The sequence below is a fragment of the Hypanus sabinus genome, chromosome 31, assembly GCF_030144855.1.
Source record: "Hypanus sabinus isolate sHypSab1 chromosome 31, sHypSab1.hap1, whole genome shotgun sequence".
Taxonomy (NCBI): Eukaryota; Metazoa; Chordata; class Chondrichthyes; order Myliobatiformes; family Dasyatidae; genus Hypanus; species Hypanus sabinus.
This window is the reverse complement of record NC_082736.1, coordinates 1,038,701-1,558,700: the sequence shown is the minus strand read 5'-3', so window position 1 is coordinate 1,558,700 and position 520,000 is coordinate 1,038,701. Positions and strand designations below refer to the sequence as shown.

Below are 520,000 nucleotides of genomic sequence, written 5' to 3'. Positions count from 1 at the left end.
GTGAGGGAGGGTCACACAGTGGGAGGAGTGGTAGTGAGGGAGGGTCACACTGTGGGAGGAGTGGTAGTGAGGGAGGGTCACACTGTGGGAGGGGTGGTACTGAGGGAGGGTCACACAGTGGGAGGAGTGGTAGTGAGGGAGGGTCACACTGTGGGAGGAGTGGTACTGAGGGAGGGTCACACTGTGAGAGGAGTGGTAGTGAGGGAGGGTCACACAGTGGGAGGGGTGGTAGTGAGGGAGGGTCACATTGTGGGAGGGGTGGTACTGAGGGAGGGTCACACTGTGGGAGGGGCGATACTGAGGTAGGGTCACTGTGGGAGGGGCGGTACTGAGGGAGAGTCACACAGTAGGAGGGGTGGTAGTGTGGGAGGGTCACACTGTGGGAGGGGTGGTAGTGAGGGAGGGTCACACTGGGGAGGGGTGGTACCGAGAGAATGTCACACTGTGGGAGGGGTGGTAGTGAGGGAGGGTCACACTGTGGGGAGTGGTGGTACTGAGGGAGGGTCACACTGTGGGAGGGGTGGTAGTGAGGGAGGGTCACTGTGGGAGGGGTGGTACAGAGGGAAGGTCACACTGTGGGAGGGGCTGTACCGAGGGAGGGTCACACTGTGGGAGGGGTGGTACCGAGGGAGAGTCACACAGTAGGAGGGGTGGTAGTGAGGGAGGGTCACACTGAGGGAGGGGCGGTACTGAGGGAGGATCACTCTGTGGGGAGGGGTGGTACCGAGGGAGGGTCACACTGTGGGAGGGGTGGTAGTGAGGGAGGGTCACACTGGGGAGGGTAGGTAACGAGGGAGGGTCACACTGTGGGACGTTTGATACTGAGTGAGAGTCACACTGTGGGTGGGGTGGTACTAAGGGAGGATCACACTGTGGGAGGGGTGGTAGTGAGGGAGGGTCACACTGTGGGAGGGGTGGTAGTGAGGGAGGGTCTCATTGTGGGGAGGGGTGGTACTGAGTGAGAGTCACACTGTGGGGAGGGGTGGTACTAAGGGAGGATCACACTGTGGGAGGGGTGGTAGTGAGGGATGGTCACACTGTGGGAGGGGTGGTAGTGAGGGAGGGTCACACTGTGGGGAGGGATGGTACCGAGGGAGGGTCACACTGTGGGAGGGGTGGTACCGAGGGAGGGTCACACTGTGGGAGGGTTGGTACTGAGGGAGGGTCACACTGTGGGGAGGGTTGGTACCGAGGGAGGGTCACACTGTGGGAGGTGTGGTAGTGAGGGAGGGTCACACTATGGGAGGGGTGGTACAGAGAGAGTGTCACACTGAGGGAGGGGTGGTAGTGAGGGAGGGTCACACTGGGGAGGGGAGGTACCGAGGGATGGTCACACTGTGGGAGGGGTGATACCGAGGGAGAGTCACACTGTGGGAGGGGTGGTTCGAGGGGACGGTCACACTGTGGGAGGGGCGGTACCGAGGGAGTGTCACACTGTGGGAGGGGTGGTACTGAGGGATGGTCACACTGTGGGAGGGGTGATACCGAGGGATGGTCACTCTGTGGGATGGGCGGTACCAAGGGAGGGTCACACTGAGGGAGGAGTGGTACTGAGGAAGGGTCACACTGTGGGAGGGGTGGTAGTGAGGGAGGGTCACACTGTGGGAGGGGTGGTACTGAGGGATGGTCACTGTGGGAGGGGTGGTAGTGAGGGAGGGTCACACTGTGGAGTTGTGGTACTGAGAGAGGGTCACACTGTGGGAGGGGTTGGACTGACGGAGGGTCACACTGTGGGAGGGGCTGTACTGAGGGAGAGTCACACTGTGGGAGGAGTGGTACTGAGGGAGGGTCACTGTGGGGAGGGGTGGTACTGAGGGAGGGTCACACTGTGGGGAGGGGTGGTACTGAGGGAGGGTCACACTGTGGGGAGGAGTGGTACTGAGGGAGAGTCACACTGTGGGAGGAGTGGTACTGAGGGAGGGTCACGCTGTGGGAGGGGTGGTACTGAGGGAGGGTCACACTGAGGGAGGGGCGGGACAGAGGGAGGGTCACACTGTGGGAGGGGTGGTACTGTGGGAGGGTCACACTGAGGGAGGGGTGGTACTGTGGGAGGGTCACACTGTGGGAGGGGTGGTACTGAGGGAGGGTCACACTGTGGGAGGGGTGGTACTGAGGGAGGGTCACACTGTGGGAGGGGTGGTACTGAGGGAGGGTCACACTGAGGGAGGGGTGGTACTGAGGGAGGGTCACACTGTGGGAGGGGTGGTACTGAGGGAGGGTCACACTGAGGGAGGGGTGGTACTGAGGGAGGGTCACACTGTGGGAGGGGTGGTACTGAGGGAGGGTCACACTGTGGGAGGGGTGGTACTGAGGGAGAGTCACACTGAGGGAGGGGTGGTACTGAGGGAGGGTCACACTGTGGGAGGGGTGGTACTGAGGGAGGGTCACACTGAGGGAGGGGTGGTACTGAGGGAGGGTCACACTGTGGGAGGGGTGGTACTGAGGGAGGGTCACACTGTGGGAGGGGTGGTACTGAGGGAGGGTCACACTGAGGGAGGGGTGGTACTGAGGGAGGGTCACACTGTGGGAGGGGTGGTACTGAGGGAGGGTCACACTGTGGGAGGGGTGGTACTGAGGGAGAGTCACACTGAGGGAGGGGTGGTACTGAGGGAGGGTCACACTGTGGGAGGGGTGGTACTGAGGGAGGGTCACACTGAGGGAGGGGTGGTACTGAGGGAGGGTCACACTGAGGGAGGGGTGGTACTGAGGGAGGGTCACACTGTGGGAGGGGTGGTACTGAGGGAGGGTCACACTGTGGGAGGGGTGGTACTGAGGGAGAGTCACACTGAGGGAGGGGTGGTACTGAGGGAGGGTCACACTGTGGGAGGGGTGGTACTGAGGGAGGGTCACACTGAGGGAGGGGTGGTACTGAGGGAGGGTCACACTGAGGGAGGGGTGGTACTGAGGGAGGGTCACACTGTGGGAGGGGTGGTACTGAGGGAGGGTCACACTGTGGGAGGGATGGTAGTGAGGGAGGGTCACACTGTGGGAGGGGTGGTACTGACGGAGGGTCACACTGAGGGAGGTGTGGTACTGAGGGAGGGTCACACTGAGGGAGGGGTGGTACTGAGGGAGGGTCACACTGTGGGACGGGTGGTAGTGAGGGAGGGTCACACTGAGGGAGGGGTGGTACTGAGGGAGGGTCACACTGAGGGAGGTGTGGTACTGAGGGAGGGTCACACTGAGGGAGGGGTGGTACTGAGGGAGGGTCACACTGTGGGACGGGTGGTAGTGAGGGAGGGTCACACTGTGGGACGGGTGGTAATGAGGGAGGGTCACACTGTGGGAGGGGTGGTACTGACGGAGGGTCACACTGTGGGAGGGGTGGTACTGACGGAGGGTCACACTGTGGGAGGGGTGGTACTGACGGAGGGTCACACTGAGGGAGGGGTGGTACTGAGGGAGGGTCACACTGTGGGACGGGTGGTAGTGAGGGAGGGTCACACTGAGGGAGGGGTGGTACTGAGGGAGGGTCACACTGAGGGAGGGGTGGTACTGACGGAGGGTCACACTGTGGGAGGGGTGGTACTGAGGGAGGGGTGGTACTGAGGGAGGGTCACACTGTGGGACGGGTGGTAGTGAGGGAGGGTCACACTGAGGGAGGGGTGGTACTGAGGGAGGGTCACACTGAGGGAGGGGTGGTACTGAGGGAGGGTCACACTGTGGGACGGGTGGTAGTGAGGGAGGGTCACACTGTGGGGAGGGATGGTACATTCAGCATACAGACTGGCTCCTTGCCTCCAGCCTGAGGCCTGGTACACGGCCTACACAGCTGAGGGAGGCCAGTGGATAGAGTCTGGGCCCGGCCTCACCCTCTGCCTCTCCGCCACAGGGTTCAGCAGCCACCAAGCCGTGGGCAGGACAGCAGGGAATGTTCTCCTGAGGTTGGCAGACAGCGCTCTCCTTCCGCTAGACCCCGGTGACTACGTGGAGGCCATCCGGGAACTCTTAGGGACCGCAGAGAAGGAGCTGGGTTCCCAGCTGGACAAGCAGAAAATCTCCCTGGGTGAGTGCTGCCAAGTCGATCGACGTGCGTCAGGGGGAAACTCCAACATGGCTCCTGTCAATATCGACTGTCCAGGGCAGATCTGGAACCCCCGGGTCATATCCCAGCCTGTAACCCACTCCCGGGGATCTGTTATTCTGTATATAAACCCCCTGAACCCCTGGATTAGATCCCAGCCTGTAACCCACTCCCGGGGATCTGTTACTCTGAATATAAACCCTGTGAACCCTGGGTTAGATCCCAGCCTGTAACCCACTCCTGGGGATCTGTTACTCTGAATATAAACCCTGTGAACCCTGGGTTAGATCCCAGCCTCTAACCCAATCCCGTGCATCTGTTATTCTGTATATAAACCCCCGAACCCACGAACCCCCGGGTTAGATCCCAGCCTCTAACCCAATCCCGGGGATCTGTTATTCTGTATATAAACCCTGTGAACCCCGGGTTGGATCCCAGCCTGTAACCCACACCCGTGGATCTGTTATTCTGTATTTAAACCCTGTGAACCCCTGGGTTAGATCCCAGTCTGTAACCCAGTCCCGGGGATCTGTTATTCTGTATAAAAACCCTGTGAACCCTGGGTCAGATCCCAGTCTGTAACCCACTCCCGGGGATCTGTTATTCTGTATATAAACCCCCGAACCCCCGGGTTAGATCCCAGCCTGTAACCCACACCCAGGGATCTGTTATTCTGTATATAAACCCTGTGAACCCCGGGTTAGATCCCAGACTGTAACCGACTCCCGGGGATCTGTTATTCTGTATCTAAACCCTGTGAACACCCGGTTTAGATCCCAGCCTGTAACCCACTCCCGGGGATCTGTTATTCTATATATAAACCCCCAAACCTCTGTGTTAGATCCCAGCCTGTAACCCACTCCTGGGGATCTGTTATTCTGCATAAAAACCCTGTGAACCCTGGGTTAGATCCCAGCCTTTAACCCACTCCCGGGGATCTGTTATTCTATATATAAACCCCCAAACCTCTGTGTTAGATCCCAGCCTGTAACCCACTCCCGGGGATCTGTTATTCTGTATATAAACCCTGTGAAGCCCGGGGTCAGATCCCAGCCTGTAACCCACTCCCGGGGATCTGTTATTCTGTATACAAACCCTGTGAACCCTGGGTTAGATCCCAGCCTGAAACCCAATCCCGGGGATATGTCATTCTGTATATAAAACCTGTAAACCCCTGGGTAAGATCCCAGCCTGTAACCCACTCCCGTGGATCTGTTATTCCGTATATAAACCCCCGAACCCCCGGGTTAGATCCCAGCCTCTAACCCAATCCCGGGGATCGTTATTCTGTATATAAACCCTGTGAACCCTGGGTTAGATCCCAGCCTGTAACCCACACCCGTGGATCTGTTATTCTGTATATAAACCCCCGAACCCACTGGTTAGATCCCAGCCTCTAACCCAATCCCGTGCATCTGTTATTCTGTATATAAACGCCCGAACCCCCGGTTTAGATCCCAGCCTCTAACCCAATCCCGGGGATCTGTTATTCTGCATAAAAACCCTGTGAACCCTGGGTTAGATCCCAGCCTGTAACCCACACCCGGGGATCAGTTAGTCTGTATATAAACCCTGAGAACCCTGGTTTAGATATCAGCATGTAACCCACTCCCGGGGATCTGTTATTCTGTATATAAACCCTGTGAACCCCGGGTTAGATCCCAGCCTGTAACCCACTCCCGGGGATCTGTTATTCTGTATATAAACCCTGTGAACACCCGGTTTAGATCCCAGCCTGTAACCCACTCCCGGGGATATGTCATTCTGTATATAAACCCTGTGAAGCCCCGGGTCAGATCCCAGCCTGTAACCCACTCCCGGGGATCTGTTATTCTATATATAAACCCCCAAACCTCTGTGTTAGATCCCAGCCTGTGACCCACTCCTGGGGATCTGTTATTCTGCATAAAAACCCTGTGAACCCTGGGTTAGATCCCAGCCTGTAACCCACACCCTGGGATCTGTTATTCTATATATAAACCCCCAAACCTCTGTGTTAGATCCCAGCCTGTAACCCACTCCCGGGGATCCGTTATTCTGTATATAAACCCTGTGAACCCCGGGTCAGATCCCAGCCTGTAACCCACTCCCGGGGATCTGTTATTCTGTATACAAACCCTGTGAACCCTGGGTTAGATCCCAGCCTGTAACCCAATCCCGGGGATATGTCATTCTGTATATAAAACCTGTAAACCCCTGGGTAAGATCCCAGCCTGTAACCCACTCCCGTGGATCTGTTATTCTGTATAAAAACCCCCGAACCCCCGGGTTAGATCCCAGCCTCTAACCCAATCCCGGGGATCTGTTATTCTGTATATAAACCCTGTGAACCCCGGGTTAGATCCCAGCCTGTAACCCACACCCGTGGATCTGTTATTCTGTATATAAACCCCCGAACCCACGGGTTAGATCCCAGCCTCTAAACCAATCCCGTGCATCTGTTATTCTGCATATAAACCACAGAACCCCCGGGTTAGATCCCAGCCTCTAACCCAATCCCGGGGATCTGTTATTCTCTATATAAACCCTGTGAACCCCGGGTTAGATCCCAGCCTGTAACCCACACCCGTGGATCTGTTATTCTGTATATAAACCCCCGAACCCACGGGTTAGATCCCAGCCTCTAACCCAATCCCGTGCATTTGTTATTCTGTATATAAACCCTGTGAACCCTGGGTTAGATCCCAGCCTGTAACCCACTCCCGGGGATCTGTTATTCTGTATATAAACCCAGTGAACCCTGGGTTAGATCCCAGCCTGTAACCCACTCCTGGGGATCTGTTTTTCTGTATATAAACCCTGTGAACCCTGGGTTAGATCCCAGCCTGTAACCCACTCCCGGGGATCTGTTATTCTGTATATAAACCCCCGAACCCCCGGGTTAGATCCCAGCCTGTAACCCACTCCTGGAGATCTGTTATTCTGTATGTAAACCCTGTGAAGCCCTGGGTTAGATCCCAGCCTGTAACCCACTCCCGGGGATCTGTTATTCTGAATATAAACCCTGTGAACCCCGGGTTAGATCCCAGCCTGTGACCCACTCCCGGGGATCTGTTTTTCTGTATATAAACCCTGTGAACCCTGGGTTAGATCCCAGACTGCAACCCACTCCCGGGGGTCTGTTACTCTGTATATAAACCCCCGAACCCCCGGGTTAGATCCCAGACTGTAACCCAGTCCCGGGGATCTGTTATTCTGTATAAAAACCCTGTGAACCCTGGGTCAGATCCCAGTCTGTAACCCACTCCCGGGGATCTGTTATTCTGTATATAAACCCCCGAACTCCTGGGTTAGATCCCAGCCTGTAACCCACTCCCGGGGATCTGTTATTCTGTATATAAACCCCCGAACCCCTGGGTTAGATCCCAGCCTGTAACGCACTCCCGGGGATCTGTTATTCTGTATATAAACCCCTGAACCCCCGGTTTAGATCCCAGCCTGTATCCCACACCCGGGGATCTGTTATTCTGTATATAAACCCTGTGAACACCCGGTTTAGTTCCCAGCCTGTAACGCACTCCCGGGGATTTGTTATTCTGTATATAAACCCTGTGAACACCCGGTTTAGATCCCAGCCTGTCACCCACTCCCGTGGATCTGTTATTCTGTATATAAACCCCCGAACACCCGGGTTAGATCCCAGCCTGTAACCCACTCCCGGGGATCTGTTATTCTGTATATAAACCCTGTGAACACCCGGTTTAGATCCCAGCCTGTAACCCACTCCTGGTGATCTGTTATTCTGTATATAACCCCTGTGAAGCCCTGGGTTAGATCCCAGCCTGTATCCCACTCCCGGGGGTCTGTTATTCTGTATATGAACCCTGTGAACATCCGGTTTAGATCCCAGCCTGTAACGCACTCCCGGGGGTCTGTTATTCTGTATATAAACCCTGTGAACACCCGGTTTAGATCCCAGCCTGTCACCCACTCCCGGGGATCTGTTATTCTGCATAAAAACCCTGTGAACCCCGGGTTAGATCCCAGCCTGTAACCCACTCCTGTGGATCTGTTATTCTGTATATAAACCCTGTCAACCCTGAGTTAGATCCCAGACTGTAACCCACTCCAGGGGATCTGTTATTCTATATATAAACCCTGTGAACCCTGTGTTAGATCCCAGCCTGTAACCCACTCCTGGGGATCTGTTATTCTATATATAAACCCACAAACCTCTTTGTTAGATCCCAGCCTGTAACCCACTCCCGGGGATCTTTTATTCTGTATATAAACCCCCGAACCCCCGGGTTAGATCCCAGCCTCTAACCCAGTCCCGGGGATCTGTTATTCTGTATAAAAACCCTGTGAACCCTGGGTCAGATCCCAGTCTGTAACCCACTCCCGGGGATCTGTTATTCTGTATATAAACCCCCGAACTCCTGGGTTAGATCCCAGCCTGTAACCCACTCCCGGGGATCTGTTATTCTGTATATAAACCCCCGAACCCCTGGGTTAGATCCCAGCCTGTAACGCACTCCCGGGGATCTGTTATTCTGTATATAAACCCCTGAACCCCCGGTTTAGATCCCAGCCTGTATCCCACTCCCGGGGGTCTGTTATTCTGTATATAAACCCTGTGAACACCCGGTTTAGTTCCCAGCCTGTAACGCACTCCCGGGGATCTGTTATTCTGTATATAAACCCTGTGAACACCCGGTTTAGATCCCAGCCTGTCACCCACTCCCGGGGATCTGTTATTCTGTATATAAACCCTGTGAACACCCGGTTTAGATCCCAGCCTGTAACCCACTCCCGGGGATCTGTTATTCTGCATAAAAACTTTGTGAACCCCGGGTTAGATCCCAGCCTGTAACCCACTCCCGTGGATCTGTTATTCTGTATATAAACCCCCGAACCCCCGGGTTAGATCCCAGCCTGTAACCCACTCCGGGGGATCTGTTATTCTGTATATAAACCCTGTGAACACCCGGTTTAGATCCCAGCCTGTAACCCACTCCTGGCGATCTGTTATTCTGTATATAACCCCTGTGAAGCCCTGGGTTAGATCCCAGCCTGTATCCCACTCCCGGGGGTCTGTTATTCTGTATATGAACCCTGTGAACATCCGGTTTAGATCCCAGCCCGTAACCCACACCCGGGGGTCTGTTATTCTGTATATAAACCCTGTGAACACCCGGTTTAGATCCCAGCCTGTCACCGACTCCCGGGGATCTGTTATTCTGCATAAAAACCCTGTGAACCCCGGGTTAGATCCCAGCCTGTAACCCACTCCCGTGGATCTGTTATTCTGTATATAAACCCCCGAACCCCCGGGTTAGATCCCAGCCTGTAACCCACTCCCGGGGATCTGTTATTCTGTATATAAACCCTGTGAACACCCGGTTTAGATCCCAGCCTGTCACCCACTCCCGGGGATCTGTTATTCTGCATATAAACCCTGTGAACCCCTGGGTTCGATCCCAGTCTGTAACCCACTCCCGGGGATCTGTTATTCTGTATATAAACCCCCGAACCCCCGGTTTAGATCCCAGCCTGTAACCCAATCGCGGGGATCTGTTATTCTGTATACAACCCCTGTGAAGCCCTGGGTTAGATCCCAGCCTGTATCCCACTCCCGGGGGTCTGTTATTCTGCATATAAACCCTGTGAACACCCGGTTTAGATCCCAGCCTGTCACCCACTCCCGGGGATCTGTTATTCTGCATAAAAACCCTGTGAACTCCTGCGCTAGATCCCAGCCTGTAACCCACTCCCGGGGATCTGTTATTCTGTATATAAACCCTGTGAATCCTCAGTTAGATCCCAGCCTGTAACCCACTCCTGTGGATCTGTTATTCTGTATATAAACCCTGTGAATCCTCAGTTAGATCCCAGCCTGTAACCCAGTCCCGGGGATCTGTTATTCTGTATATAAACCCTGTGAACCCCGGGTTAGATCCCAGCCTGTAACCCACTCCCATGGATCTGTTATTCTGTATATAAACCCTGTGAACCCCGAGTTAGATCCCAGCCTGTAACCCACTCCCGTGGATCTGTTATTCTGTATATAAATCACCAAACCCCTGGCTTAGATCCCAGCCTGTAACCCACTCCCGTGGATCTGTTATTCTGTATATAGACCCTGTGAACCCCTGGGTTAGATCCCAGCCTGTAACCACTACCGGGGATCTGTTATTCTGTATATAAACCCCCGAACCCCCGGGTTAGATCCCAGCCTCTAACCCAATCCCGGGGATCTGTTATTCTGTATATAAACCCTGTGAACCCCGGGTTGGATCCCAGCCTGTAACCCACACCCGTGGATCTGTTATTCTGTATTTAAACCCTGTGAACCCCTGGGTTAGATCCCAGTCTGTAACCCAGTCCCGGGGATCTGTTATTCTGTATAAAAACCCTGTGAACCCTGGGTCAGATCCCAGTCTGTAACCCACTCCCGGGGATCTGTTATTCTGTATATAAACCCCCGAACCCCCGGGTTAGATCCCAGCCTGTAACCCACACCCAGGGATCTGTTATTCTGTATATAAACCCTGTGAACCCCGGGTTAGTTCCCAGACTGTAACCGACTCCCGGGGATCTGTTATTCTGTATCTAAACCCTGTGAACACCCGGTTTAGATCCCAGCCTGTAACCCACTCCCGGGGATCTGTTATTCTATATATAAACCCCCAAACCTCTGTGTTAGATCCCAGCCTGTAACCCACTCCTGGGGATCTGTTATTCTGCATAAAAACCCTGTGAACCCTGGGTTAGATCCCAGCCTTTAACCCACTCCCGGGGATCTGTTATTCTATATATAAACCCCCAAACCTCTGTGTTAGATCCCAGCCTGTAACCCACTCCCGGGGATCTGTTATTCTGTATATAAACCCTGTGAAGCCCGGGGTCAGATCCCAGCCTGTAACCCACTCCCGGGGATCTGTTATTCTGTATACAAACCCTGTGAACCCTGGGTTAGATCCCAGCCTGAAACCCAATCCCGGGGATATGTCATTCTGTATATAAAACCTGTAAACCCCTGGGTAAGATCCCAGCCTGTAACCCACTCCCGTGGATCTGTTATTCCGTATATAAACCCCCGAACCCCCGGGTTAGATCCCAGCCTCTAACCCAATCCCGGCGATCGTTATTCTGTATATAAACCCTGTGAACCCTGGGTTAGATCCCAGCCTGTAACCCACACCCGTGGATCTGTTATTCTGTATATAAACCCCCGAACCCACTGGTTAGATCCCAGCCTCTAACCCAATCCCGTGCATCTGTTATTCTGTATATAAACGCCCGAACCCCCGGTTTAGATCCCAGCCTCTAACCCAATCCCGGGGATCTGTTATTCTGTATAAAAACCCTGTGAACCCTGGGTCAGATCCCAGTCTGTAACCCACTCCCGGGGATCTGTTATTCTGTATATAAACCCCCGAACTCCTGGGTTAGATCCCAGCCTGTAACCCACTCCCGGGGATCTGTTATTCTGTATATAAACCCCCGAACCCCTGGGTTAGATCCCAGCCTGTAACGCACTCCCGGGGATCTGTTATTCTGTATATAAACCCCTGAACCCCCGGTTTAGATCCCAGCCTGTATCCCACACCCGGGGATCTGTTATTCTGTATATAAACCCTGTGAACACCCGGTTTAGTTCCCAGCCTGTAACGCACTCCCGGGGATTTGTTATTCTGTATATAAACCCTGTGAACACCCGGTTTAGATCCCAGCCTGTCACCCACTCCCGTGGATCTGTTATTCTGTATATAAACCCCCGAACACCCGGGTTAGATCCCAGCCTGTAACCCACTCCCGGGGATCTGTTATTCTGTATATAAACCCTGTGAACACCCGGTTTAGATCCCAGCCTGTAACCCACTCCTGGTGATCTGTTATTCTGTATATAACCCCTGTGAAGCCCTGGGTTAGATCCCAGCCTGTATCCCACTCCCGGGGGTCTGTTATTCTGTATATGAACCCTGTGAACATCCGGTTTAGATCCCAGCCTGTAACGCACTCCCGGGGGTCTGTTATTCTGTATATAAACCCTGTGAACACCCGGTTTAGATCCCAGCCTGTCACCCACTCCCGGGGATCTGTTATTCTGCATAAAAACCCTGTGAACCCCGGGTTAGATCCCAGCCTGTAACCCACTCCTGTGGATCTGTTATTCTGTATATAAACCCTGTCAACCCTGAGTTAGATCCCAGACTGTAACCCACTCCAGGGGATCTGTTATTCTATATATAAACCCTGTGAACCCTGTGTTAGATCCCAGCCTGTAACCCACTCCTGGGGATCTGTTATTCTATATATAAACCCACAAACCTCTTTGTTAGATCCCAGCCTGTAACCCACTCCCGGGGATCTTTTATTCTGTATATAAACCCCCGAACCCCCGGGTTAGATCCCAGCCTCTAACCCAGTCCCGGGGATCTGTTATTCTGTATAAAAACCCTGTGAACCCTGGGTCAGATCCCAGTCTGTAACCCACTCCCGGGGATCTGTTATTCTGTATATAAACCCCCGAACTCCTGGGTTAGATCCCAGCCTGTAACCCACTCCCGGGGATCTGTTATTCTGTATATAAACCCCCGAACCCCTGGGTTAGATCCCAGCCTGTAACGCACTCCCGGGGATCTGTTATTCTGTATATAAACCCCTGAACCCCCGGTTTAGATCCCAGCCTGTATCCCACTCCCGGGGGTCTGTTATTCTGTATATAAACCCTGTGAACACCCGGTTTAGTTCCCAGCCTGTAACGCACTCCCGGGGATCTGTTATTCTGTATATAAACCCTGTGAACACCCGGTTTAGATCCCAGCCTGTCACCCACTCCCGGGGATCTGTTATTCTGTATATAAACCCTGTGAACACCCGGTTTAGATCCCAGCCTGTAACCCACTCCCGGGGATCTGTTATTCTGCATAAAAACTTTGTGAACCCCGGGTTAGATCCCAGCCTGTAACCCACTCCCGTGGATCTGTTATTCTGTATATAAACCCCCGAACCCCCGGGTTAGATCCCAGCCTGTAACCCACTCCGGGGGATCTGTTATTCTGTATATAAACCCTGTGAACACCCGGTTTAGATCCCAGCCTGTAACCCACTCCTGGCGATCTGTTATTCTGTATATAACCCCTGTGAAGCCCTGGGTTAGATCCCAGCCTGTATCCCACTCCCGGGGGTCTGTTATTCTGTATATGAACCCTGTGAACATCCGGTTTAGATCCCAGCCCGTAACCCACACCCGGGGGTCTGTTATTCTGTATATAAACCCTGTGAACACCCGGTTTAGATCCCAGCCTGTCACCGACTCCCGGGGATCTGTTATTCTGCATAAAAACCCTGTGAACCCCGGGTTAGATCCCAGCCTGTAACCCACTCCCGTGGATCTGTTATTCTGTATATAAACCCCCGAACCCCCGGGTTAGATCCCAGCCTGTAACCCACTCCCGGGGATCTGTTATTCTGTATATAAACCCTGTGAACACCCGGTTTAGATCCCAGCCTGTCACCCACTCCCGGGGATCTGTTATTCTGCATATAAACCCTGTGAACCCCTGGGTTCGATCCCAGTCTGTAACCCACTCCCGGGGATCTGTTATTCTGTATATAAACCCCCGAACCCCCGGTTTAGATCCCAGCCTGTAACCCAATCGCGGGGATCTGTTATTCTGTATACAACCCCTGTGAAGCCCTGGGTTAGATCCCAGCCTGTATCCCACTCCCGGGGGTCTGTTATTCTGCATATAAACCCTGTGAACACCCGGTTTAGATCCCAGCCTGTCACCCACTCCCGGGGATCTGTTATTCTGCATAAAAACCCTGTGAACTCCTGCGCTAGATCCCAGCCTGTAACCCACTCCCGGGGATCTGTTATTCTGTATATAAACCCTGTGAATCCTCAGTTAGATCCCAGCCTGTAACCCACTCCTGTGGATCTGTTATTCTGTATATAAACCCTGTGAATCCTCAGTTAGATCCCAGCCTGTAACCCAGTCCCGGGGATCTGTTATTCTGTATATAAACCCTGTGAACCCCGGGTTAGATCCCAGCCTGTAACCCACTCCCATGGATCTGTTATTCTGTATATAAACCCTGTGAACCCCGAGTTAGATCCCAGCCTGTAACCCACTCCCGTGGATCTGTTATTCTGTATATAAATCACCAAACCCCTGGCTTAGATCCCAGCCTGTAACCCACTCCCGTGGATCTGTTATTCTGTATATAGACCCTGTGAACCCCTGGGTTAGATCCCAGCCTGTAACCACTACCGGGGATCTGTTATTCTGTATATAAACCCCCGAACCCCCGGGTTAGATCCCAGCCTCTAACCCAATCCCGGGGATCTGTTATTCTGTATATAAACCCTGTGAACCCCGGGTTGGATCCCAGCCTGTAACCCACACCCGTGGATCTGTTATTCTGTATTTAAACCCTGTGAACCCCTGGGTTAGATCCCAGTCTGTAACCCAGTCCCGGGGATCTGTTATTCTGTATAAAAACCCTGTGAACCCTGGGTCAGATCCCAGTCTGTAACCCACTCCCGGGGATCTGTTATTCTGTATATAAACCCCCGAACCCCCGGGTTAGATCCCAGCCTGTAACCCACACCCAGGGATCTGTTATTCTGTATATAAACCCTGTGAACCCCGGGTTAGTTCCCAGACTGTAACCGACTCCCGGGGATCTGTTATTCTGTATCTAAACCCTGTGAACACCCGGTTTAGATCCCAGCCTGTAACCCACTCCCGGGGATCTGTTATTCTATATATAAACCCCCAAACCTCTGTGTTAGATCCCAGCCTGTAACCCACTCCTGGGGATCTGTTATTCTGCATAAAAACCCTGTGAACCCTGGGTTAGATCCCAGCCTTTAACCCACTCCCGGGGATCTGTTATTCTATATATAAACCCCCAAACCTCTGTGTTAGATCCCAGCCTGTAACCCACTCCCGGGGATCTGTTATTCTGTATATAAACCCTGTGAAGCCCGGGGTCAGATCCCAGCCTGTAACCCACTCCCGGGGATCTGTTATTCTGTATACAAACCCTGTGAACCCTGGGTTAGATCCCAGCCTGAAACCCAATCCCGGGGATATGTCATTCTGTATATAAAACCTGTAAACCCCTGGGTAAGATCCCAGCCTGTAACCCACTCCCGTGGATCTGTTATTCCGTATATAAACCCCCGAACCCCCGGGTTAGATCCCAGCCTCTAACCCAATCCCGGCGATCGTTATTCTGTATATAAACCCTGTGAACCCTGGGTTAGATCCCAGCCTGTAACCCACACCCGTGGATCTGTTATTCTGTATATAAACCCCCGAACCCACTGGTTAGATCCCAGCCTCTAACCCAATCCCGTGCATCTGTTATTCTGTATATAAACGCCCGAACCCCCGGTTTAGATCCCAGCCTCTAACCCAATCCCGGGGATCTGTTATTCTGCATAAAAACCCTGTGAACCCTGGGTTAGATCCCAGCCTGTAACCCACACCCGGGGATCAGTTAGTCTGTATATAAACCCTGAGAACCCTGGTTTAGATATCAGCATGTAACCCACTCCCGGGGATCTGTTATTCTGTATATAAACCCTGTGAACCCCGGGTTAGATCCCAGCCTGTAACCCACTCCCGGGGATCTGTTATTCTGTATATAAACCCTGTGAACACCCGGTTTAGATCCCAGCCTGTAACCCACTCCCGGGGATATGTCATTCTGTATATAAACCCTGTGAAGCCCCGGGTCAGATCCCAGCCTGTAACCCACTCCCGGGGATCTGTTATTCTATATATAAACCCCCAAACCTCTGTGTTAGATCCCAGCCTGTGACCCACTCCTGGGGATCTGTTATTCTGCATAAAAACCCTGTGAACCCTGGGTTAGATCCCAGCCTGTAACCCACACCCTGGGATCTGTTATTCTATATATAAACCCCCAAACCTCTGTGTTAGATCCCAGCCTGTAACCCACTCCCGGGGATCCGTTATTCTGTATATAAACCCTGTGAACCCCGGGTCAGATCCCAGCCTGTAACCCACTCCCGGGGATCTGTTATTCTGTATACAAACCCTGTGAACCCTGGGTTAGATCCCAGCCTGTAACCCAATCCCGGGGATATGTCATTCTGTATATAAAACCTGTAAACCCCTGGGTAAGATCCCAGCCTGTAACCCACTCCCGTGGATCTGTTATTCTGTATATAAACCCCCGAACCCCCGGGTTAGATCCCAGCCTCTAACCCAATCCCGGGGATCTGTTATTCTGTATATAAACCCTGTGAACCCCGGGTTAGATCCCAGCCTGTAACCCACTCCCGGGGATATGTCATTCTGTATATAAACCCTGTGAAGCCCCGGGTCAGATCCCAGCCTGTAACCCACTCCCGGGGATCTGTTATTCTATATATAAACCCCCAAACCTCTGTGTTAGATCCCAGCCTGTGACCCACTCCTGGGGATCTGTTATTCTGCATAAAAACCCTGTGAACCCTGGGTTAGATCCCAGCCTGTAACCCACACCCTGGGATCTGTTATTCTATATATAAACCCCCAAACCTCTGTGTTAGATCCCAGCCTGTAACCCACTCCCGGGGATCCGTTATTCTGTATATAAACCCTGTGAACCCCGGGTCAGATCCCAGCCTGTAACCCACTCCCGGGGATCTGTTATTCTGTATACAAACCCTGTGAACCCTGGGTTAGATCCCAGCCTGTAACCCAATCCCGGGGATATGTCATTCTGTATATAAAACCTGTAAACCCCTGGGTAAGATCCCAGCCTGTAACCCACTCCCGTGGATCTGTTATTCTGTATATAAACCCCCGAACCCCCGGGTTAGATCCCAGCCTCTAACCCAATCCCGGGGATCTGTTATTCTGTATATAAACCCTGTGAACCCCGGGTTAGATCCCAGCCTGTAGCCCACACCCGTGGATCTGTTATTCTGTATATAAACCCCCGAACCCACGGGTTAGATCCCAGCCTCTAAACCAATCCCGTGCATCTGTTATTCTGCATATAAACCACAGAACCCCCGGGTTAGATCCCAGCCTCTAACCCAATCCCGGGGATCTGTTATTCTCTATATAAACCCTGTGAACCCCGGGTTAGATCCCAGCCTGTAACCCACACCCGTGGATCTGTTATTCTGTATATAAACCCCCGAACCCACGGGTTAGATCCCAGCCTCTAACCCAATCCCGTGCATTTGTTATTCTGTATATAAACCCTGTGAACCCTGGGTTAGATCCCAGCCTGTAACCCACTCCCGGGGATCTGTTATTCTGTATATAAACCCAGTGAACCCTGGGTTAGATCCCAGCCTGTAACCCACTCCTGGGGATCTGTTTTTCTGTATATAAACCCTGTGAACCCTGGGTTAGATCCCAGCCTGTAACCCACTCCCGGGGATCTGTTATTCTGTATATAAACCCCCGAACCCCCGGGTTAGATCCCAGCCTGTAACCCACTCCTGGAGATCTGTTATTCTGTATGTAAACCCTGTGAAGCCCTGGGTTAGATCCCAGCCTGTAACCCACTCCCGGGGATCTGTTATTCTGAATATAAACCCTGTGAACCCCGGGTTAGATCCCAGCCTGTGACCCACTCCCGGGGATCTGTTTTTCTGCATATATAAACCCTGTGAACCCTGGGTTAGATCCCAGACTGCAACCCACTCCCGGGGGTCTGTTACTCTGTATATAAACCCCCGAACCCCCGGGTTAGATCCCAGACTGTAACCCAGTCCCGGGGATCTGTTATTCTGTATAAAAACCCTGTGAACCCTGGGTCAGATCCCAGTCTGTAACCCACTCCCGGGGATCTGTTATTCTGTATATAAACCCCCGAACTCCTGGGTTAGATCCCAGCCTGTAACCCACTCCCGGGGATCTGTTATTCTGTATATAAACCCCCGAACCCCTGGGTTAGATCCCAGCCTGTAACGCACTCCCGGGGATCTGTTATTCTGTATATAAACCCCTGAACCCCCGGTTTAGATCCCAGCCTGTATCCCACACCCGGGGATCTGTTATTCTGTATATAAACCCTGTGAACACCCGGTTTAGTTCCCAGCCTGTAACGCACTCCCGGGGATTTGTTATTCTGTATATAAACCCCGGAACTCCTGGGTTAGATCCCAGCATGTAACCCACTCCCAGGGATCTGTTATTCTGTATATAAACCCCCGAACCCCCGGTTTAGATCCCAGCCTGTAACTCACTCCCGTGCATCTGTTATTCTGTATATAAACCCTGTGAACACCCGGTTTAGATCCCAGCCTGTAACCCACTCCTGGCGATCTGTTATTCTGTATATAACCCCTGTGAAGCCCTGGGTTAGATCCCAGCCTGTATCCCACTCCCGGGGGTCTGTTATTCTGTATATGAACCCTGTGAACATCCGGTTTAGATCCCAGCCCGTAACCCACACCCGGGGGTCTGTTATTCTGTATATAAACCCTGTGAACACCCGGTTTAGATCCCAGCCTGTCACCGACTCCCGGGGATCTGTTATTCTGAATATAAACCCTGTGAACCCCGGGTTAGATCCCAGCCTGTGACCCACTCCCGGGGATCTGTTTTTCTGTATATAAACCCTGTGAACCCTGGGTTAGATCCCAGACTGCAAGCCACTCCCGGGGGTCTGTTACTCTGTATATAAACCCCCGAACCCCCGGGTTAGATCCCAGACTGTAACCCAGTCCCGGGGATCTGTTATTCTGTATAAAAACCCTGTGAACCCTGGGTCAGATCCCAGTCTGTAACCCACTCCCGGGGATCTGTTATTCTGTATATAAACCCCCGAACTCCTGGGTTAGATCCCAGCCTGTAACCCACTCCCGGGGATCTGTTATTCTGTATATAAACCCCCGAACCCCTGGGTTAGATCCCAGCCTGTAACGCACTCCCGGGGATCTGTTATTCTGTATATAAACCCCTGAACCCCCGGTTTAGATCCCAGCCTGTATCCCACACCCGGGGATCTGTTATTCTGTATATAAACCCTGTGAACACCCGGTTTAGTTCCCAGCCTGTAACGCACTCCCGGGGATTTGTTATTCTGTATATAAACCCTGTGAACACCCGGTTTAGATCCCAGCCTGTCACCCACTCCCGTGGATCTGTTATTCTGTATATAAACCCCCGAACACCCGGGTTAGATCCCAGCCTGTAACCCACTCCCGGGGATCTGTTATTCTGTATATAAACCCTGTGAACACCCGGTTTAGATCCCAGCCTGTAACCCACTCCTGGTGATCTGTTATTCTGTATATAACCCCTGTGAAGCCCTGGGTTAGATCCCAGCCTGTATCCCACTCCCGGGGGTCTGTTATTCTGTATATGAACCCTGTGAACATCCGGTTTAGATCCCAGCCTGTAACGCACTCCCGGGGGTCTGTTATTCTGTATATAAACCCTGTGAACACCCGGTTTAGATCCCAGCCTGTCACCCACTCCCGGGGATCTGTTATTCTGCATAAAAACCCTGTGAACCCCGGGTTAGATCCCAGCCTGTAACCCACTCCTGTGGATCTGTTATTCTGTATATAAACCCTGTCAACCCTGAGTTAGATCCCAGACTGTAACCCACTCCAGGGGATCTGTTATTCTATATATAAACCCTGTGAACCCTGTGTTAGATCCCAGCCTGTAACCCACTCCTGGGGATCTGTTATTCTATATATAAACCCACAAACCTCTTTGTTAGATCCCAGCCTGTAACCCACTCCCGGGGATCTTTTATTCTGTATATAAACCCCCGAACCCCCGGGTTAGATCCCAGCCTCTAACCCAGTCCCGGGGATCTGTTATTCTGTATAAAAACCCTGTGAACCCTGGGTCAGATCCCAGTCTGTAACCCACTCCCGGGGATCTGTTATTCTGTATATAAACCCCCGAACTCCTGGGTTAGATCCCAGCCTGTAACCCACTCCCGGGGATCTGTTATTCTGTATATAAACCCCCGAACCCCTGGGTTAGATCCCAGCCTGTAACGCACTCCCGGGGATCTGTTATTCTGTATATAAACCCCTGAACCCCCGGTTTAGATCCCAGCCTGTATCCCACTTCCGGGGGTCTGTTATTCTGTATATAAACCCTGTGAACACCCGGTTTAGTTCCCAGCCTGTAACGCACTCCCGGGGATCTGTTATTCTGTATAAAAACCCTGTGAACACCCGGTTTAGATCCCAGCCTGTCACCCACTCCCGGGGATCTGTTATTCTGTATATAAACCCTGTGAACACCCGGTTTAGATCCCAGCCTGTAACCCACTCCCGGGGATCTGTTATTCTGCATAAAAACTTTGTGAACCCCGGGTTAGATCCCAGCCTGTAACCCACTCCCGTGGATCTGTTATTCTGTATATAAACCCCCGAACCCCCGGGTTAGATCCCAGCCTGTAACCCACTCCGGGGGATCTGTTATTCTGTATATAAACCCTGTGAACACCCGGTTTAGATCCCAGCCTGTAACCCACTCCTGGCGATCTGTTATTCTGTATATAACCCCTGTGAAGCCCTGGGTTAGATCCCAGCCTGTATCCCACTCCCGGGGGTCTGTTATTCTGTATATGAACCCTGTGAACATCCGGTTTAGATCCCAGCCCGTAACCCACACCCGGGGGTCTGTTATTCTGTATATAAACCCTGTGAACACCCGGTTTAGATCCCAGCCTGTCACCGACTCCCGGGGATCTGTTATTCTGCATAAAAACCCTGTGAACCCCGGGTTAGATCCCAGCCTGTAACCCACTCCCGTGGATCTGTTATTCTGTATATAAACCCCCGAACCCCCGGGTTAGATCCCAGCCTGTAACCCACTCCCGGGGATCTGTTATTCTGTAAATAAACCCTGTGAACACCCGGTTTAGATCCCAGCCTGTCACCCACTCCCGGGGATCTGTTATTCTGCATATAAACCCTGTGAACCCCTGGGTTCGATCCCAGTCTGTAACCCACTCCCGGGGATCTGTTATTCTGTATATAAACCCCCGAACCCCCGGTTTAGATCCCAGCCTGTAACCCAATCGCGGGGATCTGTTATTCTGTATACAACCCCTGTGAAGCCCTGGGTTAGATCCCAGCCTGTATCCCACTCCCGGGGGTCTGTTATTCTGCATATAAACCCTGTGAACACCCGGTTTAGATCCCAGCCTGTCACCCACTCCCGGGGATCTGTTATTCTGCATAAAAACCCTGTGAACTCCTGCGCTAGATCCCAGCCTGTAACCCACTCCCGGGGATCTGTTATTCTGTATATAAACCCTGTGAATCCTCAGTTAGATCCCAGCCTGTAACCCACTCCTGTGGATCTGTTATTCTGTATATAAACCCTGTGAATCCTCAGTTAGATCCCAGCCTGTAACCCAGTCCCGGGGATCTGTTATTCTGTATATAAACCCTGTGAACCCCGGGTTAGATCCCAGCCTGTAACCCACTCCCATGGATCTGTTATTCTGTATATAAACCCTGTGAACCCCGAGTTAGATCCCAGCCTGTAACCCACTCCCGTGGATCTGTTATTCTGTATATAAATCACCAAACCCCTGGCTTACATCCCAGCCTGTAACCCACTCCCGTGGATCTGTTATTCTGTATATAGACCCTGTGAACCCCTGGGTTAGATCCCAGCCTGTAACCACTACCGGGGATCTGTTATTCTGTATATAAACCCCCGAACCCCCGGGTTAGATCCCAGCCTCTAACCCAATCCCGGGGATCTGTTATTCTGTATATAAACCCTGTGAACCCCGGGTTGGATCCCAGCCTGTAACCCACACCCGTGGATCTGTTATTCTGTATTTAAACCCTGTGAACCCCTGGGTTAGATCCCAGTCTGTAACCCAGTCCCGGGGATCTGTTATTCTGTATAAAAACCCTGTGAACCCTGGGTCAGATCCCAGTCTGTAACCCACTCCCGGGGATCTGTTATTCTGTATATAAACCCCCGAACCCCCGGGTTAGATCCCAGCCTGTAACCCACACCCAGGGATCTGTTATTCTGTATATAAACCCTGTGAACCCCGGGTTAGTTCCCAGACTGTAACCGACTCCCGGGGATCTGTTATTCTGTATCTAAACCCTGTGAACACCCGGTTTAGATCCCAGCCTGTAACCCACTCCCGGGGATCTGTTATTCTATATATAAACCCCCAAACCTCTGTGTTAGATCCCAGCCTGTAACCCACTCCTGGGGATCTGTTATTCTGCATAAAAACCCTGTGAACCCTGGGTTAGATCCCAGCCTTTAACCCACTCCCGGGGATCTGTTATTCTATATATAAACCCCCAAACCTCTGTGTTAGATCCCAGCCTGTAACCCACTCCCGGGGATCTGTTATTCTGTATATAAACCCTGTGAAGCCCGGGGTCAGATCCCAGCCTGTAACCCACTCCCGGGGATCTGTTATTCTGTATACAAACCCTGTGAACCCTGGGTTAGATCCCAGCCTGAAACCCAATCCCGGGGATATGTCATTCTGTATATAAAACCTGTAAACCCCTGGGTAAGATCCCAGCCTGTAACCCACTCCCGTGGATCTGTTATTCCGTATATAAACCCCCGAACCCCCGGGTTAGATCCCAGCCTCTAACCCAATCCCGGGGATCGTTATTCTGTATATAAACCCTGTGAACCCTGGGTTAGATCCCAGCCTGTAACCCACACCCGTGGATCTGTTATTCTGTATATAAACCCCCGAACCCACTGGTTAGATCCCAGCCTCTAACCCAATCCCGTGCATCTGTTATTCTGTATATAAACGCCCGAACCCCCGGTTTAGATCCCAGCCTCTAACCCAATCCCGGGGATCTGTTATTCTGCATAAAAACCCTGTGAACCCTGGGTTAGATCCCAGCCTGTAACCCACACCCGGGGATCAGTTAGTCTGTATATAAACCCTGAGAACCCTGGTTTAGATATCAGCATGTAACCCACTCCCGGGGATCTGTTATTCTGTATATAAACCCTGTGAACCCCGGGTTAGATCCCAGCCTGTAACCCACTCCCGGGGATCTATTATTCTGTATATAAACCCTGTGAACACCCGGTTTAGATCCCAGCCTGTAACCCACTCCCGGGGATATGTCATTCTGTATATAAACCCTGTGAAGCCCCGGGTCAGATCCCAGCCTGTAACCCACTCCCGGGGATCTGTTATTCTATATATAAACCCCCAAACCTCTGTGTTAGATCCCAGCCTGTGACCCACTCCTGGGGATCTGTTATTCTGCATAAAAACCCTGTGAACCCTGGGTTAGATCCCAGCCTGTAACCCACACCCTGGGATCTGTTATTCTATATATAAACCCCCAAACCTCTGTGTTAGATCCCAGCCTGTAACCCACTCCCGGGGATCCGTTATTCTGTATATAAACCCTGTGAACCCCGGGTCAGATCCCAGCCTGTAACCCACTCCCGGGGATCTGTTATTCTGTATACAAACCCTGTGAACCCTGGGTTAGATCCCAGCCTGTAACCCAATCCCGGGGATATGTCATTCTGTATATAAAACCTGTAAACCCCTGGGTAAGATCCCAGCCTGTAACCCACTCCCGTGGATCTGTTATTCTGTATATAAACCCCCGAACCCCCGGGTTAGATCCCAGCCTCTAACCCAATCCCGGGGATCTGTTATTCTGTATATAAACCCTGTGAACCCCGGGTTAGATCCCAGCCTGTAACCCACTCCCGGGGATATGTCATTCTGTATATAAACCCTGTGAAGCCCCGGGTCAGATCCCAGCCTGTAACCCACTCCCGGGGATCTGTTATTCTATATATAAACCCCCAAACCTCTGTGTTAGATCCCAGCCTGTGACCCACTCCTGGGGATCTGTTATTCTGCATAAAAACCCTGTGAACCCTGGGTTAGATCCCAGCCTGTAACCCACACCCTGGGATCTGTTATTCTATATATAAACCCCCAAACCTCTGTGTTAGATCCCAGCCTGTAACCCACTCCCGGGGATCCGTTATTCTGTATATAAACCCTGTGAACCCCGGGTCAGATCCCAGCCTGTAACCCACTCCCGGGGATCTGTTATTCTGTATACAAACCCTGTGAACCCTGGGTTAGATCCCAGCCTGTAACCCAATCCCGGGGATATGTCATTCTGTATATAAAACCTGTAAACCCCTGGGTAAGATCCCAGCCTGTAACCCACTCCCGTGGATCTGTTATTCTGTATATAAACCCCCGAACCCCCGGGTTAGATCCCAGCCTCTAACCCAATCCCGGGGATCTGTTATTCTGTATATAAACCCTGTGAACCCCGGGTTAGATCCCAGCCTGTAGCCCACACCCGTGGATCTGTTATTCTGTATATAAACCCCCGAACCCACGGGTTAGATCCCAGCCTCTAAACCAATCCCGTGCATCTGTTATTCTGCATATGAACCACAGAACCCCCGGGTTAGATCCCAGCCTCTAACCCAATCCCGGGGATCTGTTATTCTCTATATAAACCCTGTGAACCCCGGGTTAGATCCCAGCCTGTAACCCACACCCGTGGATCTGTTATTCTGTATATAAACCCCCGAACCCACGGGTTAGATCCCAGCCTCTAACCCAATCCCGTGCATTTGTTATTCTGTATATAAACCCTGTGAACCCTGGGATAGATCCCAGCCTGTAACCCACTCCCGGGGATCTGTTATTCTGTATATAAACCCAGTGAACCCTGGGTTAGATCCCAGCCTGTAACCCACTCCTGGGGATCTGTTTTTCTGTATATAAACCCTGTGAACCCTGGGTTAGATCCCAGCCTGTAACCCACTCCCGGGGATCTGTTATTCTGTATATAAACCCCCGAACCCCCGGGTTAGATCCCAGCCTGTAACCCACTCCTGGAGATCTGTTATTCTGTATGTAAACCCTGTGAAGCCCTGGGTTAGATCCCAGCCTGTAACCCACTCCCGGGGATCTGTTATTCTGAATATAAACCCTGTGAACCCCGGGTTAGATCCCAGCCTGTGACCCACTCCCGGGGATCTGTTTTTCTGTATATAAACCCTGTGAACCCTGGGTTAGATCCCAGACTGCAACCCACTCCCGGGGGTCTGTTACTCTGTATATAAACCCCCGAACCCCCGGGTTAGATCCCAGACTGTAACCCAGTCCCGGGGATCTGTTATTCTGTATAAAAACCCTGTGAACCCTGGGTTAGATCCCAGCCTCTAACCCAATCCCGGGGATCGTTATTCTGTATATAAACCCTGTGAACCCTGGGTTAGATCCCAGCCTGTAACCCACACCCGTGGATCTGTTATTCTGTATATAAACCCCCGAACCCACTGGTTAGATCCCAGCCTCTAACCCAATCCCGTGCATCTGTTATTCTGTATATAAACGCCCGAACCCCCGGTTTAGATCCCAGCCTCTAACCCAATCCCGGGGATCTGTTATTCTGCATAAAAACCCTGTGAACCCTGGGTTAGATCCCAGCCTGTAACCCACACCCGGGGATCAGTTAGTCTGTATATAAACCCTGAGAACCCTGGTTTAGATATCAGCATGTAACCCACTCCCGGGGATATGTTATTCTGTATATAAACCCTGTGAACCCCGGGTTAGATCCCAGCCTGTAACCCACTCCCGGGGATCTATTATTCTGTATATAAACCCTGTGAACACCCGGTTTAGATCCCAGCCTGTAACCCACTCCCGGGGATATGTCATTCTGTATATAAACCCTGTGAAGCCCCGGGTCAGATCCCAGCCTGTAACCCACTCCCGGGGATCTGTTATTCTATATATAAACCCCCAAACCTCTGTGTTAGATCCCAGCCTGTGACCCACTCCTGGGGATCTGTTATTCTGCATAAAAACCCTGTGAACCCTGGGTTAGATCCCAGCCTGTAACCCACACCCTGGGATCTGTTATTCTATATATAAACCCCCAAACCTCTGTGTTAGATCCCAGCCTGTAACCCACTCCCGGGGATCCGTTATTCTGTATATAAACCCTGTGAACCCCGGGTCAGATCCCAGCCTGTAACCCACTCCCGGGGATCTGTTATTCTGTATACAAACCCTGTGAACCCTGGGTTAGATCCCAGCCTGTAACCCAATCCCGGGGATATGTCATTCTGTATATAAAACCTGTAAACCCCTGGGTAAGATCCCAGCCTGTAACCCACTCCCGTGGATCTGTTATTCTGTATATAAACCCCCGAACCCCCGGGTTAGATCCCAGCCTCTAACCCAATCCCGGGGATCTGTTATTCTGTATATAAACCCTGTGAACCCCGGGTTAGATCCCAGCCTGTAACCCACTCCCGGGGATATGTCATTCTGTATATAAACCCTGTGAAGCCCCGGGTCAGATCCCAGCCTGTAACCCACTCCCGGGGATCTGTTATTCTATATATAAACCCCCAAACCTCTGTGTTAGATCCCAGCCTGTGACCCACTCCTGGGGATCTGTTATTCTGCATAAAAACCCTGTGAACCCTGGGTTAGATCCCAGCCTGTAACCCACACCCTGGGATCTGTTATTCTATATATAAACCCCCAAACCTCTGTGTTAGATCCCAGCCTGTAACCCACTCCCGGGGATCCGTTATTCTGTATATAAACCCTGTGAACCCCGGGTCAGATCCCAGCCTGTAACCCACTCCCGGGGATCTGTTATTCTGTATACAAACCCTGTGAACCCTGGGTTAGATCCCAGCCTGTAACCCAATCCCGGGGATATGTCATTCTGTATATAAAACCTGTAAACCCCTGGGTAAGATCCCAGCCTGTAACCCACTCCCGTGGATCTGTTATTCTGTATATAAACCCCCGAACCCCCGGGTTAGATCCCAGCCTCTAACCCAATCCCGGGGATCTGTTATTCTGTATATAAACCCTGTGAACCCCGGGTTAGATCCCAGCCTGTAGCCCACACCCGTGGATCTGTTATTCTGTATATAAACCCCCGAACCCACGGGTTAGATCCCAGCCTCTAAACCAATCCCGTGCATCTGTTATTCTGCATATAAACCACAGAACCCCCGGGTTAGATCCCAGCCTCTAACCCAATCCCGGGGATCTGTTATTCTCTATATAAACCCTGTGAACCCCGGGTTAGATCCCAGCCTGTAACCCACACCCGTGGATCTGTTATTCTGTATATAAACCCCCGAACCCACGGGTTAGATCCCAGCCTCTAACCCAATCCCGTGCATTTGTTATTCTGTATATAAACCCTGTGAACCCTGGGATAGATCCCAGCCTGTAACCCACTCCCGGGGATCTGTTATTCTGTATATAAACCCAGTGAACCCTGGGTTAGATCCCAGCCTGTAACCCACTCCTGGGGATCTGTTTTTCTGTATATAAACCCTGTGAACCCTGGGTTAGATCCCAGCCTGTAACCCACTCCCGGGGATCTGTTATTCTGTATATAAACCCCCGAACCCCCGGGTTAGATCCCAGCCTGTAACCCACTCCTGGAGATCTGTTATTCTGTATGTAAACCCTGTGAAGCCCTGGGTTAGATCCCAGCCTGTAACCCACTCCCGGGGATCTGTTATTCTGAATATAAACCCTGTGAACCCCGGGTTAGATCCCAGCCTGTGACCCACTCCCGGGGATCTGTTTTTCTGTATATAAACCCTGTGAACCCTGGGTTAGATCCCAGACTGCAACCCACTCCCGGGGGTCTGTTACTCTGTATATAAACCCCCGAACCCCCGGGTTAGATCCCAGACTGTAACCCAGTCCCGGGGATCTGTTATTCTGTATAAAAACCCTGTGAACCCTGGGTCAGATCCCAGTCTGTAACCCACTCCCGGGGATCTGTTATTCTGTATATAAACCCCCGAACTCCTGGGTTAGATCCCAGCCTGTAACCCACTCCCGGGGATCTGTTATTCTGTATATAAACCCCCGAACCCCTGGGTTAGATCCCAGCCTGTAACGCACTCCCGGGGATCTGTTATTCTGTATATAAATCCCTGAACCCCCGGTTTAGATCCCAGCCTGTATCCCACACCCGGGGATCTGTTATTCTGTATATAAACCCTGTGAACACCCGGTTTAGTTCCCAGCCTGTAACGCACTCCCGGGGATTTGTTATTCTGTATATAAACCCTGTGAACACCCGGTTTAGATCCCAGCCTGTCACCCACTCCCGTGGATCTGTTATTCTGTATATAAACCCCCGAACACCCGGGTTAGATCCCAGCCTGTAACCCACTCCCGGGGATCTGTTATTCTGTATATAAACCCTGTGAACACCCGGTTTAGATCCCAGCCTGTAACCCACTCTTGGTGATCTGTTATTCTGTATATAACCCCTGTGAAGCCCTGGGTTAGATCCCAGCCTGTATCCCACTCCCGGGGGTCTGTTATTCTGTATATGAACCCTGTGAACATCCGGTTTAGATCCCAGCCTGTAACGCACTCCCGGGGGTCTGTTATTCTGTATATAAACCCTGTGAACACCCGGTTTAGATCCCAGCCTGTCACCCACTCCCGGGGATCTGTTATTCTGCATAAAAACCCTGTGAACCCCGGGTTAGATCCCAGCCTGTAACCCACTCCTGTGGATCTGTTATTCTGTATATAAACCCTGTCAACCCTGAGTTAGATCCCAGACTGTAACCCACTCCAGGGGATCTGTTATTCTATATATATACCCTGTGAACCCTGTGTTAGATCCCAGCCTGTAACCCACTCCTGGGGATCTGTTATTCTATATATAAACCCACAAACCTCTTTGTTAGATCCCAGCCTGTAACCCACTCCTGGGGATCTGTTATTCTATATATAAACCCACAAACCTCTTTGTTAGATCCCAGCCTGTAACCCACTCCCGGGGATCTTTTATTCTATATATAAACCCTGTGAAGCCCCGGGTCTGATCCCAGCCTGTAACCCACTCCCGGGGATCTGTTATTCTGTATAAAAACCCTGTGAACCCTGGGTCAGATCCCAGTCTGTAACCCACTCCCGGGGATCTGTTATTCTGTATATAAACCCCCGAACTCCTGGGTTAGATCCCAGCCTGTAACCCACTCCCGGGGATCTGTTATTCTGTATATAAACCCCCGAACCCCTGGGTTAGATCCAGCCTGTAACGCACTCCCGGGGATCTGTTATTCTGTATATAAACCCCTGAACCCCCGGTTTAGATCCCAGCCTGTATCCCACTCCCGGGGGTTTGTTATTCTGTATATAAACCCTGTGAACACCCGGTTTAGTTCCCAGCCTGTAACGCACTCCCGGGGATCTGTTATTCTGTATATAAACCCTGTGAACACCCGGTTTAGATCCCAGCCTGTCACCCACTCCCGGGGATCTGTTATTCTGTATATAAACCCTGTGAACACCCGGTTTAGATCCCAGCCTGTAACCCACTCCCGTGGATCTGTTATTCTGTATATAAACCCCCGAACCCCCGGGTTAGATCCCAGCCTGTAACCCACTCCGGGGGATCTGTTATTCTGTATATAAACCCTGTGAACACCCGGTTTAGATCCCAGCCTGTAACCCACTCCTGGCGATCTGTTATTCTGTATATAACCCCTGTGAAGCCCTGGGTTAGATCCCAGCCTGTATCCCACTCCCGGGGGTCTGTTATTCTGTATATGAACCCTGTGAACATCCGGTTTAGATCCCAGCCTGTAACGCACTCCCGGGGGTCTGTTATTCTGTATATAAACCCTGTGAACACCCGGTTTAGATCCCAGCCTGTCACCGACTCCCGGGGATCTGTTATTCTGCATAAAAACCCTGTGAACCCCGGGTTAGATCCCAGCCTGTAACCCACTCCCGTGGATATGTTATTCTGTATATAAACCCCCGAACCCCCGGGTTAGATCCCAGCCTGTAACCCACTCCCGGGGATCTGTTATTCTGTATATAAACCCTGTGAACACCCGGTTCAGATCCCAGCCTGTCACCCACTCCCGGGGATCTGTTATTCTGCATATAAACCCTGTGAACCCCTGGGTTCGATCCCAGTCTGTAACCCACTCCCGGGGATCTGTTATTCTGTATATAAACCCCCGAACACCCGGGTTAGATCCCACTCTGTAACCCAGTCCTGGGGATCTGTTATTCTGTATACAAACCCTGTGAACCCTGGGTTAGATCCCAGCCTGTAACCCACTCCCGGGGATCTGTTATTCTGTACATAAACCCCCGAACCCCCGGTTTAGATCCCAGCCTGTAACCCAATCGCGGGGATCTGTTATTCTGTATACAACCCCTGTGAAGCCCTGGGTTAGATCCCAGCCTGTATCCCACTCCCGGGGGTCTGTTATTCTGCATATAAACCCTGTGAACACCCGGTTTAGATCCCAGCCTGTAACCCACTCCCGGGGATCTGTTATTCTGCATAAAAACTTTGTGAACCCCGGGTTAGATCCCAGCCTGTAACCCACTCCCGTGGATCTGTTATTCTGTATATAAACCCCCGAACCCCCGGGTTAGATCCCAGCCTGTAACCCACTCCGGGGGATCTGTTATTCTGTATATAAACCCTGTGAACACCCGGTTTAGATCCCAGCCTGTAACCCACTCCTGGCGATCTGTTATTCTGTATATAACCCCTGTGAAGCCCTGGGTTAGATCCCAGCCTGTATCCCACTCCCGGGGGTCTGTTATTCTGTATATGAACCCTGTGAACATCCGGTTTAGATCCCAGCCCGTAACCCACACCCGGGGGTCTGTTATTTTGTATATAAACCCTGTGAACACCCGGTTTAGATCCCAGCCTGTCACCGACTCCCGGGGATCTGTTATTCTACATAAAAACCCTGTGAACCCCGGGTTAGATCCCAGCCTGTAACCCACTCCCGTGGATCTGTTATTCTGTATATAAACCCCCGAACCCCCGGGTTAGATCCCAGCCTGTAACCCACTCCCGGGGATCTGTTATTCTGTATATAAACCCTGTGAACACCCGGTTTAGATCCCAGCCTGTCACCCACTCCCGGGGATCTGTTATTCTGCATATAAACCCTGTGAACCCCTGGGTTCGATCCCAGTCTGTAACCCACTCCCGGGGATCTGTTATTCTGTATATAAACCCCCGAACCCCCGGTTTAGATCCCAGCCTGTAACCCAATCGCGGGGATCTGTTATTCTATATACAACCCCTGTGAAGCCCTGGGTTAGATCCCAGCCTGTATCCCACTCCCGGGGGTCTGTTATTCTGCATATAAACCCTGTGAACACCCGGTTTAGATCCCAGCCTGTCACCCACTCCCGGGGATCTGTTATTCTGCATAAAAACCCTGTGAACTCCTGCGCTAGATCCCAGCCTGTAACCCACTCCCGGGGATCTGTTATTCTGTATATAAACCCTGTGAATCCTCAGTTAGATCCCAGCCTGTAACCCACTCCTGTGGATCTGTTATTCTGTATATAAACCCTGTGAATCCTCAGTTAGATCCCAGCCTGTAACCCAGTCCCGGGGATCTGTTATTCTGTATATAAACCCTGTGAACCCCGGGTTAGATCCCAGCCTGTAACCCACTCCCATGGATCTGTTATTCTGTATATAAACCCTGTGAACCCCGAGTTAGATCCCAGCCTGTAACCCACTCCCGTGGATCTGTTATTCTGTATATAAATCACCAAACCCCTGGCTTAGATCCCAGCCCGTAACCCACTCCCGTGGATCTGTTATTCTGTATATAGACCCTGTGAACCCCTGGGTTAGATCCCAGCCTGTAACCACTACCGGGGATCTGTTATTCTGTATATAAACCCCCGAACCCCCGGGTTAGATCCCAGCCTCTAACCCAATCCCGGGGATCTGTTATTCTGTATATAAACCCTGTGAACCCCGGGTTGGATCCCAGCCTGTAACCCACACCCGTGGATCTGTTATTCTGTATTTAAACCCTGTGAACCCCTGGGTTAGATCCCAGTCTGTAACCCAGTCCCGGGGATCTGTTATTCTGTATAAAAACCCTGTGAACCCTGGGTCAGATCCCAGTCTGTAACCCACTCCCGGGGATCTGTTATTCTGTATATAAACCCCCGAACCCCCGGGTTAGATCCCAGCCTGTAACCCACACCCAGGGATCTGTTATTCTGTATATAAACCCTGTGAACCCCGGGTTAGTTCCCAGACTGTAACCGACTCCCGGGGATCTGTTATTCTGTATCTAAACCCTGTGAACACCCGGTTTAGATCCCAGCCTGTAACCCACTCCCGGGGATCTGTTATTCTATATATAAACCCCCAAACCTCTGTGTTAGATCCCAGCCTGTAACCCACTCCTGGGGATCTGTTATTCTGCATAAAAACCCTGTGAACCCTAGGTTAGATCCCAGCCTTTAACCCACTCCCGGGGATCTGTTATTCTATATATAAACCCCCAAACCTCTGTGTTAGATCCCAGCCTGTAACCCACTCCCGGGGATCTGTTATTCTGTATATAAACCCTGTGAAGCCCGGGGTCAGATCCCAGCCTGTAACCCACTCCCGGGGATCTGTTATTCTGTATACAAACCCTGTGAACCCTGGGTTAGATCCCAGCCTGAAACCCAATCCCGGGGATATGTCATTCTGTATATAAAACCTGTAAACCCCTGGGTAAGATCCCAGCCTGTAACCCACTCCCGTGGATCTGTTATTCCGTATATAAACCCCCGAACCCCCGGGTTAGATCCCAGCCTCTAACCCAATCCCGGGGATCGTTATTCTGTATATAAACCCTGTGAACCCTGGGTTAGATCCCAGCCTGTAACCCACACCCGTGGATCTGTTATTCTGTATATAAACCCCCGAACCCACTGGTTAGATCCCAGCCTCTAACCCAATCCCGTGCATCTGTTATTCTGTATATAAACGCCCGAACCCCCGGTTTAGATCCCAGCCTCTAACCCAATCCCGGGGATCTGTTAATCTGCATAAAAACCCTGTGAACCCTGGGTTAGATCCCAGCCTGTAACCCACACCCGGGGATCAGTTAGTCTGTATATAAACCCTGAGAACCCTGGTTTAGATATCAGCATGTAACCCACTCCCGGGGATCTGTTATTCTGTATATAAACCCTGTGAACCCCGGGTTAGATCCCAGCCTGTAACCCACTCCCGGGGATCTGTTATTCTGTATATAAACCCTGTGAACACCCGGTTTAGATCCCAGCCTGTAACCCACTCCCGGGGATATGTCATTCTGTATATAAACCCTGTGAAGCCCCGGGTCAGATCCCAGCCTGTAACCCACTCCCGGGGATCTGTTATTCTATATATAAACCCCCAAACCTCTGTGTTAGATCCCAGCCTGTGACCCACTCCTGGGGATCTGTTATTCTGCATAAAAACCCTGTGAACCCTGGGTTAGATCCCAGCCTGTAACACACACCCTGGGATTTGTTATTCTATATATAAACCCCCAAACCTCTGTGTTAGATCCCAGCCTGTAACCCACTCCCGGGGATCCGTTATTCTGTATATAAACCCTGTGAACCCCGGGTCAGATCCCAGCCTGTAACCCACTCCCGGGGATCTGTTATTCTGTATACAAACCCTGTGAACCCTGGGTTAGATCCCAGCCTGTAACCCAATCCCGGGGATATGTCATTCTGTATATAAAACCTGTAAACCCCTGGGTAAGATCCCAGCCTGTAACCCACTCCCGTGGATCTGTTATTCTGTATATAAACCCCCGAACCCCCGGGTTAGATCCCAGCCTCTAACCCAATCCCGGGGATCTGTTATTCTGTATATAAACCCTGTGAACCCCGGGTTAGATCCCAGCCTGTAACCCACTCCCGGGGATATGTCATTCTGTATATAAACCCTGTGAAGCCCCGGGTCAGATCCCAGCCTGTAACCCACTCCCGGGGATCTGTTATTCTATATATAAACCCCCAAACCTCTGTGTTAGATCCCAGCCTGTGACCCACTCCTGGGGATCTGTTATTCTGCATAAAAACCCTGTGAACCCTGGGTTAGATCCCAGCCTGTAACCCACACCCTGGGATCTGTTATTCTATATATAAACCCCCAAACCTCTGTGTTAGATCCCAGCCTGTAACCCACTCCCGGGGATCCGTTATTCTGTATATAAACCCTGTGAACCCCGGGTCAGATCCCAGCCTGTAACCCACTCCCGGGGATCTGTTATTCTGTATACAAACCCTGTGAACCCTGGGTTAGATCCCAGCCTGTAACCCAATCCCGGGGATATGTCATTCTGTATATAAAACCTGTAAACCCCTGGGTAAGATCCCAGCCTGTAACCCACTCCCGTGGATCTGTTATTCTGTATATAAACCCCCGAACCCCCGGGTTAGATCCCAGCCTCTAACCCAATCCCGGGGATCTGTTATTCTGTATATAAACCCTGTGAACCCCGGGTTAGATCCCAGCCTGTAACCCACACCCGTGGATCTGTTATTCTGTATATAAACCCCCGAACCCACGGGTTAGATCCCAGCCTCTAAACCAATCCCGTGCATCTGTTATTCTGCATATAAACCACAGAACCCCCGGGTTAGATCCCAGCCTCTAACCCAATCCCGGGGATCTGTTATTCTCTATATAAACCCTGTGAACCCCGGGTTAGATCCCAGCCTGTAACCCACACCCGTGGATCTGTTATTCTGTATATAAACCCCCGAACCCACGGGTTAGATCCCAGCCTCTAACCCAATCCCGTGCATTTGTTATTCTGTATATAAACCCTGTGAACCCTGGGTTAGATCCCAGCCTGTAACCCACTCCCGGGGATCTGTTATTCTGTATATAAACCCAGTGAACCCTGGGTTAGATCCCAGCCTGTAACCCACTCCTGGGGATCTGTTTTTCTGTATATAAACCCTGTGAACCCTGGGTTAGATCCCAGCCTGTAACCCACTCCCGGGGATCTGTTATTCTGTATATAAACCCCCGAACCCCCGGGTTAGATCCCAGCCTGTAACCCACTCCTGGAGATCTGTTATTCTGTATGTAAACCCTGTGAAGCCCTGGGTTAGATCCCAGCCTGTAACCCACTCCCGGGGATCTGTTATTCTGAATATAAACCCTGTGAACCCCGGGTTAGATCCCAGCCTGTGACCCACTCCCGGGGATCTGTTTTTCTGTATATAAACCCTGTGAACCCTGGGTTAGATCCCAGACTGCAACCCACTCCCGGGGGTCTGTTACTCTGTATATAAACCCCCGAACCCCCGGGTTAGATCCCAGACTGTAACCCAGTCCCGGGGATCTGTTATTCTGTATAAAAACCCTGTGAACCCTGGGTCAGATCCCAGTCTGTAACCCACTCCCGGGGATCTGTTATTCTGTATATAAACCCCCGAACTCCTGGGTTAGATCCCAGCCTGTAACCCACTCCCGGGGATCTGTTATTCTGTATATAAACCCCCGAACCCCTGGGTTAGATCCCAGCCTGTAACGCACTCCCGGGGATCTGTTATTCTGTATATAAATCCCTGAACCCCCGGTTTAGATCCCAGCCTGTATCCCACACCCGGGGATCTGTTATTCTGTATATAAACCCTGTGAACACCCGGTTTAGTTCCCAGCCTGTAACGCACTCCCGGGGATTTGTTATTCTGTATATAAACCCTGTGAACACCCGGTTTAGATCCCAGCCTGTCACCCACTCCCGTGGATCTGTTATTCTGTATATAAACCCCCGAACACCCGGGTTAGATCCCAGCCTGTAACCCACTCCCGGGGATCTGTTATTCTGTATATAAACCCTGTGAACACCCGGTTTAGATCCCAGCCTGTAACCCACTCCTGGTGATCTGTTATTCTGTATATAACCCCTGTGAAGCCCTGGGTTAGATCCCAGCCTGTATCCCACTCCCGGGGGTCTGTTATTCTGTATATGAACCCTGTGAACATCCGGTTTAGATCCCAGCCTGTAACGCACTCCCGGGGGTCTGTTATTCTGTATATAAACCCTGTGAACACCCGGTTTAGATCCCAGCCTGTCACCCACTCCCGGGGATCTGTTATTCTGCATAAAAACCCTGTGAACCCCGGGTTAGATCCCAGCCTGTAACCCACTCCTGTGGATCTGTTATTCTGTATATAAACCCTGTCAACCCTGAGTTAGATACCAGACTGTAACCCACTCCAGGGGATCTGTTATTCTATATATAAACCCTGTGAACCCTGTGTTAGATCCCAGCCTGTAACCCACTCCTGGGGATCTATTATTCTATATATAAACCCACAAACCTCTTTGTTAGATCCCAGCCTGTAACCCACTCCCGGGGATCTTTTATTCTATATATAAACCCTGTGAAGCCCCGGGTCTGATCCCAGCCTGTAACCCACTCCCGGGGATCTGTTATTCTGTATATAAACCCCCGAACCCCCGGGTTAGATCCCAGCCTCTAACCCAGTCCCGGGGATCTGTTATTCTGTATAAAAACCCTGTGAACCCTGGGTCAGATCCCAGTCTGTAACCCACTCCCGGGGATCTGTTATTCTGTATATAAACCCCCGAACTCCTGGGTTAGATCCCAGCCTGTAACCCACTCCCGGGGATCTGTTATTCTGTATATAAACCCCCGAACCCCTGGGTTAGATCCAGCCTGTAACGCACTCCCGGGGATCTGTTATTCTGTATATAAACCCCTGAACCCCCGGTTTAGATCCCAGCCTGTATCCCACTCCCGGGGGTTTGTTATTCTGTATATAAACCCTGTGAACACCCGGTTTAGTTCCCAGCCTGTAACGCACTCCCGGGGATCTGTTATTCTGTATATAAACCCTGTGAACACCCGGTTTAGATCCCAGCCTGTCACCCACTCCCGGGGATCTGTTATTCTGTATATAAACCCTGTGAACACCCGGTTTAGATCCCAGCCTGTAACCCACTCCCGTGGATCTGTTATTCTGTATATAAACCCCCGAACCCCCGGGTTAGATCCCAGCCTGTAACCCACTCCGGGGGATCTGTTATTCTGTATATAAACCCTGTGAACACCCGGTTTAGATCCCAGCCTGTAACCCACTCCTGGCGATCTGTTATTCTGTATATAACCCCTGTGAAGCCCTGGGTTAGATCCCAGCCTGTATCCCACTCCCGGGGGTCTGTTATTCTGTATATGAACCCTGTGAACATCCGGTTTAGATCCCAGCCTGTAACGCACTCCCGGGGGTCTGTTATTCTGTATATAAACCCTGTGAACACCCGGTTTAGATCCCAGCCTGTCACCGACTCCCGGGGATCTGTTATTCTGCATAAAAACCCTGTGAACCCCGGGTTAGATCCCAGCCTGTAACCCACTCCCGTGGATCTGTTATTCTGTATATAAACCCCCTAACCCCCGGGTTAGATCCCAGCCTGTAACCCACTCCCGGGGATCTGTTATTCTGTATATAAACCCTGTGAACACCCGGTTTAGATCCCAGCCTGTCACCCACTCGCGGGGATCTGTTATTCTGCATATAAACCCTGTGAACCCCTGGGTTCGATCCCAGTCTGTAACCCACTCCCGGGGATCTGTTATTCTGTATATAAACCCCCGAACACCCGGGTTAGATCCCACTCTGTAACCTAGTCCTGGGGATCTGTTATTCTGTATACAAACCCTGTGAACCCTGGGTTAGATCCCAGCCTGTAACCCACTCCCGGGGATCTGTTATTCTGTACATAAACCCCCGAACCCCCGGTTTAGATCCCAGCCTGTAACCCAATCGCGGGGATCTGTTATTCTGTATACAACCCCTGTGAAGCCCTGGGTTAGATCCCAGCCTGTATCCCACTCCCGGGGGTCTGTTATTCTGCATATAAACCCTGTGAACACCCGGTTTAGATCCCAGCCTGTCACCCACTCCCGGGGATCTGTTATTCTGCATAAAAACCCTGTGAACTCCTGCGCTAGATCCCAGCCTGTAACCCACTCCCGGGGATCTGTTATTCTGTATATAAACCCTGTGAATCCTCAGTTAGATCCCAGCCTGTAACCCACTCCTGTGGATCTGTTATTCTGTATATAAACCCTGTGAATCCTCAGTTAGATCCCAGCCTGTAACCCAGTCCCGGGGATCTGTTATTCTGTATATAAACCCTGTGAACCCTGGGTTAGATCCCAGCCTGTAACCCACTCCCGGGGATCTGTTATTCTGTACATAAACCCCCGAACCACCGGTTTAGATCCCAGCCTGTAACCCAATCGCGGGGATCTGTTATTCTGTATACAACCCCTGTGAAGCCCTGGGTTAGATCCCAGCCTGTATCCCACTCCCGGGGGTCTGTTATTCTGCATATAAACCCTGTGAACACCCGGTTTAGATCCCAGCCTGTGACCCACTCCCGGGGATCTGTTATTCTGTATATAAACCCTGTGAATCCTCAGTTAGATCCCAGCCTGTAACCCACTCCTGTGGATCTGTTATTCTGTATATAAACCCTGTGAATCCTCAGTTAGATCCCAGCCTGTAACCCAGTCCCGGGGATCTGTTATTCTGTATATAAACCCTGTGAACCCCGGGTTAGATCCCAGCCTGTAACCCACTCCCATGGATCTGTTATTCTGTATATAAACCCTGTGAACCCCGAGTTAGATCCCAGCCTGTAACCCACTCCCGTGGATCTGTTATTCTGTATATAAATCACCAAACCCCTGGCTTAGATCCCAGCCTGTAACCACTACCGGGGATCTGTTATTCTGTATATAAACCCCTGAGCCCCCGGTTTAGATCCCAGCCTGTGACCCAATCCTGGGGATCTGTTATTCTGTATATAAACCCCCGAGCCCCCGGGTTAGATCCCAGCCTGTGACCCAATCCCGGGGATCTGTTATTCTGTATATAAACCCTGTGAAGACCCAGTTTAGATCCCAGCCTGTAACCCAGTCCCGGGGATTTGTTATTCTGTATATAAACCCTGTGAACCCCTGGGTTCGATCCCAGTCTGTAACCCACTCCCGGGGATCTGTTATTCTGTATATCAACCCCCGAACTCATGGGTTAGATCCCAGCCTGTAACCCAATCCCGGGGATCTGTTATTCTGTATATAAACCCTGTGAACACCCGGTTTAGATCACAGCCTGTAACCCACTCCCGGGGATCTGTTATTCTGTATATAAACCCTGTGAACCCTGGGTTAGATCCCAGCCTGTAACCCACTCCCGGGGATCTGTTATTCTGTATATCAACCCCAGAACTCCTGGGTTAGATCCCAGCCTGTAACCCACTCCCGGGGATCTGTTATTCTGTATATATACCCTGTGAACACCTGGTTTAGATCACAGCCTGTAACCCACTCCCGGGGATCTGTTATTCTGTATAGAAACCCTGTGAACCCTTGGGTTAGATCCCAAACTGTAACCCACTCCTGGGGATCTGTTATTCTGTATATCAACCCACGAACTCCTGGGTTAGATCCCAGCCTGTAACCCACTCCCGGGGATCTGTTATTCTGTATATAAACCCCCGAACCCCCGGTTTAGATCCCAGCCTGTAACCCAATCCCGGGGATCTGTTATTCTGTATATAAACCCTGTGAACACCCGGTTTAGATCCCAGCCTGTCACCCACTCCCGGGGATCTGTTATTCTGCATAAAAACCCTGTGAACCCCTGGATTAGATCCCAAACTGTAACCCACTCCCGGGGATCTGTTATTCTGTATATAAACCCTGTGAACTCCTGCATTAGATCCCAGCCTGTAACCCACTCTTGTGGATCTGTTATTCTGTATATAAACCCTGTGAATCCTCAGTTAGATCCCAGCCTGTAACCCACTCCCATGGATCTGTTATTCTGTATATAAACCCTGTGAACCACGGGTTAGATCGCAGCCTGTAACCCACTCCCGTGGATCTGTTATTCTGTATGTAAACCCCCGAACCCCCGGGTTAGATCCCAGCCTGTAACCCAGTCATGTGGATCTGTTATTCTGTATATAAACCCTGTGAATCCTCAGTTAGATCCCAGCCTGTAACCCACTCCTGTGGATCTGTTATTCTGTATATAAACCCTGTGAATCCTCAGTTAGATCCCAGCCTGTAACCCAGTCCCGGGGATCTGTTATTCTGTATATAAACCCTGTGAACCCCTGGGTTAGATCCCAGCCTGTAACCACTCCCAGGGATCTGTTATTCTGTATATAAACCCCTGAGCCCCCGGTTTAGATCCCAGCCTGTGACCCAATCCTGGGGATCTGTTATTCTGTATATAAACCCCCGAGCCCCCGGGTTAGATCCCAGCCTGTGACCCAATCCCGGGGATCTGTTATTCTGTATATAAACCCTGTGAACACCCGGTTTAGATCCCAGCCTGTAACCCAGTCCCGGGGATCTGTTATTCTGTATATAAACCCTGTGAACCCCTGGGTTCGATCCCAGTCTGTAACCCACTCCCGGGGATCTGTTATTCTGTATATCAACCCCCGAACTCCTGGGTTAGATCCCAGCCTGTAACGCACTCCCGGGGATATGTTATTCTGCATATAAAACCTGTGAACCCCTGGATTCGATCCCAGTCTGTAACCCACTCCCGGGGATCTGTTATTCTGTATATAAACCCCCGAACTCCTGGGTTAGATCCCAGCCTATAACCCAATCCCGGGGATCTGTTATTCTGTATATAATCCCTGTGAACACCCGGTTTAGATCACAGCCTGTAACCCACTCCCGGGGATCTGTTATTCTGTATATAAACCCTGTGAACCCTGGGTTAGATCCCAGCCTGTAACCCACTCCCGGGGATCTGTTATTCTGTATATCAACCCCAGAACTCCTGGGTTAGATCCCAGCCTGTAACCCACTCCCGGGGATCTGTTATTCTGTATATAAACCCTGTGAACACCTGGTTTAGATCACAGCCTGTAACCCACTCCCGGGGATCTGTTATTCTGTATATAAACCCTGTGAACACCCGGTTTAGATCCCAGCCTGTCACCCACTCCCGGGGATCTGTTATTCTGCATAAAAACCCTGTGAACCCTGGGTTGGATCCCAGCCTGTAACCCTCTACCGGAGATCTGTTATTCTGTATATAAACCCTGTGAACTCCTGCATTAGATCCCAGCCTGTAACCCACTCCTGTGGATCTGTTATTCTGAATATAAACCCTGTGAATCCTCAGTTAGATCCCAGCCTGTAACCCACTCCCATGGATCTGTTATTCTGTATATAAACCCTGTGAATCCTCAGTTAGATCCCAGCCTGTAACCCAGTCCCGGGGATCTGTTATTCTGTATATAATCCCTGTGAACCCCGGGTTAGATCCCAGCCTGTAACCCACTCCCATGGATCTGTTATTCTGTATATAAACCCGGTGAACCCCGGGTTAGATCCCAGCCTGTAACCCATTCCCGTGGATCTGTTATTCTGTAAATAAACCCTGTGAACCCCAGGGTTAGATCCCAGCCTGTAACCCACTCCCGGGGATCTGTTATTCTGCATATAAACCCCCGAGCCCCCGGGTTAGATCCCAGCCTGTGACCCAATCCCGGGGATATGTCATTCTGTATATAAACCCTGTGAAGCCCCGGGTCAGATCCCAGCCTGTAACCCTCTACCGGGGATCTGTTATTCTGTATATAAACCCCCGAACTCCTGGGTTAGATCCCAGCCTGTAACCCAATCCCGGGGATCTGTTATTCTGTATATAAACCCTGTGAACACCCGGTTTAGATCACAGCCTGTAACCCACTCCCGGGGATCTGTTATTCTGTATAGAAACCCTGTGAACCCCTGGGTTAGATCCCAAACTGTAACCCACTCCCGGGGATCTGTTATTCTGTATATCAACCCCCGAACTCCTGGGTTAGATCCCAGCCTGTAACCCACTCCCGGGGATCTGTTATTCTGTATATAAACCCCCAAACTCCTGGGTTAGATCCCAGCCTGTAACCCACTCCCGGGGATCTGTTATTCTGTATATAAACCCCCGAACCCCCGGTTTAGATCCCAGCCTGTAACCCACTCCCGTGCATCTGTTATTCTGCATATAAACCCCCGAACCCCTGGGTTAGATCCCAGCCTGTAACCCACTCCCGGGGATCTGTTATTCTGTATATAAACCCCCGAACCCCCGGGTTAGATCCCACTCTGTAACCCAGTCCTGGGGATCTGTTATTCTGTATATAAACCCTGTGAACCCTGGGTTCGATCCCAGCCTGTAACCCACTCCCGGGGATCTGTTATTCTGTATATAAACCCCCGAACCCCCGGTTTAGATCCCAGCCTGTAACACAATCCCGGGGATCTGTTATTCTGTATATAAACCCTGTGAACACCCGGTTTAGATCCCAGCCTGTCACCCACTCCCGGGGATCTGTTATTCTGCATAAAAACCCTGTGAACCCTGGGTTAGATCCCAAACTGTAACCCACTCCCGGGGTTCTGTTATTCTGTATATAAACCCTGTGAACCCTGGGTTAGATCCCAGCCTGTAACCCACTCCCGGGTATCTGTTATTCTGTATATCAACCCCAGAACTCCTGGGTTAGATCCCAGCCTGTAACCCACTCCCGGGGATCTGTTATTCTGTATATAAACCCCCGAACTCCTGGGTTAGATCCCAGCCTGTAACCCACTCCCGGGGATCTGTTATTCTGTATATAAACCCCCGAACCCCCGGTTTAGATCCCAGCCTGTAACCCACTCCCGTGCATCTGTTATTCTGCATATAAACCCCCGAAACCCTGGGTTAGATCCCAGCCTGTAACCCACTCCCGGGGATCTGTTATTCTGTATATAAACCCCCGAACCCCCGGGTTAGATCCCACTCTGTAACCCAGTCCTGGGGATCTGTTATTCTGTATATAAACCCTGTGAACCCTGGGTTCGATCCCAGCCTGTAACCCACTCCCGGGGATCTGTTATTCTGTATATAAACCCCCGAACCCCCGGTTTAGATCCCATCCTGTAACCCAATCCCGGGGATCTGTTATTCTGTATATAAACCCTGTGAACACCCGGTTTAGATCCCAGCCTGTCACCCACTCCCGGGGATCTGTTATTCTGCATAAAAACCCTGTGAACCCTGGGTTGGATCCCAGCCTGTAACCCTCTACCGGAGATCTGTTATTCTGTATATAAACCCTGTGAACTCCTGCATTAGATCCCAGCCTGTAACCCACTCCTGTGGATCTGTTATTCTGTATATAAACCCTGTGAATCCTCAGTTAGATCCCAGCCTGTAACCCACTCCCATGGATCTGTTATTCTGTATATAAACCCTGTGAACCCCGGGTTAGATCCCAGCCTGTAACCCACTCCCGGGGATCTGTTATTCTGTATATCAACCCCAGAACTCCTGGGTTAGATCCCAGCCTGTCACCCACTCCCGGGGATCTGTTATTCTGCATAAAAACCCTGTGAACTCCTGCGCTAGATCCCAGCCTGTAACCCACTCCCGGGGATCTGTTATTCTGTATATAAACCCTGTGAATCCTCAGTTAGATCCCAGCCTGTAACCCACTCCTGTGGATCTGTTATTCTGTATATAAACCCTGTGAATCCTCAGTTAGATCCCAGCCTGTAACCCAGTCCCGGGGATCTGTTATTCTGTATATAAACCCTGTGAACCCTGGGTTAGATCCCAGCCTGTAACCCACTCCCGGGGATCTGTTATTCTGTACATAAACCCCCGAACCCCCGGTTTAGATCCCAGCCTGTAACCCAATCGCGGGGATCTGTTATTCTGTATACAACCCCTGTGAAGCCCTGGGTTAGATCCCAGCCTGTATCCCACTCCCGGGAGTCTGTTATTCTGCATATAAACCCTGTGAACACCCGGTTTAGATCCCAGCCTGTAACCCACTCCCGGGGATCTGTTATTCTGTATATAAACCCTGTGAATCCTCAGTTAGATCCCAGCCTGTAACCCACTCCTGTGGATCTGTTATTCTGTATATAAACCCTGTGAATCCTCAGTTAGATCCCAGCCTGTAACCCAGTCCCGGGGATCTGTTATTCTGTATATAAACCCTGTGAACCCCGGGTTAGATCCCAGCCTGTAACCCACTCCCATGGATCTGTTATTCTGTATATAAACCCTGTGAACCCCGAGTTAGATCCCAGCCTGTAACCCACTCCCGTGGATCTGTTATTCTGTATATAAATCACCAAACCCCTGGCTTAGATCCCAGCCTGTAACCCACTCCCGTGGATCTGTTATTCTGTATATAAACCCTGTGAACCCCTGGGTTAGATCCCAGCCTGTAACCACTACCGGGGATCTGTTATTCTGTATATAAACCCCTGAGCCCCCGGTTTAGATCCCAGCCTGTGACCCAATCCTGGGGATCTGTTATTCTGTATATAAACCCCCGAGCCCCCGGGTTAGATCCCAGCCTGTGACCCAATCCCGGGGATCTGTTATTCTGTATATAAACCCTGTGAAGACCCGGTTTAGATCCCAGCCTGTAACCCAGTCCCGGGGATCTGTTATTCTGTATATAAACCCTGTGAACCCCTGGGTTCGATCCCAGTCTGTAACCCACTCCCGGGGATCTGTTATTCTGTATATCAACCCCCGAACTCATGGGTTAGATCCCAGCCTGTAACCCAATCCCGGGGATCTGTTATTCTGTATATAAACCCTGTGAACACCCGGTTTAGATCACAGCCTGTAACCCACTCCCGGGGATCTGTTATTCTGTATATAAACCCTGTGAACCCTGGGTTAGATCCCAGCCTGTAACCCACTCCCGGGGATCTGTTATTCTGTATATCAACCCCAGAACTCCTGGGTTAGATCCCAGCCTGTAACCCACTCCCGGGGATCTGTTATTCTGTATATAAACCCTGTGAACACCTGGTTTAGATCACAGCCTGTAACCCACTCCCGGGGATCTGTTATTCTGTATAGAAACCCTGTGAACCCTTGGGTTAGATCCCAAACTGTAACCCACTCCTGGGGATCTGTTATTCTGTATATCAACCCACGAACTCCTGGGTTAGATCCCAGCCTGTAACCCACTCCCGGGGATCTGTTATTCTGTATATAAACCCCCGAACCCCCGGTTTAGATCCCAGCCTGTAACCCAATCCCGGGGATCTGTTATTCTGTATATAAACCCTGTGAACACCCGGTTTAGATCCCAGCCTGTCACCCACTCCCGGGGATCTGTTATTCTGCATAAAAACCCTGTGAACCCCTGGATTAGATCCCAAACTGTAACCCACTCCCGGGGATCTGTTATTCTGTATATAAACCCTGTGAACTCCTGCATTAGATCCCAGCCTGTAACCCACTCCTGTGGATCTGTTATTCTGTATATAAACCCTGTGAATCCTCAGTTAGATCCCAGCCTGTAACCCACTCCCATGGATCTGTTATTCTGTATATAAACCCTGTGAACCACGGGTTAGATCTCAGCCTGTAACCCACTCCCGTGGATCTGTTATTCTGTATGTAAACCCCCGAACCCCCGGGTTAGATCCCAGCCTGTAACCCAGTCATGTGGATCTGATATTCTGTATATAAACCCTGTGAATCCTCAGTTAGATCCCAGCCTGTAACCCACTCCTGTGGATCTGTTATTCTGTATATAAACCCTGTGAATCCTCAGTTAGATCCCAGCCTGTAACCCAGTCCCGGGGATCTGTTATTCTGTATATAAACCCTGTGAACCCCTGGGTTAGATCCCAGCCTGTAACCACTCCCAGGGATCTGTTATTCTGTATATAAACCCCTGAGCCCCCGGTTTAGATCCCAGCCTGTGACCCAATCCTGGGGATCTGTTATTCTGTATATAAACCCCCGAGCCCCCGGGTTAGATCCCAGCCTGTGACCCAATCCCGGGGATCTGTTATTCTGTATATAAACCCTGTGAACACCCGGTTTAGATCCCAGCCTGTAACCCAGTCCCGGGGATCTGTTATTCTGTATATAAACCCTGTGAACCCCTGGGTTCGATCCCAGTCTGTAACCCACTCCCGGGGATCTGTTATTCTGTATATAAACCCTGTGAACCCTGGGTTAGATCCCAGCCTGTAACCCACTCCCGGGGATCTGTTATTCTGTATATCAACCCCAGAACTCCTGGGTTAGATCCCAGCCTGTAACCCACTCCCGGGGATCTGTTATTCTGTATATAAACCCTGTGAACACCTGGTTTAGATCACAGCCTGTAACCCACTCCCGGGGATCTGTTATTCTGTATATAAACCCTGTGAACACCCAGTTTAGATCCCAGCCTGTCACCCACTCCCGGGGATCTGTTATTCTGCATAAAAACCCTGTGAACCCTGGGTTGGATCCCAGCCTGTAACCCTCTAGCGGAGATCTGTTATTCTGTATATAAACCCTGTGAACTCCTGCATTAGATCCCAGCCTGTAACCCACTCCTGTGGATCTGTTATTCTGAATATAAACCCTGTGAATCCTCAGTTAGATCCCAGCCTGTAACCCACTCCCATGGATCTGTTATTCTGTATATAAACCCTGTGAATCCTCAGTTAGATCCCAGCCTGTAACCCAGTCCCGGGGATCTGTTATTCTGTATATAATCCCTGTGAACCCCGGGTTAGATCCCAGCCTGTAACCCACTCCCATGGATCTGTTATTCTGTATATAAACCCGGTGAACCCCGGGTTAGATCCCAGCCTGTAACCCATTCCCGTGGATCTGTTATTCTGTAAATAAACCCTGTGAACCCCAGGGTTAGATCCCAGCCTGTAACCCACTCCCGGGGATCTGTTATTCTGCATATAAACCCCCGAGCCCCCGGGTTAGATCCCAGCCTGTGACCCAATCCCGGGGATATGTCATTCTGTATATAAACCCTGTGAAGCCCCGGGTCAGATCCCAGCCTGTAACCCTCTACCGGGGATCTGTTATTCTGTATATAAACCCCCGAACTCCTGGGTTAGATCCCAGCCTGTAACCCAATCCCGGGGATCTGTTATTCTGTATATAAACCCTGTGAACACCCGGTTTAGATCACAGCCTGTAACCCACTCCCGGGGATCTGTTATTCTGTATAGAAACCCTGTGAACCCCTGGGTTAGATCCCAAACTGTAACCCACTCCCGGGGATCTGTTATTCTGTATATCAACCCCCGAACTCCTGGGTTAGATCCCAGCCTGTAACCCACTCCCGGGGATCTGTTATTCTGTATATAAACCCCCAAACTCCTGGGTTAGATCCCAGCCTGTAACCCACTCCCGGGGATCTGTTATTCTGTATATAAACCCCCGAACCCCCGGTTTAGATCCCAGCCTGTAACCCACTCCCGTGCATCTGTTATTCTGCATATAAACCCCCGAACCCCTGGGTTAGATCCCAGCCTGTAACCCACTCCCGGGGATCTGTTATTCTGTATATAAACCCCCGAACCCCCGGGTTAGATCCCACTCTGTAACCCAGTCCTGGGGATCTGTTATTCTGTATATAAACCCTGTGAACCCTGGGTTCGATCCCAGCCTGTAACCCACTCCCGGGGATCTGTTATTCTGTATATAAACCCCCGAACCCCCGGTTTAGATCCCAGCCTGTAACACAATCCCGGGGATCTGTTATTCTGTATATAAACCCTGTGAACACCCGGTTTAGATCCCAGCCTGTCACCCACTCCCGGGGATCTGTTATTCTGCATAAAAACCCTGTGAACCCTGGGTTAGATCCCAAACTGTAACCCACTCCCGGGGTTCTGTTATTCTGTATATAAACCCTGTGAACCCTGGGTTAGATCCCAGCCTGTAACCCACTCCCGGGTATCTGTTATTCTGTATATCAACCCCAGAACTCCTGGGTTAGATCCCAGCCTGTAACCCACTCCCGGGGATCTGTTATTCTGTATATAAACCCCCGAACTCCTGGGTTAGATCCCAGCCTGTAACCCACTCCCGGGGATCTGTTATTCTGTATATAAACCCCCGAACCCCCGGTTTAGATCCCAGCCTGTAACCCACTCCCGTGCATCTGTTATTCTGCATATAAACCCCCGAAACCCTGGGTTAGATCCCAGCCTGTAACCCACTCCCGGGGATCTGTTATTCTGTATATAAACCCCCGAACCCCCGGGTTAGATCCCACTCTGTAACCCAGTCCTGGGGATCTGTTATTCTGTATATAAACCCTGTGAACCCTGGGTTCGATCCCAGCCTGTAACCCACTCCCGGGGATCTGTTATTCTGTATATAAACCCCCGAACCCCCGGTTTAGATCCCATCCTGTAACCCAATCCCGGGGATCTGTTATTCTGCATAAAAACCCTGTGAACCCTGGGTTGGATCCCAGCCTGTAACCCTCTACCGGAGATCTGTTATTCTGTATATAAACCCTGTGAACTCCTGCATTAGATCCCAGCCTGTAACCCACTCCTGTGGATCTGTTATTCTGTATATAAACCCTGTGAATCCTCAGTTAGATCCCAGCCTGTAACCCACTCCCATGGATCTGTTATTCTGTATATAAACCCTGTGAACCCCGGGTTAGATCCCAGCCTGTAACCCACTCCCGGGGATCTGTTATTCTGTATATCAACCCCAGAACTCCTGGGTTAGATCCCAGCCTGTCACCCACTCCCGGGGATCTGTTATTCTGCATAAAAACCCTGTGAACTCCTGCGCTAGATCCCAGCCTGTAACCCACTCCCGGGGATCTGTTATTCTGTATATAAACCCTGTGAATCCTCAGTTAGATCCCAGCCTGTAACCCACTCCTGTGGATCTGTTATTCTGTATATAAACCCTGTGAATCCTCAGTTAGATCCCAGCCTGTAACCCAGTCCCGGGGATCTGTTATTCTGTATATAAACCCTGTGAACCCTGGGTTAGATCCCAGCCTGTAACCCACTCCCGGGGATCTGTTATTCTGTACATAAACCCCCGAACCCCCGGTTTAGATCCCAGCCTGTAACCCAATCGCGGGGATCTGTTATTCTGTATACAACCCCTGTGAAGCCCTGGGTTAGATCCCAGCCTGTATCCCACTCCCGGGGGTCTGTTATTCTGCATATAAACCCTGTGAACACCCGGTTTAGATCCCAGCCTGTAACCCACTCCCGGGGATCTGTTATTCTGTATATAAACCCTGTGAATCCTCAGTTAGATCCCAGCCTGTAACCCACTCCTGTGGATCTGTTATTCTGTATATAAACCCTGTGAATCCTCAGTTAGATCCCAGCCTGTAACCCAGTCCCGGGGATCTGTTATTCTGTATATAAACCCTGTGAACCCCGGGTTAGATCCCAGCCTGTAACCCACTCCCATGGATCTGTTATTCTGTATATAAACCCTGTGAACCCCGAGTTAGATCCCAGCCTGTAACCCACTCCCGTGGATCTGTTATTCTGTATATAAATCACCAAACCCCTGGCTTAGATCCCAGCCTGTAACCCACTCCCGTGGATCTGTTATTCTGTATATAAACCCTGTGAACCCCTGGGTTAGATCCCAGCCTGTAACCACTACCGGGGATCTGTTATTCTGTATATAAACCCCTGAGCCCCCGGTTTAGATCCCAGCCTGTGACCCAATCCTGGGGATCTGTTATTCTGTATATAAACCCCCGAGCCCCCGGGTTAGATCCCAGCCTGTGACCCAATCCCGGGGATCTGTTATTCTGTATATAAACCCTGTGAAGACCCGGTTTAGATCCCAGCCTGTAACCCAGTCCCGGGGATCTGTTATTCTGTATATAAACCCTGTGAACCCCTGGGTTCGATCCCAGTCTGTAACCCACTCCCGGGGATCTGTTATTCTGTATATCAACCCCCGAACTCATGGGTTAGATCCCAGCCTGTAACCCAATCCCGGGGATCTGTTATTCTGTATATAAACCCTGTGAACACCCGGTTTAGATCACAGCCTGTAACCCACTCCCGGGGATCTGTTATTCTGTATATAAACCCTGTGAACCCTGGGTTAGATCCCAGCCTGTAACCCACTCCCGGGGATCTGTTATTCTGTATATCAACCCCAGAACTCCTGGGTTAGATCCCAGCCTGTAACCCACTCCCGGGGATCTGTTATTCTGTATATAAACCCTGTGAACACCTGGTTTAGATCACAGCCTGTAACCCACTCCCGGGGATCTGTTATTCTGTATAGAAACCCTGTGAACCCTTGGGTTAGATCCCAAACTGTAACCCACTCCTGGGGATCTGTTATTCTGTATATCAACCCACGAACTCCTGGGTTAGATCCCAGCCTGTAACCCACTCCCGGGGATCTGTTATTCTGTATATAAACCCCCGAACCCCCGGTTTAGATCCCAGCCTGTAACCCAATCCCGGGGATCTGTTATTCTGTATATAAACCCTGTGAACACCCGGTTTAGATCCCAGCCTGTCACCCACTCCCGGGGATCTGTTATTCTGCATAAAAACCCTGTGAACCCCTGGATTAGATCCCAAACTGTAACCCACTCCCGGGGATCTGTTATTCTGTATATAAACCCTGTGAACTCCTGCATTAGATCCCAGCCTGTAACCCACTCCTGTGGATCTGTTATTCTGTATATAAACCCTGTGAATCCTCAGTTAGATCCCAGCCTGTAACCCACTCCCATGGATCTGTTATTCTGTATATAAACCCTGTGAACCACGGGTTAGATCTCAGCCTGTAACCCACTCCCGTGGATCTGTTATTCTGTATGTAAACCCCCGAACCCCCGGGTTAGATCCCAGCCTGTAACCCAGTCATGTGGATCTGTTATTCTGTATATAAACCCTGTGAATCCTCAGTTAGATCCCAGCCTGTAACCCACTCCTGTGGATCTGTTATTCTGTATATAAACCCTGTGAATCCTCAGTTAGATCCCAGCCTGTAACCCAGTCCCGGGGATCTGTTATTCTGTATATAAACCCTGTGAACCCCTGGGTTAGATCCCAGCCTGTAACCACTCCCAGGGATCTGTTATTCTGTATATAAACCCCTGAGCCCCCGGTTTAGATCCCAGCCTGTGACCCAATCCTGGGGATCTGTTATTCTGTATATAAACCCCCGAGCCCCCGGGTTAGATCCCAGCCTGTGACCCAATCCCGGGGATCTGTTATTCTGTATATAAACCCTGTGAACACCCGGTTTAGATCCCAGCCTGTAACCCAGTCCCGGGGATCTGTTATTCTGTATATAAACCCTGTGAACCCCTGGGTTCGATCCCAGTCTGTAACCCACTCCCGGGGATCTGTTATTCTGTATATCAACCCCCGAACTCCTGGGTTAGATCCCAGCCTGTAACGCACTCCCGGGGATATGTTATTCTGCATATAAAACATGTGAACCCCTGGATTCGATCCCAGTCTGTAACCCACTCCCGGGGATCTGTTATTCTGTATATAAACCCCCGAACTCCTGGGTTAGATCCCAGCCTATAACCCAATCCCGGGGATCTGTTATTCTGTATATAATCCCTGTGAACACCCGGTTTAGATCACAGCCTGTAACCCACTCCCGGGGATCTGTTATTCTGTATATAAACCCTGTGAACCCTGGGTTAGATCCCAGCCTGTAACCCACTCCCGGGGATCTGTTATTCTGTATATCAACCCCAGAACTCCTGGGTTAGATCCCAGCCTGTAACCCACTCCCGGGGATCTGTTATTCTGTATATAAACCCTGTGAACACCTGGTTTAGATCACAGCCTGTAACCCACTCCCGGGGATCTGTTATTCTGTATATAAACCCTGTGAACACCCGGTTTAGATCCCAGCCTGTCACCCACTCCCGGGGATCTGTTATTCTGCATAAAAACCCTGTGAACCCTGGGTTGGATCCCAGCCTGTAACCCTCTACCGGAGATCTGTTATTCTGTATATAAACCCTGTGAACTCCTGCATTAGATCCCAGCCTGTAACCCACTCCTGTGGATCTGTTATTCTGTATATAAACCCTGTGAATCCTCAGTTAGATCCCAGCCTGTAACCCACTCCCATGGATCTGTTATTCTGTATATAAACCCTGTGAACCCCGGGTTAGATCGCAGCCTGTAACCCACTCCCGTGGATCTGTTATTCTGTATGTAAACCCCCGAACCCCCGGGTTAGATCCCAGCCTGTAACCCAGTCCTGTGGATCTGTTATTCTGTATATAAACCCTGTGAATCCTCAGTTAGATCCCAGCCTGTAACCCAGTCCCGGGGATCTGTTATTCTGTATATAAACCCTGTGAACCCCGGGTTAGATCCCAGCCTGTAACCCACTCCCATGGATCTGTTATTCTGTATATAAACCCGGTGAACCCCGGGTTAGATCCCAGCCTGTAACCCATTCCCGTGGATCTGTTATTCTGTAAATAAACCCTGTGAACCCCTGGGTTAGATCCCAGCCTGTAACCCACTCCCGGGGATCTGTTATTCTGCATATAAACCCCCGAGCCCCCGGGTTAGATCCCAGCCTGTGACCCAATCCCGGGGATATGTCATTCTGTATATAAACCCTGTGAAGCCCCGGGTCAGATCCCAGCCTGTAACCCTCTACCGGGGATCTGTTATTCTGTATATAAACCCCCGAACTCCTGGGTTAGATCCCAGCCTGTAACCCAATCCCGGGGATCTGTTATTCTGTATATAAACCCTGTGAACACCCGGTTTAGATCACAGCCTGTAACCCACTCCCGGGGATCTGTTATTCTGTATAGAAACCCTGTGAACCCCTGGGTTAGATCCCAAACTGTAACCCACTCCCGGGGATCTGTTATTCTGTATATCAACCCCCGAACTCCTGGGTTAGATCCCAGCCTGTAACCCACTCCCGGGGATCTGTTATTCTGTATATAAACCCCCAAACTCCTGGGTTAGATCCCAGCCTGTAACCCACTCCCGGGGATCTGTTATTCTGTATATAAACCCCCGAACCCCCGGTTTAGATCCCAGCCTGTAACCCACTCCCGTGCATCTGTTATTCTGCATATAAACCCCCGAACCCCTGGGTTAGATCCCAGCCTGTAACCCACTCCCGGGGATCTGTTATTCTGTATATAAACCCCCGAACCCCCGGGTTAGATCCCACTCTGTAACCCAGTCCTGGGGATCTGTTATTCTGTATATAAACCCTGTGAACCCTGGGTTCGATCCCAGCCTGTAACCCAATCCCGGGGATCTGTTATTCTGTATATAAACCCCCGAACCCCCGGTTTAGATCCCAGCCTGTAACACAATCCCGGGGATCTGTTATTCTGTATATAAACCCTGTGAAAACCCGGTTTAGATCCCAGCCTGTCACCCACTCCCGGGGATCTGTTATTCTGCATAAAAACCCTGTGAACCCTGGGTTAGATCCCAAACTGTAACCCACTCCCGGGGTTCTGTTATTCTGTATATAAACCCTGTGAACCCTGGGGTAGATCCCAGCCTGTAACCCACTCCCGGGTATCTGTTATTCTGTATATCAACCCCAGAACTCCTGGGTTAGATCCCAGCCTGTAACCCACTCCCGGGGATCTGTTATTCTGTATATAAACCCCCGAACTCCTGGGTTAGATCCCAGCCTGTAACCCACTCCCGGGGATCTGTTATTCTGTATATAAACCCCCAAACCCCCGGTTTAGATCCCAGCCTGTAACCCACTCCCGTGCATCTGTTATTCTGCATATAAACCCCCGAACCCCTGGGTTAGATCCCAGCCTGTAACCCACTCCCGGGGATCTGTTATTCTGTATATAAACCCCCGAACCCCCGGGTTAGATCCCACTCTGTAACCCAGTCCTGGGGATCTGTTATTCTGTATATAAACCCTGTGAACCCTGGGTTCGATCCCAGCCTGTAACCCACTCCCGGGGATCTGTTATTCTGTATATAAACCCCCGAACCCCCGGTTTAGATCCCATCCTGTAACCCAATCCCGGGGATCTGTTATTCTGTATATAAACCCTGTGAACACCCGGTTTAGATCCCAGTCTGTCACCCACTCCCGGGGATCTGTTATTCTGCATAAAAACCCTGTGAACCCTGGGTTGGATCCCAGCCTGTAACCCTCTACCGGAGATCTGTTATTCTGTATATAAACCCTGTGAACTCCTGCATTAGATCCCAGCCTGTAACCCACTCCTGTGGATCTGTTATTCTGTATATAAACCCTGTGAATCCTCAGTTAGATCCCAGCCTGTAACCCACTCCCATGGATCTGTTATTCTGTATATAAACCCTGTGAACCCCGGGTTAGATCCCAGCCTGTAACCCACTCCCGGGGATCTGTTATTCTGTATATCAACCCCAGAACTCCTGGGTTAGATCCCAGCCTGTAACCCACTCCCGGGGATCTGTTATTCTGTATATAAACCCCCGAACTCCTGGGTTAGATCCCAGCCTGTAACCCACTCCCGGGGATCTGTTATTCTGTATATCAACCCCAGAACTCCTGGGTTAGATCCCAGCCTGTAACCCACTCCCGGGGATCTGTTATTCTGTATATAAACCCCCGAACTCCTGGGTTAGATCCCAGCCTGTAACCCACTCCCGGGGATCTGTTATTCTGTATATAAACCCCCGAACCCCCGGTTTAGATCCCATCCTGTAACCCAATCCCGGGGATCTGTTATTCTGTATATAAACCCTGTGAACACCCGGTTTAGATCCCAGTCTGTCACCCACTCCCGGGGATCTGTTATTCTGCATAAAAACCCTGTGAACCCTGGGTTGGATCCCAGCCTGTAACCCTCTACCGGAGATCTGTTATTCTGTATATAAACCCTGTGAACTCCTGCATTAGATCCCAGCCTGTAACCCACTCCTGTGGATCTGTTATTCTGTATATAAACCCTGTGAATCCTCAGTTAGATCCCAGCCTGTAACCCACTCCCATGGATCTGTTATTCTGTATATAAACCCTGTGAACCCCGGGTTAGATCCCAGCCTGTAACCCACTCCCGGGGATCTGTTATTCTGTATATCAACCCCAGAACTCCTGGGTTAGATCCCAAACTGTAACCCACTCCCGGGGTTCTGTTATTCTGTATATAAACCCTGTGAACCCTGGGGTAGATCCCAGCCTGTAACCCACTCCCGGGTATCTGTTATTCTGTATATCAACCCCAGAACTCCTGGGTTAGATCCCAGCCTGTAACCCACTCCCGGGGATCTGTTATTCTGTATATAAACCCCCGAACTCCTGGGTTAGATCCCAGCCTGTAACCCACTCCCGGGGATCTGTTATTCTGTATATAAACCCCCGAACCCCCGGTTTAGATCCCAGCCTGTAACCCACTCCCGTGCATCTGTTATTCTGCATATAAACCCCCGAACCCCTGGGTTAGATCCCAGCCTGTAACCCACTCCCGGGGATCTGTTATTCTGTATATAAACCCCCGAACCCCCGGGTTAGATCCCACTCTGTAACCCAGTCCTGGGGATCTGTTATTCTGTATATAAACCCTGTGAACCCTGGGTTCGATCCCAGCCTGTAACCCACTCCCGGGGATCTGTTATTCTGTATATAAACCCCCGAACCCCCGGTTTAGATCCCATCCTGTAACCCAATCCCGGGGATCTGTTATTCTGTATATAAACCCTGTGAACACCCGGTTTAGATCCCAGTCTGTCACCCACTCCCGGGGATCTGTTATTCTGCATAAAAACCCTGTGAACCCTGGGTTGGATCCCAGCCTGTAACCCTCTACCGGAGATCTGTTATTCTGTATATAAACCCTGTGAACTCCTGCATTAGATCCCAGCCTGTAACCCACTCCTGTGGATCTGTTATTCTGTATATAAACCCTGTGAATCCTCAGTTAGATCCCAGCCTGTAACCCACTCCCATGGATCTGTTATTCTGTATATAAACCCTGTGAACCCCGGGTTAGATCCCAGCCTGTAACCCACTCCCGGGGATCTGTTATTCTGTATATCAACCCCAGAACTCCTGGGTTAGATCCCAGCCTGTAACCCACTCCCGGGGATCTGTTATTCTGTATATAAACCCCCGAACTCCTGGGTTAGATCCCAGCCTGTAACCCACTCCCGGGGATCTGTTATTCGGTATATAAACCCCCGAACCCCCGGTTTAGATCCCAGCCTGTAACCCACTCCCGTGCATCTGTTATTCTGCATATAAACCCCCGAACCCCTGGGTTAGATCCCAGCCTGTAACCCACTCCCGGGGATCTGTTATTCTGTATATAAACCCCCGAACCCCCGGGTTAGATCCCACTCTGTAACCCAGTCCTGGGGATCTGTTATTCTGTATATAAACCCTGTGAACCCTGGGTTCGATCCCAGCCTGTAACCCACTCCCGGGGATCTGTTATTCTGTATATAAACCCCCGAACCCCCGGTTTAGATCCCAGCCTGTAACCCAATCCCGGGGATCTGTTATTCTGTATATAAACCCTGTGAACACCCGGTTTAGATCCCAGCCTGTCACCCACTCCCGGGGATCTGTTATTCTGCATAAAAACCCTGTGAACCCTGGGTTGGATCCCAGCCTGTAACCCTCTACCGGAGATCTGTTATTCTGTATATAAACCCTGTGAACTCCTGCATTAGATCCCAGCCTGTAACCCACTCCTGTGGATCTGTTATTCTGTATATAAACCCTGTGAATCCTCAGTTAGATCCCAGCCTGTAACCCACTCCCATGGATCTGTTATTCTGTATATAAACCCTGTGAACCCCGGGTTAGATCCCAGCCTGTAACCCACTCCCGTGGATCTGTTATTCTGTATGTAAACCCCCGAACCCCCGGGTTAGATCCCAGGCTGTAACCCAGTCCTGTGGATCTGTTATTCTGTATATAAACCCTGTGAATCCTCAGTTAGATGGCAGCCTGTAACCCACTCCTGTGGATCTGTTGTTCTGTAGATAAACCCTGTGAATCCTCAGTTAGATCCCAGCCTGTAACCCAGTCCCGGGGATCTGTTATTCTGTATATAAACCCTGTGAACCCCGGGTTAGATCCCAGCCTGTAACCCACTCCCATGGATCTGTTATTCTGTATATAAACCCGGTGAACCCCGGGTTAGATCCCAGCCTGTAACCCACTCCCGTGGATCTGTTATTCTGTATATAAACCCTGTGAACCCCTGGGTTAGATCCCAGCCTGTAACCCACTCCCGGGGATCTGTTATTCTGCATATAAACCCCCGAGCCCCCGGGTTAGATCCCAGCCTGTGACCCAATCCCGGGGATATGTCATTCTGTATATAAACCCTGTGAAGCCCCGGGTCAGATCCCAGCCTGTAACCCTCTACCGGGGATCTGTTATTCTGCATATAAACCCTGTGAACACCCGGTTTAGATCCCAGCCTATAACCCACTCCCGGGGATCTGTTATTCCGCATATAAACCCTGTGAACCCCTGGGTTCGATCCCAGTCTGTAACCCACTCCCGGGGATCTGTTATTCTGCATATAAACCCTGTGAACACCCGGTTTAGATCCCAGCCTATAACCCTCTCCCGGGGATCTGTTATTCCGCATATAAACCCTGTGAACCCCTGGGTTCGATCCCAGTCTGTAACCCACTCCCGGGGATCTGTTATTCTGCATATAAACGTTGTGAAGCCTGGGTTAGATCCCAGCCGGTAACGCACTCCCGGGGATCTGTTATTCTGCATATAAACCCTGTGAACCCCTGGGTTCGATCGCAGTCTGTAACCCACTCCCGGGGATCTGTTATTCTGTATATAAACCCCCGAACTCCTGGGTTAGATCCCAGCCTGTAACCCAATCCCGGGGATCTGTTATTCTGTATATAAACCCTGTGAACACCCGGTTTAGATCACAGCCTGTAACCCACTCCCGGGGATCTATTATTCTGTATAGAAACCCTGTGAACCCCTGGGTTAGATCCCAAACTGTAACCCACTCCCGGGGATCTGTTATTCTGTATATCAACCCCCGAACTCCTGGGTTAGATCCCAGCCTGTAACCCACTCCCGGGGATCTGTTATTCTGTATATAAACCCCCAAACTCCTGGGTTAGATCCCAGCCTGTAACCCACTCCCGGGGATCTGTTATTCTGTATATAAACCCCCGAACCCCCGGTTTAGATCCCAGCCTGTAACCCACTCCCGTGCATCTGTTATTCTGCATATAAACCCCCGAACCCCTGGGTTAGATCCCAGCCTGTAACCCACTCCCGGGGATCTGTTATTCTGTATATAAACCCCCGAACCCCCGGGTTAGATCCCACTCTGTAACCCAGTCCTGGGGATCTGTTATTCTGTATATAAACCCTGTGAACCCTGGGTTCGATCCCAGCCTGTAACCCAATCCCGGGGATCTGTTATTCTGTATATAAACCCCCGAACCCCCGGTTTAGATCCCAGCCTGTAACACAATCCCGGGGATCTGTTATTCTGTATATAAACCCTGTGAACACCCGGTTTAGATCCCAGCCTGTCACCCACTCCCGGGGATCTGTTATTCTGCATAAAAACCCTGTGAACCCTGGGTTAGATCCCAAACTGTAACCCACTCCCGGGGTTCTGTTATTCTGTATATAAACCCTGTGAACCCTGGGGTAGATCCCAGCCTGTAACCCACTCCCGGGTATCTGTTATTCTGTATATCAACCCCAGAACTCCTGGGTTAGATCCCAGCCTGTAACCCACTCCCGGGGATCTGTTATTCTGTATATAAACCCCCGAACTCCTGGGTTAGATCCCAGCCTGTAACCCACTCCCGGGGATCTGTTATTCTGTATATAAACCCCCAAACCCCCGGTTTAGATCCCAGCCTGTAACCCACTCCCGTGCATCTGTTATTCTGCATATAAACCCCCGAACCCCTGGGTTAGATCCCAGCCTGTAACCCACTCCCGGGGATCTGTTATTCTGTATATAAACCCCCGAACCCCCGGGTTAGATCCCACTCTGTAACCCAGTCCTGGGGATCTGTTATTCTGTATATAAACCCTGTGAACCCTGGGTTCGATCCCAGCCTGTAACCCACTCCCGGGGATCTGTTATTCTGTATATAAACCCCCGAACCCCCGGTTTAGATCCCATCCTGTAACCCAATCCCGGGGATCTGTTATTCTGTATATAAACCCTGTGAACACCCGGTTTAGATCCCAGTCTGTCACCCACTCCCGGGGATCTGTTATTCTGCATAAAAACCCTGTGAACCCTGGGTTGGATCCCAGCCTGTAACCCTCTACCGGAGATCTGTTATTCTGTATATAAACCCTGTGAACTCCTGCATTAGATCCCAGCCTGTAACCCACTCCTGTGGATCTGTTATTCTGTATATAAACCCTGTGAATCCTCAGTTAGATCCCAGCCTGTAACCCACTCCCATGGATCTGTTATTCTGTATATAAACCCTGTGAACCCCGGGTTAGATCCCAGCCTGTAACCCACTCCCGGGGATCTGTTATTCTGTATATCAACCCCAGAACTCCTGGGTTAGATCCCAGCCTGTAACCCACTCCCGGGGATCTGTTATTCTGTATATAAACCCCCGAACTCCTGGGTTAGATCCCAGCCTGTAACCCACTCCCGGGGATCTGTTATTCTGTATATCAACCCCAGAACTCCTGGGTTAGATCCCAGCCTGTAACCCACTCCCGGGGATCTGTTATTCTGTATATAAACCCCCGAACCCCCGGTTTAGATCCCATCCTGTAACCCAATCCCGGGGATCTGTTATTCTGTATATAAACCCTGTGAACACCCGGTTTAGATCCCAGTCTGTCACCCACTCCCGGGGATCTGTTATTCTGCATAAAAACCCTGTGAACCCTGGGTTGGATCCCAGCCTGTAACCCTCTACCGGAGATCTGTTATTCTGTATATAAACCCTGTGAACTCCTGCATTAGATCCCAGCCTGTAACCCACTCCTGTGGATCTGTTATTCTGTATATAAACCCTGTGAATCCTCAGTTAGATCCCAGCCTGTAACCCACTCCCATGGATCTGTTATTCTGTATATAAACCCTGTGAACCCCGGGTTAGATCCCAGCCTGTAACCCACTCCCATGGATCTGTTATTCTGTATATAAACCCGGTGAACCCCGGGTTAGATCCCAGCCTGTAACCCACTCCCGTGGATCTGTTATTCTGTATATAAACCCTGTGAACCCCTGGGTTAGATCCCAGCCTGTAACCCACTCCCGGGGATCTGTTATTCTGCATATAAACCCCCGAGCCCCCGGGTTAGATCCCAGCCTGTGACCCAATCCCGGGGATATGTCATTCTGTATATAAACCCTGTGAAGCCCCGGGTCAGATCCCAGCCTGTAACCCTCTACCGGGGATCTGTTATTCTGCATATAAACCCTGTGAACACCCGGTTTAGATCCCAGCCTATAACCCACTCCCGGGGATCTGTTATTCCGCATATAAACCCTGTGAACCCCTGGGTTCGATCCCAGTCTGTAACCCACTCCCGGGGATCTGTTATTCTGCATATAAACCCTGTGAACACCCGGTTTAGATCCCAGCCTATAACCCTCTCCCGGGGATCTGTTATTCCGCATATAAACCCTGTGAACCCCTGGGTTCGATCCCAGTCTGTAACCCACTCCCGGGGATCTGTTATTCTGCATATAAACGTTGTGAAGCCTGGGTTAGATCCCAGCCGGTAACGCACTCCCGGGGATCTGTTATTCTGCATATAAACCCTGTGAACCCCTGGGTTCGATCGCAGTCTGTAACCCACTCCCGGGGATCTGTTATTCTGTATATAAACCCCCGAACTCCTGGGTTAGATCCCAGCCTGTAACCCAATCCCGGGGATCTGTTATTCTGTATATAAACCCTGTGAACACCCGGTTTAGATCACAGCCTGTAACCCACTCCCGGGGATCTATTATTCTGTATAGAAACCCTGTGAACCCCTGGGTTAGATCCCAAACTGTAACCCACTCCCGGGGATCTGTTATTCTGTATATCAACCCCCGAACTCCTGGGTTAGATCCCAGCCTGTAACCCACTCCCGGGGATCTGTTATTCTGTATATAAACCCCCAAACTCCTGGGTTAGATCCCAGCCTGTAACCCACTCCCGGGGATCTGTTATTCTGTATATAAACCCCCGAACCCCCGGTTTAGATCCCAGCCTGTAACCCACTCCCGTGCATCTGTTATTCTGCATATAAACCCCCGAACCCCTGGGTTAGATCCCAGCCTGTAACCCACTCCCGGGGATCTGTTATTCTTTATATAAACCCCCGAACCCCCGGGTTAGATCCCACTCTGTAACCCAGTCCTGGGGATCTGTTATTCTGTATATAAACCCTGTGAACCCTGGGTTCGATCCCAGCCTGTAACCCAATCCCGGGGATCTGTTATTCTGTATATAAACCCCCGAACCCCCGGTTTAGATCCCAGCCTGTAACACAATCCCGGGGATCTGTTATTCTGTATATAAACCCTGTGAACACCCGGTTTAGATCCCAGCCTGTCACCCACTCCCGGGGATCTGTTATTCTGCATAAAAACCCTGTGAACCCTGGGTTAGATCCCAAACTGTAACCCACTCCCGGGGTTCTGTTATTCTGTATATAAACCCTGTGAACCCTGGGGTAGATCCCAGCCTGTAACCCACTCCCGGGTATCTGTTATTCTGTATATCAACCCCAGAACTCCTGGGTTAGATCCCAGCCTGTAACCCACTCCCGGGGATCTGTTATTCTGTATATAAACCCCCGAACTCCTGGGTTAGATCCCAGCCTGTAACCCACTCCCGGGGATCTGTTATTCTGTATATAAACCCCCAAACCCCCGGTTTAGATCCCAGCCTGTAACCCACTCCCGTGCATCTGTTATTCTGCATATAAACCCCCGAACCCCTGGGTTAGATCCCAGCCTGTAACCCACTCCCGGGGATCTGTTATTCTGTATATAAACCCCCGAACCCCCGGGTTAGATCCCACTCTGTAACCCAGTCCTGGGGATCTGTTATTCTGTATATAAACCCTGTGAACCCTGGGTTCGATCCCAGCCTGTAACCCACTCCCGGGGATCTGTTATTCTGTATATAAACCCCCGAACCCCCGGTTTAGATCCCATCCTGTAACCCAATCCCGGGGATCTGTTATTCTGTATATAAACCCTGTGAACACCCGGTTTAGATCCCAGTCTGTCACCCACTCCCGGGGATCTGTTATTCTGCATAAAAACCCTGTGAACCCTGGGTTGGATCCCAGCCTGTAACCCTCTACCGGAGATCTGTTATTCTGTATATAAACCCTGTGAACTCCTGCATTAGATCCCAGCCTGTAACCCACTCCTGTGGATCTGTTATTCTGTATATAAACCCTGTGAATCCTCAGTTAGATCCCAGCCTGTAACCCACTCCCATGGATCTGTTATTCTGTATATAAACCCTGTGAACCCCGGGTTAGATCCCAGCCTGTAACCCACTCCCGGGGATCTGTTATTCTGTATATCAACCCCAGAACTCCTGGGTTAGATCCCAGCCTGTAACCCACTCCCGGGGATCTGTTATTCTGTATATAAACCCCCGAACTCCTGGGTTAGATCCCAGCCTGTAACCCACTCCCGGGGATCTGTTATTCTGTATATCAACCCCAGAACTCCTGGGTTAGATCCCAGCCTGTAACCCACTCCCGGGGATCTGTTATTCTGTATATAAACCCCCGAACCCCCGGTTTAGATCCCATCCTGTAACCCAATCCCGGGGATCTGTTATTCTGTATATAAACCCTGTGAACACCCGGTTTAGATCCCAGTCTGTCACCAACTCCCGGGGATCTGTTATTCTGCATAAAAACCCTGTGAACCCTGGGTTGGATCCCAGCCTGTAACCCTCTACCGGAGATCTGTTATTCTGTATATAAACCCTGTGAACTCCTGCATTAGATCCCAGCCTGTAACCCACTCCTGTGGATCTGTTATTCTGTATATAAACCCTGTGAATCCTCAGTTAGATCCCAGCCTGTAACCCACTCCCATGGATCTGTTATTCTGTATATAAACCCTGTGAACCCCGGGTTAGATCCCAGCCTGTAACCCACTCCCGGGGATCTGTTATTCTGTATATCAACCCCAGAACTCCTGGGTTAGATCCCAAACTGTAACCCACTCCCGGGGTTCTGTTATTCTGTATATAAACCCTGTGAACCCTGGGTTAGATCCCAGCCTGTAACCCACTCCCGGGGATCTGTTATTCTGTATATAAACCCCCGAACTCCTGGGTTAGATCCCAGCCTGTAACCCACTCCCGGGGATCTGTTATTCTGTATATAAACCCCCGAACCCCCGGTTTAGATCCCAGCCTGTAACCCACTCCCGTGCATCTGTTATTCTGCATATAAACCCCCGAACCCCTGGGTTAGATCCCAGCCTGTAACCCACTCCCGGGGATCTGTTATTCTGTATATAAACCCCCGAACCCCCGGGTTAGATCCCACTCTGTAACCCAGTCCTGGGGATCTGTTATTCTGTATATAAACCCTGTGAACCCTGGGTTCGATCCCAGCCTGTAACCCACTCCCGGGGATCTGTTATTCTGTATATAAACCCCCGAACCCCCGGTTTAGATCCCATCCTGTAACCCAATCCCGGGGATCTGTTATTCTGTATATAAACCCTGTGAACACCCGGTTTAGATCCCAGTCTGTCACCCACTCCCGGGGATCTGTTATTCTGCATAAAAACCCTGTGAACCCTGGGTTGGATCCCAGCCTGTAACCCTCTACCGGAGATCTGTTATTCTGTATATAAACCCTGTGAACTCCTGCATTAGATCCCAGCCTGTAACCCACTCCTGTGGATCTGTTATTCTGTATATAAACCCTGTGAATCCTCAGTTAGATCCCAGCCTGTAACCCACTCCCATGGATCTGTTATTCTGTATATAAACCCTGTGAACCCCGGGTTAGATCCCAGCCTGTAACCCACTCCCGGGGATCTGTTATTCTGTATATCAACCCCAGAACTCCTGGGTTAGATCCCAGCCTGTAACCCACTCCCGGGGATCTGTTATTCTGTATATAAACCCCCGAACTCCTGGGTTAGATCCCAGCCTGTAACCCACTCCCGGGGATCTGTTATTCGGTATATAAACCCCCGAACCCCCGGTTTAGATCCCAGCCTGTAACCCACTCCCGTGCATCTGTTATTCTGCATATAAACCCCCGAACCCCTGGGTTAGATCCCAGCCTGTAACCCACTCCCGGGGATCTGTTATTCTGTATATAAACCCCCGAACCCCCGGGTTAGATCCCACTCTGTAACCCAGTCCTGGGGATCTGTTATTCTGTATATAAACCCTGTGAACCCTGGGTTCGATCCCAGCCTGTAACCCACTCCCGGGGATCTGTTATTCTGTATATAAACCCCCGAACCCCCGGTTTAGATCCCAGCCTGTAACCCAATCCCGGGGATCTGTTATTCTGTATATAAACCCTGTGAACACCCGGTTTAGATCCCAGCCTGTCACCCACTCCCGGGGATCTGTTATTCTGCATAAAAACCCTGTGAACCCTGGGTTGGATCCCATCCTGTAACCCTCTACCGGAGATCTGTTATTCTGTATATAAACCCTGTGAACTCCTGCATTAGATCCCAGCCTGTAACCCACTCCTGTGGATCTGTTATTCTGTATATAAACCCTGTGAATCCTCAGTTAGATCCCAGCCTGTAACCCACTCCCATGGATCTGTTATTCTGTATATAAACCCTGTGAACCCCGGGTTAGATCCCAGCCTGTAACCCACTCCCGTGGATCTGTTATTCTGTATGTAAACCCCCGAACCCCCGGGTTAGATCCCAGGCTGTAACCCAGTCCTGTGGATCTGTTATTCTGTATATAAACCCTGTGAATCCTCAGTTAGATGGCAGCCTGTAACCCACTCCTGTGGATCTGTTGTTCTGTAGATAAACCCTGTGAATCCTCAGTTAGATCCCAGCCTGTAACCCAGTCCCGGGGATCTGTTATTCTGTATATAAACCCTGTGAACCCCGGGTTAGATCCCAGCCTGTAACCCACTCCCATGGATCTGTTATTCTGTATATAAACCCGGTGAACCCCGGGTTAGATCCCAGCCTGTAACCCACTCCCGTGGATCTGTTATTCTGTATATAAACCCTGTGAACCCCTGGGTTAGATCCCAGCCTGTAACCCACTCCCGGGGATCTGTTATTCTGCATATAAACCCCCGAGCCCCCGGGTTAGATCCCAGCCTGTGACCCAATCCCGGGGATATGTCATTCTGTATATAAACCCTGTGAAGCCCCGGGTCAGATCCCAGCCTGTAACCCTCTACCGGGGATCTGTTATTCTGCATATAAACCCTGTGAACACCCGGTTTAGATCCCAGCCTATAACCCACTCCCGGGGATCTGTTATTCCGCATATAAACCCTGTGAACCCCTGGGTTCGATCCCAGTCTGTAACCCACTCCCGGGGATCTGTTATTCTGCATATAAACCCTGTGAACACCCGGTTTAGATCCCAGCCTATAACCCTCTCCCGGGGATCTGTTATTCCGCATATAAACCCTGTGAACCCCTGGGTTCGATCCCAGTCTGTAACCCACTCCCGGGGATCTGTTATTCTGCATATAAACGTTGTGAAGCCTGGGTTAGATCCCAGCCGGTAACGCACTCCCGGGGATCTGTTATTCTGCATATAAACCCTGTGAACCCCTGGGTTCGATCGCAGTCTGTAACCCACTCCCGGGGATCTGTTATTCTGTATATAAACCCCCGAACTCCTGGGTTAGATCCCAGCCTGTAACCCAATCCCGGGGATCTGTTATTCTGTATATAAACCCTGTGAACACCCGGTTTAGATCACAGCCTGTAACCCACTCCCGGGGATCTATTATTCTGTATAGAAACCCTGTGAACCCCTGGGTTAGATCCCAAACTGTAACCCACTCCCGGGGATCTGTTATTCTGTATATCAACCCCCGAACTCCTGGGTTAGATCCCAGCCTGTAACCCACTCCCGGGGATCTGTTATTCTATATATAAACCCCCGAACTCCTGGGTTAGATCCCAGCCTGTAACCCACTCCCGGGGATCTGTTATTCTGTATATAAACCCCCGAACCCCCGGTTTAGATCCCAGCCTGTAACCCACTCCCGTGCATCTGTTATTCTGCATATAAACCCCCGAACCCCTGGGTTAGATCCCAGCCTGTAACCCACTCCCGGGGATCTGTTATTCTGTATATAAACCCTGTGAATCCTCAGTTAGATCCCAGCCTGTAACCCAGTCCTGTGGATTTGTTATTCTGTATATAAACCCTGTGAATCCTCAGTTAGATCCCAGCCTGTAACCCAGTCCTGTGGATCTGTTATTCTGCATATAAACCCTGTGAATCCTCAGTTAGATCCCAGCCTGTAACCCAGTCCTGTGGATCTGTTATTCTGTATATAAACCCTGTGAACTCCGGGTTAGATCCCAGCCTGTAACCCACTCCCGTGGATCTGTTATTCTGTATGTAAACCCCCGAACCCCCGGGTTAGATCCCAGCCTGTTACCCACTCCCGGGGATCTGTTATTCTGTATATATACCCTGTGAACCCCTGGGTTCGATCCCAGTCTGTAACCCACTCCCGGGGATCTGTTATTCTGTATATAAACCCCCGAACCCCCGGTTTAGATCCCAGCCTGTAACCCACTCCCGTGCATCTGTTATTCTGCATATAAACCCCCGAACCCCTGGGTTAGATCCCAGCCTGTAACCCACTCCCGGGGATCTGTTATTCTGTATATAAACCCCCGAACCCCCGGGTTAGATCCCACTCTGTAACCCAGTCCTGGGGATCTGTTATTCTGTATATAAACCCTGTGAACCCTGGGTTCGATCCCAGCCTGTAACCCACTCCCGGGGATCTGTTATTCTGTATATAAACCCCCGAACCCCCGGTTTAGATCCCAGCCTGTAACCCAATCCCGGGGATCTGTTATTCTGTATATAAACCCTGTGAACACCCGGTTTAGATCCCAGCCTGTCACCCACTCCCGGGGATCTGTTATTCTGCATAAAAACCCTGTGAACCCTGGGTTGGATCCCAGCCTGTAACCCTCTACCGGAGATCTGTTATTCTGTATATAAACCCTGTGAACTCCTGCATTAGATCCCAGCCTGTAACCCACTCCTGTGGATCTGTTATTCTGTATATAAACCCTGTGAATCCTCAGTTAGATCCCAGCCTGTAACCCACTCCCATGGATCTGTTATTCTGTATATAAACCCTGTGAACCCCGGGTTAGATCCCAGCCTGTAACCCACTCCCGTGGATCTGTTATTCTGTATGTAAACCCCCGAACCCCCGGGTTAGATCCCAGGCTGTAACCCAGTCCTGTGGATCTGTTATTCTGTATATAAACCCTGTGAATCCTCAGTTAGATGGCAGCCTGTAACCCACTCCTGTGGATCTGTTGTTCTGTAGATAAACCCTGTGAATCCTCAGTTAGATCCCAGCCTGTAACCCAGTCCCGGGGATCTGTTATTCTGTATATAAACCCTGTGAACCCCGGGTTAGATCCCAGCCTGTAACCCACTCCCATGGATCTGTTATTCTGTATATAAACCCGGTGAACCCCGGGTTAGATCCCAGCCTGTAACCCACTCCCGTGGATCTGTTATTCTGTATATAAACCCTGTGAACCCCTGGGTTAGATCCCAGCCTGTAACCCACTCCCGGGGATCTGTTATTCTGCATATAAACCCCCGAGCCCCCGGGTTAGATCCCAGCCTGTGACCCAATCCCGGGGATATGTCATTCTGTATATAAACCCTGTGAAGCCCCGGGTCAGATCCCAGCCTGTAACCCTCTACCGGGGATCTGTTATTCTGCATATAAACCCTGTGAACACCCGGTTTAGATCCCAGCCTATAACCCACTCCCGGGGATCTGTTATTCCGCATATAAACCCTGTGAACCCCTGGGTTCGATCCCAGTCTGTAACCCACTCCCGGGGATCTGTTATTCTGCATATAAACCCTGTGAACACCCGGTTTAGATCCCAGCCTATAACCCACTCCCGGGGATCTGTTATTCCGCATATAAACCCTGTGAACCCCTGGGTTCGATCCCAGTCTGTAACCCACTCCCGGGGATCTGTTATTCTGCATATAAACGTTGTGAAGCCTGGGTTAGATCCCAGCCGGTAACGCACTCCCGGGGATCTGTTATTCTGCATATAAACCCTGTGAACCCCTGGGTTCGATCGCAGTCTGTAACCCACTCCCGGGGATCTGTTATTCTGTATATAAACCCCCGAACTCCTGGGTTAGATCCCAGCCTGTAACCCAATCCCGGGGATCTGTTATTCTGTATATAAACCCTGTGAACACCCGGTTTAGATCACAGCCTGTAACCCACTCCCGGGGATCTATTATTCTGTATAGAAACCCTGTGAACCCCTGGGTTAGATCCCAAACTGTAACCCACTCCCGGGGATCTGTTATTCTGTATATCAACCCCCGAACTCCTGGGTTAGATCCCAGCCTGTAACCCACTCCCGGGGATCTGTTATTCTATATATAAACCCCCGAACTCCTGGGTTAGATCCCAGCCTGTAACCCACTCCCGGGGATCTGTTATTCTGTATATAAACCCCCGAACCCCCGGTTTAGATCCCAGCCTGTAACCCACTCCCGTGCATCTGTTATTCTGCATATAAACCCCCGAACCCCTGGGTTAGATCCCAGCCTGTAACCCACTCCCGGGGATCTGTTATTCTGCATATAAACCCCCGAACTCCTGGGTTAGATCCCAGCCTGTAACCCACTCCCGGGGATCTGTTATTCTATATATAAACCCCCGAACTCCTGGGTTAGATCCCAGCCTGTAACCCACTCCCGGGGATCTGTTATTCTGTATATAAACCCCCGAACCCCCGGTTTAGATCCCAGCCTGTAACCCACTCCCGTGCATCTGTTATTCTGCATATAAACCCCCGAACCCCTGGGTTAGATCCCAGCCTGTAACCCACTCCCGGGGATCTGTTATTCTGTATATAAACCCTGTGAATCCTCAGTTAGATCCCAGCCTGTAACCCAGTCCTGTGGATTTGTTATTCTGTATATAAACCCTGTGAATCCTCAGTTAGATCCCAGCCTGTAACCCAGTCCTGTGGATCTGTTATTCTGCATATAAACCCTGTGAATCCTCAGTTAGATCCCAGCCTGTAACCCAGTCCTGTGGATCTGTTATTCTGTATATAAACCCTGTGAACTCCGGGTTAGATCCCAGCCTGTAACCCACTCCCGTGGATCTGTTATTCTGTATGTAAACCCCCGAACCCCCGGGTTAGATCCCAGCCTGTTACCCACTCCCGGGGATCTGTTATTCTGTATATATACCCTGTGAACCCCTGGGTTCGATCCCAGTCTGTAACCCACTCCCGGGGATCTGTTATTCTGTATATAAACCCCCGAACCCCCGGTTTAGATCCCAGCCTGTAACCCACTCCCGTGCATCTGTTATTCTGCATATAAACCCCCGAACCCCTGGGTTAGATCCCAGCCTGTAACCCACTCCCGGGGATCTGTTATTCTGTATATAAACCCCCGAACCCCCGGGTTAGATCCCACTCTGTAACCCAGTCCTGGGGATCTGTTATTCTGTATATAAACCCTGTGAACCCTGGGTTCGATCCCAGCCTGTAACCCACTCCCGGGGATCTGTTATTCTGTATATAAACCCCCGAACCCCCGGTTTAGATCCCAGCCTGTAACCCAATCCCGGGGATCTGTTATTCTGTATATAAACCCTGTGAACACCCGGTTTAGATCCCAGCCTGTCACCCACTCCCGGGGATCTGTTATTCTGCATAAAAACCCTGTGAACCCTGGGTTGGATCCCAGCCTGTAACCCTCTACCGGAGATCTGTTATTCTGTATATAAACCCTGTGAACTCCTGCATTAGATCCCAGCCTGTAACCCACTCCTGTGGATCTGTTATTCTGTATATAAACCCTGTGAATCCTCAGTTAGATCCCAGCCTGTAACCCACTCCCATGGATCTGTTATTCTGTATATAAACCCTGTGAACCCCGGGTTAGATCCCAGCCTGTAACCCACTCCCGTGGATCTGTTATTCTGTATGTAAACCCCCGAACCCCCGGGTTAGATCCCAGGCTGTAACCCAGTCCTGTGGATCTGTTATTCTGTATATAAACCCTGTGAATCCTCAGTTAGATGGCAGCCTGTAACCCACTCCTGTGGATCTGTTGTTCTGTAGATAAACCCTGTGAATCCTCAGTTAGATCCCAGCCTGTAACCCAGTCCCGGGGATCTGTTATTCTGTATATAAACCCTGTGAACCCCGGGTTAGATCCCAGCCTGTAACCCACTCCCATGGATCTGTTATTCTGTATATAAACCCGGTGAACCCCGGGTTAGATCCCAGCCTGTAACCCACTCCCGTGGATCTGTTATTCTGTATATAAACCCTGTGAACCCCTGGGTTAGATCCCAGCCTGTAACCCACTCCCGGGGATCTGTTATTCTGCATATAAACCCCCGAGCCCCCGGGTTAGATCCCAGCCTGTGACCCAATCCCGGGGATATGTCATTCTGTATATAAACCCTGTGAAGCCCCGGGTCAGATCCCAGCCTGTAACCCTCTACCGGGGATCTGTTATTCTGCATATAAACCCTGTGAACACCCGGTTTAGATCCCAGCCTATAACCCACTCCCGGGGATCTGTTATTCCGCATATAAACCCTGTGAACCCCTGGGTTCGATCCCAGTCTGTAACCCACTCCCGGGGATCTGTTATTCTGCATATAAACCCTGTGAACACCCGGTTTAGATCCCAGCCTATAACCCACTCCCGGGGATCTGTTATTCCGCATATAAACCCTGTGAACCCCTGGGTTCGATCCCAGTCTGTAACCCACTCCCGGGGATCTGTTATTCTGCATATAAACGTTGTGAAGCCTGGGTTAGATCCCAGCCGGTAACGCACTCCCGGGGATCTGTTATTCTGCATATAAACCCTGTGAACCCCTGGGTTCGATCGCAGTCTGTAACCCACTCCCGGGGATCTGTTATTCTGTATATAAACCCCCGAACTCCTGGGTTAGATCCCAGCCTGTAACCCAATCCCGGGGATCTGTTATTCTGTATATAAACCCTGTGAACACCCGGTTTAGATCACAGCCTGTAACCCACTCCCGGGGATCTATTATTCTGTATAGAAACCCTGTGAACCCCTGGGTTAGATCCCAAACTGTAACCCACTCCCGGGGATCTGTTATTCTGTATATCAACCCCCGAACTCCTGGGTTAGATCCCAGCCTGTAACCCACTCCCGGGGATCTGTTATTCTATATATAAACCCCCGAACTCCTGGGTTAGATCCCAGCCTGTAACCCACTCCCGGGGATCTGTTATTCTGTATATAAACCCCCGAACCCCCGGTTTAGATCCCAGCCTGTAACCCACTCCCGTGCATCTGTTATTCTGCATATAAACCCCCGAACCCCTGGGTTAGATCCCAGCCTGTAACCCACTCCCGGGGATCTGTTATTCTGTATATAAACCCTGTGAATCCTCAGTTAGATCCCAGCCTGTAACCCAGTCCTGTGGATTTGTTATTCTGTATATAAACCCTGTGAATCCTCAGTTAGATCCCAGCCTGTAACCCAGTCCTGTGGATCTGTTATTCTGCATATAAACCCTGTGAATCCTCAGTTAGATCCCAGCCTGTAACCCAGTCCTGTGGATCTGTTATTCTGTATATAAACCCTGTGAACTCCGGGTTAGATCCCAGCCTGTAACCCACTCCCGTGGATCTGTTATTCTGTATGTAAACCCCCGAACCCCCGGGTTAGATCCCAGCCTGTTACCCACTCCCGGGGATCTGTTATTCTGTATATATACCCTGTGAACCCCTGGGTTCGATCCCAGTCTGTAACCCACTCCCGGGGATGTGTTATTCTGTATATAAACCCCCGAACTCCTGGGTTAGATCCCAGCCTGTAACCCACTCCCAGGGATCTGTTATTCTGTATATAAACCCCCGAACCCCTGGGTTTGATCCCAGCCTGTAACGCACTCCCGGGGATCTGTTATTCTGTATATAAACCCCGAACCCCCGGTTTAGATCCCAGCCTGTATCCCACTCCCGGGGGTCTGTAATTCTGTATATAAACCCTGTGAACACCCGGTTTAGATCCCAGCCTGTAACGCACTCCCGGGGATCTGTTATTCTGTATATAAACCCTGTGAACCCTGGGTTAGATCCCAGTCTGTAACCCACTCCCGGGGATCTGTTATTCTGTATATAAACCCTGTGAACTCCTGCGTTAGATCCCAGCCTGTAACCCACTCCCGGGGATTTGTTATTCTGTATATAAACCCCCAAACCCCTGCGTTAGATCCCAGCCTGTAACACACTCCCGTGGATCTGTTATTCTGTATATAAACCCTGTGAACCCCTGGGTTAGATCCCAGCCTGTAACCCACTCCCGGGGATCTGTTATTCTGCATAAAAACCCTGTGAACCCTGGGTTAGATCCCAGCCTGAAACCCTCTCACGGGGATCTGTTATTCTGTATATAAACCCTGTGAACCCCGGGTTAGATCCCAGCCTGTAACCCACTCCCATGGATCTGTTATTCTGTATGTAAACCCCCGAACCCCCGGGTTAGATCCCAGCCTGTAACCCACTCCCGTGGATCTGTTATTCTGTATATAAATCCCCAAACCCCTGGGTTAGATCCCAGCCTGTAACCCACTCCCGTGGATCTGTTATTCTGTATGTAAACCCCCGAACCCCCGGGTTAGATCCCAGCCTGTAACCCACTCCCGGGGATCTGTTATTCTGTATATAAACGCTGTGAAGCCTGGGTTAGATCCCAGCCTGTAACCCACTCCCGGGGATCTGTTATTCTGTATATAAACCCCCGAACTCCTGGGTTAGATCCCAGCCTGTAACCCACTCCCGGGGATCTGTTATTCTGTATATAAACCCCCGAAACCCCGGGTTAGATCCCAGCCTGTAACCCACTCCCGGGGATCTGTTATTCAGTATATAAACGCTGTGAAGCCTGGGTTAGATCCCAGCCTGTAACCCACTCCCGGGGATCTGTTATTCTGTATATAAACCCCCGAACTCCTGGGTTAGATCCCAGCCTGTAACCCACTCCCAGGGATCTGTTATTCTGTATATAAACCCCCGAACCCCTGGGTTAGATCCCAGCCTGTAACACACTCCCGGGGTTCTGTTATTCTGTATATAAACCCCTTTACCCCCGGTTTAGATCCCTGCCTGTATCCCACTCCCGGGGGTCTGTTATTCTGTATATAAACCCTGTGAACACCCAGTTTAGATCCCAGCCTGTAACGCACTCCCGGGGATCTGTTATTCTGTATATAAACCCTGTGAACACCCGGTTTAGATCCCAGCCTGTCACCCACTCCCGGGGATCTGTTATTCTGCATAAAAACCCTGTGAACCCTGGGTTAGATCCCAGCCTGTAACCCACTCACGGGGATCTGTTGTTCTGTATATAAACCCTGTGAACTCCTGCGTTAGATCCCAGCCTGTAACCCACTCCCGGGGATCTGTTATTCTGTATATAAACCCCCAAACCCCTGGGTTAGATCCCAGCCTGTAACACACTCCCGTGGATCTGTTATTCTGTATATAAACCCTGTGAACCCCTGGGTTAGATCCCAGCCTATAACCCACTCCCGGGGATCTGTTATTCTGCATAAAAACCCTGTGAACCCTGGGTTAGATCCCAGCCTGTAACCCACTCACGGGGATCTGTTATTCTGTATATAAACCCTGTGAACCCCGGGTTAGATCCCAGCCTGTAACCCACTCCCGTGGATCTGTTATTCTGTATATAAATCCCCAAACCCCTGGGTTAGATCCCAGCCTGTAACCCACTCACGTGGATCTGTTATTCTGTATATAAACCCTGTGAACCCCTGGGTTAGATCCCAGCCTGTAACCCACTCCCGGGGATCTGTTATTCTGTATATAAACCCCCGAGCCCCCGGGTTAGATCCCAGCCTGTGACCCAATCCCGGGGATATGTCATTCTGTATATAAACCCTGTGAAGCCCCGGGTCAGATCCCAGCCTGTAACCCTCTACCGGGGATCTGTTATTCTGCATATAATCCCTGTGAACCCCTGGGTTCGATCCCAGTCTGTAACCCACTCCCGGGGATCTGTTATTCTGTATATAAACCCCCGAACTCCTGGGTTAGATCCCAGCCTGTAACCCAATCCCGGGGATCTGTTATTCTGTATATAAACCCTGTGAACACCCGGTTTAGATCACAGCCTGTAACCCACTCCCGGGGATCTGTTATTCTGTATATAAACCCCTGAACCCCTGGGTTAGATCCCAGCCTGTAACGCACTCCCGGGGATCTGTTGTTCTGCATATAAACCCCCGAACCCCCGGTTTAGATCCCAGCCTGTATCCCACTCCCGGGGGTCTGTTATTCTGTATATAAACCCTGTGAACACCCGGTTTAGATCCCAGCCTGTAACGCACTCCCGGGGATCTGTTATTCTGTATATAAACCCTGTGAACACCCGGTTTAGATCCCAGCCTGTCACCCACTCCCGGGGATCTGTTATTCTGCATAAAAACCCTGTGAAACCTGCGTTAGATCCCAGCCTGTAGCCCAGTCCTGTGGATCTGTTATTCTGTATATAAACCCTGTGAACCCTGCGTTAGATTACAGCCTGTAACCCACTCCCGTGGATCTGTTATTCTGTATATAAACCCTGCGAATCCTCAGTTAGATCCCAGCCTGTAATGCAGCCCCGGGGATCTGTTATTCTGTATATAAACCCTGTGAACCCCGTGTTAGATCCCAGCCTGTAACCCACTCCCGGGGATCTGTTATTCTGTATATAAAGCCTGTGAACCCCGGTTTAGATCCCAGCCTGTAACCCACTCCCGTGGATCTGTTATTCTGTATATAAACCCCCGAACCCCCGGTTTAGATCCCAGCCTGTAACCCACTCCCGTGCATCTGTTATTCTGCATATAAACCCCCGAACCCCTGGGTTAGATCCCAGCCTGTAACCCACTCCCGGGGATCTGTTATTCTGTATATAAACCCCCGAACCCCCGGGTTAGATCCCACTCTGTAACCCAGTCCTGGGGATCTGTTATTCTGTATATAAACCCTGTGAACACCCGGTTTAGATCCCAGCCTGTAACCCAATCCCGGGGATCTGTTATTCTGTATATAAACCCCCGAACCCCCCGTTTAGATCCCAGCCTGTAACCCAATCCCGGGGATCTGTTATTCTGCATAAAAACCCTTTGAACCTTGGGTTAGATCCCAGCCTGTAACCCACTCACGGGGATCTGTTATTCTGTATATAAACCCTGTGACCTCCTGCGTTAGATCCCAGCCTGTAACCCACTCCCGGGGATCTGTTATTCTGTATATAAACCCTGTGAATCCTCAGTTAGATCCCAGCCTGTAACCCAGTCCTGTGGATTTGTTATTCTGTATATAAACCCTGTGAATCCTCAGTTAGATCCCAGCCTGTAACCCAGTCCTGTGGATCTGTTATTCTGCATATAAACCCTGTGAATCCTCAGTTAGATCCCAGCCTGTAACCCAGTCCTGTGGATCTGTTATTCTGTATATAAACCCCCGAACCCCTGGGTTAGATCCCAGCCTGTAACGCTCTCCCGGGGATCTGTTATTCTGCATATAAACCCCCGAACCCCCGGTTTAGATCCCAGCCTGTATCCCACTCCCGGGGGTCTGTTATTCTGTATATAAACCCTGTGAACACCCGGTTTAGATCCCAGCCTGTAACGCACTCCCGGGGATCTGTTATTCTGTATATAAACCCTGTGAACACCCGGTTTAGATCCCAGCCTGTCACCCACTCCCGGGGATCTGTTATTCTGCATAAAAACCCTGTGAACCCTGCGTTAGATCCCAGCCTGTAGCCCAGTCCTGTGGATCTGTTATTCTGTATATAAACCCTGTGAACCCTGCGTTAGATTACAGCCTGTAAACCACTCCTGTGGATCTGTTATTCTGTATATAAACCCTGCGAATCCTCAGTTAGATCCCAGCCTGTAACGCAGCCCCGGGGATCTGTTATTCTGTATATAAACCCTGTGAACCCCGTGTTAGATCCCAGCCTGTAACCCACTCCCGGGGATCTGTTATTCTGTATATAAAGCCTGTGAACCCCGGTTTAGATCCCAGCCTGTAACCCACTCCCGTGGATCTGTTATACTGTATATAAACCCCCGAACCCCCGGTTTAGATCCCAGCCTGTAACCCACTCCCGTGCATCTGTTATTCTGCATATAAACCCCCGAACCCCTGGGTTAGATCCCAGCCTGTAACCCACTCCCGGGGATCTGTTATTCTGTATATAAACCCCCGAACCCCCGGGTTAGATCCCACTCTGTAACCCAGTCCTGGGGATCTGTTATTCTGTATATAAACCCTGTGAACCCTGGGTTAGATCCCAGCCTGTAACCCAATCCCGGGGATCTGTTATTCTGTATATAAACCCCCGAACCCCTGGTTTAGATCCCAGCCTGTAACCCAATCCCGGGGATCTGTTATTCTGTATATAACCCCTGTGAAGCCCTGGGTTAGATCCCAGCCTGTATCCCACTCCCGGGGGTCTGTTATTCTGTATATAAACCCTGTGAACACCCGGTTTAGATCCCAGCCCGTAACGCACTCCCGGGGATCTGTTATTCTGTATATAAACCCTGTGAACACCCGGTTTAGATCCCAGCCTGTCACCCACTCCCGGGGATCTGTTATTCTGCATAGAAACCCTTTGAACCCTGGGTTAGATCACAGCCTGTAACCCACTCACGGGGATCTGTTATTCTGTATATAAACCCTGTGACCTCCTGCGTTAGATCCCAGCCTGTAACCCACTCCCGGGGATCTGTTATTCTGTATATAAACCCTGTGAATCCTCAGTTAGATCCCAGCCTGTAACCCAGTCCTGTGGATTTGTTATTCTGTATATAAACCCTGTGAATCCTCAGTTAGATCCCAGCCTGTAACCCAGTCCTGTGGATCTGTTATTCTGCATATAAACCCTGTGAATCCTCAGTTAGATCCCAGCCTGTAACCCAGTCCTGTGGATCTGTTATTCTGTATATAAACCCTGTGAACTCCGGGTTAGATCCCAGCCTGTAACCCACTCCCGTGGATCTGTTATTCTGTATGTAAACCCCCGAACCCCCGGGTTAGATCCCATCCTGTAACCCACTCCCGTGGATCTGTTATTCTGTATATAAACGCTGTGAAGCCTGGGTTAGATCCCAGCCTGTAACGCACTCCCGGGGATCTGTTATTCTGCATATAAACCCTGTGAACCCCTGGGTTCGATCCCAGTCTGTAACGCACTCCCGGGGATCTGTTATTCTGTATATAAACCCCCGAACTCCTGGGTTAGATCCCAGCCTGTAACCCACTCCCGGGGATCTGTTATTCTGTATATAAACCCCCAAACCCCTGGGTTAGATCCCAGCCTGTAACGCACTCCCGGGGATCTGTTATTCTGTATATAAACCCCCGATCCCCCGGTTTGGATCCCAGCCTGTATCCCACTCCCAGGGGTCTGTTATTCTGTATATAAACCCTGTGAACACCCGGTTTAGATCCCAGCCTGTAACGCACTCCCGTGGATCTGTTATTCTGTATATAAACCCTGTGAACACCCGGTTTAGATCCCAGCCTGTCACCCACTCCCGGGGATCTGTTATTCTGCATAAAAACCCTGTGAACCCTGGGTTAGATCCCAGCCTGTAACCCACTCACGGGGATCTGTTATTCTGTATATAAACCCTGTGAACCCCGGGTTAGATCCCAGCCTGTAACCCACTCCCGTGGATCTGTTATTCTGTATATAAACCCTGTGAATCCTCAGTTAAATCCCAGCCTGTAACCCAGCCCCGGGGATCGGTTATTCTGTATATAAACCCTGTGAACCCCGTGTTAGATCCCAGCCTGTAACCCACTCCCGTGGATCTGTTATTCTGTATATAAACCCCCGAACTCCTGGGTTAGATCCCAGCCTGTAACCCAATCCCGGGGATCTGTTATTCTGTATATAAACCCTGTGAACACCTGCTTTAGATCACAGCCTGTAACCCACTCCCGGGGATCTGTTATTCTGTATAGAATCCCTGTGAACCCCTGGGTTAGATCACAAACTGTAACCCACTCCTGTGGATCTGTTATTCTGTATATAAACCCTGTGAATCCTCAGTTAGATCCCAGCCTGTAACCCAGTCCTGTGGATTTGTTATTCTGTATATAAACCCTGTGAATCCTCAGTTAGATCCCAGCCTGTAACCCAGTCCTGTGGATCTGTTATTCTGCATATAAACCCTGTGAATCCTCAGTTAGATCCCAGCCTGTAACCCAGTCCTGTGGATCTGTTATTCTGTATATAAACCCCCGAACCCCTGGGTTAGATCCCAGCCTGTAACGCTCTCCCGGGGATCTGTTATTCTGCATATAAACCCCCGAACCCCCGGTTTAGATCCCAGCCTGTATCCCACTCCCGGGGGTCTGTTATTCTGTATATAAACCCTGTGAACACCCGGTTTAGATCCCAGCCTGTAACGCACTCCCGGGGATCTGTTATTCTGTATATAAACCCTGTGAACACCCGGTTTAGATCCCAGCCTGTCACCCACTCCCGGGGATCTGTTATTCTGCATAAAAACCCTGTGAACCCTGCGTTAGATCCCAGCCTGTAGCCCAGTCCTGTGGATCTGTTATTCTGTATATAAACCCTGTGAACCCTGCGTTAGATTACAGCCTGTAACCCACTCCCGTGGATCTGTTATTCTGTATATAAACCCTGCGAATCCTCAGTTAGATCCCAGCCTGTAACGCAGCCCCGGGGATCTGTTATTCTGTATATAAACCCTGTGAACCCCGTGTTAGATCCCAGCCTGTAACCCACTCCCGGGGATCTGTTATTCTGTATATAAAGCCTGTGAACCCCGGTTTAGATCCCAGCCTGTAACCCACTCCCGTGGATCTGTTATACTGTATATAAACCCCCGAACCCCCGGTTTAGATCCCAGCCTGTAACCCACTCCCGTGCATCTGTTATTCTGCATATAAACCCCCGAACCCCTGGGTTAGATCCCAGCCTGTAACCCACTCCCGGGGATCTGTTATTCTGTATATAAACCCCCGAACCCCCGGGTTAGATCCCACTCTGTAACCCAGTCCTGGGGATCTGTTATTCTGTATATAAACCCTGTGAACCCTGGGTTAGATCCCAGCCTGTAACCCAATCCCGGGGATCTGTTATTCTGTATATAAACCCCCGAACCCCTGGTTTAGATCCCAGCCTGTAACCCAATCCCGGGGATCTGTTATTCTGTATATAACCCCTGTGAAGCCCTGGGTTAGATCCCAGCCTGTATCCCACTCCCGGGGGTCTGTTATTCTGTATATAAACCCTGTGAACACCCGGTTTAGATCCCAGCCCGTAACGCACTCCCGGGGATCTGTTATTCTGTATATAAACCCTGTGAACACCCGGTTTAGATCCCAGCCTGTCACCCACTCCCGGGGATCTGTTATTCTGCATAGAAACCCTTTGAACCCTGGGTTAGATCACAGCCTGTAACCCACTCACGGGGATCTGTTATTCTGTATATAAACCCTGTGACCTCCTGCGTTAGATCCCAGCCTGTAACCCACTCCCGGGGATCTGTTATTCTGTATATAAACCCTGTGAATCCTCAGTTAGATCCCAGCCTGTAACCCAGTCCTGTGGATTTGTTATTCTGTATATAAACCCTGTGAATCCTCAGTTAGATCCCAGCCTGTAACCCAGTCCTGTGGATCTGTTATTCTGCATATAAACCCTGTGAATCCTCAGTTAGATCCCAGCCTGTAACCCAGTCCTGTGGATCTGTTATTCTGTATATAAACCCTGTGAACTCCGGGTTAGATCCCAGCCTGTAACCCACTCCCGTGGATCTGTTATTCTGTATGTAAACCCCCGAACCCCCGGGTTAGATCCCATCCTGTAACCCACTCCCGTGGATCTGTTATTCTGTATATAAACGCTGTGAAGCCTGGGTTAGATCCCAGCCTGTAACGCACTCCCGGGGATCTGTTATTCTGCATATAAACCCTGTGAACCCCTGGGTTCGATCCCAGTCTGTAACGCACTCCCGGGGATCTGTTATTCTGTATATAAACCCCCGAACTCCTGGGTTAGATCCCAGCCTGTAACCCACTCCCGGGGATCTGTTATTCTGTATATAAACCCCCAAACCCCTGGGTTAGATCCCAGCCTGTAACGCACTCCCGGGGATCTGTTATTCTGTATATAAACCCCCGATCCCCCGGTTTGGATCCCAGCCTGTATCCCACTCCCAGGGGTCTGTTATTCTGTATATAAACCCTGTGAACACCCGGTTTAGATCCCAGCCTGTAACGCACTCCCGTGGATCTGTTATTCTGTATATAAACCCTGTGAACACCCGGTTTAGATCCCAGCCTGTCACCCACTCCCGGGGATCTGTTATTCTGCATAAAAACCCTGTGAACCCTGGGTTAGATCCCAGCCTGTAACCCACTCACGGGGATCTGTTATTCTGTATATAAACCCTGTGAACCCCGGGTTAGATCCCAGCCTGTAACCCACTCCCGTGGATCTGTTATTCTGTATATAAACCCTGTGAATCCTCAGTTAAATCCCAGCCTGTAACCCAGCCCCGGGGATCGGTTATTCTGTATATAAACCCTGTGAACCCCGTGTTAGATCCCAGCCTGTAACCCACTCCCGTGGATCTGTTATTCTGTATATAAACCCCCGAACTCCTGGGTTAGATCCCAGCCTGTAACCCAATCCCGGGGATCTGTTATTCTGTATATAAACCCTGTGAACACCTGCTTTAGATCACAGCCTGTAACCCACTCCCGGGGATCTGTTATTCTGTATAGAATCCCTGTGAACCCCTGGGTTAGATCACAAACTGTAACCCACTCCCGGGGATCTGTTATTCTGTATATAAACCCCCGAACCCCCGGTTTAGATTCCAGCCTGTAACCCACTCCCGTGCATCTGTTATTCTGTATATAAACCCTGCGAATCCTCAGTTAGATCCCAGCCTGTAACGCAGCCCCGGGGATCTGTTATTCTGTATATAAACCCTGTGAACCCCGTGTTAGATCCCAGCCTGTAACCCACTCCCGGGGATCTGTTATTCTGTATATAAAGCCTGTGAACCCCGGTTTAGATCCCAGCCTGTAACCCACTCCCGTGGATCTGTTATTCTGTATATAAACCCCCGAACCCCCGGTTTAGATCCCAGCCTGTAACCCACTCCCGTGCATCTGTTATTCTGCATATAAACCCCCGAACCCCTGGGTTAGATCCCAGCCTGTAACCCACTCCCGGGGATCTGTTATTCTGTATATAAACCCCCGAACCCCCGGGTTAGATCCCACTCTGTAACCCAGTCCTGGGGATCTGTTATTCTGTATATAAACCCTGTGAACCCTGGGTTAGATCCCAGCCTGTAACCCAATCCCGGGGATCTGTTATTCTGTATATAAACCCCCGAACCCCTGGTTTAGATCCCAGCCTGTAACCCAATCCCGGGGATCTGTTATTCTGTATATAACCCCTGTGAAGCCCTGGGTTAGATCCCAGCCTGTATCCCACTCCCGGGGATCTGTTATTCTGTATATAAACCCTGTGAACACCCGGTTTAGATCCCAGCCCGTAACGCACTCCCGGGGATCTGTTATTCTGTATATAAACCCTGTGAACACCCGGTTTAGATCCCAGCCTGTCACCCACTCCCGGGGATCTGTTATTCTGCATAAAAACCCTTTGAACCCTGGGTTAGATCCCAGCCTGTAACCCACTCACGGGGATCTGTTATTCTGTATATAAACCCTGTGACCTCCTGCGTTAGATCCCAGCCTGTAACCCACTCCCGGGGATCTGTTATTCTGTATATAAACCCTGTGAATCCTCAGTTAGATCCCAGCCTGTAACCCAGTCCTGTGGATTTGTTATTCTGTATATAAACCCTGTGAATCCTCAGTTAGATCCCAGCCTGTAACCCAGTCCTGTGGATCTGTTATTCTGCATATAAACCCTGTGAATCCTCAGTTAGATCCCAGCCTGTAACCCAGTCCTGTGGATCTGTTATTCTGTATATAAACCCTGTGAACTCCGGGTTAGATCCCAGCCTGTAACCCACTCCCGTGGATCTGTTATTCTGTATGTAAACCCTGTGAACCCCTGGATTCGATCCCAGTCTGTAACGCACTCCCGGGGATCTGTTATTCTGTATATAAACCCCCGAACTCCTGGGTTAGATCCCAGCCTGTAACCCACTCCCGGGGATCTGTTATTCTGTATATAAACCCCCAAACCCCTGGGTTAGATCCCAGCCTGTAACGCACTCCCGGGGATCTGTTATTCTGTATATAAACCCCCGAACCCCCGGTTTGGATCCCAGCCTGTATCCCACTCCCAGGGGTCTGTTATTCTGTATATAAACCCTGTGAACACCCGGTTTAGATCCCAGCCTGTAACGCACTCCCGTGGATCTGTTATTCTGTATATAAACCCTGTGAACACCCGGTTTAGATCCCAGCCTGTCACCCACTCCCGGGGATCTGTTATTCTGCATAAAAACCCTGTGAACCCTGGGTTAGATCCCAGCCTGTAACCAACTCACGGGGATCTGTTATTCTGTATCTAAACCCTGTGAACCCCGGGTTAGATCCCAGCCTGTAACCCACTCCCGTGGATCTGTTATTCTGTATATAAACCCTGTGAATCCTCAGTTAAATCCCAGCCTGTAACCCAGCCCCGGGGATCGGTTATTCTGTATATAAACCCTGTGAACCCCGTGTTAGATCCCAGCCTGTAACCCACTCCTGTGGATCTGTTATTCTGTATATAAACGCCCGAACTCCTGGGTTAGATCCCAGCCTGTAACCCAATCCCGGGGATCTGTTATTCTGTATATAAACCCTGTGAACACCTGCTTTAGATCACAGCCTGTAACCCACTCCCGGGGATCTGTTATTCTGTCTAGAATCCCTGTGAACCCCTGGGTTAGCTCACAAACTGTAACCCACTCCCAGGGATCTGTTATTCTGTATATAAACCCCCGAACCCCCGGTTTAGATTCCAGCCTGTAACCCACTCCCGTGCATCTGTTATTCTGCATATAAACCCCCGAACCCCTGGGTTAGATCCCAGCCTGTAACCCACTCCCGTGGATCTGTTATTCTGTATATAAACCCCCGAACACCCGGGTTAGATCCCACTCTGTAACCCAGTCCTGGGGATCTGTTATTCTGTATATAAACCGTGTGAACCCTGGGTTAGATCCCAGCCTGTAACCCAATCCCGGGGATCTGTTATTCTGTATATAAACCCCCGAACACCCGGTTTAGATCCCAGCCTGTAACCCAATCCCGGGGATCTGTTATTCTGTATATAACCCCTGTGAAGCCCTGGGTTAGATCCCAGCCTGTATCCCAATCCCGGGGGTCTGTTATTCTGTATATAAACCCTGTGAACACCCGGTTTAGATCCCAGCCCGTATCGCACTCCCGGGGATCTGTTATTCTGTATATAAACCCTGTGAACACCCGGTTTAGATCCCAGCCTGTCACCCACTCCCGGGGATCTGTTATTCTGCATAAAAACCCTTTGAACCCTGGGTTAGATCCCAGCCTGTAACCCACTCACGGGGATCTGTTATTCTGTATATAAACCCTGTGAACTCCTGCGTTAGATCCCAGCCTGTAACCCACTCCCGGGGATCTGTTATTCTGTATATAAACCCTGTGAATCCTCAGTTAGATCCCAGCCTGTAACCCAGTCCTGTGGATCTGTTATTCTGTATATAAACCCTGTGAATCCTCAGTTAGATCCCAGCCTGTAACCCAGTCCTGTGGATCTGTTATTCTGTATATAAACCCTGTGAATCCTCAGTTAGATCCCAGCCTGTAACCCACTCCTGTGGATCTGTTATTCTGTATATAAACCCTGTGAATCCTCAGTTAGATCCCAGCCTGTAACCCAGTCCCGGGGATCTGTTATTCTGTATATAAACCCTGTGAACCCCGGGTTAGATCCCAGCCTGTAACCCACTCCCATGGATCTGTTATTCTGTATATAAACCCTGTGAACACCCGGTTTAGATCCCAGCCTGTAACGCACTCCCGTGGATCTGTTATTCTGTATATAAACCCTGTGAACACCCGGTTTAGATCCCAGCCTGTCACCCACTCCCGGGGATCTGTTATTCTGCATAAAAACCCTGTGAACCCTGGGTTAGATCCCAGCCTGTAACCCACTCACGGGGATCTGTTATTCTGTATATAAACCCTGTGAACCCCGGGTTAGATCCCAGCCTGTAACCCACTCCCGGGGATCTGTTATTCTGTATATAAACCCTGTGAACCCCGGGTTAGATCCCAGCCTGTAACCCACTCCCGGGGATCTGTTATTCTGTATATAAACCCCCGAGCCCCCGGGTTAGATCCCAGCCTGTGACCCAATCCCGGGGATATGTCATTCTGTATATAAACCCTGTGAACCCTGGGTTAGATCCCAGCCTGTAACCCACTCCCGGGGATCTGTTATTCTGCATATAAACCCTGTGAACACCCGATTTGGATCACAGTCTGTAACCCACTCCCGGGGATCTGTTATTCTGTATATAAACCCTGTGAACCCCTGGGTTAGATCCCAGTCTGTAACCCACTCCCGGGGATCTGTTATTCTGTATAGAAACCCTGTGAACCCCTGGGTTAGATCCCAAATGTAACCCACTCCCGGGGATCTGTTATTCTGTATATAAACCCAGTGAACCCTGGGTTAGATCCCAGCCTGTAACCCACTCCCGGGGATCTGTTATTCTGCATATAAACCCTGTGAACCCCTGGGTTAGATCCCAAATGTAACCCACTCCCGGGGATCTGTTATTCTGTATATCAACCCCCGAACTCCTGGGTTAGATCCCAGCCTGTAACCCACTCCCGTGGATCTGTTATTCTGTATATAAACCCCCGAACTCCTGGGTTAGATCCCAGCCTGTAACCCAATCCCGGGGATCTGTTATTCTGTATATAAACCCTGTGAACACCTGCTTTAGATCACAGCCTGTAACCCACTCCCGGGGATCTGTTATTCTGTATAGAATCCCTGTGAACCCCTGGGTTAGATCACAAACTGTAACCCACTCCCGGGGATCTGTTATTCTGTATATAAACCCCCGAACCCCCGGTTTAGATTCCAGCCTGTAACCCACTCCCGTGCATCTGTTATTCTGCATATAAACCCCCGAACCCCTGGGTTAGATCCCAGCCTGTAACCCACTCCCGTGGATCTGTTATTCTGTATATAAACCCCCGAACACCCGGGTTAGATCCCACTCTGTAACCCAGTCCTGGGGATCTGTTATTCTGTATATAAACCGTGTGAACCCTGGGTTAGATCCCAGCCTGTAACCCAATCCCGGGGATTTGTTATTCTGTATATAAACCCCCGAACACCCGGTTTAGATCCCAGCCTGTAACCCAATCCCGGGGATCTGTTATTCTGTATATAACCCCTGTGAAGCCCTGGGTTAGATCCCAGCCTGTATCCCACTCCCGGGGGTCTGTTATTCTGTATATAAACCCTGTGAACACCCGGTTTAGATCCCAGCCCGTATTGCACTCCCGGGGATCTGTTATTCTGTATATAAACCCTGTGAACACCCGGTTTAGATCCCAGCCTGTCACCCACTCCCGGGGATCTGTTATTCTGCATAAAAACCCTTTGAACCCTGGGTTAGATCCCAGCCTGTAACCCACTCACGGGGATCTGTTATTCTGTATATAAACCCTGTGAACTCCTGCGTTAGATCCCAGCCTGTAACCCACTCCCGGGGATCTGTTATTCTGTATATAAACCCTGTGAATCCTCAGTTAGATCCCAGCCTGTAACCCAGTCCTGTGGATCTGTTATTCTGTATATAAACCCTGTGAATCCTCAGTTAGATCCCAGCCTGTAACCCAGTCCTGTGGATCTGTTATTCTGTATATAAACCCTGTGAATCCTCAGTTAGATCCCAGCCTGTAACCCACTCCTGTGGATCTGTTATTCTGTATATAAACCCTGTGAACTCCGGGTTAGATCCCAGCCTGTAACCCACTCCCGTGGATCTGTTATTCTGTATGTAAACCCTGTGAACCCCTGGATTCGATCCCAGTCTGTAACGCACTCCCGGGGATCTGTTATTCTGTATATAAACCCCCGAACTCCTGGGTTAGATCCCAGCCTGTAACCCACTCCCGGGGATCTGTTATTCTGTATATAAACCCCCAAACCCCTGGGTTAGATCCCAGCCTGTAACGCACTCCCGGGGATCTGTTATTCTGTATATAAACCCCCGAACCCCCGGTTTGGATCCCAGCCTGTATCCCACTCCCAGGGGTCTGTTATTCTGTATATAAACCCTGTGAACACCCGGTTTAGATCCCAGCCTGTAACGCACTCCCGTGGATCTGTTATTCTGTATATAAACCCTGTGAACACCCGGTTTAGATCCCAGCCTGTCACCCACTCCCGGGGATCTGTTATTCTGCATAAAAACCCTGTGAACCCTGGGTTAGATCCCAGCCTGTAACCAACTCACGGGGATCTGTTATTCTGTATCTAAACCCTGTGAACCCCGGGTTAGATCCCAGCCTGTAACCCACTCCCGTGGATCTGTTATTCTGTATATAAACCCTGTGAATCCTCAGTTAAATCCCAGCCTGTAACCCAGCCCCGGGGATCGGTTATTCTGTATATAAACCCTGTGAACCCCGTGTTAGATCCCAGCCTGTAACCCACTCCCGTGGATCTGTTATTCTGTATATAAACCCCCGAACTCCTGGGTTAGATCCCAGCCTGTAACCCAATCCCGGGGATCTGTTATTCTGTATATAAACCCTGTGAACACCTGCTTTAGATCACAGCCTGTAACCCACTCCCGGGGATCTGTTATTCTGTCTAGAATCCCTGTGAACCCCTGGGTTAGCTCACAAACTGTAACCCACTCCCAGGGATCTGTTATTCTGTATATAAACCCCCGAACCCCCGGTTTAGATTCCAGCCTGTAACCCACTCCCGTGCATCTGTTATTCTGCATATAAACCCCCGAACCCCTGGGTTAGATCCCAGCCTGTAACCCACTCCCGTGGATCTGTTATTCTGTATATAAACCCCCGAACACCCGGGTTAGATCCCACTCTGTAACCCAGTCCTGGGGATCTGTTATTCTGTATATAAACCGTGTGAACCCTGGGTTAGATCCCAGCCTGTAACCCAATCCCGGGGATCTGTTATTCTGTATATAAACCCCCGAACACCCGGTTTAGATCCCAGCCTGTAACCCAATCCCGGGGATCTGTTATTCTGTATATAACCCCTGTGAAGCCCTGGGTTAGATCCCAGCCTGTATCCCACTCCCGGGGGTCTGTTATTCTGTATATAAACCCTGTGAACACCCGGTTTAGATCCCAGCCCGTATCGCACTCCCGGGGATCTGTTATTCTGTATATAAACCCTGTGAACACCCGGTTTAGATCCCAGCCTGTCACCCACTCCCGGGGATCTGTTATTCTGCATAAAAACCCTTTGAACCCTGGGTTAGATCCCAGCCTGTAACCCACTCACGGGGATCTGTTATTCTGTATATAAACCCTGTGAACTCCTGCGTTAGATCCCAGCCTGTAACCCACTCCCGGGGATCTGTTATTCTGTATATAAACCCTGTGAATCCTCAGTTAGATCCCAGCCTGTAACCCAGTCCTGTGGATCTGTTATTCTGTATATAAACCCTGTGAATCCTCAGTTAGATCCCAGCCTGTAACCCAGTCCTGTGGATCTGTTATTCTGTATATAAACCCTGTGAATCCTCAGTTAGATCCCAGCCTGTAACCCACTCCTGTGGATCTGTTATTCTGTATATAAACCCTGTGAATCCTCAGTTAGATCCCAGCCTGTAACCCAGTCCCGGGGATCTGTTATTCTGTATATAAACCCTGTGAACCCCGGGTTAGATCCCAGCCTGTAACCCACTCCCATGGATCTGTTATTCTGTATATAAACCCTGTGAACACCCGGTTTAGATCCCAGCCTGTAACGCACTCCCGTGGATCTGTTATTCTGTATATAAACCCTGTGAACACCCGGTTTAGATCCCAGCCTGTCACCCACTCCCGGGGATCTGTTATTCTGCATAAAAACCCTGTGAACCCTGGGTTAGATCCCAGCCTGTAACCCACTCACGGGGATCTGTTATTCTGTATATAAACCCTGTGAACCCCGGGTTAGATCCCAGCCTGTAACCCACTCCCGGGGATCTGTTATTCTGTATATAAACCCTGTGAACCCCGGGTTAGATCCCAGCCTGTAACCCACTCCCGGGGATCTGTTATTCTGTATATAAACCCCCGAGCCCCCGGGTTAGATCCCAGCCTGTGACCCAATCCCGGGGATATGTCATTCTGTATATAAACCCTGTGAACCCTGGGTTAGATCCCAGCCTGTAACCCACTCCCGGGGATCTGTTATTCTGCATATAAACCCTGTGAACACCCGATTTGGATCACAGTCTGTAACCCACTCCCGGGGATCTGTTATTCTGTATATAAACCCTGTGAACCCCTGGGTTAGATCCCAGTCTGTAACCCACTCCCGGGGATCTGTTATTCTGTATAGAAACCCTGTGAACCCCTGGGTTAGATCCCAAATGTAACCCACTCCCGGGGATCTGTTATTCTGTATATAAACCCAGTGAACCCTGGGTTAGATCCCAGCCTGTAACCCACTCCCGGGGATCTGTTATTCTGCATATAAACCCTGTGAACCCCTGGGTTAGATCCCAAATGTAACCCACTCCCGGGGATCTGTTATTCTGTATATCAACCCCCGAACTCCTGGGTTAGATCCCAGCCTGTAACCCACTCCCGTGGATCTGTTATTCTGTATATAAACCCCCGAACTCCTGGGTTAGATCCCAGCCTGTAACCCAATCCCGGGGATCTGTTATTCTGTATATAAACCCTGTGAACACCTGCTTTAGATCACAGCCTGTAACCCACTCCCGGGGATCTGTTATTCTGTATAGAATCCCTGTGAACCCCTGGGTTAGATCACAAACTGTAACCCACTCCCGGGGATCTGTTATTCTGTATATAAACCCCCGAACCCCCGGTTTAGATTCCAGCCTGTAACCCACTCCCGTGCATCTGTTATTCTGCATATAAACCCCCGAACCCCTGGGTTAGATCCCAGCCTGTAACCCACTCCCGTGGATCTGTTATTCTGTATATAAACCCCCGAACACCCGGGTTAGATCCCACTCTGTAACCCAGTCCTGGGGATCTGTTATTCTGTATATAAACCGTGTGAACCCTGGGTTAGATCCGAGCCTGTAACCCAATCCCGGGGATTTGTTATTCTGTATATAAACCCCCGAACACCCGGTTTAGATCCCAGCCTGTAACCCAATCCCGGGGATCTGTTATTCTGTATATAACCCCTGTGAAGCCCTGGGTTAGATCCCAGCCTGTATCCCACTCCCGGGGGTCTGTTATTCTGTATATAAACCCTGTGAACACCCGGTTTAGATCCCAGCCCGTATTGCACTCCCGGGGATCTGTTATTCTGTATATAAACCCTGTGAACACCCGGTTTAGATCCCAGCCTGTCACCCACTCCCGGGGATCTGTTATTCTGCATAAAAACCCTTTGAACCCTGGGTTAGATCCCAGCCTGTAACCCACTCACGGGGATCTGTTATTCTGTATATAAACCCTGTGAACTCCTGCGTTAGATCCCAGCCTGTAACCCACTCCCGGGGATCTGTTATTCTGTATATAAACCCTGTGAATCCTCAGTTAGATCCCAGCCTGTAACCCAGTCCTGTGGATCTGTTATTCTGTATATAAACCCTGTGAATCCTCAGTTAGATCCCAGCCTGTAACCCAGTCCTGTGGATCTGTTATTCTGTATATAAACCCTGTGAATCCTCAGTTAGATCCCAGCCTGTAACCCACTCCTGTGGATCTGTTATTCTGTATATAAACCCTGTGAATCCTCAGTTAGATCCCAGCCTGTAACCCAGTCCCGGGGATCTGTTATTCTGTATATAAACCCTGTGAACCCCGGGTTAGATCCCAGCCTGTAACCCACTCCCATGGATCTGTTATTCTGTATATAAACCCTGTGAACACCCGGTTTAGATCCCAGCCTGTAACGCACTCCCGTGGATCTGTTATTCTGTATATAAACCCTGTGAACACCCGGTTTAGATCCCAGCCTGTCACCCACTCCCGGGGATCTGTTATTCTGCATAAAAACCCTGTGAACCCTGGGTTAGATCCCAGCCTGTAACCCACTCACGGGGATCTGTTATTCTGTATATAAACCCTGTGAACCCCGGGTTAGATCCCAGCCTGTAACCCACTCCCGGGGATCTGTTATTCTGTATATAAACCCTGTGAACCCCTGGGTTAGATCCCAGCCTGTAACCCACTCCCGGGGATCTGTTATTCTGTATATAAACCCCCGAGCCCCCGGGTTAGATCCCAGCCTGTGACCCAATCCCGGGGATATGTCATTCTGTATATAAACCCTGTGAACCCTGGGTTAGATCCCAGCCTGTAACCCACTCCCGGGGATCTGTTATTCTGCATATAAACCCTGTGAACACCCGATTTGGATCACAGTCTGTAACCCACTCCCGGGGATCTGTTATTCTGTATATAAACCCTGTGAACCCCTGGGTTAGATCCCAGTCTGTAACCCACTCCCGGGGATCTGTTATTCTGTATAGAAACCCTGTGAACCCCTGGGTTAGATCCCAAATGTAACCCACTCCCGGGGATCTGTTATTCTGTATATAAACCCAGTGAACCCTGGGTTAGATCCCAGCCTGTAACCCACTCCCGGGGATCTGTTATTCTGCATATAAACCCTGTGAACCCCTGGGTTAGATCCCAAATGTAACCCACTCCCGGGGATCTGTTATTCTGTATATCAACCCCCGAACTCCTGGGTTAGATCCCAGCCTGTAACCCACTCCCGGGGATCTGTTATTCTGTATATAAACCCCCGAACTCCTGGGTTAGATCCCAGCCTGTAACCCAATCCCGGGGATGTGTTATTCTGTATATAAACCCTGTGAACACCCGGTTTAGATCACAGCCTGTAACCCACTCCCGGGGATCTGTTATTCTGTATATAAACCCTGTGAACACCCGGTTTAGATCACAGCCTGTAACCCACTCCCGGGGATCTGTTATTCTGTATATCAACCCCCGAACTCCTGGGTTAGATCCCAGCCTGTAACCCACTCCCGGGGATCTGTTATTCTGTATATAAACCCCCGAACTCCTGGGTTAGATCCCAGCCTGTAACCCACTACTGTGGATCTGTTATTCTGTATATAAACCCCCGAACCCCCGGTTTAGATCCCAGCCTGTAACCCACTCCCGTGCATCTGTTATTCTGCATATAAACCCCCGAACCCCTGGGTTAGATCCCTGCCTGTAACCCACTCCCGGGGATCTGTTATTCTGTATATAAACCCCCGAACCCCCGGGTTAGATCCCACTCTGTAACCCAGTCCTGGGGATCTGTTATTCTGTATATAAACCCTGTGAAGCCCTGGGTTAGATCCCAGCCTGTATCCCACTCCCGGGGGTCTGTTATTCTGTATATAAACCCTGTGAACACCCGGTTTAGATCCCAGCCCGTATCGCACTCCCGGGGATCTGTTATTCTGTATATAAACCCTGTGAACACCCGGTTTAGATCCCAGCCTGTCACCCACTCCCGGGGATCTGTTGTTCTGCATAAAAACCCTTTGAACCCTGGGTTAGATCCCAGTCTGTAACCCACTCACGGGGATCTGTTATTCTGTATATAAACCCTGTGAACTCCTGCGTTGGATCCCAGCCTGTAACCCACTCCCGGGGATCTGTTATTCTGTATATAAACCCTGTGAATCCTCAGTTAGATCCCAGCCTGTAACCCAGTCCTGTGGATCTGTTACTCTGTATATAAACCCTGTGAATCCTCAGTTAGATCCCAGCCTGTAACCCAGTCCTGTGGATCTGTTATTCTGTATATAAACCCTGTGAATCCTCAGTTAGATCCCAGCCTGTAACCCAGTCCTGTGGATCTGTTATTCTGTATATAAACCCTGTGAATCCTCAGTTAGATCCCAGCCTGTAACCCAGTCCCGGGGATCTGTTATTCTGTATATAAACCCTGTGAACCCCGGGTTAGATCCCAGCCTGTGACCCAATCCCGGGGATATGTCATTCTGTATATAAACCCTGTGAACCCTGGGTTAGATCCCAGCCTGTAACCCACTCCCGGGGATCTGTTATTCTGCATATAAACCCTGTGAACACCCGATTTGGATCACAGTCTGTAACCCACTCCCGGGGATCTGTTATTCTGTATATAAACCCTGTGAACCCCTGGGTTAGATCCCAGTCTGTAACCCACTCCCGGGGATCTGTTATTCTGTATAGAAACCCTGTGAACCCCTGGGTTAGATCCCAAATGTATCCCACTCCCGGGGATCTGTTATTCTGTATATAAACCCTGTGAACCCTGGGTTAGATCCCAGCCTGTAACCCACTCCCGGGGATCTGTTATTCTGCATATAAACCCTGTGAAACCCTGGGTTAGATCCCAAATGTATCCCACTCCCGGGGGTCTGTTATTCTGTATATAAACCCTGTGAACACCCGGTTTAGATCCCAGCCCGTATCGCACTCCCGGGGATCTGTTATTCTGTATATAAACCCTGTGAACACCCGGTTTAGATCCCAGCCTGTCACCCACTCCCGGGGATCTGTTATTCTGCATAAAAACCCTTTGAACCCTGGGTTAGATCCCAGCCTGTAACCCACTCACGGGGATCTGTTATTCTGTATATAAACCCTGTGAACTCCTGCGTTAGATCCCAGCCTGTAACCCACTCCCGGGGATCTGTTATTCTGTATATAAACCCTGTGAATCCTCAGTTAGATCCCAGCCTGTAACCCAGTCCTGTGGATCTGTTATTCTGTATATAAACCCTGTGAATCCTCAGTTAGATCCCAGCCTGTAACCCAGTCCTGTGGATCTGTTATTCTGTATATAAACCCTGTGAATCCTCAGTTAGATCCCAGCCTGTAACCCACTCCTGTGGATCTGTTATTCTGTATATAAACCCTGTGAACCCCGGGTTAGATCCCACTCTGTAACCCACTCCCGGGGATCTGTTATTCTGCATATAAGCCCCCGAACTCCTGGGTTAGATCCCAGCCTGTAACCCAATCCCGGGGATCTGTTATTCTGTATATAAACCCTGTGAACCCTGGGTTAGATCCCAGCCTGTAACCCACTCCCGGGGATCTGTTATTCTGCATATAAACCCCCGAACCCCTGGGTTAGATCCCAGTCTGTAACCCACTCCCGGGGATCTGTTATTCTGTATAGAAACCCTGTGAACCCCTGGGTTAGATCCCAAATGTATCCCACTCCCGGGGATCTGTTATTCTGTATATAAACCCTGTGAACCCTGGGTTAGATCCCAGCCTGTAACCCACTCCCGGGGATCTGTTATTCTGCATATAAACCCTGTGAACCCCTGGGTTAGATCCCAAATGTATCCCACTCCCGGGGGTCTGTTATTCTGTATATAAACCCTGTGAACACCCGGTTTAGATCCCAGCCCGTATCGCACTCCCGGGGATCTGTTATTCTGTATATAAACCCTGTGAACACCCGGTTTAGATCCCAGCCTGTCACCCACTCCCGGGGATCTGTTATTCTGCATAAAAACCCTTTGAACCCTGGGTTAGATCCCAGCCTGTAACCCACTCACGGGGATCTGTTATTCTGTATATAAACCCTGTGAACTCCTGCGTTAGATCCCAGCCTGTAACCCACTCCCGGGGATCTGTTATTCTGTATATAAACCCTGTGAATCCTCAGTTAGATCCCAGCCTGTAACCCAGTCCTGTGGATCTGTTATTCTGTATATAAACCCTGTGAATCCTCAGTTAGATCCCAGCCTGTAACCCAGTCCTGTGGATCTGTTATTCTGTATATAAACCCTGTGAATCCTCAGTTAGATCCCAGCCTGTAACCCACTCCTGTGGATCTGTTATTCTGTATATAAACCCTGTGAACCCCGGGTTAGATCCCACTCTGTAACCCAGTCCCGGGGATCTGTTATTCTGTATATCAACCCCCGAACTCCTGGGTTAGATCCCAGCCTGTAACCCACTCCCGGGGATCTGTTATTCTGTATATAAACCCCGGAACTCCTGGGTTAGATCCCAGCATGTAACCCACTCCCAGGGATCTGTTATTCTGTATATAAACCCCCGAACCCCCGGTTTAGATCCCAGCCTGTAACTCACTCCCGTGCATCTGTTATTCTGCATATAAACCCCCGAACCCCTGGGTTAGATCCCAGCCTGTAACCCACTCCCGGTGATCTGTTATTCTGTATATAAACCCCCGAACCCCCGGGTTAGATCCCACTCTGTAACCCAGTCCTGGGGATCTGTTATTCTGTATATAAACCCCCGAGCCCCCGGGTTAGATCCCAGCCTGTGACCCAATCCCGGGGATATGTCATTCTGTATATAAACCCTGTGAACCCTGGGTTAGATCCCAGCCTGTAACCCACTCCCGTGGATCTGTTATTCTGCATATAAACCCAGTGAACCCTGGGTTAGATCCCAGCCTGTAACCCACTCCCGGGGAACTGTTATTGTGTATATACACCCTGTGAACCCTGGGTTAGATCCCAGCCTGTAACCCACTCCCGGGGATCTGTTATTCTGCATATAAGCCCCCGAACTCCTGGGTTAGATCCCAGCCTGTAACCCAATCCCGGGGATCTGTTATTCTGTATATAAACCCTGTGAACCCTGGGTTAGATCCCAGCCTGTAACCCACTCCCGGGGATCTGTTATTCTGCATATAAACCCCCGAACCCCTGGGTTAGATCCCAGCCTGTAACCCACTCCCGGGGATCTCTTATTCTGTATATAAACCCCCGAACCCCCGGGTTAGATCCCACTCTGGAACCCAGTCCTGGGGATCTGTTATTCTGTATATAAACCCTGTGAACCCTAGGTTAGATCCCAGCCTGTAACGCACTCCCGGGGATCTGTTATTCTGTATATAAACCCCCGAACTCCTGGGTTAGATCCCAGCCTGTAACCCAATCCCGGGGATCTGTTATTCTGTATATAAACCCTGTGAACACCCGGTTTGGATCCCAGCCTGTAACCCACTCCCGTGCATCTGTTATTCTGCATATAAACCTCCGAACCCCTGGGTTAGATCCCAGCCTGTAACCCACTCCCGGGGATCTGTTATTCTGTATATAAACCCCCGAACCCCCGGGTTAGATCCCACTCTGTAACCCAGTCCTGGGGATCTGTTATTCTGTATATAAACCCTGTGAACCCCTGGGTTCGATCCCAGTCTGTAACCCACTCCCGGGGATCTGTTATTCTGTATAGAATCCCTGTGAACCCCTGGGTTAGATCACAAACTGTAACCCACTCCCGGGGATCTGTTATTCTGTATATAAACCCCCGAACCCCCGGTTTAGATTCCAGCCTGTAACCCATTCCCGTGGATCTGTTATTCTGTATATAAACCCCCGAACACCCGGGTTAGATCCCACTCTGTAACCCAGTCCTGGGGATCTGTTATTCTGTATATAAACCCTGTGAACCCTGGGTTAGATCCCAGCCTGTAACCCAATCCCGGGGATCTGTTATTCTGTATATAAACCCCCGAACACCCGGTTTAGATCCCAGCCTGTAACCCAATCCCGGGGATCTGTTATTCTGTATATAACCCCTGTGAAGCCCTGGGTTAGATCCCAGCCTGTATCCCACTCCCGGGGGTCTGTTATTCTGTATATAAACCCTGTGAACACCCGGTTTAGATCCCAGCCCGTATCGCACTCCCGGGGATCTGTTATTCTGTATATAAACCCTGTGAACACCCGGTTTAGATCCCAGCCTGTCACCCACTCCCGGGGATCTGTTATTCTGCATAAAAACCCTTTGAACCCTGGGTTAGATCCCAGCCTGTAACCCACTCACGGGGATCTGTTATTCTGTATATAAACCCTGTGAACTCCTGCGTTAGATCCCAGCCTGTAACCCACTCCCGGGGATCTGTTATTCTGTATATAAACCCTGTGAATCCTCAGTTAGATCCCAGCCTGTAACCCAGTCCTGTGGATCTGTTATTCTGTATATAAACCCTGTGAATCCTCAGTTAGATCCCAGCCTGTAACCCAGTCCTGTGGATCTGTTATTCTGTATATAAACCCTGTGAATCCTCAGTTAGATCCCAGCCTGTAACCCACTCCTGTGGATCTGTTATTCTGTATATAAACCCTGTGAATCCTCAGTTAGATCCCAGCCTGTAACCCAGTCCCGGGGATCTGTTATTCTGTATATAAACCCTGTGAACCCCGGGTTAGATCCCAGCATGTAACCCACTCCCATGGATCTGTTATTCTGTATATAAACCCTGTGAACCCCGGGTTAGATCCCAGCCTGTAACCCACTCCCGGGGATCTGTTATTCTGTATATAAACCCTGTGAACCCCTGGGTTAGATCCCAGCCTGTAACCCACTCCCGGGGATCTGTTATTCTGTATATAAACCCCCGAGCCCCCGGGTTAGATCCCAGCCTGTGACCCAATCCCGGGGATATGTCATTCTGTATATAAACCCTGTGAACCCTGGGTTAGATCCCAGCCTGTAACCCACTTCCGTGGAACTGTTATTCTGCATATAAACCCTGTGAACACCCGATTTGGATCACAGTCTGTAACCCACTCCCGGGGATCTGTTATTCTGTATATAAACCCTGTGAACCCCTGGGTTAGATCCCAGTCTGTAACCCACTCCCGGGGATCTGTTATTCTGTATAGAAACCCTGTGAACCCCTGGGTTAGATCCCAAATGTAACCCACTCCCGGGGATCTGTTATTCTGTATATAAACCCTGTGAACCCTGGGTTAGATCCCAGCCTGTAACCCACTCCCGGGGATCTGTTATTCTGCATATAAACCCTGTGAACCCCTGGGTTAGATCCCAAATGTAACCCACTCCCGGGGATCTGTTATTCTGTATATCAACCCCCGAACTCCTGGGTTAGATCCCAGCCTGTAACCCACTCCCGGGGATCTGTTATTCTGTATATAAACCCCCGAACTCCTGGGTTAGATCCCAGCCTGTAACCCAATCCCGGGGATGTGTTATTCTGTATATAAACCCTGTGAACACCCGGTTTAGATCACAGCCTGTAACCCACTCCCGGGGATCTGTTATTCTGTATATAAACCCTGTGAACACCCGGTTTAGATCACAGCCTGTAACCCACTCCCGGGGATCTGTTATTCTGTATATCAACCCCCGAACTCCTGGGTTAGATCCCAGCCTGTAACCCACTCCCGGGGATCTGTTATTCTGTATATAAACCCCCGAACTCCTGGGTTAGATCCCAGCCTGTAACCCACTACTGTGGATCTGTTATTCTGTATATAAACCCCCGAACCCCCGGTTTAGATCCCATCCTGTAACCCACTCCCGTGCATCTGTTATTCTGCATATAAACCCCCGAACCCCTGGGTTAGATCCCTGCCTGTAACCCACTCCCGGGGATCTGTTATTCTGTATATAAACCCCCGAACCCCAGGGTTAGATCCCACTCTGTAACCCAGTCCTGGGGATCTGTTATTCTGTATATAAACCCTGTGAACCCTGGGTTAGATCCCAGCCTGTAACGCACTCCCGGGGATCTGTTATTCTGCATATAAACCCTGTGAACCCCTGGGTTCGATCCCAGTCTGTAACCCACTCCCGGGGATCTGTTATTCTGTATATAAACCCCCGAACTCCTGGGTTAGATCCCAGCCTGTAACTCACTCCCGGGGATCTGTTATTCTGCATATAAACCCCCGAACCCCTGGGTTAGATCCCAGCCTGTAACCCACTCCCGGGGATCTGTTATTCTGTATATAAACCCCCGAACCCCCGGGTTAGATCCCACTCTGTAACTCAGTCCTGGGGATCTGTTATTCTGTATATAAACCCTGTGAACCCTAGGTTAGATCCCAGACTGTAACGCACTCCCGGGGATCTGTTATTCTGTATATAAACCCCCGAGCCCCCGGGTTAGATCCCAGCCTGTGACCCAATCGCGGGGATATGTCATTCTGTATATAAACCCTGTGAACCCTGGGTTAGATCCCAGCCTGTAACCCACTCCCGGGGATCTGTTATTCTGCATATAAACCCTGTGAACACCCGGTTTGGATCCCAGCCTGTAACCCACTCCCGGGGATCTGTTATTCTGTATATAAACCCTGTGAACCCCTGGGTTAGATCCCAGTATGTAACCCACTCCCGGGGATCTGTTATTCTGTATAGAAACCCTGTGAACCCCTGGGTTAGATCCCAAATGTAACCCACTCCCGGGGATCTGTTATTCTGTATATAAACCCTGTGAACCCTGAGTTAGATCCCAGCCTGTAACCCACTCCCGGGGATCTGTTATTCTGCATATAAACCCTGTGAACCCCTGGGTTAGATCCTAAAGGTAACCCACTCCCGGGGATCTGTTATTCTGTATATCAACCCCCGAACTCCTGGGTTAGATCCCAGCCTGTAACCCACTCCCGGGGATCTGTTATTCTGTATATAAACCCCCGAACTCCTGGGTTTGATCCCAGCCTGTAACCCAATCCCGGGGATGTGTTATTCTGTATATAAACCCTGTGAACCCCTGGGTTAGATCCCAGTATGTAACCCACTCCCGGGGATCTGTTATTCTGTATAGAAACCCTGTGAACCCCTGGGTTAGATCCCAAATGTAACCCACTCCCGGGGATCTGTTATTCTGTATATAAACCCTGTGAACCCTGAGTTAGATCCCAGCCTGTAACCCACTCCCGGGGATCTGTTATTCTGCATATAAACCCTGTGAACACCCGGTTTGGATCCCAGCCTGTAACCCACTCCCGGGGATCTGTTATTCTGTATATAAACCCCCGAACTCCTGGGTTAGATCCCAGCCTGTAACCCACTCCTGTGGATCTGTTATTCTGTATATAAACCCCCGAACCACCGGTTTAGATCCCAGCCTGTAACCCACTCCCGTGCATCTGTAATTCTGCATATAAACCCCCGAACCCCTGGGTTAGATCCCAGCCTGTACCCCACTCCCGGGGATCTGTTATTCTGTATATAAACCCCCGAACCCCCGGGTTAGATCCCACTCTGTAACCCAGTCCTGGGGATCTGTTATTCTGTATATAAACCCTGTGAACCCTGGGTTAGATCCCAGCCTGTAACGCACTCCCGGGGATCTGTTATTCTGCATATAAACCCTGTGAACCCCTGGGTTCGATCCCAGTCTGTAACCCACTCCCGGGGATCTGTTATTCTGTATATAAACCCCCGAACTCCTGGGTTAGATACCAGCCTGTAACTCACTCCCGGGGATCTGTTATTCTGCATATAAACCCCCGAACCCCTGGGTTAGATCCCAGCCTGTAACCCACTCCCGGGGATCTGTTATTCTGTATATAAACCCCCGAACCCCCGGGTTAGATCCCACTCTGTAACTCAGTCCTGGGGATCTGTTATTCTGTATATAAACCCTGTGAACCCTAGGTTAGATCCCAGCCTGTAACGCACTCCCGGGGATCTGTTATTCTGTATATAAACCCCCGAACTCCTGGGTTAGATCCCAGCCTGTAACCCAATCCTGGGGATCTGTTATTCTGTATATAAACCCTGTGAACACCCGGTTTAGATCACAGCCTGTAACCCACTCCCGGGGATCTGTTATTCTGTATAGAAACCCTGTGAACCCCTGGGTTAGATCCCACTCTGTAACCCAGTCCCGGGGATCTGTTATTCTGTATATCAACCCCCGAACTCCTGGGTTAGATCCCAGCCTGTAACCCACTCCCGGGGATCTGTTATTCTGTATATAAACCCCGGAACTCCTGGGTTAGATCCCAGCATGTAACCCACTCCCAGGGATCTGTTATTCTGTATATAAACCCCCGAACCCCCGGTTTAGATCCCAGCCTGTAACTCACTCCCGTGCATCTGTTATTCTGCATATAAACCCCCGAACCCCTGGGTTAGATCCCAGCCTGTAACCCACTCCAGGTGATCTGTTATTCTGTATATAAACCCCCGAACCCCCGGGTTAGATCCCACTCTGTAACCCAGTCCTGGGGATCTGTTATTCTGTATATAAACCCCCGAGCCCCCGGGTTAGATCCCAGCCTGTGACCCAATCCCGGGGATATGTCATTCTGTATATAAACCCTGTGAACCCTGGGTTAGATCCCAGCCTGTAACCCACTCCCGTGGATCTGTTATTCTGCATATAAACCCAGTGAACCCTGGGTTAGATCCCAGCCTGTAACCCACTCCCGGGGAACTGTTATTGTGTATATACACCCTGTGAACCCTGGGTTAGATACCAGCCTGTAACCCACTCCCGGGGATCTGTTATTCTGCATATAAGCCCCCGAACTCCTGGGTTAGATCCCAGCCTGTAACCCAATCCCGGGGATCTGTTATTCTGTATATAAACCCTGTGAACCCTGGGTTAGATCCCAGCCTGTAACCCACTCCCGGGGATCTGTTATTCTGCATATAAACCCCCGAACCCCTGGGTTAGATCCCAGCCTGTAACCCACTCCCGGGGATCTGTTATTCTGTATATAAACCCCCGAACCCCCGGGTTAGATCCCACTCTGTAACCCAGTCCTGGGGATCTGTTATTCTGTATATAAACCCTGTGAACTCTAGGTTAGATCCCAGCCTGTAACGCACTCCCGGGGATCTGTTATTCTGTATATAAACCCCCGAACTCCTGGGTTAGATCCCAGCCTGTAACCCAATCCCGGGGATCTGTTATTCTGTATATAAACCCTGTGAACACCCGGTTTGGATCCCAGCCTGTAACCCACTCCCGTGCATCTGTTATTCTGCATATAAACCTCCGAACCCCTGGGTTAGATCCCAGCCTGTAACCCACTCCCGGGGATCTGTTATTCTGTATATAAACCCTGTGAACACCCGGTTTGGATCCCAGCCTGTAACCCACTCCCGTGCATCTGTTATTCTGCATATAAACCTCCGAACCCCCGGGTTAGATCCCACTCTGTAACCCAGTCCTGGGGATCTGTTATTCTGTATATAAACCCTGTGAACCCCTGGGTTCGATCCCAGTCTGTAACCCACTCCCGGGGATCTGTTATTCTGTATATAAACCCCCGAACTCCTGGGTTAGATCCCAGCCTGTAACACACTCCCGGGGATCTGTTATTCTGCATATAAACCCCGGAACCCCTGGGTTAGATCCCAGCCTGTAACCCACTCCCGGGGATCTGTTATTCTGTATATAAACCCCCGAACCCCCCGGTTAGATCCCACTCTGTAACCCAGTCCTGGGGATCTGTTATTCTGTATATAAACCCTGTGAACCCTAGGTTAGATCCCAGCCTGTAACGCACTCCCGGGGATCTGTTATTCTGTATATAAACCCCCGAACTCCTGGGTTAGATCCCAGCCTGTAACCCAATCCCGGGGATCTGTTATTCTGTATATAAACCCTGTGAACACCCGGTTTAGATCACAGCCTGTAATCCACTCCCGGGGATCTGTTATTCTGTATAGAAACCCTGTGAACCCCTGGGTTAGATCCCAAACTGTAACCCACTCCCGGGGATCTGTTATTCCGTATATCAACCCCCGAACTCCTGGGTTAGATCCCAGCCTGTAACCCACTCCCGCGGATCTGTTATTCTGTATATAAACCCCGGAACTCCTGGGTTAGATCCCAGCCTGTAACCCACTCCCAGGGATCTGTTATTCTGTATATAAACCCCCGAACCCCCGGTTTAGATCCCAGCCTGTAACACACTCCCGTGCATCTGTTATTCTGCATATAAACCCCCGAACCCCTGGGTTACATCCCAGCCTGTAACCCACTCCCGGGGATCTGTTATTCTGTATATAAACCCCCGAACCCCCGGGTTAGATCCCACTCTGTAACCCAGTCCTGGGGATCTGTTATTCTGTATATAAACCCCCGAACCCCCGGGTTAGATCCCACTCTGTAACCCAGTCCCGGGGATCTGTTATTCTGTATATAAACCCTGTGAAACCCTGAGTTAGATCCCAGCCTGTAACCCACTCGCGGGGATCTGTTATTCTGTATATAAACCCTGTGAACACCCGGTTTGGATCCCAGCCTGTAACCCACTCCCGTGCATCTGTTATTCTGCATATAAACCTCCGAACCCCTGGGTTAGATCCCAGCCTGTAACCCACTCCCGGGGATCTGTTATTCTGTATATAAACCCTGTGAACACCCGGTTTGGATCCCAGCCTGTAACCCACTCCCGTGCATCTGTTATTCTGCATATAAACCTCCGAACCCCCGGGTTAGATCCCACTCTGTAACCCAATCCCGGGGATCTGTTATTCTGTATATAAACCCTGTGAACACCTGGGTTCGATCCCAGTCTGTAACCCACTCCCGGGGATCTGTTATTCTGTATATAAACCCCCGAACTCCTGGGTTAGATCCCAGCCTGTAACACACTCCCGGGGATCTGTTATTCTGCATATAAACCCCGGAACCCCTGGGTTAGATCCCAGCCTGTAACCCAGTCCCGGGGATCTGTTATTCTGTATATAAACCCCCGAACCCCCCGGTTAGATCCCACTCTGTAACCCAGTCCTGGGGATCTGTTATTCTGTATATAAACCCTGTGAACCCTAGGTTAGATCCCAGCCTGTAACGCACTCCCGGGGATCTGTTATTCTGTATATAAACCCCCGAACCCCTGGGTTAGATCCCAGCCTGTAACCCACTCCCGGGGATCTGTTATTCTGTATATAAACCCCCGAACCCCCGGGTTAGATCCCACTCTGTAACCCAGTCCTGGGGATCTGTTATTCTGTATATAAACCCCCGAACCCCCGGGTTAGATCCCACTCTGTAACCCAGTCCCGGGGATCTGTTATTCTGTATATAAACCCTGTGAAACCCTGAGTTAGATCCCAGCCTGTAACCCACTCCCGGGGATCTGTTATTCTGTATACAAACCCCCGAACCCCCGGGTTAGATCCCAGCCTGTGACCCAATCCCGGGGATATGTCATTCTGTATATAAACCCTGTGAACCCTGAGTTAGATCCCAGCCTGTAACCCTCTACCGGGGATCTGTTATTCTGTATATAAACCCTGTGAACACCCGGTTTAGATCCCAGCCTGTAACGCACTCCCGGGGATCTGTTATTCTGCATATAAACCCCCGAACTCCTGGGTTAGATCCAAGCCTGTAACCCAATCCCGGGGATCTGTTATTCTGTATATAAACCCTGTGAACACCCGGTTTAGATCACAGCCTGTAACCCACACCCGGGGATCTGTTATTCTGCATAAAAACACTGTGAACCCTGGGTTAGATCCCAAACTCTAACCCACTCCCGGGGATCTGTTATTCTGTATATCAACCCCAGAACTCCTGGGTTAGATCCCAGCCTGTAACCCACTCCCGGGGATCTGTTATTCTGTATATAAACCCCCGAACTCCTGGGTTAGATCCCAGCCTGTAACCCACTCCCGGGGATCTGTTATTCTGTATATAAACCCCCGAACCCCCGGTTTAGATCGCAGCCTGTAATCCACTCCCGTGCATCTGTTATTCTGTATATAAACCCCCGAACCCCCGGGTTAGATCCCACTCTGTAACCCAGTCCTGGGGATCTGTTATTCTGTATATAAACCCTGTGAACCCTAGGTTAGATCCCAGCCTGTAACGCACTCCCGGGGATCTGTTATTCTGTATATAAACCCCCGAACTCCTGGGTTAGATCCCAGCCTGTAACCCAATCCCGGGGATCTGTTATTCTGTATATAAACCCTGTGAACACCCGGTTTAGATCACAGCCTGTAACCCACTCCCGGGGATCTGTTATTCTGTATAGAAACCCTGTGAACCCCTGGGTTAGATCCCAAACTGTAACCCACTCCCGGGGATCTGTTATTCTGTATATCAACCCCCGAACTCCTGGGTTAGATCCCAGCCTGTAACCCACTCCCGCGGATCTGTTATTCTGTATATAAACCCCGGAACTCCTGGGTTAGATCCCAGCCTGTAACCCACTCCCGCGGATCTGTTATTCTGTATATAAACCCCGGAACTCCTGGGTTAGATCCCAGCCTGTAACCCACTCCCAGGGATCTGTTATTCTGTATATAAACCCCCGAACCCCCGGTTTAGATCCCAGCCTGTAACACACTCCTGTGCATCTGTTATTCTGCATATAAACCCCCGAACCCCTGGGTTAGATCCCAGCCTGTAACCCACTCCCGGGGATCTGTTATTCTGTATATAAACCCCCGAACCCCCGGGTTAGATCCCACTCTGTAACCCAGTCCTGGGGATCTGTTATTCTGTATATAAACCCCCGAACCCCGGGTTAGATCCCACTCTGTAACCCAGTCCCGGGGATCTGTTATTCTGTATATAAACCCTGTGAAACCCTGAGTTAGATCCCAGCCTGTAACCCACTCGCGGGGATCTGTTATTCTGTATACAAACCCCCGAACCCCCGGGTTAGATCCCAGCCTGTGACCCAATCCCGGGGATATGTCATTCTGTATATAAACCCTGTGAACCCTGAGTTAGATCCCAGCCTGTAACCCTCTACCGGGGATCTGTTATTCTGTATATAAACCCTGTGAACACCCGGTTTAGATCCCAGCCTGTAACGCACTCCCGGGGATCTGTTATTCTGCATATAAACCCCCGAACTCCTGGGTTAGATCCAAGCCTGTAACCCAATCCCGGGGATCTGTTATTCTGTATATAAACCCTGTGAACACCCGGTTTAGATCACAGCCTGTAACCCACACCCGGGGATCTGTTATTCTGCATAAAAACACTGTGAACCCTGGGTTAGATCCCAGCCTGTAACCCACTCCCGGGGATCTGTTATTCTGCATATAAACCCCCGAACCCCTGGGTTAGACCCCAGCCTGTAACCCACTCCCGGGGATCTGTTATTCTGTATATAAACCCCCGAACCCCCGGGTTAGATCCCACTCTGTAACCCAGTCCTGGGGATCTGTTATTCTGTATATAAACCCTGTGAACCCTAGGTTAGATCCCAGCCTGTAACGCACTCCCGGGGATCTGTTATTCTGTATATAAACCCCCGAACTCCTGGGTTAGATCCCAGCCTGTAACCCAATCCCGGGGATCTGTTATTCTGTATATAAACCCTGTGAACACCCGGTTTGGATCCCAGCCTGTAACCCACTCCCGTGCATCTGTTATTCTGCATATAAACCTCCGAACCCCTGGGTTAGATCCCAGCCTGTAACCCACTCCCGGGGATCTGTTATTCTGTATATAAACCCTGTGAACACCCGGTTTGGATCCCAGCCTGTAACCCACTCCCGTGCATCTGTTATTCTGCATATAAACCTCCGAACCCCCGGGTTAGATCCCACTCTGTAACCCAGTCCTGGGGATCTGTTATTCTGTATATAAACCCTGTGAACCCCTGGGTTCGATCCCAGTCTGTAACCCACTCCCGGGGATCTGTTATTCTGTATATAAACCCCCGAACTCCTGGGTTAGATCCCAGCCTGTAACACACTCCCGGGGATCTGTTATTCTGCATATAAACCCCGGAACCCCTGGGTTAGATCCCAGCCTGTAACCCACTCCCGGGGATCTGTTATTCTGTATATAAACCCCCGAACCCCCCGGTTAGATCCCACTCTGTAACCCAGTCCTGGGGATCTGTTATTCTGTATATAAACCCTGTGAACCCTAGGTTAGATCCCAGCCTGTAACGCACTCCCGGGGATCTGTTATTCTGTATATAAACCCCCGAACCCCTGGGTTAGATCCCACTCTGTAACCCAGTCCTGGGGATCTGTTATTCTGTATATAAACCCCCGAACCCCCGGGTTAGATCCCACTCTGTAACCCAGTCCCGGGGATCTGTTATTCTGTATATAAACCCTGTGAAACCCTGAGTTAGATCCCAGCCTGTAACCCACTCCCGGGGATCTGTTATTCTGTATACAAACCCCCGAACCCCCGGGTTAGATCCCAGCCTGTGACCCAATCCCGGGGATATGTCATTCTGTATATAAACCCTGTGAACCCTGAGTTAGATCCCAGCCTGTAACCCTCTACCGGGGATCTGTTATTCTGTATATAAACCCTGTGAACACCCGGTTTAGATCCCAGCCTGTAACGCACTCCGGGGATCTGTTATTCTGCATATAAACCCCCGAACTCCTGGGTTAGATCCAAGCCTGTAACCCAATCCCGGGGATCTGTTATTCTGTATATAAACCCTGTGAACACCCGGTTTAGATCACAGCCTGTAACCCACACCCGGGGATCTGTTATTCTGCATAAAAACACTGTGAACCCTGGGTTAGATCCCAAACTCTAACCCACTCCCGGGGATCTGTTATTCTGTATATCAACCCCAGAACTCCTGGGTTAGATCCCAGCCTGTAACCCACTCCCGGGGATCTGTTATTCTGTATATAAACCCCCGAACTCCTGGGTTAGATCCCAGCCTGTAACCCACTCCCGGGGATCTGTTATTCTGTATATAAACCCCCGAACCCCCGGTTTAGATCCCAGCCTGTAATCCACTCCCGTGCATCTGTTATTCTGTATATAAACCCCCGAACCCCCGGGTTAGATCCCACTCTGTAACCCAGTCCTGGGGATCTGTTATTCTGTATATAAACCCTGTGAACCCTAGGTTAGATCCCAGCCTGTAACGCACTCCCGGGGATCTGTTATTCTGTATATAAACCCCCGAACTCCTGGGTTAGATCCCAGCCTGTAACCCACTCCCGGGGATCTGTTATTCTGTATATAAACCCCCGAACCCCCGGTTTAGATCCCAGCCTGTAACCCACTCCCGGGGATCTGTTATTCTGTATATAAACCCCCGAACTCCTGGGTTAGATCCCAGCCTGTAACCCACTCCCGGGGATCTGTTATTCTGTATGTAAACCCCCGAACCCCCGGTTTAGATCCCAGCCTGTAATCCACTCCCGTGCATCTGTTATTCTGTATATAAACCCCCGAACCCCCGGGTTAGATCCCACTCTGTAACCCAGTCCTGGGGATCTGTTATTCTGTATATAAACCCTGTGAACACCCGGTTTAGATCACAGCCTGTAACCCACTCCCGGGGATCTGTTATTCTGTATAGAAACCCTGTGAACCCCTGGGTTAGATCCCAAACTGTAACCCACTCCCGGGGATCTGTTATTCTGTATATCAACCCCCGAACTCCTGGGTTAGATCCCAGCCTGTAACCCACTCCCGCGGATCTGTTATTCTGTATATAAACCCCGGAACTCCTGGGTTAGATCCCAGCCTGTAACCCACTCCCGCGGATCTGTTATTCTGTATATAAACCCCGGAACTCCTGGGTTAGATCCCAGCCTGTAACCCACTCCCAGGGATCTGTTATTCTGTATATAAACCCCCGAACCCCCGGTTTAGATCCCAGCCTGTAACACACTCCCGTGCATCTGTTATTCTGCATATAAACCCCCGAACCCCTGGGTTAGATCCCAGCCTGTAACCCACTCCCGGGGATCTGTTATTCTGTATATAAACCCCCGAACCCCCGGGTTAGATCCCACTCTGTAACCCAGTCCTGGGGATCTGTTATTCTGTATATAAACCCCCGAACCCCGGGTTAGATCCCACTCTGTAACCCAGTCCCGGGGATCTGTTATTCTGTATATAAACCCTGTGAAACCCTGAGTTAGATCCCAGCCTGTAACCCACTCGCGGGGATCTGTTATTCTGTATACAAACCCCCGAACCCCCGGGTTAGATCCCAGCCTGTGACCCAATCCCGGGGATATGTCATTCTGTATATAAACCCTGTGAACCCTGAGTTAGATCCCAGCCTGTAACCCTCTACCGGGGATCTGTTATTCTGTATATAAACCCTGTGAACACCCGGTTTAGATCCCAGCCTGTAACGCACTCCCGGGGATCTGTTATTCTGCATATAAACCCCCGAACTCCTGGGTTAGATCCAAGCCTGTAACCCAATCCCGGGGATCTGTTATTCTGTATATAAACCCTGTGAACACCCGGTTTAGATCACAGCCTGTAACCCACACCCGGGGATCTGTTATTCTGCATAAAAACACTGTGAACCCTGGGTTAGATCCCAGCCTGTAACCCACTCCCGGGGATCTGTTATTCTGCATATAAACCCCCGAACCCCTGGGTTAGACCCCAGCCTGTAACCCACTCCCGGGGATCTGTTATTCTGTATATAAACCCCCGAACCCCCGGGTTAGATCCCACTCTGTAACCCAGTCCTGGGGATCTGTTATTCTGTATATAAACCCTGTGAACCCTAGGTTAGATCCCAGCCTGTAACGCACTCCCGGGGATCTGTTATTCTGTATATAAACCCCCGAACTCCTGGGTTAGATCCCAGCCTGTAACCCAATCCCGGGGATCTGTTATTCTGTATATAAACCCTGTGAACACCCGGTTTGGATCCCAGCCTGTAACCCACTCCCGTGCATCTGTTATTCTGCATATAAACCTCCGAACCCCTGGGTTAGATCCCAGCCTGTAACCCACTCCCGGGGATCTGTTATTCTGTATATAAACCCTGTGAACACCCGGTTTGGATCCCAGCCTGTAACCCACTCCCGTGCATCTGTTATTCTGCATATAAACCTCCGAACCCCTGGGTTAGATCCCACTCTGTAACCCAGTCCTGGGGATCTGTTATTCTGTATATAAACCCTGTGAACCCCTGGGTTCGATCCTAGTCTGTAACCCACTCCCGGGGATCTGTTATTCTGTATATAAACCCCCGAACTCCTGGGTTAGATCCCAGCCTGTAACACACTCCCGGGGATCTGTTATTCTGCATATAAACCCCGGAACCCATGGGTTAGATCCCAGCCTGTAACCCACTCCCGGGGATCTGTTATTCTGTATATAAACCCCCGAACCCCCCGGTTAGATCCCACTCTGTAACCCAGTCCTGGGGATCTGTTATTCTGTATATAAACCCTGTGAACCCTAGGTTAGATCCCAGCCTGTAACGCACTCCCGGGGATCTGTTATTCTGTATATAAACCCCCGAACCCCTGGGTTAGATCCCAGCCTGTAACCCACTCCCGGGGATCTGTTATTCTGTATATAAACCCCCGAACCCCCGGGTTAGATCCCACTCTGTAACCCAGTCCTGGGGATCTGTTATTCTGTATATAAACCCCTGAACCCCCGGGTTAGATCCCACTCTGTAACCCAGTCCCGGGGATCTGTTATTCTGTATATAAACCCTGTGAAACCCTGAGTTAGATCCCAGCCTGTAACCCACTCCCGGGGATCTGTTATTCTGTATACAAACCCCCGAACCCCCGGGTTAGATCCCAGCCTGTGACCCAATCCCGGGGATATGTCATTCTGTATATAAACCCTGTGAACCCTGAGTTAGATCCCAGCCTGTAACCCTCTACCGGGGATCTGTTATTCTGTATATAAACCCTGTGAACACCCGGTTTAGATCCCAGCCTGTAACGCACTCCCGGGGATCTGTTATTCTGCATATAAACCCCCGAACTCCTGGGTTAGATCCAAGCCTGTAACCCAATCCCGGGGATCTGTTATTCTGTATATAAACCCTGTGAACACCCGGTTTAGATCACAGCCTGTAACCCACACCCGGGGATCTGTTATTCTGCATAAAAACACTGTGAACCCTGGGTTAGATCCCAAACTCTAACCCACTCCCGGGGATCTGTTATTCTGTATATCAACCCCAGAACTCCTGGGTTAGATCCCAGCCTGTAACCCACTCCTGGGGATCTGTTGTTCTGTATATAAACCCCCGAACTCCTGGGTTAGATCCCAGCCTGTAACCCACTCCCGGGGATCTGTTATTCTGTATATAAACCCCCGAACCCCCGGTTTAGATCCCAGCCTGTAATCCACTCCCGTGCATCTGTTATTCTGTATATAAACCCCCGAACCCCCGGGTTAGATCCCACTCTGTAACCCAGTCCTGGGGATCTGTTATTCTGTATATAAACCCTGTGAACCCTGGGTTCGATCCCAGCCTGTAACGCACTCCCGGGGATCTGTTATTCTGCATATAAACCCTGTGAACCCCTGGGTTCGATCCCAGTCTGTAACCCACTCCCGGGGATCTGTTATTCTGTATATAAACCCTGTGAACCCCTGGGTTAGATCCCCGTCTGTAACCCACTCCCGGGGATCTGTTATTCTGTATATAAACCCCCTGAACCCCTGGGTTAGATCCCAGATTGTAACCCAGTCCCGGGAATCTGTTATTCTCTATATAAACCCTGTGAACCCTTGGGTTAGATCGCAGTCTGTAACCCAGTCCCCGGGATCTGTTATTCTGTATATAAACCCTGTGAACCCAGGGTTAGATCCCAGCCTGTAACCCACTCCCGGGGATCTGTTATTCTACATATAAACCCACGAACCCCTGGGTTAGCTCGCAGTCTGTAACGCACTCCCATGGATCTGTTATTCTGTATATAAACCCTGTGTACCCAGGGTTAGTTCCCAGCCTGTAACCCACTCCAGGGGATCTGTTATTCTGTATATAAACCCCCGAACCCCTGGATTAGATCCCAGTCTGAAACCCAGTCCCGGGGATCCTCTCCACATCCACTCTGACTGTGTCCTCTGGTCCTAGACTCCCCCACTATTGAAAACATCCTCTCCACATCCACTCTATCTGTGTCCTCTGGTCCTAGACTCCCCCACTGTAGGAAACATCCTCTCCACATCCACTCTATGTGTGTCCTCTGGTCCTAGACTCCCCCACTATAGGAAACACCCTCTCAACATCCACTCTATCGGTGTCCTCTGGTCCTAGAGTCCCCCTCTACAGGAAACATCCTCTCCACATCCACTCTATCTGTGTCCTCTGGTCCTAGACTCCCCCACTGATTGGTGAAGGAGATAGAAGGCCGCGGGAGGAAAGTGGGGTGAGCATCAGAGGGGGGCGATGGCAGCCAAGGAGATAACACTGGGGATCCCCGGGAGTGGGTACAGACTCAGGTGATTGTGTGTGGGATTCTCTGGACTAGGTCCCAACCGTAGGTACAGACTGAGGTGAGTGTGTGTGGGATTCTCTGGACTAGGTCCCGACCGTACGTACAGACTGAGGTGAGTGTGTGTGGGATTCTCTGGACTAGGTCCCGACCGTAGGTACAGACTGAGGTGAGTGTGTGTGGGATTCTCTGGACTAGGTCCCGACCGTAGGTACAGACTGAGGTGAGTGTGTGTGGGATTCTCTGGACTAGGTCCCGACCGTAGGTACAGACTGAGGTGAGTGTGTGTGGGATTCTCTGGACTAGGTCCCGACCGTAGGTACAGACTCGGGTGAGTGTGTGAGGGATTCTGTGGACTAGGTCCCGACCGTAGGTACAGACTGAGGTGAGTGTGTGTGGGATTCTCTGGACTAGGTCCCGACCGTAGGTACAGACTCGGGTGAGTGTGTGTGGGATTCTCTGGACTAGGTCCCGACCGTAGGTACAGACTGAGGTGAGTGTGTGTGGGTTTCTCTGGACTAGGTCCCGACCGTAGGTACAGACTGAGGTGAGTGTGTGTGGGATTCTCTGGACTAGGTCCCGACCGTAGGTACAGACTCGGGTGAGTGTGTGAGGGATTCTGTGGACTAGGTCCCGACCGTAGGTACAGACTGAGGTGAGTGTGTGTGGGATTCTCTGGACTAGGTCCCGACCGTAGGTACAGACTGAGGTGAGTGTGTGTGGGATTCTCTGGACTAGGTCCCGACCGTAGGTACAGACTGAGGTGAGTGTGTGTGGGATTCTCTGGACTAGGTCCCGACCGTAAGTACAGACTGTGGTGAGTGTGTGTGGGATTCTCTGGACTAGGTCCCGACCGTAGGTACAGACTGAGGTGAGTGTGTGTGGGATTCTCTGGACAAGGTCCCGACCGTAGGTACAGACTGAGGTGAGTGTGTGTGGGATTCTCTGGACTAGGTCCCGACCGTAGGTACAGACTCGGGTGAGAGTGTGTGGGATTCTCTGGACTAGGTCCCGACCGTAGGTACAGACTCGGGTGAGTGTGTGTGGGATTCTCTGGACTAGGTCCCGACCGTAGGTACAGACTGAGGTGAGTGTGTGTGGGATTCTCTGGACTTGTTCCCGACCGTAGGTACAGACTGTGGTGAGTGTGTGTGGGATTCTCTGGACTATGTCCCGACCGTAGGTACAGACTGAGGTGAGTGTGTGTGGGATTCTCTGGACTATGTCCCGACCGTAGGTACAGACTGAGGTGAGTGTGTGTGGGATTCTCTGGACTAGGTCCCGACCGTAGGTACAGACTGAGGTGAGTGTGTGTGGGATTCTCTGGACTACGTCCCGACCGTAGGTACAGACTCGGGTGAGTGTGTTTGGGATTCTCTGGACTAGGTCCCGACCGTAGGTACAGACTCGGGTGAGTGTGTGTGGGATTCTCTGGACTATGTCCCGACCGTAGGTACAGACTGAGGTGAGTGTGTGTGGGATTCTCTGGACTATGTCCCGACCGTAGGTACAGACTGAGGTGAGTGTGTGTGGGATTCTCTGGACTAGGTCCCGACCGTAGGTACATACTGAGGTGAGTGTGTGTGGGATTCTCTGGACTAGGTCCCGACCGTAGGTACAGACTCGGGTGAGTGTGTGTGGGATTCTCTGGACTAGGTCCCGACCGCAGGTAGAGACTCGGGTGAGTGTGTGTGGGATTCTCCGGACTACGTCCCGACCGTAGGTTCAGACTGAGGTGAGTGTGTGTGGGATTCTCTGGACTAGGTCCCGACCGTAGGTACAGACTGTGGTGAGTGTGTGTGGGATTCTCTGGACTAGGTCCCGACCGTAGGTACAGACTGAGGTGAGTGTGTGTGGGATTCTCTGGACTAGGTCCCGACCGTAGATACAGACTGAGGTGAGTGTGTGTGGGATTCTCTGGACTAGGTCCCGACCGTAGGTACAGACTGAGGTGAGTGTGTGTGGGTTTCTCTGGACTAGGTCCCGACCGTAGGTACAGACTCGGGTGAGTGTGTGTGGGTTTCTCTGGACTAGGTCCCGACCGTAGGTACAGACTCGGGTGAGTGTGTGTGGGATTCTCTGGACTAGGTCCCGACCGTAGGTACAGACTCGGGTGAGTGTGTGTGGGATTCTCTGGACTAGGTCCCGACCGTAGGTACAGACTGAGGTGAGTGTGTGTGGGATTCTCTGGACTAGGTCCCGACCGTAGGTACAGACTGAGGTGAGTGTGTCTGGGATTCTCTGGACTAGGTCCCGACCGTAGGTACAGACTGAGGTGAGTGTGTGTGGGATTCTCTGGACTAGGTCCCGACCGTAGGTACAGACTCGGGTGAGTGTGTGTGGGATTCTCTGGACTAGGTCCCGACCGTAGGTACAGACTCGGGTGAGTGTGTGTGGGATTCTCTGGACTAGGTCCCGACCGTAGGTACAGACTCGGGTGAGTGTGTGTGGGTTTCTCTGGACTAGGTCCCGACCGTAGGTACAGACTGAGGTGAGTGTGTGTGGGATTCTCCGGACTACGTCCCGACCGTAGGTACAGACTGAGGTGAGTGTGTGTGGGATTCTCTGGACTAGGTCCCGACCGTAGGTACAGACTGAGGTAAGTGTGTGTGGGATTTTCTGGACTAGGTCCCGACCGTAGGTTCAGACTGAGGTGAGTGTGTGTGGGATTCTCTGGACTAGGTCCCGACCGTAGGTACAGACTTGGGTGAGTGTGTGTGGGACTCTCCGGACTAGGTCCCGACCGTACGTACAGACTGAGGTGAGTGTGTGTGGGATTCTCTGGACTAGGTCCCGACCGTAGGTACAGACTGAGGTGAGTGAGTGTGGGACTCTCCGGACTAGGTCCCGACCGTAGGTACAGACTGAGGTGAGTGTGTGTGGGATTCTCTGGACTAGGTCCTGACCGTAGGTACAGTCTGAGGTGAGTGTGTGTGGGATTCTCTGGACTAGGTCCCGACCGTAGGTACAGACTCGGGTGAGTGTGAGTGGGATTCTCTGGACTAGGTCCCGACCGTAGGTACAGACTGAGGTGAGTGAGTGTGGGACTCTCCGGACTAGGTCCCGACCGTAGGTACAGACTGAGGTGAGTGTGTGTGGGATTCTCTGGACTAGGTCCCGACCGTAGTTACAGACTGAGGTGAGTGTGTGTGGGATTCTCTGGACTAGGTCCCGACCGTAGGTACAGACTGAGGTGAGTGAGTGTGGGACTCTCCGGACTAGGTCCCGACCGTAGGTACAGACTGAGGTGAGTGTGTGTGGGATTCTCTGGACTAGGTCCCGACCGTAGGTACAGACTCGGGTGAGTGTGTGTGGGATTCTCTGGACTAGGTCCCGACCGTAGGTACAGACTGTGGTGAGTGTGTGTGGGATTCTCTGGACTAGGTCCCGACCGTAGGTACAGACTGAGGTGAGTGTGTGTGGGATTCTCTGGACTAGGTCCCGACCGTAGGTACAGACTGAGGTGAGTGTGTGTGGGATTCTCTGGACTAGGTCCCGACCGTAGGTACAGACTGAGGTGAGTGTGTGTGGGTTTCTCTGGACTAGGTCCCGACCGTAGGTACAGACTCGGGTGAGTGTGTGTGGGTTTCTCTGGACTAGGTCCCGACCGTAGGTACAGACTCGGGTGAGTGTGTGTGGGATTCTCTGGACTAGGTCCCGACCGTAGGTACAGACTCGGGTGAGTGTGTGTGGGATTCTCTGGACTAGGTCCCGACCGTAGGTACAGACTGAGGTGAGTGTGTGTGGGATTCTCTGGACTAGGTCCCGACCGTAGGTACAGACTGAGGTGAGTGTGTGTGGGATTCTCTGGACAAGGTCCCGACCGTAGGTACAGACTGAGGTGAGTGTGTGTGGGATTCTCTGGACTAGGTCCCGACCGTAGGTACAGACTCGGGTGAGTGTGTGTGGGATTCTCTGGACTAGGTCCCGACCGTAGGTACAGACTCGGGTGAGTGTGTGTGGGATTCTCTGGACTAGGTCCCGACCGTAGGTACAGACTCGGGTGAGTGTGTGTGGGTTTCTCTGGACTAGGTCCCGACCGTAGGTACAGACTGAGGTGAGTGTGTGTGGGATTCTCCGGACTACGTCCCGACCGTAGGTACAGACTGAGGTGAGTGTGTGTGGGATTCTCTGGACTAGGTCCCGACCGTAGGTACAGACTGAGGTGAGTGTGTGTGGGATTTTCTGGACTAGGTCCCGACCGTAGGTTCAGACTGAGGTGAGTGTGTGTGGGATTCTCTGGACTAGGTCCCGACCGTAGGTTCAGACTGAGGTGAGTGTGTGTGGGATTCTCTGGACTAGGTCCCGACCGTAGGTACAGACTTGGGTGAGTGTGTGTGGGATTCTCTGGACTAGGTCCCGACCGTAGGTTCAGACTGAGGTGAGTGTGTGTGGGATTCTCTGGACTAGGTCCCGACCGTAGGTACAGACTGAGGTGAGTGTGCGTGGGACTCTCCGGACTAGGTCCCGACCGTAGGTACAGACTGAGGTGAGTGTGTGTGGGATTCTCTGGACTAGGTCCCGACCGTAGGTACAGACTGTGGTGAGTGTGTGTGGGATTCTCTGGACTAGGTCCCGACCGTAGGTACAGACTGAGGTGAGTGTGTGTGGGATTCTCCGGACTAGGTCCCGACCGTAGGTACAGACTGAGGTGAGTGTGTGTGGGATTCTCTGGACTAGGTCCCGACCGTAGGTACAGACTGAGGTGAGTGTGTGTGGGATTCTCTGGACTAGGTCCCGACCGTAGGTACAGACTCGGGTGAGTGTGTGTGGGATTCTCTGGACTAGGTCCCGACCGTAGGTACAGACTGAGGTGAGTGTGTGTGGGTTTCTCTGGACTAGGTCCCGACCGTAGGTACAGACTCGGGTGAGTGTGTGTGGGTTTCTCTGGACTAGGTCCCGACCGTAGGTACAGACTCGGGTGAGTGTGTGTGGGATTCTCTGGACTAGGTCCCGACTGTAGGTACAGACTCGGGTGAGTGTGTGTGGGATTCTCTGGACTAGGTCCCGACCGTAGGTACAGACTGAGGTGAGTGTGTGTGGGATTCTCTGGACTAGGTCCCGACCGTAGGTACAGACTGAGGTGAGTGTGTGTGGGATTCTCTGGACTAGGTCCCGACCGTAGGTACAGACTGAGGTGAGTGTGTGTGGGATTCTCTGGACTAGGTCCCGACCGTAGGTACAGACTCGGGTGAGTGTGTGTGGGATTCTCTGGACTAGGTCCCGACCGTAGGTACAGACTCGGGTGAGTGTGTGTGGGATTCTCTGGACTAGGTCCCGACCGTAGGTACAGACTCGGGTGAGTGTGTGTGGGTTTCTCTGGACTAGGTCCCGACCGTAGGTACAGACTGAGGTGAGTGTGTGTGGGATTCTCCGGACTACGTCCCGACCGTAGGTACAGACTGAGGTGAGTGTGTGTGGGATTCTCTGGACTAGGTCCCGACCGTAGGTACAGACTGAGGTGAGTGTGTGTGGGATTTTCTGGACTAGGTCCCGACCGTAGGTTCAGACTGAGGTGAGTGTGTGTGGGATTCTCTGGACTAGGTCCCGACCGTAGGTACAGACTTGGGTGAGTGTGTGTGGGACTCTCCGGACTAGGTCCCGACCGTACGTACAGACTGAGGTGAGTGTGTGTGGGATTCTCTGGACTAGGTCCCGACCGTAGGTACAGACTGAGGTGAGTGAGTGTGGGACTCTCCGGACTAGGTCCCGACCGTAGGTACAGACTGAGGTGAGTGTGTGTGGGATTCTCTGGACTAGGTCCCGACCGTAGGTACAGACTCGGGTGAGTGTGTGTGGGATTCTCTGGACTAGGTCCCGACCGTAGGTACAGACTGTGGTGAGTGTGTGTGGGATTCTCTGGACTAGGTCCCGACCGTAGGTACAGACTGAGGTGAGTGTGTGTGGGATTCTCTGGACTAGGTCCCGACCGTAGGTACAGACTGAGGTGAGTGTGTGTGGGATTCTCTGGACTAGGTCCCGACCGTAGGTACAGACTGAGGTGAGTGTGTGTGGGTTTCTCTGGACTAGGTCCCGACCGTAGGTACAGACTCGGGTGAGTGTGTGTGGGTTTCTCTGGACTAGGTCCCGACCGTAGGTACAGACTCGGGTGAGTGTGTGTGGGATTCTCTGGACTAGGTCCCGACCGTAGGTACAGACTCGGGTGAGTGTGTGTGGGATTCTCTGGACTAGGTCCCGACCGTAGGTACAGACTGAGGTGAGTGTGTGTGGGATTCTCTGGACTAGGTCCCGACCGTAGGTACAGACTGAGGTGAGTGTGTGTGGGATTCTCTGGACAAGGTCCCGACCGTAGGTACAGACTGAGGTGAGTGTGTGTGGGATTCTCTGGACTAGGTCCCGACCGTAGGTACAGACTCGGGTGAGTGTGTGTGGGATTCTCTGGACTAGGTCCCGACCGTAGGTACAGACTCGGGTGAGTGTGTGTGGGATTCTCTGGACTAGGTCCCGACCGTAGGTACAGACTCGGGTGAGTGTGTGTGGGTTTCTCTGGACTAGGTCCCGACCGTAGGTACAGACTGAGGTGAGTGTGTGTGGGATTCTCCGGACTACGTCCCGACCGTAGGTACAGACTGAGGTGAGTGTGTGTGGGATTCTCTGGACTAGGTCCCGACCGTAGGTACAGACTGAGGTGAGTGTGTGTGGGATTTTCTGGACTAGGTCCCGACCGTAGGTTCAGACTGAGGTGAGTGTGTGTGGGATTCTCTGGACTCGGTCCCGACCGTAGGTACAGACTTGGGTGAGTGTGTGTGGGACTCTCCGGACTAGGTCCCGACCGTACGTACAGACTGAGGTGAGTGTGTGTGGGATTCTCTGGACTAGGTCCCGACCGTAGGTACAGACTGAGGTGAGTGTGTGTGGGACTCTCCGGACTATGTCCCGACCGTAGGTACAGACTGAGGTGAGTGTGTGTGGGATTCTCTGGACTAGGTCCCGACCGTAGGTACAGACTGAGGTCAGTGTGTGTGGGATTCTCTGGACTAGGTCCCGACCGTAGGTACAGACTCGGGTGAGTGTGTGTGGGATTCTCTGGACTAGGTCCCGACCGTAGGTACAGACTGAGGTGATTGTGAGTGGGATTCTCCGGACTAGGTCCCGACTGTAGGTACAGACTCGGGTGAGTGTGTGTGGGATTCTCTGGACTAGGTCCCGACCGTAGGTACAGACTGAGGTGAGTGTGTGTGGGATTCTCTGGACTAGGTCCCGACCGTACGTACAGACTGAGGTGAGTGTGTGTGGGATTCTCTGGACTAGGTCCCGACCGTAGGTACAGACTGAGGTGAGTGTGTGTGGGATTCTCTGGACTAGGTCCTGACCGTAGGTACAGACTGAGGTGAGTGTGTGTGGGATTCTCTGGACTAGGTCCCGACCGTAGGTACAGACTCGGGTGAGTGTGAGTGGGATTCTCTGGACTAGGTCCCGACCGTAGGTACAGACTGAGGTGAGTGTGAGTGGGATTCTCCGGACTAGGTCCCGACTGTAGGTACAGACTCGGGTGAGTGTGTGTGGGATTCTCTGGACTAGGTCCCGACCGTAGGTACAGACTGTGGTGAATGTGTGTGGGATTCTCAGGACTAGGTCCCGACCGTAGGTACAGACTGAGGTGAGTGTGTGTGGGATTCTCTGGACTAGGTCCCGACCGTAGGTACAGACTGAGGTGAGTGTGTGTGGGATTCTCCGGACTAGGTCCCGACTGTAGGTACAGACTCGGGTGAGTGTGTGTGGGATTCTCTGGACTAGGTCCCGACCGTAGGTACAGACTGTGGTGAATGTGTGTGGGATTCTCAGGACTAGGTCCCGACCGTAGGTACAGACTGAGGTGAGTGTGTGTGGGATTCTCTGGACTAGGTCCCGACCGTAGGTACAGACTGAGGTGAGTGTGTGTGGGATTCTCTGGACTAGGTCCCGACCGTAGGTACAGACTGAGGTGAGTGTGTGTGGGATTCTCTGGACTACGTCCCGACCGTAGGTACAGACTGAGGTGAGTGTGTGTGGGATTCTCTGGACTAGGTCCCGACCGTAGTTACAGACTGAGGTGAGTGTGTGTGGGATTCTCTGGACTAGGTCCCGACCGTAGGTACAGACTTGGGTGAGTGTGTGTGGGATTCTCTGGACTAGGTCCCGACCGTAGGTACAGACTGTGGTGAGTGTGTGTGGGATTCTCTGGACTAGGTCCCGACCGTAGGTACAGACTCGGGTGAGTGTGTGTGGGATTCTCTGGACTACGTCCCGACCGTAGGTACAGACTGAGGTGAGTGTGTGGGATTCTCTGGACTCGGTCCCGACCGTAGGTACAGACTGAGGTGAGTGTGTGTGGGATTCTCTGGACTAGGTCCCGACCGTAGTTACAGACTGAGGTGAGTGTGAGTGGGATTCTCTGGACTAGGTCCCGACCGTAGGTACAGAATGTGGTGAGTGTGTGTGGGATTCTCTGGACTAGGTCCCGACCGTAGGTACAGACTGAGGTGAGTGTGTGTGGGATTCTCTGGACTAGGTCCCGACCGTAGGTACAGACTGAGGTGAGTGTGTGTGGGATTCTCTGGACTAGGTCCCGACCGTAGGTACAGACTGAGGTGAGTGTGTGTGGGATTCTCTGGACTAGGTCCCGACCGTAGGTACAGACTGAGGTGAGTGTGTGTGGGATTCTCTGGACAAGGTCCCGACCGTAGGTACAGACTGAGGTGAGTGTGTGTGGGATTCTCTGGACTAGGTCCCGACCGTAGGTACAGACTGAGGTGAGTGTGTGTGGGATTCTCTGGACTAGGTTCCGACTGTAGGTACAGAGTGACGTGAGTGTGTGTGGGATTCTCTGGGCCGAGGGCACTGGGACTACTTGCCCTCTGCGTTTACTGCCGTGCGGCCACCTTCCTGCCGGGTTGCTGTCCCCAGCTTCTCCCTTACTTTCGGCCGACTTTCGAACTCTCATGTTGCAGAACCCCTGCAGAAAGCAGTCGAGCGACTGAACAGCCAGTATCAATCTTTCAGCAAGCGTCTCGCCCAGCTGGAGGACCTCCGCAAGAGGTGAGTTACCCAAGTCCCGCTACCTCGTCTGCCCTGACCCCTGAGCGTTGCCTCCAAAAGTCCACATCCCTCAATAAGGACACGCCCTCTCCTCGTCACCACCATCAGTGAGGTGGTACAGGAGCCTGCAGACACACACTCTGCGGTTCAGGAACAGCTTCTTCCCCTCTGCCATCAGGGAGGAGGTACAGGAGCCTGAAGACACACATTCAACGATTCAGGAACAGCTTCTCCCCCTCTGCTATCAGGGAGGAGGTACAGGAGCCTGAAGACACACACTCAACGATTCAGGAACAGCTTCTTCCCCTCTGCCATCAGGGAGGAGGTACAGGAGCCTGAAGACACACACTCAACAATTCAGGAACAGCTTCTTCCCCTCTGCCATCAGGGAGGAGGTACAGGAGCCTGAAGACACACACTCAACGATTCAGGAACAGCTTCTTGCCCTTTGCCATCAGGGAAGAGGTACAGGAGCCTGAAGCTACACACTCAACGATTCAGGAACAGCTTCTTCCCCTCTGCCATCAGGGAGGAGGTACAGGAGCCTGAAGACACACACTCAGCGATTCAGGAACAGCTTCTTCCCCTCTGCCATCAGGGAGGGGGTACAGGAGCCTGAAGACACAAAAACTCAACGATTCAGGAACAGCTTCTTCCCCTCTGCCATCAGGGAGGAGTTGCAGGATTCTGAAGACACACACTCAGTGAATCAGGAACAGCTTCTTCCCCTCTGCCATCAGGGAGGGGGTACAGGAGCCTGAAGACACACACTCAACGATTCAGGAACAGCTTCTCCGCCTCTGCCATCAGGGAGGAGGTACAGGAGCCTGAAGACACACACTCAACGATTCAGGAACAGCTTCTTCCCCTCTGCCATCTGGGAGGAGGTACAGGAGCCTGAAGACACACACTCAACGATTCAGGAACAGCTTCTCCCCCTCTGCCGTCAGGGAGGGGGTACAGGAGCCTGAAGACACACACTGTGCGATTGAGGAACAGCTTCTTCCCCTCTGCCATCAGGGAGGGGGTACAGGAGCCTGAAGACACACACTCAACGATTCAGGAACAGCTTCTTCCCCTCTGCCATCAGGGAGGGGGTACAGGAGCCTGAAGACACACACTCGACAAAATAATAGCGATCCTGCGATACTCAAAAAGGGGGGGGGCGACTTTGTACCCTTCGTCCCCTCAGAGTTGCTCCACCTTCGTAACAATACACACATAGATATACAGAGATACACATTTCTTTCTGTAAACACAATTTTATCATTATGTATCCCAACAACAAATTTCTCAACATGTGCTCTTGGGATGATGTGTTGGGCTGGGTGGGGTTTGGTATGTTGGGGGTATACAGGGGGTGTTGTGGGGCAGGGGGAGGGGTGTTGGGTGGGGAACGTATTGTGACAGGTAGAGGGGTGTATGGGATGGGGAGGGGTGTTGGTTGGGGTTCATTGGGACGAGGGAGGGGTGTTGGGTGGAGGGTGTATTGTGACAGGTAGAGGGGATGTATGGGGCATGGGGAGGGGTGTCGAGTGGAGGGTGTATTGTGACGTAAAGGGAGGTATGGGACAGGGGGAGGGATGTTGGGTGGGGGTACATTGGGACGAGGGAGGGGTGTTGGGTGGTGGGTGTATTGTGACAGGTAGATGGTTGTATGGGACAGGGGGAGTGGTGTTGGGTGGAGGGTGTACTGTGACAGGTAGAGGTGTGTATGGGACAGGGGGAGGGGTGTTAGGTGGGGAGTGTATTGTGACAGGTAGAGGGGTGTATGGTGAAGGGGGAGGGGTGTTGGGTGGGGAGTGTATTGTGACAGGTAGAGGGGTATATCGGATGGGGAGGGGTGTTGAGTGGGGGTACACTGGGACGAGGGAGGGGTGTTGGGTGGGGAGTGTATTGTGACAGGTAGAAGGGTGTATGGGACAGGGGGAGGGGTGATGGGTGGGGGTACACTGGGACGAGGGAGGGGTGTTGGGTGGAGGGTGTATTGTGACAGGCAGAGGGGTGTATGGGACAGGGGGAGCGGTGTTGGGTGGGGAGTGTATTGTGACAGATAGAGGGGTGTATAGGACGGGGAGGGATGTTGGGTGGGGAGTGTATTGTGTCAGATAGAGGGGTGTATGGGACAGGGGGAGGGGTGTTGTGTGGAGGGTGTATTGTGACAGGTAGAGGGGTGTATGGGACGGGGAGGAGTGTTGGGTGGGGAGTGTATTGTGACAGATAGAGGGGTGTATGGGACAGGGGGAGGGGTGTTGTGTGGAGGGTGTATTGTGACAGGTAGCGGGGTGTATGGGACGGGGAGGAGTGTTGGGTGGGGAGTGTATTGTGACAGGTAGAGGGGTGTATGGGTCAGGGGAGGGGTGTTGGGTGGGGTACACTCGGATGAGGGAGTGGTGTTGAGTGGAGGGTGTATTGTGACAGGTAGAGGGGTGTATGGGACGAGGAGGAGTGTTGGGTGGGGAGTGTATTGTGACAGATAGAGGGGTGTATGGGACAGGGGGAGGGGTGTTGAGTGGGGATACACTGGGACGAGGGAGGGGTGTTGGGTGGGTGTGTATTGTGACAGGTAGATGGTTGTATGGGACAGGGGGAGGGGTGTTGGGTGGAGGGTGTACTGTGACAGGTAGAGGTGTGTATGGGACAGGGGAGGGGTGTTGTGTGGAGGGTGTATTGTGACAGGTCGAGGGGTGTATGGGACAGGAGAGGGGTGTTGAGTGGAGGGTGTATTGACAGGTAGAGGGGTGTATGGAACAGGTGTAGGTGTGTTGGGTGGGAGGTGTATTGTGACAGGTAGAGGGGTGTATGGAACAGGGGGAGGGGTGTTGTGTGGAGGGTGCATTGTGACAGGTAGAGGGGTGTATGGAACAGGGGGAGGTGTGTTGGGTGGGGAGTGTATTGTGACAGGTAGAGGGGTGTATGGAACAGGGGGAGGGGTGTTGTGTGGAGGGTGTATTGTGACAGGTAGAGGGGTGTATGGAACAGGGGGAGGGGTGTTGGGTGGGGAGTGTATTGTGACAGGTAGAGGGGTGTATGGGGGAGGGGGAGGGGTGTTGAGTGGAGGGTGTATTGTGACAGGTAGAGGGGTGTATGGAACAGGGGGAGGGGTGTTGGTTGGGGGTACACTGGGAGAAGGGAGGGGTGTTGGGTGGGGAGTGTATTGTGACAGGTAGAGGGGTGTATGGGACAGGGGGAGGGGTGTTGAGTGGGGGTACACTGGGACGAGGGAGGGGTGTTGGGTGGGGAGTGTATTGTGACAGGTTGAGGGGTGTATGGGACAGGGGAGGGGTGTTGAGTGGGGGTACACTGGTACGAGGGAGGGGTGTAGGGCGGAGGGTGTATTGTGACAGGTAGAGGGGTGTATGGGACAGGGGGGTGGTGTTGGGTGGGGAGTGTATTGTGACAGATAGAGGGGTGTATGGTGGAGGGGGAGGGGTGTTGGGTGGGGAGGGTATTGTGACAGGTAGAGGGGTGTATAGGACAGGGGGGTGGTGTTGGGTGGGGAGTGTATTGTGACAGATAGAGGGGTGTATGGTGGAGGGGGAGGGGTGTTGGGTGGGGAGTGTATTGTGACAGGTAGAGGGGTGTATGGGACAGGGGAGGGGTGTTGGGTGGGGAGTGTATTGTGACATGTAGAGGGGTGTATGGTGGAGGGGAAGGGGTGTTGGGTGGGGAGTGTATTGTGACAGGTAGAGGGGTGTATGGGACAGGGGAGGGGTGTTGGGTGGGGGTACACTGGGACGAGGGAGGGGTGTTGGGTGGGGAGTGTATTGTGACACGTAGAGGGGTGTATGGGACAGGGGAGGGGTGTTGGGTGGGGGTACACTGGGACGAGGGATGGGTGTTGGGTGGAGGGTGTATTGTGACAGGTAGAGGGGTGTATGGGACAGGGGAGGGGTGTTGGGTGGGGGTACACTGGGACGAGGGAGGGGTGTTGGGTGGGGAGTGTATTGTGACAGATAGAGGGGTGTATGGGACAGGGGGTGGGGTGTTGAGTGGGGGTACACTGGGACGAGGGAGGGGTGTTGGGTGGGGAGTGTATTGTGACAGGTAGAGGGGCGTATGGGACAGGGGAGGGGTGTTGGGTGGGGGTACACTGGGACGAGGGAGGGGTGTTGGGTGGGGAGTGTATTGTGACAGATAGAGGGGTGTATGGGACGGGAGGGGTGTTGAGTGGGCGTATACTGGGACGAGGGAGGGGTGTTGGGTGGGGTGTGTATTGTGACAGGTAGAGGGGTGTATGGGACAGGGGGAGAGGTGTTAGGTGGGGAGTGTATTGTGACAGTTAGTGGGGTGTATGGGATGGGGAGGGGTGTTGAGTGGAGGGTGTATTGTGACAGGTAGAGGGGTGTATGGTGGAGGGGGAGGGGTGTTGGGTGGGGAGTGTATTGTGGCAGGTAGAGGGGTGTATGGGATGGGGAGGGGTGTTGAGTGGGGGGTGTATTGTGACAGGTAGAGGGGTGTATGGGATGGGGAGGGGTGTTGGGTGGGGGTACACTGGGAAAAGGGAGGGGTGTTGGATGGAGGGTGTATTGTGACAGGTAGAGGGGTGTATGGGATGGGGAGGGGTGTTGAGTGGGGGTACACTGGGACGAGGGAGGGTTGTTGGGTGGAGGGTGTATTGTGACAGGTAGAGGGGTGTATGGGACAGGGGAGGGGTGTTGGGTGGGGTACACTGGGACGAGGGAGGGGTGTTGGGTGGGGAGTGTATTGTGACAGGTAGAGGGGTGTATGGGACAGGGGGAGGGGTGTTGAGTGTGTGTACACTGGGACGAGGGAGGGGTGTTGGGTGGGGAGTGTATTGTGACAGGTAGAGGGGCGTATGGGACAGGGGAGGGGTGTTGGGTGGGGGTACACTGGGACGAGGGAGGGGTGTTGGGTGGGGAGTGTATTGTGACAGATAGAGGGGTGTATGGGACGGGAGGGGTGTTGAGTGGGCGTTTACTGGGACGAGGGAGGGGTGTTGGGTGGGGTGTGTATTGTGACAGGTAGAGGGGTGTATGGTGGAGGGGGAGGGGTGTTGGGTGGGGAGTGTATTGTGACAGATAGAGGGGTGTATGGGACAGGGGGAGGGGTGTTGAGTGGGGGTACACTGGGACGAGGGAGGGGTGTTGGGTGGGGAGTGTATTGTGACAGTTAGTGGGGTGTATGGGATGGGGAGGGGTGTTGAGTGGAGGGTGTATTGTGACAGGTAGAGGGGTGTATGGGACGAGGAGGAGTGTTGGGTGGGGGTACACTGGGAAAAGCGAGGGGTGTTGGATGGAGTGTGTATTGTGACAGGTAGAGGGGTGTTGGGTGGGGAGTGTATTGTGACAGTAAGAGGGGTGTATGGGACAGGGGGAGGGGTGTTGAGTGGGGGTACACTGGGACGAGGAAGGGGTGTTGGGTGGGGAGTGTATTGTGACAGGTAGAGGGGTGTATGGGATGGGGAGGGGTGTTGAGTGGGGGTACACTGGGACGAGGGAGGGGTGTTGAGTGGAGGGTGTATTGTGACAGGTAGAGGGGTGTATGGGACGGGGGGTGTGTTGGGTGGGGGTACACTATGATGAGGGAGGGGTGTTGGGTGGAGGGTGTATTGTGACAAGCAGAGGGGTGTATGGGACAGGGGGAGGTGTGTTGTGTGGGGAGTGTATTGTGACAGGTAGAGGGGTGTATGGAACAGGGGGAGGGGTGTTGTGTGGGGAGTGTATTGTGACAGGTAAAAGGGTGTATGGGATGTGGAGGGGTGTTGAGTGGGGGTACACTGGGTCGAGGGAGGGGTGTTGGGTGGAGGGTGTATTGTGACAGGTAGAGGGGTGTATGGGACAGGGGAGGGGTGTTGGGTGGAGGGTGTATTGTGACAGGTAGAAGGGTGTATGGGACAGGGGAGGGGTCTTGAGTGGGCGTATACTGGGACGAGGGAGGGGTGTTGGGTGGGGAGTGTATTGTGACAGGTAGAGGGGTGTATGGTGGAGGGGGAGGGGTGTTGGGTGGGGAGTGTATTGTGACAGGTAGAGGGGTGTATGGGATGGGGAGGGGTGTTGAGTGGGGTTACACTGGGATGAGGGAGGGGTGTTGGCTGGAGGGTGTATTGTGACAGGTGGGTGTATGGGATGTGGAGGGGTGTTGAGTGGGGGTACACTGGGTCGAGGGAGGGGTGTTGGTTGGAGGGTGTATTGTGACAGGTAGAGGGGTGTATGGGACAGGGGAGGTGTGTTAGGTGGGGAGTGTATTGTGACAGGTAGTGGGTTGTATGGGATGTGGAGGGGTGTTGAGTGGGGGTACAGTGGGACGAGGGAGTGGTGTTGGGTGGAGGGTGTATTGTGACAGGTAGAGGGGTGTATGGGACAGGGGGATGGGTGTTGGCTGGAGGGTGTATTGTGACAGGTAGAGGGGTGTATGGGATGTGGAGGGGTGTTGAGTGGGGGTACACTGGGAAGAGGGAGGGGTGTTGGGTGGAGGGATGTATTGGGATAGGAGAATGGGCAAGAGAGGGGTGTTGAGTTTGGGTGTACTGGGACAAGGGAGGGGTGTACTGGGCTCAGGGAGAGGTGTTGTGTGGGTGGTGTATTGGGGTATGGGAAGGGATGTATGGGATAGGAGAGAGGTGTTGGGTGGGGTGTACTGGGGCACGGGGAGGAGTATATGGGCTAGGAGAGGGGTTTGGCTGGGGGTACACTGGGACGAGGGAGGGGTGTTGGCTGGAGGGTGTATTGTGACAGGTAGAGGGGTGTATGGGACAGGGGGAGGGGTGTTGGGTGTAGGGTGTATTGTGACAGGTAGAGGGGTGTATGGGACAGGGGAGGGGTGTTGGGTGGAGGGTGTATTGTGACAGGTAGAGGGGTGTATGGGACAGGGGAGGGGTGTTGAGTGGGGGTACACTGGGACGAGGGAGGGGTGTTGGCTGGAGGGTGTATTGTGACAGGTAGAGGGGTGTATGGGATGGGGAGGGGTGTTGAGTGGGGGTATACTGGGACGAGGGAGGGGTGTTGGGTGGAGGGTGTATTGTGACAGGTAGAGGGGTGTATGGAACAGGGGGAGGGGTGTTGGCTGGAGGGTGTATTGTGACAGGTAGACGGGTGTATGGGATGGGGAGGGGTGTTGGGTGGGGGTACACTGGGACGAGGGAGGGGTGTTGGGTGGGGAGTGTTTTGTGACAGGTAGAAGGGTGTATGGGTTGTGGAGGGGTGTTGAGTGGGGGTACATTGGGACGAGGGAGGGGTGTTGGGTGGAGGGATGTATTGGGGTTGGAGAATGGGCAAGAGAGGGGTGTTGAGTTTGGGTGTACTGGGACAAGGAAGGGGTGTACTGGGCTCAGGGAGAGGTGTTGTGTGGGTGGTGTATTGGGGTATGGGAAGGGATGTATGGGATAGGAGAGGGGTGTTGGGTGGGGTGTTCTGGGGCACGGGGAGGAGTGTATGGGCTAGGAGAGGGGTTTGGGTGGGAGTGTGTTGGGGTGGGGTTGTGTTGGGACAGGGTGGGTTGTTTGAGGGGGGCTTTGTTGGGGTAGGGGAGGGGTGAAGGACCCCTCATTGGGGCACACCGCCCTCTCCAGCCCCTGGTCTAACCCATCGTTCTCTCTCGTCTCAGACCCCTGGAGCTCCGGAGGGTAAATGATCAGCTGATGCTTCTGGAAAGATCATTCCTCGACCCCAACGCCTTCCCAGACCAGCGCTACTACCGGTACGTCTGTTCACCGTCACCCACCCACACCCATCTTCAACTCTCCTCTCAGACCAGACCAACGCCTTCCCAGACCAGCGCTGCTACCGCAATGTCCTTCTACCCCCCACCAATGAGAACTCTCTCTCCCCTCCCTTCCCCCACCAATGTGTCCCTCTTCCTCTCTTACATTCCCATACCCCACTGATGGATGGGTCTCTCTCTCTCTCTCTCTCTTTTTCTCTCTTTCTTCCATACCCCTCTGATGGGGGTCTCTCTCTCTTCTACCCCACTGACGGGAGTTCTCTCTTCTACCCCTCTGACGGGAGTTCTCTCTTCTACCCCTCTGATGGGGGTCTCTCTCTCTTCTACCCCACTGACGGGAGTTCTCTCTTCTACCCCACTGACGGGAGTTCTCTCTTCTACCCCTCTGATGGGGGTCTCTCTCTCTTCTACCCCTCTGATGGGGGTCTCTTTCTCTTCTACCCCACTGACGGGAGTCTTTCTCTGTCTCGGTGATTACCTCCCGCACTGATGGTGGCCTCTCGTTTTGCCCACAGCCATGTCCTCTACGCCTCGCGGAGCTCTCCCGTGCGGACATTCCCGGGGCTGGCCGACGCCGTGCAGCAGGCCCTGGCATCACCGGAACCTTCCGCCTGGGACGCTGTCCGAAGACACCTGACCATCCTCATCCATGCGCTGGACAGTGCGGCCTCCACCCTCGACGGTCCACTGCCCGACTAACGGACCGGGCAATTCCCCTCGCCCCGTGCTCCCTCGCTGCGTAACTCCCTCACGAAGCCGGCCATCCCGTCACGGTAGTGTAGCAGTTCACGGTTCAATCCTGTGGGGGGTCGCAGGTCCTCCTCCGAGTGCTCCAGGTTCCCCCCACACTGATCTTTGTGAGTAGGAGAGGGTTAAATCGTCGGGTGGCTGGGCAGCTCTGCTCGAAAGGCCATAATAAACAAATAAATCTCTTGTCACTTGCACCGTGCATCTATGTTGGTGAACCCGCTTCTTACTTACAGCCTCCCGTCTCCACCACCACCTTCAGTGTCTTCCTGATCCCAGTGCCCCTCTGAGGGAAAGAAATCCCTCCTCGATCCCCCTACATGAGCGCAAATATAAACTGAGGGAGCCTGAGACTTCTGCACAGGACTGTAGTAATTTTATGTATCGCACTGTACTGCTGTCGTATAAAAAACAAATTTCCTGACGTGTGTGAGTGATGACAAACCTGATTCTGATCTGGGTCTCTATTGTGGACTGAGAGTGGGAAGCGGGAATCATGGCTGGGAAAAGGGGAAGGGAGAGGGGAGGGATGACGTTGAGGGATGTACAGGGATTCCTCAAAGACAAGGTGCACGTTGCAGGACGTGAGGAAGGCCTGGAGTGCTTAGCCTCATTAACCAGGGCAGAGACCGTCAGACCAGGGGCACGATTAGGCTGTTCACTCTGGGTCTGCTCCACCATTCCATCATGGCTGATTCATTATCCCTCTCAACCCCATTCGGAATCTGAATCCCGATTCATACCACCGGAATACAGTATGTCAGGAAATCTTTCTTTTTAAATCTTTTTATTAGTTTTAAGCAAACATAAATGAAACATGAATACAAAATGTTTGAGAGTACATAATTAATAGTTTAAGTAGACATTCAGGTATGTAATAATAAAAGTATATAACCTCCCAAACCCAGAACATTAATGAACAAAGAAGTAAAATGAGAAAAAAAGGAAAAACCCCCCCGAAAAAAAGAGAAAAAACACTAACCAACACGGGCCATTGAATAATATTAAGCACATATACAGTAGTGCCAATAACTCCGAACCTCCATCCAATTAATTAAGGATAATATAAGTAAGGTTTAGGAAAAGACAATTCAATTCATGTGAAAATGTTGAATAAAAGGTCTCCAAGTTTCTTCAAATTTAACTGAAGGATCAAAAACCACACTTCTAATCTTTTCTAAACTCAAACAAGAAATAGTTTGAGAAAACCACTGAAATACAGTTGGAGGATTAATTTCTTTCCAATTCAATAATATAGATCTTCTAGCCATTAATGTAACAAATGCAATCATTCGTTGAGATGAAGCAGATAAACGATTATTATTTGTCATTGGTAAACCCAAAATTGCAGTAAGAGGATGCGGTTGAAAATTAATTTTTAAGACTTTTGAAATAATACTGAAGATATCTTTCCAATAATTTTGTAAACAAGGACAAGACCAGAACATATGAGTCAATGAAGCAACATCAGAATGACATCTATCGCAGGTCGAGTTAAGATGAGAATAAAATCGAGCAAGTTTATCCTTAGACATATGAGCTCGATGTACAACCTTAAATTGTATTAGGGCATGTTTAGTACAAATAGAGGACGAATTTATCAATAATAAGATTTTTTCCCATTGCTCAGTAGATAAAAGACAATGCAACTCTTCTTGCCATTCCTTCTTAATTTTTTCTGATACATCTAACTGTAAATTCATGATCCTCTTATAAATGATGGCTACTAAACCCTTTTGATAAGGATTAAGAGCTAAAATTCTATCTGTAATGTCCAATAGACATTCTTTCGAAAAAGACACTCATTATACAAAAAATTTCTAACTTGCAAATATCTAAAAAAATGCTGTTTAGATAGCTGTTCAAAGGACGTAATGTTATCATCCAGAAACAGATCACAAAAACATGTTATACCTTTTGTTTTCCATAAACGAAAAGCTTGATCCATAGATGAAGGCCAAAAAAAATAATTAGATATTATAGGGCATGATAAAGTAAATTTATTCAAACCAAAAAATTTACGAAATTGAAACCAAATTCGTAATGTATATCTGACTATAGGATTAGTTATCTGTTTATTCAATTTGAATAAAGAAAAAGGAAGTGAAGATCCTAAGATTGAAATCAATGAAAAATCTTGCACAGATTTACATTCCAAATTTACCCATTGTGGGCAAGTAGCTATAGTCCATTCTTGTGTCCAGAATATTAAATACCGTATATTGACTGCCCAATAGTAAAATCTTAAGTTTGGTAAAGCCAAGCCGCCCTCCTTCTTAGGCTTCTGTAAATATTTTTTACCCAATCTAGGATTTTTGTTCTGCCACAGTCAGGAAATCTGTTGTTATGTGGCAGCAGGACTTTGCAAGTCAGAATAATGAAAGCTGGAAATTACAGTAAGCATGTATAAAATAGATTAAATGAGCAGTTCATAAAAGTGAGGTGGAGTTCATGGGTTCATTGTCCGTTCATAAATCTGATTGCAGAGGGCACTCAACCAATCAAACATCCCTTGTATTTGTGTATGTGGTGAACACACACTCGACGACTCAAACATCCCTTGTTTTTGCACGAGGTGAACACACACTCAACGACTCAAACATCCCTTGTGCACGAGGTGAACACACACTCAACGACTCAAACATCCCTTGTGCACGAGGTGAACACACACTCAACGACTCAAACATCCCTTGTGCACGAGGTGAACACACACTCAACGACTCAAACATCCCTTGTGCACGAGGTGAACACACACTCAACGACTCAAACATCCCTTGTGCACGAGGCGAACACACACTCAACGACTCAAACATCCCTTGTGCACGAGGTGAACACACACTCAACGACTCAAACATCCCTTGCGTACGAGGTGAACACACACTCAACGACTCAAACATCCCTTGTGCACAAGGTGAACACACACTCAACGACTCAAACATCCCTTGTGCACGAGGCGAACACACACTCAACGACTCAAACATCCCTTGCGTACGAGGTGAACACACACTCAACGACTCAAACATCCCTTGTGCACAAGGTGAACACACACTCAACGACTCAAACATCCCTTGTGCACGAGGCGAACACACACTCAACGACTCAAACATCCCTTGTGCACGAGGTGAACACACACTCAACGACTTAAACATCCCTTGTGCACGAGGTGAACACACACTCAACGACTCAAACATCCCTTGTGCACGAGGTGAACACACACTCAACGACTCAAACATCCCTTGCGTACGAGGTGAACACACACTCAACGACTCAAACATCCCTTGTGCACGAGGTGAACACACACTCAATGACTCAAACATCCCTTGTGCACAAGGTGAACACACACTCAACGACTCAAACATCCCTTGTGCACGAGGTGAACACACACTTGACGACTCAAACATCCCTTGTGCACGAGGTGAACACACACTCAATGACTCAAACATCCCTTGTGCACAAGGTGAACACACACTCAACGACTCAAACATCCCTTGTGCACGAGGTGAACACACACTTGACGACTCAAACATCCCTTGTGCACAAGGTGAACACACACTCAACGACTCAAACATCCCTTGTGCACGAGGTGAACACACACTCAACGACTCAAACATCCCTTGTGCACGAGGTGAACACACACTTGACGACTCAAACATCCCTTGTGTACGAGGTGAACACACACTCAACGACTCAAACATCCCTTGTGTATGAGGTGAACACACACTCAACGACTCAAACATCCCTTGTGCACGAGGTGAACACACACTCAACGACTCAAACATCCCTTGTGCACGAGGTGAACACACACTCAACGACTTAAACATCCCTTGTGCACGAGGTGAACACACACTCAACGACTCAAACATCCCTTGCGTACGAGGTGAACACACACTCAACGACTCAAACATCCCTTGTGCACGAGGTGAACACACACTCAACGACTCAAACATCCCTTGTGCACAAGGTGAACACACACTCAACGACTCAAACATCCCTTGTGCACGAGGTGAACACACACTCAACGACTCAAACATCCCTTGTGTACGAGGTGAACACACACTCAACGACTCAAACATCCCTTGTGCACGAGGTGAACACACACTCAACGACTTAAACATCCCTTGTGCACGAGGTGAACACACACTCAACGACTTAAACATCCCTTGTGCACGAGGTGAACACACACTCAATGACTCAAACATCCCTTGTGCACGAGGCGAACACACACTCAACGACTCAAACATCCCTTGTGCACGAGGTGAACACACACTCAACGACTCAAACATCCCTTGTGCACGAGGTGAACACACACTCAACGACTCAAACATCCCTTGTGCATGAAGTGGATACACACAACGACTCAAACATCCCTTGTGCATGAAGTGGATACACACAATGACTCAAACATCCCTTGTGCACGAGGTGAACACACACTCAACGACTCAAACATCCCTTGTGCATGAAGTGGATACACACTCAACGACTCAAACATCCCTTGTGCATGAAGTGGATACACACAATGACTCAAACATCCCTTGTGCATGAAGTGGATACACACAATGACTCAAACATCCCTTGTGCACGAGGTGAACACACACTCAGACTCAAACATCCCTTGTACTGTACTTGTGCACGAGGTGAACACACACTCAGACTCAAACATCCCTTGTACTGTACTTGTGCACGAGGTGAACACACACTCAGACTCAAACATCCCTTGTACTGTACTTGTGCACGAGGTGAACACACACTCAGACTCAAACATCCCTTGTACTGTACTTGTGCACGAGGTGAACACACACTCAGACTCAAACATCCCTTGTACTGTACTTGTGCACGAGGTGAACAGCATGGCCCCTGTCACCCACACTGTTGTGGCCTGAACAGAAAACCACTATTTTATATACAAATGGCTTATCAGTTATCGATAGAGCTGTTAAGGTCAATTGAAACTTCAGACAGCCGATGATATTTTGAAGTTAGTCATCACGATGGAGCCTTCGTTGTTGGGTATAATTTACACACGTCCGTGATCCTATCGCATCTGTCTCAGGAACCTGTATCCTGTGAAAGGACACTTGTCTTTGGAAGACTTTCTGGAAGTCTCAGCACAGGGGCCTCACTCATCCACTTTGAGAACACCCCTGAGCTGATCATGTCTGTAGTGAGCAGGGTTGTGTCTGCCAGTCTCATTTCAAAGGCCCAGGTGATGCCCGCCTCACCGTGACTTTGACACTTACGGGCTGCCCCCAGCAAAACCCTCGCCCACCTGTCCTGATGTAAACAGCCTGTCCATGTGACCAGCACAGCTAATCTCGCTTTATCTCCAGATAATTTTGCAATAACTGCAATTCGCCTACCAGAGCAACAGGTCAACGACAGATGCCATATCTCTGGCACTACATTCCTCCTTAGAACACCTGGAGAATAAAGACACATACGTAAGGCACCTTTTCATCAACTACAGCTCTGCCTTTAAAACCATCGTTCCAAATAAACTGATTCCTAAGCTCTCAGATCTGCAGCTGGATCGTCAACTTCCTCACAGACAGGACCCAGGCTGTAATAACACGGGACAAGCTCTCCTCTACAATCACTCTGTGCACCGGTGCCCCACAAGGCTGTGTACTCAGCCCCCTGCTGTACTCACTGTACACCCATGATTGTGTAGCCAAGTTTCCATTGAACTCAATGTATAAGTTTGCTGATGACACCACAATTGTCGGCCATATCTCGGGTAATGATGAGTCTGAGTACAGAGAGGAAATTAAGAACCTGGTGGCATGGTGCGAAGACAATAACCTATCCCTCAATGTCAGCAAGACGAAGGAATTGGTTGTTGACTTCGGAAGGAGTAGCGGACCGCACGACCCCATCTACACCGGTGGTGAAACACCTTACGACAGTGGTGTGCAGATGAACGTCAATACATCGAACCTTGAGGTGGATGGGCTTCAGAAAGAGATTGGCTAATGAGACATTTGCAGGAATGGAGAGGTGTCCGGGAGCACCTAATAAAGTGGCCACTACGTCACACAGCGGGGAAATGTTAGCATAGGACTGATGGATTGGCATTACAGATGTGCATCTGAAAGATCCAAAAATCCTTATTGTCACCAAATCAATGTAAATATAATAAACATTTAAATTATAAATCATAATTAGAAAATAGAAAAGGGAAAGTAAGGTAGTGCAAGTCAGGTCCGGATACTTGGAAGGGTACGGCCCAGATCCGGGTCAGGATCCATTCAGCAGTCTTATCACAGTTGGAAAGAAGCTGTTCCCAAATCTGGCCGTACAAATCTTCAAGCTCCTGAACCTTCTCCCGGAGGGAAGTGGGACAAAAAGTGTGTTGGCTGGGTGGGTCGTGTCCTTGATTATCCTGGCAGCTCTGCTCCGACAGCGTGCGGTGTAAAGTGAGTCCAAGGATGGAAGATTGGTTTGTGTGATGTGCTGGGCTGTGTTCACGATCTTCTGCAGCTTCTTCCAGTCTTGGACAGGACAACTTCCACACCAGGTTGTGATGCACCCTGGAAGAAAGCTTTCTACGGTGCACCTATAAAAATTAGTGAGGGTTTTAGGGGACAGGCCAAATTTCTTCAGCTTCCTCAGGAAGTGAAGGCGCTGGTGGGCCTTCTTGGCAGTGGACTCTGCTTGGTTAGACCAAGTCAGGTCATTTGTGATGGTCACCCCAAGGAACTTAAAGCTTCTGACCTGTTCCACCTGCGCACCTAATAAAGTGGTTACAGAGTGTGGACGCACGGAACATCTGATCATATCCTGATTCTCTCTCGCTCACACATCCTCACCCCTACACTCTCACATCATACTCAAGCACACAGCAAGTCTCTCTCTCTCACACAGACGAGCATTTCACTCAGCTCTGACTCTCTGTCCCAGAATCAGATTCCGAACCCACAGTTGAACACGATGAAAAGAGTAGAGTCCCAGACTTGGCATTTCCAAGGAGTGAGTGCCTTTGCCCCACCACCTCATCTGGGGGAGAATCCCCTCTAAATCTCCGGCCCCTCTCCTCACACACCCTCTGCCAAGAGGAGAGCTTCCGTGCAGTCTGTTTTCTCTCAGCCACCTCGCTCCCTCCCCTTGGATCAGAAACACTCTTTCAATCTGGGTGAAGTGATGGCCCATGTAAGGGACTCCGCAGGTCAGACAGTGCCCACAGAGGGGACTCCGCAGGTCAGACAGTGCCCACGGAGGGGACTCAGCAGGTCAGGCAGTGCCCACAGAGGGGATACCGCAGGTCAGACAGTGCCCATGTAAGGGACACCGCAGGACAGGCAGTGCCCACGGAGGGGACTCCGCAGGTCAGACAGTACCCACGGAGGGGACTCCGCAGGTCAGGCAGTGACAACGGAGGGGACTCCGCAGGTCAGGCAGTGCCCACGGAGGGGACTCAGCAGGTCAGGCAGTGCCCACAGAGGGGATTCCGCAGGTCAGACAGTGCCCACGGAGGAGACTCCGCAGGTCAGGCAGTGCCCACAGAGGGGATTCCGCAGGTCAGACAGTGCCCACGGAGGGGACTCAGCAGGTCAGGCAGTGCCCACGGAGGGAACTCAGCAGGTCAGACAGTGCCCACGGAGGGGACTCCGCAGGTCAGCCAGTGCCCACGGAGGGGACTCCGCAGGTCAGGCAGTGCCCAGGGAGGGAACTCAGCAGGTCAGACAGTGCCCACGGAGGGGACTCCGCAGGTCAGACAGTGCCCAGGGAGGGAACACAGCAGGTCAGACAGTGCACACGGAGGGGACTCCGCAGGTCAGCCAGTGCCCACGGAGGGGACTCCGCAGGTCAGCCAGTGCCCACGGAGGGGACTCCGCAGGTCAGACAGTGCCCAGGGAGGGGACTCCGCAGGTTAGGCAGTGCCCACGGAGGGGACACCGCAGGTCAGGCAGTGGCCACGGAGGGGACTCCGCAGGTCAGGCAGTGGCCACGGAGGGGACTCCGCAGGTCAGACAGTGCCCACGGAGGGGACTCAGCAGGTCAGGCAGTGCCCACAGAAGGGACTCCGCAGGTCAGGCAGTGACAACGGAGGGGACTCCGCAGGTCAGGCAGTGCCCACGGAGGGGACTCAGTAGGTCAGGCAGTGCCCACAGAGGGGATTCCGCAGGTCAGACAGTGCCCACGGAGGGGACTCCGCAGGTCAGGCAGTGCCCACAGAGGGGATTCCGCAGGTCAGACAGTGCCCACGGAGAGGACTCAGCAGGTCAGACAGTGCCCACGGAGGGGACTCCGCAGGTCAGCCAGTGCCCACGGAGGGGACTCCGCAGGTCAGGCAGTGCCCAGGGAGGGAACTCAGCAGGTCAGACAGTGCCCACGGAGGGGACTCCGCAGGTCAGACAGTGCCCAGGGAGGGAACACAGCAGGTCAGACAGTGCCCACGGAGGGGACTCGGCAGGTCAGCCAGTGCCCACGGAGGGGACTCCGCAGGTCAGGCAGTGCCCAGGGAGGGAACTCAGCAGGTCAGACAGTGCCCACGGAGGGGACTCCGCAGGTTAGGCAGTGCCCACGGAGGGGACACCGCAGGTTAGGCAGTGGCCACGGAGGGGACTCCGCAGGTCAGGCAGTGGCCACGGAGGGGACTCCGCAGGTCAGACAGTGCCCACGGAGGGGACTCAGCAGGTCAGGCAGTGCCCACAGAGGGGATTCCGCAGGTCAGACAGTGCCCATGTAAGGGACACCGCAGGACAGGCAGTGCCCACGGAGGGGACTCCGCAGGTCAGACAGTACCCACGGAGGGGACTCCGCAGGTCAGGCAGTGACAACGGAGGGGACTCCGCAGGTCAGGCAGTGCCCACGGAGGGGACTCAGCAGGTCAGGCAGTGCCCACAGAGGGGATTCCGCAGGTCAGACAGTGCCCACGGAGGGGACTCTGCAGGTCAGGCAGTGCCCACAGAGGGGATTCCGCAGGTCAGACAGTGCCCACGGAGGGGACTCAGCAGGTCAGACAGTGCCCACGGAGGGGACTCCGCAGGTCAGCCAGTGCCCACGGAGGGGATTCCGCAGGTCAGGCAGTGCCCAGGGAGGGAACTCAGCAGGTCAGACAGTGCCCACGGAGGGGACTCCGCAGGTCAGACAGTGCCCAGGGAGGGAACACAGCAGGTCAGACAGTGCCCACGGAGGGGACTCCGCAGGTCAGCCAGTGCCCACGGAGGGGACTCCGCAGGTCAGCCAGTGCCCACGGAGGGGACTCCGCAGATCAGACAGTGCCCAGGGAGGGGACTCCGCAGGTTAGGCAGTGCCCACGGAGGGGACACCGCAGGTTAGGCAGTGGCCACAGAGGGGACTCCGCAGGTCAGGCAGTGGCCACGGAGGGAACTCCGCAGGTCAGACAGTGCCCACGGAGGGGACTCAGCAGGTCAGGCAGTGCCCACGGAGGGGACTCCGCAGGTCAGGCAGTGCCCACAGAGGGGACTCCGCAGGTCAGACAGTGACAACAGAGGGGACTACGCAGGTCAGACAGTGGCCACGGAGGGGACTACGCAGGTCAGACAGTGCCCACGGAGCGGACTCCGCAGGTCAGACAGTGCCCACGGAGCGGACTCCGCAGGTCAGACAGTGCCCACGGAGGGGACTCCGCAGGTCAGGCAGTGCCCACGGAGGGGACTCCGCAGGTCAGACAGTGACAACAGAGGGGACTACGCAGGTCAGACAGTGGCCACGGAGGGGACTCCGCAGGTCAGACAGTGCCCGTGGAGGGGACTCCGCAGGTCAGACAGTGCCCGTGGAGGGGACTCCGCAGGTCAGACAGTGCCCGTGGAGGGGACTCCGCAGGTCAGGCAGTGCCCACGGAGGGGACTCCGCAGGTCAGACAGTGACAACAGAGGGGACACCGCAGGTCAGGCAGTGCACACGGAGGGGACTCCGCAGGTCAGACAGTGCCCACAGAGGGGACTCCGCAGGTCAGACAGTGACAACAGAGCGGACTCCGCAGGTCAGGCAGTGCCCACGGAGGGGACTCCGCAGGTCAGACAGTGCCCACAGAGGCGACTCCGCAGGTCAGACAGTGACAACAGAGGGGACTCCGCAGGTCAGACAGTGACAACAGAGGGGACTCTGCAGGTCAGACAGTGCCCACGGAGGGGATTCAGCAGGACAGACAGTGCCCACGGAGGGGACTCACAAGGTCAGACTATGCCCACGGAGGGGACTCCGCAGGTCAGGCAGTGCCCACGGAGGGGACTCCGCAGGACAGGCAGTGCCCACGGAGGGGACACAGCAGGTCAGGCAGTGCCCACGGAGGGGACACAGCAGGTCAGGCAGTGCCCACGGAGGGGATTCCGCAGGAGAGACAGTGCCCACGGAGGGGACTCACAAGGTCAGACTGTGCCCACGGAGGGGACTCCGCAGGTCAGACAGTGCCCACGGAGGGGACACAGCAGGTCAGGCAGTGCCCACGGAGGGGATTCCACAGGACAGACAGTGCCCTCGGAGGGGACTCACAAGGTCAGGCAGTGCCCACGGAGGGGACTCACAAGGTCAGACAGTGCCCGTGTAAGTGACGCTGCAGGACAGGCATTGCCCACGGAGGGGACACAGCAGGTCAGGCAGTGCCCACGGAGGGGACTCCGCAGGACAGACAGTGCCCACGGAGGGGACTCACAAGGTCAGACAGTGCCCACGGAGGGGACTCCGCAGGTCAGGCAGTGCCCACGGAGGGGACTCCGCAGGACAGGCAGTGCCCACGGAGGGGACACAGCAGGTCAGGCAGTGCCCACGGAGGGGATTCCGCAGGACAGACAGTGCCCACGGAGGGGACTCACAAGGTCAGACTGTGCCCACGGAGGGGACTCCGCGGGTCAGACAGTGCCCACGGAGGGGACTCACAAGGTCAGACTGTGCCCACGGAGGGGACTCCGCGGGTCAGACAGTGCCCACGGAGGGGACTCCGCGGGTCAGGCAGCGCCCACGGAGGGGACTCCGCAGGTCAGACAGTGCCCACGGAGGGGACTCCGCAGGTCAGACAGTGCCCACGGAGGGGACTCCGCAGGTCAGACAGTGCCCACGGAGGGGACACAGCAGGTCAGGCAGTGCCCACGGAGGGGATTCCGCAGGACAGACAGTGCCCTCGGAGGGGACTCACAAGGTCAGGCAGTGCCCACGGAGGGGACTCCGCAGGTCAGGCAGTGCCCACGGAGGGGACTCCGCAGGTCAGGCAGTGCCCACGGAGGGGACTCCGCAGGTCAGGCAGTGCCCACGGAGGGGACTCACAAGGTCAGACAGTGTCCACAGAGCGGACTCCGCAGGTCAGGCAGTGCCCACGGAGGGGAATCAGCAGGTCAGGCAGTGCCCACGGAGGGGACTCCGCAGGTCAGGCACTGCCCACGGAGGGGACTCCGCAGGTCAGACAGTGACAACGGAGGGGACTCCGCAGGTCAGGCAGTGCCCACGGAGGGGAATCAGCAGGTCAGGCAGTGCCCACGGAGGGGACTCCGCAGGTCAGACAGTGACAACGGAGGGGATTCCGCAGGTCAGACAGTGCCCACGGAGGGGACTCCGCAGGTCAGACAGTGACAACGGAGGGGATTCCGCAGGTCAGGCAGTGCCCACGGAGGGGATTCCGCAGGTCAGACAGTGCCCACGGAGGGGACTCCGCAGGTCAGTCAGTGCCCACGGAGGGGACTCCGCAGGTCAGACAGTACCCACGGAGGGGACTCCGCAGGTCTGGCAGTGCCCACGGTGTGGACTCCGCAGGTCAGACAGAGCCCACGGAGGGGACTCCGCAGGCCAGACAGTGCCCACGGAGTGGATTCCGCAGGTCAGACAGTGCCCACGGAGTGGATTCCGCAGGTCAGACAGTGCCCACAGAGGGGACTCCGCAGGTCTGGCAGTGCCCACGGAGGGGACTCCGCAGGTCTGGCAGTGCCCACGGAGGGGACTCCGCAGGTCAGACAGTGCCCACGGAGTGGATTCCGCAGGTCAGACAGTGCCCACGGAGGGGACTCCGCAGGTCAGACAGTGCCCACGGAGGGGACTCCGCGGGACAGACAGTGCCCACGGAAGGGACTCCGCAGGTCAGACAGTGCCCACGGAGGCGACTCCGCAGGTCAGACAGTGCCCACGGAGGGGACTCCGCAGGTCAGGCAGTGCCCACGGAGGCGACTCCGCAGGTCAGACGGTGCCCACGGAGGGGACTCCGCAGGTCAGACAGTGCCCACAGAGGGGAATCCGCAGGTCTGGCAGTGCCCACGGAAGGGACTCCGCAGGTCAGACAGTGCCCACGGAAGGGACTCCGCAGGACAGACAGTGCCCACGGAGGCGACTCCGCAGGTCAGTCAGTGTCATGGAGGGGACTCCGCAGGTCAGACAGTGCCCACGGAGGGGACACCGCAGGCCAGTGTCCACAGAGCGGACTCCGCAGGTCAGGCAGTGCCCACGGATGGGACTCCGCAGGTCAGGCAGTGCCCACGGAGGGGACTCAGCAGGTCAGGCAGTGCCCACAGAGGGGACTCCACAGGACAAGCAGTGCCCGTGTAAGGGATTCAGCAGGTCAGAACGTGCCCACGGAGGGGACTCCGCAGGTCAGATAGTGCCCACGGAGGGGACTCCGCAGGTCAAACAGTGTCCAGGGAGGGGACTCCACAGGACAAGCAGTGCCCGTGTAAGGGATTCAGCAGGTCAGACCGTGCCCACGGAGGGGACTCCGCAGGTCAGACCGTGCCCACGGAGGGGACACAGCAGGTCAGACAGTGCCCACGGAGGGGACTCAGCAGGTCAGACAGTAACCACGGAGGGGACTCCGCAGGTCAGGCAGTGCCCACGGAGGGCACTCCGTAGGTCAGGCAGTGCCCACGGAGGGGACTCCGCAGGACAGACAGTGCCCACGGAAGGGACTCCGCAGGACAGACAGTGCCCACGGAAGGGACTCCGCAGGTCAGACAGTGCCCACAGAAGGGACTCCGCAGGACAGACAGTGCCCACGGAGGGGACTCCGCAGGTCAGTGTCCACAGAGCGGACTCCGCAGGTCAGGCAGTGCCCACGGATGGGACTCCGCAGGTCAGACAGTGCCCACGGAGGGGACTCCGCAGGTCAGACAGTGCCCACGGAGGGGACTCCGCAGGTCAGGCAGTGCCCACGGAGGGGACTCAGCAGGTCAGTCAGTGACCACGGAGGGGACTCCGCAGGTCAGGCAGTGCCCGTGTAAGGGATTCAGCAGGTCAGACCGTGCCCACGGAGGGGACTCCGCAGGTCAGACAGTGCCCACGGAGGGGACTCCGCAGGTCAAACAGTGCCCTCGGAGGGGACTCACAAGGTCAGACAGTGCCTACGTAAGGGACACCGCAGGTCAGGCAGTGCCCACGGAGGGGACTCCGCAGGTCAAACAGTGCCCATGGAGGGGACTCCACAGGACAAGCAGTGCCCGTGTAAGGGATTCAGCAGGTCAGACCGTGCCCACGGAGGGCACTCCGCAGGTCAGACAGTGCCCACGGAGGGGACTCACAAGGTCAGACAGTGCCCGTGTAAGTGACGCTGCAGGACAGGCATTGCCCACGGAGGGGACACAGCAGGTCAGGCAGTGCCCACGGAGGGGACTCCGCAGGACAGACAGTGCCCACGGAGGGGACTCACAAGGTCAGACAGTGCCCACAGAGGGGACTCACAATGTCAGACAGTGCCCATGTATGGGACACCACAGGACAGGCAGTGCCCACGGAGTGGATTCCGCAGGTCACATAGTGCCCAAGGAGGGGACTCCGCAGGTCAGACAGTGCCCATGGAGGAGACTCCGCAGGACAGACAGTGCCCACGGAGGGGACTCCGCAGGACAGACAGTGCCCATGGAGGGAACTCAGCCGGTCCGACAGTGCCCAGGGAGGGGACTCCGCCGGTCAGGCAGTGCCCACAGAGGGGACTCCGCAGGTCAGGCAGTGCCCACGGAGGCGACTCCACAGGTCAGGCAGTGCCCACGGAGGCGACTCCGCAGGTCAGACAGAGCCCACGGAGGCGACTCCGCAGGTCAGACAGTGCCCGTGGAGGGGACTCCGCAGGTCAGGCAGTGCCCACGGAGGGGATTCTGCAGGTCAGACAGTGCCCACGGAGGGGACTCCGCAGGTCAGACAGTACCCACAGAGGGGACTCCGCAGGTCTGGCAGTGCCCACGGTGTGGACTCCGCAGGTCAGACAGAGCCCACGGAGGGGACTCCGCAGGTCAGACAGTGCCCACGGAGTGGATTCCGCAGGTCAGACAGTGCCCACGGAGGGGACTCCGCAGGACAGACAGTGCCCACGGAGGGGACTCCGCAGGTCTGGCAGTGCCCACGGAGTGGATTCCGCAGGTCAGACAGTGCCCACGGAGGGGACTCCGCAGGTCAGACAGTGCCCACGGAGGGGACTCCGCGGGACAGACAGTGCCCACGGAAGGGACTCCGCAGGTCAGACAGTGCCCACGGAGGCGACTCCGCAGGTCAGACAGTGCCCACGGAGGGGACTCCGCAGGTCAGGCAGTGCCCACGGTGTGGACTCCGCAGGTCAGACAGTGCCCACAGAGGGGAATCCGCAGGTCAGGCAGTGCCCACGGAGGGGACTCCGCAGGTCAGGCAGTGCCCACAGAGGGGACTCCGCAGGTCAGACAGTGACAACAGAGGGGACTACGCAGGTCAGACAGTGGCCACGGAGGGGACTACGCAGGTCAGACAGTGCCCACGGAGCGGACTCCGCAGGTCAGACAGTGCCCACGGAGCGGACTCCGCAGGTCAGACAGTGCCCACGGAGGGGACTCCGCAGGTCAGGCAGTGCCCACGGAGGGGACTCCGCAGGTCAGACAGTGACAACAGAGGGGACTACGCAGGTCAGACAGTGGCCACGGAGGGGACTCCGCAGGTCAGACAGTGCCCGTGGAGGGGACTCCGCAGGTCAGACAGTGCCCGTGGAGGGGACTCCGCAGGTCAGACAGTGCCCGTGGAGGGGACTCCGCAGGTCAGGCAGTGCCCACGGAGGGGACTCCGCAGGTCAGACAGTGACAACAGAGGGGACACCGCAGGTCAGGCAGTGCACACGGAGGGGACTCCGCAGGTCAGACAGTGCCCACAGAGGGGACTCCGCAGGTCAGACAGTGACAACAGAGCGGACTCCGCAGGTCAGGCAGTGCCCACGGAGGGGACTCCGCAGGTCAGACAGTGCCCACAGAGGCGACTCCGCAGGTCAGACAGTGACAACAGAGGGGACTCCGCAGGTCAGACAGTGACAACAGAGGGGACTCCGCAGGTCAGACAGTGCCCACGGAGGGGATTCAGCAGGACAGACAGTGCCCACGGAGGGGACTCACAAGGTCAGACTATGCCCACGGAGGGGACTCCGCAGGTCAGGCAGTGCCCACGGAGGGGACTCCGCAGGACAGGCAGTGCCCACGGAGGGGACACAGCAGGTCAGGCAGTGCCCACGGAGGGGACACAGCAGGTCAGGCAGTGCCCACGGAGGGGATTCCGCAGGAGAGACAGTGCCCACGGAGGGGACTCAGCAGGTCAGACAGTGCCCACGGAGGGGACTCCGCAGGTCAGACAGTGCCCACGGAGGGGACACAGCAGGTCAGGCAGTGCCCACGGAGGGGATTCCACAGGACAGACAGTGCCCTCGGAGGGGACTCACAAGGTCAGGCAGTGCCCACGGAGGGGACTCACAAGGTCAGACAGTGCCCGTGTAAGTGACGCTGCAGGACAGGCATTGCCCACGGAGGGGACACAGCAGGTCAGGCAGTGCCCACGGAGGGGACTCCGCAGGACAGACAGTGCCCACGGAGGGGACTCACAAGGTCAGACAGTGCCCACGGAGGGGACTCCGCAGGTCAGGCAGTGCCCACGGAGGGGACTCCGCAGGACAGGCAGTGCCCACGGAGGGGACACAGCAGGTCAGGCAGTGCCCACGGAGGGGATTCCGCAGGACAGACAGTGCCCACGGAGGGGACTCACAAGGTCAGACTGTGCCCACGGAGGGGACTCCGCGGGTCAGACAGTGCCCACGGAGGGGACTCACAAGGTCAGACTGTGCCCACGGAGGGGACTCCGCGGGTCAGACAGTGCCCACGGAGGGGACTCCGCGGGTCAGGCAGCGCCCACGGAGGGGACTCCGCGGGTCAGACAGCGCCCACGGAGGGGACTCCGCAGGTCAGACAGTGCCCACGGAGGGGACTCCGCAGGTCAGACAGTGCCCACGGAGGGGACACAGCAGGTCAGGCAGTGCCCACGGAGGGGATTCCGCAGGACAGACAGTGCCCTCGGAGGGGACTCACAAGGTCAGGCAGTGCCCACGGAGGGGACTCCGCAGGTCAGGCAGTGCCCACGGAGGGGACTCCGCAGGTCAGGCAGTGCCCACGGAGGGGACTCCGCAGGTCAGGCAGTGCCCACGGAGGGGACTCACAAGGTCAGACAGTGTCCACAGAGCGGACTCCGCAGGTCAGGCAGTGCCCACGGAGGGGAATCAGCAGGTCAGGCAGTGCCCACGGAGGGGACTCCGCAGGTCAGGCAGTGCCCACGGAGGGGACTCCGCAGGACAGACAGTGACAACGGAGGGGACTCCGCAGGTCAGGCAGTGCCCACGGAGGGGAATCAGCAGGTCAGGCAGTGCCCACGGAGGGGACTCCGCAGGTCAGACAGTGACAACGGAGGGGATTCCGCAGGTCAGACAGTGCCCACGGAGGGGACTCCGCAGGTCAGACAGTGACAACGGAGGGGATTCCGCAGGTCAGGCAGTGCCCACGGAGGGGATTCCGCAGGTCAGACAGTGCCCACGGAGGGGACTCCGCAGGTCAGTCAGTGCCCACGGAGGGGACTCCGCAGGTCAGACAGTACCCACGGAGGGGACTCCGCAGGTCTGGCAGTGCCCACGGTGTGGACTCCGCAGGTCAGACAGAGCCCACGGAGGGGACTCCGCAGGCCAGACAGTGCCCACGGAGTGGATTCCGCAGGTCAGACAGTGCCCACGGAGTGGATTCCGCAGGTCAGACAGTGCCCACAGAGGGGACTCCGCAGGTCTGGCAGTGCCCACGGAGGGGACTCCGCAGGTCTGGCAGTGCCCACGGAGGGGACTCCGCAGGTCAGACAGTGCCCACGGAGTGGATTCCGCAGGTCAGACAGTGCCCACGGAGGGGACTCCGCAGGTCAGACAGTGCCCACGGAGGGGACTCCGCGGGACAGACAGTGCCCACGGAAGGGACTCCGCAGGTCAGACAGTGCCCACGGAGGCGACTCCGCAGGTCAGACAGTGCCCACGGAGGGGACTCCGCAGGTCAGGCAGTGCCCACGGAGGCGACTCCGCAGGTCAGACGGTGCCCACGGAGGGGACTCCGCAGGTCAGACAGTGCCCACAGAGGGGAATCCGCAGGTCTGGCAGTGCCCACGGAAGGGACTCCGCAGGTCAGACAGTGCCCACGGAAGGGACTCCGCAGGACAGACAGTGCCCACGGAGGCGACTCCGCAGGTCAGTCAGTGTCATGGAGGGGACTCCGCAGGTCAGACAGTGCCCACGGAGGGGACACCGCAGGCCAGTGTCCACAGAGCGGACTCCGCAGGTCAGGCAGTGCCCACGGATGGGACTCCGCAGGTCAGGCAGTGCCCACGGAGGGGACTCAGCAGGTCAGGCAGTGCCCACAGAGGGGACTCCACAGGACAAGCAGTGCCCGTGTAAGGGATTCAGCAGGTCAGAACGTGCCCACGGAGGGGACTCCGCAGGTCAGATAGTGCCCACGGAGGGGACTCCGCAGGTCAAACAGTGTCCAGGGAGGGGACTCCACAGGACAAGCAGTGCCCGTGTAAGGGATTCAGCAGGTCAGACCGTGCCCACGGAGGGGACTCCGCAGGTCAGACAGTGCCCACGGAGGGGACTCACAAGGTCAGACAGTGCCCGTGTAAGTGACGCTGCAGGAGAGGCATTGCCCACGGAGGGGACACAGCAGGTCAGGCAGTGCCCACGGAGTGGATTCCGCAGGTCAGACAGTGCCCACGGAGGCGACTCCGCAGGTCAGACAGTGCCCACGGAGGGGATTCCGCAGGTCAGACAGTGCCCACGGAGGGGACTCCGCGGGACAGACAGTGCCCACGGAAGGGACTCCGCAGGTCAGACAGTGCCCACGGAGGCGACTCCGCAGGTCAGACAGTGCCCACGGAGGGGACTCCGCAGGTCAGGCAGTGCCCACGGAGGCGAGTCCGCAGGTCAGATGGTGCCCACGGAGGGGACTCCGCAGGTCAGACAGTGCCCACAGAGGAGAATCCGCAGGTCTGGCAGTGCCCACGGAAGGGACTCCGCAGGTCAGACAGTGCCCACGGAAGGGACTCCGCAGGACAGACAGTGCCCACGGAGGCGACTCCGCAGGTCAGACGGTGCCCACGGAGGGGACTCCGCAGGTCAGACAGTGCCCACAGAGGGGAATCCGCAGGTCTGGCAGTGCCCACGGAGTGGACTACGCAGGTCAGGCAGTGCCCACGGAGGGGACTCCGCAGGTCAGACAGTGCCCACGAAGGGGACTCTGCAGGTCAGTCAGTGCCCACGGATGGGACTCCGCAGGTCAGGCAGTGCCCACGGAGGGGACTCAGCAGGTCAGGCAGTGCCCACAGAGGGGACTCAGCAGGTCAGACAGTGCCCACGGAGGGGACTCCGCAGGTCAGACATTGCCCACGGAGGGGACACAGCAGGTCAGACAGTGCCCACGGAGGGGACTCAGCAGGTCAGACAGTGCCCACGGAGGGGACTCCAAAGGTCAGACAGTGCCCACGGAGGGGACTCCAAAGGTCAGACAGTGCCCACGGAGGGGACTCAGCAGGTCAGACAGTGCCCACGGAGGGGACTCCGCAGGTCAGACAGTGCCCACGGAGGGGACACAGCAGGTCAGACAGTGCCCACGGAGGGGACTCAGCAGGTCAGACAGTGCCCACGGAGGGGACTCCGCAGGTCAGACAGTGCCCACGGAGGGGACTCCGCAGGTCAGGCAGTGCCCACGGAGGGGACTCAGCAGGTCAGTCAGTGACCATAGAGGGGACTCCACAGGACAAGCAGTGCCCGTGTAAGGGATTCAGCAGGTCAGAACGTGCCCACGGAGGGGACTCCGCAGGTCAGATAGTGCCCACGGAGGGGACTCCGCAGGTCAAACAGTGCCCAGGGAGGGGACTCCACAGGACAAGCAGTGCCCGTGTAAGGGATTCAGCAGGTCAGACCGTGCCCACGGAGGGGACTCCGCAGGTCAGACAGTGCCCACGGAGGGGACTCACAAGGTCAGACAGTGCCCAGGGAGGGGACTCCACAGGACAAGCAGTGCCCGTGTAAGGGATTCAGCAGGTCAGACCGTGCCCACGGAGGGGACTCCGCAGGTCAGACAGTGCCCACGGAGGGGACACACAAGGTCAGACAGTGCCCGTGTAAGTGACGCTGCAGGAGAGGCATTGCCCACGGAGGGGACACAGCAGGTCAGGCAGTGCCCACGGAGTGGATTCCGCAGGTCAGACAGTGCCCACGGAGGCGACTCCGCAGGTCAGACAGTGCCCACGGAGGGGATTCCGCAGGTCAGACAGTGCCCACGGAGGGGACTCCGCGGGACAGACAGTGCCCACGGAAGGGACTCCGCAGGTCAGACAGTGCCCACGGAGGCGACTCCGCAGGTCAGACAGTGCCCACGGAGGGGACTCCGCAGGTCAGGCAGTGCCCACGGAGGCGAGTCCGCAGGTCAGATGGTGCCCACGGAGGGGACTCCGCAGGTCAGACAGTGCCCACAGAGGAGAATCCGCAGGTCTGGCAGTGCCCACGGAAGGGACTCCGCAGGTCAGACAGTGCCCACGGAAGGGACTCCGCAGGACAGACAGTGCCCACGGAGGCGACTCCGCAGGTCAGACGGTGCCCACGGAGGGGACTCCGCAGGTCAGACAGTGCCCACAGAGGGGAATCCGCAGGTCTGGCAGTGCCCACGGAGTGGACTACGCAGGTCAGGCAGTGCCCACGGAGGGGACTCCGCAGGTCAGACAGTGCCCACGAAGGGGACTCTGCAGGTCAGTCAGTGCCCACGGACGGGACTCCGCAGGTCAGGCAGTGCCCACGGAGGGGACTCAGCAGGTCAGGCAGTGCCCACGGAGGGGACTCAGCAGGTCAGACAGTGCCCACGGAGGGGACTCCGCAGGTCAGACATTGCCCACGGAGGGGACACAGCAGGTCAGACAGTGCCCACGGAGGGGACTCAGCAGGTCAGACAGTGCCCACGGAGGGGACTCCAAAGGTCAGACAGTGCCCACGGAGGGGACTCCAAAGGTCAGACAGTGCCCACGGAGGGGACTCAGCAGGTCAGACAGTGCCCACGGAGGGGACTCCGCAGGTCAGACAGTGCCCACGGAGGGGACACAGCAGGTCAGACAGTGCCCACGGAGGGGACTCAGTAGGTCAGACAGTAACCACGGAGGGGACTCCGCAGGTCAGGCAGTGCCCACGGAGGGGACTCCGTAGGTCAGGCAGTGCCCACGGAGGGGACTCCGCAGGACAGACAGTGCCCACGGAAGGGACTCCGCAGGACAGACAGTGCCCACGGAAGGGACTCCGCAGGTCAGACAGTGCCCACAGAAGGGACTCCGCAGGACAGACAGTGCCCACGGAGGGGACTCCGCAGGTCAGTGTCCACAGAGCGGACTCCGCAGGTCAGGCAGTGCCCACGGATGGGACACCGCAGGTCAGACAGTGCCCACGGAGGGGACTCCGCAGGTCAGACAGTGCCCACGGAGGGGACTCCGCAGGTCAGGCAGTGCCCACGGAGGGGACTCAGCAGGTCAGTCAGTGACCACGGAGGGGACTCCGCAGGTCAGGCAGTGCCCGTGTAAGGGATTCAGCAGGTCAGACCGTGCCCACGGAGGGGACTCCGCAGGTCAGACAGTGCCCACGGAGGGGACTCGGCAGGTCAAACAGTGCCCTCGGAGGGGACTCACAAGGTCAGACAGTGCCTACGTAAGGGACACCGCAGGTCAGGCAGTGCCCACGGAGGGGACTCCGCAGGTCAAACAGTGCCCATGGAGGGGACTCCACAGGACAAGCAGTGCCCGTGTAAGGGATTCAGCAGGTCAGACCGTGCCCACGGAGGGCACTCCGCAGGTCAGACAGTGCCCACGGAGGGGACTCACAAGGTCAGACAGTGCCCGTGTAAGTGACGCTGCAGGACAGGCATTGCCCACGGAGGGGACACAGCAGGTCAGGCAGTGCCCACGGAGGGGACTCCGCAGGACAGACAGTGCCCACGGAGGGGACTCACAAGGTCAGACAGTGCCCACAGAGGGGACTCACAATGTCAGACAGTGCCCATGTATGGGACACCGCAGGACAGGCAGTGCCCACGGAGTGGATTCCGCAGGTCACATAGTGCCCAAGGAGGGGACTCCGCAGGTCAGACAGTGCCCATGGAGGAGACTCCGCAGGACAGACAGTGCCCACGGAGGGGACTCCGCAGGACAGACAGTGCCCATGGAGGGAACTCAGCCGGTCCGACAGTGCCCAGGGAGGGGACTCCGCCGGTCAGGCAGTGCCCACAGAGGGGACTCCGCAGGTCAGGCAGTGCCCACGGAGGCGACTCCACAGGTCAGGCAGTGCCCACGGAGGCGACTCCGCAGGTCAGACAGAGCCCACGGAGGCGACTCCGCAGGTCAGACAGTGCCCGTGGAGGGGACTCCGCAGGTCAGGCAGTGCCCACGGAGGGGATTCTGCAGGTCAGACAGTGCCCACGGAGGGGACTCCGCAGGTCAGACAGTACCCACAGAGGGGACTCCGCAGGTCTGGCAGTGCCCACGGTGTGGACTCCGCAGGTCAGACAGAGCCCACGGAGGGGACTCCGCAGGTCAGACAGTGCCCACGGAGTGGATTCCGCAGGTCAGACAGTGCCCACGGAGGGGACTCCGCAGGACAGACAGTGCCCACGGAGGGGACTCCGCAGGTCTGGCAGTGCCCACGGAGTGGATTCCGCAGGTCAGACAGTGCCCACGGAGGGGACTCCGCAGGTCAGACAGTGCCCACGGAGGGGACTCCGCGGGACAGACAGTGCCCACGGAAGGGACTCCGCAGGTCAGACAGTGCCCACGGAGGCGACTCCGCAGGTCAGACAGTGCCCACGGAGGGGACTCCGCAGGTCAGGCAGTGCCCACGGTGTGGACTCCGCAGGTCAGACAGTGCCCACAGAGGGGAATCCGCAGGTCTGGCAGTGCCCACGGAAGGGACTCCGCAGGTCAGACAGTGCCCACGGAAGGGACTCCGCAGGACAGACAGTGCCCACGGAGGCGACTCCGCAGGTCAGACGGTGCCCACGGAGGGGACTCCGCAGGTCAGACAGTGCCCACAGAGGGGAATCCGCAGGTCTGGCAGTGCCCACGGAAGGGACTCCGCAGGACAGACATTGCCCACGGAGGGGACTCACAAGGTCAGACAGTGCCCACGGAGGGGACTCCGCAGGTCAGACAGTGCCCACGGAGGGGACTCCGCAGGTCAAACAGTGCCCATGGAGGGGACTCCACAGGACAAGCAGTGCCCGTGTAAGGGATTCAGCAGGTCAGACCGTGCCCACGGAGGGGACTCCGCAGGTCAGACAGTGCCCACGGAGGGGACTCACAAGGTCAGACAGTGCCCGTGTAAGTGACGCTGCAGGACAGGCATTGCCCACGGAGGGGACACAGCAGGTCAGGCAGTGCCCACGGAGGGGACTCCGCAGGACAGACAGTGCCCACGGAGGGGACTCACAAGGTCAGACAGTGCCCACAGAGGGGACTCACAATGTTAGACAGTGCCCATGTATGGGACACCGCAGGACAGGCAGTGCCCACGGAGTGGATTCCGCAGGTCACACAGTGCCCACGGAGGGGACTCCGCAGGTCAGACAGCGCCCACGGAGGGGACTCCGCGGGACAGACAGTGCCCACGGAAGGGTCTCCGCAGGTCAGACAGTGCCCACGGAGGCGACTCCGCAGGTCAGGCAGTGCCCACGGAGGGGACTCCGCAGGTCAGGCAGTGCCCACGGAGGCGACTCCGCAGGTCAGACGGTGCCCACGGAGGGGACTCCGCAGGTCAGACAGTGCCCACAGAGGGGAATCCGCAGGTCTGGCAGTGCCCACGGAAGGGACTCCGCAGGTCAGACAGTGCCCACGGAAGGGACTCCGCAGGACACACAGTGCCCACGGAGGCGACTCCGCAGGTCAGACGGTGCCTACGGAGGGGACTCCGCAGGTCAGACAGTGCCCACAGAGGGGAATCCGCAGGTCTGGCAGTGCCCACGGAGGGGACTCCGCAGGTCAGGCAGTGCCCACGGAGGGGACTCCGCAGGTCAGACAGTGCCCATGAAGGGGACTCCGCAGGTCAGTCAGTGTCCAAGGAGGGGACTCCGCAGGTCAGACAGTGCCCACGGAGGGGACTCCGCAGGCCAGTGTCCACAGAGCGGACTCCGCAGGTCAGGCAGTGCCCACGGATGGGACTCCGCAGGTCAGGCAGTGCCCACGGAGGGGACTCCGCAGGTCAGGCAGTGCCCACGGAGGGGACTCAGCAGGTCAGTCAGTGACCACGGAGGGGACTCCGCAGGACAGACAGTGCCCACGGAAGGGACTCCGCAGGGCAAGCAGTGCCCACGGAGGGGACTCCGCAGGACAGACAGTGCCCACGGAAGGGACTCCGCAGGTCAGACAGTGCCCACGGAAGGGACTCCGCAGGTCAGACAGTGCCCACGGAGGGGACTCACAAGGTCAGACAGTGCCCACAGAGGGGACTCACAATGTCAGACAGTGCCCATGTATGGGACACCGCAGGACAGGCAGTGCCCACGGAGTGGATTCCGCAGGTCACACAGTGCCCAAGGAGGGGACTCCGCAGGTCAGACAGTGCCCATGGAGGAGACTCCGCAGGACAGACAGTGCCCACGGAGGGGACTCCGCAGGACAGACAGTGCCCATGGAGGGAACTCAGCAGGTCCGACAGTGCCCAGGGAGGGGACTCCGCCGGTCAGGCAGTGCCCACAGAGGGGACTCCGCAGGTCAGGCAGTGCCCACGGAGGCGACTCCAAAGGTCAGGCAGTGCCCACGGAGGCGACTCCGCAGGTCAGACAGAGCCCACGGAGGCGACTCTGCAGGTCAGACAGTGCCCGTGGAGGGGACTCCGCAGGTCAGGCAGTGCCCACGGAGGGGATTCTGCAGGTCAGACAGTGCCCACGGAGGGGACTCCGCAGGTCAGACAGTACCCACAGAGGGGACTCCGCAGGTCTGGCAGTGCCCACGGTGTGGACTCCGCAGGTCAGACAGAGCCCACGGAGGGGACTCCGCAGGTCAGACAGTGCCCACGGAAGGGACTCCGCAGGTCAGACAGTGCCCACGGAGGGGACTCCGCAGGTCAGGCAGTGCCCACGGAGGGGACTCAGCAGGTCGTTCAGTGACCACGGAGGGGACTCCGCAGGTCAGGCAGTGCCCACGGAGGGGACTCCACAGGACAAGCAGTGCCCGTGTAAGGGATTCAGCAGGTCAGACAGTACCCACGGAGGGGACTCAGCAGGTCAGACAGTGCCCACGGAGGGGACTCACAAGGTCAGACAGTGCCCGTGTAAGTGACGCTGCAGGACAGGCATTGCCCACGGAGGGGACACAGCAGGTCAGGCAGTGCCCACGGAGGGGACTCCGCAGGACAGGCAGTGCCCGTGTAAGGGATTCAGCAGTTCAGACAGTGCCCACGGAGGGGACTCTCAAGGTCAGACAGTGCCCACAGAGGGGACTCACAATGTCAGACAGTGCCCATGTAAGGGACACCGCAGGACAGGCATTGCCCATGGAGTGGATTCCGCAGGTCACACAGTGCCCAAGGAGGGGACTCCGCAGGTCAGACAGTGCCCATGGAGGAGACTCCGCAGGACAGACAGTGCCCACGGAGGGGACTCCGCAGGACAGACAGTGCCCATGGAGGGAACTCAGCAGGTCCGACAGTGCCCAGGGAGGGGACTCCGCCGGTCAGGCAGTGCCCACAGAGGGGACTCCGCAGGTCAGGCAGAGCCCACGGAGGCGACTCCGCAGGTCAGACAGTGCCCGTGGAGGGGACTCCGCAGGTCAGGCAGTGCCCACGGATGGGACACAGCAAGTCAGGCAGTGCCCACGGAGGGGACTCAGCAGGTCAGGTAGTGCCCAGGGAGGGGACTCCACAGTTCAGGCAGTGCCCACGGAGGCGACTCCGCAGGTCAAACAGAGCCCACGGAGGCGACTCCGCAGGTCAGACAGTGCCCGTGGAGGGGACTCCGCAGGTCAGGCAGTGCCCACGGAGGGGATTCTGCAGGTCAGACAGTGCCCACGGAGGTGACTCCGCAGGTCAGACAGTGCCCACGGAGGGGACTCCGCAGGTCAGACAGTGCCCACGGATGGGACACAGCAAGTCAGGCAGTGCCCACGGAGGGGACTCAGCAGGTCAGGTAGTGCACACGGAGGCGACTCCGCAGGCCAGATAGTGTGCACGGAGGGGACTCCGCAGGACAGACAGTGCCCGTGGAGGGGACTCTGCAGGTCAGGCAGTGCCCACGGAGGGGATTCTGCAGGTCAGACAGTGCCCACGGAGGGGACTCCGCAGGTCAGTCAGTGCCCACGGAGGGGACTCCGCAGGTCAGACAGTGCCCACGGAGGGGACTCCGCAGGCCAGATAGTGTCCACGGAGGGGACTCCGCAGGACAGACAGTGTCCGAAAAGGGGACTCTGCAGGTCAGGCAGTGCCCACGGAGGGGACTCCGCAGGTCAGACAGTGCCAACGGAGGGGACTGACAAGGTCAGACAGTGCCCGTGTAAGTGACGCTGCAGGACAGGCATTGCCCATGGAGGGGACACAGCAGCTCAGACAGTGCCCACGGATGGGACTCCACAGGTTATACAGTGCCCACGGAGGGGACTCCGCAGGCCAGACAGTGCCCACGGAGGAGACTCCGCAGGTCAGTCAGTGCCCACGGAGGGGACTCAGCAGGTCAGACAGTGCCCACGGAGGGGACTCCGCAGGTCGACAGTGCCCACGGAGTGGACTCCCCAGGTCAGACTGCGCCCGTGGAGGGGACTCCTTGGGACGGACAGTGCCCAGGGAGGGGACTCCGCAGGTCAGGCAGTGCCCACGGAGGGGGCTCCGCAGGACAGGCAATGCCCACGGTGGGGACTCACAAGGTCAGACAGTGCCTACGTAAGGGACACCGCAGGTCAGGCAGTGCCCACGGAGTAGACTCCGCAGGTCAGACAGTGCCCACGGAGGGGACTCCGCAGGTCAGGCAGTGCCCACGGAGGGGACTCCGCAGGTCAGGCAGTGCCCACGGAGGGGACTCCGCAGTTCAGGCAGTGCCCACGGAGGGGACTCCGCAGGTCAGGCAGTGCCCACGGAGGGGACTCCGCAGGTCAGGCAGTGCCCACGGAGGCGACTCCGCAGGTCAGGCAGTGTCCACAGAGGGGACGCAGCAGGTCAGGCAGTGCCCACGGAGGGGACTCCGCAGGTCAGGCAGTGCCCACGGAGGGGACTCCGCAGGTCAGGCAGTGCCCACGGAGGGGACTCCGCAGGTCAGACAGTGCCCGTGGAGGGGACTCCGCAGGTCAGGCAGTGCCCACAGAGGGGACTCCGCAGGTCAGACAGTGACAACAGAGCGGACTCCGCAGGTCAGGCAGTGCCAACGGAGGCGACTCCGCAGGTCAGACAGTGCCCACGGTGTTGACACCGCAGGTCAGGCAGTGCCCACGGAGGGGATTCTGCAGGTCAGACAGTGCCCACGGAGGGGACTCCGCAGGTCAGACAGTGCCCACGGAGGGGACTCCGCAGGTCAGACAGTGCCCACGGAGGCGACTCCGCAGGTCAGGCAGTACCCACGGAGGGGACTCCTCAGGTCAGGCAGTACCCACGGAGGGGACTCCGCAGGTCAGGCAGTGCCCACATAGGGGACTCCGCAGGTCTGGCAGTGCCCACGGAGGGGACTCCGCAGGTCAGAAAGTGCCCACGGAGGGGACTCCGCAAGTCAGACAGTGCCCACGGAGGGGACTCCGCAGGTCAGACAGTGCCCACGGAGGCGACTCTGCAGGTCAGGCAGTACCCACGGAGGGGACTCCGCAGGTCAGGCAGTGCCCACGGAGGGGACTCCGCAGGTCTGGCAGTGCCCACGGTGGGGACTCCGCAGGTCAGACAGTGCCCACGGAGGCGACTCCGCAGGTCAGGCAGTACCCACGGAGGGGACTCACAATGTCAGACAGTGCCTACGTAAGGGACACCGCAGGTCAGGCAGTGCCCACGGAGTAGACTCCGCAGGTCAGACAGTGCCCACGGAGGGGACTCCGCAGGTCAGGCAGTGCCCACGGAGGGGACTCCGCAGGTCAGGCAGTGCCCACAGAGGGGATTCTGCACGTCAGACAGTGCCCACGGAGGGGACTCCGCAGGTCAGGCAGTGCCCACGGAGGGGACTCCGCAGGTCAGGCAGTGCCCACGGAGGCGACTCCGCAGGTCAGGCAGTACCCACGGAGGGGACTCCGCAGGTCAGGCAGTGCCCACGGAGGGGACTCCGCAGGTCAGGCAGCGCCCACAGAGGGGATCCTGCACGTCAGACAGTGCCCACGGAGGGGACTCCGCAGGTCAGGCAGTGCCCACGGAGGGGACTCCGCAGGTCAGGCAGTGCCCACGGAGGCGACTCCGCAGGTCAGACAGTGCCCACGGTGGTGACTCCGCAGGTCAGACAGTGCCCGTGGAGGGGACTCCGCAGGTCAGGCAGTGCCCACGGAGGGGATTCTGCAGGTCAGACAGTGCCCACGGAGGGGACACAGAAGGTCAGGCAGTGCCCACTGAGGGGACTCAGCATGTCAGGTAGTGCCCACGGAGGCGACTCCGCAGGCCAGATAGTGTCCACGGAGGGGACTCCGCAGGACAGACAGTGCCCACGGAGGGGACTCCGCAGGTCAGACAGTGTCCGTGGAGGGTGCAGGTCAGGCAGTGCCCACGGAGGGGACTCCGCAGGTCAGGCAGTGCCCACGGAGAGGACTCCGCAGGCCAGACAGTGTCCACGGAGGGGACTCCGCAGGACAGACAGTGCCCACGGAGGGGACTCCGCAGGTCAGACAGTGTCCGTGGAGGGTGCAGGTCAGGCAGTGCCCACGGAGGGGACTCCGCAGGCCAGATAGTGTCCACGGAGGGGACTCCGCAGGACAGACAGTGTCCGTGGAGGGGACTCTGCAGGTCAGGCAGTGCCCACGGAGGGGACACAGCAGGTCAGGCAGTGACAACGGACGGGACTCCCAAGGTCAGGCAGTGCCCACGGAGGGGACTCACAAGGTCAGACAGTGCCCGTGTAAGTGACGCTGCAGGACAGGCATTGCCCACGGAGGGGACACAGCAGGTCAGACAGTGCCCACGGAGGGGACTCCACAGGACAGGCAGTGCCCGTGTAAGGGATTCAGCAGGTCAGACCGTGCCCACAGTGGTGACTCCGCAGGCCAGACAGTGCCCAGGGACGGGACTCTCAAGGTCAGGCAGTGCCCACGGAGGGGACTCAGCAGGTCAGACAGTGCACACGGAGGGGACTCCGCAGGTCAGACAGTGCCCATGGAGTGGACTCCGCAGGTCATACTGCGCCCGTGGAGGGGACTCCGCAGGTTAGACAGTGCCCACGGAGGGGACTCCGCAGGCCAGACAGTGCCCACGGAGGGGACTCAGCAGGTCAGACAGTGCCCACAGAGGGGACTCCGCAGGTCAGTCAGTGCCCATGGAGGGGACTCAGCAGGTCAGACAGTGCCCACGGAGGGGACTCCGCAGGTCAGACAGTGCCCACGGAGGGGACTCCGCAGGTTAGACAGTGCCCTCGGAGGGGACTCCTTGGGACAGACAGTGCCCACGGAGGGGACTCCTTGGGACAGACAGTGCCCACGGAGGGGACTCCTTGGGACAGACAGTGCCCAGGGAGGGGACTCCGCAGGTCAGACAGTGCCCACGGAGGGGACTCCGCAGGTCAGTCAGTGCCCACAGAGGGTACTCACAAGGTCAGACAGTGCCTATGTAAGGGACACCACAGGTCAGGCAGTGCCCACGGAGTAGACTCCGCAGGTCAGACAGTGCCCAGGGAGGGGACTCCGAAGGACAGACAGTGCCCACGGAGGGGACTCCGCTGGTCAGACTGTGCCCACGGAGGGGACTCACAAGGTCAGACAGTGCCCGCAGAGGGGACTCACAAGGTCAGACAGTGCCTATGTACGGGACACCGCAGGTCAGGCAGTGCCCACGGAGGGGACTCCGCAGGTCAGACAGTGCACACGGAGGGGACTCAGCAGGTCAGACAGTGCCCACGGAGGGGACTCCGCAGGTCAGACAGTGCCCACGGAGGGGACTCCGCAGGCCAGACAGTGCCCACGGAGGCGACTCCACAGGTCAGACAGTGCCCACGGTGTTGACTCCACAGGTCAGACAGTGCCCACGGAGGGGACACAGCAGGTCAGGCAGTGCCCGAGGAGGGGACTCTGCAGGTCAGGCAGTGCCCACGGAGGGGACTCCGCAGGTCAGGCAGTGCCCGAGGAGGGGACTCCGCAGGTCAGACAGTGTCCATGGAGGGGACTCTGCAGGTCAGGCAGTGCCCACGGATGGGACTCCGCAGGACAGACAGTGCCCACGGAGGGGACTCCGCAGGTCAGACAGTGTCCACGGAGGGGACTCCGCAGGTCAGACAGTGCCCACGGAGGGGACTCCGCAGGTCAGACAGTGTCCGTGGAGGGGACTCTGCAGGTCAGGCAGTGCCCACGGAGGGGACTCCGCAGGACAGACAGTGCCCACGGAGGGGACTCAGCAGGTCAGACAGTGCCCACGGAGGGGACTCCGCAGGTCAGGCAGTGCCCACGGAGGGGACTCCGCAGGACAGACAGTGCCCACGGAGGTGACTGCGCAGGTCAGGCAGTGACCACGGAGGGGACTCCGCAGTTCAGGCAGTGCCCACGGAGGGGACTCCGCAGGTCAGACAGTGCCCAGGGAGGGGACTCACAAGGTCAGGCAGTGCCCACGGTTGTGACTCCGCAGGCCAGACAGTGTCCACGGAGGGGACTCACAAGGTCAGACAGTGACCGTGGAGGGGACACAGCAGGTCAGACAGTGCCCATGGAGGGGAATCAGCAGGTCAGGCAGTGCCCACGGAGGGGACTCCGCAGGTCAGACAGTGCCAACGGAGGGGATTCCGCAGGTCAGACAGTGTCCATGGAGGGGACTCTGCAGGTCAGACAGTGCCCACGGAGGGGACTCCGCAGGTCAGACAGTGTCCACGGAGGGGACTCCGCAGGTCAGACAGTGCCCACGGAGCAGACTCCGCAGGTCAGACAGTGCCCACGGAGGGGACACCGCAGGTCAGACAGTGCCCGCGGAGGGGACCCCGCAGGACAGGCAGTGCCCATGTAAAGGATTCAGCAGGTCAGACCGTGCCCACGGAGGGGACTCCGCAGCTGAGACAGTGCCCATGAAGAGGACACCACAGGTCAGGCAGTGCCCACGTAGGGGACTCAGCAGGTCAGACAGTCCCCAAGCAGGGGACTCAGCAGGTCAGGCAGTGCCCACGGAGGGGAGTCCGCCGGTCAGGCAGTGCCCACGGAGGGGACTCCGCAGGTCCGGCAGTGCCCACGGAGGCGACTCCGCTGGTCAGACAGTGGCCACAGAGGGGACTCCGCAGGTCAGCCAGTGCCCACGGAGGGGACTCACAAGGTCAGACTGTGCCCACGGAGGAGACTCCGCAGGACAGACAGTGCCCATGGAGGAGACTCCGCAGGACAGACAGTGCCCACGGTGTGGACTCCGCAGGTCAGGCAGTGCCCACGGAGGGGTCTCCGCAGGTCAGCCAGTGCCCACAGAGGGGACTCCGCTGGTCAGACAGTGGCCACGGAGGGGACTCCACTGGTCAGACAGTGCCCACGGAGGGGACTCCGCAGGTCAGGCTGTGCCCACGGAGGGGACTCAGCAGGTCATCCAGTGCCCACGGGGTTGACTCCGCAGGTCAGACAGTGCCCACGGAGGGGACTCAGCAGGTCATCCAGTGCCCACGGGGTTGACTCCGCAGGTCAGACAGTGCCCACGGAGGGGACTCCGCAGGTCAGACAGTGTCCAGGGAGGGGACTCCGCAGGTCAGACAGTGCCCACGGAGGGGACTCCGCAGGTCAGACAGTGCCCATGTAAGGGATTCAGCAGCTCAGACCGTGCCCACGGATTGGACTCCGCAGCTCAGACAGTGCCCATGAAGAGGACACCACAGGTCAGTCAGTGCCCACGGAGGGGACTCACAAGGTCAGACAGTGCCCGTGGAGGGGACTCCGCAGGTCAGACAGTGCCCACAGAGGGGACTCAGCAGGTCAGGCAGTGCCCACGGAGGGGACTCCGCAGGTCAGACAGTGCACACGGAGGGGACTCCGCAGGTCAGACAGTGCTCACGGAGGGGACTCCGCAGGTCAGACAGTGCCCACAGAGGGGACTCCGCAGGTCTGGCAGTGCCCACGGTGGTGACTCCGCAGGCCAGACAGTGCCCAGGGAGGGGACTCACAAGGTCAGACAGTGCCCACGGAGGGGACTCCGCAGCTCAGACAGTGCCCACGGAGGGGACTCCGCAGGTCAGACAGTGCCCATGAAGAGGACACCACAGGTCAGTCAGTGCCCACGTAGGGGACTCAGTAGGTCAGACAGTGCCCGTGGAAGGGACTCCGCAGGTCAGACAGTGCCCACAGAGGGGACTCCGCAGGTCAGACAGTGCCCACGGAGGGGACTCACAAGGTCAGTCAGTGCCCACGTAGGGGACTCAGTAGGTCAGACAGTGCCCACGGAGGGGACTCCGCAGGTCAGGCAGTGCCCACGGAGGGGACTCCGCAGGTCAGACAGTGCCCACGGAGGGGACTCCGCAGATCAGACAGTGCCCAGAGAGGGGACTCACAAGGTCAGACAGTGCCCACGGAGGGGAATCCGCAGGTCAGACAGTGCCCAGGGAGGGGACTCCGCAGGTCAGAGAGTGCCCACGGAGGGGACTCCGCAGCTCAGACAGTGCCCATGAAGAGGACACCACAGGTCAGACTGTGCACAAGGAGGGGACTCCGCAGGTCAGACAGTGCCCACGGAGGGGACTCCGCAGGTCAGACAGTGCCCATGGAGGGGAAACAGCAGGTCAGGCAGTGCCCACGGAGGGGACTCAGCAGGTCAGGCAGTGCCCACGGAGGGGACTCAGCAGGTCAGGCAGTGCCCACGGAGGGGACTCCGCAGGTCAGACAGTGTCCGAGGAGGGGACTCCGCAGGTCAGACAGTGCACAAGGAGGGGACTCCGCAGGACAGTCAGTGCCCACGGACGGGACTCCCAAGGTCAGGCAGTGCCCACGGAGGATACTCACAACGTCAGACAGTGCCCGTGTAAGTGACGCTGCAGGACAGGCATTGCCCACGGAGGGGACAAGCAGGTCAGACAGTGCCCACGGAGGGTTTCCACAGGACAGGCAGTGCCCGTGTAAGGGATTCAGCAGGTCAGACCGTGCCCACGGTGGTGACTCCGCAGGCCAGACAGTGCCCTCGGAGGGGACTCCGGGGGGCAGACAGTGCCTAGGGAGGGGACTCCGCAGGACAGGCAGTGCCCATGTAAGGGATTCAGCAGGTCAGACCGTGCCCACGGAGGGGACTCTGCAGCTCAGACAGTGCCCATGAAGAGGACACCACAGGTCAGGCAGTGCCCACGGAGGGGACTCACAAGGTCAGACTGTGCCCACAGTGGGGAGTCACAAGGTCAGACAGTGCCCATGTAAGGGACACCGCAGGACAGGCAGTGCCCACGGAGGGGACTCCACAGGACAGGCAGTGCCCATGGAGGAGACTCCGCAGGACAGACAGTGCCCACGGAGGGGACACAGCAGGTCAGACTGTGCCCACGGAGGAGACTCCGCAGGACAGACAGTGCCCACGGTGTGGACTCCGCAGGACAGACAGTGCCCACGGAGGGGACTCCGCAGGTCAGACAGTGCCCACGGAGGCGACTCCGCAGGTCAGGCAGTGCCCACGAAGGCGACTCCGCAGGTCAGACAGTGCCCACGGTGTTGACTCCGCAGGTCAGACAGTGCCCACGGAGGGGACACAGCAGGTCAGGCAGTGCCCACGGTGTTGACTCCGCAGGTCAGACAGTGCCCACGGAAGGGACTCCGCAGGTCAGACAGTGCCCACGGTGTTGACTCCGCAGGTCAGACAGTGCCCACGGAAGGGACTCCGCAGGTCAGACAGTGCCCACGGTGTTGACTCCGCAGGTCAGACAGTGCCCACGGAGGGGACACAGCAGGTCAGGCAGTGCCCACGGAGGGGACTCCGCAGGACAGACAGTGCCCACGGAGGGGACTCCACAGGACAGGCAGTGCCCATGGAGGAGACTCCGCAGGACAGACAGTGCCCACGGAGGGGACTCCGCAGCTCAGACAGTGCCCATGAAGAGGTCACCACAGGTCAGACAGTGCCCAGGGAGGGGACTCCGCAGGTCAGACAGTGCCCACGGAGGGGACTCCGCAGCTCAGACAGTGCCCATGAAGAGGTCACCACAGGTCAGACAGTGCCCAAGGAGCGGACTCCGCAGGTCAGACAGTGCCCACGGAGGGGACTCCGCAGGTCAGACAGTGCCCACGGAGAGGACACAGCAGGTCAGACAGTGCCCACGGAGGGGACTCCACAGGCCAGGCAGTGCCCACGGACGGGCTCCGCAGGTCAGACAGTGACTGTGGAGGGGACGCAGCAGGTCAGACAGTGACTGTGGAGGGGACGCAGCAGGTCAGACAGTGCCCACAGTGGTGACTCCGCAGGCCAGACAGTTCCCATGGACGGGACTCTCAAGGTCAGTCAGTGCCCACGGAGGGGACTCCGCAGGACAGACAGTGCCCACGGAGGCGACTCCGCAGGTCAGACAGTGGCCACGGAGGGGACTCCGCAGGACAGACAGTGCCCACGGAGGCGACTCCGCAGGTCAGACAGTGCCCACGGAAGGGACTCCGCAGGTCAGTCAGTGCCCACGGAGAGGACTCCGCAGGTCAGACAGTGCCCACGGAGGGGACACAGCAGGTCAGGCAGTGCCCACGGAGGGGACACAGCAGGTCAGGCAGTGCCCACGGAGGGGACTCCGCAGGACAGACAGTGCCCACGGAGGGGACTCCACAGGACAGGCAGTGCCCATGGAGGAGACTCCGCAGGACAGACAGTGCCCACGGAGGGGACTCCGCAGCTCAGACAGTGCCCATGAAGAGGACACCACAGGTCAGACAGTGCCCAAGGAGGGGACTCCGCAGGTCAGACAGTGCCCACGGAGGGGACTCCGCAGGTCAGACAGTGCCCACGGAGGGGACTCCACAGGCCAGGCAGTGCCCACGGACGGGCTCCGCAGGTCAGACAGTGACTGTGGAGGGGACGCAGCAGGTCAGACAGTGACTGTGGAGGGGACGCAGCAGGTCAGACAGTGCCCACAGTGGTGACTCCGCAGGCCAGACAGTGCCCATGGACGGGACTCTCAAGGTCAGTCAGTGCCCACGGAGGGGACTCCGCAGGACAGACAGTGCCCATGGAGGCGACTCCGCAGGTCAGACAGTGGCCACGGAGGGGACTCCGCAGGACAGACAGTGCCCACGGAGGCGACTCCGCAGGTCAGACAGTGCCCACGGAAGGGACTCCGCAGGTCAGACAGTGCCCACGGAGAGGACTCCGCAGGTCAGACAGTGCCCACGGAGGGGACACAGCAGGTCAGGCAGTGCCCACGGAGGGGACTCCGCAGGTCAGGCAGTGCCCACGGTGGTGACTCCGCAGGTCAGACTGTGCCCACGGAGGGGACTCACAAGGTCAGACAGTGCCCACGGAGGGGACTCACAAGGTCAGACAGTGCCTACGGAGTTGACTCCGCAGGTCAGACAGTGCCCACGGAGGGGACACAGCAGGTCAGGCAGTGCCCACGGTGGTGACTCCGCAGGTCAGACTGTGCCCACGGAGGGGACTCACAAGGTCAGACAGTGCCCACGGAGGGGACTCACATGGTCAGACAGTGCCCACGGAGGGGACTCCGCAGGACAGACAGTGCCCACGGAGGGGACTCCACAGGACAGGCAGTGCCCATGGAGGAGACTCCGCAGGACAGACAGTGCCCACGGAGGGGACTCCGCAGCTCAGACAGTGCCCATGAAGAGGTCACCACAGGTCAGACAGTGCCCAAGGAGGGGACTCCGCAGGTCAGACAGTGCCCACGGAGGGGACTCCGCAGGTCAGACAGTGCCCACGGAGAGGACACAGCAGGTCAGACAGTGCCCACGGAGGGGACTCCACAGGTCAGGCAGTGCCCACGGAGGGGACACAGCAGGTCAGGCACTGCCCACGGAGGGGACTCCGCAGGTCAGGCAGTGCCCACGGTGGTGACTCCGCAGGTCAGACTGTGCCCACGGAGGAGACTCCGCAGGACAGACAGTGCCCACGGTGTGGACTCCGCAGGACAGACAGTGCCCACGGAGGGAACTCCGCAGGACAGACAGTGCCCACGGAGGGGACTCCTCAGGTCAGGCAGTGCCCACGGAGGCGACTCCGCAGGTCAGGCAGTGCCCACGAAGGCGACTCCGCAGGTCAGACAGTGCCCACGGTGTTGACTCCGCAGGTCAGACAGTGCCCACGGAGGGGACACAGCAGGTCAGGCAGTGCCCACGGAGGGGACTCCGCAGGACAGACAGTGCCCACGGAGGGGACTCCACAGGACAGGCAGTGCCCATGGAGGAGACTCCGCAGGACAGACAGTGCCCACGGAGGGGACTCCGCAGCTCAGACAGTGCCCATGAAGAGGTCACCACAGGTCAGACAGTGCCCAAGGAGGGGACTCCGCAGGTCAGACAGTGCCCACGGAGGGGACTCCGCAGGTCAGACAGTGCCCACGGAGAGGACACAGCAGGTCAGACAGTGCCCACGGAGGGTACTCCACAGGCCAGGCAGTGCCCACGGACGGGCTCCGCAGGTCAGACAGTGACTGTGGAGGGGACGCAGCAGGTCAGACAGTGACTGTGGAGGGGACGCAGCAGGTCAGACAGTGCCCACAGTGGTGACTCCGCAGGCCAGACAGTGCCCATGGACGGGACTCTCAAGGTCAGTCAGTGCCCACGGAGGGGACTCCGCAGGACAGACAGTGCCCACGGAGGCGACTCCGCAGGTCAGACAGTGGCCACGGAGGGGACACCGCAGGACAGACAGTGCCCACGGAGGCGACTCCGCAGGTCAGACAGTGCCCACGGAAGGGACTCCGCAGGTCAGACAGTGCCCACGGAGAGGACTCCGCAGGTCAGACAGTGCCCACGGAGGGGACACAGCAGGTCAGGCAGTGCCCACGGAGGGGACACAGCAGGTCAGGCAGTGCCCACGGAGGGGACTCCGCAGGTCAGGCAGTGCCCACGGTGGTGACTCCGCAGGTCAGACTGTGCCCACGGAGGAGACTCCGCAGGACAGACAGTGCCCACGGTGTGGACTCCGCAGGACAGACAGTGCCCACGGAGGGAACTCCGCAGGACAGACAGTGCCCACGGAGGGGACTCCGCAGGTCAGGCAGTGCCCACGGAGGCGACTCCGCAGGTCAGGCAGTGCCCACGGAGGCGACTCCGCAGGTCAAGCAGTGCCCACGGAGGCGACTCCGCAGGTCAGACAGTGCCCACGGTGTTGACTCCGCAGGTCAGACAGTGCCCACGGAGGGGACACAGCAGGTCAGGCAGTGCCCACGGAGGGGACACAGCAGGTCAGGCAGTGCCCACGGAGGGGACTCCGCAGGTCAGGCAGTGCCCACGGTGGTGACTCCGCAGGTCAGACTGTGCCCACGGAGGGGACTCACAAGGTCAGACAGTGCCCACGGAGGGGACTCACAAGGTCAGACAGTGCCTACGGAGTTGACTCCGCAGGTCAGACAGTGCCCACGGAGGGGACACAGCAGGTCAGGCAGTGCCCACGGTGGTGACTCCGCAGGTCAGACTGTGCCCACGGAGGGGACTCACAAGGTCAGACAGTGCCCACGGAGGGGACTCACATCGTCAGACAGTGCCCACGGAGGGGACTCCGCAGCTCAGACATTGCCCATGGAGTGGACTCCGCAGGTCAGGCAGTGCCCACGGAGGGGACTCCGGGGGTCAGACAGTGCCCACATAGGGGACTCCGCAGGACAGACAGTGCCCAGGGAGGGGACTCCGCAGGTCAGACAGTGCCCACGGAGGGGATTCACAAGGTCAGACAGTGCCCACGGTTGTGACTCCGCAGGTCAGACAGTGCCCATGGAGGGGACACCACAGGTCAGGCAGTGCCCACGGAGCGGACTCCGCAGGTCAGACAGTGCCCATGGAGTGGACTCCGCAGGTCAGACAGTGCCCACATAGGGGACTCCGCAGGACAGACAGTGCCCAGGGAGGGGACTCCGCAGGTCAGACAGTGCCCACGGAGGGGATTCACAAGGTCAGACAGTGCCCACGGTTGTGACTCCGCAGGTCAGACAGTGCCCATGGAGGGGACACCACAGGTCAGGCAGTGCCCACGGAGCGGACTCCGCAGGTCAGACAGTGCCCGCGGAGGGCATCCCGCAGGACAGGCAGTGCCATGTAAGGGATTCAGCAGGTCAGACAGTGCCCACGGAGGGGACTCCGCAGCTCAGACAGTGCCCATGAAGAGGACACCTCAGGTCAGGCAGTGACCACGGAGGGGACTCCGCAGGTCAGACAGTGCCACGGATGGGACTCCGCAGATCAGGCAGTGCCCACGGAGGGGACTCACAAGGTCAGACAGTGCCCACGGAGGGGACTCACAAGGTCAGACAGTGCCCACGCAGGGGACTCCGCAGGTCAGACAGTGCCCACGGAGGCGACTCCGCAGGTCAGGCAGTACCCACGGAGGGGACTCCGCAGGTCAGGCAGTGCCCACAGAGGGGACTCCGCAGGTCTGGCAGTGCCCACGGAGGGGACTCCGCAGGTCAGACAGTGCCCACGGAGGCGACTCCACAGGTCAGGCAGTACCCACGGAGGGGACTCACAAGGTCAGACAGTGCCTACGTAAGGGACACCGCAGGTCAGGCAGTGCCCACGGAGTAGACTCCGCAGGTCAGACAGTGCCCACGGAGGGGACTCCGCAGGTCAGGCAGTGCCCACGGAGGGGACTCCGCAGGTCAGGCAGTGCCCACGGAGGGGATTCTGCACGTCAGACAGTGCCCACGGAGGGGACTCCGCAGGTCAGGCAGTGCCCATGGAGGGGACTCCGCAGGTCAGGCAGTGCCCACGGAGGCGACTCCGCAGGTCAGGCAGTACCCACGGAGGCGACTCCACAGGTCAGACAGTGCCCACGGTGGTGACTCCGCAGGTCAGACAGTGCCCGTGGAGGGGACTCCGCAGGTCAGGCAGTGCCCACGGAGGGGATTCTGCAGGTCAGACAGTGCCCACGGAGGGGACACAGAAGGTCAGGCAGTGCCCACGGAGGGGATTCTGCAGGTCAGACAGTGCCCACGGAGGGGACACAGAAGGTCAGGCAGTGCCCACGGAGGGGACTCAGCATGTCAGGTAGTGCCCACGGAGGCGACTCCGCAGGCCAGATAGTGTCCACGGAGGGGACTCCGCAGGACAGACAGTGCCCACGGAGGGGACTCCGCAGGTCAGACAGTGTCCGTGGAGGGTGCAGGTCAGGCAGTGCCCACGGAGGGGACTCCGCAGGTCAGGCAGTGCCCACGGAGGGGACTCCGCAGGCCAGATAGTGTCCACGGAGGGGACTCCGCAGGACAGACAGTGTCCGTGGAGGGGACTCTGCAGGTCAGGCAGTGCCCACGGAGGGGACACAGCAGGTCAGGCAGTGACAACGGACGGGACTCCCAAGGTCAGGCAATGCCCACGGAGGGGACTCACAAGGTCAGACAGTGCCCGTGTAAGTGACGCTGCAGGACAGGCATTGCCCACGGAGGGGACACAGCAGGTCAGACAGTGCCCACGGAGGGGACTCCACAGGACAGGCAGTGCCCGTGTAAGGGATTCAGCAGGTCAGACCGTGCCCACAGTGGTGACTCCGCAGGCCAGACAGTGCCCAGGGACGGGACTCTCAAGGTCAGGCAGTGCCCACGGAGGGGACTCAGCAGGTCAGACAGTGCCCACGGAGGGGACTCCGCAGGTCAGACAGTGCCCGTGGAGTGGACTCCGCAGGTCATACTGTGCCCGTGGAGGGGACTCCGCAGGTTAGACAGTGCCCACGGAGGGGACTCCGCAGGCCAGACAGTGCCCAAGGAGGGGACTCAGCAGGTCAGACAGTGCCCATAGAGGGGACTCCGCAGGTCAGTCAGTGCCCATGGAGGGGACTCAGCAGGTCAGACAGTGCCCACGGAGGGGACTCCGCAGGTCAGACAGTGCCCACGGAGGGGACTCCGCAGGTTAGACAGTGCCCACGGAGGGGACACCTTGGGACAGACAGTGCCCACGGAGGGGACTCCTTGGGACAGACAGTGCCCAGGGAGGGGACTCCGCAGGTCAGGCAGTGCCCACGGAGGGGACTCCGCAGGACAGGCAGTGCCCACGGAGGGGACTCCGCAGGTCAGACAGTGCCCACAGAGGGTACTCACAAGGTCAGACAGTGCCTATGTAAGGGACACCGCAGGTCAGGCAGTGCCCACGGAGTAGACTCCGCAGGTCAGACAGTGCCCACGGAGGGGACTCCGAAGGACAGACAATGCCCACGGAGGGGACTCACAAGGTCAGACAGTGCCCGCAGAGGGGACTCACAAGGTCAGACAGTGCCTATGTACGGGACACCGCAGGTCAGGCAGTGCCCACGGAGGGGACTCCGCAGTTCAGACAGTGCACACGGAGGGGACTCAGCAGGTCAGACAGTGCCCACGGAGGGGACTCCGCAGGCCAGACAGTGCCCATGGAGGCGACTCCACAGGTCAGACAGTGCCCACGGTGTTGACTCCACAGGTCAGACAGTGCCCACGGAGGGGACACAGCAGGTCAGGCAGTGCCCACGGAGGGGACTCCGCAGGTCAGACAGTGAACGTGGAGGGGACTCTGCAGGTCAGGCAGTGCCCACGGAGGGGACTCCGCAGGTCAGGCAGTGCCCGAGGAGGGGACACCGCAGGTCAGACAGTGCCCGTGGAGGGGACTCCGCAGGTCAGATAGTGTCCACGGAGGGGACTCCGCAGGTCAGACAGTGTCCACGGAGGGGACTCCGCAGGTCAGACAGTGCCCACGGAGGGGACTCCGCAGGTCAGACAGTGTCCGTGGAGGGGACTCTGCAGGTCAGGCAGTGCCCACGGAGGGGACTCCGCAGGACAGACAGTGCCCACGGAGGGGAATCAGCAGGTCAGACAGTGCCCACGGAGGGGACTCCGCAGGTCAGGCAGTGCCCACGGAGGGGACTCCGCAGGACAGACAGTGCCCACGGAGGTGACTGCGCAGGTCAGGCAGTGCCCAAGCAGGGGACTCCGCAGGTCAGACCGTGCCCATGAAGAGGACACCTCAGGTCAGGCAGTGACCACGGAGGGGACTCCGCAGTTCAGGCAGTGCCCACGGAGGGGACTCCGCAGGTCAGGCAGTGCCCACGGAGGGGACTCCGCAGGTCAGGCAGTGCCCACGGAGGGGACTCCGCTGGTCAGACAGTGCCCACGGAGGGGACTCACAAGGTCAGAAATTGCCCAGGGAGGGGACTCACAAGGTCAGACAGTGCCCACGGTTGTGACTCCGCAGGCCAGACAGTGACCACGGAGGGGACTCACAAGGTCAGACAGTGACCGTGGAGGGGACACAGCAGGTCAGACAGTGCCCATGGAGGGGAATCAGCAGGTCAGGCAGTGCCCACGGAGGGGACTCCGCAGGTCAGACAGTGCCCACGGAGGGGATTCCGCAGGTCAGACAGTGCCCACGGAGGGGATTCCGCAGGTCAGACAGTGCCCACGGAGCGGACTCCGCAGGTCAGACAGTGCCCACGGAGCGGACTCCGCAGGTCAGACAGTGCCCACGGAGGGGACTCCGCAGGTCAGACAGTGGCCACGGAGGGGACTCCGCAGGACAGACAGTGCACTCGGAGGGGACTCCGCAGGACAGACAGTGCCCACGGAGGGGACTCCGCAGGACAGACAGTGCCCACGGAGGGGACTCCGCAGGTCAGACAGTGCCCACGGAGCGGACTCCGCAGGTCAGACAGTGCCCACGGAGGGGACTCCGCAGGTCAGACAGTGCCCATGGAGGGGACTCCGCAGGTCAGACAGTGCCCACGGAGGGGACTCCGCAGGTCAGACAGTGCCCGCGGAGGGGACCCCGCAGGACAGGCAGTGCCCATGTAAGGGATTCAGCAGGTCAGACCGTGTCCACGGAGGGAACTCCGCAGCTCAGACAGTGCCCATGAAGAGGACACCACAGGTCCGGCAGTCCCCACGTCGGGGACTCAGCAGGACAGACAGTGCCCACGGAGGGGACTCCGCAGATCAGGCAGTGCCCACGGTAGTGACTCCGCAGGCCAGACAGTGCCAACGGTGGTGACTCCGCAGGCCAGACAGTGCCCACAGATGGGACTCCGCAGGCCAGACAGTGACCGTGGAGGGGACACAGCAGGTCAGACAGTGCCCATGGAGGGGACTCCGCAGGACAGACAGTGCCCACGGAGGGGACTCCGCAGGTCAGACAGTGCCCACGGAGGGGACACCACAGGTCAGACAGTGCCCACGGAGGGGACTCCGCAGGTCAGGCAGTGACCGTGGAGGGGACGCAGCAGGCTACAGTGCCCACGGTGGGGACTCCGCAGGTCAGATAGTGCCCAGGGAGGGGACTCCGCTGGTCAGACAGTGCCCACGGAGGGGACTCCGCAGGTCAGGCTGTGCCCATGGAGGGGACTCAGCAGGTCAGCCAGTGCCCACGGGATTGACTCCGCAGGTCAGACAGTGCCCAGGGAGGGGACTCCGCAGGTCAGACAGTGCCCAGGGAGGGGGCTCCGCAGGTCAGACAGTGCCCACGGAGGGGACTGCGCAGGTGTGGCAGTTCCCACGGAGGGGACTGCGCAGGTCTGGCAGTGCCCAGTGAGGGGACTCCGCAGGTCAGATAGTGCCCGCGAAGGGGACCCCGCAGGACAGGCAGTGCCCATGTAAGGGATTCAGCAGGTCAGACAGTGCCCAAAAAGGGAACTCCGCAGCTCAGACACTGCCCACGGATGGGACTCCGCAGATCAGGCAGTGCTCACGGAGGGGACTCACAAGTTCAGACAGTGCCCACGGAGGGGACTCACAAGGTCAGACAGTGCCCACGGTTGTGACTCCGCAGGCCAGACAGTGCTCACGGTGGTGACTCCGCAGGCCAGACAGTGCCCACAGATGGGACTCCGCAGGTCAGACAGTGCCCATGGAGGGGACTCCGCAGGTCAGACAGTGCCCATGAAGAGGACACCGCAGGTCAGGCAGTGTCCATGGAAGGGACTCCGCAGGACAGGCAGTGCCCATGTAAGGGATTCAGCAGGTCAGACCGTGCCCACGGAGGGGACTCCGCAGCTCAGACAGTGCCCATGAAGAGGACACCGCAGGTCAGGCAGTGCCCACGGAGGGGACTCCGCAGGACAGGCAGTGCCCATGTAAGGGATTCAGCAGGTCAGACCGTGCCCACGGAGGGGACTCCGCAGCTCAGACAGTGCCCATGAAGAGGACACCGCAGGTCAGGCAGTGCCCACGGAGGGGACTCCGCAGGACAGGCAGTGCCCATGTAAGGGATTCAGCAGGTCAGACCGTGCCCACGGAGGGGACTCCGCAGCTGAGACAGTGCCCATGAAGAGGACACCACAGGTCAGGCAGTGCCCACGTAGGGGACTCAGCAGGTCAGACAGTCCCCAAGCAGGGGACTCAGCAGGTCAGGCAGTGCCCACGGAGGGGACTCCGCAGGTCAGGCAGTGCCCACGGAGGCGACTCCGCTGGTCAGACAGTGGCCACAGAGGGGACTCCGCAGGTCAGCCAGTGCCCACGGAGGGGACTCACAAGGTCAGACAGTGCCCATGAAGAGGACACCACAGGTCAGACAGTGCCCAAGGAGGGGACTCCGCAGGTCAGACAGTGCCCACGGAGGGGACTCACAAGGTCAGACAGTGCCCAGGGAGGGTACTCACAAGGTCAGACAGTGCCCAGGGAGGGGACACCACAGGTCAGGCAGTGCACACGTAGGGGACTCAGCAGGTCAGGCAGTGCCCACGGAGGGGACTCCGCAGGTCAGGCAGTGCCCACGGAGGCGACTCCGCTGGTCAGACAGTGGCCACAGAGGGGACTCCGCAGGTCAGCCAGTGCCCACGGAGGGGACTCACAAGGTCAGACTGTGCCCATGAAGAGGACACCGCAGGTCAGGCAGTGCCCACGGTGGTGACTCCGCAGGCCAGACAGTGCCCACGGAGGGGACTCCGCAGGACAGGCAGTGCCCATGTAAGGGATTCAGCAGGTCAGACCGTGCCCACGGAGGGGACTCCGCCGCTCAGACAGTGCCCATGAAGAGGACACCACAGGTCAGGCAGTGCCCACGTAGGGGACTCCGCAGGTCAGGCAGTGCCCACGGAGGCGACTCCGCTGGTCAGCCAGTGCCCACGGAGGGGACTCACAAGGTCAGACAGTGCCCATGAAGAGGACACCACAGGTCAGACAGTGCCCAAGGAGGGGACTCCGCAGGTCAGACAGTGCCCACGGAGGGGACTCACAAGGTCAGACAGTGCCCAGGGAGGGTACTCACAAGGTCAGACAGTGCCCAGGGAGGGGACACCACAGGTCAGGCAGTGCACACGTAGGGGACTCAGCAGGTCAGCCAGTGCCCACGGAGGGGACTCACAAGGTCAGACTGTGCCCATGAAGAGGACACCGCAGGTCAGGCAGTGCCCACGGAGGGGACTCCGCAGGACAGGCAGTGCCCATGTAAGGGATTCAGCAGGTCAGACCGTGCCCACGGAGGGGACTCCGCCGCTCAGACAGTGCCCATGAAGAGGACACCACAGGTCAGGCAGTGCCCACGTAGGGGACTCAGCAGGTCAGGCAGTGCCCACGGAGGGGACTCCGCAGGTCAGGCAGTGCCCACGGAGGCGACTCCGCTGGTCAGACAGTGGCCACAGAGGGGACTCCGCAGGTCAGCCAGTGCCCACGGAGGGGACTCACAAGGTCAGACTGTGCCCACGGAGGAGACTCCGCAGGGCAGACAGTGCCCACGGTGTGGACTCCGCAGGTCAGGCAGTGCCCACGGAGGGGACTCCGCAGGTCAGCCAGTGCCCACAGAGGGGACTCCGCTGGTCAGACAGTGGCCACGGAGGGGACTCCGCTGGTCAGACAGTGCCCACGGAGGGGACTCCGCAGGTCAGGCTGTGCCCACGGAGGGGACTCAGCAGGTCATCCAGTGCCCACGGGGTTGACTCCGCAGGTCAGACAGTGCCCAGGGAGGGGACTCCGCAGGTCAGACAGTGTCCAGGGAGGGGACTCCGCAGGTCAGACAGTGCCCATGTAAGGGATTCAGCAGCTCAGACAGTGCCCACGGAGGGGACTCCGCAGCTCAGACAGTGCCCATGAAGAGGACACCACAGGTCAGGCAGTGCCCACGTAGGGGACTCAGTAGGTCAGACAGTGCCCGTGGAGGGGACTCCGCAGGTCAGACAGTGCCCATGGAGGGGAATCAGCAGGTCAGGCAGTGCCCACGGAGGGGACTCAGCAGGTCAGGCAGTGTCCACGGAGGGGACTCCGCAGGTCAGACAGTGCCCACGGAGGGGACTCCGCAGGTCAGACAGTGCCCACGGAGGGGACTCCGCAGCTCAGACAGTGCCCATGAAGAGGACACCACAGGTCAGACAGTGCCCAAGGAGGGGACTCCGCAGGTCAGACAGTGCCCACGGAGGGGAGTCACAAGGTCAGACAGTGCCCAGGGAGGGTACTCACAAGGTCAGACAGTGCCCAGGGAGGGGACTCCGCAGGTCAGACAGTGCCCACGGAGGGGACTCCGCAGCTCAGACAGTGCCCATGAAGAGGACACCACAGGTCAGACAGTGCCCAAGGAGGGGACTCCGCAGGTCAGACAGTGCCCACGGAGGGGACTCCGCAGATCAGACAGTGCCCAGGGAGGGGACTCACAAGGTCAGACAGTGCCCACGGAGGGGACTCACAAGGTCAGACTGTGCCCACGGAGGGGACACCACAGGTCAGACAGTGCACAAGGAGGGGACTCCGCAGGTCAGACAGTGCCCACGGAGGGGACTCCGCAGGTCAGACAGTGCCCACGGAGGGGACACAGCAGGTCAGGCAGTGCCCACGGAGGGGACTCAGCAGGTCAGGCAGTGCCCACGGAGGGGACTCCGCAGGTCAGACAGTGTCCGAGGAGGGGACTCCGCAGGTCAGACAGTGCACAAGGAGGGGACTCCGCAGGTCAGACAGTGCCCACGGAGGGGACTCCGCAGGACAGTCAGTGCCCACGGACGGGACTCCCAAGGTCAGGCAGTGCCCACGGAGGATACTCACAAGGTCAGACAGTGCCCGTGTAAGTGACGCTGCAGGACAGGCATTGCACACAGAGGGGACACAGCAGGTCAGACAGTGCCCACGGAGGGGACTCCACAGGACAGGCAGTGCCCGTGTAAGGGATTCAGCAGGTCAGACCGTGCCCACGGTGGTGACTCCGCAGACCAGACAGTGCCCACGGAGGGGACTCCGGGGGGCAGACAGTGCCTAGGGAGGGGACTCCGCAGGACAGGCAGTGCCCATGTAAGGGATTCAGCAGGTCAGACCGTGCCCACGGAGGGGACTCCGCAGCTGAGACAGTGCCCATGAAGAGGACACCACAGGTCAGGCAGTGCCCACGTAGGGGACTCAGCAGGTCAGACAGTCCCCAAGCAGGGGACTCAGCAGGTCAGGCAGTGCCCACGGAGGGGAGTCCGCCGGTCAGGCAGTGCCCACGGAGGGGACTCCGCAGGTCAGGCAGTGCCCACGGAGGCGACTCCGCTGGTCAGACAGTGGCCACAGAGGGGACTCCGCAGGTCAGCCAGTGCCCACGGAGGGGACTCACAAGGTCAGACTGTGCCCACGGAGGAGACTCCGCAGGACAGACAGTGCCCATGGAGGAGACTCCGCAGGACAGACAGTGCCCACGGTGTGGACTCCGCAGGTCAGGCAGTGCCCACGGAGGGGACTCCGCAGGTCAGCCAGTGCCCACGGAGGGGACTCCGCTGGTCAGACAGTGGCCACGGAGGGGACTCCGCTGGTCAGACAGTGGCCACGGAGGGGACTCCGCTGGTCAGACAGTGCCCACGGAGGGGACTCCGCAGGTCAGGCTGTGCCCACGGAGGGGACTCAGCAGGTCATCCAGTGCCCACGGGGTTGACTCCGCAGGTCAGACAGTGCCCAGGGAGGGGACTCCGCAGGTCGGACAGTGTCCAGGGAGGGGACTCCGCAGGTCAGACAGTGCCCACGGAGGGGACTCCGCAGGTCAGACAGTGCCCATGTAAGGGATTCAGCAGCTCAGACCGTGCCCACGGAGGGGACTCCGCAGCTCAGACAGTGCCCATGGAGGAGACTCCGCAGGACAGACAGTTCCCACGGAGGGGACTCCGCAGCTCAGACAGTGCCCATGAAGAGGTCACCACAGGTCAGACAGTGCCCAAGGAGGGGACTCCGCAGGTCAGACAGTGCCCACGGAGGAGACTCCGCAGGTCAGACAGTGCCCACGGAGAGGACACAGCAGGTCGGACAGTGCCCACGGAGGGGACTCCACAGGCCAGGCAGTGCCCACGGACGGGACTCCGCAGGTCAGACAGTGACTGTGGAGGGGACGCAGCAGGTCAGACAGTGACTGTGGAGGGGACGCAGCAGGTCAGACAGTGCCCACAGTGGTGACTCCCCAGGCCAGACAGTGCCCATGGACGGGACTCTCAAGGTCAGTCAGTGCCCACGGAGGGGACTCCGCAGGACAGACAGTGCCCACGGAGGCGACTCCGCAGGTCAGACAGTGGCCACGGAGGGGACTCCGCAGGTCAGACAGTGCCCACGGAGGGGACTCCGCAGATCAGACAGTGCCCAGGGAGGGGACTCACAAGGTCAGACAGTGCCCACGGAGGGGACTCACAAGGTCAGACTGTGCCCACGGAGGGGACACCACAGGTCAGACAGTGCACAAGGAGGGGACTCCGCAGGTCAGACAGTGCCCACGGAGGGGACTCCGCAGGTCAGACAGTGCCCACGGAGGGGACACAGCAGGTCAGGCAGTGCCCACGGAGGGGACTCAGCAGGTCAGGCAGTGCCCACGGAGGGGACTCCGCAGGTCAGACAGTGTCCGAGGAGGGGACTCCGCAGGTCAGACAGTGCACAAGGAGGGGACTCCGCAGGTCAGACAGTGCCCACGGAGGGGACTCCGCAGGACAGTCAGTGCCCACGGACGGGACTCCCAAGGTCAGGCAGTGCCCACGGAGGATACTCACAAGGTCAGACAGTGCCCGTGTAAGTGACGCTGCAGGACAGGCATTGCACACAGAGGGGACACAGCAGGTCAGACAGTGCCCACGGAGGGGACTCCACAGGACAGGCAGTGCCCGTGTAAGGGATTCAGCAGGTCAGACCGTGCCCACGGTGGTGACTCCGCAGACCAGACAGTGCCCACGGAGGGGACTCCGGGGGGCAGACAGTGCCTAGGGAGGGGACTCCGCAGGACAGGCAGTGCCCATGTAAGGGATTCAGCAGGTCAGACCGTGCCCACGGAGGGGACTCCGCAGCTGAGACAGTGCCCATGAAGAGGACACCACAGGTCAGGCAGTGCCCACGTAGGGGACTCAGCAGGTCAGACAGTCCCCAAGCAGGGGACTCAGCAGGTCAGGCAGTGCCCACGGAGGGGAGTCCGCCGGTCAGGCAGTGCCCACGGAGGGGACTCCGCAGGTCAGGCAGTGCCCACGGAGGCGACTCCGCTGGTCAGACAGTGGCCACAGAGGGGACTCCGCAGGTCAGCCAGTGCCCACGGAGGGGACTCACAAGGTCAGACTGTGCCCACGGAGGAGACTCCGCAGGACAGACAGTGCCCATGGAGGAGACTCCGCAGGACAGACAGTGCCCACGGTGTGGACTCCGCAGGTCAGGCAGTGCCCACGGAGGGGACTCCGCAGGTCAGCCAGTGCCCACGGAGGGGACTCCGCTGGTCAGACAGTGGCCACGGAGGGGACTCCGCTGGTCAGACAGTGGCCACGGAGGGGTTGACTCCGCAGCTCAGACAGTGCCCATGGAGGAGACTCCGCAGGACAGACAGTGCCCACGGAGGGGACTCCGCAGCTCAGACAGTGCCCATGAAGAGGTCACCACAGGTCAGACAGTGCCCAAGGAGGGGACTCCGCAGGTCAGACAGTGCCCACGGAGGAGACTCCGCAGGTCAGACAGTGCCCACGGAGAGGACACAGCAGGTCAGACAGTGCCCACGGAGGGGACTCCACAGGCCAGGCAGTGCCCACGGACGGGACTCCGCAGGTCAGACAGTGACTGTGGAGGGGACGCAGCAGGTCAGACAGTGACTGTGGAGGGGACGCAGCAGGTCAGACAGTGCCCACAGTGGTGACTCCCCAGGCCAGACAGTGCCCATGGACGGGACTCTCAAGGTCAGTCAGTGCCCACGGAGGGGACTCCGCAGGACAGACAGTGCCCACGGAGGCGACTCCGCAGGTCAGACAGTGGCCACGGAGGGGACTCACAAGGTCAGACTGTGCCCACGGAGGGGACACCACAGGTCAGACAGTGCCCATGGACGGGACTCTCAAGGTCAGTCAGTGCCCACGGAGGGGACTCCGCAGGACAGACAGTGCCCACGGAGGCGACTCCGCAGGTCAGACAGTGGCCACGGAGGGGACTCCGCAGGACAGACAGTGCCCACAGAGGGGACTCCGGGGAACAGGCAGTGCCCACGGAGAGGACTCCGCAGGTCAGACAGTGCCCATGGAGTGGATTCCTCAGGTCAGACAGTGCCCACGGAGGAGACTCCGCAGGACAGACAGTGCCCACGGTGTGGACTCCACAGGTCAGACAGTGCCCACGGAGGGAACTCCGCAGGACAGACAGTGCCCACGGAGGGGACTCCGCAGGTCAGGCAGTGCGCACGGAGGCGACTCCGCAGGTCAGGCAGTGCCCACGGAGGCGACTCCGCAGGTCAGGCAGTGCCCACGGAGGCGACTCCGCAGGTCAGACAGTGCCCACGGTGTTGACTCCGCAGGTCAGACAGTGCCCACGGAGGGGACACAGCAGGTCAGGCAGTGCCCACGGAGGGGACACAGCAGGTCAGGCAGTGCCCACGGAGGCGACTCCGCAGGTCAGACAGTGCCCACGGTGTTGACTCCGCAGGTCAGACAGTGCCCACGGAGGGGACACAGCAGGTCAGGCAGTGCCCACGGAGGGGACACAGCAGGTCAGGCAGTGCCCACGGAGGGGACTCCGCAGGTCAGGCAGTGCCCACGTAGGGTACTCCGCAGGTCAGGCAGTGCCCACGGTGGTGACTCCGCAGGTCAGACTGTGCCCACGGAGGGGACTCACAAGGTCAGACAGTGCCCACGGAGGGGACTCACAAGGTCAGACAGTGCCTACGGAGTTGACTCCGCAGGTCAGACAGTGCCCACGGAGGGGACACAGCAGGTCAGGCAGTGCCCACGGTGGTGACTCCGCAGGTCAGACTGTGCCCACGGAGGGGACTCACAAGGTCAGACAGTGCCCACGGAGGGGACTCACAAGGTCAGACAGTGCCCACGGAGGGGACTCCGCAGCTCAGACAGTGCCCATGGAGTGGACTCCGCAGGTCAGGCAGTGCCCACGGAGGGGACTCCGGGGGTCAGACAGTGCCCACATAGGGGACTCCGCAGGTCAGACAGTGCCCACGGAGGGGACACAGCAGGTCAGGCAGTGCCCACGGTGGTGACTCCGCAGGTCAAACTGTGCCCACGGAGGGGACTCACAAGGTCAGACAGTGCCCACGGAGGGGACTCCGCAGCTCAGACAGTGCCCATGGAGTGGACTCCGCAGGTCAGGCAGTGCCCACGGAGGGGACTCCGGGGGTCAGACAGTGCCCACATAGGGGACTCCGCAGGACAGACAGTGCCCACGGAGAGGACTCCGCAGGTCAGACAGTGCCCACGGAGGGGACTCCGCAGGTCAGACAGTGCCCAGGGAGGGGACTCCGCAGGTCAGACAGTGCCCACGGAGGGGATTCACAAGGTCAGACAGTGCCCACGGTTGTGACTCTGCAGGTCAGACAGTGCCCATGGAGGGGACACCACAGGTCAGGCAGTGCCCACGGAGCGGACTCCGCAGGTCAGACAGTGCCCATGGAGGGGACTCCGCAGGTCAGACAGTGCCCGCGGAGGGGACCCCGCCGGACAGGCAGTGCCATGTAAGGGATTCAGCACGTCAGACAGTGCCCACGGAGGGGACTCCGCAGCTCTGACAGTGCCCATGAAGAGGACACCTCAGGTCAGGCAGTGACCACGGAGGGGACTCCGCAGGTCAGACAGTGCCCACGGATGGGACTCCGCAGATCAGGCAGTGCCCACGGAGGGGACTCACAAGGTCAGACAGTGCCCACGGAGGGGACTCACAAGGTCAGACAGTGCCCACGGAGGGGTCTCACAAGTTCAGACAGTGCCCACGGTTGTGACTCCGCAGGCCAGACAGTGCTCACGGTGGTGACTCCGCAGGCCAGACAGTGCCCACAGATGGGACTCCGCATGTCAGACAGTGCCCATGGAGGGGACTCCGCAGGTCAGACAGTGCCCACGGAGGGGACTCCGCAGGTCAGACAGTGCCCATGAAGAGGACACCGCAGGTCAGGCAGTGCCCACGGAGGGGACTCCGCAGGTCAGGCAGTGCCCACGGATGCGACTCCGCTGGTCAGACAGTGGCCACAGAGGGGACTCCGCAGGTCAGCCAGTGCCCACGGAGGCGACTCCGCAGGTCAGACAGTGGCCACGGAGGGGACTCCGCAGGACAGACAGTGCCCACAGAGGGGACTCCGGGGAACAGGCAGTGCCCACGGAGAGGACTCCGCAGGTCAGACAGTGCCCATGGAGTGGATTCCTCAGGTCAGACAGTGCCCACGGAGGAGACTCCGCAGGACAGACAGTGCCCATGGTGTGGACTCCACAGGTCAGACAGTGCCCACGGAGGGAACTCCGCAGGACAGACAGTGCCCACGGAGGGGACTCCGCATGTCAGGCAGTGCGCACGGAGGCGACTCCGCAGGTCAGGCAGTGCCCACGGAGGCGACTCCGCAGGTCAGGCAGTGCCCACGGAGGCGACTCGGCAGGTCAGACAGTGCCCACGGTGTTGACTCCGCAGGTCAGACAGTGCCCACGGAGGGGACACAGCAGGTCAGGCAGTGCCCACGGAGGGGACACAGCAGGTCAGGCAGTGCCCACGGAGGGGACTCCGCAGGTCAGGCAGTGCCCACGTAGGGTACTCCGCAGGTCAGGCAGTGCCCACGGTGGTGACTCCGCAGGTCAGACTGTGCCCACGGAGGGGACTCACAAGGTCAGACAGTGCCCACGGAGGGGACTCACAAGGTCAGACAGTGCCTACGGAGTTGACTCCGCAGGTCAGACAGTGCCCACGGAGGGGACACAGCAGGTCAGGCAGTGCCCACGGTGGTGACTCCGCAGGTCAGACTGTGCCCACGGAGGGGACTCACAAGGTCAGACAGTGCCAACGGAGGGGACTCACAAGGTCAGACAGTGCCCACGGAGTGGACTCCGCAGCTCAGACAGTGCCCATGGAGTGGACTCCGCAGGTCAGGCAGTGCCCACGGTGGTGACTCCGCAGGTCAAACTGTGCCCACGGAGGGGACTCACAAGGTCAGACAGTGCCCACGGAGGGGACTCACAAGGTCAGACAGTGCCCACGGAGGGGACTCCGCAGCTCAGACAGTGCCCATGGAGTGGACTCCGCAGGTCAGGCAGTGCCCACGGAGGGGACTCCGGGGGTCATACAGTGCCCACATAGGGGACTACGCAGGACAGACAGTGCCCACGGAGAGGACTCCGCAGGTCAGACAGTGCCCACGGAGGGGACTCCGCAGGTCAGACAGTGCCCAGGGAGGGGACTCCGCAGGTCAGACAGTGCCCACGGAGGGGATTCACAAGGTCAGACAGTGCCCACGGTTGTGACTCCGCAGGTCAGACAGTGCCCATGGAGGGGACACCACAGGTCAGGCAGTGCCCACGGAGCGGACTCCGCAGGTCAGACAGTGCCCATGGAGGGGACTCCGCAGGTCAGACAGTGCCCGCGGAGGGGACCCCGCCGGACAGGCAGTGCCATGTAAGGGATTCAGCACGTCAGACAGTGCCCACGGAGGGGACTCCGCAGCTCTGACAGTGCCCATGAAGAGGACACCTCAGGTCAGGCAGTGACCACGGAGGGGACTCCGCAGGTCAGACAGTGCCCACGGATGGGACTCCGCAGATCAGGCAGTGCCCACGGAGGGGACTCACAAGGTCAGACGGTGCCCACGGAGGGGACTCACAAGGTCAGACAGTGCCCACGGAGGGGACTCACAAGTTCAGACAGTGCCCACGGTTGTGACTCCGCAGGCCAGACAGTGCTCACGGTGGTGACTCTGCAGGCCAGACAGTGCCCACAGATGGGACTCCGCATGTCAGACAGTGCCCATGGAGGGGACTCCGCAGGTCAGACAGTGCCCACGGAGGGGACTCCGCAGGTCAGACAGTGCCCATGAAGAGGACACCGCAGGTCAGGCAGTGCCCACGGAGGCGACTCCGCAGGTCAGCCAGTGCCCACAGAGGGGACTCCGCTGGTCAGACAGTGGCCACGGAGGGGACTCCGCTGGTCAGACAGTGCCCACGGAGGGGACTCCGCAGGTCAGGCTGTGCCCACGGAGGGGACTCAGCAGGTCATCCAGTGCCCACGGGGTTGACTCCGCAGGTCAGACAGTGCCCAGGGAGGGGACTCCGCAGGTCAGACAGTGTCCAGGGAGGGGACTCCGCAGGTCAGACAGTGCCCACGGAGGGGACTCCGCAGGTCAGACAGTGCCCATGTAAGGGATTCAGCAGCTCAGACCGTGCCCACGGATGGGACTCCGCAGCTCAGACAGTGCCCATGGAGGAGACTCCGCAGGACAGACAGTGCCCACGGAGGGGACTCCGCAGCTCAGACAGTGCCCATGAAGAGGTCACCACAGGTCAGACAGTGCCCAAGGAGGGGACTCCGCAGGTCAGACAGTGCCCACGGAGGAGACTCCGCAGGTCAGACAGTGCCCACGGAGAGGACACAGCAGGTCAGACAGTGCCCACGGAGGGGACTCCACAGGCCAGGCAGTGCCCACGGACGGGACTCCGCAGGTCAGACAGTGACTGTGGAGGGGACGCAGCAGGTCAGACAGTGACTGTGGAGGGGACGCAGCAGGTCAGACAGTGCCCACAGTGGTGACTCCCCAGGCCAGACAGTGCCCATGGACGGGACTCTCAAGGTCAGTCAGTGCCCACGGAGGGGACTCCGCAGGACAGACAGTGCCCACGGAGGCGACTCCGCAGGTCAGACAGTGGCCACGGAGGGGACTCCGCAGGACAGACAGTGCCCACAGAGGGGACTCCGGGGAACAGGCAGTGCCCACGGAGAGGACTCCGCAGGTCAGACAGTGCCCATGGAGGGGATTCCTCAGGTCAGACAGTGCCCATGGAGGAGACTCCGCAGGACAGACAGTGCCCACGGTGTGGACTCCGCAGGTCAGGCAGTGCGCACAGAGGCGACTCCGCAGGTCAGGCAGTGCCCACGGAGGCGACTCCGCAGGTCAGGCAGTGCCCACGGAGGCGACTCCGCAGGTCAGACAGTGCCCACGGTGTTGACTCCGCAGGTCAGACAGTGCCCACGGAGGGGACACAGCAGGTCAGGCAGTGCCCACGGAGGGGACACAGCAGGTCAGGCAGTGCCCACGGAGGGGACTCCGCAGGTCAGGCAGTGCCCACGTAGGGTACTCCGCAGGTCAGGCAGTGCCCACGGTGGTGACTCCGCAGGTCAGACTGTGCCCACGGAGGGGACTCACAAGGTCAGACAGTGCCCACGGAGGGGACTCACAAGGTCAGACAGTGCCTACGGAGTTGACTCCGCAGGTCAGACAGTGCCCACGGAGGGGACACAGCAGGTCAGGCAGTGCCCACGGTGGTGACTCCGCAGGTCAGACTGTGCCCACGGAGGGGACTCACAAGGTCAGACAGTGCCCACGGAGGGGACTCACAAGGTCAGACAGTGCCCACGGAGGGGACTCCGCAGCTCAGACAGTGCCCATGGAGTGGACTCCGCAGGTCAGGCAGTGCCCACGGAGGGGACTCCGGGGGTCAGACAGTGCCCACATAGGGGACTCCGCAGGTCAGACAGTGCCCACGGAGGGGACACAGCAGGTCAGGCAGTGCCCACGGTGGTGACTCCGCAGGTCAGACTGTGCCCACGGAGGGGACTCACAAGGTCAGACAGTGCCCACGGAGGGGACTCACAAGGTCAGACAGTGCCCACGGAGGGGACTCCGCAGCTCAGACAGTGCCCATGGAGTGGACTCCGCAGGTCAGGCAGTGCCCACGGAGGGGACTCCGGGGGTCAGACAGTGCCCACGGAGGGGACTCCGCAGGACAGACAGTGCCCACGGAGAGGACTCCGCAGGTCAGACAGTGCCCACGGAGGGGACTCCGCAGGTCAGACAGTGCCCAGGGAGGGGACTCCGCAGGTCAGACAGTGCCCACGGAGGGGATTCACAAGGTCAGACAGTGCCCACGGTTGTGACTCCGCAGGTCAGACAGTGCCCATGGAGGGGACACCACAGGTCAGGCAGTGCCCACGGAGCGGACTCCGCAGGTCAGACAGTGCCCATGGAGGGGACTCCGCAGGTCAGCCAGTGCCCACGGAGGGGACTCACAAGTTCAGACAGTGCCCACGGTTGTGACTCCGCAGGCCAGACAGTGCTCACGGTGGTGACTCCGCAGGCCAGACAGTGCCCACAGATGGGACTCTGCATGTCAGACAGTGCCCATGGAGGGGACTCCGCAGGTCAGACAGTGCCCACGGAGGGGACTCCGCAGGTCAGACAGTGCCCATGAAGAGGACACCGCAGGTCAGGCAGTGCCCACGGAGGGGACTCCGCAGGACAGGCAGTGCCCATGTAAGGGATTCAGCAGGTCAGACCGTGCCCACGGAGGGGACTCCGCCGCTCAGACAGTGCCCATGAAGAGGACACCACAGGTCAGGCAGTGCCCACGTAGGGGACTCAGCAGGTCAGACAGTCCCCAAGCAGGGGACTCAGCAGGTCAGGCAGTGCCCACGGAGGGGAGTCCGCTGGTCAGGCAGTGCCCACGGAGGGGAGTCCGCTGGTCAGGCAGTGCCCACGGAGGGGACTCCGCAGGTCAGGCAGTGGCCACAGAGGGGACTCCGCAGGTCAGACAGTGCCCATGGAGGAGACTCCGCAGGACAGACAGTGCCCACGGTGTGGACTCCGCAGGTCAGGCAGTGCCCACGGAGGTGACTCCGCTGGTCAGACAGTGGCCACGGAGGGGACTCCGCTGGTCAGACAGTGGCCACGGAGGGGACTCCGCTGGTCAGACAGTGCCCATGGAGGGGACTCAGCAGGTCATCCAGTTTCCACGGGGTTGACTCCGCAGGTCAGACAGTGCCCAGGGAGGGGACTCCACAGGTCAGACAGTGCCCAGGGAGGGGACACCGCAGGTCAGACAGTGCCCACGGAGGGGACTCCGCAGGTCAGACAGTGCCCATGTAAGGGATTCAGCAGCTCAGACCGTGCCCACGGAGGGGACTCCGCAGCTCAGACAGTGCCCATGAAGAGGACACCGCAGGTCAGGCAGTGCCCACGGAGGGGACACCGCAGGACAGGCAGTGCCCATGTAAGGGATTCAGCAGGTCAGACCGTCCCCAAGCAGGGGACTCCGCAGGTCAGACAGTGTCCGTGGAGGGGAATCTGCAGGTCAGGCAGTGCCTGAGGAGGGGACTCCGCAGGTCAGACAGTGCCCACAGAGGGGACTCCGCAGGTCTGGCAGTGCCCACGGTGGTGACTACGCAGGTCAGACAGTGCCCAGGGAGGGGACTCCGCAGGTCAGACAGTGCCCACGGAGGGGACTCCGCAGGTCAGACAGTGCCCACGGAGGGGACACAGCAGGTCAGGCAGTGCCCACGGAGGGGACTCAGCAGGTCAGGCAGTGCCCACGGAGGGGACTCCGCTGGTCAGACAGTGCCCACGGAGGGGACACAGCAGGTCAGGCAGTGCCCACGGAGGGGACACCACAGGTCAGACAGTGCACAAGGAGGGGACTCCGCAGGTTAGACAGTGCCCACGAGGGGACTCCGCAGGTCAGACAGTGCCCACGGAGGGGACACAGCAGGTCAGGCAGTGCCCACGGAGGGGACTCAGCAGGTCAGGCAGTGCCCACGGAGGGGACTCCGCAGATCAGACAGTGTCCGTGGAGGGGAATCTGCAGGTCAGGCAGTGCCTGAGGAGGGGACTCCGCAGGTCAGGCAGTGCCCACGGAGGGGACTCCGCAGGTCAGACAGTGCACAAGGAGGGGACTCCGCAGGTCAGACAGTGCCCACGGAGGGGACTCCGCAGGACAGTCAGTGCCCACGGACGGGACTCCCAAGTTCAGGCAGTGCCCACGGAGGATACTCACAAGGTCAGACAGTGCCCATGTAAGTGACGCTGCAGGACAGGCATTGCCCACGGAGGGGACACAGCAGGTCAGACAGTGCCCACGGAGGGGACTCCACAGGACAGGCAGTGCCCGTGTAAGGGATTCAGCAGGTCAGACCGTGCCCACGGAGGGGACTCTGCAGCTCAGACAGTGCCCATGAAGAGGACACCACAGGTCAGGCAGTGCCCACGGAGGGGACTCAGCAGGTCAGGCAGTGCCCACGGAGGGGACTCACAAGGTCAGACAGTGCCCGTGTAAGTGACACCGCAGGACAGGCAGTGCCCACGGAGGGGACACAGCAGGTCAGACAGTGCTCACGTAGGGGACTCAGCAGGTCAGGCAGTGCCCACGGAGGGGACTCCGCAGGTCAGACAGTGCCCACGGAGGCGACTCCGCAGGTCAGGCAGTGCCCACGGAGGCGACTCCGCAGGTCAGACAGTGCCCACGGTGTTGACTCCGCAGGTCAGACAGTGCCCACGGAGGGGACACAGCAGGTCAGGCAGTGCCCACGGAGGGGACACAGCAGGTCAGGCAGTGCCCACGGAGGGGACTCCGCAGGTCAGACTGTGCCCACGGAGGGGACTCACAAGGTCAGACAGTGCCCACGGAGGGGACTCACAAGGTCAGACAGTGCCCACGGAGGGGACTCCGCAGCTCAGACAGTGCCCATGGAGTGGACTCCGCAGGTCAGGCAGTGCCCACGGTGGTGACTCCGCGGGACAGACAGTGCCCATGAAGAGGTCACCACAGGTCAGACAGTGCCCAAGGAGGGGACTCCGCAGGTCAGACAGTGCCCACGGAGGGGACTCCGCAGGTCAGACAGTGCCCACGGAGAGGACACAGCAGGTCAGACAGTGCCCACGGAGGCGACTCCGCAGGTCAGGCAGTGCCCACGGAGGCGACTCCGCAGGTCAGACAGTGCCCACGGTGTTGACTCCGCAGGTCAGACAGTGCCCACGGAGGGGACACAGCAGGTCAGGCAGTGCCCACGGAGGGGACACAGCAGGTCAGGCAGTGCCCACGGAGGGGACTCCGCAGGTCAGACTGTGCCCACGGAGGGGACTCACAAGGTCAGACAGTGCCCACGGAGGGGACTCACAAGGTCAGACAGTGCCCACGGAGTTGACTCCGCAGGTCAGACAGTGCCCACGGAGGGGACACAGCAGGTCAGGCAGTGCCCACGGAGGGGAAACAGCAGGTCAGGCAGTGCCCACGGAGGGGACTCCGCAGGTCAGGCAGTGCCCATGGTGGTGACTCCGCAGGTCAGACTGTGCCCACGGAGGGGACACAGCAGGTCAGGCAGTGCCCACGGAGGGGACTCAGCAGGTCAGGCAGTGCCCACGGAGGGGACTCCGCAGATCAGACAGTGTCCGTGGAGGGGAATCTGCAGGTCAGGCAGTGCCTGAGGAGGGGACTCCGCAGGTCAGGCAGTGCCCACGGAGGGGACTCAGCAGGTCATCCAGTGCCCACGGGGTTGACTCCGCAGGTCAGACAGTGCCCAGGGAGGGGACTCCGCAGGACAGTCAGTGCCCACGGACGGGACTCCGAAGTTCAGGCAGTGCCCACGGAGGATACTCACAAGGTCAGACAGTGCCCGTGTAAGTGACGCTGCAGGACAGGCATTGCACACAGAGGGGACACAGCAGGTCAGACAGTGCCCACGGAGGGGACTCCACAGGACAGGCAGTGCCCGTGTAAGGGATTCAGCAGGTCAGACCGTGCCCACGGTGGTGACTCCGCAGACCAGACAGTGCCCACGGAGGGGACTCCGGGGGGCAGACAGTGCCTAGGGAGGGGACTCCGCAGGACAGGCAGTGCCCATGTAAGGGATTCAGCAGGTCAGACTGTGCCCACGGAGGGGACTCCGCAGCTGAGACAGTGCCCATGAAGAGGACACCACAGGTCAGGCAGTGCCCACGTAGGGGACTCAGCAGGTCAGACAGTCCCCAAGCAGGGGACTCAGCAGGTCAGGCAGTGCCCACGGAGGGGAGTCCGCCGGTCAGGCAGTGCCCACGGAGGGGACTCCGCAGGTCAGGCAGTGCCCACGGAGGCGACTCCGCTGGTCAGACAGTGGCCACAGAGGGGACTCCGCAGGTCAGCCAGTGCCCACGGAGGGGACTCACAAGGTCAGACTGTGCCCACGGAGGAGACTCCGCAGGACAGACAGTGCCCATGGAGGGGACTCCGCAGGTCAGCCAGTGCCCACGGAGGGGACTCCGCTGGTCAGACAGTGGCCACGGAGGGGACTCCGCTGGTCAGACAGTGGCCACGGAGGGGACTCCGCTGGTCAGACAGTGCCCACGGAGGGGACTCCGCAGGTCAGGCTGTGCCCACGGAGGGGACTCAGCAGGTCATCCAGTGCCCACGGGGTTGACTCCGCAGGTCAGACAGTGCCCAGGGAGGGGACTCCGCAGGTCAGACAGTGTCCAGGGAGGGGACTCCGCAGGTCAGACAGTGCCCACGGAGGGGACTCCGCAGGTCAGACAGTGCCCATGTAAGGGATTCAGCAGCTCAGACCGTGCCCACGGAGGGGACTCCGCAGCTCAGACAGTGCCCATGGAGGAGACTCCGCAGGACAGACAGTTCCCACGGAGGGGACTCCGCAGCTCAGACAGTGCCCATGAAGAGGTCACCACAGGTCAGACAGTGCCCAAGGAGGGGACTCCGCAGGTCAGACAGTGCCCACGGAGGAGACTCCGCAGGTCAGACAGTGCCCACGGAGAGGACACAGCAGGTCAGACAGTGCCCACGGAGGGGACTCCACAGGCCAGGCAGTGCCCACGGACGGGACTCCGCAGGTCAGACAGTGACTGTGGAGGGGACGCAGCAGGTCAGACAGTGACTGTGGAGGGGACGCAGCAGGTCAGACAGTGCCCACAGTGGTGACTCCCCAGGCCAGACAGTGCCCATGGACGGGACTCTCAAGGTCAGTCAGTGCCCACGGAGGGGACTCCGCAGGACAGACAGTGCCCACGGAGGCGACTCCGCAGGTCAGACAGTGGCCACGGAGGGGACTCCGCAGGTCAGACAGTGCCCACGGAGGGGACTCCGCAGCTCAGACAGTGCCCATGAAGAGGACACCACAGGTCAGACAGTGCCCAAGGAGGGGACTCCGCAGGTCAGACAGTGCCCACGGAGGGGACTCCGCAGATCAGACAGTGCCCAGGGAGGGGACTCACAAGGTCAGACAGTGCCCACGGAGGGGACTCACAAGGTCAGACTGTGCCCACGGAGGGGACACCACAGGTCAGACAGTGCACAAGGAGGGGACTCCGCAGGTCAGACAGTGCCCACGGAGGGGACTCCGCAGGTCAGACAGTGCCCACGGAGGGGACACAGCAGGTCAGGCAGTGCCCACGGAGGGGACTCAGCAGGTCAGGCAGTGCCCACGGAGGGGACTCCGCAGGTCAGACAGTGTCCGAGGAGGGGACTCCGCAGGTCAGACAGTGCACAAGGAGGGGACTCCGCAGGTCAGACAGTGCCCACGGAGGGGACTCCGCAGGACAGTCAGTGCCCACGGACGGGACTCCCAAGGTCAGGCAGTGCCCACGGAGGATACTCACAAGGTCAGACAGTGCCCGTGTAAGTGACGCTGCAGGACAGGCATTGCACACAGAGGGGACACAGCAGGTCAGACAGTGCCCACGGAGGGGACTCCACAGGACAGGCAGTGCCCGTGTAAGGGATTCAGCAGGTCAGACCGTGCCCACGGTGGTGACTCCGCAGACCAGACAGTGCCCACGGAGGGGACTCCGGGGGGCAGACAGTGCCTAGGGAGGGGACTCCGCAGGACAGGCAGTGCCCATGTAAGGGATTCAGCAGGTCAGACCGTGCCCACGGAGGGGACTCCGCAGCTGAGACAGTGCCCATGAAGAGGACACCACAGGTCAGGCAGTGCCCACGTAGGGGACTCAGCAGGTCAGACAGTCCCCAAGCAGGGGACTCAGCAGGTCAGGCAGTGCCCACGGAGGGGAGTCCGCCGGTCAGGCAGTGCCCACGGAGGGGACTCCGCAGGTCAGGCAGTGCCCACGGAGGCGACTCCGCTGGTCAGACAGTGGCCACAGAGGGGACTCCGCAGGTCAGCCAGTGCCCACGGAGGGGACTCACAAGGTCAGACTGTGCCCACGGAGGAGACTCCGCAGGACAGACAGTGCCCATGGAGGAGACTCCGCAGGACAGACAGTGCCCACGGTGTGGACTCCGCAGGTCAGGCAGTGCCCACGGAGGGGACTCCGCAGGTCAGCCAGTGCCCACGGAGGGGACTCCGCTGGTCAGACAGTGGCCACGGAGGGGACTCCGCTGGTCAGACAGTGGCCACGGAGGGGACTCCGCTGGTCAGACAGTGCCCACGGAGGGGACTCCGCAGGTCAGGCTGTGCCCACGGAGGGGACTCAGCAGGTCATCCAGTGCCCACGGGGTTGACTCCGCAGGTCAGACAGTGCCCAGGGAGGGGACTCCGCAGGTCAGACAGTGTCCAGGGAGGGGACTCCGCAGGTCAGACAGTGCCCACGGAGGGGACTCCGCAGGTCAGACAGTGCCCATGTAAGGGATTCAGCAGCTCAGACCGTGCCCACGGAGGGGACTCCGCAGCTCAGACAGTGCCCATGGAGGAGACTCCGCAGGACAGACAGTGCCCACGGAGGGGACTCCGCAGCTCAGACAGTGCCCATGAAGAGGTCACCACAGGTCAGACAGTGCCCAAGGAGGGGACTCCGCAGGTCAGACAGTGCCCACGGAGGAGACTCCGCAGGTCAGACAGTGCCCACGGAGAGGACACAGCAGGTCAGACAGTGCCCACGGAGGGGACTCCACAGGCCAGGCAGTGCCCACGGACGGGACTCCGCAGGTCAGACAGTGACTGTGGAGGGGACGCAGCAGGTCAGACAGTGACTGTGGAGGGGACGCAGCAGGTCAGACAGTGCCCACAGTGGTGACTCCCCAGGCCAGACAGTGCCCATGGACGGGACTCTCAAGGTCAGTCAGTGCCCACGGAGGGGACTCCGCAGGACAGACAGTGCCCACGGAGGCGACTCCGCAGGTCAGACAGTGGCCACGGAGGGGACTCACAAGGTCAGACTGTGCCCACGGAGGGGACACCACAGGTCAGACAGTGCCCATGGACGGGACTCTCAAGGTCAGTCAGTGCCCACGGAGGGGACTCCGCAGGACAGACAGTGCCCACGGAGGCGACTCCGCAGGTCAGACAGTGGCCACGGAGGGGACTCCGCAGGACAGACAGTGCCCACAGAGGGGACTCCGGGGAACAGGCAGTGCCCACGGAGAGGACTCCGCAGGTCAGACAGTGCCCATGGAGTGGATTCCTCAGGTCAGACAGTGCCCACGGAGGAGACTCCGCAGGACAGACAGTGCCCACGGTGTGGACTCCACAGGTCAGACAGTGCCCACGGAGGGAACTCCGCAGGACAGACAGTGCCCACGGAGGGGACTCCGCAGGTCAGGCAGTGCGCACGGAGGCGACTCCGCAGGTCAGGCAGTGCCCACGGAGGCGACTCCGCAGGTCAGGCAGTGCCCACGGAGGCGACTCCGCAGGTCAGACAGTGCCCACGGTGTTGACTCCGCAGGTCAGACAGTGCCCACGGAGGGGACACAGCAGGTCAGGCAGTGCCCACGGAGGGGACACAGCAGGTCAGGCAGTGCCCACGGAGGCGACTCCGCAGGTCAGACAGTGCCCACGGTGTTGACTCCGCAGGTCAGACAGTGCCCACGGAGGGGACACAGCAGGTCAGGCAGTGCCCACGGAGGGGACACAGCAGGTCAGGCAGTGCCCACGGAGGGGACTCCGCAGGTCAGGCAGTGCCCACGTAGGGTACTCCGCAGGTCAGGCAGTGCCCACGGTGGTGACTCCGCAGGTCAGACTGTGCCCACGGAGGGGACTCACAAGGTCAGACAGTGCCCACGGAGGGGACTCACAAGGTCAGACAGTGCCTACGGAGTTGACTCCGCAGGTCAGACAGTGCCCACGGAGGGGACACAGCAGGTCAGGCAGTGCCCACGGTGGTGACTCCGCAGGTCAGACTGTGCCCACGGAGGGGACTCACAAGGTCAGACAGTGCCCACGGAGGGGACTCACAAGGTCAGACAGTGCCCACGGAGGGGACTCCGCAGCTCAGACAGTGCCCATGGAGTGGACTCCGCAGGTCAGGCAGTGCCCACGGAGGGGACTCCGGGGGTCAGACAGTGCCCACATAGGGGACTCCGCAGGTCAGACAGTGCCCACGGAGGGGACACAGAAGGTCAAGCAGTGCCCACGGTGGTGACTCCGCAGGTCAAACTGTGCCCACGGAGGGGACTCACAAGGTCAGACAGTGCCCACGGAGGGGACTCCGCAGCTCAGACAGTGCCCATGGAGTGGACTCCGCAGGTCAGGCAGTGCCCACGGAGGGGACTCCGGGGGTCAGACAGTGCCCACATAGGGGACTCCGCAGGACAGACAGTGCCCACGGAGAGGACTCCGCAGGTCAGACAGTGCCCACGGAGGGGACTCCGCAGGTCAGACAGTGCCCAGGGAGGGGACTCCGCAGGTCAGACAGTGCCCACGGAGGGGATTCACAAGGTCAGACAGTGCCCACGTTTGTGACTCTGCAGGTCAGACAGTGCCCATGGAGGGGACACCACAGGTCAGGCAGTGCCCACGGAGCGGACTCCGCAGGTCAGACAGTGCCCATGGAGGGGACTCCGCAGGTCAGACAGTGCCCGCGGAGGGGACCCCGCCGGACAGGCAGTGCCATGTAAGGGATTCAGCACGTCAGACAGTGCCCACGGAGGGGACTCCGCAGCTCTGACAGTGCCCATGAAGAGGACACCTCAGGTCAGGCAGTGACCACGGAGGGGACTCCGCAGGACAGACAGTGCCCACGGTGTGGACTCCGCAGGTCAGGCAGTGCGCACAGAGGCGACTCCGCAGCTCAGGCAGTGCCCACGGAGGCGACTCCGCAGGTCAGGCAGTGCCCACGGAGGCGACTCCGCAGGTCAGACAGTGCCCACGGTGTTGACTCCGCAGGTCAGACAGTGCCCACGGAGGGGACACAGCAGGTCAGGCAGTGCCCACGGAGGGGACACAGCAGGTCAGGCAGTGCCCACAGAGGGGACTCCGCAGGTCAGGCAGTGCCCACGTAGGGTACTCCGCAGGTCAGGCAGTGCCCACGGTGGTGACTCCGCAGGTCAGACTGTGCCCACGGAGGGGACTCACAAGGTCAGACAGTGCCCACGGAGGGGACTCACAAGGTCAGACAGTGCCTACGGAGTTGACTCCGCAGGTCAGACAGTGCCCACGGACGGGACACAGCAGGTCAGGCAGTGCCCACGGTGGTGACTCCGCAGGTCAGACTGTGCCCACGGAGGGGACTCACAAGGTCAGACAGTGCCCACGGAGGGGACTCACAAGGTCAGACAGTGCCCACGGAGGGGACTCCGCAGCTCAGACAGTGCCCATGGAGTGGACTCCGCAGGTCAGGCAGTGCCCACGGAGGGGACTCCGGGGGTCAGACAGTGCCCACATAGGGGACTCCGCAGGTCAGACAGTGCCCACGGAGGGGACACAGCAGGTCAGGCAGTGCCCACGGTGGTGACTCCGCAGGTCAGACTGTGCCCACGGAGGGGACTCACAAGGTCAGACAGTGCCCACGGAGGGGACTCACAAGGTCAGACAGTGCCCACGGAGGGGACTCCGCAGCTCAGACAGTGCCCATGGAGTGGACTCCGCAGGTCAGGCAGTGCCCACGGAGGGGACTCCGGGGGTCAGACAGTGCCCACATAGGGGACTCCGCAGGACAGACAGTGCCCACGGAGAGGACTCCGCAGGTCAGACAGTGCCCACGGAGGGGACTCCGCAGGTCAGACAGTGCCCAGGGAGGGGACTCCGCAGGTCAGACAGTGCCCACGGAGGGGATTCACAAGGTCAGACAGTGCCCACGGTTGTGACTCCGCAGGTCAGACAGTGCCGATGGAGGGGACACCACAGGTCAGGCAGTGCCCACGGAGCGGACTCCGCAGGTCAGACAGTGCCCATGGAGGGGACTCCGCAGGTCAGCCAGTGCCCACGGAGGGGACTCACAAGTTCAGACAGTGCCCACGGTTGTGACTCCGCAGGCCAGACAGTGCTCACAGAGGGGACTCCGCAGGTCAGGCAGTGCCCACGGTGGTGACTCCGCAGGTCAGACTGTGCCCACGGAGGGGACTCACAAGGTCAGACAGTGCCCACGGAGGGGACTCACAAGGTCAGACAGTGCCTACGGAGTTGACTCCGCAGGTCAGACAGTGCCCACGGACGGGACACAGCAGGTCAGGCAGTGCCCACGGTGGTGACTCCGCAGGTCAGACTGTGCCCACGGAGGGGACTCACAAGGTCAGACAGTGCCCACGGAGGGGACTCACAAGGTCAGACAGTGCCCACGGAGGGGACTCCGCAGCTCAGACAGTGCCCATGGAGTGGACTCCGCAGGTCAGGCAGTGCCCACGGAGGGGACTCCGGGGGTCAGACAGTGCCCACATAGGGGACTCCGCAGGTCAGACAGTGCCCACGGAGGGGACACAGCAGGTCAGGCAGTGCCCACGGTGGTGACTCCGCAGGTCAGACTGTGCCCACGGAGGGGACTCACAAGGTCAGACAGTGCCCACGGAGGGGACTCACAAGGTCAGACAGTGCCCACGGAGGGGACTCCGCAGCTCAGACAGTGCCCATGGAGTGGACTCCGCAGGTCAGGCAGTGCCCACGGAGGGGACTCCGGGGGTCAGACAGTGCCCACATAGGGGACTCCGCAGGACAGACAGTGCCCACGGAGAGGACTCCGCAGGTCAGACAGTGCCCACGGAGGGGACTCCGCAGGTCAGACAGTGCCCAGGGAGGGGACTCCGCAGGTCAGACAGTGCCCACGGAGGGGATTCACAAGGTCAGACAGTGCCCACGGTTGTGACTCCGCAGGTCAGACAGTGCCGATGGAGGGGACACCACAGGTCAGGCAGTGCCCACGGAGCGGACTCCGCAGGTCAGACAGTGCCCATGGAGGGGACTCCGCAGGTCAGCCAGTGCCCACGGAGGGGACTCACAAGTTCAGACAGTGCCCACGGTTGTGACTCCGCAGGCCAGACAGTGCTCACGGTGGTGACTCCGCAGGCCAGACAGTGCCCACAGATGGGACTCTGCATGTCAGACAGTGCCCATGGAGGGGACTCCGCAGGTCAGACAGTGCCCACGGAGGGGACTCCGCAGGTCAGACAGTGCCCATGAAGAGGACACCGCAGGTCAGGCAGTGCCCACGGAGGGGACTCCGCAGGACAGGCAGTGCCCATGTAAGGGATTCAGCAGGTCAGACCGTGCCCACGGAGGGGACTCCGCCGCTCAGACAGTGCCCATGAAGAGGACACCACAGGTCAGGCAGTGCCCACGTAGGGGACTCAGCAGGTCAGACAGTCCCCAAGCAGGGGACTCAGCAGGTCAGGCAGTGCCCACGGAGGGGAGTCCGCTGGTCAGGCAGTGCCCACGGAGGGGACTCCGCAGGTCAGGCAGTGGCCACAGAGGGGACTCCGCAGGTCAGACAGTGCCCATGGAGGAGACTCCGCAGGACAGACAGTGCCCACGGTGTGGACTCCGCAGGTCAGGCAGTGCCCACGGAGGTGACTCCGCTGGTCAGACAGTGGCCACGGAGGGGACTCCGCTGGTCAGACAGTGGCCACGGAGGGGACTCCGCTGGTCAGACAGTGCCCATGGAGGGGACTCAGCAGGTCATCCAGTTTCCACGGGGTTGACTCCGCAGGTCAGACAGTGCCCAGGGAGGGGACTCCACAGGTCAGACAGTGCCCAGGGAGGGGACACCGCAGGTCAGACAGTGCCCACGGAGGGGACTCCGCAGGTCAGACAGTGCCCATGTAAGGGATTCAGCAGCTCAGACCGTGCCCACGGAGAGGACTCCGCAGCTCAGACAGTGCCCATGAAGAGGACACCGCAGGTCAGGCAGTGCCCACGGAGGGGACACCGCAGGACAGGCAGTGCCCATGTAAGGGATTCAGCAGGTCAGACCGTCCCCAAGCAGGGGACTCCGCAGGTCAGACAGTGTCCGTGGAGGGGAATCTGCAGGTCAGGCAGTGCCTGAGGAGGGGACTCCGCAGGTCAGACAGTGCCCACAGAGGGGACTCCGCAGGTCTGGCAGTGCCCACGGTGGTGACTACGCAGGCCAGACAGTGCCCACGGAGGGGACTCCGCAGGTCAGACAGTGCCCACGGAGGGGACACACAAGGTCAGACAGTGCCCACGGAGGGGACTCCGCAGGTCAGACAGTGCCCAGGGAGGGGACTCCGCAGGTCAGACAGTGCCCACGGAGGGGACTCCGCAGGTCAGACAGTGCCCACGGAGGGGACACAGCAGGTCAGGCAGTGCCCACGGAGGGGACTCAGCAGGTCAGGCAGTGCCCACGGAGGGGACTCCGCTGGTCAGACAGTGCCCACGGAGGGGACACAGCAGGTCAGGCAGTGCCCACGGAGGGGACACCACAGGTCAGACAGTGCACAAGGAGGGGACTCCGCAGGTTAGACAGTGCCCACGAGGGGACTCCGCAGGTCAGACAGTGCCCACGGAGGGGACACAGCAGGTCAGGCAGTGCCCACGGAGGGGACTCAGCAGGTCAGGCAGTGCCCACGGAGGGGACTCCGCAGATCAGACAGTGTCCGTGGAGGGGAATCTGCAGGTCAGGCAGTGCCTGAGGAGGGGACTCCGCAGGTCAGGCAGTGCCCACGGAGGGGACTCCGCAGGTCAGACAGTGCACAAGGAGGGGACTCCGCAGGTCAGACAGTGCCCACGGAGGGGACTCCGCAGGACAGTCAGTGCCCACGGACGGGACTCCCAAGTTCAGGCAGTGCCCACGGAGGATACTCACAAGGTCAGACAGTGCCCATGTAAGTGACGCTGCAGGACAGGCATTGCCCACGGAGGGGACACAGCAGGTCAGATAGTGCCCACAGAGGGGACTCCACAGGACAGGCAGTGCCCGTGTAAGGGATTCAGCAGGTCAGACCGTGCCCACGGAGGGGACTCTGCAGCTCAGACAGTGCCCATGAAGAGGACACCACAGGTCAGGCAGTGCCCACGGAGGGGACTCAGCAGGTCAGGCAGTGCCCACGGAGGGGACTCACAAGGTCAGACAGTGCCCGTGTAAGTGACACCGCAGGACAGGCAGTGCCCACGGAGGGGACACAGCAGGTCAGACAGTGCTCACGTAGGGGACTCAGCAGGTCAGGCAGTGCCCACGGAGGGGACTCCGCAGGTCAGACAGTGCCCACGGAGGCGACTCCGCAGGTCAGGCAGTGCCCACGGAGGCGACTCCGCAGGTCAGACAGTGCCCACGGTGTTGACTCCGCAGGTCAGACAGTGCCCACGGAGGGGACACAGCAGGTCAGGCAGTGCCCACGGAGGGGACACAGCAGGTCAGGCAGTGCCCACGGAGGGGACTCCGCAGGTCAGACTGTGCCCACGGAGGGGACTCACAAGGTCAGACAGTGCCCACGGAGGGGACTCACAAGGTCAGACAGTGCCCACGGAGGGGACTCCGCAGCTCAGACAGTGCCCATGGAGTGGACTCCGCAGGTCAGGCAGTGCCCACGGTGGTGACTCCGCGGGACAGACAGTGCCCATGAAGAGGTCACCACAGGTCAGACAGTGCCCAAGGAGGGAACTCCGCAGGTCAGACAGTGCCCACGGAGGGGACTCCGCAGGTCAGACAGTGCCCACGGAGAGGACACAGCAGGTCAGACAGTGCCCACGGAGGCGACTCCGCAGGTCAGGCAGTGCCCACGGAGGCGACTCCGCAGGTCAGACAGTGCCCACGGTGTTGACTCCGCAGGTCAGACAGTGCCCACGGAGGGGACACAGCAGGTCAGGCAGTGCCCACGGAGGGGACACAGCAGGTCAGGCAGTGCCCACGGAGGGGACTCCGCAGGTCAGACTGTGCCCACGGAGGGGACTCACAAGGTCAGACAGTGCCCACGGAGGGGACTCACAAGGTCAGACAGTGCCCACGGAGTTGACTCCGCAGGTCAGACAGTGCCCACGGAGGGGACACAGCAGGTCAGGCAGTGCCCACGGAGGGGAAACAGCAGGTCAGGCAGTGCCCACGGAGGGGACTCCGCAGGTCAGGCAGTGCCCATGGTGGTGACTCCGCAGGTCAGACTGTGCCCACGGAGGGGACACACAAGGTCAGACAGTGCCCACGGAGGGGACTCACAAGGTCAGGCAGTGCCCACGGAGGTGACTCCGCTGGTCAGACAGTGGCCACGGAGGGGACTCCGCAGGTCAGCCAGTGCCCACAGAGGGGAATCCGCTGGTCAGACAGTGGCCACGGAGGGGACTCCGCTGGTCAGACAGTGCCCACGGAGGGGACTCAGCAGGTCATCCAGTGCCCACGGGGTTGACTCCGCAGGTCAGACAGTGCCCAGGGAGGGGACTCCGCAGGTCAGACAGTGCCCAGGGAGGGGACACCGCAGGTCAGACAGTGCCCACGGAGGGGACTCCGCAGGTCAGACAGTGTCCGTGGAGGGGAATCTGCAGGTCAGGCAGTGCCAGAGGAGGGGACTCCGCAGGTCAGACAGTGCCCACAGAGGGGACTCCGCAGGTCTGGCAGTGCCCACGGTGGTGACTCCGCAGGCCAGACAGTGCCCACGGAGGGGACTCCGCAGGTCAGACAGTGCCCACGGAGGGGACACACAAGGTCAGACAGTGCCCACGGAGGGGACTCCGCAGGTCAGACAGTGCCCAGGGAGGGGACTCCGCTGGTCAGACAGTGCCCACGGAGGGGACTCCGCAGGTCAGACAGTGCCCACGGAGGGGACACAGCAGGTCAGGCAGTGCCCACGGAGGGGACTCAGCAGGTCAGGCAGTGCCCACGGAGGGGACTCCGCAGGTCAGACAGTGCCCACGGAGGGGACACAGCAGGTCAGGCAGTGCCCACGGAGGGGACACCACAGGTCAGACAGTGCACAAGGAGGGGACTCCGCAGGTCAGACAGTGCCCACGGAGGGGACTCCGCAGGTCAGACAGTGCCCACGGAGGGGACACAGCAGGTCAGGCAGTGCCCACGGAGGGGACTCAGCAGGTCAGGCAGTGCCCACGGAGGGGACTCCGCAGGTCAGACAGTGTCCGTGGAGGGGAATCTGCAGGTCAGGCAGTGCCTGAGCAGGGGACTCCGCAGGTCAGGCAGTGCCCACGGAGGGGACTCCGCAGGTCAGACAGTGCACAAGGAGGGGACTCCGCAGGTCAGACAGTGCCCACGGAGGGGACTCCGCAGGACAGTCAGTGCCCACGGACGGGACTCCCAAGTTCAGGCAGTGCCCACGGAGGATACTCACAAGGTCAGACAGTGCCCGTGTAAGTGACGCTGCAGGACAGGCATTGCCCACGGAGGGGACACAGCAGGTCAGACAGTGCCCACGGAGGGGACTCCACAGGACAGGCAGTGCCCGTGTAAGGGATTCAGCAGGTCAGACCGTGCCCACGGAGGGGACTCTGCAGCTCAGACAGTGCCCATGAAGAGGACACCACAGGTCAGGCAGTGCCCACGGAGGGGACTCAGCAGGTCAGGCAGTGCCCACGGAGGGGACTCACAAGGTCAGACAGTGCCCGTGTAAGTGACACCGCAGGACAGGCAGTGCCCACGGAGGGGACACAGCAGGTCAGACAGTGCTCACGTAGGGGACTCAGCAGGTCAGGCAGTGCCCACGGAGGGGACTCCGCAGGTCAGACAGTGCCCACGGAGGCGACTCCGCAGGTCAGGCAGTGCCCACGGAGGCGACTCCGCAGGTCAGACAGTGCCCACGGTGTTGACTCCGCAGGTCAGACAGTGCCCACGGAGGGGACACAGCAGGTCAGGCAGTGCCCACGGAGGGGACACAGCAGGTCAGGCAGTGCCCACGGAGGGGACTCCGCAGGTCAGACTGTGCCCACGGAGGGGACTCACAAGGTCAGACAGTGCCCACGGAGTTGACTCCGCAGGTCAGACAGTGCCCACGGAGGGGACACAGCAGGTCAGGCAGTGCCCACGGAGGGGAAACAGCAGGTCAGGCAGTGCCCACGGAGGGGACTCCGCAGGTCAGGCAGTGCCCACGGTGGTGACTCCGCAGGTCAGACTGTGCCCACGGAGGGGACTCACAAGGTCAGACAGTGCCCACGGAGGGGACTCACAAGGTCAGACAGTGCCCACGGAGGGGACTCCGCAGCTCAGACAGTGCCCATGGAGTGGACTCCGCAGGTCAGGCAGTGCCCACGGTGGTGACTCCGCGGGACAGACAGTGCCCATGAAGAGGTCACCACAGGTCAGACAGTGCCCAAGGAGGGGACTCCGCAGGTCAGACAGTGCCCACGGAGGGGACTCCGCAGGTCAGACAGTGCCCACGGAGAGGACACAGCAGGTCAGACAGTGCCCACGGAGGCGACTCCGCAGGTCAGACAGTGCCCACGGAGGGGACACACAAGGTCAGACAGTGCCCACGGAGGGGACTCCGCAGGTCAGACAGTGCCATGGGAGGGGACTCCGCTGGTCAGACAGTGCCCACGGAGGGGACTCCGCAGGTCAGACAGTGCCCACGGAGGGGACACAGCAGGTCAGGCAGTGCCCACGGAGGGGACTCAGCAGGTCAGGCAGTGCCCACGGAGGGGACTCCGCAGGTCAGACAGTGCCCACGGAGGGGACACAGCAGGTCAGGCAGTGCCCACGGAGGGGACACCACAGGTCAGACAGTGCACAAGGAGGGGACTCCGCAGGTCAGACAGTGCCCACGGAGGGGACTCCGCAGGTCAGACAGTGCCCACGGAGGGGACACAGCAGGTCAGGCAGTGCCCACGGAGGGGACTCAGCAGGTCAGGCAGTGCCCACGGAGGGGACTCCGCAGGTCAGACAGTGTCCGTGGAGGGGAATCTGCAGGTCAGGCAGTGCCTGAGCAGGGGACTCCGCAGGTCAGGCAGTGCCCACGGAGGGGACTCCGCAGGTCAGACAGTGCACAAGGAGGGGACTCCGCAGGTCAGACAGTGCCCACGGAGGGGACTCCGCAGGACAGTCAGTGCCCACGGACGGGACTCCCAAGTTCAGGCAGTGCCCACGGAGGATACTCACAAGGTCAGACAGTGCCCGTGTAAGTGACGCTGCAGGACAGGCATTGCCCACGGAGGGGACACAGCAGGTCAGACAGTGCCCACGGAGGGGACTCCACAGGACAGGCAGTGCCCGTGTAAGGGATTCAGCAGGTCAGACCGTGCCCACGGAGGGGACTCTGCAGCTCAGACAGTGCCCATGAAGAGGACACCACAGGTCAGGCAGTGCCCACGGAGGGGACTCAGCAGGTCAGGCAGTGCCCACGGAGGGGACTCACAAGGTCAGACAGTGCCCGTGTAAGTGACACCGCAGGACAGGCAGTGCCCACGGAGGGGACACAGCAGGTCAGACAGTGCTCACGTAGGGGACTCAGCAGGTCAGGCAGTGCCCACGGAGGGGACTCCGCAGGTCAGACAGTGCCCACGGAGGCGACTCCGCAGGTCAGGCAGTGCCCACGGAGGCGACTCCGCAGGTCAGACAGTGCCCACGGTGTTGACTCCGCAGGTCAGACAGTGCCCACGGAGGGGACACAGCAGGTCAGGCAGTGCCCACGGAGGGGAAACAGCAGGTCAGGCAGTGCCCACGGAGGGGACTCCGCAGGTCAGGCAGTGCCCACGGTGGTGACTCCGCAGGTCAGGCAGTGCCCACGGTGGTGACTCCGCAGTTCAGACTGTGCCCACGGAGGGGACTCACAAGGTCAGACAGTGCCCACGGAGGGGACTCACAAGGTCAGACAGTGCCCACGGAGGGGACTCCGCAGGTCAGACAGTGCCCACGGAGGGGACACAGCAGGTCAGGCAGTGCCCACGGAGGGGACACAGCAGGTCAGGCAGTGCCCACGGAGGCGACTCCGCAGGTCAGACAGTGCCCACGGTGTTGACTCCGCAGGTCAGTCAGTGCCCACGGAGGGGACACAGCAGGTCAGGCAGTGCCCACGGAGGGGACACAGCAGGTCAGGCAGTGCCCACGGAGGGGACTCCGCAGGTCAGACTGTGCCCACGGAGGGGACTCACAAGGTCAGACAGTGCCCACGGAGTTGACTCCGCAGGTCAGACAGTGCCCACGTTGGGGACACAGCAGGTCAGGCAGTGCCCACGGAGGGGAAACAGCAGGTCAGGCAGTGCCCACGGAGGGGACTCCGCAGGTCAGGCAGTGCCCACGGTGGTGACTCCGCAGGTCAGACTGTGCCCACGGAGGGGACTCACAAGGTCAGACAGTGCCCACGGAGGGGACTCACAAGGTCAGACAGTGCCCACGGAGGGGACTCCGCAGCTCAGACAGTGCCCATGGAGTGGACTCCGCAGGTCAGGCAGTGCCCACGGTGGTGACTCCGCGGGACAGACAGTGCCCATGAAGAGGTCACCACAGGTCAGACAGTGCCAAAGGAGGGGACTCCGCAGGTCAGACAGTGCCCACGGAGGGGACTCCGCAGGTCAGACAGTGCCCACGGAGAGGACACAGCAGGTCAGACAGTGCCCACGGAGGCGACTCCGCAGGTCAGGCAGTGCCCACGGAGGCGACTCCGCAGGTCAGACAGTGCCCACGGTGTTGACTCCGCAGGTCAGACAGTGCCCACGGAGGGGACACAGCAGGTCAGGCAGTGCCCACGGAGGGGACACAGCAGGTCAGGCAGTGCCCACGGAGGGGACTCCGCAGGTCAGACTGTGCCCACGGAGGGGACTCACAAGGTCAGACAGTGCCCACGGAGGGGACTCACAAGGTCAGACAGTGCCCACGGAGTTGACTCCGCAGGTCAGACAGTGCCCACGGAGGGGACACAGCAGGTCAGGCAGTGCCCACGGAGGGGAAACAGCAGGTCAGGCAGTGCCCACGGAGGGGACTCCGCAGGTCAGGCAGTGCCCATGGTGGTGACTCCGCAGGTCAGACTGTGCCCACGGAGGGGACACACAAGGTCAGACAGTGCCCACGGAGGGGACTCACAAGGTCAGGCAGTGCCCACGGAGGTGACTCCGCTGGTCAGACAGTGGCCACGGAGGGGACTCCGCAGGTCAGCCAGTGCCCACAGAGGGGAATCCGCTGGTCAGACAGTGGCCACGGAGGGGACTCCGCTGGTCAGACAGTGCCCACGGAGGGGACTCAGCAGGTCATCCAGTGCCCACGGGGTTGACTCCGCAGGTCAGACAGTGCCCAGGGAGGGGACTCCGCAGGTCAGACAGTGCCCAGGGAGGGGACACCGCAGGTCAGACAGTGCCCACGGAGGGGACTCCGCAGGTCAGACAGTGTCCGTGGAGGGGAATCTGCAGGTCAGGCAGTGCCAGAGGAGGGGACTCCGCAGGTCAGACAGTGCCCACAGAGGGGACTCCGCAGGTCTGGCAGTGCCCACGGTGGTGACTCCGCAGGCCAGACAGTGCCCACGGAGGGGACTCCGCAGGTCAGACAGTGCCCACGGAGGGGACACACAAGGTCAGACAGTGCCCACGGAGGGGACTCCGCAGGTCAGACAGTGCCCAGGGAGGGGACTCCGCTGGTCAGACAGTGCCCACGGAGGGGACTCCGCAGGTCAGACAGTGCCCACGGAGGGGACACAGCAGGTCAGGCAGTGCCCACGGAGGGGACTCAGCAGGTCAGGCAGTGCCCACGGAGGGGACTCCGCAGGTCAGACAGTGCCCACGGAGGGGACACAGCAGGTCAGGCAGTGCCCACGGAGGGGACACCACAGGTCAGACAGTGCACAAGGAGGGGACTCCGCAGGTCAGACAGTGCCCACGGAGGGGACTCCGCAGGTCAGACAGTGCCCACGGAGGGGACACAGCAGGTCAGGCAGTGCCCACGGAGGGGACTCAGCAGGTCAGGCAGTGCCCACGGAGGGGACTCCGCAGGTCAGACAGTGTCCGTGGAGGGGAATCTGCAGGTCAGGCAGTGCCTGAGCAGGGGACTCCGCAGGTCAGGCAGTGCCCACGGAGGGGACTCCGCAGGTCAGACAGTGCACAAGGAGGGGACTCCGCAGGTCAGACAGTGCCCACGGAGGGGACTCCGCAGGACAGTCAGTGCCCACGGACGGGACTCCCAAGTTCAGGCAGTGCCCACGGAGGATACTCACAAGGTCAGACAGTGCCCGTGTAAGTGACGCTGCAGGACAGGCATTGCCCACGGAGGGGACACAGCAGGTCAGACAGTGCCCACGGAGGGGACTCCACAGGACAGGCAGTGCCCGTGTAAGGGATTCAGCAGGTCAGACCGTGCCCACGGAGGGGACTCTGCAGCTCAGACAGTGCCCATGAAGAGGACACCACAGGTCAGCCAGTGCCCACGGAGGGGACTCAGCAGGTCAGGCAGTGCCCACGGAGGGGACTCACAAGGTCAGACAGTGCCCGTGTAAGTGACACCGCAGGACAGGCAGTGCCCACGGAGGGGACTCAGCAGGTCAGGCAGTGCCCACGGAGGGGACTCAGCAGGTCAGGCAGTGCCCACGGAGGCGACTCCGCAGGTCAGGCAGTGCCCACGGAGGCGACTCCGCAGGTCAGACAGTGCCCACGGTGTTGACTCCGCAGGTCAGACAGTGCCCACGGAGGGGACACAGCAGGTCAGGCAGTGCCCACGGAGGGGACACAGCAGGTCAGGCAGTGCCCACGGAGGGGACTCCGCAGGTCAGACTGTGCCCACGGAGGGGACTCACAAGGTCAGACAGTGCCCACGGAGTTGACTCCGCAGGTCAGACAGTGCCCACGGAGGGGACACAGCAGGTCAGGCAGTGCCCACGGAGGGGAAACAGCAGGTCAGGCAGTGCCCACGGAGGGGACTCCGCAGGTCAGGCAGTGCCCACGGTGGTGACTCCGCAGGTCAGACTGTGCCCACGGAGGGGACTCACAAGGTCAGACAGTGCCCACGGAGGGGACTCACAAGGTCAGACAGTGCCCACGGAGGGGACTCCGCAGCTCAGACAGTGTCCGTGGAGGGGAATCTGCAGGTCAGGCAGTGCCTGAGCAGGGGACTCCGCAGGTCAGGCAGTGCCCACGGAGGGGACTCCGCAGGTCAGACAGTGCACAAGGAGGGGACTCCGCAGGTCAGACAGTGCCCACGGAGGGGACTCCGCAGGACAGTCAGTGCCCGTGTAAGGGATTCAGCAGGTCAGACCGTGCCCACGGAGGGGACTCTGCAGCTCAGACAGTGCCCATGAAGAGGACACCACAGGTCAGGCAGTGCCCACGGAGGGGACTCAGCAGGTCAGGCAGTGCCCACGGAGGGGACTCACAAGGTCAGACAGTGCCCGTGTAAGTGACACCGCAGGACAGGCAGTGCCCACGGAGGGGACACAGCAGGTCAGACAGTGCTCACGTAGGGGACTCAGCAGGTCAGGCAGTGCCCACGGAGGGGACTCCGCAGGTCAGACAGTGCCCACGGAGGCGACTCCGCAGGTCAGGCAGTGCCCACGGAGGTGACTCCGCAGGTCAGACAGTGCCCACGGTGTTGACTCCGCAGGTCAGACAGTGCCCACGGAGGGGACACAGCAGGTCAGGCAGTGCCCACGGAGGGGAAACAGCAGGTCAGGCAGTGCCCACGGAGGGGACTCCGCAGGTCAGGCAGTGCCCACGGTGGTGACTCCGCAGGTCAGACTGTGCCCACGGAGGGGAGTCACAAGGTCAGACAGTGCCCACGGAGGGGACTCACAAGGTCAGACAGTGCCCACGGAGGGGACTCCGCAGCTCAGACAGTGCCCATGGAGTGGACTCCGCAGGTCAGGCAGTGCCCACGGTGGTGACTCCGCGGGACAGACAGTGCCCATGAAGAGGTCACCACAGGTCAGACAGTGCCCACGGAGGCGACTCCGCAGGTCAGGCAGTGCCCACGGAGGCGACTCCGCAGGTCAGACAGTGCCCACGGTGTTGACTCCGCAGGTCAGACAGTGCCCACGGAGGGGACACAGCAGGTCAGGCAGTGCCCACGGAGGGGACACAGCAGGTCAGGCAGTGCCCACGGAGGGGACTCCGCAGGTCAGACTGTGCCCACGGAGGGGACTCACAAGGTCAGACAGTGCCCACGGAGTTGACTCCGCAGGTCAGACAGTGCCCACGTTGGGGACACAGCAGGTCAGGCAGTGCCCACGGAGGGGAAACAGCAGGTCAGGCAGTGCCCACGGAGGGGACTCCGCAGGTCAGGCAGTGCCCACGGTGGTGACTCCGCAGGTCAGACTGTGCCCACGGAGGGGACTCACAAGGTCAGACAGTGCCCACGGAGGGGACTCACAAGGTCAGACAGTGCCCACGGAGGGGACTCCGCAGCTCAGACAGTGCCCATGGAGTGGACTCCGCAGGTCAGGCAGTGCCCACGGTGGTGACTCCGCGGGACAGACAGTGCCCATGAAGAGGTCACCACAGGTCAGACAGTGCCAAAGGAGGGGACTCCGCAGGTCAGACAGTGCCCACGGAGGGGACTCCGCAGGTCAGACAGTGCCCACGGAGAGGACACAGCAGGTCAGACAGTGCCCACGGAGGCGACTCCGCAGGTCAGGCAGTGCCCACGGAGGCGACTCCGCAGGTCAGACAGTGCCCACGGTGTTGACTCCGCAGGTCAGACAGTGCCCACGGAGGGGACACAGCAGGTCAGGCAGTGCCCACGGAGGGGACACAGCAGGTCAGGCAGTGCCCACGGAGGGGACTCCGCAGGTCAGACTGTGCCCACGGAGGGGACTCACAAGGTCAGACAGTGCCCACGGAGGGGACTCACAAGGTCAGACAGTGCCCACGGAGTTGACTCCGCAGGTCAGACAGTGCCCACGGAGGGGACACAGCAGGTCAGGCAGTGCCCACGGAGGGGAAACAGCAGGTCAGGCAGTGCCCACGGAGGGGACTCCGCAGGTCAGGCAGTGCCCATGGTGGTGACTCCGCAGGTCAGACTGTGCCCACGGAGGGGACACACAAGGTCAGACAGTGCCCACGGAGGGGACTCACAAGGTCAGGCAGTGCCCACGGAGGTGACTCCGCTGGTCAGACAGTGGCCACGGAGGGGACTCCGCAGGTCAGCCAGTGCCCACAGAGGGGAATCCGCTGGTCAGACAGTGGCCACGGAGGGGACTCCGCTGGTCAGACAGTGCCCACGGAGGGGACTCAGCAGGTCATCCAGTGCCCACGGGGTTGACTCCGCAGGTCAGACAGTGCCCAGGGAGGGGACTCCGCAGGTCAGACAGTGCCCAGGGAGGGGACACCGCAGGTCAGACAGTGCCCACGGAGGGGACTCCGCAGGTCAGACAGTGTCCGTGGAGGGGAATCTGCAGGTCAGGCAGTGCCAGAGGAGGGGACTCCGCAGGTCAGACAGTGCCCACAGAGGGGACTCCGCAGGTCTGGCAGTGCCCACGGTGGTGACTCCGCAGGCCAGACAGTGCCCACGGAGGGGACTCCGCAGGTCAGACAGTGCCCACGGAGGGGACACACAAGGTCAGACAGTGCCCACGGAGGGGACTCCGCAGGTCAGACAGTGCCCAGGGAGGGGACTCCGCTGGTCAGACAGTGCCCACGGAGGGGACTCCGCAGGTCAGACAGTGCCCACGGAGGGGACACAGCAGGTCAGGCAGTGCCCACGGAGGGGACTCAGCAGGTCAGGCAGTGCCCACGGAGGGGACTCCGCAGGTCAGACAGTGCCCACGGAGGGGACACAGCAGGTCAGGCAGTGCCCACGGAGGGGACACCACAGGTCAGACAGTGCACAAGGAGGGGACTCCGCAGGTCAGACAGTGCCCACGGAGGGGACTCCGCAGGTCAGACAGTGCCCACGGAGGGGACACAGCAGGTCAGGCAGTGCCCACGGAGGGGACTCAGCAGGTCAGGCAGTGCCCACGGAGGGGACTCCGCAGGTCAGACAGTGTCCGTGGAGGGGAATCTGCAGGTCAGGCAGTGCCTGAGCAGGGGACTCCGCAGGTCAGGCAGTGCCCACGGAGGGGACTCCGCAGGTCAGACAGTGCACAAGGAGGGGACTCCGCAGGTCAGACAGTGCCCACGGAGGGGACTCCGCAGGACAGTCAGTGCCCACGGACGGGACTCCCAAGTTCAGGCAGTGCCCACGGAGGATACTCACAAGGTCAGACAGTGCCCGTGTAAGTGACGCTGCAGGACAGGCATTGCCCACGGAGGGGACACAGCAGGTCAGACAGTGCCCACGGAGGGGACTCCACAGGACAGGCAGTGCCCGTGTAAGGGATTCAGCAGGTCAGACCGTGCCCACGGAGGGGACTCTGCAGCTCAGACAGTGCCCATGAAGAGGACACCACAGGTCAGCCAGTGCCCACGGAGGGGACTCAGCAGGTCAGGCAGTGCCCACGGAGGGGACTCACAAGGTCAGACAGTGCCCGTGTAAGTGACACCGCAGGACAGGCAGTGCCCACGGAGGGGACTCAGCAGGTCAGGCAGTGCCCACGGAGGGGACTCAGCAGGTCAGGCAGTGCCCACGGAGGCGACTCCGCAGGTCAGGCAGTGCCCACGGAGGCGACTCCGCAGGTCAGACAGTGCCCACGGTGTTGACTCCGCAGGTCAGACAGTGCCCACGGAGGGGACACAGCAGGTCAGGCAGTGCCCACGGAGGGGACACAGCAGGTCAGGCAGTGCCCACGGAGGGGACTCCGCAGGTCAGACTGTGCCCACGGAGGGGACTCACAAGGTCAGACAGTGCCCACGGAGTTGACTCCGCAGGTCAGACAGTGCCCACGGAGGGGACACAGCAGGTCAGGCAGTGCCCACGGAGGGGAAACAGCAGGTCAGGCAGTGCCCACGGAGGGGACTCCGCAGGTCAGGCAGTGCCCACGGTGGTGACTCCGCAGGTCAGACTGTGCCCACGGAGGGGACTCACAAGGTCAGACAGTGCCCACGGAGGGGACTCACAAGGTCAGACAGTGCCCACGGAGGGGACTCCGCAGCTCAGACAGTGTCCGTGGAGGGGAATCTGCAGGTCAGGCAGTGCCTGAGCAGGGGACTCCGCAGGTCAGGCAGTGCCCACGGAGGGGACTCCGCAGGTCAGACAGTGCACAAGGAGGGGACTCCGCAGGTCAGACAGTGCCCACGGAGGGGACTCCGCAGGACAGTCAGTGCCCGTGTAAGGGATTCAGCAGGTCAGACCGTGCCCACGGAGGGGACTCTGCAGCTCAGACAGTGCCCATGAAGAGGACACCACAGGTCAGGCAGTGCCCACGGAGGGGACTCAGCAGGTCAGGCAGTGCCCACGGAGGGGACTCACAAGGTCAGACAGTGCCCGTGTAAGTGACACCGCAGGACAGGCAGTGCCCACGGAGGGGACACAGCAGGTCAGACAGTGCTCACGTAGGGGACTCAGCAGGTCAGGCAGTGCCCACGGAGGGGACTCCGCAGGTCAGACAGTGCCCACGGAGGCGACTCCGCAGGTCAGGCAGTGCCCACGGAGGTGACTCCGCAGGTCAGACAGTGCCCACGGTGTTGACTCCGCAGGTCAGACAGTGCCCACGGAGGGGACACAGCAGGTCAGGCAGTGCCCACGGAGGGGAAACAGCAGGTCAGGCAGTGCCCACGGAGGGGACTCCGCAGGTCAGGCAGTGCCCACGGTGGTGACTCCGCAGGTCAGACTGTGCCCACGGAGGGGAGTCACAAGGTCAGACAGTGCCCACGGAGGGGACTCACAAGGTCAGACAGTGCCCACGGAGGGGACTCCGCAGCTCAGACAGTGCCCATGGAGTGGACTCCGCAGGTCAGGCAGTGCCCACGGTGGTGACTCCGCGGGACAGACAGTGCCCATGAAGAGGTCACCACAGGTCAGACAGTGCCCACGGAGGCGACTCCGCAGGTCAGGCAGTGCCCACGGAGGCGACTCCGCAGGTCAGACAGTGCCCACGGTGTTGACTCCGCAGGTCAGACAGTGCCCACGGAGGGGACACAGCAGGTCAGGCAGTGCCCACGGAGGGGACACAGCAGGTCAGGCAGTGCCCACGGAGGGGACTCCGCAGGTCAGACTGTGCGCACGGAGGGGACTCACAAGGTCAGACAGTGCCCACGGAGGGGACTCACAAGGTCAGACAGTGCCCACGGAGTTGACTCCGCAGGTCAGACAGTGCCCACGGAGGGGACACAGCAGGTCAGGCAGTGCCCACGGAGGGGAAACAGCAGGTCAGGCAGTGCCCACGGAGGGGACTCCGCAGGTCAGGCAGTGCCCACGGTGGTGACTCCGCAGGTCAGACTGTGCCCACGGAGGGGACACACAAGGTCAGACAGTGCCCACGGAGGGGACTCACAAGGTCAGACATTGCCCACGGAGGGGACTCACAAGGTCAGACAGTGCCCACGGAGGGGACTCCGCAGCTCAGACAGTGCCCATGGAGTGGACTCCGCAGGTCAGATAGTGCCCACGGAGGGGACTCCGCAGGTCAGACAGTGCCCAGGGAGGGGACTCCGCAGGTCGGACAGTGCCCACGGAGGGGACTCACAAGGTCAGACAGTGCCCACGGAGGGGACTCACAAGGTCAGACAGTTCCCACGGAGGGGACTCACAAGGTCAGGCAGTGCCCACGGAGGGGACTCACAAGGTCAGACAGTGCCCACAGAGGGGACTCAGCAGGTCAGTTGTTCTGGCCGTGACCCTTCATCAGCTGGGATGGGAAGTCATTAAGCAGAGTGTCTCAGATCTCCAGGACTCGCGTTTGATCGATCTGCAGAGTTTGAATGTTCCCCATTTGACTGCCGGGGTCCAAGCTGGGAACTGTCAAGATTCAGCACATGATTGGAGATTTGAAGAAGCCTCTATGGACGTGTGGTGGGGAGTGACTGACTGGCAGCATCACAGCCTGGGGTGGAAACACCAATGCCCTTGAATGGAAAATCCTACAAAAAGTGGTGGATATGACCCATCTACACAGAGCGTTACCACAGGAAATCAGCATCCAACATCATGGACCCCCACCAGCCAGGTCATGCTCTCTTCTCACTGTCACTGTCCAGAAGCAGGTACAGGAGCCTCAGGTCCCACACCACCAGGTTCAGGAACAGTTATTACCCCTCAACCATCAGGCTCCTGAACCTGTGAGGATAACCTCAACTCTGAACTGATTCCATCGAGAAGGATGTACAGGAGCCTCAGGTCCCACACCACCAGGTTCAGGAACAGTTATTACCCCTCAACCATCAGGCTCCTGAACCAGTGAGGATAACCTCAACTCTGAACTGATTCCATCGAGAAGGAGGTCCAGGAGCCTCAGGTCCCACACCACCAGGTTCAGGAACAGTTATTACCCCTCAACCATCAGGCTCCTGAACCAGTGAGGATAACCTCAACTCTGAACTGATTCCATCGAGAAGGAGGTACAGGAGCCTCAGGTCCCACACCACCAGGTTCAGGAACAGTTATTACCCCTCAACCATCAGGCTCCTGAACCAGTGAGGATAACCTCAACTCTGAACTGATTCCATCGAGAAGGAGGTACAGGAGCCTCAGGTCCCACACCACCAGGTTCAGGAACAGTTATTACCCCTCAACCATCAGGCTCCTGAACCAGTGAGGATAACCTCAACTCTGAACTGATTCCATCAGGAAGGTACAGGAGCCTCAGGTCCCACACCACCAGGTTCAGGAACAGTTATTACCCCTCAACCATCAGGCTCCTGAACCAGTGAGGATAACCTCAACTCTGAACTGATTCCATCGGGAAGGAGGTACAGGAGCCTCAGGTCCCACACCACCAGGTTCAGGAACAGTTATTACCCCTCAACCATCAGGCTCCTGAACCAGTGAGGATAACCTCAACTCTGAACTGATTCCATCAGGAAGGTACAGGAGCCTCAGGTCCCACACCACCAGGTTCAGGAACAGTTATTACCCCTCAACCATCAGGCTCCTGAACCAGTGAGGATAACCTCAACTCTGAACTGATTCCATCAGGAAGGAGGTACAGGAGCCTCAGGTCCCACACCACCAGGTTCAGGAACAGTTATTACCCCTCAACCATCAGGCTCCTGAACCAGTGAGGATAACCTCAACTCTGAACTGATTCCATCGGGGAGGAGGTACAGGAGCCTCAGGTCCCACACCACCAGGTTCAGGAACAGTTATTACCCCTCAACCATCAGGCTCCTGAACCAGTGAGGATAACCTCAACTCTGAACTGATTCCATCAGGAAGGTACAGGAGCCTCAGGTCCCACACCACCAGGTTCAGGAACAGTTATTACCCCTCAACTATCAGGCTCCTGAACCAGTGAGGATAACCTCAACTCTGAACTGATTCCATCAGGAAGGAGGTACAGGAGCCTCAGGTCCCACACCACCAGGTTCAGGAACAGTTATTACCCCTCAACCATCAGGCTCCTGAACCAGTGAGGATAACCTCAACTCTGAACTGATTCCATCGGGGAGGAGGTACAGGAGCCTCAGGTCCCACACCACCAGGTTCAGGAACAGTTATTACCCCTCAACCATCAGGCTCCTGAACCAGTGAGGATAACCTCAACTCTGAACTGATTCCATCAGGAAGGTACAGGAGCCTCAGGTCCCACACCACCAGGTTCAGGAACAGTTATTACCCCTCAACCATCAGGCTCCTGAACCAGTGAGGATAACCTCAACTCTGAACTGATTCCATCGGGAAGGAGGTACAGGAGCCTCAGGTCCCACACCACCAGGTTCAGGAACAGTTATTACCCCTCAACCATCAGGCTCCTGAACCAGTGAGGATAACCTCAACTCTGAACTGATTCCATCGGGAAGGAGGTACAGGAGCCTCAGGTCCCACACCACCAGGTTCAGGAACAGTTATTACCCCTCAACCATCAGGCTCCTGAACCAGTGAGGATAACCTCAACTCTGAACTGATTCCATCGGGAAGGAGGTACAGGAGCCTCAGATCCCACACCACCAGGTTCAGGGACAATTATTACCCCTCAACCATCAGGCTCCTGAACCAGTGAGGATAACCTCAACTCTGAACTGATTCCATCGAGAAGGAGGTCCAGGAGCCTCAGGTCCCACACCACCAGGTTCAGGAACAGTTATTACCCCTCAACCATCAGGCTCCTGAACCAGTGAGGATAACCTCAACTCTGAACTGATTCCATCGAGAAGGAGGTACAGGAGCCTCAGGTCCCACACCACCAGGTTCAGGAACAGTTATTACCCCTCAACCATCAGGCTCCTGAACCAGTGAGGATAACCTCAACTCTGAACTGATTCCATCAGGAAGGTACAGGAGCCTCAGGTCCCACACCACCAGGTTCAGGAACAGTTATTACCCCTCAACCATCAGGCTCCTGAACCAGTGAGGATAACCTCAACTCTGAACTGATTCCATCGGGAAGGAGGTACAGGAGCCTCAGGTCCCACACCACCAGGTTCAGGAACAGTTATTACCCCTCAACCATCAGGCTCCTGAACCAGTGAGGATAACCTCAACTCTGAACTGATTCCATCAGGAAGGTACAGGAGCCTCAGGTCCCACACCACCAGGTTCAGGAACAGTTATTACCCCTCAACCATCAGGCTCCTGAACCAGTGAGGATAACCTCAACTCTGAACTGATTCCATCGGGAAGGAGGTACAGGAGCCTCAGGTCCCACACCACCAGGTTCAGGAACAGTTATTACCCCTCAACCATCAGGCTCCTGAACCAGTGAGGATAACCTCAACTCTGAACTGATTCCATCAGGAAGGAGGTACAGGAGCCTCAGGTCCCACACCACCAGGTTCAGGAACAGTTATTACCCCTCAACCATCAGGCTCCTGAACCAGTGAGGATAACCTCAACTCTGAACTGATTCCATCGGGGAGGAGGTACAGGAGCCTCAGGTCCCACACCACCAGGTTCAGGAACAGTTATTACCCCTCAACCATCAGGCTCCTGAACCAGTGAGGATAACCTCAACTCTGAACTGATTCCATCAGGAAGGTACAGGAGCCTCAGGTCCCACACCACCAGGTTCAGGAACAGTTATTACCCCTCAACCATCAGGCTCCTGAACCAGTGAGGATAACCTCAACTCTGAACTGATTCCATCGGGAAGGAGGTACAGGAGCCTCAGGTCCCACACCACCAGGTTCAGGAACAGTTATTACCCCTCAACCATCAGGCTCCTGAACCAGTGAGGATAACCTCAACTCTGAACTGATTCCATCGGGAAGGAGGTACAGGAGCCTCAGGTCCCACACCACCAGGTTCAGGAACAGTTATTACCCCTCAACCATCAGGCTCCTGAACCAGTGAGGATAACCTCAACTCTGAACTGATTCCATCGGGGAGGAGGTACAGGAGCCTCAGGTCCCACACCACCAGGTTCAGGAACAGTTATTACCCCTCAACCATCAGGCTCCTGAACCAGTGAGGATAACCTCAACTCTGAACTGATTCCATCGGGAAGGAGGTCCAGGAGCCTCAGGTCCCACACCACCAGGTTCAGGGACAGTTATTTCCCCTCAACCATCAGGCTCCTGAACAAAAGGGGATAATTACACTCATTTAAGGACTCTTTGTCTTGTTATTTCATGCTCTTGTCATTTATTGCTAAGTATTCATATCTGCATTTGCACAGTTTGTTGTTCATCGATCCTGTGTACAGTTGCTGTTCGAAAGGTTTGCTGAGGATGCCGGCAGAAAAGGTTTTCTGCGTTGTACGTGACGACACTCGCCCCATCTCTGAACCGTTCCCACAACCGATGGACTCACTTTGAAGGACTCTTCTTCTCACTTTCTCGATACTTACTGCTTATTTATTTATTATTAACATTTGTTCCTTTCCATATTGGCACAGTTTGTTGTCTTTTACACACTGACTGGTCGATCTTTCATTGGTTCAGTTCAGGTTATTTTTCCACTATGGATTTATTGAGTCTAAATCTCAGGGTTATGTGTACTCTGATAATAAATTTACTTTCAACAATAAATAGAACACAACAGACAATCAGATTAATTGGAATCACTTTGATTGGAGATACACAATACGCAATATTACAAAATAAATTAACCTGTTGAGTTATTTGAACATTAAGGCTCGAGAGTGTTCAGTCGGCAGTCAGAGGGGTGGGCAGTCCCAGAGTGCATCGGGCAGATCCCGCTGGTACTCGTCACAGGAGACGCAGTCACTGTCTGCGGCTGACATGCAGTGAGGGCTGCAGCAGCCGGTACACACCTAGAAACCGACACACACTCACAGAGACACACACTCACAGACACACACAGAGACACACACTCACAGACACACACAGAGACACACACTCACACTCACACAGACACACACAGAGACACACACTCAAACACACTCACACAGACACACACTCACAGACACACACAGAGACACACACTCACACTCACACAGACACACACAGAGACACACACTCACACACACTCACACTCACACAGACACACACTCACAGACACACACAGAGACACACACTCACACAGACACACACTCACACACAGAGACACACACACACACACACACACTGTCTCACACGCACACTCTCACTCAGACACACACTCACACAGACACACACTCACACACACTCACACAGACACACACTCACAGACACACACAGAGACACACACTCACAGAGACACACACTCACACAGACACACACTCACACAGACACACACTCACAGACACACACAGAGACACACACTCACACACACTCACACAGACACACACTCACAGAGACACACACTCACACAGACACACACTCACAGACACACACAGAGACACACACTCACACAGACACACACTCACACACAGAGACACACACACACACACACACTGTCTCACACGCACACTCTCACACACAGGGACACACACTGACACACACAACGACACACTCACACACAAACACACTCACAGACACAAACACACACTCACACACAGGCCAACAACAACAGTCAGGAGCCCTCAGTCTGCGTGTTCACCAATCGCTCTGGAGGGTGGGCACGACTGTGGGGGAGACTATCACAGCTCAGCTACACTGAGGGTGGAGGAGGAGGGAAGAGAGGGAGGGGGAGAAAGGACGATGTAAAGGGGAGAAGGAGGAGGGAGAGGCAGGAGGGAAGGGAGTGGGAGGAGGGAAGAAAAGGTAGGAGGAAGGAGGGAAAAAAGAGGGGTGGGAGTGAGAGGGAGGAGGGGAGGGAGGGAAGGAGGGCAGGAAAGGAGGGAGAATGGAGGGGGAAGGAGGGGCATAGAAAGGGGTGGGAGGAGGGATAGAGGAGAGAACAGAACACCCCACACCCAGCTCCTTGCGTCAACCAGCAAAATCAGGTTGCTCCCATGGGGGCCTCACCACTTCAGGGAGATGAACGGGGAGGGTGGGTGGGTGAGGGTCTTTGCCCGGGGTTAGATTTTCTCCTCCCCCCCACCCCCATCCCACGCCCCTCCAGCAGTACAGGCCGGAGGGAGGGGCTGCACTGTTAGGGCCGAAGATCTCTGACCCAATGGTGAGCAGGAAGCTGCTTCAGTCGGAGTAACTCCCAGCGGTCTGAGGCAGTGGTACAGCCCAAAATCACACTGTCCACACTGTCTCCAATGCGGGGTCCACACTATCTCCAGTGCGGGGATCACACAGTCTCCACTGCGGGGATCACACTGTCTCCACTGCGGGGATCACACAGTCTCCACTGCGGGGATCACACATTAGTCTCCACTGCGGGGATCACACTGTCTCCAGTGCGGGGATCACACTGTCTCCAGTGCGGGGTCCACACTGTCTCCACTGCGGGGATCACACGGTCTCCACTGCGGGGATCACACTGTCTCCAGTGCGGGGATCACACTGTCTCCACTGCGGGGATCACACTGTCTCCAGTGCGGGGTCCACACTGTCTCCACTGCGGGGTCCACACTGTCTCCACTGCGGGGTCCACACTGTCTCCACTGCGGGGTCCACACTGTCTCCAATGCGGGGTCCACACTGTCTCCACTGCGGGGATCACACATTTGTCTCCAGTGCAGGGATCACACTGTCTCCAGGGCTGGGATCACACTGTCTCCACTGCGGGGATCACACATCAGTCTCCACTGCGGGGATCACACATCAGTCTCCACTGCGGGGTCCACACTGTCTCCACTGCGGGGATCACACTGTCTCTAGTGCTGGGATCACACATCAGTCTCCAGTGCGGGGATCACACTGTCTCCACTGCGGGGATCACACATTTGTCTCCAGTGCAGGGATCACACTGTCTCCAGTGCTGGGATCACACACTCTCCAGTGCGGGGATCACACAGTCTCCACTGCGGGGATCACACTGTCTCCACTGCGGGGATCACACTCTCTCCAGTGCGGGGATCACACTGTCTCCACTGCGGGGATCACACTGTCTCCACTGCGGGGATCACACTGTCTCCAGTGCGGGGATCACACTGTCTCCAGTGCGGGGTCCACACTGTCTCCACTGCGGGGATCACACTGTCTCCAGTGCGGGGATCACACTGTCTCCAGTGCGGGGATCACACTGTCTCCAGTGCGGGGATCACACTGTCTCCAGTGCGGGGATCACACTGTCTCCAGTGCGGGGATCACACTGTCTCCAGTGCGGGGTCCACACTGTCTCCACTGCGGGGATCACACTGTCTCCACTGCGGGGATCACACTGTCTCCAGTGCGGGGATCACACTGTCTCCACTGCGGGGATCACACTGTCTCCAGTGCGGGGTCCACACTGTCTCCAGTGCGGGGTCCACACTGTCTCCACTGTGGGGATCACACTGTCTCTAGTGCTGGGATCACACAGTCTCCATTGCGGGGATCACACATCTGTCTCCAGTGCGGGGATCACACATTTGTCTCCAGTGCGGGGATCACACATTTGTCTCCAGTGCGGGGATCACACATTTGTCTCCACTGCGGGGATCACACATTTGTCTCCAGTGCGGGGATCACACTGTCTCCAGTGCTGGGATCACACTCTCTAGTGCGGGGATCACACTGTCTCCACTGCGGGGATCACACATTAGTCTCCACTGTGGGGATCACACAGTCTCCACTGCGGGGATCACTCTCTCCAGTGCGGGGTCCACACTGTCTCCACTGCGGGGATCACACTGTCTCCACTGCGGGGATCACACTCTCCAGTGCGGGGATCACACTGTCTCCACTGCGGGGATCACACTCTCTCCAGTGCGGGGATCACACTGTCTCCAGTGCTGGGATCACACAGTCTCCACTGCGGGGATCACACTCTCCAGTGCGGGGATCACACTGTCACCACTGCGGGGATCACTCTCTCCACTGCGGGGATCACACTCTCTCCAGTGCGGGGATCACACTGTCTCCACTGCGGGGATCACACATCAGTCTCCAGTGCAGGGATCACACTCTCCAGTGCGGGGATAACACTGTCTCCACTGCGGGGATCACACATCAGTCTCCACTGCGGGGATCACACTGTCTCCACTGCGGGGATCACACAGTCTCCACTGCGGGGATCACACTGTCTCCAATGCGGGGATCACACTGTCTCCAGTGCGGGGATCACACTGTCTCCAGTGCTGGGATCACACTCTCCAGTGCGGGGATCACACTGTCTCCAGTGCGGGGATCACACTGTCTCCAGTGCGGGGATCACACTGTCTCCAGTGCGGGGTCCACACTGTCTCCAGTGCGGGGTCCACACTGTCTCCACTGTGGGGATCACACTGTCTCTAGTGCTGGGATCACACAGTCTCCATTGCGGGGATCACACATTTGTCTCCAGTGCGGGGATCACACATTTGTCTCCAGTGCGGGGATCACACATTTGTCTCCACTGCGGGGATCACACATTTGTCTCCAGTGCGGGGATCACACTGTCTCCAGTGCTGGGATCACACTCTCCAGTGCGGGGATCACACTGTCTCCACTGCGGGGATCACACATTAGTCTCCACTGCGGGGATCACACTGTCTCCAGTGCGGGGATCACACTGTCTCCAGTGCGGGGTCCACACTGTCTCCACTGCGGGGATCACACTGTCTCCACTGCGGGGATCACACTGTCTCCAGTGCGGGGATCACACTGTCTCCACTGCGGGGATCACACTGTCTCCAGTGCGGGGTCCACACTGTCTCCAGTGCGGGGTCCACACTGTCTCCACTGTGGGGATCACACTGTCTCTAGTGCTGGGATCACACAGTCTCCATTGCGGGGATCACACATTTGTCTCCAGTGCGGGGATCACACATTTGTCTCCAGTGCGGGGATCACACATTTGTCTCCAGTGCGGGGATCACACATTTGTCTCCACTGCGGGGATCACACATTTGTCTCCAGTGCGGGGATCACACTGTCTCCAGTGCTGGGATCACACTCTCCAGTGCGGGGATCACACTGTCTCCACTGTGGGGATCACACATTAGTCTCCACTGTGGGGATCACACAGTCTCCACTGCGGGGATCACTCTCTCCAGTGCGGGGTCCACACTGTCTCCACTGCGGGGATCACACTGTCTCCACTGCGGGGATCACACTGTCTCCACTGCGGGGATCACACTCTCCAGTGCGGGGATCACACTGTCTCCACTGCGGGGATCACACTCTCTCCAGTGCGGGGATCACACTGTCTCCAGTGCTGGGATCACACAGTCTCCACTGCGGGGATCACACTCTCCAGTGCGGGGATCACACTGTCTCCACTGCGGGGATCACACTCTCTCCACTGTGGGGATCACACTCTCTCCAGTGCGGGGATCACACTGTCTCCACTGCGGGGATCACACATCAGTCTCCAGTGCGGGGATCACACTCTCCAGTGCGGGGATAACACTGTCTCCACTGCGGGGATCACACATCAGTCTCCACTGCGGGGATCACACTGTCTCCACTGCGGGGATCACACAGTCTCCACTGCGGGGATCACACATTAGTCTCCACTGCGGGGATCACACTGTCTCCAGTGCGGGGATCACACTGTCTCCAGTGCGGGGTCCACACTGTCTCCACTGCGGGGATCACACTGTCTCCAGTGCGGGGATCACACTGTCTCCACTGCGGGGATCACACTGTCTCCAGTGCGGGGTCCACACTGTCTCCAGTGCGGGGTCCACACTGTCTCCACTGTGGGGATCACACTGTCTCTAGTGCTGGGATCACACAGTCTCCATTGCGGGGATCACACATTTGTCTCCAGTGCGGGGATCACACATTTGTCTCCAGTGCGGGGATCACACATTTGTCTCCAGTGCGGGGATCACACATTTGTCTCCAGTGCGGGGATCACACTGTCTCCAGTGCTGGGATCACACTCTCCAGTGCGGGGATCACACTGTCTCCACTGCGGGGATCACACATTAGTCTCCACTGTGGGGATCACACAGTCTCCACTGCGGGGATCACTCTCTCCAGTGCGGGGTCCACACTGTCTCCACTGCGGGGATCACACTGCCTCCACTGCGGGGATCACACTCTCCAGTGCGGGGATCACACTGTCTCCACTGCGGGGATCACACTCTCTCCAGTGCGGGGATCACACTGTCTCCAGTGCTGGGATCACACAGTCTCCACTGCGGGGATCACACTCTCCAGTGCGGGGATCACACTGTCTCCACTGCGGGGATCACACTCTCTCCACTGCGGGGATCACACTCTCTCCAGTGCGGGGATCACACTGTCTCCACTGCGGGGATCACACATCAGTCTCCAGTGCGGGGATCACACTCTCCAGTGCGGGGATAACACTGTCTCCACTGCGGGGATCACACATCAGTCTCCACTGCGGGGATCACACTGTCTCCACTGCGGGGATCACACAGTCTCCACTGCGGGGATCACACTGTCTCCACTGCGGGGATCACACTGTCTCCAGTGCGGGGATCACACTGTCTCCAGTGCGGGGATCACACTGTCTCCAGTGCTGGGATCACACTGTCTCCAGTGCGGGGATCACACTGTCTCCAGTGCGGGGATCACACATTTGTCTCCAGTGCGGGGATCACACATTTGTCTCCAGTGCGGGGATCACACATTTGTCTCCAGTGCGGGGATCACACATTTGTCTCCACTGCGGGGATCACACATTTGTCTCCAGTGCGGGGATCACACAGTCTCCACTGCGGGGATCACACTGTCTCTAGTGCGGGGATCACACATCAGTCTCCACTGCGGGGATCACACTGTCTCTAGTGCTGGGATCACACTGTCTCTAGTGCGGGGATCACACATCAGTCTCCAGTGCGGGGATCACACATCAGTCTCCAGTGCGGGGATCACACTGTCTCCAGTGCGGGGATCACACTGTCTCCACTGCGGGGATCACACATCAGTCTCCAGTGCGGGGATCACACATCAGTCTCCAGTGCGGGGATCACACTGTCTCCAGTGCGGGGATCACACTGTCTCCACTGCGGGGATCACACTCTCCACTGCGGGGATCACACTGTCTCCACTGCGGGGATCACACTCTCCAGTGCAGGGATCACACTGTCTCCACTGCGGGGATCACACCGTCTCCAGTGCGGGTTCCACACTGTCTCCAGTGCGGGGATCACACTGTGTTGACATCCATCCCAATGCAGAGGTTCACACTGCCAGCCCCAACATCTGTGTGTAGTCCAGCCTCTGCGTGGCTAGCCCCTCTCCACCCCACCAGCATGTGGAGTGGAATCAGAGCCCACACGCTGGATTCAGAGAGCAGGGACAATGTGGTTCTTCACAGTGTTTACAGGGAGAACACCCCCCCACCCACCAACACCCGGAGCCCTGTAAAACCTGGACCAGGGTGCTAGTGGCTGGGCTGGTTCCTAACACTGGGGATTCACCACCCACCCACCCCCAGCATTCTCTTGCCGCGATTCTCCACTCTATCGACCAACAGCAGTGTGTTAGGACAGGGACAGTCAGTTAGCAAGGTCAGAGTTCTGGAAGACTTTGGATAAAACTGTCACTCGTATCTTTGTTCAGGCACATGGAGTGAACGTCCCGATAAGGCTCCGAGAGGGGTGTCCTGGAAGCCCCCGAGGGAGCAGGGCACGGTCTTTGGTCCTGGCGATTGGTCAGGGCACACTCTGCAGTCACTGAAAGAGAAAATTGAGGGATACATTCAGTGATGTACAGTCCAGGACATGTTCTCTTCTCACTGCTGCCATCAGGAAGGAGGTACAGGAGCCTCAGGTCCCACACCACCAGGTTCAGGAACAGTTATTAAACATCAACCATCAGGCTCATGAACCAGAGAGGAAAACTTCACTCAACTTCACTTAACAGTTCCCACAGCCTCTGCACTCATTTTCAAGGATTCTCAATCTGAAGTTTTCAATACTAACGGTTTGTTTATTTATTATTATTGTTAATTTCCTTGGCATTTGCAGAGTTTGTTTCTCCGCACGCTGCCTGTCTCACTGTCCCGTTGACTGTGGACATTCACTAATGCTAGTCTGTTTCCGGTATGTTCTGTGAATCCCACCCAAACAATCTCAGAATTGTATCGATCACCACCCTACGACGGGACCGAGTGACGGGTTATCGATCCCACCCTACGACGGGACCGAGTGACGGGTATCGATCCCACCCTACTACGGGACCGAGTGACGGGTATCGATCCCACCCTACTACGGGACCGAGTGACGGGTATCGATCCCCACCCTACGACTGGACAGAGTGACGGGTATCGATCACCACCCTACGACGGACCGAGTGACGGGTATCGATCCCACCCTACGACTGGACAGAGTGACGGGTATCGACCCCACCCTACGACTAGACAGAGTGACGGGTATCGATACCCCCCTACGACGGGACCGAGTGACGGGTATCGATCCCACCCTACGACGGGACCGAGTGACGGGTAGCGATCACCACACTACGACGGGACAGAGTGACGGGTATCGATGCCACCCTACGACGGGACCGAGTGACAGGTATCGATACCCACCCTACGATGGGACCGAGTGACGGGTATCGATCCCCACCCTACGACGGGACCGAGTGACGGGTATCGATCACCACCCTACGACGGGACCGAGTGACGGGTATCGATCCCACCCTACGACGGGACAGAGAGACGGGTATCGATCCCCACCCTACGACGGGACAGAGAGACGGGTATCGATCCCACCCTACGACGGGACCGAGTGACGGGTATCGATCCCACCCTACGACGGGACCGAGTGACGGGTATCGATCCCACCCTACGACGGGACCGAGTGACGGGTATCGATCCCACCCTACGACGGGACCGAGTGACGGGTATCGATCCCCACCCTACGACGGGACCGAGTGACGGGTATCGATCCCACCCTACGACGGGACCGAGTGACGGGTATCGATCACCACCCTACGACGGGACCGAGTGACGGGTATCGATCACCACCCTACGCCGGGACCGAGTGACGGGTATCGATCACACCCTGCGACGGGACCGAGTGACGGGTATCGATCCCACCCTGCGACGGGACCGAGTGACGGGTATCGATCACACCCTACGACGGGACCGAGTGACGGGTATCGATCACACCCTACGACGGGACCGAGTGACGGGTATCGATCACCACCCTACGACGGGACCGAGTGACGGGTATCGATCACCACCCTACGACGGGACCGAGTGACGGGTATCGATCACACCCTACGACGGGACCGAGTGACGGGTATCGATCACCACCCTACGACGGGACCGAGTGACGGGTATCGATCCCACCCTACGACTGGACAGAGTGACGGGTATCGATCCCACCCTACGACGGGACTGAGTGACGGGTATCGATCCACACCCTACGACGGGACCGAGTGACGGGTATCGATCCTCACCCTACGACTGGACAGAGTGACGGGTATCGATACCCCCCTACGACGGGACCGAGTGACGGGTATCGATCCCCACCCTACGACGGGACCGAGTGACGGGTATCGATCCCACCCTACGACGGGACCGAGTGACGGGTATCGATCCCACCCTACGACGGGACCGAGTGACGGGTATCGATCCCACCCTACGACGGGACCGAGTGACGGGTATCGATCCACACCCTACGACGGGACCGAGTGACGGGTATCGATCCCACCCTACGACGGGACCGAGTGACGGGTATCGATCCCCACCCTACGACGGGACTGAGTGACGGGTATCGATCCCCACCCTACGACGGGACCGAGTGACGGGTATCGATCCCACCCTACGACTGGACAGAGTGACGGGTATCGATCCCACCCTACGACGGACCGAGTGACGGGTATCGATCCCCACCCTACGACGGGGCCCAGTGACGGGTATCGATCCCACCCTACGACGGGACCGAGTGACGGGTATCGATCCCACCCTACGACGGACCGAGTGACGGGTATCGATCCCACCCTACGACGGGACCGAGTGACGGGTATCGATCCCACCCTACGACTGGACAGAGTGACGGGTATCGATCCCACCCTACGACGGACCGAGTGACGGGTATCGATCCCCACCCTACGACGGGGCCCAGTGACGGGTATCGATCCCACCCTACGACGGGACCGAGTGACGGGTATCGATCCCACCCTACGACGGACCGAGTGACGGGTATCGATCCCACCCTACGACGGGACCGAGTGACGGGTATCGATCCCACCCTACGACTGGACAGAGTGACGGGTATCGATCCCACCCTACGACGGACCGAGTGACAGGTATCGATCCCCACCCTACGACGGGGCCCAGTGACGGGTATCGATCCCACCCTACGACGGGACCGAGTGACGGGTATCGATCCCACCCTACGGCGGGACCGAGTGACGGGTATCGATCCCCACCCTACGACGGGACTGAGTGACGGGTATCGATCCCCACCCTACGACGGGACTGAGTGACGGGTATCGATCCCCACCCTACGACTGGACAGAGTGACGGGTATCGATCCCACCCTACGACTGGACAGAGTGACGGGTATCGATACCCCCCTACGACGGGACCGAGTGACGGGTATCGATCCCCACCCTACGACGGGACAGAGAGACGGGTATCGATCCCACCCTACGACGGGACCGAGTGACGGGTATCAACTCCACCCTACGACGGGACCGAGTGACGGGTATCGACTCCACCCTACGACGGGACCGAGTGACGGGTATCGACTCCACCCTACGACGGGACCGAGTGACGGGTATCGATCCCCACCCTACGACGGGACCGAGTGACGGGTATCGATCCCCACCCTACGACTGGACAGAGTGACGGGTATCGATCCCACCCTACGACGGGACCGAGTGACGGGTATCGATCCCCACCCTACGACGGGACCGAGTGACGGGTATCGATCCCCACCCTACGACGGGACAGAGTGACGGGTATCGATACCCCCCTACGACGGGACCGAGTGACGGGTATCGACCCCACCCTACGACGGGACCGAGTGACGGGTATCGATCCCCACCCTACGACGGGACCGAGTGACGGGTATCGATCCCACCCTACGACGGGACCGAGTGACGGGTATCGATCCCACCCTACGACGGGACCGAGTGACGGGTATCGATCACCACCCTACGACGGGACCGAGTGACGGGTATCGATCCCACCCTACGACGGACCGAGTGACGGGTATCGATCCCCACCCTACGACGGGGCCCAGTGACGGGTATCGATCCCACCCTACGACGGGACCGAGTGACGGGTATCGATCCCCACCCTACGACGGGACCGAGTGACGGGTATCGATCCCCACCCTACGACGGGACCGAGTGACGGGTATCGATCCCACCCTACGACGGGACCGAGTGACGGGTATCGATCCCCACCCTACGACGGGACCGAGTGACGGGTATCGATCCCCACCCTACGACGGGACCGAGCGACGGGTATCGATCCCACCCTACGACGGGACCGAGTGACGGGTATCGATCCCACCCTACGACGTGACCGAGTGACGGGTATCGATCCCCACTCTACGACGGGACCGAGTGACGGGTATCGATCCCACCCTACGACGGGACTGAGTGACGGGTATCGATCCACACCCTACGACGGGACCGAGTGACGGGTATCGATCCCCACCCTACGACGGGACCGAGTGACGGGTATCGATCCCACCCTACGACGGGACAGAGTGACGGGTATCGATCCCCACCCTACGACTGGACCGAGTGACGGGTATCGATCACCACCCTACGACGGGACCGAGTGACGGGTATCGATCCCACCCTACGACGGACCGAGTGACGGGTATCGATCCCCACCCTACGACGGGGCCCAGTGACGGGTATCGATCCCACCCTACGACGGGACCGAGTGACGGGTATCGATCCCACCCTACGACGGACCGAGTGACGGGTATCGATCCCACCCTACGGCGGGACCGAGTGACGGGTATCGATCCCCACCCTACGACGGGACCGAGTGACGGGTATCGATCCCCACCCTACGACTGGACAGAGTGACGGGTATCGATCCCCACCCTACGACGGGACCGAGTGACGGGTATCGATACCCCCCTACGACGGGACCGAGTGACGGGTATCGATCCCCACCCTACGACGGGACAGAGTGACGGGTATCGATCCCCACCCTACGACGGGACCGAGTGACGGGTATCGATCCCCACCCTACGACTGGACAGAGTGACGGGTATCGATCCTCACCCTACGACGGGACCGAGTGACGGGTATCGATCCCCACCCTACGACGGGACCGAGTGACGGGTATCGATCCCACCCTACGACTGGACAGAGTGACGGGTATCGATCCCACCCTACGACGGACCGAGTGACGGGTATCGATCCCCACCCTACGACAGGGCCCAGTGACGGGTATCGATCCCCACCCTACGACGGGACCGAGTGGCGGGTATCGATCCCACCCTACGACGGGACCGAGTGACGGGTATCGACCCCACCCTACGACTGGACAGAGTGACGGGTATCGATCCCACCCTACGACGGGACCGAGTGACGGGTATCGATCCTCACCCTACGACGGGACCGAGTGACGGGTATCGATCCCCACCCTACGACGGGACTGAGTGACGGGTATCGATCCCCACCCTACGACGGGACCGAGTGACGGGTATCGATCCCACCCTACGACTGGACAGAGTGACGGGTATCGATCCCACCCTACGACGGACCGAGTGACGGGTATCGATCCCCACCCTACGACGGGGCCCAGTGACGGGTATCGATCCCACCCTACGACGGGACCGAGTGACGGGTATCGATCCCACCCTACGACGGACCGAGTGACGGGTATCGATCCCACCCTACGACGGGACCGAGTGACGGGTATCGATCCCACCCTACGACTGGACAGAGTGACGGGTATCGATCCCACCCTACGACGGACCGAGTGACGGGTATCGATCCCCACCCTACGACGGGGCCCAGTGACGGGTATCGATACCCCCCTACGACGGGACCGAGTGACGGGTATCGATCCCCACCCTACGACGGGACAGAGTGACGGGTATCGATCCCCACTCTACGACGGGACCGAGTGACGGGTATCGATCCCCACCCTACGACGGGACCGAGTGACGGGTATCGATCCCCACCCTACGACGGGACCGAGTGACGGGTATCGATCCCCACCCTACGACGGGACCGAGTGACGGGTATCGATCCCACCCTACGACGGGACCGAGTGACGGGTATCGATCCCCACCCTACGACGGGACTGAGTGACGGGTATCGATCCCCACCCTACGACTGGACAGAGTGACGGGTATCGATACCCCCCTACGACGGGACCGAGTGACGGGTATCGATCCCCACCCTACGACGGGACCGAGTGACGGGTATCGACTCCACCCTACGACGGGACCGAGTGACGGGTATCGATCCCCACCCTACGATGGGACCGAGTGACGGGTATCGATCCCCACCCTACGACTGGACAGAGTGACGGGTATCGATCCCACCCTACGACGGGACCGAGTGACGGGTATCGATCCCCACCCTACGACGGGACCGAGTGACGGGTATCGATCCCCACCCTACGACGGGACAGAGTGACGGGTATCGATACCCCCCTACGACGGGACCGAGTGACGGGTATCGATCCCACCCTACGACGGGACAGAGTGACGGGTATCGATCCCACCCTACGACGGGACCGAGTGACGGGTATCGATCCTCACCCTACGACGGGACCGAGTGACGGGTATCGATCCCCACCCTACGACGGGACCGAGTGACGGGTATCGATCCCCACCCTACGACTGGACAGAGTGACGGGTATCGATCCCCACCCTACGACTGGACAGAGTGACGGGTATCGATCCCCACCCTACGACTGGACAGAGTGACGGGTATCGATCCCACCCTACGACGGGACCGAGTGACGGGTATCGATCCCCACCCTACGACGGGACCGAGTGACGGGTATCGACCCCACCCTACGACGGGACCGAGTGACGGGTATCGATCCCCACCCTACGACGGGACCGAGTGACGGGTATCGATCCCACCCTGCGACGGGACCGAGTGACGCGTATCGATCCCACCCTGCGACGGGACCGAGTGACGGGTATCGATCCCCACCCTACGACTGGACAGAGTGACGGGTATCGATCCCCACCCTACGACGGGACCGAGTGACGGGTATCGATCCCACCCTACGACGGGACCGAGTGACGGGTATCGATCCCCACCCTACGACGGGACCGAGTGACGGGTATCGATACCACCCTACGACGGGACCGAGTGACGGGTATCGATCCCCACCCTACGACTGGACCGAGTGACGGGTATCGATCCCCACCCTACGACGGGACCGAGTGACGGGTATCGATCCCACCCTACGACGGGACAGAGAGACGGGTATCGATCCCACCCTACGACGGGACCGAGTGACGGGTATCGATCCCCACCCTACGACTGGACCGAGTGACGGGTATCGATCCCACCCTACGACGGGACCGAGTGACGGGTATCGATCCCCACCCTACGACGGGACCGAGTGACGGGTATCGATCCCACCCTACGACGGGACCGAGTGACGGGTATCGATCCCCACCCTACGACGGGACCGAGCGACGGGTATCGATCCCACCCTACGACGGGACCGAGTGACGGGTATCGATCCCACCCTACGACGTGACCGAGTGACGGGTATCGATCCCCACTCTACGACGGGACCGAGTGACGGGTATCGATCCCACCCTACGACGGGACCGAGTGACGGGTATCGATCCCCACCCTACGACGGGACCGAGTGACGGGTATCGATCCCCACCCTACGACGGGACAGAGTGACGGGTATCGATCCCCACTCTACGACGGGACCGAGTGACGGGTATCGATCCCACCCTACGACGGGACTGTGACGGGTATCGATCCACACCCTACGACGGGACCGAGTGACGGGTATCGATCCCCACCCTACGACGGGACCGAGTGACGGGTATCGATCCCACCCTACGACGGGACAGAGTGACGGGTATCGATCCCCACCCTACGACTGGACCGAGTGACGGGTATCGATCACCACCCTACGACGGGACCGAGTGACGGGTATCGATCCCACCCTACGACGGACCGAGTGACGGGTATCGATCCCCACCCTACGACGGGGCCCAGTGACGGGTATCGATCCCACCCTACGACGGGACCGAGTGACGGGTATCGATCCCACCCTACGACGGACCGAGTGACGGGTATCGATCCCACCCTACGGCGGGACCGAGTGACGGGTATCGATCCCCACCCTACGACGGGACCGAGTGACGGGTATCGATCCTCACCCTACGACTGGACAGAGTGACGGGTATCGATCCCCACCCTACGACGGGACCGAGTGACGGGTATCGATACCCCCCTACGACGGGACCGAGTGACGGGTATCGATCCCCACCCTACGACGGGACAGAGTGACGGGTATCGATCCCCACCCTACGACGGGACCGAGTGACGGGTATCGATCCCCACCCTACGACTGGACAGAGTGACGGGTATCGATCCTCACCCTACGACGGGACCGAGTGACGGGTATCGATCCCCACCCTACGACGGGACCGAGTGACGGGTATCGACCCCACCCTACGACGGGACCGAGTGACGGGTATCGACCCCACCCTACGACGGGACCGAGTGACGGGTATCGATCCCCACCCTACGACGGGACCGAGTGACGGGTATTGATCCCACCCTACGACGGGACCGAGTGGCGGGTATCGATCCCACCCTACGACGGGACCGAGTGACGGGTATCGACCCCACCCTACGACTGGACAGAGTGACGGGTATCGATCCCACCCTACGACGGGACCGAGTGACGGGTATCGATCCTCACCCTACGACGGGACCGAGTGACGGGTATCGATCCCCACCCTACGACTGGACAGAGTGACGGGTATCGATCCCCACCCTACGACGGACCGAGTGACGGGTATCGATCCCACCCTACGACGGGACCGAGTGACGGGTATCGATCCCCACCCTACGACGGGACCGAGTGACGGGTATCGATCCCACCCTACGACGGGACAGAGTGACGGGTATCGATCCCCACCCTACGACTGGACCGAGTGACGGGTATCGATCACCACCCTACGACGGGACCGAGTGACGGGTATCGATCCCACCCTACGACGGACCGAGTGACGGGTATCGATCCCCACCCTACGACGGGGCCCAGTGACGGGTATCGATCCCACCCTACGACGGGACCGAGTGACGGGTATCGATCCCACCCTACGACGGACCGAGTGACGGGTATCGATCCCACCCTACGGCGGGACCGAGTGACGGGTATCGATCCCCACCCTACGACGGGACCGAGTGACGGGTATCGATCCTCACCCTACGACTGGACAGAGTGACGGGTATCGATCCCCACCCTACGACTGGACAGAGTGACGGGTATCGATCCTCACCCTACGACGGGACCGAGTGACGGGTATCGATCCCCACCCTACGACGGGACCGAGTGACGGGTATCGACCCCACCCTACGACGGGACCGAGTGACGGGTATCGACCCCACCCTACGACGGGACCGAGTGACGGGTATCGATCCCCACCCTACGACGGGACCGAGTGACGGGTATCGATCCCACCCTACGACGGGACCGAGTGGCGGGTATCGATCCCACCCTACGACGGGACCGAGTGACGGGTATCGACCCCACCCTACGACTGGACAGAGTGACGGGTATCGATCCCACCCTACGACGGGACCGAGTGACGGGTATCGATCCTCACCCTACGACGGGACCGAGTGACGGGTATCGATCCCCACCCTACGACTGGACAGAGTGACGGGTATCGATCCCCACCCTACGACGGACCGAGTGACGGGTATCGATCCCACCCTACGACGGGACCGAGTGACGGGTATCGATCCCCACCCTACGACGGGACCGAGTGACGGGTATCGATCCCCACCCTACGACGGGACCGAGTGACGGGTATCGACCCCACCCTACGACGGGACCGAGTGACGGGTATCGATCCCCACCCTACGACGGGACAGAGTGACGGGTATCGATCCCACCCTACGACGGGACCGAGTGACGGGTATCGATCCCCACCCTACGACGGGACCGAGTGACGGGTATCGATCCCACCCTACGACGGGACCGAGTGACGGGTATCGATCCCCACCCTACGACGGGACCGAGTGACGGGTATCGATCCCCACCCTACGACGGGACCGAGTGACGGGTATCGATCCCCACCCTACGACGGGACCGAGTGACGGGTATCGATCCCCACCCTACGACGGGACCGAGTGGCGGGTATCGATCACACCCTACGACGGGACCGAGTGACGGGTATCGATCCCCACCCTACGACTGGACCGAGTGACGGGTATCGATCCCCACCCTACGACGGGACCGAGTGACGGGTATCGATCCCACCCTACGACGGGACCGAGTGACGGGTATCGATCCCACCCTACGACGGGACCGAGTGACGGGTATCGATCCCCAACCTACGACGGGACCGAGTGACGGGTATCGATTCCACCCTACGACGGGACCGAGTGACGGGTATCGATCCCACCCTACGACTGGACAGAGTGACGGGTATCGATTCCACCCTACGACGGGACCGAGTGACGGGTATCGATCCCACCCTACGACGGGACCGAATGAGGAGTATCAATCACAACATCCCCGATTTAACCCAACCCAATCATGGGAATCTTTCAATGATCGATTAATTCTTTGCCTTTGGACTCTGGCAGGAAACCCAAACGGTTGCGGGGTGAATGTACAAACTTCTTGAAAGCATTGAAAGTGGCAACTGCACTTGAAAGTGGCACAAGCAGAACTGGGACATGTGGGTAATTAAGTCTGATCTATTTCTCTCTCAGCCCCAATCAGAGGGATCTTGGTGTCCAGGTCAATCAGACACTCAAAGTTGCTGCGCAGGTTGACTCAGTGGTTAAGAAGACGTACGGTGTATTGGCCTTCATTAATCATGGGACTGAATTTAGGAGCCGAGAGGTAATGTTACGACTATATAGGACCCTGGTCAGACCCCACTTGGAGTACTGTGCTCAGTTCTGGTCGCCTCACTACAGGAAGGATGTGGAAGCCATAGAAAGGGCGCAGAGGAGATTTACAAGAATGTTGCCTGGATTGGGGAGCATGCCTTATGAGAATAGGTTGAGTGAACTCGACCTTTTCTCCTTGGAGCGACGGAGGATGAGAGGTGACCTGATAGAGGTGTACAAGACGATGAGAGGTATTGATCGTGTGGATAGTCAGAGGCTTTTTCCCAGGGCTGAAATGGCTAACACGAGAGGGCACGGGTTTAAGGTGCTTGGAAGAAGGTAAAGAGGAGATGTCAGTGGTAAGATGTTACACAGAGAGTGCTGAGTAAAAAACTCCTGAATAGGTACATGGAGCTTAGAAAAATAGAGGGCAATGGGTAAACCCGAGGTAGTTCTAACGTAGGAACATGTACGGCACGGCTTTGTGGGCCAAATGGCCTGTATTGTGCTGTAGGTTTTCTATGTTTCTAATCTCCTGCCTCCTCCCCACATCCCATCATGCCCTGACCAATCGAGACTTTATCAACATCTGCCTTAAATACACCCAATAACTTAACTTCCACAAGCAAATTCACCACCCTCAGGCCAAAGAAATTCCTCTGCTCTTAATGGGGATCCCTCTGTTCTAAGGCTGAGTCCGCTGGTCCTAGACTCCTCCACTATAGGAAACATCCTCTCCACATCCACTCTATCCGTGTCCTCTGGTCCGAGACTCCCCCACTATAGGAAACATCCTCTCCACATCCACTCTATCTGTGTCCTCTGGTCCTAGACTCCCCCACTATAGGAAACATCCTCTCCACATCCACTCTAGCTGTGTCCTCTGGTCCGAGACTCCCCCACTATAGGAAACATCCTCTCCATATCCACTCTATCTGTGTCCTCTGGTCCTAGACTCCCCCACTATAGGAAACATCCTCTCCACATCCACTCTATCTGTGTCCTCTGGTCCTAGACTCCTCCACTGAAGGAAACATCCTCTCCACATCCACTCTATCTGTGTCCTCTGGTCCTAGAGTCCCCCACTATAGGAAACATCCTCTCCACATCCACTCTAACTGTGTCCTCTGGTCCTAGAGTCCCCCACTATAGGAAACATCCTCTCCACATCCACTCTATCTGTGTCCCCTGGTCCTAGACTCCCCCACTATAGGAAACATCCTCTCCACATCCACTCTATCTGTGTCCTCTGGTCCTAGACTCCTCCACTGAAGGAAACATCCTCTCCACATCCACTCTATCTGTGTCCTCTGGTCCTAGACTCCTCCACTATAGGAAACATCCTCTCCACATCCACTCTATCTGTGTCCTCTGGTCCTAGACTCCTCCACTGAAGGAAACATCCTCTCCACATCCACTCTATCTGTGTCCTCTGGTCCTAGACTCCCCCACTGTAGGAAACATCCTCTCCACATCCACTCTATCTGTGTCCTCTGGTCCAAGACTCCTCCACAAGAGTAAACATCCTCTCCACATCCACTCTATCTGTGTCCTCTGGTCCTAGACTCCCCCACTATAGGAAACATCCTCTCCACATCCACTCTATCTGTGGTCCTAGACTCCCCCACTGTAGGAAACATCCTCTCCACATCCACTCTATCTGTGTCCTCTGGTCCTAGACTCCCCCACTATAGGAAACATCCTCTCCACATCCACTCTATCTGTGTCCTCTGGTCCTAGACACCCCCACTATAGGAAACATCCTCTCCACATCCACTCTATCTGTGTCCTCTGGTCCTAGACACCCCCACTATAGGAAACATCCTCTCCACATCCACTCTATCTGTGTCCCCTGGTCCTAGACTCCCCCACTATAGGAAACATCCTCTCCACATCCACTCTATCTGTGTCCTCTGGTCCTAGACTCCTCCACTATAGTAAACATCCTCTCCACGTCCACTCTATCTGTATCCTCTGGTCCTAGACTCCCCACTATAGGAAACATTCTCTCCACATCCACTCTATCAGTGTCCTCTGGTCCTAGACTCCCCCACTATAGGAAACATCCTCCCCACATCCACTCTATCTGTGTCCTCTGGTCCTAGACTCCCCCACTATAGGAAACATCCTCTACACATCCACTCTATCTGTGTCCTCTGGTCCTAGACTCCCCCACTATAGGAAACATCCTCTCCACATCCACTCTATCTGTGTCCCCGGGTCCTAGACACCCCACTATAGGAAACATCCTCTCCACGTCCACTCTATCTGTGTCCTCTGGTCCGAGACTCCCCCACTATAGGAAACATCCTCTCCACATCCACTCTATCTGTGCCCTGTGGTCCGAGACTCCCCCACTATAGGAAACATCCTCTCCACATCCACTCTATCTGTGTCCTCTGGTCCGAGACTCCCCCACTATAGGAAACATCCTCTCCACATCCACTCTATCTGTGTCCTCTGGTCCTAGACTCCCCCACTACAGGAAACATCCTCTCCACATCCACTCTATCTGTGTCCTCTGGTCCTAGACTCCCCCACTGTAGGAAACATCCTCTCCACATCCACTCTATCTGTGTCCTCTGGTCCTAGACTCCCCCACTATAGGAAACATCCTCTCCACATCAACTCTATCTGTGTCCTCTGGTCCTAGACTCCCCCACTGTAGGAAACATCCTCTCCACATCCACTCTATCTGTGTCCTCTGGTCCTAGACACCACCACTATAGGAAACATCCTCTCCACATCCACGCTATCTGTGTCCCCTGGTCCGAGACTCCCCCACTATAGGAAACATCCTCCCCACATCCACTCTATCTGTGTCCTCTGGTCCGAGACACCCCCACTACAGGAATCATCCTCTCCACATCCACTCTATCTGTGTCCTCTGGTCCGAGACTCCCCCACTATAGGAAACATCCTCCCCACATCCACTCTATCTGTGTCCTCTGGTCCTAGACTCCCCCACTATAGGAAACATCCTCTCCACATCCACTCTATCTGTGTCCTCTGGTCCGAGACTCCCCCACTATAGGAAACATCCTCTCCATACCAACCTATCTGTGTCCTCTGGTCCTAGACTCCCCCACTATAGGAAACATCCTCTCCACATCCACTCTATCTCTGTCCTCTGGTCCCAGACTCCTCCAGTATAGTAAACATCCTCACCACATCCACTCTATATGTGTCCTCTGATCCCAGACTCCCCACTATAGGAAACATCCTCCCCACATCCACTCTATCTGTGTCCTCTGGTCCTAGACTCCCCCACTACAGGAAACATCCTCTCCACATCCACTCTATCTGTGTCCTCTGGTCCTAGAGTACCCCACTATAGGAAACATCCTCTCCACATCCACTCTATCTGTGTCCCCTGGTCCTAGACTCCCCCACTATAGGAAACATCCTCTCCACATCCACTCTATCTGTGTCCTCTGGTCCCAGACTCCCCCACTATAGGAAACATCCTCTCCACATCCACTCTATCTGTGTCCTCTGGTCCTGGACTCCCCCACTAGAGGAAACATCCTCTCCACATTCACTCTATCTGTGTCCTCTGGTCCCAGACTCCCCCACTATAGGAAACATCCTCTCCACATCCACTCTATCTGTGTCCCCTGGTCCTAGACACCCCACTATAGGAAACATCCTCTCCAAGTCCACTCTATCTGTGCTCTCTGGTCCGAGACTCCCCCACTATAGGAAACATCCTCTCCACATCCACTCTATCTGTGCCCTCTAGTCCGAGACTCCCCCACTATAGGAAACATCCTCTCCACATCCACTCTATCTGTGTCCTCTGGTCCTAGACTCCCCCACTATAGGAAACATCCTCTCCACATCCACTCTAGCTGTGTCCTCTGGTCCGAAACTCCCCCACTATAGGAAACATCCTCTCCATGTCCACTCTATCTGTGTCCTCTGGTCCTAGACTCCCCCAATATAGGAAACATCCTCTCCACATCCACTCTATCTGTGTCCTCTGGTCGTAGACTCCTCCACTGAAGGAAACATCCTCTCCACATCCACTCTATCTGTGTCCTCTGGTCCTAGACTCCTCCACTATAGGAAACATCCTCTCCACATCCACTCTATATGTGTCCTCTGGTCCTAGACTCCTCCACTGAAGGAAACATCCTCTCCACATCCACTCTATCTGTGTCCTCTGGTCCTAGACTCCTCCACTATAGGAAACATCCTCTCCACATCCACTCTATCTGTGTCCTCTGGTCCTAGACTCCTCCACTGAAGGAAACATCCTCTCCACATCCACTCTATCTGTGTCCTCTGGTCCTAGACTCCCCCACTGTAGGAAACATCCTCTCCACATCCACTCTATCTGTGTCCTCTGGTCCAAGACTCCTCCACAAGAGTAAACATCCTCTCCACATCCACTCTATCTGTGTCCTCTGGTCCTAGACTCCCCCACTATAGGAAACATCCTCTCCACATCCACTCTATCTGTGGTCCTAGACTCCCCCACTGTAGGAAACATCCTCTCCACATCCACTCTATCTGTGTCCTCTGGTCCTAGACTCCCCCACTATAGGAAACATCCTCTCCACATCCACTCTATCTGTGTCCTCTGGTCCTAGACACCCCCACTATAGGAAACATCCTCTCCACATCCACTCTATCTGTGTCCTCTGGTCCTAGACACCCCCACTATAGGAAACATCCTCTCCACATCCACTCTATCTGTGTCCCCTGGTCCTAGACTCCCCCACTATAGGAAACATCCTCTCCACATCCACTCTATCTGTGTCCTCTGGTCCTAGACTCCTCCACTATAGTAAACATCCTCTCCACGTCCACTCTATCTGTATCCTCTGGTCCTAGACTCCCCACTATAGGAAACATTCTCTCCACATCCACTCTATCAGTGTCCTCTGGTCCTAGACTCCCCCACTATAGGAAACATCCTCCCCACATCCACTCTATCTGTGTCCTCTGGTCCTAGACTCCCCCACTATAGGAAACATCCTCTACACATCCACTCTATCTGTGTCCTCTGGTCCTAGACTCCCCCACTATAGGAAACATCCTCTCCACATCCACTCTATCTGTGTCCCCGGGTCCTAGACACCCCACTATAGGAAACATCCTCTCCACGTCCACTCTATCTGTGTCCTCTGGTCCGAGACTCCCCCACTATAGGAAACATCCTCTCCACATCCACTCTATCTGTGCCCTGTGGTCCGAGACTCCCCCACTATAGGAAACATCCTCTCCACATCCACTCTATCTGTGTCCTCTGGTCCGAGACTCCCCCACTATAGGAAACATCCTCTCCACATCCACTCTATCTGTGTCCTCTGGTCCTAGACTCCCCCACTACAGGAAACATCCTCTCCACATCCACTCTATCTGTGTCCTCTGGTCCTAGACTCCCCCACTGTAGGAAACATCCTCTCCACATCCACTCTATCTGTGTCCTCTGGTCCTAGACTCCCCCACTATAGGAAACATCCTCTCCACATCAACTCTATCTGTGTCCTCTGGTCCTAGACTCCCCCACTGTAGGAAACATCCTCTCCACATCCACTCTATCTGTGTCCTCTGGTCCTAGACACCACCACTATAGGAAACATCCTCTCCACATCCACGCTATCTGTGTCCCCTGGTCCGAGACTCCCCCACTATAGGAAACATCCTCCCCACATCCACTCTATCTGTGTCCTCTGGTCCGAGACACCCCCACTACAGGAATCATCCTCTCCACATCCACTCTATCTGTGTCCTCTGGTCCGAGACTCCCCCACTATAGGAAACATCCTCCCCACATCCACTCTATCTGTGTCCTCTGGTCCTAGACTCCCCCACTATAGGAAACATCCTCTCCACATCCACTCTATCTGTGTCCTCTGGTCCGAGACTCCCCCACTATAGGAAACATCCTCTCCATACCAACCTATCTGTGTCCTCTGGTCCTAGACTCCCCCACTATAGGAAACATCCTCTCCACATCCACTCTATCTCTGTCCTCTGGTCCCAGACTCCTCCAGTATAGTAAACATCCTCACCACATCCACTCTATATGTGTCCTCTGATCCCAGACTCCCCACTATAGGAAACATCCTCCCCACATCCACTCTATCTGTGTCCTCTGGTCCTAGACTCCCCCACTACAGGAAACATCCTCTCCACATCCACTCTATCTGTGTCCTCTGGTCCTAGAGTACCCCACTATAGGAAACATCCTCTCCACATCCACTCTATCTGTGTCCCCTGGTCCTAGACTCCCCCACTATAGGAAACATCCTCTCCACATCCACTCTATCTGTGTCCTCTGGTCCCAGACTCCCCCACTATAGGAAACATCCTCTCCACATCCACTCTATCTGTGTCCTCTGGTCCTGGACTCCCCCACTAGAGGAAACATCCTCTCCACATTCACTCTATCTGTGTCCTCTGGTCCCAGACTCCCCCACTATAGGAAACATCCTCTCCACATCCACTCTATCTGTGTCCCCTGGTCCTAGACACCCCACTATAGGAAACATCCTCTCCAAGTCCACTCTATCTGTGCTCTCTGGTCCGAGACTCCCCCACTATAGGAAACATCCTCTCCACATCCACTCTATCTGTGCCCTCTAGTCCGAGACTCCCCCACTATAGGAAACATCCTCTCCACATCCACTCTATCTGTGTCCTCTGGTCCTAGACTCCCCCACTATAGGAAACATCCTCTCCACATCCACTCTAGCTGTGTCCTCTGGTCCGAAACTCCCCCACTATAGGAAACATCCTCTCCATGTCCACTCTATCTGTGTCCTCTGGTCCTAGACTCCCCCAATATAGGAAACATCCTCTCCACATCCACTCTATCTGTGTCCTCTGGTCGTAGACTCCTCCACTGAAGGAAACATCCTCTCCACATCCACTCTATCTGTGTCCTCTGGTCCTAGACTCCTCCACTATAGGAAACATCCTCTCCACATCCACTCTATATGTGTCCTCTGGTCCTAGACTCCTCCACTGAAGGAAACATCCTCTCCACATCCACTCTATCTGTGGTCCTAGACTCCCCCACTGTAGGAAACATCCTCTCCACATCCACTCTATCTGTGTCCTCTGGTCCTAGACTCCCCCACTATAGGAAAGATCCTCTCCACATCCACTCTATCTGTGTCCTCTGGTCCTAGACACCCCCACTATAGGAAACATCCTCTCCACATCCACTCTATCTGTGTCCTCTGGTACTAGACACCCCCACTATAGGAAACATCCTCTCCACATCCACTCTATCTGTGTCCCCTGGTCCTAGACTCCCCCACTATAGGAAACATCCTCTCCACATCCACTCTATCTGTGTCCTCTGGTCCTAGACTCCTCCACTATAGTAAACATCCTCTCCACGTCCACTCTATCTGTATCCTCCGGTCCTAGACTCCCCACTATAGGAAACATTCTCTCCACATCCACTCTATCAGTGTCCTCTGGTCCTAGACTCCCCCACTATAGGAAACATCCTCCCCACATCCACTCTATCTGTGTCCTCTGGTCCTAGACTCCCCCACTATAGGAAACATTCTCTACACATCCACTCTATCTGTGTCCTCTGGTCCGAGACTCCCCCACTACAGGAATCATCCTCTCTACATCCACTCTATCTGTGTCCTCTGGTCCGAGACTCCCCCACTATAGGAAACATCCTCCCCACATCCACTCTATCTGTGTCCTCTGGTCCTAGACTCCCCCACTATAGGAAACATCCTCTCCACATCCACTCTATCTGTGTCCTCTGGTCCGAGACTCCCCCACTATAGGAAACATCCTCTCCACATCCACTCTATCTGTGTCCTCTGGTCCTAGACTCCCCCACTATAGGAAACATCCTCTCCACATCCACTCTATCTGTGTCCTCTGGTCCCAGACTCCCCACTATAGGAAACATCCTCCCCACATCCACTCTATTTGTGTTCTCTGGTCCTAGACTCCCCCACTATAGGAAACATCCTCCCCACATCCACTCTATCTGTGTCCTCTGGTCCTAGACTCCCCCACTATAGGAAACATCCTCTCCACATCCACTCAATCTGTGTCCTCTGGTCCCAGACTCCCCACTGTAGGAAACATCCTCCCCACATCCACCCTATCTGTGTCCTCTGGTCCTAGACTCCCCCACTAAAGGAAACATCCTCTCCACATCCACTCTATCTGTGTCCTCTGGTCCTAGAGTCCCCCACTATAGGAAACATCCTCTCCACATCCACTCTATCTGTGTCCTCTGGTCCTAGAGTCCCCCACTATAGGAAACATCCTCTCCACATCCACTCTATCTGTGTCCCCTGGTCCTAGACTCCCCCACTATAGGAAACATCCTCTCCACATCCACTCTATCTGTGTCCTCTGGTCCCAGACTCCCCCACTATAGGAAACATCCTCCCCACATCCACTCTATCTGTGTCCTCTGGTCCTAGACTCCCCCACTATAGGAAACATCCTCTCCACATCCACTCTAGCTGTGTCCTCTGGTCCGAAACTCCCCCACTATAGGAAACATCCTCTCCATGTCCACTCTATCTGTGTCCTCTGGTCCTAGACTCCCCCAATATAGGAAACATCCTCTCCACATCCACTCTATCTGTGTCCTCTGGTCGTAGACTCCTCCACTGAAGGAAACATCCTCTCCACATCCACTCTATCTGTGTCCTCTGGTCCTAGACTCCTCCACTATAGGAAACATCCTCTCCACATCCACTCTATATGTGTCCTCTGGTCCTAGACTCCTCCACTGAAGGAAACATCCTCTCCACATCCACTCTATCTGTGGTCCTAGACTCCCCCACTGTAGGAAACATCCTCTCCACATCCACTCTATCTGTGTCCTCTGGTCCTAGACTCCCCCACTATAGGAAAGATCCTCTCCACATCCACTCTATCTGTGTCCTCTGGTCCTAGACACCCCCACTATAGGAAACATCCTCTCCACATCCACTCTATCTGTGTCCTCTGGTACTAGACACCCCCACTATAGGAAACATCCTCTCCACATCCACTCTATCTGTGTCCCCTGGTCCTAGACTCCCCCACTATAGGAAACATCCTCTCCACATCCACTCTATCTGTGTCCTCTGGTCCTAGACTCCTCCACTATAGTAAACATCCTCTCCACGTCCACTCTATCTGTATCCTCCGGTCCTAGACTCCCCACTATAGGAAACATTCTCTCCACATCCACTCTATCAGTGTCCTCTGGTCCTAGACTCCCCCACTATAGGAAACATCCTCCCCACATCCACTCTATCTGTGTCCTCTGGTCCTAGACTCCCCCACTATAGGAAACATTCTCTACACATCCACTCTATCTGTGTCCTCTGGTCCGAGACTCCCCCACTACAGGAATCATCCTCTCTACATCCACTCTATCTGTGTCCTCTGGTCCGAGACTCCCCCACTATAGGAAACATCCTCCCCACATCCACTCTATCTGTGTCCTCTGGTCTTAGACTCCCCCACTATAGGAAACATCCTCTCCACATCCACTCTATCTGTGTCCTCTGGTCCGAGACTCCCCCACTATAGGAAACATCCTCTCCACATCCACTCTATCTGTGTCCTCTGGTCCTAGACTCCCCCACTATAGGAAACATCCTCTCCACATCCACTCTATCTGTGTCCTCTGGTCCCAGACTCCCCACTATAGGAAACATCCTCCCCACATCCACTCTATTTGTGTTCTCTGGTCCTAGACTCCCCCACTATAGGAAACATCCTCCCCACATCCACTCTATCTGTGTCCTCTGGTCCTAGACTCCCCCACTATAGGAAACATCCTCTCCACATCCACTCAATCTGTGTCCTCTGGTCCCAGACTCCCCACTGTAGGAAACATCCTCCCCACATCCACCCTATCTGTGTCCTCTGGTCCTAGACTCCCCCACTAAAGGAAACATCCTCTCCACATCCACTCTATCTGTGTCCTCTGGTCCTAGAGTCCCCCACTATAGGAAACATCCTCTCCACATCCACTCTATCTGTGTCCTCTGGTCCTAGAGTCCCCCACTATAGGAAACATCCTCTCCACATCCACTCTATCTGTGTCCCCTGGTCCTAGACTCCCCCACTATAGGAAACATCCTCTCCACATCCACTCTATCTGTGTCCTCTGGTCCCAGACTCCCCACTATAGGAAACATTCTCTCCACATCCACTCTATCAGTGTCCTCTGGTCCTAGACTCCCCCACTATAGGAAACATCCTCCCCACATCCACTCTATCTGTGTCCTCTGGTCCTAGACTCCCCCACTATAGGAAACATCCTCTACACATCCACTCTATCTGTGTCCTCTGGTCCTAGACTCCCCCACTATAGGAAACATCCTCTCCACATCCACTCTATCTGTGTCCCCGGGTCCTAGACACCCCACTATAGGAAACATCCTCTCCACGTCCACTCTATCTGTGTCCTCTGGTCCGAGACTCCCCCACTATAGGAAACATCCTCTCCACATCCACTCTATCTGTGCCCTGTGGTCCGAGACTCCCCCACTATAGGAAACATCCTCTCCACATCCACTCTATCTGTGTCCTCTGGTCCGAGACTCCCCCACTATAGGAAACATCCTCTCCACATCCACTCTATCTGTGTCCTCTGGTCCTAGACTCCCCCACTACAGGAAACATCCTCTCCACATCCACTCTATCTGTGTCCTCTGGTCCTAGACTCCCCCACTGTAGGAAACATCCTCTCCACATCCACTCTATCTGTGTCCTCTGGTCCTAGACTCCCCCACTATAGGAAACATCCTCTCCACATCAACTCTATCTGTGTCCTCTGGTCCTAGACTCCCCCACTGTAGGAAACATCCTCTCCACATCCACTCTATCTGTGTCCTCTGGTCCTAGACACCACCACTATAGGAAACATCCTCTCCACATCCACGCTATCTGTGTCCCCTGGTCCTAGACTCCCCCACTATAGGAAACATCCTCTCCACATCCACTCTATCTGTGTCCTCTGGTCCTAGACTCCTCCACTATAGTAAACATCCTCTCCACGTCCACTCTATCTGTATCCTCTGGTCCTAGACTCCCCACTATAGGAAACATTCTCTCCACATCCACTCTATCAGTGTCCTCTGGTCCTAGACTCCCCACTATAGGAAACATCCTCCCCACATCCACTCTATCGGTGTCCTCTGGTCCTAGACTCCCCCACTATAGGAAACATCCTCTACACATCCACTCTATCTGTGTCCTCTGGTCCGAGACTCCCCCACTACAGGAATCATCCTCTCCACATCCACTCTATCTGTGTCCTCTGGTCCGAGACTCCCCCACTATAGGAAACATCCTCCCCACATCCACTCTATCTGTGTCCTCTGGTCCTAGACTCCCCCACTATAGGAAACATCCTCTACACATCCACTCTATCTGTGTCCTCTGGTCCGAGACACCCCCACTACAGGAATCATCCTCTCCACATCCACTCTATCTGTGTCCTCTGGTCCGAGACTCCCCCACTATAGGAAACATCCTCCCCACATCCACTCTATCTGTGTCCTCTGGTCCTAGACTCCCCCACTATAGGAAACATCCTCTCCACATCCACTCTATCTGTGTCCTCTGGTCCGAGACTCCCCCACTATAGGAAACATCCTCTCCATATCCACTCTATCTGTGTCCTCTGGTCCTAGACTCCCCCACTATAGGAAACATCCTCTCCACATCCACTCTATCTCTGTCCTCTGGTCCCAGACTCCTCCAGTATAGTAAACATCCTCACCACATCCACTCTATATGTGTCCTCTGATCCCAGACTCCCCACTATAGGAAACATCCTCCCCACATCCACTCTATCTGTGTCCTCTGGTCCTAGACTCCCCCACTACAGGAAACATCCTCTCCACATCCACTCTATCTGTGTCCTCTGGTCCTAGAGTACCCCACTATAGGAAACATCCTCTCCACATCCACTCTATCTGTGTCCCCTGGTCCTAGACTCCCCCACTATAGGAAACATCCTCTCCACATCCACTCTATCTGTGTCCTCTGGTCCCAGACTCCCCCACTATAGGAAACATCCTCTCCACATCCACTCTATCTGTGTCCTCTGGTCCTGGACTCCCCCACTATAGGAAACATCCTCTCCACATTCACTCTATCTGTGTCCTCTGGTCCCAGACTCCCCCACTATAGGAAACATCCTCTCCACATCCACTCTATCTGTGTCCCCTGGTCCTAGACACCCCACTATAGGAAACATCCTCTCCAAGTCCACTCTATCTGTGCTCTCTGGTCCGAGACTCCCCCACTATAGGAAACATCCTCTCCACATCCACTCTATCTGTGCCCTCTGGTCCGAGACTCCCCCACTATAGGAAACATCCTCTCCACATCCACTCTATCTGTGTCCTCTGGTCCTAGACTCCCCCACTATAGGAAACATCCTCTCCACATCCACTCTAGCTGTGTCCTCTGGTCCGAAACTCCCCCACTATAGGAAACATCCTCTCCATGTCCACTCTATCTGTGTCCTCTGGTCCTAGACTCCCCCAATATAGGAAACATCCTCTCCACATCCATTCTATCTGTGTCCTCTGGTCGTAGACTCCTCCACTGAAGGAAACATCCTCTCCACATCCACTCTATCTGTGTCCTCTGGTCCTAGACTCCTCCACTATAGGAAACATCCTCTCCACATCCACTCTATATGTGTCCTCTGGTCCTAGACTCCTCCACTGAAGGAAACATCCTCTCCACATCCACTCTATCTGTGGTCCTAGACTCCCCCACTGTAGGAAACATCCTCTCCACATCCACTCTATCTGTGTCCTCTGGTCCTAGACTCCCCCACTATAGGAAAGATCCTCTCCACATCCACTCTATCTGTGTCCTCTGGTCCTAGACACCCCCACTATAGGAAACATCCTCTCCACATCCACTCTATCTGTGTCCTCTGGTACTAGACACCCCCACTATAGGAAACATCCTCTCCACATCCACTCTATCTGTGTCCCCTGGTCCTAGACTCCCCCACTATAGGAAACATCCTCTCCACATCCACTCTATCTGTGTCCTCTGGTCCTAGACTCCTCCACTATAGTAAACATCCTCTCCACGTCCACTCTATCTGTATCCTCTGGTCCTAGACTCCCCACTATAGGAAACATTCTCTCCACATCCACTCTATCAGTGTCCTCTGGTCCTAGACTCCCCCACTATAGGAAACATCCTCCCCACATCCACTCTATCTGTGTCCTCTGGTCCTAGACTCCCCCACTATAGGAAACATTCTCTACACATCCACTCTATCTGTGTCCTCTGGTCCGAGACTCCCCCACTACAGGAATCATCCTCTCTACATCCACTCTATCTGTGTCCTCTGGTCCGAGACTCCCCCACTATAGGAAACATCCTCCCCACATCCACTCTATCTGTGTCCTCTGGTCCTAGACTCCCCCACTATAGGAAACATCCTCTCCACATCCACTCTATCTGTGTCCTCTGGTCCGAGACTCCCCCACTATAGGAAACATCCTCTCCACATCCACTCTATCTGTGTCCTCTGGTCCTAGACTCCCCCACTATAGGAAACATCCTCACCACATCCACTCTATCTGTGTCCTCTGGTCCCAGACTCCCCACTATAGGAAACATCCTCCCCACATCCACTCTATTTGTGTTCTCTGGTCCTAGACTCCCCCACTATAGGAAACATCCTCCCCACATCCACTCTATCTGTGTCCTCTGGTCCTAGACTCCCCCACTATAGGAAACATCCTCTCCACATCCACTCTATCTGTGTCCTCTGGTCCCAGACTCCCCACTGTAGGAAACATCCTCCCCACATCCACCCTATCTGTGTCCTCTGGTCCTAGACTCCCCCACTAAAGGAAACATCCTCTCCACATCCACTCTATCTGTGTCCTCTGGTCCTAGAGTCCCCCACTATAGGAAACATCCTCTCCACATCCACTCTATCTGTGTCCTCTGGTCCTAGAGTCCCCCACTATAGGAAACATCCTCTCCACATCCACTCTATCTGTGTCCCCTGGTCCTAGACTCCCCCACTATAGGAAACATCCTCTCCACATCCACTCTATCTGTGTCCTCTGGTCCCAGACTCCCCCACTATAGGAAACATCCTCTCCACATCCACTCTATCTGTGTCCTCTGGTCCTGGACTCCCCCACTATAGGAAACATCCTCTCCACATCCACTATATCGGTGTCCTCTGGTCGTAGACTCCTCCACTGATGGAAACATCCTCTCCACATCCACTCTATCTGTGTCCTCTGGTCCTAGACTCCTCCACTATAGGAAACATCCTCTCCACATCCACTCTATCTGTGTCCTCTGGTCCTAGACTCCTCCACTGAAGGAAACATCCTCTCCACATCCACTCTATCTGTGTCCTCTGGTCCTAGACTCCTCCACTATAGGAAACATCCTCTCCACATCCACTCTATCTGTGTCCTCTGGTCCTAGACTCCTCCACTGAAGGAAACATCCTCTCCACATCCACTCTATCTGTGGTCCTAGACTCCCCCACTGTAGGAAACATCCTCTCCACATCCACTCTATCTGTGTCCTCTGGTCCTAGACTCCCCCACTATAGGAAAGATCCTCTCCACATCCACTCTATCTGTGTCCTCTGGTCCTAGACACCCCCACTATAGGAAACATCCTCTCCACATCCACTCTATCTGTGTCCTCTGGTCCTAGACTCCTCCACTATAGTAAACATCCTCTCCACGTCCACTCTATCTGTATCCTCTGGTCCTAGACTCCCCACTATAGGAAACATTCTCTCCACATCCACTCTATCAGTGTCCTCTGGTCCTAGACTCCCCCACTATAGGAAACATCCTCCCCACATCCACTCTATCTGTGTCCTCTGGTCCTAGACTCCCCCACTATAGGAAACATTCTCTACACATCCACTCTATCTGTGTCCTCTGGTCCGAGACTCCCCCACTACAGGAATCATCCTCTCCACATCCACTCTATCTGTGTCCTCTGGTCCGAGACTCCCCCACTATAGGAAACATCCTCCCCACATCCACTCTATCTGTGTCCTCTGGTCCTAGACTCCCCCACTATAGGAAACATCCTCTCCACATCCACTCTATCTGTGTCCTCTGGTCCGAGACTCCCCCACTATAGGAAACATCCTCTCCACATCCACTCTATCTGTGTCCTCTGGTCCTAGACTCCCCCACTATAGGAAACATCCTCTCCACATCCACTCTATCTGTGTCCTCTGGTCCCAGACTCCCCACTATAGGAAACATCCTCCCCACATCCACTCTATTTGTGTTCTCTGGTCCTAGACTCCCCCACTATAGGAAACATCCTCCCCACATCCACTCTATCTGTGTCCTCTGGTCCTAGACTCCCCCACTATAGGAAACATCCTCTCCACATCCACTCTATCTGTGTCCTCTGGTCCCAGACTCCCCACTGTAGGAAACATCCTCCCCACATCCACCCTATCTGTGTCCTCTGGTCCTAGACTCCCCCACTAAAGGAAACATCCTCTCCACATCCACTCTATCTGTGTCCTCTGGTCCTAGAGTCCCCCACTATAGGAAACATCCTCTCCACATCCACTCTATCTGTGTCCTCTGGTCCTAGAGTCCCCCACTATAGGAAACATCCTCTCCACATCCACTCTATCTGTGTCACCTGGTCCTAGACTCCCCCACTATAGGAAACATCCTCTCCACATCCACTCTATCTGTGTCCTCTGGTCCCAGACTCCCCCACTATAGGAAACATCCTCTCCACATCCACTCTATCTGAGTCCTCTGGTCCTGGACTCCCCCACTATAGGAAACATCCTCTCCACATCCACTATATCGGTGTCCTCTGGTCGTAGACTCCTCCACTGAAGGAAACATCCTCTCCACATCCACTCTATCTGTGTCCTCTGGTCCTAGACTCCTCCACTATAGGAAACATCCTCTCCACATCCACTCTATCTGTGTCCTCTGGTCCTAGACTCCTCCACTGAAGGAAACATCCTCTCCACATCCACTCTATCTGTGTCCTCTGGTCCTAGACTCCTCCACTATAGGAAACATCCTCTCCACATCCACTCTATCTGTGTCCTCTGGTCCTAGACTGCTCCACTGAAGGAAACATCCTCTCCACATCCACTCTATCTGTGGTCCTAGACTCCCCCACTGTAGGAAACATCCTCTCCACATCCACTCTATCTGTGTCCTCTGGTCCCAGACTCCCCACTATAGGAAACATCCTCCCCACATCCACTCTATCTGTGTCCTCTGGTCCTAGACTCCCCCACTACAGGAAACATCCTCTCCACATCCACTCTATCTGTGTCCTCTGGTCCTAGAGTCCCCCACTATAGGAAACATCCTCTCCACATCCACTCTATCTGTGTCCCCTGGTCCTAGACTCCCCCACTATAGGAAACATCCTCTCCACATCCACTCTATCTGTGTCCTCTGGTCCCAGACTCCCCCACTATAGGAAACATCCTCTCCACATCCACTCTATCTGTGTCCTCTGGTCCTGGACTCCCCCACTATAGGAAACATCCTCTCCACATTCACTCTATCTGTGTCCTCTGGTCCCAGACTCCCCCACTATAGGAAACATCCTCTCCAAGTCCACTCTATCTGTGCTCTCTGGTCCGAGACTCCCCCACTATAGGAAACATCCTCTCCACATCCACTCTATCTGTGCCCTCTGGTCCGAGACTCCCCCACTATAGGAAACATCCTCTCCACATCCACTCTATCTGTGTCCTCTGGTCCTAGACTCCCCCACTATAGGAAACATCCTCTCCACATCCACTCTAGCTGTGTCCTCTGGTCCGAAACTCCCCCACTATAGGAAATATCCTCTCCATGTCCACTCTATCTGTGTCCTCTGGTCCTAGACTCCCCCAATATAGGAAACATCCTCTCCACATCCACTCTATCTGTGTCCTCTGGTCGTAGACTACTCCACTGAAGGAAACATCCTCTCCACATCCACTCTATCTGTGTCCTCTGGTCCTAGACTCCTCCACTATAGGAAACATCCTCTCCACATCCACTCTATATGTGTCCTCTGGTCCTAGACTCCTCCACTGAAGGAAACATCCTCTCCACATCCACTCTATCTGTGGTCCTAGACTCCCCCACTGTAGGAAACATCCTCTCCACATCCACTCTATCTGTGTCCTCTGGTCCTAGACTCCCCCACTATAGGAAACATCCTCTCCACATCCACTCTATCTGTGTCCTCTGGTCCTAGACACCCCCACTATAGGAAACATCCTCTCCACATCCACTCTATCTGTGTCCTCTGGTCCTAGACACCCCCACTATAGGAAACATCCTCTCCACATCCACTCTATCTGTGTCCTCTGGTCCTAGACTCCTCCACTATGGTAAACATTCTCTCCACATCCACTCTATCAGTGTCCTCTGGTCCTTGACTCCCCCACTATAGGAAACATCCTCCCCACATCCACTCTATCTGTGTCCTCTGGTCCTAGACTCCCCCACTATAGGAAACATTCTCTACACATCCACTCTATCTGTGTCCTCTGGTCCGAGACTCCCCCACTACAGGAATCATCCTCTCCACATCCACTCTATCTGTGTCCTCTGGTCCGAGACTCCCCCACTATAGGAAACATCCTCCCCAAATCCACTCTATCTGTGTCCTCTGGTCCTAGACTCCCCCACTATAGGAAACATCCTCTCCACATCCACTCTATCTGTGTCCTCTGGTCCGAGACTCCCCCACTATAGGAAACATCCTCTCCACATCCACTCTATCTGTGTCCTCTGGTCCTAGACTCCCCCACTATAAGAAACATCCTCTCCACATCCACTCTATCTGTGTCCTCTGGTCCCAGACTCCCCACTATAGGAAAAATCCTCCCCACATCCACTCTATCTGTGTTCTCTGGTCCTAGACTCCCCCACTATAGGAAACATCCTCCCCACATCCACTCTATCTGTGTCCTCTGGTCCTAGACTCCCCCACTATAGGAAACATCCTCTCCACATCCACTCTATCTGTGTCCTCTGGTCCCAGACTCCCCACTATAGGAAACATCCTCCCCACATCCACTCTATCTGTGTCCTCTGGTCCTAGACTCCCCCACTACAGGAAACATCCTCTCCACATCCACTCTATCTGTGTCCTCTGGTCCTAGAGTCCCCCACTATAGGAAACATCCTCTCCACATCCACTCTATCTGTGTCCTCTGGTCCTAGAGTCCCCCACTATAGGAAACATCCTCTCCACATCCACTCTATCTGTGTCCCCTGGTCCTAGACTCCCCCACTATAGGAAACATCCTCTCCACATCCACTCTATCTGTGTCCTCTGGTCCCAGACTCCCCCACTATAGGAAACATCCTCTCCACATCCACTCTATCTGTGTCCTCTGGTCCTGGACTCCCCCACTATAGGAAACATCCTCTCCACATCCACTCTATCGGAGTCCTCTGGTCGTAGACTCCTCCACTGAAGGAAACATCCTCTCCACATCCACTCTATCTGTGTCCTCTGGTCCTAGACTCCTCCACTATAGGAAACATCCTCTTCACATCCACTCTATCTGTGTCCTCTGGTCCTAGACTCCTCCACTGAAGGAAACATCCTCTCCACATCCACTCTATCTGTGTCCTCTGGTCCTAGACTCCTCCACTGAAGGAAACATCCTCTCCACATCCACTCTATCTGTGGTCCTAGACTCCCCCACTGTAGGAAACATCCTCTCCACATCCACTCTATCTGTGTCCTCTGGTCCTAGACTCCCCCACTACAGGAAACATCCTCTCCACATCCACTCTATCTGTGTACTCTGGTCCCAGACTCCCCCACTATAGGAAACATCCTCTCCACATCCACTCTATCTGTGTCCTCTGGTCCCAGACTCCCCACTATAGGAAACATACTCCTCACATCCACTCTATCTGTGTCCTCTGGTCCTAGACACCCCCACTATAGGAAACATCCTCTCCACATCCACTCTATCTGTGTCCTCTGGTCCTAGACTCCCCCACTACAGGAAACATCCTCTCCACATCCACTCTATCTGTGTCCTCTGGTCCCAGACTCCCCCACTATAGGAAACATCCTCTCCACATCCACTCTATCTGTGTCCTCTGGTCCCAGACTCCCCACTATAGGAAACATACTCCCCACATCCACTCTATCTGTGTCCTCTGGTCCTAGACTCCCCCACTACAGGAAACATCCTCTCCACATCCACTCTATCTGTGTCCTCTGGTCCTAGAGTCCCCCACTATAGGAAACATCCTCTCCACATCCACTCTATCTGTGTCCCCTGGTCCTAGACTCCCCCACTATAGGAAACATCCTCTCCACATCCACTCTATCTGTGTCCTCTGGTCCCAGACTCCCCCACTATAGGAAACATCCTCTCCACATCCACTCTATCTGTGTCCTCTGGTCCTGGACTCCCCCACTATAGGAAACATCCTCTCCACATCCACTCTATCTGTGTCCTCTGGTCCCAGACTCCCCCACTATAGGAAACATCCTCTCCACATCCACTCTATCTGTGTCCCCTGGTCCTAGACACCCCACTATAGGAAACATCCTCTCCACGTCCACTCTATCTGTGCTCTCTGGTCCGAGACTCCCCCACTATAGGAAACATCCTCTCCACATCCACTCTATCTGTGTCCTCTGGTCCTAGACTCCCCCAATATAGGAAACATCCTCTCCACGTCCACTCTATCTGTGCTCTCTGGTCCGAGACTCCCCCACTATAGGAAACATCCTCTCCACATCCACTCTATCTGTGCCCTCTGGTTCGAGACTCCCCCACTATAGGAAACATCCTCTCCACATCCACTCTATCGATGTCCTCTGGTCCTAGACTCCCCCACTATAGGAAACATCCTCTCCACATCCACTCTAGCTGTGTCCTCTGGTCCGAGACTCCCCCACTATAGGAAACATTCTCTCCATATCCACTCTATCTGTGTCCTCTGGTCCTAGACTCCCCCACTATAGGAAACATCCTCTCCACATCCACTCTATCTGTGTCCTCTGGTCCGAGACTCCCCCACTATAGGAAACATCCTCTCCATATCCACTCTATCTGTGTCCTCTGGTCCTAGACTCCCCCACTATAGGAAACATCCTCTCCACATCCACTCTATCTGTGTCCTCTGGTCCCAGACTCCCCACTATAGGAAACATCCTCCCAACATCCACTCTATCTGTGTCCTCTGGTCCTAGACTCCCCCACTATAGGAAACATCCTCCCCACATACACTCTATCTGTGTCCTCTGGTCCTAGACTCCCCCACTATAGGAAACATCCTCTCCACATCCACTCTATCTGTGTCCTCTGGTCCCAGACTCCCCACTATAGGAAACATCCTCCCCACATCCACTCTATCTGTGTCCTCTGGTCCTAGACTCCCCCACTACAGGAAACATCCTCTCCACATCCACTCTATCTGTGTCCTCTGGTCCCAGACTCCCCCACTATAGGAAACATCCTCTCCACATCCACTCTATCTGTGTCCTCTGGTCCTGGACTCCCCCACTATAGGAAACATCCTCTCCACATCCACTCTATCTGTGTCCTCTGGTCCCAGACTCCCCCACTATAGGAAACATCCTCTCCACATCCACTCTATCTGTGTCCCCTGGTCCTAGACACCCCACTATAGGAAACATCCTCTCCACGTCCACTCTATCTGTGCTCTCTGGTCCGAGACTCCCCCACTATAGGAAACATCCTCTCCACATCCACTCTATCTGTGCCCTGTGGTCCGAGACTCCCCCACTATAGGAAACATCCTCTCCACATCCACTCTATCGGTGTCCTCTGGTCCTAGACTCCCCCACTATAGGAAACATTCTCTCCACATCCACTCTAGCTGTGTCCTCTGGACCGAGACTCCCCCACTATAGGAAACATCCTCTCCATATACACTCTATCTGTGTCCCCGGGTCCTAGACTCCCCCACTATAGGAAACATCCTCTCCACATCCACTCTATCTGTGTCCTCTGGTCCTAGACTCCTCCACTGAAGGAAACATCCTCTCCACATCCACTCTATCTGTGTCCTCTGGTCCTAGACTCCTCCACTATAGGAAACATCCTCTCCACATCCACTCTATCTGTGTCCTCTGGTCCTAGACTCCTCCACTATAGGAAACATCCTCTCCACATCCACTCTATCTGTGTCCTCTGGTCCTAGACTCCTCCACTGAAGGAAACATCCTCTCCACATCCACTCTATCTGTGGTCCTAGACTCCCCCACTGTAGGAAACATCCTCTCCACATCCACTCTATCTGTGCCCTCTGGTCCGAGACTCCCCCACTATAGGAAACATCCTCTCCACATCCACTCTAGCTGTGTCCTCTGGTCCGAGACTCCCCCACTATAGGAAACATCCTCTCCACATCCACTCTATCTGTGCCCTGTGGTCCGAGACTCCCCCACTATAGGAAACATCCTCTCCACATCCACTCTATCGGTGTCCTCTGGTCCTAGACTCCCCCACTATAGGAAACATCCTCTCCACATCCACTCTATCTGTGTCCTCTGGACCGAGACTCCCCCACTATAGGAAACATCCTCTCCACATCCACTCTATCAGTGTCCTCTGGTCCTAGACTCCTCCACTATAGGAAACATCCTCCCCACATCCACTCTATCTGTGTCCTCTGGTCCTAGACTCCCCCACTACAGGAAACATCCTCTCCACATCCACTCTATCTGTGTCCTCTGGTCCCAGACTCCCCCACTATAGGAAACATCCTCTCCACATCCACTCTATCTGTGTCCTCTGGTCCTGGACTCCCCCACTATAGGAAACATCCTCTCCACATCCACTCTATCTGTGTCCTCTGGTCCCAGACTCCCCCACTATAGGAAACATCCTCTCCACATCCACTCTATCTGTGTCCCCTGGTCCTAGACACCCCACTATAGGAAACATCCTCTCCACGTCCACTCTATCTGTGCTCTCTGGTCCGAGACTCCCCCACTATAGGAAACATCCTCTCCACATCCACTCTATCTGTGCCCTGTGGTCCGAGACTCCCCCACTATAGGAAACATCCTCTCCACATCCACTCTATCGGTGTCCTCTGGTCCTAGACTCCCCCACTATAGGAAACATCCTCTCCACATCCACTCTAGCTGTGTCCTCTGGACCGAGACTCGCCCACTATAGGAAACATCCTCTCCATATCCACTCTATCTGTGTCCCCGGGTCCTAGACTCCCCCACTATAGGAAACATCCTCTCCACATCCACTCTATCTGTGTCCTCTGGTCCTAGACTCCTCCACTGAAGGAAACATCCTCTCCACATCCACTCTATCTGTGTCCTCTGGTCCTAGACTCCTCCACTATAGGAAACATCCTCTCAACATCCACTCTATCTGTGTCCTCTGGTCCTAGACTCCTCCACTATAGGAAACATCCTCTCCACATCCACTCTATCTGCGTCCTCTGGTCCTAGACTCCTCCACTGAAGGAAACATCCTCTCCACATCCACTCTATCTGTGGTCCTAGACTCCCCCACTGTAGGAAACATCCTCTCCACATCCACTCTATCTGTGTCCTCTGGTCCTAGACTCCCCCACTATAGGAAACATCCTCTCCACATCCACTCTATCTGTGTCCTCTGGTCCTAGACACCCCCACTATAGGAAACATCCTCTCCACATCCACTCTATCTGTGTCCTCTGGTCCTAGACACCCCCACTATAGGAAACATCCTCTCCACATCCACTCTATCTGTGTCCCCTGGTCCTAGACTCCCCCACTATAGGAAACATCCTCTCCACATCCACTCTATCTGTGCCCTCTGGTCCGAGACTCCCCCACTATAGGAAACATCCTCTCCACATCCACTCTATCGGTGTCCTCTGGTCCTAGACTCCCCCACTATAGGAAACATCCTCTCCACATCCACTCTAGCTGTGTCCTCTGGTCCGAGACTCCCCCACTATAGGAAACATCCTCTCCACATCCACTCTATCTGTGCCCTGTGGTCCGAGACTCCCCCACTATAGGAAACATCCTCTCCACATCCACTCTATCGGTGTCCTCTGGTCCTAGACTCCCCCACTATAGGAAACATCCTCTCCACATCCACTCTAGCTGTGTCCTCTGGACCGAGACTCCCCCACTATAGGAAACATCCTCTCCACATCCACTCTATCAGTGTCCTCTGGTCCTAGACTCCTCCACTATAGGAAACATCCTCTCCACATCCACTCTATCTGTGTCCTCTGGTCCTAGACTCCTCCACTGAAGGAAACATCCTCTCCACATCCACTCTATCTGTGTCCTCTGGTCCTAGACTCCTCCACTATAGGAAACATCCTCTCCACATCCACTCTATCTGTGTCCCCTGGTCCTAGACTCCCCCACTATAGGAAACATCCTCTCCACATCCACTCTATCTGTGCCCTCTGGTCCGAGACTCCCCCACTATAGGAAACATCCTCTCCACATCCACTCTATCGGTGTCCTCTGGTCCTAGACTCCCCCACTATAGGAAACATCCTCTCCACATCCACTCTAGCTGTGTCCTCTGGTCCGAGACTCCCCCACTATAGGAAACATCCTCTCCACATCCACTCTATCTGTGCCCTGTGGTCCGAGACTCCCCCACTATAGGAAACATCCTCTCCACATCCACTCTATCGGTGTCCTCTGGTCCTAGACTCCCCCACTATAGGAAACATCCTCTCCACATCCACTCTAGCTGTGTCCTCTGGACCGAGACTCCCCCACTATAGGAAACATCCTCTCCACATCCACTCTATCAGTGTCCTCTGGTCCTAGACTCCTCCACTATAGGAAACATCCTCTCCACATCCACTCTATCTGTGTCCTCTGGTCCTAGACTCCTCCACTGAAGGAAACATCCTCTCCACATCCACTCTATCTGTGTCCTCTGGTCCTAGACTCCTCCACTATAGGAAACATCCTCTCCACATCCACTCTATCTGTGTCCCCTGGTCCTAGACTCCCCCACTATAGGAAACATCCTCTCCACATCCACTCTATCTGTGTCCCCTGGTCCTAGACTCCTCCACTGAAGGAAACATCCTCTCCACATCCACTCTATCTGTGGTCCTAGACTCCCCCACTATAGGAAACATCCTCTCCACATCCACTCTATCTGTGTCCTCTGGTACTAGACACCCCCACTATAGGAAACATCCTCTCCACATCCACTCTATCTGTGTCCTCTGGTCCTAGACACCCCCACTATAGGAAACATCCTCTCCACATCCACTCTATCTGTGTCCCCTGGTCCTAGACTCCCCCACTATAGGAAACATCCTCTCCACATCCACTCTATCTGTGCCCTCTGGTTCGAGACTCCCCCACTATAGGAAACATCCTCTCCACATCCACTCTATCGGTGTCCTCTGGTCCTAGACTCCCCCACTATAGGAAACATCCTCTCCACATCCACTCTATCTGTGGTCCTAGACTCCCCCACTATAGGAAACATCCTCTCCACATCCACTCTATCTGTGTCCTCTGGTACTAGACACCCCCACTATAGGAAACATCCTCGCCACATCCACTCTATCTGTGTCCTCTGGTCCTAGACACCCCCACTATAGGAAACATCCTCTCCACATCCACTCTATCTGTGTCCCCTGGTCCTAGACTCCCCCACTATAGGAAACATCCTCTCCACATCCACTCTATCTGTGCCCTCTGGTCCGAGACTCCCCCACTATAGGAAACATCCTCTCCACATCCACTCTATCGGTGTCCTCTGGTCCTAGACTCCCCCACTATAGGAAACATCCTCTCCACATCCACTCTAGCTGTGTCCTCTGGTCCGAGACTCCCCCACTATAGGAAACATCCTCTCCATATCCACTCTATCTGTGCCCTCTGGTCCTAGACTCCCCCACTATAGGAAACATCCTCTCCACATCCACTCTATCTGTGTCCCCTGGTCCTAGACTCCCCCACTATAGGAAACATCCTCTCCACATCCACTCTATCTGTGTCCTCTGGTCCTAGACTCCCCCACTACAGGAAACATCCTCTCCACATCCACTCTATCTGTGTCCTCTGGTCCTAGAGTCCCCCACTATAGGAAACATCCTCTCCACATCCACTCTATCTGCGTCCCCTGGTCCTAGACTCCCCCACTATAGGAAACATCCTCTCCACGTCCACTCTATCTGTGCTCTCTGGTCCGAGACTCCCCCACTATAGGAAACATCCTCCCCACATCCACTCTATCTGTGCCCTCTGGTTCGAGACTCCCCCACTATAGGAAACATCCTCTCCACATCCACTCTATCGGTGTCCTCTGGTCCTAGACTCCCCCACTATAGGAAACATCCTCTCCACATCCACTCTAGCTGTGTCCTCTGGTCCGAGACTCCCCCACTATAGGAAACATCCTCTCCATATCCACTCTATCTGTGTCCTCTGGTCCTAGACTCCCCCACTATAGGAAACATCCTCTCCACATCCACTCTATCTGTGTCCTCTGGTCCGAGACTCCCCCTCTATAGGAAACATCCTCTGCATATCCACTCTATCTGTGTCCTCTGGTCCTAGACTCCCCCACTATAGGAAACATCCTCTCCACATCCACTCTATCTGTGTCCTCTGGTCCCAGACTCCCCACTATAGGAAACATCCTCCCCACATCCACTCTATCTGTGTCCTCTGGTCCTAGACTCCCCCACTATAGGAAACATCCTCCCCACATCCACTCTATCTGTGTCCTCTGGTCCTAGACTCCCCCACTATAGGAAACATCCTCTCCACATCCACTCTATCTGTGTCCTCTGGTCCCAGACTCCCCACTATAGGAAACATCCTCCCGACATCCACTCTATCTGTGTCCTCTGGTCCTAGACTCCCCCACTACAGGAAACATCCTCTCCACATCCACTCTATCTGTGTCCCCTGGTCCTAGACTCCCCCACTATAGGAAACATCCTCTCCACATCCACTCTATCTGTGTCCCCTGGTCCTAGACTCCCCCACTATAGGAAACATCCTCTCCACATCCACTCCATCTGTGTCCTCTGGTCCCAGACTCCCCCACTATAGGAAACATCCTCTCCACATCCACTCTATCTGTGTCCTCTGGTCCCGGACTCCCCCACTATAGGAAACAACATCTCCACATCCACTCTATCTGTGTCCTCTGGTCCCAGACTCCCCCACTATAGGAAACATCCTCTTCACATCCACTCTATCTGTGTCCCCTGGTCCTAGACACCCCACTATAGGAAACATCCTCTCCACGTCCACTCTATCTGTGCTCTCTGGTCCGAGACTCCCCCACTATAGGAAACATCCTCTCCACATCCACTCTATCTGTGTCCTCTGGTCCTAGACTCCTCCACTGAAGGAAACATCCTCTCCACATCCACTCTGTGTCCTCTGGTCCTAGACTCCCCCACTATAGGAAACATCCTCTCCACATCCACTCTATCTGTGTCCTCTGGTACTAGACACCCCCACTATAGGAAACATCCTCTCCACATCCACTCTATCTGTGTCCTCTGGTCCTAGACACCCCCACTATAGGAAACATCCTCTCCACATCCACTCTATCTGTGTCCCCTGGTCCTAGACTCCCCCACTATAGGAAACATCCTCTCCACATCCACTCTATCTGTGCCCTCTGGTCCGAGACTCCCCCACTATAGGAAACATCCTCTCCACATCCACTCTATCGGTGTCCTCTGGTCCTAGACTCCCCCACTATAGGAAACATCCTCTCCACATCCACTCTAGCTGTGTCCTCTGGTCCGAGACTCCCCCACTATAGGAAACATCCTCTCCATATCCACTCTATCTGTGTCCTCTGGTCCTAGACTCCCCCACTATAGGAAACATCCTCTCCACATCCACTCTATCTGTGTCCCCTGGTCCTAGACTCCCCCACTATAGGAAACATCCTCTCCACATCCACTCTATCTGTGTCCTCTGGTCCTAGAGTCCCCCACTATAGGAAACATCCTCTCCACATCCACTCTATCTGTGTCCCCTGGTCCTAGACTCCCCCACTATAGGAAACATCCTCTCCACATCCACTCTATCTGTGTCCTCTGGTCCCAGACTCCCCTACTATAGGAAACATCCTCTCCACATCCACTCTATCTGTGTCCTATGGTCCTGGACTCCCCCACTATAGGAAACATCCTCTCCACATCCACTCTATCTGTGTCCTCTGGTCCCAGACTCCCCCACTATTGGAAACATCCTCTCCACATCCACTCTATCGATGTCCTCTGGTCCTAGACTCCCCCACTATAGGAAACATCCTCTCCACATCCACTCTAGCTGTGTCCTCTGGTCCGAGACTCCCCCACTATAGGAAACATTCTCTCCATATCCACTCTATCTGTGTCCTCTGGTCCTAGACTCCCCCACTATAGGAAACATCCTCTCCACATCCACTCTATCTGTGTCCTCTGGTCCGAGACTCCCCCACTATAGGAAACATCCTCTCCATATCCACTCTATCTGTGTCCTCTGGTCCTAGACTCCCCCACTATAGGAAACATCCTCTCCACATCCACTCTATCTGTGTCCTCTGGTCCCAGACTCCCCACTATAGGAAACATCCTCCCAACATCCACTCTATCTGTGTCCTCTGGTCCTAGACTCCCCCACTATAGGAAACATCCTCCCCACATACACTCTATCTGTGTCCTCTGGTCCTAGACTCCCCCACTATAGGAAACATCCTCTCCACATCCACTCTATCTGTGTCCTCTGGTCCCAGACTCCCCACTATAGGAAACATCCTCCCCACATCCACTCTATCTGTGTCCTCTGGTCCTAGACTCCCCCACTACAGGAAACATCCTCTCCACATCCACTCTATCTGTGTCCTCTGGTCCCAGACTCCCCCACTATAGGAAACATCCTCTCCACATCCACTCTATCTGTGTCCTCTGGTCCTGGACTCCCCCACTATAGGAAACATCCTCTCCACATCCACTCTATCTGTGTCCTCTGGTCCCAGACTCCCCCACTATAGGAAACATCCTCTCCACATCCACTCTATCTGTGTCCCCTGGTCCTAGACACCCCACTATAGGAAACATCCTCTCCACGTCCACTCTATCTGTGCTCTCTGGTCCGAGACTCCCCCACTATAGGAAACATCCTCTCCACATCCACTCTATCTGTGCCCTGTGGTCCGAGACTCCCCCACTATAGGAAACATCCTCTCCACATCCACTCTATCGGTGTCCTCTGGTCCTAGACTCCCCCACTATAGGAAACATTCTCTCCACATCCACTCTAGCTGTGTCCTCTGGACCGAGACTCCCCCACTATAGGAAACATCCTCTCCATATACACTCTATCTGTGTCCCCGGGTCCTAGACTCCCCCACTATAGGAAACATCCTCTCCACATCCACTCTATCTGTGTCCTCTGGTCCTAGACTCCTCCACTGAAGGAAACATCCTCTCCACATCCACTCTATCTGTGTCCTCTGGTCCTAGACTCCTCCACTATAGGAAACATCCTCTCCACATCCACTCTATCTGTGTCCTCTGGTCCTAGACTCCTCCACTATAGGAAACATCCTCTCCACATCCACTCTATCTGTGTCCTCTGGTCCTAGACTCCTCCACTGAAGGAAACATCCTCTCCACATCCACTCTATCTGTGGTCCTAGACTCCCCCACTGTAGGAAACATCCTCTCCACATCCACTCTATCTGTGTCCTCTGGTCCTAGACTCCCCCACTATAGGAAACATCCTCTACACATCCACTCTATCTGTGTCCTCTGGTCCTAGACACCCCCACTATAGGAAACATCCTCTCCACATCCACTCTATCTGTGTCCTCTGGTCCTAGACACCCCCACTATAGGAAACATCCTCTTCACATCCACTCTATCTGTGTCCCCTGGTCCTAGACTCCCCCACTATAGGAAACATCCTCTCCACATCCACTCTATCTGTGCCCTCTGGTCCGAGACTCCCCCACTATAGGAAACATCCTCTCCACATCCACTCTATCGGTGTCCTCTGGTCCTAGACTCCCCCACTATAGGAAACATCCTCTCCACATCCACTCTAGCTGTGTCCTCTGGTCCGAGACTCCCCCACTATAGGAAACATCCTCTCCACATCCACTCTATCTGTGCCCTGTGGTCCGAGACTCCCCCACTATAGGAAACATCCTCTCCACATCCACTCTATCGGTGTCCTCTGGTCCTAGACTCCCCCACTATAGGAAACATCCTCTCCACATCCACTCTAGCTGTGTCCTCTGGACCGAGACTCCCCCACTATAGGAAACATCCTCTCCACATCCACTCTATCAGTGTCCTCTGGTCCTAGACTCCTCCACTATAGGAAACATCCTCCCCACATCCACTCTATCTGTGTCCTCTGGTCCTAGACTCCCCCACTACAGGAAACATCCTCTCCACATCCACTCTATCTGTGTCCTCTGGTCCCAGACTCCCCCACTATAGGAAACATCCTCTCCACATCCACTCTATCTGTGTCCTCTGGTCCTGGACTCCCCCACTATAGGAAACATCCTCTCCACATCCACTCTATCTGTGTCCTCTGGTCCCAGACTCCCCCACTATAGGAAACATCCTCTCCACATCCACTCTATCTGTGTCCCCTGGTCCTAGACACCCCACTATAGGAAACATCCTCTCCACGTCCACTCTATCTGTGCTCTCTGGTCCGAGACTCCCCCACTATAGGAAACATCCTCTCCACATCCACTCTATCTGTGCCCTGTGGTCCGAGACTCCCCCAGTATAGGAAACATCCTCTCCACATCCACTCTATCGGTGTCCTCTGGTCCTAGACTCCCCCACTATAGGAAACATCCTCTCCACATCCACTCTAGCTGTGTCCTCTGGACCGAGACTCGCCCACTATAGGAAACATCCTCTCCATATCCACTCTATCTGTGTCCCCGGGTCCTAGACTCCCCCACTATAGGAAACATCCTCTCCACATCCACTCTATCTGTGTCCTCTGGTCCTAGACTCCTCCACTGAAGGAAACATCCTCTCCACATCCACTCTATCTGTGTCCTCTGGTCCTAGACTCCTCCACTATAGGAAACATCCTCTCAACATCCACTCTATCTGTGTCCTCTGGTCCTAGACTCCTCCACTATAGGAAACATCCTCTCCACATCCACTCTATCTGCGTCCTCTGGTCCTAGACTCCTCCACTGAAGGAAACATCCTCTCCACATCCACTCTATCTGTGGTCCTAGACTCCCCCACTGTAGGAAACATCCTCTCCACATCCACTCTATCTGTGTCCTCTGGTCCTAGACTCCCCCACTATAGGAAACATCCTCTCCACATCCACTCTATCTGTGTCCTCTGGTCCTAGACACCCCCACTATAGGAAACATCCTGTCCACATCCACTCTATCTGTGTCCTCTGGTCCTAGACACCCCCACTATAGGAAACATCCTCTCCACATCCACTCTATCTGTGTCCCCTGGTCCTAGACTCCCCCACTATAGGAAACATCCTCTCCACATCCACTCTATCTGTGCCCTCTGGTCCGAGACTCCCCCACTATAGGAAACATCCTCTCCACATCCACTCTATCGGTGTCCTCTGGTCCTAGACTCCCCCACTATAGGAAACATCCTCTCCACATCCACTCTAGCTGTGTCCTCTGGTCCGAGACTCCCCCACTATAGGAAACATCCTCTCCACATCCACTCTATCTGTGCCCTGTGGTCCGAGACTCCCCCACTATAGGAAACATCCTCTCCACATCCACTCTATCGGTGTCCTCTGGTCCTAGACTCCCCCACTATAGGAAACATCCTCTCCACATCCACTCTAGCTGTGTCCTCTGGACCGAGACTCCCCCACTATAGGAAACATCCTCTCCACATCCACTCTATCAGTGTCCTCTGGTCCTAGACTCCTCCACTATAGGAAACATCCTCTCCACATCCACTCTATCTGTGTCCTCTGGTCCTAGACTCCTCCACTGAAGGAAACATCCTCTCCACATCCACTCTATCTGTGTCCTCTGGTCCTAGACTCCTCCACTATAGGAAACATCCTCTCCACATCCACTCTATCTGTGTCCCCTGGTCCTAGACTCCCCCACTATAGGAAACATCCTCTCCACATCCACTCTATCTGTGCCCTCTGGTCCGAGACTCCCCCACTATAGGAAACATCCTCTCCACATCCACTCTATCGGTGTCCTCTGGTCCTAGACTCCCCCACTATAGGAAACATCCTCTCCACATCCACTCTAGCTGTGTCCTCTGGTCCGAGACTCCCCCACTATAGGAAACATCCTCTCCACATCCACTCTATCTGTGCCCTGTGGTCCGAGACTCCCCCACTATAGGAAACATCCTCTCCACATCCACTCTATCGGTGTCCTCTGGTCCTAGACTCCCCCACTATAGGAAACATCCTCTCCACATCCACTCTAGCTGTGTCCTCTGGACCGAGACTCCCCCACTATAGGAAACATCCTCTCCACATCCACTCTATCAGTGTCCTCTGGTCCTAGACTCCTCCACTATAGGAAACATCCTCTCCACATCCACTCTATCTGTGTCCTCTGGTCCTAGACTCCTCCACTGAAGGAAACATCCTCTCCACATCCACTCTATCTGTGTCCTCTGGTCCTAGACTCCTCCACTATAGGAAACATCCTCTCCACATCCACTCTATCTGTGTCCTCTGGTCCTAGACTCCTCCACTGAAGGAAACATCCACTCCACATCCACTCTATCTGTGTCCTCTGGTCCTAGACTCCCCCACTATAGGAAACATCCTCTCCACATCCACTCTATCTGTGTCCTCTGGTACTAGACACCCCCACTATAGGAAACATCCTCTCCACATCCACTCTATCTGTGTCCTCTGGTCCTAGACACCCCCACTATAGGAAACATCCTCTCCACATCCACTCTATCTGTGTCCCCTGGTCCTAGACTCCCCCACTATAGGAAACATCCTCTCCACATCCACTCTATCTGTGCCCTCTGGTCCGAGACTCCCCCACTATAGGAAACATCCTCTCCACATCCACTCTATCGGTGTCCTCTGGTCCTAGACTCCCCCACTATAGGAAACATCCTCTCCACATCCACTCTAGCTGTGTCCTCTGGTCCGAGACTCCCCCACTAGAGGAAACATCCTCTCCATATCCACTCTATCTGTGTCCTCTGGTCCTAGACTCCCCCACTATAGGAAACATCCTCTCCACATCCACTCTATCTGTGTCCCCTGGTCCTAGACTCCCCCACTATAGGAAACATCCTCTCCACATCCACTCTATCTGTGTCCTCTGGTCCTAGACTCCCCCACTACAGGAAACATCCTCTCCACATCCACTCTATCTGTGTCCTCTGGTCCTAGAGTCCCCCACTATAGGAAACATCCTCTCCACATCCACTCTATCTGCGTCCCCTGGTCCTAGACTCCCCCACTATAGGAAACATCCTCTCCACGTCCACTCTATCTGTGCTCTCTGGTCCGAGACTCCCCCACTATAGGAAACATCCTCCCCACATCCACTCTATCTGTGCCCTCTGGTTCGAGACTCCCCCACTATAGGAAACATCCTCTCCACATCCACTCTATCGGTGTCCTCTGGTCCTAGACTCCCCCACTATAGGAAACATCCTCTCCACATCCACTCTAGCTGTGTCCTCTGGTCCGAGACTCCCCCACTATAGGAAACATCCTCTCCATATCCACTCTATCTGTGTCCTCTGGTCCTAGACTCCCCCACTATAGGAAACATCCTCTCCACATCCACTCTATCTGTGTCCTCTGGTCCGAGACTCCCCCTCTATAGGAAACATCCTCTGCATATCCACTCTATCTGTGTCCTCTGGTCCTAGACTCCCCCACTATAGGAAACATCCTCTCCACATCCACTCTATCTGTGTCCTCTGGTCCCAGACTCCCCACTATAGGAAACATCCTCCCCACATCCACTCTATCTGTGTCCTCTGGTCCTAGACTCCCCCACTATAGGAAACATCCTCCCCACATCCACTCTATCTGTGTCCTCTGGTCCTAGACTCCCCCACTATAGGAAACATCCTCTCCACATCCACTCTATCTGTGTCCTCTGGTCCCAGACTCCCCACTATAGGAAACATCCTCCCGACATCCACTCTATCTGTGTCCTCTGGTCCTAGACTCCCCCACTACAGGAAACATCCTCTCCACATCCACTCTATCTGTGTCCCCTGGTCCTAGACTCCCCCACTATAGGAAACATCCTCTCCACATCCACTCTATCTGTGTCCCCTGGTCCTAGACTCCCCCACTATAGGAAACATCCTCTCCACATCCACTCTATCTGTGTCCTCTGGTCCCAGACTCCCCCACTATAGGAAACATCCTCTCCACATCCACTCTATCTGTGTCCTCTGGTCCCGGACTCCCCCACTATAGGAAACAACATCTCCACATCCACTCTATCTGTGTCCTCTGGTCCCAGACTCCCCCACTATAGGAAACATCCTCTTCACATCCACTCTATCTGTGTCCCCTGGTCCTAGACACCCCACTATAGGAAACATCCTCTCCACGTCCACTCTATCTGTGCTCTCTGGTCCGAGACTCCCCCACTATAGGAAACATCCTCTCCACATCCACTCTATCTGTGTCCTCTGGTCCTAGACTCCTCCACTGAAGGAAACATCCTCTCCACATCCACTCTATCTGTGTCCTCTGGTCCTAGACTCCCCCACTATAGGAAACATCCTCTCCACATCCACTCTATCTGTGTCCTCTGGTACTAGACACCCCCACTATAGGAAACATCCTCTCCACATCCACTCTATCTGTGTCCTCTGGTCCTAGACACCCCCACTATAGGAAACATCCTCTCCACATCCACTCTATCTGTGTCCCCTGGTCCTAGACTCCCCCACTATAGGAAACATCCTCTCCACATCCACTCTATCTGTGCCCTCTGGTCCGAGACTCCCCCACTATAGGAAACATCCTCTCCACATCCACTCTATCGGTGTCCTCTGGTCCTAGACTCCCCCACTATAGGAAACATCCTCTCCACATCCACTCTAGCTGTGTCCTCTGGTCCGAGACTCCCCCACTATAGGAAACATCCTCTCCATATCCACTCTATCTGTGTCCTCTGGTCCTAGACTCCCCCACTATAGGAAACATCCTCTCCACATCCACTCTATCTGTGTCCCCTGGTCCTAGACTCCCCCACTATAGGAAACATCCTCTCCACATCCACTCTATCTGTGTCCTCTGGTCCTAGAGTCCCCCCTATAGGAAACATCCTCTCCACATCCACTCTATCTGTGTCCCCTGGTCCTAGACTCCCCCACTATAGGAAACATCCTCTCCACATCCACTCTATCTGTGTCCTCTGGTCCCAGACTCCCCTACTATAGGAAACATCCTCTCCACATCCACTCTATCTGTGTCCTATGGTCCTGGACTCCCCCACTATAGGAAACATCCTCTCCACATCCACTCTATCTGTGTCCTCTGGTCCCAGACTCCCCCACTATAGGAAACATCCTCTCCACATCCACTCTAGCTGTGTCCTCTGGTCCGAGACTCCCCCACTATTGGAAACATCCTCTCCATATCCACTCTATCTGTGTCCTCTGGTCCTAGACTCCCCCACTATAGGAAACATCCTCTCCACATCCACTCTATCTGTGTCCTCTGGTCCGAGACTCCCCCACTATAGGAAACATTCTCTCCATATCCACTCTATCTGTGTCCTCTGGTCCTAGACTCCCCCAATATAGGAAACATCCTCTCCACATCCACTCTATCTGTGTCCTCTGGTCGTAGACTCCTCCACTGAAGGAAACATCCTCTCCACATCCACTCTATCTGTGTCCTCTGGTCCTAGACTCCTCCACTATAGGAAACATCCTCTCCACATCCACTCTATCTGTGTCCTCTGGTCCTAGACTCCTCCACTGAAGGAAACATCCTCTCCACATCCACTCTATCTGAGTCCTCTGGTCCTAGACTCCTCCACTATAGGAAACATCCTCTCCACATCCACTCTATCTGTGTCCTCTGGTCCTAGACACCCCCACTATAGGAAACATCCTCTCCACATCCACTCTATCTGTGTCCTCTGGTCCTAGACACCCCCACTAGAGGAAACATCCTCTCCACATCCACTCTATCTGTGTCCCCTGGTCCTAGACTCCCCCACTATAGGAAACATCCTCTCCACATCCACTCTATCTGTGTCCTCTGGTCCTAGACTCCTCCACTATAGTAAACATCCTCTCCACGTCCACTCTATCTGTATCCTCTGGTCCTAGACTCCCCACTATAGGAAACATTCTCTCCACATCCACTCTATCAGTGTCCTCTGGTCCTAGACTCCCCCACTATAGGAAACATCCTACCCACATCCACTCTATCTGTGTCCTCTGGTCCTAGACTCCCCCACTATAGGAAACATCCTCTACACATCCACTCTATCTGTGTCCTCTGGTCCGAGACTCCCCCACTACAGGAAACATCCTCTCCACATCCACTCTATCTGTGTCCTCTGGTCCGAGACTCCCCCACTATAGGAAACTTCCTCCCCACATCCACTCTATCTGTGTACTCTGGTCCTAGACTCCCCCACTATAGGAAACATCCTCTCCACATCCACTCTATCTGTGTCCTCTGGTCCGAGACTCCCCCACTATAGGAAACATCCTCTCCACATCCACTCTATCTGTGTCCTCTGGTCCCAGACACCCCACTATAGGAAACATCCTCCCCACATCCACTCTATCTGTGTCCTCTGGTCCTAGACTCCCCCACTATAGGAAACATCCTCCCCACATCCACTCTATCTGTGTCCTCTGGTCCTAGACTCCCCCACTATAGGAAACATCCTCTCCACATCCACTCTATCTGTGTCCTCTGGTCCCAGACTCCCCACTATAGGAAACATCCTCCCCACATCCACTCTATCTGTGTCCTCTGGTCCTAGACTCCCCCACTACAGGAAACATCCTCTCCACATCCACTCTATCTGTGTCCTCTGGTCCTAGAGTCCCCTACTATAGGAAACATCCTCTCCACATCCACTCTATCTGTGTCCTCTGGTCCTGGACTCCCCCACTATAGTAAACATCCTCTCCACATCCACTCTATCTGTGTCCTCTGGTCCCAGACTCCCCCACTATAGGAAACATCCTCTCCATATCCACTCTATCTGTGTCCTCTGGTCCTAGACTCCCCCACTATAGGAAACATCCTCCCCACATCCACTCTATCTGTGTCCTCTGGTCCTAGACTCCCCCACTACAGGAAACATCCTCTCCACATCCACTCTATCTGTGTCCTCTGGTCCTAGAGTCCCCCACTATAGGAAACATCCTCTCCACATCCACTCTATCTGTGTCCCCTGGTCCTAGACTCCCCCACTATAGGAAACATCCTCTCCACATCCACTCCATCTGTGTCCTCTGGTCCCAGACTCCCCCACTATAGGAAACATCCTCTCCACATCCACTCTATCTGTGTCCTCTGGTCCTGGACTCCCCCACTATAGGAAACATCCTCTCCACATCCACTCTATCTGTGTCCTCTGGTCCCAGACTCCCCCACTAGAGGAAACATCCTCTCCACATCCACTCGATCTGTGTCCCCTGGTCCTAGACACCCCACTATAGGAAAAATCCTCTCCACGTCCACTCTATCTGTGCTCTCTGGTCCGAGACTCCCCCACTATAGGAAACATCCTCTCCACATCCACTCTATCTGTGCCCTCTGGTCCGAGACTCCCCCACTATAGGAAACATCCTCTCCACATCCACTCTATCGGTGTCCTCTGGTCCTAGACTCCCCCACTATAGGAAACATCCTCTCCACATCCACTCTAGCTGTGTCCTCTGGTCCGAGACTCCCCCACTATAGGAAACATCCTCTCCATATCCACTCTATCTGTGTCCTCTGGTCCTAGACTCCCCCAATATAGGAAACATCCTCTCCATATCCACTCTATCTGTGTCCTCTGGTCCTAGACTCCCCCACTATAGGAAACATCCTCTCCACATCCACTCTATCTGTGTCCTCTGGTCCGAGACTCCCCCACTATAGGAAACATCCTCTCCATATCCACTCTATCTGTGTCCTCTGGTCCTAGACTCCCCCACTATAGGAAACATCCTCTCCACATCCACTCTATCTGTGTCCTCTGGTCCCAGACTCCCCACTATAGGAAACATCCTCCCCACATCCACTCTATCTGTGTCCTCTGGTCCTAGACTCCCCCACTATAGGAAACATCCTCCCCACATCCACTCTATCTGTGTCCTCTGGTCCTAGACTCCCCCACTATAGGAAACATCCTCTCCACATCCACTCTATCTGTGTCCTCTGGTCCCAGACTCCCCACTATAGGAAACATCCTCCCCACATCCACTCTATCTGTGTCCTCTGGTCCTAGACTCCCCCACTACAGGAAACATCCTCTCCACATCCACTCTATCTGTGTCCCCTGGTCCTAGACTCCCCCACTATAGGAAACATCCTCTCCACATCCACTCTATCGGTGTACCCTGGTCCTAGACTCCCCCACTATAGGAAACATCCTCTCCACATCCACTCTATCTGTGTCCTCTGGTCCCAGACTCCCCCACTATAGGAAACATCCTCTCCACATCCACTCTATCTGTGTCCTCTGGTCCTGGACTCCCCCACTATAGGAAACATCCTCTCCACATCCACTCTATCTGTGTCCTCTGGTCCCAGACTCCCCCACTATAGGAAACATCCTCTCCACATCCACTCTATCTGTGTCCCCTGGTCCTAGACACCCCACTATAGGAAACATCCTCTCCACGTCCACTCTACCTGTGCTCTCTGGTCCGAGACTCCCCCACTATAGGAAACATCCTCTCCACATCCACTCTATCTGTGCCCTCTGGTCCGAGACTCCCCCACTATAGGAAACATCCTCTCCACATCCACTCTATCGGTGTCCTCTGGTCCTAGACTCCCCCACTATAGGAAACATCCTCTCCACATCCACTCTAGCTGTGTCCTCTGGTCCGAGACTCCCCCACTATAGGAAACATCCTCTCCATATCCACTCTATCTGTGTCCTCTGGTCGTAGACTCCTCCACTGAAGGAAACATCCTCTCCACATCCACTCTATCTGTGTCCTCTGGTCCTAGACTCCTCCACTATAGGAAACATCCTCTCCACATCCACTCTATCTGTGTCCTCTGGTCCTAGACTCCTCCACTGAAGGAAACATCCTCTCCACATCCACTCTATCTGTGTCCTCTGGTCCTAGACTCCTCCACTATAGGAAACATCCTCTCCACATCCACTCTATCTGTGTCCTCTGGTCCTAGACTCCTCCACTGAAGGAAACAACCTCTCCACATCCACTCTATCTGTGGTCCTAGACTCCCCCACTGTAGGAAACATCCTCTCCACATCCACTCTATCTGAGTCCTCTGGTCCTAGACTCCCCCACTATAGGAAACATCCTCTCCACATCCACTCTATCTGTGTCCTCTGGTCCTAGACACCCCCACTATAGGAAACATCCTCTCCACATCCACTCTATCTGTGTCCTCTGGTCCTAGACACCCCCACTATAGGAAACATCCTCTCCACATCCACTCTATTTGTGTCCCCTGGTCCTAGACTCCCCCACTATAGGAAACATCCTCCCCACATCCACTCTATCTGTGCCCTCTGGTCCGAGACTCCCCCACTATAGGAAACATCCTCTCCACATCCACTCTATCGGTGTCCTCTGGTCCTAGACTCCCCCACTATAGGAAATATCCTCTCCACATCCACTCTAGCTGTGTCCTCTGGTCCGAGACTCCCCCACTATAGGAAACATCCTCTCCATATCCACTCTATCTGTGTCCTCTGGTCCTAGACTCCCCCACTATAGGAAACATCCTCTCCACATCCACTCTATCTGTGTCCTCTGGTCCGAGACTCCCCCTCTATAGGAAACATCCTCTCCACATCCACTCTATCTGTGTCCTCTGGTCCTAGACTCCCCTACTATAGGAAACATCCTCTCCACATCCACTCTATCTGTGTCCTCTGGTCCCAGACTCCCCACTATAGGAAACATCCTCCCCACATCCACTCTATCTGTGTCCTCTGGTCCTAGACTCCCCCACTATAGGAAACATCCTCCCCACATCCACTCTATCTGTGTCCTCTGGTCCTAGACTCCCCCACTATAGGAAACATCCTCTCCACATCCACTCTATCTGTGTCCTCTGGTCCCAGACTCCCCACTATAGGAAACATCCTCCCCACATCCACTCTATCTGTGTCCTCTGGTCCTAGACTCCCCCACTACATGAAACATCCTCTCCACATCCACTCTATCTGTGTCCTCTGGTCCTAGAGCCCCCACTATAGGAAACATCCTCTCCACATCCACTCTATCTGTGTCCCCTGGTCCTAGACTCCCCCACTATAGGAAACATCCTCTCCAAATCCACTCTATCTGTGTCCTCTGGTCCCAGACTCCCCCACTATAGGAAACATCCTCTCCACATCCACTCTATCTGTGTCCTCTGGTCCTGGACTCCCCCACTATAGGAAACATCCTCTCCACATCCACTCTATCTGTGTCCTCTGGTCCCAGACTCCCCCACTATAGGAAACATCCTCTCCACATCCACTCTATCTGTGACCCCTGGTCCTAGACACCCCACTATAGGAAACATCCTCTCCACGTCCACTCTATCTGTGCTCTCTGGTCCGAGACTCCCCCACTATAGGAAACATCCTCTCCACATCCACTCTATCTGTGCCCTCTGGTCCGAGACTCCCCCACTATAGGAAACATCCTCTCCACATCCACTCTATCTGTGTCCTCTGGTCCTAGACTCCCCCACTATAGGAAATATCCTCTCCACATCCACTCTAGCTGTGTCCTCTGGTCCGAGACTCCCCCACTATAGGAAACATCCTCTCCATGTCCACTCTATCTGTGTCCTCTGGTCCTAGACTCCCCCAATATAGGAAACATCCTCTCCACATCCACTCTATCTGTGTCCTCTGGTCGTAGACTCCTCCACTGAAGGAAACATCCTCTCCACATCCACTCTATCTGTGTCCTCTGGTCCTAGACTCCTCCACTATAGGAAACATCCTCTCCACATCCACTCTATCTGTGTCCTCTGGTCCTAGACTCCTCCACTGAAGGAAACATCCTCTCCACATCCACTCTATCTGAGTCCTCTGGTCCTAGACTCCTCCACTATAGGAAACATCCTCTCCACATCCACTCTATCTGTGTCCTCTGGTCATAGACTCCTCCACTGAAGGAAACATCCTCTCCACATCCACTCTATCTGTGGTCCTAGACTCCCCCACAGTAGGAAACATCCTCTCCACATCCACTCTATCTGTGTCCTCTGGTCCTAGACTCCCCCACTATAGGAAACATCCTCTCCACATCCACTCTATCTGCGTCCTCTGGTCCTAGACACCCCCACTATAGGAAACATCCTCTCCACATCCACTCTATCTGTGTCCTCTGGTCCTAGACACCCCCACTATAGGAAACATCCTCTCCACATCCACTCTATCTGTGTCCTCTGGTCCTAGACTCCTCCACTGAAGGAAACATCCTCTCCACATCCACTCTATCTGAGTCCTCTGGTCCTAGACTCCTCCACTATAGGAAACATCCTCTCCACATCCACTCTATCTGTGTCCTCTGGTCCTAGACACCCCCACTATAGGAAACATCCTCTCCACATCCACTCTATCTGTGTCCTCTGGTCCTAGACACCCCCACTAGAGGAAACATCCTCTCCACATCCACTCTATCTGTGTCCCCTGGTCCTAGACTCCCCCACTATAGGAAACATCCTCTCCACATCCACTCTATCTGTGTCCTCTGGTCCTAGACTCCTCCACTATAGTAAACATCCTCTCCACGTCCACTCTATCTGTATCCTCTGGTCCTAGACTCCCCACTATAGGAAACATTCTCTCCACATCCACTCTATCAGTGTCCTCTGGTCCTAGACTCCCCCACTATAGGAAACATCCTACCCACATCCACTCTATCTGTGTCCTCTGGTCCTAGACTCCCCCACTATAGGAAACATCCTCTCCACGTCCACTCTATCTGTATCCTCTGGTCCTAGACTCCCCACTATAGGAAACATTCTCTCCACATCCACTCTATCAGTGTCCTCTGGTCCTAGACTCCCCCACTATAGGAAACATCCTACCCACATCCACTCTATCTGTGTCCTCTGGTCCTAGACTCCCCCACTATAGGAAACATCCTCTACACATCCACTCTATCTGTGTCCTCTGGTCCGAGACTCCCCCACTACAGGAAACATCCTCTCCATATCCACTCTATCTGTGTCCTCTGGTCCTAGACTCCCCCACTATAGGAAACATCCTCTCCACATCCACTCTATCTGTGTCCTCTGGTCCGAGACTCCCCCACTATAGGAAACATCCTCTCCATATCCACTCTATCTGTGTCCTCTGGTCCTAGACTCCCCCACTATAGGAAACATCCTCTCCACATCCACTCTATCTGTGTCCTCTGGTCCCAGACTCCCCACTATAGGAAACATCCTCCCCACATCCACTCTATCTGTGTCCTCTGGTCCTAGACTCCCCCACTATAGGAAACATCCTCCCCACATCCACTCTATCTGTGTCCTCTGGTCCTAGACTCCCCCACTATAGGAAACATCCTCTCCACATCCACTCTATCTGTGTCCTCTGGTCCCAGACTCCCCACTATAGGAAACATCCTCCCCACATCCACTCTATCTGTGTCCTCTGGTCCTAGACTCCCCCACTACAGGAAACATCCTCTCCACATCCACTCTATCTGTGTCCCCTGGTCCTAGACTCCCCCACTATAGGAAACATCCTCTCCACATCCACTCTATCTGTGTACCCTGGTCCTAGACTCCCCCACTATAGGAAACATCCTCTCCACATCCACTCTATCTGTGTCCTCTGGTCCCAGACTCCCCCACTATAGGAAACATCCTCTCCACATCCACTCTATCTGTGTCCTCTGGTCCTGGACTCCCCCACTATAGGAAACATCCTCTCCACATCCACTCTATCTGTGTCCTCTGGTCCCAGACTCCCCCACTATAGGAAACATCCTCTCCACATCCACTCTATCTGTGTCCCCTGGTCCTAGACACCCCACTATAGGAAACATCCTCTCCACGTCCACTCTACCTGTGCTCTCAGGTCCGAGACTCCCCCACTATAGGAAACATCCTCTCCACATCCACTCTATCTGTGCCCTCTGGTCCGAGACTCCCCCACTATAGGAAACATCCTCTCCACATCCACTCTATCGGTGTCCTCTGGTCCTAGACTCCCCCACTATAGGAAACATCCTCTCCACATCCACTCTAGCTGTGTCCTCTGGTCCGAGACTCCCCCACTATAGGAAACATCCTCTCCATATCCACTCTATCTGTGTCCTCTGGTCGTAGACTCCTCCACTGAAGGAAACATCCTCTCCACATCCACTCTATCTGTGTCCTCTGGTCCTAGACTCCTCCACTATAGGAAACATCCTCTCCACATCCACTCTATCTGTGTCCTCTGGTCCTAGACTCCTCCACTGAAGGAAACATCCTCTCCACATCCACTCTATCTGTGTCCTCTGGTCCTAGACTCCTCCACTATAGGAAACATCCTCTCCACATCCACTCTATCTGTGTCCTCTGGTCCTAGACTCCTCCACTGAAGGAAACAACCTCTCCACATCCACTCTATCTGTGGTCCTAGACTCCCCCACTGTAGGAAACATCCTCTCCACATCCACTCTATCTGAGTCCTCTGGTCCTAGACTCCCCCACTATAGGAAACATCCTCTCCACATCCACTCTATCTGTGTCCTCTGGTCCTAGACACCCCCACTATAGGAAACATCCTCTCCACATCCACTCTATTTGTGTCCCCTGGTCCTAGACTCCCCCACTATAGGAAACATCCTCCCCACATCCACTCTAGCTGTGTCCTCTGGTCCGAGACTCCCCCACTATAGGAAACATCCTCTCCATATCCACTCTATCTGTGTCCTCTGGTCCTAGACTCCCCCACTATAGGAAACATCCTCTCCACATCCACTCTATCTGTGTCCTCTGGTCCGAGACTCCCCCTCTATAGGAAACATCCTCTCCACATCCACTCTATCTGTGTCCTCTGGTCCTAGACTCCCCTACTATAGGAAACATCCTCTCCACATCCACTCTATCTGTGTCCTCTGGTCCCAGACTCCCCACTATAGGAATCATCCTCCCCACATCCACTCTATCTGTGTCCTCTGGTCCTAGACTCCCCCACTATAGGAAACATCCTCCCCACATCCACTCTATCTGTGTCCTCTGGTCCTAGACTCCCCCACTATAGGAAACATCCTCTCCACATCCACTCTATCTGTGTCCTCTGGTCCCAGACTCCCCACTATAGGAAACATCCTCCCCACATCCACTCTATCTGTGTCCTCTGGTCCTAGACTCCCCCACTACAGGAAACATCCTCTCCACATCCACTCTATCTGTGTCCTCTGGTCCTAGAGTCCCCCACTATAGGAAACATCCTCTCCACATCCACTCTATCTGTGTCCCCTGGTCCTAGACTCCCCCACTATAGGAAACATCCTCTCCAAATCCACTCTATCTGTGTCCTCTGGTCCCAGACTCCCCCACTATAGGAAACATCCTCTCCACATCCACTCTATCTGTGTCCTCTGGTCCTGGACTCCCCCACTATAGGAAACATCCTCTCCACATCCACTCTATCTGTGTCCTCTGGTCCCAGACTCCCCCACTATAGGAAACATCCTCTCCACATCCGCTCTATCTGTGACCCCTGGTCCTAGACACCCCACTATAGGAAACATCCTCTCCACGTCCACTCTATCTGTGCTCTCTGGTCCGAGACTCCCCCACTATAGGAAACATCCTCTCCACATCCACTCTATCTGTGCCCTCTGGTCCGAGACTCCCCCACTATAGGAAACATCCTCTCCACATCCACTCTATCTGTGTCCTCTGGTCCTAGACTCCCCCACTATAGGAAACATCCTCTCCACATCCACTCTAGCTGTGTCCTCTGGTCCGAGACTCCCCCACTATAGGAAACATCCTCTCCATGTCCACTCTATCTGTGTCCTCTGGTCCTAGACTCCCCCAATATAGGAAACATCCTCTCCACATCCACTCTATCTGTGTCCTCTGGTCGTAGACTCCTCCACTGAAGGAAACATCCTCTCCACATCCACTCTATCTGTGTCCTCTGGTCCTAGACTCCTCCACTATAGGAAACATCCTCTCCACATCCACTCTATCTGTGTCCTCTGGTCCTAGACTCCTCCACTGAAGGAAACATCCTCTCCACATCCACTCTATCTGAGTCCTCTGGTCCTAGACTCCTCCACTATAGGAAACATCCTCTCCACATCCACTCTATCTGTGTCCTCTGGTCATAGACTCCTCCACTGAAGGAAACATCCTCTCCACATCCACTCTATCTGTGGTCCTAGACTCCCCCACTGTAGGAAACATCCTCTCCACATCCACTCTATCTGTGTCCTCTGGTCCTAGACTCCCCCACTATAGGAAACATCTTCTCCACATCCACTCTATCTGTGTCCTCTGGTCCTAGACACCCCCACTATAGGAAACATCCTCTCCACATCCATTCTATCTGTGTCCTCTGGTCCTAGACACCCCCACTATAGGAAACATCCTCTCCACATCCACTCTATCTGTGTCCCCTGGTCCTAGACTCCCCCACTATAGGAAACATCCTCTACACATCCACTCTATCTGTGTCCTCTGGTCCTAGACTCCTCCACTATAGTAAACATCCTCTCCACGTCCACTCTATCTGTATCCTCTGGTCCTAGACTCCCCACTATAGGAAACATTCTCTCCACATCCACTCTATCAGTGTCCTCTGGTCCTAGACTCCCCCACTATAGGAAACATCCTCCCCACATCCACTCTATCTGTGTCCTCTGGTCCTAGACTCCCCCACTATAGGAAACATCCTCTACACATCCACTCTATCTGTGTCCTCTGGTCCGAGACTCCCCCACTACAGGAATCATCCTCTCCACATCCACTCTATCTGTGTCCTCTGGTCCGAGACTCCCCCACTATAGGAAACATCCTCCCCACATCCACTCTATCTGTGTCCTCTGGTCCTAGACTCCCCCACTATAGGAAACATCCTCTCCACATCCACTCTATCCGTGTCCTCTGGTCCGAGACTCCCCCACTATAGGAAACATCCTCTCCACATCCACTCTATCTGTGTCCTCTGGTCCCAGACACCCCACTATAGGAAACATCCTCCCCACATCCACTCTATCTGTGTCCTCTGGTCCTAGACTCCCCCACTATAGGAAACATCCTCCCCACATCCACTCTATCTGTGTCCTCTGGTCCGAGACTCCCCCACTATAGGAAACATCCTCTCCACATCCACTCTATCTGTGTCCTCTGGTCCCAGACACCCCACTATAGGAAACATCCTCCCCACATCCACTCTATCTGTGTCCTCTGGTCCTAGACTCCCCCACTATAGGAAACATCCTCCCCACATCCACTCTATCTGTGTCCTCTGGTCCTAGACTCCCCCACTATAGGAAACATCCTCTACACATCCACTCTATCTGTGTCCTCTGGTCCGAGACTCCCCCACTACAGGAATCATCCTCTCCACATCCACTCTATCTGTGTCCTCTGGTCCGAGACTCCCCCACTATAGGAAACATCCTCCCCACATCCACTCTATCTGTGTCCTCTGGTCCTAGACTCCCCCACTATAGGAAACATCCTCTCCACATCCACTCTATCCGTGTCCTCTGGTCCGAGACTCCCCCACTATAGGAAACATCCTCTCCACATCCACTCTATCTGTGTCCTCTGGTCCCAGACACCCCACTATAGGAAACATCCTCCCCACATCCACTCTATCTGTGTCCTCTGGTCCTAGACTCCCCCACTATAGGAAACATCCTCCCCACATCCACTCTATCTGTGTCCTCTGGTCCTAGACTCCCCCACTATAGGAAACATCCTCTCCACATCCACTCTATCTGTGTCCTCTGGTCCCAGACTCCCCACTATAGGAAACATCCTCCCCACATCCACTCTATCTGTGTCCTCTGGTCCTAGACTCCCCCACTACAGGAAACATCCTCTCCACATCCACTCTATCTGTGTCCTCTGGTCCTAGAGTCCCCTACTATAGGAAACATCCTCTCCACATCCACTCTATCTGTGTCCTCTGGTCCTGGACTCCCCCACTATAGGAAACATCCTCTCCACATCCACTCTATCTGTGTCCTCTGGTCCCAGACTCCCCCACTATAGGAAACATCCTCTCCATATCCACTCTATCTGTGTCCTCTGGTCCTAGACTCCCCCACTATAGGAAACATCCTCCCCACATCCACTCTATCTGTGTCCTCTGGTCCTAGACTCCCCCACTACAGGAAACATCCTCTCCACATCCACTCTATCTGTGTCCTCTGGTCCTAGAGTCCCCCACTATAGGAAACATCCTCTCCACATCCACTCTATCTGTGTCCCCTGGTCCTAGACTCCCCCACTATAGGAAACATCCTCTCCACATCCACTCCATCTGTGTCCTCTGGTCCCAGACTCCCCCACTATAGGAAACATCCTCTCCACATCCACTCTATCTGTGTCCTCTGGTCCTGGACTCCCCCACTATAGGAAACATCCTCTCCACATCCACTCTATCTGTGTCCTCTGGTCCCAGTCTCCCCCACTAGAGGAAACATCCTCTCCACATCCACTCTATCTGTGTCCCCTGGTCCTAGACACCCCACTATAGGAAAAATCCTCTCCACGTCCACTCTATCTGTGCTCTCTGGTCCGAGACTCCCCCACTATAGGAAACATTCTCTCCACATCCACTCTATCTGTGCCCTCTGGTCCGAGACTCCCCCATTATAGGAAACATCCTCTCCACATCCACTCTATCGGTGTCCTCTGGTCCTAGACTCCCCCACTATAGGAAACATCCTCTCCACATCCACTCTAGCTGTGTCCTCTGGTCCGAGACTCCCCCACTATAGGAAACATCCTCTCCATATCCACTCTATCTGTGTCCTCTGGTCCTAGACTCCCCCAATATAGGAAACATCCTCTCCACATCCACTCTATCTGTGTCCTCTGGTCGTAGACTCCTCCACTGAAGGAAACATCCTCTCCACATCCACTCTATCTGTGTCCTCTGGTCCTAGACTCCTCCACTATAGGAAACATCCTCTCCACATCCACTCTATCTGTGTCCTCTGGTCCTAGACTCCTCCACTGAAGGAAACATCCTCTCCACATCCAGTCTATCTGTGTCCTCTGGTCCTAGACTCCTCCACTATAGGAAACATCCTCTCCACATCCACTCTATCTGTGTCCTCTGGTCCTAGACTCCTCCACTGTAGGAAACATCCTCTCCACATCCACTCTATCTGTGGTCCTAGACACCCCCACTGTAGGAAACATCCTCTCCACATCCACTCTATCTGTGTCCTCTGGTCCTAGACTCCCCCACTATAGGAAACATCCTCTCCACATCCACTCTATCTGTGTCCTCTGGTCCTAGACTCCTCCACTATAGGAAACATCCTCTCCACATCCACTCTATCTGTGTCCTCTGGTCCTAGACTCCCCCACTATAGGAAACATCCTCTCCACATCCACTCTATCTGTGTCCTCTGGTCGTAGACTCCTCCACTGAAGGAAACATCCTCTCCACATCCACTCTATCTGTGTCCTCTGGTCCTAGACTCCTCCACTATAGGAAACATCCTCTCCACATCCACTCTATCTGTGTCCTCTGGTCCTAGACTCCTCCACTGAAGGAAACATCCTCTCCACATCCACTCTATCTGTGTCCTCTGGTCCTAGACTCCTCCACTATAGGAAACATCCTCTCCACATCCACTCTATCTGTGTCCTCTGGTCCTAGACTCCTCCACTGAAGGAAACATCCTCTCCACATCCACTCTATCTGTGGTCCTAGACTCCCCCACTGTAGGAAACATCCTCTCCACATCCACTCTAGCTGTGTCCTCTGGTCCTAGACTCCCCCACTATAGGAAACATCCTCTCCACATCCACTCTATCGGTGTCCTCTGGTCCTAGACTCCTCCAGTATAGTAAACATCCTCTCCACATCCACTCTATCTGTGTCCTCTGGTCCTAGACTCCCCCACTATAGGAAACATCCTCTCCACATCCACTCTATCTGTGTCCTCTGGTCCCAGACTCCCCACTATAGGAAACATCCTCCCCACATCCACTCTATCTGTGTCCTCTGGTCCTAGACTCCCCCACTACAGGAAACATCCTCTCCACATCCACTCTATCTGTGTCCCCTGGTCCTAGACTCCCCCACTATAGGAAACATCCTCTCCACATCCACTCTATCTGTGTCCTCTGGTCCCAGACTCCCCCACTATAGGAAACATCCTCTCCACATCCACTCTATCTGTGTCCTCTGGTCCCAGACTCCCCCACTATAGGAAACATCCTCTCCACATCCACTCTATCTGTGTCCTCTGGTCCCAGACTCCCCCACTATAGGAAACATCCTCTCCACATCCACTCTATCTGTGTCCCCTGGTCCTAGACACCCCACTATAGGAAACATCCTGTCCACGTCCACTCTATCTGTGCTCTCTGGTCCGAGACTCCCCCACTATAGGAAACATCCTCTCCACATCCACTCTATCTGTGCCCTCTGGTCCGAGACTCCCCCACTATAGGAAACATCCTCTCCACATCCACTCTATCTGTGTCCTCTGGTCCTAGACTCCCCCACTATAGGAAACATCCTCTCCACATCCACTCTAGCTGTGTCCTCTGGTCCGAGACTCCCCCACTATAGGAAACATCCTCTCCATGTCCACTCTATCTGTGTCCTCTGGTCCTAGACTCCCCCACTATAGGAAACATCCTCTCCACATCCACTCTATCTGTGTCCTCTGGTGCTAGACTCCTCCACTGAAGGAAACATCCCCTCCACATCCACTCTATCTGTTTCCTCTGGTCCTAGACTCCTCCACTATAGGAAACATCCTCTCCACATCCACTCTATCTGTGTCCTCTGGTCCTAGACTCCTCCACTGAAGGAAACATCCTCTCCACATCCACTCTATCTGTGTCCTCTGGTCCTAGACTCCTCCACTATAGGAAACATCCTCTCCACATCCACTCTATCTGTGTCCTCTGGTCCTAGACTCCTCCACTGAAGGAAACATCCTCTCCACATCCACTCTATCTGTGGTCCTAGACTCCCCCACTGTAGGAAACATCCTCTCCACATCCACTCTAGCTGTGTCCTCTGGTCCTAGACTCCCCCACTATAGGAAACATCCTCTCCACATCCACTCTATCGGTGTCCTCTGGTCCTAGACTCCCCCACTATAGGAAACATCCTCTCCACATCCACTCTATCTGTGTCCTCTGGTCCCAGACTCCCCACTATAGGAAACATCCTCCCCACATCCACTCTATCTGTGTCCTCTGGTCCTAGACTCCCCCACTACAGGAAACATCCTCTCCACATCCACTCTATCTGTGTCCTCTGGTCCTGGACTCCCCCACTACAGGAAACATCCTCTCCACATCCACTCTATCTGTGTCCTCTGGTCCCAGACTCCCCCAGTATAGGAAACATCCTCTCCACATCCACTCTATCTGTGTCCCCTGGTCCTAGACACCCCACTATAGGAAACATCCTCTCCACGTCCACTCTATCTGTGCTCTCTGGTCCGAGACTCCCCCACTATAGGAAACATCCTCTCCACATCCACTCTATCTGTGCCCTCTGGTCCGAGACTCCCCCACTATAGGAAACATCCTCTCCACATCCACTCTATCTGTGTCCTCTGGTCCTAGACTCCCCCACTATAGGAAACATCCTCTCCACATCCACTCTAGCTGTGTCCTCTGGTCCAAGACTCCCCCACTATAGGAAACATCCTCTCCACATCCACTCTATCTGTGTCCTCTGGTCCCAGACTCCCCACTATAGGAAACATCCTCCCCACATCCACTCTATCTGTGTCCTCTGGTCCTAGACTCCCCCACTACAGGAAACATCCTCTCCACATCCACTCTATCTGTGTCCTCTGGTCCTAGAGTCCCCCACTATAGGAAACATCCTCTCCACATCCACTCTATCTGTGTCCTCTGGTCCCAGACTCCCCCACTACAGGAAACATCCTCTCCACATCCACTCTATCTGTGTCCTCTAGTCCCGGACTCCCCCACTATAGGAAACATCCTCTCCACATCCACTCTATCTGTGTCCTCTGGTCCCAGACTCCCCCACTATAGGAAACATCCTCTCCACATCCACTCTATCTGTGTCCTCTGGTCGTAGACTCCTCCACTGAAGGAAACATCCTCTCCACATCCACTCTATCTGTGTCCTCTGGTCCTAGACTCCTCCACTATAGGAAACATCCTCTCCACATCCACTCTATCTGTGTCCTCTGGTCCTAGACTCCTCCACTGAAGGAAACATCCTCTCCACATCCACTCTATCTGTGTCCTCTGGTCCTAGACTCCTCCACTATAGGAAACATCCTCTCCACATCCACTCTGTGTCCTCTGGTCCTAGACTCCTCCACTGAAGGAAACATCCTCTCCACATCCACTCTATCTGTGGTCCTAGACTCCCCCACTGTTGGAAACATCCTCTCCACATCCACTCTAGCTGTGTCCTCTGGTCCTAGACTCCCCCACTATAGGAAACATCCTCTCCACATCCACTCTATCGGTGTCCTCTGGTCCTAGACTCCTCCACTATAGTAAACAACCTCTCCACATCCACTCTATCTGTGTCCTCTGGTCCTAGACTCCCCCACTATAGGAAACATCCTCTCCACATCCACTCTATCTGTGTCCTCTGGTCCCAGACTCCCCACTATAGGAAACATCCTCTCCACATCCACTCTATCTGTGTCCTCTGGTCCCAGACTCCCCCACTATAGGAAACATCCACTCTATCTGTGTCCCCTGGTCCTAGACACCCCACTATAGGAAACATCCTCTCCACGTCCACTCTATCTGTGCTCTCTGGTCCGAGACTCCCCCACTATAGGAAACATCCTCTCCACATCCACTCTATCTGTGCCCTCTGGTCCGAGACTCCCCCACTATAGGATACATCCTCTCCACATCCACTCTATCTGTGTCCTCTGGTCCTAGACTCCCCCACTATAGGAAACATCCTCTCCACATCCACTCTAGCTGTGTCCTCTGGTCCGAGACTCCCCCACTATAGGAAACATCCTCTCCATGTCCACTCTATCTGTGTCCTCTGGTCCTAGACTCCCCCACTATAGGAAACATCCTCTCCACATCCACTCTATCTGTGTCCTCTGGTGCTAGACTCCTCCACTGAAGGAAACATCCCCTCCACATCCACTCTATGTGTCCTCTGGTCCTAGACTCCTCCACTATAGGAAACATCCTCTCCACATCCACTCTATCTGTGTCCTCTGGTCCTAGACTCCTCCACTGAAGGAAACATCCTCTCCACATCCACTCTATCTGTGTCCTCTGGTCCTAGACTCCTCCACTATAGGAAACATCCTCTCCACATCCACTCTATCTGTGTCCTCTGGTCCTAGACTCCTCCACTGAAGGAAACATCCTCTCCACATCCACTCTATCGGTGTCCTCTGGTCCTAGACTCCTCCACTATAGTAAACATCCTCTCCACATCCACTCTATCTGTGTCCTCTGGTCCTAGACTCCCCCTCTATAGGAAACATCCTCTCCACATCCACTCTATCTGTGTCCTCTGGTCCCAGACTCCCCACTATAGGAAACATCCTCCCCACATCCACTCTATCTGTGTCCTCTGGTCCTAGACTCCCCCACTACAGGAAACATCCTCTCCACATCCACTCTATCTGTGTCCTCTGGTCCTAGAGTCCCCCACTATAGGAAACATCCTCTCCACATCCACTCTATCTGTGTCCCCTGGTCCTAGACTCCCCCACTATAGGAAACATCCTCTCCACATCCACTCTATCTCTGTCCTCTGGTCCCAGACTCCCCCACTATAGGAAACATCCTCTCCACATCCACTCTATCTGTGTCCTCTAGTCCTGGACTCCCCCACTATAGGAAACATCCTCTCCACATCCACTCTAACTGTGTCCTCTGGTCCCAGACTCCCCCACTATAGGAAACATCCTCTCCACATCCACTCTATCTGTGTCCCCTGGTCCTAGACACCCCACTATAGGAAACATCCTCTCCACGTCCACTCTATCTGTGCTCTCTGGTCCGAGACTCCACCACTATAGGAAACATCCTCTCCCCATCCACTCTATCTGTGCCCTCTGGTCCGAGACTCCCCCACTATAGGAAACTTCCTCTCCACATCCACTCTATCTGTGTCCTCTGGTCCTAGACTCCCCCACTATAGGAAACATCCTCTCCACATCCACTCTAGCTGTGTACTCTGGTCCGAGACTCCCCCACTATAGGAAACATCCTCTCCATGTCCACTCTATCTGTGTCCTCTGGACCTAGACTCCTCCACTGAAGGAAACATCCTCTCCACATCTACTCTATCTGTGTCCTCTGGTCCTAGACTCCTCCACTATAGGAAACATCCTCTCCACATCCACTCTATCTGTGTCCTCTGGTCCTAGACTCCTCCACTATAGGAAACATCCTCTCCACATCCACTCTATCTGTGTCCTCTGGTCCTAGACTCCTCCACTGAAGGAAACATCCTCTCCACATCCACTCTATCTGTGTCCTCTGGTCCTAGACTCCTCCACTATAGGAAACATCCTCTCCACATCCACTCTATCTGTGTCCTCTGGTCCTAGACTCCTCCACTGAAGGAAACATCCTCTCCACATCCACTCTATCTGTGGTCCTGGACTCCCCCACTGTAGGAAACATCCTCCCCACATCCACTCTATCTGTGTCCTCTGGTCCTAGACTTCCCCACTATAGGAAACATCTTCTACACATCCACTCTATCTGTGTCCTCTGGTCCGAGACTCCCCCACTACAGGAATCATCCTCTCCACATCCACTCTATCTGTGTCCTCTGGTCCGAGACTCCCCCACTATAGGAAACATCCTCCCCACATCCACTCTATCTGTGTCCTCTGGTCCTAGACTCCCCCACTATAGGAAACATCCTCTCCACATCCACTCTATCTGAGTCCTCTGGTCCCAGACTCCCCACTATAGGAAACATCCTCCCCACATCCACTCTATCTGTGTCCTCTGGTCCTAGACTCCCCCACTACAGGAAACATCCTCCCCACATCCACTCTATCTGTGTCCTCTGGTCCTAGACTCCCCCACTATAGGAAACATCCTCTCCACATCCACTCTATCTGTGTCCTCTGGTCCCAGACTCCCCACTATAGGAAACATCCTCTCCACATCCACTCTATCTGTGTCCTCTGGTCCTAGACTCCCCCACTATAGGAAACATCCTCTCCACATCCACTCTATCTGTGTGCCCTGGTCCTAGACACCCCACTATAGGAAACATCCTCTCCACGTCCACTCTATCTGGGTCCTCTGGTCCGAGACTCCCCCACTATAGGAAACATCCTCTCCACATCCACTCTATCTGTGCCCTCTGGTCCGAGACTCCCCCACTATAGGAAACATCCTCTCCACCTCCACTCTATCTGTTTCCTCTGGTCCCAGACTCCCCCACTATAGGAAACATCCTCTCCACAACCACTCTATCTGTGTCCCCTGGTCCTAGACACCCCACTATAGGAAACATCCTCTCCACGTCCACTCTATCTGTGTCCTCTGGTCCGAGACTCCCCCACTATAGGAAACATCCTCTCCACGTCCACTCTATCTGTGTCCTCTGGTCCGAGACTCCCCCACTATAGGAAACATCCTCTCCACATCCACTCTATCTGTGCCCTCTGGTCCGAGACTCCCCCACTATAGGAAACATCCTCTCCACATCCACTCTATCTGTGCCCTCTGGTCCGAGACTCCCCCACTATAGGAAACTTCCTCTCCACATCCACTCTATCTGTGTCCTCTGGTCCTAGACTCCCCCACTATAGGAAACATCCTCTCCACATCCACTCTAGCTGTGTCCTCTGGTCCGAGACTCCCCCACTATAGGAAACATCCTCTCCATGTCCACTCTATCTGTGTCCTCTGGTCTTAGACTCCTCCACTGAAGGAAACATCCTCTCCACATTCACTCTATCTGTGTCCTCTGGTCCTAGACTCCTCCACTATAGGAAACATCCTCTCCACATCCACTCTATCTGTGTCCTCTGGTCCTAGACTCCTCCACTATAGGAAACATCCTCTCCACATCCACTCTATCTGTGTCCTCTGGTCCTAGACTCCTCCACTGAAGGAAACATCCTCTCCACATCCACTCTATCTGTGTCCTCTGGTCCTAGACTCCTCCACTATAGGAAACATCCTCTCCACATCCACTCTATCTGTGTCCTCTGGTCCTAGACTCCTCCACTGAAGGAAACATCCTCTCCACATCCACTCTATCTGTGGTCCTAGACTCCCCCACTGTAGGAAACATCCTCTCCACATCCACTCTATCTGTGTCCTCTGGTCCTAGACTCCCCCACTATAGGAAACATCCTCTCCACATCCACTCTATCTGTGTCCTCTGGTCCTAGACACTCCCACTATAGGAAACATCCTCTCCACATCCACTCTATCTGTGTCCTCTGGTCCTAGACACCCCCACTGTAGGAAACATCCTCTCCACGTCCACTCTATCTGTGCCCTCTGGTCCGAGACTCCCCCACTATAGGAAACATCCTCTCCACATCCACTCTATCTGTGTCCTCTGGTCCTAGACTCCCCCACTATAGGAAACATCCTCTCCACATCCACTCTATCTGTGTCCCCTGGTCCTAGACACCCCACTATAGGAAACATCCTCTCCACGTCCACTCTATCTGTGTCCTCTGGTCCGAGACTCCCCCACTACAGGAAACATCCTCTCCACATCCACACTATCTGTGCCCTCCGGTCCGAGACTCCCCCACTATAGGAAACAACCTCTCCACATCCACTCTATCTGTGTCCTCTGGTCCGAGACTCCCCCACTATAGGAAACATCCTCTCCACATCCACTCTATCTGTGTCCTCTGGTCCCAGACTCCCCCCAGTATAGGAAACATCCTCTCCACATCCACTCTATCTGTGTCCTCTGGTCCCAGACTCCCCCCACTATAGGAAACATCCTCTCCACATCCACTCTATCTGTGTCCTCTGGTCCCAGACTCCCCCCAGTATAGGAAACATCCTCTCCACATCCACTCTATCTGTGTCCTCTGGTCCTAGACTCCTCCACTATAGGAAACATCCTCTCCACATCCACTCTATCTGTGTCCTCTGGTCCTAGACTCCTCCACTGAAGGAAACATCCTCTCCACATCCACTCTATCTGTGTCCTCTGGTCCTAGACTCCTCCACTGAAGGAAACATCCTCTCCACATCCACTCTATCTGTGTCCTCTGGTCCTAGACTCCTCCACTATAGTAAACATCCTCTCCACATCCACTCTATCTGTGTCCTCTGGTCCTAGACTCCCCCACTATAGGAAACATCCTCTCCACATCCACTCTATCTGTGGTCCTAGACTCCCCCACTGTAGGAAACATCCTCTCCACATCCACTCTATCTGTGTCCTCTGGTCCTAGACTCCCCCACTATAGGAAACATCCTCTCCACATCCACTCTATCTGTGTCCTCTGGTCCTAGACTCCTCCACTATAGTAAACATCCTCTCCACATCCACTCTATCTGTGTCCTCTGGTCCTAGACTTCCCCACTGTAGGAAACATCCTCTCCACATCCAGTCTATCTGTGTCCTCTGGTCCTAGACACCCCCACTATAGGAAACATACTCTCCACATCCACTCTATCTGTGTCCCCTGGTCCTAGACTCCCCCACTATAGGAATCATCCTCTCCACATCCACTCTATCTGTGTCCTCTGGTCCTAGACTCCTCCACTATAGTAAACATCCTCACCACATCCACTCTATCTGTGTCCTCTGGTCCTAGACTCCCCCACTATAGGAAACATTCTCTCCACGTCCAATCTATGTGTCCTCTTGTCCTAGACTCCCCCACTATAGGAAACATCCTTTCCACATCCACTCTATCTGTGTCCTCTGGTCCTAGACTCCCTCACTATAGGAAACATCCTCTCCACATCCACTCTATTTGTGTCCTCTGGTCCTAGACTCCCCCACTGTAGGAAACATCCTCTCCACATCCACTCTATCTGTGTCCTCTGGTCCTAGACACCCCCAGTATAGGAAACATCCTCTCCACATCCACTCTATCTGTGTCCTCTGGTCCTAGACTCCCCCACTGTAGGAAACATCCTCTCCACATCCACTCTATCTGTGTCCTCTGGTCCTAGACACCCCCACTATAGGAAACATCCTCTCCACATCCACTCTATCTGTGTCCCCTGGTCCTAGACTCCCCCACTATAGGAAACATCCTCTCCACATCCACTCTATCTGTGTCCTGTGGTCCTAGACTCCTCCACCATAGTAAACATCCTCTCCACGTTCACTCTATCTGTGTCCTCTGGTCCGAGACTCCCCCACTATAGGAAACATCCTCTCCACATCCACTCTATCTGTGCCCTCTGGTCCGAGACTCCCCCACTATAGGAAACATCCTCTCCACATCCACTCTATCTGTGTCCTCTGGTCCCAGACTCCCCCACTATAGGAAACATCCTCTCCACAACCACTCTATCTGTGTCCCCTGGCCTAGACACCCCACTATAGGAAACATCCTCTCCACGTCCACTCTCTCTGTGTCCTCTGGTCCGAGACTCCCCCACTATAGGAAACATCCTCTCCACGTCCACTCTATCTGTGTCCTCTGGTCTGAGACTCCCCCACTATAGGAAACATCCTCTCCACATCCACTCTGTCTGTGCCCTCTGGTCCGAGACTCCCCCACTATAGGAAACATCCTCTCCACATCCACTCTATCTGTGTCCTCTGGTCCTAGACTCCCCCACTATAGGAAACATCCTCTCCACATCCACTCTATCTGTGTCCCCTGGTCCTAGACACCCCACTATAGGAAACATCCTCTCCACATCCACTCTATCTGTGTCCTCTGGTCCGAGACTCCCCCACTATAGGAAACATCCTCTCCACATCCACTCTATCTGTGCCCTCTGGTCCGAGACTCCCCCACTATAGGAAACATCCTCTCCACATCCACTCTATCTGTGTCCTCTGGTCCGAGACTCTCCCACTATAGGAAACATCCTCTCCACATCCACTCTATCTGTGTCCTCTGGTCCCAGACTCCCCCCAGTATAGGAAACATCCTCTCCACATCCACTCCATCTGTGTCCTCTGGTCCCAGACTCCCCCCACTATAGGAAACATCCTCTCCACATCCACTATATCTGTGTCCTCTGGTCCCAGACTCCCCCCAGTATAGGAAACATCCTCTCCACATCCACTCTATCTGTGTCCTCTGGTCCTAGACTCCTCCACTGAAGGAAACATCCTCTCCACATCCACTCTATCTGTGTCCTCTGGTCCTAGACTCCTCCACTATAGGAAACATCCTCTCCACATCCACTCTATCTGTGTCCTCTGGTCCTAGACTCCTCCACTGAAGGAAACATCTTCTCCACATCCACTCTATCTGTGGTCCTAGACTCCCCCTCTGTAGGAAACATCCTCTCCACATCCACTCTATCTGTGTCCTCTGGTCCTAGACTCCCCCACTATAGGAAACATCCTCTCCACATCCACTCTATCTGTGTCCTCTGGTCCTAGACTCCTCTACTATAGTAAACATCCTCTCCACATCCACTCTATCTGTGTCCTCTGGTCCTAGACTCCCCCACTATAGGAAACATCCTCTCCACATCCACTCTATCTGTGTCCTCTGGTCCTAGACTCCTCCACTATAGTAAACATCCTCTCCACATCCACTCTATCTGTGTCCTCTGGTCCTAGACTCCCCCACTGTAGGAAACATCCTCTCCACATCCACTCTATCTGTGTCCTCTGGTCCTAGACACCCCCACTATAGGAAACATCCTCTCCACATCCACTCTATCTGTGTCCCCTGGTCCTAGACTCCCCCACTATAGGAAACATCCTCTCCACATCCACTCTATCTGTGTCCTCTGGTCCTAGACTCCTCCACTATAGTAAACATCCTCACCACATCCACTCTATCTGTGTCCTCTGGTCCTAGACTCCCCCACTATAGGAAACATTCTCTCCACGTCCACTCTATCTGTGTCCTCTGGTCCCAGACTCCCCCACTATAGGAAACATCCTCTCCACATCCACTCTATCTGTGTCCTCTGGTCCTAGACTCCCTCACTATAGGAAACATCCTCTCCACATCCACTCTATCTGTGTCCTCTGGTCCTAGACTCCCCCACTACAGGAAACATCCTCTCCACATCCACTCTATCTGTGTCCTCTGGTCCTAGACTCCCCCACTGTAGGAAACATCCTCTCCACATCCACTCTATCTGTGTCCTCTGGTCGTAGACACCCCCAGTATAGGAAACATCCTCTCCACATCCACTCTATCTGTGTCCTCTGGTCCTAGACTCCACCACTGTAGGAAACATCCTCTCCACATCCACTCTATCTGTGTCCTCTGGTCCTAGACACCCCCACTATAGGAAACATCCTCTCCACATCCACTCTATCTGTGTCCCCTGGTCCTAGACTCCCCCACTATAGGAAACATCCTCTCCACATCCACTCTATCTGTGTCCTCTGGTCCTAGACTCCTCCACCATAGTAAACATCCTCTCCACGTCCACTCTATCTGTGTCCTCTGGTCCGAGACTCCCCCACTATAGGAAACATCCTCTCCACATCCACTCTATCTGTGCCCTCTGGTCCGAGACTCCCCCACTATAGGAAACATCCTCTCCACATCCACTCTATCTGTGTCCTCTGGTCCCAGACTCCCCCACTATAGGAAACATCCTCTCCACAACCACTCTATCTGTGTCCCCTGGTCCTAGACACCCCACTATAGGAAACATCCTCTCCACGTCCACTCTATCTGTGTCCTCTGGTCCCAGAGTCCCCCCACTATAGGAAACATCCTCTCCACATCCACTATATCTGTGTCCTCTGGTCCCAGACTCCCCCCAGTATAGGAAACATCCTCTCCACATCCACTCTATCTGTGTCCTCTGGTCCTAGACTCCTCCACTGAAGGAAACATCCTCTCCACATCCACTCTATCTGTGTCCTCTGGTCCTAGACTCCTCCACTATAGGAAACATCCTCTCCACATCCACTCTATCTGTGTCCTCTGGTCCTAGACTCCTCCACTGAAGGAAACATCCTCTCCACATCCACTCTATCTGTGGTCCTAGACTCCCCCTCTGTAGGAAACATCCTCTCCACATCCACTCTATCTGTGTCCTCTGGTCCTAGACTCCCCCACTATAGGAAACATCCTCTCCACATCCACTCTATCTGTGTCCTCTGGTCCTAGACTCCTCCACTATAGTAAACATCCTCTCCACATCCACTCTATCTGTGTCCTCTGGTCCTAGACTCCCCCACTATAGGAAACATCCTCTCCACATCCACTCTATCTGTGTCCCCTGGTCCTAGACACCCCCAGTATAGGAAACATCCTCTCCACATCCACTCTATCTGTGTCCTCTGGTCCTAGACTCCCCCACTGTAGGAAACATCCTCTCCACATCCACTCTATCTGTGTCCTCTGGTCCTAGACTCCCCCACTACAGGAAACATCCTCTCCACATCCACTCTATCTGTGTCCTCTGGTCCTAGACTCCCCCACTGTAGGAAACATCCTCTCCACATCCACTCTATCTGTGTCCTCTGGTCCTAGACTCCCCCACTATAGGAAACATCCTCTCCACATCCACTCTATCTGTGTCCTCTGGTCCTAGACTCCTCTACTATAGTAAACATCCTCTCCACATCCACTCTATCTGTGTCCTCTGGTCCTAGACTCCCCCACTATAGGAAACATCCTCTCCACATCCACTCTATCTGTGTCCTCTGGTCCTAGACTCCTCCACTATAGTAAACATCCTCTCCACATCCACTCTATATGTGTCCTCTGGTCCTAGACTCCCCCACTGTAGGAAACATCCTCTCCACATCCACTCTATCTGTGTCCTCTGGTCCTAGACACCCCCACTATAGGAAACATCCTCTCCACATCCACTCTATCTGTGTCCCCTGGTCCTAGACTCCCCCACTATAGGAAACATCCTCTCCACATCCACTCTATCTGTGTCCTCTGGTCCTAGACTCCTCCACTATAGTAAACATCCTCACCACATCCACTCTATCTGTGTCCTCTGGTCCTAGACTCCCCCACTATAGGAAACATTCTCTCCACGTCCACTCTATCTGTGTTCTCTGGTCCTAGACTCCCCCACTATAGGAAACATCCTCTCCACATCCACTCTATCTGTGTCCTCTGGTCCTAGACTCCCTCACTATAGGAAACATCCTCTCCACATCCACTCTATCTGTGTCCTCTGGTCCTAGACTCCCCCACTACAGGAAACATCCTCTCCACATCCACTCTATCTGTGTCCTCTGGTCCTAGACTCCCCCACTGTAGGAAACATCCTCTCCACATCCACTCTATCTGTGTCCTCTGGTCCTAGACACCCCCAGTATAGGAAACATCCTCTCCACATCCACTCTATCTGTGTCCTCTGGTCCTAGACTCCCCCACTGTAGGAAACATCCTCTCCACATCCACTCTATCTGTGTCCTCTGGTCCTAGACACCCCCACTATAGGAAACATCCTCTCCACATCCACTCTATCTGTGTCCCCTGGTCCTAGACTCCCCCACTATAGGAAACATCCTCTCCACATCCACTCTATCTGTGTCCTCTGGTCCTAGACTCCTCCACCATAGTAAACATCCTCTCCACGTCCACTCTATCTGTGTTCTGTGGTCCGAGACTCCCCCACTATAGGAAACATCCTCTCCACATCCACTCTATCTGTGCCCTCTGGTCCGAGACTCCCCCACTATAGGAAACATCCTCTCCACATCCACTCTATCTGTGTCCTCTGGTCCCAGACTCCCCCACTATAGGAAACATCCTCTCCACAACCACTCTATCTGTGTCCCCTGGTCCTAGACACCCCACTATAGGAAACATCCTCTCCACGTCCACTCTATCTGTGTCCTCTGGTCCCAGACTCCCCCCACTATAGGAAACATCCTCTCCACATCCACTATATCTGTGTCCTCTGGTCCCAGACTCCCCCCAGTATAGGAAACATCCTCTCCACATCCACTCTATCTGTGTCCTCTGGTCCTAGACTCCTCCACTGAAGGAAACATCCTCTCCACATCCACTCTATCTGTGTCCTCTGGTCCTAGACTCCTCCACTATAGGAAACATCCTCTCCACATCCACTCTATCTGTGTCCTCTGGTCCTAGACTCCTCCACTGAAGGAAACATCCTCTCCACATCCACTCTATCTGTGGTCCTAGACTCCCCCTCTGTAGGAAACATCCTCTCCACATCCACTCTATCTGTGTCCTCTGGTCCTAGACTCCCCCACTATAGGAAACATCCTCTCCACATCCACTCTATCTGTGTCCTCTGGTCCTAGACTCCTCCACTATAGTAAACATCCTCTCCACATCCACTCTATCTGTGTCCTCTGGTCCTAGACTCCCCCACTATAGGAAACATCCTCTCCACATCCACTCTATCTGTGTCCTCTGGTTCTAGACTCCTCCACTATAGTAAACATCCTCTCCACATCCACTCTATCTGTGTCCTCTGGTCCTAGACTCCCCCACTGTAGGAAACATCCTCTCCACATCCACTCTATCTGTGTCCTCTGGTCCTAGACACCCCCACTATAGGAAACATCCTCTCCACATCCACTCTATCTGTGTCCCCTGGTCCTAGACTCCCCCACTATAGGAAACATCCTCTCCACATCCACTCTATCTGTGTCCTCTGGTCCTAGACTCCTCCACTATAGTAAACATCCTCACCACATCCACTCTATCTGTGTCCTCTGGTCCTAGACTCCCCCACTATAGGAAACATTCTCTCCACGTCCACTCTATCTGTGTCCTCTGGTCCTAGACTCCCCCACTATAGGAAACATCCTTTCCACATCCACTCTATCTGTGTCCTCTGGTCCTAGACTCCCTCACTATAGGAAACATCCTCTCCACATCCACTCTATCTGTGTCCTCTGGTCCTAGACTCCCCCACTACAGGAAACATCCTCTCCACATCCACTCTATCTGTGTCCTCTGGTCCTAGACTCCCCCACTGTAGGAAACATCCTCTCCACATCCACTCTATCTGTGTCCTCTGGTCCTAGACACCCCCAGTATAGGAAACATCCTCTCCACATCCACTCTATCTGTGTCCTCTGGTCCTAGACTCCCCCACTGTAGGAAACATCCTCTCCACATCCACTCTATCTGTGTCTTCTGGTCCTAGACACCCCCACTATAGGAAACATCCTCTCCACATCCACTCTATCTGTGTCCCCTGGTCCTAGACTCCCCCACTATAGGAAACATCCTCTCCACATCCACTCTATCTGTGTCCTCTGGTCCTAGACTCCTCCTCCATAGTAAACATCCTCTCCACGTCCACTCTATCTGTGTCCTGTGGTCCGAGACTCCCCCACTATAGGAAACATCCTCTCCACATCCACTCTATCTGTGCCCTCTGGTCCGAGACTCCCCTACTATAGGAAACATCCTCTCCACATCCACTCTATCTGTGTCCTCTGGTCCCAGACTCCCCCACTATAGGAAACATCCTCTCCACAACCACTCTATCTGTGTCCCCTGGTCCTAGACACCCCACTATAGGAAACATCCTCTCCACGTCCACTCTATCTGTGTCCTCTGGTCCGAGACTCCCCCACTATAGGAAACATCCTCTCCACATCCACTCTATCTGTGCCCTCTGGTCCGAGACTCCCCCACTATAGGAAACATCCTCTCCACATCCACTCTATCTGTGTCCTCTGGTCCGAGACTCCCCCACTATAGGAAACATCCTCTCCACATCCACTCTATCTGTGTCCTCTGGTCCCAGACTCCCCCCAGTATAGGAAACATCCTCTCCACATCCACTCTATCTGTGTCCTCTGGTCCCAGACTCCCCCCACTATAGGAAACATCCTCTCCACATCCACTATATCTGTGTCCTCTGGTCCCAGACTCCCCCCAGTATAGGAAACATCCTCTCCACATCCACTCTATCTGTGTCCTCTGGTCCTAGACTCCTCCACTGAAGGAAACATCCTCTCCACATCCACTCTATCTGTGTCCTCTGGTCCTAGACTCCTCCACTATAGGAAACATCCTCTCCACATCCACTCTATCTGTGTCCTCTGGTCCTAGACTCCTCCACTGAAGGAAACATCCTCTCCACATCCACTCTATCTGTGGTCCTAGACTCCCCCTCTGTAGGAAACATCCTCTCCACATCCACTCTATCTGTGTGCTCTGGTCCTAGACTCCCCCACTATAGGAAACATCCTCTCTACATCCACTCTATCTGTGTCCTCTGGTCCTAGACTCCTCCACTATAGTAAACATCCTCTCCACATCCACTCTATCTGTGTCCTCTGGTCCTAGACTCCCCCACTATAGGAAACATCCTCTCCACATCCACTCTATCTGTGTCCTCTGGTCCTAGACTCCTCCACTGAAGGAAACATCCTCTCCACATCCACTCTATCTGTGTCCTCTGGTCCTAGACTCCTCCACTATAGTAAACATCCTCTCCACATCCACTCTATCTGTGTCCTCTGGTCCTGGACTCCCCCACTATAGGAAACATCCTCTCCACATCCACTCTATCTGTGGTCCTAGACTCCCCCACTGTAGGAAACATCCTCTCCACATCCACTCTATCTGTGTCCTCTGGTCCTAGACTCCCCCACTATAGGAAACATCCTCTCCACATCCACTCTATCTGTGTCCTCTGGTCCTAGACTCCTCCACTATAGTAAACATCCTCTCCACATCCACTCTATCTGTGTCCTCTGGTCCTAGACTCCCCCACTATAGGAAACATCCTCTCCACATCCACTCTATCTGTGTCCTCTGGTCCTAGACTCCCCCACTGTAGGAAACATCCTCTCCACATCCACTCTATCTGTGTCCTCTGGTCCTAGACACCCCCACTATAGGAAACATCCTCTCCACATCCTCTCTATCTGTGTCCCCTGGTCCTAGACTCCCCCACTATAGGAAACATCCTCTCCACATCCACTCTATCTGTGTCCTCTGGTCCTAGACTCCTCCACTATAGTAAACATCCTCACCACATCCACTCTATCTGTGTCCTCTGGTCCTAGACTCCCCCACTATAGGAAACATTCTCTCCACAACCACTCTATCTGTGTCCTCTGGTCCTAGACTCCCTCACTATAGGAAACATCCTCTCCACATCCACTCTATCTGTGTCCTCTGGTCCTAGATTCCCCCACTACAGGAAACATCCTCTCCACATCCACTCTATCTGTGTCCTCTGGTCCTAGACTCCCCCACTGAAGGACACATCCTCTCCACATCCACTCTATCTGTGTCCTCTGGTCCTAGACACCCCCAGTATAGGAAACATCCTCTCCACATCCACTCTATCTGTGTCCTCTGGTCCTAGACTCCCCCACTGTAGGAAACATCCTCTCCACATCCACTCTATCTGTGTCCTCTGGTCCTAGACACCCCCACTATAGGAAACATCCTCTCCACATCCACTCTATCTGTGTCCCCTGGTCCTAGACACCCCCACTATAGGAAACATCCTCTCCACATCCACTCTATCTGTGTCCTCTGGTCCTAGACTCCTCCACCATAGTAAACATCCTCTCCACGTCCACTCTATCTGTATCCTCTGGTCCTAGACTCCCCACTATAGGAAACATTCTCCCCACATCCACTCTATCCGTGTCCTCTGGTCCTAGACTCCCCCACTATAGGAAACATCCTCCCCACATCCACTCTATCTGTGTCCTCTGGTCCTAGACTCCCCCACTATAGGAAACATCCTCTACACATCCACTCTATCTGTGTCCTCTGGTCCGAGACTCCCCCACTACAGGAATCATCCTCTCCACATCCACTCTATCTGTGTCCTCTGGTCCTAGACACCCCCACTATAGGAACAATCCTCTCCACATCCACTCTATCTGTGTCCTCTGGTCCGAGACTCCCCCACTATAGGAAACATCCTCTCCACATCCACTCCATCTGTGTCCTCTGGTCCTAGACCCCCACTATAGGAAACATCCTCTCCACATCCACTCTATCTGTGTCCTCTGGTCCCAGACTCCCCACTATAGGAAACATCCTCCCCACATCCACTCTATCTGTGTCCTCTGGTCCTAGACTCCCCCACTATAGGAAACATCCTCCCCACATCCACTCTATCTGTGACCTCTGGTCCTAGACTCCCCCACTATAGGAAACATCCTCTCCACATCCACTCTCTCTGTGTCCTCTGGTCCCAGACTCCCCACTATAGGAAACATCCTCCCCACATCCACTCTATCTGTGTCCCCTGGTCCTAGACACCCCACTATAGGAAACATCCTCTCCACGTCCACTCTATCTGTGTCCTCTGGTCCGAGACTCCCCCACTATAGGAAACATCCTCTCCACGTCCACTCTATCTGTGTCCTCTGGTCCGAGACTCCCCCACTATAGGAAACATCCTCTCCACGTCCACTCTATCTGTGCCCTCTGGTCCGAGACTCCCCCACTATAGGAAACATCCTCTCCACATCCACTCTATCTGTGTCCTCTGGTCCTAGACACCCCACTATAGGAAACATCCTCTCCACGTCCACTCTATCTGTGTCCTCTGGTCCGAGACTCCCCCACTATAGGAAACATCCTCTCCACATCCACTCTATCTGTGCCCTCTGGTCCGAGACTCCCCCACTATAGGAAACATCCTCTCCACATCCACTCTATCTGTGTCCTCTGGTCCGAGACTCCCCCACTATAGGAAACATCCTCTCCACATCCACTCTATCTGTGTCCTCTGGTCCCAGACTCCCCCCAGTATAGGAAACATCCTCTCCACATCCACTCTATCTGTGTCCTCTGGTCCCAGACTCCCCCCAGTATAGGAAACATCCTCTCCACATCCACTCTATCTGTGTCCTCTGGTCCTAGACTCCTCCACTGAAGGAAACATCCTCTCCACATCCACTCTATCTGTGTCCTCTGGTCCTAGACTCCTCCACTATAGGAAACATCCTCTCCACATCCACTCTATCTGTGTCCTCTGGTCCTAGACTCCTCCACTGAAGGAAACATCCTCTCCACATCCACTCTATCTGTGGTCCTAGACTCCCCCTCTGTAGGAAACATCCTCTCCACATCCACTCTATCTGTGTCCTCTGGTCCTAGACTCCCCCACTATAGGAAACATCCTCTCTACATCCACTCTATCTGTGTCCTCTGGTCCTAGACTAATCCACTATAGTAAACATCCTCTCCACATCCACTCTATCTGTGTCCTCTGGTCCTAGACTCCCCCACTATAGGAAACATCCTCTCCACATCCACTCTATCTGTGTCCTCTGGTCCTAGACTCCTCCACTGAAGGAAACATCCTCTCCACATCCACTCTATCTGTGTCCTCTGGTCCTAGACTCCTCCACTATAGTAAACATCCTCTCCACATCCACTCTATCTGTGTCCTCTGGTCCTGGACTCCCCCACTATAGGAAACATCCTCTCCACATCCACTCTATCTGTGGTCCTAGACTCCCCCACTGTAGGAAACATCCTCTCCACATCCACTCTATCTGTGTCCTCTGGTCCTAGACTCCCCCACTATAGGAAACATCCTCTCCACATCCACTCTATCTGTGTCCTCTGGTCCTAGACTCCTCCACTGAAGGAAACATCCTCTCCACATCCACTCTATCTGTGGTCCTAGACTCCCCCTCTGTAGGAAACATCCTCTCCACATCCACTCTATCTGTGTCCTCTGGTCCTAGACTCCCCCACTATAGGAAACATCCTCTCTACATCCACTCTATCTGTGTCCTCTGGTCCTAGACTCCTCCACTATAGTAAACATCCTCTCCACATCCACTCTATCTGTGTCCTCTGGTCCTAGACTCCCCCACTATAGGAAACATCCTCTCCACATCCACTCTATCTGTGTCCTCTGGTCCTAGACTCCTCCACTGAAGGAAACATCCTCTCCACATCCACTCTATCTGTGTCCTCTGGTCCTAGACTCCTCCACTATAGTAAACATCCTCTCCACATCCACTCTATCTGTGTCCTCTGGTCCTGGACTCCCCCACTATAGGAAACATCCTCTCCACATCCACTCTATCTGTGGTCCTAGACTCCCCCACTGTAGGAAACATCCTCTCCACATCCACTCTATCTGTGTCCTCTGGTCCTAGACTCCCCCACTATAGGAAACATCCTCTCCACATCCACTCTATCTGTGTCCTCTGGTCCTAGACACCCCCACTATAGGAAACATCCTCTCCACATCCACTCTATCTGTGTCCTCTGGTCCTAGACACCCCCACTATAGGAAACATCCACTCCACATCCACTCTATCTGTGTCCCCTGGTCCTAGACTCCCCCACTATAGGAAACATCCTCTCCACATCCACTCTATCTGTGTCCTCTGGTCCTAGACTCCTCCACTATAGTAAACATCCTCTCCACGTCCACTCTATCTGTATCCTCTGGTCCTAGACTCCCCACTATAGGAAACATTCTCTCCACATCCACTCTATCAGTGTCCTCTGGTCCTAGACTCCCCCACTATAGGAAACATCCTCCCCACATCCACTCTATCTGTGTCCTCTGGTCCTAGACTCCCCCACTATAGGAAACATCCTCTACACATCCACTCTATCTGTGTCCTCTGGTCCGAGACTCCCCCACTACAGGAATCATCCTCTCCACATCCACTCTATCTGTGTCCTCTGGTCCGAGACTCCCCCACTATAGGAAACATCCTCTCCACATCCACTCTATCCGTGTCCTCTGGTCCTAGACTCCCCCACTATAGGAAACATCCTCCCCACATCCACTCTATCTGTGTCCTCTGGTCCTAGACTCCCCCACTATAGGAAACATCCTCTCCACATCCACTCTATCTGTGTCCTCTGGTCCCAGACTCCCCACTATAGGAAACATCCTCCCCACATCCACTCTATCTGTGTCCTCTGGTCCTAGACTCCCCCACTGTAGGAAACATCCTCTCCACATCCACTCTATCTGTGTCCTCTGGTCCTAGACACCACCAGTATAGGAAACATCCTCTCCACATCCACTCTATCTGTGTCCTCTGGTCCCAGACTCCCCCCAGTATAGGAAACATCCTCTCCACATCCACTCTATCTGTGTCCTCTGGTCCCAGACTCCCCCCACTATAGGAAACATCCTCTCCACATCCACTATATCTGTGTCCTCTGGTCCCAGACTCCCCCCAGTATAGGAAACATCCTCTCCACATCCACTCTATCTGTGTCCTCTGGTCCTAGACACCCCCACTATAGGAACAATCCTCTCCACATCCACTCTATCTGTGTCCTCTGGTCCTAGACTCCCCCACTATAGGAAACATCCTCTCCACATCCACTCTATCTGTGTCCTCTGGTCCTAGACTCCTCCACTATAGTAAACATCCTCTCCACATCCACTCTATCTGTGTCCTCTGGTCCTAGACTCCCCCACTATAGGAAACATCCTCTCCACATCCACTCTATCTGTGTCCTCTGGTCCTAGACTCCCCCACTGTAGGAAACATCCTCTCCACATCCACTCTATCTGTGTCCTCTGGTCCTAGACACCCCCACTATAGGAATCATCCTCTCCACATCCTCTCTATCTGTGTCCCCTGGTCCTAGACTCCCCCACTATAGGAAACATCCTCTCCACATCCACTCTATCTGTGTCCTCTGGTCCTAGACTCCTCCACTATAGTAAACATCCTCACCACATCCACTCTATCTGTGTCCTCTGGTCCTAGACTCCCCCACTATAGGAAACATTCTCTCCACATCCACTCTATCTGTGTCCTCTGGTCCTAGACTCCCTCACTATAGGAAACATCCTCTCCACATCCACTCTATCTGTGTCCTCTGGTCCTAGATTCCCCCACTACAGGAAACATCCTCTCCACATCCACTCTATCTGTGTCCTCTGGTCCTAGACTCCCCCACTGTAGGAAACATCCTCTCCACATCCACTCTATCTGTGTCCTCTGGTCCTAGACACCCCCAGTATAGGAAACATCCTCTCCACATCCACTCTATCTGTGTCCTCTGGTCCTAGACTCCCCCACTGTAGGAAACATCCTCTCCACATCCACTCTATCTGTGTCCTCTGGTCCTAGACACCCCCACTATAGGAAACATCCTCTCCACATCCACTCTATCTGTGTCCCCTGGTCCTAGACTCCCCCACTATAGGAAACATCCTCTCCACATCCACTCTATCTGTGTCCTCTGGTCCTAGACTCCTCCACCATAGTAAAAATCCTCTCCACGTCCACTCTATCTGTATCCTCTGGTCCTAGACTCCCCACTATAGGAAACATTCTCCCCACATCCACTCTATCCGTGTCCTCTGGTCCTAGACTCCCCCACTATAGGAAACATCCTCCCCACATCCACTCTATCTGTGTCCTCTGGTCCTAGACTCCCCCACTATAGGAAACATCCTCTACACATCCACTCTATCTGTGTCCTCTGGTCCGAGACTCCCCCACTACAGGAATCATCCTCTCCACATCCACTCTATCTGTGTCCTCTGGTCCTAGACACCCCCACTATAGGAACAATCCTCTCCACATCCACTCTATCTGTGTCCCCTGGTCCTAGACTCCCCCACTATAGGAAACATCCTCTCCACGTCCACTCTATCTGTGTCCTCTGCTCCTAGACTCCCCCACTATAGGAAACATCCTCCCCTCATCCACTCTATCTGTGTCCTCTGGTCCTAGACTCCCCCACTATAGGAAACATCCTCTCCACATCCACTCTATCTGTGTCCTCTGGTCCGAGACTCCCCCACTATAGGAAACATCCTCTCCATATCCACTCTATCTGTGTCCTCTGGTCCTAGACCTCCACTATAGGAAACATCCTCTCCACATCCACTCTATCTGTGTCCTCTGGTCCCAGACTCCCCACTATAGGAAACATCCTCCCCACATCCACTCTATCTGTGTCCTCTGGTCCTAGACTCCCCCACTATAGGAAACATCCTCCCCACATCCACTCTATCTGTGTCCTCTGGTCCTAGACTCCCCCACTATAGGAAACATCCTCTCCACATCCACTCTATCTGTGTCCTCTGGTCCCAGACTCCCCACTATAGGAAACATCCTCCCCACATCCAGTCTATCTGTGTCCTCTGGTCCTGGACTCCCCCACTACAGGAAACATCCTCTCCACATCCACTCTATCCGTGTCCTCTGGTCCTAGACTCCCCCACTATAGGAAACATCCTCCCCACATCCACTCTATCTGTGTCCTCTGGTCCTAGACTCCCCCACTATAGGAAACATCCTCTCCACATCCACTCTATCTGTGTCCTCTGGTCCCAGACTCCCCACTATAGGAAACATCCTCCCCACATCCACTCTATCTGTGTCCTCTGGTCCTAGACTCCCCCACTGTAGGAAACATCCTCTCCACATCCACTCTATCTGTGTCCTCTGGTCCTAGACACCCCCAGTATAGGAAACATCCTCTCCACATCCACTCTATCTGTGTCCTCTGGTCCCAGACTCCCCCCAGTATAGGAAACATCCTCTCCACATCCACTCTATCTGTGTCCTCTGGTCCCAGACTCCCCCCACTATAGGAAACATCCTCTCCACATCCACTATATCTGTGTCCTCTGGTCCCAGACTCCCCCCAGTATAGGAAACATCCTCTCCACATCCACTCTATCTGTGTCCTCTGGTCCTAGACACCCCCACTATAGGAACAATCCTCTCCACATCCACTCTATCTGTGTCCTCTGGTCCTAGACTCCCCCACTATAGGAAACATCCTCTCCACATCCACTCTATCTGTGTCCTCTGGTCCTAGACTCCTCCACTATAGTAAACATCCTCTCCACATCCACTCTATCTGTGTCCTCTGGTCCTAGACTCCCCCACTGTAGGAAACATCCTCTCCACATCCACTCTATCTGTGTCCTCTGGTCCTAGACACCCCCACTATAGGAAACATCCTCTCCACATCCACTCTATCTGTGTCCCCTGGTCCTAGACTCCCCCACTATAGGAAACATCCTCTCCACATCCACTCTATCTGTGTCCTCTGGTCCTAGACTCCTCCACTATAGTAAACATCCTCACCACATCCACTCTATCTGTGTCCTCTGGTCCTAGACTCCCCCACTATAGGAAACATTCTCTCCACGTCCACTCTATCTGTGTCCTCTGGTCCTAGACTCCCCCACTATAGGAAACATCCTTTCCACATCCACTCTATCTGTGTCCTCTGGTCCTAGACTCCCTCACTATAGGAAACATCCTCTCCACATCCACTCTATCTGTGTCCTCTGGTCCTAGACTCCCCCACTACAGGAAACATCCTCTCCACATCCACTCTATCTGTGTCCTCTGGTCCTAGACTCCCCCACTGTAGGAAACATCCTCTCCACATCCACTCTATCTGTGTCCTCTGGTCCTAGACACCCCCAGTATAGGAAACATCCTCTCCACATCCACTCTATCTGTGTCCTCTGGTCCTAGACTCCCCCACTGTAGGAAACATCCTCTCCACATCCACTCTATCTGTGTCCTCTGGTCCTAGACTCCCCCACTACAGGAAACATCCTCTCCACATCCACTCTATCTGTGTCCTCTGGTCCTAGACTCCCCCACTGTAGGAAACATCCTCTCCACATCCACTCTATCTGTGTCCTCTGGTCCTAGACTCCCCCACTATAGGAAACATCCTCTCCACATCCACTCTATCTGTGTCCTCTGGTCCTAGACTCCTCTACGATAGTAAACATCCTCTCCACATCCACTCTATCTGTGTCCTCTGGTCCTAGACTCCCCCACTATAGGAAACATCCTCTCCACATCCACTCTATCTGTGTCCTCTGGTCCTAGACTCCTCCACTATAGTAAACATCCTCTCCACATCCACTCTATATGTGTCCTCTGGTCCTAGACTCCCCCACTGTAGGAAACATCCTCTCCACATCCACTCTATCTGTGTCCTCTGGTCCTAGACACCCCCACTATAGGAAACATCCTCTCCACATCCACTCTATCTGTGTCCCCTGGTCCTAGACTCCCCCACTATAGGAAACATCCTCTCCACATCCACTCTATCTGTGTCCTCTGGTCCTAGACTCCTCCACTATAGTAAACATCCTCACCACATCCACTCTATCTGTGTCCTCTGGTCCTAGACTCCCCCACTATAGGAAACATTCTCTCCACGTCCACTCTATCTGTGTTCTCTGGTCCTAGACTCCCCCACTATAGGAAACATCCTCTCCACATCCACTCTATCTGTGTCCTCTGGTCCTAGACTCCCTCACTATAGGAAACATCCTCTCCACATCCACTCTATCTGTGTCCTCTGGTCCTAGACTCCCCCACTACAGGAAACATCCTCTCCACATCCACTCTATCTGTGTCCTCTGGTCCTAGACTCCCCCACTGTAGGAAACATCCTCTCCACATCCACTCTATCTGTGTCCTCTGGTCCTAGACACCCCCAGTATAGGAAACATCCTCTCCACATCCACTCTATCTGTGTCCTCTGGTCCTAGACTCCCCCACTGTAGGAAACATCCTCTCCACATCCACTCTATCTGTGTCCTCTGGTCCTAGACACCCCCACTATAGGAAACATCCTCTCCACATCCACTCTATCTGTGTCCCCTGGTCCTAGACTCCCCCACTATAGGAAACATCCTCTCCACATCCACTCTATCTGTGTCCTCTGGTCCTAGACTCCTCCACCATAGTAAACATCCTCTCCACGTCCACTCTATCTGTGTTCTGTGGTCCGAGACTCCCCCACTATAGGAAACATCCTCTCCACATCCACTCTATCTGTGCCCTCTGGTCCGAGACTCCCCCACTATAGGAAACATCCTCTCCACATCCACTCTATCTGTGTCCTCTGGTCCCAGACTCCCCCACTATAGGAAACATCCTCTCCACAACCACTCTATCTGTGTCCCCTGGTCCTAGACACCCCACTATAGGAAACATCCTCTCCACGTCCACTCTATCTGTGTCCTCTGGTCCCAGACTCCCCCCACTATAGGAAACATCCTCTCCACATCCACTATATCTGTGTCCTCTGGTCCCAGACTCCCCCCAGTATAGGAAACATCCTCTCCACATCCACTCTATCTGTGTCCTCTGGTCCTAGACTCCTCCACTGAAGGAAACATCCTCTCCACATCCACTCTATCTGTGTCCTCTGGTCCTAGACTCCTCCACTATAGGAAACATCCTCTCCACATCCACTCTATCTGTGTCCTCTGGTCCTAGACTCCTCCACTGAAGGAAACATCCTCTCCACATCCACTCTATCTGTGGTCCTAGACTCCCCCTCTGTAGGAAACATCCTCTCCACATCCACTCTATCTGTGTCCTCTGGTCCTAGACTCCCCCACTATAGGAAACATCCTCTCCACATCCACTCTATCTGTGTCCTCTGGTCCTAGACTCCTCCACTATAGTAAACATCCTCTCCACATCCACTCTATCTGTGTCCTCTGGTCCTAGACTCCCCCACTATAGGAAACATCCTCTCCACATCCACTCTATCTGTGTCCTCTGGTTCTAGACTCCTCCACTATAGTAAACATCCTCTCCACATCCACTCTATCTGTGTCCTCTGGTCCTAGACTCCCCCACTGTAGGAAACATCCTCTCCACATCCACTCTATCTGTGTCCTCTGGTCCTAGACACCCCCACTATAGGAAACATCCTCTCCACATCCACTCTATCTGTGTCCCCTGGTCCTAGACTCCCCCACTATAGGAAACATCCTCTCCACATCCACTCTATCTGTGTCCTCTGGTCCTAGACTCCTCCACTATAGTAAACATCCTCACCACATCCACTCTATCTGTGTCCTCTGGTCCTAGACTCCCCCACTATAGGAAACATTCTCTCCACGTCCACTCTATCTGTGTCCTCTGGTCCTAGACTCCCCCACTATAGGAAACATCCTTTCCACATCCACTCTATCTGTGTCCTCTGGTCCTAGACTCCCTCACTATAGGAAACATCCTCTCCACATCCACTCTATCTGTGTCCTCTGGTCCTAGACTCCCCCACTACAGGAAACATCCTCTCCACATCCACTCTATCTGTGTCCTCTGGTCCTAGACTCCCCCACTGTAGGAAACATCCTCTCCACATCCACTCTATCTGTGTCCTCTGGTCCTAGACACCCCCAGTATAGGAAACATCCTCTCCACATCCACTCTATCTGTGTCCTCTGGTCCTAGACTCCCCCACTGTAGGAAACATCCTCTCCACATCCACTCTATCTGTGTCTTCTGGTCCTAGACACCCCCACTATAGGAAACATCCTCTCCACATCCACTCTATCTGTGTCCCCTGGTCCTAGACTCCCCCACTATAGGAAACATCCTCTCCACATCCACTCTATCTGTGTCCTCTGGTCCTAGACTCCTCCTCCATAGTAAACATCCTCTCCACGTCCACTCTATCTGTGTCCTGTGGTCCGAGACTCCCCCACTATAGGAAACATCCTCTCCACATCCACTCTATCTGTGCCCTCTGGTCCGAGACTCCCCTACTATAGGAAACATCCTCTCCACATCCACTCTATCTGTGTCCTCTGGTCCCAGACTCCCCCACTATAGGAAACATCCTCTCCACAACCACTCTATCTGTGTCCCCTGGTCCTAGACACCCCACTATAGGAAACATCCTCTCCACGTCCACTCTATCTGTGTCCTCTGGTCCGAGACTCCCCCACTATAGGAAACATCCTCTCCACGTCCACTCTATCTGTGTCCTCTGGTCCGAGACTCCCCCACTATAGGAAACATCCTCTCCACATCCACTCTATCTGTGCCCTCTGGTCCGAGACTCCCCCACTATAGGAAACATCCTCTCCACATCCACTCTATCTGTGTCCTCTGGTCCTAGACACCCCACTATAGGAAACATCCTCTCCACGTCCACTCTATCTGTGTCCTCTGGTCCGAGACTCCCCCACTATAGGAAACATCCTCTCCACATCCACTCTATCTGTGCCCTCTGGTCCGAGACTCCCCCACTATAGGAAACATCCTCTCCACATCCACTCTATCTGTGTCCTCTGGTCCGAGACTCCCCCACTATAGGAAACATCCTCTCCACATCCACTCTATCTGTGTCCTCTGGTCTCAGACTCCCCCCAGTATAGGAAACATCCTCTCCACATCCACTCTATCTGTGTCCTCTGGTCCCAGACTCCCCCCACTATAGGAAACATCCTCTCCACATCCACTATATCTGTGTCCTCTGGTCCCAGACTCCCCCCAGTATAGGAAACATCCTCTCCACATCCACTCTATCTGTGTCCTCTGGTCCTAGACTCCTCCACTGAAGGAAACATCCTCTCCACATCCACTCTATCTGTGTCCTCTGGTCCTAGACTCCTCCACTATAGGAAACATCCTCTCCACATCCACTCTATCTGTGTCCTCTGGTCCTAGACTCCTCCACTGAAGGAAACATCCTCTCCACATCCACTCTATCTGTGGTCCTAGACTCCCCCTCTGTAGGAAACATCCTCTCCACATCCACTCTATCTGTGTGCTCTGGTCCTAGACTCCCCCACTATAGGAAACATCCTCTCTACATCCACTCTATCTGTGTCCTCTGGTCCTAGACTCCTCCACTATAGTAAACATCCTCTCCACATCCACTCTATCTGTGTCCTCTGGTCCTAGACTCCCCCACTATAGGAAACATCCTCTCCACATCCACTCTATCTGTGTCCTCTGGTCCCAGACTCCCCCACTATAGGAAACATCCTCTCCACGTCCACTCTATCTGTGTTCTGTGGTCCGAGACTCCCCCACTATAGGAAACATCCTCTCCACATCCACTCTATCTGTGCCCTCTGGTCCGAGACTCCCCCACTATAGGAAACATCCTCTCCACATCCACTCTATCTGTGTCCTCTGGTCCCAGACTCCCCCACTATAGGAAACATCCTCTCCACAACCACTCTATCTGTGTCCCCTGGTCCTAGACACCCCACTATAGGAAACATCCTCTCCACGTCCACTCTATCTGTGTCCTCTGGTCCCAGACTCCCCCCACTATAGGAAACATCCTCTCCACATCCACTATATCTGTGTCCTCTGGTCCCAGACTCCCCCCAGTATAGGAAACATCCTCTCCACATCCACTCTATCTGTGTCCTCTGGTCCTAGACTCCTCCACTGAAGGAAACATCCTCTCCACATCCACTCTATCTGTGTCCTCTGGTCCTAGACTCCTCCACTATAGGAAACATCCTCTCCACATCCACTCTATCTGTGTCCTCTGGTCCTAGACTCCTCCACTGAAGGAAACATCCTCTCCACATCCACTCTATCTGTGGTCCTAGACTCCCCCTCTGTAGGAAACATCCTCTCCACATCCACTCTATCTGTGTCCTCTGGTCCTAGACTCCCCCACTATAGGAAACATCCTCTCCACATCCACTCTATCTGTGTCCTCTGGTCCTAGACTCCTCCACTATAGTAAACATCCTCTCCACATCCACTCTATCTGTGTCCTCTGGTCCTAGACTCCCCCACTATAGGAAACATCCTCTCCACATCCACTCTATCTGTGTCCTCTGGTTCTAGACTCCTCCACTATAGTAAACATCCTCTCCACATCCACTCTATCTGTGTCCTCTGGTCCTAGACTCCCCCACTGTAGGAAACATCCTCTCCACATCCACTCTATCTGTGTCCTCTGGTCCTAGACACCCCCACTATAGGAAACATCCTCTCCACATCCACTCTATCTGTGTCCCCTGGTCCTAGACTCCCCCACTATAGGAAACATCCTCTCCACATCCACTCTATCTGTGTCCTCTGGTCCTAGACTCCTCCACTATAGTAAACATCCTCACCACATCCACTCTATCTGTGTCCTCTGGTCCTAGACTCCCCCACTATAGGAAACATTCTCTCCACGTCCACTCTATCTGTGTCCTCTGGTCCTAGACTCCCCCACTATAGGAAACATCCTTTCCACATCCACTCTATCTGTGTCCTCTGGTCCTAGACTCCCTCACTATAGGAAACATCCTCTCCACATCCACTCTATCTGTGTCCTCTGGTCCTAGACTCCCCCACTACAGGAAACATCCTCTCCACATCCACTCTATCTGTGTCCTCTGGTCCTAGACTCCCCCACTGTAGGAAACATCCTCTCCACATCCACTCTATCTGTGTCCTCTGGTCCTAGACACCCCCAGTATAGGAAACATCCTCTCCACATCCACTCTATCTGTGTCCTCTGGTCCTAGACTCCCCCACTGTAGGAAACATCCTCTCCACATCCACTCTATCTGTGTCTTCTGGTCCTAGACACCCCCACTATAGGAAACATCCTCTCCACATCCACTCTATCTGTGTCCCCTGGTCCTAGACTCCCCCACTATAGGAAACATCCTCTCCACATCCACTCTATCTGTGTCCTCTGGTCCTAGACTCCTCCTCCATAGTAAACATCCTCTCCACGTCCACTCTATCTGTGTCCTGTGGTCCGAGACTCCCCCACTATAGGAAACATCCTCTCCACATCCACTCTATCTGTGCCCTCTGGTCCGAGACTCCCCTACTATAGGAAACATCCTCTCCACATCCACTCTATCTGTGTCCTCTGGTCCCAGACTCCCCCACTATAGGAAACATCCTCTCCACAACCACTCTATCTGTGTCCCCTGGTCCTAGACACCCCACTATAGGAAACATCCTCTCCACGTCCACTCTATCTGTGTCCTCTGGTCCGAGACTCCCCCACTATAGGAAACATCCTCTCCACGTCCACTCTATCTGTGTCCTCTGGTCCGAGACTCCCCCACTATAGGAAACATCCTCTCCACATCCACTCTATCTGTGCCCTCTGGTCCGAGACTCCCCCACTATAGGAAACATCCTCTCCACATCCACTCTATCTGTGTCCTCTGGTCCTAGACACCCCACTATAGGAAACATCCTCTCCACGTCCACTCTATCTGTGTCCTCTGGTCCGAGACTCCCCCACTATAGGAAACATCCTCTCCACATCCACTCTATCTGTGCCCTCTGGTCCGAGACTCCCCCACTATAGGAAACATCCTCTCCACATCCACTCTATCTGTGTCCTCTGGTCCGAGACTCCCCCACTATAGGAAACATCCTCTCCACATCCACTCTATCTGTGTCCTCTGGTCCCAGACTCCCCCCAGTATAGGAAACATCCTCTCCACATCCACTCTATCTGTGTCCTCTGGTCCCAGACTCCCCCCACTATAGGAAACATCCTCTCCACATCCACTATATCTGTGTCCTCTGGTCCCAGACTCCCCCCAGTATAGGAAACATCCTCTCCACATCCACTCTATCTGTGTCCTCTGGTCCTAGACTCCTCCACTGAAGGAAACATCCTCTCCACATCCACTCTATCTGTGTCCTCTGGTCCTAGACTCCTCCACTATAGGAAACATCCTCTCCACATCCACTCTATCTGTGTCCTCTGGTCCTAGACTCCTCCACTGAAGGAAACATCCTCTCCACATCCACTCTATCTGTGGTCCTAGACTCCCCCTCTGTAGGAAACATCCTCTCCACATCCACTCTATCTGTGTGCTCTGGTCCTAGACTCCCCCACTATAGGAAACATCCTCTCTACATCCACTCTATCTGTGTCCTCTGGTCCTAGACTCCTCCACTATAGTAAACATCCTCTCCACATCCACTCTATCTGTGTCCTCTGGTCCTAGACTCCCCCACTATAGGAAACATCCTCTCCACATCCACTCTATCTGTGTCCTCTGGTCCTAGACTCCTCCACTGAAGGAAACATCCTCTCCACATCCACTCTATCTGTGTCCTCTGGTCCTAGACTCCTCCACTATAGTAAACATCCTCTCCACATCCACTCTATCTGTGTCCTCTGGTCCTGGACTCCCCCACTATAGGAAACATCCTCTCCACATCCACTCTATCTGTGGTCCTAGACTCCCCCACTGTAGGAAACATCCTCTCCACATCCACTCTATCTGTGTCCTCTGGTCCTAGACTCCCCCACTATAGGAAACATCCTCTCCACATCCACTCTATCTGTGTCCTCTGGTCCTAGACTCCTCCACTATAGTAAACATCCTCTCCACATCCACTCTATCTGTGTCCTCTGGTCCTAGACTCCCCCACTATAGGAAACATCCTCTCCACATCCACTCTATCTGTGTCCTCTGGTCCTAGACTCCCCCACTGTAGGAAACATCCTCTCCACATCCACTCTATCTGTGTCCTCTGGTCCTAGACACCCCCACTATAGGAAACATCCTCTCCACATCCTCTCTATCTGTGTCCCCTGGTCCTAGACTCCCCCACTATAGGAAACATCCTCTCCACATCCACTCTATCTGTGTCCTCTGGTCCTAGACTCCTCCACTATAGTAAACATCCTCACCACATCCACTCTATCTGTGTCCTCTGGTCCTAGACTCCCCCACTATAGGAAACATTCTCTCCACATCCACTCTATCTGTGTCCTCTGGTCCTAGACTCCCTCACTATAGGAAACATCCTCTCCACATCCACTCTATCTGTGTCCTCTGGTCCTAGATTCCCCCACTACAGGAAACATCCTCTCCACATCCACTCTATCTGTGTCCTCTGGTCCTAGACTCCCCCACTGTAGGACACATCCTCTCCACATCCACTCTATCTGTGTCCTCTGGTCCTAGACACCCCCAGTATAGGAAACATCCTCTCCACATCCACTCTATCTGTGTCCTCTGGTCCTAGACTCCCCCACTGTAGGAAACATCCTCTCCACATCCACTCTATCTGTGTCCTCTGGTCCTAGACACCCCCACTATAGGAAACATCCTCTCCACATCCACTCTATCTGTGTCCCCTGGTCCTAGACACCCCCACTATAGGAAACATCCTCTCCACATCCACTCTATCTGTGTCCTCTGGTCCTAGACTCCTCCACCATAGTAAACATCCTCTCCACGTCCACTCTATCTGTATCCTCTGGTCCTAGACTCCCCACTATAGGAAACATTCTCCCCACATCCACTCTATCCGTGTCCTCTGGTCCTAGACTCCCCCACTATAGGAAACATCCTCCCCACATCCACTCTATCTGTGTCCTCTGGTCCTAGACTCCCCCACTATAGGAAACATCCTCTACACATCCACTCTATCTGTGTCCTCTGGTCCGAGACTCCCCCACTACAGGAATCATCCTCTCCACATCCACTCTATCTGTGTCCTCTGGTCCTAGACACCCCCACTATAGGAACAATCCTCTCCACATCCACTCTATCTGTGTCCCCTGGTCCTAGACTCCCCCACTATAGGAAACATCCTCTCCACATCCACTCTATCTGTGTCCTCTGCTCCTAGACTCCCCCACTATAGGAAACATCCTCCCCTCATCCACTCTATCTGTGTCCTCTGGTCCTAGACTCCCCCACTATAGGAAACATCCTCTCCACATCCACTCTATCTGTGTCCTCTGGTCCGAGACTCCCCCACTATAGGAAACATCCTCTCCACATCCACTCCATCTGTGTCCTCTGGTCCTAGACCCCCACTATAGGAAACATCCTCTCCACATCCACTCTATCTGTGTCCTCTGGTCCCAGACTCCCCACTATAGGAAACATCCTCCCCACATCCACTCTATCTGTGTCCTCTGGTCCTAGACTCCCCCACTATAGGAAACATCCTCCCCACATCCACTCTATCTGTGACCTCTGGTCCTAGACTCCCCCACTATAGGAAACATCCTCTCCACATCCACTCTCTCTGTGTCCTCTGGTCCCAGACTCCCCACTATAGGAAACATCCTCCCCACATCCACTCTATCTGTGTCCCCTGGTCCTAGACACCCCACTATAGGAAACATCCTCTCCACGTCCACTCTATCTGTGTCCTCTGGTCCGAGACTCCCCCACTATAGGAAACATCCTCTCCACGTCCACTCTATCTGTGTCCTCTGGTCCGAGACTCCCCCACTATAGGAAACATCCTCTCCACATCCACTCTATCTGTGCCCTCTGGTCCGAGACTCCCCCACTATAGGAAACATCCTCTCCACATCCACTCTATCTGTGTCCTCTGGTCCTAGACACCCCACTATAGGAAACATCCTCTCCACGTCCACTCTATCTGTGTCCTCTGGTCCGAGACTCCCCCACTATAGGAAACATCCTCTCCACATCCACTCTATCTGTGCCCTCTGGTCCGAGACTCCCCCACTATAGGAAACATCCTCTCCACATCCACTCTATCTGTGTCCTCTGGTCCGAGACTCCCCCACTATAGGAAACATCCTCTCCACATCCACTCTATCTGTGTCCTCTGGTCCCAGACTCCCCCCAGTATAGGAAACATCCTCCCCACATCCACTCTATCTGTGACCTCTGGTCCTAGACTCCCCCACTATAGGAAACATCCTCTCCACATCCACTCTCTCTGTGTCCTCTGGTCCCAGACTCCCCACTATAGGAAACATCCTCCCCACATCCACTCTATCTGTGTCCCCTGGTCCTAGACACCCCACTATAGGAAACATCCTCTCCACGTCCACTCTATCTGTGTCCTCTGGTCCGAGACTCCCCCACTATAGGAAACATCCTCTCCACGTCCACTCTATCTGTGTCCTCTGGTCCGAGACTCCCCCACTATAGGAAACATCCTCTCCACATCCACTCTATCTGTGCCCTCTGGTCCGAGACTCCCCCACTATAGGAAACATCCTCTCCACATCCACTCTATCTGTGTCCTCTGGTCCTAGACACCCCACTATAGGAAACATCCTCTCCACGTCCACTCTATCTGTGTCCTCTGGTCCGAGACTCCCCCACTATAGGAAACATCCTCTCCACATCCACTCTATCTGTGCCCTCTGGTCCGAGACTCCCCCACTATAGGAAACATCCTCTCCACATCCACTCTATCTGTGTCCTCTGGTCCGAGACTCCCCCACTATAGGAAACATCCTCCCCACATCCACTCTATCTGTGACCTCTGGTCCTAGACTCCCCCACTATAGGAAACATCCTCTCCACATCCACTCTCTCTGTGTCCTCTGGTCCCAGACTCCCCACTATAGGAAACATCCTCCCCACATCCACTCTATCTGTGTCCCCTGGTCCTAGACACCCCACTATAGGAAACATCCTCTCCACGTCCACTCTATCTGTGTCCTCTGGTCCGAGACTCCCCCACTATAGGAAACATCCTCTCCACGTCCACTCTATCTGTGTCCTCTGGTCCGAGACTCCCCCACTATAGGAAACATCCTCTCCACATCCACTCTATCTGTGCCCTCTGGTCCGAGACTCCCCCACTATAGGAAACATCCTCTCCACATCCACTCTATCTGTGTCCTCTGGTCCTAGACACCCCACTATAGGAAACATCCTCTCCACGTCCACTCTATCTGTGTCCTCTGGTCCGAGACTCCCCCACTATAGGAAACATCCTCTCCACATCCACTCTATCTGTGCCCTCTGGTCCGAGACTCCCCCACTATAGGAAACATCCTCTCCACATCCACTCTATCTGTGTCCTCTGGTCCGAGACTCCCCCACTATAGGAAACATCCTCTCCACATCCACTCTATCTGTGTCCTCTGGTCCCAGACTCCCCCCAGTATAGGAAACATCCTCTCCACATCCACTCTATCTGTGTCCTCTGGTCCCAGACTCCCCCCAGTATAGGAAACATCCTCTCCACATCCACTCTATCTGTGTCCTCTGGTCCTAGACTCCTCCACTGAAGGAAACATCCTCTCCACATCCACTCTATCTGTGTTCTCTGGTCCTAGACTCCTCCACTATAGGAAACATCCTCTCCACATCCACTCTATCTGTGTCCTCTGGTCCTAGACTCCTCCACTGAAGGAAACATCCTCTCCACATCCACTCTATCTGTGGTCCTAGACTCCCCCTCTGTAGGAAACATCCTCTCCACATCCACTCTATCTGTGTCCTCTGGTCCTAGACTCCCCCACTATAGGAAACATCCTCTCCACATCCACTCTATCTGTGTCCTCTGGTCCTAGACTCCTCCACTGAAGGAAACATCCTCTCCACATCCACTCTATCTGTGGTCCTAGACTCCCCCTCTGTAGGAAACATCCTCTCCACATCCACTCTATCTGTGTCCTCTGGTCCTAGACTCCCCCACTATAGGAAACATCCTCTCTACATCCACTCTATCTGTGTCCTCTGGTCCTAGACTCCTCCACTATAGTAAACATCCTCTCCACATCCACTCTATCTGTGTCCTCTGGTCCTAGACTCCCCCACTATAGGAAACATCCTCTCCACATCCACTCTATCTGTGTCCTCTGGTCCTAGACTCCTCCACTGAAGGAAACATCCTCTCCACATCCACTCTATCTGTGTCCTCTGGTCCTAGACTCCTCCACTATAGTAAACATCCTCTCCACATCCACTCTATCTGTGTCCTCTGGTCCTGGACTCCCCCACTATAGGAAACATCCTCTCCACATCCACTCTATCTGTGGTCCTAGACTCCCCCACTGTAGGAAACATCCTCTCCACATCCACTCTATCTGTGTCCTCTGGTCCTAGACTCCCCCACTATAGGAAACATCCTCTCCACATCCACTCTATCGGTGTCCTCTGGTCCTAGACACCCCCACTATAGGAAACATCCTCTCCACATCCACTCTATCTGTGTCCTCTGGTCCTAGACACCCCCACTATAGGAAACATCCTCTCCACATCCACTCTATCTGTGTCCCCTGGTCCTAGACTCCCCCACTATAGGAAACATCCTCTCCACATCCACTCTATCTGTGTCCTCTGGTCCTAGACTCCTCCACTATAGTAAACATCCTCTCCACGTCCACTCTATCTGTATCCTCTGGTCCTAGACTCCCCACTATAGGAAACATTCTCTCCACATCCACTCTATCAGTGTCCTCTGGTCCTAGACTCCCCCACTATAGGAAACATCCTCCCCACATCCACTCTATCTGTGTCCTCTGGTCCTAGACTCCCCCACTATAGGAAACATCCTCTACACATCCACTCTATCTGTGTCCTCTGGTCCGAGACTCCCCCACTACAGGAATCATCCTCTCCACATCCACTCTATCTGTGTCCTCTGGTCCGAGACTCCCCCACTATAGGAAACATCCTCTCCACATCCACTCTATCCGTGTCCTCTGGTCCTAGACTCCCCCACTATAGGAAACATCCTCCCCACATCCACTCTATCTGTGTCCTCTGGTCCTAGACTCCCCCACTATAGGAAACATCCTCTCCACATCCACTCTATCTGTGTCCTCTGGTCCCAGACTCCCCACTATAGGAAACATCCTCCCCACATCCACTCTATCTGTGTCCTCTGGTCCTAGACTCCCCCACTGTAGGAAACATCCTCTCCACATCCACTCTATCTGTGTCCTCTGGTCCTAGACACCCCCAGTATAGGAAACATCCTCTCCACATCCACTCTATCTGTGTCCTCTGGTCCCAGACTCCCCCCAGTATAGGAAACATCCTCTCCACATCCACTCTATCTGTGTCCTCTGGTCCCAGACTCCCCCCACTATAGGAAACATCCTCTCCACATCCACTATATCTGTGTCCTCTGGTCCCAGTCTCCCCCCAGTATAGGAAACATCCTCTCCACATCCACTCTATCTGTGTCCTCTGGTCCTAGACACCCCCACTATAGGAACAATCCTCTCCACATCCACTCTATCTGTGTCCTCTGGTCCTAGACTCCCCCAGTATAGGAAACATCCTCTCCACATCCACTCTATCTGTGTCCTCTGGTCCTAGACTCCTCCACTATAGTAAACATCCTCTCCACATCCACTCTATCTGTGTCCTCTGGTCCTAGACTCCCCCACTATAGGAAACATCCTCTCCACATCCACTCTATCTGTGTCCTCTGGTCCTAGACTCCCCCACTGTAGGAAACATCCTCTCCACATCCACTCTATCTGTGTCCTCTGGTCCTAGACACCCCCACTATAGGAATCATCCTCTCCACATCCTCTCTATCTGTGTCCCCTGGTCCTAGACTCCCCCACTATAGGAAACATCCTCTCCACATCCACTCTATCTGTGTCCTCTGGTCCTAGACTCCTCCACTATAGTAAACATCCTCACCACATCCACTCTATCTGTGTCCTCTGGTCCTAGACTCCCCCACTATAGGAAACATTCTCTCCACATCCACTCTATCTGTGTCCTCTGGTCCTAGACTCCCTCACTATAGGAAACATCCTCTCCACATCCACTCTATCTGTGTCCTCTGGTCCTAGATTCCCCCACTACAGGAAACATCCTCTCCACATCCACTCTATCTGTGTCCTCTGGTCCTAGACTCCCCCACTGTAGGAAACATCCTCTCCACATCCACTCTATCTGTGTCCTCTGGTCCTAGACACCCCCAGTATAGGAAACATCCTCTCCACATCCACTCTATCTGTGTCCTCTGGTCCTAGACTCCCCCACTGTAGGAAACATCCTCTCCACATCCACTCTATCTGTGTCCTCTGGTCCTAGACACCCCCACTATAGGAAACATCCTCTCCACATCCACTCTATCTGTGTCCCCTGGTCCTAGACTCCCCCACTATAGGAAACATCCTCTCCACATCCACTCTATCTGTGTCCTCTGGTCCTAGACTCCTCCACCATAGTAAAAATCCTCTCCACGTCCACTCTATCTGTATCCTCTGGTCCTAGACTCCCCACTATAGGAAACATTCTCCCCACATCCACTCTATCCGTGTCCTCTGGTCCTAGACTCCCCCACTATAGGAAACATCCTCCCCACATCCACTCTATCTGTGTCCTCTGGTCCTAGACTCCCCCACTATAGGAAACATCCTCTACACATCCACTCTATCTGTGTCCTCTGGTCCGAGACTCCCCCACTACAGGAATCATCCTCTCCACATCCACTCTATCTGTGTCCTCTGGTCCTAGACACCCCCACTATAGGAACAATCCTCTCCACATCCACTCTATCTGTGTCCCCTGGTCCTAGACTCCCCCACTATAGGAAACATCCTCTCCACATCCACTCTATCTGTGTCCTCTGCTCCTAGACTCCCCCACTATAGGAAACATCCTCCCCTCATCCACTCTATCTGTGTCCTCTGGTCCTAGACTCCCCCACTATAGGAAACATCCTCTCCACATCCACTCTATCTGTGTCCTCTGGTCCGAGACTCCCCCACTATAGGAAACATCCTCTCCATATCCACTCTATCTGTGTCCTCTGGTCCTAGACCTCCACTATAGGAAACATCCTCTCCACATCCACTCTATCTGTGTCCTCTGGTCCCAGACTCCCCACTATAGGAAACATCCTCCCCACATCCACTCTATCTGTGTCCTCTGGTCCTAGACTCCCCCACTATAGGAAACATCCTCCCCACATCCACTCTATCTGTGTCCTCTGGTCCTAGACTCCCCCACTATAGGAAACATCCTCTCCACATCCACTCTATCTGTGTCCTCTGGTCCCAGACTCCCCACTATAGGAAACATCCTCCCCACATCCAGTCTATCTGTGTCCTCTGGTCCTGGACTCCCCCACTACAGGAAACATCCTCTCCACATCCACTCTATCCGTGTCCTCTGGTCCTAGACTCCCCCACTATAGGAAACATCCTCCCCACATCCACTCTATCTGTGTCCTCTGGTCCTAGACTCCCCCACTATAGGAAACATCCTCTCCACATCCACTCTATCTGTGTCCTCTGGTCCCAGACTCCCCACTATAGGAAACATCCTCCCCACATCCACTCTATCTGTGTCCTCTGGTCCTAGACTCCCCCACTGTAGGAAACATCCTCTCCACATCCACTCTATCTGTGTCCTCTGGTCCTAGACACCCCCAGTATAGGAAACATCCTCTCCACATCCACTCTATCTGTGTCCTCTGGTCCCAGACTCCCCCCAGTATAGGAAACATCCTCTCCACATCCACTCTATCTGTGTCCTCTGGTCCCAGACTCCCCCCACTATAGGAAACATCCTCTCCACATCCACTATATCTGTGTCCTCTGGTCCCAGACTCCCCCCAGTATAGGAAACATCCTCTCCACATCCACTCTATCTGTGTCCTCTGGTCCTAGACACCCCCACTATAGGAACAATCCTCTCCACATCCACTCTATCTGTGTCCTCTGGTCCTAGACTCCCCCACTATAGGAAACATCCTCTCCACATCCACTCTATCTGTGTCCTCTGGTCCTAGACTCCTCCACTATAGTAAACATCCTCTCCACATCCACTCTATCTGTGTCCTCTGGTCCTAGACTCCCCCACTATAGGAAACATCCTCTCCACATCCACTCTATCTGTGTCCTCTGGTCCTAGACTCCCCCACTGTAGGAAACATCCTCTCCACATCCACTCTATCTGTGTCCTCTGGTCCTAGACACCCCCACTATAGGAATCATCCTCTCCACATCCTCTCTATCTGTGTCCCCTGGTCCTAGACTCCCCCACTATAGGAAACATCCTCTCCACATCCACTCTATCTGTGTCCTCTGGTCCTAGACTCCTCCACTATAGTAAACATCCTCACCACATCCACTCTATCTGTGTCCTCTGGTCCTAGACTCCCCCACTATAGGAAACATTCTCTCCACATCAACTCTATCTGTGTCCTCTGGTCCTAGACTCCCTCACTATAGGAAACATCCTCTCCACATCCACTCTATCTGTGTCCTCTGGTCCTAGATTCCCCCACTACAGGAAACATCCTCTCCACATCCACTCTATCTGTGTCCTCTGGTCCTAGACTCCCCCACTGTAGGAAACATCCTCTCCACATCCACTCTATCTGTGTCCTCTGGTCCTAGACACCCCCAGTATAGGAAACATCCTCTCCACATCCACTCTATCTGTGTCCTCTGGTCCTAGACTCCCCCACTGTAGGAAACATCCTCTCCACATCCACTCTATCTGTGTCCTCTGGTCCCAGACTCCCCCCAGTATAGGAAACATCCTCTCCACATCCACTCTATCTGTGTCCTCTGGTCCCAGACTCCCCCCAGTATAGGAAACATCCTCTCCACATCCACTCTATCTGTGTCCTCTGGTCCTAGACTCCTCCACTGAAGGAAACATCCTCTCCACATCCACTCTATCTGTGTCCTCTGGTCCTAGACTCCTCCACTATAGGAAACATCCTCTCCACATCCACTCTATCTGTGTCCTCTGGTCCTAGACTCCTCCACTGAAGGAAACATCCTCTCCACATCCACTCTATCTGTGGTCCTAGACTCCCCCTCTGTAGGAAACATCCTCTCCACATCCACTCTATCTGTGTCCTCTGGTCCTAGACTCCCCCACTATAGGAAACATCCTCTCTACATCCACTCTATCTGTGTCCTCTGGTCCTAGACTCCTCCACTATAGTAAACATCCTCTCCACATCCACTCTATCTGTGTCCTCTGGTCCTAGACTCCCCCACTATAGGAAACATCCTCTCCACATCCACTCTATCTGTGTCCTCTGGTCCTAGACTCCTCCACTGAAGGAAACATCCTCTCCACATCCACTCTATCTGTGTCCTCTGGTCCTAGACTCCTCCACTATAGTAAACATCCTCTCCACATCCACTCTATCTGTGTCCTCTGGTCCTGGACTCCCCCACTATAGGAAACATCCTCTCCACATCCACTCTATCTGTGGTCCTAGACTCCCCCACTGTAGGAAACATCCTCTCCACATCCACTCTATCTGTGTCCTCTGGTCCTAGACTCCCCCACTATAGGAAACATCCTCTCCACATCCACTCTATCTGTGTCCTCTGGTCCTAGACTCCTCCACTGAAGGAAACATCCTCTCCACATCCACTCTATCTGTGGTCCTAGACTCCCCCTCTGTAGGAAACATCCTCTCCACATCCACTCTATCTGTGTCCTCTGGTCCTAGACTCCCCCACTATAGGAAACATCCTCTCTACATCCACTCTATCTGTGTCCTCTGGTCCTAGACTCCTCCACTATAGTAAACATCCTCTCCACATCCACTCTATCTGTGTCCTCTGGTCCTAGACTCCCCCACTATAGGAAACATCCTCTCCACATCCACTCTATCTGTGTCCTCTGGTCCTAGACTCCTCCACTGAAGGAAACATCCTCTCCACATCCACTCTATCTGTGTCCTCTGGTCCTAGACTCCTCCACTATAGTAAACATCCTCTCCACATCCACTCTATCTGTGTCCTCTGGTCCTGGACTCCCCCACTATAGGAAACATCCTCTCCACATCCACTCTATCTGTGGTCCTAGACTCCCCCACTGTAGGAAACATCCTCTCCACATCCACTCTATCTGTGTCCTCTGGTCCTAGACTCCCCCACTATAGGAAACATCCTCTCCACATCCACTCTATCGGTGTCCTCTGGTCCTAGACACCCCCACTATAGGAAACATCCTCTCCACATCCACTCTATCTGTGTCCTCTGGTCCTAGACACCCCCACTATAGGAAACATCCTCTCCACATCCACTCTATCTGTGTCCCCTGGTCCTAGACTCCCCCACTATAGGAAACATCCTCTCCACATCCACTCTATCTGTGTCCTCTGGTCCTAGACTCCTCCACTATAGTAAACATCCTCTCCACGTCCACTCTATCTGTATCCTCTGGTCCTAGACTCCCCACTATAGGAAACATTCTCTCCACATCCACTCTATCAGTGTCCTCTGGTCCTAGACTCCCCCACTATAGGAAACATCCTCCCCACATCCACTCTATCTGTGTCCTCTGGTCCTAGACTCCCCCACTATAGGAAACATCCTCTACACATCCACTCTATCTGTGTCCTCTGGTCCGAGACTCCCCCACTACAGGAATCATCCTCTCCACATCCACTCTATCTGTGTCCTCTGGTCCGAGACTCCCCCACTATAGGAAACATCCTCTCCACATCCACTCTATCCGTGTCCTCTGGTCCTAGACTCCCCCACTATAGGAAACATCCTCCCCACATCCACTCTATCTGTGTCCTCTGGTCCTAGACTCCCCCACTATAGGAAACATCCTCTCCACATCCACTCTATCTGTGTCCTCTGGTCCCAGACTCCCCACTATAGGAAACATCCTCCCCACATCCACTCTATCTGTGTCCTCTGGTCCTAGACTCCCCCACTGTAGGAAACATCCTCTCCACATCCACTCTATCTGTGTCCTCTGGTCCTAGACACCCCCAGTATAGGAAACATCCTCTCCACATCCACTCTATCTGTGTCCTCTGGTCCCAGACTCCCCCCAGTATAGGAAACATCCTCTCCACATCCACTCTATCTGTGTCCTCTGGTCCCAGACTCCCCCCACTATAGGAAACATCCTCTCCACATCCACTATATCTGTGTCCTCTGGTCCCAGTCTCCCCCCAGTATAGGAAACATCCTCTCCACATCCACTCTATCTGTGTCCTCTGGTCCTAGACACCCCCACTATAGGAACAATCCTCTCCACATCCACTCTATCTGTGTCCTCTGGTCCTAGACTCCCCCAGTATAGGAAACATCCTCTCCACATCCACTCTATCTGTGTCCTCTGGTCCTAGACTCCTCCACTATAGTAAACATCCTCTCCACATCCACTCTATCTGTGTCCTCTGGTCCTAGACTCCCCCACTATAGGAAACATCCTCTCCACATCCACTCTATCTGTGTCCTCTGGTCCTAGACTCCCCCACTGTAGGAAACATCCTCTCCACATCCACTCTATCTGTGTCCTCTGGTCCTAGACACCCCCACTATAGGAATCATCCTCTCCACATCCTCTCTATCTGTGTCCCCTGGTCCTAGACTCCCCCACTATAGGAAACATCCTCTCCACATCCACTCTATCTGTGTCCTCTGGTCCTAGACTCCTCCACTATAGTAAACATCCTCACCACATCCACTCTATCTGTGTCCTCTGGTCCTAGACTCCCCCACTATAGGAAACATTCTCTCCACATCCACTCTATCTGTGTCCTCTGGTCCTAGACTCCCTCACTATAGGAAACATCCTCTCCACATCCACTCTATCTGTGTCCTCTGGTCCTAGATTCCCCCACTACAGGAAACATCCTCTCCACATCCACTCTATCTGTGTCCTCTGGTCCTAGACTCCCCCACTGTAGGAAACATCCTCTCCACATCCACTCTATCTGTGTCCTCTGGTCCTAGACACCCCCAGTATAGGAAACATCCTCTCCACATCCACTCTATCTGTGTCCTCTGGTCCTAGACTCCCCCACTGTAGGAAACATCCTCTCCACATCCACTCTATCTGTGTCCTCTGGTCCTAGACACCCCCACTATAGGAAACATCCTCTCCACATCCACTCTATCTGTGTCCCCTGGTCCTAGACTCCCCCACTATAGGAAACATCCTCTCCACATCCACTCTATCTGTGTCCTCTGGTCCTAGACTCCTCCACCATAGTAAAAATCCTCTCCACGTCCACTCTATCTGTATCCTCTGGTCCTAGACTCCCCACTATAGGAAACATTCTCCCCACATCCACTCTATCCGTGTCCTCTGGTCCTAGACTCCCCCACTATAGGAAACATCCTCCCCACATCCACTCTATCTGTGTCCTCTGGTCCTAGACACCCCCACTATAGGAACAATCCTCTCCACATCCACTCTATCTGTGTCCCCTGGTCCTAGACTCCCCCACTATAGGAAACATCCTCTCCACATCCACTCTATCTGTGTCCTCTGCTCCTAGACTCCCCCACTATAGGAAACATCCTCCCCTCATCCACTCTATCTGTGTCCTCTGGTCCTAGACTCCCCCACTATAGGAAACATCCTCTCCACATCCACTCTATCTGTGTCCTCTGGTCCGAGACTCCCCCACTATAGGAAACATCCTCTCCATATCCACTCTATCTGTGTCCTCTGGTCCTAGACCTCCACTATAGGAAACATCCTCTCCACATCCACTCTATCTGTGTCCTCTGGTCCCAGACTCCCCACTATAGGAAACATCCTCCCCACATCCACTCTATCTGTGTCCTCTGGTCCTAGACTCCCCCACTATAGGAAACATCCTCCCCACATCCACTCTATCTGTGTCCTCTGGTCCTAGACTCCCCCACTATAGGAAACATCCTCTCCACATCCACTCTATCTGTGTCCTCTGGTCCCAGACTCCCCACTATAGGAAACATCCTCCCCACATCCAGTCTATCTGTGTCCTCTGGTCCTGGACTCCCCCACTACAGGAAACATCCTCTCCACATCCACTCTATCCGTGTCCTCTGGTCCTAGACTCCCCCACTATAGGAAACATCCTCCCCACATCCACTCTATCTGTGTCCTCTGGTCCTAGACTCCCCCACTATAGGAAACATCCTCTCCACATCCACTCTATCTGTGTCCTCTGGTCCCAGACTCCCCACTATAGGAAACATCCTCCCCACATCCACTCTATCTGTGTCCTCTGGTCCTAGACTCCCCCACTGTAGGAAACATCCTCTCCACATCCACTCTATCTGTGTCCTCTGGTCCTAGACACCCCCAGTATAGGAAACATCCTCTCCACATCCACTCTATCTGTGTCCTCTGGTCCCAGACTCCCCCCAGTATAGGAAACATCCTCTCCACATCCACTCTATCTGTGTCCTCTGGTCCCAGACTCCCCCCACTATAGGAAACATCCTCTCCACATCCACTATATCTGTGTCCTCTGGTCCCAGACTCCCCCCAGTATAGGAAACATCCTCTCCACATCCACTCTATCTGTGTCCTCTGGTCCTAGACACCCCCACTATAGGAACAATCCTCTCCACATCCACTCTATCTGTGTCCTCTGGTCCTAGACTCCCCCACTATAGGAAACATCCTCTCCACATCCACTCTATCTGTGTCCTCTGGTCCTAGACTCCTCCACTATAGTAAACATCCTCTCCACATCCACTCTATCTGTGTCCTCTGGTCCTAGACTCCCCCACTATAGGAAACATCCTCTCCACATCCACTCTATCTGTGTCCTCTGGTCCTAGACTCCCCCACTGTAGGAAACATCCTCTCCACATCCACTCTATCTGTGTCCTCTGGTCCTAGACACCCCCACTATAGGAATCATCCTCTCCACATCCTCTCTATCTGTGTCCCCTGGTCCTAGACTCCCCCACTATAGGAAACATCCTCTCCACATCCACTCTATCTGTGTCCTCTGGTCCTAGACTCCTCCACTATAGTAAACATCCTCACCACATCCACTCTATCTGTGTCCTCTGGTCCTAGACTCCCCCACTATAGGAAACATTCTCTCCACATCAACTCTATCTGTGTCCTCTGGTCCTAGACTCCCTCACTATAGGAAACATCCTCTCCACATCCACTCTATCTGTGTCCTCTGGTCCTAGATTCCCCCACTACAGGAAACATCCTCTCCACATCCACTCTATCTGTGTCCTCTGGTCCTAGACTCCCCCACTGTAGGAAACATCCTCTCCACATCCACTCTATCTGTGTCCTCTGGTCCTAGACACCCCCAGTATAGGAAACATCCTCTCCACATCCACTCTATCTGTGTCCTCTGGTCCTAGACTCCCCCACTGTAGGAAACATCCTCTCCACATCCACTCTATCTGTGTCGTCTGGTCCTAGACACCCCCACTATAGGAAACATCCTCTCCACATCCACTCTATCTGTGTCCCCTGGTCCTAGACTCCCCCACTATAGGAAACATCCTCTCCACATCCACTCTATCTGTGTCCTCTGGTCCTAGACTCCTCCACCATAGTAAAAATCCTCTCCACGTCCACTCTATCTGTATCCTCTGGTCCTAGACTCCCCACTATAGGAAACATTCTCCCCACATCCACTCTATCCGTGTCCTCTGGTCCTAGACTCCCCCACTATAGGAAACATCCTCCCCACATCCACTCTATCTGTGTCCTCTGGTCCTAGACTCCCCCACTATAGGAAACATCCTCTACACATCCACTCTATCTGTGTCCTCTGGTCCGAGACTCCCCCACTACAGGAATCATCCTCTCCACATCCACTCTATCTGTGTCCTCTGGTCCTACACCCCCACTATAGGAACAATCCTCTCCACATCCACTCTATCTGTGTCCCCTGGTCCTAGACTCCCCCACTATAGGAAACATCCTCTCCACATCCACTCTATCTGTGTCCTCTGCTCCTAGACTCCCCCACTATAGGAAACATCCTCCCCTCATCCACTCTATCTGTGTCCTCTGGTCCTAGACTCCCCCACTATAGGAAACATCCTCTCCACATCCACTCTATCTGTGTCCTCTGGTCCGAGACTCCCCCACTATAGGAAACATCCTCTCCATATCCACTCTATCTGTGTCCTCTGGTCCTAGACCTCCACTATAGGAAACATCCTCTCCACATCCACTCTATCTGTGTCCTCTGGTCCCAGACTCCCCACTATAGGAAACATCCTCCCCACATCCACTCTATCTGTGTCCTCTGGTCCTAGACTCCCCCACTATAGGAAACATCCTCCCCACATCCACTCTATCTGTGTCCTCTGGTCCTAGACTCCCCCACTATAGGAAACATCCTCTCCACATCCACTCTATCTGTGTCCTCTGGTCCCAGACTCCCCACTATAGGAAACATCCTCCCCACATCCAGTCTATCTGTGTCCTCTGGTCCTGGACTCCCCCACTACAGGAAACATCCTCTCCACATCCACTCTATCTGTGTCCTCTGGTCCTAGAGTCCCCCACTATAGGAAACATCCTCTCCACATCCACTATATCTGTGTCCTCTGGTCCCAGACTCCCCCACTATAGGAAACATCCTCTCCACATCCACTCTATCTGTGTCCTCTGGTCCCAGACTCCCCCCAGTATAGGAAACATCCTCTCCACATCCACTCTATCTGTGTCCTCTGGTCCCAGACTCCCCCCACTATAGGAAACATCCTCTCCACATCCACTATATCTGTGTCCTCTGGTCCCAGACTCCCCCCAGTATAGGAAACATCCTCTCCAGATCCACTCTATCTGTGTCCTCTGGTCCTAGACACCCCCACTATAGGAACAATCCTCTCCACATCCACTCTATCTGTGTCCTCTGGTCCTAGACTCCCCCACTATAGGAAACATCCTCTCCACATCCACTCTATCTGTGTCCTCTGGTCCTAGACTCCTCCACTATAGTAAACATCCTCTCCACATCCACTCTATCTGTGTCCTCTGGTCCTAGACTCCCCCACTATAGGAAACATCCTCTCCACATCCACTCTATCTGTGTCCTCTGGTCCTAGACTCCCCCACTGTAGGAAACATCCTCTCCACATCCACTCTATCTGTGTCCTCTGGTCCTAGACACCCCCACTATAGGAAACATCCTCTCCACATCCTCTCTATCTGTGTCCCCTGGTCCTAGACTCCCCCACTATAGGAAACATCCTCTCCACATCCACTCTATCTGTGTCCTCTGGTCCTAGACTCCTCCACTATAGTAAACATCCTCACCACATCCACTCTATCTGTGTCCTCTGGTCCTAGACTCCCCCACTATAGGAAACATTCTCTCCACATCCACTCTATCTGTGTCCTCTGGTCCTAGACTCCCTCACTATAGGAAACATCCTCTCCACATCCACTCTATCTGTGTCCTCTGGTCCTAGATTCCCCCACTACAGGAAACATCCTCTCCACATCCACTCTATCTGTGTCCTCTGGTCCTAGACTCCCCCACTGTAGGAAACATCCTCTCCACATCCACTCTATCTGTGTCCTCTGGTCCTAGACACCCCCAGTATAGGAAACATCCTCTCCACATCCACTCTATCTGTGTCCTCTGGTCCTAGACTCCCCCACTGTAGGAAACATCCTCTCCACATCCACTCTATCTGTGTCCTCTGGTCCTAGACACCCCCACTATAGGAAACATCCTCTCCACATCCACTCTATCTGTGTCCCCTGGTCCTAGACTCCCCCACTATAGGAAACATCCTCTCCACATCCACTCTATCTGTGTCCTCTGGTCCTAGACTCCTCCACCATAGTAAACATCCTCTCCACGTCCACTCTATCTGTATCCTCTGGTCCTAGACTCCCCACTATAGGAAACATCCTCCCCACATCCACTCTATCTGTGTCCTCTGGTCCTAGACTCCCCCACTATAGGAAACATCCTCTACACATCCACTCTATCTGTGTCCTCTGGTCCGAGACTCCCCCACTACAGGAATCATCCTCTCCACATCCACTCTATCTGTGTCCTCTGGTCCTAGACACCCCCACTATAGGAACAATCCTCTCCACATCCACTCTATCTGTGTCCCCTGGTCCTAGACTCCCCCACTATAGGAAACATCCTCTCCACATCCACTCTATCTGTGTCCTCTGCTCCTAGACTCCCCCACTATAGGAAACATCCTCCCCTCATCCACTCTATCTGTGTCCTCTGGTCCTAGACTCCCCCACTATAGGAAACATCCTCTCCACATCCACTCTATCTGTGTCCTCTGGTCCGAGACTCCCCCACTATAGGAAACATCCTCTCCACATCCACTCTATCTGTGTCCTCTGGTCCTAGACCCCCACTATAGGAAACATCCTCTCCACATCCACTCTATCTGTGTCCTCTGGTCCCAGACTCCCCACTATAGGAAACATCCTCCCCACATCCACTCTATCTGTGTCCTCTGGTCCTAGACTCCCCCACTATAGGAAACATCCTCCCCACATCCACTCTATCTGTGTCCTCTGGTCCTAGACTCCCCCACTATAGGAAACATCCTCTCCACATCCACTCTATCTGTGTCCTCTGGTCCCAGACTCCCCACTATAGGAAACATCCTCCCCACATCCACTCTATCTGTGTCCTCTGGTCCTAGACTCCCCCACTACAGGAAACATCCTCTCCACATCCACTCTATCTGTGTCCTCTGGTCCTAGAGTCCCCCACTATAGGAAACATCCTCTCCACATCCACTCTATCTGTGTCCTCTGGTCCTAGACTCCCCCACTATAGGAAACATCCTCTCCACATCCACTCTATCTGTGTCCTCTGGTCCTAGACTCCCCCACAATAGGAAACATCCTCTCCACATCCACTCTATCTGTGTCCTCTGGTCCTGGACTCCCCCACTATAGGAAACATCCTCTCCACATCTACTCTATCTGTGTCCTCTGGTCCTAGACTCCCCCACTATAGGAAACATCCTCTCCACATCCACTCTATCTGTGTCCTCTGGTCCTGGACTCCCCCACTACAGGAAACATCCTCTCCACATCCACTCTATCTGTGTCCTCTGGTCCTAGACTCCCCCACTGATTGGTGAAGGAGATAGAAGGCCGCGGGAGGAAAGTGGGGTGAGCATCAGAGGGGGGCGACGGCAGCCAAGGAGATAACACTGGGGAGGGAAGAGGGGATGGGAAATGATGAAGGGGGTGGGGGTGCGGAGGTATTACTGGAAGTTTGAGAAATCGATGTTCATGCCATCAGATTGGAGGCTGCCCAAACAGAATCTAAGGTGTTGATCCTCCAACGTAAGCCATGAGTGGCTATGGAGGCCAAGTCACTGGGTGCATTTAAGGCAGAGATAGATAAGTTCTTGGTTACCCAGGGCATCAAAGGGTATAGAGTGAAGGCAGGGGAGTGGGGATGACTGGACCAGACCAGGATAGAATGGCGGAGTGGACTCGATGGGCCGAACGGCCTACTTCTGCTCCCATAACTTACGGTCTTATATCCACAGTGGAGGAGGCCATAGGTGGACATATTGGTGTGGGAATGGGAAGTGGAATTGAAATGGGTGGCCTCTGGGAGATCCCGCAGATGGAGCATAGGCGCTCGTGAAGCCATCTGCATCGGTCTCACCGACACACAGGAGGCCACACCGGAAGCACCGGTTACAGCAGATGACCCCAACAGGTTCAAAGGTGAAGTGTCATCTCACCCGGGGCAGTGAGCCGCCAGGAGGGAGATCAGTGAGGAGGGACGAACGGGTGAAGGAGTCACAAAGCAGAAAGTGGCGGTGGGGGGGGGGAGAAGGGAGAAGATGTGTTTGTTGGTGGGATCCAGTTGGAGGTGGTGGAAGCTTTGGCGAATTACGTGATGGACACAGGCGTGTAGATGAGGACAACCTTCCACATGGAAGGTTAGTTAAGAAGGTCCAGTCGTTAGGTATTAATGCTGGAGTAATAAAATGGATTCAACAGTGGCTAGATGGGAGATGCCAGAGAGTAGTGGTGGATAATTGTTTATCGGGATGGAGGCCGGTGACTAGCGGGGTGCCTCAGGGATCTGTTTTGGGCCCAATGTTGTTTGTAATATACATAAATGATCTGGATGATGGGGTGGTAAATTGGATTAGTAAGTATGCCGATGATACTAAGGTAGGAGGTGTTGTGGACAATGAGGTGGGTTTTCAAAGCTTGCAGGGAGATTTATGTCGGTTAGAAGAATGGGCTGAATGTTTGCAGATGGAGTTTAATGCTGAGAAGTGTGAGGTTCTACATTTTGGCAGGAATAATCCAAATAGAACATACAGGGTAAATGGTAGGGCATTGAGGAATGCAGAGGAACAGAGAGATCTAGGAATAACAGTGCATAGTTCCCTGAAGGTGGAGTCTCATGTAGATAGGGTGGTGAAGAAGGCTTTTGGAACGCTGGCCTTTATAAATCAAAGCATTGAGTACAGAAGTTGGGATGTAATGTTAAAATTGTACAAGGCATTGGTAAGGCCAAATTTGGAATATTGTGTACAGTTCTGGTTATCGAATTATAGGAAAGATATCAATAAATTAGAGAGAGTGCAGAGACGATTTACTAGGATGTTACCTGGGTTTCAGCACTTAAGTTACAGAGAAAGGTTGAACAAGTTAGGTCTCTATTCATTGGAGCGTAGAAGGTTGAGGGGGGATTTGATCGAGGTATTTAAAATTTTGAGAGGGATAGATAGAGTTGACGTGAATAGGCTGTTTCCATTGAGAGTAGGGGAGATTCAAACGAGAGGACATGATTTGAGAGTTAGGGGGCAGAAGTTTAAGGGAAACACGAGGGGGTATTTCTTTACTCAGAGAGTGATAGCTGTGTGGAATGAGCTTCCTGTAGAAGTAGTAGAGGCCAGTTCAGTTGTGTCATTTAAGGTAAAATTGGATAGGTATATGGACAGGAAAGGAGTGGAGGGTTATGGGCTGAGTGCGGGTAGGTGGGACTAGGTGAGATTAAGGGTTCGGCACGGACTAGGAGGGCCGAGATGGCCTGTTTCCGTGCTGTGATTGTTATATGGTTATAAGAGTGGCAGGGTGGCAGGAGGATGGAGTAAGAGCAGGCGTCTGTGAAACGGAAGAGATGTAGATGAGGGCAGCATTGATGGAGGGGGAAGAGAAGCCCCTTCCTTTGAAAAAGGAGGGCATCTCCTTCATTCTGGAATAGAAAAGCCTCATCCTGAGAGCAAATGCGGCAGAGACGTTTTTACAAGTCGCAGGGCGGTCCGGGGAGCTGTGAGAGTCCGCTGGCTTATAACAGCCATCAGTGGATAAGCTGTCTCCGGAGACAGGGACAGTGAGAGCAAGAAAGGGAAGGGACGTGTCAGAAATGGGCAGGTGGAAGATGGAGGGAATTACATCCTCGCCCTCTCGAATTGAATGCTCACATCGTACTCGTCTTCCTCACCACTGGCTCAGCCCGCAGGTTACCCTTCAGGGGACCCTGCGTGAGGACTCCGGACTCCGACGGCCCGGGGCCACGCTACCGTGTCACGCCACCCACGTGGTCAGTCGATGTTTTCGGGTCCGGTTGGTCGGGCTGAACAGGGGGGAGGGCGGAGACTTGAGCACTGGCAGTGAGAGTCAAAAGGAAGTCTGTGGGCAGGAAGAGACCAAGTGTCACAGGCATGGCTGCTGCCGCCATTTGCTATTCAGAGTGGGCTGCGCCTTGCCCTCTGGTTACACTTTAACCTCAGCCTCTTCACATCTGGTCACCCAGCACAGAAGGTGCAGGCCAGTGGGAGGGCTTCCTGGTAGCCTTGTCGTGGGCAGGACACGCAGGCCGGAGGCCGAAGGTTCTGCCCAGGCTGACTGCCTGGTAGTAGAACACTACAGTGTGGGCCCTTTAGCCCACCATGTTGTGCCGACCTTTCAACCCATGACCTTGCAACCTCAGGCGTCACGGTAGCGTAGCGGATAGGCGGCAGCTCAGGGTTTCAGAGTTCAGAGTTCAATTCCAAAGTCACTTGCACGTCCTCCCTTGAGGAAAGTGTGGGTTTCTTCCCACCATCCAAAGACGCAGCAGTTGGTGGGCCATTGAAAATTGTCCTGTGATGAGGCGAGGGTTAAGCCAGGAGCTGCTGGGAGGCGTGTTTCGAGGGGCTGGAAGGACCCATTCCAAACTCTTGAGGTCAATCTAACCCCTCCTTCCTACATAGCCCTCCATTTTCCCTCTCCTGGATAAGGCGTTCAGGGACTGAAGCTCCCTCCGTACTGTCCCATCACACATTCCCCAGGTTGCGAGAATGCCCGGGTCACACTTACCGAAGGAGGCGTGGCATCTTTCGCTACCATGTCCTCGAGGTGTACAGTGAAGATGGCCTCTGCGTGGTTCAGATACTCAGCCACCCTCTTTTTAATAGCATCTTGCCTCTCTGCACTTGGCTCACCTTAAAAGGAAAACACCTGTTAACCGTCGTTTGTTCACCCAGGGGCGACCCCTCCCAGAGCAGCACCTGCTGCCCCCAGCCCCCAGCAGCGGGAAACGCCAGTTCCATCGTCGAGCTGGGAACTCCTATCAGCCACAACACCGTAAGGTATTGGAGAAGAATCAGGCCAAGCAGTCCATCGGGTCTGTTCCAGCACTCTGTGACGGCTGATTGATTTCCCCTCTCAACCCCATTCTCCTGCCCTCTCCCTGATATTGCTTGTCATATATCACCTACACGTTGCTGTATGGTGTTTACATGTTGCTGAATGCTGTCTACACGTTGTGGGTTGTCTGCATGGTGTATGGTGTCCACTCATTCTATGTTATCTACACGTTGTGTCTACATGTTGTTTTTTGGTGTCTACACGCTGTTGTATGTTGTCTACATGTTGTTTTAAGGTGTCTACACGTTCCTGTATGGTGTCTACACGTTGCTGTATGGTGTCTACACGTTGCTGTATGGTGTCTACACGTTGTTGAATGGTGTCTACACGTTGTATGTTGTCTACATGTTGTTGTTTGGTGTCTACACATTCCTGTATGGTTCTACTTATTATTTTGTGGTGTCTACATTTTGTTATATGGTGTCTACATGCTGTTGAATAGTGTCTATACATTGTCTGCTGTCTACATCTTTTTATGGAATCTACATGTTGAATTCTGTCTACATGTTGTATGGTGTCTACACATTGTTGAATGGTATCCAAACATTGTTTTATGGTGTCTACATGTTATTGTAGGGTATCCACACGCTGTTTTATGGTGCCTACATGTTGTTTTAGGGTATCCACACGCTGTTTTATGGTGTCTACATGTTGTTTTAGGGTATCCACACGCTGTTTTATGGTGTCTACATGTTGTTTTAGGGTATCCACACGCTGTTTTATGGTGTCTACATGTTGTTTTAGGGTATCCACACGCTGTTTTATGGTGTCTACATGTTGTTTTAGGGTATCCACACGCTGTTTTATGGTGTCTACATGTTGTTTTAGTGTATCCACACGCTGTTTTATGGTGTCTACATGTTGTTTTAGGGTATCCACACGCTGTTTTATGGTGTCTACATGTTGTTTTAGGGTATCCACACGCTGTTTTATGGTGTCTACATGTTGTTTTAGGGTATCCACACGCTGTTTTATGGTGTCTACATGTTATTGTAGGGTATCCACACGCTGTTTTATGGTGTCTACATGTTGTTTTAGGGTATCCACACGCTGTTTTATGGTGTCTACATGTTATTGTAGGGTATCCACACGCTGTTTTATGGTGTCTACATGTTATTGTAGGGTATCCACACGCTGTTTTATGGTGTCTACATGTTATTGTAGGGTATCCACACGCTGTTTTATGGTGTCTACATGTTGTTTTAGGGTATCCACACGCTGTTTTATGGTGTCTACATGTTGTTTTAGGGTATCCACACGCTGTTTTATGGTGTCTACATGTTGTTTTAGGGTATCCACACGCTGTTTTATGGTGTCTACATGTTGTTTTAGGGTATCCACACGCTGTTTTATGGTGTCTACGTTGTTTTAGGGTATCCACACGCTGTTTTATGGTGTCTACATGTTGTTTTAGGGTATCCACACGCTGTTTTATGGTGTCTACATGTTATTGTAGGGTATCCACACGCTGTTTTATGGTGTCTACATGTTGTTTTAGGGTATCCACACGCTGTTTTATGGTGTCTACATGTTGTTTTAGGGTATCCACACGCTGTTTTATGGTGTCTACATGTTGTTTTAGGGTATCCACACGCTGTTTTATGGTGTCTACATGTTATTGTAGGGTATCCACACGCTGTTTTATGGTGTCTACAATGTTATTGTAGGGTATCCACACGCTGTTTTATGGTGTCTACAATGTTATTGTAGGGTATCCACACGCTGTTTTATGGTGTCTACATGTTGTTTTAGGGTATCCACACGCTGTTTTATGGTGCCTACATGTTGTTTTAGGGTATCCACACGCTGTTTTATGGTGTCTACATGTTGTTTTAGGGTATCCACACGCTGTTTTATGGTGTCTACATGTTGTTTTAGGGTATCCACACGCTGTTTTATGGTGTCTACATGTTGTTTTAGGGTATCCACACGCTGTTTTATGGTGTCTACATGTTGTTTTAGGGTATCCACACGCTGTTTTATGGTGTCTACAATGTTGTTTTAGGGTATCCACATGCTGTTTTATGGTGTCTACATGTTATTGTAGGGTATCCACACGCTGTTTTATGGTGTCTACATGTTGTTTTAGGGTATCCACACGCTGTTTTATGGTGTCTACATGTTATTGTAGGGTATCCACATGCTGTTTTATGGTGTCTACATGTTATTGTAGGGTATCCACACGCTGTTTTATGGTGTCTACATGTTGTTTTAGGGTATCCACACGCTGTTTTATGGTGTCTACATGTTGTTTTAGGGTATCCACACGCTGTTTTATGGTGTCTACATGTTGTTTTAGGGTATCCACACGCTGTTTTATGGTGTCTACATGTTGTTTTAGTGTATCCACACGCTGTTTTATGGTGTCTACATGTTGTTTTAGGGTATCCACACGCTGTTTTATGGTGTCTACATGTTGTTTTAGGGTATCCACACGCTGTTTTATGGTGTCTACATGTTGTTTTAGGGTATCCACACGCTGTTTTATGGTGTCTACATGTTGTTTTAGGGTATCCACACGCTGTTTTATGGTGTCTACATGTTATTGTAGGGTATCCACACGCTGTTTTATGGTGTCTACATGTTATTGTAGGGTATCCACACGCTGTTTTATGGTGCCTACATGTTATTGTCGGGTATCCACACGCTGTTTTATGGTGTCTACATGTTATTGTAGGGTATCCACACGCTGTTTTATGGTGCCTACATGTTATTGTCGGGTATCCACACGCTGTTTTATGGTGTCTACATGTTATTGTAGGGTATCCACACGTTGTTTTATGGTGTCTACATGTTGTTTTAGGGTATCCACACGTTGTTTTATGGTGTCTACATGTTGTTTTAGGGTATCCACACGCTGTTTTATGGTGTCTACATGTTATTGTAGGGTATCCACACGCTGTTTTATGGTGTCTACATGTTATTGTAGGGTATCCACACGCTGTTTTATGGTGTCTACATGTTGTTTTAGGGTATCCACACGCTGTTTTATGGTGTCTACATGTTATTGTAGGGTATCCACACGCTGTTTTATGGTGTCTACATGTTGTTTTAGGGTATCCACACGCTGTTTTATGGTGTCTACATGTTGTTTTAGGGTATCCACACGCTGTTTTATGGTGTCTACATGTTGTTTTAGGGTATCCACACGCTGTTTTATGGTGTCTACATGTTATTGTAGGGTATCCACACGCTGTTTTATGGTGTCTACATGTTATTGTAGGGTATCCACACGCTGTTTTATGGTGTCTACATGTTGTTTTAGGGTATCCACACGCTGTTTTATGGTGTCTACATGTTGTTTTAGGGTATCCACACGCTGTTTTATGGTGTCTACATGTTGTTTTAGGGTATCCACACGCTGTTTTATGGTGTCTACATGTTGTTTTAGGGTATCCACACGCTGTTTTATGGTGTCTACATGTTGTTTTAGGGTATCCACACGCTGTTTTATGGTGTCTACATGTTGTTTTAGGGTATCCACACGCTGTTTTATGGTGTCTACATGTTATTGTAGGGTATCCACACGCTGTTTTATGGTGTCTACATGTTATTGTAGGGTATCCACACGCTGTTTTATGGTGTCTACATGTTGTTTTAGGGTATCCACACGCTGTTTTATGGTGTCTACATGTTGTTTTAGGGTATCCACACGCTGTTTTATGGTGTCTACATGTTGTTTTAGGGTATCCACACGCTGTTTTATGGTGTCTACATGTTGTTTTAGGGTATCCACACGCTGTTTTATGGTGTCTACATGTTGTTTTAGGGTATCCACACGCTGTTTTATGGTGTCTACATGTTATTGTAGGGTATCCACACGCTGTTTTATGGTGTCTACATGTTATTGTAGGGTATCCACACGCTGTTTTATGGTGTCTACATGTTATTGTAGGGTATCCACACGCTGTTTTATGGTGTCTACATGTTGTTTTAGGGTATCCACACGCTGTTTTATGGTGTCTACATGTTGTTTTAGGGTATCCACACGCTGTTTTATGGTGTCTACATGTTGTTTTAGGGTATCCACACGCTGTTTTATGGTGTCTACATGTTGTTTTAGGGTATCCACACGCTGTTTTATGGTGTCTACATGTTGTTTTAGGGTATCCACACGCTGTTTTATGGTGTCTACATGTTGTTTTAGGGTATCCACACGCTGTTTTATGGTGTCTACATGTTGTTTTAGGGTATCCACACGCTGTTGAACATTGTGGGTTTGCAGAACGTGTGGGGACACTTGCTGGCTGCCCCCAGCACGTACTGAGACTGTGTTGGCTGTTGAGGTAAATGCCTGTTTTGCTGTACGTCGGAATAACAAGGAAATACCAGCAGCTGGTTCAGCACCTACCCTGGAGGCCCTTCAGCAGAATGGCCACCCCACTGCGGTAACAGTTCAAGGCCGCTTCATACTCCTGGGCCGCTTCCCGCTCCAGAGCCTGTTTGATGCAGGCCGCAGCCGCGCTCAGGTAGTCGGTCCCCTCCAGCTCGTCCGTCCCCAGCGGGTGCTCGCTGTCCGGCGACGACACCCTCAGGGTGAGCAGTCTGGCCTCCAGGTCCTCAGGGTCAGTGGGCTCCTCCGCCCGGCCGCTGGGGACTGAGAGCGCCTCCAGGTTACTCTGCCGAGCGCAGGCCGGTGCGGCCTCTGTAACAGCAGTCACAGGGTCAGGTAGAATACAGGCCCTCCAGCCCATGCTGACTAACATTCCCGTCCTGTGCTCGGCCCGTAAACCTTTCAACCTCAGAGTGAGAGAGAAATTGCCTTTCAACTCACGAGAGAGCAGAGGCCATCAACATTTTGCTGCTGATGTTTCTGTCGCAGGCAATTCCTTTTTCACGAGGTCAAGTTGTTAGCTCAACACTCATCCTAGCATGGATAGAAACTGGCCGGATTCAAACTCGGGACCTTCTGCCCCAAAGTCCAGTGCTGATGTCACTACGCCAGAGTGGTATGAAGAACACCTCATATTCCATCTGGGCAGCCTCCCACCTGATGGCAAGACCATCGATTTCTCCTTCTGGTAAAAAAAATTCCCTCCCCCTCCTCTCTTCTTCTGTGTCAACTCCCTCCTCCTTCCCTTTCTCCCGCGGTCCACTCTCCTCTCCTATCAGATTCCTTCCTCTTGAAACACCGACAATGTAAGTAGCTGAAGTTCTAAAATGCTTCAGAGTAAAGGATGATGGAGGCTGCTTTCCTGGAACACTGCTCCATGCAGATGCGCTCAATAGTCGGGAACCCTGTAACCATGATGGACCGGACCATATCCACATGATAAGTAAATCTGGATCTGAATCCCTACCCACTCCCTGATGGTAGTGACCCCTCCGGGCAAGGGGTAACAACCTACCTTCCTTGGCACATGGGTCAAAGAGTGCCAGTTCACTGTCAGGCAGGGAGGACCCGTCCTGCAGCGGCCCCTCATCACCGTCTGCCTCCTTCCCAACGTCAGTCAGGGAATGGGCATCATCCTCCTCCGCCCACCCAGCGTCCGGCTCACCTGTGACAGAAAGAATCTCAGTCACGAGCGCGAGAGCTTTGCCACGGAGCTGTGGGAGAAGGGGGCACTGTGTACTGCCCACCACCGTTCCCCCTGAGGCTTCTCTGACAGCGCTGTGGACTGACCGTTGCTCCGAGTGGGAAAAGTTTACACGGTCCGAAAACTGCATGGCACTAACGCAGAGAGTGGTGAGTGCGTGGAATGGGCTGCCGGCAACGGTGGTGGAGGCGGATACGATAGGGTCTATTCAGAGACTCCTGGATAGGTACATGGAGCTTATAAAAACAGAGGGCTATGGGTAACCCTGGGTAATTTCTAAGGTGAGGACATGTTCGGCACAGCATGGTGGGCGGAAGAGCCTGTATTGTGCTGTAGGTTTTCTATGTTTCGAAAGCCCATCCCATAAACCACAGTGTACACCGAGAAACCCAGTTCATAGCTACACAGCAGAAAGGCCCTTCAGCACAACTCCTTCGTGCTAGCCTTCCTGAGCTAGTCACATCAGCCTGATTTTGTCCCTTTTCCATCGAGGAGTTAGACGGAAGTGCCCAGCCTGCAACGTGACAAGCTTCGATAAGCTCATCCCCTAGTTTCCTTCACTCCAGGGAAAAGAGAACCAGTCAGTCCAGACTCATGTTATAATTCAAACATCCTCCAGACCCGGTAACGACCGCGCGAGCCTATACAGCACCTTTAGTCACACCGTGTCCTGACCTGCTCTCCCACATGGAGTCCTTACTGTCCCTGTGTCACACCGTGTCCTGGTCTCCCACACTCAGTCCTCACTGTCCACGTGTCACACCGTCTCCCGGTCTCCCACACTCAGTCCTCACTGTCCACGTGTCACACCGTCTCCCGGTCTCCCACACTCAGTCCTCACTGTCCCCGTGTCACACCGTGTCCTGGTCTCCCACACTCAATCCTCACTATCCCCGTGTCACACCGTGTCCCGGTCTCCCACACTCAGTCCTCACTGTCCACGTGTCACACCGTGTCCCGGTCTCCCACACTCAGTCCTCACTGTCCCCGTGTCACACCGTGTCCTGGTCTCTCACACTCAGTCCTCACTGTCCACGTGTCACACCGTGTCCTGGTCTCCCACACTCAGTCCTCACTGTCCCCGTGTCACACCGTGTCCCACTCTCTCACACTCCGTCCTCACTGTCCCCGTGTCACACCGTGTCCTGGTCTCCCACACTCAGTCCTCACTGTCCCTGTGTCACACCGTGTCCTGGTCTCCCACACTCAGTCCTCACTGTCCCTGTGTCACACCGTGTCCTGGTCTCCCAAACTCAGTCCTCACTGTCCCCGTGTCACACCGTGTCCTGGTCTCCCACACTCAGTCCTCACTGTCCCTGTGTCACACCGTGTCCTGGTCTCCCACACTCAGTCCTCACTGTCCCTGTGTCACACCGTGTCCTGGTCTCACACACTCAGTCCTCACTGTCCACGTGTCACACAGTGTCCCACTCTCTCACACTCCGTCCTCACTGTCCCCGTGTCACACCGTGTCCTGGTCTCCCACACTCATTCCTCACTGTCCACGTGTCACACCGTGTCCGCTCTCCCACACTCAGTACTCACTGTCCCCGTGTCACACCGTGTCCTGGTCTCCCACACTCAGTCCTCACTGTCCACGTGTCACACCGTATCCCGGTCTCCCACACTCAGTCCTCACTGTCCCCGTGTCACACCGTGTCCTGGTCTCCCACACTCAGTCCTCACTGTCCCCGTGTCACACCGCGTCCTGGTCTCCCACACTCAGTCCTCACTGTCCCCGTGTCACACTGTGTCCTGGTCTCCCACACTCATTCCTCACTGTCCCTGTGTCACACCGTGCCCCACACTCCCACACTCAGTCCTCACTGTCCACGTGTCACACCGTGTCCCGGAATCCCACACTCAGTCCTCACTGTCCCCGTGTCACACCGTGTCCTGGTCTCCCACACTCAGTCTTCACTGTCCCTGTGTCACACCGTGTCCCACTCTCCCACACTCAGTCCTCACTGTCCACGTGTCACAACGTGTCCCGGTCTCCCACACTCATTCCTCACTGTCCCCGTGTCACACCGTGTCCTGGTCTCCCACACTCAGTCTTCACTGACCCGTGTCACACCGTGTCCTGGTCTCCCACACTCAGTCCTCACTGTCCCCGTGTCACACCGTATCCTGGTCTCCCACACTCAGTCCTCACTGTCCACGTGTCACACCGTGTCCTGGTCTCTCACACTCAGTCCTCACTGTCCACGTGTCACACCGTGTCCTGGTCTCCCACACGGAGTCCTCACTGTCCCCGTGTCACACCGTGTCCCACTCTCTCACACTCCGTCCTCACTGTCCCCGTGTCACACCGTGTCCTGGTCTCCCACACTCAGTCCTCACTGTCCACGTGTCACACCGTGTCCCACTCTCTCACACTCCGTCCTCACTGTCCCCGTGTCACACCGTGTCCTGGTCTCCCACACTCATTCCTCACTGTCCACGTGTCACACCGTGTCCGCTCTACAAACTCAGTACTCACTGTCCCCGTGTCACACCGTGTCCTGGTCTCACACACTCAGTCCTCACTGTCCACGTGTCACACCGTATCCCGGTCTCCCACACTCAGTCCTCACTGTCCCCGTGTCACACCGTGTCCTGGTCTCCCACACTCAGTCCTCACTGTCCCCGTGTCACACCGTGTCCTGGTCTCCCACACTCAGTCCTCACTGTCCCCGTGTCACACCGTGTCCTGGTCTCCCACACTCATTCCTCACTGTCCCTGTGTCACACCGTGCCCCACACTCCCACACTCAGTCCTCACTGTCCACGTGTCACACCGTGTCCCGGAATCCCACACTCAGTCCTCACTGTCCCCGTATCACACCGTGTCCTGGTCTCCCACACTCAGTCTTCACTGTCCCTGTGTCACACCGTGTCCCACTCTCCCACACTCAGTCCTCACTGTCCACGTGTCACAACGTGTCCCGGTCTCCCACACTCATTCCTCACTGTCCCCGTGTCACACCGTGTCCTGGTCTCCCACACTCAGTCCTCACTGTCCCCGTGTCACACCGTGTCCTGGTCTCCCACACTCAGTCCTCAGTGTCCCCGTGACACACCGTGTCCTGGTCTCCCACACTCAGTCCTCAGTGTCCCCGTGTCACATCGTGTCCCACTCTCCCACACTCAGTCCTCACTGTCCCCGTGTCACACCGTGTCCCACTCTCCCACACTCAGTCCTCAGTGTCCACGTGTCACACCGTGTCCTGGTCTCCCACACTCAGTCCTCACTGTCCCCGTGTCACACCGTGTCCTGGTCTCCCACACTCTGTCCTCACTGTCCCCGTGTCACACTGTGTCCTGGTCTCTCACACTCAGTCCTCACTGTCCCCGTGTCACACCGTGTCCTGGTCTCTCACACTCAGTCCTCACTGTACCCGTGTCACACCGTGTCCTGGTCTCCCACACTCAGTCCTCACTGTCCCCGTGTCGCACCGTGTCCTGGACTCCCACACTCATTCCTCACTGTCCACGTGTCACACCGTGTCCTGGTCTCCCACACTCATTCCTCACTGTCCACGTGTCACACCGTGTCCTGGTCTCCCACACTCTATCCTCACTGTCCCCATGTCACACCGTGTCCCGCTCCCCCACACTCAGTCCTCACTGTCCACGTGTCACACCGTGTCCTGGTCTCCCACACTCAGTCCTCACTGTCCGCGTGTCACACCGTGTCCTGGTCTCCCACACTCATTCCTCACTGTCCACGTGTCACACCGTGTCCTGGTCTCCCACACTCTATCCTCACTGTCACCGTGTCACACCGTGTCCTGGTCTCCCACACTCTGTCCTCACTGTCCACGTGTCACACCGTGTCCTGGTCTCCCACACTCAGTCCTCACTGTCCCCGTGCCACACCGTGTCCGCTCTCCCACACTCAGTCCTCACTGTCCCTGTGTCACACCGTGTCCTGGTCTCCCACACTCAGTCCTCACTGTCCCTGTGTCACACCGTGTCCTGGTCTCCCACACTCAGTCCTCACTGTCCCCATGTCACACCGTGTCCCGCTCTCCCACACTCAGTCCTCACTGTCCACGTGTTACACTGTGTCCTGGTCTCCCACACTCAGTCCTCAGTGTCCCCGTGTCACACCGTGTCCCGCTCTACCACACTCAGTCCTCACTGTCCACGTGTTACACTGTGTCCTGGTCTCCCACACTCAGTCCTCACTGTCCACGTGTCACACCGTGTCCTAGTCTCTCACACTCTGTCCTCACTGACCCCGTGTCACACCGTGTCCTGGTCTCCCACACTCAGTCCTCACTGTCCCCGTGTCACACCGTATCCCGGTCTCCCACACTCAGTCCTCACTGTCCCCATATCACACCGTGTCCTGGTCTCCCACACTCAGTCCTCACTGTCCCCATGTCACACCGTATCCCGGTCTCCCACACTCAGTCCTCACTGTCCCCATGTCACACCGTATCCCGGTCTCCCACACTCAGTCCTCACTGTCCACGTGTCGCACCGTGTCCTGGTCTCCCACACTCATTCCTCACTGTCCACGTGTCACACCGTGTCCCGCTCTCCCACACTCAGTCCTCACAGTCCACGCATCACACTGTGTCCTGGTCTCCCACACTCAGTCCTCACTGTCCACGTGTCACACCGTGTCCTGGTCTCCCACACTCAGTCCTCACTGTCCCGGTTTCACACCGTTTCCTGGTCTCCCACACTCATTCCTCACTGTCCCTGTGTCACACCGTGCCTTGTCTCCCACACTCAGTCCTCACTGTCCCCGTGTCACACCGTGTCCTGGTCTCCCACACTCAGTCCTCACTGTCCCCGTGTCACACCGTGTCCTGGTCTCCCACACTCAGTCCTCACTGTCCCCGTGTCACACCGTGTCCTGGTCTCCCACACTCATTCCTCACTGTCCCTGTGTCACACCGTGCCCCACACTCCCACACTCAGTCCTCACTGTCCACGTGTCACACCGTGTCCCGGAATCCCACACTCAGTCCTCACTGTCCCCGTGTCACACCGTGTCCTGGTCTCCCACACTCAGTCCTCACTGTCCCTGTGTCACACCGTGTCCTACTCTCTCACACTCAGTCCTCACTGTCCACGTGTCACACCGTGTACCGCTCTCCCACACTCATTCCTCACTGTCCACGTGTCACACCGTGTCCTGGTCTCCCACACTCAGTCCTCACTGTCCCCGTGTCACACCGTGTCCTGGTCTCCCACACTCAGTCCTCACTGTCCACGTGTCACACCGTGTCCTGGTCTCCCACACTCAGTCCTCACTGTCCCTGTGTCACACCGTGTCCTACTCTCTCACACTCAGTCCTCACTGTCCACGTGTCACACCGTGTCCCACTCTCCCACACTCAGTCCTCACTGTCCACGTGTCACACCGTGTCCCACTCTCCCACACTCAGTCCTCACTGTCCACGTGTCACACCGTGTCCTGGTCTCCCACACTCAGTCCTTAGTGTCCCCGTGTCACACCGTGTCCCACTCTCCCACACTCAGTCCTCACTGTCCACGTGTCACACCGTGTCCTGCTCTCCCACACTCAGTCCTCACTGTCCCCGTGTCACACCGTGTCCCGGTCTCCCACACTCAGTCCTCACTGTCCCCGTGTCACACCGTGTCCCGGTCTCCCACACTCAGTCCTCACTGTCCCCGTGTCACACCGTGTCCCGGTCTCCCACACTCAGTCCTCACTGTCCCCGTGTCACACCGTGTCCTGGTCTCCCACACTCAGTCCTCACTGTCCCCGTGTCACACCGTGTCCTCGTCTCCCAAACTCTGTCCTCACTGTCCCCGTGTCACACCGTGTCCTGGTCTCCCACACTCAGTCCTCACTGTCCCCGTGTCACACCGTGTCCTGGTCTCCCACACTCAGTCCTCACTGTCCACGTGTCACACCGTGTCCTGGTCTCCCACACTCAGTCCTCACTGTCCCTGTGTCACACCGTGTCCTACTCTCTCACACTCAGTCCTCACTGTCCACGTGTCACACCGTGTACCGCTCTCCCACACTCTATCCTCACTGTCACCGTGTCACACCGTGTCCTGGTCTCCCACACTCTGTCCTCACTGTCCACGTGTCACACCGTGTCCTGGTCTCCCACACTCTATCCTCACTGTCACCGTGTCACACCGTGTCCTGGTCTCCCACACTCTGTCCTCACTGTCCACGTGTCACACCGTGTCCTGGTCTCCCACACTCAGTCCTCACTGTCCCCGTGCCACACCGTGTCCGCTCTCCCACACTCAGTCCTCACTGTCCCTGTGTCACACCGTGTCCTGGTCTCACACACTCAGTCCTCACTGTCCCCGTGTCACACCGTGTCCTGGTCTCCCACACTCAGTCCTCACTGTCCACGTGTTACACTGTGTCCTGGTCTCCCACACTCAGTCCTCACCGTCCACGTGTCACACCGTGTCCTGGTCTCTCACACTCTGTCCTCACTGTCCCCGTGTCACACCGTGTCCTGGTCTCTCACACTCAGTCCTCACTGTCCCCGTGTCACACCGTGTCCTGGTCTCCCACACTCAGTCCTCACTGTCCCTGTGTCACACCGTATCCCGGTCTCCCACACTCAGTCCTCACTGTCCCCATGTCACACCGTGTCCTGGTCTCCCACACTCAGTCCTCACTGTCCCCATGTCACACCGTATCCCGGTCTCCCACACTCAGTCCTCACTGTCCACGTGTCACACCGTGTCCTGGTCTCCCACACTCATTCCTCACTGTCCACGTGTCACACCGTGTCCCGCTCTCCCACACTCAGTCCTCACTGTCCACGTATCACACTGTGTCCTGGTCTCCCACACACAGTCCTCACTGTCCACGTGTCACACCGTGTCCTGGTCTCCCACACTCAGTCCTCACTGTCCCCGTTTCACACCGTTTCCTGGTCTCCCACACTCATTCCTCACTGTCCACGTGTCACACCGTGTCCTGGTCTCCCACACTCAGTCCTCACTGTCCCTGTGTCACACCGTGTCCTACTCTCTCACACTCAGTCCTCACTGTCCACGTGTCACACCGTGTACCGCTCTCCCACACTCTATCCTCACTGTCACCGTGTCACACCGTGTCCTGGTCTCCCACACTCTGTCCTCACTGTCCACGTGTCACACCGTGTCCTGGTCTCCCACACTCTATCCTCACTGTCACCGTGTCACACCGTGTCCTGGTCTCCCACACTCTGTCCTCACTGTCCACGTGTCACACCGTGTCCTGGTCTCCCACACTCAGTCCTCACTGTCCCCGTGCCACACCGTGTCCGCTCTCCCACACTCAGTCCTCACTGTCCCTGTGTCACACCGTGTCCTGGTCTCACACACTCAGTCCTCACTGTCCCCGTGTCACACCGTGTCCTGGTCTCCCACACTCAGTCCTCACTGTCCACGTGTTACACTGTGTCCTGGTCTCCCACACTCAGTCCTCACCGTCCACGTGTCACACCGTGTCCTGGTCTCTCACACTCTGTCCTCACTGTCCCCGTGTCACACCGTGTCCTGGTCTCTCACACTCAGTCCTCACTGTCCCCGTGTCACACCGTGTCCTGGTCTCCCACACTCAGTCCTCACTGTCCCTGTGTCACACCGTATCCCGGTCTCCCACACTCAGTCCTCACTGTCCCCATGTCACACCGTGTCCTGGTCTCCCACACTCAGTCCTCACTGTCCCCATGTCACACCGTATCCCGGTCTCCCACACTCAGTCCTCACTGTCCACGTGTCACACCGTGTCCTGGTCTCCCACACTCATTCCTCACTGTCCACGTGTCACACCGTGTCCCGCTCTCCCACACTCAGTCCTCACTGTCCACGTATCACACTGTGTCCTGGTCTCCCACACACAGTCCTCACTGTCCACGTGTCACACCGTGTCCTGGTCTCCCACACTCAGTCCTCACTGTCCCCGTTTCACACCGTTTCCTGGTCTCCCACACTCATTCCTCACTGTCCACGTGTCACACCGTGTCCTGGTCTCCCACACTCAGTCCTCACTGTCCACGTGTCACACCGTGCCTTGTCTCCCACACTCAGTCGTCACTGTCCACGTGTCACACCGTGTCCTGGTCTCCCACACTCAGTCCTCACTGTCCCTGTGTCACACCGTGTCCTACTCTCTCACACTCAGTCCTCACTGTCCACGTGTCACACCGTGTACCGCTCTCCCACACTCATTCCTCACTGTCCACGTGTCACACCGTGTCCTGGTCTCCCACACTCAGTCCTCACTGTCCCCGTGTCACACCGTGTCCTGGTCTCCCACACTCAGTCCTCACTGTCCCTGTGTCACACCGTGTCCTACTCTCTCACACTCAGTCCTCACTGTCCACGTGTCACACCGTGTACCGCTCTCCCACACTCAGTCCTCACTGTCCCCGTGTCACACCGTGTCCTGGTCTCCCACACTCAGTCCTCACTGTCCCCGTGTCACACCGTGTCCTGGTCTCCCACACTCAGTCCTCACTGTCCCCGTGTCACACCGTGTCCGCTCTCCCACACTCAGTCCTCACTGTCGACGTGTCACAACGTGTCCCGGTCTCCCACACTCAGTCCTCACTGTCCCCGTGTCACATCGTGTCCTGGTCTCCCACACTCAGTCCTCACTGTCCCCGTGTCACACCGTGTCCTGGACTCCCACACTCAGTCCTCAGTGTCCCCGTGTCACACCGTGTCCCGCTCTCCCACACTCAGTCCTCACTGTCCCCGAGTCACACCGTGTCCCGGTCTCTCACACTCAGTCCTCACAGTCCCCGTGTCACACCGTGTCCTGGTCTCCCACACTCAGTCCTCACTGTCCCCGTGTCACACCGTGTCCTGGTCTCCCACACTCAGTCCTCACTGTCCACGTGTCACACCGTGTCCGCTCTCCCACACTCAGTCCTCACTGTCCACGTGTCACACCGTGTCCGCTCTCCCACACTCAGTCCTCACTGTCCATGTGTCACACCGTGTCCTGGTCTCTCACACTGAGTCCTCACTGTCCCCGTGTCACACTGTGTCCCGGTCTCCCACACTCAGTCCTCACTGTCCACGTGTCACACCGTGTCCTGGTCTCCCACACTCTGTCCTCACTGTCCACGTGTCACACCGTGTCCCGGTCTCCCACACTCAGTCCTCACTGTCCACGTGTGACACTGTGTCCTGGTCTCCCACACTCAGTCCTCACTGTCCCCGTGTCACACCGTGTCCTGGTCTCTCACACTGAGTCCTCACTGTCCCCGTGTCACACCGTGTCCCGGTCTCCCACACTCAGTCCTCACTGTCCACGTGTCACACCGTGTCCTGGTCTCCCACACTCAGTCCTCACTGTCCCTGTGTCACACCGTGTCCCGGTCTCCCACACTCAGTCCTCACTGTCCCCGTGTCACACCGTGTCCTGGGCTCCCACACTCAGTCCTCACTGTCCCCGTGTCACACCGTGTCCTGGTCAGCCACACTCAGTCCTCACTATCCCCGTGTTACACCGTGTCCTGGTCTCCCACACACAGTCCTCACTGTCCCCGTGTCACACCGTGTCCCACTCTCCCACACTCAGTCCTCAGTGTCCACGTGTCACACCGTGTCCTGGTCTCCCACACTCAGTCCTCACTGTCCCCGTGTCACACCGTGTCCTGGTCTCCCACACTCTGTCCTCACTGTCCCCGTGTCACACTGTGTCCTGGTCTCTCACACTCAGTCCTCACTGTCCCCGTGTCACACCGTGTCCTGGTCTCTCACACTCAGTCCTCACTGTACCCGTGTCACACCGTGTCCTGGTCTCCCACACTCAGTCCTCACTGTCCCCGTGTCGCACCGTGTCCTGGACTCCCACACTCATTCCTCACTGTCCCCGTGTCACACCGTGTCCTGGTCTCCCACACTCATTCCTCACTGTCCACGTGTCACACCGTGTCCTGGTCTCCCACACTCTATCCTCACTGTCCCCATGTCACACCGTGTCCCGCTCCCCCACACTCAGTCCTCACTGTCCACGTGTCACACCGTGTCCTGGTCTCCCACACTCAGTCCACACTGTCCCCGTGTCACACCGTGTCCTGGTCTCCCACACTCATTCCTCACTGTCCACGTGTTACACCGTGTCCTGGTCTCCCACACTCTATCCTCACTGTCACCGTGTCACACCGTGTCCTGGTCTCCCACACTCTGTCCTCACTGTCCACGTGTCACACCGTGTCCTGGTCTCCCACACTCAGTCCTCACTGTCCCCGTGCCACACCGTGTCCGCTCTCCCACACTCAGTCCTCACTGTCCCCGTGTCACACCGTGTCCTGGTCTCCCACACTCAGTCCTCACTGTCCCCATGTCACACCGTGTCAAGCTCTCCCACACTCAGTCCTCACTGTCCACGTGTTACACTGTGTCCTGGTCTCCCACACTCAGTCCTCAGTGTCCCCGTGTCACACCGTGTCCCGCTCTACCACACTCAGTCCTCACTGTCCACGTGTTACACTGTGTCCTGGTCTCCCACACTCAGTCCTCACTGTCCACGTGTCACACCGTGTCCTGGTCTCTCACACTCTGTCCTCACTGTCCCCGTGTCACACCGTGTCCTGGTCTCCCACACTCAGTCCTCACTGTCCCCGTGTCACACCGTATCCCGGTCTCCCACACTCAGTCCTCACTGTCCCCATGTCACACCGTGTCCTGGTCTCCCACACTCAGTCCTCACTGTCCCCATGTCACACCGTATCCCGGTCTCCCACACTCAGTCCTCACTGTCCACGTGTCACACCGTGTCCTGGTCTCCCACACTCATTCCTCACTGTCCACGTGTCACACCGTGTCCCGCTCTCCCACACTCAGTCCTCACTGTCCACGTATCACACTGTGTCCTGGTCTCCCACACTCAGTCCTCACTGTCCACGTGTCACACCGTGTCCTGGTCTCCCACACTCAGTCCTCACTGTCCCCGTTTCACACCGTTTCCTGGTCTCCCACACTCATTCCTCACTGTCCACGTGTCACACCGTGTCCTGGTCTCCCAAACTCAGTCCTCACTGTCCCCGTGTCACACCGTGCCTTGTCTCCCACACTCAGTCCTCACTGTCCACGTGTCACACCGTGTCCTGGTCTCCCACACTCAGTCCTCACTGTCCCTGTGTCACACCGTGTCCTACTCTCTCACACTCAGTCCTCACTGTCCACGTGTCACACCGTGTACCGCTCTCCCACACTCAGTCCTCACTGTCCCCGTGTCACACCGTGTCCTGGTCTCCCACACTCAGTCGTCACTGTCCACGTGTCACACCGTGTCCTGGTCTCCCACACTCAGTCCTCACTGTCCCTGTGTCACACCGTGTCCTACTCTCTCACACTCAGTCCTCACTGTCCACGTGTCACACCGTGTACCGCTCTCCCACACTCATTCCTCACTGTCCACGTGTCACACCGTGTCCAGGTCTCCCACACTCAGTCCTCACTGTCCCCGTGTCACACCGTGTCCTGGTCTCCCACACTCAGTCCTCACTGTCCACGTGTCACACCGTGTCCTGGTCTCCCACACTCAGTCCTCACTGTCCCTGTGTCACACCGTGTCCTACTCTCTCACACTCAGTCCTCACTGTCCACGTGTCACACCGTGTACCGCTCTCCCACACTCAGTCCTCACTGTCCCCGTGTCACACCGTGTCCTCGTCTCCCAAACTCTGTCCTCACTGTCCCCGTGTCACACCGTGTCCTGGTCTCCCACACTGAGTCCTCACTGTCCACGTGTCACACCGTGTCCTGGTCTCCCACACTCAGTCCTCACTGTCCCCGTGTCACACCGTGTCCTGGTCTCCCACACTCAGTCCTCAGTGTCCACGTGTCACACCGTGTCCTGTTCTCCCACACTCAGTCCTCACTGTCCCCGTGTCACACCGTGTCCGCTCTCCCACACTCAGTCCTCACTGTCGACGTGTCACAACATGTCCCAGTCTCCCACACTCAGTCCTCAATGTCCCCGTGTCACATCGTGTCCTGGTCTCCCACACTCAGTCCTCACTGTCCCCGTGTCACACCGTGTCCTGGACTCCCACACTTAGTCCTCAGTGTCCCCGTGTCACACCGTGTCCCACTCTCCCACACTCAGTCCTCACTGTCCCCGTGTCACACCGTGTCTCGGTCTCTCACACTCAGTCCTCACTGTCCCCGTGTCACACCGTGTCCTGGTCTCCCACACTCAGTCCTCACTGTCCCCGTGTCACACCGTGTCCTGGTCTCCCACACTCAGTCCTCACTGTCCACGTGTCACACCGTGTCCGCTCTCCCACACTCAGTCCTCACTGTCCACGTGTCACACCGTGTCCGCTCTCCCACTCTCAGTCCTCACTATCCCCGGGTCTCTCACACTCAGTCCTCACTCTCCTCGTGTCACAACGTGTCCCGGTCTCCCACACTCAGTCCTCACTGTCCATGTGTCACACCGTGTCCTGGTCTCTCACACTGAGTCCTCACTGTCCCCGTGTCACACTGTGTCCCGGTCTCCCACACTCAGTCCTCACTGTCCACGTGTCACACCGTGTCCTGGTCTCCCACACTCTGTCCTCACTGTCCACGTGTCACACCGTATCCCGGTCTCCCACACTCAGTCCTCACTGTCCACGTGTGACACTGTGTCCTGGTCTCCCACACTCAGTCCTCACTGTCCCCGTGTCACACCATGTCCTGGTCTCTCACACTGAGTCCTCACTGTCCCCATGTCACACCGTGTCCCGGTCTCCCACACTCAGTCCTCACTGTCCACGTGTCACACCGTGTCCTGGTCTCCCACACTCAGTCCTCACTGTCCCTGTGTCACACCGTGTCCCGGTCTCCCACACTCAGTCCTCACTGTCCCCGTGTCACACCGTGTCCTGGGCTCCCACACTCAGTCCTCACTGTCCCCGTGTCACACCGTGTCCTGGTCACCCACACTCAGTCCTCACTATCCCCGTGTTACACCGTGTCCTGGTCTCCCACACTCAGTCCTCACTGTCCCCGTGTCACACCGTGTCCTGGTCTCCCACACTCAGTCCTCAGTGTCCACGTGTCACACCGTGTCCCGGTCTCCCACAGTCAGTCCTCACTGTCCACGTGTCACACCGTGTCCCACTCTCCCACGCTGAGACCTCAGTGTCCACGTGTCACACCGTGTCCTGGTCTCCCACACTCAGTCCTCACTGTCCCCGTGTCACACCGTGTCCTGGTCTCCCACACTCAGACCTCACTGTACCCGTGTCACACCGTGCCCTGGTCTCCCACACTCAGTCCTCACTGTCCCCGTGTCACACCGTGTCCTGGTCTCCCACACTCAGTCGTCACTGTCCACGTGTCACAAAGTGTCCTGGTCTCCCACACTCAGTCCTCAGTGACCACGTGTCACACCGTGTCCCGGTCTCCCACACTCAGTCCTCACTGTCCCCTTGTCACACCGTGTCCTGGTCTCTCACACTCAGTCCTCACAGTCCCCGTGTCACACCGTTTCCGGGTTTCCCACACTCAGTCCTCACTGTCCCCGTGTCACACCGTGTCCCACTCTCCCACACTCAGTCCTCACTGTCCCCGTGTCACACCGTGTCCCACTCTCCCACACTCAGTCCTCACTGTCCACGTGTCACACCGTGTCCTGGTCTCCCACACTCAGTCCTTAGTGTCCCCGTGTCACACCGTGTCCCACTCTCCCACACTCAGTCCTCACTGTCCACGTGTCACACCGTGTCCTGCTCTCCAACACTCAGTCCTCACTGTCCCCGTGTCACACCGTGTCCGCTCTCCCACACTCAGTCCTCACTGTCGACGTGTCACAACATGTCCCGGTCTCCCACACTCAGTCCTCAATGTCCCCGTGTCACATCGTGTCCTGGTCTCCCACACTCAGTCCTCACTGTCCCCGTGTCACACCGTGTCCTGGACTCCCACACTTAGTCCTCAGTGTCCCCGTGTCACACCGTGTCCCGCTCTCCCACACTCAGTCCTCACTGTCCCCGTGTCACACCGTGTCTCGGTCTCTCACACTCAGTCCTCACTGTCCCCGTGTCACACCGTGTCCTGGTCTCCCACACTCAGTCCTCACTGTCCCCGTGTCACACCGTGTCCTGGTCTCCCACACTCAGTCCTCACTGTCCACGTGTCACACCGTGTCCGCTCTCCCACACTCAGTCCTCACTGTCAACGTGTCACACCGTGTCCGCTCTCCCACTCTCAGTCCTCACTATCCCCGGGTCTCTCACACTCAGTCCTCACTCTCGTGTCACAACGTGTCCCGGTCTCCCACACTCAGTCCTCACTGTCCATGTGTCACACCGTGTCCTGGTCTCTCACACTGAGTCCTCACTGTCCCCGTGTCACACTGTGTCCCGGTCTCCCACACTCAGTCCTCACTGTCCACGTGTCACACCGTGTCCTGGTCTCCCACACTCGGTCCTCACTGTCCACGTGTCACACCGTATCCCGGTCTCCCACACTCAGTCCTCACTGTCCACGTGTGACACTGTGTCCTGGTCTCCCACACTCAGTCCTCACTGTCCCCGTGTCACACCATGTCCTGGTCTCTCACACTGAGTCCTCACTGTCCCCATGTCACACCGTGTCCCGGTCTCCCACACTCAGTCCTCACTGTCCACGTGTCACACCGTGTCCTGGTCTCCCACACTCAGTCCTCACTGTCCCTGTGTCACACCGTGTCCCGGTCTCCCACACTCAGTCCTCACTGTCCCCGTGTCACACCGTGTCCTGGGCTCCCACAGTCAGTCCTCACTGTCCCCGTGTCACACCGTGTGCTGGTCACCCACACTCAGTCCTCACTATCCCCGTGTTACACCGTGTCCTGGTCTCCCACACTCAGTCCTCACTGTCCCCGTGTCACACCGTGTCCTGGTCTCCCACACTCAGTCCTCAGTGTCCACGTGTCACACCGTGTCCCGGTCTCCCACACTCAGTCCTCACTGTCCACGTGTCACACCGTGTCCCACTCTCCCACGCTGAGACCTCAGTGTCCACGTGTCACACCGTGTCCTGGTCTCCCACACTCAGTCCTCACTGTCCCCGTGTCACACCGTGTCCTGGTCTCCCACACTCAGTCCTCACTGTCCACGTGTCACACCGTGTCCTGGTCTCCCACACTCAGTCCTCACTGTACCCGTGTCACACCGTGCCCTGGTCTCCCACACTCAGTCCTCACTGTCCACGTGTCACACCGTGTCCCACTCTCCCACACTCAGTCCTCACTGTCCACATGTCACACCGTGTCCTGGTCTCTCACACTCTGTCCTCACTGTCCACGTGTCACACCGTATCCCGGTCTCCCACACTCAGTCCTCACTGTCCCCGTGTCACACCGTGTCCCACTCCCCCACACTCAGTCCTCACTGTCCACGTGTCACACCGTGTCCCACTCTCCCACACTCAGTCCTCACTGTCCACGTGTCACACCGTGTCCTGGTCTCCCACACTCAGTCCTTAGTGTCCCCGTGTCACACCGTGTCCCACTCTCCCACACTCAGTCCTCACTGTACACGTGTCACACCGTGTCCTGCTCTCCCACACTCAGTCCTCACTGTCCCCGTGTCACACCGTGTCCCGGTCTCCGACACTCAGTCCTCACTGTCCCCGTGTCACACCGTGTCCCGGTCTCCCACACTCAGTCCTCACTGTCCCCGTGTCACACCGTGTCCCGGTCTCCCACACTCAGTCCTCACTGTCCCCGTGTCACACCGTGTCCTGGTCTCTCACACTCAGTCCTCACAGTCCCCGTGTCACACCGTTTCCTGGTTTCCCACACTCAGTCCTCACTGTCCCCGTGTCACACCGTGTCCCACTCTCCCACACTCAGTCCTCACTGTCCACGTGTCACACCGTGTCCCACTCTCCCACACTCAGTCCTCACTGTCCACGTGTCACACCGTGTCCCACTCTCCCACACTCAGTCCTCACTGTCCACGTGTCACACCGTGTCCTGGTCTCCCACACTCAGTCCTTAGTGTCCCCGTGTCACACCGTGTCCCACTCTCCCACACTCAGTCCTCACTGTCCACGTGTCACACCGTGTCCTGCTCTCCCACACTCAGTCCTCACTGTCCCCGTGTCACACCGTGTCCCGGTCTCCCACACTCAGTCCTCACTGTCCCCGTGTCACACAGTGTCCCGGTCTCCCACACTCAGTCCTCACTGTTCACGTGTCACACCGTGTCCTGGACTCCCACACTTAGTCCTCAGTGTCCCCGTGTCACACCGTGTCCCGCTCTCCCACACTCAGTCCTCACTGTCCCCGTGTCACACCGTGTCTCGGTCTCTCACACTCAGTCCTCACTGTCCCCGTGTCACACCGTGTCCTGGTCTCCCACACTCAGTCCTCACTGTCCCCGTGTCACACCGTGTCCTGGTCTCCCACACTCAGTCCTCACTGTCCACGTGTCACACCGTGTCCGCTCTCCCACACTCAGTCCTCACTGTCCACGTGTCACACCGTGTCCGCTCTCCCACTCTCAGTCCTCACTATCCCCGGGTCTCTCACACTCAGTCCTCACGCTCCTCGTGTCACAACGTGTCCCGGTCTCCCACACTCAGTCCTCACTGTCCATGTGTCACACCGTGTCCTGGTCTCTCACACTGAGTCCTCACTGTCCCCGTGTCACACTGTGTCCCGGTCTCCCACACTCAGTCCTCACTGTCCACGTGTCACACCGTGTCCTGGTCTCCCACACTCTGTCCTCACTGTCCACGTGTCACACCGTATCCCGGTCTCCCACACTCAGTCCTCACTGTCCACGTGTGACACTGTGTCCTGGTCTCCCACACTCAGTCCTCACTGTCCCCGTGTCACACCATGTCCTGGTCTCTCACACTGAGTCCTCACTGTCCCCATGTCACACCGTGTCCCGGTCTCCCACACTCAGTCCTCACTGTCCACGTGTCACACCGTGTCCTGGTCTCCCACACTCAGTCCTCACTGTCCCTGTGTCACACCGTGTCCCGGTCTCCCACACTCAGTCCTCACTGTCCCCGTGTCACACCGTGTCCTGGGCTCCCACAGTCAGTCCTCACTGTCCCCGTGTCACACCGTGTCCTGGTCACCCACACTCAGTCCTCACTATCCCCGTGTTACACCGTGTCCTGGTCTCCCACACTCAGTCCTCACTGTCCCCGTGTCACACCGTGTCCTGGTCTCCCACACTCAGTCCTCAGTGTCCACGTGTCACACCGTGTCCCGGTCTCCCACACTCAGTCCTCACTGTCCACGTGTCACACCGTGTCCCACTCTCCCACGCTGAGACCTCAGTGTCCACGTGTCACACCGTGTCCTGGTCTCCCACACTCAGTCCTCACTGTCCCCGTGTCACACCGTGTCCTGGTCTCCCACACTCAGTCCTCACTGTCCACGTGTCACACCGTGTCCTGGTCTCCCACACTCAGTCCTCACTGTACCCGTGTCACACCGTGCCCTGGTCTCCCACACTCAGTCCTCACTGTCCACGTGTCACACCGTGTCCCACTCTCCCACACTCAGTCCTCACTGTCCACGTGTCACACCGTGTCCTGGTCTCTCACACTCTGTCCTCACTGTCCACGTGTCACACCGTATCCCGGTCTCCCACACTCAGTCCTCACTGTCCCCGTGTCACACCGTGTCCCACTCTCCCACACTCAGTCCTCACTGTCCACGTGTCACACCGTGTCCCACTCTCCCACACTCAGTCCTCACTGTCCACGTGTCACACCGTGTCCTGGTCTCCCACACTCAGTCCTTAGTGTCCCCGTGTCACACCGTGTCCCACTCTCCCACACTCAGTCCTCACTGTCCACGTGTCACACCGTGTCCTGCTCTCCCACACTCAGTCCTCACTGTCCCCGTGTCACACCGTGTCCCGGTCTCCCACACTCAGTCCTCACTGTCCCCGTGTCACACCGTGTCCCGGTCTCCCACACTCAGTCCTCACTGTCCCCGTGTCACACCGTGTCCCGGTCTCCCACACTCAGTCCTCACTGTCCCCGTGTCACACCGTGTCCTGGTCTCTCACACTCAGTCCTCACAGTCCCCGTGTCACACCGTTTCCTGGTTTCCCACACTCAGTCCTCACTGTCCCCGTGTCACACCGTGTCCCACTCTCCCACACTCAGTCCTCACTGTCCACGTGTCACACCGTGTCCCACTCTCCCACACTCAGTCCTCACTGTCCACGTGTCACACCGTGTCCCACTCTCCCACACTCAGTCCTCACTGTCCACGTGTCACACCGTGTCCTGGTCTCCCACACTCAGTCCTTAGTGTCCCCGTGTCACACCGTGTCCCACTCTCCCACACTCAGTCCTCACTGTCCACGTGTCACACCGTGTCCTGCTCTCCCACACTCAGTCCTCACTGTCCCCGTGTCACACCGTGTCCCGGTCTCCCACACTCAGTCCTCACTGTCCCCGTGTCACACCGTGTCCCGGTCTCCCACACTCAGTCCTCACTGTCCCCGTGTCACACCGTGTCCCGGTCTCCCACACTCAGTCCTCACTGTCCCCGTGTCACACCGTGTCCTGTTCTCTCACACTCAGTCCTCACAGTCCCCGTGTCACACCGTTTCCTGGTTTCCCACACTCAGTCCTCACTGTCCCCGTGTCACACCGTGTCCCACTCTCCCACACTCAGTCCTCACTGTCCACGTGTCACACCGTGTCCCACTCTCCCACACTCAGTCCTCACTGTCCACGTGTCACACCGTGTCCTGGTCTCCCACACTCAGTCCTCAGTGTCCCCGTGTCACACCGTGTCCCACTCTCCCACACTCAGTCCTCACTGTCCACGTGTCACACCGTGTCCTGGTCTCCCACACTCAGTCCACAGTGTCCCCGTGTCACACCGTGTCCCACTCTCCCACACTCAGTCCTCACTGTCCACGTGTCACACCGTGTCCCGCTCTCCCACACTCAGTCCTCACTGTCCCCGTGTCACACCGTGTCCCGGTCTCCCACACTCAGTCCTCACTGTCCCCGTGTCACACCGTGTCCCGGTCTCCCACACTCAGTCCTCACTGTTCACGTGTCACACCGTGTCCCGGTCTCCCACACTCAGTCCTCACTGTCCACGTGTCACAAAGTGTCCTGGTCTCCCACACTCATTCCTCACTGTCCCCGTGTCACACCGTGTCCTGGTCTCCCACACTCTGTCCTCACTGTCCACGTGTCACAAAGTGTCCTGGTCTCCCACACTCATTCCTCACTGTCCCCGTGTCACACCGTGTCCTGGTCTCCCACACTCAGTCCTCACTGTCGACGTGTCACACCGTGTCCTGGTCTCCCACACTCAGTCCTCACTATCCCCGTGTCACACCGTGTCCTGGTCTCCCACACTCAGTCCTCACTGTCCCCGTGTCACACTGTGTCCTGGTCTCCCACACTCAGTCCTCAGTGACCACGTGTCACACCGTGTCCCGGTCTCCCACACTCAGTCCTCACTGTCCCCGTGTCACACCGTGTCCTGGTCTCTCACACTCAGTCCTCACAGTCCCCGTGTCACACCGTTTCCTGGTTTCCCACACTCAGTCCTCACTGTCCCCGTGTCACACCGTGTCCCACTCTCCCACACTCAGTCCTCACTGTCCACGTGTCACACCGTGTCCTGCTCTCCCACACTCAGTCCTCACTGTCCCCGTGTCACACCGTGTCCCGGTCTCCCACACTCAGTCCTCACTGTCCCCGTGTCACACCGTGTCCCGGTCTCCCACACTCAGTCCTCACTGTCCCCGTGTCACACCGTGTCCCGGTCTCCCACACTCAGTCCTCACTGTCCCCGTGTCACACCGTGTCCTGTTCTCTCACACTCAGTCCTCACAGTCCCCGTGTCACACCGTTTCCTGGTTTCCCACACTCAGTCCTCACTGTCCCCGTGTCACACCGTGTCCCACTCTCCCACACTCAGTCCTCACTGTCCACGTGTCACACCGTGTCCCACTCTCCCACACTCAGTCCTCACTGTCCACGTGTCACACCGTGTCCTGGTCTCCCACACTCAGTCCTCAGTGTCCCCGTGTCACACCGTGTCCCACTCTCCCACACTCAGTCCTCACTGTCCACGTGTCACACCGTGTCCTGGTCTCCCACACTCAGTCCACAGTGTCCCCGTGTCACACCGTGTCCCACTCTCCCACACTCAGTCCTCACTGTCCACGTGTCACACCGTGTCCCGCTCTCCCACACTCAGTCCTCACTGTCCCCGTGTCACACCGTGTCCCGGTCTCCCACACTCAGTCCTCACTGTCCCCGTGTCACACCGTGTCCCGGTCTCCCACACTCAGTCCTCACTGTTCACGTGTCACACCGTGTCCCGGTCTCCCACACTCAGTCCTCACTGTCCACGTGTCACAAAGTGTCCTGGTCTCCCACACTCATTCCTCACTGTCCCCGTGTCACACCGTGTCCTGGTCTCCCACACTCTGTCCTCACTGTCCACGTGTCACAAAGTGTCCTGGTCTCCCACACTCATTCCTCACTGTCCCCGTGTCACACCGTGTCCTGGTCTCCCACACTCAGTCCTCACTGTCGACGTGTCACACCGTGTCCTGGTCTCCCACACTCAGTCCTCACTATCCCCGTGTCACACCGTGTCCTGGTCTCCCACACTCAGTCCTCACTGTCCCCGTGTCACACTGTGTCCTGGTCTCCCACACTCAGTCCTCAGTGACCACGTGTCACACCGTGTCCCGGTCTCCCACACTCAGTCCTCACTGTCCCCGTGTCACACCGTGTCCTGGTCTCTCACACTCAGTCCTCACAGTCCCCGTGTCACACCGTTTCCTGGTTTCCCACACTCAGTCCTCACTGTCCCCGTGTCACACCGTGTCCCGGTCTCCCACACTCAGTCCTCACTGTCCACGTGTCACACCGTGTCCCGGTCTCCCACACTCAGTCCTCACTGTCCCCGTGTCACACCGTGTCCTGTTCTCTCACACTCAGTCCTCACAGTCCCCGTGTCACACCGTTTCCTGGTTTCCCACACTCAGTCCTCACTGTCCCCGTGTCACACCGTGTCCCACTCTCCCACACTCAGTCCTCACTGTCCACGTGTCACACCGTGTCCTGGTCTCCCACACTCAGTCCTCAGTGTCCCCGTGTCACACCGTGTCCCACTCTCCCACACTCAGTCCTCACTGTCCACGTGTCACACCGTGTCCTGGTCTCCCACACTCAGTCCACAGTGTCCCCGTGTCACACCGTGTCCCACTCTCCCACACTCAGTCCTCACTGTCCACGTGTCACACCGTGTCCCGCTCTCCCACACTCAGTCCTCACTGTCCCCGTGTCACACCGTGTCCCGGTCTCCCACACTCAGTCCTCACTGTCCCCGTGTCACACCGTGTCCCGGTCTCCCACACTCAGTCCTCACTGTTCACGTGTCACACCGTGTCCCGGTCTCCCACACTCAGTCCTCACTGTCCACGTGTCACAAAGTGTCCTGGTCTCCCACACTCATTCCTCACTGTCCCCGTGTCACACCGTGTCCTGGTCTCCCACACTCAGTCCTCACTGTCGACGTGTCACACCGTGTCCTGGTCTCCCACACTCAGTCCTCACTATCCCCGTGTCACACCGTGTCCTGGTCTCCCACACTCAGTCCTCACTGTCCCCGTGTCACACTGTGTCCTGGTCTCCCACACTCAGTCCTCAGTGACCACGTGTCACACCGTGTCCCGGTCTCCCACACTCAGTCCTCACTGTCCCCGTGTCACACCGTGTCCTGGTCTCTCACACTCAGTCCTCACAGTCCCCGTGTCACACCGTTTCCTGGTTTCCCACACTCAGTCCTCACTGTCCCCGTGTCACACCGTGTCCCACTCTCCCACACTCAGTCCTCACTGTCCACGTGTCACACCGTGTCCCACTCTCCCACACTCAGTCCTCACTGTCCACGTGTCACACCGTGTCCCACTCTCCCACACTCAGTCCTCACTGTCCACGTGTCACACCGTGTCCTGGTCTCCCACACTCAGTCCTTAGTGTCCCCGTGTCACACCGTGTCCCACTCTCCCACACTCAGTCCTCACTGTCCACGTGTCACACCGTGTCCTGCTCTCCCACACTCAGTCCTCACTGTCCCCGTGTCACACCGTGTCCCGGTCTCCCACACTCAGTCCTCACTGTCCCCGTGTCACACCGTGTCCCGGTCTCCCACACTCAGTCCTCACTGTCCCCGTGTCACACCGTGTCCCGGTCTCCCACACTCAGTTCTCACTGTCCCCGTGTCACACCGTGTCCTGTTCTCTCACACTCAGTCCTCACAGTCCCCGTGTCACACCGTTTCCTGGTTTCCCACACTCAGTCCTCACTGTCCCCGTGTCACACCGTGTCCCACTCTCCCACACTCAGTCCTCACTGTCCACGTGTCACACCGTGTCCCACTCTCCCACACTCAGTCCTCACTGTCCACGTGTCACACCGTGTCCTGGTCTCCCACACTCAGTCCTCAGTGTCCCCGTGTCACACCGTGTCCCACTCTCCCACACTCAGTCCTCACTGTCCACGTGTCACACCGTGTCCTGGTCTCCCACACTCAGTCCACAGTGTCCCCGTGTCACACCGTGTCCAACTCTCCCACACTCAGTCCTCACTGTCCACGTGTCACACCGTGTCCCGCTCTCCCACACTCAGTCCTCACTGTCCCCGTGTCACACCGTGTCCCGGTCTCCCACACTCAGTCCTCACTGTCCCCGTGTCACACCGTGTCCCGGTCTCCCACACTCAGTCCTCACTGTTCACGTGTCACACCGTGTCCCGGTCTCCCACACTCAGTCCTCACTGTCCACGTGTCACAAAGTGTCCTGGTCTCCCACACTCATTCCTCACTGTCCCCGTGTCACACCGTGTCCTGGTCTCCCACACTCAGTCCTCACTGTCCACGTGTCACAAAGTGTCCTGGTCTCCCACACTCATTCCTCACTGTCCCCGTGTCACACCGTGTCCTGGTCTCCCACACTCAGTCCTCACTGTCGACGTGTCACACCGTGTCCTGGTCTCCCACACTCAGTCCTCACTATCCCCGTGTCACACCGTGTCCTGGTCTCCCACACTCAGTCCTCACTGTCCCCGTGTCACACTGTGTCCTGGTCTCCCACACTCAGTCCTCAGTGACCACGTGTCACACCGTGTCCCGGTCTCCCACACTCAGTCCTCACTGTCCCCGTGTCACACCGTGTCCTGGTCTCTCACACTCAGTCCTCACAGTCCCCGTGTCACACCGTTTCCTGGTTTCCCACACTCAGTCCTCACTGTCCCCGTGTCACACCGTGTCCCACTCTCCCACACTCAGTCCTCACTGTCCACGTGTCACACCGTGTCCCACTCTCCCACACTCAGTCCTCACTGTCCACGTGTCACACCGTGTCCTGGTCTCCCACACTCATTCCTCACTGTCCCCGTGTCACACCGTGTCCTGGTCTCCCACACTCAGTCCTCACTGTCCACGTGTCACAAAGTGTCCTGGTCTCCCACACTCATTCCTCACTGTCCCCGTGTCACACCGTGTCCTGGTCTCCCACACTCAGTCCTTACTGTCGACGTGTCACACCGTGTCCTGGTCACCCACACTCAGTCCTCACTATCCCCGTGTCACACCGTGTCCTGGTCTCCCACACTCAGTCCTCACTGTCCCCGTGTCACACCGTGTCCTGGTCTCCCACACTCAGTCCTCAGTGACCACGTGTCACACCGTGTCCCGGTCTCCCACACTCAGTCCTCACTGTCCCCGTGTCACACCGTGTCCTGGTCTCTCACACTCAGTCCTCACAGTCCCCGTGTCACACCGTTTCCTGGTATTCCACACTCAGTCCTCACTGTCCCCGTGTCACACCGTGTCCCACTCTCCCACACTCAGTCCTCACTGTCCACGTGTCACACCGTGTCCCACTCTCCCACACTCAGTCCTCACTGTCCACGTGTCACACCGTGTCCTGGTCTCCCACACTCAGTCCTTAGTGTCCCCGTGTCACACCGTGTCCCACTCTCCCACACTCAGTCCTCACTGTCCACGTGTCACACCGTGTCCTGCTCTCCCACACTCAGTCCTCACTGTCCCCGTGTCACACCGTGTCCCGGTCTCCCACACTCAGTCCTCACTGTCCCCGTGTCACACCGTGTCCCGGTCTCCCACACTCAGTCCTCACTGTCCCCGTGTCACAACACCGTGTCCCGGTCTCCCACACTCAGTCCTCACTGTCCCCGTGTCACACCGTGTCCTGGTCTCTCACACTCAGTCCTCACAGTCCCCGTGTCACACCGTTTCCTGGTTTCCCACACTCAGTCCTCACTGTCCCCGTGTCACACCGTGTCCTGCTCTCCCACACTCAGTCCTCACTGTCCCCGTGTCACACCGTGTCCCGGTCTCCCACACTCAGTCCTCACTGTCCCCGTGTCACACCGTGTCCCGGTCTCCCACACTCAGTCCTCACTGTCCCCGTGTCATACCGTGTCCCGGTCTCCCACACTCAGTCCTCACTGTCCCCGTGTCACACCGTGTCCTGGTCTCTCACACTCAGTCCTCACAGTCCCCGTGTCACACCGTTTCCTGGTTTCCCACACTCAGTCCTCACTGTCCCCGTGTCACACCGTGTCCCACTCTCCCACACTCAGTCCTCACTGTCCACGTGTCACACCGTGTCCCGGTCTCCCACACTCAGTCCTCAGTGTCCCCGTGTCACACCGTGTCCTGGTCTCCCACACTCAGTCCTCACTGTCCCCGTGTCACACCGTGTCCCACTCTCCCACACTCAGTCCTCACTGTCCACGTGTCACACCGTGTCCCGGTCTCCCACACTCAGTCCTCAGTGTCCCCGTGTCACACCGTGTCCTGGTCTCCCACACTCAGTCCTCACTGTCCCCGTGTCACACCGTGTCCTGGTCTCCCACACTCAGTCCTCACTGTCCACGTGTCACAAAGTGTCCTGGTCTCCCACACTCATTCCTCACTGTCCACGTGTCACACCGTGTCCTGGTCTCCCACACTCAGTCCTTAGTGTCCCCGTGTCACACCGTGTCCCACTCTCCCACACTCAGTCCTCACTGTCCACGTGTCACACCGTGTCCTGCTCTCCCACACTCAGTCCTCACTGTCCCCGTGTCACACCGTGTCCCGGTCTCCCACACTCAGTCCTCACTGTCCCCGTGTCACACCGTGTCCCGGTCTCCCACACTCAGTCCTCACTGTCCCCGTGTCACACCGTGTCCCGGTCTCCCACACTCAGTCCTCACTGTCCCCGTGTCACACCGTGTCCTGGTCTCTCACACTCAGTCCTCACAGTCCCCGTGTCACACCGTTTCCTGGTTTCCCACACTCAGTCCTCACTGTCCCCGTGTCACACCGTGTCCTGCTCTCCCACACTCAGTCCTCACTGTCCCCGTGTCACACCGTGTCCCGGTCTCCCACACTCAGTCCTCACTGTCCCCGTGTCACACCGTGTCCCGGTCTCCCACACTCAGTCCTCACTGTCCCCGTGTCACACCGTGTCCCGGTCTCCCACACTCAGTCCTCACTGTCCCCGTGTCACACCGTGTCCTGGTCTCTCACACTCAGTCCTCACAGTCCCCGTGTCACACCGTTTCCTGGTTTCCCACACTCAGTCCTCACTGTCCCCGTGTCACACCGTGTCCCACTCTCCCACACTCAGTCCTCACTGTCCACGTGTCACACCGTGTCCCGGTCTCCCACACTCAGTCCTCAGTGTCCCCGTGTCACACCGTGTCCTGGTCTCCCACACTCAGTCCTCACTGTCCACGTGTCACAAAGTGTCCTGGTCTCCCACACTCATTCCTCACTGTCCCCGTGTCACACCGTGTCCTGGTCTCCCACACTCAGTCCTCACTGTCCACGTGTCACAAAGTGTCCTGGTCTCCCACACTCATTCCTCACTGTCCCCGTGTCACACCGTGTCCTGGTCTCCCACACTCAGTCCTCACTGTCGACGTGTCACACCGTGTCCTGGTCTCCCACACTCAGTCCTCACTATCCCCGTGTCACACCGTGTCCTGGTCTCCCACACTCAGTCCTCACTGTCCCCGTGTCACACCGTGTCCTGGTCTCCCACACTCAGTCCTCAGTGACCACGTGTCACACCGTGTCCCGGTCTCCCACACTCAGTCCTCACTGTCCCCGTGTCACACCGTGTCCTGGTCTCTCACACTCAGTCCTCACAGTCCCCGTGTCACACCGTTTCCTGGTTTCCCACACTCAGTCCTCACTGTCCCCGTGTCACACCGTGTCCCACTCTCCCACACTCAGTCCTCACTGTCCACGTGTCACACCGTGTCCCACTCTCCCACACTCAGTCCTCACTGTCCACGTGTCACACCGTGTCCTGGTCTCCCACACTCAGTCCTTAGTGTCCCCGTGTCACACCGTGTCCCACTCTCCCACACTCAGTCCTCACTGTCCACGTGTCACACCGTGTCCTGCTCTCCCACACTCAGTCCTCACTGTCCCCGTGTCACACCGTGTCCCGGTCTCCCACACTCAGTCCTCACTGTCCCCGTGTCACAACGTGTCCCGGTCTCCCACACTCAGTCCTCACTGTCCCCGTGTCACACCGTGTCCCGGTCTCCCACATTCAGTCCTCACTGTCCCCGTGTCACACCGTGTCCTGGTCTCTCACACTCAGTCCTCACAGTCCCCGTGTCACACCGTTTCCTGGTTTCCCACACTCAGTCCTCACTGTCCCCGTGTCACACCGTGTCCCACTCTCCCACACTCAGTCCTCACTGTCCACGTGTCACACCGTGTCCCACTCTCCCACACTCAGTCCTCACTGTCCACGTGTCACACCGTGTCCTGGTCTCCCACACTCAGTCCTCAGTGTCCCCGTGTCACACCGTGTCCCACTCTCCCACACTCAGTCCTCACTGTCCACGTGTCACACCGTGTCCTGGTCTCCCACACTCAGTCCACAGTGTCCCCGTGTCACACCGTGTCCCACTCTCCCACACTCAGTCCTCACTGTCCACGTGTCACACCGTGTCCCGCTCTCCCACACTCAGTCCTCACTGTCCCCGTGTCACACCGTGTCCCGGTCTCCCACACTCAGTCCTCACTGTCCCCGTGTCACACCGTGTCCCGGTCTCCCACACTCAGTCCTCACTGTCCCCGTGTCACACCGTGTCCCGGTCTCCCACACTCCGACCTCACTGTTCACGTGTCACACCGTGTCCCGGTCTCCCACACTCAGTCCTCAGTGTCCCCGTGTCACACCGTGTCCTGGTCTCCCACACTCAGTCCTCACTGTCCACGTGTCACAAAGTGTCCTGGTCTCCCACAATCATTCCTCACTGTCCCCGTGTCACACCGTGTCCTGGTCTCCCACACTCAGTCCTCACTGTCCACGTGTCACAAAGTATCCTGGTCTCCCACACTCATTCCTCACTGTCCCCGTGTCACACCGTGTCCTGGTCTCCCACACTCAGTCCTCACTGTCGACGTGTCACACCGTGTCCTGGTCTCCCACACTCAGTCCTCACTATCCCCGTGTCACACCGTGTCCTGGTCTCCCACACTCAGTCCTCACTGTCCCCGTGTCACACCGTGTCCTGGTCTCCCACACTCAGTCCTCAGTGACCACGTGTCACAACGTGTCCCGGTCTCCCACACTCAGTCCTCACTGTCTACGTGTCACACCGTGTCCTGCTCTCCCACACTCAGTCCTTAGTGTCCCCGTGTCACACCGTGTCCCACTCTCCCACACTCAGTCCTCACTGTCCACGTGTCACACCGTGTCCCGCTCTCCCACACTCAGTCCTCACTGTCCCCGTGTCACACCGTGTCCCGGTCTCCCACACTCAGTCCTCACTGTCCCCGTGTCACACCGTGTCCCGGTCTCCCACACTCAGTCCTCACTGTCCCCGTGTCACACCGTGTCCCGGTCTCCCACACTCCGTCCTCACTGTTCACGTGTCACACCGTGTCCCGGTCTCCCACAGTCAGTCCTCAGTGTCCCCGTGTCACACCGTGTGCTGGTCTCCCACACTCAGTCCTCACTGTCCACGTGTCACAAAGTGTCCTGGTCTCCCACACTCATTCCTCACTGTCCCCGTGTCACACCGTGTCCTGGTCTCCCACACTCAGTCCTCACTGTCCACGTGTCACAAAGTGTCCTGGTCTCCCACACTCATTCCTCACTGTCCCAGTGTCACACCGTGTCCTGGTCTCCCACACTCAGTCCTTACTGTCGACGTGTCACACCGTGTCCTGGTCTCCCACACTCAGTCCTCACTATCCCCGTGTCACACCGTGTCCTGGTCTCCCACACTCAGTCCTCACTGTCCCCGTGTCACACCGTGTCCTGGTCTCCCACACTCAGTCCTCAGTGACCACGTGTCACACCGTGTCCCGGTCTCCCACACTCAGTCCTCACTGTCCCCGTGTCACACCGTGTCCTGGTCTCTCACACTCAGTCCTCACAGTCCCCGTGTCACACCGTTTCCTGGTTTTCCACACTCAGTCCTCACTGTCCCCGTGTCACACCGTGTCCCACTCTCCCACACTCAGTCCTCACTGTCCACGTGTCACACCGTGTCCCGCTCTCCCACACTCAGTCCTCACTGTCCCCGTGTCACACCGTGTCCCGGTCTCCCACACTCAGTCCTCACTGTCCCCGTGTCACACCGTGTCCCGGTCTCCCACACTCAGTCCTCACTGTCCCCGTGTCACACCGTGTCCCGGTCTCCCACACTCCGACCTCACTGTTCACGTGTCACACCGTGTCCCGGTCTCCCACACTCAGTCCTCAGTGTCCCCGTGTCACACCGTGTCCTGGTCTCCCACACTCAGTCCTCACTGTCCACGTGTCACAAAGTGTCCTGGTCTCCCACAATCATTCCTCACTGTCCCCGTGTCACACCGTGTCCTGGTCTCCCACACTCAGTCCTCACTGTCCACGTGTCACAAAGTATCCTGGTCTCCCACACTCATTCCTCACTGTCCCCGTGTCACACCGTGTCCTGGTCTCCCACACTCAGTCCTCACTGTCGACGTGTCACACCGTGTCCTGGTCTCCCACACTCAGTCCTCACTATCCCCGTGTCACACCGTGTCCTGGTCTCCCACACTCAGTCCTCACTGTCCCCGTGTCACACCGTGTCCTGGTCTCCCACACTCAGTCCTCAGTGACCACGTGTCACAACGTGTCCCGGTCTCCCACACTCAGTCCTCACTGTCTACGTGTCACACCGTGTCCTGCTCTCCCACACTCAGTCCTTAGTGTCCCCGTGTCACACCGTGTCCCACTCTCCCACACTCAGTCCTCACTGTCCACGTGTCACACCGTGTCCCGCTCTCCCACACTCAGTCCTCACTGTCCCCGTGTCACACCGTGTCCCGGTCTCCCACACTCAGTCCTCACTGTCCCCGTGTCACACCGTGTCCCGGTCTCCCACACTCAGTCCTCACTGTCCCCGTGTCACACCGTGTCCCGGTCTCCCACACTCCGTCCTCACTGTTCACGTGTCACACCGTGTCCCGGTCTCCCACAGTCAGTCCTCAGTGTCCCCGTGTCACACCGTGTGCTGGTCTCCCACACTCAGTCCTCACTGTCCACGTGTCACAAAGTGTCCTGGTCTCCCACACTCATTCCTCACTGTCCCCGTGTCACACCGTGTCCTGGTCTCCCACACTCAGTCCTCACTGTCCACGTGTCACAAAGTGTCCTGGTCTCCCACACTCATTCCTCACTGTCCCAGTGTCACACCGTGTCCTGGTCTCCCACACTCAGTCCTTACTGTCGACGTGTCACACCGTGTCCTGGTCTCCCACACTCAGTCCTCACTATCCCCGTGTCACACCGTGTCCTGGTCTCCCACACTCAGTCCTCACTGTCCCCGTGTCACACCGTGTCCTGGTCTCCCACACTCAGTCCTCAGTGACCACGTGTCACACCGTGTCCCGGTCTCCCACACTCAGTCCTCACTGTCCCCGTGTCACACCGTGTCCTGGTCTCTCACACTCAGTCCTCACAGTCCCCGTGTCACACCGTTTCCTGGTTTTCCACACTCAGTCCTCACTGTCCCCGTGTCACACCGTGTCCCACTCTCCCACACTCAGTCCTCACTGTCCACGTGTCACACCGTGTCCCACTCTCCCACACTCAGTCCTCACTGTCCACGTGTCACACCGTGTCCTGGTCTCCAACACTCAGTCCTTAGTGTCCCCGTGTCACACCGTGTCCCACTCTCCCACACTCAGTCCTCACTGTCCACGTGTCACACCGTGTCCTGCTCTCCCACACTCAGTCCTCACTGTCCCCGTGTCACACCGTGTCCCGGTCTCCCACACTCAGTCCTCACTGTCCCCGTGTCACACCGTGTCCTGGTCTCTCACACTCAGTCCTCACAGTCCCCGTGTCACACCGTTTCCTGGTTTCCCACACTCAGTCCTCACTGTCCCCGTGTCACACCGTGTCCCACTCTCCCACACTCAGTCCTCACTGTCCACGTGTCACACCGTGTCCCGCTCTCCCACACTCAGTCCTCACTGTTCCCGTGTCACACCGTGTCCCGGTCTCCCACACTCAGTCCTCACTGTCCCCGTGTCACACCGTGTCCCGGTCTCCCACACTCAGTCCTCACTGTCCCCGTGTCACACCGTGTCCCGGTCTCCCACACTCCGTCCTCACTGTTCACGTGTCACACCGTGTCCCGGTCTCCCACAGTCAGTCCTCAGTGTCCCCGTGTCACACCGTGTGCTGGTCTCCCACACTCAGTCCTCACTGTCCACTTGTCACAAAGTGTCCTGGTCTCCCACACTCATTCCTCACTGTCCCCGTGTCACACCGTGTCCTGGTCTCCCACACTCAGTCCTCACTGTCCACGTGTCACAAAGTGTCCTGGTCTCCCACACTCATTCCTCACTGTCCCAGTGTCACACCGTGTCCTGGTCTCCCACACTCAGTCCTTACTGTCGACGTGTCACACCGTGTCCTGGTCTCCCACACTCAGTCCTCACTATCCCCGTGTCACACCGTGTCCTGGTCTCCCACACTCAGTCCTCACTGTCCCCGTGTCACACCGTGTCCTGGTCTCCCACACTCAGTCCTCAGTGACCACGTGTCACACCGTGTCCCGGTCTCCCACACTCAGTCCTCACTGTCCCCGTGTCACACCGTGTCCTGGTCTCTCACACTCAGTCCTCACAGTCCCCGTGTCACACCGTTTCCTGGTTTTCCACACTCAGTCCTCACTGTCCCCGTGTCACACCGTGTCCCACTCTCCCACACTCAGTCCTCACTGTCCACGTGTCACACCGTGTCCCACTCTCCCACACTCAGTCCTCACTGTCCACGTGTCACACCGTGTCCTGGTCTCCCACACTCAGTCCTTAGTGTCCCCGTGTCACACCGTGTCCCACTCTCCCACACTCAGTCCTCACTGTCCACGTGTCACACCGTGTCCTGCTCTCCCACACTCAGTCCTCACTGTCCCCGTGTCACACCGTGTCCCGGTCTCCCACACTCAGTCCTCACTGTCCCCGTGTCACACCGTGTCCCACTCTCCCACACTCAGTCCTCACTGTCCACGTGTCACACCGTGTCCCACTCTCCCACACTCAGTCCTCACTGTCCACGTGTCACACCATGTCCCGGTCTCCCACACTCAGTCCTCAGTGTCCCCGTGTCACACCGTGTCCTGGTCTCCCACACTCAGTCCTCACTGTCCACGTGTCACAAAGTGTCCTGGTCTCCCACACTCATTCCTCACTGTTCCCGTGTCACACCGTGTCCTGGTCTTCCACACTCAGTCCTCACTGTCCACGTGTCACAAAGTGTCCTGGTCTCCCACACTCATTCCTCACTGTCCCCGTGTCACACCGTGTCCTGGTCTCCCACACTCAGTCCTCACTGTCGACGTGTCACACCGTGTCCTGGTCTCCCACACTCAGTCCTCACTATCCCGGTGTCACACCATGTCCTGGTCTCCCACACTCAGTCCTCACTGTCCCCGTGTCACACCGTGTCCTGGTCTCCCACACTCAGTCCTCAGTGACCACGTGTCACACCGTGTCCCGGTCTCCCACACTCAGTCCTCACTGTCCCCGTGTCACACCGTGTCCTGGTCTCTCACACTAAGTCCTCACAGTCCCCGTGTCACACCGTTTCCTGGTTTCCCACACTCAGTCCTCACTGTCCTCGTGTCACACCGTGTCCCACTCTCCCACACTCAGTCCTCACTGTCCACGTGTCACACCGTGTCCCACTCTCCCACACTCAGTCCTCACTGTCCACGTGTCACACCGTGTCCTGGTCTCCCACACTCAGTCCTTAGTGTCCCCGTGTCACACCGTGTCCCACTCTCCCACACTCAGTCCTCACTGTCCACGTGTCACACCGTGTCCTGATCTCCCACACTCAGTTCTCACTGTCCCCGTGTCACACCGTGTCCCGGTCTCCCACACTCAGTCCTCACTGTCCCCGTGTCACACCGTCTCCCGGTCTCCCACACTCAGTCCTCACTGTCCCCGTGTCACACCGTGTCCCGGTCTCCCACACTCAGTCCTCACTGTCCCCGTGTCACACCGTGTCCTGGTCTCTCACACTCAGTCCTCACAGTCCCCGTGTCACACCGTTTCCTGGTTTCCCACACTCAGTCCTCACTGTCCCCGTGTCACACCGTGTCCCGGTCTCCCACACTCATTCCTCACTGTCCCCGTGTCACACCGTGTGCTGGTCTCTCACACTCAGTCCTCACTGTCCACGTGTCACACCGTGTCCTGGTCTCCCACACTCATCCTCACTGTCCCAGTGTCACACCGTGTCCTGGTCTCCCACACTCAGTCCTCACTGTCCCGGTGTCACACCGTGTCCTGGTCTCCCACACTCAGTCCTCACTGTCCCCGTGTCACACCGTGTCCTGGTCTCTCACACTCAGTCCTCACTGTCCCCGTGTCACACCGTGTCCTGGTCTCCCACACTCAGTCCTCACTGTCCACGTGTCACACCGTGTCCTGGTCTCCCACACTCAGTCCTCACTGTCCCTGTGTCACACCGTGTCCTACTCTGTCACACTCAATCCTCATGTCCACGTGTCACACCGTGTCCTGGTCTCCCACACTCAGTCCTCACTGTCCACGTGTCACACCGTGTCCTGGTCTCCCACACTCAGTCCTCACTGTCCCCGTGTCACACAGTGTCCTGGTCTCCCACACTCAGTCCTCACTGTCCCCGTGTCACACCGTGTCCTGGTCTCCCACACTCAGTCCTCACTGTCCCCGTGTCACACCGTGTCCCACTCTCCCACACTCAGTCCTCACTGTCCACGTGTCACACCGTGTCCCACTCTCCCACACTCAGTCCTCACTGTCCACGTGTCACACCGTGTCCTGGTCTCCCACACTCAGTCCTCAGTGACCCCGTGTCACACCGTGTCTCACTCTCCCACACTCAGTCCTCACTGTCCACGTGTCACACCGTGTCCCGCTCTCCCACACTCAGTCCTCACTGTCCCCGTGTCACACCGTGTCCCGGTCTCCCACACTCAGTCCTCACTGTCCCCGTGTCACACCGTGTCCCGGTCTCCCACACTCAGCCCTCACTGTCCCCGTGTCACACCGGGTCCTGGTCTCCCACACTCAGTCCTCACTGTCCCCGTGTCACACCGTGTCCTGGTCTCTCACACTCAGTCCTCACTGTCCCCGTGTCACACCGTGTCCTGGTCTCCCACACGCAGTCCTCACTGTCCACGTGTCACACCGTGTCCTGGTCTCCCACACTCAGTCCTCACTGTCCCTGTGTCACACCGTGTCCTACTCTCTCACACTCAATCCTCATGTCCACGTGTCACACCGTGTCCTGGTCTCCCACACTCAGTCCTCACTGTCCACGTGTCACACCGTGTCCTGGTCTCCCACACTCAGTCCTCACTGTCCCCGTGTCACACAGTGTCCTGGTCTCCCACACTCAGTCCTCACTGTCCCCTTGTCACACCGTATCCTGGTCTCCCACACTCAGTCCTCACTGTCCCCGTGTCACACCGTGACCTGGTCTCCCACACTCAGTCCTCACTGTCCCCGTGTCACACCGTGTCCTGGTCTCCCACACTCAGTCCTCAGTGTCCACGTGTCACACCATGTCCTGGTCTCCCACACTCAGTCCTCACTGTCCCCGTGTCACACCGTATCCTGGTCTCCCACACTCAGTCCTCACTGTCCACGTGTCACACCGTGTCCCGGTCTCCCACACTCAGTCCTCACTGTCCACGTGTCACACCGTGTCCTACTCTCCCACACTCAGTCCTCACTGTCCCCGTGTCACACCGTGTCCTGGTCTCCCACACTGAGTCCTCACTGTCCCCGTGTCACACCGTATCCTGGTCTCCCACACACAGTCCTCACTGTCCCCGTGTCACACCGTATCCTGGTCTCCCACACTCAGTCATCACTGTCCCTCTGTCACACCGTGTCCTGGTGTGCCACACTCAGCCCTCACTATCCCCGTGTCACACTGTGTCCTGGTCTCCCACACTCAGTCCTCACTGTCCCCGTGTCACACCGTGTCCCGGTCTCTCACACTGAGTCCTCACTGTCCCCGTGTCACACCGTGTCCCGGTCTCCCACACTCAGTCCTCACTGTCCCCGTGTCACACCGTGTCCCGGTCTCCCACACTCCGTCCTCACTGTTCACGTGTCACACCGTGTCCCGGTCTCCCACACTCAGTCCTCAGTGTCCCCGTGTCACACCGTGTCCTGGTCTCCCACACTCAGTCTTCACTGTCCACGTGTCACAAAGTGTCCTGGTCTCCCACACTCATTCCTCACTGTCCCCGTGTCACACCGTGTCCTGGTCTCCCACACTCAGTCCTCACTGTCCACGTGTCACAAAGTGTCCTGGTCTCCCACACTCATTCCTCACTGTCCCCGTGTCACACCGTGTCCTGGTCTCCCACACTCAGTCCTCACTGTCGACGTGTCACACCGTGTCCTGGTCTCCCACACTCAGTCCTCACTATCCCCGTGTCACACCGTGTCCTGGTCTCCCACACTCAGTCCTCACTGTCCCCGTGTCACACCGTGTCCTGGTCTCCCACACTCAGTCGTCAGTGACCACGTGTCACACCGTGTCCCGGTCTCCCACACTCAGTCCTCACTGTCCCCGTGTCACACCGTGTCCTGGTCTCTCACACTCAGTCCTCACAGTCCCCGTGTCACACCGTTTCCTGGTTTCCCACACTCAGTCCTCACTGTCCCCGTGTCACACCGTGTCCCACTCTCCCACACTCAGTCCTCACTGTCCACGTGTCACACCGTGTCCCACTCTCCCACACTCAGTCCTCACTGTCCACGTGTCACACCGTGTCCTGGTCTCCCACACTCAGTCCTTAGTGTCCCCGTGTCACACCGTGTCCCACTCTCCCACACTCAGTCCTCACTGTCCACGTGTCACACCGTGTCCTGGTCTCCCACACTCAGTCCTCACTGTCCACGTGTCACACCGTGTCCTACTCTCCCACACTCAGTCCTCACTGTCCCCGTGTCACACCGTGTCCTGGTCTCCCACACTGAGTCCTCACTGTCCGCGTGTCACACCGTATCCTGGTCTCCCACACTCAGTCCTCACTGTCCCTCTGTCACACCGTGTCCTGGTGTCCCACACTCAGCCCTCACTATCCCCGTGTCACACTGTGTCCTGGTCTCCCACACTCAGTCCTCACTGTCCCCGTGTCACACCGTGTCCCGGTCTCTCACACTGAGTCCTCACTGTCCCCGTGTCACACCGTGTCCCGGTCTCCCACACTCAGTCCTCACTGTCCCCCTGTCACACCGTGTCCCGGTCTCCCACACTCCGTCCTCACTGTTCACGTGTCACACCGTGTCCCGGTCTCCCACACTCAGTCCTCAGTGTCCCCGTGTCACACCGTGTCCTGGTCTCCCACACTCAGTCTTCACTGTCCACGTGTCACAAAGTGTCCTGGTCTCCCACACTCATTCCTCACTGTCCCCGTGTCACACCGTGTCCTGGTCTCCCACACTCAGTCCTCACTGTCCACGTGTCACAAAGTGTCCTGGTCTCCCACACTCATTCCTCACTGTCCCCGTGTCACACCGTGTCCTGGTCTCCCACACTCAGTCCTCACTGTCGACGTGTCACACCGTGTCCTGGTCTCCCACACTCAGTCCTCACTATCCCCGTGTCACACCGTGTCCTGGTCTCCCACACTCAGTCCTCACTGTCCCCGTGTCACACCGTGTCCTGGTCTCCCACACTCAGTCGTCAGTGACCACGTGTCACACCGTGTCCCGGTCTCCCACACTCAGTCCTCACTGTCCTCGTGTCACACCGTGTCCTGGTCTCTCACACTCAGTCCTCACAGTCCCCGTGTCACACCGTTTCCTGGTTTCCCACACTCAGTCCTCACTGTCCCCGTGTCACACCGTGTCCCACTCTCCCACACTCAGTCCTCACTGTCCACGTGTCACACCGTGTCCCACTCTCCCACACTCAGTCCTCACTGTCCACGTGTCACACCGTGTCCTGGTCTCCCACACTCAGTCCTTAGTGTCCCCGTGTCACACCGTGTCCCACTCTCCCACACTCAGTCCTCACTGTCCACGTGTCACACCGTGTCCTGGTCTCCCACACTCAGTCCTCACTGTCCCAGTGTCACACCGTGTCCTGGTCTCCCACACTCAGTCCTCACTGTCCCCGTGTCACACCGTGTCCTGGTCTCCCACACTCAGTCCTCACTGTCCCAGTGTCACACCGTGTCCTGGTCTCCCACACTCAGTCCTCACTGTCCACGTGTCACACCGTGTCCCGGTCTCCCACACTCAGTCCTCACTGTCCACGTGTCACACCGTGACCTACTCTCCCACACTCAGTCCTCACTGTCCCCGTGTCACACCGTATCCTGGTCTCCCACACTGAGTCCTCACTGTCCCCGTGTCACACCGTGTCCTGGTCTCCCAGACTCAGTCCTCACTGTCCCCATGTCACACTGTGTCCTGGTCTCCCACACTCCATCCTCACTGTCCCCGTGTCACACCGTGACCTGGTCTCCCACACTCAGTCCTCACTGTCCACGTGTCACACCGTGTCCCGCTCTCCCACACTCAGTCCTCACTGTCCCCGTGTCACACCGTATCCTGGTCTCCCACACACAGTCCTCACTGTCCCCGTGTCACACCGTATCCTGGTCTCCCAGACTCAGTCCTCACTGTCCCTGTGTCACACAGTATCCTGGTCTCCCAGACTCAGTCCTCACTGTCCCTGTGTCACACCGTGTCCTGGTATCCCACACTCAGCCCTCACTATCCCCGTGTCACACCGTATCCTGGTCTCCCAGACTCAGTCCTCACTGTCCCCGTGTCACACCGTGTCCCGGTCTCTCACACTCAGTCCTCACTGTCCACGTGTCACACCGTATCCTGGTCTCCCACACTCAGTCCTCACTGTCCCTCTGTCACACCGTGTCCTGGTGTCCCACACTCAGCCCTCACTATCCCCGTGTCACACTGTGTCCTGGTCTCCCACACTCAGTCCTCACTGTCCCCGTGTCACACCGTGTCCCGGTCTCTCACACTGAGTCCTCACTGTCCCCGTGTCACACCGTGTCCCGGTCTCCCACACTCAGTCCTCACTGTCCCCCTGTCACACCGTGTCCCGGTCTCCCACACTCCGTCCTCACTGTTCACGTGTCACACCGTGTCCCGGTCTCCCACACTCAGTCCTCAGTGTCCCCGTGTCACACCGTGTCCTGGTCTCCCACACTCAGTCTTCACTGTCCACGTGTCACAAAGTGTCCTGGTCTCCCACACTCATTCCTCACTGTCCCCGTGTCACACCGTGTCCTGGTCTCCCACACTCAGTCCTCACTGTCCACGTGTCACAAAGTGTCCTGGTCTCCCACACTCATTCCTCACTGTCCCCGTGTCACACCGTGTCCTGGTCTCCCACACTCAGTCCTCACTGTCGACGTGTCACACCGTGTCCTGGTCTCCCACACTCAGTCCTCACTATCCCCGTGTCACACCGTGTCCTGGTCTCCCACACTCAGTCCTCACTGTCCCCGTGTCACACCGTGTCCTGGTCTCCCACACTCAGTCGTCAGTGACCACGTGTCACACCGTGTCCCGGTCTCCCACACTCAGTCCTCACTGTCCTCGTGTCACACCGTGTCCTGGTCTCTCACACTCAGTCCTCACAGTCCCCGTGTCACACCGTTTCCTGGTTTCCCACACTCAGTCCTCACTGTCCCCGTGTCACACCGTGTCCCACTCTCCCACACTCAGTCCTCACTGTCCACGTGTCACACCGTGTCCCACTCTCCCACACTCAGTCCTCACTGTCCACGTGTCACACCGTGTCCTGGTCTCCCACACTCAGTCCTTAGTGTCCCCGTGTCACACCGTGTCCCACTCTCCCACACTCAGTCCTCACTGTCCACGTGTCACACCGTGTCCTGGTCTCCCACACTCAGTCCTCACTGTCCCAGTGTCACACCGTGTCCTGGTCTCCCACACTCAGTCCTCACTGTCCCCGTGTCACACCGTGTCCTGGTCTCCCACACTCAGTCCTCACTGTCCCAGTGTCACACCGTGTCCTGGTCTCCCACACTCAGTCCTCACTGTCCACGTGTCACACCGTGTCCCGGTCTCCCACACTCAGTCCTCACTGTCCACGTGTCACACCGTGACCTACTCTCCCACACTCAGTCCTCACTGTCCCCGTGTCACACCGTATCCTGGTCTCCCACACTGAGTCCTCACTGTCCCCGTGTCACACCGTGTCCTGGTCTCCCAGACTCAGTCCTCACTGTCCCCATGTCACACTGTGTCCTGGTCTCCCACACTCCATCCTCACTGTCCCCGTGTCACACCGTGACCTGGTCTCCCACACTCAGTCCTCACTGTCCACGTGTCACACCGTGTCCCGCTCTCCCACACTCAGTCCTCACTGTCCCCGTGTCACACCGTATCCTGGTCTCCCACACACAGTCCTCACTGTCCCCGTGTCACACCGTATCCTGGTCTCCCAGACTCAGTCCTCACTGTCCCTGTGTCACACAGTATCCTGGTCTCCCAGACTCAGTCCTCACTGTCCCTGTGTCACACCGTGTCCTGGTATCCCACACTCAGCCCTCACTATCCCCGTGTCACACCGTATCCTGGTCTCCCAGACTCAGTCCTCACTGTCCCCGTGTCACACCGTGTCCCGGTCTCTCACACTCAGTCCTCACTGTCCACGTGTCACACCGTGTCCTGGTCTCCCACACTCAGTCCTCACTGTCCACGTGTCACACCGTGTCCCACTCTCCCACACTCAGTCCTCACTGTCCACGTGTCACACCTTGTCCTGGTCTCCCACACTCAGTCCTCACTGTCCACGTGTCACACAGTGTCCTGGTCTCCCACACTCAATCCTCACTGTCCCCGTGTCACACCGTGTCCTGGTCTCCCACACTCAATCCTCACTGTCCCCGTGTCACACCGTGTCCTGGTCTCCCACACTCAGTCCGCACTGTCCCCGTGTCACACCGTGTCCTGGTCTCCCACACTCAGTCCTCACTGTCCCCGTGTCACACCGTGTCCTGCTCTCCCACACTCAGTCCTCACTGTCCCCGTGTCACACCGTGTCCTGGTCTCCCACACTCAGTCCTCACTGTCCCCGTGTCACACCGTGTCCCACTCTCCCACACTCAGTCCTCACTGTCCACGTGTCACACCGTGTCCTGGTCTCCCACACTCAGTCCTCACTGTCCCCGTGTCACACCGTGTCCCGGTCTCCCACACTCAGTCCTCACTGTCCCCGTGTCACACCGTGTCCCGGTCTCCAACACTGAGTCCTCACTGTCCCCGTGTCACACCGTGTCCCGGTCTCCCACACTCAGTCCTCACTGTCCCTGTGTCACACCGTGTCCCACTCTCTCACACTCAGTCCTCACTGACCCGTGTCACACCGTGTCCCACTCTCCCACACTCAGTCCTCACTGTCCCTGTGTCACACCGTGTCCTGGTCTCCCACACTCAGTCCTCACTGTCCACGTGTCACACCGTGTCCCACTCTCCCACACTCAGTCCTCACTGTCCCCGTGTCACACCGTGTCCCACTCTCTCACACTCAGTCCTCACTGTCCCCGTGTCACACCGTGTCCTGGTGTCCCACACTCAGTCCTCACTGTCCACGTGTCACACCGTGTCCCGGTCTCCCACACTCAGTCCTCACTGTCCCCGTGTCACACCGTGTCCTGGTCTCTCACACTCAGTCCTCACTGTCCACGTGTCACACCGTGTCCCGGTCTCTCACACTCAGTCCTCACTGTCCACGTGTCACACCGTATCCTGGTCTCCCACACTCAGTCCTCACTGTCCCCGTGTCACACCGTGTCCCGGTCTCCCACACTCAGTCCTCACTGTCCCCGTGTCACACCGTGTCCCGGTCTCCCACACTCAGTCCTCACTGTCCCCGTGTCACACCGTGTCCTGGTCTCTCACACTCAGTCCTCACAGTCCCCGTGTCACACCGTTTCCTGGTTTCCCACACTCAGTCCTCACTGTCCCCGTGTCACACCGTGTCCCACTCTCCCACACTCAGTCCTCACTGTCCACGTGTCACACCGTGTCCCACTCTCCCACACTCAGTCCTCACTGTCCACGTGTCACACCGTGTCCTGGTCTCCCACACTCAGTCCTCAGTGTCCCCGTGTCACACCGTGTCCCACTCTCCCACACTCAGTCCTCACTGTCCACGTGTCACACCGTGTCCCGCTCTCCCACACTCAGTCCTCACTGTCCCCGTGTCACACCGTGTCCCGGTCTCCCACACTCATTCCTCACTGTCCCCGTGTCACACCGTGTGCTGGTCTCTCACACTCAGTCCTCACTGTCCACGTGTCACACCGTGTCCTGGTCTCCCACACTCAGTCCTCACTGTCCCAGTGTCACACCGTGTCCTGGTCTCCCACACTCAGTCCTCACTGTCCCCGTGTCACACCGTGTCCTGGTCTCCCACACTCAGTCCTCACTGTCCCCGTGTCACACCGTGTCCTGGTCTCTCACACTCAGTCCTCACTGTCCCCGTGTCACACCGTGTCCTGGTCTCCCACACTCAGTCCTCACTGTCCACGTGTCACACCGTGTCCTGGTCTCCCACACTCAGTCCTCACTGTCCCTGTGTCACACCGTGTCCTACTCTCTCACGCTCTATCCTCATGTCCACGTGTCACACCGTGTCCTGGTCTCCCACACTCAGTCCTCACTGTCCACGTGTCACACCGTGTCCTCGTCTCCCACACTCAGTCCTCACTGTCCCCGTGTCACACAGTGTCCTGGTCTCCCACACTCAGTCCTCACTGTCCCCGTGTCACACCGTGTCCTGGTCTCCCACACTCAGTCCTCACTGTCCCCGTGTCACACCGTGTCCCACTCTCCCACACTCAGTCCTCACTGTCCACGTGTCACACCGTGTACCACTCTCCCACACTCAGTCCTCACTGTCCACGTGTCACACCGTGTCCTGGTCTCCCACACTCAGTCCTCAGTGTCCCCGTGTCACACCGTGTCCCGCTCTCCCACACTCAGTCCTCACTGTCCACGTGTCACACCGTGTCCCGCTCTCCCACACTCAGTCCTCACTGTCCCCGTGTCACACCGTCTCCCGGTCTCCCACACACAGTCCTCACTGTCCCCGTGTGACACCGTGTCCCGGTCTCCCACTCTCAGTCCTCACTGTCCCCGTGTCACACCGTGTCCCGGTCTCCCACACTCAGTCCTCAGTGTCCCCGTGTCACACCGTGTCCCGGTCTCCCACACTCAGTCCTCACTGTCCCCGTGTCACACCGTGTCCTGGTCTCTCACACTCAGTCCTCACTGTCAACGTGTCACACCGTGTCCTGGTCTCCCACACTCAGTCCTCAGTGTCCCAGTGTCACACCGTGTCCTGGTCTCCCACACTCAGCCCTCACTGTCCCCGTGTCACACCGGGTCCTGGTCTCCCACACTCAGTCCTCACTGTCCCCGTGTCACACCGTGTCCTGGTCTCTCACACTCAGTCCTCACTGTCCCCGTGTCACACCGTGTCCTGGTCTCCCACACTCAGTCCTCACTGTCCACGTGTCACACCGTGTCCTGGTCTCCCACACTCAGTCCTCACTGTCCCTGTGTCACACCGTGTCCTACTCTCTCACACTCAATCCTCATGTCCACGTGTCACACCGTGTCCTGGTCTCCCACACTCAGTCCTCACTGTCCACGTGTCACACCGTGTCCTGGTCTCCCACACTCAGTCCTCACTGTCCCCGTGTCACACCGTATCCTGGTCTCCCACACTCAGTCCTCACTGTCCCTCTGTCACACCGTGTCCTGGTGTCCCACACTCAGCCCTCACTATCCCCGTGTCACACTGTGTCCTGGTCTCCCACACTCAGTCCTCACTGTCCCCGTGTCACACCGTGTCCCACTCTCCCACACTCAGTCCTCACTGTCCACGTGTCACACCGTGTCCCACTCTCCCACACTCAGTCCTCACTGTCCACGTGTCACACCGTGTCCTGGTCTCCCACACTCAGTCCTTAGTGTCCCCGTGTCACACCGTGTCCCACTCACCCACACTCAGTCCTCACTGTCCACGTGTCACACCGTGTCCTGCTCTCCCACACTCAGTCCTCACTGTCCCCGTGTCACACCGTGTCCCGGTCTCCCACACTCAGTCCTCACTGTCCCCGTGTCACACCGTGTCCCGGTCTCCCACACTCAGTCCTCACTGTCCCCGTGTCACACCGTGTCCCGGTCTCCCACACTCAGTCCTCACTGTCCCCGTGTCACACCGTGTCCTGGTCTCTCACACTCAGTCCTCACAGTCCCGGTGTCACACCGTTTCCTGGTTTCCCACACTCAGTCCTCACTATCCCCGTGTCACACCGTGTCGTGGTCTCTCACACTCAGTCCTCACTGTCCACGTGTCACACCGTATCCTGGTCTCCCACACTCAGTCCTCACTGTCCCCGTGTCACACCGTGTCCCGGTCTCCCACACTCAGTCCTCACTGTCCCCGTTTCACACCGTGTCCCGGTCTCCCACACTCATCCTCACTGTCCCCGTGTCACACCGTGTCCCGGTCTCCCACACTCAGTCCTCACTGTCCCCGTGTCACACCGTGTCCTGGTCTCTCACACTCAGTCCTCACAGTCCCCGTGTCACACCGTTTCCTGGTTTCCCACACTCAGTCCGCACTGTCCCCGTGTCACACCGTGTCCCACTCTCCCACACTCAGTCCTCACTGTCCACGTGTCACACCGTGTCCCACTCTCCCACACTCAGTCCTCACTGTCCACGTGTCACACCGTGTCCTGGTCTCCCACACTCAGTCCTCAGTGTCCCCGTGTCACACCGTGTCCCACTCTCCCACACTCAGTCCTCACTGTCCACGTGTCACACCGTGTCCCGCTCTCCCACACTCAGTCCTCACTGTCCCCGTGTCACACCGTGTCCCGGTCTCCCACACTCAGTCCTCACTGTCCCCGTGTCACACCGTGTCCCGGTCTCCCACACTCAGTCCTCACTGTCCCCGTGTCACACCGTGTCCCGGTCTCCCACACTCCGTCCTCACTGTTCACGTGTCACACCGTGTCCCGGTCTCCCACACTCAGTCCTCAGTGTCCCCGTGTCACACCGTGTCCCGGTCTCCCACACTCAGTCCTCACTGTCCCCGTGTCACACCGTGTCCTGGTCTCACACACTCAGTCCTCACTGTCCACGTGTCACACCGTGTCCTGGTCTCCCACACTCAGTCCTCACTGTCCCAGTGTCACACCGTGTCCTGGTCTCCCACACTCAGTCCTCACTGTCCCCGTGTCACACCGTGTCCTGGTCTCCCACACTCAGTCCTCACTGTCCCCGTGTCACACCGTGTCCTGGTCTCTCACACTCAGTCCTCACTGTCCCCGTGTCACACCGTGTCCTGGTCTCCCACACTCAGTCCTCACTGTCCACGTGTCACACCGTGTCCTGGTCTCCCACACTCAGTCGTCACTGTCCCTGTGTCACACCGTGTCCTACTCTCTCACACTCAATCCTCATGTCCACGTGTCACACCGTGTCCTGGTCTCCCACACTCAGTCCTCACTGTCAACGTGTCACACTGTATCCTGGTCTCCCACACTCCGTCCTCACTGTCCCCGTGTCTCACCGTGACCTGGTCTCCCACACTCAGTCCGCACTGTCCCCGTGTCACACCGTGTCCTGGTCTCCCACACTCAGTCCTCAGTGTCCACGTGTCACACCGTGTCCTGGTCTCCCACACTCAGTCCTCACTGTCCACGTGTCACACCGTGTCCTGGTCTCCCACACTCAGTCCTCACTGTCCACGTGTCACACCGTGTCCTGGTCTCCCACACTCAGTCCTCACTGTCCACGTGTCACACCGTGTCCCACTCTCCCACACTCAGTCCTCACTGTCCCCGTGTCACACCGTGCCCTGCTCTACCACACTCAGTCCTCACTGTCCACGTGTCACACCTTGTCCTGGTCTCCCACACTCAGTCCTCACTGTCCCCGTGTCACACAGTGTCCTGGTCTCCCACACTCAATCCTCACTGTCCCCGTGTCACACCGTGTCCTGGTCTCCCACACTCAGTCCTCACTGTCCCCGTGTCACACCGTGTCCTGGTCTCCCACACTCAGTCCTCACTGTCCACGTGTCACACCGTGTCCTGGTCTCCCACACTCAGTCCTCACTGTCCCTGTGTCACACCGTGTCCTACTCTCTCACGCTCTATCCTCATGTCCACGTGTCACACCGTGTCCTGGTCTCCCACACTCAGTCCTCACTGTCCACGTGTCACACCGTGTCCTCGTCTCCCACACTCAGTCCTCACTGTCCCCGTGTCACACAGTGTCCTGGTCTCCCACACTCAGTCCTCACTGTCCCCGTGTCACACCGTGTCCTGGTCTCCCACACTCAGTCCTCACTGTCCCCGTGTCACACCGTGTCCCACTCTCCCACACTCAGTCCTCACTGTCCACGTGTCACACCGTGTACCACTCTCCCACACTCAGTCCTCACTGTCCACGTGTCACACCGTGTCCTGGTCTCCCACACTCAGTCCTCAGTGTCCCCGTGTCACACCGTGTCCCGCTCTCCCACACTCAGTCCTCACTGTCCACGTGTCACACCGTGTCCCGCTCTCCCACACTCAGTCCTCACTGTCCCCGTGTCACACCGTCTCCCGGTCTCCCACACACAGTCCTCACTGTCCCCGTGTGACACCGTGTCCCGGTCTCCCACTCTCAGTCCTCACTGTCCCCGTGTCACACCGTGTCCCGGTCTCCCACACTCAGTCCTCAGTGTCCCCGTGTCACACCGTGTCCCGGTCTCCCACACTCAGTCCTCACTGTCCCCGTGTCACACCGTGTCCTGGTCTCTCACACTCAGTCCTCACTGTCAACGTGTCACACCGTGTCCTGGTCTCCCACACTCAGTCCTCAGTGTCCCAGTGTCACACCGTGTCCTGGTCTCCCACACTCAGCCCTCACTGTCCCCGTGTCACACCGGGTCCTGGTCTCCCACACTCAGTCCTCACTGTCCCCGTGTCACACCGTGTCCTGGTCTCTCACACTCAGTCCTCACTGTCCCCGTGTCACACCGTGTCCTGGTCTCCCACACTCAGTCCTCACTGTCCACGTGTCACACCGTGTCCTGGTCTCCCACACTCAGTCCTCACTGTCCCTGTGTCACACCGTGTCCTACTCTCTCACACTCAATCCTCATGTCCACGTGTCACACCGTGTCCTGGTCTCCCACACTCAGTCCTCACTGTCCACGTGTCACACCGTGTCCTGGTCTCCCACACTCAGTCCTCACTGTCCCCGTGTCACACCGTATCCTGGTCTCCCACACTCAGTCCTCACTGTCCCTCTGTCACACCGTGTCCTGGTGTCCCACACTCAGCCCTCACTATCCCCGTGTCACACTGTGTCCTGGTCTCCCACACTCAGTCCTCACTGTCCCCGTGTCACACCGTGTCCCACTCTCCCACACTCAGTCCTCACTGTCCACGTGTCACACCGTGTCCCACTCTCCCACACTCAGTCCTCACTGTCCACGTGTCACACCGTGTCCTGGTCTCCCACACTCAGTCCTTAGTGTCCCCGTGTCACACCGTGTCCCACTCACCCACACTCAGTCCTCACTGTCCACGTGTCACACCGTGTCCTGCTCTCCCACACTCAGTCCTCACTGTCCCCGTGTCACACCGTGTCCCGGTCTCCCACACTCAGTCCTCACTGTCCCCGTGTCACACCGTGTCCCGGTCTCCCACACTCAGTCCTCACTGTCCCCGTGTCACACCGTGTCCCGGTCTCCCACACTCAGTCCTCACTGTCCCCGTGTCACACCGTGTCCTGGTCTCTCACACTCAGTCCTCACAGTCCCGGTGTCACACCGTTTCCTGGTTTCCCACACTCAGTCCTCACTATCCCCGTGTCACACCGTGTCGTGGTCTCTCACACTCAGTCCTCACTGTCCACGTGTCACACCGTATCCTGGTCTCCCACACTCAGTCCTCACTGTCCCCGTGTCACACCGTGTCCCGGTCTCCCACACTCAGTCCTCACTGTCCCCGTTTCACACCGTGTCCCGGTCTCCCACACTCATCCTCACTGTCCCCGTGTCACACCGTGTCCCGGTCTCCCACACTCAGTCCTCACTGTCCCCGTGTCACACCGTGTCCTGGTCTCTCACACTCAGTCCTCACAGTCCCCGTGTCACACCGTTTCCTGGTTTCCCACACTCAGTCCGCACTGTCCCCGTGTCACACCGTGTCCCACTCTCCCACACTCAGTCCTCACTGTCCACGTGTCACACCGTGTCCCACTCTCCCACACTCAGTCCTCACTGTCCACGTGTCACACCGTGTCCTGGTCTCCCACACTCAGTCCTCAGTGTCCCCGTGTCACACCGTGTCCCACTCTCCCACACTCAGTCCTCACTGTCCACGTGTCACACCGTGTCCCGCTCTCCCACACTCAGTCCTCACTGTCCCCGTGTCACACCGTGTCCCGGTCTCCCACACTCAGTCCTCACTGTCCCCGTGTCACACCGTGTCCCGGTCTCCCACACTCAGTCCTCACTGTCCCCGTGTCACACCGTGTCCCGGTCTCCCACACTCCGTCCTCACTGTTCACGTGTCACACCGTGTCCCGGTCTCCCACACTCAGTCCTCAGTGTCCCCGTGTCACACCGTGTCCCGGTCTCCCACACTCAGTCCTCACTGTCCCCGTGTCACACCGTGTCCTGGTCTCACACACTCAGTCCTCACTGTCCACGTGTCACACCGTGTCCTGGTCTCCCACACTCAGTCCTCACTGTCCCAGTGTCACACCGTGTCCTGGTCTCCCACACTCAGTCCTCACTGTCCCCGTGTCACACCGTGTCCTGGTCTCCCACACTCAGTCCTCACTGTCCCCGTGTCACACCGTGTCCTGGTCTCTCACACTCAGTCCTCACTGTCCCCGTGTCACACCGTGTCCTGGTCTCCCACACTCAGTCCTCACTGTCCACGTGTCACACCGTGTCCTGGTCTCCCACACTCAGTCGTCACTGTCCCTGTGTCACACCGTGTCCTACTCTCTCACACTCAATCCTCATGTCCACGTGTCACACCGTGTCCTGGTCTCCCACACTCAGTCCTCACTGTCAACGTGTCACACTGTATCCTGGTCTCCCACACTCCGTCCTCACTGTCCCCGTGTCTCACCGTGACCTGGTCTCCCACACTCAGTCCGCACTGTCCCCGTGTCACACCGTGTCCTGGTCTCCCACACTCAGTCCTCAGTGTCCACGTGTCACACCGTGTCCTGGTCTCCCACACTCAGTCCTCACTGTCCACGTGTCACACCGTGTCCTGGTCTCCCACACTCAGTCCTCACTGTCCACGTGTCACACCGTGTCCTGGTCTCCCACACTCAGTCCTCACTGTCCACGTGTCACACCGTGTCCCACTCTCCCACACTCAGTCCTCACTGTCCCCGTGTCACACCGTGCCCTGCTCTACCACACTCAGTCCTCACTGTCCACGTGTCACACCTTGTCCTGGTCTCCCACACTCAGTCCTCACTGTCCCCGTGTCACACAGTGTCCTGGTCTCCCACACTCAATCCTCACTGTCCCCGTGTCACACCGTGTCCTGGTCTCCCACACTCAGTCCTCACTGTCCCCGTGTCACACCGTGTCCTGGTCTCCCACACTCAGTCCTCACTGTCCCCGTGTCACACCGTGTCCTGGTCTCCCACACTCAGTCCTCACTGTCCCCGTGTCACACCGTGTCCTGGTCTCCCACACTCAGTCCTCACTGTCCCCGTGTCACACCGTGTCCCACTCTCCCACACTCAGTCCTCACTGTCCACGTGTCATACCGTGTCCCACTCTCTCACACTCAGTCCTCACTGACCCGTGTCACACCGTGTCCCACTCTCCCACACTCAGTCCTCACTGTCCCTGTGTCACACCGTGTCCTGGTCTCCCACACTCAGTCCTCACTGTCCACGTGTCACACCGTGTCCCACTCTCCCACACTCAGTCCTCACTGTCCACATGTCACACCATGTCCTGGTCTCTCACACTCAGCCCTCACTGTCCACGTGTCACACCGTATCCTGGTCTCCCACACTCAGTCCTCACTGTCCACGTGTCACACAGTGTCCTGGTCTCCCACACTCAGTCCTCACTGTCCACGTGTCACACAGTGTCCTGGTCTCCCACACTCAATCCTCACTGTCCCCGTGTCACACCGTGTCCTGGTCTCCCACACTCAATCCTCACTGTCCCCGTGTCACACCGTGTCCTGGTCTCCCACACTCAGTCCTCACTGTCCCCGTGTCACACTGTGTCCTGGTCTCCCACACTCAGTCCTCACTGTCCCCGTGTCACACCGTGTCCTGGTCTCCCACACTCAGTCCTCACTGTCCCCGTGTCACACCGTGTCCCACTCTCCCACACTCAGTCCTCACTGTCCACGTGTCATACCGTGTCCCACTCTCTCACACTCAGTCCTCACTGACCCGTGTCACACCGTGTCCCACTCTCCCACACTCAGTCCTCACTGTCCCTGTGTCACACCGTGTCCTGGTCTCCCACACTCAGTCCTCACTGTCCACGTGTCACACCGTGTCCCACTCTCCCACACTCAGTCCTCACTGTCCACATGTCACACCGTGTCCTGGTCTCTCACACTCAGTCCTCACTGTCCACGTGTCACACCGTATCCTGGTCTCCCACACTCAGTCCTCACTGTCCCCGTGTCACACTGTGTCCTGGTCTCCCACACTCAGTCCTCAGTGTCCCCGTGACACACCGTGTCCTGGTCTCCCACACTCAGTCCTCAGTGTCCCCGTGTCACATCGTGTCCCACTCTCCCACACTCAGTCCTCACTGTCCCCGTGTCACACCGTGTCCCACTCTCCCACACTCAGTCCTCAGTGTCCACGTGTCACACCGTGTCCTGGTCTCCCACACTCAGTCCTCACTGTCCCCGTGTCACACCGTGTCCTGGTCTCCCACACTCAGTCCTCACTGTCCCCGTGTCACACTGTGTCCTGGTCTCTCACACTCAGTCCTCACTGTCCCCGTGTCACACCGTGTCCTGGTCTCTCACACTCAGTCCTCACTGTACCCGTGTCACACCGTGTCCTGGTCTCCCACACTCAGTCCTCACTGTCCCCGTGTCGCACCGTGTCCTGGTCACCCACACTCATTCCTCACTGTCCACGTGTCACACCGTGTCCTGGTCTCCCACACTCAGTCCTCACTGTCCACGTGTCACACCGTGTCCTGGTCTCCCACACTCAGTCCTCACTATCCCCATGTCACACCGTGTCCCGCTCCCCCACACTCAGTCCTCACTGTCCACGTGTCACACCGTGTCCTGGTCTCCCACACTCAGTCCTCACTGTCCCCGTGTAACACCGTGTCCTGGTCTCCCACACTCAGTCCTCACTGTCCCCGTGTCACACCGTGTCCCACTCTCCCACACTCAGTCCTCACTGTCCACGTGTCACACCGTGTCCCACTCTCCCACACTCAGTCCTCACTGTCCCCGTGTCACACCGTGCCCTGCTCTACCACACTCAGTCCTCACTGTCCACGTGTCACACCTTGTCCTGGTCTCCCACACTCAGTCCTCACTGTCCACGTGTCACACAGTGTCCTGGTCTCCCACACTCAATCCTCACTGTCCCCGTGTCACACCGTGTCCTGGTCTCCCACACTCATTCCTCACTGTCCACGTGTCACACCGTGTCCTGGTCTCCCACACTCAGTCCTCACTGTCCACGTGTCACACCGTGTCCTGGTCTCCCACACTCAGTCCTCACTATCCCCATGTCACACCGTGTCCCGCTCCCCCACACTCAGTCCTCACTGTCCACGTGTCACACCGTGTCCTGGTCTCCCACACTCAGTCCTCACTGTCCCCGTGTCACACCGTGTCCTGGTCTCCCACACTCAGTCCTCACTGTCCCCGTGTCACACCGTGTCCCACTCTCCCACACTCAGTCCTCACTGTCCACGTGTCACACCGTGTCCCACTCTCCCACACTCAGTCCTCACTGTCCCCGTGTCACACCGTGCCCTGCTCTACCACACTCAGTCCTCACTGTCCACGTGTCACACCTTGTCCTGGTCTCCCACACTCAGTCCTCACTGTCCACGTGTCACACAGTGTCCTGGTCTCCCACACTCAATCCTCACTGTACCCGTGTCACACCGTGTCCTGGTCTCCCACACTCAATCCTCACTGTCCCCGTGTCACACCGTGTCCTGGTCTCCCACACTCAGTCCTCACTGTCCCCGTGTCACACCGTGTCCTGGTCTCCCACACTCAGTCCTCACTGTCCCCGTGTCACACTGTGTCCTGGTCTCCCACACTCAGTCCTCACTGTCCCCGTGTCACACCGTGTCCTGGTCTCCCACACTCAGTCCTCACTGTCCCCGTGTCACACCGTGTCCCACTCTCCCACACTCAGTCCTCACTGTCCACGTGTCACACCGTGTCCCACTCTCTCACACTCAGTCCTCACTGACCCGTGTCACACCGTGTCCCACTCTCCCACACTCAGTCCTCACTGTCCCTGTGTCACACCGTGTCCTGGTCTCCCACACTCAGTCCTCACTGTCCACGTGTCACACCGTGTCCCACTCTCCCACACTCAGTCCTCACTGTCCCCGTGTCACACCGTGTCCCACTCACTCACACTCAGTCCTCACTGTCCCCGTGTCACACCGTGTCCTGGTCTCCCACACTCAGTCCTCACTGTCCCGTGTCACACCGTGTCCTGGTCTCCCACACTCAGTCCTCACTGTCCCCGTGTCACACCGTGTCCCACTCTCCCACACTCAGTCCTCACTGTCCACGTGTCACACCGTGTCCCACTCTCTCACACTCAGTCCTCACTGTCCCCGTGTCACACCGTGTCCTGGTCTCTCACACTCAGTCCTCACTGTCCACGTGTCACACAGTATCCTGGTCTCCCACACTCAGTCCTCACTGTCCCCGTGTCACACCGTGTCCTGGTCTCCCACACTCAGTCCTCACTGTCCACATGTCACACCGTGTCTTGGTCTCTCACACTCAGTCCTCACTGTCCACGTGTCACACCGTATCCTGGTCTCCCACACTCAGTCCTCACTGTCCCCGTGTCACACTGTGTCCTGGTCTCCCACACTCAGTCCTCACTGTCCCCGTGTCACACCGTGTCCTGGTCTCCCACACTCAGTCCTCACTGTCCCCGTGTCACACCGTGTCCTGGTCTCCCACACTCAGTCCTCAGTGTCCCCGTGACACACCGTGTCCTGGTCTCGCACACTCAGTCCTCAGTGTCCCCGTGTCACATCGTGTCCCACTCTCCCACACTCAGTCCTCACTGTCCCCGTGTCACACCGTGTCCCACTCTCCCACACTCAGTCCTCAGTGTCCACGTGTCACACCGTGTCCTGGTCTCCCACACTCAGTCCTCACTGTCCCCGTGTCACACCGTGTCCTGGTCTCCCACACTCTGTCCTCACTGTCCCCGTGTCACACTGTGTCCTGGTCTCTCACACTCAGTCCTCACTGTCCCCGTGTCACACCGTGTCCTGGTCTCTCACACTCAGTCCTCACTGTACCCGTGTCACACCGTGTCCTGGTCTCCCACACTCAGTCCTCACTGTCCCCGTGTCGCACCGTGTCCTGGTCTCCGACACTCATTCCTCACTGTCCACGTGTCACACCGTGCCCTGGTCTCCCACACTCAGTCCTCACTGTCCACGTGTCACACCGTGTCCTGGTCTCCCACACTCAGTCCTCACTATCCCCATGTCACACCGTGTCCCGCTCCCCCACACTCAGTCCTCACTGTCCACGTGTCACACCGTGTCCCGCTCCCCCACACTCAGTCCTCACTGTCCACGTGTCACACCGTGTCCTGGTCTCCCACACTCAGTCCTCGCTGTCCCCGTGTCACACCGTGTCCTGGTCTCCCACACTCATTCCTCACTGTCCACGTGTCACACAGTGTCCTGGTCTCCCACACTCTATCCTCACTGTCACCGTGTCACACCGTGTCCCACTCTCCCACACTCAGTCCTCAGTGTCCACGTGTCACACCGTGTCCTGGTCTCCCACACTCAGTCCTCACTGTCCCCGTGTCACACCGTGTCCTGGTCTCCCACACTCTGTCCTCACTGTCCCCGTGTCACACTGTGTCCTGGTCTCTCACACTCAGTCCTCACTGTCCCCGTGTCACACCGTGTCCTGGTCTCTCACACTCAGTCCTCACGGTACCCGTGTCACACCGTGTCCTGGTCTCCCACACTCAGTCCTCACTGTCCCCGTGTCGCACCGTGTCCTGGTCTCCGACACTAATTCCTCACTGTCCACGTGTCACACCGTGCCCTGGTCTCCCACACTCAGTCCTCACTGTCCACGTGTCACACCGTGTCCTGGTCTCCCACACTCAGTCCTCACTATCCCCATGTCACACCGTGTCCCGCTCCCCCACACTCAGTCCTCACTGTCCACGTGTCACACCGTGTCCCGCTCCCCCACACTCAGTCCTCACTGTCCACGTGTCACACCGTGTCCTGGTCTCCCACACTCAGTCCTCGCTGTCCCCGTGTCACACCGTGTCCTGGTCTCCCACACTCATTCCTCACTGTCCACGTGTCACACAGTGTCCTGGTCTCCCACACTCTATCCTCACTGTCACCGTGTCACACCGTGTCCTGGTCTCCCACACTCTGTCCTCACTGTCCACGTGTCACACCGTGTCCTGGTCTCCCACACTCAGTCTTACTGTCCCCGTGCCACACCGTGTCCGCTCTCCCACACTCAGTCCTCACTGTCCCTGTGTCACACCGTGTCCTGGTCTCCCACACTCAGTCCTCACTGTCCCCGTGTCACACCGTGTCCTGGTCTCCCACACTCAGTCCTCACTGTCCACGTGTTACACTGTGTCCTGGTCTCCCACACTCAGTCCTCACTGTCCACATGTCACACCGTGTCCTGGTCTCCCACACTCAGTCCTCACTGTCCCTGTGTCACACCGTGTCCTGGTCTCCCACACTCAGTCCTCACTGTCCCCATGTCACACCGTATCCCGATCTCCCACACTCAGTCCTCACTGTCCACGTGTCACACCGTGTCCTGGTCTCACACACTCATTCCTCACTGTCCACGTGTCACACCGTGTCCCGCTCTCCCACACTCAGTCCTCACTGTCCACGTATCACACTGTGTCCTGGTCTCCCACACTCTGTCCTCACTGTCCACGTGTCACACCGTGTCCTGGTCTCCCACACTCAGTCCTCACTGTCCCCGTTTCACACCGTGTCCTGGTCTCCCACACTCATTCCTCACTGTCCACGTGTCACACCGTGTCCTGGTCTCCCACACTCAGTCCTCACTGTCCCCGTGTCACACCGTTCCTTGTCTCCCACACTCAGTCCTCACTGTCCACGTGTCACACCGTGTCCTGGTCTCCCACACTCATTCCTCACTGTCCACGTGTCACACCGTGTCCAGGTCTCCCACACTCAGTCCTCACTGTCCCCGTGTCACACCGTGTCCTGGTCTCCCACACTCAGTCCTCACTGTCCACGTGTCACACCGTGTCCTGGTCTCCCACACTCAGTCCTCACTGTCCCTGTGTCACACCGTGTCCTACTCTCTCACACTCAGTCCTCACTGTCCACGTGTCACACCGTGTACCGCTCTCCCACACTCAGTCCTCACTGTCCCCGTGTCACACCGTGTCCTCGTCTCCCAAACTCTGTCCTCACTGTCCCCGTGTCACACCGTGTCCTGGTCTCACACACTCAGTCCTCACTGTCCACGTGTCACACCGTGTCCTGGTCACCCAGACTCAGTCCTCACTATCCCCGTGTCACACCGTGTCCTGGTCTCCCACACTCAGTCCTCACTGTCCCCGTGTCACACTGTGTCCTGGTCTCCCACACTCAGTCCTCAGTGTCCACGTGTCACACCGTGTCCCGGTCTCCCACACTCAGTCCTCACTGTCCACGTGTCACACCGTGTCCCACTCTCCCACGCTGAGACCTCAGTGTCCACGTGTCACACCGTGTCCTGGTCTCCCACACTCAGTCCTCACTGTCCCCGTGTCACACCGTGTCCTGGTCTCCCACACTCAGTCCTCACTGTCCACGTGTCACACCGTGAACTGGTCTCCCACACTCAGTCCTCACTGCACCCGTGTCACACCGTGTCCTGGTCTCCCACACTCAGTCCTCACTGTCCCCGTGTCACACCGTGTCCTGGTCTCCCACACTCAGTCCTCACTGTCCACGTGTCACAAAGTGTCCTGGTCTCCCACACTCATTCCTCACTGTCCCCGTGTCACACCGTGTCCTGGTCTCCCACACTCAGTCCTCACTGTCGACGTGTCACACCGTGTCCTGGTCTCCCACACTCAGTCCTCACTATCCCCGTGTCACACCGTGTCCTGGTCTCCCACACTCAGTCCTCACTGTCCCCGTGTCACACCGTGTCCTGGTCTCCCACACTCAGTCCTCAGTGACCACGTGTCACACCGTGTCCCGGTCTCCCACACTCAGTCCTCACTGTCCACGTGTCACACCGTGTCCTGGTCTCTCACACTCAGTCCTCACAGTCCCCGTGTCACACCGTTTCCTGGTTTCCCACACTCAGTCCTCTTGTTCCCGTGTCACACCGTGTCCCATTCTCCCACACTCAGTCCTCACTGTCCACGTGTCACACCGTGTCCCACTCTCCCACACTCAGTCCTCACTGTCCACGTGTCACACCGTGTCCTGGTCTCCCACACTCAGTCCTTAGTGTCCCCGTGTCACACCGTGTCCCACTCTCCCACACTCAGTCCTCACTGTCCACGTGTCACACCGTGTCCTGGTCTCCCACACTCAGTCCTCACTGTCCACGTGTCACACCGTGTCCTGGTCTCCCACACTCAGTCCTCACTGTCCCCGTGTCACACCGTGTCCTGGTCTCCCACACTGAGTCCTCAGTGTCCACGTGTCACACCGTGTCCTGGTCTCCCACACTCAGTCCTCACTGTCCCCGTGTCACACCGTGTCCTGGTCTCCCACACTCAGTCCTCACTGTCCCCGTGTCACACCGTGTCCGCTCTCCCACACTCAGTCCTCACTGTCAACGTGTCACAACGTGTCCCGGTCTCCCACACTCAGTCCTCACTGTCCCCGTGTCACATCGTGTCCTGGTCTCCCACACTCAGTCCTCACTGTCCCCGTGTCACACCGTGTCCTGGTCTCCCACACTCAGTCCTCACTGTCCACGTGTCACACCGTGTCCTGGTCTCCCACACTCAGTCCTCACTGTCCCTGTGTCACACCGTGTCCTACTCTCTCACACTCAGTCCTCACTGTCCACGTGTCACACCGTGTACCGCTCTCCCACACTCAGTCCTCACTGTCCCCGTGTCACACCGTGTCCTCGTCTCCCAAACTCTGTCCTCACTGTCCCCGTGTCACACCGTGTCCTGGTCTCCCACACTCAGTCCTCACTGTCCACGTGTCACACCGTGTCCTGGTCTCCCACACTCAGTCCTCACTGTCCCCGTGTCACACCGTGTCCTGGTCTCCCACACTCAGTCCTCACTGTCCACGTGTCACACCGTGTCCTGGTCTCCCACACTCAGTCCTCACTGTCCCCGTGTCACACCGTGTCCTGGTCTCCCACACTGAGTCCTCAGTGTCCACGTGTCACACCGTGTCCTGGTCTCCCACACTCAGTCCTCACTGTCCCCGTCTCACACCGTGTCCTGGTCTCCCACGCTCAGTCCTCACTGTCCCCGTGTCACACCGTGTCAGCTCTCCCACACTCAGTCCTCACTGTCGACGTGCCACAACGTGTCCCGGTCTCCCACACTCAGTCCTCACTGTCCCCGTGTCACACCGTGTCCTGGTCTCCCACACTCAGTCCTCACTGTCCCCGTGTCACACCGTGTCCGCTCTCCCACACTCAGTCCTCACTGTCGACGTGTCACAACGTGTCCCGGTCTCCCACACTCAGTCCTCACTGTCCCCATGTCACATCGTGTCCTGCTCTCCCACACTCAGTCCTCACTGTCCCCGTGTCACACCGTGTCATGGTCTCCCACACTCAGTCCTCACTGTCCACGTGTCACACCGTGTCCTGGTCTCCCACACTCAGTCCTCACTGTCCCTGTGTCACACCGTGTCCTACTCTCTCACACTCAGTCCTCACTGTCCACGTGTCACACCGTGTACCGCTCTCCCACACTCAGTCCTCACTGTCCCCGTGTCACACCGTGTCCCGGTCTCCCACACTCAGTCCTCACTGTCCCCGTGTCACACCGTGTCCTGGGCTCCCACACTCAGTCCTCACTGTCCCCGTGTCACACCGTGTCCTGGTCACCCAGACTCAGTCCTCACTATCCCCGTGTCACACCGTGTCCTGGTCTCCCACACTCAGTCCTCACTGTCCCCGTGTCACACTGTGTCCTGGTCTCCCACACTCAGTCCTCAGTGTCCACGTGTCACACCGTGTCCCGGTCTCCCACACTCAGTCCTCACTGTCCACGTGTCACACCGTGTCCCACTCTCCCACGCTGAGACCTCAGTGTCCACGTGTCACACCGTGTCCTGGTCTCCCACACTCAGTCCTCACTGTCCACGTGTCACACCGTGTCCTGGTCTCCCACACTCAGTCCTCACTGCACCCGTGTCACACCGTGTCCTGGTCTCCCACACTCAGTCCTCACTGTCCACGTGTCACAAAGTGTCCTGGTCTCCCACACTCATTCCTCACTGTCCCCGTGTCACACCGTGTCCTGGTCTCCCACACTCAGTCCTCACTGTCGACGTGTCACACCGTGTCCTGGTCTCCCACACTCAGTCCTCACTATCCCCGTGTCACACCGTGTCCTGGTCTCCCACACTCAGTCCTCACTGTCCCCGTGTCACACCGTGTCCTGGTCTCCCACACTCAGTCCTCAGTGACCACGTGTCACACCGTGTCCCGGTCTCCCACACTCAGTCCTCACTGTCCACGTGTCACACCGTGTCCTGGTCTCTCACACTCAGTCCTCACAGTCCCCGTGTCACACCGTTTCCTGGTTTCCCACACTCAGTCCTCTTGTTCCCGTGTCACACCGTGTCCCATTCTCCCACACTCAGTCCTCACTGTCCACGTGTCACACCGTGTCCCACTCTCCCACACTCAGTCCTCACTGTCCACGTGTCACACCGTGTCCTGGTCTCCCACACTCAGTCCTTAGTGTCCCCATGTCACACCGTGTCCCACTCTCCCACACTCAGTCCTCACTGTCCTCGTGTCACAACGTGTCCCGGTCTCCCACACTCAGTCCTCACTGTCCACGTGTCACACCGTGTCCCGGTCTCCCACACTCAGTCCTCACTGTCCACGTGACACACCGTGTCCCGGTCTCCCACACTCAGTCCTCACTATCCCCGTGTCACACCGTGTCCTGGTCTCTCACACTGAGTCCTCACTGTCCCCGTGTCACACTGTGTCCCGGTCTCCCACACTCAGTCCTCACTGTCCACGTGTCACACCGTGTCCTGGTCTCCCACACTCTGTCCTCACTGTCCACGTGTCACACCGTGTCCCGGTCTCCCACACTCAGTCCTCACTGTCCACGTGTCACACCGTGTCCTGGTCTCCCACACTCAGTCCTCACTGTCCCGGTGTCACACCGTGTCCCGGTCTCCCACACTCAGTCCTCACTGTCCCCGTGTCACACCGTGTCCTGGGCTCCCACACTCAGTCCTCACTGTCCCCGTGTCACACCGTGTCCTGGTCACCCAGACTCAGTCCTCACTATCCCCGTGTCACACCGTGTCCTGGTCTCACACACTCATTCCTCACTGTCCACGTGTCACACCGTGTCCTGGTCTCCCACACTCAGTCCTCACTGTCCACGTATCACACCGTGTCCTGGTCTCCCACACTCAGTCTTCACTGTCCCCGTGTCACACCGTGTCCTGGTCTCCCACACTCAGTCCTCACTGTCCACGTGTCACACCGTGTCCTGGTCTCCCACACTCAGTCCTCACTGTCCCCGTGTCACACCGTGTCCTGGTCTCCCACACTCAGTCCTCACTGTCCACGTGTCACACCGTGTCCTGGTCTCCCACACTCAGTCCTCACTGTCCCTGTGTCACACCGTGTCCTGGTCTCCCACACTCAGTCCTCACTGTCCACGTGTCACACCGTGTCCTGGTCTCCCACACTCAGTCCTCACTGTCCCCGTGTCACACCGTGTCCTGGTCTCCCACACTGAGTCCTCAGTGTCCACGTGTCACACCGTGTCCTGGTCTCCCACACTCAGTCCTCACTGTCCCCGTGTCACACCGTGTCCTGGTCTCCCACACTCAGTCCTCACTGTCCCCGTGTCACACCGTGTCCGCTCTCCCACACTCAGTCCTCACTGTCCCCGGGTCTCTCACACTCAGTCCTCACTGTCCTCGTGTCACAACGTGTCCCGGTCTCCCACACTCAGTCCTCACTGTCCACGTGTCACACCGTGTCCCGGTCTCCCACACTCAGTCCTCACTGTCCACGTGACACACCGTGTCCCGGTCTCCCACACTCAGTCCTCACTATCCCCGTGTCACACCGTGTCCTGGTCTCTCACACTGAGTCCTCACTGTCCCCGTGTCACACTGTGTCCCGGTCTCCCACACTCAGTCCTCACTGTCCACGTGTCACACCGTGTCCTGGTCTCCCACACTCTGTCCTCACTGTCCACGTGTCACACCGTGTCCCGGTCTCCCACACTCAGTCCTCACTGTCCACGTGTGACACTGTGTCCTGGTCTCCCACACTCAGTCCTCACTGTCCCCGTGTCACACCGTGTCCCGGTCTCCCACACTCAGTACTCACTGTCCATGTGTCACACCGTGTCCTGGTCTCCCACACTCAGTCCTCACTGTCCCGGTGTCACACCGTGTCCCGGTCTCCCACACTCAGTCCTCACTGTCCCCGTGTCACACCGTGTCCTGGGCTCCCACACTCAGTCCTCACTGTCCCCGTGTCACACCGTGTCCTGGTCACCCAGACTCAGTCCTCACTATCCCCGTGTCACACCGTGTCCTGGTCTCCCACACTCAGTCCTCACTGTCCCCGTGTCACACTGTGTCCTGGTCTCCCACACTCAGTCCTCAGTGTCCACGTGTCACACCGTGTCCCGGTCTCCCACACTCAGTCCTCACTGTCCACGTGTCACACCGTGTCCCACTCTCCCACGCTGAGACCTCAGTGTCCACGTGTCACACCGTGTCCTGGTCTCCCACACTCAGTCCTCACTGTCCACGTGTCACACCGTGTCCTGGTCTCCCACACTCAGTCCTCACTGCACCCGTGTCACACCGTGTCCTGGTCTCCCACACTCAGTCCTCACTGTCCACGTGTCACAAAGTGTCCTGGTCTCCCACACTCATTCCTCACTGTCCCCGTGTCACACCGTGTCCTGGTCTCCCACACTCAGTCCTCACTGTCGACGTGTCACACCGTGTCCTGGTCTCCCACACTCAGTCCTCACTATCCCCGTGTCACACCGTGTCCTGGTCTCCCACACTCAGTCCTCACTGTCCCCGTGTCACACCGTGTCCTGGTCTCCCACACTCAGTCCTCAGTGACCACGTGTCACACCGTGTCCCGGTCTCCCACACTCAGTCCTCACTGTCCACGTGTCACACCGTGTCCTGGTCTCTCACACTCAGTCCTCACAGTCCCCGTGTCACACCGTTTCCTGGTTTCCCACACTCAGTCCTCTTGTTCCCGTGTCACACCGTGTCCCATTCTCCCACACTCAGTCCTCACTGTCCACGTGTCACACCGTGTCCCACTCTCCCACACTCAGTCCTCACTGTCCACGTGTCACACCGTGTCCTGGTCTCCCACACTCAGTCCTTAGTGTCCCCATGTCACACCGTGTCCCACTCTCCCACACTCAGTCCTCACTGTCCTCGTGTCACAACGTGTCCCGGTCTCCCACACTCAGTCCTCACTGTCCACGTGTCACACCGTGTCCCGGTCTCCCACACTCAGTCCTCACTGTCCACGTGACACACCGTGTCCCGGTCTCCCACACTCAGTCCTCACTATCCCCGTGTCACACCGTGTCCTGGTCTCTCACACTGAGTCCTCACTGTCCCCGTGTCACACTGTGTCCCGGTCTCCCACACTCAGTCCTCACTGTCCACGTGTCACACCGTGTCCTGGTCTCCCACACTCTGTCCTCACTGTCCACGTGTCACACCGTGTCCCGGTCTCCCACACTCAGTCCTCACTGTCCACGTGTCACACCGTGTCCTGGTCTCCCACACTCAGTCCTCACTGTCCCGGTGTCACACCGTGTCCCGGTCTCCCACACTCAGTCCTCACTGTCCCCGTGTCACACCGTGTCCTGGGCTCCCACACTCAGTCCTCACTGTCCCCGTGTCACACCGTGTCCTGGTCACCCAGACTCAGTCCTCACTATCCCCGTGTCACACCGTGTCCTGGTCTCACACACTCATTCCTCACTGTCCACGTGTCACACCGTGTCCTGGTCTCCCACACTCAGTCCTCACTGTCCACGTATCACACCGTGTCCTGGTCTCCCACACTCAGTCTTCACTGTCCCCGTGTCACACTGTGTCCTGGTCTCCCACACTCCGTCCTCACTGTCCCCGTGTCACACCGTGACCTGGTCTCCCACACTCAGTCCTCACTGTCCCCGTGTCACACCGTGTCCTGGTCTCCCACACTCAGTCCTCAGTGTCCACGTGTCACACCATGTCCTGGTCTCCCACACTCAGTCCTCACTGTCCACGTGATTTCATACAAGGCACACAGTGATGATTTCATACGACACGGCACACAGTGATGATTTCATACGACACGGCACACAGTGATGATTTCATACGACACGGCACAGTGATGATTTCATACGACACGGCACACAGTGATGATTTCATACTACACGGCACACAGTGATGATTTCATACGACACGGCACACTGTGATGATTTCATACGACACGGCACACAGTGATGATTTCATACGACACGGCACACAGTGATGATTTCATACGACACGGCACACAGTGATGATTTCATACAAGGCACAGTCTGATGATTTCATACGACACGGCACACAGTGACGATTTCATACGACACGGCACACAGTGACGATTTCATACGACACGGCACACAGTGATGATTTCATACGACACGGCACAGTGATGATTTCATACGACACGGCACACAGTGATGATTGCATATGACACAGCACACAGTGATGATTTCATACGACACGGCACACAGTGATGATTTCATACGACACGGCACACTGTGATGATTTCATACAAGGCACAGTCTGATGATTTCATACGACACGGCACACAGTGACGATTTCATACGACACGATACACAGTGATGATTTCATATGACACGGCACACAGTGATGATTTCATACGACACGGCACACAGTGATGATTTCATACGACACGGCACACAGTGATGATTTCATACAAGGCACACAGTGATGATTTCATACACGGCACACAGTGATGATTTCATACAAGGCACACAGTGATGATTTCATACGACACGGCACACAGTGATGATTTCATACGACACGGCACACAGTGATGATTTCATACTCCATGGCACACAGTGATGATTTCATACAACATAGCACACAGTGATGATTTCATACGACGTGGCACACAGTGATGATTTCATACGACAAGGCACACAGTGATGATTTCATACGACACGGCACACAGTGATGATTTCATACGACAAGTCACACAGTGATGATTTCATACGACACGGCACACAGTGATGATTTCATACGACATGATTTCATACAACACGGCACACAGTGATGATTTCATACAAGGCACACAGTGATGATTTCATACAACACGGCACACAGTGATGATTTCATACGACACGGCACACAGTGATGATTTCATACGACACGGCACACAGTGATGATTTCATACGACACGGCACACAGTGATGATTTCATACGACACGGCACACAGTGATGATTTCATACGACACGGCACACAGTGATGATTTCATACGACATGGCACACAGTGATGATTTCATACGACACGGCACACAGTGCTGATTTCATACGACACGGCACACAGTGATGATTTCATACGACATGATTTCATACAACACGGCACACAGTGATGATTTCATACAAGGCACACAGTGATGATTTCATACAACACGGCACACAGTGATGATTTCATACAAGGCATACAGTGATGATTTCATACTACACGGCACACAGTGATGATTTCATACGACACGGCACACAGTGATGATTTCATACTACATGGCACACAGTGATGATTTCATACAAGGCACACAGTGATGATTTCATACGACATGATTTCATACAACACGGCACACAGTGATGATTTCATACAAGGCACACAGTGATGATTTCATACAAGGAACACAGTGATGATTTCATACAACACGGCACACAGTGATGATTTCATACAAGGCACACAGTGATGATTTCATACTACACGGCACACAGTGATGATTTCATACAAGGCACACAGTGATGATTTCATACAAGGCACACAGTGATGATTTCATACGACACGGCACACAGTGATGATTTCATACAAGGCACACAGTGATGATTTCATACGACATGATTTCATACAACACGGCACACAGTGATGATTTCATACAAGGCACACAGTGATGATTTCATACAACACGGCACACAGTGATGATTTCATACAAGGCACACAGTGATGATTTCATACAACACGGCACACAGTGATGATTTCATACAAGGCACACAGTGATGATTTCATACGACACGGCACACAGTGATGATTTCATACGACACGGCACACAGTGATGATTTCATACAAGGCACACAGTGATGATTTCATACGACATGATTTCATACAACACGGCACACAGTGATGATTTCATACGACACGGCACACAGTGATGATTTCATACAAGGCACACAGTGATGATTTCATACGACACGGCACACAGTGATGATTTCATACTCCAGGGCACACAGTGATGATTTCATACAAGGCACACAGTGATGATTTCATACGACATGATTTCATACGACACGGCACACAGTGATGATTTCATACGACACGGCACACAGTGATGATTTCATACGACACGGCACACAGTGATGATTTCATACAAGGCACACAGTGATGATTTCATACGACACGGCACACAGTGATGATTTCATACTCCAGGGCACACAGTGATGATTTCATACGACACGGCACACAGTGATGATTTCATACGACACGGCACACAGTGATGATTTCATACGACGTGGCACACAGTGATGATTTCAGACGACAAGGCACACAGTGATGATTTCATACGACGTGGCACACAGTGATGATTTCATACGACAAGGCACACAGTGATGATTTCATACGACACGGCACACAGTGATGATTTCATACGACAAGTCACACAGTGATGATTTCATACGACACGGCACACAGTGATGATTTCATACGACATGATTTCATACAACACGGCACACAGTGATGATTTCATACAAGGCACACAGTGATGATTTCATACAACACGGCACACAGTGATGATTTCATACGACACGGCACACAGTGATGATTTCATACGACACGGCACACAGTGATGATTTCATACGACACGGCACACAGTGATGATTTCATACGACACGGCACACAGTGATGATTTCATACGACATGGCACACAGTGATGATTTCATACGACACGGCACACAGTGCTGATTTCATACGACACGGCACACAGTGATGATTTCATACGACATGATTTCATACAACACGGCACACAGTGATGATTTCATACAAGGCACACAGTGATGATTTCATACAACACGGCACACAGTGATGATTTCATACAAGGCATACAGTGATGATTTCATACTACACGGCACACAGTGATGATTTCATACGACACGGCACACAGTGATGATTTCATACTACATGGCACACAGTGATGATTTCATACAAGGCACACAGTGATGATTTCATACGACATGATTTCATACAACACGGCACACAGTGATGATTTCATACAAGGCACACAGTGATGCTTTCATACAAGGAACACAGTGATGATTTCATACAACACGGCACACAGTGATGATTTCATACAAGGCACACAGTGATGATTTCATACTACACGGCACACAGTGATGATTTCATACAAGGCACACAGTGATGATTTCATACAAGGCACACAGTGATGATTTCATACGACACGGCACACAGTGATGATTTCATACAAGGCACACAGTGATGATTTCATACGACATGATTTCATACAACACGGCACACAGTGATGATTTCATACAAGGCACACAGTGATGATTTCATACAACACGGCACACAGTGATGATTTCATACAAGGCACACTGATGATTTCATACAACACGGCACACAGTGATGATTTCATACAAGGCACACAGTGATGATTTCATACGACACGGCACACAGTGATGATTTCATACGACACGGCACACAGTGATGATTTCATACAAGGCACACAGTGATGATTTCATACGACATGATTTCATACAACACGGCACACAGTGATGATTTCATACGACACGGCACACAGTGATGATTTCATACAAGGCACACAGTGATGATTTCATACGACACGGCACACAGTGATGATTTCATACTCCAGGGCACACAGTGATGATTTCATACAAGGCACACAGTGATGATTTCATACGACATGATTTCATACGACACGGCACACAGTGATGATTTCATACGACACGGCACACAGTGATGATTTCATACGACACGGCACACAGTGATGATTTCATACAAGGCACACAGTGATGATTTCATACGACACGGCACACAGTGATGATTTCATACTCCAGGGCACACAGTGATGATTTCATACGACACGGCACACAGTGATGATTTCATACGACACGGCACACAGTGATGATTTCATACGACGTGGCACACAGTGATGATTTCATACGACAAGGCACACAGTGATGATTTCATACGACAAGGCACACAGTGATGATTTCAGACGACAAGGCACACAGTGATGATTTCATACGACAAGGCACACAGTGATGATTTCATACGACAAGGCACACAGTGATGATTTCATACGACAAGGCACACAGTGATGATTTCATACGACATGATTTCATACAACACGGCACACAGTGATGATTTCATACGACATGATTTCATATAACACGGCACACAGTGATGATTTCATACAAGGCACACAGTGATGATTTCATACAACACGGCACACAGTGATGATTTCATACAAGGCACACAGTGATGATTTCATACGACACGGCACACAGTGATGATTTCATACGACGTGGCACACAGTGATGATTTCATACGACAAGGCACACAGTGATGATTTCATACGACAAGGGACACAGTGATGATTTCAGACGACAAGGCACACAGTGATGATTTCATATGACAAGGCACACAGTGATGATTTCAGACGACACGGCACACAGTGATGATTTCATACGACGTGGCACACAGTGATGATTTCATACGACAAGGCACACAGTGATGATTTCATACGACAAGGCACACAGTGATGATTTCATACGACAAGGCACACAGTGATGATTTCATACGACACGGCACACAGTGCTGATTTCATACGACACGGCACACAGTGATGATTTCGTACGACATGATTTCATACAACACGGCACACAGTGATGATTTCATACAAGGCACACAGTGATGATTTCATACAACACGGCACGCAGTGATGATTTCATACGACACGGCACGCAGTGATGATTTCATACGACACGGCACACAGTGATGATTTCATACTACACGGCACACAGTGATGATTTCATACGACACGGCACGCAGTGATGATTTCATACGACACGGCACGCAGTGACGATTTCATACGACATGGCACACAGTGACGATTTCATACGACATGATTTCATACAACACGGCACACAGTGATGATTTCATACAAGGCACACAGTGATGATTTCATACGACATGATTTCATACAACACGGCACACAGTGATGATTTCATACAAGGCACACAGTGATGATTTCATACAACACGGCACACAGTGATGATTCATACAAGGCACACAGTGATGATTTCATACGACACAGCACACAGTGATGATTTCATACGACACGGCACACAGTGATGATTTCATACGACAGCGCACACAGTGATGATTTCATACGACACGGCACACAGTGATGATTTCATACGACACGGCACACAGTGATGATTTCATACAACAAGGCACACAGTGATGATTTCATACGACACGGCACACAGTGATGTTTTCATACGACACGGCACACAGTGATGATTTCATACGACACGGCACACAGTGATGATTTCATACGACACGGCACACAGTGATGATTTCATACGACACGGCTCACAGTGATGATTTCATACGACACGGCACACAGTGATGATTTCATACGACACGGCACACAGTGATGATTTCATACGACACGGCACACAGTGATGATTTCATACGACAAGGCACACAGTGATGATTTCATACGACACGGCACACAGTGATGATTTCATACGACACGGCACACAGTGATGATTTCATACGACACGGCACACAGTAATGATTTCGTACGACATGATTTCATACAACACGGCACACAGTGATGATTTCATACAAGGCACACAGTGATGATTTCATACAACACGGCACGCAGTGATGATTTCATACGACACGGCACGCAGTGATGATTTCATACGACACGGCACACAGTGATGATTTCATACTACACGGCACACAGTGATGATTTCATACGACACGGCACGCAGTGATGATTTCATACGACACGGCACGCAGTGATGATTTCATACGACATGGCACACAGTGATGATTTCATACGACATGATTTCATACAACACGGCACACAGTGATGATTTCATACAAGGCACACAGTGATGATTTCATACAACATGATTTCATACAACACGGCACACAGTGATGATTTCATACAAGGCACACAGTGATGATTTCATACAACACGGCACACAGTGATGATTTCATACAAGGCACACAGTGATGATTTCATACGACACGGCACACAGTGATGATTTCATACGACACGGCACACAGTGATGATTTCATACGACAGCGCACACAGTGATGATTTCATACGACACGGCACACAGTGATGATTTCATACGACACGGCACACAGTGATGATTTCATACAACAAGGCACACAGTGATGATTTCATACGACACGGCACACAGTGATGTTTTCATACGACACGGCACACAGTGATGATTTCATACGACACGGCACACAGTGATGATTTCATACGACACGGCACACAGTGATGATTTCATACGACACGGCACACAGTGATGATTTCATACGACACGGCACACAGTGATGATTTCATACGACACGGCACACAGTGATGATTTCATACGACACGGCACACAGTGATGATTTCATACGACACGGCACACAGTGATGATTTCATACGACACGGCGCACAGTGATGATTTCATACGACACGGCGCACAGTGATGATTTCATACGACACGGCACACAGTGATGATTTTCATACGACACGGCACACAGTGATGATTTCATACGACACGGCACATAGTGATGATTTCATACAACACAGCACATAACAAACGAATGATCTAACAAACTTTAAGCTGCTTTGCTACGGAGCAGGATCTGAACTGCAGCTTTCCAGGATCAATCATCACTACATTCCACAGCCATAAATCCACGGAAATCCCTGACAGGCAGCCAAAGTTTAGCTGAAGGACTGAAAGACCCTGAAGTTATTTCAACAGACTATTCTCTCTATTTTCCGGAGAGGTAACACTTTGGCACGAACTCAGGTGATTCTGCAGATGCTGGAGGATGTAAATATTTTATTTACGCAGAGTTTTAGCATGGAACAGGTCTTCTCGATTGGACCGTAGTCTGATCACGGGACTATTTAACCTACTAACGGTACGCCTTTGGACTGTGGGAGCAACATGGAGCCCCCGGAAGAAACGCACGCACTCACGGGAAGAGTGTGTGAACTTTCTGACGGAGGACGCTGGAACAGAACCCCGAGCTGTAATGCCCCGGTGCCCCAAGCTGTTATGGTGTCTCCCTAATCATTACGCTACCTCAGTGGTACGTTTGAGCAACGAGTCAGAGGGACTCAGCAGGTCAGGCAGCGTCTACGGAGAGGAATACAGGGTAGCACAGCGGCTGGCGTGCTGTCCGAAAGCGTCAGCAACCCAGATTCAATCCCGCCACTGTCTGTGAGGGGTTTGCACGCTCTCCCCGCGACCGTGTGTGTTTCCTCCGAGTGCTCCGGTTTCCTCACACACCAATCGGTCACGTGGGTGTAATCGGGCGGCCCAGGCTTGTTGGGCCTGTTACTGTGCTGTACCTCCCGTTATTGGAAAAATAAATAAAGCCCTCACTTTGTGCCGAGACCCTTCAGCAGGACTCATTCCAGGCTAAGCTATATAGTGACAGACATGGCCATAACTCACCCCTCAACCAGGCCAACCCCAAAATCGCCCAGTCACACTGCAACCTGCCCCTGCAGCCCCTCCCAGTGCCGAGGTTGCCCCATAGCCACAGCCTTCTGCCCCCCCAACCCATCCAATGCCAGACCCTTCCTGGCAGGGCAGAGATCACGGCAACATTTCAGGAATCTCACCTCCATCCACCTCCACCGTTGCCAGGGCTTCCGTCCTCATCCCAGATTCCGGCAATCTGCCAAGTCCGGTCGGCAGGGGGATCAGCGGCTCCGGAAGGGCTGAGGCTTCCTTCAGAGTGGAGAGTTCCAGCGGCCAACAGGCCTCCCCGCCCTGGAGGAACACAACAGCAGTTCATTCACAGCAGTGTGTGTGTGAGAGCACGTCTGTGTGTGAGCGAGTGTACTACTGCGTGTGAGCGAGTGTACGTCTGTGGGTGAGGGAGTGTACGTCTGTGTGTAAGCGAGTGTACGTCTGTGTGTGAGGGAGTGTACGTCTGTGTGTGAGACAGTGTACGTCTGTGTGTGAGGGAGTGTACGTCTGTGTGACTGAGTGTACGTCTGTGTGAGAGCGAATGTACGTCTGTGTGTGAGCGAGTGTACTACTGCGTGTGAGCGAGTGTACTACTGCGTGTGAGCGAGTGTACGTCTGTGTGTGAGTGAGTGTACTACTGCGTGTGAGCGAGTGTACGTCTGTGTGAGAGTGAGTGTACGTCTGTGTGTGAGCGAGTGTACGTCTGTGTGAGAGTGAGTGTACGTCTGTGTGTGAGCGAGTGTATGCCTGTGTGTGAGCGAGTGTACTACTGCGTGTGAGCGAGTGTACGTCTGTGGGTGAGGGAGTGTACTACTGCGTGTGAGCGAGTGTACGTCTGTGTGAGAGTGAGTGTACGTCTGTGTGTGAGCGAGTGTACGTCTGTGTGAGAGTGAGTGTACGTCTGTGTGAGGGAGTGTACGTCTGTGTGTGAGTGAGTGTACGTCTGTGTGTGAGCGAGTGTACGTCTGTGTGTGAGCGAGTGTACGTCTGTGTGAGAGTGAGTGTACGTCTGTGTGAGCGAGAGTACGTCTGTGTGTGAGGGAGTGTACGTCTGTGGGTGAGGGAGTGTACGTCTGTGTGTGAGACAGTGTACGTCTGTGTGTGAGCGAGTGTACGTCTGTGTGTGAGGGAGTGTACGTCTGTGTGTGAGGGAGTGTACGTCTGTGTGTGAGGGAGTGTACGTCTGTGTGTGAGGGAGTGTACGTCTGTGTGAGAGGGAGCGTACGACTGCGAGTGAGCCAGAGTACGTCTGTGTGTGAGCGAGTGTACGTCTGTGTGTGAGTGAGTGTACGTCTGTGTGAGAGCGAGTGTACGTCTGTGTGTGAGCGAGTGTACGTCTGTGTGAGCGAGTGTACGTCTGTGTGAGAGTGAGTGTACGTCTGTGTGAGCGAGAGTACGTCTGTGTGTGAGGGAGTGTACTACTGCGTGTGAGCGAGTGTACGTCTGTGGGTGAGGGAGTGTACGTCTGTGTGTGAGCGAGTGTACGTCTGTGTGAGAGCGAGTGTACGTCTGTGAGAGCGAGTGTACGTCTGCGTGTAAGCGAGTGTACTACTGCGTGTGAGCGAGTGTACGTCTGTGTGAGAGCGAGTGTACGTCTGTGTGTGAGCGAGTGTACGTCTGTGTGAGAGCGAGTGTACGTCGTGAGTGCACGTCTGTGTGTGAGACAGTGTACGTCTGTGTGAGAGTGAGTGTACGTCTGTGTGTGAGACAGTGTACGTCTGTGTGTGAGCGAGTGTACGTCTGTGTGAGAGTGAGTGTACGTCTGTGTGTGAGACAGTGTACGTCTGTGTGTGAGCGAGTGTACGTCTGTGTGTGAGGGAGTGTACGTCTGTGAGAGCGAGTGTACGTCTGTGTGTGAGCGAGTGTACGTCTGTGTGAGAGTGAGTGTACGTCTGTGTGAGCGAGAGTACGTCTGTGTGTGAGGGAGTGTACTACTGCGTGTGAGCGAGTGTACGTCTGTGGGTGAGGGAGTGTACGTCTGTGTGTAAGCGAGTGTACGTCTGTGTGTGAGCGAGTGTACGTCTGTGGGTGAGACAGTGTACGTCTGTGTGTGAGCGAGTGTACGTCTGTGTGTGAGGGAGTGTACGTCTGTGTGTGAGACAGTGTACGTCTGTGTGTGAGCGAGTGTACGTCTGTGTGTGAGCGAGTGTACGTCTGTGTGTAAGGGAGTGTACGTCTGTGTGAGGGAGTGTACGTCTGTGTGTGAGCGAGTGTACGTCTGTGTGTGAGCGAGTGTACGTCTGTGTGTGAGCGAGTGTACGTCTGTGTGAGAGCGAGTGTACGTCTGTGTGTGAGCGAGTGTACGTCTGTGTGTGAGGGAGTGTACGTCTGTGTGTGAGCGAGTGTACGTCTGTGTGAGGGAGTGTACGTCTGTGTGTGAGGGAGTATACGTCTGTGTGTGAGGGAGTGTACGTCTGTGTGAGCGAGTGTACGTCTGTGTGTGAGCGAGTGTACGTCTGTGAGAGAGACAGTGTACGTCTGTGTGAGTGAGTGTACGTCTGTGTGTGAGCGAGTGTACGTCTGTGTGTGAGCGAGTGTACGTCTGTGAGAGAGACAGTGTACGTCTGTGTGAGTGAGTGTACGTCTGTGTGTGAGCGAGTGTACGTCTGTGTGTGAGCGAGTGTACGTCTGTGAGAGAGACAGTGTACGTCTGTGTGTGAGCGAGTGTACGTCTGTGTGTGAGCGAGTGTACGTCTGTGTGAGGGCGAGTGTACGTCTGTGAGAGAGACAGTGTACGTCTGTGTGTGAGCGAGTGTACGTCTGTGTGTGAGTGAGTGTACGTCTGTGTGTGAGACAGTGTACGTCTGTGTGTGAGGGAGTGTACGACTGCGAGTGAGCCAGAGTACGTCTGTGTGTGAGCGAGTGTACGTCTGTGTGTGAGGGAGTGTACGTCTGTGTGAGAGCGAGTGTACGTCTGTGTGTGAGACAGTGTACGTCTGTGTGTGAGCGAGTGTACGTCTGTGTGTGAGGGAGTGTACGTCTGTGTGAGAGCGAGTGTACGTCTGTGTGTGAGCGAGTGTACTACTGCGTGTGAGCGAGTGTACGTCTGTGTGTGAGGGAGTGTACGACTGCGAGTGAGCCAGAGTACGTCTGTGTGAGAGCGAGTGTACGTCTGTGTGTGAGCGAGTGTACTACTGCGTGTGAGCGAGTGTACGTCTGTGTGTGAGCGAGTGTACGTCTGTGTGTGAGTGAGTGTACGACTGCGTGTGAGCGAGTGTACGTCTGTGTGTGAGCGAGTGTACGTCTGTGAGAGAGACAGTGTACGTCTGTGTGTGAGCGAGTGTACGTCTGTGTGTGAGCGAGTGTACGTCTGTGAGAGAGACAGTGTACGTCTGTGTGTGAGCGAGTGTACGTCTGTGTGTGAGCGAGTGTACGTCTGTGAGAGAGACAGTGTACGTCTGTGTGAGCGAGTGTACGTCTGTGTGTAAGCGAGTGTACGTCTGTGTGTGAGACAGTGTACGTCTGTGTGTGAGGGAGTGTACGTCTGTGTGTGAGGGAGTGTACGTCTGTGTGTAAGCGAGTGTACGTCTGTGTGTGAGGGAGTGTACGTCTGTGTGTGAGACAGTGTACGTCTGTGTGTGAGGGAGTGTACGACTGCGAGTGAGCCAGAGTACGTCTGTGTGAGAGCGAGTGTACGTCTGTGTGTGAGGGAGTGTACGTCTGTGACTGTGAGAGCGAGTGTACGTCTGTGTGAGCGAGTGTACGTCTGTGTGAGAGCGAGTGTACGTCTGTGAGAGCGAGTGTACGTCTGTGTGTGAGCGAGTGTACGTCTGTGTGTGAGCGAGTGTACGTCTGAGTGAGAGTGAGTGTACGTCTGTGACAGCGAGTGTACGTCTGTGTGTGAGCGAGTGTACGTCTGTGTGTGAGCGAGTGTACGTCTGTGTGAGCGAGTGTACGTCTGTGTGAGAGCGAGTGTACGTCAGTGTGAGCGAGTGTACGTCTGTGTGTGAGCGAGTGTAAGTCTGTGTGAGCGAGTGTACGTCTGTGTGAGCGAGTGTACGTCTGTGTGAGCGAGTGTACGTCTGTGTGAGAGCGAGTGTACGTCTGTGTGAGAGCGAGTGTACGTCTGTGACTGTGAGAGCGAGTGTACGTCTGTGTGTGAGCGAGTGTACGTCTGTGTGAGCGAGTGTACGTCTGTGTGTGAGCGAGTGTACGTCTGTGTGTGAGGGAGTGTACGTCTGTGACTGTGAGAGCGAGTGTACGTCTGTGTGTGAGCGAGTGTACGTCTGTGTGTGAGCGAGTGTACGTCTGTGTGAGAGCGAGTGTACGTCTGTGTGAGCGAGTGTACGTCTGTGTGTGAGCGAGTGTACGTCTGTGTGTGAGCGAGTGTACGTCTGTGTGAGCGAGTGTACGTCTGTGTGTGAGCGAGTGTACGTCAGTGTGAGCGAGTGTACGTCTGTGTGTGAGTGAGTGTACGTCTGTGTGTGAGCGAGTGTACGTCTGTGTGTGAGACAGTGTACGTCTGTGTGTGAGGGAGTGTACGTCTGTGTGTGAGCGAGTGTACGTCTGTGTGTGAGTGAGTGTACGTCTGTGTGTGAGTGAGTGTACGTCTGTGTGTGAGCGAGTGTACGTCTGTGTGTGAGCGAGTGTACGTCTGTGTGTGAGCGAGTGTACGTCTGTGTGTGAGACAGTGTACGTCTGTGTGTGAGGGAGTGTACGTCTGTGTGTGAGGGAGTGTACTACTGCGTGTGAGCGAGTGTACGTCTGTGGGTGAGGGAGTGTACGTCTGTGTGTGAGCGAGTGTACGTCTGTGTGTGAGCGAGTGTACGTCTGTGTGAGCGAGTGTACGTCTGTGTGTGAGCGAGTGTACTACTGCGTGTGAGCGAGTGTACGTCTGTGGGTGAGGGAGTGTACTACTGCGTGTGAGCGAGTGTACGTCTGTGGGTGAGGGAGTGTACGTCTGTGTGTAAGCGAGTGTACGTCTGTGTGTGAGGGAGTGTACGTCTGTGTGAGCGAGTGTACGTCTGTGTGTGAGCGAGTGTACGTCTGTGTGTGAGTGAGTGTACGTCTGTGTGAGGGCGAGTGTACGTCTGTGTGTGAGCGAGTGTACGTCTGTGTGTGAGCGAGTGTACGTCTGTGTGTGGGCGAGTGTACGTCTGTGTGAGAGCGAGTGTACGTCTGTGTGTGAGCGAGTGTACGTCTGTGTGAGTGAGTGTACGTCTGTGTGTGAGCGAGTGTACGTCTGTGTGTGAGGGAGTGTACGTCTGTGTGTGAGTGAGTGCACGTCTGTGTGTGAGGGAGTGTACGTCTGTGTGTGAGACAGTGTACGTCTGTGTGTGAGGGAGTGTACGTCTGTGTGTGAGGGAGTGTACGTCTGTGTGTGAGGGAGTGTAGGACTGCGAGTGAGCCAGAGTACGTCTGTGTGAGAGCGAGTGTACGTCTGTGTGTGAGCGAGTGTACGTCTGTGTGAGAGCGAGTGTACGTCTGTGACTGTGAGAGCGAGTGTACGTCTGTGTGAGAGCGAGTGTACGTCTGTGTGAGCGAGTGTACTACTGCGTGTGAGCGAGTGTACGTCTGTGTGTGAGCGAGTGTACGTCTGTGTGTGAGTGAGTGAACGACTGCGTGTGAGCGAGTGTACGTCTGTGTGTGAGCGAGTGTACGTCTGTGTGTGAGCGAGTGTACGTCTGTGTGTGAGGGAGTGTACGTCTGTGTGAGGGAGTGTACGTCTGTGTGTGAGGGAGTGTACGTCTGTGTGAGCGAGTGTACGTCTGTGTGTGAGCGAGTGTACGTCTGTGTGTGAGGGAGTGTACGTCTGTGTGTGAGACAGTGTACGTCTGTGTGTGAGGGAGTGTACGACTGCGAGTGAGCCAGAGTACGTCTGTGTGAGAGCGAGTGTACGTCTGTGTGTGAGCGAGTGTACTACTGCGTGTGAGCGAGTGTACGTCTGTGTGTGAGCGAGTGTACGTCTGTGTGTGAGTGAGTGTACGACTGCGTGTGAGCGAGTGTACGTCTGTGTGTGAGCGAGTGTACGTCTGTGAGAGAGACAGTGTACGTCTGTGTGTGAGCGAGTGTACGTCTGTGTGTGAGTGAGTGTACGTCTGTGTGTGAGACAGAGTACGTCTGTGTGAGAGCGAGTGTACGTCTGTGTGTGAGCGAGTGTACTACTGCGTGTGAGCGAGTGTACGTCTGTGTGTGAGCGAGTGTACGACTGCGAGTGAGCCAGAGTACGTCTGTGTGAGAGCGAGTGTACGTCTGTGTGTGAGCGAGTGTACGTCTGTGAGAGCGAGTGTACGTCTGTGTGTGAGCGAGTGTACGTCTGTGTGAGAGTGAGTGTACGTCTGTGTGTGAGCGAGTGTACGTCTGTGACTGTGAGAGCGAGTGTACGTCTGTGTGTGAGCGAGTGTACGTCTGTGACTGTGAGAGCGAGTGTACGTCTGTGTGTGAGCGAGTGCACGTCTGTGTGTGAGCGAGTGTACGTCTGTGACTGTGAGAGCGAGTGTACGTCTGTGTGTGAGCGAGTGTACGTCTGTGTGTCAGCGAGTGTACGTCTGTGTGAGCGAGTGTACGTCTGTGTGTGAGCGAGTGTACGTCTGCGTGTGAGCGAGTGTACGTCTGTGTGTGAGCGAGTGTACGTCTGTGTGAGCGAGTGTACGTCTGTATGTGAGCGAGTGTACGTCTGTGTGTGAGCGAGTGTACGTCTGAGTGAGAGTGAGTGTACGTCTGTGACAGCGAGTGTACGTCTGTGTGTGAGCGAGTGTACGTCTGTGTGTGAGCGAGTGTACGTCTGTGTGAGCGAGTGTACGTCTGTGTGAGAGCGAGTGTACGTCAGTGTGAGCGAGTGTACGTCTGTGTGTGAGTGAGTGTACGTCTGTGTGAGCGAGTGTACGTCTGTGTGAGCGAGTGTACGTCTGTGTGAGCGAGTGTACGTCTGTGTGAGAGCGAGTGTACGTCTGTGACTGTGAGAGCGAGTGTACGTCTGTGTGTGAGCGAGTGTACGTCTGTGTGTGAGCGAGTGTACGTCTGTGTGAGCGAGTGTACGTCTGTGTGAGCGAGTGTACGTCTGTGTGTGAGCGAGTGTACGTCTGTGTGTGAGGGAGTGTACGTCTGTGACTGTGAGAGCGAGTGTACGTCTGTGTGTGAGCGAGTGTACGTCTGTGTGTGAGCGAGTGTACGTCTGTGTGAGAGCGAGTGTACGTCTGTGTGAGCGAGTGTACGTCTGTGTGTGAGCGAGTGTACGTCTGTGTGTGAGCGAGTGTACGTCTGTGTGAGAGTGAGTGTACTACTGCGTGTGAGCGAGTGTACGTCTGTGGGTGAGGGAGTGTACGTCTGTGTGTGAGCGAGTGTACGTCTGTGTGTGAGCGAGTGTACGTCTGTGTGAGCGAGTGTACGTCTGTGTGTGAGCGAGTGTACTACTGCGTGTGAGCGAGTGTACGTCTGTGGGTGAGGGAGTGTACTACTGCGTGTGAGCGAGTGTACGTCTGTGGGTGAGGGAGTGTACGTCTGTGTGTAAGCGAGTGTACGTCTGTGTGTGAGGGAGTGTACGTCTGTGTGTGAGGGAGTGTACGTCTGTGTGTGAGGGAGTGTACGACTGTGAGAGAGACAGTGTACGTCTGTGTGTGAGCGAGTGTACGTCTGTGTGTGAGTGAGTGTACGTCTGTGTGTGAGACAGTGTACGTCTGTGTGTGAGGGAGTGTACGACTGCGAGTGAGCCAGAGTACGTCTGTGTGAGAGCGAGTGTACGTCTGTGTGTGAGCGAGTGTACTACTGCGTGTGAGCGAGTGTACGTCTGTGTGTGAGGGAGTGTACGACTGCGAGTGAGCCAGAGTACGTCTGTGTGAGAGCGAGTGTACGTCTGTGTGTGAGCGAGTGTACTACTGCGTGTGAGCGAGTGTACGTCTGTGTGTGAGCGAGTGTACGTCTGTGTGTGAGAGCGAGTGTACGTCTGTGTGTGAGTGAGTGTACGTCTGTGTGTGAGCGAGTGTACGTCTGTGAGAGAGACAGTGTACGTCTGTGTGTGAGCGAGTGTACGTCTGTGTGAGCAAGTGTACGTCTGTGAGAGAGACAGTGTACGTCTGTGTGTGAGCGAGTGTACGTCTGTGTGTGAGCGAGTGTACGTCTGTGAGAGAGACAGTGTACGTCTGTGTGTGAGCGAGTGTACGTCTGTGTGTGAGCGAGTGTACGTCTGTGAGAGAGACAGTGTACGTCTGTGTGAGCGAGTGTACGTCTGTGTGTAAGCGAGTGTACGTCTGTGTGTGAGCGAGTGTACGTCTGTGAGAGAGACAGTGTACGTCTGTGTGTGAGCGAGTGTACGTCTGTGTGTGAGCGAGTGTACGTCTGTGAGAGAGACAGTGTACGTCTGTGTGAGCGAGTGTACGTCTGTGTGTAAGCGAGTGTACGTCTGTGTGTGAGACAGTGTACGTCTGTGTGTGAGGGAGTGTACGTCTGTGTGTGAGGGAGTGTACGTCTGTGTGTAAGCGAGTGTACGTCTGTGTGTGAGGGAGTGTACGTCTGTGTGTGAGACAGTGTACGTCTGTGTGTGAGGGAGTGTACGACTGCGAGTGAGCCAGAGTACGTCTGTGTGAGAGCGAGTGTACGTCTGTGTGTGAGGGAGTGTACGTCTGTGACTGTGAGAGCGAGTGTACGTCTGTGTGAGCGAGTGTACGTCTGTGTGAGAGCGAGTGTACGTCTGTGAGAGCGAGTGTACGTCTGTGTGTGAGTGAGTGTACGTCTGTGTGAGAGTGAGTGTACGTCTGTGTGTGAGCGAGTGTACGTCTGTGACTGTGAGAGCGAGTGTACGTCTGTGTGTGAGCGAGTGTACGTCTGTGACTGTGAGAGCGAGTGTACGTCTGTGTGTGAGCGAGTGCACGTCTGTGTGTGAGCGAGTGTACGTCTGTGACTGTGAGAGCGAGTGTACGTCTGTGTGTGAGCGAGTGTACGTCTGTGTGAGCGAGTGTACGTCTGTGTGTGAGCGAGTGTACGTCTGTGTGAGCGAGTGTACGTCTGTGTGTGAGCGAGTGTACGTCTGTGTGTGAGCGAGTGTACGTCTGAGTGAGAGTGAGTGTACGTCTGTGACAGCGAGTGTACGTCTGTGTGTGAGCGAGTGTACGTCTGTGTGTGAGCGAGTGTACGTCTGTGTGAGCGAGTGTACGTCTGTGTGAGAGCGAGTGTACGTCAGTGTGAGCGAGTGTACGTCTGTGTGTGAGTGAGTGTACGTCTGTGTGAGCGAGTGTACGTCTGTGTGAGCGAGTGTACGTCTGTGTGTGAGCGAGTGTACGTCTGTGACTGTGAGAGCGAGTGTACGTCTGTGTGTGAGCGAGTGTACGTCTGTGAGAGAGACAGTGTACGTCTGTGTGAGCGAGTGTACGTCTGTGTGTAAGCGAGTGTACGTCTGTGTGTGAGACAGTGTACGTCTGTGTGTGAGGGAGTGTACGTCTGTGTGTGAGGGAGTGTACGTCTGTGTGTAAGCGAGTGTACGTCTGTGTGTGAGGGAGTGTACGTCTGTGTGTGAGACAGTGTACGTCTGTGTGTGAGGGAGTGTACGACTGCGAGTGAGCCAGAGTACGTCTGTGTGAGAGCGAGTGTACGTCTGTGTGTGAGGGAGTGTACGTCTGTGACTGTGAGAGCGAGTGTACGTCTGTGTGAGCGAGTGTACGTCTGTGTGAGAGCGAGTGTACGTCTGTGAGAGCGAGTGTACGTCTGTGTGTGAGCGAGTGTACGTCTGTGTGTGAGCGAGTGTACGTCTGAGTGAGAGTGAGTGTACGTCTGTGACAGCGAGTGTACGTCTGTGTGTGAGCGAGTGTACGTCTGTGTGTGAGCGAGTGTACGTCTGTGTGAGCGAGTGTACGTCTGTGTGAGAGCGAGTGTACGTCAGTGTGAGCGAGTGTACGTCTGTGTGTGAGTGAGTGTACGTCTGTGTGAGCGAGTGTACGTCTGTGTGAGCGAGTGTACGTCTGTGTGAGCGAGTGTACGTCTGTGTGAGAGCGAGTGTACGTCTGTGACTGTGAGAGCGAGTGTACGTCTGTGTGTGAGCGAGTGTACGTCTGTGTGTGAGCGAGTGTACGTCTGTGTGAGCGAGTGTACGTCTGTGTGAGCGAGTGTACGTCTGTGTGTGAGCGAGTGTACGTCTGTGTGTGAGGGAGTGTACGTCTGTGACTGTGAGAGCGAGTGTACGTCTGTGTGTGAGCGAGTGTACGTCTGTGTGTGAGCGAGTGTACGTCTGTGTGAGAGCGAGTGTACGTCTGTGTGAGCGAGTGTACGTCTGTGTGTGAGCGAGTGTACGTCTGTGTGTGAGCGAGTGTACGTCTGTGTGAGAGTGAGTGTACTACTGCGTGTGAGCGAGTGTACGTCTGTGGGTGAGGGAGTGTACGTCTGTGTGTGAGCGAGTGTACGTCTGTGTGTGAGCGAGTGTACGTCTGTGTGAGCGAGTGTACGTCTGTGTGTGAGCGAGTGTACTACTGCGTGTGAGCGAGTGTACGTCTGTGGGTGAGGGAGTGTACTACTGCGTGAGAGCGAGTGTACGTCTGTAGGTGAGGGAGTGTACGTCTGTGTGTAAGCGAGTGTACGTCTGTGTGTGAGGGAGTGTACGTCTGTGTGAGCGAGTGTACGTCTGTGTGTGAGCGAGTGTACGTCTGTGTGTGAGTGAGTGTACGTCTGTGTGAGGGCGAGTGTACGTCTGTGTGTGAGTGAGTGCACGTCTGTGTGTGAGGGAGTGTACGTCTGTGTGTGAGACAGTGTACGTCTGTGTGTGAGGGAGTGTACGACTGCGAGTGAGCCAGAGTACGTCTGTGTGAGAGCGAGTGTACGTCTGTGTGTGAGCGAGTGTACGTCTGTGTGAGAGCGAGTGTACGTCTGTGACTGTGAGAGCGAGTGTACGTCTGTGTGAGAGCGAGTGTACGTCTGTGTGAGCGAGTGTACTACTGCGTGTGAGCGAGTGTACGTCTGTGTGAGCGAGTGTACTACTGCGTGTGAGCGAGTGTACGTCTGTGTGTGAGCGAGTGTACGTTTGTGTGTGAGTGAGTGTACGACTGCGTGTGAGCGAGTGTACGTCTGTGTGTGAGCGAGTGTACGTCTGTGTGTGAGCGAGTGTACGTCTGTGTGTGAGGGAGTGTACGTCTGTGTGAGGGAGTGTACGTCTGTGTGTGAGGGAGTGTACGTCTGTGTGAGCGAGTGTACGTCTGTGTGTGAGCGAGTGTACGTCTGTGTGTGAGGGAGTGTACGTCTGTGTGTGAGACAGTGTACGTCTGTGTGTGAGGGAGTGTACGACTGCGAGTGAGCCAGAGTACGTCTGTGTGAGAGCGAGTGTACGTCTGTGTGTGAGCGAGTGTACTACTGCGTGTGAGCGAGTGTACGTCTGTGTGTGAGCGAGTGTACGTCTGTGTGTGAGTGAGTGTACGACTGCGTGTGAGCGAGTGTACGTCTGTGTGTGAGCGAGTGTACGTCTGTGAGAGAGACAGTGTACGTCTGTGAGAGAGACAGTGTACGTCTGTGTGTGAGCGAGTGTACGTCTGTGTGTAAGCGAGTGTACGTCTGTGTGTGAGTGAGTGTACGTCTGTGTGTGAGACAGTGTACGTCTGTGTGTGAGGGAGTGTACGACTGCGAGTGAGCCAGAGTACGTCTGTGTGAGAGCGAGTGTACGTCTGTGTGTGAGCGAGTGTACTACTGCGTGTGAGCGAGTGTACGTCTGTGTGTGAGGGAGTGTACGACTGCGAGTGAGCCAGAGTACGTCTGTGTGAGAGCGAGTGTACGTCTGTGTGTGAGCGAGTGTACTACTGCGTGTGAGCGAGTGTACGTCTGTGTGTGAGCGAGTGTACGTCTGTGTGTGAGTGAGTGTACGACTGCGTGTGAGCGAGTGTACGTCTGTGTGTGAGCGAGTGTACGTCTGTGAGAGAGACAGTGTACGTCTGTGTGAGAGCGAGTGTACGTCTGTGTGTGAGCGAGTGTACGTCTGTGTGTGAGCGAGTGTACGTCTGTGAGAGAGACAGTGTACGTCTGTGTGTGAGCGAGTGTACGTCTGTGTGTGAGCGAGTGTACGTCTGTGAGAGAGACAGTGTACGTCTGTGTGAGCGAGTGTACGTCTGTGTGTAAGCGAGTGTACGTCTGTGTGTGAGACAGTGTACGTCTGTGTGTGAGGGAGTGTACGTCTGTGTGTGAGGGAGTGTACGTCTGTGTGTAAGCGAGTGTACGTCTGTGTGTGAGGGAGTGTACGTCTGTGTGTGAGACAGTGTACGTCTGTGTGTGAGGGAGTGTACGACTGCGAGTGAGCCAGAGTACGTCTGTGTGAGAGCGAGTGTACGTCTGTGTGTGAGGGAGTGTACGTCTGTGACTGTGAGAGCGAGTGTACGTCTGTGTGAGCGAGTGTACGTCTGTGTGAGAGCGAGTGTACGTCTGTGAGAGCGAGTGTACGTCTGTGTGTGAGCGAGTGTACGTCTGTGTGAGAGTGAGTGTACGTCTGTGTGTGAGCGAGTGTACGTCTGTGACTGTGAGAGCGAGTGTACGTCTGTGTGTGAGCGAGTGTACGTCTGTGACTGTGAGAGCGAGTGTACGTCTGTGTGTGAGCGAGTGCACGTCTGTGTGTGAGCGAGTGTACGTCTGTGACTGTGAGAGCGAGTGTACGTCTGTGTGTGAGCGAGTGTACGTCTGTGTGTGAGCGAGTGTACGTCTGTGTGAGCGAGTGTACGTCTGTGTGTGAGCGAGTGTACGTCTGTGTGAGCGAGTGTACGTCTGTGTGTGAGCGAGTGTACGTCTGTGTGAGAGCGAGTGTACGTCTGTGTGAGAGCGAGTGTAAGTCTGTGTGAGGGAGTGTACGTCTGTGTGAGAGCGAGTGTACGTCTGAGAGTGAGTGTACGTCTGTGACAGCGAGTGTACGTCTGTGTGTGAGCGAGTGTACGTCTGTGTGTGAGCGAGTGTACGTCTGTGTGAGCGAGTGTACGTCTGTGTGTGAGTGAGTGTACGTCTGTGTGTGAGCGAGTGTACGTCTGTGTGTGAGTGAGTGTACGTCTGTGTGAGCGAGTGTACGTCTGAGTGAGAGTGAGTGTACGTCTGTGACAGCGAGTGTACGTCTGTGTGTGAGCGAGTGTACGTCTGTGTGTGAGCGAGTGTACGTCTGTGTGAGCGAGTGTACGTCTGCGTGAGAGCGAGTGTACGTCAGTGTGAGCGAGTGTACGTCTGTGTGTGAGTGAGTGTACGTCTGTGAGAGAGACAGTGTACGTCAGTGTGAGCGAGTGTACGTCTGTGTGTGAGGGAGTGTACGTCTGTGTGAGAGCGAGTGCACGTCTGTGTGTGAGCGAGTGTACGTCTGTGTGTGAGTGAGTGTACGTCTGTGTGAGCGAGTGTACGTCTGTGTGAGCGAGTGTACGTCTGTGTGAGAGCGAGTGTACGTCTGTGACTGTGAGAGCGAGTGTACGTCTGTGTGTGAGCGAGTGTACGTCTGTGTGTGAGCGAGTGTACGTCTGTGTGAGCGAGTGTACGTCTGTGTGAGCGAGTGTACGTCTGTGTGTGAGCGAGTGTACGTCTGTGTGTGAGGGAGTGTACGTCTGTGACTGTGAGAGCGAGTGTACGTCTGTGTGTGAGCGAGTGTACGTCTGTGTGTGAGCGAGTGTACGTCTGTGTGAGAGCGAGTGTACGTCTGTGTGAGCGAGTGTACGTCTGTGTGTGAGCGAGTGTACGTCTGTGTGTGAGCGAGTGTACGTCTGTGTGAGAGTGAGTGTACTACTGCGTGTGAGCGAGTGTACGTCTGTGGGTGAGGGAGTGTACGTCTGTGTGTGAGCGAGTGTACGTCTGTGTGTGAGCGAGTGTACGTCTGTGTGAGCGAGTGTACGTCTGCGTGTGAGCGAGTGTACTACTGCGTGTGAGCGAGTGTACGTCTGTGGGTGAGGGAGTGTACGTCTGTGGGTGAGGGAGTGTACGTCTGTGTGTAAGCGAGTGTACGTCTGTGTGTGAGAACGAGTGTACGTCTGTGTGTGAGAACGAGTGTACGTCTGTGTGTAAGCGAGTGTACGTCTGTGTGTGAGAACGAGTGTACGTCTGTGTGTAAGCGAGTGTACGTCTGTGTGTGAGGGAGTGTACGTCTGTGTGTGAGACAGTGTACGTCTGTGTGTGAGGGAGTGTACGTCTGTGTGTGAGACAGTGTACGTCTGTGTGTGAGACAGTGTACGTCTGTGTGAGAGCGAGTGTACGTCTGTGTGTGAGCGAGTGTACGTCTGTGTGTGAGCGAGTGTACGTCTGTGTGAGCGAGTGTACGTCTGTGTGAGCGAGTGTACGTCTGTGTGAGAGCGAGTGTACGTCTGTGTGAGCGAGTGTACTACTGCGTGTGAGCGAGTGTACGTCTGTGTGTGAGCGAGTGTACGTCTGTGAGAGAGACAGTGTACGTCTGTGTGTGAGCGAGTGTACGTCTGTCTGTGAGCGAGTGTACGTCTGTGAGAGAGACAGTGTACGTCTGTGTGTGAGCGAGTGTACGTCTGTGTGTGAGTGAGTGTACGTCTGTGTGTGAGACAGTGTACGTCTGTGTGTGAGGGAGTGTACGACTGCGAGTGAGCCAGAGTACGTCTGTGTGAGAGCGAGTGTACGTCTGTGTGTGAGCGAGTGTACTACTGCGTGTGAGCGAGTGTACGTCTGTGTGTGAGGGAGTGTACGACTGCGAGTGAGCCAGAGTACGTCTGTGTGAGAGCGAGTGTACGTCTGTGTGTGAGCGAGTGTACTACTGCGTGTGAGCGAGTGTACGTCTGTGTGTGAGCGAGTGTACGTCTGTGTGTGAGAGCGAGTGTACGTCTGTGTGTGAGTGAGTGTACGTCTGTGAGAGAGACAGTGTACGTCTGTGTGTGAGGGAGTGTACGTCTGTGTGTGAGCGAGTGTACGTCTGTGTGAGCGAGTGTACGTCTGTGTGTAAGCGAGTGTACGTCTGTGTGTGAGCGAGTGTACGTCTGTGAGAGAGACAGTGTACGTCTGTGTGTGAGCGAGTGTACGTCTGTGTGTGAGCGAGTGTACGTCTGTGAGAGAGACAGTGTACGTCTGTGTGAGCGAGTGTACGTCTGTGTGTAAGCGAGTGTACGTCTGTGTGTGAGACAGTGTACGTCTGTGTGTGAGGGAGTGTACGTCTGTGTGTGAGGGAGTGTACGTCTGTGTGTAAGCGAGTGTACGTCTGTGTGTGAGGGAGTGTACGTCTGTGTGTGAGACAGTGTACGTCTGTGTGTGAGGGAGTGTACGACTGCGAGTGAGCCAGAGTACGTCTGTGTGAGAGCGAGTGTACGTCTGTGTGTGAGGGAGTGTACGTCTGTGACTGTGAGAGCGAGTGTACGTCTGTGTGAGCGAGTGTACGTCTGTGTGAGAGCGAGTGTACGTCTGTGAGAGCGAGTGTACGTCTGTGTGTGAGCGAGTGTACGTCTGTGTGAGAGTGAGTGTACGTCTGTGTGTGAGCGAGTGTACGTCTGTGACTGTGAGAGCGAGTGTACGTCTGTGTGTGAGCGAGTGTACGTCTGTGACTGTGAGAGCGAGTGTACGTCTGTGTGTGAGCGAGTGCACGTCTGTGTGTGAGCGAGTGTACGTCTGTGACTGTGAGAGCGAGTGTACGTCTGTGTGTGAGCGAGTGTACGTCTGTGTGAGCGAGTGTACGTCTGTGTGTGAGCGAGTGTACGTCTGTGTGAGCGAGTGTACGTCTGTGTGTGAGCGAGTGTACGTCTGTGTGTGAGCGAGTGTACGTCTGAGTGAGAGTGAGTGTACGTCTGTGACAGCGAGTGTACGTCTGTGTGTGAGCGAGTGTACGTCTGTGTGTGAGCGAGTGTACGTCTGTGTGTGAGCGAGTGTACGTCTGTGTGTGAGCGAGTGTACGTCTGTGTGTGAGCGAGTGTACGTCTGTGTGTGAGCGAGTGTACGTCTGTGTGAGCGAGTGTACGTCTGTGTGAGAGCGAGTGTACGTCAGTGTGAGCGAGTGTACGTCTGTGTGTGAGTGAGTGTACGTCTGTGTGAGCGAGTGTACGTCTGTGTGTGAGCGAGTGCACGTCTGTGACTGTGAGAGCGAGTGTACGTCTGTGTGTGAGCGAGTGTACGTCTGTGACTGTGAGAGCGAGTGTACGTCTGTGTGTGAGCGAGTGCACGTCTGTGTGTGAGCGAGTGTACGTCTGTGACTGTGAGAGCGAGTGTACGTCTGTGTGTGAGCGAGTGTACGTCTGTGTGTGAGCGAGTGTACGTCTGTGAGAGAGACAGTGTACGTCTGTGTGTGAGCGAGTGTACGTCTGTGTGTGAGTGAGTGTACGTCTGTGTGTGAGACAGTGTACGTCTGTGTGTGAGGGAGTGTACGACTGCGAGTGAGCCAGAGTACGTCTGTGTGAGAGCGAGTGTACGTCTGTGTGTGAGCGAGTGCACTACTGCGTGTGAGCGAGTGTACGTCTGTGTGTGAGGGAGTGTACGACTGCGAGTGAGCCAGAGTACGTCTGTGTGAGAGCGAGTGTACGTCTGTGTGTGAGCGAGTGTACTACTGCGTGTGAGCGAGTGTACGTCTGTGTGTGAGCGAGTGTACGTCTGTGTGTGAGAGCGAGTGTACGTCTGTGTGTGAGTGAGTGTACGTCTGTGAGAGAGACAGTGTACGTCTGTGTGTGAGGGAGTGTACGTCTGTGTGTGAGCGAGTGTACGTCTGTGTGAGCGAGTGTACGTCTGTGTGTAAGCGAGTGTACGTCTGTGTGTGAGCGAGTGTACGTCTGTGAGAGAGACAGTGTACGTCTGTGTGTGAGCGAGTGTACGTCTGTGTGTGAGCGAGTGTACGTCTGTGAGAGAGACAGTGTACGTCTGTGTGAGCGAGTGTACGTCTGTGTGTAAGCGAGTGTACGTCTGTGTGTGAGACAGTGTACGTCTGTGTGTGAGGGAGTGTACGTCTGTGTGTGAGGGAGTGTACGTCTGTGTGTAAGCGAGTGTACGTCTGTGTGTGAGGGAGTGTACGTCTGTGTGTGAGACAGTGTACGTCTGTGTGTGAGGGAGTGTACGACTGCGAGTGAGCCAGAGTACGTCTGTGTGAGAGCGAGTGTACGTCTGTGTGTGAGGGAGTGTACGTCTGTGACTGTGAGAGCGAGTGTACGTCTGTGTGAGCGAGTGTACGTCTGTGTGAGAGCGAGTGTACGTCTGTGAGAGCGAGTGTACGTCTGTGTGTGAGCGAGTGTACGTCTGTGTGAGAGTGAGTGTACGTCTGTGTGTGAGCGAGTGTACGTCTGTGACTGTGAGAGCGAGTGTACGTCTGTGTGTGAGCGAGTGTACGTCTGTGACTGTGAGAGCGAGTGTACGTCTGTGTGTGAGCGAGTGCACGTCTGTGTGTGAGCGAGTGTACGTCTGTGACTGTGAGAGCGAGTGTACGTCTGTGTGTGAGCGAGTGTACGTCTGTGTGAGCGAGTGTACGTCTGTGTGTGAGCGAGTGTACGTCTGTGTGAGCGAGTGTACGTCTGTGTGTGAGCGAGTGTACGTCTGTGTGTGAGCGAGTGTACGTCTGAGTGAGAGTGAGTGTACGTCTGTGACAGCGAGTGTACGTCTGTGTGTGAGCGAGTGTACGTCTGTGTGTGAGCGAGTGTACGTCTGTGTGTGAGCGAGTGTACGTCTGTGTGTGAGCGAGTGTACGTCTGTGTGTGAGCGAGTGTACGTCTGTGTGAGCGAGTGTACGTCTGTGTGAGAGCGAGTGTACGTCAGTGTGAGCGAGTGTACGTCTGTGTGTGAGTGAGTGTACGTCTGTGTGAGCGAGTGTACGTCTGTGTGTGAGCGAGTGCACGTCTGTGACTGTGAGAGCGAGTGTACGTCTGTGTGTGAGCGAGTGTACGTCTGTGACTGTGAGAGCGAGTGTACGTCTGTGTGTAAGCGAGTGCACGTCTGTGTGTGAGCGAGTGTACGTCTGTGACTGTGAGAGCGAGTGTACGTCTGTGTGTGAGCGAGTGTACGTCTGTGTGTGAGCGAGTGTACGTCTGTGTGAGCGAGTGTACGTCTGTGTGAGCGAGTGTACGTCTGTGTGAGCGAGTGTACGTCTGTGTGTGAGCGAGTGTACGTCTGTGTGTGAGGGAGTGTACGTCTGTGTGAGCGAGTGTACGTCTGTGTGTGAGCGAGTGTACGTCTGTGTGAGAGCGAGTGTACGTCTGTGTGTGAGCGAGTGTACGTCTGTGTGTGAGCGAGTGTACGTCTGTGTGTGAGTGAGTGTACGTCTGCGTGTGAGCGAGTGTACGTCTGTGTGAGCGAGTGTACGTCTGTGTGAGCGAGTGTACGTCTGTGTGAGCGAGTGTACGTCTGTGTGTGAGTGAGTGTACGTCTGCGTGTGAGCGAGTGTACGTCTGTGTGAGGGAGTGTACGTCTGTGTGAGAGCGAGTGTACGTCTGTGTGTGAGTGAGTGTACGTCTGTGTGAGCGAGTGTACGTCTGTGTGAGCGAGTGTACGTCTGTGACTGTGAGAGCGAGTGTACGTCTGTGTGTGAGCGAGTGTACGTCTGTGTGAGAGCGAGTGTACGTCTGTGTGTGAGCGAGTGTACGTCTGTGTGTGAGTGAGTGTACGTCTGTGTGTGAGGGAGTGTACGTCTGTGTGAGCGAGTGTACGTCTGTGTGTGAGGGAGTGTACGTCTGTGTGAGCGAGTGTACGTCTGTGTGAGCGACTGTACGTCTGTGACTGTGAGAGCGAGTGTACGTCTGTGACAGCGAGTGTACGTCTGTGTGAGCGACTGTACGTCTGTGACTGTGAGAGCCAGTGTACGTCTGTGACAGCGAGTGTACGTCTGTGTGTGAGCGAGTGTACGTCTGTGTGCGGGTGAGACACTGGGTGGGTTTATCAGCCGCTGTGACTGGTGTGCGGGTGAGACACTGGGTGGGTTTATCAGCCGCTGTGACTGGTGTGCGGGTGAGGGCAGTGGGTGGGTTTATCAGCCGCTGTGACTGGTGTGCGGGTGAGACAATGGGTGGGTTTATCAGCCGCTGTGACTGGTGTGCGGGTGAGGGCACTGGGTGGGTTTATCAGCCGCTGTGACTGGTGTGCGGGTGAGACACTGGGTGGGTTTATCAGCCGCTGTGACTGGTGTGCGGGTGAGACACTGGGTGGGTTTATCAGCCGCTGTGACTGGTGTGCGGGTGAGACACTGGGTGGGTTTATCAGCCGCTGTGACTGGTGTGCGGGTGAGACACTGGGTGGGTTTATCAGCCGCTGTGACTGGTGTGCGGGTGAGACACTGGGTGGGTTTATCAGCCGCTGTGACTGGTGTGCGGGTGAGACACTGGGTGGGTTTATCAGCCGCTGTGACTGGTGTGCGGGTGAGACACTGGGTGGGTTTATCAGCCGCTGTGACTGGTGTGCGGGTGAGACACTGGGTGGGTTTATCAGCCGCTGTGACTGGTGTGCGGGTGAGGGCACTGGGTGGGTTTATCAGCCGCTGTGACTGGTGTGCGGGTGAGACACTGGGTGGGTTTACCAGCCGCTGTGACTGGTGTGCGGGTGAGACACTGGGTGGGTTTATCAGCCGCTGTGACTGGTGTGCGGGTGAGGACACTGGGTGGGTTTATCAGCCGCTGTGACTGGTGTGCGGGTGAGACACTGGGTGGGTTTATCAGCCGCTGTGACTGGTGTGCGGGTGAGACACTGGGTGGGTATATCAGCCGCTGTGACTGGTGTGCGGGTGAGGGCACTGGGTGGGTTTATCAGCCGCTGTGACTGGTGTGCGGGTGAGACACTGGGTGGGTTTATCAGCCGCTGTGACTGGTGTGCGGGTGAGACACTGGGTGGGTTTATCAGCCGCTGTGACTGGTGTGCGGGTGAGGGCACTGGGTGGGTTTATCAGCCGCTGTGACTGGTGTGCGGGTGAGGGCACTGGGTGGGTTTATCAGCCGCTGTGACTGGTGTGCGGGTGAGGGCACTGGGTGGGTTTATCAGCCGCTGTGACTGGTGTGCGGGTGAGACACTGGGTGGGTTTATCAGCCGCTGTGACTGGTGTGCGGGTGAGGGCACTGGGTGGGTTTATCAGCCGCTGTGACTGGTGTGCGGGTGAGACACTGGGTGGGTTTATCAGCCGCTGTGACTGGTGTGCGGGTGAGACACTGGGTGGGTTTATCAGCCGCTGTGACTGGTGTGCGGGTGAGGACACTGGGTGGGTTTATCAGCCGCTGTGACTGGTGTGCGGGTGAGGGCACTGGGTGGGTTTATCAGCCGCTGTGACTGGTGTGCGGGTGAGGACACTGGGTGGGTTTATCAGCCGCTGTGACTGGTGTGCGGGTGAGACACTGGGTGGGTTTATCAGCCGCTGTGACTGGTGTGCGGGTGAGGGCACTGGGTGGGTTTATCAGCCGCTGTGACTGGTGTGCGGGTGAGACACTGGGTGGGTTTATCAGCCGCTGTGACTGGTGTGCGGGTGAGGGCACTGGGTGGGTTTATCAGCCGCTGTGACTGGTGTGCGGGTGAGACACTGGGTGGGTTTATCAGCCGCTGTGACTGGTGTGCGGGTGAGACACTGGGTTGGTTTATCAGCCGCTGTGACTGGTGTGCGGGTGAGGACACTGGGTGGGTTTATCAGCCGCTGTGACTGGTGTGCGGGTGAGACACTGGGTGGGTTTATCAGCCGCTGTGACTGGTGTGCGGGTGAGACACTGGGTGGGTTTATCAGCCGCTGTGACTGGTGTGCGGGTGAGGGCACTGGGTGGGTTTATCAGCCGCTGTGACTGGTGTGCGGGTGAGACACTGGGTGGGTTTATCAGCCGCTGTGACTGGTGTGCGGGTGAGACACTGGGTGGGTTTATCAGCCGCTGTGACTGGTGTGCGGGTGAGACACTGGGTGGGTTTATCAGCCGCTGTGACTGGTGTGCGGGTGAGGGCACTGGGTGGGTTTATCAGCCGCTGTGACTGGTGTGCGGGTGAGGGCACTGGGTGGGTTTATCAGCCGCTGTGACTGGTGTGCGGGTGAGACACTGGGTGGGTTTATCAGCCGCTGTGACTGGTGTGCGGGTGAGACACTGGGTGGGTTTATCAGCCGCTGTGACTGGTGTGCGGGTGAGACACTGGGTGGGTTTATCAGCCGCTGTGACTGGTGTGCGGGTGAGACACTGGGTGGGTTTATCAGCCGCTGTGACTGGTGTGCGGGTGAGGGCACTGGGTGGGTTTATCAGCCGCTGTGACTGGTGTGCTGGTGAGGGCAGTGGGTGGGTTTATCAGCCGCTGTGACTGGTGTGCGGGTGAGACACTGGGTGGGTTTATCAGCCGCTGTGACTGGTGTGCGGGTGAGGGCACTGGGTGGGTTTATCAGCCGCTGTGACTGGTGTGCGGGTGAGGGCACTGGGTGGGTTTATCAGCCGCTGTGACTGGTGTGCGGGTGAGGGCACTGGGTGGGTTTATCAGCCGCTGTGACTGGTGTGCGGGTGAGGACGCTGGGTGGGTTTATCAGCCGCTGTGACTGGTGTGCCGGTGAGACACTGGGTGGGTTTATCAGCCGCTGTGACTGGTGTGCGGGTGAGACACTGGGTGGGTTTATCAGCCGCTGTGACTGGTGTGCGGGTGAGACACTGGGTGGGTTTATCAGCCGCTGTGACTGGTGTGCGGGTGAGACACTGGGTGGGTTTATCAGCCGCTGTGACTGGTGTGCGGGTGAGACACTGGGTGGGTTTATCAGCCGCTGTGACTGGTGTGCGGGTGAGGGCAGTGGGTAGGTTTATCAGCCGCTGTGACTGGTGTGCGGGTGAGACACTGGGTGGGTTTATCAGCCGCTGTGACTGGTGTGCGGGTGAGACACTGGGTGGGTTTATCAGCCGCTGTGACTGGTGTGCGGGTGAGACACTGGGTGGGATTATCAGCCGCTGTGACTGGTGTGCGGGTGAGGGCACTGGGTGGGTTTATCAGCCGCTGTGACTGGTGTGCGGGTGAGGGCACTGGGTGGGTTTATCAGCCGCTGTGACTGGTGTGCGGGTGAGGGCACTGGGTGGGTTTATCAGCCGCTGTGACTGGTGTGCGGGTGAGACACTGGGTGGGTTTATCAGCCGCTGTGACTGGTGTGCGGGTGAGGACACTGGGTGGGTTTATCAGCCGCTGTGACTGGTGTGCGGGTGAGACACTGGGTGGGTTTATCAGCCGCTGTGACTGGTGTGCGGGTGAGGGCAGTGGGTGGGTTTATCAGCCGCTGTGACTGGTGTGCGGGTGAGACACTGGGTGGGTTTATCAGCCGCTGTGACTGGTGTGCGGGTGAGACACTGGGTGGGTTTATCAGCCGCTGTGACTGGTGTGCGGGTGAGACACTGGGTGGGTTTATCAGCCGCTGTGACTGGTGTGCGGGTGAGGGCAGTGGGTGGGTTTATCAGCCGCTGTGACTGGTGTGCGGGTGAGACACTGGGTGGGTTTATCAGCCGCTGTGACTGGTGTGCGGGTGAGGGCAGTGGGTGGGTTTATCAGCCGCTGTGACTGGTGTGCGGGTGAGACACTGGGTGGGTTTATCAGCCGCTGTGACTGGTGTGCGGGTGAGGGCACTGGGTGGGTTTATCAGCCGCTGTGACTGGTGTGCGGGTGAGACACTGGGTGGGTTTATCAGCCGCTGTGACTGGTGTGCGGGTGAGACACTGGGTGGGTTTATCAGCCGCTGTGACTGGTGTGCGGGTGAGACACTGGGTGGGTTTATCAGCCGCTGTGACTGGTGTGCGGGTGAGACACTGGGTGGGTTTATCAGCCGCTGTGACTGGTGTGCGGGTGAGACACTGGGTGGGTTTATCAGCCGCTGTGACTGGTGTGCGGGTGAGACACTGGGTGGGTTTATCAGCCGCTGTGACTGGTGTGCGGGTGAGACACTGGGTGGGTTTATCAGCCGCTGTGACTGGTGTGCGGGTGAGACACTGGGTGGGTTTATCAGCCGCTGTGACTGGTGTGCGGGTGAGACACTGGGTGGGTTTATCAGCCGCTGTGACTGGTGTGCGGGTGAGGGCACTGGGTGGGTTTATCAGCCGCTGTGACTGGTGTGCGGGTGAGGGCAGTGGGTGGGTTTATCAGCCGCTGTGACTGGTGTGCGGGTGAGACACTGGGTGGGTTTATCAGCCGCTGTGACTGGTGTGCGGGTGAGGGCACAGGGTGGGATTATCAGCCGCTGTGACTGGTGTGCGGGTGAGACACTGGGTGGGTTTATCAGCCGCTGTGACTGGTGTGCGGGTGAGACACTGGGTGGGATTATCAGCCGCTGTGACTGGTGTGCGGGTGAGGGCACTGGGTGGGTTTATCAGCCGCTGTGACTGGTGTGCGGGTGAGACACTGGGTGGGTTTATCAGCCGCTGTGACTGGTGTGCGGGTGAGGGCACTGGGTGGGTTTATCAGCCGCTGTGACTGGTGTGCGGGTGAGACACTGGGTGGGTTTATCAGCCGCTGTGACTGGTGTGTGCGTGAGGGCACTGGGTGGGTTTATCAGCCGCTGTGACTGGTGTGCGGGTGAGACACTGGGTGGGTTTATCAGCCGCTGTGACTGGTGTGCGGGTGAGGGCACTGGGTGGGTTTATCAGCCGCTGTGACTGGTGTGCGGGTGAGACACTGGGTGGGTTTATCAGCTGCTGTGACTGGTGTGCGGGTGAGACACTGGGTGGGTTTATCAGCCGCTGTGACTGGTGTGCGGGTGAGACACTGGGTTGGTTTATCAGCCGCTGTGACTGGTGTGCGGGTGAGACACTGGGTGGGTTTATCAGCCGCTGTGACTGGTGTGCGGGTGAGACACTGGGTGGGTTTATCAGCCGCTGTGACTGGTGTGCGGGTGAGGACACTGGGTGGGTTTATCAGCCGCTGTGACTGGTGTGCGGGTGAGGGCACTGGGTGGGTTTATCAGCCGCTGTGACTGGTGTGCGGGTGAGGGCAGTGGGTGGGTTTATCAGCCGCTGTGACTGGTGTGCGGGTGAGACACTGGGTGGGTTTATCAGCCGCTGTGACTGGTGTGCGGGTGAGGGCACTGGGTGGGTTTATCAGCCGCTGTGACTGGTGTGCGGGTGAGGGCACTGGGTGGGTTTATCAGCCGCTGTGACTGGTGTGCGGGTGAGGGCACTGGGTGGGTTTATCAGCCGCTGTGACTGGTGTGCGGGTGAGGGCACTGGGTGGGTTTATCAGCCGCTGTGACTGGTGTGCGGGTGAGGGCACTGGGTGGGTTTATCAGCCGCTGTGACTGGTGTGCGGGTGGGTTTATCAGCCGCTGTGACTGGTGTGCGGGTGAGACACTGGGTGGGTTTATCAGCCGCTGTGACTGGTGTGCGGGTGAGGGCACTGGGTGGGTTTATCAGCCGCTGTGACTGGTGTGCGGGTGAGACACTGGGTGGGTTTATCAGCCGCTGTGACTGGTGTGCGGGTGAGGACGCTGGGTGGGTTTATCAGCCGCTGTGACTGGTGTGCGGGTGAGACACTGGGTGGGTTTATCAGCCGCTGTGACTGGTGTGCGGGTGAGACACTGGGTGGGTTTATCAGCCGCTGTGACTGGTGTGCGGGTGAGACACTGGGTGGGTTTATCAGCCGCTGTGACTGGTGTGCGGGTGAGACACTGGGTGGGTTTATCAGCCGCTGTGACTGGTGTGCGGGTGAGGGCAGTGGGTGGGTTTATCAGCCGCTGTGACTGGTGTGCGGGTGAGACACTGGGTGGGTTTATCAGCCGCTGTGACTGGTGTGCGGGTGAGACACTGGGTGGGTTTATCAGCCGCTGTGACTGGTGTGCGGGTGAGACACTGGGTGGGTTTATCAGCCGCTGTGACTGGTGTGCGGGTGAGACACTGGGTGGGTTTATCAGCCGCTGTGACTGGTGTGCGGGTGAGGGCACTGGGTGGGTTTATCAGCCGCTGTGACTGGTGTGCGGGTGAGACACTGGGTGGGTTTATCAGCCGCTGTGACTGGTGTGCGGGTGAGACACTGGGTGGGTTTATCAGCCGCTGTGACTGGTGTGCGGGTGAGGGCAGTGGGTGGGTTTATCAGCCGCTGTGACTGGTGTGCGGGTGAGACACTGGGTGGGTTTATCAGCCGCTGTGACTGGTGTGCGGGTGAGACACTGGGTGGGTTTATCAGCCGCTGTGACTGGTGTGCGGGTGAGGGCACAGGGTGGGATTATCAGCCGCTGTGACTGGTGTGCGGGTGAGACACTGGGTGGGTTTATCAGCCGCTGTGACTGGTGTGCGGGTGAGACACTGGGTGGGATTATCAGCCGCTGTGACTGGTGTGCGGGTGAGGGCACTGGGTGGGTTTATCAGCCGCTGTGACTGGTGTGCGGGTGAGACACTGGGTGGGTTTATCAGCCGCTGTGACTGGTGTGCGGGTGAGACACTGGGTGGGTTTATCAGCCGCTGTGACTGGTGTGCGGGTGAGACACTGGGTGGGTTTATCAGCCGCTGTGACTGGTGTGCGGGTGAGGGCACTGGGTGGGTTTATCAGCCGCTGTGACTGGTGTGCGGGTGAGACACTGGGTGGGATTATCAGCCGCTGTGACTGGTGTGCGGGTGAGGGCACTGGGTGGGTTTATCAGCCGCTGTGACTGGTGTGCGGGTGAGACACTGGGTGGGTTTATCAGCCGCTGTGACTGGTGTGCGGGTGAGACACTGGGTGGGTTTATCAGCCGCTGTGACTGGTGTGCGGGTGAGACACTGGGTGGGTTTATCAGCCGCTGTGACTGGTGTGCGGGTGAGGGCACTGGGTGGGTTTATCAGCCGCTGTGACTGGTGTGCGGGTGAGACACTGGGTGGGTTTATCAGCCGCTGTGACTGGTGTGCGGGTGAGGGCAGTGGGTGGGTTTATCAGCCGCTGTGACTGGTGTGCGGGTGAGACACTGGGTGGGTTTATCAGCCGCTGTGACTGGTGTGCGGGTGAGGGCACAGGGTGGGATTATCAGCCGCTGTGACTGGTGTGCGGGTGAGACACTGGGTGGGTTTATCAGCCGCTGTGACTGGTGTGCGGGTGAGGACACTGGGTGGGTTTATCAGCCGCTGTGACTGGTGTGCGGGTGAGGGCAGTGGGTGGGTTTATCAGCCGCTGTGACTGGTGTGCGGGTGAGACACTGGGTGGGATTATCAGCCGCTGTGACTGGTGAGCGGGTGAGGGCACTGGGTGGGTTTATCAGCCGCTGTGACTGGTGTGCGGGTGAGGGCACTGGGTGGGTTTATCAGCCGCTGTGACTGGTGTGCGGGTGAGACACTGAGTGGGTTTATCAGCCGCTGTGACTGGTGTGCGGGTGAGGGCACTGGGTGGGTTTATCAGCCGCTGTGACTGGTGTGCGGGTGAGGGCAGTGGGTGGGTTTATCAGCCGCTGTGACTGGTGTGCGGGTGAGACACTGGGTGGGATTATCAGCCGCTGTGACTGGTGTGCGGGTGAGGGCACTGGGTGGGTTTATCAGCCGCTGTGACTGGTGTGCGGGTGAGACACTGGGTGGGTTTATCAGCCGCTGTGACTGGTGTGCGGGTGAGGGCAGTGGGTGGGTTTATCAGCCGCTGTGACTGGTGTGCGGGTGAAACACTGGGTGGGTTTATCAGCCGCTGTGACTGGTGTGCGGGTGAGGGCACTGGGTGGGTTTATCAGCCGCTGTGACTGGTGTGCGGGTGAGGGCAGTGGGTGGGTTTATCAGCCGCTGTGACTGGTGTGCGGGTGAGACACTGGGTGGGATTATCAGCCGCTGTGACTGGTGAGCGGGTGAGGGCACTGGGTGGGTTTATCAGCCGCTGTGACTGGTGTGCGGGTGAGACACTGGGTGGGTTTATCAGCCGCTGTGACTGGTGTGCGGGTGAGACACTGGGTGGGTTTATCAGCCGCTGTGACTGGTGTGCGGGTGAGACACTGGGTGGGTTTATCAGCCGCTGTGACTGGTGTGCGGGTGAGGGCACAGGGTGGGATTATCAGCCGCTGTGACTGGTGTGCGGGTGAGACACTGGGTGGGTTTATCAGCCGCTGTGACTGGTGTGCGGGTGAGACACTGGGTGGGTTTATCAGCCGCTGTGACTGGTGTGCGGGTGAGACACTGGGTGGGTTTATCAGCCGCTGTGACTGGTGTGCGGGTGAGATACTGGGTGGGATTATCAGCCGCTGTGACTGGTGTGCGGGTGAGGGCACTGGGTGGGTTTATCAGCCGCTGTGACTGGTGTGCGGGTGAGACACTGGGTGGGTTTATCAGCCGCTGTGACTGGTGTGCGGGTGAGACACTGGGTGGGTTTATCAGCCGCTGTGACTGGTGTGCGGGTGAGACACTGGGTGGGTTTATCAGCCGCTGTGACTGGTGTGCGGGTGAGGACGCTGGGTGGGTTTATCAGCCGCTGTGACTGGTGTGCGGGTGAGACACTGGGTGGGTTTATCAGCCGCTGTGACTGGTGTGCGGGTGAGACACTGGGTGGGTTTATCAGCCGCTGTGACTGGTGTGCGGGTGAGACACTGGGTGGGTTTATCAGCCGCTGTGACTGGTGTGCGGGTGAGACACTGGGTGGGTTTATCAGCCGCTGTGACTGGTGTGCGGGTGAGGGCAGTGGGTGGGTTTATCAGCCGCTGTGACTGGTGTGTGCGTGAGGGCAGTGGGTGGGTTTATCAGCCGCTGTGACTGGTGTGCGGGTGAGACACTGGGTGGGTTTATCAGCCGCTGTGACTGGTGTGCGGGTGAGACACTGGGTGGGTTTATCAGCCGCTGTGACTGGTGAGCGGGTGAGGGCAGTGGGTGGGTTTATCAGCCGCTGTGACTGGTGTGCGGGTGAGACACTGGGTGGGTTTATCAGCCGCTGTGACTGGTGTGCGGGTGAGACACTGGGTGGGTTTATCAGCCGCTGTGACTGGTGTGCGGGTGAGACACTGGGTGGGTTTATCAGCCGCTGTGACTGGTGTGCGGGTGAGACACTGGGTGGGTTTATCAGCCGCTGTGACTGGTGTGCGGGTGAGACACTGGGTGGGATTATCAGCCGCTGTGACTGGTGTGCGGGTGAGGGCACTGGGTGGGTTTATCAGCCGCTGTGACTGGTGTGCGGGTGAGGGCACTGGGTGGGTTTATCAGCCGCTGTGACTGGTGTGCGGGTGAGACACTGGGTGGGAGGGCTGGTAGCTGTTGCAGAGTAACAAGGAAGGCAAGAGTGACATCGGCTGGCATGGCTGGCATGCACCCGCTGGGCTGAATGGTCTGCATCGCTCTCACTATTCAGTGACCATGGCACTGGAACTTCACCGAACGCTGGCTGTCCCCAGCAAGATGGCGGACCTCCCTCGAGTGTGGGAAACAGAGAGGTAATAAGGAGAGGGAACACCTTCTCCTCTGCCCGGAGGGTGGGCAATCAGTGGTCACCCATTCACAATCTCAAGGGAATTGGGGGGGCAGCGGGTGGGACCTTGGAGGAGGCTGAGGGGGGAACTTAATAGTGGGGTATGACATCATGAGAGGCATTGTGAGAAATTATCTGCCCCAGCAGGGACATCACGGTTCAAGAAGATCGGAGGAAAACACTTCTCCCTGGGTGTGGGGTGTGTTGGAAAGAACTCCCAGAGAGGGCAGAGGGTAAACAGACATTTCCAGACCAACATTTGAAATGCCAGGGCACAGAAAGCTACAGATCAGGCAGTGGAAAAAGGGTTTAGCAGATCTGGGTGCCTGATCGTCAACATCGATATGGTGTTCAACTCTACAGTGGTATCAGTTGCGGAACACAGCCCACCTTGTCTGTCTCGAACTATTAATCTGCTAGTCCATCAGACTGCAGCACAGCCAGGAGAATCTAGACCGCTGTTCCCAACGAGGTGGAGAAGACGCACAGCGGATTACGGATAATCAGGGTAGCCATGTATTTGGCAGAACTTGTAAAGAACAGAAACTAATCGAGAAACTGGCTGGGGTTGCCTTGGCCGGAGCAGGAGACTGTCGCCGAACAGTTACGAACTGGCGTCAGTCGCGTGCACTTGTGTGGCTATCAGATGTGACACTATGCTGACAGCAAGCAGTTTTTAATTAGCATCAGTGGTGAGTGCTACTGCCGGAAAAACTGTGATTTTTGTCACCCCGTTAGTTTGCGGGAATTAAGCAGCCAGACCATTCAGAACTGCTTTGCTGACTGTGGTTTCAAGCATTCAGGCTTGGAGAACCCTGAAACAGCCCCCAGAGTGAAAACAAAAAGATTTCACCAAGTTAGGACCTACGGAAAATTTGAAGGTGTCGGCAATCATCTTGAATGTTACAATGAGAATAAAGATTTGGAGGACATAGTCATCAAAAGCACTGTGTGAAGGCAGTCAATTCTCTGCACAAAACTGGGTGAGTTCCTCGATCCATAACTATCAGGAACCAGTACAGTTTTACAGTACGGCTGTCTACTGCTAGCGTTTTAATTTATCCTGTATTTTATTTAAATACATAATTCTTCAATTAAACAGTGGTTTGTCTTTTTTCACACTTCTAACTGCCCCCATGAAACATCAGCTAATTGGGGCAATGTGTCCCCTTTAACAGGAATCCACCACACAGGCATCAGCACTTATCAGATCTGAGGGGAACGCTGTGCTCTCCAAAGACCAACAACAGGGTATCGGGCAGAAAGGCCACTTTAGGGGGCTGCGGGCTCTTTGACACTTGGAGGGAGAGCGGCCGAACCTCATGGCACCTTCAGACAGCGAGGCCCCCCCCCCCCACACACACACACTGCGGTCGGGCACCTTGAAGAAGTCCCTCAGCTGCGGGCTGTTAGAGAGGGCCGGGATGTCGACCGTGAACTGCAGCAGCTCCTCGGCGCATCGGCGACGATCTTCGATGACCGCGGCGTCAAAGCGCCCTGTGACGGGACACAGACATACCGAACGATCAGCCTGGCCCAGTGTCAAGAGATCAGTCCCTCCCACACTCAGCCAGCCCTACACCCATAACACCACAAGACACAGGAGCAGATTAGGCCATTCAGCCCATCAAGTCTGCTGTGCCATTCTGTCCAGACTGATTTACTATCCCTCTCAACCCCATTCTCCTGCTTTCTCCCCATAAACTGACATCCTGCCTACATAATCAAAAGCCCACAAAGCTCTCCTTTAAATACACCCAATGACAGTCGTCCATGGCAACGAATTCCACAGATTCACTACCCTCTGGCTAAGGAAATTCCACCTCATCTCTGTTCTAAAGCAACGTTCTTGTAGTCTGAGGTTGTGTCCACTAGTCCTAGACTCCCCCACTATAGGAAACATCCTCTCCACATCCACTCTATCTGTGTCCTCTGGTCCTAGACTCCTCCACTATAGGAAACATCCTCTCCACATCCACTCTATCTGTATCCTCTGGTCCTAGACTCCCCCACTATAGGAAACATCCTCTCCACATCCACTCTATCTGTGTCCTCTGGTCCTAGACTCCCCCACTACAGGAAACATCCTCTCCACATCCACTCTATCTGTGTCCTCTGGTCCTAGACTCCTCCACTATAGGAAACATCCTCTCCACATCCACTCTGTGTCCTCTGGTCCTAGACTCCCCCACTATAGGAAACATCCTCTCCACATCCACTCTATCTGTGTCCTCTGGTCCTAGACTCCTCCACTATAGGAAACATCCTCTCCACATCCACTCTATCTGTGTCCTCTGGTCCTAGACTCCCCCACTACAGGAAACATCCTCTCCACATCCACTCTATCTGTGTCCTCTGGTCCTAGACTCCCCCACTATAGGAAACATCCTCTCCACATCCACTCTATCTGTGTCCTCTGGTCCTAGACTCCCCCACTATAGGAAACATCCTCTCCACATCCACTCTATCTGTGTCCTCTGGTCCTAGACTCCCCCACTACAGGAAACATCCTCTCCACATCCACTCTATCTGTGTCCTCTGGTCCTAGACTCCCCCACTACAGGAAACATCCTCTCCACATCCACTCTATCTGTGTCCTCTGGTCCTAGACTCCCCCACTACAGGAAACATCCTCTCCACATCCACTCTATCTGTGTCCTCTGGTCCTAGACTCCCCCACTACAGGAAACATCCTCTCCACATCCACTCTATCTGTGTCCTCTGGTCCTAGACTCCCCCACTATAGGAAACATCCTCTCCACATCCACTCTATCTGTGTCCCCTGGTCCTAGACTCCCCCACTATAGGAAACATCCTCTCCACTTCGACTCTATCTGCTGCACTCTCCTCCTCCATCGCTCCAAAGTGAACAGCGGCCCCTGCCTGAAGTCTCGCTTGCCCTTCATTTTGGGATGCAGCGCAGAAAAGGCTCTTCAAGCCCACCTCGCCAAATCGCAGGGCAGTTTACAGTGACTAATCACCCATGCACACACACAAACCAGCCGGAATTCAACTCCTCTCACTGATGCCCTGACCTCAGTAACCTCGTTCATGCAAGCATTCGTTTAAATAATTCATTCTGGGTTTTATGTGTAGATCCGCGAGTTGCAAACGGTAACACACTAATACATGCCTGCACTGCTGAAAGAAAGCACACAGTTAGACTTCCATGTGATTAATATTTTGAAGTGAAAAGGGGGTTTCTTTTTTTCCCTTTGTTACTGTTGGGAAAGGGTTTCCTTTTGTTAACTAGCAGGAATGCTAATTTACTGATAACGAGAATGGTATTCCTTTGTAAACCAAATGGGGATTAATGTTCTTTCTTCTGAGTCTGTAAGCTTTTGTTGACGGGCTTTTGGGCAGATCGGCGCGAGGGGGTCGAGAGAGAGGACGCAATGCTCTAAGCTGGGCGAGGATCGGACCCCAAAGGGGGGTCCGAGGCCGGGAGATTCTCCGAGGAGGGGGGGGGGGGGGGGATGAAGCTAGATGTGCTTGGTTGACTATTCGGAGGGTCCTGAGCTGTTTGGAGAGTCGAGGAGTTCGGAGGGGATTAAATGGTGGCCAGAAGACTTCAGAAATTGAGCTCCAGCGGTTGTGCACGAAGTGGTTTGGACTTTGATAAGTTTGGCGCCTTGTCTTTATTTCTTTTCTCTTCATATATACTGTATCGTTATTAATCACTTAGTTATAGTAACCTTTATAAATTGTACTCATTTAATCGCATATGGTGTACTGTCTGGTTTTGGGCGAGGCGGGGACATCACACATCATCCACACCAGCTGATTACCCAGTTTGGCGGGGCCGAAGTCTGCTCCCCCTAGACGAGAACGAGCTGAGCGAGCCTGAGGCGACCCAGGGGGTTACATTGTGGGGTGCTCGTCCGGGATTGATTTCTGTGGAAGCTGTGTGATCACCCTCTTTAAGCGGCGAAGAGCTGGTGTGCCTTTGTGGGTGTGCGATTGCTGGTTATCGCTGCGTGTGTGTTGGGTGGGGTGGTTGCTGTTGGTAGCAATTGTCGTTGTTCGAGTTCCGACTAGTGCTGATGAAATGGTGGTGGGACCATGGGTTGTCCGTACTGTTTGGAGAGTGAGGAGTGACAGGTTGGGATGTTTCAGCAGTGGTGAGCTCCGCCCGGTTGTTGGAATAATGTCCAGCCCTAAAGGGGCGGAGGTGTGGGCGGAGCGGACCTCTCAGTTGTTGGGTGAGTGGCAGTACTTGGCTGAGGAAAAGCGACAGGGACTGGTTGAAAGTTTGAGTAGGCGGGCTGGTAACTTTGTTAGAACTGTCGGGCGCAATTACCTCGAAGTGACCGCTGCCAGGGGGCTTATTATATCTGTGGCAGGAGATTGGTGGGAAGTTTTTAGGGTATCCCTTTTTGCCTAGGGGGGCAGATAAATTGCTTGTGGTGCCAAGGGGATCTGTCAAGGGGATCAGTTGTTCCGTTGATTCGAGAGGTGTCGGGAAACTTAGAGGAGGCCCAGTGGGGGAACGGCTTGGGGTCTCTGGGGGAGCACGTTCCCAGCAATGTACCAAGGAACTCCCGAAAGGAGCAGACCCTATTCCTGAAGGCTTAGAGGGGCCATGCGCACAGGTGTTGTTACGGATGGATGGAAGTCAAGTTAAAGCCATCCTCGGCACTGGGGCCCCGGTGAAGTTGCTGTACAGTTTGTTTCATAACCGTTATTGGAAGCATTTACCCTTGACAACATTGAGGACACTGGAGATTCGGGGTACCAGTGCCGGTGATTATCCAGACAATGGTTGTTGGTCAGTGAAAATGGAGTTCTTAGAGGCAAATGTGGAGGAGACTGAGGTTCATGAATCGTTAATGCTGATGTGTCCGGACCCTGTTGAGACGGGCAGCATTTCCGTTCTAGAGAGAACCAAAATCCTGCTGGTGCGCTGGGAGCATGCCCGGAGGAGGCGGGTGAGCGCTGTTTGGAGGCATTGTCGATGCACCCAGGGTTTCGAGCTGCTTGTGCGGACGTGTGTAGCAGCATTGGGCTGATACCGAATTCAAACAAGAGCCAGTGGTGGTACGGCCTGGGGGAGTATCCTCTGGGGAAGTGAGACCCTCTTCGTGGACGCTGCGAAATACCACAAGGGAGGGGAGTTGACTGCTGAAGACACCTCGGAGAGAGAGAGGTTGCGGCGACTGGCCCCTGAAGCCGTGGAAGACGTAGGCAGCGTGTGTGTGGATTATATTGCGTTGAAGAGGCACACTGTCAGTGACCAGAATACGGCCCTGAGGGCCAGAGAGGCGATGGCCTGTCTGAGTGGTGCGATGTGGTTTAAAGTGCTGGATCTGAGGAGTGGATGTTGCCAGATCCCGATGAGTGGGGCCAACAAGGAGAAGACAGCCGTTATAAATTCCCTAGGAGTCTTCGGGTCCGAAAAGATGCCACAGGGCATATCTGGAGCCCTTGCAACCTTCCTGCAGGGCAGGTGGAAGACCATAGGGGATGTGGAGGCGTTTGGAGTTTTGGTGTATGTGGATGATCTCTTGGTATTTGGATTTGCCTCAGGAGAATATGAAGTGAGGTCGTTGCAGGAGCAGCTGAGAACTACCGAGTTAAAGTGTTTTCGGGACACGTGCCAGGGCTGGCGAAGGTCGCAGCTTGTGAGTGACTGTCTCTACGGAATCAAGTTTGAAATGAAGACGGAGAGACTGGAGAAAGTGATCTGGAACCATTCGGAAGACTTACAAGTTGGAGAGAATGAAGAAAGTTGTCTGACTGAGGATAATAGCAAACTGAGAACCCGGAGAGGGGAGTTTGCGGAGGTGAAGAAATTACAGACGAATTTCAGAAGAGAGAAGCGGAAGCTTGAAGGGAACCTGAAGATGACCATCGACAGTTCAAATGAAGTGCAAAACCTGAAAGTTGATCTGGAAGAAGTCATGAGGAAGAAAAAGCTGGAGAGAAGTGCAGTGAATACTGAACAGGAGGCTGAAGAGACTGCGGGAGCAGTGCAGGCCACGTGTTTCCGTTTGGAGAAGATCAAACAGCAGCTACTGATCACAGGAATGAGGAAGAATACAGATTCGATGGATGATGTGCTGGATGTGTGGTACATGCTGCCTTTTGCTGACTTTCCCTCGATTGAGGAAGAGACCATTGGCCCTTCTCCCACTGAGTCAGGTGTAGCGGGGAGGGTTAGCTGTGTGCAGTGTGGGGCATGAGTGAGAGGTTGAGAGAGGAGTTGGTAGTGGGCCCAAGGTATCCCCAGTTGTGTCCAAGCCTGAAGGGTTTAGGTGAGGGGGTACAGAGGCCTCAGAAGGGTTAGGGAACTCCCAGATAGTTGGCCTAAGTAGTGCCTGAGGAACAGGGCGTGAGGGTTACTGTGTGGGGAGGAGATGTCACTGTTTGTGCTTGGGTTACGGTGTGTTGGCAGGAAAGGTGGCGAGTTATTTAGTAGTCATGAGGACATGAATTTTATTTGGTGGAGGAAGTGTGTAAAGGGGGTTTCTTTTTTTCTCTTTGTTACTGTTGGGAAAGGGTTTCCTTTTGTTAACTAGCAGGAATGCTAATTTACTGATAACAAGAATGGGGGTATTCCTTTGTAAACCAAATGGGGATTAATGTTCTTTCTTCTGAGTCTGTAAGCTTTTGTTGACGGACTTTTAGGCAGATCGGCGCGAGGGGGTCGAGAGAGAGGACGCAATGCTCTAAGCTGGGCGAGGATCGGACCCCAAAGGGGGGTCCGAGGCCGGGAGATTCTCCGAGGGGGGGGGGGATGAAGCTAGATGTGCTTGGTTGACCACTCGGAGGGTCCTGAGCTGTTTGGAGAGTCGAGGAGTTCGGAGGGTCCTGAGCTGCGAGTCGAGGAGTTCGGAGGGGATCGAATGGTGGCCAGAAGACTTCAGTAATTGAGCTCCAACGGTTGTGCACGAAGTGGTTTGGACTTTGATAAGTTTGGCGCCTTTTCTTTATTTTTTTCTTCATATATACTGTATCGTTATTAATCACTTAGTTATAGAAACCTTTATAAATTGTACTCATTTAATCGCATATGGTGTACTGTCTGTTTTTGGGCGAGGCGGGGACACCACACAGCATCCACACCAGCTGATTACCCAGTTTGGCGGGGCCGAAGGCTGCTCCCCCTAGACAAGAACGAGCTGAGCGAGCCTGAGGCGACCCAGGGAGTTACAGAAGCTAATAGTAATAGTGTTACAGTAAACACAATATTTCTGCGGTGCCTTAGCACTCTCTCTAATCCAGGCAACATCCTGGTGAATCTCCTCTGCACCCTCTCTAATCCAGGCAACATCCTGGTGAATCTCCTCTGCACCCTCTCTAATCCAGACAGCATCCTGGTGAATCTCCTCTGTACCCTCTCTAATCCAGACAGCATCATGGTGAATCTCCTCTGCAACCTCTCTAATCCAGACAGCATCCTAGTGAATCTCCTCTGCACCCTCCCTAATCCAGCCAGCATCCTGGTGAATCTCCTCTGCACCCTCTCTAATCCAGACAGCATCCTGGTGAATCTCCTCTGTACCCTCTCTAATCCAGACAGCATCCTGGTGAATCTCCTCTGCACCATCTGTAATCCAGACAGCATCCTGGTAAATCTCCTCTGCACCCTCTCTAATCCAGACAGCATCCTGGTGAATCTCCTCTGCACCCTCTCTAATCCAGACAGCATCCTGGTGAATCTCCTCTGCACCCTCTCTAATCCAGACATCATCCTGGTAAATCTCCTCTGCACCCTCTCTAATCCAGACAGCATCCTGGTGAATCTCCTCTGCACCCTCTCTAATCCAGACAACATCCTGGTAAATCTCCTCTGCACCCTCTCTAATCCAGACAGCATCCTAGTGAATCTCCTCTGCACCCTCCCTAATCCAGCCAGCATCCTGGTGAATCTCCTCTGCACCCTCTCTAATCCAGACAGCATCCTGGTAAATCTCCTCTGCACCCTCTCTAATCCAGGCAGCATCCTGGTAAATCTCCTCTGCACCCTCTCTAATCCAGACAGCATCCTAGTGAATCTCCTCTGCACCCTCCCTAATCCAGCCAGCATCCTGGTGAATCTCCTCTGCACCCTCTCTAATCCAGGCAGCATCCTGGTGAATCTCCTCTGCACCCTCTCTAATCCAGACAGCATCCTGGTAAATCTCCTCTGCACCCTCTCTAATCCAGACAGCATCCTGGTAAATCTCCTCTGCACCCTCTCCAATCCAGACAGCATCCTGGTGAATCTCCTCTGCACCATCTGTAATCCAGACAGCATCCTGGTAAATCTCCTCTGCACCATCTGTAATCCAGACAGCATCCTGGTGAATCTCCTCTGCACCATCTGTAATCCAGACAGCATCCTGGTGAATCTCCTCTGCACCCTCTCTAATCCAGACAGCATCCTGGTGAATCTCCTCTGCACCCTCTCTAATCCAGACAGCATCCTGGTAAATCTCCTCTGCACCCTCTCTAATCCAGGCAGCATCCTGGTAAATCTCCTCTGCACCCTCTCTAATCCAGACAGCATCCTGGTAAATCTCCTCTGCACCCTCTCTAATCCAGACAGCATCCTGGTGAATCTCCTCTGCACCCTCTCTAATCCAGACAGCATCCTGGTGAATCTCCTCTGCACCCTCTCTAATCCAGTCAGCATCCTGGTGAATCTCCTCTGCACCATCTGTAATCCAGCCAGCATCCTGGTGAATCTCCTCTGCACCATCTGTAATCCAGACAGCATCCTGGTGAATCTCCTCTGCACCCTCTCTAATCCAGACAGCATCCTGGTGAATCTCCTCTGCACCCTCTCTAATCCAGACAGCATCCTGGTGAATCTCCTCTGCACCCTCTCTAATCCAGACAGCATCCTGGTAAATCTCCTCTGCACCCTCTCTAATCCAGGCAGCATCCTGGTAAATCTCCTCTGCACCCTCTCTAATTCAGACAGCATCCTGGTAAATCTCCTCTGCACCCTCTCTAATCCAGACAGCATCCTGGTGAATCTCCTCTGCACCCTCTCTAATCCAGACAGCATCCTGGTGAATCTCCTCTTCACCCTCTCTAACCCAGACAGCATCCTGGTGAATCTCCTCTGCACCCTCTCTAAACCAAACAGCATCCTGGTAAATCTCCTGTGCACCCTCTCTAAAGCTTCCACAGATCTGCTCTCATGAAGTACAGGCGGATCGCTGTCAAGGTGAAATTGGAAGGACACTGTATCTTACCGAACACCTGGGCCTTCGGAAAGGGAGGGAACTCCTCCAGCTTCCGGAACAGATTCCTGTGGATGTAGGACAGCTCACTGTGCAGCTTTTTGAAGTCGCTGTAGCGCTTGAACACCGTCACCTATGGGGTGGGCAAAACAGAGCTGAATTTTACCGACCGTAGGAGCCTGACTGTCTGTACTGTCGTTTGGATTGCGCATTCATGGGAACCTGTCACATGGCAGAAGCGAAGAGCGCAGTTACATACTCCGGCTGTCTTTAGTTCAGTTTTCTCTAGGCACACTACTTTCTCTTCTCGTTTCAGAACGTTCGACTGTTCACTGTTATATCGCTGGTCAATCGTTACAAGACGGCAGGCTGCTGCCAGTTTCTCACTGAAGGATGGAACGCACTCTCTCTGTCAAAGCCCCACACTCCACCCGCCCGGCTGAGTCTTGGAACAGATCTGGTTGGTTCTGCACAGGGAGCAGGGCTAAATCCACACACCCGATCGAACGGTGCAGCAAGCTTCATTTTTCACATGTACATTGAATGGGCTGTGGGTGGAGGTACGTCTCTACCAAAGGAGGTGTGTGAGGGGCTCCTTCCCTCTGCCGGCCTGCAGGTCACCCTCGGGCAAGGTGTAGCTCCTGCTTAGCCCCCGATCAGGGTGAGGTGGGAGCAGGTGGTGGACGGTCGTACGAGCAGCCGGTGCAGATCACAAGTCCTGGTTACGTGACCACTGACGCCAGGCAGACAATCTCTGAAGGGTATTGACAACGGCTGGGGTCACCCCTCTTGTAAAGACGCGGCCCAGGAGGCAATGGCAAACCAGTTCTGCAGAAACATTTGCCAATGTAAAGGGGGTTTCTTCTTTTTGTTAACTAGCAGGAATGCTAATTTACTGATAACGAGAATGGGGGTATTCCTTTGTAAACCAAATGGGGATTAATGTTCTTTCTTCTGAGTCTGTAAGCTTTTGTTGACGGGCTTTTGGGCAGATCGGCGCGAGGGGGTCGAGAGAGAGGACGCAATGCTATAAGCTGGGCGAGGATCGGACCCCAAAGGGGGGGTCCGAGGCCCGGAGGTACTCCGAGGAGGGGGGATGAAGCTAGATGTGCTTGGTTGACCACTTGGAGGGTCCTGAGCTGCGAGTCGAGGAGTTCGGAGGGGATCGAATGGTGGCTAGAAGACTTCAGTAATTGAGCTCCAACAGTTGTGCACGAAGTGGTTTGGACTTTGATAAGATTGGCGCCTTTTCTTCATTTTTTTCTTCATATATACTGTATCGTTATTAATCACTTAGTTATAGTAACCTTTATAAATTGTACTCATTTAATCGCATATGGTGTGCTGTCTGTTTTTGGGCGAGGCGGGGACATCACACAGCATCCACACCAGCTGATTACCCAGTTTGGCGGGGCCGAAGGCTGCTCCCCCTAGACGAGAACGAGCTGAGCGAGCCTGAGGCGACCCAGGGGGTTACACCAAGAACAGTCGGGGTCGTGGAAAGACCGTGATCACCCATGTCATATGACAGCATGTGATGATGATCAATGTAAAAGGGTGGTTAGCACGGACTAGGTGGGCTGAGTGTCCACTTTCTGTGATATATTGCTCTCCGATAACCCCGGGGCACTGGAGGCAGGTCAGGCAGTGTCTATGGACAGTGACAGAGGGGAAATAGCTGGTCCGGAGCCTGCTCTACCTGTCTGTCCAGGTGAAGGGTCTTGGCCTGACCCTTTGCCTCCGCAGACGCTGCCAGACCCGGAGTTCCTCCAACAGTTCGTACGTGGCTGCAGATTCGAGCATCTGCAGAATCTGTTCTGTCTCCGTGGGGCGCCCTGTTTGAAGACTGAGATCTGAGTATTACTGTGATACTGGAGCACGCAGACTCCGCGTGGATAACTTGTTTATTTGAGATACAGCAGGGATAGGTCCTTCGGGCCTGACCAGAAACATGCCTCCTTAGTTCTGGCCTAACCATGCGACAATGAACAATTAACCTTCCAACCGGTGTGTCTTTGGACTGTGGGAGGAAACCCACATGGTCACGGGGAGAGCGTGCAAACTCCTCACAGAGAGCAGTGCGAAATGAACCAAAGGGTGGCGGGGGGGGGGGGGAGAACGGGACGCCTGGTCGCCATCGAACGCAAGGGTTGAGAAGGCCGAGGGGTGGCACCTTCACCTTCAACCTCCCCCCTTCAGCAATCCCAAATCGTGCAGATGCCGGAAACGTGAAACAAAACCAGAGGGTACCGGACATGGGGAGAGAAGCCCTTCGGCGGGGTGGCATAAGCTTCACAGTCGTTTTTACCTCTTTGACTTCTGCTGTCTTCTTTGAAATGATCTAGGAGTGATAAAGAAAGAGGGTGTCACTGGTGTGTCTGTCACCCTGGTGGGGCTGTGAAGTTCATTCCCGTTTCTGGCTGCCAACCATTAGGACCTAGTTGTTGTATCTTACCCAAAAGCACTGAGAGATATCATCGACAGATTTTCTACAGATGTACCATCGCTGCCTGGGACAGAAGCTCCAAGGGTTGAGAGAGGCTGCAGAGGCATCAAGGGTACAAACCTCCCCACCATCGTGGACAGCCTCACTCGGGAAGGCAGGATCCTTCACCCCGGATGTGCCCTCACCTCAAAAAGTTCAAAGTTAATTCACTTCCAAAGAACATACATGTCACCATCTACAACCTGAGAGTCATTTTCTTGTGGGCATTCACAGTGAATCGAAGAACCATTACAGCATCAGTGAACTAACAGCTTATCCTTTCTCATTTTTCATTGGCTAAGCATTAGCACATGACCCGCGTGGTGTAATTGTTGTGATTGTGCAGCCCGTTGACCAGTTCATTTCTATCTAAGGAATTTTTCCCACCTTACCCATAAGAGTGATAGTTTTTACAGAAACGCTATCTTTATTCCCTCGTCTTGGCATTAATTCTGCTCTTGGTATCGTTTATCATCTCTTTGCTTAGTATTTGTATGTTTGTTTGTACTCTAAAGTGAACTGAAATCTCAGAAGTAAGACTGCTCGTCACTCTTGACTCGTGGAAGAAGATTAAGAATCTGAAATTAAACAGAGATCCAGCACTTCCCTCTCCTCTTATAATTCGTGTTGAATATTTATGCCCCTCCGCCCCAGCTGAAAGTTGTCATCACACGTCCCAGCACCTTGACAGGCTCAGCATCCGGTACTGGCTTGAGTGGCTGCTACCAGCACCTCCCACACCAGGGTATGAGACTGCAAAGTTCACATGCCACCCTGGAGACTCGGGAAGCGTAGCTGCACTTTCAGGGCTTCGCTTTGGCCACGCTTGGGGTATCGTTTGCAGATCTGGTCGCCCCGTCACAGGAAGGATGCAGAGGCTCGCCAGCGATCCACAGGGAGCGGACAGACAGATTTCAGCTGCTTCCTCTAGCCGAGGGAAGATCTGGTGGCACAGCCCGGCGACTCTGCACCAAGTCTGCCCAGCCACGCCCTTCGGCCCATCTCCACCGTGCTGAATCTGCCGAGACTCTTTGACCCATCCACGTACCTATCCTATCCGCTCTTAAAACTGTGAGACCGAGCTCACGTGCACCTCGCTCCACCCCCTCGCCACCCTCAGAGTGAAGTTCTCCCTCGTGTTTCCCCGCAAACATTTCACCTTTCACCGTTAACCCTCGACTGGCTGTGGAGCCACCCCGCTGCAGTGGAATGAGCTCGTTTGCATTCACTCCTTTCTGCGCCTTACGAGGCCGAGTCACTAACTCAACGCTCAACCGGCTGGGTCTGAACCCGGGACCGCTCACCTTGCAGCCCAGTGCTGATGCCACTACCCCTGCCCCTTTACCCTCTCTGTACACCTCTATCAAACCTCCTCTCTGCACTCTCTGTCGTCCAAACCTATTCAATCTGTCCTTACAACTCAGGTCCTCCAGACCCAGCAACATTCTCTCTGTACTCTTTCAACCTTCTTGGCATCTTTCCTGTCGGCAGGTGACCAAAACTGCACACGGTACTCAAATCAGTCCCCAGCAACGTCTCACACAGCTGCAACAGTCTGTACCCAGTACTTTGGTTTATGAAGGCTTTCTTTACAACTCTGTCTAACAGCGATGCCACTTTCACACAGACATACTTTATTGATCCCGAGGGAAACTGGGTTTTGTTACAGTCGCACCAACCAAGATTAGTGTAGAAATATAGCAATATAAAACCATAAATAAATAAATAATGTTAATTATGCCCAGTGGAAATAAGTCCAGGACCAGCCTATCGGCTCAGGGTGTCTGACACTCCGAGGGAGGAGTTGTAAAGTTTGATGGCCACAGGCAGGAATGACTTCCTATGACGCTCAGTGTTGCATCTCAGTGGAATGAGTCTCTGGCTGAACGTACTCCTGTGCCTAACCAGTACATTATGGAGTGGATGGGAGTCATTGTCCAAGATGGCATGCAACTTGGACAGCATTCTCTTTTCAGACACCACCGTCAGAGAGTCCAGTTCCACCCCCACAACATCACTGGCCTCGCGAATGAGTTTGTTGATTCTGTTGGTGTCTGCTACCCTCAGCCTGCTGCCCCAGCACACAACAGCAAACATGATAGCACTGGCCACCACAGACTCGTGGAACATCCTCAGCATCGTCCAGCAGATGTTAAAGGACCTCAGTCTCCTCAGGAAGTAGAGACAGATCTGACCCTCCTTGTAGACAGCCTCAGCGTTCTTTGACCTGAGAATAGTTTATTGTCCATTCGTATCCCCAGGTATTTGTAATCCTCCACCATGTCCACACTGACCCTTTGGATGGAAACAGGGGTCACCGGTACCTTAGCCCTCCTCAGGTCCACCACCAGCTCCTTAGTGTCTTTCACATTAAGCTGCAGATGATTCTGCTCGCACCATGTGACAAAGTTTCCCACCGTAGCCCTGTACTCCGCCTCATCCCCCTTGCTGATGCATCCAACTCGGGCAGAGTCATCAGAAAACTTCTGAAGTTGGCAAGACTTTGTGCAGTAGTTGAAGTCTGAGGTGTAGATGGTGAAGAGAAAGGGAGACAGGACAGTCCCCTGTGGAGCCCCAGTGCTGCTGACCACTCTGTCTGACACAGTGTTGTAAGAGCATGTACTGTGGTCTGCCAGTCAGGTAATCAATAATCCATGACACCAGGGAAGCATCCATCTGCATCACTGTCAGCTTCTCACCCAGCAGAGCAGGGCGGATGGTGTTGAACGCACTGGAGAAGTCAAAAAACATGACCCTCACAGTGCTCGCCGGCTTGTCCAGGTGGGCGTAGACACGGTTCAGTGAAGCACGGCTCTGTAATCTCAAATCCTTTTGTTCCACCGCACTTCTAATGCCCTCCCGTTCACTGACCACAGAGTGGCCGAGGAGTGCTGGGGTGGGGAGGGAGGGTGGTGCAGGTGCAGACACCAAGCAAGGTCATCTGACTCCAAACAATTGGTTTATTGATCATTACAGAATGTCTCTCTGGTGCTTCCCGCTCCCTCCCCTCTCCCTTCCCCTTTTCCCAACCATGATTCCCCTCTCCCTGCCCCCTTCCCACTCTCAGTCCACAATAGAGACCCAGATCAGAATCAGGTTTATCATCACTCACATATAACCATATAACAACTACAGCATGGAAACAGGCCATCTCGGCCCTTCTAGTCCATGCCGAACGCTTACTTTCACCTAGTCCCACCGGCCTGCACTCAGCCCATAATCCTCCATTCCTTTCCCGTCCATATACCTATCCAATTTTACTTTAAATGACAATACCGAACCTGCCTCTACCACTTCTACTGGAAGCTCGTTCCACACAGCTACCACTCTCTGAGTCAAGAAATTGCCCCTCGTGTTACCCTTAAACTTCTGCCCCTTAACTCTCAACTTATGTCCTCTTGTTTGAATCTCCCCTACTCATGTCATGAAATCTGTTTTTTTTTGAGACAGCAGAACAGCGCGATACATAAAATTACTACAGTACCGTGCAAAAGTCTCAGGCACCCGAGCTATGTCTATATACAGTAGCCAGGGTGCACTGCAGGTAAACAGACAGTCACACAAACTATATATGTACTGTATTTGTCAACATGGAGCGGAGAGCGAGTTTGTAAATCTGGCGGGAGCAAAGGGTGTTGGGAATGGTGAGGGTGGAGCGCCGCGGGAGGGGTGTGGGACAGGGGGCAGAGAAGGAGTGTCAGAGGCGGGTTCAGACACACCCAGCCCTGAGACACCAGGCAAGGTCATTTGATTCCAAACAATTGGTTTATTGATCATTACAGAATGTCTCTCTGGTGCTTCCCACTCCCTCCTCTCTCCCTTCCCCTTTTCCCAACCATGATTCCCCTCTCCCTGCCCCCTTCCCACTCTCAGTCCACAATAGAGACCCAGATCAGAATCAGGTTTATCATTACTCACACACGTCAGGAAATGTGTTTTTTTTTGTGACAGCAGTACAGTGCGATACGTAAAATTACTACAGTACTGTGTAAAAGTCTAAGGCTCCCTGACTGTATGTATCCGCTTGAGAATTTTGCACAGGACTAAAAGGGTATAAACAGGGTGAATGCCATATTCCCCCTCCGGCTGGGTGAGACTAGAACTCGAGGGTACATCGCAGAGGGATATAGTCTGGCTGCAAGTCGATGGGACGAGGCAGGACAGGGTCAGCATGGATTTCACGGAGTGAAAGGCCTGCTTCTGTGCTCCGCGATGGCAACGGTTGAGAAGGATGTAAACAGGCAGGGAATGGAGAGACACAGACCACATGCGCACAGAGGGCCAGCACAGACCTTGCAGGCCGAAGGGCCTGTTCCCGTGCTGAACTAAGCCAAGAGAACCGGTGACCGCTCAGTGATGTCATTCCAGTCCCATGCCACACTGCCGATCCTGCTCCTGGACCAGGCTAACCAGGAGACCCAGTCCGCTAACCCAACCCTACCATCCAGCAGGTTTCAGACTCGAGACACTGGGAATTACAAATCAGGGACGTTGCCTGCGGCACGGAGAGTTTCACAGTAACGAAAGATCGCACCAACTTGGGCATTCAACCAGTGTGCAGAAGACAACAAAGTGTACAACCACGAAAAGAAAGAAATACCAACAATAATAAATAAACATCAAGAACATGAGATGAAAGTGAGTCCATCAGTTGGGGAAACATTACAACAATGAGACGAGTGAAGTTATCCCACAATCTATCCAACTGTGTTAGAATCACTGAGTATGCCCACAAGAAAATTAATCTCAGGGTTGTACATGGTGACATTTACATACTTCGATAACAAATTTACATTCAGCTTTGAAGAAGAAAGGCAGAGGATGAAAGGGGCTAGGAGCCGGAGTGAAGGCAGCAGGGAGGAGGAGCGGAAAAGGGAGGGAGGGAATCTCCCCCAGATAATCACCGGGGTAGAGGGGCAGGGAGGGAGGGAATCTCCCACAGATAACCACCGGGGTAGAGGGGCAGGGAGGGAGGGAATCTCCCACAGATAACCACCGGGGTAGAGGGGCAGGGAGGGAGGGAATCTCCCACAGATAACCACCGGGGAAGAGGGGCAGGGAGGGAGGGAATCTCCCACAGTAACCACCGGGGTAGAGGGGCAGGGAGGGAGGGAATCTCCCACAGATAACCACCGGGGTAGAGGGGCAGGGAGGGAGAATATCTCCCACAGTAACCACCGGGGTAGAGGGGCAGGGAGGGAGGGAATCTCCCACAGATAACCACTGGGGTAGAGGGGCAGGGTGGGAGGGAATCTCCCACAGATAACCACCGGGGTAGAGGGGCAGGGAGGGAGGGAATCTCCCACAGTAACCACCAGGTTATAGGGGCAGGGAGGATGGGAATCTCCCACAGTAACCACCAGGGTAGAGGGGCAGGGAGGATGGGAATCTCCCACAGTAACCACCGGGGTAGAGGGGCAGGGAGGGAGAATATCTCCCACAGTAACCACCGGGGTAGAGGGGCAGGGAGGGAGGGAATCTCCCACAGTAACCACCGGGGTAGAGGGGCAGGGAGGGAGGGAATCTCCCACAGTAACCACCGGGGTAGAGGGGCAGGGAGGGAGGGAATCTCCCACATATAACCACCGGGGTAGAGGGGCAGGGAGGATGGGAATCTCCCACAGATAACCACCGGGGTAGAGGGGCAGGGAGCGAGAATATCTCCCACAGTAACCACCGGGGTAGAGGGTCAGGGAGGGAGGGAATCTCCCACAGATAACCACCGGGGTAGAGGGGCAGGGAGGGAGGGAATCTCCCACAGATAACCACCGGGGTAGAGGGGCAGGGAGGGAGGGAATCTCCCACAGATAACCACCGGGGTAGAGGGGCAGGGAGGGAGGGAATCTCCCACAGATAACCACCGGGGTAGAGGGGCAGGGAGGGAGGGAATCTCCTACAGTAACCACCGGGGTAGAGGGGCAGGGAGGGAGGCAATCTCCCACAGATAACCACCGGGGTAGAGGGGCAGGGAGGGAGGGAATCTCCCACAGATTACCACCGGGGTAGAGGGGCAGGGAGGGAGGGAATCTCCCACAGTAACCACCGGGGTAGAGGGGCAGGGAGGGAGGGAATCTCCCACAGTAACCACCGGGGTAGAGGGGCAGGGAGGGAGGGAATCTCCCACTGGTAGCCACCGGGGTAGAGGGGCAGGGAGAGAGGGAATCTCCCACATATAACCACCGGGGTAGAGGGGCAGGGAGGGAGGGAATCTCCCACATATAACCACCGGGGTAGAGGGGCAGGGAGGGAGGGAATCTCCCACATATAACCACCGGGGTAGAGGGGCAGGGAGGGAGGGAATCTCCCACATATAACCACCGGGGTAGAGGGGCAGGGAGGGAGGGAATCTCCCACATATAACCACCGGGGTAGAGGGGCAGGGAGGGAGGGAATCTCCCACATATAACCACCGGGGTAGAGGGGCAGGGAGGGAGGGAATCTCCCACAGTAACCACCGGGATAGAGGAGCAGGGAGGGAGGGAATCTCCCACAGATAACCACCGGGGTAGAGGGGCAGGGAGGGAGGGAATCTCCCACAGATAACCACCGGGGTAGAGGGGCAGGGAGGGAGGGAATCTCCCACAGTAACCACCGGGATAGAGGGGCAGGGAGGGAGGGAATCTCCCACAGATAACCACTGGGGTAGAGGGGCAGGGAGGGAGAATATCTCCCACAGTAACCACCGGGATAGAGGGGCAGGGAGGGAGGGAATCTCCCACAGTAACCACCGGGGTAGAGGGGCAGGGAGGGAGGGAATCTCCCACAGTAACCACCGGGGTAGAGGGGCAGGGAGGGAGGGAATCTCCCACAGTAACCACCGGGGTAGAGGGGCAGGGAGGGAGGGAATCTCCCACAGTAACCACCGGGGTAGAGGGAGGTAATCTCCCACAGTAACCACCGGGGTAGAGGGAGGTAATCTCCCACAGTAACCACCGGGGTAGAGGGAGGTAATCTCCCACAGTAACCACCGGGGTAGAGGGAGGTAATCTCCCACAGTAACCACCGGGGTAGAGGGGCAGGGAGGGAGGGAATCTCCCACAGTAACCACCGGGGTAGAGGGGCAGGGAGGGAGGGAATCTCCCACAGTAACCACCGGGGTAGAGGGAGGTAATCTCCCACAGTAACCACCGGGGTAGAGGGGCAGGGAGGGAGGGAATCTCCCACAGATAACCACCGGGGTAGAGGGGCAGGGAGGGAGGGAATCTCCCACAGTAACCACCGGGGTAGAGGGGCAGGGAGGGAGGGAATCTCCCACAGTAACCACCGGGGTAGAGGGGCAGGGAGGGAGGGAATCTCCCACAGTAACCACCGGGGTAGAGGGAGGTAATCTCCCACAGTAACCACCGGGGTAGAGGGAGGTAATCTCCCACAGTAACCACCGGGGTAGAGGGAGGTAATCTCCCACAGTAACCACCGGGGTAGAGGGGCAGGGAGGGAGGGAATCTCCCACAGTAACCACCGGGGTAGAGGGGCAGGGAGGGAGGGAATCTCCCACAGTAACCACCGGGGTAGAGGGAGGTAATCTCCCACAGTAACCACCGGGGTAGAGGGAGGTAATCTCCCACAGTAACCACCGGGGTAGAGGGAGGTAATCTCCCACAGTAACCACCGGGGTAGAGGGGCAGGGAGGGAGGGAATCTCCCACAGTAACCACCGGGGTAGAGGGGCAGGGAGGGAGGGAATCTCCCACAGTAACCACCGGGGTAGAGGGGCAGGGAGGGAGGGAATCTCCCACTGGTAGCCACCGGGGTAGAGGGGCAGGGAGGGAGGGAATCTCCCACAGTAACCACCGGGGTAGAGGGGCAGGGAGGGAGGGAATCTCCCACAGTAACCACCGGGGTAGAGGGGCAGGGAGGGAGGGAATCTCCCACAGTAACCACCGGGGTAGAGGGGCAGGGAGGGAGGGAATCTCCCACATATAACCACCGGGGTAGAGGGGCAGGGAGGATGGGAATCTCCCACAGATAACCACCGGGGTAGAGGGGCAGGGAGCGAGAATATCTCCCACAGTAACCACCGGGGTAGAGGGTCAGGGAGGGAGGGAATCTCCCACAGATAACCACCGGGGTAGAGGGGCAGGGAGGGAGGGAATCTCCCACAGATAACCACCGGGGTAGAGGGGCAGGGAGGGAGGGAATCTCCCACAGATAACCACCGGGGTAGAGGGGCAGGGAGGGAGGGAATCTCCCACAGATAACCACCGGGGTAGAGGGGCAGGGAGGGAGGGAATCTCCTACAGTAACCACCGGGGTAGAGGGGCAGGGAGGGAGGCAATCTCCCACAGATAACCACCGGGGTAGAGGGGCAGGGAGGGAGGGAATCTCCCACAGATTACCACCGGGGTAGAGGGGCAGGGAGGGAGGGAATCTCCCACAGTAACCACCGGGGTAGAGGGGCAGGGAGGGAGGGAATCTCCCACAGTAACCACCGGGGTAGAGGGGCAGGGAGGGAGGGAATCTCCCACTGGTAGCCACCGGGGTAGAGGGGCAGGGAGAGAGGGAATCTCCCACATATAACCACCGGGGTAGAGGGGCAGGGAGGGAGGGAATCTCCCACATATAACCACCGGGGTAGAGGGGCAGGGAGGGAGGGAATCTCCCACATATAACCACCGGGGTAGAGGGGCAGGGAGGGAGGGAATCTCCCACATATAACCACCGGGGTAGAGGGGCAGGGAGGGAGGGAATCTCCCACATATAACCACCGGGGTAGAGGGGCAGGGAGGGAGGGAATCTCCCACATATAACCACCGGGGTAGAGGGGCAGGGAGGGAGGGAATCTCCCACAGTAACCACCGGGATAGAGGAGCAGGGAGGGAGGGAATCTCCCACAGATAACCACCGGGGTAGAGGGGCAGGGAGGGAGGGAATCTCCCACAGATAACCACCGGGGTAGAGGGGCAGGGAGGGAGGGAATCTCCCACAGTAACCACCGGGATAGAGGGGCAGGGAGGGAGGGAATCTCCCACAGATAACCACTGGGGTAGAGGGGCAGGGAGGGAGAATATCTCCCACAGTAACCACCGGGATAGAGGGGCAGGGAGGGAGGGAATCTCCCACAGTAACCACCGGGGTAGAGGGGCAGGGAGGGAGGGAATCTCCCACAGTAACCACCGGGGTAGAGGGGCAGGGAGGGAGGGAATCTCCCACAGTAACCACCGGGGTAGAGGGGCAGGGAGGGAGGGAATCTCCCACAGTAACCACCGGGGTAGAGGGAGGTAATCTCCCACAGTAACCACCGGGGTAGAGGGAGGTAATCTCCCACAGTAACCACCGGGGTAGAGGGAGGTAATCTCCCACAGTAACCACCGGGGTAGAGGGAGGTAATCTCCCACAGTAACCACCGGGGTAGAGGGGCAGGGAGGGAGGGAATCTCCCACAGTAACCACCGGGGTAGAGGGGCAGGGAGGGAGGGAATCTCCCACAGTAACCACCGGGGTAGAGGGAGGTAATCTCCCACAGTAACCACCGGGGTAGAGGGGCAGGGAGGGAGGGAATCTCCCACAGATAACCACCGGGGTAGAGGGGCAGGGAGGGAGGGAATCTCCCACAGTAACCACCGGGGTAGAGGGGCAGGGAGGGAGGGAATCTCCCACAGTAACCACCGGGGTAGAGGGGCAGGGAGGGAGGGAATCTCCCACAGTAACCACCGGGGTAGAGGGAGGTAATCTCCCACAGTAACCACCGGGGTAGAGGGAGGTAATCTCCCACAGTAACCACCGGGGTAGAGGGAGGTAATCTCCCACAGTAACCACCGGGGTAGAGGGGCAGGGAGGGAGGGAATCTCCCACAGTAACCACCGGGGTAGAGGGGCAGGGAGGGAGGGAATCTCCCACAGTAACCACCGGGGTAGAGGGAGGTAATCTCCCACAGTAACCACCGGGGTAGAGGGAGGTAATCTCCCACAGTAACCACCGGGGTAGAGGGAGGTAATCTCCCACAGTAACCACCGGGGTAGAGGGGCAGGGAGGGAGGGAATCTCCCACAGTAACCACCGGGGTAGAGGGGCAGGGAGGGAGGGAATCTCCCACAGTAACCACCGGGGTAGAGGGGCAGGGAGGGAGGGAATCTCCCACTGGTAGCCACCGGGGTAGAGGGGCAGGGAGGGAGGGAATCTCCCACAGTAACCACCGGGGTAGAGGGGCAGGGAGGGAGGGAATCTCCCACAGTAACCACCGGGGTAGAGGGGCAGGGAGGGAGGGAATCTCCCACAGTAACCACCGGGGTAGAGGGGCAGGGAGGGAGGGAATCTCCCACAGATAACCACCGGGGTAGAGGGGCAGGGAGGGAGGGAATCTCCCACAGTAACCACCGGGGTAGAGGGGCAGGGAGGGAGGGAATCTCCCACAGTAACCACCGGGGTAGAGGGGCAGGGAGGGAGGGAATCTCCCACAGATAACCACCGGGGTAGAGGGGCAGGGAGGGAGGGAATCTCCCACAGATAACCACCGGGGTAGAGGGGCAGGGAGGGAGGGAATCTCCCACAGATAACCACCGGGGTAGAGGGGCAGGGAGGGAGGGAATCTCCCACAGTAACCACCGGGGTAGAGGGGCAGGGAGGGAGGGAATCTCCCACAGATAACCACCGGGGTAGAGGGGCAGGGAGGGAGGGAATCTCCCACAGATAACCACCGGGGTAGAGGGGCCCTTTCTGTCCGGTACACCCCTGCCACTGGAGCCAATCGATGCTAATCCCAACGACCAGCCTGGGTCACTGAATCTTCAACCGGATCCCCCCCCACCAGCTTGTACACATGCCCTCTTGGTGCAGATACCCCGCTCCCACCACCAGCGCTGGGAGTGACAAGGGTCAGATGTCAAAGGTGAGGGTGGCAGGGCCAGCATCAGGGTTAAAGCAGGGAGCGGGTGAGAGAGGCAGGACGAGGGTGGGGGATCGGGGGCCACGCTTACCCGCGCCGTCACCCGGTACTCGGTGAAGCCGTGCGGGTGCAGCCGCGGCTCCGACACCCGGTACTCGCAGCGCTCGGCCCGGCCCCGGTGGCAGGCCATGGCCCTCTGCCCAGCGCGCAGGCGCGGCCCCGCCCATTCCACCCAGGGCGCAGGCGCGGCCCCCCCTTTCCCCGGCCCCGCCCATTCAACCCAGGGCGCAGGCGCGGCCCCCGTTCTCCGGCCCCGCCCATTCCACCCAGAGCGCAGGCGCAGCCTCCGTTCCCCGGCCCCGCCTATTCCACGCAGTGCGCAGGCGCTGTCACTCACCCTGGCTCCGCCCATTCCACCCAGGGCGCAGGCGCAGACCGCTCCCCAGCCCCGTCCTTTCCACCCAGCGCGCTGGTTCGCTAGGTCCCGCCTGTTCCACCCAGGGCGCAGGCGCAGATCGCTCCCCAGCTCCGCCCATTCCAGCTAGGGCGCAGGCGCTGTCACTCACCCTGGCTCCGCCCATTCCACCCAGGGCGCAGGCGCAGACCGCTCCCCAGCCCCGTCCTTTCCACCCAATGCGCAGGCGCGGACCCGCTCCTGGCCCCGCCCATTCTACCCAGGGCGCTGGCCCTGTCACTCACCCTGGTCCCGCCCACCCCACCCAATGCGCAGGCGCGGACTCTCGCCGCTGCCCCGCCTATTGCACGCAGTGCGCATGCCCTTCGTATTAGCTGAACGAGGTGAGTTGGTCAACAACTGGCCAGCTGACCTTATCCTTTGTGCCCGGACTGTGCCAGTCTAAAATGTCTCTTAAAAGTATCTGCCTCTCCCAGCATAGTCCAGGAGTTAAAACGCCTATCCCTCTGGTATGAGACATTTCCACCCTGTCTGTGCCCCTCGTCATCTTGTCCGGCCTCTCCTGATAGCATTTGCCCTCTAAACCAGGCAGCATCCTGGTGAACCTCTTCTGCCCCCGCTCCAAAGCCTCGACATCCTTCCTGTAGTGGGGCGACCAGAAACGTACGCCGTGGTGCCTAACCATATGAAACTGAAACATCCTGACTTCTGAACTCTGTTCCTTGACCAATTCCACATGCCGGCATCACCACCCTATCAAACTGCATAGCCACTCTCAGGGGCTATGAAATTGGAGCCTTTGCTCAGCAATTTCAGGAAGTTTATTGTATACATTTGTGTGACAGTAAATGTACCTACTGAAAGCTCTCATTTGACATACCAAGGTGCAGCACCACACGTAGCAGGGTTAGACTCCATCTCCATCCATATCTCAAATGAATCTATATCCCATTCATCTTTGTATCACCTCCAAACTTATTAACCTACACATTCACACTTTCATCTGCAGGTCATTTGTATACACCACAAACAGCAGAGGTCCCACTAATTACAGACCCCCAGCTGGAATAAGCACCCTCAACCACCACACTCTGATCTGCTATGGGCAGGCCAGACCCGAACCCAAACAGCCAATTCGCCTTGCAACTTAATCTTCTGGATGAGCTGCCCTTAAACAGACGACATCCACAGCTCTACCTTCAATGCTGGGACAGCACGGTAGGATAGCGGTTAGCACAAGGCTTTACGGTACCGATGACTCACGTTCAATTCCCTCCGCTGCCCATAAGGAGTTTGTATGTTCTCCACGTGACTGCCTGGGTCTCCTCCCACAGTCCGAAGATGTAACAGTCGGTAGGTTAATTGGTCATTGTAAATTGTCCAATTAGGATTAAATTGTGGGAAATCACTGGCTGGTGTGGCTTTGTATTGCTTACTGTATCTCAGGAATTATATCCCCCCACCCCACCCCTCAATCAAGTTAGTAACCAAGACTTGCTCAGCAGAAAGTCAGACGACAACATTTTTCCAAACGTTTGTTTAACCCTCAGGCTCGGCCAGCTCGTGTTTGTAAGCAGCCTGGGAAATCACGTTTGTGTGGATGCTGTGTAATGTACCCCCAGTTACAAACCCACAATGCAAAATATCAGATGGTACACCATCTGCAGTTAAATGATTGCACTTTGTGAATCTTAATCTGAATATATGGTAAGTAATGAGAATAAACAAAAATACTTCCCAACCACTGACCTGAGACTCTATCGTTTCCAGGATTATCCCCGTTTCCCTTGTATAATGGAACAGCAGCAATTTGACAGTCCTCCAGGACTTGGCCTGTGGCGAGAGAGGAGACAAGGCCCCAGCAATCTCTTCTCTTGCCTCTCTCAATAACCTGGGGTAAATCCCATTAGGGCCTGAGGGAATTATCCTTTCTGAGGTGTCTCAGAAGGATGCTCTCCTTCTTTAACTTCAAAATGCCCTTGCACATCACCGACCTCACGCATTTCTGCTCAGTAAATACCGATGTGAAGTACTTTCTAAGGATCTCACCTACGTCCAAGCGAATGCCCCCCCCCCCCATCCTTCGGTGATCCCACCCTCATTGACTCTTGCTCTTGAAGAAGAAATTTGGCCTGTCCCCTAAAACTCTCACTAATTTTTATAGGTGCACCGTAGAAAGCATTCTTCTAGGGTGCATCACAACCTGGTATGGAAGTTGTCCTGTCCAAGACTGGAAGAAGCTGCAGAAGATCGTGAACATAGCCCAGCACATCACACAAACCAATCTTCCATCCTTGGACTCACTTCACACCGCACGCTGTCAGAGCAGAGCTGCCAGGATAATCAAGGACACGACCCACCCAGCCAACACACTTTTTGTCCCACTTCCCTCTGGGAGACGGTTCAGGAGCTTGAAGATTGGTACGGCCAGATTTGGGAACAGCTTCTTTCCAACTGTGATAAGACTGCTGAATGGATCCTGACCCGGATCTGGGCCGTACCCTTCCAAGTATCCGGACCTGACTTGCACTACCTTACTTTCCCTTTTCTATTTTCTAATTATGATTTATAATTTAAATTTTTATTATATTTACTTCAATTTGTACTTCAGGGAGCGCGAAACTATCATTGTGATGATTGTACCCCTAGTATCAGAGTGATTTCACCCTTCCTATTTTACGATTCCACCCATACAGACTCAGTGGACAAGCCTCCTTTATGCCCCCTCTGAGTGCAGCAAGTCCATGGGTGTCTGTATCTCTGAGGATCTAACCTGGTCCCAACATATCGATGTAGTTATAAAGAAGGCAAGACAGCAGCTATACTTCATTAGGAGTTTGAAGAGATTTGGCATGTCAACAAATACACTCAAAAATTTCTAGAGTTGTACCGTGGTGACCATTCTGACAGGCTGCGTCACTGTCTGGTATGGAGGGGCTACTGCATTCTGACAGGCTGCTTCACTGTCTGGTACGGAGGGGCTACTGCATTCTGACAGGCTGCATCACTGTCTGGTATGGAGGGGCTAATGCATTCTGACAGGCTGCATCACTGTCTGGTACGGAGGGGCTACTGCATTCTGACAGGCTGCATCACTGTCTGGAATGGAGGGGCTAATGCATTCTGACAGGCTGCTTCACTGTCTGGTACGGAGGGGCTACTGCATTCTGACAGGCTTGCATCACTGTCTGGAATGGAGGGGCTAATGCATTCTGACAGGCTGCATCACTGACTGGTACGGAGAGGCTACTGCATTCTGACAGGCTGCATCACTGTCTGGTACGGAGGGGCTACTGCATTCTGACAGGCTGCATCACTGTCTGGTATGGAGGGGCTAATGCATTCTGACAGGCTGCATCACTGTCTGGTATGGAGGGGCTAATGCATTCTGACAGGCTGCATCACTGTCTGGTACGGAGGGGCTACTGCATTCTGACAGACTGCATCACTGTCTGGTATGGAGGGGCTACTGCATTCTGACAGGCTGCATCACTGTCTGGTATGGAGGGGCTAATGCATTCTGACAGGCTGCATCACTGTCTGGTACGGAGGGGCTACTGCATTCTGACAGACTGCATCACTGTCTGGTACGGAGGGGCTACTGCATTCTGACAGGCTGCATCACTGTCTGGTACGGAGGGGCTACTGCATTCTGACAGACTGCATCACTGTCTGGTACGGAGGGGCTACTGCATTCTGACAGGCTGCATCACTGTCTGGTATGGAGGGGCTACTGCACGGGACCGAAAGAAGCTGCAGAGGGTTTGTAAATCTAGTCAGCTCCATCTTGGGCACTAGCCTACAAAGTACCCAGGACATCTTCAGGGAGCGGTGTCTCAGAAAGGCAGTGTCCATTATTAAACACCTCCAGCACCCAGGGCATGTCCTTTTCTCACTGTTACCATCAGGGAGGAGGTACAGGAGCCTGAAGACACACACTCAGTGATTCAGGAATAGCTTCTTCCCCTCTGCCATCTGATTCCTAAATGGACATTGAACACTTGGACACTAACTAACTTTTTAATATATATTAATTCTGTTTTTGGCACAATTTTTAATCTATTTGATATACATGTACTGTAATTGATTTACTTATTATTTTTTCTTCTATATTATGTATTGCATTGAACTGCTGCTGCTAACAAATTTCACGACACATGCCGGTGATAATAAACCTGATTCTGATTATTAGTGCAATCCTCCCACCTCTCTTACCCCCACCCATCTTTTCTAAACAATGAAATCTGAAACCGTATGACATGAAGCACCCATTCCTGTCCCCCCTTTCAACCACGTCTCTGTAATGGCCACATCATCATAGTTCCCTGTACTGATCCGCGCTCCAAGTTCATCACCCTTACCCATAATACTCACACTTCAAACTCTCTGTCCTGTTGTTTCTATGATGTTGCTCCTGCCTGATTTTACTGGCCTTAACAAACAGCACACAGGATCAGCAGGCCAGGCAGCGTCGGAGGAAAAGAACATTGTTTACGTTTCAGACCAAAGCCCTTCTGTCTCTCCACTTTCTGATGTCAGAACCAGGATCAATATCACTGAAAGACATCGCTAAATTTGCTATATGGCACCAGTACCAAGCAATAAATAATAATTTTTTAAAACTCTGATTTATTGAAAGCACATATTTAACAAGTTAAATAAATAGAACAAAAAGAGAAAAAAAGTACTGTGTTAGTGTTCGTGGGTTCAATGTCCATTCAGAAATCTGATGGCAGAGGGGAAGAAAGCTGTTCCTGAATCGTTGAGTATGTGTCTTTAGGCTCCTGTACCTCCTCCCTGATGGCAGAGGGGGAGAAGCTGTTCCTGAATCTTTGAGTGTGTGTCTTCAGGCTCCTGTACCTCCTCCCTGACGGCAGAGGGGAAGAAGCTGTTCCTGAATCGTTGAGTGTGTGTCTTCAGGCTCCTGTACCTCCTCCCTGACGGCAGAGGGGAAGAAGCTGTTCCTGAATCATTGAATGTGTGTCTTCAGGCTCCTGTACCTCCTCCCTGATGGCAGAGGGGGAAGAAGCTGTTCCTGAATCACTGAGTGTGTGTCTTCAGGCTCCTGTACCCCGTCCCTGATGGCAGAGTGGAAGAAGCTGTTCCTGAATCGTTGAATGTGTGTCTTCAGGCTCCTGTACCTCCTCCCTGACGGCGGAGGGGAAGAAGCTGTTCCTGAATCGTTGAATGTGTGTCTTCAGGCTCCTGTACCTCCTCCCTGACGGCGGAGGGGAAGAAGCTGTTCCTGAATCGTTGAATGTGTGTCTTCAGGCTCCTGTACCCCCTCCCTGATGGCGGAGGGGAAGAAGCTGTTCCTGAATCTCTGATTGTGTGTCTTCAGGCTCCTGTACCTCCTCCCTGATGGGCAGAGGGGGAGAAGCTGTTCCTGAATCGTTGAGTGTGTGTCTTCAGGCTCCTGTACCTCCTCCCTGATGGCAGAGGGGAAGAAGCTGTTCCTGAATCGTTGAGTGTGTGTCTTCAGGCTCCTGTACCTCCTCCCTGATGGCAGAGGGGAAGAAGCTGTTCCTGAATCGCTGAGTGTGTGTCTTCAGGCTCCTGTACCTCCTCCCTGATGGCAGAGGGGAAGAAGCTGTTCCTGAATCGCTGAGTGTGTGTGTCTTCAGGCTCCTGTACCTCCTCCTTGATGGCAGAGGGGAAGAAGCTGTTCCTGAATCGCTGAGTGTGTGTCTTTAGGCTCCTGTACCTCCTCCCTGATGGCAGAGGGGAAGAAGCTGTTCCTGAATCTCTGATTGTGTGTCTTCAGGCTCCTGTACCTCCTCCCTGATGGCGGAGGGGAAGAAGCTGTTCCTGAATCGTTGAGTGTGTGTCTTCAGGCTCCTGTACCTCCTCCCTGATGGTAGCAGTGAGAAGAGGGTGATGGATGGTGCCTTTTAGAAGCATCTCCTTTTGAAGATGTCCTCGATGCTGTGGAGGTTAGTACCCATGATGGAGCTGACTGAGTTCAAAACTTCCTGCCGCTTATTTTGATGCCGTTTCGTGGCTTCCCCCTCCCCACACCAGACAGTGATGTCAGAATGCTCTCCACAGTACATCTAGAAATTTCTAGATGAAATCTGTCACCTGGTTCCCTTCCCCTGCCGGACAAGACCTGTGTTGTGTTGTGCCCCTCAGAGAGTGCAAGAGGATTTTCTGCATGCTCCGCAGTCCTCTGTGAAGACTAGGTCTGCAGCGAGATTCTGGACTCAAGGACAAGGGGAGACCGCGTGCCAAGCAATGGAGAGAGCCTGATGGCAGCAGAGAGCAATTGTCTGTCTGAAGACCAGAATTGAGACTGCATGAGAAGAGCAAATTCCTTTCACTGGGGATGTTTTATGGAGTGATGCAACTTTTTAATCCAAGGAGGCAGTGTAGGCTGGAAACGCCCAACATGTTCACTAAGTAGTCGTCATCTATTTGAAGACCCGACTTTGCAGCTGTAAAGCCACTGCTAGATCGTGGAACTGCGTCAGACAGCACAGAATCAATGGGCTGAATGGCCCATTTCTTTTTGATATACTTATTTTCTATTTTTTCCCCCACTGCCAATTCACGTCTGTGATCTTTGATAGTAACGCCTTTGACAAGGTTCCACATGGAAGTTTAGTTAGGAAGGTTCAAAATCATTAGGTATTAATATTGAAGTAGTAAAATGGATTCAACAGTGGCTGGATGGGAGATGCCAGAGAGTAGTGGTGGATAACTGTTTGTCAGGTTGGAGACCGGTGACTAGTGGTGTGCATCAGGGATCTGTATTGGGTTCCAATGTTGTTTGTCATATACATTAATGATCTGGATGATGAGGTGGTAAGATGAATTAGTAAGTATGCAGATGATACTAAGGTAGGTGGCATTGTGGATAATGAAGTAGGTTTTCAAAGCTTGCAGAGAGATTTAGGCCAGTTAGAAGAGTGGGCAGAACGAGGGCAGATGGAGTTTAATGCTGCTAAGTGTGAGGTGCTACATTTTGGTAGGAATAATCAAAATAGGACATACATGGTAAATGGTAGGGCATTGAGGAATGCAATAGAACAGTGTGATCTAGGAATAATGGTGCATAGTTCCCTGAAGGTGGAATCTCATGTGGATAGGGTGGTGAAGAAAGCTTTTGGTATGCTGGCCTTTATAAATCAGAGCATTGAGTATAGGAGTTGGGATGTAATGTTAAAATTGTACAAGGCATTGGTAAGGCCAAATTTGGAGTATTGTGTAGAGTTCTGGTCACTGAATTATACCAAAGATGTCAACAAAATAGAGAGTACAGAGAATATTTACTGGAATGTTACCTGGGTTTCAGCACCTAAGTTACAGGAGAGGTTGAACAAGTTGGGTCTTTATTCTTTGGAGCGTAGAAGGTCGAGGGGGGGCTTGATAGAGATATTTAAAATTACGAGGGACACAGATAGAGTTGACGTGGATAGGATTTTTCCATTGAAAGTAGGGGAGATTCAAACAAGAGGACATGAATTGAGAGGGAGCAAAAGTTTAGGAGTAACATGAGGAGGGGCTTCTTTACTCAGAGAATGGCAGCTGTGTGGGAACGAGCTTCCAGAAGAAGTGGTAGAGACAGGTTCGATATTGTCATTTAAAGTAAAATTGGATAGGTATATGGACAGGAAAGGAATGGAGGGTTATGGGCTGAGTGCAGGTCGGTGGGACTCGGTGAGAGTAAGCATTCGGCATGGAATAGAAGGCCGAGATGGACTGTTTCTGTGCTATAATTGTTATATGGTTATATCTTTTAACCAGCCCAGCTGCAGCAGAATGTGCAGAGACGGAGAAGAGAGATGGAGGGGGAAGGGGAAGAGAAGGGAAGGCGGGGGAATGCAGTGGAATAACACACTACCTGCTGAAGGTATGGAGATTGCAGCCAGGGTTAAGGCATGTCCAGGCAAGACTAGTTGACAAATGATCTGCAGTCAGCCCAGCCAACAATAATCTGGAGCCACTTGGATGCAAATACAGGATTCACGGGTGACATTTGCTATTGGTCAGTTTCTTCACTAATTCTTAAGTATTATTAGCCTTTAACACAGAGATTCTATTGGCTATTAATACCAGCATTGCCGTGTGATTGGTGATTACATAAAGAAGAAATTTGAACATTCCCAAGGTTACCAATTAGTCGACAGTGGTATCCAACTCATCAGTTCTGTATGAAAATGGCATTTCTCTGTCCAGAATTCAGAACAGTGACCTCCTTAGCCTCTCCTCGTGCACAAGTGCGGCTGAGGACCGAGTCCAGTGACAGCAGAGTAGCTCTGTGAGGAAGGGAATATTTCAGATCCAGACACAGGGTTTCAACCCAGAACACTGACAAGTCCTTTCCCTTCGTAGACGCCGAGTCTGAAGAGCAGGTTGTTCATCGGCTGGTCAAACCCGCCTGTTAAAATAACAGTCCCAGAGCCCACGGGTGAGTTAATGGCTGAAGGACGGTGGGTGCTATGATGGAAAATCCAGACTAGCAAGGGCACTACAATGCAAGGGGAGTTAGAGCTGGTACTCTCCCACATAAAACAGTAGCAAGAAGGTAGTGTCATTCCCTTAATGCACAATTTTTAATATATAAACTTGGTGAGGCTGATGCACAGGCAGCCATCTTGACAGAGCGGAGTCACGAAGTGAGAACCCCTCGCCTCTCCAGCCATCCTCCGCTGTCACTGCATCTTCTACCGGCTCCACCTTGACAGAGCGGAGTCACGGAGTGAGAACCCCTCGCCTCTCCAGCCATCCTCCGCTGTCACTGCATCTTTCTACCGGCTCCACCTTGACAGAGCGGAGTCACGGAGTGAGAACCCCCTCGCCTCTCCAGCCATCCTCCGCTGTCAACTGCATCTTCTACCGGCTCCACCTTGACAGAGCGGAGTCACGGAGTGAGAACCCCTCGCCTCTCCAGCCATCCTCCGCTGTCACTGCATCTTCTACCGGCTCCACCTTGACAGAGCGGAGTCACGGAGTGAGAACCCCTCGCCTCTCCAGCCATCCTCCGCTGTCACTGCATCTTCCTACCGGGTGCTCCCACCTTGACAGAGCGGAGTCACGGAGTGAGAACCCCTCGCCTCTCCAGCCATCCTCCGCTGTCACTGCATCTTCTACCGGCTCCACCTTGACAGAGCGGAGTCACGGAGTGAGAACCCCTCGCCTCTCCAGCCATCCTCCGCTGTCACTGCATCTTCTACCGGCTCCACCTTGACAGAGCGGAGTCACGGAGTGAGAACCCCTCGCCTCTCCAGCCATCCTCCGCTGTCACTGCATCTTCTACCGGCTCCACCTTGACAGAGCGGAGTCACGGAGTGAGAACCCCTCGCCTCTCCAGCCATCCTCCGCTGTCACTGCATCTTCTACCGGCTCCATCTTGACAGAGCGGAGTCACGGAGTGAGAACCCCCTCGCCTCTCCAGCCATCCTCCGCTGTCACTGCATCTTCTACCGGCTCCACCTTGACAGAGCGGAGTCACGGAGTGAGAACCCCTCGCCTCTCCAGCCATCCTCCGCTGTCACTGCATCTTCTACCGGCTCCACCTTGACAGAGCGGAGTCACGGAGTGAGAACCCCTCGCCTCTCCAGCCATCCTCCGCTGTCACTGCATCTTCTACCGGCTCCACCTTGACAGAGCGGAGTCACGGATGTGAGAACCCCTCGCCTCTCCAGCCATCCTCCGCTGTCACTGCATCTTCTACCGGCTCCATCTTGACAGAGCGGAGTCACGGAGTGAGAACCCCTCGCCTCTCCAGCCATCCTCCGCTGTCACTGCATCTTCTACCGGCTCCATCTTGACAGAGCGGAGTCACGGAGTGAGAACCCCTCGCCTCTCCAGCCATCCTCCGCTGTCACTGCATCTTCTACCGGCTCCATCTTGACAGAGCGGAGTCACGGAGTGAGAACCCCTCGCCTCTCCAGCCATCCTCCGCTGTCACTGCATCTTCTACCGGCTCCACCTTGACAGAGCGGAGTCACGGAGTGAGAACCCCTCGCCTCTCCAGCCATCCTCCGCTGTCACTGCATCTTCTACCGGCTCCACCTTGACAGAGCGGAGTCACGGAGTGAGAACCCCTCGCCTCTCCAGCCATCCTCCGCTGTCACTGCATCTTCTACCGGCTCCACCTTGACAGAGCGGAGTCACGGAGTGAGAACCCCTCGCCTCTCCAGCCATCCTCCGCTGTCACTGCATCTTCTACTGGCTCCATCTGGGTTGGATCCCCCTTTGTGTGGAACCACCCCCCAGCAAGGGTGACCCCACCCAGACTCTCAGGATCCCACAAGGTGCTCGATCCTCAGAGAAGACAAAAAAAACAAGCCACACAGAACTCCAACCCTGCCACTTTAATCCTTTAAATTTAATATCCTATATTACAAAATAATTTAAGCAAGCATTTGATGTTGCCCGTGGGGTTTAAACCACAGACGAACCTGGGCCTTCCAAGAGCCACCGGACAAAAAAACAATCACAAAATGCACATGGCAGACTGGTAGTCACACTGCACAGGTTGAGGCAGGCCCAGGCGGGGGAGGGACGAGGGAGGGCGTGGGCTTGGGGGGGGGAGGGAGGGAGGGCACAGGTGGGGGAGGGACGAGGGAGGACGTGGGCTGGGGAGAAGGGAGGGAGGGCACAGGTGGGGGAGGGACGAGGGAGGACGTGGGCTGGGGAGAAGGGAGGGAGGGCACAGGTGGGGGAGGGATGAGGGAGGGCGTGGGCTGGGGGGGGAGGGAGGGAGGGCACAGGTGGGGGAGGGACGAGGGAGGACGTGGGCTGGGGAGAAGGGAGGGAGGGCACAGGTGGGGGAGGGATGAGGGAGGGCGTGGGCTGGGGGGGGAGTGAGGGAGGGTGTGGGCTGGGGGGGGAGTGAGGGAGGGCGTGGGCTGGGGGGGGAGTGAGGGAGGGCCCAGGCGGGGGAGGGACGAGGGAGGACGTGGGCTGGGGAGAAGGGAGGGAGGGCACAGGTGGGGGAGGGACGAGGGAGGACGTGGGCTGGGGAGAAGGGAGGGAGGGCACAGGTGGGGGAGTGAGGGAGGGCGTGGGCTGGGGGGGGAGTGAGGGAGGGCCCAGGCGGGGGAGGGACGAGGGAGGGTGTGGGCTGGGGGGGGAGTGAGGGAGGGCCCAGGTGGGGGAGGGACGAGGGAGGGCGTGGGCTGGGGGGGGAGTGAGGGAGGGCCCAGGCGGGGGAGGGACGAGGGAGGGTGTGGGCTGGGGGGGGGAGTGAGGGAGGGCCCAGGTGGGGGGGGGAGTGAGGGAGTGCCCAGGTGGGGGAGGGACGAGGGAGGGCGTGGGCTGGGGGGGAGTGAGGGAGGGCCCAGGCGGGGGAGGGACGAGGGAGGGTGTGGGCTGGGGAGAAGGGAGGGAGGGCACAGGTGGGGGAGGGACGAGGGAGGACGTGGGCTGGGGAGAAGGGAGGGAGGGCACAGGTGGGGGAGGGACGAGGGAGGGCGTGGGCTGGGGAGAAGGGAGGGAGGGCCCAGGCGGGGGAGGGACGAGGGAGGGCGTGGGCTGGGGGGGGGAGTGAGGGAGGGCCCAGGCGGGGGAGGGACGAGGGAGGGTGTGGGCTGGGGAGGAGTGAGGGAGGGCGTGGGCTGGGGGGGGGAGTGAGGGAGGGCGTGGGCTGGGGGGGGAGTGAGGGAGGGCCCAGGCGGGGGAGGGACGAGGGAGGGCCCAGGCGGGGGAGGGACGAGGGAGGGTGTGGGCTGGGGAGGAGTGAGGGAGGGCACAGGCGGGGGAGGGACAAGGGAGGGCGTGGGCTGGGGGGGGAGTGAGGGAGGGCCCAGGCGGGGGAGGGACGAGGGAGGGCGTGGGCTGGGGGGGGGGAGTGAGGGAGGGTGTGGGCTGGGGGGGGAGTGAGGGAGGGCCCAGGTGGGGGGAGGGACGAGGGAGGGCGTGGGCTGGGGAGAAGGGAGGGAGGGCGTGGGCTGGTGGGGAGTGAGGGAGGGCCCAGGCGGGGGAGGGACGAGGGAGGGTGTGGGCTGGGGGGGGGAGTGAGGGAGGGCCCAGGCGGGGGAGGGACGAGGGAGGGCGTGGGCTGGGGGGGGAGTGAGGGAGGGAGGGCACAGGTGCGGGAGGAACAAGGGAGCAATTAAGAGAGCTCCGTTGGGAGGGCGAGGACGTAAATGCACAAGAAGGGAATTCCCTGCTCTTTCTGTTTACAGGACGCCTTCATGCAGATCAAACTTTACTTGCCATATTCACACCTCATTGAACCGAGCACTGCTCACGTCACTGTCCTGTCAGGAAAGGATTTAACATTGAGGGTTCATAAAATTAAGGAGCTTTGCAGGTGGGATTTAATTATTTCTCTGCCCCCCTCCCCCTCCCAACTCCACTTCGATAACTCGATGCAGTTGCTGCGCTTGGCAGTCTGCTCCCATCGATCCAGGCCTCGGAATAGGGTGGGCGCCACCGTCGTGACGGGGGGCTCGGAGGGGGCAGTCCTTCGGGGTGAGGGGCAGCGGAGGGCTCAGTCCGCGGTGAATATCCGGCAGGAGATGTCGTCCAGCAGCCAGTCTATTCCAGCCAGCAGGTTCTCCCCCGTCACCGCGCTGCAGTCGCGGATGCACCAGTGGTGGGTCTGAATGCTGTCTAGGTCCAGGGCCTGCACAGAGACACAGAACAGCAGCCTGCTGAGACTGGACAACATCAAGTGAAATATTCAAATAAACATTCACACAGGCACGAAACTACATTCAGTATTTCTCCTTATAATTGAAGATCCAGTGTTCACTCACAAACAGAGAAGCAGGTTGAAGATCAGTGGCATATGTCATGAAATTTGTTGCTATGCAGCACCACAGTGAAATATATAACTGTGAGCTATAATAGTTTAAATAAATAGTGCAAAAAGAGAAAAAGAAACTATTGAGGTGGTGTTCATGGGTTCAATGTCAGTTCAGAAATCTGATAGCAGAGGGGAAGAAGCTGTTCCTGAATCGTTGAGTGTGTGTGTTCAGGCTCCTGTACCTCCCCCCTGATGGCAGAGGGGAAGAAGCTGTTCCTGAATCACTGAGTGTGTGTCTTCAGGCTCCTGTACCTCCTCCCTGATGGCAGAGGGGGAGAAGCTGTTCCTGAATCACTGAGTGTGTGTCTTCAGACTCCTGTACCTCCTCCCTGATGGCAGAGGGGAAGAAGCTGTTCCTGAATCGTTGAGTGTGTGTCTTCAGGCTCCTGTACCTCCTCCCTGATGGCAGAGGGGAAGAAGCTGTTCCTGAATCGTTGAGTGTGTGTCTTCAGGCTCCTGTACCTCCTCCCTGATGGCAGAGGGGGAGAAGCTGTTCCTGAATCGTTGAGTGTGTGTCTTCAGGCTCCTGTACATCCTCCCTGATGGCAGAGGGGAAGAAGCTGTTCCTGAATCACTGAGTGTGTGTCTTCAGGCTCCTGTACCTCCTCCCTGATGGCAGAGGGGAAGAAGCTGTTCCTGAATCGTTGAGTGTGTGTCTTCAGGCTCCTGTACCTCCTCCCTGATGGTAGCAATGAGAAGAGGGCATGTCCTGGGTGATGGGGGTCCTTAATGATGGATGCTGCCTTTTTGAGGCATCGCTGCTTGAAGATGCCCTGGATGTTGGGGTGTCTGGTGCCCACGATGGAGCTGGCTGAGTTTACAACTTTCTGCAGCTTATTTCAATCCTGTGCAGTGTCCGTCTCTATACGAGACGGTGTTGCAACCAGTTAGAATGCCCTCCACGGTACATCTGCAGAAATTTGTGAGTGTCTTTGGTGACAAATCAGATCTCCTCAATCTCCTAATGAAATATAGCCACTATCGTGCCTTCTTTCTAACTGCATCGACATGTTGGGTCCAGGGTAGATAACAAAGTCAATGCTAATTGGCCCAGCCATGTACAGTCCGGTACAAAAATCTTAGGCACATATATTCAGCTGGGCTGCTTAAAATCTTTGCACAGTCCTGTAGTAATTTCATGTATCGCACTGTACGGCTGCTGCATAAAAAGAAATTTCATGACAGATGTGAGTAATGATAAACCTGATTCTGATCTGGGTCTCTATTGTGGACTGAGAGTGGGAACGGGCAGGGAGAGGGGAATCATGGTTGGGAAAAGGGGAAGGGAGAGTGGAGGGAGCGGGAAGCACCAGAGAGACATTCTGTAATGATCAATAAAGCTATTGTTTGGAATCAAATGACCTTGCCCGGTGTCTCAGGGCTGGGTGTGTCTGTACCCACCCCCGACACTCCTTCTCTGCCCCCTGTCCCACCCCCTCCCACAGCGCTCCACCCTCACCATTCCCAACGTACTTTCCTCCCACCAGATTCACAAACTCACTTTCCACTCCACAGTGACATACAGTACAAACTCGCTCTCCGCTCCACGTTGACAGACAGTACAAACTCGCTCTCCGCTCCACGGTGACAGACAGTACAAACTCGCTCTCCGCTCCACGGTGACAGACAGTACAAACTCACTCTCCGCTCCACATTGACAGACAGTACAAACTCGCTCTCCGCTCCACATTGACAGACAGTACAAACTCGCTCTCCGCTCCACATTGACAGACAGTACAAACTCTCTGCTCCACGGTGACAGACAGTACAAACTCGCTCTCCGCTCCACATTGACAGACAGTACAAACTCTCTGCTCCACGGTGACAGACAGTACAAACTCACTTTCCGCTCCACGGTGACAGACAGTACAAACTCGCTCTCCGCTCCACGGTGACAGACAGTACAAACTCGCTCTCCGCTCCACGGTGACAGACAGTACAAACTCTCTGCTCCACGGTGACATACAGTACAAACTCACTCTCTGCTCCACGTTGACATACAGTACAAATTCGCTCTCCGCTCCACGGTGACAGACAGTACAAACTCATTCTCCGCTCCACGGTGACAGACAGTACAAACTCACTCTCCGCTCCACATTGACAGACAGTACAAACTCGCTCTCCGCTCCACATTGACAGACAGTACAAACTCGCTCTCCGCTCCACATTGACAGACAGTACAAACTCGCTCTCCGCTCCACATTGACAGACAGTACAAACTCTCTGCTCCACGGTGACAGACAGTACAAACTCGCTCTCCGCTCCACATTGACAGACGGTACAAACTCGCTCTCCGCTCCACGGTGACAGACAGTACAAACTCGCTCTCCGCTCCACGGTGACATACAGTACAAACTCTCCGCTCCACGGTGACAGACAGTACAAACTCGCTTTCCGCTCCACGGTGACAGACAGTACAAACTCGCTCTCCGCTCCACGGTGACAGACAGTACAAACTCGCTCTCCGCTCCACGGTGACAGACAGTACAAACTCGCTCTCCGCTCCACGGTGACATACAGTACAAACTCACTCTCCGCTCCACGGTGACATACAGTACAAACTCGCTCTCCGCTCCACGGTGACAGACAGTACAAACTCGCTCTCCGCTCCACGGTGACAGACAGTACAAACTCTCCGCTCCACGGTGACAGACAGTACAAACTCGCTCTCCGCTCCACGGTGACAGACAGTACAAACTCTCCGCTCCACGGTGACAGACAGTACAAACTCTCCACTCCACGGTGACAGACAGTACAAACTCTCCGCTCCACGGTGACAGACAGTACAAACTCTCCGCTCCACGGTGACAGACAGTACAAACTCGCTCTCCGCTCCACGGTGACAGACAGTACAAACTCTCCGCTCCACGGTGACAGACAGTACAAACTCTCCACTCCACGGTGACAGACAGTACAAACTCTCCGCTCCACGGTGACAGACAGTACAAACTCGCTCTCCGCTCCACAGTGACATACAGTACAAACTCACTCTCCGCTCCACATTGACAGACAGTACAAACTCGCTCTCCGCTCCACATTGACAGACAGTACAAACTCGCTCTCCGCTCCACATTGACAGACAGTACAAACTCTCTGCTCCACGGTGACAGACAGTACAAACTCGCTCTCCGCTCCACATTGACAGACAGTACAAACTCGCTCTCCGCTCCACGGTGACAGACAGTACAAACTCGCTCTCCGCTCCACGGTGACATACAGTACAAACTCTCCGCTCCACGGTGACAGACAGTACAAACTCGCTCTCCGCTCCACGGTGACAGACAGTACAAACTCGCTCTCCGCTCCACGGTGACAGACAGTACAAACTCGCTCTCCGCTCCACGGTGACATACAGTACAAACTCACTCTCCGCTCCACGGTGACATACAGTACAAACTCGCTCTCCGCTCCACGGTGACAGACAGTACAAACTCGCTCTCCGCTCCACGGTGACAGACAGTACAAACTCTCCGCTCCACGGTGACAGACAGTACAAACTCGCTCTCCGCTCCACGGTGACAGACAGTACAAACTCTCCACTCCACGGTGACAGACAGTACAAACTCACTTTCCGCTCCACGGTGACATACAGTACAAACTCTCCACTCCACGGTGACAGACAGTACAAACTCACTCTCCGCTCCACGGTGACATACAGTACAAACTCTCCGCTCCACGGTGACAGACAGTACAAACTCTCCACTCCACGGTGACAGACAGTACAAACTCACTTTCCGCTCCACGGTGACATACAGTACAAACTCGCTCTCCGCTCCACGGTGACATACAGTACAAACTCGCTCTCCGCTCCACGTTGACAGACAGTACAAACTCGCTCTCCGCTCCACGTTGACAGACAGTACAAACTCGCTCTCCGCTCCACGGTGACAGACAGTACAAACTCGCTCTCCGCTCCACATTGACAGACAGTACAAACTCGCTCTCCGCTCCACGTTGACAGACAGTACAAACTCGCTCTCTGCTCCACGGTGACAGACAGTACAAACTCGCTCTCCGCTCCACGTTGACAGACAGTACAAACTCGCTCTCCGCTCCACGGTGACAGACAGTACAAACTCGCTCTCCGCTCCACGGTGACAGACAGTACAAACTCTCCGCTCCACGGTGACAGACAGTACAAACTCGCTCTCCGCTCCACGGTGACAGACAGTACAAACTCGCTCTCCGCTCCACGGTGACAGACAGTACAAACTCGCTTTCCGCTCCACGGTGACAGACAGTACAAACTCATTCTCCGCTCCACGGTGACAGACAGTACAAACTCGCTCTCCGCTCCACGGTGACAGACAGTACAAACTCACTCTCCGCTCCACGGTGACAGACAGTACAAACTCTCCACTCCACGGTGACAGACAGTACAAACTCGCTCTCCGCTCCACGGTGACATACAGTACAAACTCGCTCTCCGCTCCACGGTGACAGACAGTACAAACTCGCTCTCCGCTCCACGGTGACAGACAGTACAAACTCGCTCTCCGCTCCACGTTGACAGACAGTACAAACTCTCCGCTCCACGGTGACATACAGTACAAACTCTCCACTCCACGGTGACAGACAGTACAAACTCTCCGCTCCACGGTGACATACAGTACAAACTCTCCACTCCACGGTGACAGACAGTACAAACTCGCTCTCCGCTCCACGGTGACATACAGTACAAACTCGCTCTCCGCTCCACGGTGACAGACAGTACAAACTCGCTCTCCGCTCCACGGTGACAGACAGTACAAACTCGCTTTCCGCTCCACGGTGACAGACAGTACAAACTCGCTCTCCGCTCCACGGTGACAGACAGTACAAACTCGCTCTCCGCTCCACGGTGACAGACAGTAAAAACTCGCTCTCCGCTCCACGGTGACAGACAGTACAAACTCACTCTCCGCTCCACATTGACAGACAGTACAAACTCGCTCTCCGCTCCACGGTGACAGACAGTACAAACTCGCTCTCCGCTCCACGGTGACAGACAGTACAAACTCGCTCTCCGCTCCACGGTGACAGACAGTACAAACTCTCCGCTCCACGGTGAGACAGTACTGTGTGAAAGGCTGAGGCCCCATAGGGGTACATTTGTGCCTGAAACCTGCACAGTATTCCAAGTGTGAAAAGGGAGGTTTTCCGAGGGAGAATGTCAGATCCAAGTGCCCAGGTTTTTGAGGGAAGGTTACCAACTGAAATGGTCCAAACTGGGGATGGACAGGAGGCTGCAACTGAAGGTGCAGGGAGATTTGGGCAACAGGAAGGGGCAAGAGAACCTGATGCCAGGCCTCCACAGATGCTGCTTGGCCTGGTGAGTTCTTCCAGCATCAGCAGTTCCTCATGTCTCTCTATTGCTAGACTGGTTTGTATGTAGAACACTTGTTAATCCGTCTGCTCCAATCAAATTCACATCCCATCTGTCTGGTTTGCACGTAGAGTCTCTGTCAGTCCCCCGATCAAACTGACATCCCATCTGTCTGGTTTCTATGTAGAGTCTCTGTCAGTCCCCCGATCAAACTCACATCCCATCTGTCTGGTTTGTATGTAGAGTCTCTGTCAGTCCCCCGATCAAACTGACATCCCGTCTGTCTGGTTTGTATGTAGAGTCTCTGTCAGTCCCCCAATCAAACTCACATCCCATCTGTCTGGTTTGTATGAAGAGTCTCTGTCAATCCCCCGATCAAACTCACATCCCGTCTGTCTGGTTTGTATGTAGAGTCTCTGTCAGTCCGTCTGCTCCAATCAAACTCAGATACCATCTGTCTGGTTTGTATGTAGTGTCTCTGTCAGTCCGTCTGCTCCAATAAAACTCACATCCCATCTGTCTGGTTTGTATGTAGAGTCTCTGTCAGTCCCCCAATCAAACTCACATCCCATCTGTCTGGTTTGTATGTAGAGTCTCTGTCAGTCCCCCGATCAAACTCACATCCCATCTGTCTGGTTTGTATGTAGAGTCTCTGTCAATCCCCCGATCAAACTCACATCCCGTCTGTCTGGTTTGTATGTAGAGTCTCTGTCAGTCCCCCGATCAAACTCACATCCCGTCTGTCTGGTTTGTATGTAGAGTCTCTGTCAGTCCGTCTGCTCCAATCAAACTCACATCCCATCTGTCTGGTTTGTATGTAGAGTCTCTGTCAGTCCCCCGATCAAACTGACATCCCGTCTGTCTGGTTTGTATGTAGAGTCTCTGTCAGTCCGCCTGCTCCAATCAAACTCACATCCCGTCTGTCTGGTTTGTATGTAGTGTCTCTGTCAGTCCGTCTGCTCCAATCAAACTCACATCCCATCTGTCTGGTTTGTATGTAGAGTCTCTGTCAGTCCGTCTGCTCCAATCAAACTCACATCCCATCTGTCTGGTTTGTATGTAGAGTCTCTGTCAGTCCGTCTGCTCCAATCAAACTGACATCCCATCTGTCTGGTTTGTATGTAGAGTCTCTGTCAGTCCCCCGATCAAACTCACATCCCATCTGTCTGGTTTGTATGTAGAGTCTCTGTCAGTCCCCCGATCAAACTCACATCCCATCTGTCTGGTTTGTATGTAGAGTCTCTGTCAGTCCCCCGATCAAACTCACATCCCATCTGTCTGGATTGTATGTAGAGTCTCTGTCAATCCCCCGATCAAACTCACATCCCATCTGTCTGGTTTGTATGTAGAGTCTCTGTCAATCCCCCGATCAAACTCACATCCCATCTGTCTGGTTTGTATGTAGAGTCTCTGTCAGTCCCCCGATCAAACTCACATCCAACCTGTCTGGTTTGTATGTAGAGTCTCTGTCAGTCCGACTGCTCCAATCAAACTGACATCCTGTCTGTCTGGTTTGTATGTAGAGTCTCTGTCAGTCCGTCTGCTCCAATCAAACTCACATCCAATCTGTCTGGTTTGTATGTAGCGTCTCTGTCAGTCCGTCTGCTCCAATAAAACTCACATCCCATCTGTCTGGTTTGTATGTAGTGTCTCTGTCAGTCCCCCGATCAAACTGACATCCCGTCTGTCTGGTTTGTATGTAGAGTCTCTGTCAGTCCCCCGATCAAACTCACATCCCATCTGTCTGGTTTGTATGTAGAGTCTCTGTCAGTCCCCCGATCAAACTGACATCCCGTCTGTCTGGTTTGTATGTAGAGTCTCTGTCAGTCCCCCGATCAAACTCACATCCCATCTGTCTGGTTTGTATGAAGAGTCTCTGTCAGTCCCCCAATCAAACTCACATCCCATCTGCCTGGTTTGTACGTAGAGTCTCTGTCAGTCCCCCAATCAAACTCACATCCCATCTGTCTGGTTTGTATGTAGAGTCTCTGTCAGTCCGTCTGCTCCAATCAAACTCACATCCCATCTGTCTGGTTTGTATGTAGAGTCTCTGTCAGTCCGTCTGCTCCAATCAAACTCACATCCCATCTGTCTGGTTTGTATGTAGTGTCTCTGTCAGTCCGTCTGCTCCAATAAAACTCACATCCCATCTGTCTGGTTTGTATGTAGAGTCTCTGTCAGTCCCCCAATCAAACTCACATCCCATCTGTCTGGTTTGTATGTAGAGTCTCTGTCAATCCCCCGATCAAACTCACATCCCATCTGTCTGGTTTGTATGTAGAGTCTCTGTCAGTCCGTCTGCTCCAATCAAACTCACATCCCATCTGTCTGGTTTGTATGTAGAGTCTCTGTCAATCCCCCGATCAAACTCACATCCCATCTGTCTGGTTTGTATGTAGAGTCTCTGTCAATCCCCCGATCAAACTCACATCCCATCTGTCTGGTTTGTATGTAGAGTCTCTGTCAATCCCCCGATCAAACTCACATCCCATCTGTCTGGTTTGTATGTAGAGTCTCTGTCAGTCCCCCTGCTCCAATCAAACTCACATCCCACCTGTCTGGTTTGTATGTAGAGTCTCTGTCAGTCCCCCGATCAAACTCACATCCCATCTGTCTGGTTTGTATGTAGAGTCTCTGTCAGTCCCCGTGCTCCAATCAAACTGACATCCCGTCTGTCTGGTTTGTATGTAGCGTCTCTGTCAGTCCCCCGATCAAACTCACATCCCATCTGTCTGGATTGTATGTAGAGTCTCTGTCAGTCCCCCTGCTCCAATCAAACTGACATCCCGTCTTTCTGGTTTGTAGGTAGAGTCTCTGTCAGTCCGTCTGCTCCAATCAAACTGACATCCGGTCTGTCTGGTTTGTATGTAGCGTCTCTGTCAGTCCCCCTGCTCCAATCAAACTCACATCCCGTCTGTCTGGTTTGTATGTAGAGTCTCTGTCAGTCCCCCTGCTCCAATCAAACTCACATCCCGTCTGTCTGGTTTGTATGTAGAGTCTCTGTCAATCCCCCGATCAAACTCACATCCCATCTGTCTGGTTTGTATGTAGAGTCTCTGTCAGTCCCCCGATCAAACTGACATCCCATCTGTCTGGTTTGTATGTAGAGTCTCTGTCAGTCCCCCGATCAAACTCACATCCCATCTGTCTGGTTTGTATGTAGACTCTCTGTCAGGCCGTCTGCTCCAATCAAACTCACATCCCACCTGTCTGGTTTGTATGTAGAGTCTCTGTCAGTCCCACGATCAAACTCACATCCCATCTGTCTGGTTTGTATGTAGAGTCTCTGTCAGTCCCCCGATCAAACTCACATCCCATCTGTCTGGTTTGTATGTAGAGTCTCTGTCAGTCCGTCTGCTCCAATCAAACTCACATCCCACCTGTCTGGTTTGTATGTAGAGTCTCTGTCAGTCCCCCGATCAAACTCACATCCCATCTGTCTGGTTTGTATGTAGAGTCTCTGTCAGTCCCCCGATCAAACGCACATCCCGTCTGTCTGGTTTGTATGTACAGTCTCTGTCAGTCCCCCGATCAAACTCACATCCCATCTGTCTGGTTTGTATGTAGAGTCTCTGTAAGTCCGTCTGCTCCAATCAAACTCACATCCCATCTGTCTGGTTTGTATGTAGCGTCTCTGTCAGTCCGTCTGCTCCAATCAAACTCACATCCCGTCTGTCTGGTTTGTATGTAGAGTCTCTGTCAGTCCCCCGATCAAACTCACATCCCATCTGTCTGGTTTGTATGTAGAGTCTCTGTCAGTCCCCCGATCAAACTCACATCCCATCTGTCTGGTTTGTATGTAGAGTCTCTGTCAGTCCCCCGATCAAACTCACATCCCATCTGTCTGGTTTGTATGTAGAGTCTCTGTCAATCCCCCGATCAAACTCACATCCCGTCTGTCTGGTTTGTATGTAGAGTCTCTGTCAATCCCCCAATCAAACTCACATCCCGTCTGTCTGGTTTGTATGTAGATTCTCTGTCAGTCCGTCTGCTCCAATCAAACTCACATCCCACCTGTCTGGTTTGTATGTAGAGTCTCTGTCAGTCCCCCGATCAAACTCACATCCCATCTGTCTGGTTTGTATGTAGAGTCTCTGTCAGTCCCCCGATCAAACTCACATCCCATCTGTCTGGTTTGTATGTAGAGTCTCTGTCAGTCCCCCTATCAAACTCACATCCCACCTGTCTGGTTTGTATGTAGAGTCTCTGTCAGTCCGTCTGCTCCAATCAAACTGACATCCCGTCTGTCTGGTTTGTATGTAGAGTCTCTGTCAGTCCCCCGATCAAACTCACATCCCATCTGTCTGGTTTGTATGTAGAGTCTCTGTCAGTCCGCCTGCTCCAATCAAACTCACATCCCGTCTGTCTGGTTTGTATGTAGAGTCTCTGTCAGTCCGTCTGCTCCAATCAAACTCACATCCCATCTGTCTGGTTTGTATGTAGTGTCTCTGTCAGTCCGTCTGCTCCAATAAAACTCACATCCCATCTGTCTGGTTTGTATGTAGAGTCTCTGTCAGTCCCTCAATCAAACTCACATCCCATCTGTCTGGTTTGTATGTAGAGTCTCTGTCAGTCCCCCAATCAAACTCACATCCCATCTGTCTGGTTTGTATGTAGAGTCTCTGTCAGTCCCCCGATCAAACTCACATCCCATCTGTCTGGTTTATATGTAGAGTCTCTGTCAGTCCCCCGATCAAACTCACATCCCATCTGTCTGGTTTGTATGTAGAGTCTCTGTCAATCCCCCGATCAAACTCACATCCCATCTGTCTGGTTTGTATGTAGAGTCTCTGTCAGTCCGTCTGCTCCAATCAAACTCACATCCCATCTGTCTGGTTTGTATGTAGAGTCTCTGTCAATCCCCCGATCAAACTCACATCCCATCTGTCTGGTTTGTATGTAGAGTCTCTGTCAATCCCCCGATCAAACTCACATCCCATCTGTCTCGTTTGTATGTAGCGTCTCTGTCAGTCCCCCTGCTCCAATCAAACTCACATCCCACCTGTCTGGTTTGTATGTAGAGTCTCTGTCAGTCCCCCGATCAAACTCACATCCCATCTGTCTGGTTTGTATGTAGAGTCTCTGTCAGTCCCCGTGCTCCAATCAAACTGACATCCCGTCTGTCTGGTTTGTATGTAGCGTCTCTGTCAGTCCCCCGATCAAACTCACATCCCATCTGTCTGGTTTGTATGTAGAGTCTCTGTCAGTCCCCCTGCTCCAATCAAACTCACATCCCGTCTGTCTGGTTTGTATGTAGAGTCTCTGTCAGTGCCCCTGCTCCAATCAAACTGACATCCCGTCTTTCTGGTTTGTATGTAGAGTCTCTGTCAGTCCGTCTGCTCCAATCAAACTGACATCCCGTCTGTCTGGTTTGTATGTAGCGTCTCTGTCAGTCCTCCTGCTCCAATCAAACTCACATCCCGTCTGTCTGGTTTCTATGTAGAGTCTCTGTCAGTCCCCCTGCTCCAATCAAACTCACATCCCGTCTGTCTGGTTTGTATGTAGAGTCTCTGTCAATCCCCCGATCAAACTCACATCCCATCTGTCTGGTTTGTATGTAGAGTCTCTGTCAGTCCCCCGATCAAACTGACATCCCATCTGTCTGGTTTGTATGTAGAGTCTCTGTCAGTCCCCCGATCAAACTCACATCCCATCTGTCTGGTTTGTATGTAGAGTCTCTGTCAGTCCGTCTGCTCCAATCAAACTCACATCCCACCTGTCTGGTTTGTATGTAGAGTCTCCGTCAGTCCCACGATCAAACTCACATCCCATCTGTCTGGTTTGTATGTAGAGTCTCTGTCAGTCCCCCGATCAAACTCACATCCCATCTGTCTGGTTTGTATGTAGAGTCTCTGTCAGTCTCTCGATCAAACTCACATCCCATCTGTCTGGTTTGTATGTAGCGTCTCTGTCAGTCCGTCTGCTCCAATCAAACTCACATCCCGTCTGTCTGGTTTGTATGTAGAGTCTCTGTCAGTCCCCCGATCAAACTCACATCCCATCTGTCTGGTTTGTATGTAGAGTCTCTGTCAGTCCCCCGATCAAACTCACATCCCATCTGTCTGGTTTGTATGTAGAGTCTCTGTCAGTCCCCCGATCAAACTCACATCCCATCTGTCTGGTTTGTATGTAGAGTCTCTGTCAATCCCCCGATCAAACTCACATCCCGTCTGTCTGGTTTGTATGTAGAGTCTCTGTCAATCCCCCAATCAAACTCACATCCCGTCTGTCTGGTTTGTATGTAGATTCTCTGTCAGTCCGTCTGCTCCAATCAAACTCACATCCCACCTGTCTGGTTTGTATGTAGAGTCTCTGTCAGTCCCCCGATCAAACTCACATCCCATCTGTCTGGTTTGTATGTAGAGTCTCTGTCAGTCCCCCGATCAAACTCACATCCCATCTGTCTGGTTTGTATGTAGAGTCTCTGTCAGTCCCCCTATCAAACTCACATCCCACCTGTCTGGTTTGTATGTAGAGTCTCTGTCAGTCCGTCTGCTCCAATCAAACTGACATCCCGTCTGTCTGGTTTGTATGTAGAGTCTCTGTCAGTCCGTCTGCTCCAATCAAACTCACATCCCATCTGTCTGGTTTGTATGTAGCGTCTCTGTCAGTCCGTCTGCTCCAATAAAACTCACATCCCATCTGTCTGGTTTGTATGTAGGGTCTCTGTCAGTCCCCCGATCAAACTGACATCCCGTCTGTCTGGTTTGTATGTAGAGTCTCTGTCAGTCCCCCGATCAAACTCACATCCCATCTGTCTGGTTTGTATGTAGAGTCTCTGTCAGTGCCCCGATCAAACTGACATCCCGTCTGTCTGGTTTGTATGTAGAGTCTCTGTCAGTCCCCCAATCAAACTCACATCCCATCTGTCTGGTTTGTATGAAGAGTATCTGTCAATCCCCCGATCAAACTCACATCCCATCTGTCTCGTTTGTATGTAGAGTCTCTGTCAATCCCCCGATCAAACTCACATCCCGTCTGTCTGGTTTGTATGTAGAGTCTCTGTCAATCCCCCGATCAAACTCACATCCCACCTGTCTGGTTTATATGTAGAGTCTCTGTCAGTCCGTCTGCTCCAATCAAACTCACATCCCATCTGTCTGGTTTGTATGTAGTGTCTCTGTCAGTCCGTCTGCTCCAATAAAACTCACATCCCATCTGTCTGGTTTGTATGTAGAGTCTCTGTCAGTCCCTCAATCAAACTCACATCCCATCTGTCTGGTTTGTATGTAGAGTCTCTGTCAGTCCCCCAATCAAACTCACATCCCATCTGTCTGGTTTGTATGTAGAGTCTCTGTCAATCCCCCGATCAAACTCACATCCCATCTGTCTGGTTTGTATGTAGAGTCTCTGTCAATCCCCCGATCAAACTCACATCCCATCTGTCTGGTTTGTATGTAGAGTCTCTGTCAGTCCGTCTGCTCCAATCAAACTCACATCCCATCTGTCTGGTTTGTATGTAGAGTCTCTGTCAATCCCCCGATCAAACTCACATCCCATCTGTCTGGTTTGTATGTAGAGTCTCTGTCAATCCCCCGATCAAACTCACATCCCATCTGTCTGGTTTGTATGTAGAGTCTCTGTCAATCCCCCGATCAAACTCACATCCCATCTTTCTGGTTTGTATGTAGAGTCTCTGTCAGTCCCCCTGCTCCAATCAAACTCACATCCCACCTGTCTGGTTTGTATGTAGAGTCTCTGTCAGTCCCCCGATCAAACTCACATCCCATCTGTCTGGTTTGTATGTAGAGTCTCTGTCAGTCCCCGTGCTCCAATCAAACTGACATCCCGTCTGTCTGGTTTGTATGTAGCGTCTCTGTCAGTCCCCCGATCAAACTCACATCCCATCTGTCTGGTTTGTATGTAGAGTCTCTGTCAGTCCCCCTGCTCCAATCAAACTGACATCCCGTCTTTCTGGTTTGTAGGTAGAGTCTCTGTCAGTCCGTCTGCTCCAATCAAACTGACATCCCGTCTGTCTGGTTTGTATGTAGCGTCTCTGTCAGTCCCCCTGCTCCAATCAAACTCACATCCCGTCTGTCTGGTTTGTATGTAGAGTCTCTGTCAGTCCCCCTGCTCCAATCAAACTCACATCCCGTCTGTCTGGTTTGTATGTAGAGTCTCTGTCAATCCCCCGATCAAACACACATCCCATCTGTCTGGTTTGTATGTAGAGTCTCTGTCAGTCCCCCGATCAAACTGACATCCCATCTGTCTGGTTTGTATGTAGAGTCTCTGTCAGTCCCCCGATCAAACTCACATCCCATCTGTCTGGTTTGTATGTAGACTCTCTGTCAGTCCGTCTGCTCCAATCAAACTCACATCCCACCTGTCTGGTTTGTATGTAGAGTCTCTGTCAGTCCCACGATCAAACTCACATCCCATCTGTCTGGTTTGTATGTAGAGTCTCTGTCAGTCCCCCGATCAAACTCACATCCCATCTGTCTTGTTTGTATGTAGAGTCTCTGTCAGTCTCCCGATCAAACTCACATCCCATCTGTCTGGTTTGTATGTAGAGTCTCTGTCAGTCCGTCTGCTCCAATCAAACTCACATCCCACCTGTCTGGTTTGTATGTAGAGTCTCTGTCAGTCCCCCGATCAAACTCACATCCCATCTGTCTGGTTTGTATGTACAGTCTCTGTCAGTCCCCCGATCAAACTCACATCCCATCTGTCTGGTTTGTATGTAGAGTCTCTGTCAGTCCGTCTGCTCCAATCAAACTCACATCCCATCTGTCTGGTTTGTATGTAGCGTCTCTGTCAGTCCGTCTGCTCCAATCAAACTCACATCCCGCCTGTCTGGTTTGTATGTAGAGTCTCTGTCAGTCCGTCTGCTCCAATCAAACTGACATCCCGTCTGTCTGGTTTGTATGTAGAGTCTCTGTCAGTCCGTCTGCTCCAATCAAACTCACATCCCATCTGTCTGGTTTGTATGTAGCGTCTCTGTCAGTCCGTCTGCTCCAATAAAACTCACATCCCATCTGTCTGGTTTGTATGTAGAGTCTCTGTCAGTCCCCCGATCAAACTGACATCCCGTCTGTCTGGTTTGTATGTAGAGTCTCTGTCAGTCCCCCGATCAAACTCACATCCCATCTGTCTGGTTTGTATGTAGAGTCTCTGTCAGTCCCCCGATCAAACTGACATCCCGTCTGTCTGGTTTGTATGTAGAGTCTCTGTCAGTCCCCCAATCAAACTCACATCCCATCTGTCTGGTTTGTATGAAGAGTCTCTGTCAATCCCCCGATCAAACTCACATCCCATCTGTCTGGTTTGTATGTAGAGTCTCTGTCAGTCCGTCTGCTCCAATCAAACTCAGATACCATCTGTCTGGTTTGTATGTAGAGTCTCTGTCAGTCCGTCTGCTCCAATCAAACTCAGATCCCATCTGTCTGGTTTGTATGTAGAGTCTCTGTCAATCCCCCGATCAAACTCACATCCCGTCTGTCTGGTTTGTATGTAGAGTCTCTGTCAATCCCCCGATCAAACTCACATCCCATCTGTCTGGTTTGTATGCAGAGTCTCTGTCAGTCCCCCGATCAAACTGACATCCCATCTGTCTGGTTTGTATGTAGAGTCTCTGTCAGTCCCCCGATCAAACTCACATCCCATCTGTCTGGTTTGTATGTAGAGTCTCTGTCAGTCCGTCTGCTCCAATCAAACTCACATCCCACCTGTCTGGTTTGTATGTAGAGTCTCCGTCAGTCCCACGATCAAACTCACATCCCATCTGTCTGGTTTGTATGTAGAGTCTCTGTCAGTCCCCCGATCAAACTCACATCCCATCTGTCTGGTTTGTATGTAGAGTCTCTGTCAGTCTCTCGATCAAACTCACATCCCATCTGTCTGGTTTGTATGTAGCGTCTCTGTCAGTCCGTCTGCTCCAATCAAACTCACATCCCGTCTGTCTGGTTTGTATGTAGAGTCTCTGTCAGTCCCCCGATCAAACTCACATCCCATCTGTCTGGTTTGTATGTAGAGTCTCTGTCAGTCCCCCGATCAAACTCACATCCCATCTGTCTGGTTTGTATGTAGAGTCTCTGTCAGTCCCCCGATCAAACTCACATCCCATCTGTCTGGTTTGTATGTAGAGTCTCTGTCAATCCCCCGATCAAACTCACATCCCGTCTGTCTGGTTTGTATGTAGAGTCTCTGTCAATCCCCCAATCAAACTCACATCCCGTCTGTCTGGTTTGTATGTAGATTCTCTGTCAGTCCGTCTGCTCCAATCAAACTCACATCCCACCTGTCTGGTTTGTATGTAGAGTCTCTGTCAGTCCCCCGATCAAACTCACATCCCATCTGTCTGGTTTGTATGTAGAGTCTCTGTCAGTCCCCCGATCAAACTCACATCCCATCTGTCTGGTTTGTATGTAGAGTCTCTGTCAGTCCCCCTATCAAACTCACATCCCACCTGTCTGGTTTGTATGTAGAGTCTCTGTCAGTCCGTCTGCTCCAATCAAACTGACATCCCGTCTGTCTGGTTTGTATGTAGAGTCTCTGTCAGTCCGTCTGCTCCAATCAAACTCACATCCCATCTGTCTGGTTTGTATGTAGCGTCTCTGTCAGTCCGTCTGCTCCAACAAAACTCACATCCCATCTGTCTGGTTTGTATGTAGTGTCTCTGTCAGTCCCCCGATCAAACTGACATCCCGTCTGTCTGGTTTGTATGTAGAGTCTCTGTCAGTCCCCCGATCAAACTCACATCCCATCTGTCTGGTTTGTATGTAGAGTCTCTGTCAGTGCCCCGATCAAACTGACATCCCGTCTGTCTGGTTTGTATGTAGAGTCTCTGTCAGTCCCCCAATCAAACTCACATCCCATCTGTCTGGTTTGTATGAAGAGTCTCTGTCAATCCCCCGATCAAACTCACATCCCATCTGTCTCGTTTGTATGTAGAGTCTCTGTCAATCCCCCGATCAAACTCACATCCCGTCTGTCTGGTTTGTATGTAGAGTCTCTGTCAATCCCCCGATCAAACTCACATCCCACCTGTCTGGTTTATATGTAGAGTCTCTGTCAGTCCGTCTGCTCCAATCAAACTCACATCCCATCTGTCTGGTTTGTATGTAGTGTCTCTGTCAGTCCGTCTGCTCCAATAAAACTCACATCCCATCTGTCTGGTTTGTATGTAGAGTCTCTGTCAGTCCCTCAATCAAACTCACATCCCATCTGTCTGGTTTGTATGTAGAGTCTCTGTCAGTCCCCCAATCAAACTCACATCCCATCTGTCTGGTTTGTATGTAGAGTCTCTGTCAATCCCCCGATCAAACTCACATCCCATCTGTCTGGTTTGTATGTAGAGTCTCTGTCAATCCCCCGATCAAACTCACATCCCATCTGTCTGGTTTGTATGTAGAGTCTCTGTCAGTCCGTCTGCTCCAATCAAACTCACATCCCATCTGTCTGGTTTGTATGTAGAGTCTCTGTCAATCCCCCGATCAAACTCACATCCCATCTGTCTGGTTTGTATGTAGAGTCTCTGTCAGTCCCCCGATCAAACTGACATCCCGTCTGTCTGGTTTGTATGTAGAGTCTCTGTCAGTCCCCCGATCAAACTCACATCCCATCTGTCTGGTTTGTATGTAGAGTCTCTGTCAGTGCCCCGATCAAACTGACATCCCGTCTGTCTGGTTTGTATGTAGAGTCTCTGTCAGTCCCCCAATCAAACTCACATCCCATCTGTCTGGTTTGTATGAAGAGTCTCTGTCAATCCCCCGATCAAACTCACATCCCATCTGTCTCGTTTGTATGTAGAGTCTCTGTCAATCCCCCGATCAAACTCACATCCCGTCTATCTGGTTTGTATGTAGAGTCTCTGTCAATCCCCCGATCAAACTCACATCCCACCTGTCTGGTTTATATGTAGAGTCTCTGTCAGTCCGTCTGCTCCAATCAAACTCACATCCCATCTGTCTGGTTTGTATGTAGTGTCTCTGTCAGTCCGTCTGCTCCAATAAAACTCACATCCCATCTGTCTGGTTTGTATGTAGAGTCTCTGTCAGTCCCTCAATCAAACTCACATCCCATCTGTCTGGTTTGTATGTAGAGTCTCTGTCAGTCCCCCAATCAAACTCACATCCCATCTGTCTGGTTTGTATGTAGAGTCTCTGTCAATCCCCCGATCAAACTCACATCCCATCTGTCTGGTTTGTATGTAGAGTCTCTGTCAATCCCCCGATCAAACTCACATCCCATCTGTCTGGTTTGTATGTAGAGTCTCTGTCAGTCCGTCTGCTCCAATCAAACTCACATCCCATCTGTCTGGTTTGTATGTAGAGTCTCTGTCAATCCCCCGATCAAACTCACATCCCATCTGTCTGGTTTGTATGTAGAGTCTCTGTCAATCCCCCGATCAAACTCACATCCCATCTGTCTGGTTTGTATGTAGAGTCTCTGTCAATCCCCCGATCAAACTCACATCCCATCTTTCTGGTTTGTATGTAGAGTCTCTGTCAGTCCCCCTGCTCCAATCAAACTCACATCCCACCTGTCTGGTTTGTATGTAGAGTCTCTGTCAGTCCCCCGATCAAACTCACATCCCATCTGTCTGGTTTGTATGTAGAGTCTCTGTCAGTCCCCGTGCTCCAATCAAACTGACATCCCGTCTGTCTGGTTTGTATGTAGCGTCTCTGTCAGTCCCCCGATCAAACTCACATCCCATCTGTCTGGTTTGTATGTAGAGTCTCTGTCAGTCCCCCTGCTCCAATCAAACTGACATCCCGTCTTTCTGGTTTGTAGGTAGAGTCTCTGTCAGTCCGTCTGCTCCAATCAAACTGACATCCCGTCTGTCTGGTTTGTATGTAGCGTCTCTGTCAGTCCCCCGATCAAACTCACATCCCATCTGTCTGGTTTGTATGTAGAGTCTCTGTCAGTCCCCCTGCTCCAATCAAACTCACATCCCGTCTTTCTGGTTTGTATGTAGAGTCTCTGTCAATCCCCCGATGAAACACACATCCCATCTGTCTGGTTTGTATGTAGAGTCTCTGTCAGTCCCCCGATCAAACTGACATCCCATCTGTCTGGTTTGTATGTAGAGTCTCTGTCAGTCCCCCGATCAAACTCACATCCCATCTGTCTGGTTTGTATGTAGACTCTCTGTCAGTCCGTCTGCTCCAATCAAACTCACATCCCACCTGTCTGGTTTGTATGTAGAGTCTCTGTCAGTCCCACGATCAAACTCACATCCCATCTGTCTGGTTTGTATGTAGAGTCTCTGTCAGTCCCCCGATCAAACTCACATCCCATCTGTCTTGTTTGTATGTAGAGTCTCTGTCAGTCTCCCGATCAAACTCACATCCCATCTGTCTGGTTTGTATGTAGAGTCTCTGTCAGTCCGTCTGCTCCAATCAAACTCACATCCCACCTGTCTGGTTTGTATGTAGAGTCTCTGTCAGTCCCCCGATCAAACTCACATCCCATCTGTCTGGTTTGTATGTAGAGTCTCTGTCAGTCCCCCGATCAAACGCACATCCCGTCTGTCTGGTTTGTATGTACAGTCTCTGTCAGTCCCCCGATCAAACTCACATCCCATCTGTCTGGTTTGTATGTAGAGTCTCTGTCAGTCCGTCTGCTCCAATCAAACTCACATCCCATCTGTCTGGTTTGTATGTAGCGTCTCTGTCAGTCCGTCTGCTCCAATCAAACTCACATCCCGCCTGTCTGGTTTGTATGTAGAGTCTCTGTCAGTCCGTCTGCTCCAATCAAACTGACATCCCGTCTGTCTGGTTTGTATGTAGAGTCTCTGTCAGTCCGTCTGCTCCAATCAAACTCACATCCCATCTGTCTGGTTTGTATGTAGCGTCTCTGTCAGTCCGTCTGCTCCAATAAAACTCACATCCCATCTGTCTGGTTTGTATGTAGAGTCTCTGTCAGTCCCCCGATCAAACTGACATCCCGTCTGTCTGGTTTGTATGTAGAGTCTCTGTCAGTCCCCCGATCAAACTCACATCCCATCTGTCTGGTTTGTATGTAGAGTCTCTGTCAGTCCCCCGATCAAACTGACATCCCGTCTGTCTGGTTTGTATGTAGAGTCTCTGTCAGTCCCCCAATCAAACTCACATCCCATCTGTCTGGTTTGTATGAAGAGTCTCTGTCAATCCCCCGATCAAACTCACATCCCATCTGTCTGGTTTGTATGTAGAGTCTCTGTCAGTCCGTCTGCTCCAATCAAACTCAGATACCATCTGTCTGGTTTGTATGTAGAGTCTCTGTCAGTCCGTCTGCTCCAATCAAACTCAGATCCCATCTGTCTGGTTTGTATGTAGCGACTCTGTCAATCCGCCTGCTCCAATCAAACTCACATCCCGTCTGTCTGGTTTGTATGTAGAGTCTCTGTCAGTCCGTCTGCTCCAATCAAACTCACATCCCATCTGTCTGGTTTGTATGTAGTGTCTCTGTCAGTCCGTCTGCTCCAATAAAACTCACATCCCATCTGTCTGGTTTGTATGTAGAGTCTCTGTCAGTCCCTCAATCAAACTCACATCCCATCTGTCTGGTTTGTATGTAGAGTCTCTGTCAGTCCCCCAATCAAACTCACATCCCATCTGTCTGGTTTGTATGTAGAGTCTCTGTCAGTCCCCCGATCAAACTCACATCCCATCTGTCTGGTGTATATGTAGAGTCTCTGTCAGTCCCCCGATCAAACTCACATCCCATCTGTCTGGTTTGTATGTAGAGTCTCTGTCAATCCCCCGATCAAACTCACATCCCATCTGTCTGGTTTATATGTAGAGTCTCTGTCAGTCCGTCTGCTCCAATCAAACTCACATCCCATCTGTCTGGTTTGTATGTAGAGTCTCTGTCAATCCCCCGATCAAACTCACATCCCATCTGTCTGGTTTGTATGTAGAGTCTCTGTCAATCCCCCGATCAAACTCACATCCCATCTGTCTGGTTTGTATGTAGAGTCTCTGTCAATCCCCCGATCAAACTCACATCCCATCTGTCTCGTTTGTATGTAGAGTCTCTGTCAGTCCCCCTGCTCCAATCAAACTCACATCCCACCTGTCTGGTTTGTATGTAGAGTCTCTGTCAGTCCCCCGATCAAACTCACATCCCATCTGTCTGGTTTGTATGTAGAGTCTCTGTCAGTCCCCGTGCTCCAATCAAACTGACATCCCGTCTGTCTGGTTTGTATGTAGCGTCTCTGTCAGTCCCCCGATCAAACTCACATCCCATCTGTCTGGTTTGTATGTAGAGTCTCTGTCAGTCCCCCTGCTCCAATCAAACTCACATCCCGTCTGTCTGGTTTGTATGTAGAGTCTCTGTCAGTGCCCCTGCTCAAATCAAACTGACATCCCGTCTTTCTGGTTTGTATTTAGAGTCTCTGTCAGTCCGTCTGCTCCAATCAAACTGACATCCCGTCTGTCTGGTTTGTATGTAGCGTCTCTGTCAGTCCTCCTGCTCCAATCAAACTCACATCCCGTCTGTCTGGTTTGTATGTAGAGTCTCTGTCAGTCCCCCTGCTCCAATCAAACTCACATCCCGTCTGTCTGGTTTGTATGTGGAGTCTCTGTCAATCCCCCGATCAAACTCACATCCCATCTGTCTGGTTTGTATGTAGAGTCTCTGTCAGTCCCCCGATCAAACTGACATCCCATCTGTCTGGTTTGTATGTAGAGTCTCTGTCAGTCCCCCGATCAAACTCACATCCCATCTGTCTGGTTTGTATGTAGAGTCTCTGTCAGTCCGTCTGCTCCAATCAAACTCACATCCCACCTGTCTGGTTTGTATGTAGAGTCTCCGTCAGTCCCACGATCAAACTCACATCCCATCTGTCTGGTTTGTATGTAGAGTCTCTGTCAGTCCCCCGATCAAACATACATCCCATCTGTCTGGTTTGTATGTAGAGTCTCTGTCAGTCTCCCGATCAAACTCACATCCCATCTGTCTGGTTTGTATGTAGCGTCTCTGTCAGTCCGTCTGCTCCAATCAAACTCACATCCCGTCTGTCTGGTTTGTATGTAGAGTCTCTGTCAGTCCCCCGATCAAACTCACATCCCATCTGTCTGGTTTGTATGTAGAGTCTCTGTCAATCCCCCGATCAAACTCACATCCCATCTGTCTGGTTTGTATGCAGAGTCTCTGTCAGTCCCCCGATCAAACTCACATCCCATCTGTCTGGTTTGTATGTAGAGTCTCTGTCAATCCCCCGATCAAACTCACATCCCGTCTGTCTGGTTTGTATGTAGAGTCTCTGTCAATCCCCCAATCAAACTCACATCCCGTCTGTCTGGTTTGTATGTAGATTCTCTGTCAGTCCGTCTGCTCCAATCAAACTCACATCCCACCTGTCTGGTTTGTATGTAGAGTCTCTGTCAGTCCCCCGATCAAACTCACATCCCATCTGTCTGGTTTGTATGTAGAGTCTCTGTCAGTCCTCCGATCAAACTCACATCCCATCTGTCTGGTTTGTATGTAGAGTCTCTGTCAGTCCCCCTATCAAACTCACATCCCACCTGTCTGGTTTGTATGTAGAGTCTCTGTCAGTCCGTCTGCTCCAATCAAACTGACATCCCGTCTGTCTGGTTTGTATGTAGAGTCTCTGTCAGTCCGTCTGCTCCAATCAAACTCACATCCCATCTGTCAGGTTTGTATGTAGCGTCTCTGTCAGTCCGTCTGCTCCAATAAAACTCACATCCCATCTGTCTGGTTTGTATGTAGTGTCTCTGTCAGTCCCCCGATCAAACTGACATCCCGTCTGTCTGGTTTGTATGTAGAGTCTCTGTCAGTCCCCCGATCAAACTCACATCACATCTGTCTGGTTTGTATGTAGAGTCTCTGTCAGTGCCCCGATCAAACTGACATCCCGTCTGTCTGGTTTGTATGTAGAGTCTCTGTCAGTCCCCCAATCAAACTCACATCCCATCTGTCTGGTTTGTATGAAGAGTCTCTGTCAATCCCCCGATCAAACTCACATCCCATCTGTCTCGTTTGTATGTAGAGTCTCTGTCAATCCCCCGATCAAACTCACATCCCGTCTGTCTGGTTTGTATGTAGAGTCTCTGTCAATCCCCCGATCAAACTCACATCCCACCTGTCTGGTTTGTATGTAGAGTCTCTGTCAGTCCGTCTGCTCCAATCAAACTCAGATCCCATCTGTCTGGTTTGTATGTAGAGTCTCTGTCAGTCCGCCTGCTCCAATCAAACTCACATCCCGTCTGTCTGGTTTGTATGTAGAGTCTCTGTCAGTCCGTCTGCTCCAATCAAACTCACATCCCATCTGTCTGGTTTGTATGTAGAGTCTCTGTCAGTCCGTCTGCTCCAATCAAACTCACATCCCATCTGTCTGGTTTGTATGTAGTGTCTCTGTCAGTCCGTCTGCTCCAATAAAACTCACATCCCATCTGTCTGGTTTGTATGTAGAGTCTCTGTCAGTCCCCCAATCAAACTCACATCCCATCTGTCTGGTTTGTATGTAGAGTCTCTGTCAGTCCCCCGATCAAACTCACATCCCATCTGTCTGGTGTATATGTAGAGTCTCTGTCAGTCCCCCGATCAAACTCACATCCCATCTGTCTGGTTTGTATGTAGAGTCTCTGTCAATCCCCCGATCAAACTCACATCCCATCTGTCTGGTTTGTATGTAGAGTCTCTGTCAGTCCGTCTGCTCCAATCAAACTCACATCCCATCTGTCTGGTTTGTATGTAGAGTCTCTGTCAATCCCCCGATCAAACTCACATCCCATCTGTCTGGTTTGTATGTAGAGTCTCTGTCAATCCCCCGATCAAACTCACATCCCATCTGTCTGGTTTGTATGTAGAGTCTCTGTCAATCCCCCGATCAAACTCACATCCCATCTGTCTCGTTTGTATGTAGAGACTCTGTCAGTCCCCCTGCTCCAATCAAACTCACATCCCACCTGTCTGGTTTGTATGTAGAGTCTCTGTCAGTCCCCCTGCTCCAATCAAACTCACATCCCGTCTGTCTGGTTTGTATGTGGAGTCTCTGTCAATCCCCCGATCAAACTCACATCCCATCTGTCTGGTTTGTATGTAGAGTCTCTGTCAGTCCCCCGATCAAACTGACATCCCATCTGTCTGGTTTGTATGTAGAGTCTCTGTCAGTCCCCCGATCAAACTCACATCCCATCTGTCTGGTTTGTATGTAGAGTCTCTGTCAGTCCGTCTGCTCCAATCAAACTCACATCCCACCTGTCTGGTTTGTATGTAGAGTCTCCGTCAGTCCCACGATCAAACTCACATCCCATCTGTCTGGTTTGTATGTAGAGTCTCTGTCAGTCCCCCGATCAAACATACATCCCATCTGTCTGGTTTGTATGTAGAGTCTCTGTCAGTCTCCCGATCAAACTCACATCCCATCTGTCTGGTTTGTATGTAGCGTCTCTGTCAGTCCGTCTGCTCCAATCAAACTCACATCCCGTCTGTCTGGTTTGTATGTAGAGTCTCTGTCAGTCCCCCGATCAAACTCACATCCCATCTGTCTGGTTTGTATGTAGAGTCTCTGTCAGTCCCCCGATCAAACTCACATCCCATCTGTCTGGTTTGTATGCAGAGTCTCTGTCAGTCCCCCGATCAAACTCACATCCCATCTGTCTGGTTTGTATGTAGAGTCTCTGTCAATCCCCCGATCAAACTCACATCCCGTCTGTCTGGTTTGTATGTAGAGTCTCTGTCAATCCCCCAATCAAACTCACATCCTGTCTGTCTGGTTTGTATGTAGATTCTCTGTCAGTCCGTCTGCTCCAATCAAACTCACATCCCACCTGTCTGGTTTGTATGTAGAGTCTCTTTCAGTCCCCCGATCAAACTCACATCCCATCTGTCTGGTTTGTATGTAGAGTCTCTGTCAGTCCTCCGATCAAACTCACATCCCATCTGTCTGGTTTGTATGTAGAGTCTCTGTCAGTCCCCCTATCAAACTCACATCCCACCTGTCTGGTTTGTATGTAGAGTCTCTGTCAGTCCGTCTGCTCCAATCAAACTGACATCCCGTCTGTATGGTTTGTATGTAGAGTCTCTGTCAGTCCGTCTGCTCCAATCAAACTCACATCCCATCTGTCTGGTTTGTATGTAGCGTCTCTGTCAGTCCGTCTGCTCCAATAAAACTCACATCCCATCTGTCTGGTTTGTATGTAGTGTCTCTGTCAGTCCCCCGATCAAACTGACATCCCGTCTGTCTGGTTTGTATGTAGAGTCTCTGTCAGTCCCCCGATCAAACTCACATCACATCTGTCTGGTTTGTATGTAGAGTCTCTGTCAGTGCCCCGATCAAACTGACATCCCGTCTGTCTGGTTTGTATGTAGAGTCTCTGTCAGTCCCCCAATCAAACTCACATCCCATCTGTCTGGTTTGTATGAAGAATCTCTGTCAATCCCCCGATCAAACTCACATCCCATCTGTCTCGTTTGTATGTAGAGTCTCTGTCAATCCCCCGATCAAACTCACATCCCGTCTGTCTGGTTTGTATGTAGAGTCTCTGTCAATCCCCCGATCAAACTCACATCCCACCTGTCTGGGTTGTATGTAGAGTCTCTGTCAGTCCGTCTGCTCCAATCAAACTCAGATCCCATCTGTCTGGTTTGTATGTAGAGTCTCTGTCAGTCCGCCTGCTCCAATCAAACTCACATCCCGTCTGTCTGGTTTGTATGTAGAGTCTCTGTCAGTCCGTCTGCTCCAATCAAACTCACATCCCATCTGTCTGGTTTGTATGTAGAGTCTCTGTCAGTCCGTCTGCTCCAATCAAACTCACATCCCATCTGTCTGGTTTGTATGTAGTGTCTCTGTCAGTCCGTCTGCTCCAATAAAACTCACATCCCATCTGTCTGGTTTGTATGTAGAGTCTCTGTCAGTCCCCCAATCAAACTCACATCCCATCTGTCTGGTTTGTATGTAGAGTCTCTGTCAGTCCCCCGATCAAACTCACATCCCATCTGTCTGGTGTATATGTAGAGTCTCTGTCAGTCCCCCGATCAAACTCACATCCCATCTGTCTGGTTTGTATGTAGAGTCTCTGTCAATCCCCCGATCAAACTCACATCCCATCTGTCTGGTTTGTATGTAGAGTCTCTGTCAGTCCGTCTGCTCCAATCAAACTCACATCCCATCTGTCTGGTTTGTATGGAGAGTCTCTGTCAATCCCCCGATCAAACTCACATCCCATCTGTCTGGTTTGTATGTAGAGTCTCTGTCAATCCCCCGATCAAACTCACATCCCATCTGTCTGGTTTGTATGTAGAGTCTCTGTCAGTCCCCCGATCAAACTCACATCCCATCTGTCTGGTTTGTATGTAGAGTCTCTGTCAATCCCCCGATCAAACTCACATCCCGTCTGTCTGGTTTGTATGTAGAGTCTCTGTCAATCCCCCAATCAAACTCACATCCCGTCTGTCTGGTTTGTATGTAGATTCTCTGTCAGTCCGTCTGCTCCAATCAAACTCACATCCCACCTGTCTGGTTTGTATGTAGAGTCTCTGTCAGTCCCCCGATCAAACTCACATCCCATCTGTCTGGTTTGTATGTAGAGTCTCTGTCAGTCCTCCGATCAAACTCACATCCCATCTGTCTGGTTTGTATGTAGAGTCTCTGTCAGTCCCCCTATCAAACTCACATCCCACCTGTCTGGTTTGTATGTAGAGTCTCTGTCAGTCCGTCTGCTCCAATCAAACTGACATCCCGTCTGTCTGGTTTGTATGTAGAGTCTCTGTCAGTCCGTCTGCTCCAATCAAACTCACATCCCATCTGTCTGGTTTGTATGTAGCGTCTCTGTCAGTCCGTCTGCTCCAATAAAACTCACATCCCATCTGTCTGGTTTGTATGTAGTGTCTCTGTCAGTCCCCCGATCAAACTGACATCCCGTCTGTCTGGTTTGTATGTAGAGTCTCTGTCAGTCCCCCGATCAAACTCACATCACATCTGTCTGGTTTGTATGTAGAGTCTCTGTCAGTGCCCCGATCAAACTGACATCCCGTCTGTCTGGTTTGTATGTAGAGTCTCTGTCAGTCCCCCAATCAAACTCACATCCCATCTGTCTGGTTTGTATGAAGAGTCTCTGTCAATCCCCCGATCAAACTCACATCCCATCTGTCTCGTTTGTATGTAGAGTCTCTGTCAATCCCCCGATCAAACTCACATCCCGTCTGTCTGGTTTGTATGTAGAGTCTCTGTCAATCCCCCGATCAAACTCACATCCCACCTGTCTGGTTTGTATGTAGAGTCTCTGTCAGTCCGTCTGCTCCAATCAAACTCAGATCCCATCTGTCTGGTTTGTATGTAGAGTCTCTGTCAGTCCGCCTGCTCCAATCAAACTCACATCCCGTCTGTCTGGTTTGTATGTAGAGTCTCTGTCAGTCCGTCTGCTCCAATCAAACTCACATCCCATCTGTCTGGTTTGTATGTAGAGTCTCTGTCAGTCCGTCTGCTCCAATCAAACTCACATCCCATCTGTCTGGTTTGTATGTAGTGTCTCTGTCAGTCCGTCTGCTCCAATAAAACTCACATCCCATCTGTCTGGTTTGTATGTAGAGTCTCTGTCAGTCCCCCAATCAAACTCACATCCCATCTGTCTGGTTTGTATGTAGAGTCTCTGTCAGTCCCCCGATCAAACTCACATCCCATCTGTCTGGTGTATATGTAGAGTCTCTGTCAGTCCCCCGATCAAACTCACATCCCATCTGTCTGGTTTGTATGTAGAGTCTCTGTCAATCCCCCGATCAAACTCACATCCCATCTGTCTGGTTTGTATGTAGAGTCTCTGTCAGTCCGTCTGCTCCAATCAAACTCACATCCCATCTGTCTGGTTTGTATGTAGAGTCTCTGTCAATCCCCCGATCAAACTCACATCCCATCTGTCTGGTTTGTATGTAGAGTCTCTGTCAATCCCCCGATCAAACTCACATCCCATCTGTCTGGTTTGTATGTAGAGTCTCTGTCAATCCCCCGATCAAACTCACATCCCATCTGTCTCGTTTGTATGTAGAGACTCTGTCAGTCCCCCTGCTCCAATCAAACTCACATCCCACCTGTCTGGTTTGTATGTAGAGTCTCTGTCAGTCCCCCGATCAAACTCACATCCCATCTGTCTGGTTTGTATGTAGAGTCTCTGTCAGTCCCCGTGCTCCAATCAAACTGACATCCCGTCTGTCTGGTTTGTATGTAGCGTCTCTGTCAGTCCCCCGATCAAACTCACATCCCATCTATCTGGTTTGTATGTAGAGTCTCTGTCAGTCCCCCGATCAAACTCACATCCCATCTGTCTGGTTTCTATGTAGAGTCTCTGTCAGTCCCCTGATCAAACTCACATCCCATCTGTCTGGTTTGTATGTAGAGTCTCTGTCAGTCCCCCGATCAAACTCACATCCCGTCTGTCTGGTTTGTATGTAGAGTCTCTGTCAGTCCCCCTGCTCCAATCAAACTCACATCCCGTCTGTCTGGTTTGTATGCAGAGTCTCTGTCAGTGCCCCTGCTCAAATCAAACTGACATCCCGTCTTTCTGGTTTGTATGTAGAGTCTCTGTCAGTCCGTCTGCTCCAATCAAACTGACATCCCGTCTGTCTGGTTTGTATGTAGCGTCTCTGTCAGTCCTCCTGCTCCAATCAAACTCACATCCCGTCTGTCTGGTTTGTATGTAGAGTCTCTGTCAGTCCCCCTGCTCCAATCAAACTCACATCCCGTCTGTCTGGTTTGTATGTGGAGTCTCTGTCAATCCCCCGATCAAACTCACATCCCATCTGTTTGGTTTGTATGTAGAGTCTCTGTCAGTCCCCCGATCAAACTGACATCCCATCTGTCTGGTTTGTATGTAGAGTCTCTGTCAGTCCCCCGATCAAACTCACATCCCATCTGTCTGGTTTGTATGTAGAGTCTCTGTCAGTCCGTCTGCTCCAATCAAACTCACATCCCACCTGTCTGGTTTGTATGTAGAGTCTCCGTCAGTCCCACGATCAAACTCACATCCCATCTGTCTGGTTTGTATGTAGAGTCTCTGTCAGTCCCCCGATCAAACTCACATCCCATCTATCTGGTTTGTATGTAGAGTCTCTGTCAGTCTCCCGATCAAACTCACATCCCATCTGTCTGGTTTGTATGTAGCGTCTCTGTCAGTCCGTCTGCTCCAATCAAACTCACATCCCGTCTGTCTGGTTTGTATGTAGAGTCTCTGTCAGTCCCCCGATCAAACTCACATCCCATCTGTCTGGTTTGTATGTAGAGTCTCTGTCAATCCCCCGATCAAACTCACATCCCGTCTGTCTGGTTTGTATGTAGAGTCTCTGTCAATCCCCCAATCAAACTCACATCCCGTCTGTCTGGTTTGTATGTAGATTCTCTGTCAGTCCGTCTGCTCCAATCAAACTCACATCCCACCTGTCTGGTTTGTATGTAGAGTCTCTGTCAGTCCCCCGATCAAACTCACATCCCATCTGTCTGGTTTGTATGTAGAGTCTCTGTCAGTCCTCCGATCAAACTCACATCCCATCTGTCTGGTTTGTATGTAGAGTCTCTGTCAGTCCCCCTATCAAACTCACATCCCACCTGTCTGGTTTGTATGTAGAGTCTCTGTCAGTCCGTCTGCTCCAATCAAACTGACATCCCGTCTGTCTGGTTTGTATGTAGAGTCTCTGTCAGTCCGTCTGCTCCAATCAAACTCACATCCCATCTGTCTGGTTTGTATGTAGCGTCTCTGTCAGTCCGTCTGCTCCAATAAAACTCACATCCCATCTGTCTGGTTTGTATGTAGTGTCTCTGTCAGTCCCCCGATCAAACTGACATCCCGTCTGTCTGGTTTGTATGTAGAGTCTCTGTCAGTCCCCCGATCAAACTCACATCACATCTGTCTGGTTTGTATGTAGAGTCTCTGTCAGTGCCCCGATCAAACTGACATCCCGTCTGTCTGGTTTGTATGTAGAGTCTCTGTCAGTCCCCCAATCAAACTCACATCCCATCTGTCTGGTTTGTATGAAGAGTCTCTGTCAATCCCCCGATCAAACTCACATCCCATCTGTCTCGTTTGTATGTAGAGTCTCTGTCAATCCCCCGATCAAACTCACATCCCGTCTGTCTGGTTTGTATGTAGAGTCTCTGTCAATCCCCCGATCAAACTCACATCCCACCTGTCTGGTTTGTATGTAGAGTCTCTGTCAGTCCGTCTGCTCCAATCAAACTCAGATCCCATCTGTCTGGTTTGTATGTAGAGTCTCTGTCAGTCCGCCTGCTCCAATCAAACTCACATCCCGTCTGTCTGGTTTGTATGTAGAGTCTCTGTCAGTCCGTCTGCTCCAATCAAACTCACATCCCATCTGTCTGGTTTGTATGTAGAGTCTCTGTCAGTCCGTCTGCTCCAATCAAACTCACATCCCATCTGTCTGGTTTGTATGTAGTGTCTCTGTCAGTCCGTCTGCTCCAATAAAACTCACATCCCATCTGTCTGGTTTGTATGTAGAGTCTCTGTCAGTCCCCCAATCAAACTCACATCCCATCTGTCTGGTTTGTATGTAGAGTCTCTGTCAGTCCCCCGATCAAACTCACATCCCATCTGTCTGGTGTATATGTAGAGTCTCTGTCAGTCCCCCGATCAAACTCACATCCCATCTGTCTGGTTTGTATGTAGAGTCTCTGTCAATCCCCCGATCAAACTCACATCCCATCTGTCTGGTTTGTATGTAGAGTCTCTGTCAGTCCGTCTGCTCCAATCAAACTCACATCCCATCTGTCTGGTTTGTATGTAGAGTCTCTGTCAATCCCCCGATCAAACTCACATCCCATCTGTCTGGTTTGTATGTAGAGTCTCTGTCAATCCCCCGATCAAACTCACATCCCATCTGTCTGGTTTGTATGTAGAGTCTCTGTCAATCCCCCGATCAAACTCACATCCCATCTGTCTCGTTTGTATGTAGAGTCTCTGTCAGTCCCCCTGCTCCAATCAAACTCACATCCCACCTGTCTGGTTTGTATGTAGAGTCTCTGTCAGTCCCCCGATCAAACTCACATCCCATCTGTCTGGTTTGTATGTAGAGTCTCTGTCAGTCCCCGTGCTCCAATCAAACTGACATCCCGTCTGTCTGGTTTGTATGTAGCGTCTCTGTCAGTCCCCCGATCAAACTCACATCCCATCTGTCTGGTTTGTATGTAGAGTCTCTGTCAGTCCCCCGATCAAACTCACATCCCATCTGTCTGGTTTCTATGTAGAGTCTCTGTCAGTCCCCTGATCAAACTCACATCCCATCTGTCTGGTTTGTATGTAGAGTCTCTGTCAGTCCCCCGATCAAACTCACATCCCGTCTGTCTGGTTTGTATGTAGAGTCTCTGTCAGTCCCCCTGCTCCAATCAAACTCACATCCCGTCTGTCTGGTTTGTATGTAGAGTCTCTGTCAGTGCCCCTGCTCAAATCAAACTGACATCCCGTCTTTCTGGTTTGTATGTAGAGTCTCTGTCAGTCCGTCTGCTCCAATCAAACTGACATCCCGTCTGTCTGGTTTGTATGTAGCGTCTCTGTCAGTCCTCCTGCTCCAATCAAACTCACATCCCGTCTGTCTGGTTTGTATGTAGAGTCTCTGTCAGTCCCCCTGCTCCAATCAAACTCACATCCCGTCTGTCTGGTTTGTATGTGGAGTCTCTGTCAATCCCCCGATCAAACTCACATCCCATCTGTCTGGTTTGTATGTAGAGTCTCTGTCAGTCCCCCGATCAAACTGACATCCCATCTGTCTGGTTTGTATGTAGAGTCTCTGTCAGTCCCCCGATCAAACTCACATCCCATCTGTCTGGTTTGTATGTAGAGTCTCTGTCAGTCCGTCTGCTCCAATCAAACTCACATCCCACCTGTCTGGTTTGTATGTAGAGTCTCCGTCAGTCCCACGATCAAACTCACATCCCATCTGTCTGGTTTGTATGTAGAGTCTCTGTCAGTCCCCCGATCAAACTCACATCCCATCTGTCTGGTTTGTATGTAGAGTCTCTGTCAGTCTCCCGATCAAACTCACATCCCATCTGTCTGGTTTGTATGTAGCGTCTCTGTCAGTCCGTCTGCTCCAATCAAACTCACATCCCGTCTGTCTGGTTTGTATGTAGAGTCTCTGTCAGTCCCCCGATCAAACTCACATCCCATCTGTCTGGTTTGTATGTAGAGTCTCTGTCAGTCCCCCGATCAAACTCACATCCCATCTGTCTGGTTTGTATGTAGAGTCTCTGTCAGTCCCCCGATCAAACTCACATCCCATCTGTCTGGTTTGTATGTAGAGTCTCTGTCAATCCCCCGATCAAACTCACATCCCGTCTGTCTGGTTTGTATGTAGAGTCTCTGTCAATCCCCCAATCAAACTCACATCCCGTCTGTCTGGTTTGTATGTAGATTCTCTGTCAGTCCGTCTGCTCCAATCAAACTCACATCCCAGCTGTCTGGTTTGTATGTAGAGTCTCTGTCAGTCCCCCGATCAAACTCACATCCCATCTGTCTGGTTTGTATGTAGAGTCTCTGTCAGTCCCCCGATCAAACTCACATCCCATCTGTCTGGTTTGTATGTAGAGTCTCTGTCAGTCCCCCTATCAAACTCACATCCCACCTGTCTGGTTTGTATGTAGAGTCTCTGTCAGTCCGTCTGCTCCAATCAAACTGACATCCCGTCTGTCTGGTTTGTATGTAGAGTCTCTGTCAGTCCGTCTGCTCCAATCAAACTCACATCCCATCTGTCTGGTTTGTATGTAGCGTCTCTGTCAGTCCGTCTGCTCCAATAAAACTCACATCCCATCTGTCTGGTTTGTATGTAGTGTCTCTGTCAGTTCCCCGATCAAACTGACATCCCGTCTGTCTGGTTTGTATGTAGAGTCTCTGTCAGTCCCCCGATCAAACTCACATCCCATCTGTCTGGTTTGTATGTAGAGTCTCTGTCAGTGCCCCGATCAGACTGACATCCCGTCTGTCTGGTTTGTATGTAGAGTCTCTGTCAGTCCCCCAATCAAACTCACATCCCATCTGTCTGGTTTGTATGAAGAGTCTCTGTCAATCCCCCGATCAAACTCACATCCCATCTGTCTCGTTTGTATGTAGAGTCTCTGTCAATCCCCCGATCAAACTCACATCCCGTCTGTCTGGTTTGTATGTAGAGTCTCTGTCAATCCCCCGATCAAACTCACATCCCACCTGTCTGGTTTGTATGTAGAGTCTCTGTCAGTCCGTCTGCTCCAATCAAACTCAGATTCCATCTGTCTGGTTTGTATGTAGAGTCTCTGTCAGTCCGCCTGCTCCAATCAAACTCACATCCCGTCTGTCTGGTTTGTATGTAGAGTCTCTGTCAGTCCGTCTGCTCCAATCAAACTCACATCCCATCTGTCTGGTTTGTATGTAGAGTCTCTGTCAGTCCGTCTGCTCCAATCAAACTCACATCCCATCTGTCTGGTTTGTATGTAGTGTCTCTGTCAGTCCGTCTGCTCCAATAAAACTCACATCCCATCTGTCTGGTTTGTATGTAGAGTCTCTGTCAGTCCCTCAATCAAACTCACATCCCATCTGTCTGGTTTGTATGTAGAGTCTCTGTCAGTCCCCCAATCAAACTCACATCCCATCTGTCTGGTTTGTATGTAGAGTCTCTGTCAGTCCCCCGATCAAACTCACATCCCATCTGTCTGGTTTATATGTAGAGTCTCTGTCAGTCCCCCGATCAAACTCACATCCCATCTGTCTGGTTTGTATGTAGAGTCTCTGTCAATCCCCCGATCAAACTCACATCCCATCTGTCTGGTTTGTATGTAGAGTCTCTGTCAGTCCGTCTGCTCCAATCAAACTCACATCCCATCTGTCTGGTTTGTATGTAGAGTCTCTGTCAATCCCCCGATCAAACTCACATCCCATCTGTCTGGTTTGTATGTAGAGTCTCTGTCAATCCCCCGATCAAACTCACATCCCATCTGTCTGGTTTGTATGTAGAGTCTCTGTCAGTCCGTCTGCTCCAATCAAACTGACATCCCGTCTGTCTGGTTTGTATGTTGTGTCTCTGTCAGTCCCCCAATCAAACTCACATCCCATCTGTCTGGTTTGTATGTAGAGTCTCTGTCAGTCCGTCTGCTCCAATCAAACTCACATCCCATCTGTCTGGTTTGTATGTAGAGTCTCTGTCAGTCCGTCTGCTCCAATCAAACTCACATCCCGTCTGTCTGGTTTGTATGTAGTGTCTCTGTCAGTCCGTCTGCTCCAATCAAACTCACATCCCATCTGTCTGGTTTGTATGTAGAGTCTTTGTCAGTCCGTCTGCTCCAATCAAACTCACATCCCGTCTGTCTGGTTTATTTTAGACCTTGAACATAAAGTACATGAACACTATTGCACTTGTGGATCAGAATAATTTCAATTGACCCCCAACCATCATGAGTGGTGTATATAGTGGAAAAACTTGCATTTACCCTGAGCTCGGGTGAGACTAGACTAGAGGTCAAGGGTTAAGGTTGAAAGGGGAACCTGAGGAGGAACTTCTTCATTCAGAACAGGGGTTGCTGAGCTTTCTGATGCCATGGACTAATAATAATAAGCAAGGGGTCCGTGGACCCCAGGTTGGGATCTTCTGAATCACTGGGATGAGAATGCGAAAGGAGCTGTCAGCGCAAGTTGTGAACGTGTTCAACTTCAACACTTGAGAGTTCTTGTAAGTATGTGGATGGAGGGTTATGGACCAGGTGCAGGTTGATGGGATGAGGCAATTAATGTTTCAGCATGGACTAGATGGGCCAAAGGGCCTGTTTCTGTGCAGCATTGCTCTGTGACTCTATACCAACCCTCACTTAGCTCTCATCTTATTTTTCCTCTCTTATCCTTATTGTGCACTGTCGTTCAGTTCAGTTCATCTCTTGCCACACCAGCCTGGTCCACTTCACCTCACGAATCTATTCCAAAATCTCCCGCACTGCTCACTGAGCCCTGAGCACTCTCCAAAGAGAGAACCTTCCCTATTGATTCCTGTTATTGGTGCCAGCCCAGATCCGTGAAAAGATCTCACCATCCAGGCCAGGCGACCTTCTCACATCTCCCATCAGGCACGAGGAAACCCCTCACCATCCGTTCATCAAACATCCCCACAGTCCGGGCCCGACAACCTTCTCACTCCCATCGGGCACGAGGAAACCCCTCACCATCCCTTCATCAAACATCCCCACAGTATGTAGAGTCTCTGTCAGTCCGTCTGCTCCAATCAAACTCACATCCCACCTGTCTGGTTTGTATGTAGAGTCTCTGTCAGTCCCCCAATCAAACTCACATCCCGTCTGTCTGGTTTGTATGTAGCGTCTCTGTCAGTCCGTCTGCTCCAATCAAACTCACATCCCGTCTGTCTGGTTTGTATGTAGAGTCTCTGTCAGTCCGTCTGCTCCAATCAAACTCACATCCCATCTGTCTGGTTTGTATGTAGAGTCTCTGTCAGTCCGTCTGCGCCAATCAAACTCACATCCCGTCTGTCTGGTTTGTATGTAGCGTCCCTGTCAGTCCCCCGATCAAACTCACATCCCGTCTGTCTGGTTTGTATGTAGCGTCTCTGTCAGTCCCCCTGCTCCAATCAAACTCACATCCCATCTGTCTGGTTTGTATGTAGAGTCTCTGTCAGTCCGTCTGCTCCAATCAAACTCACATCCCATCTGTCTGGTTTGTATGTCGCGTCTCTGTCAGTCCGTCTGCTCCAATCAAACTCACATCCCATCTGTCTGGTTTGTATGTAGAGTCTCTGTCAGTCCATCTGCTCCAATCAAACTCACATCCCGTCTGTCTGGTTTGTATGTAGAGTCTCTGTCAATCCCCCAATCAAACTCACATCCCATCTGTCTGGTTTGTATGTAGAGTCTCTGTCAGTCCCCCGATCAAACTCACATCCCTTATGTCTGGTTTGTATGTAGCGTCTCTGTCAGTCCGTCTGCTCCAATCAAACTCACATCCCATCTGTCTGGTTTGTATGTAGAGTCTCTGTCAGTCCGTCTGCTCCAATCAAACTGACATCCCGTCTGTCTGGTTTGTATGTAGAGTCTCTGTCAATCCCCCGATCAAACTCACATCCCGTCTGTCTGGTTTGTATGTAGAGTCTCTGTCAGTCCCCCGATCAAACTCACATCCCACCTGTCTGGTTTGTATGTAGAGTCTCTGTCAGTCCGTCTGCTCCAATCAAACTGACATCCCGTCTGTCTGGTTTGTATGTAGCGTCTCTGTCAGTCCCCCAATCAAACTCACATCCCGTCTGTCTGGTTTGTATGTAGCGTCTCTGTCTGTCCGTCTGCTCCAATCAAACTCACATCCCATCTGTCTGGTTTGTATGTAGAGTCTCTGTCAATCCGTCTGCTCCAATCAAACTCACATCCCAACTGTCTGGTTTGTATGTAGAGTCTCTGTCAGTCCGTCTGCTCCAATCAAACTGACATCCCGTCTGTCTGGTTTGTATGTTGTGTCTCTGTCAGTCCCCCAATCAAACTCACATCCCATCTGTCTGGTTTGTATGTAGAGTCTCTGTCAGTCCGTCTGCTCCAATCAAACTCACATCCCATCTGTCTGGTTTGTATGTAGAGTCTCTGTCAGTCCGTCTGCTCCAATCAAACTCACATCCCGTCTGTCTGGTTTGTATGTAGTGTCTCTGTCAGTCCGTCTGCTCCAATCAAACTCACATCCCATCTGTCTGGTTTGTATGTAGAGTCTTTGTCAGTCCGTCTGCTCCAATCAAACTCACATCCCGTCTGTCTGGTTTATTTTAGACCTTGAACATAAAGTACATGAACACTATTGCACTTGTGGATCAGAATAATTTCAATTGACCCCCAACCATCATGAGTGGTGTATATAGTGGAAAAACTTGCATTTACCCTGAGCTCGGGTGAGACTAGACTAGAGGTCAAGGGTTAAGGTTGAAAGGGGAACCTGAGGAGGAACTTCTTCATTCAGAACAGGGGTTGCTGAGCTTTCTGATGCCATGGACTAATAATAATAAGCAAGGGGTCCGTGGACCCCAGGTTGGGATCTTCTGAATCACTGGGATGAGAATGCGAAAGGAGCTGTCAGCGCATGTTGTGAACGTGTTCAACTTCAACACTTGAGAGTTCTTGTAAGTATGTGGATGGAGGGTTATGGACCAGGTGCAGGTTGATGGGATGAGGCAATTAATGGTTCAGCATGGACTAGATGGGCCAAAGGGCCTGTTTCTGTGCAGCATTGCTCTGTGACTCTATACCAACCCTCACTTAGCTCTCATCTTATTTTTCCTCTCTTATCCTTATTGTGCACTGTCGTTCAGTTCAGTTCATCTCTTGCCACACCAGCCTGGTCCACTTCACCTCACGAATCTATTCCAAAATCTCCCGCACTGCTCACTGAGCCCTGAGCACTCTCCAAAGAGAGAACCTTCCCTATTGATTCCTGTTATTGGTGCCAGCCCAGATCCGTGAAAAGATCTCACCATCCAGGCCAGGCGACCTTCTCACATCTCCCATCAGGCACGAGGAAACCCCTCACCATCCCTTCATCAAACATCCCCACAGTCCGGGCCCGACAACCTTCTCACTCCCATCGGGCACGAGGAAACCCCTCACCATCCCTTCATCAAACATCCCCACAGTATGTAGAGTCTCTGTCAGTCCGTCTGCTCCAATCAAACTCACATCCCACCTGTCTGGTTTGTATGTAGAGTCTCTGTCAGTCCCCCAATCAAACTCACATCCCGTCTGTCTGGTTTGTATGTAGCGTCTCTGTCAGTCCGTCTGCTCCAATCAAACTCACATCCCGTCTGTCTGGTTTGTATGTAGAGTCTCTGTCAGTCCGTCTGCTCCAATCAAACTCACATCCCATCTGTCTGGTTTGTATGTAGAGTCTCTGTCAGTCCGTCTGCGCCAATCAAACTCACATCCCGTCTGTCTGGTTTGTATGTAGCGTCCCTGTCAGTCCCCCGATCAAACTCACATCCCGTCTGTCTGGTTTGTATGTAGCGTCTCTGTCAGTCCCCCTGCTCCAATCAAACTCACATCCCATCTGTCTGGTTTGTATGTAGAGTCTCTGTCAGTCCGTCTGCTCCAATCAAACTCACATCCCATCTGTCTGGTTTGTATGTCGCGTCTCTGTCAGTCCGTCTGCTCCAATCAAACTCACATCCCATCTGTCTGGTTTGTATGTAGAGTCTCTGTCAGTCCATCTGCTCCAATCAAACTCACATCCCGTCTGTCTGGTTTGTATGTAGAGTCTCTGTCAATCCCCCAATCAAACTCACATCCCGTCTGTCTGGTTTGTATGTAGAGTCTCTGTCAATCCCCCGATCAAACTCACATCCCGTCTGTCTGGTTTGTATGTAGAGTCTCTGTCAGTCCCCCGATCAAACTCACATCCCACCTGTCTGGTTTGTATGTAGAGTCTCTGTCAGTCCGTCTGCTCCAATCAAACTGACATCCCGTCTGTCTGGTTTGTATGTAGCGTCTCTGTCAGTCCCCCAATCAAACTCACATCCCGTCTGTCTGGTTTGTATGTAGCGTCTCTGTCTGTCCGTCTGCTCCAATCAAACTCACATCCCATCTGTCTGGTTTGTATGTAGAGTCTCTGTCAATCCGTCTGCTCCAATCAAACTCACATCCCAACTGTCTGGTTTGTATGTAGAGTCTCTGTCAGTCCCCCGATCAAACTCACATCCCATCTGTCTGGTTTGTATGTAGAGTCTCTGTCAGTCCGTCTGCTCCAATCAAACTCACATCCCATCTGTCTGGTTTGTATGTAGAGTCTCTGTCAGTCCGTCTGCTCCAATCAAACTGACATCCCGTCTGTCTGGTTTGTATGTTGTGTCTCTGTCAGTCCCCCAATCAAACTCTCATCCCATCTGTCTGGTTTGTATGTAGAGTCTCTGTCAGTCCGTCTACTCCAATCAAACTCACATCCCATCTGTCTGGTTTGTATGTAGAGTCTCTGTCAGTCCGTCTGCTCCAATCAAACTCACATCCCGTCTGTCTGGTTTGTATGTAGCGTCTCTGTCAGTCCGTCTGCTCCAATCAAACTCACATCCCATCTGACTGGTTTGTATGTAGAGTCTTTGTCAGTCCGTCTGCTCCAATCAAACTGACATCCCATCTGTCTGGTTTGTATGTAGAGTCCCTGTCAGTCCCCCTGCTCCAATCAAACTCACATCCCGTCTGTCTGGTCTATTTTAGACCTTGAACATAAAGTACATGAACACTATTGCACTTGTGGATCAGAATAATTTCAATTGACCCCCAACCATCATGAGTGGTGTATATAGTGGAAAAACTTGCATTTACCCTGAGCTCGGGTGAGACTAGACTAGAGGTCAAGGGTTAAGGTTGAAAGGGGAACCTGAGGAGGAACTTCTTCATTCAGAACAGGGGTTGCTGACCTTTCTGATGCCATGGACTAATAATAATAAGCAAGGGGTCCGTGGACCCCAGGTTGGGATCTTCTGAATCACTGGGATGAGAATGCGAAAGGAGCTGTCAGCGCATGTTGTGAACGTGTTCAACTTCAACACTTGAGAGTTCTTGTAAGTATGTGGATGGAGGGTTATGGACCAGGTGCAGGTTGATGGGATGAGGCAATTAATGGTTCAGCATGGACTAGATGGGCCAAAGGGCCTGTTTCTGTGCAGCATTGCTCTGTGACTCTATACCAACGCTCACTTAGCTCTCATCTTATTTTTCCTCTCTTATCCTTATTGTGCACTGTCGTTCAGTTCAGTTCATCTCTTGCCACACCAGCCTGGTCCACTTCACCTCACGAATCTATTCCAAAATCTCCCGCACTGCTCACTGAGCCCTGAGCACTCTCCAAAGAGAGAACCTTCCCTATTGATTCCTGTTATTGGTGCCAGCCCAGATCCGTGAAAAGATCTCACCATCCAGGCCAGGCGACCTTCTCACATCTCCCATCAGGCACGAGGAAACCCCTCACCATCCCTTCATCAAACATCCCCACAGTATGTAGAGTCTCTGTCAGTCCGTCTGCTCCAATCAAACTCACATCCCACCTGTCTGGTTTGTATGTAGAGTCTCTGTCAGTCCCACGATCAAACTCACATCCCATCTGTCTGGTTTGTATGTAGAGTCTCTGTCAGTCCCCCGATCAAACTCACATCCCATCTGTCTGGTTTGTATGTAGAGTCTCTGTCAGTCTACCGATCAAACTCACATCCTATCTGTCTGGTTTGTATGTAGAGTCTCTGTCAGTCCGTCTGCTCCAATCAAACTCACATCCCACCTGTCTGGTTTGTATGTAGACTCTCTGTCAGTCCCCCGATCAAACTCACATCCCATCTGTCTGGTTTGTATGTAGAGTCTCTGTCAGTCCCCCGATCAAACTCACATCCCGTCTGTCTGGTTTGTATGTAGAGTCTCTGTCAATCCCCCGATCAAACTCACATCCCTTCTGTCTGGTTTGTATGTAGAGTCTCTGTCAGTCCGTCTGCTCGAATCAAACTCACATCCCGTCTGTCTGGTTTGTATGTAGAGTCTCTGTCAGTCCGTCTGCTCCAATCAAACTCACATCCCATCTGTCTGGTTTGTATGTAGCGTCTCTGTCAGTCCGTCTGCTCCAATCAAACTCACATCCCGTCTGTCTGGTTTGTATGTAGAGTCTCTGTCAGTCCCCCGATCAAACTCACATCCCACCTGTCTGGTTTGTATGTAGAGTCTCTGTCAGTCCGTCTTCTCCAATCAAACTCACATCCCATCTGTCTGGTTTGTATGTAGAGTCTCTGTCAATCCCCCGATCAAACTCACATCCCATCTGTCTGGTTTGTATGTAGAGTCTCTGTCAGTCCCCCAATCAAACTCACATCCCATCTGTCTGGTTTGTATGTAGAGTCGCTGTCAGTCCCGCGATCAAACTCACATCCCATCTGTCTGGTTTGTATGTAGAGTCTCTGTCAGTCCCCCGATCAAACTCACATCCCATCTGTCTGGTTTGTATGTAGAGTCTCTGTCAGTCCCCCGATCAAACTCACATCCCATCTGTCTGGTTTGTATGTAGAGTCTCTGTCAGTCCCCCGATCAAACTCACATCCCATCTGTCTGGTTTGTATGTAGCGTCTCTGTCAGTCCCCCGATCAAACTCACATCCCGTCTGTCTGGTTTGTATGTAGAGTCTCTGTCAGTCCCCCGATCAAACTCACATCCCGTCTGTCTGGTTTGTATGTAGAGTCTCTGTCAGTCCCCCTGCTCCAATCAAACTCACATCCCGTCTGTCTGGTTTGTATGTAGCGTCGCTGTCAGTCCCCCGATCAAACTCACATCCCGTCTGTCTGGTTTGTATGTAGAGTCTCTGTCAGTCCCCCTGCTCCAATCAAACTCACATCCCGTCTGTCTGGTTTGTATGTAGCGTCTCTGTCAGTCCCCGATCAAACTCACATCCCATCTGTCTGGTTTGTATGTAGAGTCTCTGTCAGTCCGTCTGCTCCAATCAAACTCACATCCCATCTGTCTGGTTTGTATGTAGAGTCTCTGTCAATCCCCCGATCAAACTCACATCCCATCTGTCTGGTTTGTATGTAGAGTCTCTGTCAGTCACCCGATCAAACTCACATCCCGTCTGTCTGGTTTGTATGTAGAGTCTCTGTCAATCCCCCGATCAAACTCACATCCCATCTGTCTGGTTTGTATGTAGAGTCTCTGTCAATCCCCCGATCAAACTCACATCCCGTCTGTCTGGTTTGTATGTAGCGTCTCTGTCAGTCCGTCTGCTCCAATCAAACTCACATCCCATCTGTCTGGTTTGTATGTAGAGTCTCTGTCAGTCCCCCTGCTCCAATCAAACTGACATCCCGTCTTTCTGGTTTGTATGTAGAGTCTCTGTCAGTCCCCCTGCTCCAATCAAACTCACATCCCGTCTGTCTGGTTTGTATGTAGACTCTCTGTCAATCCCCCGATCAAACTCACATCCCATCTGTCTGGTTTGTATGTAGAGTCTCTGTCAGTCCCCCGATCAAACTCACATTCCAACTGTCTGGTTTGTATGTAGAGTCTCTGTCAGTCCCCCGATCAAACTCACATCCCATCTGTCTGGTTTGTATGTAGAGTCTCTGTCAGTCCGTCTGCTCCAATCAAACTCACATCCCACCTGTCTGGTTTGTATGTAGAGTCTCTGTCAGTCCCACGATCAAACTCACATCCCATCTGTCTGGTTTGTATGTAGAGTCTCTGTCAGTCCCCCGATCAAACTCACATCCCATCTGTCTGGTTTGTATGTAGAGTCTCTGTCAGTCTCCCGATCAAACTCACATCCCATCTGTCTGGTTTGTATGTAGAGTCTCTGTCAGTCCGTCTGCTCCAATCAAACTCACATCCCACCTGTCTGGTTTGTATGTAGAGTCTCTGTCAGTCCCCCGATCAAACTCACATCCCATCTGTCTGGTTTGTATGTAGAGTCTCTGTCAGTCCCCCGATCAAACTCACATCCCGTCTGTCTGGTTTGTATGTAGAGTCTCTGTCAGTCCCCCGATCAAACTCACATCCCATCTGTCTGGTTTGTATGTAGAGTCTCTGTCAGACCGTCTGCTCCAATCAAACTCACATCCCACCTGTCTGGTTTGTATGTAGAGTCTCTGTCAGTCCGTCTGCTCCAATCAAACTCACATCCCATCTGTCTGGTTTGTATGTAGCGTCTCTGTCAGTCCGTCTGCTCCAATCAAACTCACATCCCGTCTGTCTGGTTTGTATGTAGAGTCTCTGTCAGTCCCCCGATCAAACTCACATCCCATCTGTCTGGTTTGTATGTAGAGTCTCTGTCAGTCCCCCGATCAAACTCACATCCCATCTGTCTGGTTTGTATGTAGAGTCTCTGTCAGTCCCCCGATCAAACTCACATCCCATCTGTCTGGTTTGTATGTAGAGTCTCTGTCAATCCGCCGATCAAACTCACATCCCGTCTGTCTGGTTTGTATGTAGAGTCTCTGTCAATCCCCCAATCAATCTCACATCCCGTCTGTCTGGTTTGTATGTAGAGTCTCTGTCAGTCCGTCTGCTCCAATCAAACTCACATCCCACCTGTCTGGTTTGTATGTAGAGTCTCTGTCAGTCCCCCTATCAAACTCACATCCCATCTGTCTGGTTTGTATGTAGAGTCTCTGTCAGTCCCCCGATCAAACTCACATCCCATCTGTCTGGTTTGTATGTAGAGTCTCTGTCAGTCCGTCTGCTCCAATCAAACTGACATCCCGTCTGTCTGGTTTGTATGTAGAGTCCCTGTCAGTCCCCCTGCTCCAATCAAACTCACATCCCGTCTGTCTGGTTTATTTTAGACCTTGAACATAAAGTACATGAACACTATTGCACTTGTGGATCAGAATAATTTCAATTGACCCCCAACCATCATGAGTGGTGTATATAGTGGAAAAACTTGCATTTACCCTGAGCTCGGGTGAGACTAGACTAGAGGTCAAGGGTTAAGGTTGAAAGGGGATCCTGAGGAGGAACTTCTTCATTCAGAACAGGGGTTGCTGACCTTTCTGATGCCATGGACTAATAATAATAAGCAAGGGGTCCGTGGACCCCAGGTTGGGATCTTCTGAATCACTGGGATGAGAATGCGAAAGGAGCTGTCAGCGCATGTTGTGAACGTGTTCAACTTCAACACTTGAGAGTTCTTGTAAGTATGTGGATGGAGGGTTATGGACCAGGTGCAGGTTGATGGGATGAGGCAATTAATGGTTCAGCATGGACTAGATGGGCCAAAGGGCCTGTTTCTGTGCAGCATTGCTCTGTGACTCTATACCAACCCTCACTTAGCTCTCATCTTATTTTTCCTCTCTTATCCTTATTGTGCACTGTCGTTCAGTTCAGTTCATCTCTTGCCACACCAGCCTGGTCCACTTCACCTCACGAATCTATTCCAAAATCTCCCGCACTGCTCACTGAGCCCTGAGCACTCTCCAAAGAGAGAACCTTCCCTATTGATTCCTGTTATTGGTGCCAGCCCAGATCCGTGAAAAGATCTCACCATCCAGGCCAGGCGACCTTCTCACATCTCCCATCAGGCACAAGGAAACCCCTCACCATCCCTTAATCAAACATCCCCACAGTCCGGGCCCGACAACCTTCTCACTCCCATCGGGCACGAGGAAACCCCTCACCATCCCTTCATCAAACATCCCCACAGTAGGTAGAGTCTCTGTCAGTCCGTCTGCTCCAATCAAACTCACATCCCACCTGTCTGGTTTGTATGTAGAGTCTCTGTCAGTCCCACGATCAAACTCACATCCCATCTGTCTGGTTTGTATGTAGAGTCTCTGTCAGTCCCCCGATCAAACTGACATCCCATCTGTCTGGTTTGTATGTAGAGTCTCTGTCAGTCCCCCGATCAAACTCACATCCCATCTGTCTGGTTTGTATGTAGAGTCTCTGTCAGTCCCCCGATCAAACTCACATCCCACCTGTCTGGTTTGTATGTAGAGTCTCTGTCAGTCCCCCGATCAAACTCACATCCCATCTGTCTGGTTTGCATGTAGAGTCTCTGTCAGTCCCCCGATCAAACTCACATCCCATCTGTCTGGTTTGCATGTAGAGTCTCTGTCAGTCCCCCGATCAAACTCACATCCCACCTGTCTGCTTTGTATGTAGAGTCTCTGTCAGTCCGTCTGCTCCAATCAAACTGACATCCCGTCTGTCTGGTTTGTATGTCGCGTCTCTGTCAGTCCCCCAATCAAACTCACATCCCGTCTGTCTGGTTTGTATGTAGCGTCTCTGTCAGTCCGTCTGCTCCAATCAAACTCACATCCCGTCTGTCTGGTTTGTATGTAGAGTCTCTGTCAGTCCGTCTGCTCCAATCAAACTCACATCCCATCTGTCTGGTTTGTATGTAGCGTCTCTGTCAGTCCGTCTGCTCCAATGAAACTCACATCCCATCTGTCTGGTTTGTATGTAGAGTCTCTGTCAGTCCGTCTGCTCCAATCAAACTCACATCCCGTCTGTCTGGTTTGTATGTAGAGTCTCTGTCAATCCGCCGATCAAACTCACATCCCGTCTGTCTGGTTTGTATGTAGAGTCTCTGTCAATCCCCCAATCAATCTCACATCCCGTCTGTCTGGTTTGTATGTAGAGTCTCTGTCAGTCCGTCTGCTCCAATCAAACTCACATCCCACCTGTCTGGTTTGTATGTAGAGTCTCTGTCAGTCCCCCTATCAAACTCACATCCCATCTGTCTGGTTTGTATGTAGAGTCTCTGTCAGTCCCCCGATCAAACTCACATCCCATCTGTCTGGTTTGTATGTAGAGTCTCTGTCAGTCCGTCTGCTCCAATCAAACTGACATCCCGTCTGTCTGGTTTATTTTAGACCTTGAATATAAAGTACATGAACACTATTGCACTTGTGGATCAGAATAATTTCAATTGACCCCCAACCATCATGAGTGGTGTATATAGTGGAAAAACTTGCATTTACCCTGAGCTCGGGTGAGACTAGACTAGAGGTCAAGGGTTAAGGTTGAAAGGGGATCCTGAGGAGGAACTTCTTCATTCAGAACAGGGGTTGCTGACCTTTCTGATGCCATGGACTAATAATAATAAGCAAGGGGTCCGTGGACCCCAGGTTGGGATCTTCTGAAGCACTGGGATGAGAATGCGAAAGGAGCTGTCAGCGCATGTTGTGAACGTGTTCAACTTCAACACTTGAGAGTTCTTGTAAGTATGTGGATGGAGGGTTATGGACCAGGTGCAGGTTGATGGGATGAGGCAATTAATGGTTCAGCATGGACTAGATGGGCCAAAGGGCCTGTTTCTGTGCAGCATTGCTCTGTGACTCTATACCAACGCTCACTTAGCTCTCATCTTATTTTTCCTCTCTTATCCTTATTGTGCACTGTCGTTCAGTTCAGTTCATCTCTTGCCACACCAGCCTGGTCCACTTCACCTCACGAATCTATTCCAAAATCTCCCGCACTGCTCACTGAGCCCTGAGCACTCTCCAAAGAGAGAACCTTCCCTATTGATTCCTGTTATTGGTGCCAGCCCAGATCCGTGAAAAGATCTCACCATCCAGGCCAGGCGACCTTCTCACATCTCCCATCAGGCACGAGGAAACCCCTCACCATCCCTTCATCAAACATCCCCACAGTATGTAGAGTCTCTGTCAGTCCGTCTGCTCCAATCAAACTCACATCCCACCTGTCTGGTTTGTATGTAGAGTCTCTGTCAGTCCCACGATCAAACTCACATCCCATCTGTCTGGTTTGTATGTAGAGTCTCTGTCAGTCCCCCGATCAAACTCACATCCCATCTGTCTGGTTTGTATGTAGAGTCTCTGTCAGTCTACCGATCAAACTCACATCCTATCTGTCTGGTTTGTATGTAGAGTCTCTGTCAGTCCGTCTGCTCCAATCAAACTCACATCCCACCTGTCTGGTTTGTATGTAGAGTCTCTGTCAGTCCCCCGATCAAACTCACATCCCATCTGTCTGGTTTGTATGTAGAGTCTCTGTCAGTCCCCCGATCAAACTCACATCCCGTCTGTCTGGTTTGTATGTAGAGTCTCTGTCAATCCCCCGATCAAACTCACATCCCTTCTGTCTGGTTTGTATGTAGAGTCTCTGTCAGTCCGTCTGCTCGAATCAAACTCACATCCCGTCTGTCTGGTTTGTATGTAGAGTCTCTGTCAGTCCGTCTGCTCCAATCAAACTCACATCCCATCTGTCTGGTTTGTATGTAGCGTCTCTGTCAGTCCGTCTGCTCCAATCAAACTCACATCCCGTCTGTCTGGTTTGTATGTAGAGTCTCTGTCAGTCCCCCGATCAAACTCACATCCCACCTGTCTGGTTTGTATGTAGAGTCTCTGTCAGTCCGTCTTCTCCAATCAAACTCACATCCCATCTGTCTGGTTTGTATGTAGAGTCTCTGTCAATCCCCCGATCAAACTCACATCCCATCTCTCTGGTTTGTATGTAGAGTCTCTGTCAGTCCCCCAATCAAACTCACATCCCATCTGTCTGGATTGTATGTAGAGTCGCTGTCAGTCCCGCGATCAAACTCACATCCCATCTGTCTGGTTTGTATGTAGAGTCTCTGTCAGTCCCCCGATCAAACTCACATCCCATCTGTCTGGTTTGTATGTAGAGTCTCTGTCAGTCCCCCGATCAAACTCACATCCCATCTGTCTGGTTTGTATGTAGAGTCTCTGTCAGTCCCCCGATCAAACTCACATCCCATCTGTCTGGTTTGTATGTAGCGTCTCTGTCAGTCCCCCGATCAAACTCACATCCCGTCTGTCTGGTTTGTATGTAGAGTCTCTGTCAGTCCCCCGATCAAACTCACATCCCGTCTGTCTGGTTTGTATGTAGAGTCTCTGTCAGTCCCCCTGCTCCAATCAAACTCACATCCCGTCTGTCTGGTTTGTATGTAGCGTCGCTGTCAGTCCCCCGATCAAACTCACATCCCGTCTGTCTGGTTTGTATGTAGAGTCTCTGTCAGTCCCCCTGCTCCAATCAAACTCACATCCCGTCTGTCTGGTTTGTATGTAGCGTCTCTGTCAGTCCCCCGATCAAACTCACATCCCATCTGTCTGGTTTGTATGTAGAGTCTCTGTCAGTCCGTCTGCTCCAATCAAACTCACATCCCATCTGTCTGGTTTGTATGTAGAGTCTCTGTCAATCCCCCGATCAAACTCACATCCCATCTGTCTGGTTTGTATGTAGAGTCTCTGTCAGTCACCCGATCAAACTCACATCCCGTCTGTCTGGTTTGTATGTAGAGTCTCTGTCAATCCCCCGATCAAACTCACATCCCATCTGTCTGGTTTGTATGTAGAGTCTCTGTCAATCCCCCGATCAAACTCACATCCCGTCTGTCTGGTTTGTATGTAGCGTCTCTGTCAGTCCGTCTGCTCCAATCAAACTCACATCCCATCTGTCTGGTTTGTATGTAGAGTCTCTGTCAGTCCCCCTGCTCCAATCAAACTGACATCCCGTCTTTCTGGTTTGTATGTAGAGTCTCTGTCAGTCCCCCTGCTCCAATCAAACTCACATCCCGTCTGTCTGGTTTGTATGTAGACTCTCTGTCAATCCCCCGATCAAACTCACATCCCATCTGTCTGGTTTGTATGTAGAGTCTCTGTCAGTCCCCCGATCAAACTCACATCCCAACTGTCTGGTTTGTATGTAGAGTCTCTGTCAGTCCCCCGATCAAACTCACATCCCATCTGTCTGGTTTGTATGTAGAGTCTCTGTCAGTCCGTCTGCTCCAATCAAACTCACATCCCACCTGTCTGGTTTGTATGTAGAGTCTCTGTCAGTCCCACGATCAAACTCACATCCCATCTGTCTGGTTTGTATGTAGAGTCTCTGTCAGTCCCCCGATCAAACTCACATCCCATCTGTCTGGTTTGTATGTAGAGTCTCTGTCAGTCTCCCGATCAAACTCACATCCCATCTGTCTGGTTTGTATGTAGAGTCTCTGTCAGTCCGTCTGCTCCAATCAAACTCACATCCCACCTGTCTGGTTTGTATGTAGAGTCTCTGTCAGTCCCCCGATCAAACTCACATCCCATCTGTCTGGTTTGTATGTAGAGTCTCTGTCAGTCCCCCGATCAAACTCACATCCCGTCTGTCTGGTTTGTATGTAGAGTCTCTGTCAGTCCCCCGATCAAACTCACATCCCATCTGTCTGGTTTGTATGTAGAGTCTCTGTCAGTCCGTCTGCTCCAATCAAACTCACATCCCACCTGTCTGGTTTGTATGTAGAGTCTCTGTCAGTCCGTCTGCTCCAATCAAACTCACATCCCATCTGTCTGGTTTGTATGTAGCGCCTCTGTCAGTCCGTCTGCTCCAATCAAACTCACATCCCGTCTGTCTGGTTTGTATGTAGAGTCTCTGTCAGTCCCCCGATCAAACTCACATCCCATCTGTCTGGTTTGTATGTAGAGTCTCTGTCAGTCCCCCGATCAAACTCACATCCCATCTGTCTGGTTTGTATGTAGAGTCTCTGTCAGTCCCCCGATCAAACTCACATCCCATCTGTCTGGTTTGTATGTAGAGTCTCTGTCAATCCGCCGATCAAACTCACATCCCGTCTGTCTGGTTTGTATGTAGAGTCTCTGTCAATCCCCCAATCAATCTCACATCCCGTCTGTCTGGTTTGTATGTAGAGTCTCTGTCAGTCCGTCTGCTCAAATCAAACTCACATCCCACCTGTCTGGTTTGTATGTAGAGTCTCTGTCAGTCCCCCTATCAAACTCACATCCCATCTGTCTGGTTTGTATGTAGAGTCTCTGTCAGTCCCCCGATCAAACTCACATCCCATCTGTCTGGTTTGTATGTAGAGTCTCTGTCAGTCCGTCTGCTCCAATCAAACTGACATCCCGTCTGTCTGGTTTGTATGTAGAGTCCCTGTCAGTCCCCCTGCTCCAATCAAACTCACATCCCGTCTGTCTGGTTTATTTTAGACCTTGAACATAAAGTACATGAACACTATTGCACTTGTGGATCAGAATAATTTCAATTGACCCCCAACCATCATGAGTGGTGTATATAGTGGAAAAACTTGCATTTACCCTGAGCTCGGGTGAGTCTAGACTAGAGGTCAAGGGTTAAGGTTGAAAGGGGATCCTGAGGAGGAACTTCTTCATTCAGAACAGGGGTTGCTGACCTTTCTGATGCCATGGACTAATAATAATAAGCAAGGGGTCCGTGGACCCCAGGTTGGGATCTTCTGAATCACTGGGATGAGAATGCGAAAGGAGCTGTCAGCGCATGTTGTGAACGTGTTCAACTTCAACACTTGAGAGTTCTTGTAAGTATGTGGATGGAGGGTTATGGACCAGGTGCAGGTTGATGGGATGAGGCAATTAATGGTTCAGCATGGACTAGATGGGCCAAAGGGCCTGTTTCTGTGCAGCATTGCTCTGTGACTCTATACCAACCCTCACTTAGCTCTCATCTTATTTTTCCTCTCTTATCCTTATTGTGCACTGTCGTTCAGTTCAGTTCATCTCTTGCCACACCAGCCTGGTCCACTTCACCTCACGAATCTATTCCAAAATCTCC

General features: G+C 54.7%; 2 protein-coding genes across 3 annotated transcripts; one reads left to right on the top strand and one right to left on the bottom strand.

The window, feature by feature from the left end:
- The first annotated feature begins 190,119 nt into the window (after positions 1-190,119).
- On the top strand, positions 190,120-220,569 carry LOC132383626 (uncharacterized). The gene is made up of 3 exons (XM_059954821.1): positions 190,120-190,137; positions 219,039-219,173; positions 219,731-220,569. The coding sequence occupies exons 1-3, from the start codon at positions 190,120-190,122 to the stop codon at positions 220,550-220,552; spliced, it is 975 nt and encodes a 324-aa protein (XP_059810804.1). The 3' UTR covers positions 220,553-220,569.
- Positions 220,570-220,772: 203 nt separating this feature from the next.
- Positions 220,773-457,818, bottom strand: LOC132383726 (sorting nexin-15-like). Of its 2 annotated transcripts, XM_059954918.1 has the most exons (9): positions 457,691-457,818; positions 446,604-446,636; positions 444,308-444,428; positions 436,504-436,619; positions 407,132-407,282; positions 337,785-337,934; positions 336,788-337,081; positions 332,107-332,231; positions 220,776-221,015 (listed from the first exon to the last, which is right to left on the bottom strand). In XM_059954918.1, exons 1-9 carry the CDS (start codon positions 457,787-457,789, stop codon positions 221,013-221,015), a joined length of 1,092 nt encoding a protein of 363 aa, XP_059810901.1. In that variant the 5' UTR covers positions 457,790-457,818; the 3' UTR covers positions 220,776-221,012. The 2 variants fall into 2 exon arrangements, with proteins under 2 accessions (XP_059810902.1, XP_059810901.1); XM_059954919.1 differs by lacking the exon at positions 446,604-446,636 and having other exon boundaries at positions 220,773-221,015.
- Positions 457,819-520,000: the final 62,182 nt, after the last annotated feature.

Coding starts and splice junctions, on each gene's coding strand:
- LOC132383726 (XM_059954918.1), bottom strand. CDS start 457,789: ATGGCCTGCCACCGGGGCCGGGCCGAGCGCTGCGAGTACCGGGTGTCG. Junction 444,429..446,603: donor AGACAGCAGAAGTCAAAGAG/GTAAAAACGACT, acceptor CCCACCCCATAG/GTGACGGTGTTCAAGCGCTA. Junction 407,283..436,503: donor AGCTGAGGGACTTCTTCAAG/GTGCCCGACCGC, acceptor GTGTTCCTCCAG/GGCGGGGAGGCCTGTTGGCC.
- LOC132383626 (XM_059954821.1), top strand. Junction 219,174..219,730: donor CTCCAGTGCGGGGATCACAC/ATTTGTCTCCAG, acceptor CGGGGATCACAC/TGTCTCCACTGCGGGGATCA.